At 35.2% G+C, this 539,887-nt stretch overlaps 15 protein-coding genes and 3 long non-coding RNA genes across 30 annotated transcripts in view; 7 read left to right on the top strand and 11 right to left on the bottom strand.

The window, feature by feature from the left end:
• Cyp305a1 (Cytochrome P450 305a1) overlaps positions 1-1,870 on the bottom strand; it is a 17,902-nt gene extending 16,032 nt beyond the window's left edge. Inside the window, exons 1-2 of one of the 2 annotated variants that reach the window (XM_073983146.1) lie at positions 1,708-1,870; positions 1,182-1,647 (exon numbers count right to left, since the gene is read on the bottom strand). In XM_073983146.1, coding sequence (XP_073839247.1) covers positions 1,182-1,275 — 94 coding nt within the window. In that variant the 5' untranslated portion in view covers positions 1,276-1,647; positions 1,708-1,870. The remainder of the gene's footprint in view (positions 1-1,181; positions 1,648-1,707) is intronic. The other variant, XM_073983145.1, reaches the window with a different exon arrangement.
• Positions 1,871-7,853: 5,983 nt separating this feature from the next.
• cyc (basic helix-loop-helix ARNT-like protein cyc) lies at positions 7,854-9,847 on the bottom strand. Its single transcript, XM_073987466.1, has 5 exons — positions 9,545-9,847; positions 9,309-9,386; positions 8,791-9,239; positions 8,296-8,731; positions 7,854-8,232 (listed from the first exon to the last, which is right to left on the bottom strand). Exons 1-5 carry the CDS (start codon positions 9,553-9,555, stop codon positions 7,971-7,973), a joined length of 1,236 nt encoding a protein of 411 aa, XP_073843567.1. The 5' UTR covers positions 9,556-9,847; the 3' UTR covers positions 7,854-7,970.
• A 3,754-nt stretch (positions 9,848-13,601) lies between these two features.
• On the bottom strand, positions 13,602-24,954 carry Fibp (acidic fibroblast growth factor intracellular-binding protein). Its single transcript, XM_073987662.1, has 8 exons — positions 24,678-24,954; positions 24,421-24,619; positions 24,217-24,336; positions 24,041-24,148; positions 14,791-15,024; positions 14,512-14,580; positions 14,257-14,442; positions 13,602-13,913 (listed from the first exon to the last, which is right to left on the bottom strand). The coding sequence occupies exons 1-8, from the start codon at positions 24,760-24,762 to the stop codon at positions 13,835-13,837; spliced, it is 1,080 nt and encodes a 359-aa protein (XP_073843763.1). The 5' UTR covers positions 24,763-24,954; the 3' UTR covers positions 13,602-13,834.
• Positions 24,955-33,455: 8,501 nt separating this feature from the next.
• Positions 33,456-45,759, top strand: Deaf1 (deformed epidermal autoregulatory factor 1). Of its 3 annotated transcripts, none has more exons than XM_073987911.1 (4): positions 33,456-33,990; positions 34,550-35,255; positions 44,779-45,359; positions 45,428-45,759. In XM_073987911.1, the coding sequence occupies exons 1-4, from the start codon at positions 33,877-33,879 to the stop codon at positions 45,599-45,601; spliced, it is 1,575 nt and encodes a 524-aa protein (XP_073844012.1). In that variant the 5' UTR covers positions 33,456-33,876; the 3' UTR covers positions 45,602-45,759. The 3 variants fall into 3 exon arrangements, with proteins under 3 accessions (XP_073844012.1, XP_073844015.1, XP_073844013.1); XM_073987914.1 differs by lacking the exon at positions 33,456-33,990 and adding an exon at positions 34,048-34,373; XM_073987912.1 differs by lacking the exon at positions 33,456-33,990 and adding an exon at positions 34,070-34,321.
• Positions 45,760-67,198: 21,439 nt separating this feature from the next.
• On the bottom strand, positions 67,199-78,669 carry trc (Serine/threonine-protein kinase tricornered). 2 transcript variants are annotated; one of them, XM_073986523.1, is made up of 5 exons: positions 76,365-78,669; positions 72,298-72,507; positions 72,122-72,228; positions 71,559-72,043; positions 67,199-67,691 (listed from the first exon to the last, which is right to left on the bottom strand). In XM_073986523.1, exons 1-5 carry the CDS (start codon positions 76,827-76,829, stop codon positions 67,597-67,599), a joined length of 1,362 nt encoding a protein of 453 aa, XP_073842624.1. In that variant the 5' UTR covers positions 76,830-78,669; the 3' UTR covers positions 67,199-67,596. The 2 variants fall into 2 exon arrangements, with proteins under 2 accessions (XP_073842624.1, XP_073842625.1); XM_073986524.1 differs by lacking the exon at positions 67,199-67,691 and adding an exon at positions 68,116-68,534.
• A 2,073-nt stretch (positions 78,670-80,742) lies between these two features.
• LOC141403705 (uncharacterized) lies at positions 80,743-86,676 on the bottom strand. Its single transcript, XR_012412882.1, has 3 exons — positions 86,538-86,676; positions 81,042-81,363; positions 80,743-80,881 (listed from the first exon to the last, which is right to left on the bottom strand). It is a non-coding gene; the product is annotated as an uncharacterized lncRNA (long non-coding RNA).
• A 9,093-nt stretch (positions 86,677-95,769) lies between these two features.
• Positions 95,770-98,008, top strand: LOC141404192 (uncharacterized). Of its 4 annotated transcripts, none has more exons than XM_073987554.1 (4): positions 95,824-96,356; positions 96,411-96,685; positions 96,741-96,884; positions 96,949-98,008. In XM_073987554.1, the coding sequence occupies exons 2-4, from the start codon at positions 96,420-96,422 to the stop codon at positions 97,892-97,894; spliced, it is 1,356 nt and encodes a 451-aa protein (XP_073843655.1). In that variant the 5' UTR covers positions 95,824-96,356; positions 96,411-96,419; the 3' UTR covers positions 97,895-98,008. The 4 variants fall into 4 exon arrangements, with proteins under 4 accessions (XP_073843653.1, XP_073843655.1, XP_073843657.1 ...); XM_073987556.1 differs by having other exon boundaries at positions 95,873-96,249; positions 96,949-98,001; XM_073987555.1 differs by having other exon boundaries at positions 95,901-96,002; positions 96,069-96,685; positions 96,949-98,001.
• A 26,075-nt stretch (positions 98,009-124,083) lies between these two features.
• On the bottom strand, positions 124,084-234,094 carry LOC141401320 (uncharacterized). Its single transcript, XM_073981458.1, has 5 exons — positions 231,780-234,094; positions 134,417-142,351; positions 131,742-131,870; positions 130,990-131,681; positions 124,084-124,514 (listed from the first exon to the last, which is right to left on the bottom strand). Exons 2-5 carry the CDS (start codon positions 142,305-142,307, stop codon positions 124,305-124,307), a joined length of 8,922 nt encoding a protein of 2,973 aa, XP_073837559.1. The 5' UTR covers positions 142,308-142,351; positions 231,780-234,094; the 3' UTR covers positions 124,084-124,304.
• A 10,481-nt stretch (positions 234,095-244,575) lies between these two features.
• On the top strand, positions 244,576-270,719 carry Cat (Catalase). Of its 2 annotated transcripts, none has more exons than XM_073981456.1 (3): positions 244,576-244,673; positions 244,770-244,864; positions 268,871-270,719. In XM_073981456.1, exons 2-3 carry the CDS (start codon positions 244,811-244,813, stop codon positions 270,332-270,334), a joined length of 1,518 nt encoding a protein of 505 aa, XP_073837557.1. In that variant the 5' UTR covers positions 244,576-244,673; positions 244,770-244,810; the 3' UTR covers positions 270,335-270,719. The 2 variants fall into 2 exon arrangements, with proteins under 2 accessions (XP_073837557.1, XP_073837558.1); XM_073981457.1 differs by having other exon boundaries at positions 244,606-244,669.
• On the bottom strand, positions 245,981-247,263 carry LOC141401319 (uncharacterized). The gene is made up of 4 exons (XR_012412311.1): positions 246,915-247,263; positions 246,521-246,738; positions 246,336-246,436; positions 245,981-246,274 (listed from the first exon to the last, which is right to left on the bottom strand). It is a non-coding gene; the product is annotated as an uncharacterized lncRNA (long non-coding RNA).
• Positions 270,720-277,712: 6,993 nt separating the features above from the next.
• Indy (tricarboxylate transporter protein I'm not dead yet) lies at positions 277,713-359,785 on the bottom strand. Of its 2 annotated transcripts, none has more exons than XM_073981451.1 (9): positions 359,360-359,785; positions 282,884-282,918; positions 282,676-282,808; positions 282,469-282,585; positions 281,531-281,679; positions 280,779-280,970; positions 279,874-280,714; positions 279,664-279,801; positions 277,713-278,715 (listed from the first exon to the last, which is right to left on the bottom strand). In XM_073981451.1, exons 2-9 carry the CDS (start codon positions 282,889-282,891, stop codon positions 278,575-278,577), a joined length of 1,719 nt encoding a protein of 572 aa, XP_073837552.1. In that variant the 5' UTR covers positions 282,892-282,918; positions 359,360-359,785; the 3' UTR covers positions 277,713-278,574. The 2 variants fall into 2 exon arrangements, with proteins under 2 accessions (XP_073837552.1, XP_073837551.1); XM_073981450.1 differs by lacking the exon at positions 359,360-359,785 and adding an exon at positions 319,169-319,548.
• On the top strand, positions 338,394-345,525 carry LOC141400790 (uncharacterized). The gene is made up of 5 exons (XR_012412197.1): positions 338,394-338,457; positions 338,523-339,154; positions 343,657-343,917; positions 344,009-344,218; positions 344,477-345,525. It is a non-coding gene; the product is annotated as an uncharacterized lncRNA (long non-coding RNA).
• Positions 359,786-388,545: 28,760 nt separating the features above from the next.
• Dred (Dctn1-related) lies at positions 388,546-393,032 on the top strand. The gene has a single exon (XM_073982086.1). The coding sequence runs from the start codon at positions 388,759-388,761 to the stop codon at positions 392,767-392,769; it is 4,011 nt and encodes a 1,336-aa protein (XP_073838187.1). The 5' UTR covers positions 388,546-388,758; the 3' UTR covers positions 392,770-393,032.
• A 53,607-nt stretch (positions 393,033-446,639) lies between these two features.
• Positions 446,640-497,881, top strand: LOC141401317 (trypsin 3A1). 4 transcript variants are annotated; one of them, XM_073981453.1, is made up of 5 exons: positions 446,777-446,874; positions 447,306-447,624; positions 496,731-497,081; positions 497,207-497,502; positions 497,576-497,881. In XM_073981453.1, exons 2-5 carry the CDS (start codon positions 447,561-447,563, stop codon positions 497,726-497,728), a joined length of 864 nt encoding a protein of 287 aa, XP_073837554.1. In that variant the 5' UTR covers positions 446,777-446,874; positions 447,306-447,560; the 3' UTR covers positions 497,729-497,881. The 4 variants fall into 4 exon arrangements, with proteins under 4 accessions (XP_073837556.1, XP_073837555.1, XP_073837554.1 ...); XM_073981455.1 differs by lacking the exon at positions 447,306-447,624 and having other exon boundaries at positions 446,640-446,790; XM_073981454.1 differs by lacking the exon at positions 447,306-447,624 and having other exon boundaries at positions 446,656-446,795.
• An 803-nt stretch (positions 497,882-498,684) lies between these two features.
• eco (Establishment of cohesion) lies at positions 498,685-507,840 on the top strand. The gene is made up of 3 exons (XM_073981449.1): positions 498,685-500,714; positions 505,500-506,964; positions 507,028-507,840. Exons 1-3 carry the CDS (start codon positions 499,142-499,144, stop codon positions 507,227-507,229), a joined length of 3,240 nt encoding a protein of 1,079 aa, XP_073837550.1. The 5' UTR covers positions 498,685-499,141; the 3' UTR covers positions 507,230-507,840.
• Positions 507,841-515,105: 7,265 nt separating this feature from the next.
• Positions 515,106-520,104, bottom strand: lark (RNA-binding protein lark). Its single transcript, XM_073986101.1, has 3 exons — positions 519,915-520,104; positions 518,438-519,379; positions 515,106-516,410 (listed from the first exon to the last, which is right to left on the bottom strand). Exons 2-3 carry the CDS (start codon positions 519,125-519,127, stop codon positions 516,069-516,071), a joined length of 1,032 nt encoding a protein of 343 aa, XP_073842202.1. The 5' UTR covers positions 519,128-519,379; positions 519,915-520,104; the 3' UTR covers positions 515,106-516,068.
• Positions 520,105-526,599: 6,495 nt separating this feature from the next.
• Positions 526,600-529,203, bottom strand: LOC141404304 (uncharacterized). The gene is made up of 2 exons (XM_073987775.1): positions 529,053-529,203; positions 526,600-528,606 (listed from the first exon to the last, which is right to left on the bottom strand). Exons 1-2 carry the CDS (start codon positions 529,073-529,075, stop codon positions 526,734-526,736), a joined length of 1,896 nt encoding a protein of 631 aa, XP_073843876.1. The 5' UTR covers positions 529,076-529,203; the 3' UTR covers positions 526,600-526,733.
• A 3,751-nt stretch (positions 529,204-532,954) lies between these two features.
• Dysb (dystrobrevin binding protein dysbindin) lies at positions 532,955-534,520 on the bottom strand. Its single transcript, XM_073981662.1, has 4 exons — positions 534,311-534,520; positions 533,612-534,044; positions 533,386-533,547; positions 532,955-533,323 (listed from the first exon to the last, which is right to left on the bottom strand). Exons 1-4 carry the CDS (start codon positions 534,413-534,415, stop codon positions 533,220-533,222), a joined length of 804 nt encoding a protein of 267 aa, XP_073837763.1. The 5' UTR covers positions 534,416-534,520; the 3' UTR covers positions 532,955-533,219.
• Between the last annotated feature and the right edge of the window lie 5,367 nt (positions 534,521-539,887).

Genomic DNA, 539,887 nt, shown 5'->3' with positions numbered 1-539,887 from the left:
CTGATAGTTCCGGAACAGTTCAGACCTCACATTCCAAACTTTCCAGGCCATCGTATTTTTCTAATAGGACTGGAAATTTTCAGCCTTCGTATAATTATGTTTGATAAAAATTTGTTTAATTTTTGTTCTGTTCCAAACTGTTTTCGAATAGGTCCGGAACATTTCAGTTTGTACCATACTTTTCAGCTTTTCATTTTCTCTAATAAGACCGGAACTTTTCAAACCTCCATTTTCTCTAATAGGTCCGAAACTTTTCAGCCCTGATGTAGTCATGTTTGATTCGAATTAGTTTAACCATTGTTCTGTTTAAATTTTTTCTCTAAAAGGACCGGAACTTTTCAGCCCTCGTGTAAACATGTTTGATTAAAGTTGGTTTAATTTGTTTCCTTTCCAAACTTCGCAGGCCTGCGTTTTCTTTGAAATTTGATAGCATTTTATTTTACAGCCATTCAGTTAAGTTTTCCTGAACTTGGTGGATGTTTTTTCTGTTCGACACCTTTTACCCCTTGTTATGTGATCTGCATTCTAAATAGCCTAAACTATATTATTGATTTAACAAAATATATTAAACTTCATATTTACTCTCATGACTTTTCAGCCAACTGTTTTCCTCTAATAACTCCTGAACTTTTCAGTCATTGCTATGTGACCTGCATTCTAAATTAAATAGCCTAAACTACATTAATAATTTAACAAAATATATCACACTTCATATTTACTCTCATGGATACAAGACTTTTTCAGCTAATTACTTTCCTCTAATAGGTCCTGAACTTTTCAGCCCTCATATAATTATTTTAAATTTGACAAAAATTTATTTATTCAACATTTGAGTTTAGTTTGATTAAAATCGGTTAAATTTGTTGTTCTGTTCCTCTGTTTTCTCTAATACGTCCGGAACTTTTCAGCCTTTACTTTTCAAATCTTATTTTGCATCCTTAGATAAAGGATTAATCACGTTTGTCTAAATGGCTTTATTTTTTGTTTTGTTCGAAACTTTTCAGTCCTTGCTATGTGATCTACGCTCGAAATAGCCTAAATTATATTGCTGACTTTCACATGTCCAAGACTTTTCAGCCCTAATGTAGTGATCTTATTTCTTAACCTTAAAAACAAGACATATTAACCCATATCTTAAATAGATGGACATAAGAGCAATTACTTTCCTCTCTCTCACTTACCGGGTGGATAATTTTTAGGTTTTCTCACAGATTGCCAAAGGATAAAGGCAATATAGCACACAAAACTGCTAATCAATATCATTAAATTGAACATGCTGGAGCTTGTCCTTCGTTTTCCTTTGTTTTTTTATAACAAGATCACTTCAAACACTAGTTTCTTTGAATATTCCTTATTTTTTGGTATTTTCTTCAATTAATCTTGTATAGAATTACTCAATTTCTTTTAGATTTTGTTGCTTTTTGTTGTATGTGAAATATTGTGCAATTTCATTTGAACTTCCGTTTTGTTTAGGTTTGTTGTTTTTTTACGTTGACCACTGACTGAATGCGAGTGTTTAATTTGCGCCAATTGCTTATGCCTTCCGATTTATTACTGACTGTTGTGGAATTGGAATGGTCTTTTATACCAAGCACAATCTCTGCTTCGCGTTCTCACTCTCTCTCTATCAGTCACCTCTCTATATCTCTATAAATGGCATAATGAAGATGATTATTACACTTTAATTTAATATTAAATTAGATTTACATGAAATTTATTGTGTTTTTGTTGTAACCAATCCAATCAATTGCAAGATTGATTAATATAAGGCATTTAAATATTATTTTAATTGAACAACACACATTTCTTTATTATAGAGAAATTACAGTAATGTCAACGAAAAAGTAACAACAACGGTCAAAAGAGTACTAAAGAATTTTTTGCACAGCACATCAGCTGTTTTTACACAACACAGAAACTTAAGGGTGCTTTAGACAAACTAAAGGTACTATAATATAAATATTTTAACATAAATTATGCGTTTAATTACAGATTGTTACATAAATACTTAAAAAAACACTTTGCAGTTATGTAGGGAAATGGTAGACGTAAACTACAACAATAAGAACCGGAAATTTATTATTACCAAACAATGTAACAACGGCCAAAAATAATAACGCCGTTTTAGCACAATGCATAGACTTAAGGGTACATTGGACTAAAGAAATGTTTATGGAAATAATGTGTTGTAATAGAAATTATGTAATTAACTGGAATAAATACTTAATAGATAAATACTTAAGTAAATTGTACGCAGTTAATATAAAAAAATAAATAGGGATGATAAAGAAGCAAACAAGAACCAAGTGGACTTCATAAAAGTAAACCAAGCATTATATCCAAAGGAATTGACATTTCAAAACCAGTGGGTTTGTTAAATCCGATTATATATAAACATACTATAATGTAGCAACAGCTAGGGAATTCTAACCACTTTTTTATCAGCTGTTTTATTGAACACATAGAATAAAGGGGGCCTTAGATTAAAGAAATCACTACGATATGTGAATTTAGCAAACTAACAAATGTCAATTCCACTGCATATACTTCAAATAAATCCTCATATAGAAGGTTAACCAGTCAAAAAGCTATAATATAAACAGGCTATAAAGATGAGTTAGGTATTGGAGGTTTATCTGTCTTAAAAATATGTTAACAATGGAATGTAGAAGAATTAGAATAGGAAAATAGAAAGATCGTTTATCAAAATACGGCATTATATTTAGAAGCGATAGGAAATATTTCGCAATAATATGTGTTTCCCTAAAGCCAGCAAAATAGCGAACTGTGAATAATGATTTCTACATACATAATATATAATTGTTCCACAAGTATGCCATGCGGGGCAAGGAGACTTCTCTCATATCAATAAGTGCACCCCGATTTATATTAGCTCAATGTTTATTGCCGAATCCGAACGGCGTGTTTTAAGACACCGCTTGTAGAGAAGTTTCGAATGGCTGAAATACTCAGGAAATGTCGCCAACATTACTGAGGGGTATTTTTCCACCGTTAAATTTTTGATGTTGCCTGGCCGAGGAATAGAACCCACGACATTCAGCGTGCAATGTGGGTGTACATACCATTAATTAATTAATTTATCAATATAATAAAAAAGTTCAATGAAAAAATGTTATAATAAGTGTGTCTGCGTACTCGATAATTTGTAATATTTATTACAAATTATTACTGAATGTTGTTTTTTTTTTACACAAATGTTCAGTAAAAGAGAATGAATTGAGAGACTTGTTTTGAAATTTTTATTACTGAGAACTTATAATTTTTACTGAAGGAATTTTGTTCAGTAACATTTTGTAGCTTCAGCAGTTGTCAAAAGTTTAAAATATTCAAATATCATAATCGTCAGTATTAATCAAATTGAAAATTTGTACTGAATGTTGTATTTTTACTTTTTTAATTTTTTTTCTTTGAAAGAGTATAAAATGCTTAACTCTCTAAAAAAAAGTTACTGAGTAATATTTACTGAGAAAGTACAAGTACAAACCTATTTTCTAATTACTTATTTTAAAAAATAATTGACGTCAAATTCTTGAATACATAAAAAGGGGAAGTTATTTTATTGTTTTTGGCTTGATTTGCGTAGTTTTTCCGTTTTGTTTTTGGTGTAATTGTCTTCCTAGGTATGATTAATTACCTTGCTGATAAATTTTCAAAGTATGCGGTTATATGATTTTGCTCACCTTTATAGATCGCGCATGGATGTGACAAGTCATTAGAATTGAACATTTGCAACTACAACAAAAGAGTTTTTTAAGTATTTCGTTGGGAGAGAGGCATTTTCCTCATTCCATGGCAAAATTACCAAGATAGATGCATTGCGAAACAGAAAATACAATAGGTTTGTTTGTTAAAAATTTTAGAAATTCGTACAAACTTTTCCTAAATGATATTCGATAATAAACTTGTTCAGTAAATGAGAAGTTATCGCACAGACTTAATAAAAAACCCTTATTTATACACTTATGCTAAGTTTACATTTACGAAATCCACTCCATTTCAACTGCCAATTCCATAGCTCAAACGTCAAATGAAATCTCATCTGGATTTCATTTGACGTTTAACCTATAGATTTGACAGTTGAAATCGAGTGGATTTCGTAAATGTAAACCAAGCATTAGGGCCTGTTTAACTATGTTGAAAGAAAGTCCATATTTAGTCCCAATTTACATTAGGCGAGTTTACTTGCGGCAATTGTCAGTTTGTGGGTGAGAGAGGGTGTTGAGAGGCAAAGGATTACCATATACCTCACCTCTCTCTCCATCAAACTGACAATTGCCGCAAGTAAACTCGCCTAATGTAAATTGGGACTTATATTATACAATTTTCCTTGCGACAATTGTCAGTTTGAAGGAGAGAGGTGTGAGACATATGGCCTGTTCCCGTACTTTATAAAGTGGTAAAAGTTGTAAAAGTCGTAAACGATTTTCATATAAATTTTGTGTACGGGAACGCAAAATGTGTAAAAGTGATAAAAAATTGTAAAAACATTTTAGTTGTGGAACAGAGTTATATGGTAGCCATTTGCCTCTCAACACCCTCTCTCATCGACAAACTGACAATTGCCGCAAGGGAAATTGTGTAATGTAATGTAAACGTAACATAAAACGTAATTTACATCTAACGTGTTTTATAAAACATGCCACATTCAAGGCATATTTCATGGTATAAGTAAAGAGGTAGGTTTAAATGAAAAAAATCTATAGAACCCTTGTTTTTCTTGAATTCCTGAAACTTCAAAATAAAAGCAACAAGTGGGTTTGTTTACAATGCATTTTTGGGCATTTTATAAAACACGCGAAAAATGAATGAAGAGTTAAGTTTTCTCCACATAATCGAGTTGTGAATATGATAAACTGATTGTTTCAATGCAAATCTCACCAATTTCTTCCATACAAATGGTCTAAAAACAATTTTAAAAATCATTGAATTCGATTGTTTTTAAAATTGTTTGGCATATTATTCAAACACCACACACACATACACAGTTTGTTTATATTTTTTTGAAGTTTTAGGCATACTCGAATGAAAAAATTTAAATTGACATAAAGCTTTGTCTAACCTTTCTTATTAAACCATGGCATATTTATTTAATGCTAATACTATGTTTACATTTACGAAATCCACTCGATTTCATCTGTCAATTCCTGTGTGTATACGTCAAATGAAAACTCATCTGAAATCGATTGGATTTCATTTGACGTTTGAGCAATGGAATTGACAGTTGAAATCGAGTGGATTTCGTAAATGTAAACATAGTATAAGTTTACATTTACGAAATCCACTCGATTTCAACTGTCAATTCCATAGCTCAAACGTCAAATGAAATCTCATCTGGATTTCATTTGACGTTTAACCTATGGATTTGACAGTTGAAATCGAGTGGATTTCGTAAATGTAAACCAAGCATAAGGTGGAAGTGACAATCAGCTGTATTCTTACTTTTTTTTTGTAAATTTAAGGCTTGTTCCTTTACTTTTGAAAATGGTAAAACCGGTAAAAGTAGCAAAAGTTATAAAATGCTCCAATATGAATTGTATTGTGTCTGAAGTAAAGGAACGCTTTTCGAGTAAAAAGTGGTAAAACCTGAAGATTCTTGGACGTAAAAGAACAGATCTTTAGTTTTCAAAATGTAATAGGGTCTACTAATGAAATTTGAAATTTTGAAATTTGCTACCATAAAATGCCCTAAATGCTTTATATTTACATTTTTATTCAAATTTGTCTATTTTATAGGATTTTCAAAATGTATTTATGTTTTTCCTGAGAACATTTTTGGAACGACCCTATTATTCAATATTTTCTTTGACATTTAATTTTCAATAACAACAATGTTGTTTGTGTAAATTTCTAGTTGTTGTAATTCATGCACATACCTTATATAAATTTGCCTTGGCCACATTTAGGTTGTCAATTCCTAAGAATATCCGTCAAATAAACGAGGTAAATTTCCAAAACACCTGTTTTAAGTACAAGTGTAAAATGCGTTTAAGCATCATACTTAACTAAAAAACTAAAGATTAATCATCATAAATTTATTTATTGTTTTGAGTTTTCCTACCATAGTCGAAGGTCACACTAGAGAGTTTCATTGAAACAATTTCATGAAAACAAGGGTTCCTAGGTCGAGTTTCACAGTAGAGTGATATCATAAAGTTGCTGTAGTGGGGAACTCGATCTATAAATACCTAAAAGTTTCACGAAAACCACTCTAGTGTGACCTTCGACTTATGCTATGTTTACATTTACGAAATCCACTCGATTTAATCTGTCAAATCCATAGGTTAAACGTCAAATGGAATCCAATGGATTTCAGATGAGATTTCATTTGACGTTTGAGCTATGGAATTGACAGATGAAATCGAGTGGATTTCGTAAATGTAAACTTAGCATTAATAAAGAAAGTCATTACATTTTGAATATTAGGTCTGTTCGATAACTTCGCAAGTTAAAAGTTCTTGCAAATACTTGCAACTTCTTGTCATTTCTCTTTTACAGAACAAGTTTGTTATCGAACAGGATTTTGTAAAAGCTTGTACAAATTTGTGCCAACTTTTGGATTATCGAACAAACCTATTATCAGAAAAAAAACAACGATAGTTTTTAAGTACTTTTAATAATAATTTTTTCCACTACTGTAGCCGGAGATGTGTTTAGTAAGCATTATATATTAACATTCTTAAGGGTGCTTTAGACCATGTAATTACACTGAATAACATTAAACTTATTTTTAAATGGAATTAATTCATTGCGGTATGGAATAGTTACCCAAAAAGATTGTGAAATGTTTTCCACAATGTCCTAACACCCGTGGGGCAGTTATCGACGGTGTCTGGAGACCAAATATATTTTGAGGTTAGAAATAACCCATGCACTTAATTTCCACACAAAATTAAAGACTGGAAAAGTTATTATTCGATGTCATAATAATATGGAAAGTTATCCATAATGCTTAAAGGGCATCGAAAAGTTATCCGCATCTGTTCGCCATCCCTAAAGACCTTGAAGAAGTTATCCACTACTCTTAAGAGCATGAAAACCTTATCGTTAATGAATACTGAGAAAGTCGTAAAAAGTTATCCACAATGTAATACACGATACCAAATTCCTTTATAAGACTATCCACTTTGGCCAAATTCTAAATTGTCTAAAGAAAGTAGAAAGATTTTAAGATTTAAAGACCATGGAAAAGTTTAAGGCTTTTGTCTCGTTTAGGAGCACCTCACCATAGGTAGTCCTTGAGACCCTGATCACAACTATATATATCTTTCCCGGGGGAAGTCCATACTTCCCGAGATATGGGTCTTGACATTTCGGGAAAGTCCTACTTTAACACCATTACTTTATTTATGGTCACCTTTCGGATCGGGCTGAGATTTTCACCATAGGTAGTCCTTGGGACCCTGATCACAACTATATATAGCTTTTCCGGGGGAAGTACATACTTCCCGAGATATGGGTCTTGACATTTTACTATTTTAAAGTTGGTGGTGAGTACCTTTGATTGCGTTTACGACTTTTGCTCCTGTCCATAGGAGATAGTCTTTAATCCCGGCCGAAGACCGGCTACTTAAAGAAAACTTATAATTTTGGAGAAACTTTTGTTCGCGTAGCCCACTTTTGCTCCTGTCCATAGGAGATAGTCTTAAATCCCGGCCGAATGAGATACTCACCATGTCTATTACATTATCCACGATGTCCGAAATGGTGAAAATATCCTAAAGACACTACCAAGGTCCATGTCCATGTTATTCATATGGTCTAAACATCATTGATAAGTTATCCATGGTGGTTTAGGACATTATCAAACTTACTTTCACTTCAACATAACCACATTTCTTTTCTTTTTTCCAAATATGTATTTTATTTCTAAACAATAGGGGATGATGGAATAAGGAATTACGTTGTTGTATATGGAAATGTGAAGACGATGAAGAAGCAGAAGTTATACATTAGAAAAACACCGAATTCTTGGCCATAATATATTCAATTTCAGTGGTCCAGGGATTTTTAAATGCACGCCATTCACTTTGCAGTTGGATAAAACTGTTATCCTTACAACGAAATCGATAGACCTGGGTGGTAATCTTTTCGGCCACTTGTAAGACCAATTTGTGAGATTCAGCCAACGCGGGGATATCTTCGGGATGAAAATATTCATAAAAACTACTGCCCAAGATTTCTTGAGGCAAGAAACCCACCGCCAGGGTGGCTCTGTAACAAACAGATAAGTAACATATTAAAAAAGATAGTTAAATTATAAAAGTGAGAACCCACCTTTGATCTATAAACAAAAATTTCCCATCAACCGAGTGACGTGACAAAAACTTCACATGCCTTATGTTCGGATGATTATCCAATGAGGAGGGTATTTGATCTTCTAATACATTTGAGGGTATTCGACCAATTGCCACCAAACAGGACATATTATTGGTGATTTGATCATCACTGTCACCATCATTATTTTCCTCTTTAATGGGTGTCCATGATTTTAAGTAACCAGTGCATTGTATGACCCGATATTTGTCATCCATACTCAATTTGGATTTTCGTTTTGTGGAGCTACGTGATGATGATGAGGTATCTGATTCCTCTTTGATTTGATTGTTATTGAGGGCGGCTTTTAGTTTCATGCGACAGAAAAATGACCTCCGGGCTCCCGGACACAAGCGACATAGACTTTGGGGTATATCAGCTTTGACTGGCAGCATGGCTAAGGGAAAAATAAATAAAATCAATAATGTGGTGCCACGGTTAAATTTTTCCACTTACTTTTGGCATCTATTAACCTCTCCCGCGGACATGGATCTAACGACGACAGCTGTTCCTTGACCTTGGCGACATCTTTCGGATGCAAAACATCAAACCAACTTTGACCCAACAAATCTGTTTGTGTATAATTCAATACCTTGGAGACAGATTCTGATACATAAAGTATACGCCCACGATCACAACCGACAACAAATAAAAATCCCTCGGCTGCTTGTAATATTAACATTTTCAACTCCTGATCTGAGAGAAAGGTGGGTTTTCCATCCGCTCCACTATAGGCATGCACTGCTCCGCGTATACTACGCAGATGTTGTACAGCCATACGCAATACCGTCAACTTATCTAATTTTCGATGCATGGCATAGCACATGGGTATCATGGCAGACAACTCATTGATGTAGGTGTTCATTTTGTCCCTTCGCCGCTTTTCAATTTCACTGTGATTTTGTCTGGAACGAAAGAAGGGGGGAATATTAGTAAAGACTAGTAATTGATTGCTAATAGCCAAATATACATACTTGCGATTTTCATCCGATGTCCTTGCCGACTTTTCTTCATCGCAGGTCTCATCGTCCAGTTCTTCCGCTAGATTGTCACTGCAATTAAAAAGAAAAACAATTTTAGTTAAATGCCCATCCTAAAAGTCTTTAATCTATGTATGTATGTCCCCATTGATATTCCTTTTAGTTAAATAACTTTTTTCTTGTCCAGCTGCCTCCACATTGCCCACACTTTTTTGCTGGCTTCTACTTACCAATACTCCATTTGTGTTTTTCCTTAAGTTATCTTCTCCAATGTCTTGTCGAGTATCCTTGTTCCAGTTCTCTTATCTTATTTTAACTTAAACAATTTTAATTTTCTTCCGGAGATATCCAGATGATTTTCTTTTTCTTGGAATAAAAATTCCTTGAGATTGATTGGTTGCTTGCTTGGCTTGGTGGTTTTGACAATTTGTTGCTTTGCTTTTAGTTTTTCGCTATATGTTGTTTTTTCCTCACCATTTCCTATTTTTCGCAATTGGTTGCAAAAAGCTTGTTTACATCTGTCAAATGCGTTTAAGCTTTGAACTTTATTGATGTCAGTTGCGGTTTGGGTGTGTGTGTGAGTTTTGTATCTCACAGATTATGTATCTCTAGGGTGGATTGCAACGAATTCAAGGTACATTACAAGGATTTTGCAAATATTCAAACTAACCTCAAAAGTTTGACAAAAAATAATAATGGCGGGTAATCAGCTTGGCCAGCTTGTCAAAAGACCTTAGATAAGCTATCGACGATATCTAGGGACCGTGAATAAATCATATATAATTTCTAAAGGATGTGAATAAGCCATCCACGTTATCTGAATATCCTGGATATATTATCCACGATAAGCCAAGACTGTGGATAAGTTATAGGTTATTTCTAAAGACAGTTCAAATGTTATTCACGATGTTTATAGACACTGGATAAGTTGTCCATGATGTTTATGGACACGGATAAGTTATCCACGATGTTTATGGGCACTGGATAAGTTATCCACGATGTCTATAGAACTTGGATAAGCAATACACGAAGTCTATAGGCCGTGGATAAGTTATCCACGATGTCTTTAGGCCGCGGATATGTTATCCACGATGTTTTTAGGCCGTGGATAAGTTATCCACGATGTCTATAGACCGTGGGTAAGTTATCCATAATGTCTATAGGCCGTGGATAAGTTATCCACGATGTCTAAAGGTGGTGGATAAGTTATCCACAATGTCTACGGGTCGTAGACAAGTTATTCACGATATCTATAGACCGTGGTTAAGTTATCCATAATGTCTATAGGCCGTGGATAAGTTATCCACGATGTCTATAGGTGGTGGATAAGTTATCCGCAATGTCTATAGACCGTGGATAAGTTATCCACAATGTCTATAATTTATTCACTATTTCACAATCCATGTATTAGTTATCCACGATGTCTATAGGTGCTGGATAAATTATTCACAATGTTTATAATTATTATAATTTATTCACAATCCGTGGATAAGTAATCCACGATGTTTATGGACACTGGATAAGTTATCCACGATGTTTGTAGGACATAGATAAGTTATCCACGATGTTTGTAGGCCATGGATAAGTTATCCACGATGTCTTTAGGCCGTGGATAAGTTATGCACGATGTCTGTAGGCCGTGGATAAGTTATCCACAGTGTCTATAGAACGTGGATAAGCTATCCACAATGTCTATATTTATTATAACTTATTCACAATCCGTGGATAAGTTATCCACGAAGTCTATAGGCGGTGGATATGTTATTCACAATGTCTACAGGCCGTGGTCCACTATGTCCAAAGACAGTGGGTAAGGTATCCACAATGCCTGTAGGCAGTGGATAAGTTGTCCTTGGTTCTATAGAGTGGATATGTTATCCACGATGTCTATAGGCCGTGGATAAGTTATGCACGCTGTCTATAGGTGGTGGATAAATTATTCACACTGCCTGTAGACCGTGGATAATTTATCCGCGATGTCTATAGGCCATGGATAAGTTATCCATGATTTCTATAGGTGGTGGATAAGTTATCCGCGTTGTCTACAATCCTGGGATAAGTAATCCACGATGTTTATAGATACTGGATAAGCTATCCACGGTGTCTATGGACACTGGATAAGTTATCCACGATGTTTATGAATACTGGATAAGTCATCCACGATGTCTTTAGGCCGCGGATAAGTTATCCACGATGTGTATGGACACAGGATAAGTTATCCACGATGTCTATGGACACTGGATAAGTTATCCACGATGTTTATGGACATTGGATAAGTTATCCACGATGTGTATGGACACTGGATAAGTTATCCACGATGTTTATGGACACTGGATAAGTTATCCACGGTGTCTATGGACACTGGATAAGTTATCCACGATGTTTATGGACACAGGATAAGTTATCCACGATGTCTGTAGGCCGTCGATAAGTTATCCACAGTGTCTATAGAACGTGGATAAGCTATCCACGATGTCTATAGGCGTTGGATAAGTTATCCACAATGTCTATATTTATTCACAATCCGTGGATAAGTTATCCACGAAGTCTGTAGATGGTGGATAAGTTATTCACAATGTCTACAGGCCGTGGATAAGTTATCCACGATGTATATAGGTGGTGGATAAATTATTCACAATGTCTGTAGACCGGGATAAGTTATCCAAGGTGTCTATAGAACGTGGATAAGCTCTCCACGATGTCTATAGGTGGTGGATAATTTATCAACAATGTCTAAAGACCGTGTATAAGTTATCCACGAAGTCTATATATGGTGGATAAGTTATTCACAATGTCTATAGACCGTGGATAAGCTGTCCACGATGTCTATAGACCGTGGATAAGCTGTCCACGATGTCTATAGACCGTGGATAAGCTGTCCACGATGACTATAGGTGGTGGATAATTTATCCACAATGTCTAAAGACCGTGTATAAATTATCCGCGGTGTCTATAGGCCATGGATAAGTTATCCATGATGTCTATATGTGGTGGATAAGTTATCCGCTTTTTCTACAATCAGTGGATAAGTAATCCACGATGTTTATAGACACTGCATAAGTTATCCACGGTGTCTATGGACACTGGATAAGTTATCCACGATGTTTATGGATACTGGATAAGTTATCCACGATGTCTATGGATACTGGATAAGTTATCCACGATGTCTTTAGGTCGCGGATAAGCTATCCACGATGTCTGTAGGCCGTGGATAAGTTATCCACAGTGTCTATAGAACGTGGATAAGCTATCCACGATGTCTAAAGGCGTTGGATAAGTTATCCACAATGTCTATATTTACTATAATTTATTCACAATCCGTGGATAAGTTATCCACAAAGTCTATAGACCGTGGATAAGTTATCCGCGTTGTCTACAATCCGTGGATAAGTTATCCACAATGTCTTTAGGTGGTGAATAAGTTGTCCACAATGCCTATAGACAATGGATAAGTTATCCACGGTGTCTAAAGGTGGTGGATAAGTAATCCAAGATGTCTATAGAGCGTGGATAAGTTATCCACAGTGTCTATAGAACGTAAATAAGCTATCCACGATGTATATAGGTGATGGATAAGTTATCCACAATGTCTATAATTATTATAATTTATTCACTATTTCACAATCCATGGATAAGTTATCCACGATGTCTTTAGGCCGCGGATAAGTTATTCACGATGTCTGTAGGCCGTGGGTAAGTTATTCACAGTGTCTATAGAACGTGGATAACCTATCCACGATGTCAAAAAAACGTGGATAACCTATCCACGATGTCTATAGGTGGTGGATAAGTCATCGGCAATGTCTGTAGACTGGGGATAAGTTATCCAAGATGTCTATAGAGCGTGATTAAGTTATTCAGGATGTCTAAAGACCGTGTTATGTTTTGTATATGATGTCTACAGACCGTGCAGAAGTTACCACGATGGCTATAAAACGTGGATAAGCCATTCACGGTGTTATCGTTATCCGAGATGTCGCTAGAACATGGATAAGTTATCCATAATGTGTAAAAATTCTTCAAAATATGAAAAAAGGATACGAGGTTGTAATAAGTTATAACCCTAATGTGCAGCCACCAAAAACAGTGACCACTTCTCCTGGAGGCATTTGATCCATTCATAGAACGGATTTAAGGGGTTATACCCCGTTTACACTTAACCCGATTAACACAGTGGGTTTTGGTTTCAAATGTCAATTCCATAGTGCAAACGTCAAATAAATTCTCATAAAAAAGGTCAGCGCGACAAAAAGCTCTAACGCAAACGCCGTTTTGTAAAAAGAATGGTGAGTCTTGAAATTTTATGTTTAATTTTATTTATTTTTTGTGCAAAACATTGTTTGTTTCTATTTAAAATAGCATTTTTTTATTTCAATAATAAATTTAATTTAATTATTGTTTTTGCTTTTTTAATTAGAAAATAACAAAAATGGACCTAATAAGGGACAAAAATTATTTCAAAAAAATATATATAAAAATAAATTATGCACTAAAAATGTAAACAAATATAAAAGGATAGCTTAAACATGATACATTTTGTCCAGGCATATACTGATGACTTGCATATAGCGATCCCATAGGCAGCGGGTCTCCTGATCTCTGTAAGAGGGCAAATGAAAGATTAAAAAAGTTTGTTAAATCTATGGAAATGTTTGACAATGTTGAAGAAAACTTATTAGGTTGCCTCCAAACGAAAACCTAAAGCCCTGAGTACATAAGCTGCCTCACCTGCTTGCTTCTGATAAAAGAATAAGAAAGAAAAGGGCAACCCAGTTCGAAATTTGCTCGGCCTTCTTTATTCTTTTATTTTTATTATGTCAGAAATGCGAGGAAAAGCGAGGCAGCTTATGTACCCAGGTCTTAAGACCAGAAGTAGGTCCGCTTACGATAAGCTTTCATCTGGCATTGTAAAACAATTCTCTTATATTTGTCTTTCTCTCACCTTGATATTTCCAAATCCAACACACTCTGAGTTATGGCGGCCAAAAATTTATTCACATGATCTCGGGCCCAAGCATTTTGACGCCATGGTTCTATCAGCTTTTCACATAGATCAACATATAAATCACGCAATTCTCGTGTACGATGTAAATTACAGGCAATGCTTATCAGGGAACGCCAATATGATCTAGAAAAAATATTTAAATAGGTCAGGTCAATAAGGAAAGAAACAAAATGCGTTGCATAGAAAAGTTACCTGAAATTGTTATCCAATTCATGAAATGCTCTCTCCAAGAGTATGGGTTTCAAACGCAAGCATACCAAGCTGAAAGAAGAAAGAGACAGTTTGTGAAAGTCGATGTATTTCGTTACTCGGGAGCCACTATCTGGAATTTTCATAAGGGGAATTTGATTTTTTTGTAAAAGAAGATTGAGTAAACTGTAACTATTGTCCCGTCGTCCCGATTAAAACTTCACCATGTGGCCCCTCAGATAGTGGTCGAGAAACAGTATCTTGTATATCTGTCAAACTTACTGTTTTATTTCCTTCTCCTTATCAAGCAAACACCTCAACTCCCTCAAATCAAGCAGAAACTCCTTATCCATTTCTGTATCATAATACTCCGGTCCAGTATGCTGATATGTATAAGTCCAGTAGATCATAACAGCTTGGGAGCAGGCAAATAAATCACTAAAACTTAAATATTGCAACTTTTTCTTGGAGGTTTCAAATCGCAGACAGGCCAGAAATACAATCGAGGCATATTTTCTGAAATAAAAAAAACATTTGAGGTTATAAAGAAATTTAGGTCCAATTTAGGGGTTCTACATGGATAGTTATTAAATTTTGTTGTTGTAGCAAAATTTAAACCTACGTAGAAGCATAGTTTTAATGCTGGGTTGGCAGCCGCTGGCGGAAACACTATGGTTCCGTGGGATTGAATGAAATGTTTGGTAGCTTTTGGACAAAAATTCTGAATTTTTGTTTTTTCAAAAAAAAAATCTATTTAATAGACCGCAAGGGCTATAGAGGCCTCCGGAAGTCAACTAAAGACCGCAAAAAAGACATCTTGTGGACTTTTATAGACACAAAAAGACCTCCTGAAGTCTTATAGAGACAGTAGAGATATAATTTCCTTTATTTATAAATAGTTACAGAGTTTAAAATAAACCTTTAAATTATATAAAAGTTCACGAGGAACATAGGGCGTCTACAAATTCTCTCCATCTTTGTCGATCCTTAGCTAGAATTTTTGCTTGGTCCCAGGGAAGATTGCAAGAGAGACATTCCTTCTTCGCAACACGGATGCATGTATTTCGAGGCCTGCTTGTCTTGAAATTTCACTAGCAGGTTTCCTGTGCCCAATCCATGTCCATTTGCGTCTGTGGATTTCATGTTCTATTGGATTGCAGTTCGCCATCACGTAAAGTTGCTCATTAGTTACCCAGTTAGGCCAACAAATTAGCAGGATTTGTTTCAGGCATCTATTGTAAAAGGCTTGAATCTTCCTAAGAGAGACCTGTGTTGTACTCCAGGTACTGCAACCATACAAAATACAGATTTTACACAGCTATTGAAAATGTTGAGCTTTGTTTTTGTTGATATATTGTTTGCTCTCCAGATTTTGTGTAGAGAGTGGAAAGGTGTCCGGGCTTTGTTGATTCTGTCGGTAAAATCGGCATTTGAGCCTCCGTCTTTGCAGATTGTGCTTGTCCTAGGTAAGAGAAGCGGTCGACATCTTCGATGAGCTGCCCATGGAGCGATAACTGAGCTGTGTTATTAGAACCGATCCTCATTAGTTTGGCAATAGCTGACAGTCGCTCTAACTTTTGTTCGATATCGGAGAAGCGATGTGCAAAAAGGCAGATGTCGACGTCATGGAGAAAGTCGTTTACGGACCAACGTATTCCCAATGGAGCCACGATGTTGGTTTGTTGGGAGTACACAATCCAGTAGTAGGAGAAACAGTGTGGGCGAAAGGACACATCCTTGCTTCACCCCTGAGTGTAGTTCGAAGGACAGGCTTTCTTCGCCTTTAAAACGTACTCTGAATTTCGCATCTGTATATAATTCGCGAATGAGGCTTATCATTTTATTTGGGATTCCCTTGGAGCTCAGTACATCCCATAGTGCTGGTCTGGATACTGTGTCGAAAGGTCGCTCAAAGACCACTAAAAGAAGGTATAAACTGCTGTTAAGTTCGATAGACTGCTCGATGATTATGCGTACTGTGTTGATGTGGTCAGTACAAAATCTCCCTGGTCTGAATCCTGTTTGCTCTTTCCTTAGTATGTTATCCAAGGCAGGGGATATGCGTTGTAGAATTATCGACGCAAGAATTTTATTGACCGCATTTAATAAGGTGATGCCTCTCCAATTACTGCATAGTCTCAGATCTCCCTTTTTTGGCATTGTTACGACTACCCTCCCTCCTTCCAGCAACTTGGAATAGTCTCATGCTCCCAGATACTTTTAATTATCGGCGTGAGAGCTTCTGCGATGGTTTCGCCACCGTATTTTAGTAATTCTGCCGGTATGCCATCTGGGCCCGGCGATTTAGAGTTCTTCAGTTTGGATAATGTTTGAAGTACTTCTGCAAAATTAGGTGTGGCAGTGGAGATTTTTATGCCCTCAGCATTTATGCTAACGAGGGTATATACACTTTCATACGGGTAAAATGTGCCTCACCGAAATAATGGTTTTAGACCCCAAGTATATTTGGACGAAATGTGTTTCAGACAATTTGGAGTCGATTGAGCAATGTCCGTCCGTCTGTCTGTCTGTCTGCCTGCCTGGCTGGAGCGCACGATAACTCTCGAACGGATAAACCGATTCGGTTTAAATTTTGGCTTTCGTAATATTTTACCCAAACTTAGTTTAAGTTCGAAGATGGGCTATATCGGTCCACTCCTTCCGGTACCTACTCCACAAAGGTTCGAAAACGTTCGGAAAATTTGTGCGCAATATAACTCTTGAAGGGAGTAACTGAATTGGTCCATACTTTGCCCATCATGAAACGTGTACCAGACTTAAATAAAGTTTCAATATGGACTTTATTCGGTCCACTCATTCGGGTACCTCCCACACAAAATTTCGGAAAAGTTCAGTTTAGGGCCATCTCTCGAATCGCTTTGATTTTTGTTTTAGCAATTTGTATTCACATCCCTCCATACGATGGTACAAGTTTTAACAGGGGCAAGTCCATACTTCCTGAGAAAATAGCATGAAAGTTGCAAAAAACTCCTATGACACCGTGTGAGGTGGTTGGAGAGCAAGATAACTCTCGAACGGATCTGCCGATTGGATCCAAAATTTGGCCTTAGTAATATTTTGTCCAAACATAGTTTAAGTTTGAAGATAAGCCATATCGGTCCACTCCTTCAGGTTCCTCCCCCACAAAAGTTCAAAAATGTTCGGAAAAATTGTTCGTACGATAACTCTTGAAGAGAGTGGCCGAATTGGTCTATACTTTACACATCCTAATATATCTACCAGATATAGATCAGGTTCAAATATGGTCTATATTTGTCCACTCCATCTGGTACCTCCCACACAAAATTTCGGATAAGTTCACTTTAAGACCTGATATCGAATCACTTTGATTTTTGTTGAAGCAACTTGCATTCGCTGTCTCAATTACGATGGTAAAAGTTGTTGTAGGGGCAAGTCCATACTTCTTGAGCAAACAGCCCGAAGAGTGTAAAAACTCCCTATGGCACCATATGTTGTGGCTGGAGATCCACTTCCATAACGGTCAATGTCGATCCATTCCTTTTAGTATCTCCTCCGCAAAACATTTGATCTTTAATCCTAATCAACATTTTTGTCGGTTCAAACGCCCAAAATTTGCAAAACCCCCTAAATACATACGTATTTTGGGAAAAAATTAATTCAATACACACAGTCTGAGGGTATATATCTGTCGGCAAAGCCGACTGACACTTTTTTACTTGTTCTTCTAGGCATGCGCCTATTTTCATTTTTTTATTCCTCTTGGGAGCATAGGACTTCTACAAAGTTTTTCCATCTTATACTATTATGACATAATACTTTAATTTCATCGAATGATTTGTTTTTTTCTTCTTCAGGTCAGCGTGCTATGTTCTACGCCAAGTATTCTTTGGTCGGTCAGTACGCCTTGCTCCTTGGGGGTTCCATTCAAGGGCTGCCCTTGGAATAGCTTCTGGAGGCTTTCAGAGGGTATGCCAAATTCATTTCCGCCTCATGATTTGCTTTCCAATCTTCTCCAATGGCCTTGGAGTAAACCCAACCAAGACAGAACTGGTAATGTTCACGAGAAAGCGTAAGCTCGGCGTATTTGTACCAACAACACTGGATGGAGTGCAGCTTCAGTTCTCGCCCGAGGCAAAGTACCTCGTCACTATCCTGGACTGTCAATTGCGATGGAACAGGAATTTTGAGGAAAGGGCGAAGAAAGGATTGATTGCACTTTATTCATGTAAGAATTCCATTGGGAAAAGTTGGGACCTAAATTCATCGATTATACACTGGTTGTATAACACCGTGGTTAGACCCATTTTATCCTATGGTTCTCTTGTTTGGTGGCACTCACTGCGCCTAAAATCGACATCCGGTAGGCTTGACAAGGTACAAAGAGATGCCTCGATTCTCATAACTGGAGCCACCAGGAGCACACCACAGGCTGCTCTGAACGCAATGCTGAACTTAAAACCACTGAGTCTCAGCATTAAGTGTCAGGCAACTCGCAGTGCCCTATGGCTGCATGAACAGGTTCTCTGGCGCGGTTGTACCTATGGGCATGGTTGTATCCTGAACGAATCAGGCATAAATGTGAACCAACGCGGAAAACTGAGCGAGTATATATCACCAGTCCTGAGATTTGACGATATGGACGTCGTTATACCTAGTAGAGATGACTGGAACCGCAGTAACCCCCCTCTGGACGGTCTGGCTTTCTATACATACGGTTCCAAGATGGAGAAAGGTACCGGGGCTGGCGTCTACTGTGAAGGGCTATCTCTTGAGTACACCTACAGGCTAGACAGCAACTGTAGTGTCTTCCAGGCTGAAATCTTCGCGATTTGGAAGGCAGCGGAATTGATAAAAAGTTTGGATACAGAAATCTTTGAACCGGTAACTATCTTTGTGGATAGCCAAGCGGCTCTTAAAGCCATCAAATCCGATGTCGTCCTTAAGTGTAGATCAGCCTTGGGAACGCTAACTAACGATTTCCGGCTATGCTGTGTACCAGGACACCGCGACTATCTGGGTAATGAAAGAGCAGACGAATTAGCCAGGCGAGGATCGCAGTCCACAGACCTAGCTATCGCTGACTCTATCAAACCACCCATTTGTCATTTCTTTCAAAATATTGAAACGTTCTCTGACGAAAGAGCCAGTGAATTGTGGCATAATGAACCTAGGTGCATTGTGGCAATATCCATATGGCCGTCTCTGTCCGTCAAAAGAACGAATTCTCTGTTGAACCTGAGTAAAGCTGAAGTTAGAGTAACGACGGGAATCATTACTGGACACAGCTATATCAGGGCCCATATCATCAAATGGGATGAGGATGTTACTGACTACTGCAGACTCTGTGAGGATGAGGAGTTAGAGACGATCGAGCACATCCTGTGTCGTTATCCAGCCCTGGCTCTTAGACGGCATAGGTTAGTAGGTGTTCGCTTTCCACCGTGCCTAACTTTCTACTCAACTGTGGAACCTGCTGTGATCTACAACATCATCAAAAATCTGAAGTGGCTGGGACAGCGCAACCTGAACGCGTAAATTAACTCAACTATTCTGCCTACCATTAAAAATAAATCTTTTCTCCTACTCTAAAACTATTACTCCACTCTTAAACTTTCTTGTAATTTATTCGTTCGTGGTGATAGTGGGCAGCCTTGTTTTACACCGGCGTTGGTACAAAAAGGTTCGCTGATCATCCCATTGTGCCTCACATGCAAAGAAGCATTTTGGTACATCGCTCGTATTAATTTAACAATTTTTGCTGGGACACCCTTCGAGTACAATGCATCCCATATTGCTGTCCGCTTTATCGAGTGAAAAGCTTTTTTGAAGTCAACAACGAGATAAAGCGGAGATCTCCATTCTACAGACTGTTCCATAATTATTCGGAGTGTGTTCGTTTGATCCAAGCAGCTTTTATGGGGCCTAAAACCTGCTTGTTCTTCTCTCAATGCTGGAGTCAGATGAGTAGGCTTGGCGGGGCAGTTAAATAGGTGCTTAGTATCGTGCGGGCCCATGCCGCATACTGGGCAGATGTCTTGCACGGTGCGATCGATTCCCGCCCAATAGCAATTTAAACGACTGCAACATCCTGAGCGTAATTGAGCCAAAACTACTCTGGTTTGTCGTGGAGCTGACGCCCCTCAGCTGCGATAGATGGGGGATGTACTCCGAGAACTTTATTCACACTATAATTGCTTAAGGACTTGTCAACTGCGTCGGTGCGAATGCTATTCAAACCTGCTTGATGTGCTCGTTGATCTAGGGGTTCTCTCCTTTATCGTTGGAACTCTCCCTCTAGAGCATGGATATGCTTCCAGATCTGCCTGAATGTGTCGGGCCTACCCACAAGATGGTGATTGGAATGGCTCACACGGTAACATCCAAGCAGGTACTGCAACGAAAGCATCTCATTGTGTTGCTTTACTGGAAGAATCTTTGCCTCCTCATGTAGATAGTCCACTGAAGATTTGAGGAGGCACCCTGTTGCAATCTGTGAGTTCGTACTTTTTGGCGAGTTTGATAATTGCTCCTTTTGTCAATGCATCTGGAAGGTTTTCATGCGTCTATGCATGTTGAATATATGGTGCAAGTATTTTCGCTGCTGTCAAGGTGTTTGTTTGGAGCAGTTCGGGTGGGATTCCGTTTTCTCCCGGAGCTTTATTTTTCTTTAACTTTGTTATGACGCTTTTTATTTCGTCGATGTCGGGGGTGGCCTCAGTGATGTTGTAGTTAATTTCTGGACGTACTATTGCTTCGTAACGAGTAGGATCGTCTTCATAACTTGTACTTTCATAGTGTTGTTACCAACTTTCTCCAATTTCATTTAGTAGTGTACAGGTTTCTTTCCTAATCTTTTAACAATCTGAAATCGGTCACCTTTTTTTTAACATTTCAACTTCATGTCTCACCAACTTATTTATGACTCCATCTTATTTATGACTCCATCTGACTGTAGTATAATCATTTCCAAAGTTAATCTATTTCATATTTAATTGTAAGTAACATATTCTATTATTTCGGATTTACGTACATATCTTAGGAATACCCTATCTAAGTTGAGGAAGTGCAATGGATACAGGCAGGTAGCGGCTGGACAAATGACGGAATTTCCGAACAACCAGATAGATGACCGCGATGATACCGATAATGAGAACGCACGTCGTAAGGCTGAAACTGTAGTGCGTTAGATGATGTGTGTCGAGCTGGACCGGAAAACCAAAATACCTTCTGACCTTCGGCATATCTGGCAAATTGTAGATCTCGACCTCATTTTTTAGGTTTAGGTGAGAGGTGGTAGCGGTGCGGAAACTTTGAATCTCGGAAAGAAGTAGTTGATCTCGCTTCGATAACTCTCGTGCGCCCATATCTTCATCTCTTCAGCTTCAAGAGTACAGCCAGGTTGCATTGTCAATAATCCTTGATCTCGAATTCGTACATGCTGTCGCTTGCCATCACATCTGACATCGGTGACCGTGCCTTTTTCTACCGAGAATACCCATGTATTCGGTGTAAGAAGCTGCCACCAGAAGTTATGAAACTTTGTGAAGGCGAATTCACGACTATCTGGAATGAGCTTTGGTTTCAGGAACAGCATCACTGCACATTCAGTGGCTTCCCTCGTGTTGTAGTTGGGATGCAGTTGTGGACATATAACTAGCTTCTCCATCTTATGATATCTTTAAAACTCTTCTTCCTTCAGCGTATAAAAAGACGTTTTTCCTTCGTCTATCAAAAGATAGCTACTGTGTGCTTTTAGCTGCACCGACAAGCCATCCTGGACAATGGGATAGGACTGAACTGCATACGCAACAAATTGATCCATGTTTATCAACGGGAGCCGAATATTGAACAACATATATTCTTCAGTTGTTCGTGTAGTCACCTCCGCAATCTTGGCAAGTTCTATTGGTGATTCGGTTGGCAAGTGCAGTCTTTTTCCAATCGAAGACTTTACCACCAAAATCTGTTGTTTCAGCACCTTCAAGGGTAGAATTTCATGAAGGATACTACCTCGAATCTTGGCCATTGCTCCGATTAAGTCCCCCTGCAACGTCTCAGCCTCTTGTAACGCCGCCAGCAACTCAGCAACTTTCAACATTATCTCTTCTCGACTCTCAACTATTATGATTTCATCTCGAATTTTTTCTAAAGCACTGCTCAATTTGGCAATGTTTTTGAAGACTGCTTGGTTCTGCTCCTTTATTATCTTGGTCGTAATATCTTGGAGAGATGTCTGGTTTCTTTAATTGCATCCTCAGCCTCTTCCGTCGGAGCGTAGCATTGGATTATTGTAATGCATTACTTTGCTTTGGTATAAAATCGAGCATTAATGATACGATCTGGGACAGGGTCCCAAGATATGATAGATTGGCCATGTTGCTTTGCTATTAAGAAGCCCACTCCGCATTCATGCTTCGAGTCTTTACCACTATACAACACGACATTACCATTTTTTGTCGCGATTTTGTCGCTCTTGAGCCATCTTATCTCACTTATTCCCTGAATGGCTATGTTGTATTTACTCAATTGTGGTAAAATACCTCTCAGGAATGGTGGGGACATATCCAGAGTATTTCAGCCATGTAAAACTTCTGTACGAGTGGTGTCGTATGACACGCATTTCAGACTCGGCGATAAACAGTAGGTTCCATATCATTGAGCTAATATGAATCGGGCTGCACTCATTGTTGTGAGAGAAGTCTCCCTTGTCCCGTCTGGGAAATTTGTGAAATAATTAATTGAATGAAAGATGTCAAGCATTTTACATTATGCATTATGTTGTACTGAAGTTGAATTGCCAAATGAATTTAATACAGGCCGAATTCCGTATTGTCAGTTGCTTTGTATTCGGGCATGAAACAAGGGGTTCTTAAATCGATTTCCCCACTACTGCAATTTCATAAAATTACTCTAGTACGGAACTCGATTTAAGAACCCCTAGTTTCATGCACAAATACAAAGCAACTGACAATACGGAAGTCGGCCACATTTTCATTAAAAACTTCTGTATACTTTTCTATTCTGAATCTATCAAAATGATAGGCCTGTAGTAACTTTGTACGGTGAAGGGAAAATCTTTTTGTAGTACATTATAAAGTAGCGAAGAGATTACCGTTATAGCATATTAATTAATGTATCATCAAATCAAATGCAATAGGTATTTTGTACCCTGACACAATCCAATGCTGTTAACGTGTTTGTCACCAACTTTTTATGGACTGCAGATCCATCACATGCGTTTAATTCTATTATGGCATTTATATTTATAGCGGCATCATAAACTTCACGTAAAGTATTATGGATTGGGAACATTTTTATCTACTAGAAAAAAAATAATTGTATATGTATACTATCCATCGAATGTCAATACTCACAGACTTTTTTTCAAGCATATCACTAAATATTTTCTGTAAAATTACAAAAAATGTCATCTTGTTGAGGGTATGGGCCCTTCATTCATTTTTTCATTATTATTTCCCATTATTTCAAATATGATCCGTTTTAAATGAAGCGGACCAAATTTTAATTTATAACACAAATGTTAACTTACTTGGCCAAATCCTCGGATATATTAAATAATTGTTTAATATTGTTGGTAATATTGCCTGGTAACTCCTCTACGGCTTTAAAAATGCGCTTGACATTATCAAATTGACGCCTGAAAGTGAAAAAAGAGCAAAAATTGTAAAACAAACATCCTTGTTTCAGTTTTTTCTTCAACACTACCTAACCGATTTCAATTTAACACCAGTCTTTTCAGCAACTTCATCCAAATCTTTGCGATAACGTGATGATAATTTTTTGCCCAATATTTCTCTGGCCACTGCATCGTCAATCGAATAATACCTGCCAAAACAACACAAAATCATTATTATCTACTGCTAACTGATAATAATTAATAGAAACCAAAACACTTCATTCTCCACTAACTTTTCAATGATAAGATCGCGTGTATCTGGTTGTAATTGAAAACACGACTGTTCCACCAACTTGATGGGACTGTGCAAGAGTCTTTCAATCAACGAATATGTACGGTAATGATCCAAAACATCAGATGTGATTAAATCAATGTGGACACCCATTAAATGGCCAAATCCTTTTTGCTTTAAATAGCAAACGGCCTCGGTAGCTGGAAAAAAAGATATTGGCATCAGATTTTAGTAATAAGAAAACTTTTCTATACTTACACGTGTATCCTTCGATCCATAGTCCATATATCTCCGGATCAACGATGGTATAGTTTGTTAGAAAAACATCAACGTCTGCTAACATTTTTCCTTACGTTTCACCTGCTCGCTCGATTGATTATTTACTACTCTTATAAAATACAAGAGTAAAAGAAAATGTCAAATACATCCGTAATGAAAAACAAAATTTGATAAATATTGTGGAAGCAAGAATGTGTGGGAGAAACACAAGAATCAAAACAAATTCGGCGATTGAAAGAATAAATGAAAAAAATGTAGGGGCTTTTAGATAGAAAATTGCTTAAATTCTTAGGGATCTAAAAAATGATTTTTCGATTAGTGCGTAGACGTTAAGTAAGGTAAAGTATAGTATACATTGACAAACAAAACTGACAGTCATCGAGGTCTATTTCGTGAATATCAAAGCCTAACTGAAAAATTTCTTTTGTAATATCTAAATAATACCGTATATATTGTATTTAAAAGGTTTTTTGGTACGTTGGCTGTCATTTTTGATTGATAGTGTGTACTCCCCTTAAAACATTAGCTATTCATTCCATTACTTGAACAAAGGCTGATAACTTGACATTTCGTACTTTTCTTAGAAAAAATTAACTCCAATGAACTTTTCTGGACAAAAGTTCACCTGCCATGAACTTTTCCATAGAAATATTTACCTCCAATGAACTTTTCTATGCAAAAAGCCACCTGCGATGAACTTTTCTATGGGAAAAATCACCTCCGATGAAATTTTCAATAGAAAAAATCGCTTATAGAAAATTAATTCTCTGATGAAGTTTCCTATAAAAAAATAAACTTCCGATAAAATTTTCTATATATCCGATGACATTTCTATAAAAGAGAAATTATAATAGAGAAATTCACAGACAACTTGACATTTCACACCTCTCTAAGAAAAAATCACGTCAGTTGAACTTATCTATAAAAATTAACATCCGAAGAATTTTTCTATAGAAAAAGTTACCTCCGATGAACTTTTCTGTAGGAAAATTTACGTCCATTCAATTTTTCTGTAAAAAAATTATTGAAAATTAACCTTCTATGAACTTTTCTACAAAAGATTATACTTCCGACAAAATCTTCTATAGAAAACTTTACCTTTTTTTAGAAAAATTCATATCCCATGAACTTTTCTATAGAAACAAATTCACCTTCGATTACCTTTTCTATAGACAAAATTTATGTACTCGATAAATATAAGTGAATCCTAGGCCAATCAAAGATGTATTGAATTTTGTGCCCTCCATACCTCCACGCTTCTTTCAGCAAGGGTCTAAAGAAGTGCAATTTTTTCAAAAGAGTCTATAGAAACACAATTTTTTAGCGAGAGTCTATCTATAGAAGCAACTTATCTTTCGAAAAGTGTCTGTAGAAGCAGCTTTTCTTTGCGAAAGTGTCTATATAAATACTTTCTCTTTCCGAAAGGGACTATATGAATACGCTTTCTTTCCAAAAAGGTCTATATAAATACCTTTACTTTCCGAAAGTGCCTACATAACCCTTTCTTCAAAAAGGGTCTATAGAAGCACACTTACCTTCACTAAGGATCTATAGATGAACCCTTTCTTCAGAAAGAATCTATTGAAGTACCCTTTCCTTCAGAAAGGGGCTATAGAAGTACCCTTTCCTTCAGAGAGGGTCTATAGAAGCACACTTTCCTTTAGTAAGGGGCTATAGAAGCACCCTTTCCTTCAGAAAAGGTCTGCACAAACACCCCTTTCCTTCAGAAAAGGTGGGCAGAAGCACTCTTTCCTTCAGAATGTTTCTATAGAAGCACCCTTTCCTTCAGAAATTGTCTGTAGAAGCACCCTTTCTTCAAAAAGGGTCTATAGAAGCACACTTACCTTCACAAAGGATCTATAGATGAACCCTTTCTTCAGAAAGGAGCTATTGAAGAACCCTTCAGAAAGGGACTATAGAAGTACCCTTTCCTTCAGAGAGGGTCTATAGAGCATCCTTTCCTTCAGAAAGGGCCTATAGAAGCACTCTTTCCTTCAGAAAGTGTCTATGGAAGCTCATTTTCTTTCTAAAGTAATTCATAGAAGCGCCGTTTCCTTCAGAAAGGATCTATAGAAATAATTAGAAACCTACCTTGACTTACCTTATTACCTTATTTCCACACAAAAAAAAAACAACTTTTTTGGTCCATACAAAAAATAAGTGCCTGTTAAATGAAATATTAGGCAAGCCTTGACCCCAACCATGGTACAAATACACAGGTAGCCGCATCTGCAATTGTTGGTAACATAAGGTGTCAAAATTTGACATCAATTCAATGCAGTTGAAACATTATGTTACCATCAGCTGGCATGATAATGCTACCTGTATTATTGTACCATGACCCCAACACCTAGTCACTTTTCATTCTCCACTTTAGAAATTTAGATAGCTGATTTCAACAAACATTTTTTATTCATTAATTAAAAAGAAAAATAAAAAAGTAAACAAATGACATCTTTGACAATTTGATGTTTAAACGAGTTGCCAGATTGTTATCAGCCCTCTATTTTTTTGGTAGTCGGTAAATGAAACGATTGGAATGAAATGAAAAATTCCAATAGGAATGAAATTCTACTGCTATGTTTACATTAGGGTTCGTAACAACAGTGAAGATATGATTTTTGACACTGGCACATAAAACTTGAGATTTGGGAAAATCACATGGTCCCGGGCCACACTAGAGTAATTTCATTGAAATTTTGATATGAAATTATGCGTCTCTAGATCGACGTCCATAGTAGAGTAAAATCATAAAATTGCTGTAGTGGGGAATTCGATTTAAGAACACCTAATTTCATGAAATTTTTTAATGAAATTCACGCTAGTGTGGACCGGGACATGGTAGAACAATATAAGGTAATAATGTGGTTACATTAGATTTTTTTGCCGGGTTAACCCACTTCATGAGGATTTATTTGACGTTTGCGTTATGGAATTGAACTTACCTTGCTTGCTTCTGATAAAAGAATAAAAAAGGGCAACCCAGTCTGAAATTGGCTCGGCCTTCTTTATTCTTTTATTTTTATTATGTTACTAGGCGTTTACACCAGACAGTTTGTCTTCAAATACAACTCTGATTTACTAACACATACATACATTTGTCGTTTGTCTCCCAGCTGTCCATCATTTTTTCACAGACTGTAAGGAAGACAAATTTTTGGCATTTTTGTAAAAATAAGTGAGATAATAATTGAAATATGTCGAAAACAAAATAACATGAACAAAAACAAAATATGTGAACGGAAAACGAAAAGAAGTCGATGATTTTCATTAAAAATTTTACAAGTGTTTTTGCTGTTGTCGGGACGCCTACGTCACACAGGCAAGTTGTGGGATTTTGACAATCAATACATGAAGTCAACTGTCCTGTCATTTGTAAACGCAGGGTTAGAAATGAAGTAGGAAAGCAAAACAACCAGGCGAGGCAGCTTATGTACCCAGCATGGTAGAATAATACAGGTAGCATTATCAAGCCAGCTGATGGTAACATAATGTGTCAATTGCATTGAATTGATGTCACATTTTGACATCTTATGTTACCAACAATTGTCGATGCGGCTACCTGTGTATTTGTACCATGGTACCCAGGCGCTGTCCCCTAAGTCCCAGTCCACACTAACGTTAATTTCATTAAATAGTTTCATGAAATTAGGTGTTCTTAAATCGAATTCCCCACTACTGCAATTTTATGGTTTTACTCATGGTACAATTAGAAAGCTAGATGCCTCAGCCCAGCAGATCGAATCTAAAACGTCAAAAAACTAGGAATTCGCCACGAAAAATCAAAACAAAAAACCATATGATTCGGTAAGGGGTAGTTTACACTATATGTAAATGTCATATGACATGAAATTTTCCATCGTTAAATATTCACTAATATGTGGAATATTAGAGATTTTCCTTACGCCATTTATTTTGTGCGTCCACCCCAACAAAAATATAATGAAATTACGTCTCCACATTGCCTCCGTGGGCAGATATGGAATGTTTTTATTTCGTGTCATATGACATTGATATATAAGCTGTGTTCCAGAACTACAAAGTTTTTACAATTTTTACGACTTTTACACATTTTATTCGAAAAAGCGTTCCCGTACACAAAAAAGTTGTAAAATGTTCACTTCTCTTTAAACAAAAATGGCGCTGAATGACGCTCTCTTTAAAAACTTTTTACACAACAAATTTGGGCGAGTAAAAAAATAGTAACATGGTTGCCGGCGTCTGATTGGCTGATACGCCGACTTTGACATTTGTTCCAGTTTTTTTGACGTATTTTCCATTTTTCCGTTCCCGAACTATTTCAAAAAACTTGTGTGTGAGAACAAATTTTTTGCAGTTCTCTCTTTTACGAGTTTTACCATTAAAAAGTACGGGAACGAATGTTTACATTATTGTTCATAACAACAGTGAAGATCTGATTATTGACACTGGCACATAAAACTTGAGATTTGGGAAAGTAACATGGTAGAACAATGTAAGGTAATAGTATGGTTACATTCGATTTCTTTGTCGGGTTAACCCACTTCATGAGGATTTATTTGAGGTTTGCGCTATGGAATTGACATTTGAAACACAAACCCACTGAGTTAATCCGCTTAGTCGATGGTCAGACTAGCACGATTTCAACATGGCGACGTCAAGTTTATAGGCGAGGGGTATGAAGTAGTGAAACCCATGTACATGGTTTTCTGTGTTTGTTGTGTTGCCTCTTCTTGTTGTTCATGGCAAGATTTTTTCTTCCATTTTCTTTCATTGTCATTTTCTCAAGCCAACGTTAACAACGAAACAAGCATAAAAAGATTTAACAAAAACATTTTATTAATGAAATAGACAAGATTTAGCTTTTACTATTAATTTAGTTATTAATGTTAATTATTTTGTGTTGTTATTTAGTTTATTTATATATGTTTGCTTTGTTTTTTGGTATGAGAAACACAACAAATGCGAAGAGTAAAATAAAGGGACACGAAAAAATCTTAAATTTCACGTTAACGTGTGTGGACACTAACGAAACTTGAAAATAAACTTTAACGAAATTGGTTTCAAGAAACCTTGCTAGTCTGACCATCGACTTAAGGGTAACCGGGGTATAACAGCAATACCCAGCTGACTGAACAGGGATGTAAAGGCCTGGGTACATAAGCTGCCTCACTTGCTTACATTGCTTGCTTCTGATAAAAGAATACAAAAGAAAATGGCTACCCAGTCTGAAATTTGCTCGGCCTTCTTTATTCTTTTATTTGTATTATGTCAGTAATGAAGTAGGAAAGCAAGGCAACCAGGCGAGGCAGCTTATGTACCCAGGCCTTAATAGCGCTGTCCCTTTACGTGCAAGAATCTTCAAGTTTTACCACTATTTACTTGATGTGAGTATACAATTGATAGGAGATGAGTTTGTAAAGGAACAAACCAAATGTTATACTATGTTTACATTTACGAAATCCACTCGATTTCATCTGTCAATTCCATTGTGTATACGTCAAACGAAAACTCATCTGAAATTGATTGGATTTCATTTGACGTTTGAGCAATGGAATTGGCAGTTGAAATTAAGTGGATTTCGTAAATGTAAGCATACTATTATGCCTGGTTTACATTACGAAATCCACTAGATTTCAACTGTCAATTCCTTGGCGTATACGTCAAAGAAAAATGCTCTGAAATCGAGTGGATTTCATTTGACGTTTAAGCAAAGGAATTGACAGTTGAAATCGAGTGGATTTCGTAAATGTAAACTTACTATTAGTGTCAAATTCCGTTCGACATTAATGGCCTGTTCCCGTACTTTATAAAGTGGTAAAAGTCGTAAAACTTGTAAAAGTCGTAAACGATTTTCATATAAATTTTGTGTACGGGAACGCAAAATGAGTAAAAGTGGTAAAAATTGTAAAAACTTTTTAGTTCTGGAACAGAGCTTAAAAAAAGCAAAACCCCAATAAACATGTGCTTTTGTGATTTCAAAAACAAACATTTGAAACAGCTTCTCCTTTTCAATGAATTTTTGGCGATCTGAAACATTTTTGCAAGCATTCTATTCTCTGCGAGAAATTATCCATTTAGTAGAATGATATGGAAACATTTAAATTGAAAATGTAACGAACTTTCATCTATGTTTTCGAAAAAAATTCAATAAAATGTGAAAATATTAGTTTTTATAATTCCTAAAACTTCAAAACAATATGCACAATCTGTGTATGGCCCGTTCTTACATCTTGTCTTTAAAGTCCATTTTAGTTATACCATAGTCCCAATTTACATTGGGCGAGTTTACTTGCGGCAATTGTCATTTTGTAGGAGAGAGAGGTGAGGCATATGGTAAACCTTTGCCTCTCAGCACCCTCTCTCACCTACAAACTGACAATTGCCGCAAGTAAACTCGCCTAATGTAAATTGGGACTTATACGGCGTTTATATTATAGTTTTTTGCAGGGTTAACCTTCTTTATGAGGATTTATTTGAAGTATACACAATGGAAATGGCATTTGAAACCCAGACCCACTGGGTTAACCCGGTTATATGTAAACGGCCTATAACTTTAGGAAAATTAAAGAATAAAGGCCAGAACAGAATCAATCCTCGCTAGCTTTTCTTGCTTCCCCAAATGTGAAATTATAAAGTATGCCAGAGCTTCTTTGCAAATCCACATTCTCCATTATGGGATTTCTACACGGTATGTTTTTTACATATTCATGCATAGCAACTGTCACTTTTTTCGCCCATATGTAATTCCTTCTGCACGGCAAAATTTTATTTTTCATTCGTTTTCTGTTGTTTTCTTTATTTATATCGCGTACAAACAAAACAGATTTTTACATTTGGTTGTGCAGACGAGAATAGAGCGCGTTCTATTCGAAAAATAAACATATGTATGCACATAACACTTTGATGCATTGAAATTTCTGTATGGTTCACACCATGTGTACAAAATTCAAATATGTAAAAAGTGACAGTTGGTATGCACAAATATGTAAAAAACTTACCGTGTAGAACACCCTTTAGGAGCCTCTGGCATTCCTTTATAATTTGACATTTGGGAAGCAAGCGACGATTGATTCTGTTTCTACCTTAAAGTCCGCACTACCACGGATTCGTTATTACATCTTCCATTTAATATAAATGTTAAATTTTGTAAAAATATGGCAATATCAGGCACAAAATTCTGTATACATAAAATTTACTCAAATCTGATTGGTTGATTTGAATTTGCTGAAAATTTGTTCTTGTTTTTGGTGCAGCATACTCTCGGGCGCAGTTTAAATTTTAAAAGGAACGCAAAGTTCCTTTTAATTTATCTGACACTTATTATTAAAGGAAACATGTAAGAACAAAAAACGGGTTATCTGTCCGATACCGGTCAAAATTTAACTACAGAAAGGATGTAATAATGGACCTATGTGTGTACTGATTGAATAATATGCCAAACAATTTTAAAAACAATCGAATTCAAAGATTTTTAAAAAAAATGGTATGGAAGAAATCTTTCAATTTTGCAATTAACCAAACATTAAATCCTATCCAGGGGCTCAATTCTGTTCCTATGAAAATGTGAAATGAAAACTTTTATAAAGGAGAAAACTGTCAAATTAAAAAAATTATAAAGAAAATTTTGTTCATTTCAAATTTTGCACAGAACAAACCCCAGAACTCGATTATGTGGAGAACCATTGACACTTCATTCATTTTTTGCGTTTTTAAAAAATGTCCAACAAGGTTTTATAAACAAACCCACTTGTTGCTTTTGTGTTTAGTAATTTTGAGCACCGTTCCATAACTTTTTAATGCTAAAATGTGCAAAAGGGATGACCGTCAAAAGACCGTTGAACCGTCAAAGATTTCCAAAATGTACGGGAACGGAAAAATGGCAGAAACGTCAAAAAACTGGAGCAAATGTGGCTTGTCAGCCAGTCGGAAGCCGGCAAACATGTTCCACATTTTTGCTCGCCCAAATTTGTCGTGTATAAAGTTTCTAAAGAGAAAGTCATTCAGCGCCATTTTGTTTAAAGAGAAGTGAACATTTTGCAACTTTTTTGGTGTACGAAAACGCATTTCAGGCAAAAATGTGCAAAATGTGTTAAATGTGTAAAAACTTTTTAGTTCTGGAACGAAGCTAGTACTGAATTGGTTTTTGTTGCAGTTGTTGGCTGATGCATCTACCTTGGTCCCGGTCCACACTAGCGTGAATTTCATTAAAAATTTTCATGAAATTAAGCGTTCTTAAATCGTATTCCCCACTAAAGCAATTTTATGATTTTACTCTACTATGGAAGTCGATCTAGAGACGCATAATTTCATGAAACTTTTTTATTGAAATCACTCTAGTGTGGACCGGGACTTGTGCTTGGTTTACATTTACGAAATCCACTCGATTTCAACTGTCAACTCCTTTGCGTATACGTCAAATGAAAACTCATCTGAAATCCATTGGATTTCGTTTGACGTTTAACCAATGGAATTGACAGTTGAAATCGAGTGGATTTCGTAAATGTAAACTTTAGTTTGGTAATTGTGCCATGACGTATGCTAGGTTTACATTTACGGAATCCACTTGATTTCAACAGTCGATTCCATTGCTTAAACGTCAAATGAAATCCAATGGATATCAGATGAGTTTTCATTTGACGTATACGCAAGGAATTGACAGTTGAAATCCTCTCGATTTCGTAAATGTAAACGTACTATATGTTCTCCTCAAGAAATCAACTTGTTTCATCATTGTCCATCGTTTTTCCGATACCGACTACCAAAATCAAATCATCAACAAATGTCAATTGTGAAAGAGAAACAAGAAAAACACATAGAAAATAATTCGATCTGGCAACACCATTAAAAAGAACAAATGTCAAAGAGTTCCAGTTAAAGAAAAAAATTTATATCTTTTTATTTTTATTTATAAGACCAAAAACTCATAAATGTTACATTCAATGTAATTTAAGAACAAAAACAAATGAAATTACATGTGGCGATTTCAACAAAAAGAGTGGAAAGTGGATGCGTTCAGTGAATGTTAAAGAGAAGACCGCCTAAAATTCTGATTTTACACGGCAACTTTTTTGTGGGGACGACGGAAAAAAGTCTTGTGTAGTTATTTTATTTTGTGTGTGTAGAAGGCAACGAAGAATAAGAAGCAAAGTAGACACTGGCAAATCAAATCAAAATCTCCTCCATAGTAGATTAAGCTATGGAACAGGACTCGATGCATCTGAGCAGAATACGTGATGTCAAAGAATTAGCCGTGCTCGATGAGGCGCGTGATGTTAAAGAAGAAGTTATACTCGAGAGTTCCGGCCATCAGGTGCGTACGGAACGGAGGAGGTGGTGGGCAACAAAAAACCAACCAGATGAAAAAAATAATAAGAAAAAAAAAGAAAAACAAAACCAACCATCAGCAGCAGAAACAAACAAGCACAGAAAAACAAATAGAGAAAAGTGTAATCACACAAAAGGAGGAAGAAGAAGCTGCGGGCAAGTGGGCAAATTCCGTCCGTGATGGTCACATTGAGTTGTGGTGTTCCAAGTGGTGCTATCTGAAGCATACATATATTTGTGGTGCCTACCAGCGATCACCATCTACCCTACTGGCCTAACGCCCGCTGCCTCCCCTCTTGCTTCTGCTCTGCCTGCTTGTAATGTTGAATGTTGAAAAATTGTGTATATATTTTTGTGATTTTTTGACATGTGTGTTGATTGTTGTTTTCCCTCCCGAAAAAGGAAAATAATTACTGCTAATTAACTTGGCAAGATTTTCTAATTGGTGTTTTTCTTGTTTTGTTTCTTTTTCTATGGACAAAATTCCACACCAATGCTGATAAAAATGCCTGCTGGACATATTTAACAACCTGCCTGCCATGCAGCTGGAGACCAAAGTGCATATGGTGTCATCAAATGAAAATAGTGGCGGTAGTGGTGGCGGTGTTGTTTCGGTGCCCGTTTCCCTGCCCATAGGTTCCATGATTGCTGGTACTGCGTTTAATGTCATAACTCCAGATCATTTACCGCATTTCAAACAGATGCTGTGCGTCGACAACAATGGCTACATTTCCAGTGGCACTGTAGTGGGTGGTGATCTGAAAACGATAGTTATACATCAACAGCAACAACAAAGTGATAACACAAATATCGGTGGCCAGGCCACGGCGACAGGTACATTAGGCGGCGGTCTCAATCATGATGGTTCCGGCAGCAATAACAGTCATGATAGCACCGTCACGGGTGATCAACTGATACACGGTGGCCCCGGTTCAGGGTGTGGTTCCGGTTCGGGTGTCAGTTGGCCGGAAACATCGCAAATGGAAGTATTTCCCATACGTTGCAAGACCACCAGTGCGGAACTGTATCGCAGTAAATTGGGTTCAGGTGGTCGTGGCCGCTGTGTCAAGTACAAAGATAAATGGCTAACACCCAGCGAATTTGAACAGACATGTGGCCGTGGTTCGAGTAAAGATTGGAAACGTTCCATAAAATATGGTGGTAAATCCCTACAATCGTTAATTGATGAAGGCACATTAACACCGCATGCAACAAATTGCAGTTGTACGGTGTGTTGCGATGATGAAGCTGGTGAGTATTGGCAATTGCTTAAGAATCTTAGCATTAATCAAAGGATACACTTTTGAATTTCTTTAGAATAGCACGTTAACAATTGTGCGGGTCTCCAATCGTATTATGGGGCTAAATTACCAATGTCCTCACTACAAAAAGGTCTATGGTCCGTAACGATCCGAGTTTCCCAAGGACAGTAGGGCTTGCTACCATTTTGGCAAGGATTTTCAACAGAACTCTTAACCTTTGTTCCCATTTCGGGTCTAAAGCAGTAGGGGTATTTTTTCTTATTTGGCCCATTTGGGGTACAATTTTCTATAATTAAAGATTTTCATACTTCAGTGGGTGGTAAGAAAGCTTCAAATTTTGTGGTCCCACAGGATGGAACCTCCGAACTTCAGAACTTTTTAAGATTTTGATCTTTAGCAAAAACTCTACCAAAAAGAACTTTTAATCGCAGGTACGTTTTTTGCTGTTGTGGCCGTGCTGATATTCATTACCTTTCAACATTTTTTAAAACTTGTACCAAATATGTGTATTTAAGATATAATTTAATATGGTATATTGATGGTGTATAAGAAACCTTGTGCACAACAATTGTGGACTTAGTCCAGAGTTCTGGTGCAGTCCCCACACAAGGATACCACCGATTTCAGCAATTCGCTAGATTTGAAAATTATATGTTAGAAAAAATAGTTGTAAATAGGATATATGACGGCTTATGATTACTTTAAGAATCCTAGAAAGCAAACTAGAAAGCCACTTCCCCATTTTTGAATGGGTATACTATTCAACATAACCTTTAAGTTTAAGCATTCTTGACATTCTAGACAATATCTTGAAAGGAATTATTTATAAGTTGATAATTGTCTATCTCAGAGGATAACAAATATTTTGACCAAAATTAATCAATACTAATCCACTTTTTTATATGGTTCCCACTCACCATAACCTCAAAATGTTTCCCTATATTGAGGATTTTACTTTCCACCCATAATAATGGATATCAATATGCTCAGCACAACATGATCTATCCGCTGGCACAATTTTTAGAAATATCAAAGTAGAGTCCCTAATACGAACTATTTTTTGTGTATGACCTCCAGTCAACTTAACCTCCAAATGTTTTTCAACATTGACAATTTTACCTTCCACCCATAATAATGGATATCAATGTGCTCAGCACAACATGATCTATCCAATGACAGAATTTTCAGAAATATCTAAGAGGAGTCCATAATACGAACTATATTTTGTGTATGGCCTCCAGTCAACATAACCTTCAAATGTATTCCAACATTGACAATTTTACCTTCCACCCATAAAAACGGATATCATTGAGCTTAGCACGACAAGATCTATCAAATGTCACATATATTAGAAATATCCAAGCGGAGTCCCTAATACGAACTATTTTCTACATAACCTCAAAAATGTTTGGCAATATTGAGGACTTTGTATGAAATGTTCCCAAATATTGAGGATTTTACTTTCCACCCATAAAAACGGGCATCATTGTGTTCAGTAGTGGGATTCTCTAACGCATTTTTTGTTTATCGACAAAAATCGTTAAAATTAAAATGCGTATAATTTCGGTAATTAACGATATTATTCGGTAAGTTAGCGACCAATAAAAAGTAGTCGCAAAGTTCTACCGATAGCAACAGTGATGTCAACTTTTATTTGAACTTTTCATACATAATTTTGCGTTTTAATTTGACCGATTTTTGTCGGTAACCAAAAAATGCGTTAGAGAATCCCACTACAGAGCAACGAGAAATTTTAGAAATATCCCAGGACAGTCCCTTATGTCACTTTTTTTAGTCCTTCACTCACCATAACCTCAAAATGTTTCGCAATATTGAGGATTTTACTTTCCACCCATAATAATGGATATCAATGTGCTCAGCACAACATGATCTATCCAATGGCACAATTTTCAGAAATATCCAAGTGGAGTCCCTAATACGAACTATTTTTTGTGTATGACCTCCAGTCAACATAACCTCCAAATGTTTTTCAACATTGACAATTTTAACTTCCACCCATAAAAATGGATATCATTGTGATTAGCACGACAAGATCTATCAAATGGCACAATTTTCAGAAATATCCAAGTGGAGTCCCTAATACGGATTTACGTCCATCATAACCTCAATATTTTACAATTTGTGGGCATTTATTCTGAAGCGATAATAGTTTTAATAAACAAGTGATACTTTTATCTTATCTTCATTTACGAATTATTTGAGCAAAAATCATGTCCATTTTTGTCATTTTTTTTTTTTTTGAGTTTATTCTTCTTTGGACATAACCTCAAAAAATTATTATTTCGAACATTTTTGAGGTTTCGGTCTCATTTTTATTTAAAAAAAATCCAATAATATGGGATACCATTACATCAAAAAGCTTTACAACAAAATTTATCAACTTGGGTCCTCATTCTGATACTGTTCCCACCCACCATAACCTCAAAGATGTTCACAACATTGCAAATATTGCACTCCACCAATAAAAATGGGTATCATAGAAATCAGCGGAACAAGCCCTATGTGATGTTAAAAATTTCAAAATGATTACATTGGAAGGCTTAAAGTGGATTCAAGCCCATAACCTCAAAATTGTTTACTGCATTAAAGATATTGTCTTACACCGACAAAAATGGGTATCTTAAAGATCTGCGGAACAAGACCTATGTGATGTTACAAATTTCTAAATGATCTGAGTGGAGGGCATAAAGTGAACATCAGCCCATAACCTCAAAAATCTTCGCAAAATTAAAGATTTTATCTTACACTAATAAATATGGATAGCATAGAAATCAGCGGAACAAGATCTATGTGATGTTAAAAATTCCAAAATGATTACATTGGAAGGCTAAACGTGGATTCAAGTCCATAACCTCAAAATTGTTTACAGCATTAAAGATATTGTCTTACACCAAAAAAAATGGATGTCTTAGAGATCTGCGGAACAAGACCTATGTGATGTTAAAAATTTCAAACAGATTAGGGTGGAGGGCATAAAGTGCACTTCAGCCCATAACCTCAAAAATCTTCGCAAAATTAAAGATTTTGTATTACACCAATAAATATGAATAGCATAGATTTCAGCGGAACAAGACCTATGTGATGTTAAAAAATTTCAAAATGATTACATTGGAAGACTTAAAGTGGACTCAAGCCCATAACCTCAAAAAAACTTTCCCAATTTAACGATTTTGTCCCACACCAATAAATATGGATAGCATAGTGATCAGCGGAACAAGATCTAAGTGATGTTAAAAATGTCAAAATGATCTGAGTGGAGGACATAAAGTGGACATCAGCCCATAACCTCAAAAATCTTCGCAAAATTAAAGATTTTGTCTTACACCAATAAATATGGATAGCATAGATTTCAGCGGAACAAGACCTATGGGAAGTTAAAAATTTCAAAATGATTACATTGGAAGGCTTAAAGTGGACTCAAGCACATAACCTCAAAATTGTTTACAGCATTAAAGATATTGTCTTACACCAACAAAAATGGGTATCTTAGAGATCTGCGGAACAAGACCTATGTGATGTTACAAATTTCTAAATGATCCGAGTGGAGGACATAAAGTGGACTTCAGCCCATAACCTCAAAAATGTTCTCAACGTTAAATATTTTGTCATACACCAATACAATGTATATCATAGAAAATAGCACAATAAGACCTATCTGATGTTAAAAATTTCAAAATTATTACATTGGAAGGCTTAAAGTGGATTCAAGCCCATAACCTCAAAATTGTTTACAGCATTAAAGATATTGTCTTACACCAACAAAAATGGGTATCTTAGATATCTGCGGAACAAGACCTATGTGATGTTACAAATTTCTAAATGATCCGAGTGGAGGACATAAAGTGAACATCAGCCCATAACCTCAAAAATCTTCACAAAATTAAAGATTTTATCTTACACTAATAAATATGGATAGCATAGAAATCAGCGGAACAAGATCTATGTGATGTTAAAAATTCCAAAATGATTACATTGGAAGGCTTAAAGTGGATTCAAGCCCATAACCTCAAAAATTGTCGCAAAATTAAAAATTTTGTCTTGCACTAATAAATATGGATAGCATTGATTTCAGCGGAACAAGACCTATGTGATGTTAAAAATGTCAAAATGATCTGAGTGGAGGACATAAAGTGGACATCAGCCCATAACCTCAAAAATCTTCGCAAAATTAAAGATTTTGTCTTACACCAATAAATATGGAGAGCATAGATTTCAGCGTAACAAGACCTATGTGATGTTAAAAATTTAAAAATGATTACATTGGAAGGCTTAAAGTGGATTCAAGCCCATAACCTCAAAATTGTTTACAGCATTAAAGATATTGTCTTACACCAACAAAAATGGGTATCTTAGAGATCAGCGGAACAAGATCTATGTGATGTTAAAAATTTCAAAATGATCCGAGTGGAGGACATAAAGTGGACTTCAGCCCATAACCTCAAAAATTGTCGCAAAATTAACGATTTTGTCCCACACCAATAAAAATGGATAGCATAGAGATCAACGGAACAAGATCTATGTGATGTTAAAATTTTCAAAATGATCTGAGTGGAGGGCGTTAAAAATTTCAAAATGATTACAGTGGAAGGCTTAAAGTGGATTCAAGCCCATAACCTCAAAATTGTTTACAGCATTAAAAATATTGTCTTACAACAACAAAAATGAGTATTTTAGAGATCTGCGGAACAAGACCTATGTGATGTTACAAATTTCTAAATGATCTGAGTGGAGGGCATAAAGTGAACATCAGCCCATAACCTCAAAAATCTTCGCAAAATTAAAGATTTGTCTTACACCAATAAATATGGATAGCATAGAGATCAGCGGAACAAGATCTATGTGATGTTAAAAATTTCAAAATGATTACAGTGAAAGGCTTAAAGTAGATTCAAGCCCATAACCTTAAAAACATTTTAAAAAAATTTAAAAAAAAAACCTTTTAAAAAAAACCTAATGTGCTCTTTAATCCTAAAGTGACAGTGACAAAATGGCATCACTTTTTTAAATTTAATGATCTGACATAAACTCAATTATTGAAAATTATACTCAAAATATACGCTTTTAAAAAAATCTATTTGATGTTTTTAGCGCACTAATTTTTTTACAAATTAAAATTTTCCTTCCTAAAGGTAGGCCTTTTGTAAAGGTAGGCCTTTAGGAAGGAAATTTTTAATTTGTAAAAAATTAGGACCACTTGGGAATATTCTATGTATACTCAAATATGAAGGCCTTTAGGCGTGGATTTTTTAATGAATTTTTCTGGCACTTTTAAAGGCCTTTAGGCGTGGATTTTTTAATGAATTTTTCTGGCACTTTTAAAGGCCTTTAGGCGTGGATTTTTTAATGAATTTTTCTGGCACTTTTAAAGGCCTTTAGGCGTGGATTTTTTAATGAATTTTTCTGGCACTTTTAAAGGCCTTTAGGCGTGGATTTTTTAATGAATTTTTCTGGCACTTTTAAAGGCCTTTAGGCGTGGATTTTTTAATGAATTTTTCTGGCACTTTTAAAGGCCTTTAGGCGTGGATTTTTTAATGAATTTTTCTGGCACTTTAAAGGCCTTTAGGCGTGGATTTTTTAATGAATTTTTCTGGCACTTTTAAAGGCCTTTAGGCGTGGATTTTTTAATGAATTTTTCTGGCACTTTTAAAGGCCTTTAGGCGTGGATTTTTTAATGAATTTTTCTGGCACTTTTAAAGGCCTTTAGGCGTGGATTATTTAATGAATTTTTCTGGCACTTTTAAAGGCCTTTAGGCGTGGATTTTTTAATGAATTTTTCTGGCACTTTTAAAGGCCTTTAGGCGTGGATTTTTTAATGAATTTTTCTGGCACTTTTAAAGGCCTTTAGGCGTGGATTTTTTAATGAATTTTTCTGGCACTTTTAAAGGCCTTTAGGCGTGGATTTTTTAATGAATTTTTCTGGCACTTTTAAAGGCCTTTAGGCGTGGATTTTTTAATGAATTTTTCTGGCACTTTTAAAGGCCTTTAGGCGTGGATTTTTTAATGAATTTTTCTGGCACTTTTAAAGGCCTTTAGGCGTGGATTTTTTAATGAATTTTTCTGGCACTTTTAAAGGCCTTTAGGCGTGGATTTTTTAATGAATTTTTCTGGCACTTTTAAAGGCCTTTAGGCGTGGATTTTTTAATGAATTTTTCTGGCACTTTTAAAGGCCTTTAGGCGTGGATTTTTTAATGAATTTTTCTGGCACTTTTAAAGGCCTTTAGGCGTGGATTTTTTAATGAATTTTTCTGGCACTTTTAAAGGCCTTTAGGCGTGGATTTTTTAATGAATTTTTCTGGCACTTTTAAAGGCCTTTAGGCGTGGATTTTTTAATGAATTTTTCTGGCACTTTTAAAGGCCTTTAGGCGTGGATTTTTTAATGAATTTTTCTGGCACTTTTAAAGGCCTTTAGGCGTGGATTTTTTAATGAATTTTTCTGGCACTTTTAAAGGCCTTTAGGCGTGGATTTTTTAATGAATTTTTCTGGCACTTTTAAAGGCCTTTAGGCGTGGATTTTTTAATGAATTTTTCTGGCACTTTTAAAGGCCTTTAGGCGTGGATTTTTTAATGAATTTTTCTGGCACTTTTAAAGGCCTTTAGGCGTGGATTTTTTAATGAATTTTTCTGGCACTTTTAAAGGCCTTTAGGCGTGGATTTTTTAATGAATTTTTCTGGCACTTTTAAAGGCCTTTAGGCGTGGATTTTTTAATGAATTTTTCTGGCACTTTTAAAGGCCTTTAGGCGTGGATTTTTTAATGAATTTTTCTGGCACTTTTAAAGGCCTTTAGGCTGGATTTTTTAATGAATTTTTCTGGCACTTTTAAAGGCCTTTAGGCGTGGATTTTTTAATGAATTTTTCTGGCACTTTTAAAGGCCTTTAGGCGTGGATTTTTTAATGAATTTTTCTGGCACTTTTAAAGGCCTTTAGGCGTGGATTTTTTAATGAATTTTTCTGGCACTTTTAAAGGCCTTTAGGCGTGGATTTTTTAATGAATTTTTCTGGCACTTTTAAAGGCCTTTAGGCGTGGATTTTTTAATGAATTTTTCTGGCACTTTTAAAGGCCTTTAGGCGTGGATTTTTTAATGAATTTTTCTGGCACTTTTAAAGGCCTTTAGGCGTGGATTTTTTAATGAATTTTTCTGGCACTTTTAAAGGCCTTTAGGCGTGGATTTTTTAATGAATTTTTCTGGCACTTTTAAAGGCCTTTAGGCGTGGATTTTTTAATGAATTTTTCTGGCACTTTTAAAGGCCTTTAGGCGTGGATTTTTTAATGAATTTTTCTGGCACTTTTAAAGGCCTTTAGGCGTGGATTTTTTAATGAATTTTTCTGGCACTTTTAAAGGCCTTTAGGCGTGGATTTTTTAATGAATTTTTCTGGCACTTTTAAAGGCCTTTAGGCGTGGATTTTTTAATGAATTTTTCTGGCACTTTTAAAGGCCTTTAGGCGTGGATTTTTTAATGAATTTTTCTGGCACTTTTAAAGGCCTTTAGGCGTGGATTTTTTAATGAATTTTTCTGGCACTTTTAAAGGCCTTTAGGCGTGGATTTTTTAATGAATTTTTCTGGCACTTTTAAAGGCCTTTAGGCGTGGATTTTTTAATGAATTTTTCTGGCACTTTTAAAGGCCTTTAGGCGTGGATTTTTTAATGAATTTTTCTGGCACTTTTAAAGGCCTTTAGGCGTGGATTTTTTAATGAATTTTTCAAAGACTTTTAAAGGCCTTTAGGCGTGGATTTTTTAATGAATTTTTCAAAGACTTTTAAAGGCCTTTAGGCGTGGATTTTTTAATGAATTTTTCAAAGACTTTTAAAGGCCTTTAGGCGTGGATTTTTAATGAATTTTTCAAAGACTTTTAAAGGCCTTTAGGCGTGGATTTTTTAATGAATTTTTCAAAGACTTTTAAAGGCCTTTAGGCGTGGATTTTTTAATGAATTTTTCAAAGACTTTTAAAGGCCTTTAGGCGTGGATTTTTTAATGAATTTTTCAAAGACTTTTAAGGCCTTTAGGCGTGGATTTTTTAATGAATTTTTCAAAGACTTTTAAAGGCCTTTAGGCGTGGACTTTTTAATGAATTTTTCAAAGACTTTTAAAGGCCTTTAGGCGTGGATTTTTTAATGAATTTTTCAAAGACTTTTAAAGGCCTTTAGGCGTGGATTTTTTAATGAATTTTTCAAAGACTTTTAAAGGCCTTTAGGCGTGGATTTTTTAATGAATTTTTCAAAGACTTTTAAAGGCCTTTAGGCGTGGACTTTTTAATGAATTTTTCAAAGACTTTTAAAGGCCTTTAGGCGTGGATTTTTTAATGAATTTTTCAAAGACTTTTAAAGGCCTTTAGGCGTGGATTTTTTAATGAATTTTTCAAAGACTTTTAAAGGCCTTTAGGCGTGGATTTTTTAATTAATTTTTCAAAGACTTTTAAAGGCCTTTAGGCGTGGATTTTTTAATTAATTTTTCAAAGACTTTTAAAGGCCTTTAGGCGTGGATTTTTTAATGAATTTTTCTTCGACTTCGACCCCCGAAAAAAAAAAATAATGTACTTGTGTTTACCACACCAATGTCGGAACTGTGATTGGAATTTCGAAATGATTCAAATGAAGCGTATAAAGTGTACACAACCCAACATAACCTCAAATTGTTCTTAATTTCAAAAAAGGTAGGTTAGGATTCGTCGCAAAAAATGGTCCATATGATCTCGATACTGAAAAAATTTAATAAATTTTTGTAACTTAATTTTTAAAAAATTGGCTACCCTGGGCCTTATGGATTATTGGTATATTATGGCTCACATGCACCTACTCCCGAAAAATGTAAATTAGTTGTGTTTAGTACGCCTAGATACAACTTTGATATTAATTTTGAGATGATCCGAATGGATATTATAAAGTGTACATAACCCAAAATAACCTCAATTTTTTTTTATAAATTCCAAATTCCAAAAAAAAAAAAAAACATGTTGACCCCGCGCTCTTATAAACAATAATATCGTTGAGTTCAGCCCACTAAGACCTACTTTTACTAAAAACTTAAAAAAGATTCATGTGGAGCTTATAAAGTGTACATAACCTAAAATTTGTAATAATTTCAAGAAAGCTACATATGAACTTCGGGCTCCTTTAAATATCAATATCATTTTGTTCAGCACACAAAATGCAACCTTTACCAAAAATGTGATATGAATTTTGAAATTATCCAAAAGGAGCCCCAGAAGTGTACATAACCCAACATAACCTCATTTTTTTCATAATTTCCAAAAAAAGGTACATGGGGTTCGCTCTTTTGAAAACATTAATTGTGATGTGTTCAGTACACAAAAACTTTAGGAAATTTTAAAAGGATTTGAATGGTGGAGGTTCTCGTATTGGCTTTGCCTCTACAATAACCCTCGGTGGTTCCTCTTCTTATCATATTTTCTCCCCATATATAAACTATTTAGCAACTTCATTTTATTTGTTACTAATTTTCCCTTGTTCTCTCTTTCTCCCATATTTTTTAGCATCCGGCCCTGTTCGTCTATTTACACCGTACAAGCGGCGAAAGCGAAATCAAGAAGATGGTGATATGGGTGGGCCAAAACGTAAAAAGAATACCAACCAGAACATTAATAACAACAATATTGTCAATAACACCGAACCACAACACACACAGGCAACAATAGTCGATGAAAATAATATGTTTTTAACCGAAGATAATATTACCTCCAAGGATGAACCATGGCCGACACTTAACGACAGCCTAGACACATCAACCGAATTGGTAGATCAAACACAAATTGGCAATCCATACGATAGGGAAACATTTGTGGTGAATATCAATGATCCGGGGTCAATTGCATTGTTAGATAATAGTCAGACAATGAAAACCCTGGAGAATGTTTATTGCACAATGGTCAAGGCCACGAATGATTTCAAACGCATACTGACGGATTTAAAAAATACCTATGATCGTAAAATCGAAATATTACAAAAGGAACGAGATGCAGCGGTGGCTGCAATGCGTGTTCAAGTGCATGCGGATCTGGATGATCCAAATATATCCGGTTCATTACATGGCAACGAAATAATATCAGCAAAGAAGGTAAGCAGGGAATTTGAGGGAAATTTGAAAGAGATTTAAATGTGTTTTTTTTTGCTTGTTACTTTTAGTGCGCCAACTGCAATCGAGAAGCCTTGGCGGAATGTTCATTATGCCGAAAGACACCCTATTGTTCGGAGTTTTGCCAACGAAAAGATTGGAATGCCCATCAAGTTGAATGTACACGAAATCCAGCACCAACAACCACACAACAAATAATGTTATTGGTAGATGAGCAGTCCTAAATTTAATTCACACACACACACCCACAACAACAACCCCCTTCCCAAATTGTATATACATCTATAGAAAAACCCCCGATAAATCATGCAACAAACCAACCAACAAATTCAATATTTAAAACAACAACAAAAACAACATAAATTTAAACAAAAATTAAAAATTTTTAAAAATCTTTTCATACGTTTGTGAAAAACAAAAATCCAACCAATTAGCATTAAATCTTTAAACGTAATTAAAAAAACAAAAAAAAGGAAAAGGATAAAACAAAAACCAAGCGACAAACAAACAGCAAGCAGCAACAACAAACAGTTACATAAACAAAGCAAGATTTTCAAAACAAATCCTACTAATAAAACAATAACCCCCCCATCCTTTAAACCACACAACCACAACAACAATACAATAGAACAACAATATCTTAACTACAAGTAATCAACAACACTGAAGCCCCCGCCCCCCGCCCCCTTTCCAAGCATCCTCTTACCAAGACCGACCGACAACAGACAAACAGGCATAGCAAAGTGTAGCAAACAAAACAGAAAACTGAAACTTGTAACATGTTTCAATCTAAATTTATATATAAATAAAATTAACAAACAAAACAAATAATATATGTAATGGGCTTACCACCCCGAGCCGATAACAAGACAGCAAATCCTTTGGATTTCTTCCTTGTTATCTGTGGTAAGATTTCAAGAAAAAAAGGAAACCTTGCATACAAAACAATTACATATACATAATCGTCTATGTATACATACATACATCTTTTTTTCATTAGATTTTAAGACATAGTTAAACTTTTAACATTTTATTATTATTTTATGGATAATATTAATAAAAAAAACAAAACAAACAAACAAAACAAAAAATCGCAAACAAACAAATAATTATAAAATTAAGTAATAAAATGATAATCTTTAAAGAAAACAAAACGAAAAAAAGGAATGAAAAATTCAACCTATACTGCCGTTACAACATTTCATCAAGAAAGAAAATAAAGATTTCAATATTTGTTTTTGTCTCCAAAAGAATCGCAGGCCAGTCCATTTTCGAAGCAAAAAGGGAATAAGACAGGTTTTAAGATTATGTAAGGTACACACTAGTCGAATTACCGGACTCTTCTAAGACTACTATCTAGTCATGGGACTGGATAATTGAATTCATTTGTCCATAGACCTGCTTTGGAATTAAATATTTATAAATTTGGATTTTTTAAGGTCTATATGACTTTTGCCCCAAACCATATGGACATAATCGGAATAAATACAGCAAGATCTAACTATGCAGCAAAGTTTCACAAAGATCTGAGTGGAGGTCTTAAAGTGAACTCGAGTTTTACATAACCTCATTTTTTTTTTTTTTTTTTTTTTGGAAAATGTTGGAATATATTTTTTTCTTTTATGAAATTGATCCATAGTTGTTTAGAAACACAAAGAATTCCATTGTTCTTAATCAAACAAAAGGGAATAAGACATGTTTAATTGGTCCGTTTTAGAATCAAATATATATAAATTTGGGATTTTCAAGGTCTATATGACCATTGCACCCAACAAATGTAACATATTTGCCCTAATCACATCAAGATCTAAATTTGCCTCAAACTTTCACAACAATCCGAGTGGTGCTTTTAAAGTGAATTAGAATTCTACATAACCTCAAATTTGCTATTTTTTTAAATATTTTTCAAATTAAATATTTTTTTATGGAATGGAAGCATGGTTCTTTGAAACACAAAATTCACCATTACATTAGAATTACAGTGTCCATTTACAAACGATAGGAAATAAGATATGATATAGGCAAGGTCGGGTTTTAGAATCAAAATTTGGGATTTTGAAGGTCCATAATATTACCATTGCCCCAAAAAAAAATTGAACATAATTTCCCTAAACAAATCAAGATCTAACTGATCTATAAACTTTTACAAGAATCTGAGTTGAGCCCTTAAAGTGATTCAAATTCTACTTAACTTTATTTTTGAAAATGTTTAAATTTAAGATTTTCTTTTTTTATGGAATAGACGCAAGGTTGTTTAGGAACATAAAATTCGCCTTGCGTTGTCCATTTTCAAACAAAAAAGGAATAAGAAATGTTTAATTGTCCATAGGTCGGTTTTAAAATCAAATATGTATGAATTCGAGAATTTGAAGGTCTATGTGACCATTGCCGCCAAACAAATTGAACATATTTGCCCTAAACACATCAAGATCTAAGTCCCGGTCCACACTAGCGTGAATTTCATTAAAAAATTTCATGAAATTAGCCGTTCTTAAATCGAATTCCTCACTGCAGCAATTTTATGATTTTACTCTACTATGGAACTCTTGTGCCAGACACTGAAAATAACACATGAAAATATTTTAGCTTTTAGGAGAGAGCGGAGGTGAAGAAGCTCCCTTTCTCCCTTCTTACCCATAAACTCAAAACATTTTCATGAAAATTTTCATAGTCTGGCACAAGACGAAGTCGATCTAGTGACGCAAAATTTCATGAAATTTTTCAATGAAATCACTCTAGTGTGGACCGGTACTAACTGTACCACAAAATTTCACAAGAATCTGATTTATGATTTTACTCTACTATGGACGTCGATCTAGAGACGCATAATTTCATATCAAAATTTCAGTGAAATTACTGTAGTGTGGCCCGGGACTTAAGTGAACATGAAACTTTCAAAGTGGTTCAAGTAATGTCCCTAGAATGGATTAAATCCCAACATAGCCTCAATTTTTGGAAATGTCGAAATATTAGATATTTCAGTTTTAGGTTAAACTCATAAACAAAAGAACATACAAGTCCCGGTCCACACTAGCGTGAATTTCATAAAAAAATTTCATGAAATTAGGTGTTCTTAAATCGAATTCCCCACTACAGCAAATTTATGATTTTACTCTACTATGGACGTCGATCTAGAGACGCATAATTTCATATCAAAATTTCAGTGAAATTACTGTAGTGTGGCCCGGGACCAACATCCGCACGTATAATTGAATTTCATACGAGTAGAGCTTACGAACCGCGATTTAAGGCCAACATAACCTCAATTTTTAAAAAAAAAATTGACGCACCATATAAAACTTTGACCCTACAAATTAAGCAGAACTATTTTAAGTACTTCAAAATCAAACAGTGTAGTAGAGTTCGTAAAATGCATTTCTGCCTAACATAATCTCAATTTTTGAAAATGTCGAAATTTAAAAATTGCCCACTTAAAATAGTAATTTAAGCCCTCGGCACATACGGCGCGTGGAGCGTCGCGTTACAACAACCACATGAAAACTTTACGAACAAACTTGGCATCACTTACACATTTTTCATGTGGTTGTTGTTTTCAACGCCCAACGCGTCGCACAACGGACCGTATGTGCCGGGGGCTTTAGGCCGTAATAACCTCAGAAAAAATTTTAAATGTTTCCATTATCTTTGGCCCCATAAAAGTGAGTATACAGGTATGTGATGAATTCCGAATCGATTTGGTATGAAAACGATTTGCCCAAAACGAGTGAATCGTATTTAGATGTGATGGAAACCGCATCGAATTTCAATTCACGTTGTTTCAATTTCATTAAAATCTTCCAAACAAAAAACCGACTAGTGACCCCAAATTCTCAGATGAAAGCGGCATAAAATATTTTTTTTTGTTGTGGCGAAGGCAAAAACCGAAATAAATTTAATGAAAAATAAGATAAATGTGTGTTCTTTTTTAAATGGGCTTATATGGAAGCTGAGTGAGAGAATTCTTGTGCTATTACATGATGAGAACTACAAACAGTGCATAACAACATATTAAGCTGGGCCTTCACCAATTTGGAGAAAAAAAGACATATGTTAAACGTACATTTTTTGTTCTACATATGATTTTTTATCAAAATATCAAAAATTTTCTCAACAAAATATGCCAAAAGTAGGGAAAATAAATCTAAATTTATCTATTCTCTATCCGAGCTTAAGCTTTGTTTACATTTACGAAATCCACTCGATTTCATCTGTCAAATTCATAGGTTAAACGTCAAATGAAATCTAATGGATTTCAGATGAGATTTCATTTGACGTTTGAATTGACAGAAGAAATCGAGTGGATTTCGTAAATGTAAACTTAGCATTACATTTCAATCCTTTTCTCGTAATAGTCTCTCAAAATTCATTACATCGTTTATAAATCGTTTTGAGCTCGAAATCGATTTCCATCACCTACCTGATATTTTAGAATTTTGAAAAAGTTAAAAATTTTCGTTTATGGATAGATTCATGGTATAAGTAAAGAGGTAGATTTAAATGAAAAAAATCTATAGAACCCTTGTTTTCCTTGAATTCCTAAAACTTCAAAATAAAAGCAACAATTGGGTTTGTTTACAATGCATTTTTTGAGCATTTTATAAAAAACGCGAAAAATGAATGAAGAGGCATTTTATAAAAAACGCGAAAAATGAATGAAGAGTTAAGTTTTCTCCACATAATCGAGTTGTGAATATGATAAACTGATTGTTTCAATGCAAATCTCACGAATTTCTTTCATACAAATGGTCTAAAAACAATTTTAAAAATCATTGAATTCGATTGTTTTTAAAATTGTTTGGCATATTATCCAAACACCACACACACATACACAGTTTGTTTATATTGTTTTGAAGTTTTAGGCATACTCGAATGAAAAAAATTAAATTGACATAAAGCTTTGGCTAACCTTTCTTATTAAACCATGGATAGATTCATAACTGGCTGAATGCAAAATGGTTGTCCTTTAAATTAAAATTTCATTAAGTATAATACAGTTCACCGGATAGCCTTATGCTTGCTTTACATTTACAAAATCCACTCGATTTCAACTGTCAATTCCATTGCTTAAACGTCATATGAAATCCAATGGATTTCGGATGAGTTTTCATTTGACGTATACGCAAAGGAATTGAAAGTTGAAATCGAGTGGATTTCTTAAATGTAAACCAAGCATTATGCTCGTAATATAACCTCAAATTTATTTTTACAATTTTTTACACTAGCGTGAATTTCGTTAAAAACTTTCATGAAATTAGGTGTTCTTAAATCGAAATCGCCACTACAGCAATTTTACGATTTTACTCTACCATGGAGGTCGATCTAGAGACACATAATTTCATGAATTTTTTTCAATGAAATCACTCTAACTAATCCTTTACACAAGACAGACTGTCTGCAAATGCAACTCTGATTTACTAACACATACATACATTTGTCGGTTGTCTCCCAGCTGTCTATCGTTTTTTCACAGACAGTCGGGATAACAGATTTTTGAAATTTTTGTAAAAATAAGTGAGATAATAATTGAAATGTGTTGAAAACAAAAGAACATGAACAAGAAAAAATGTGAACGAAAAACAAAAAGAAATTGACGATTTTCTTTCATAGTTTTACAACTGTTTTTGCAGTTGTCTGGGCGCCTACGTCTCACAGGCAAGTTTTGGGTTTTTGACAATCAATACATGTACTCAACTGTTCTGTCATGTGTAAACGCAGGGTTATAGTACGGTTACACTAGAGTTTTCTGCCGGGTTAACTCACTTCGAGAGGATTTATTTGACGTTTGTGCTATGGAATTGACATTTTAAATCCAAACCCACTGGGTTTATCCGCTTAAGTGTAACCGGAGTATAATGTGGACCGGGACCTGCCTCCACTAAATGGAGAGTAATTTGGATAACGTCCAACCAACGCAAAATTTAAAACCGGAATGGGAATCAACATTTGAGTTAAGCTTCTAAAGGCCGTTTCTACACTGTTGAGCAGGACACCGAATATAAAGCTGTAAACAGATACAACGTTTGGGTAAAGTTTTGTGTCGTTTTGGCCGTTTTTACACTGTTGGGCATGATGCCGAAAAATTCAAATTCATTTGAAATATATGCCGACAAACAGATAAACGCTGGGCTTTGGTGTCGTCGTCGCCCTGTTGTTGTTGTTTTTTTCTCGACGCCCAACGCAAAACTTTAATCAAACGTTGTATCTGTTTCCAGCTTAAGAAATTCATTTGAAATACATATATGCCGGCAAACAGATCAACGCTGGACTTTGGTGTCGGCGTCGCCCTGTTGTTGGTGGTTTTTCTCAACGCCCAACACAAAACTTTACTCAAACGTTGGATTAGTTTTCAGCTGAACTTTGGTGTCGGGGTCGTCCTGTTGTTGTTGTTTTCTTTTCAACTACTCAAATGTTGATTCTGTACTCGGTTTTACTAGGTACTTTAATACCCCGGTTAACCCAGTGGGTTTGGGTTTCAAATGTCAATTCCATAGCGCAAACGTCAAATAAATCCTAATGAAATGGGTTAACCCGGCAAGAAACTCTAATGTAACCGAGTCATAAGGCCGAAAACGAATTAAACGGTTGGGTCGATGTTACACTTATTACTCTATTCTCTCATCTGGATTTCATTTGATGTTTAACCTATGGATTTGACAGTTGAAATCGAGTGGATTTCGTAAATGTAAACCAAGCATTATCTTCGGCGCGTAAAGGAACGCGACTCTTAAGCTGAAAACACATCCAACGTTTGGGTAAAGTTTTGGCCGTTTTTACACTGATCGGAATGATGCCGAAAAATTCAAATTCATTTGAAATATATGCCGGCAAACATTGTTGTTGTTGTTTTTTGTCAACGCCCAACGCAAAACTTTTCTCGAACGTTGTATGTGTTTTCAACTTTAATAGTCTTTCTTTCGTAAATATGAAAATTTGTGTATTTTTTGTTTTGGGGTCCTAACTTTGAAAATTATCCCCCTTTGAAATCTTTATTCAATTATGTCTGTAATGGTTTTGTATAAAAACAAAAACAACAACGTATCAACAATATGATAAACAAAACACGAAAAACACATTTGTTTGTGTACAAAAAAAAAAAAAGAAACAACAAAAACAAAAATACATACAATTTTTAGTGTGTTAATTGGGTAAAGAAAAAGAACCTCTCCTAATTGTATTTTTAATATCTATTGAGCAAAACCAAGGAGGGGCCTTGGGTGGGGAAAAGGTTTTAAAGGTAAGTAACAAAATGTTCTAATACGAAAACACATATCAATAGCTCTGTTCCAGAACTAAAAAGTTTTTACAATTTTTACTACGTTTACACATTTTGCGTTCCCGTACACAAATTTTATATGAAAATCGTTTACGACTTTTACAACTTTTACGACTTTTACCACTTTATAAAGTACGGGAACAGGCCAATTGTTATCACTTTTGTGAACCGATTATACAACGGGCGTCCAACATACATTTCCTCATCCTACTTGGGACCGAGACATTACAACTTACGAAGTGGCCTGGCAATATACACAGATGAATCCATGATAGAGGAGGATGGCGGCGCCGGCGTCTTTTGCAAAGTTCCATTAATCAAATACTTATTTAAGCTTAAAGATAGCTAAAGGGTCTTTCAAGTAGAGATTTTTGCTTTCAAGAAAGCAGCAGAGTTGGATTGAGAATCCAACTTTTTCCCACCCAACCTTGATCCTTGGATCATTATTTTTAAGGCCCCACGTTGGGCGCCATACTGTCACATGCCGTCTTCATAACTTCTCTGATGTTGGTCATCACCAAAAAATGTATTAATGCGGTATGTAACAATGTCGAGAGTCATACGTCCATTAAGGCTCTGACGTCATGGGTTCCAGAACATAATGTTACGAATGTAACTGATAGGTTTAAGTTAGTTTAGTTTAATTTCCGTTAATTTAAAAATTTGAATTGTAACGTAAAGTTTTATTACGCAGTTACTTTATTTAAGCAACAACAATTATCATGTAGAATTATCTTCATTATTCTAGATGTTCTTTACCTTTCATTAATGTGCTTTTGTTTTGTTTTGCCACAATCATGTAATTATTGTTTAGTTTGTTACTTCTTTATTGCACTTGTTTGTTGTTGTAGTTACGTCATCACTGTGCTTGTCGTCCAATTGTATTCCCCCATGTATGTATGTGAGTATGGTTGTTCGCTTAGTGCGAATGTGCGTCTGTGTGTTCGCTGCACAGATTCGAGATGTTGCCATATGTGTTCTGGAGGACTCTAGAACAGGGAGACTTTGGGATATAAATACCGGGGAAATGGCAATGACGGAGTAGTTGTGTTTTAAGCGTTGAACTGAACAGATCGGTTAAAGAATAGCTGCGTGCTAACTAGAGTCTTGCTGTGTGCTTAGTAATTAAAGTCGGTTCTGAATAAGTGTAATAAAGTAAATAAAGCATTGTAGAAACGTAATCTAAAACGAACCCTGTTTTATTTGGTACAAATCGTATCGGGGAATAAAACAACGTCTACACGGAGATTAGTTAAATCTAATTCCGTAACAATAAGTAATATAATGGAAAACGATTTAACAGATAAACTAGTTCGTTTTAGCTCTTTTCGATCGATTTACAAACTGAGGTATGTTATACTTGGTGAGATCTACTTTGAGAAGGTAGAGATGGCTCATGGAATCTGAATGTAAGATATTTATTCCGCCTCCTCCAGACGGCATTGAGATCGTAACGTATGCGGATGATTGTACGCTCTCTGTGTCAGGTATCTTCCCATATGTCATTTGTGACTGATCTTACCACCTTTTTCCACAGGAGAAATATGCAAGTATCCACCACCAAATCTACGACCACTGTGATCACCGCTTGGATGGCAAAGATGAGAACTGAGTTGAATGTCATAGTCGATGGCAGCAGAATTCCGACAACAAACTAACCCAAAATTCTAGGGATTATATTCGACAGCATGTTGATGTCGTCCGCGCAAGCCACAGCTATCTGCGACAAGCTGAGATGTAGGAACAAGGTCCTAAAGTCCCTAGCCGACCTAATCAACTCCAGTCGATTTGTGGTTACACCACATCGAAGCAGCCACATAGAACTGGAGATAGAGCCAGACTAAGCGAAAAACGAATATACAAACATATTAAATACGGTTACAACAACAACTGCAATACATGGTAGAACAAGAAAAGGTAGCAGCAATACCCAGCTGACTGAACTGGGCTGTAATGCTAGTGTCAAATTCCATACGACATTTTATATATTTATTTCTATATTGGATGTATATTAGGGATATATATTTTTTGAAGAACAAATTTATTTATCAGAAAAAAAAAAAAAACTATTTCCCATAAAGACTCCTTCATATCATTGACATGTAACCTCCTCCAGGTCCGAACGACATGCTGCACACTAAAAAACCGCTTATAGAGGCGGTACAATAGTTTTTAATATGTGTGGTATTTTGTTAAATTTGAAAAGAATTAAGCCCGAATAAACATGTGATTTTTTGATTTCAAAAACAAGACGTTGAAACAGCTTCTCCTTTTTCAATAAATTTCCAGCGACCTCAAACATATTTGCAATAATTATACTTTCTGCGAGAAATAATGCATTTAGTGGAATGATATGGAAACATTCAAATTTAAATTCTAACGAGATATCATTCATGTTTTCCAATATATTCAATCAAATGTGAAAAAATATTAGTTTTTTAAATTCCAATAATTTATAGACATTTCCTTATTTTGTTTACATTTATATTTGACACTAACGTTCCAAACAAAAACAAATTCCTATGTGGTTGTTGTTGTGTTGTATTTGTTGTAGTATTTACTTTACCTGGTTTGTTCTATCATGACTACAACATATCAAATACTGTTACAACAAGATATCGCTTCTTTTCATTCATAGATCTCTTAAACGTTTATAAATTTGCGGGGAAAACACTTATATCGCACCTGTTCAGCAAAAGGGTAGTAACTCAAAATTTTATATTTTTCACTAAACACAAAAAACTGTTTATGCATAAGTAGTTAAGCTGAAGACCATGTCACAATTACCCAGGTAGTGGCATCGTAAAATTTTGAATATGTTATGTCAAAACTTTCCTTATGTTGTTGGGGAAATTACAACAAAAATATTTTTTTATAAAAGGATTTGACTTTTCATATTCGATCAGCTGGTGTGACGCCACTACCTGGTAGTTCTGCCATGCTGAAGACATAATGGTAGCGACATGAAAGAGCAGACAACATTATGTATAAATTTTAAAAAAGGTGAAAATCTCAAAATTTTGAATTCGTTCAATAGGTGCGATATGTATTTTCTATAAGAATATTCATGGCATAATAGATTATGTCTGTCTATAGAACACTTAAGTTTATGTGTTGCTGCTATGACTAAATACGTTTGTATTCCCAAAACGTATATGAGAACTACCGAAATACGTCGAGCGTATACTTTTTGTAAGTTGAACAAATTCAACTATGACAGAACGTTATTGTTTGTATGTGTGTGTGTGTTTTATTTTAAAAACAAAATCCCAAGAAAACCTGAAATACAATTCATTGTAAAGGAAAAATATTTATTTTACGAATAAAACCATTTAAATAGGTTTTGGTCGCGGATTTTGTGTTTTAAATAGCTTTGTTCCTTTACTTTTTTAATGGTAAAAGTGGTAAAAGAGAAAAGTGTCAAAATTGCTCATGAACATTTTTACCAGAAAAGTAAAGGAAAAGGAAAAATGGTATATCTGGTATCACTAGGCGTTTACACCAGACAGTTTGTCTTCAAATACAACTCTGATTTACTAACACATACATACATTTGTCGTTTGTCTCCCAGCTGTCCATCATTTTTTCATAGACAGTAGGGTTAACAAATGTTTGACATTTTGTGAAAAAAGAAGTGAGATGATAATTTAAATGTGTTGAAAACAAAAGAATAGGTACAAAAACAAAATATGTGAACGGAAAACAAAAAGAAATCTATGATTTTCATTCATAATTTTACAACTGTTTTTGCAGTTGTCTCGACGCCTAGGTCACAGAGGCAAGTTTTGGGTTTTTGACAATCAATACATGAAGTCAACTGTCCTGTCTTTTGTAAACGCAGGGTCAATGTAAAAAAGAAACATAAAAAATCAATTTCCGTCTTTTATTTCACAGTTTTTAATTTAGTTTTGTCAGCGTTCGACTTTTTCTTCTGTTTTTCGTCCATTTTTTTCTTTATTGTGAAATAATCGTCAAACAAAAGTCGAAAAGTCAGTTCTACCATTTTTTACCTGTAGAAATTTGTCAGGTAGCCTGTGGTAGAACAGAAAGGCATATGCGCTCTCTCTACACTCTCACTCTCTTAAAAATCGCTGCCAGTTTTACCATTTTTTGTGGTTAAGGAACGCTTTGCAGGTTAAAAATGGCAAAGACATAAATACAACAAGATAAGACATTTTTTTGCTATCATTCTTCAGTGAATGGCTTTTGAATTTAACATAATGTTACGAATGTAACTGATAGGTTTAAGTTAGTTTAGTTTAATTTCCGTTAATTTAAAAATTTGAATTGTAACGTAAAGTTTTATTACGCAGTTACTTTATTTAAGCAACAACAATTATCATGTAGAATTATCTTCATTATTCTAGATGTTCTTTACCTTTCATTAATGTGCTTTTATTTTGTTTGCCATAGTCATGTAATTATTGTTTAGTTTGTCACTTCTTTTCTTACATTTATTTGTTGTTGTAATTACGTCATTGATCATCCCCCATGTATGTGTGAGTATGGTTGTTCGCTTAGTGCGAATGTGCGTCTGTGTGTTCGTTGTACAGATTCGAGGTGTTGCCATATGCTCTAGATATTTCTCGAACAGGGAGACTTTGGGATATAAATGCAGGGGAACTGGCAATGACGAGTAGTCGTGTTTTAAGCGTTGAACTGAACAGATCGGTTAAAGAATAGCTGCGTGCTAACTAGAGACTTGCTGTGTGCTTAGTAATTAAAGTCGGTTACGAATAAGTGTAATAAAGTAAATAAAGCATTGTAGAAACGTAATCTAAAACGAACCCTGTTTTATTTGGTACAAATCGTACTGGGGAATAAAACAACGTCTACACGGAGATTAGTTAAACCTAATTCCGTAACAATAATGTTATATTACGATATGGTGATATAACATTTTTTTCTTTTATACATTTTTACGTATTTAACCGAATTTACCGATCCAATTGACGTAGAATTATTCTTGAATAGATCCTTGAATTCATACATTTCGTTTCTGATACCATTACATGAAATGTTCCTCCTTGGTTGCGATTTTGAATTAACTGCAACCTGTTAAGGGTAATGTTTCTATACAAAGTTTCGTAAACATTTTTTTGTTGCATGCATTTTGTCTAGTCTTAGTTGTATTTATGCCTTTGAAAATGGTAACAAATGGTGAAAATGGTAACCTCAGGTAAGTAAAGGAACACAGCTAATGTGATTTTGGACTCAACGTATTTGGTAATACGGACGCTCAGAGAGCGTCGTTGAGGTAGATAGGTGAAATATTTGTGTACGTCCCGTCGTTAATTACATAGGTATATCAGTTGTGTAAAAACAGCTGATGGAATCAGAATTTTTGGCCGTTGCTACATTATTTGGTAATTAATACATTTCCGTTACTTAAGCTGAAAATACATCCACGTTTGTGTAAAGTTTTGTGTCGTTTTGTCCGTTTTTACGCTGTTGGGCATGATGCTGAAAAATTCAAATTCATTTGAAATATATGCCGGCAAACAGATCAACGCTGGTCTTTGGTGTCGGCGTCGCTCTGTTGTTGTTGTTTTTTCTCAGTGCCCAACACCATGGCACAATTACCGGGTAGATGCATCAGCCAACAACTACAACAAAAACCAGTTCAGTACTGAGAAATGTCAAAAATGAGGCGGTACAATATTTGTTAATATGTGTGGTATTTTGTTAAACTTGAAAAGAATAAAGCCCTAATAAACATGTGATTTTTGTTTTCAAAAGCAAACGATTGAAACAGCTTCTCTTTTTTCAATGAATTACCAGCGACCCAAAACATTTTTGCAAGAATTCTACTTTCTGCGAGAAATTAAGCTGAAAACAGATACAACGTTTGATTAAAGTTTTGCGTTGGGCATCGAGAAAAAAACAACAACAACAGGGCGACGACGACACCAAAGTCCAGCGTTTATCTGTTTGTCGGCATATATTTCAAATGAATTTGAATTTTTCGGCATCATGCCCAACAGTGTAAAAACGGCCAAAACGACACAAAACTTTAATCAAACGTTGTATCTGTTTTCAGCTTTATGCATTTAGTGGAATGATGTGGAAAAATTCAAATTGAAAATCTAACGAGTTTTCATTCATGTTTTTCGAAATATTTAATCAAATGTGAAAATTATTAGTTTTTTTAAGTTCCAATAATTTATAGACATTTCCTTATTTTGTTTACATGTACGTTGACACTAACGTTTACAAACAAAAACAAATTTCTATGTGGTTGTTGTTGTGTTGTATTTGTTGTAGTATTTACTTTACCTGTAGTGGGATTCTGTAACACATTTTTGCTGTTACCGATAAAAATCGGTAAAATAAAATCGCAAAATTATGACTAAAAACATAAAGAAAAATTGGCGTCGCTGTTTGTCTCGTTAGAGGCTAACGACTACTTTTTATTCATCGTTAACTTACCGAAAATTTTCGTTAATTTTCGAAATTATAAGCATTTTAAGCTGGGTACACATTGTCAGTTTTGAATGACGATATTTACAATTATCGATAACTGTCAAACCATCCAGCAACCACAAAATATTTTGTGGTTGCATGATGAATGACAAAAATGAACGGCCACACTAGCAAGCAACAACAAAGCTGTCATTCAAAACTGACAATGTGTACTGTACTTTAATTTTACCGACAATTATCGATAACAGCAAAAATGAGTTACAGAATCCCACTATTGGTTTGTTCTACCATGAAATATTGCTGTAGCGGGGAACTCGATCTAAGAAAGCCTAATTTCATTATATTATTTCATTGAAATCACTCTAGTGGGGAAAGGAGCTAACATCCATATTTAATGTTCTCACCTACGAATTTATGTGGCAAATTCTTATTAAATGCATAACTTCTATTAAAATATTCATATCATAGCACCATCAGTTTGTTTATAGCACCCATTAAATCTCTGGTTCGTGTAAAAACAGATGACGCCTTTGCAAAAGTTCTTTTATACCCATTTGACCGTTGCTGTTTTAGTTGATAATAATAGATTTCCGGTGCTTTGTGTCTTAGCTTTCTTCTATGGCCCTTCTTTAATCTTTTCACATCATTTTTTGTTACGTCCATATTTATATTAGGTAATTTTTCTTGCGGCAATTGTCAGTTTGTCGATGAAAGAGGGTGATGATAGGCAAAGGGTTAACATATGCCTTATCTCTCTCTTTCCATCAAATTGACAATTGCCGCACGGAAAATTGCCTAAAATAAATATGGTCTATTGCTTGGTTCACATTACGAAATCCACTCGATTTGAACTGTCAATTCATTTGCGTATACGTCAAATGAAAATTCATCTGAAATCCATTGGATTTCGTTTGACGTCTAATGGAGTTGACAGCTGAAATCGAGTGGATTTCGTAAATGTAAACCAAGCATATGTTTCGAAGCAATATTACACCATTTCCACAAGAATATCCAATGTCATAACAAAATTAGTGTGTCTACGCCACCCTTAAGTTTAAGTGTGTTGTGTAAAAACGGCTGATAATGTGCAAAATTTCTTTAGAACTCTTTTTGGCCGTTGCTGTTACATTTCGCTGGCATTTCTGTAATTTCTCGGTGATAAAGAAACGTTCGTTGTTGAATTAAAACATATTAAATGCCTCATATTGACTGGCCGTGCAATAAAATTGATTACAACCAAAAATCAATAAATGGGTAAATATCGGTAAATAAATGAATATGAATAGCACTGTAGTTATTTTATTTTTTAGGTTAGTTTTAAAATGTGCCCAAATTTTCAACTTGACTTCATTTTAGGGAGATGATTTCAAAGAAAAAAATATTCTCTATAAAATGTCACTACTGTTGGTCATGAAACAAAAGGTATGTTTAATTTCTAAATATATTTCTATTATTAAAAAAATGCTCAAGTTTTAATTTAAAATTAGAAAAACTGCAAAATAATTAAAACAAAATTGTTATATGCACACTTCCATTTATTGCGTTTATTTGTTGTTGATTTTCTTTTTATTTCATTAATTATTTGCTGTTTTTTTTTTTCTTAAAATTTATTTTAGTATTCCTATTGATTACCAAAAATATGTTTTCATCTTCTTCTTGATTTTCTGTTTTGTTTTTTTTTTCTTTTGTTTTAATTTTTTAAAAACTTTCTTTATTGTTTTGTTTTTAATGTTATAGTTATTCATTTTTTGGTGCCTATCTCTTTGAAAAAAGATAAAAAATAAAATTTGTTAAATTTAACAAAGAAAATATAACAAATTATATTTTTTAAATTTCCACTTATAATTGTTGTTTTTTTTTTTCTTTAAGATGATGCCTGCCTGTCTGTAGGTTGTTTGTAGATTTCAGTTGTATTTTTTGTCAAAGTGATTTCTGTTTTTATAATTTATTTTATTTATTATTTAATTTTATTATTATAAATATAATGTACTTTTAGTGGAAATCGATTTGTTGTTGTTGTTGGTTGGTATTCTTTGTAGTTTATAACATATTTTGGAGTTGGGAGTAAATATTAGACAAGGAATTATTTATTTTTTTACTATTTTATCAAGCTATTGTTTTTGTAGTTGTTGTTGGTTTTTTCTTTGTTGAGAGAGAAATATGTTTTCTTGGTGATATATTTTGTTGATTGTTTGGTAAAAGGTAGAATGGCTGGTGGGGGAAGGTGTGTGTTTTTTGTAAGGGAGTGAGTGATAGCAAAGATTGGGCGGCAAGCAGAACATGCCGGAGATTGTTAATTTTTTGTATTTTGTGAAATTGATTTGTAATAATGATAATTTTTTGCGTTTTAATAAAAGCTAACAGATTTATAAACATACATATGAAACATAAGAGAAAAAACTCATCTCAGATGGATAACATCATGTACAGCAGTTACCTGTTACATTTTTCATTCAGATTTATCGGATCCCAAAACCCGTCTAGCGTCGGTATATTTGTAACTAGTTTGAACAATGCATTAATTAATTGAGATATTTACACTACCCTATTCCAAAATCCAGCAGCAATGCAAAGGTCCCACGATCCTTAATCAAGGGCCATCAAAATTATAATTAAAACATTTGAAAGCTTGTGAATTTTTTAAATAATTGTTGCCAACCTTTGGAGGCTACGTGGATTTTTAAAATAATTTTTTACAACCTTTGGACGCTACGTGGATTTTTAAAATAATTTTTTCCAACCTTTGGAGGCTACGTGGATTTTTTAAATAACTTTTTCGTGCCTTTGCAGGCTACCTGGATTTTTTAAATAATTTTTTCGAGCCTTTGCAGGCTACGTGGATTTTTTAAATAATTTTTTTCGTGCCTTTGCAGGCTACGTGGATTTTTTAAATGATTTTTTCGTGCCTTTGCAGGCTACGTGGATTTTTTAAATAATTTTTTCGTGCCTTTGCTGGCAACTTGGATTTTTTAAATAATTTTTCCAAACCTTTGCAGACTACGTGGATTTTTTAAATAATTTTTCCAAACCTTTGCAGGCTACGTGGATTTTTTAAATAATTTTTCCAAACCTTTGCAGGCTACGTGGATTTTTTAAATAATTTTTCCAAACCTTTGCAGGCTACGTGGATTTTTTAAATAATTTTTCCAAACCTTTGCAGGCTACGTGGATTTTTTAAATAATTTTTCCAAACCTTTGTAGGCTACGTGGATTTTTTTAAATAATTTTTCCAAACCTATGCAGGCTACGTGGATTTTTTAAATAATTTTTCCAAACCTTTGCAGGCTACGTGGATTTTTTAAATAATTTTTCCAAACCTTTGTAGGCTACGTGGATTTTTTTAAATAATTTTTCCAAACCTATGCAGGCTACGTGGATTTTTTAAATAATTTTTCCAAACCTTTGCAGGCTACGTGGATTTTTTAAATAATTTTTCCAAACCTTTGCAGGCTACGTGGATTTTTTAAATAATTTTTCCAAACCTTTGCAGGCTACGTGGATTTTTTAAATAATTTTTCCAAACCTTTGCAGGCTACGTGGATTTTTTAAATAATTTTTCCAAACCTTTGCAGGCTACGTGGATTTTTTAAATAATTTTTCCAAACCTTTGCAGGCTACGTGGATTTTTTAAATAATTTTTCCAAACCTTTGCAGGCTACGTGGATTTTTTAAATAATTTTTCCAAACCTTTGCAGGCTACGTGGATTTTTTAAATAATTTTTTTTCGTGCCTTTGCAGGCTACATGGTTTTTTTTTAATAATTTGTTGGTGCCTTTGCAGGCTACGTGGATTTTTTAAATGATTTTTTCGTGCCTTTGCGGGCTACGTGGATTTTTTAAATAATTTTTTCGTGCCTTTGCTGGCAACTTGGATTTTTTAAATAATTTTTCCAAACCTTTGCAGGCTACGTGGATTTTTTAAATAATTTTTTCGTGCCTTTGCAGGCTACGTGGATTTTTTAAATAATTTTTTCGTGCCTTTGCAGGCTATGTGGATTTTTTTAATAATTTTTTCGTGCCTTTGCAGGCTACGTGGATTATTTAAATAATTATTTCGTGCCTTTGCAGGCTACGTGGATTTTTTAAATAATTTTTTCGTGCCTTTGCAGGCTACGTGGATTTTTTAAATAATTTTTTCGTGCCTTTGCAGGCTACGTAGATTTTTTAAATAATTTTTTCGTGCCTTTGCAGGCTACGTGGATTTTTTAAATAATTTTTTCGTGCCTTTGCAGGCTACGTGGATTTTTTTAAATAATTTTTCCCAACCTTTGCAGGCTACGTGGATTTTTTTAATATTTTTTTCGTGCCTTTGCAGGCTACGTGGATTTTTTAAATAATTTTTTCGTGCCTTTGGAGGCGACTTGGATTTTGTAAATATTTTTTTCGACACTTCCAAGGTTCATATGTATCTCGAGTGTTCTGGAGAAGCCCTCGAAAAAATTTATAGGGCTGTGATCCGAATATTAATACCTACTTGTGGAACAGAGTCCCCAAACTAGACAATGGGAGATATTCTGCACAATGAGTTGATAGCTCAGTTAGATAAATGAAATGTAAACAATGAGAAAGAGCGAGTGAGAGTTGGCAAAAATGAGCTTATCCCCTGTTATAGAGAAATAAATCAGCTGTTCGGAGTTTATGGTGATATTTGTGATATTTTGCATATGAAATTTTGTTTTAAATCACAAATATGTTTATAGGAAATTGTTATTTGTTTTTTCGTTTAATTATTTGAACTACCTTGTGTGTTTTAAATTACTTGTTGTATTTAAAAAATACACATACACATATATTTTTTTAATATACATATTACTTAAAGTTTGTAATGATTATTACATATTAAAGGGGTTTAACTTAAGGGGAAGAAAAAAATAAAAATTTACTTTTGATTCTTTTTTTTCAATATGTTGTGTTAGGAAGAAAATTGCAAAGGAAAACATCTTGGCTATGTTGTTGCTTTATAACAAAAAATAAAAAAAAAAAACTATTTAAAAACAATGAAAATGTTGATATTGTACATAAGCTTTAGTTTATTTATTATTGTTTTAATTTGTTCTTGTTGTTTTCTTATTGTTAATTTGAGTTGTTGTGGGATAAATGATATTTGTGGATGTTGTATTTTTGTGTTATTATTTTTATTTTGTAATGATTTGTTGAGAAACAAAATCCATAACATAAACCAATACAAGTAGAATGGAGTTCTCTTGTTCCGATAAAGCATTTCTTTTTCAATCAATTTTAATTTGTTTAATTTTATTTTATTAATTTTATTTTATGGTTATGAATTTAGTGTGTGTGTGGGTATGTGTATCAGTTTTGAAAAGGGGGTGTTACAAACTAAACATCTCTAAATTATGAAATAAATACTCATATATTTTGTTTAATAACGAATGAAGGCCAAACCTCACTCTAAGTTTCGTACTTCGAAACGCTTGAATGTATAGTTAATAAAGACCCAATCTTTAGCTATTTCACTGCCTTGAGGCATGGGAGCTGAGGCTGTAAGAGAGAAAGGTAAAAGAAAGAGAAGGAAACAAATTATAAACATTTATAGTAAAATAATAAAAACGGAATTTATTCGTTAAAATTCTTAGGGCCTAACCTCACAAAAGCATACAATTTAAAGAATTTCTTAATAGTTCTACTTTTTAAGCATTTCATAAGGGGTTAAATCTAAAATTCCACATGGAATAGAATATAAAAAAGTTAGGCCGAATATCACCATCTATAGTCTAATTCGTCCCTCTAAAGATTTTCTTATAAAATAACAGCCAATATTATAATAAATTCTCAAAACACCCATTTATTATTGTTGAATATTCATTCAAGTGAAACTTGTTTTTATTCAAAATTTTGTTTTCAAAATTATATCGTAACGCTTGCCATACCAATTGTTAAATTAAATAAATATATTTTTAAAAGATTTGTTTTAAGTGTTGTTTTAATTTCCATTTTATTTTTATACACAAAAAATATAGCAGCCAAATAATTTTTAATAAAAAACAAAAAAAAAATATTTATTTTCAAACAAAAAATTGTCGTCAAAATGAGAGAGTGAGAAAAAATGCCAAATAAATCTGTGTGTTTCTTCTTCTAGTCTTCTCCAAGTGGCCCTCTTCTTTCCTTTTCTAATTAAGGTTATGTTTGGCTAAGATTGGAAAAGTTTTGTTGTATAGTTTTTTTTTTTTTTGCCAGCAAAAGTAAATAATTTAGCAACACAAAGAATGTCCTTGCAAAGGAAAACGATTTTGTTTTAATTTCGCACTTCAAAACGTTTGAAAGTGTAGTTAATAAACACCCAATCTTTAGCCATTTCATTGCCTTGGGGTAAGGGTGCCGTTGCTGTAAATAAAAGTGGAAAAGATGTCAGTTATGAGATGAATATTGAAATGAGATGGGTTAAGGATATTATGAAAATCTACAGACAAGGACAAAATGTTAGTATTTTGAAAAAATATTAAGCGGTTGTTACTTCCTACCCTAAAAACAACAAGTAAAAAGGCCCCAACGGAGGTCCAACGAGGTCTTCTATTCTATAGAAGACCCCTAACGAGGTCTTCTATTCTATAGAAGACCCCTAACGAGGTCTTCTATTCTATAGAAGACCCCTAACGAGGTCTTCTATTCTATAGAAGACCCCTAACGAGGTCTTCTATTCTATAGAAGACCCCTAAAGAGGTCTTCTATTCTATAGAAGACCCCTAAAGAGGTCTTCTATTCTATAGAAGACCCCTAAAGAGGTCTTCTATTCTATAGAAGACCCCTAAAGAGGTCTTCTATTCTATAGAAGACCCCTAAAGAGGTCTTCTATTCTATAGAAGACCCCTAAAGAGGTCTTCTATTCTATAGAAGACCCCTAAAGCCCTAACGAGGTCTTCTATTCTATAGAAGACCCCTAACGAGGTCTTCTATTCTATAGAAGACCCCTAACGAGGTCTTCTATTCTATAGAAGACCCCTAAAGAGGTCTTCTATTCTATAGAAGACCCCTAAAGAGGTCTTCTATTCTATAGAAGACCCCTGGTCTTCTATTCTATAGAAGACCCCTGGTCTTCTATTCTATAGAAGACCCCTGGTCTTCCATTCTATAGAAGACCCCTGGTCTTCTATTCTATAGAAGACCTCTGGTCTTCTATTCTATAGAAGACCCCTAAAGAAGTCTTCTATTCTATAGAAGACCCCTAAAGAGGTCTTCTATTCTATAGAAGACCCCTAAAGAGGTCTTCTATTCTATAGAAGACCCCTAAAGAGGTCTTCTATTCTATTGCAGGCTACGTAGATTTTTTAAATAATTTTTTCGTGCCTTTGCAGGCTACGTGGATTTTTTAAATAATTTTTTCGTGCCTTTGCAGGCTACGTGGATTTTTTTAAATAATTTTTCCCAACCTTTGCAGGCTACGTGGATTTTTTTAATATTTTTTTCGTGCCTTTGCAGGCTACGTGGATTTTTTAAATAATTTTTTCGTGCCTTTGGAGGCGACTTGGATTTTGTAAATATTTTTTTCGACACTTCCAAGGTTCATATGTATCTCGAGTGTTCTGGAGAAGCCCTCGAAAAAATTTATAGGGCTGTGATCCGAATATTAATACCTACTTGTGGAACAGAGTCCCCAAACTAGACAATGGGAGATATTCTGCACAATGAGTTGATAGCTCAGTTAGATAAATGAAATGTAAACAATGAGAAAGAGCGAGTGAGAGTTGGCAAAAATGAGCTTATCCCCTGTTATAGAGAAATAAATCAGCTGTTCGGAGTTTATGGTGATATTTGTGATATTTTGCATATGAAATTTTGTTTTAAATCACAAATATGTTTATAGGAAATTGTTATTTGTTTTTTCGTTTAATTATTTGAACTACCTTGTGTGTTTTAAATTACTTGTTGTATTTAAAAAATACACATACACATATATTTTTTTAATATACATATTACTTAAAGTTTGTAATGATTATTACATATTAAAGGGGTTTAACTTAAGGGGAAGAAAAAAATAAAAATTTACTTTTGATTCTTTTTTTTCAATATGTTGTGTTAGGAAGAAAATTGCAAAGGAAAACATCTTGGCTATGTTGTTGCTTTATAACAAAAAATAAAAAAAAAAAAACTATTTAAAAACAATGAAAATGTTGATATTGTACATAAGCTTTAGTTTATTTATTATTGTTTTAATTTGTTCTTGTTGTTTTCTTATTGTTAATTTGAGTTGTTGTGGGATAAATGATATTTGTGGATGTTGTATTTTTGTGTTATTATTTTTATTTTGTAATGATTTGTTGAGAAACAAAATCCATAACATAAACCAATACAAGTAGAATGGAGTTCTCTTGTTCCGATAAAGCATTTCTTTTTCAATCAATTTTAATTTGTTTAATTTTATTTTATTAATTTTATTTTATGGTTATGAATTTAGTGTGTGTGTGGGTATGTGTATCAGTTTTGAAAAGGGGGTGTTACAAACTAAACATCTCTAAATTATGAAATAAATACTCATATATTTTGTTTAATAACGAATGAAGGCCAAACCTCACTCTAAGTTTCGTACTTCGAAACGCTTGAATGTATAGTTAATAAAGACCCAATCTTTAGCTATTTCACTGCCTTGAGGCATGGGAGCTGAGGCTGTAAGAGAGAAAGGTAAAAGAAAGAGAAGGAAACAAATTATAAACATTTATAGTAAAATAATAAAAACGGAATTTATTCGTTAAAATTCTTAGGGCCTAACCTCACAAAAGCATACAATTTAAAGAATTTCTTAATAGTTCTACTTTTTAAGCATTTCATAAGGGGTTAAATCTAAAATTCCACATGGAATAGAATATAAAAAAGTTAGGCCGAATATCACCATCTATAGTCTAATTCGTCCCTCTAAAGATTTTCTTATAAAATAACAGCCAATATTATAATAAATTCTCAAAACACCCATTTATTATTGTTGAATATTCATTCAAGTGAAACTTGTTTTTATTCAAAATTTTGTTTTCAAAATTATATCGTAACGCTTGCCATACCAATTGTTAAATTAAATAAATATATTTTTAAAAGATTTGTTTTAAGTGTTGTTTTAATTTCCATTTTATTTTTATACACAAAAAATATAGCAGCCAAATAATTTTTAATAAAAAACAAAAAAAAAATATTTATTTTCAAACAAAAAATTGTCGTCAAAATGAGAGAGTGAGAAAAAATGCCAAATAAATCTGTGTGTTTCTTCTTCTAGTCTTCTCCAAGTGGCCCTCTTCTTTCCTTTTCTAATTAAGGTTATGTTTGGCTAAGATTGGAAAAGTTTTGTTGTATAGTTTTTTTTTTTTTTGCCAGCAAAAGTAAATAATTTAGCAACACAAAGAATGTCCTTGCAAAGGAAAACGATTTTGTTTTAATTTCGCACTTCAAAACGTTTGAAAGTGTAGTTAATAAACACCCAATCTTTAGCCATTTCATTGCCTTGGGGTAAGGGTGCCGTTGCTGTAAATAAAAGTGGAAAAGATGTCAGTTATGAGATGAATATTGAAATGAGATGGGTTAAGGATATTATGAAAATCTACAGACAAGGACAAAATGTTAGTATTTTGAAAAAATATTAAGCGGTTGTTACTTCCTACCCTAAAAACAACAAGTAAAAAGGCCCCAACGGAGGTCCAACGAGGTCTTCTATTCTATAGAAGACCCCTAACGAGGTCTTCTATTCTATAGAAGACCCCTAACGAGGTCTTCTATTCTATAGAAGACCCCTAACGAGGTCTTCTATTCTATAGAAGACCCCTAACGAGGTCTTCTATTCTATAGAAGACCCCTAAAGAGGTCTTCTATTCTATAGAAGACCCCTAAAGAGGTCTTCTATTCTATAGAAGACCCCTAAAGAGGTCTTCTATTCTATAGAAGACCCCTAAAGAGGTCTTCTATTCTATAGAAGACCCCTAAAGAGGTCTTCTATTCTATAGAAGACCCCTAAAGAGGTCTTCTATTCTATAGAAGACCCCTAAAGAGGTCTTCTATTCTATAGAAGACCCCTAAAGCCCTAACGAGGTCTTCTATTCTATAGAAGACCCCTAACGAGGTCTTCTATTCTATAGAAGACCCCTAACGAGGTCTTCTATTCTATAGAAGACCCCTAAAGAGGTCTTCTATTCTATAGAAGACCCCTAAAGAGGTCTTCTATTCTATAGAAGACCCCTGGTCTTCTATTCTATAGAAGACCCCTGGTCTTCTATTCTATAGAAGACCCCTGGTCTTCCATTCTATAGAAGACCCCTGGTCTTCTATTCTATAGAAGACCTCTGGTCTTCTATTCTATAGAAGACCCCTAAAGAAGTCTTCTATTCTATAGAAGACCCCTAAAGAGGTCTTCTATTCTATAGAAGACCCCTAAAGAGGTCTTCTATTCTATAGAAGACCCCTAAAGAGGTCTTCTATTCTATAGAAGACCCCTAAAGAGGTCTTCTATTCTATAGAAGACCCCTAAAGAGGTCTTCTATTCTATAGAAGACCCCTAAAGAGGTCTTCTATTCTATAGAAGACCCCTAAAGAGGTCTTCTATTCTATAGAAGACCCCTAAAGAGGTCTTCTATTCTATAGAAGACCCCTAAAGAGGTCTTCTATTCTATAGAAGACCCCTAAAGAGGTCTTCTATTCTATAGAAGACCCCTAACGAGGTCTTCTATTCTATAGAAGACACCTAACGAGGTCCTCTATTCTATAGAAGACCCCTAACGAGGTCCTCTATTCTATAGAAGACCCCTAACGAGGTCTTCTATTCTATAGAAGACCCCTAACGAGGTCTTCTATTCTATAGAAGACCCCTAACGAGGTCTTCTATTCTATAGAGGACCCCTAACAAGGTCTTCTATTCTATAGAAGACCCCTAACGAGGTCCTCTATTCTATAGAAGACCCCTAACGAGGTCCTCTATTCTATAGAAGACCCCTAACGAGGTCTTCTATTCTATAGAAGACCCCTAACGAGGTCCTCTATTCTATAGAAGACCCCTAACGAGGTCTTCTATGCTATAGAAGACTCCTAAAGAGGTCTTCTATTCTATAGAAGACCCCTTAAGAGGTCTTCTATGCTATAAAAGACTCCTAAAGAGGTCTTCTATTCTATAGAAGACTCCTAAAGAGGTCTTCTATTCTATAGAAGACTCCTAAAGAGGTCTTCTATTCTATAGAAGACCCCTAAAGAGGTCTTCTATTCTATAGAAGACCCCTAAAGAGGTCTTCTATTCTATAGAAGACCCCTAAAGAGGTCTTCTATTCTATAGAAGACCCCTAACGAGGTCTTCTATTCTATAGAAGGCCCCTAACGAGGTCTTATATTGTATAGAAGGCCCCTAACGAGGTCTTCTATTGTATAGAAGGCCCCTAACCTCTAAAGAGGTCTTCTATTCTATAGAAGACCCCTAAAGAGGTCTTCTATTCTATAGAAGACCCCTAAAGAGGTCTTCTATTCTATAGAAGACCCCTAAAGAGGTCTTCTATTCTATAGAAGACCCCTAAAGAGGTCTTCTATTCTATAGAAGACCCCTAAAGAGGTCTTCTATTCTATAGAAGACCCCTAAAGAGGTCTTCTATTCTATAGAAGACTCCTAAAGAGGTCTTCTATTCTATAGAAGACCCCTAAAGAGGTCTTCTATTCTATAGAAGACTCCTAAAGAGGTCTTCTATTCTATAGAAGACTCCTAAAGAGGTCTTCTATTCTATAGAAGACCCCTTAAGAGGTCTTCTATTCTATAGAAGACCCCTAAAGAGGTCTTCTATTCTATAGAAGACCCCTAAAGAGGTCTTCTATTCTATAGAAGACCCCTAAAGAGGTCTTCTATTCTATAGAAGACCCCTAAAGAGTTCTTCTATGCTATAGAAGACCCCTAAAGAGGTTTTCTATTCTATAGAAGACCCCTAAAGAGTTCTTCTATGCTATAGAAGACCCCTAAAGAGGTCTTCTATTCTATAGAAGACCCCTAAAGAGGTCTTCTATTCTATAGAAGACCCCTAAAGAGTTCTTCTATGCTATAGAAGACCCCTAAAGAGGTTTTCTATTCTATAGAAGACCCCTAAAGAGTTCTTCTATGCTATAGAAGACCCCTAAAGAGGTCTTCTATTCTATAGAAGACCCCTAAAGAGGTCTTCTATTCTATAGAAGACCCCTAAAGAGGTCTTCTATGTTATAGAAGACCCCTAAAGAGGTCTTCTATTCTATAGAAGACCCCTAAAGAGGTCTTCTATGCTATAGAAGACCCCTAAAGAGGTCTTCTATGCTATAGAAGACCCCTAAAGAGGTCTTCTATGCTATAGAAGACCCCTAAAGAGGTCTTCTATTCTATAGAAGCCTCCTACGGTGGTCTTCTATTCCATACCGAGGTCTAATAAAACTTCTACAGACTTCCAAACACCCCGACGCAAACAACAAATTTCTACACCTCTCTAGACTCAATTGATCGATCGCTCCCAAATATACTACTAACACCAATAACAAATAAAAATCCACCACACTTACGTATTTCTAGCGAAACATCTGGGAATTCATCGAAATTGGATGTGTCATCAATGGAACGGACTTCAACAGGGATAGCTGCAGGTCTTTCACGTATATGCTCCCAATCGACACCACGGAAGAACGGTACCGATTTCAAATCTTCCAAGCCACGTTGTGAACCCAAACGACGATCAGCTTCACAACAAAATTTGATAATTGTTTCTTTAGCTTCTTCTGATATGGGTATTTCGGGAGGGAATATTAAGGTTTCACGCCAATTCATCACTTTGCGATAAGTGTCTTGTGGGTTGTCCGAACAGAAGGGTGGATAACCCATTAACATTTCATACATGATAACACCCAATGACCACCAATCACAGGCAGGACCATAACCGGTTTGTAGAAATACTTCAGGAGCAATATAATCAGGTGTGCCAACGGTACTATAGGCCAAGGCTCGTCGATTGCGTTTCCATGATTCGGCACGACGTTTTGAATCCATGGGACTGCAAGAGAAATAAAAAAAAAAATATTTTTGCAAAAATAAAAGAGGGAGAAAGAGAGAGCGAGGGAACGTATCTTACCTTGCACATGTGCCTATAAAATCTGAGGGCTTGGCTTGTGATAAATCTCTGTAGAAATCGGTGCGATGTGATTTTTTCAAACCAGTACATAAACCAAAATCAGAGAGCTATAAATTATAAATATGTTGTGGTTATTGTTGTAATTTTATTCAGTGTTGATGGTTGTAGATAATTACCTTTAAGTGACCACGAGCATCCAATAATAAATTGTCTGGTTTTATATCTCTGTGTATGAAACCTAATTTATGTATAGAATCTATAGCCAATGCTGTTTCCACTATATAAAATTGTGTGCATTCTTCTGAGAGTGTATCTTTTTTCATTAATAGGGTCATCATATCACCGCCGGGCAAGAATTCCATAATTAAATATAAATTTGAAGGATCCTAGAAGAAACAAGAAAAAGGGCAAAATTAAATTAGAAAATATGTTTTACATAAAGGCTACCTTTTGCGAATCCAGATAAGGGAGAATCTGGGCCGAGAGAATTACTCCTGGGACTTATCTAAACAATGATAGATAGTGCCGAAAAATGTACACCGTTTCTTTCAGAAAGGGTCTAGAGAAGCACCCTTTCCTCAAGAATGGGTCAAGAGAAACTCCCTTTCCTTGAGAAAGTGTTTAGAGTAGCACCCTTTCCTTGAGAAGGGGTCTAGAGAACCACATTTTCCTTTAGAAAAGGTCTAGAGAACCACCTTTCCTTGGTTTTCTAGCCTCCCTTTCCTTGAGAAGTGCCTAGAGAAGCACACTGTGCTTCAGTAAGGGTCTAGAGAAGCACCCTTTCCTTGACAAAGGGTCTAGGGAAGCACCATTTCCTTAAGAAAGGGTCTAGGGAAGCACCCTTTCCTTGACAAAGGGTCTAGGGAAGCACCCTTTCCTTAAGAAAGGGTCTAGGGAAGCAACCTTTCTTTAAGAAAGGGTCTAAAGAAGCGGCATTTCTTTAAAAAAAAGGGTCTAGAGAAGCACCCTTTCCTTGAGAAGGAGTCTAGAGGAGCAACCTTTCCTTGAGAAAGGGTCTAGAGAAGCACCCTTTCCTTGAGAAGCAATCTAGAGAACCACCATTTCCTTGAGAAGGGGTCTAGAGAATGAAGCTTTCCTTGAGAAACGGTCTAGAGAATCAGGCTTTCCTTGAAAAAGGTTCTAGAGAACCACACTTTTCTTTTGAAAGGGCCTAGAGAACCACCCTTTCCTTTTGAAATGGTCTAGAGAACCACACTTTCCTTAAGAAAGGGCCTAGCGAAGAACCCTGTGCTTGAGTAAGGGTCTAGAGAAGCACCCCTTTTCTTGGGAAAGGGTCTAGAGAAGCACCCTTTCCTTGAGAAGTTTCTAGAGAAGCACCCTTTCCTTGAGAAGGAATGTAGAGAACCACCCTTTCCTTAATAAAGGGTCTAGAGAACCAACCTTTCCTGGAGAAGGGGTCTAGAGAACCACCCTTTCCTCTAGAAAGGACCTAGAGAAGCAGCCTGTGTTTGAGTAAGGGTCTAGAGAAGCACCCTGTGCTCGAGTAAGGGTCTAGAGAAGCACCCTGTGCTCGAGTAAGGGTCTACAGAAGCACCCTGTGCTTGAGTAAGGGTGTAGAGAAGCACCCTGTGCTTGAGTAAGGGTCTAGAGAAGCACCCTGAGTTTGAGTAAGGGTCTAGAGAAGCACCCTTTCCTTGAGAAAGGGTCTATAAAAGCACCCTTTCTGAAAGGAGGGGTCTATAAAAGCACCCTTTCTGAAAGGAAGGATCTATAAAAGCACCCTTTCTGAAAGGAAGGGTCTATAAAAGCACCCTTTCTGAAAGGAAGGGTCTATAAAAGCACCCTTTCTGAAAGGAAGGGTCTATAAAAGCAGACTTTCTGAAAGGAAGGGTCTATAAAAGCACCCTTTCTGAAAGGAAGGGTCTATAAAAGCACCCTTTCTGAAAGGAAGGGTCTATAAAAGCAGCCTTTCTGAAAGGAAGGGTCTATAAAAGCAGCCTTTCTGAAAGGAAGGGTCTATAAAAGCACCCTTTCTGAAAGGAAGGGTCTATAAAAGTACCCTTTCTGAAAGGAAGAGTCTATTGAAGCACCCTTTCTGAAAGGAAGGGTCTATAAAAGCACCCTTTCTGAAAGGAAGGATCTATAAAAGCACCCTTTCTGAGAGGAAGGGTCTATAAAAGCACCCTTTCGGAAAGGAAGGGTCTATAAAAGCACCCTTTCTGAAAGGAAGGGTCTATAAAAGCACCCTTTCTGAAAGGAAGGGTCTATAAAAGCACCCTTTCTGAAAGGAAGGGTCTATAAAAGCACCCTTTCTGGAAGGAAGGGTCTATAAAAGCGCCCTTTCTGGAAGGAAGGATCTATAAAAGCACCCTTTCTGAGAGGAAGGGTCTATAAAAGCACCCTTTCGGAAAGGAAGGGTCTATAAAAGCACCCTTTCTGAAAGGAAGGGTCTATAAAAGCACCCTTTCTGAAAGGAAGGGTCTATAAAAGCACCCTTTCTGAAAGGAAGGATCTATAAAAGCACCCTTTCTGAGAGGAAGGGTCTATAAAAGCACCCTTTCGGAAAGGAAGGGTCTATAAAAGCACCCTTTCTGAAAGGAAGGGTCTATAAAAGCACCCTTTCTGAAAGGAAGGGTCTATAAAAGCACCCTTTCTGAAAGGAAGGGTCTATAAAAGCTCCCTTTCTGAAAGGAAGGGTCTATAAAAGTACCCTTTCTGAAAGGAAGAGTCTATTGAAGCACCCTTTCTGAAAGGAAGGGTCTATAAAAGCACCCTTTCTGAAAGGAAGGGTCTATAAAATCAACCTTTCTGAAAGGAAGGGTCTATAAAAGCACCCTATAAAAGCACCCTTTCTGAAAGGAAGGGTCTATAAAAGCAACCTTTCTGAAAGGAAGGGTCTATAAAAGCACCCTTTATGAAAGTATTGGTCTATGGAAGCAGCCTTTTTGAAAGGAAGGGTCTATAAAAATACCCTTTCTGAAAGGAACAGTCTATTGAAGCACCCTTTCTGAAAGTAAGGGTCTATTGAAGCACCCTTTCTGAAAGTAAGGGTCTATTGAAGCACCCTTTCAGAAAGGAAGGGTCTATAAAAGCACAGTTTCTGAAGGAAAGCATCTTTAAAAGCGCCCTTTCTTTCCGAAATTGTCTATAGAGGCATCCTTTCTTTCCGAAAGTATCTATGGAATTAACCTTTCCATGGAATTACTCATCCCTTAGAAACTGTCTTTGGAAGCACCCCTTCCTTCAGAAAGCTTCTATGGAAGCACTCTTTCCTGCAATGGTTGCAAACTTTCCTTCTTTCTGTCCATCCGGTGTTGCTTTGTTTGTTCTAAATATTTTGTAACGCCTCCGGAAGCGGAATTGCCTCAAGTTGTTGTTAATCCCTCTAAGGACTATTTAAATGATATCATTCAAACCTTACACAACCAACATTTTTTTCCAACAGCCATTATTTTTGTTGTTTGCTTACTGTTGTTGTTGTTGTTGTTCTACTTCTACAAACTTTAGTTTAATCATCGACTTTATAGGCATTTTTCGTTTTGTTATTAATTATTCACGTTATCTTGATGTAGTCCATGGAGCGAGCCCAACACAAAAGGCAGAAGAAAGCGCGAAAATACATATATACAAATACAATAACAACAACAAACTGTTTGTAATACAGGCCAACGGACAAGTTATGAATGTTGAGCTCAGCACAGCATTGACAACAACAATCAGAAGTATTGGTATTGTCGTCATCATATCAAAGAAGCAACATCATTATCATTGAACGAAAGCAAACAAGCAGAGCAGAGCACATCTCCCACCAGAAACCAATATGTACTGATGATCAATGGGGTTTTTATGGGTTTGTTCTGCACTTTCAAGATTTCTTCTTCAAAGAGCAACAATAACAACCAGAAATCATTTAAATGATGAAATTGTTTATATTTTGTTGACCTAATACCCAGGCAGGCAGGGAAGCAAGAGGAGGTGTGTTGTTGCAGTTGCATATTGAATGAACTAAATATTTTGTGCCTAGTGAGTCATTGTCTCTGATATGGGGTTTCTGGTTCTTTAATGTAAATAAAACAAAATAAACAGAAATGGAAAAAAGAAAGAAATTTTTTGGTGTTAATTGCCATGTGACCTTGTTCAGAAAGCAAAGGAAAAAAGAAACGCCCCTTCTTGCTGGAGAGATCAGCGAGACAGACATCATGTTAATTTGGTATGATCATGAATGAATAACCCTAAGAAATCCCCACCATGTAGGATATTTTTTGTATCACATCAAACTTACCTGGAAACTATAGTACATTTTAACGACCCACTGATGATCAGCCTCCACCAAGACATCACGTTCAGCTCGTACATGAGCCACTTGTTCCTTTTCCAACATATCAGCCTTACGCAAAACTTTCATGGCATACACATGACCCGTGTCCTTCTTCTGGACCAAACGCACTTCACCAAATGCTCCCCGGCCAATAACCTTCAATGCCTCAAAATCTTCAACACCCAAACGCAGACGTTTCAAACGCAAAAATTCTGTCTCCTTTTGGGCATGTTGCAAACGTTTCTCCTGTCGTTGGGAATCTGTTAGACTTTCATCTTTCAATTGGGCCTCCAACTTGGCCAGACGTTGTTTGCGTTCACCATATTGTGTTACCAAATTACTATAGTAATTTTCCAATGTTACCTTGGCCTTTGTGGCTTTGTCAAGTGTGTGATCACTGAAGACCACAGAAGACCCATCGCTACTCATGGCTAATTTTTGCTTTGTGGAGAAATATTTTCACAATTAATGTATGTTGTTGCGTATATGTGTATGTCCTCCTGTAGCTTAAGAAGTACTATTTTTCTTAATTATTTCCTTGTTCTTTTCCCTTCTTTTGTTTCAAATCAATCAAATCGCGACTCGACAGACATCAGCAGCAGCAGTCACACAGACTCTTCACAAATTTCATATGTAAATAATTTCAAGGGGGGGCTGCTATTTTTCTTCTTTTGTTTTTGTGGGCGAAGAATAATACTCTCACACAAAACACAAACAGAGACGACTTCTTCACTTCACTTCTGATATATGTAAAAGAAAATAAAAGGAGGAATTTGGTTTTTTTTTCGTTCCGTCAATTTATTGCCAAATATTTGTTCGCACTTTCGTTGTGTGGCCTTTTAGACACTGAATTTTATTAATATTTCCATTGCTTTTTGTGTTTTTGTCCCCGTAAATGATTTGATTTTGAGTTTTTTCCTTATAAATTTTTTTCTTAGGTAGGCAGATGGATCTATAGATTGGAAAATGTTTTGACGGAGATCTATAGATGTGAAAGTGGCTAGGGATCTATAAATCGGTTATTTGTATTCAGAATCGGTTACTTGCGTAAATACTATCAGTTTGGGACGATAGTTTACTAGACGTTTACCCCAGACAATTTGTCTTTAAATACAACTCTGATTTACTAACACGTGGTCTGTTCCTGAACTGCAAGAATCTAATAATTGTTACTATTTTTTCCGATAACATAAAGGAAAAAATGTTATCGTAGTAAAAAATAGTAGCTTCTTGCAGGTTCTGGAACAGAGCAACGTATATATATTTGTCGGCTGTCTTCCAGCTGTCCATAATTTTTTAACAAATTGTTGACATTTTTGTAAAAATAAGTGAGATAATTGGTCTGTTCCAGAACTGCACTATTTTTTCCGATAACATAAAGGAAAAAATGTTATCGTAGTAAAAAGTAGTAGCTTCTTGCAGGTTCTGGAACAGAAAAATAATAATCGAAATGTGCTGAAAACAAAGGAACATAAACAAAACAAAATATGTGAGCGGAAAACAAAAAGAAATCGACGATTTTCATTCATAATTTTACAACTGTTTTTGCAGTTGTCTAGTCGCCTACGTCACACAAGCATGTTTTGGTTCTTTGTCAATCAATACATGTACTCAACTTGTTGCGGTGCCTCACAGAAACAAAGTCCCAAATCCGAGGGCGAAAAAAAATTTTGCGTGGAGGGGCCTTAGGGTGTAGCCTTTTTCGCCTGCATGGCGGCTACGAACCATGAGATTCCACCAGCTCCCATTATGCGGTAGAGTTGGGGGAGCCAGTGGTAACTACAGTGAACACTCCCGGGATGGCAGGCCACTGTAATGCCTTTCATGACCTGCCGTGTTCACATTTTTGTTGTTTTTTTGTGTATTGGGGGGAGTTAATTTTTTTTCCCAAAAATTTTGTGTGTTGAGGGTTTTTGTTTTTATCGTTGGGGTGTCCATTTTTTTGTTATACACCCTTTGGAGTAAAATTAAGGGCAACTGGATTGTCATGCCTTCAATCCGTTGCCCAAATTAAACACAAGCGAAGCCGCCACATGTGAAATACAGAAAACACAAGTATCGAACCACTGGTATGGCAAAATAAGCCAAGGGAATATTAGCCATCCCAGAGGGAGATCTTGATTGTTTCCTGTAGTCCATCATTGGGGGCTGCACCTAAAAAAAACAAAGGCTGAAAAGAAAAAACAAATATTAATTAATAATAGAAGAAAAAAACAAAAAAAATTGGAACGATACCGCCAGTCAACTTATGCGTGTTTTTTCTTTTTGTTGTTTATCTCTGGTTTTGACATTTTGATCAAGTGGAGAATTTACAATCTCCAATTTTAGGCAGTGTTCTGAATGCTAGTTGAACCCGTGTTGCCAAAACAAATATGACTGAGAATTTTAGGAAACGGTTTTATCGGCCTAAAATGTGCACAAACTAAGGTGGCACTCTCTTAAAACAAGTCCGGCGAAAATTAGGGCTCAAATGTTGCAAAGGTTTTTTTTGCTAATTAATTGAGAGGGGGACGACTGGTGGTAGGAAAAGGGACAAATCTAGTGGGTTTGCAAGATGTCGAGTAATGGAAAGGAGCCATTTTTACGACCGAACCTATAAAAGAGAGCATTTTCAGAAAAAGGTTCAGTTGTTTAGTGGTGTTGAGCAAATTAACCTATCCGTGTAATTAAGAGCGTTTTAAACAATAAAAGTGAACGTTTTTTAATAAGATATCTAGAACATTTTTAATATATCAAAGGTAAAAATTTAATGACAGTACGTGAAAATAAAAGGAAAAGGTGTTAACATTATGTTTAAATAATTAGGTGACGAGGAGAAATTTAATAGAATAGAGTGGTGACGTGGTGTTCGAGCCGTGTGAATTTACCTAAACCGACAAACAAAAAAAGGTACGAGCGTTAAGTGCTAAAAATATAAAAAAATATGATAATTAAAATTAGTTAATTTTTTTCCTTTTTTTGTGGGTTCGGCAGGTCGGTGTCAGGTTGGAGCACATAACGTTATCTTGTGGTCGATAGTGTCACTAACTCTGGAACATAAGGTAGGAACACAGTATTGCCAATCATCATTGAAAATAAGTGTTACCTAATACCATCTGTGGGCAAAACCCAAAACTAAGAATTAAATCTCCGCTCGTGGAATCCTAGCCCAGCACCCTAATCAATTTATTCGAGACACCCAAATTAATTGTTATACCCTGAAGTCTCCAATTCATTTCTTGCCAACACCGTGGTCTGAAATCGTCATAAAACGACGTAAAACTATACCAAGCTAATTGATGGTGGAAATTTGTTCTCGAAACAGGTAGTTGTCGAGAAGTAATGAGGATACTACTTTGTGAGACGTATAAACGTATTGTGGTCATTATATGACCCCAAGGATGAATCTTTGCCCAGTTAAAATCTTAAAAGAAAATATTAAACCCTTTACTTTTTTATTTATTATTCAAACTTTTATCTGACATAACATATCTTTAATTATTTATTCTGCTTGTTTAGTATATTATATTTTTTATTCAGTATATTTATTGTTTATTAATATTATTAATGTTTTAATTAGGTTATCAAGTTAATGTTTGCTTGTTAAGTCCAGTTTAAATGTCTGTTGTCGACATTCTCGTGAGCGAGATTATTAATCCTGATAATTAGGCCCATTACATGTCCGATATTAGAAAAGAGCTCTTTTTTTAGTGACATTAGGGTGGGTAGATGTCAGAAACCTAGATCTCGTGATATCGAAATGATTGATTTTGATTATCCTTATTGGATGTTTGTTTTGTATTAGTCCCAAGGACAAAAAGGAAACATTAAACTGATCATTTTATTTGGTCAAAAGACCGTTCGTTTTAAATACCCCTTTTGTTAAACAATCACTATATTGATTTTTTTCTATCTTCAAAAGAGAAACTTTAGCTAATGAAAACAGTTTTTAATTTTATTTTTTTTTTTATTCATAAATTATTTTATTTTATACAAAATTATAATCAACAAAATATTTAATTATTAAGTCCGACATAAATGTTAGTTTTAGAATCAATTAGAATAAAAATGACTTGATGTATTTTTTGGAATCAGAAATCATGATGTGCTAAATTGATTGGAAGGGGGACATGAAGGTGAGGTAAGTGGTGTGGCTGTGTGCGGGATTAGGGGTCATCTGGGAAAGAAGGGCAAAGGTGATCAAGGTAGGGAGGGCGGCTAAGCTGGTCCATGGGCCAGTGGTTAGTATGGATTGTGGTGGTGTCCAGTAGGTGATAGTAGATTGTTCAATGTTGTTCTCCAGTTGTTTATTGTTGATGTTCCTGGGCCAGATGTCGGGATGGGACTCACCCCAAGGGAGTCGACGGAGTTGGCCGGCGCTATCAAGGCATCATTAGGCCGCATCTAAGGGACACATAACAGTATGGCGCCCAAACCAAAGAAACCTTAGTGTTTGTAGACGTTAGGAAGTGTATACCATCGAAACACTTGGAAATAGACCACTAGAAAGAGAAAGAAATAGACCAACATTACAACTTTGCGTCAGGAACAAGCAATTCAGCCGTTTTTGTAGCCATTCTGGACAGGTGCCAGAATCTGATGTACAGAAACTGCTGGAAATGGTTGTTTTTAGACAAGATTTCAGTGATGAAAAGTACATACCAGAATAGGATGTGGCACGGAAATCTGAGGGTTTAACGTTTTGCACAGAATATCCTGGGTAGTAAATTAGATTAGAATCAGATTAAGATTTAATAGTGATCCAGCTTCAAATATTAGGATATCCGCTCTGGAATCAAACTAGAGGTCAGTTGTATTCAAATAGAGGAACTGAAAGCTGTTGACGTCAACGTTCAGAGGCGCATCAGTGCATTTATTAAATCGTGTTTTTTTGTTGTTGTTTGTTTGAATGATCCATCACAGTCCAAAACCATTAAAATAGCCTGAAAACCGCACACACTACTCCTCATCCGAAAATGTCCTCCTAAAAAGATGTATAAATAGATTTGACACTTGATTAAGCGTTTAAAAAAAAAAAAAAAAAAAAAAAAACGACAAACTAGTAGAAAGCAAGAAATTGACTGACGAGAAAATAAAACTTAGGAAAGTGTAATGAGTAGAGAGACTAGGTCCCAAGCAAAAAAGAGAGATAGACCCACTTTATTCGACCTTAATAGAACCATAGATAATTCGGAAGGAAAGAAAACGAAGAAAGAGTCTGAAATGACCGAATCAACCCCAACAGGTGGCATACATTTCAGGGATTTATCCGACACCATAAACGCCAGGACCCCGATTATGGATACACCACGTCCTGCGTTAATGCAGACCGGAACAGAGCAACCACGTAATGTCCCGAACACTGATCAAATCAGGGCTTTAGAGACCTCTGTCCATTCCGTTCAATCGGAGATGGCTGAGATTAAGAAAGCATTAGGAGAGTTATCAATCACGATGCAAAAGATAGCCCAGGGCAACGTCGATCGAGAAAATACCACCGAACAGGTTCCGAACACTACCTCAGCTCAAAATGCACAAAATCAAGACAGCAACAACATTTTGAATCCAGTTCCGGCCAATATAGGGACCAATCAGGACCCACCAACTACTTCTACCAATTCCCAACAAACAAACAATGCTTTTCAGGACAGACCACTCCCTATCGAAGAAACAAAAGGGTTGAACATAATTCGAATAAATAAACTAGGACTAAATTTTGATGGGAGTCCAAATGGTATTGGGGTTGAAGACTTTGTCTTTAGATTGGAGTACTTCCAAAAGCAATATAGGATACCATGGACAGAGATTATTCGTGATTTCCCTCTCTTAGTTTCCGGTAGAGCCGAATCGTGGTTCTGGTTATTCCAGAAGACTAATCAATTTCACGATTGGGAAGATTTGAAATTCTGCCTATTAAGTCAATACCAATCATCTCGATCGAATTTTGAAATTGTCACGGATCTAGCTCAAAGAAAGCAACAGCCAAACGAATCGGTAGACAATTTCTTTCAAACAATGGCTAAAATCAGAACCAAATTGGTTCAACCAATTCCTGAAATCGATATGATAAAGATAATGAAAAAGAATATAAGAGAGAGCATAGGAAGAATTGTTTACCCGATACCGGTTTCCTCAGTTGAGCAACTCCGAATAGAGTGCAATGAGGCTGAGAAGCATTTTTTGAGACGGGAAAACAAACCAACCTTCACAACAGCACGCCCAATCAGACAGGTCAATGAAATTTATGAAGAAATGGACATGAGAGGAGACCAGTCCTATGGGGATGAAGATTTTGAGGTGTCGGCTATTCAATTTAACCGAAACCCAAATCCTCAGCTAATTTGCTGGAATTGTAGGAAGACTGGGCATGGGTTTAGGGAATGCGAAGAAACCACCAGGTCTCTTTTCTGCTACAAGTGTGGCAAACCTGGAACTACAACTCCAAAATGTAGCGTTTGTCAGCAGGGAAACTGCAAGAAGGGCGTCGAGAGAGAAGGGGGCTCACGTCCGAGTTACAACCCCGGAAACTAATGATATCCCATGATAATGATAAACATCATATCAATAACAATAGTGAGATTACACAAACCACTAATGAATCTTCATACGCCCAAGAAAGGCATCTAAAATCGCTTGAGGAGCGTCAGAAAAATTATAACCAAATTAGGGAAAGAATCTTCGGGGAAGTTGAGGTCCCACTGTGCAACAAAAAGGTCCCCAAAGTTCGTCAAAAGTTTGCAGATAAGAGGAAAAAGTTCAAAATGATTATCGAAGCCATAAACAGAACAATTCAAGTTAATGACCCTAGACCTTTTGCCGACGTAGAGATCGAAGGGATCCATTTAAAAGGATTACTGGACTCTGGGGCTTCAGTGAGTCTAATGGGAAAGGGCTGTAGGGAAATTGTAGAGAAGTTAGAAAAAGAAATAAAACCCATCTTCTCCCATGTTAAAACGGCTGCTGGTAGTCAGCACCGGATAATAGGAAAAGTATTTTTAAACATCTCATACAAAGGCGTGGAAAAAGAAATCGAGTTGTATCTCTGCCCTGACTTAGAGCAGGAGATCTACTTGGGGATAAATTTTTGGAAACTATATAATATTGCCCCGGAAGTAGTTAAAGTCGATGAAATGAATGTAGAACAGATACATAATGAAATGGTTGATGGGGAGAACTACAAATTAAACCCCCATGATTTAACTCCACAACAACAACAAAGGCTAGATAAAGTCATCAAAAATTTTAACACATTTGAAGAAAAAGGATTGGGAAAGACTTCCTTAGAGAAGCATTCCATAAAATTAGTTGATGGCGCTGAACCTGTGAAGGATCGATATTACCCCATATCCCCCGCAGTTCAGGCTATCGTATATGATGAAGTGGACAACATGCTTCGGTTAAATGTCATAGAGGAAAGTGAAAGTCCCTGGTCCAACAGGACTACTATAGTTAAAAAACCAGGTAAAAATCGTTTCTGCTTAGATGCCCGAAAACTTAATAAATTAACGATAAAGGACGCGTATCCGCTCCAAAATATAGACGGCATCTTAAGCAGAATCGACGAAACCTATTATATCAGCAGTGTTGATCTAAAATTTGCATTTTGGCAAATTGAATTAGATGATGAAAGCAAAGCATACACAGCGTTTACTGTCCCCGGCCGCCCTTTATATCAATTTAGGGTAATGCCATTCGGCCTTTGTAATGCGGCCCAACGCTTGTGTAGGCTGATGGACAAAGTTATACCATCACACTTGAAAGAGAATGTTTTCATTTATCTGGACGACCTGCTGGTTATATCCAGTGACTTTGACGATCACCTACGTCTTTTAAACGAAGTAGCAGAGTGCCTGAAGAAAGCCAATCTCACTATAGGGCTTAAGAAATCTCAGTTCTGCTTCCGCGAATTGAGGTATTTGGGATTTATAATTGGCGATGGGAAGCTAAAGACAGACCCCGACAAAGTAAAAGCTATTAAAAATATTAAACTACCACAAAGCGCCAGGGAAGTTAGAAGCTTTTTAGGGACAGCGGGATGGTATAGGCGTTTCATTAAAGATTTTGCCACCATCTCCGCACCGCTTACGGATACACTAAAGAAAAGTAAAAAGTTTGTAATATCTGAAGCAGCTATTAAAGCATTCGAAGCATTGAAAAAGGCTTTAACATCCGCTCCAGTTCTTCGCCATCCTGATTTTTCTAAACACTTTTACATCCAATGTGATGCATCAGAATATGGCATTGGAGCGGTGTTATACCAATTAAACGATAAGGGGGAGGAACATCCCATAGCGTTCTATTCCCAAAAATTGAATTCCTGTCAACGCAATTATAGCGTGACAGAAAAAGAATGTCTAGCAGCTGTGATGGCTATCAAAAAGTTTCGACCATATGTCGAACTGATGCCATTCACAGTGATTACAGACCACGCTTCACTAAAATGGTTGATGTCCCTAAAGGATCTAACCGGAAGATTAGCTAGGTGGTCACTGCAACTGCAGGCCTTCAACTTTAATATAGAGCATCGGAAAGGAACCGATAATGTTGTAGCCGATATGCTAAATATGCCGATCACTAAAGAGGACTTTCTAGATTTTGAGACCCTAGAGTTCGAGAGCGAGGAATATTTAGACTTGATCAATACGATTAACGAGAATAAGGATAAATTGCCCGATTTAAAGGTAGAAAACGGGTATGTTTTTAAAAAGTCACTACCCCATGTTACCGAAAATGAGGAGCTCATGTGGAGGTTATGGATCCCTTCCAATCTAACCCAAGAAATAATAAGGAAAGCCCATGATTCGCTCACATCGGCACATGGTGGTATTGTAAAGACCCTGGAACGAGTCAGAAGATTCTTCTATTGGCCTCGGATGACAGTACAAGTGCGAGAATATGTTAGGAACTGTCAGCTGTGCAAGGAAACCAAAGCTAGCAATCAGCATATGATGCCCAGTATAGGGAAAGAGGTGGTAACTGATAGGCCGTTCCAAAAGCTGTACATTGATTTCCTAGGAAAATATCCTAGGTCAAAGAAGGGTAATACATACATCTTCATCGTTGTGGATCACTTCACCAAATTCACCTTCCTCAAAGCTATGAGAGAGGCAACCACAGGAAACGTAGTCAGATTCCTCCTCGATGAAATTTTTCATAAATTTGGTGTTCCTGAAGTGATCCACAGCGATAATGGTGCACAATTTACCTCCAAAAACTTTGAAGAATTGATGGACACCTACCAGATAAACCACATGAAAACGGCCATATATTCACCACAGTCAAACGCGTCGGAACGTGTTAACCAGTCGGTGATTAATGCCATTCGGACATATCTCGATAAAGACCACCGAGATTGGGATATGTATTTATCCGAAATAGAATGTGCATTAAGAAATTCTATACATACTTCGACTGGTGTGACACCGTTCTTCGCGTTGTTTGGCTTTCATATGTATTCAAGTGGTTGTGATTATAACCTTGCAAGAAAGCTAAAGTCCTTAACCGACCATGAACTCAACGGTTTAGATAGACCAAATAAACTAGAACTTCTAAGAGATAAGATTAAAAACCATTTGCACCAAGCGTACAAAAAAAGTTCTGAAAAGTATAATAAACGAGCACGGGTGGTAAAATTTCGACCTGGACAGGAAGTGTACAGGCGAAATACAGTCCTATCCGACTTTTCTAAAAACATAAACTCAAAATTCTGCAAGAAATTTTTAAAGGCTCGAATCGTTAAACCCGTTGGACAAAATATGTATGAGTTAGAGAATATGCAAGGGAAATCTATCGGTATATACCATGTCAAGGACATAAAGTATTAGTGCAATATAGAAACAAGATCTGTGATAGACAAGTGCAATATTAGATTTAAGTTAGCTTTAATTATATGTCGTGCTTGTCCCATCCATAGATTTACTTCTATAGTGCAATACAATACTACGTCTGTGATATATGCCAATGTACTTGATTTTAAGTCCAAATCAGTAATAATTTCCCTTCATTTTATACCATACCTCGTAATTATATCTCTACTCCAGAATTATACTAGCTTTTTGATTATACCAGTTGTAATTTTACACCCTAGCTTTTATTTATATGTATATATTATATTTCCCTACCCTATCTCGTAATTATACGCTCTATATAAGAACTTACGCGATAGTCCACATCCATCGAAGAGAGCAATTAGGTTCCCAATCGTTCTCAAGTCCATACCGGACAACCTAGAATGAGACACAAAGTAAGGACTTATATGATGGACCTTGAACACTATACTTCCCTAATGCCAAATTATGTCCTTAGCCCGGCTGAATCTCAGGGCGTGAGAGTTCCCCACGTTGGGTTTAATCAACGACATCACATAACCCATAGCCCCCGCACACCAGTCCTGACTGCATGCTTGGTCAGCCCTGGAGTTTTGTTGCGGTGCCTCACAGAAACAAAGTCCCAAATCCGAGGGCGAAAAAAAATTTTGCGTGGAGGGGCCTTAGGGTGTAGCCTTTTTCGCCTGCATGGCGGCTACGAACCATGAGATTCCACCAGCTCCCATTATGCGGTAGAGTTGGGGGAGCCAGTGGTAACTACAGTGAACACTCCCGGGATGGCAGGCCACTGTAATGCCTTTCATGACCTGCCGTGTTCACATTTTTGTTGTTTTTTTGTGTATTGGGGGGAGTTAATTTTTTTTCCCAAAAATTTTGTGTGTTGAGGGTTTTTGTTTTTATCGTTGGGGTGTCCATTTTTTTGTTATACACCCTTTGGAGTAAAATTAAGGGCAACTGGATTGTCATGCCTTCAATCCGTTGCCCAAATTAAACACAAGCGAAGCCGCCACATGTGAAATACAGAAAACACAAGTATCGAACCACTGGTATGGCAAAATAAGCCAAGGGAATATTAGCCATCCCAGAGGGAGATCTTGATTGTTTCCTGTAGTCCATCATTGGGGGCTGCACCTAAAAAAACAAAGGCTGAAAAGAAAAAACAAATATTAATTAATAATAGAAGAAAAAAACAAAAAAAATTGGAACGATACCGCCAGTCAACTTATGCGTGTTTTTTCTTTTTGTTGTTTATCTCTGGTTTTGACATTTTGATCAAGTGGAGAATTTACAATCTCCAATTTTAGGCAGTGTTCTGAATGCTAGTTGAACCCGTGTTGCCAAAACAAATATGACTGAGAATTTTAGGAAACGGTTTTATCGGCCTAAAATGTGCACAAACTAAGGTGGCACTCTCTTAAAACAAGTCCGGCGAAAATTAGGGCTCAAATGTTGCAAAGGTTTTTTTTGCTAATTAATTGAGAGGGGGACGACTGGTGGTAGGAAAAGGGACAAATCTAGTGGGTTTGCAAGATGTCGAGTAATGGAAAGGAGCCATTTTTACGACCGAACCTATAAAAGAGAGCATTTTCAGAAAAAGGTTCAGTTGTTTAGTGGTGTTGAGCAAATTAACCTATCCGTGTAATTAAGAGCGTTTTAAACAATAAAAGTGAACGTTTTTTAATAAGATATCTAGAACATTTTTAATATATCAAAGGTAAAAATTTAATGACAGTACGTGAAAATAAAAGGAAAAGGTGTTAACATTATGTTTAAATAATTAGGTGACGAGGAGAAATTTAATAGAATAGAGTGGTGACGTGGTGTTCGAGCCGTGTGAATTTACCTAAACCGACAAACAAAAAAAGGTACGAGCGTTAAGTGCTAAAAATATAAAAAAATATGATAATTAAAATTAGTTAATTTTTTTCCTTTTTTTGTGGGTTCGGCAGGTCGGTGTCAGGTTGGAGCACATAACGTTATCTTGTGGTCGATAGTGTCACTAACTCTGGAACATAAGGTAGGAACACAGTATTGCCAATCATCATTGAAAATAAGTGTTACCTAATACCATCTGTGGGCAAAACCCAAAACTAAGAATTAAATCTCCGCTCGTGGAATCCTAGCCCAGCACCCTAATCAATTTATTCGAGACACCCAAATTAATTGTTATACCCTGAAGTCTCCAATTCATTTCTTGCCAACACCGTGGTCTGAAATCGTCATAAAACGACGTAAAACTATACCAAGCTAATTGATGGTGGAAATTTGTTCTCGAAACAGGTAGTTGTCGAGAAGTAATGAGGATACTACTTTGTGAGACGTATAAACGTATTGTGGTCATTATATGACCCCAAGGATGAATCTTTGCCCAGTTAAAATCTTAAAAGAAAATATTAAACCCTTTACTTTTTTATTTATTATTCAAACTTTTATCTGACATAACATATCTTTAATTATTTATTCTGCTTGTTTAGTATATTATATTTTTTATTCAGTATATTTATTGTTTATTAATATTATTAATGTTTTAATTAGGTTATCAAGTTAATGTTTGCTTGTTAAGTCCAGTTTAAATGTCTGTTGTCGACATTCTCGTGAGCGAGATTATTAATCCTGATAATTAGGCCCATTACATGTCCGATATTAGAAAAGAGCTCTTTTTTTAGTGACATTAGGGTGGGTAGATGTCAGAAACCTAGATCTCGTGATATCGAAATGATTGATTTTGATTATCCTTATTGGATGTTTGTTTTGTATTAGTCCCAAGGACAAAAAGGAAACATTAAACTGATCATTTTATTTGGTCAAAAGACCGTTCGTTTTAAATACCCCTTTTGTTAAACAATCACTATATTGATTTTTTTCTATCTTCAAAAGAGAAACTTTAGCTAATGAAAACAGTTTTTAATTTTATTTTTTTTTTATTCATAAATTATTTTATTTTATACAAAATTATAATCAACAAAATATTTAATTATTAAGTCCGACATAAATGTTAGTTTTAGAATCAATTAGAATAAAAATGACTTGATGTATTTTTTGGAATCAGAAATCATGATGTGCTAAATTGATTGGAAGGGGGACATGAAGGTGAGGTAAGTGGTGTGGCTGTGTGCGGGATTAGGGGTCATCTGGGAAAGAAGGGCAAAGGTGATCAAGGTAGGGAGGGCGGCTAAGCTGGTCCATGGGCCAGTGGTTAGTATGGATTGTGGTGGTGTCCAGTAGGTGATAGTAGATTGTTCAATGTTGTTCTCCAGTTGTTTATTGTTGATGTTCCTGGGCCAGATGTCGGGATGGGACTCACCCCAAGGGAGTCGACGGAGTTGGCCGGCGCTATCAAGGCATCATTAGGCCGCATCTAAGGGACACATAACAAACTGTCTTGTCATGTATACACGCAGGGTTAGCTTAAAGCTGGTTATACCCCGTTTGCAATTAACCTGATTAATCCACTGGGCTTGGGTTCCAAATGTCAATTACATAGCGTAATGCCAAGTTTATACTATGTTTACATTTACGAAATCCTCTTGATTTCAACTGCTAATTCCATTGCTCAAACGTCAAATGAAATCCAATCGATTTCAGATGAGTTTTCATTTGACGTATACACAATGGATTGTCAGATGAAATTGAGTGGATTTCGTAAATGTAAACATAGTATAACACTTGCGCTCCAAAATCCACTGGATTTCACGAAATCCTGAAATACACCCCGGCATTTACATTTATTTTTTGTTGATTTCAAACATATCACAATAATCAAGGTTGATGCATATGCGCAGCTGATCGAACATTAATTTGCAAAACAAGTTGTAGATTGAATTATACAACGGTTACACTACAGCTTTTTGCCGGGTTAACCCACTTCACGAGGATTTAATTGCTTAATCTGGTCAAATCTGACCGGATTTGCCATACAAAAATTAAATCCTCTCACGACTGGGTTTATTTTAAATCCGGCACAAATCCACCAAAAATACAGTGTTGTATTCGGTATTTGTGCAAAAAATCCAACTCTACTCAAAAAGTACCAAAAGTTGCAACTGTTTTTGCAACAGAGTTTGTCGTGCTTTACACGTTTACGATTGGTCGTATGAGATTTTATGGAGTTAATAAATCTAAAGTTATTTGAAAATCATGAAATTATTTATTTTTTTACATTAGACACCTCTCACGGTGCTTTTGAAACAAATTTAAATGGAAGGTGCTTACACCTGGGAAGTTTATGCGGATTCTGAAACTACAATGTTCATAGGTGAGAAAAATAAAAAAAACTAAAAAAATCGCCGGAGCGCTTTTTGAAAAAATCGCAATTCAAATAGACATTTTTAGGGTTTGTTTAGGTTTTTGCGATTTTGCTTGGAAACCGCAAGTCGTATTAAAATGGGAATAAAGGAAATGTTGTAGCTATGAAAATTCTCTACAAGATTGGCCTTTAAGGTATTTTCGTAGGTTTTACCATTTTTGAGATATTGGAGTTCAAATTGGGACAATGCACTGACTGTATCGCCCCCTTATAAGAAAATGTCATGAAGGGTACGCCTTAACTAACTTTTAATGAAAACCGCTTACACAGGGGACATTTTTGTGAATTCTGCAACTGCAATGTTCACAGATGAGAAAAATCCAAAAACAAGAAAAAATCGCTGTAGGGATTTTTAAATAAATCGCGGTCAAAATTCACATTTTTAGGTGTTTTTTAGGTTTTCGCGATTTTGCTTGGAAACCGCAAGTCCAATCGAAATGGAGCTAAAGAAAATGTTGTAGCTGTGAAAATTCTCTGCAGGATTGACGTTTATGATTTGTTCTCAGGCTGTACCATTTTTTAGATAAAGAAGCTTAGTTTACAATTTTAGGTTTTTTGGTTGGGGTTTCGCGATTTTGCTTGAATAGGGCAAGTCTTATCGGCATGGGACCTGAGAAAATCTTATAGCTGTGAAAATTCTCTACAAGACTGGCTTATCTAATTTTTCCTAGGTTGTACCATTTTTTTAGATATATAAGTTTAAGTTGGGAAATTACAGTCATGACATTGTTTTATAAGGAGACGATACAGAATTGAATTGAATTTGAATTGTCCCAATTTCAACTTCTATATCTCAAAAGTTGTAAAACCTATGAAAATATCATTAAGGTCAATCTTGTAGAGAATTTTGATAGCTACAACATTTCCTTTATTCCCATTTTGATACGACTTGCGGTTTCTAAGCAAAATCGCAAAAACCAAAACAAACCCTAAAAATGTGAACTTGAATAGCGATTTATTTAAAAAGCGCTCCGGCGATTTTTTTAGTTTTTTGATTTTTCTCATCCATGAACATTGTAGTTTCAGAATCCGCAAAAACTTCCCAAGTGTAAGCACCTTCCATTTAAATTTAATTCAAGAGCACCGTGCTCTTTTAACAAAAAGTACGATTGATACCATGATACAACAATGTATCCCTGTGTGTAAAATATACCAATATGAGCAAAGAGGGGACGATATCTCATACGAGAAATTGTAAAAGTGTAACACACGACTTTATTAGTTATTTTGTATGTATACGTAAACAAACATCAGCTGACAGCTAAGTGTAACCAGCAAAGATTAACCCACTGGATCTATTAAACCCATGCATGTGAACCGACAACTAATCTCAACAATTAAAAAGCGCAAAATATCTTACCTTGGACACATATTACGAAATAACAAATACAAAACACTACAAACAATACTTAAGGCAAAAATTGAAGGAAAACGTGGAAGAGGTAGGAGAGAAACAACGTGGCTCAAAAATATCCTGACATGGACTGGCTATAATGATGAATACACACTTTTACATGCCGCTAAGAACAGGGAGCTGAACATCATTGTGTAACAACAAATAATTATAAATATGTATTTAATATTATGCATATATGTAGCATTGAAATATTATTGTACGATCACCAATATAATAACGGATGAGTAAATAAAGAAGAAGGGTTAACCTTCAGTAGTGTAACCGGGGTATTACTCATTTTTGCTGTTACCGACAAAAATTGGTGAAATTAAATCGCAAAATTATGTCTAAAAACATAAAGAAAAGTTGGCATCACGTTTGTGTCGGTAGAGGTTAGCCGACATGTCGACTATGACCAGCAAATGTTTGCATCCGCGGATGCAGTTGTATCACTACATGTGTACGGTACATTTGCCGTTGGAGTACATCTTTTCCTATGAATTCACTTATGAATTTTACAAGAGAGCGCGCAGCTAGGATGCGCTCCATTTTGCTTCCACAGCACACAGCTAGGATGCACTCCATTTTCGATCCAAATCACAAATTTGTATGTAGTCTTTTGGATTGAATTTCAAGGCACTCTTCGGATTGCATTTTTAATCAGTCCAAGGATGCAATTAAAATGCAAGCCATTGCGAAATATCCCAAAATAAATAAAATGCATTTATTATTTGTAATTTTTCTATGATGTTATTTTTCGGCTTAAGGTCAGTAAAAAGCGTTGTTTATTTTTGATGATTTTCTTTATTTATTCCGATATTTCGATTGACATCGTCAATCATCTTCAAGGAAACTATAAAAATACAAATATTACAATATTTAAAACACAAAACGAATATTTAAAACACAAAAATTATTACTTCGTTGAGAAAAGCTGTTGGTTTCTTTCACCGTTTGTGCTAAACTAACTTTTTTGACGTGTGTGCTTTTGTACTAAGTTTCTGTACAGGTGTGCACAGTGGTCTGTATCGCTTTTATAGTTCATTCTAATGTCATTTGGTAATTTAATTATATGTAGCATTTCTAAAGTAAATCGTCGTTTGTAGTTGTTTTCTTGTGTCAATATGTCAACTTCATTAAAATTTGGCTTATGTCCCGTCAAAGTGCAATGTGCTGCTAAGGCCGTCTTTTGCTCCATAGGCTTGTCCGTTTTTTGATCCGACTTATGTCCGGAAAGTCTAGTTTTTAATTTTGTTTTTGTTGTACCAGCATATACCTTTTGGCATATGTTGGTTCCGTCCCCCTTACATTTAATTTTGTATACTACATTGCACTTGTTTTCCTTTTTTATCCTACATTTCGTTTTGCTAAATAAATTATTGACATTATTGTTGGTTCTTAATGCTAATTGGTAACGGTCCTTATTGTAAATATTGGAATTGCAGAATCTTTCAGAGAGGCCAGGTACATATGTTATTGCTTTGTAAACTTTTTCCGCTTTATCTCCTTTTTCAGTTTCTCGATTTATTTTGGTGTGTTTCATTAAGTCTTCGATTGTTTTTTGTGGAAAATCATTTTTGGCTAATATTTGATATATTTTCTGTTCATTTTCTTTGCGGAAACTTTGATCGCTTATTTTCATTACTCTATTAATAAAGTTTATAGCCGTATTTATTTTGACTCGTCTTGGGTGTTTAGAGTAGAAATTTATTTGTCGTCCTGTTACTGTGGGCTTTTGGTACCAGTTTAACAATATTTGATTTCTTTAACGAATTATTATTGCGTCCAAATACGGCAGTTTTTGATTTTCTTCCAATTCATGAGTGAATTGTATATTTTTGTCAAAAGAGTTTAAGGTATTTAATGTATTGTCGATTTCTGATTTCTTCACTATGCAGAAGAGGTCGTCAACGTCTTTTGTTAGTAATCTGGGTTTATTCGTCAGTTTTTCTATTGAAGCGTCTAATAATTCCTCCATTACTATGTCAGCAATAATCGGTGACGCCGGTGATCCCATTGGAAGTCCTTTTCGTTGCTCATACACCTTGTCATCATATACGAAATACCTTGAGTCTTTGATACAAAGAGTCAATATTTCCATAAAAATGTCCTTTGGTATGCTGGTATGTTCGCTAATAATACTCCATTTTTCCGAAATTGTCCTTATTGCTATTTGTGTAAAACAAGAACAGAAAGAACTTTATTATATAAACACAAATTAAAAAAGTTTCCATTAAATTCAATCACATTTGAGCTTAAGGCCTGGGTACATAAGCTGCTTTGCCTGGTTGCCTTGCTTTCCTGCTTCATTTTTGACATAATAAAAATAAAAGAATAAAGAAGGTCGAGCAAATTTCGAACTAGGTTGCCGTTTCTTTTTTATTCTTTTATCAGAAGCAAGCAAGGCAACCAGGCGAGGCAGCTTATGTACGTAGGCCTTTACTTCTTCGGTTCTCGATTTAATCCATGCGCATCTGATTTTCTTTCACTATCCTAAAGTTGTTTTATGTTGCCTTCCCATCACTAGTTCAGCTTTCGACATGGACTTCAACTCCACTCCATTAAAAATTTCCGTTTCGTGAATTACCGCAAAAATGTTCGCAGCATAAGTTGTTATTTCATTATTTTATAACAAATTCTCCGAAATGTATACACTCTTGTTTGTCTTTTGAAGAAATGTGTAGGGATCAACCAACTGGTTTTTTTCTGCAGGGATCTCTACAGCAACTACTTATAAAATGTATCGAACGGAGTGCATTTTTCATAACTCTGTTGCACTACATCGAAAGATGTTGTGAAATCATAACTCCAATTGCACAACTTCCAAAATTTTTTGCTGGGTATTATTTACAAAATTAAAAAAACTGTAAACACAAAAACAAACAGAAGCGGAAAAATAAAAAAAATATTAAATAAAAATAAAATGGATGTAGCTTTAATTTAATATAAATTGTAAACAACATATTTAATAGCAATTTTCAGATTATTTTGTGCAGTATTCCATTCTATTTTAAATTTCCAAGCATTTCTTTTTGCAAATTCGCGTATGTATACGTAAACAAAGATCAGCTGACTGGCATCTTATATCATTTTAGACTGGTCTAACCAACTAGGATTTGAAAGTTGGATTTAAAAATCGAATCGATTTAAAATGACTAGTCTAAACGGGCTATAATGGAATTGACATTGGAAGCAATTTTTAAGTGAGAGATTGAGAGAGGAAAGAGAGCGAAAATGGCTTTCTTTTCTACCACAGGTTACCAGACAAATTTCAGCAGGTAAAAAATTGCAGAATTGATTTTTCGACTTTTGTTTGACGATTATTTCACAATGAAAAAGAAAATGGACGAAAAACAGAAGAAAATGTCGAACACTGACAAAACTAAATTAAAAACTGTGAAATAAAAGACGAAAATTGATATTTTATGTTTCTTTTTGACATTGCTGCCAGATCTACCATTTTTCCGTTCCTTTACTTTTCTGTCCATGAGAGAGCAATTTTGACACTTTTCTCTTTTACCACTCTTACCATTAAAAATGTAAAGGAACAAAGCTATAATTTGCAGATCGATCTGATGATATCATCATAATAGATTGTTTATATTAAAGCTTTTTGCTGATTTAATCTTCTTTATTAGGTTTTATTTGAGGTATACGTAATGGAATTGACATTTGAAACCCAATGGGTCTATTATATGCTGTTTATATTAGAGCTTTTTGCAGGGTTAACCTTCTTTATAAAGATTTGTTTGATATATAAGCAATGGAATTGACATTTAAAACCCAGTCGGTTTGTTAAATCTGGTTATATATAAACGGGGTATTAAATCCGGTTATATATAAACATACTATTAGAAAAAAAGAAAACAACAGCTGTTTTTCCACGATTGTTTGCGATTTGTAGAACCCTTCTTCAGGTAGACTTTTTCGATTTGGTTAACCCTTTGTATTTTGTTTTGATCCTGATTATCCTGCATTGTTGTACTATGAGATGATTTGTATGATTTGTGTTCTCATATTAACAACAATTAATACAAAATTAAGTCATGAACGGCCGTGCATTTAGAATGGCTATGTGCATTTAGAGCTAAAAAGTAATAAAGTGAAGTCCAATCGGATTAATTCAATGATTACAGAGTTTAACCAAGGATATGTTCCAGAAATTGCACGTCTTCTTCGCAGAGGAAGAAATCGGAAAAACTGAATGAATGGCTGTGTGCCTTTAGATATTTTTGCTGAAATTTATTATTTAACTAACGCAAAGTCGTAACAAAGTAAACAAAATCAAGAAGCTGCTGAATTTTATTTCGTAAATCCGAGCGGATCAATTGGAAACATTAGGCAAGTTCTAAATATCAGTGCATTACAATTAAATTGAAATCGAGGCCCGGAGTAATAAATGTGTTCTTCGCAGAATGGGAACACATTGACGTCACATTTGGCCAATAGTATGTTTAACTTTCTATCTATTCTGGATATTGAATGACATTGCTGTTCTCTAGATTGTAAAAATGGACTACAATTTACACAAAATCTGCCGCATATGTTTAAAGGAAGGTATTCCATGTACATCTATATACAGCACGGAATTTAGTATGATGCCATCTAGCATGATGATGATGTGTGCCAAAATACGTGTCTACAAAAAAGATGGTCTGCCTGAAGTCATTTGTAATAATTGTATCTATCGTCTTGGTGTGGCCTATCATTTTAAACAGGAGTGTGAAAACTCTGATATTAGGTTAAGGCAATATTTAGGACTGCCAGATAGATATGGGTAAGTAGTTTTAATATATGAATTTAAAAGATTAATATAAAATTATATTTGGTAGAGTATGTGATGCAGAGACAAATACTGAATCAAATTGGTCAACTTTGGAAGCGAATAACAAAACTCATGGCTATACAACGGGGAACTCAACGGACTCGGATGATGATGATGAAGAAGAGGGTAGCAAAAGTCCTAAAAAGAAAAGGTAAGTGGAGAGTGTTACATTTGTATTTTTAACGAACAAATATTTTATTTATTTATGTTTTTAGTAAACGACGTTCCCGCTATCAGCGAAAGCCACCCGAAGAACACAAGAAACGTGGCCCAAAGCCTTTACCCAAACTGCCACACACCTGCTATGAATGTAATAAAACCTTTAAATGCGCTGCCCAATTGCAGACTCACATAAGAATCCATACGGGAGAGAAACCTTTCGGCTGTGCCTATTGTCCGCGACGTTTTGTACAAAAATACAATCTACACATACATGAACGTACTCACACCGGCTATAAACCATTTCAATGTGAAGTGTGCTCCAAGCAATTCTCCGCCTTGGGTAATTTTCAAGCTCATCTCAAAATACACAGTGGTGTGCGGGATCAACATTGTCCGGTTTGTCAAAAATCTTTCTATACTGCCGGAGATCTTTCCAAGCATATGATAACACATACAGGTATAAAAAATCATCATTGTGATGTGTGCGGTAAGGCTTTTAGTCGTCATCGTGATATGCAGGCTCATAAAAGGAAATTCCATGAAATGCCAACGAATCTCAACCAGAAACGTAGTGATGATGAAGATGAGGAGATTGTTGTTAACTTACCTATGGTGGGACAAACGATAGCTCCAACGCCATTGGCAGCCGCGGCACCACTACCTCCACCTCCAGCAGCACCACACATGGCGATGGCATCACATCATCATCATCACTATCATAATTCGCATATGGCTGCAACAACTGGATTAGGACCGCCACCACCACCACCCCACCCTCATTCTCATCATGAGAGTTTACATATGCATCATCTGGGCTTGAATGCTGCTGCTACTTTACAAACAAATCCTGCTGCTGGTGGTATGATGGGTATAATGGGTCCACCTCCTCCACCAACCCACCATGCAACACATACAGGTGCACCACCACCCCATACTTTGTCTACAACTGGACCTCAGACCCTTACCTCAATGATGACACAGAGACTACATCCGTATTAGAAGAAAAAATATATTTTTTTTAGCAAATTTGTACATACAATCCTATTATTGTTAATTTAAGAAATAAAATTAATTTCAATAGAATAATGGTTTCAAAAAAAAAAAAACCTAGAAGCACCCTTTCCCTTCACAAAGGGTCAACTGAAGCACACTTTCTTTCAGAAAGGGTCTATAAAGAGCCCGCTTTCTTTCAGAAAGGTTATAGACCCTTTCTTTCTTTCAGAAGGGGTCTATAGAAGCGCGCTTTTTTTCAGAAAGGATCTATAGAAGGCCGCTTTCTTTCAGAAAGGACCTATATAAGCACCCTTTCGTTCAGAAAGGGTCTATAGAAGCCCGCTTTCTTTCAGAAAGGGTCTATTGAAGCTCGCTTTCTTTCAGAAAGGGTCTATAGAAGCCCGCTTTCATTCAGAGAGGGTCTACATAGGCCCCTTTCATTCAGAAAGGGCCTATATAGGCCCCTTTCATTCAGAAAGGGTCTATAGAAGCGCGCTTTCGTTCAGAAAGGGTCTACAGAAGCCCACTTTCTTTCAGAAAGGGTCTATAGAAGCCAGCTTTCATTCAGAAAGGGTCTACATAGGCCCCTTTCATTCAGAAAGGGTCTATTGAAGCCCGCTTTCTTTCAGAAAGGGTCTATAGAAGCCCGCTTTCATTCAGAAAGGGTCTATAGAAGCGCGCTTTCTTTCAATAAGGGTCTTTAGAAGCCCACTTTCTTTCAGAAAGGGTCTATTGAAGCCCGCTTTCTTTCAGAAAGGGTCTATAGAAGCCCGCTTTCATTCAGAAAGGGTCTACATAGGCCCCTTTCATTCAGAAAGGGCCTATATAGGCCCCTTCAATTCAGAAAGGGTCTATAGAAGCGCGCTTTTTTTCAAAAAGTATCTATAGAAGGCCGCTCTCTTTCAGAAAGGACCTATATAAGCACCCTTTCGTTCAGAAAGGGTCTATAGAAGCCCGCTTTCTTTCAGAAAGGGTCTATAGAAGCCTGCTTTTTTCAGAGAGGGTCTATAGAAGCCCGCTATCATTCAGAAAGGGTCTATATAGGACTCTTTCATTCAGAAAGGGTCTATAGAAGCGCGCTTTCTTTCAGAAAGGGTCTATAGAAGGCCGTCTTCTTTCAGAAAGGCCTATATAGGCCGCCTTGCATTCAGAAAGGGTCTATAGAAGCCCGCTTTCTTTCAGAAAGGGTCTATTGAAGCTCGCTTTCTTTCAGAAAGGGTCTATAGAAGCCCGCTTTCATTCAGAGAGGGTCTACATAGGCCCCTTTCATTCAGAAAGGGCCTATATAGGCCCCTTTCATTCAGAAAGGGTCTATAGAAGCGCGCTTTTGTTCAGAAAGGGTCTACAGAAGCCCACTTTCTTTCAGAAAGGGTCTATTGAAGCCCGCATTCTTTCAGAAAGGGTCTATAGAAGCCAGTTTTCATTCAGAAAGGGTCTACAAAGGCCCCTTTCATTCAGAAAGGGTCTATAGAAGCGCGCTTTCTTTCAATAATTGTCTTTAGAAGCCCACTTTCTTTCAGAAAGGGTCTATTGAAGCCCGCTTTCTTTCAGAAAGGGTCTATAGAAGCCCGCTTTCATTCAGAAAGGGTCTACATAGGCCCCTTTCATTCAGAAAGGGCCTATATAGGCCCTTCAATTCAGAAAGGGTCTATAGAAGCGCGCTTTTTTTCAAAAAGTATATATAGAAGGCCGCTCTCTTTCAGAAAGGACCTATATAAGCACCCTTTCGTTCAGAAAGGGTCAATAGAAGCCCGCTTTCTTTCAGAAAGGGTCTATAGAAGCCTGCTTTTTTCAGAGAGGGTCTATAGAAGCCCGCTATCATTCAGAAAGGGTCTATATAGGACTCTTTCATTCAGAAAGGGTCTATAGAAGCGCGCTTTCTTTCAGAAAGGGTCTATAGAAGGCCGTTTTCTTTCAGAAAGGCCTATATAGGCCCCCTTTCATTCAGAAAGGGTCTATAGAAGCCCGCTTCATTTTATAAATGGTCTATAGAAGCCGGCTTTCTTTCAGAAAGGGTCTATATAGGCCCGCTTTCATTCAGAAAGGGTCTATAGAAGGCCGCTTTCTTTCAGAAAGGGTTAATAGAAGCCCGCTTTCTTTTAGAAAGGGTCTATAGAAGCTCGATTTCATTCAGAAAGGGTCTATATAGGCCCCTTTCGTTCAGAAAGGGTCTATATAGGTCCCTTTCGTTCAGAAAGGGTCTATAAAAGCCCGCTTTCTTTCAGAAAGGTTCTATAGAAGCCCGCATTCTCTTAGAAATGGTCTTTAGAATCTCGCTTTCTCTCAACAAATTTTCTATAGAAGTCCGCTTTCTTTCAGAAAGGGTCTATGGAGGCCCTCTTTATTTTAGAATGGTTCTTTAGAAGCACGCTTTCTTTCAGAAAGTGTCTATGGAAGCACTCTTTCATTCAGAAAGGGTCTATAGAAGCACTCGTATTTGAGAAAGGCTCTATAAAAGCACACTTTCTTTAAGAAAGGGTCTATGAAGGTATCCTTTGATTCTAAAAAGGCAACCTTTTTTAATAACGTTCTAAAAAGCATAATTTTTCTTCCTGTCTCTCAATGCTGGAAAATGCTAAATATATTCTTCCACATTCCATTCCCTTCTGCCTTGTTACAGCAATTAAACGTTTAATTAATAGGTTATGAAAATAATTTTTATTATTTGTTTTAATAATAATTTTCTTTTTATTATTTTTTTTTTATTTTTTGGTTGCATTTTTTTCTTGTTTGTCGAAACTTATTTTTTTTTTTGTATATAATATTTTAATTATTATTCACTTAATTAAACCTTGGTCACAGACATGTATTTTTTTGCTGTTGCTGCTCACTTATCGCTCTCATTTCTTTACACTTTGAATAGATTTTATGTTTGTTTTTATTTCCTTTTTTCATCAAAGAATTCACAATTAAAATATCAATATTTATTTTTTCAGCATTATTTGTTGTTTTATAAAATACAATTATTTTAATCAATTTTTTTTGTTTAAATTATGTATGTAAGTGAAAAGTGTTTGAAGAAGAAATTTGAAAAACATACATATACATATTTATATAAGTTATATAATATTATACACATAATTTCTTTAAAATCCTTTCTTTGTTCGGGTTTTTGTTTTTTTTTTTTCATAGTCATGAATTAAATTAATTTTAAAATTTTATATTTTGTATGTCTGACAAAATAGTTCACAATTTTGGCTGTTTATATAGGACAAATTAATAATAGACTACATTAATTTACATAGTTATTTTAAAAGGTGCGTTTAAACAAGGCCATTATATAATGATAAAATAAATTATCTCGTTTTATTTTATGTAAAATATGTGAAAACGTGTGTGAAACAAATCGAGATAAATCGATAAATCCCAGTCTAAACGCCCTCTAGGGTTTAATGCAAAATGATTTAATTTTTGTCAATAATTTGCTGAAAGACAGTAGACGGTTTGTAGTAATGCCATGTAGCTTAAGATACATGTCTAAAGCCGAGATTACACAATATGAATATCATAAAGCGGACTGGCCACAGCTCGACTTCCAACAATCATATGGAGGTTACGAAAGCTCTGTTCCTCTACGTGCAAGAATCTTCAAATTTTACCACTTTTTAATCGAAAAGCGTTTCATTACGTCAGAGGCTATACAATTCCTATGGGAGCAGTTTACAACTTTTACCGGTTTTACCATTTCCAAAGTAAAGGAACGGACCAGAAATAATTACAAATGCCGAAGGTACGGTAATGCGAATTTCACCAAGCTGTTTGGAAACCGCGTGGATTTCCATAAACTTTTACACGATTGATTGGTATTTTTATCATCTCAATTTTTGAGGTTATGATCAAAAGAATATTTTGTTATTCCCTTAAAACGAAGAAAATGTGTTTCTCTTTTTGCACTGGAATAAATATAAAATTCTAGCTTGACTTAAGACATCTTACAGACCCTTTCTTGTCTTTCTTTTAACAATTTAATTTTATTAAAGATTCAGATGGTTATAATTTAAACATATTTTTTAGGATATATTTTTTTTAATATTAAGTATTAAATATAAAATGTTTTCACAGTTTTTAGTTACCAATTTAAGGGAGTTTTAATTTGCGTTTTTTTTATTTATAAATACAACAAACATGACATAAACATGTAATAAAAATATACATAGATTTATTTGTTTTTACCAATGGAATAGTGTCAGACATCCATATTAAAACTAGATTTTCGAGAAAATTGTACAAAAGAACACAAATGTAGTTACAAAAAATAATCTAAATTGCATTATTTTTGTTCTTTTATTCACTGATTATTTTTATTCAATACAACTCACCGTTTTTTAATACCTTGCTTTTGCGAATTTCTATCTATTACATGACATATGACATCCATATTATCATTTCTTTCTATTATTAGCACCTTTTTATTTATTATCACACATTCTTCATAATGTTTTTTTATCAACTTTTTTTTGAGGTTAGGTTGGATACCTAACCAAATTTCTTGGTTTGTATTTTTTAAAGTTGGCTGTGTCCGTAAAAAAAGAAAAACAATATATTGCTACAAATAATAGAAAAATAAGTATTAGCATTTAAAAATAATATTATTAATTTTTTCGATGATTTATTTTCGTTAGCAGAAATGTCGAGTGTTTTTCTCAAAAATAAATAAAAAGAAAAAAATAATTTTCTCAGAGAACATATAAAATATTTGTATATAAGAGAAAAATCATTGAAAAAGTCTCAAAAAAGTCATAGAAATCAATTGTCAATGTCGCCTTTCACTACAAGTTGAGGTAATTCGACATGTAACCAAGCCACTTCAAATGCGATACCATTTGACCCAAATAATGCAAAGCCGCATTTACATCAAACATGTTTTTATAAAATGCGTAATTTAGGTTTTCTTTTTGACAAAAATTCACCAAAAAGAAATTTTGAAAAATCCAACCATTGGAAAAAAATTATTAAAAAAAATCCACGCCTTGGAAAAAATTCTTAAAAAAATCCACGCCTTGGAAAAAAATTATTAAAAAAATCCACGCCTTTGGAAAAAAATTATTAAAAAAATCCACGCCTTGGAAAAAAATTATTAAAAAAATCCACGCCTTGGAAAAAAATTATTAAAAAAATCCACGCCTTGGAAAAAGTTCTTAAAATATCAACAACTAGGAAAAAATTATTAAAAAAATCCACGCCTTGGAAAAAATTATTAAAAAAATCCAAGCCTTGGAAAAAATTATTAAAAAAATCCACGCCTTGGAAAAAAAATTATTAAAAAATCCACGCCTTAGAAAAAAATTATTAAAAAAATCCCCGCCTTGGAAAAAAATTATTAAAAAAATCCACGCCTTGGAAAAAAATTATTAAAAAAATCCACGCGTTGGAAAAAAAATTATTAAAAAAAAATCTTGCCTTGGAAAAAAATTCTTAAAAAAATCCACGCCTTGTAACAAAAATTCTTAAAAAAATCCACACCTTGGAAAAAAATTCTTAAAAAAATCCACGCCTTGGAAAAAAATTCTTAAAAAAATCCACGCCTTGGAAAAAAATTATTACAAAAATCCATGCCTTGGAAAAAAATTATTAAAAAAATCCACGCCTTGGAAAAAAAATTATTAAAAAAAATCCTTGCTTTGGAAAAAAATTCTTAAAAAAATCCACGTCTTGGAAAAAAATTATTAAAAAAATCCACGTCTTGGAAAAAAATTATTAAAAAAATGCAGGCCATGGAAAAAAAATTATTAAAAAAATCCACGCCTTGGAAAAAAATTATTAAAAAAAATCCACGCCTTGGTAAAAAATTATTAAAAAAATCCACGCCTTGGACAAAATTATTAAAAAAAATCACGCCTTGGAAAAAAATTATTAAGAAAATCCACGTCTTGGAAAAAAATATTAAAAAAAATTCACGCCTTGGAAAAAATTCTTAAAAAAATCCACGACTTGGAAAAAAATTCTTAAAAAAAATCCACGCCTTGGAAAAAAATTATTAGAAAAATCCACGCCTTGGAAAAAAATTCTTAAAAATATCCACGCCTTGGAAAAAAATTCTTAAAAAAATCCACGCGTTGGAAAAAAATTATTGGAAAAAAATTACTAAAAAATCCACACCTTGGAAAAAAATTATTAAAAAAATCCACGCCTTGGAAAAAAATTATTAAAAAAATCCCTGCCTTGGAAAAAAATTATTAAAAAAATCCCCGCCTGGGAAAAAAATTCTTAAAAAAATCCACGCCTTGGAAAAAAATTATTAAAAAAATCCACGCCTTGGAAAAAAATTATTAAAAAAATCCCTGCCTTGGAAAAAAATTATTAAAAAAATCCCCGCCTTGGAAAAAAATTCTTAAAAAAATCCAAGCCTTGGAAAAAAATTATTAAAAAATCCACGCCTTGGGAAAAAATTATTAAAAAAATCCACGCCTTGGAAAAAAATTCTTAAAAAAATCCACGCCTTGGGAAAAAATTCTTAAAAAATCCACGTTTTGGAAGAAAAAAATTCTTAAAAAATCCACGCCTTGGAAAAAAATTATTAAAAAAATCCACGCATTGGAAAAAATTATTAAAAAACCCACGCCTTGGAAAAAAATTCTTAAAAAAATCCACGCCTTGGAAAAAATTCTTAAAAAAATCCACGCCTAGGAAAAAAATTATTAAAAAAATCCCCGCCTTGGAAAAAAATTCTTAAAAAAATCCACGCCTTGGAAAAATTATTTAAAAAATACACGCCTTGGAAAAAAATTCTTAAAAAAATCCACGCCTTGGAAAAAATTCTTAAAAAAATCCACGCCTTGGAAAAAAATTATTAAAAAAATCCACGCCTTGGAAAAAAATTCTTAAAAAAATCCAAGCCTTGGAAAAAAATTATTAAAAAAATCCACGCCTTGGAAAAATTATTAAAAAAACCCACGCCTTGGAAAAATTATTAAAAAAAATCCACGCCTTGAAAAAAAATTATTAAAAAAATTTACGCCTTGGAAAAAAATTATTAAAAAAATCCACGCCTTGGAAAAAAATTCTTAAAAAAATCCACGCCTTGGAAAAAAATTCTTAAAAAAATCCACGCCTTGGAAAAAAATTCTTAAAAATATCCACGCCTTGGAAAAAAATTCTTAAAAATATGCAGGCCTTGGAAAAAAATTCTTAAAAAAATCCACGCCATGGAAAAAAATTATTAAAAAAATTTACGTCTTGGAAAAAGTTCTTAAAAAATCAACAACTAGGAAAAAATTATTAAAAAAATCCACGCCTTGGAAAAAAATTATTAAAAAAATCCACGCCTTGGAAAAAAAAATATTAAAAAATCCACGCCTTAGAAAAAAATTATAAAAAAAAATCCACGCCTTGGAAAAAGTTCTTAAAATATCAACAACTAGGAAAAAATTATTAAAAAAATCCACGCCTTGGAAAAAAATTATTAAAAAAATCCACGCCTTGGAAAAAAATTATTAAAAAAATCCACGCCTTGGAAAAAAATTATTAAAAAAATCCACGCCTTGGAAAAAATTATTAAAAAAGTCCACGTCTTGGAAAAAAATTCTTAAAAAATCCACGCCTTGGAAAAAGATTCCTAAAAAAATCCACGCCTTGGAAAAAAATTATTAAAAAAATCCACGCCTTGGAAAAAAAATATTAAAAAATCCACGCCTTAGAAAAAAATTATAAAAAAAAATCCACGCCTTGGAAAAAAATTATTAAAAAAATCCACGCCTTGGAAAGAAATTATTAAAAAAATCCACGCCTTGGGAAAAATTATTAAAAAAGTCCACGTCTTGGAAAAAAATTCTTAAAAAATCCACGCCTTGGAAAAAGATTCCTAAAAAATCCACGCCTTGGAAAAAAATTATTAAAAAAATCCACGCCTTGGAAAAAAATTATTAAAAAAATCCACGCCTTGGAAAGAAATTATTAAAAAAATCCACGCCTTGGAAAAAATTATTAAAAAAGTCCACGTCTTGGAAAAAAATTCTTAAAAAATCCACGCCTTGGAAAAAGATTCCTAAAAAAATCCACGGCTTGGAAAAAAATTATTAAAAATATCCACGCCTTGGAAAAAAATTATTAAAAAAAAATTCGAGCCTTGAAAAAAATTCTTAAAAAAATCCACGCCTTGGAAAAAAATTAATAAAAAAAGACCACGTTTTGGAAGAAAAAATTATTAAAAAAATCTACGCCTTGGAAAAAAAATTATTAAAAAAATCCACGCCATGGAAAAAAATTAATAAAAAAATCCACGCATTGGAAAAAAATTATTAAAAAAATCCACGCCTTGGAAAAAAATTATTAAAAAAATCCACGCCTTGGAAAAAAATTATTAAAAAAATCCACGCCTTGGAAAAAAATTATTAAAAAAATCCACGCCTTGGAAAAAAATTCTTAAAAAAATCCACGCCTTGGAAAAAAATTCTTAAAAAAATCCGCGCCTTGGAAAAAAATTATTAAAAAATCCACGCCTTGGAAAAAATTATTAAAAAAATTCAAGCCTTGGAAAAAAATTATTAAAAAAATCCACGCCTTGGAAAAAATTATTAAAAAAATTCAAGCCTTGGAAAAAAAATATTAAAAAAATTTACGTCTTGGAAAAAAATTATTAAAAAAATCCACGCCTTGGAAAAAGTTTTTAAAAAAATCCACGCCTTGGAAAAAAATTCTTAAAAAAATCCACACCTTGGAAAAAAATTATTAAAAAAATTCACGCCTTGGAAAAAATTCTTAAAAAAATCCACGCCTTGGAAAAAAATTATTAAAAAATCCACGCCTTGGAAAAAATTCTTAAAAAAATCCACGCCTTGGAAAAAAATTATTAAAAAAATCCGCGCCTTGGAAAAAAATTATTAAAAAATCCACGCCTTGGAAAAAATTCTTAAAAAAATCCACGCCTTGGAAAAAAATTATTAAAAAAATCCGCGCCTTGGAAAAAAATTATTAAAAAATCCACGCCTTGGAAAAAAATTATTAAAAAAAATCCACGCCTTGCAAAAAATTATTAAAAAATCCACGCCTTGGAAAAAAATTATTAAAGAAATCCACGCCTTGGAAAAAAATTATTAAAAAAATCCACGCCTTGGAAAAAAATTATTAAAAAAATCCACGCCTTGGAAAAAATTATTAAAAAAGTCCACGTCTTGGAAAAAAATTCTTAAAAAATCCACGCCTTGGAAAAAGATTCCTAAAAAAATCCACGCCTTGGAAAAAAATTATTAAAAAAATCCACGCCTTGGAAAAAATTCTTAAAAAAATCCACGCCTTGCAAAAAATTATTAAAAAATCCACGCCTTGGAAAAAATTATTAAAAAAATCCACGCCTTGCAAAAAATTATTAAAAAATCCACGCCTTGGAAAAAATTCTTAAAAAAATCCACGCCTTGCAAAAAATTATTAAAAAATCCACGCCTTGGAAAAAAATTATTAAAAAAATCCACGCCTTGGAAAAAAATTATTAAAAAAATCCACGCCTTGGAAAAAAATTATTAAAAAAATCCACGCCTTGGAAAAAATTATTAAAAAAGTCCACGTCTTGGAAAAAAATTCTTAAAAAATCCACGCCTTGGAAAAAGATTCCTAAAAAAATCCACGCCTTGGAAAAAAATTATTAAAAAAATCCACGCCTTGGAAAAAAAATATTAAAAAATCTACGCCTTGGAAAAATATTCTTAAAAAAATCCACGGCTTGGAAAAAAATTATTAAAAATATCCACGCCTTGGAAAAAAATTATTAAAAAAAATTCGAGCCTTGAAAAAAATTCTTAAAAAAATCCACGCCTTGGAAAAAAATTATTAAAAAAAATTCGAGCCTTGGAAAAAAAATTCTTAAAAAAATCCACGCCTTGGAAAAAAATTAATAAAAAAATCCACGCCTTGGAAAAAAATTAATAAAAAAAGACCACGTTTTGGAAGAAAAAATTATTAAAAAAATCTACGCCTTGGAAAAAAAATTATTAAAAAAATCCACGCCATGGAAAAAATTAATAAAAAAATCCACGCATTGGAAAAAAATGATTAAAAAAATCCACGCCCTGGAAAAAAATTATTAAAAAAATCCACGCCTTGGAAAAAAATGATTAAAAAAATCCACGCCTTGGAAAAAAATTATTAAAAAAATCCACGCCTTTAAAAAAATTATTAAAAAAATCCACGCCTTGGAAAAAATTATTAAAAAAATTCAAGCCTTGGAAAAAAATTATTAAAAAAATCCACGCCTTGGAAAAAAATTATTAAAAAAATTCAAGCCTTGGAAAAAAAATATTAAAAAAATTTACGTCTTGGAAAAAAATTATTAAAAAAATCCACGCCTTGGAAAAAGTTTTTAAAAAAATCCACGCCTTGGAAAAAAATTCTTAAAAAAATCCACACCTTGGAAAAAAATTATTAAAAAAATTCACGCCTTGGAAAAAAATTATTAAAAAAATCCACGCCTTGGAAAAAAATTCTTAAAAAAATCCACGCCTTGGAAAAAAATTATTAAAAAATCCACGCCTTGGAAAAAATTCTTAAAAAAAACCACGCCTTGGAAAAAAATTATTAAAAAAATCCGCGCCTTGGAAAAAAATTATTAAAAAATCCACGCCTTGGAAAAAAATTATTAAAAAAATCCACGCCTTGGAAAAAAATTATTAAAAAAATCCACGCCTTGGAAAAAAATTATTAAAAAAAATCCACGCCTTGGAAAAAAATTATTAAAAAATCCACGCCTTGGAAAAAAATTATTAAAAAAATCCACGCCTTGGAAAAAAATTATTAAAAAATCCACGCCTTGGAAAAAAATTATTAAAAAAATCCGCGCCTTGGAAAAAAATTATTAAAAAATCCACGCCTTGGAAAAAAATTATTAAAAAAATCCACGCCTTGGAAAAAAATTATTAAAAAAATCCACGCCTTGGAAAAAAATTATTAAAAAAAATCCACGCCTTGCAAAAAATTATTAAAAAATCCACGCCTTGGAAAAAAATTATTAAAAAAATCCACGCCTTGGAAAAAAATTATTAAAAAAATCCAAGCCTTGGAAAAAAATTATTAAAAAAATCCACGCCTTGGAAAAAAATTCTTAAAAATATCCACGCCTTGGAAAAAAATTCTTAAAAAAATCCACGCCTTGGAAAACAATTCTTAAAAAAATCCACGCCTTGGAAAAAAATTATTAAAAAAATCCACGCCTTGGAAAAAAATTCTTAAAAAAATCCAGGCCTTGGAAAAAAATTATTAAAAAAATCCACGCCATGGAAAAAAATTATTAAAAAAATTTACGTCTTGGAAAAAATCTGGCAACACTAAAATGAGCAACAAGTAAAAATCTCGCGCTCCGTAAAATATTAAAGAAAATTCGAAAAATATTAATTAAAAGTAGCACTTACTGTCTAAAAGTACAGTAAAGTCGAATAATTAAGTAAATTGTTGTCAAAATAAACTGAAATCCGAGTTGTTTATTGCTTTTATGGCATTAAATTTTTGAGGAGAACTTTTCTGCTATGCTGTCTGCGTGAAAATAGAAGAAGAAAGAAGAGAAAGAAACTACAAAAGAATTATTCACCGCCATCTGTTTTGCTGAACACTATAAGGAGTGTAAATAACAACTGAAGCTAGAAATTATTGTTGCGCTGCATTTATACAGAACATATGGTCATACGTTTGTTGCTTACTCTACTGGATTGCCCATCTGCTTGTTTGTTTACTGAGGAACACTTGTTGTTGTAGTAAGCCAACATCCATCTATACTGAATACTTATTCGGCGTTGGTGCATTTGCTGTTGTTGCTGTTATTGGAGAAGTATCTTACAATTTATACTTAGCACTGTGGTGTGCTGCTGTTTTGTTTTCTGATATTGTTGTTGCAAACATTTTACATCTTGCTTTAATTATTGGCTTTTAACCGTTGGTACTGATTTTATACACCCATTAAAATAGTATACATTTATTGATAATAATGCCAGCCAAAATATACACATGCCCCAAATGTCATAAACGGGTTAAGGAAAACGAAAATAGTATTGGCTGCTTCTTATGTGATGAATATGTCCACATTGCTTGTGCAAAGATAACTAAAGAACAGCACACGTTTTTGCACAAAAGTAAAATGTTTTTATATAGATGTACCAAGTGCGCGAACAATAAAGTTGTCCTTAACTCCAGTCTTAATAGTTCCCAAGCTGGATCCAGCACTGTCGACCTGCGTGAGGAATTGCGCATTCGTTTTTCAGAATTTTCATCGTCTTTGGAAAAGCAGCATTCTGCGTTAACAAATGACATCCAAGAGCAGATGATTCATTTAAAAACGAAAATGGATGACCTTTTCGAAACTGTTAAATCTGAATTTAATACAAAAATGACTAAAATGGAGGAAGACATTCGAAATTGTTTTGCCGTTACGAAACAGTTTGAAGCCATGTATGCGAGGAAAATACAAGACCTTGAGTTGCAACATGACATACAGCGTAGACGGTTAAATAGGGCGGATATTGTTATTAATGGACTTCCTGATGCCATTCCCGATCTTCGAGAGCCAATTATGAAGATTGGCAATCTGTGCAATGTAGTCATCGGACCAACAGACATTCAGCATTGTTGCTATATGGCAAAGGGCAAATCTGTTTTGGTCAAATTCAATTCCGTGTATATGAGGGACACAATCATGGCCAATTATCACAGCGGTAACCACTTAATTCTGTCTGATATTATCGGTGGCGAAGTAAGGAATAAAGTGTATCTTAACGATCACTTGCATCAAGCTGCCTCAAAGTTGTTGTTTTTGTGCCGCAAACTTAGGAGAGAAAATAAGATAGTCAAGTATAAACTTAATAATGCAGATATTCCGAAAGTTTTTGTTACCTATCCTAATGGTACTAATAGTACGCTCGATATGGTTCAATGCGCTGATTTACTAGATCAGTCTGGTTCTGTCACAATCGTGCCTCGTTCAGCAGATGTTTAATTACGTCTTAATGTGGGAGTAGTTTTTACAAATGCAAATATTATTCGTAATTCTTTAATATTTTTCTGAGCACCATGCCAAATTATATATATATATATTTTTTTTTGCATTATGGATTTAAACAACATAGGTGAAATTGTTCATGATAACCAGTTTTTTCATTCCCGTTTTTTCAATTTGAAGCACAATTTAAATGTAATGCATTTTAATTCCCAAAGCTTGAACATCAATCCAAATTCGTCAAAGCTTTCAGAAATAAAAAATATTGTTGAAGGTAGTTGCTTAGACATCATTGGTATATCCGAGACTTGGTTGAAACCATCTATACCCTCCGCCATGGTGAACATTTGTGGTTATTCGTTATGTAGGAGCGACAGGCCCAACTGTAGAGGTGGTGGAGTGGGTCTTCTCATATCAAAGAAAATTAAATACAAAGTGGTCTATATTGGCAATAATTTTGGTTGCGTAGAATGTTTGTTTGCTGAAGTCTTTGTGAACAGTGGCCCACTATTGGTTGGAGTGGTATATTTGCCTAATGGAAATTTCCACGCCTTTGAAGATGAAATTTCTGATCTTCTCGTACGTTATAATAACTTTGTCATTATGGGTGATTTTAATAACAATCTTTTCAATGTTTTCTTGGCCTCTTCTATACGGCAGGCATGTTCAAGAATGAATATGTCAATCGTTCATAATAATTGTCCGACCCATTTTGACACTTTTCACCAGTCTACTTCTCTCATTGATTATTTCCTTGTACCATTCCGGGACTCTGTGCAGCTATCAGGCCAAGTCATGAATCCAAATATATCGAAACATGCTCTTATTTTTGTTTCTCTCAGGTATTTTCCTAGACGAACCGAAAATTTTTTCGAATTCATTGATTACAGTGACTTTTCTTCTGAGGAATTAGAAGAAAGGGTAAATCAGTCAGGATTAAACAGAGTGTTTTCTGAGTACGCTGTGGATGATCAATTGAACGTTTTTATGGAATGTCTAAATTATATTCACGCCATGTTTCCCGTGAAAAAAAGGAAAGTTGATTACAATTCCGAAAATTGGATAAATAGCCCTACCATCCGTAACAGTCAGTCCTTGACGGATTTGGCTTACAAAGCATTCCTTGAGGATAGATCTGATGCCAGATGGCTAACGTATTGCAAACTAAGAAATCGAACTAAAAAACTCAAGAGGAAGCTAAAAAGAAAGGCACATTTTGAAATGTTCAATGCGTGCAATAGTCCGAAACATATGTGGAATACCATCAGAAATTTCGGTTTAATCAACAAGGGCAGTCCCTATGATGAAGAAAATGAGGTTAATGTAAACGAAATGAATCTGCAATTTATTAATAATCAATTAGACCCTCAAGGTCAAATAGAGGAACTTTTAAATTTCCCAGATCATGAGGGTGGGTTTTCTTTTTCATGTGTTACACAAAATGATGTGTTGGAGGCATTTGCAAGTGTCAAATCTAATGTTGCCGGTAGTGATTGTTTTACAAAAAAGTTTTTAAAGTTGGTTCTCCCCCATACATCGATTTTCCTCTTGCACATAATCAATACTGTTATCAGTACATCAACATTCCCAAGTAATTGGAAAACAGCAAAAATCAATCCTATTAAAAAGAAATCCAATGGTGATATTTCTTTGTGCGAATTCCGTCCGATTGCATTGTTGCCAGTTTTATCCAAAATGGTTGAATATATTTTGCGACGGCAAATAATTCTACACATCCATAGCAATTCCATGCTGAATGACTGTCAATGTGGTTTCCGTAATGGTAGGAGTACCTCTATGTTGATGACAGGTTTAACTGATACGGTAAGAAGTTATCTCTCCAATAACAAATTATGTGTATTAATATCTCTTGATTTAGAAAAAGCCTTTGACCAGCTCGATTATTTCTGCCTGATACAAAAGCTCTGCAACATATATAAGTTCAACCAAAGTGCATGTAAATTGTTATATTCTTACGTACATGGTAGGAAGCAATTTGTTTATTTCAAAAGGCTATCTTCTGATATTCTCCCTGTAAAAAGCGGAGTTCCTCAAGGCTCTGTCTTGGGACCCCTTTTATTTATCATGTTTTTAAATGACCTTTATGCTGCTGTAGAGAACTGGTGTGTTCCATATGCCTATGCAGACGACGTGCAACTGTTGTTTGCCGGTGATTATCAACATGTTGCAGTATTGCAATCAAAAATAGATCTGGTGTTGAAAAATCTTAGCGACTGGATGTTAGTAAACCGTCTTTCTGTGAATCCGTCGAAAACTAAGGCGATGATGTTTTCTAATAGGGCTATTCCAGATTTGCAACTAAAGTATCGTGGAGTAGATATACGTATGGTTCACAGCATGAAATGCCTGGGTGTTATATTAGATGACGAACTGACATTTGAACCACATATTGATACAGTTGTCGCTCATACAAATTATGCTCTTAGACAATTCTTTAACACTGACTCAGCTTTGCCTCAGCCTATAAAGAAAAAACTTATTCATGCTCTCATTATGCCTAATATTTTGTATTGCTTAGAGGTATATTCAGGAACACATGCAAGATACTTGTCAAAGCTAGAACTTGCGTTTAATAGAGTTGTTCGTTACCTTTATTCTCTTCGGCTTTTTGAGCATATATCCTCATACGTACAACGCTTTCTTGGTTTTTCTTTTTCTTCATTTATAAGTTTTAGACTGCTATTGTTATTTTACAAAGTTTTCAAACAACAATCACCTCTGTTTTTAACAAAGTTCTTCTCATTCATGCATTCAGTTCGCCTAAACCAAATAATATTGCCTAGAGTTGGAACCCATATGAATGAATCATTCACTGTTAGAGTAGCAAGGCTATTTAATGTGCTTCCTGATGACCTTAAAGTTTTCTGCTATTCCAATGGTCTATATAAAAAAAAGCTCTTTACTCACTTTTCAGGAATCACAATGGATTGATATTCTCTTTGATTTTATGGCTCCGTAAGCTGTTTGGAGTTTCTTGTCAAAAAACTGGTTATTTTTAAATTAAATAGTTAAAATTTTATAGCATATATATTTATTGTTATTAATCTTCACAGAACAAAAAATACAAAAAACATAATTTTTATTCGAGTAGCTATGGCATAAAGAAGAAAATATTGGTTGTACCGATGATATTTTTGAAAATTCTATATTAATTTTTATCTATTTCGCCTTTCAAAAAACAGGTTATCATTAAATTTAATTCTTAAAATTTTATAGCATATATACTCATTGTTATTAAACCTCACAAAACAAAACAAAAAAAAAAATACAAAAACATAACTTTTATTCGAGTAGCTATGGCATAAAGAAGAAAATATTGGTTGTACCGATGATATTTTTGAAAATTCTATATTAATTCTTACCTATTTTATATGTTGATAATATACATATGAGTAGTTATGATGTAAAGGAGGCAAATTATAATCAATGCAATCATTATTTTTTAATTTTTATGTATAGTTTGTAAGAACAATAATGTTTAATATTTTATTTATAGAGTAGCTATGAAGTAAGGTGGAATCTTTGTAATTATATCTGAATTGGCCATTGAGTTATCCATATGGCTTCGATTGCAAAGTAATGAAAATAAATAAATAAAAAAAAAAGTTCTTAAAAAATCAACAACTAGGAAAAAATTATTAAAAAAATCCACGCCTTGGAAAAAAATTATTAAAAAAATCCACGCCTTGGAAAAAAATTATAAAACAAAAATCCACGCCTTGGAAAAAGTTCTTAAAATATCAACAACTAGGAAAAAATTATTAAAAAAATCCACGCCTTGGAAAAAAATTATTAAAAAAATCCACGCCTTGGAAAAAAATTATAAAACAAAAATCCACGCCTTGGAAAAAGTTCTTAAAATATCAACAACTAGGAAAAAATTATTAAAAAAATCCACGCCTTGGAAAAAAATTATTAAAAAAATCCACGCCTTGGAAAAAAATTATTAAAAAAATCCACGCCTTGGAAAAAAATTATTAAAAAAATCCACGCCTTGGAAAAAAATTATTAAAAAAGTCCACGCCTTGGAAAAAAATTATTAAAAAAATCCACGCCTTGGAAAAAAATTATTAAAAAAGTCCACGCCTTGGAAGAAAATTATTAAAAAATCCACGCCTTGGAAAAAAATTATTAAAAAATCCACGCCTTGGAAAAAAATTATTAAAAAAATCCACGCCTTGGAAAAAAATTATTAAAAAATCCACGCCTTGGAAAAAAATTATTAAAAAAATCCACGCCTTGGAAAAAAATTATTAAAAAAGTCCACGCCTTGGAAAAAAATTATTAAAAAAATCCACGCCTTGGAAAAAAATTATTAAAAAAATCCACGCCTTGGAAAAAAATTATTAAAAAAATCCACGCCTTGGAAAAAAATTATTAAAAAAATCCACGCCTTGAAAAAAAATTATTAAAAAAATCCACGCCTTGGAAAAAATTCTTAAAAAAATCCACGCCTTGGAAAAAAATTTTAAAAAAAATCCACGCCTTGGAAAAAAAATATTAAAAAAATCCACGCCTTGGAAAAAATTATTAAAAAAATCCACGCCTTGGAAAAAAAATATTAAAAAAATCCACGCCTTGGAAAAAATTATTAAAAAAATCCACGCCTTGGAAAAAAAATATTAAAAAAATCCACGCCTTGGAAAAATTCTTAAAAAATCCACGCCTTGGAAAAAAATTATTAAAAAAATCCACGCCTTGGAAAAAAATTATTAAAAAAATCCACGCCTTGGAAAAAAATTATTAAAAAAATCCACGCCTTGGAAAAAAATTAATAAAAAAGTCCACGCCTTGGAAAAAAATTATTAAAAAAGTCCACGCCTTGGAAAAAAATTATTAAAAAAATCCACGCCTTGGAAAAAAATTATTAAAAAAATCCACGCCTTGGAAAAAAATTATTAAAAAAATCCACGCCTTGGAAAAAAATTATTAAAAAAATCCACGCCTTGGAAAAAAATTATTAAAAAAATCCACGCCTTGGAAAAAATTCTTAAAAAAATCCACGCCTTGGAAAAAAATTTTAAAAAAAATCCACGCCTTGGAAAAAAAATATTAAAAAAATCCACGCCTTGGAAAAAATTATTAAAAAAATCCACGCCTTGGAAAAAAAATATTAAAAAAATCCACGCCTTGGAAAAATTCTTAAAAAATCCACGCCTTGGAAAAATTCTTAAAAAATCCACGCCTTGAAAAAATTCTTAATAAAATCCACAACTTGGAAAAAAAATTATTAAAAAAATCCAACCCTTGGAAAAAATTCTTAAAAAAATCCACGCCTTGGAAAAAAAATATTAAAAAAATCCACGCCTTGGAAAAATTCTTAAAAAATCCACGCCTTGGAAAAATTCTTAAAAAATCCACGCCTTAAAAAAAATTCTTAATAAAATCCACAACTTGGAAAAAAAATTATTAAAAAAATCCAACCCTTGGAAAAAAAAATATTAAAAAAATCCACGCCTTGGAAAAAAAAATATTAAAAAAATCCACGCCTTGGAAAAAAATTATTAAAAAAATCCACGCCTTGGAAAAAAATTATTAAAAAAGTCCACGCCTTGGAAAAAAATTATTAAAAAAGTCCACGCCTTGGAAAAAAATTATTAAAAAAATCCACGCCTTGGAAAAAAATTATTAAAAAAATCCACGCCTTGGAAAAAAATTATTAAAAAAATCCACGCCTTGGAAAAAAATTATTAAAAAAGTCCACGCCTTGGAAAAAAATTAATAAAAAAGTCCACGCCTTGGAAAAAAATTATTAAAAAAATCCACGCCTTGGAAAAAAATTATTAAAAAAATCCACGCCTTGGAAAAAAATTATTAAAAAAATCCACGCCTTGGAAAAAAATTATTAAAAAAATCCACGCCTTGGAAAAAAATTAATAAAAAAGTCCACGCCTTGGAAAAAAATTATTAAAAAAATCCACGCCTTGGAAAAAAATTATTAAAAAAATCCACGCCTTGGAAAAAAATTATTAAAAAAGTCCACGCCTTGGAAAAAAATTAATAAAAAAGTCCACGCCTTGGAAAAAAATTATTAAAAAAATCCACGCCTTGGAAAAAAATTATTAAAAAAATCCACGCCTTGGAAAAAAATTATTAAAAAAGTCCACGCCTTGGAAAAAAATTATTAAAAAAATCCACGCCTTGGAAAAAAATTATTAAAAAAATCCACGCCTTGGAAAAAAATTAATAAAAAAGTCCACGCCTTGGAAAAAAATTATTAAAAAAATCCACGCCTTGGAAAAAAATTATTAAAAAAATCCACGCCTTGGAAAAAATTTCTTAAAAAAATCCACGCCTTGGAAAAAATTTCTTAAAAAAATCCACGCCTTTGAAAAAAATTCTTAAAAAAATCCACACCTTGGAAAAAAAATTCTTAAAAAAATCCACGCCTTGGAAAAAAATTCTTAAAAAAATCCACGCCTTGGAAAAAATTCTTAAAAAAATCTACGCCTTGGAAAAAATTCTTAAAAATGTCCACGCCTTGGAAAAAAATTATTAAAAAATCCACGCCTTGGAAAAAAATTATTAAAAAATCCACGCCTTGGAAAAAAATTATTAAAAAAATCCACGCCTTGGAGAAAAATTAATAAAAAAGTCCACGCCTTGGAAAAAAATTATTAAAAAAATCCACGCCTTGGAAAAAAATTATTAAAAAAATCCACGCCTTGGAAAAAAATTATTAAAAAAATCCACGCCTTGGAAAAAATTCTTAAAAAAATCCACGCCTTGGAAAAAAATTTTAAAAAAAATCCACGCCTTGGAATAATTATTAAAAAAATCCACGCCTTGGAAAAAATTATTAAAAAAATCCACGCCTTGGAAAAAAAATATTAAAAAAATCCACGCCTTGGAAAAATTCTTAAAAAATCCACGCCTTGGAAAAATTCTTAAAAAATCCACGCCTTGAAAAAATTCTTAATAAAATCCACAACTTGGAAAAAAAATTATTAAAAAAATCCAACCCTTGGAAAAAAATTATTAAAAAAGTCCACGCCTTGGAAAAAAATTATTAAAAAAATCCACGCCTTGGAAAAAAATTATTAAAAAAATCCACGCCTTGGAAAAAAATTCTTAAAAAAATCCACGCCTTGGAAAAAAAAAATATTAAAAAAATCCACGCCTTGGAAAAAAAAAATATTAAAAAAATCCACGCCTTGGAAAAAAATTATTAAAAAAATCCACGCCTTGGAAAAAAATTATTAAAAAAGTCCACGCCTTGGAAAAAAATTATTAAAAAAGTCCACGCCTTGGAAAAAAATTATTAAAAAAATCCACGCCTTGGAAAAACATTATTAAAAAAGTCCACGCCTTGGAAAAAAATTAATAAAAAAGTCCACGCCTTGGAAAAAAATTATTAAAAAAATCCACGCCTTGGAAAAAAATTATTAAAAAAATCCACGCCTTGGAAAAAAATTATTAAAAAAATCCACGCCTTGGAAAAAAATTATTAAAAAAATCCACGCCTTGGAAAAAAATTATTAAAAAAATCCACGCCTTGGAAAAAAATTATTAAAAAAATCCACGCCTTGGAAAAAAATTATTAAAAAAATCCACGCCTTGGAAAAAAATTATTAAAAAAATCCACGCCTTGGAAAAAAATTATTAAAAAAATCCACGCCTTGGAAAAAAATTTTAAAAAAAATCCACGCCTTGGACAAATATTATTGAAAAAACCCACGCCTTGGAAAAAAATTATTAAAAAAATCCACGCCTTGGAAAAAAATTCTTAAAAAAATCCACGCCTTGGAAAAAAATTATTAAAAAAATCCACGCCTTGGAAAAAAATTATTAAAAAAATCCACGCCTTGGAAAAAAATTATTAAAAAAATCCACGCCTTGGAAAAAAATTATTAAAAAAATCCACGCCTTGGAAAAAAATTATTAAAAAAATCCACGCCTTGGAAAAAAATTATTAAAAAAATCCACGCCTTGGAAAAAAATTTTAAAAAAAATCCACGCCTTGGACAAATATTATTGAAAAAACCCACGCCTTGGAAAAAAATTATTAAAAAAATCCACGCCTTGGAAAAAAATTCTTAAAAAAATCCACGCCTTGGAAAAAAAAATATTAAAAAAATCCACGCCTTGGAAAAAAAAAATATTAAAAAAATCCACGCCTTGGAAAAAAATTATTAAAAAAATCCACGCCTTGGAAAAAAATTATTAAAAAAGTCCACGCCTTGGAAAAAAATTATTAAAAAAGTCCACGCCTTGGAAAAAAATTATTAAAAAAATCCACGCCTTGGAAAAAAATTATTAAAAAAGTCCACGCCTTGGAAAAAAATTAATAAAAAAGTCCACGCCTTGGAAAAAAATTATTAAAAAAATCCACGCCTTGGAAAAAAAATTATTAAAAAAATCCACGCCTTGGAAAAAAATTATTGAAAAAATCCACGCCTTGGAAAAAAATTAATAAAAAAGTCCACGCCTTGGAAAAAAATTATTAAAAAAGTCCACGCCTTGGAAAAAAATTATTAAAAAAATCCACGCCTTGGAAAAAAATTATTAAAAAAATCCACGCCTTGGAAAAAAATTATTAAAAAAATCCACGCCTTGGAAAAAAATTATTAAAAAAATCCACGCCTTGGAAAAAAATTATTAAAAAAATCCACGCCTTGGAAAAAAATTTTAAAAAAAATCCACGCCTTGGAAAAAAATTATTAAAAAAATCCACGCCTTGGAAAAAAATTATTAAAAAAAATCCACGCCTTGGAAAAAAATTATTAAAAAAATCCACGCCTTGGAAAAAAATTATTAAGAAAATCCACGCCTTGGAAAAAAATTATTAAAAAAAACCACGCCTTGGAAAAAATTATTAAAAAAATCCACGCCTTGGAAAAAATTATTTAAAAAAATCCACGCCTTGGAAAAAAATTATTAAAAAAATCCACGCCTTGGAAAAAATTTCTTAAAAAAATCCACGCCTTGGAAAAAATTTCTTAAAAAAATCCACGCCTTTGAAAAAAATTCTTAAAAAAATCCACACCTTGGAAAAAAAATTCTTAAAAAAATCCACGCCTTGGAAAAAAATTCTTAAAAAAATCCACGCCTTGGAAAAAATTCTTAAAAAAATCTACGCCTTGGAAAAAATTCTTAAAAATGTCCACGCCTTGGAAAAAAATTATTAAAAAATCCACGCCTTGGAAAAAAATTATTAAAAAAATCCACGCCTTGGAAAAAATTCTTAAAAAAATCCACGCCTTGGAAAAAAATTTTAAAAAAAATCCACGCCTTGGACAAATATTATTGAAAAAACCCACGCCTTGGAAAAAAATTTTAAAAAAAATCCACGCCTTGGACAAATATTATTGAAAAAACCCACGCCTTGGAAAAAAATTATTAAAACAAGTAAAAAAGTATCAGTCGGCTTTGCCGACAGAGATATACCCTCAGCCTGTGTATATTGAAAAAAAAATTTTCCCAAAATACGTATGTATTTAGGGGGTTTTAAAAATTTTGGATATTTGAACCGACAACAATGTTGATTAGGATTAAAGTTCAAAAGTTTTGCGGAGGAGATACTAAAAGGAATGGATCGACATTGACCGTTATGGAAGTGGATCTCCAGCCACAACATATGGTGCCTTAGGATGTTTTTACACTCTTCAGGCTGTTTGCTCAAGAAGTATGGACTTGCCCCTAAAAAAACTTTTACCATCGTAATTGAGGCAACGAATGCAAGTTGTCTCAACAAAAATCAAAGTGATTCCATAGCAGGTCTTAAAGTGAACTTATCCGAAATTTTGTGTGGGAGGTACGGGATGGATTGGACAAATATAGTCCATATTTGAACCTGATCTATATCTGGTAGATGTATTAGGTTGTGTAAAGTATAGACCAATTTGGCAACTACCTTCAAGAGTTACCGTACGAACAATTTTTCCGAACATTTTTGAACTGTTGTGGGGGAGGTACCTGAAAGAGTGGACCGATATGGCTTATCTTCAAACTTAAACTATGTTTGGACAAAATATTACTAAGGCCAAATTTTGAACCGAATCGGCAGTTCCGTTCGAGAGTTATCTTGCGCTTCAACCACCTCACACGGTGTCATAAGGTTTTTTGCAACTTTCAGGCTATTCTCTCGGGAAGTATGGTTTTGCCCCTGCTGAAACTTGTACCGTCGTATAGAGGGCAGTGAATACAAGCTGCTAAAACAAAAATCAAAGCGATTCGAGAGCTGGCCCTAAACTGAACTTTTCCGAAATTTTGTGTGGGAGGTACACCAAGGAGTGGACCGATTAAGTCCATATTGAAACCTTATCTAAGTCTGGTACACGCTCCACGATGGGCAAAGTATGGACAAAATCGGTTACTCCCTTCAAGAGTTATCGTGCGCACAAATTTTCCGAACATTTTCGAACTTTTGTGGGGGAGGTACCGGAAGGAGTGGACCGATATAGCCCATCTTCGAACTTAAACTAAGTTTGGGTAAAATATTACGAAAGACAAAATTTGAACCGAATCGGTTTATCCGTTCGAGAGTTATCGTGCGCTCCAGCCAGCCAGACAGACAGACAGACAGACGGACGGACATTGCTCAATCGACTCCAAATTGTCTGAAACACATTTCGTCCAAGCATACTTGGGGTCTAAAAGGATTATTTCGATGAGGCACATTTTGCCCGTATGAAAGTGTATATACCCTTCATAGCCTAAAGGCTGAGGGTATAAAAATCCACGCCTTGGAAAAAAATTATTAAAAAAAAATCAAGCCTTGGAAAAAAATTATTAAAAAATCCAAGCCTTGGAAAAAAATTCTTAAAAAAATCCACGCCTTGGAATAATTATTAAAAAAATCCAAGCCTTGGAAAAAAATTATTAAAAAAATCCACGCCTTGGAAAAAAATTATTAAAAAAAAATCAAGCCTTGGAAAAAAATTATTAAAAAATCCAAGCCTTGGAAAAAATTATTAAAAAAATCCAAGCCTTGGAAAAAAATTATTAAAAAAATCCACGCCTTGGAAAAAATTATTAAAAAAATCCACGCCTTGGAAAAAAATTATTAAAAAAATCCACGCCTTGGAAAAAATTATTAAAAAAATCCAAGCCTTGGAAAAAATTATTAAAAAAATCCACGCCTTGGAAAAAAAATTATTAAAAAAACTCCATGCCTTGGAAAAAAATTCTTAAAAAAATCCACGCCTTGGAATAATTATTAAAAAAATCCACGCCTTGGAAAAAATTATTAAAAAAATCCACGCCTTGGAAAAAAATATTAAAAAAATCCACGCCTTGGAAAAATTCTTAAAAAATCCACGCCTTGGAAAAATTCTTAAAAAATCCACGCCTTGAAAAAATTCTTAATAAAATCCACAACTTGGAAAAAAAATTATTAAAAAAATCCACGCCTTGGAAAAAATTATTAAAAAAATCCACGCCTTGGAAAAAAATTCTAAAAAAAACTCCATGCCTTGGAAAAAAATTCTTAAAAAAATCCACGCCTTGGAAAAAAATTATTAAAAAAATCCACGCCTTGGAAAAAAATTCTTAAAAAAAATCGACGCCTTGGACAAAATTCTTAAAAAAATCCACGCCTTGGAAAAAAATTATTAAAAAATCCACGCCTTGGAAAAAAATTATTAAAAAAATCCAACCCTTGGAAAAAATTATTAAAAAAACCCACGCCTTGGAAAAAATTATTAAAAAAATCCACGCCTTGGAAAAAAATTATTAAAAAAAACTCCATGCCTTGGAAAAAAATTCTTAAAAAAATCCACGCCTTGGAAAAAAATTATTAAAAAAACTATGCCTTGGAAAAAAATTATTAAAAAAAATCCACGCCTTGGAAAAAAAAAATATTAAAAAAATCCACGCCTTGGAAAAAAATTATTAAAAAAATCCACGCCTTGGAAAAAAATTCTTAAAAAAATCCATGCCTTGGAAAATTTTTTTTAACAAATTTTGAGTACATTTTTGCGTTAAGCGTGGACAAAACAAAAACTACAACCACTAGGAGAAAATGATACCAACGTGTGTTTTGTAGCATGAAGAAATTCCAAAAATATTTGAAATTTTCAGCAACAAAGCCCAACAGTGTAAAAACGGCCCAAACGTTTATTTGACTTAGTCCCAATTTACATTAGGCGAGTTTACTTGCGGCAATTGTCAGTTTGATGGAAAGAGGGGTGAGGTATATGGTAACCCTTTGCCTCTCAACACCCTATCTCACCCACAAACTGACAATTGCCGCAAGTAAACTCGCCTAATGTAAATTGGGACTTATTACATTAAAATAATGTTTTAAAAGTAAACGTTGTAACTTGGTTCGACTATTCTTCTTGCAAAATTCTGCCTTATCTGATCTTGAAGTGTGAAAAGAACATATAAAACAAAAAACATTTAAATAAAAGACAATGTATATATATGTTGTTATTCAATATCTATTTTCATTTTCTTCATTTCAATCATATATTTTTTTTAAATATTTAACAACAAATGCTTTTTTTAATTTTTTTTATAAATAGGCTTCTTTTAAAAATAATATTAAAAAATAAAAATAATTAAATTATATTAATAAAAATTAGCATTTATATATAAAAATTAATTCTAAAACGAACTTTTAAAAGTTCTTAAAATATTGCCTTTAGAAAAACGAAATTATGCTACAGAGTTTTTTTATCTATATTGCTATACAGAACAACAAATTGGAAAAAAATTAAAAATATAAAAAACGGAAACATGAATACAATTTGGCCGTTTATACAACAATTTTTAAAGGCCATTTGTTAATAAAAAAAACTTTTTAATGTTTCTTTCGATGCTTTTGTTACTTAATACAAGTTTTGATTTATTAATTAAATTAGTGTTTCAACATAAGAACTACAGTTTTTAAACAAAATTCATTAAAAAAAGAAACTAAAATTTTGCGCTTACAGTGTAGAGTATGTTTTTGTTGTATATAATTAATGTATGTATGTATATATAAAAAAAGAACACGTTAAAATAATATATGCACATTGTTTTGTTATTGTTGTTATTGTTTAGCGTGTGTTGATTTGTTTTAATGTATTTAACACACAATAATACAGTAATTTTATTTTAATTTTAAATTTTTCACTTTTGTGTTTTTCTTTTGTTTTTGTTAATTTATAATGTTAATTTTTTTGTTTTACTACAATAAAAATTAAAAACTATATTTTTGTATGCTTAACTTATTTTTTATATATACTGTATATTAGTATAAATATATGTATATTATGTATGTATAATATGCTTAATATATATGAATTCATAATAATTATTCAAATTTATATTATTTTCGTTTTGTTTACTCACACAATTTGTTGGTTGTTCTCTTTTTCTTTTGTTTGTTTTTGTCAAATTTTAAAGCTTATAAACTAAAATATTTTGAATATGTTTTTTTGTTGCTTTTTAATTTTTTAAATTACAATGCTTGTGTTTGTTGTTGTTCCTTAATTATTTTTTCTTATAAAGTTGTGTTGTTGCATACGTTGTGGGCGTGTGTGTGTGTGTCTTTAACTTCTAAAATTTCATTAATATTGTATTGACCCCTAATAAGTTTCTAACATTCTCGTTGTATTTGATGAGCACAACCTTTGATGCGCAGATATTAATTTTTTCACCAGCGCACAAAAGTTGCAAACATGTCGCCTTCTCCAGGAAATCCGACATTTTCAATTCACGCATAAGACTTTTGTGAGCGGAAGCCGCGGAAGATGATTGTGGATAAATCTGAAAAAAATGGGAAAACATATTAATATAAAATAATACATATTTAGATATCAATTTTTGAGAAATAAATATAAATAAAAGTAATTTGTAATTCAACCTGTGGCCAGGCCACTTCAAACATCAATCATATGGTTTTAGAGCAACACAAACAAAACAGCCCAGCCACATATCAAATATAGAAGAGCAAGTTTGACTAGTGACCAGGCCACTTCATTGCCAAAATAAGGCTACGTTTACATCGCGGCTACGTTTACAAGGCGCGAATTTTTTAAGATTTTTTCCAAGGTTTAGATATTTTTCCAAGGCTTAGATTTTTTTTTTCAAGAATTTTTATCCAAGGCGTGGATTTTTTTAAGATTTTTTTCCAAAGTGTGGATATTTTTAAGAATTTTTATCCAAGGCGTGTCTATTTTTAAGAATTTTTTTCCAAGGCCTGGATATTTTCAAGGTGAATTTTTTTCCAAGGCGTGGATATTTTTAAGAATTTTTTTCCAAGGTGAGTATTTTTTAAGAATTATTTTCCAAGGTGAGGATTTTTTAAGAATTATTTTCCAAGGTGAGGATTTTTTAAGAATTTTTTTCCAAGGCGTGGATATTTTTAAGAATTTTTTCCAAGGCGTGGATATTTTTAAGTATTTTTTTCCAAGACGTGGATATTTTTAAGAATTTTTTCCAAGGCGTGGATATTTTTAAGAATTTCTTTCCAAGGCGTGGATATTTTTAAGAATTTTTTTCCAAGGCGTGGATATTTTTAAGAATTTCTTTCCAAGGCGTGGATATTTTTAAGAATTTTTTTCAAGGCGTGGATATTTTAAAGAATTTTTCCAAGGCGTGGATATTTTTAAGAACTTTTTTCCAAGGCGTGGATATTTTTAAGAATTTTTTTCCAAGGCGTGGATATTTTTAAGAATTTTTTCCAAGGCGCGGTATATTTTTAAGAATTTTTTCCAAGGCGTGGATTTTTTAAAGAATTTTTCCAAGGCGTGGATATTTTTAAGAACTTTTTTCCAAGGCGTGGATATTTTTAAGAATTTTTTCCAAGGCGTGGATATTTTTAAGAATTTTTTTCCAAGGCGTGGATATTTTTAAGAATTTTTTTCCAAGGCGTGGATTTTTTTTACGATTTTTTCCAAGGCGTGGTTATTTTTAAGAATTTTATTCCAAGGCGAGGATATTTTTAAGAATTTTTTTCCAAGGCGTCGATTTTTTTAAGAATTATTTTCCCAGGCGTGGATATTTTTAAGATTTTTTTTCCAAGGCGTGGATATTTTTAAGAATTTTTTTCCCAGGCGTGGATATTTTTAAGATTTTTTTTCCAAGGCGTGGATATTTTTAAGAATTTTTTTCCCAGGCGTGGATATTTTTAAGAATTTTTTTCCAAGGCGTGGATATTTTTAAGAATTTTTTTCTAGGGCGTGGATATTTTTAAGAATTTTTTTCCAAGGCGTGGATATTTTTAAGAATTTTTTTTCCCAAGGCGTGGTTATTTTTAAGAATTTTTTTCCAAGGCGTGGATATTTTTAAGAATTTTTTTCCAAGGCGTGGATATTTTTAAGAATTTTTTTCCAAGGCGTGGATTTTTTTTAAGATTTTTTCCAAGGCGTGGTTATTTTTAAGAATTTTATTCCAAGGCGTGGATATTTTTAAGAATTTTTTTCCAAGGCGTCGATTTTTTTAAGAATTATTTTCCCAGGCGTGGATATTTTTAAGATTTTTTTTCCAAGGCGTGGATATTTTTAAGAATTTTTTTCCAAGGCGTGGATATTTTTAAGAATTTTTTTCTAGGGCGTGGATATTTTTAAGAATTTTTTTCCAAGGCGTGGATATTTTTAAGAATTTTTTTTCCCAAGGCGTGGTTATTTTTAAGAATTTTTTTCCAAGGCGTGGATATTTTTAAGAATTTTTTTCCAAGGCGTGGATATTTTTAAGAATTTTTTTCCAAGGCGTGGATTTTTTTTTAAGATTTTTTCCAAGGCGTGGTTATTTTTAAGAATTTTATTCCAAGGCGTGGATATTTTTAAGAATTTTTTTCCAAGGCGTCGATTTTTTTAAGAATTATTTTCCCAGGCGTGGATATTTTTAAGATTTTTTTTCCAAGGCGTGGATATTTTTAAGAATTTTTTTCCAAGGCGTGGATTTTTTTAAGAATTTTTTTTTCAAGGCGTGGATATTTTTAAGAATTTTTTCCAAGGCGTGGATATTTTTAAGAATTTTTTTCCAAGGCGTGGATTTTTTTTAAGATTTTTTCCAAGGCGTGGTTATTTTTAAGAATTTTATTCCAAGGCGTGGATATTTTTAAGAATTTTTTTCCAAGGCGTCGATTTTTTTAAGAATTATTTTCCCAGGCGTGGATATTTTTAAGATTTTTTTTCCAAGGCGTGGATATTTTTAAGAATTTTTTTCCAAGGCGTGGATATTTTTAAGAATTTTTTTCTAGGGCGTGGATATTTTTAAGAATTTTTTTCCAAGGCGTGGATATTTTTAAGAATTTTTTTCCAAGGCGTGGATATTTTTAAGAATTTTTTTCCAAGGCGTGGATTTTTTTTAAGATTTTTTCCAAGGCGTGGTTATTTTTAAGAATTTTATTCCAAGGCGTGGATATTTTTAAGAATTTTTTTCCAAGGCGTCGATTTTTTTAAGAATTATTTTCCCAGGCGTGGATATTTTTAAGATTTTTTTTCCAAGGCGTGGATATTTTTAAGAATTTTTTTCCAAGGCGTGGATATTTTTAAGAATTTTTTTCCAAGGCGTGGAAATTTTTAAGAATTTTTTTCCAAGGCGTGGAAATTTTTAAGAATTTTTTTCTAGGGCGTGGATATTTTTAAGAATTTTTTTCTAGGGCGTGGATATTTTTAAGAATTTTTTCCAAGGCGTGGATATTTTTAAGAATTTTTTTCCAAGGCGTGGATTTTTTTTAAGATTTTTTCCAAGGCGTGGTTATTTTTAAGAATTTTATTCCAAGGCGTGGATATTTTTAAGAATTTTTTTCCAAGGCGTCGATTTTTTTTAAGAATTATTTTCCCAGGCGTGGATATTTTTAAGATTTTTTTTCCAAGGCGTGGATATTTTTAAGAATTTTTTTCCAAGGCGTGGATATTTTTAAGAATTTTTTTCTAGGGCGTGGATATTTTTAAGAATTTTTTTCCAAGGCGTGGATATTTTTAAGAATTTATTTCCAAGGCGTGGATATTTTTAAGAATTTTTTTCCAAGGCGTGGATTTTTTTTAAGATTTTTTCCAAGGCGTGGTTATTTTTAAGAATTTTATTCCAAGGCGTGGATATTTTTAAGAATTTTTTTCCAAGGCGTCGATTTTTTTAAGAATTATTTTCCCAGGCGTGGATATTTTTAAGATTTTTTTTCCAAGGCGTGGATATTTTTAAGAATTTTTTTCCAAGGCGTGGATATTTTTAAGAATTTTTTTCCAAGGCGTGGAAATTTTTAAGAATTTTTTTCCAAGGCGTGGAAATTTTTAAGAATTTTTTTCTAGGGCGTGGATATTTTTAAGAATTTTTTTCTAGGGCGTGGATATTTTTAAGAATTTTTTTCCAAGGTGTGGATATTTTTAAGAATTTTTTCCAAGGCGTGGATATTTTTAAGAATTTTTTTCCAAGGCGTGGATATTTTTAAGAATTTTTTCCAAGGCGTGGATTTTTTTAAGAATTATTTTCCAAGGTGAGGATTTTTTAAGAATTTTTTCCAAGGCGCGGTATATTTTTAAGAATTTTTTTCCCAGGCGTGGATATTTTTAAGAATTTTTTTTCCAAGGCGTGGATTTTTTTAAGAATTTTTTTCCAAGGCGTGGATATTTTTAAGAATTTTTTTCCAAGGCGTGGTTAGTTTAAGAATTTTTTTCCAAGGCGTGGTTAGTTTAAGAATTTTTTTCCAAGGCGTGGATATTTTTAAGAATTTTTTTCCAAGGCGTGGATATTTTTAAGAATTTTTTTCCAAGGCGTGGATATTTTTAAGAATTTTTTTCCAAGGCGTGGATATTTTTAAGAATTTTTTTCCAAGGCGTGGATATTTTTAAGAATTTTTTTCCAAGGCGTGGTTAGTTTAAGAATTTTTTCCAAGGCGTGGATATTTTTAAGAATTTTTTCCAAGGCGTGGATATTTTTAAGAATTTTTTTCCAAGGCGTGGATATTTTTAAGAATTTTTTGCTAGGGCGTGGATATTTTTAAGAATTTTTTTTCCAAGGTGTGGATATTTTTAAGAATTTTTTCCAAGGCGTGGATATTTTTAAGAATTTTTTTCCAAGGCGTGGATATTTTTAAGAATTTTTTTCCAAGGCTTGGATATTTTTAAGAATTTTTTTCCAAGGCATGGATATTTTTAAGAATTTTTTCCAAGGCGTAGATATTTTTAAGAATTTTTTGCCAAGGCGTGCATATTTTTAAAAATTTTTTTCCAAGGCGTGCATATTTTTAAGAATTTTTTTCCAAGGCGTGGATATTTTAAAGAATTTTTTTCCAAGGCGTGGATATTTTTAAGAATTTTTTTCCAAGGCGTGGATATTTTTCAGAATTTTTTTCCAAGGCGTGGATATTTTTAAGATTTTTTTTCCAAGGCATGGATATTTTTAAGAATTTTTTTTCCAAGGCGTGGATATTTTTAAGAATATTTTTCCAAGGCGTGGATATTTTTAAGAATTTTTTTCCATGGCGTGGATATTTTTAAGAATTTTTTCCAAAGCGTGGATATTTTTAAAAAAATTTTTCCAAGGCGTGGATATTTTTAAGAATTTTTTTCCAAGGCGTGGATTTTTTTAAGAATTTTTTCCAAGGCGTGGATATTTTTAAGAATCTTTTCCAAGGCGTGGATATTTTTAAAAATTTTTTTCCAAGGCGTGGATATTTTTAAGAATTTTTTTCCAAGGCGTGGATATTTTTAAGAATTTTTTTCCAAGGCGTGGATATCTTTAAGAATTTTTTTCCAAAGCGTGGATATTTTTAAGAATTTTTTTCCAAGGCGTGGATATTTTTAGAAATTTTTTTCCAAGGCCTGGAATTTTTAAGAATTTTTTTCCAAGGCCTGGAATTTTTAAGAATTTTTTTCCAAGGCGTGGATATTTTTAAGAATTTTTTTCCATGGCGTGGATATTTTTAAGAATTTTTTTCCAAGGCGTAGATATTTTTAAGAATTTTTTTCCAAGGCGTGGATATTTTTAAGAATTTTTTTCCAAGGCGGGGATATTTTTAAGAATTTTTTTCCAAGGCGTGGATATTTTTAAGAATTTTTTTCCAAGGCGTAGATATTTTTAAGAATTTTTTTCCAAAGCGTGGATATTTTTTTCCAAGGCGTGGATATTTTTAAAACATTTTTTCCATGGATATTTTTAAGAATTTTTTTCCAAGGCGTGGATATTTTTAAGAATTTTTTTCCAAGGTGTGGATAGTTTTAGAATTTTTTTCCAAGGCGTGGATATTTTTAAGAATTTTTTTCCAGGTGTGGATAGTTTTAGAATTTTTTTCCAAGGCGTGGATATTTTTAAGAATTTTTTCCAAGGCATGGATATTTGTAAGAATTTTTTTCCAAGGCATGTATATTTTTAAGAATTTTTTTCCAAGGCGTGGATATTTTTAAGAATTTTTTTCCAAGGCGTGGATATTTTTAAGCATTTTTTTCCAAGGCGTGGATATTTTTAAGAATTTTTTTCCAAGGCGTGGATATTTTTAAGAATTTTTTTCCAAGGCATGGATATTTTTAAGATTTTTTTTTCCAAGGCGTGGATATTTTTAAGATTTTTTTTCCAAGGCGTGGATATTTTTAAGAATTTTTTTCCAATGCGTGGATATTTTTAAGAATTTTTTCCAAGGCATGGATATTTTTAAGAATTTTTTTCCAAGGCGTGGATATTTTTAAGAATTTTTTTCCAAGGCGTGGATATTTTTAAGAATTTTTTTCCAAGGCGTGGATATTTTTAAGAATTTTTTTCCAAGGCGTGGATATTTTTAAGAATTTTTTTCCAAGGCATGGATATTTTTAAGAATTTTTTTCCAAGGCGTGGATATTTTTAAGAATTTTTTTGCAAGACGTGGATATTTTTAAGAATTTTTTTCCAAGGCGTGGATATTTTTATAATTTTTTTTCCACGGTGTTGATTTTCTTTTCCAAGGTTTGGATTTTCTAAGAATTTTTTTTTAAGGCTTGGAATTTTTTAAGATATTTTTCCAAATTTGGACAATTTTCAGACAACAATTAACAATTCCGATATGTGGCCAGGCCACTTCACTCATTTATCACATGACTGAAGAGTAAAACGAAATAGATAAACGTTTGGGCCGTTGTTACACTGTTGGACGTTGATGACAATAAAACGGGAATTACTAATATCCTTTTTACGATAAAAATTGATTTGCTCCATAAGAAACAGAATCCAAACATAATACAATCTCAATTAATTGTTAATATAACTTAATTATGTACCCTTTTGAATATATTACTACATATTTTATTCATTCATCTTGCATGCTTACCTTATTCAATAGAGTATCCTTTGATTTAACCTTAAGTAAATTGCACAAATCACTCAAGAGCACCCATTTATCATTGGTACCCTCATCCTTGAGTAAATACAGGGGTGGCAGTAAAATGTCGGCTTCTTCAAATTCAAACATTTCACCATCACTATCGGAATTTTCCACCAATATTTCCGATTTAGTGTTTATGCTGCTGCTGCCACCACCAGCGTTGTTGTTGTTGCCAACAGCAGCATTATTTTTCATTTGCACAGAATTAAAATGATCAATTTTATCGAGTACTACTGCACATTTGTCCATAACAGTCTTTGTTGTTGTCTCCCCTTTATGATGATGTGGCGTTGTGGCTGTTTCCCCACCACCACTAGTTGCTTTTGAAGCTTCAATGTTATTGCTGCTGCTAATGCCACTACTACTACTGGCACTACTAGTATTGTTGTCACTTTTAGTTGGACCATTTTGTGCAACAATTGTTTGGGAATTATTATTAGTAGTAGCAGTATTAGGGTTACTGGTAGCATCCCCGGTGTTGCTATTTTGTGTTGCTGTTGTTGTTGTATTGAGCACATTTTGTTTTTTATTTTGATTATTTGATAATGAAGAACGTTTACGTAACAGTGGAGCTCGGCTCGTATCACACAATGGATTTGGTGCACCCTCAAACACATTATAACCGCATTCTGAAGGATCTGTGAGAAAAAACAAAATAAATTATTGTTTGTTTTAAGAATATTCAAATATATACTTACCGTATATTTCCCATGGTCCATTAAATTTCCATGGCTTACGTTCAGGTCCCATATTTTGTACATCTATTAAATGATTATTTAAAATATCACGCATTTGTGTGCTTGAAGCTAACATTAAGGGAGTTTGACCTGCAACGGAAAAAGGAGACATTTTATATGAAGATCGGTAATTTAATAAAAAAAAAAAAAAAAGAAAGAATATGTTTTCACTTTGTTGCTTTCTAAAAGAAAGGGACTGTTTCTGAAAGAATGGAAACTTCTAATGACCAGAAAACAAGGGTGCTTCGATAGACCCTTTCGGAAGGAAAGGGTGTTTCTAATGACTCTTTCTGAAAGAAAGGGTGCTTCTAATGACTCTTTCTGAAAGAAAGGGTGCTTGTAATGAGTCTTTCTGAAAGAAAGGGTGCTTCTAATGACTCTTTCTGAAAGAAAGGGTGCTTCCAATGACTTTTTCTGCAAGAAAGAGTGCTTCTAATGACACTTTATGAAGAAAGGGTACTTCTAACGACACTTTCTGAAAGAAAGGGTGCTTCTAATGACTCTTTCTGAAAGAAAGGGTGCTTCTAATGACTCTTTCTGAAAGAAAGGGTTCTTCTAATGACTCTTTCTGAGAGAAAGGGTGTTTCTAATGACTCTTTCTAAAAGAAAATGAGCTTCTAATGACTCTTTCTAAAAGAAAATGAGCTTCTAATGACTCTTTCTAAAAGAAAATGTGCTTCGAATGACTCTTTCTGAAAGAAAGGGTGATTCTAATGACACTTTCTGAAAGAAAGGGTGATTCTAATGACACTTTCTGAAAGAAAGGGTGATTCTAATGACTCTTTCTAAAAGAAAGGGTGATTCTAATGACTCTTTCTAAAAGAAAGGGAGATTCTAATTACACTTTCTGAAAGAAAGGGTGATTCTAATGACACTTTCTGAAAGAAAGGATGCTTATAATGGCTATTTCTGAAAGAAATGGTGCCTCTAATAATTTTTTCTGAAAGAAAGGGTGTTTCTAATGAATCTTTCTGAAAGAAAGGGTGCTTCTAATGACTCTTTCTGAAAGAAAGGGTGCTTCTAATGACTCTTTCTGAAAGAAAGGGTGCTTCTAATGACTCTTTCTGAAAGAAAGGGTGCTTCTAATGACTCTGAAAAAAAAGGGTGATTCTAATGACCCTTTCTAAAAAAAAGGATGCTTCTAATGACTCTTTCTGAAAGAAAGGGTGCTTCTAATGACACTTTATGAAAGAAAGGGTGCTTCTAATGACTCTTTCTGAAAGAAAGGCTGCTTCTAATGACTCTTTCTGAAAGAAAGGGTGCTTCTAATGACTCTTTCCCAAAGAAAGGGTGCTTCTAATGACTCTTTCTGAAATAAAGGGTGCTTCTAATGACTCTTTCTGAGAGAAAGGGTGCTTCTAATGACTCTTTCTGAAAGAAAGGGTGCTTCTAATGACTCTTTCTGAAAGAAAGGGTGCTTCTAATGACTCTTTCTGAAAGAAAGCGTGCTTCTAATGACTCTTTCTGAAAGAAAGCGTGCTTCTAATGACTCTTTCTGAAAGAAAGCGTGCTTCTAATGACTCTTTCTGAAAGAAAGCGTGCTTCTAATGACTCTTTCTGAAAGAAAGCGTGCTTCTAATGACTCTTTCTGAAAGAAAGGGTGCTTCTAATGACTCTTTCTGAAAGAAAGGGTGCTTCTAATGACTCTTTCTGAGAGAAAGGGTGCTTCTAATGACTCTTTCTGAAAGAAAGGGTGCTTCTAATGACTCTTTCTAAAAGAAATGGTGCTTCTAATGACTCTTTCTGAAAGAAGGTGTGCTTCTAATGACTCTTTCTGAAAGAAGGTGTGCTTCTAATGACTCTTTCTGAAAGAAGGTGTGCTTCTAATGACTCGTTCTGAAATTAATAGTGATTCTAATGACTCTTTCTGCAAAAAAGGGTGCTTCTAATGACTCTTTCTGAAAGAAAGGGTGCTTCTAATGACTCTTTCTGAAAGAAAGGGTGCTTCTAATGACTCTTTCTGAAAGAAAGGGTGCTTCTAATGACTCTTTCTGAAAGAAAGGGTGCTTCTAATGACTCTTTCTGAAAGAAAGGGTGTTTCAAATGAATCTTTCTGAAAGAAAGGGTCCTTCCTTAGACCCTTTCTGAAAGAAAAGGTGCTTCTAATGACTCTTTCTGAAAGAAAGGTTGCTTCTAATGACTCTTTCTGAAGGAAATGGTGCTTTTAATGACTCTTTCTGAAAGAAAGGGTACTTCTAATGACTCTTTCTGAAGGAAATGGTGCTTCTAATGACTCTTTCTGAAAGAAAGGGTACTTCTAATGACTCTTTCTGAAAGAAATGGTGCTTCTAATGACTCTTTCTGAAAGAAAGGGTGTTTCTAATGCCTCATTCTGAAAGAAAGGGTGCTTCTAATGACTATTTCTGAAAGAAAGGGTGCTTCTAATGACTTCTTCCGAAAGAAAGGGTGCTTCTTTAGACTCTTTCTGAAAGAAAGGGTGCTTCTTTAGACCCTTTCTGAAACAAAGGGTGCTTCTTTAGACCCTTTCTGAAACAAAGGGTGCTTCTTTAGACCCTTTCTGAAACAAAGGGTGCTTCTTTAGACCCTTTCTGAAAGAAAGTGTGTTTCTAATACAAATCTTACACATTACAACAACAAAAAAATACATTCTTCTGTCTTCTTTTCTTCCAACTTACCTGAATATGTAGCCAATAGAGGATCAGCACCATAGGCCAGCAACAACCTTACAATCTCTTCATGATCATTTTCACTAGCCTCATGTAACGGTCGTATACCCGAATGGGCTGCCGCCGAATGATTAGCACCATATTGTAGCAAAACCCTGGCAATATCCAACCAACCATTTGTACAGGCCTCATGGAGAGGTGTATAACCGGCGTTATCCTTTTGATCTGGATTCATATTCATACGTTCCAAACAATAGACAACCACATCTATATAACCCTGACGGGCTGCCTTATGCATTGTACTTTGGCCCACACCTTTATTGAGTACCCATTTTTGTATTTCTCGACTGACATCATCTTCGGTCTTGACTCGATGTTCATATTCATCCACTTCCATTTTTTCCGTTTTAATTGCAAAATTGTGATATGACGAATTGTTGGAATTGTGATTTTGTAGATGTGCAGCAGCAGAGGCTGAACTCGATGAAGGTTTCTTCTTTTTGCGAATATAATCAAAGCCGGAGCTACCTTTACGCCGCAGATATTTACCACGTTTTTTGCGTATTGTGTGTGTGGTTTCGGATTTTTGATCATCTTTTAGCTCATCCGGATCCATGACACTGGTACTTTCGGTATCCACTTCTTCTTGTTTGATGTTCAGGGAAGAAGAGTTGTTGTTGGAGTTTAGGGTGCTGGGTAGTAATAGTTTGCGGGCCCCTGCTGTGCGACTAAATCTTCCTGATTTATCGGAACTGATGACAATATTCATTTGTTGCAGGAATTGTTCATATTTTTGTTCGTAGGTCATTTTTTCAATACCTCCACCTGCACTATCCGAGGTCTGGGTCATTTCTGGTGGCGCCGAGGCTGGCCTATCATCTCCCACAAATATTTCTCGAATATTTTCCCTCTTCTGTTGCATTTTTGATTCGGTTCGGGTCTTGGTGGGTAATACTGTGGTCTCGAATATGCTAAAGTGCCGTTTTTTAGCACTGGTGGCAGATTCATTGTCATCATCATCATCTTCATCGGAAGAGGGTTTCAGAGGTGGTAACATTTGCAATTCACTGGACTCGGTGGTCTGTGAGGTTTCACTAAACATGCCACAATTGTTGCTGCTGTTGGCATAGTTTTTACCAATGACACAGGATAGGCTGCCTCCGCTGGAAGTGGTGGTGTGGGTTTTGGGTGTGCTGGTATTGTTCGAGGGAGTATTGGCTGGTTTGGATGCAGTGGTTGTGGTGGATTTATTGCTAACATTCAAACCTGAGGCCTTGGTGACACGGGAATGTAGCAAATCAATAATTGATTTTGGTTCCTCATCTTCGGGAGAGGGTTTTCCGTTACCCCCACCACCTGAGGATGATTTTGTTTTGCTGGATTTCTCATTTTTGTGGGATTTTAAATTATTCTTCTTCTTTTTCTTGGCCTCCAAGGCCGAGGCATGCCTCTCCAAATCGGGTAGGGAGGCGGCAATCTTATGGTCTGCCGCATGCTTGATGCTAATAAGGCTTGGCGGCACTTTTAGGGCCCTTTTAAAACGATACAACTCCAGGACATTTGGATCGTGGAGATTTTCATTTTTCCCATTTTTATTGGGTGTTGTGCCGGCAGCAGCAGCCGCCGATTCCTTTGCCAAAGGTGAAGAAGTCTTCAATTTGTTGTTGATTTTCTTATCCTTGCCCTTAAGATGATTCAGGGCCATTATTTTCCTTTCCAATTTGGCCTTGAGGCGTGTAGATTTCATCACACCAGATTCACGACTTAGCCCTCCCGATTCCAGATAACTATTGACATTGTTGACAACATATTTCGTGCGTCCATATTTCCTCTTAATGGATTTGGTGGTGGAATTGCGCAGGATTTTATCGTTGCGTATGATTTTATCATTGCGCAGCACCTTGCTGTTGGCTATCTGGGCTTCCATTTGTTGTTTGAGTTTGGAACGGGTCATGGTGTTGAGACCAATTTTAAATTTCCCCAATGTGGGGGATTTGGCAGGAGAGGATGAGGAAGAAAGGTTACTGCTGTTTGGCTTTTTAGAGGCAGCCGAGGTGTTATTGGTTGCTTGAACTTTGTTTCCGCCCTTTGTTGTTTCCTCCTTGGCATTTTCACCTTCTTCGGAACTGGAAGAAGATGATGTTGCCGAAGTAGCAGAAGAAGATGCTGATGATTCTGCAGGCTTTTTGTTGTCACTTTCCTGAGATTTTTTAGCAGCAGCTGTGTTGGCGGACTTTTTGCCATCTGTGGATTTATCTTCCTTAATCTCCTTTTTACCATTCGCTTCCTTGTTTTGTTGGGGGTTGGTTTTAGTCACCTCCTCCTCCTTATCTTCCTTGGGTTCTTCTTTGATCTTTTGCAGTAAATCCCCACCCTTTGCTTTGTTGTCTTGCGACTTCTCAGTATTGTTATCAAGCTTCCCTGTGGGCATTTCCTTCTTGGCAGCCACAGTTGCCATGGGTTTGGCTGGTTTTTCCTTTTTCTCTGTCTCTGCCTCCTCCTCACTGGATGACGAATCCGAACCACAATCCGAAAATTGATTCTTATCATTCATTTGATTGGAGGAAGAATTGTTGTCACTGTTCGATTTGGATTTCATTTTGTTCTTGGCCTTCATCAAAGGTTTCTTAAGGCGTTCAGTCTTTCGTTTGTCCAATTCATCTTCACTCTCCGAAGAGCTATCCTTGCTACTCTGTAGGCGTTCTGCCAACCGTTTTTCTTGTTGGTAACGTTTCTTGTCCCTACCCAATTTATTGAGTTTTTTATGCATCATTCCCGTTGATGAGGAAGGCGAATTGAGGGGATCTCTCATACTGGTGGAATCCACGCCACCACCATCAAAATGAGGAAAAGAACTTCTCGTTGTGGTGTCGGCAGCAGATTCAATATTCGAAAAATTGTTGAGTTTCGACGATTTGCCAGCACCAATATCTTGGGAAGAGGCATCCAAAACTTCAGGAGAAATTTCCTTGGGGGACTTGGTGGTGGTGGTTACGACTGGCGTTTTATTTATCAAACCCGGCATTATGGATTTCTTGGCCGGCCGGGTTATAAGTTGTTCCACAAAATTGTTACAGGTATTACTCCAGCCAAAGTCTAAGAGTTGACTTTCGGAGAAATCCTCCTCCAAACCAGGTATGGTCTGCAGTTCTTCCACTGTGGATTCTGGTTCTTCCTCTTTGATTTTAATGGGTGGGGGCGGTGATTGCGGTGTTGGTGTGGGTGATTCTTGTTTAATATTCACCACCACAGCTCCTGCAGGTTCGTTGGGGGAGGGGATCTCCACTTCCGTTGGTTTGCTGATAGGTGCTGGAGGTGGTGGATTAAAGGTAAAGCCTTTTAGTTCTGCTTTTGTCCTAATCCTAGGCTGGCTGGATTGAGCAATTGCGGGTTCTTGCTTGGCTATGGTGGTGGGTTCCACCACTCCCGTGGGTGTCAAGGGCTCCTGTTTGCACACAACCGTACCCATGGAGCCAACGTGATCACCTGGCCCTTGTATTGTTGCTGTTGGTGTTGGTATTCCATGAGCAGAAGAAGAAGGTGGCGGAGTAGTCAAGTGGTGGACATTGTTTACAATGACCGGAGCCTGATTCTTGACCACAACATTTGTGCTTGCTATGACTCCACTGTTCCGACTGCGTTCCGGCATCAATTCATGTTGATTCGATTCATTTACCGCAATCACCGAAATATCAGCAGGTCTCATGGGTATTATGGGTTTGGTGGCTGGTGCTCCGGGCATCATTTCCCCCTTCATTGTCGAGGAGTCTAAATAACGTGATTGTTTAATCAACGGTTCTCCGGTGGAGGACATTTGATGAGAATACTCCTGGATGTGACGTTTTCGGAAATTGGGATTTCTTTCACAACCCTGCGAGGTATTGGTGGGTGAGGGACTTTCCACTTTTGGTATTACAGATTTGCCATAACCCCCACCACCACTTCGTAAGGGTAGAGGCATTATGCTTGTATCGGGTGGTAAACGTTCCACAGCTGCCAATGTTGAGGAGGAGGATGAAGCCGCTACCTGTTCGGAGATAGGCAAACGTTTAGGTTCGGTTTTTATAACACTGGCATAGGGATTGGTTTCCAAAACACTTGGCCTTGCCTGCGGTAGATGAGGATGACGTTGTTGTATCGTTATGTCCCGTTCCGTTTTGGGTGCGGATTTTATAACACAAGGCCCTGCAGGATCATATAGCGAAGTGGAGGAACCTGCCTTTATATGTGGACTATTTGAAGACATCATTGCTGGGGAAACATCCCTTCGTGGGGTATATGAGCCTGAATGCCTTTCCGCTGGATGTGGATAGGATGAGCCTATGGGGGAAACACTATTGGGATGGGAGGGTCCCACTACAATATCCCTGGCGCCATGATGGGTGGGTGGTGTATAATTCCTACTACGCTCTAATGAACTGTGTCTGGAATTGTGGGGACTGGGACGCCGACTACTGTCGCGGCTGCTGCTGCCGCCTGTAATATCCACCACTGGTGTGGCATTACCCGGCTCAAAGGCATGTACAGAGAACACCGGTGTGGAGTCAACCCTGGGCAAGGTGTAACGTCCTTCTCCCGCAGCTGCTGATGAAGAGGTGGACGACAATGCATTGGGCGTTGACCGCCTTTGTTGATATTTGTACTCTGTGGAATCGGCCTTGGTTTTAACCGTGCGCATTGAGAGATCAAGGGGAGATGTTGTGGTAGTAGTACCCGAAGACGATGAGGAGGGTTTATCATCCTCTTGTTTTATAAAAATTCGAGATGTTTCAGCAGGTCGTGGTAACGGCACGGGAACCGTTGTGCTATGGTGATTTACTAGCTTGGAGCCGGGGAGCGGAAGCCCAGCTGTAGGTTGTGGCTGTTGTAGAGCTGCGGGTGGTAGTGGTGGTCCTGCCACTCCAATGGTATGGGGACCAGCATGTGGTCCCACCACAGGTCCTCCACCAACTCTTGCATTCGGGGGCTGTGAAGGTGGCGGTGCACCCACATTTAGGGTCTTTTTAATAATCTGCAAATTCAACTCCTCCTCTGAGGTGGCATTACGCATGGCCAGCTGGCGTGTTATCAGTTCCCGGTAATTGGGTTTGTTTTTGTTAGCCCCACCAACACTCGCCGCGGCTGGATTTGGGGAAATTTTGGAAGCATAATGATGAGAACTGGGTGGTACAGAGGAAACATTTTGTGGGCCTGGCACCATTGCGGAATTTTGTTGTGCCACTACCATGCTGTGCTTCATAACGGTGGATGGTGGCCCTGCCGCAGCATGATTTTGGGGTGGTATTGATCGCTCATAAGGTAATGGAGCGGCGGTCGGCATCACTTCATTATTCCTCAATGATGCTGCCTGATGATGTTGGCCAGTTGGTTGGCTGGGGGGATATGAGGAGGACTGGTGGTGTGGTGGCATGCTGTGGTGCGAGTGATGTACTCCAACTCCTCCTACGCCTGGACCTTGTTGTAATGTTGTTGTCACATATTCGGTGTGTTGTATGTGGGTTTGTGATGTTGTTGTTGAAGAGGCCAACAAAGATGACGAGGGACTGGGTGAAGCTGCTGTGGCTGCTGCCGGCGAGGGAGCACTATGCGGATTACCATCATAATAATAGGCCGGTTGGCCTGGATGTCCACCCCTTTGACTAGGGGCCCGACTGGGTGGTGGGGTATTCTGTTGAAGTAGGGCTGCATGTTTGTTGTTCGGATCCGTCGCCGCCGCCGCTGTCGGTGTTATTGACATTTTACCATATTTTGAGGTATAGAATTGTGGAGATTCCACCCTATAATTGGGGGTGGTATATGGCGACGATGATGTCGATAATGGAGTAACCTCTTTACAGCAAGAATCTCCCCCCGTGGGCGGTGGAGTGTTATAGGGATTAATATAAATACCGGAACCTCGCGAAGCATGCTGCGGGGAACTTTCATAGATTTCCAAATCTTCTCTCTTTACACTGTCCATAAGGTAACGTTGCGATGAGTGAGGTGGGTGTGGTGGATTTCCTTGGGGTGGTGCTAACACCGAAGAGGAGGAGGAAGAATTCATTTTGTTGGGTGCTGGAGGGATCTGTTGATACGGTGATTGTGCATGCGAGGCGGACGGTGGTAATGCTGATGATGCTGCTGCTGCAGATGGTGGTGGTGGTTGTAGAGGACTTCTTGAATACTGATAATGCGGATGTGGAGATTGTTTCATTATAATTGGAGACATTTCCGGTGGGTGTACTTTTGAGGAGGCAGAAGAATGATGAGAAAGATGATTCGGAGGAGGATTGTTGCTATTATAAGTGTTGTAGGCATTGGAATTACGGGGCGTTTGCTGCTGTTGTTGTTGTTGGGCTGTAACAAATTGCGGCGATTCCCTTAAGTGGGAAGACGATGATGATGGTGACGGTGGTATGTGACTGTATTTATCCATATAGGGACTCACCGCCGCACCACTAGGACTTTCTCGAAATTTAGTGTAATCTGAAGACACCTGCTGCGGTGAGGCTCGAGAAAATTTATCCGAACTAAATTGTGGCGTGGGCATATACAAATTATGATGATGCTGAGGATGCTGTGGATGATGATGATGGTGGTGGGCGGTACTCTGTTCAGCTGCCGTTTCTGGGGAGTACATTTGTGGACATTTTCGTGCATAGTTAGGGCTGGGATGTTGTTCTTTTGAGGCAGGCAAATTGCTGGGATTTATAACGTGATGATCAACTAGGGGAGCTGGGGCGGAAGAAGACGTTTTATTGGCCACATGTTGCGGATGGTGATTATCATAGACTGCCGTTGATGTTGCTGTGGCATTGTAGGCTATTTTTGTTGTCGTTGTGGTGGAGGAGTATTTTGTTTGATATACACGTTGTTCCTTGGTTATGTAATGGGAAGAAGTATTACTAGCACCAACCATGGGAGGTGTTTGACCCGACGATCCCCCATGTGGTCCTCCTATTGCACTAACCCCCCTTTGTTGATGATGATGCAGAGGATTCGAAGAAGATGGCTGTGGTGGTGGATAGGAACTACCTGAGTGTGATGGATGTGTAACAGCTTTATATTGGCCATATAAGTTACCACCGCCGGCATCCATTGATGTTGCACCACTAGGACCAGCTGGAGCAGCAGCTGTTCGTCTTGTTATACTAATATCAATTTGTGTTTGAGTTGTGGCTTGATGGGGAGGTGGAGGCGGGCCGGCAGCATTAACATGTGGATGATGATGAGTTGCATATTGACCTGGACCAGGTCCATGTATGTGCTCTTCACCATAATGTTGCGAGGTTGATGAGGGATTTTGAGGCCAATAATTTGTTCGACTAATGCTATGGGTTTGCATCATGTTTTGAGTGGAGGGTGGTGGAGCACCAGGATGTTGCATTGGGCCGCCACCACCACTGTTAGGGGGAGGAGCTGGCCCAGGTGGCGGCTGCTGTTGCTGCATATACATTGCATTTTGCCTCATTGACCCCGAACGCATTGCGGCTTCATTTGCACCCACCATTTGCCGATATTCACCTCTATGCTGCAAGTGCAGGTCATTGGCGGGAATAGGAGGAGGACCTGAGTTTGAGGACGATGATGCTGATGCAACCGACGCATTTGGCCACATATCACCATTTGGATTAAGACGACAATTATTACAGGTAATTCTAGCGCCACTTGGTGTTGTTGTGCAATCGCAGCACGGTATTCTTGAGTTACTGTGACTTCTTCCGGCTGACGACCCTGCAGCTGCAGCGGGAGGAAGCGTAGGAGGATGTGTAGTTGCCTGAGCTGCTGCTGTTGATCCATAATAACGCTGTGATGCTATGTCGGGTATATCTCGGCTATAATAACCGCCGGCCGATGCCGTATGAACTCTGGATCGTTCGTCATTGTTGGCTATATATTCGTGATGTCGACTTGGATCCATAATTTATAGATACCCTTTTTTGAATAAATAGATATTGCTGGATTCTGCAAAGAAAGGAAACAAATAATAGATTAGTAGTGAATTTTCAGAGAAATTGATTAGGTTAAGTAGGAGATTGAGAAACAAGTCGAGTTTACCCACTTCGCGAACGAAATTTTCTTAAAAAATGTAAATTTTTCTTATATATTTTATCCTATGGACAGGAGCTACTTCGGGCACGGAAATATTTTTTAAATTGTACATTTTTTACGAAATTTTTCTGGAAGTATGGACTTCCGCAACAAATTTCCTTTACCGACAGTTCCCAATATTTTTTTTTCAAAAATCGTAAGCTTATTTAAGTAGCCGGCCTTCGGCCGGAGATTTGAGACTTTCTCCTATGGACAGAAGCCAATCTCGGGAACGGGAACAACATTTTCTTTTAAATTAAAAATTTTCTCTAAGTAGCCGGCCTTTAAACAAGGGAATTTTCGGAACTTCAGAGGCCCATATCTCAGGAAGTGTACATTTCCCCAACAAAAAGTATACAGCGTTGGAATCGGCATAAAAAACACTATCTGTGGTCATTTTTTTGTATTTTTCCGAATACTGTCGGTAAAGGAAAGATATGATAAGACCTCTAAAGAGCATTCGGCACTTTTAACCCATAATTGGTTTCTTCCTCCAGCGACGGGTTGTTCCATAGATTTAAAAGATTAAAACAGGTGGAATTGCTGCCTTTCCTGGGCAAGGACAACTACTTTTCAGACGTTTATGCAACATATTGTCCTAAAAAATGATTGTCTAACGACGAGACGAAAATCAATCTATGCAGCCCTGGTGTAAAACAGCTGACCAAAGAAAGTTGCTTGAAATGGATTGGTTTTCATCACTAATTTTTAATCCTAGACCTATCTGACGATGAGAAGAAATGAAAAAACACAAGTCCTGTTAATTTTTGATAATTTTTTTGTGTATTTAAGCAACAATTGGCTGCCTAAAAACATTTATTCATCATAAGACAAAAATCAATCTAAAGATCCCCTTATCACAAAAAGGCCGCATTTACACCAAACGAATATTAATGAAAGGCGAATTGTATGGTGCAAATTCATTGAACATCTGGTTTATTTACTCAAAACACTTGTTTTACGTGTCAGTGTAAATAAGGCTTAAGCTTAAAACAGATACAACATTTCATTAAAGTTTTGTGTCGTTTTCGCCGTTTTTACACTGTTGGGCATGATGCCGAAAAATTCAAATTCATTTGAAATATATGCCGACAAACAGATAAACGCTGGACTTTGGTATCGTCGTCGCCCTGTTGTTGTTGTTTTTTTCTCGACGCCCAACGCAAAACTTTAATCAAACGTTGTATCTGTTTTCAGCTTTAAGTATGCGTATAGGTGGACCCAAGCAATACGTTTACACTGAGCAAAAAAAATGAATATGGAATTTTCGAACTTCCCTGAGTGTATTAGTCCATATTTACATTAGGCAATTTTCCTTGCGGCAATTGTCAGTTTGTCGGTGTTGAGAGGCAAAGGGTTACCATATTCCTCACCACTCTATCCATCAAACTGACAATTGCCGCAAGGAAAATTGCCTAATATATGCCTCCAGCGACGGGTTGTTTCATAGATTTAAAAGATTAAAACAGGTGGAATTGTTGCCCTTCCTGGTAAAGGACAGCTACTTTTAGGACGTTTAGACGTTTATGCAACATTTTGTTCTAAAAAAATGATTGTCTAACGACGAGGCGAAAATCAATCTATGCACCCCTAGTGTAAAACAGCTGACCAAAGAAAGTTGCTTGAAATGGATTGGTTTTCATCATTAATTTTTAATCCTAGATCTATCTGGCGATGAGAAGAAATGAAAAACACAAATCCTGTTAATTGTTTTTATACATTTTTTGTGCATTTAAGCAACAATTGGCCACTTAAAAACATGTATTCATCATAAGATAAAAATCAATCTAAAGATCCCCTTATCACAAAAAGGCCGCATTTACACCAAACGAATATTAATGAAAGGCGAATTGTATGGTGTTAATTCAATGAACATCTGGCAAATAAATGATTTATTTACTCAAAACACTTGTTTTACGTGTCAGTGTAAATAAGGCTTAAGTAAGGACCCAGGCAATACGTTTACACTGAGCAAAAAAAATGAATATGGAATTTTCGAACTTCCCTGAGTGTATTGGCCCATATCTCAGGAAGTGTACATTTCCCCAACATTATATAGCGTTGGAATCGGCATAAAAAACACTATCTGTGGTAATTATTTCGTATTTTTCCGAATACTGTCGGTAAAGGAAAGATATGATAAGACCTCTAAAGAGCATTCGGCACTTTCAACCCATAATTGGTTTCTTCCTCCAGCGACGAGTTGTTTCATAGATTTAAAAGATTAAAACAGGTGGAATTGCTGCCTTTCCTGGGCAAGGACAATTACTTTTCAGACGTTTATGCAACATTTTGTCCTAAAAAAATGAGTGTCTAACGACGAGAAGAAAATCAATCTACGCACCCCTAGTGTAAAACAGCTGACCAAAGAAAGTTGCATGAAATGGATTGGTTTTGTATCACAAATTTTTAATCCTAGACCTATCTGACGATGAGAAGAAATGAAAAACACAAATCCTGTTAATTTTTTATAAATTTTTTTGTGTATTTAAGCAACAAGTGGCCACTTAAAAACATGTATTCATCATAAGATAAAAATCAATCTAAAGATCCCCTTATCACAAAAAGGCCGCATTTACACCAAACGAATATTAATGCAAGGCGAATTGTATGGTGTTAATTCATTGAACATCTGGCAAATAAATGATTTATTTACTCAAAATACTTGTTTTACGTGTCAGTGTAAATAAGGCTTAAGTATGCGTATAGGTGGACCCAGGCAATACGTTTACACTGAGCAAAAAAAAAATGAATATGGAATTTTCGAACTTCCCCAGAGTTTTAGTCCATATTTACATTAGGCAATTTTCCTTGCGGCAATTGTCAGTTTGTCGGTGAGAGAGAGAGAGGGTGTTGAGAGGCAAAGGGTTACTATATTCTTCACCGCTCTATCCATCAAACTGACAATTGTCGCAAGGAAAATTGCTTATATAAATATGGACTTAGTCCCAATTTACATTAGGCGAGTTTACTTGCGGCAATTGTCAGTTTGTGGGTGAGAGAGGGTGTTGAGAGGCAAAGGGTTACCATATACCTCACCTCTCTCTCCATCAAACTGACAATTGCCGCAAGTAAACTCGCCTAATGTAAATTGGGACTTACTTGGGTATTTGCAATAGACATTTAACTAGAAAAAATCTTAGCCTAGGTTTACACGAGGGCTTGAGTGAGTTCCATTGAAATTTAGCAAAAAAAAAAAAAAAATAAATAAATAAATAATGAAGTTTTAGAACCTCCCTGAGTGCATTACTTGAGCATTTGAAATAGGAATTTAAGTAGAAAAAATTCTTAGCATACGTTTACACTAGGGTTTAAGTGCGTTCCATTGAAATGCACCAAAAAACGCATTGTTTTTTATTTCAATTACAGGAAATAAAAAATTAAACTTATAAAAAAATGTGTTAAACAATTTTGCATCATAAGGAAGGAAGTTCCCATGCCTAAAAGTCTCATGGTCAAGTGTTCATAACAAAAATTCCCCTTTCAAAAAATATAAAAAAAAAAAAAATTAATCACAAGTTTGCGACAAGTTTTTTGAACTCTGGCAAAATTGATTCATTTTTATTAGCACATTTAAATGTATGTAAATAAATCATTTAAGAAAATCCCATAAAATTATCTGTTCAATGACTTTGCAACAAAACACGACAACGTTGGCATTCATTCATTTCAGTTAAGCCATCAGGCAAATATATAACGGCAGCAGACAATGGGAATGGCGTGTTCATTTAGGCAAAAGTGGAAGAAGATTTTGTTAAGGCCTACCAAAATATCATGGAGAGGACAGGGGGTTTGCAAAAAAAAAAAATAATAAAAAAAGACAACTAACCAACGAAGCGAACCAGCCAAACAGCCAGACATACTGTCAGCCAACAAAACAGCCAGCCCCGACCAACCAACCGTCAACGAAAATTCCCAACGCTACCCTGACCTACCCTTTCGATAAACAACATACAATTTGGGGGAAAACAAAAAAGAAAACAAAAAATAAAGTAAAAAAAGAAAACCAAACAAAAACAACAAATACCGAAAAATGTGATACAAAAACTTTTTACACAAGTCTATAAATTTTTTTGCACAGCAAAAAGGACAACCACGAACGTACGCAGTAGCAGCGCATACACATATACACCACCTATACATTAATTCCTACCGCGCGACAAAAACAATGTTTACTCACATAAATAACAAAACAACAAAGAAGAAAGACAGCAACCCAAACAGTAGCAGAATTGTTTACCCTGTGACGACGAGGGAGGAAATTGGGGAGTGGAGAATAATGTGTTGGCAAAATGTGCCGAGGCAATTTACCACCAAAAAGGCTTTTAATGAACACAATATTTTGTGTTTTCCTTGTTTAATAACTGAAAATGTATTTATTATTAAAATGGCGAGATAAAAAAAAACACACGGGGAAGTATAAACAATAAATAAATAATATATTAAGAAGATATGTATTTTTAATTTCGCAATAAGACAAAGATGTTACATGTTGATCATAATCACGAACTTGAAAGTTTTTACACAATTATTTAGCCTTTGGATACAGTCGATTTCAACGATATTATTTACACAAAAGTTGGTATATGACCTGGTCTCTTTAACAAGTATTACAACATGTGAACTAGGCTACTAGTTCCTTATAGCACCTTCATACTTGTGATTAAATTGTAGGCTTCAATAAAATATTTGCACAAGAAGTTGATGTATGGCCTGGTCACTTCAACAGGTATTTAACAAGTATTACAACATGTGAACTAGGCTACTAGTTCCTTATAGCACATTCATACTTGTGATTAAATTGTAGGCTTCAATAAGATATTTGCACAAGAAGTTGATGTATGGCCTGGTCACTTCAACAGGTATTGCAACATGTAATAACGCCGCATGGTACAATAATACAGGTAGCATTATCATGCCAGCTGATGGTAACATAATGTGTCAACTGCATTGAATTGATGTCAAATTTTGACACCTTATGTTACCAACAATTGCCGATGCGGCTACCTGTGTATTTGTACCATGTAACGCCGTCTAATTCCTTATAGCACATTTACACTAATGCTTATTGCCATAACAATGACTATTTTGTTTTATTAAACAGCTGATTTCATACAGTTTACATCAAATAAATCAAGATAGAGCAGTTTACCGTGGAAATTGGGGTCATGTATGACCGTTTTCTTACATAAAATAGCAAATTAGAAAGAAATTAAGTTTGAAGGGCCATCTAACGATCCCTGGTAGACAACACAAATCCATGTATTTATTTAAGTTCACTTTTAATTGAAATTCACATCTATCCCCATTCCTCCATAGGTCAAAATACTCTCTAAATGGTAATCAATATTCCTTACATTCATGAATAATTGAACAAATAAAAACAAAAAAAACTTCACATACATATGCCGCCGCCGCTGCTTTTCAACTTTGCTCTCCATCAACAACTAGGGGGGAGAATAATTTTTGCATTCCTTTTTTTTTTTTGTATTTACAGTAGGGTATTAAAAATGTATGCACAAAATGAAAGAAACACAAACAACGCTGAGAGTGAAATGAAACCCAATCAACAACTCATACATGCACATAATGAAGCAGCAAAACGGCAACGGTGGCGTTGGGGTATTTGAACTCTAGCAAGGCCGTAAACACATTTCACGTTCCAATTAAAACCAAATAAAATCTAAAATAAAAAAAAAACCTAATTCAATCAGAAAAAGAGTCAGTAGTATGATGAAGAACAAACAAAAAAAAGTTGTGATGAAGAAGTTGAAATCCTAAAAAAAAATGGGGAATAGATACCTATAATGAAATACATTTTATGGCTTGCTAACCAGTTAGTCAGCCAGTAATGATGTAGGTACACATTTGAAAACAAGATAACAAAAAATTATCACATTTTATAACCTAAAACATTGTATAGACTCAATTCGGAATACACATCTCCCAAGTGCTGTAATGGTGTTTGTTCTGTTGCTGATGCTATTTGCCTAATTTTGTTTTAGACGTATGGAGATTTTTGGGGTCAGTGTAACGGGAGCTGCAGCTGTTATTATTGCCGTCATTGTCGAGGTAGATGATGCCATTTGTCACAAAACAAGAGCAAAGAACTTTGTATATAGAGCCGGTAGGCAAACCCTCTTGCTGGCTGATTGTCAACATGTGTGAATGACTACAAATAAATCGCATTGGTAAATGAGTGAGGATGAATTGAGACTAGCAGAACTTCGTTGTTGAAAAATATTGTTTTGTAAATCAAATATAAGCAAAAGACGTAACGTTTGAAAATATTTTAACAATTAATAAAAATTTGTTTCAAATGTCAATTCCATTGCTTATATTTCAAATAAATCCTCATAAAGAAGGTTAACCCTGCAAAAGGATATAATATAAACATGGCCTTAGAGTTTTCGCCTACTATTTACTCAAGCGTTCCTTTACAACAAAATCATCATCAATTTGCTATTTTTATCATTTAAAAAGGTAACTGAACCGACAAAATGTGTGGTAAAAATGCCTGAAATCGGTTCCACGAACATCTGTGTAAAAGACAAAGCAGAGAAACACATGTTTTTAGGTTTTCTTTAAGAAACACATCATAACTCCTATAGATCCCTGCAAGCAAATTACAAGTTCGTTCACACAATAGAAAAGTTCATGAAGTGGCCTGGCTATACAACAAATTGTGTAGCATAAATCAAGCTAAAGGCAAATTTTTAAGTTTTAATTGGAATTTTTGGATTCTTCTGGCTTTCTTAAAACAGAGTAAAGCTGAAAACACATCCAACATTTGAGTAAAGTTTTGTGTTGGGCGTTGAGAAAAAAAAAAAAAACAACAACAGCGCGAAGTCGACACCAAAGTCCAGCGTTGATCTGTTTGTCGGCATATATCAAACAGAGACCTTCCTAGCTTGCAATTAAAATATAGGGGAGTGAATATAGAATTTGTTCATCATATGAAATGTTTAGGGGTAGTATTGGATGACAAACTTACGTTTGAATACCACATAGACACGGTGGTTGCGCATACGAATTTTGCCCTTCGGCAGTTGTACAATACAGATTTAGTGTTGCCCCGTACTGAAAAGAAGAGACTAATTCATGCCCTTATTATGCCTAACATTCTGTACTGTCTGGAAGTATTTTCGGGTACGGATGCAAGGCAGCTGTCAAAACTGCAACTTGTTTTTAATAGAGTAGTGCGATATCTATATTCTCGACGTCTTTTTGACCACATTTCCCCCTGTGTTAATTCTTTTTTAGGCTGTTCCTTTCAATCATTTGTAAACTATAGACTATTGTTACTGTTTTACATGATATACAAACAACAACATCCACAGTTTATAACAAACTACTTTAATTTCTTTAATTCGATTCGATTGAATCAACTAATCATACCCGTAGTTGGACCTTATATGAATGAATCTTTTGCAGTTAGAGTAGCTAGGCTGTTTAATATACTTCCGAATAGTCTTAAAGTTTTTTGCTACTCGTACTCTACTTATAAAAGAAAGCTTCTTCAACATTTTGCTGAAATTGAAATGAATAATTGATGTTTCATTTTTAGCTTATTTTCCACTCGTCACGTCGACTAAACTGATTATCTGTATATTATGTGCTTCTTTTTTGCGAAAATTGTTATAAATATTTTCCACTATGAGTAGGCAATAAACCGAGTAGCTATGAAATAATTGGAGTAGCTACGATGTAATGAAGAACTTTCTAAAAAAAAAAAAAAAAAAAACGGAAGAGCAAACCGTAATTAAAGTAATTAGATCTCCAATTTCTAGCTTTAACAACTTTTTTCCCTGCACGAAAATTGATTGTCATTTACATACATACCACATCATATATCTGTTGATTATTATAAACATTAAATTTTTTATATTGTATTATTAATTTGTATTCAATTTACAAGTTGCTTTAACATTGGAGTAGCTATGATGTAATGAAGAATTTTTTCTAGCTTTAACCAGTTTTTATCACTGCGCGAAAACTTATTATCATTTGCATACCACATCATACATCTCTTAATGATCATTTCATAATTTAACTAATAACTTATACGATATACTTATTATCAATCTGTTGCTTTAAAATTGGAGTAGCTATGACGTAATGAAGAATTTAAAAAAAAAAATTAAAGAATATAATTGTAACCAAAATAATTAGATCTCCAATTTCTAGGTTTAAGATGAATTATATATATGAAATTGTTTTTAGAGTAGCTATGATATCTAGGTGGATTCTTTGTAATTATATAAATTGGCCTCAAAATTGGCTTCAATTGCAAAGCAAATAAATAAATAAATAAAATAAAATATATTTCAAATGAATTTGAATTTTCGGCAGTGTAAAAAACGGCCAGTGTAAAAACGGTCAAAACGACACAAAACTTTACCCAAACGTTGGGTGTGTTTTCAGCTTAACGATTATCTTCTATAGATCCCTACACTTACAAGCTACATTTACAGTAGCATTTTAAAGGCCCCCACTCATTAGTCAGTCTGACTGCCAGCATTTATGGTAGTATGTGTAAATTTTTGAAATTTTGAGAATGTATGTGTGAGTTTTCCAAGACTGATGAAAATCAAAATAGTTTTGATTTCAAAATGAACCCCCATCAGTCTGGGTGAATTGTGTTTATTTTCAAATTGTCAATAAATAATTTTGAAAAACAGAAAATAATGTTGGTGTTGGAACACAAAAAACGTAGAATTCATTCATTTTTGGAAGAGAAATTCAAGATTTTTAGACTTGACTGATGGTTCGTGCTACACACTTGTCAGTCACACATACAGAAAGGGTTCATCGGACTGACGGCACAGACTGATAAATGAGTGGGGGCCTTAACGGCAAAACTAGCAGGTAAAAATATAAAGTTACTTATAGATCCCTACAACCATTTTGTGGGAGACACAAGTAGGTTTACACGAATAAAAATATGATTAAGTGATCTGGCGATACGACAATTTGTGTAATAAAACTCACAGTTAATGTGATTGTATCTTCCTACAGATCCCTTCTCATTGAAGCAAAATGCTTTATAACCTTTTAATTTGTATATTCGTTACGTATCCCTTTGCAAGGAGTAGAGCAATTTATTTGGCAATGAATGCCACAAAAAAGCGGCTGAAAACAGATTTTTAGTTTTGCGTTACGCGTTGAAACCAAAAGAGCAACCACATGGCAAAAATTATAAGATTTTTTTCTAAGCGTGGAATTTTAAAGTTATTTTCAATTCGTGGATTTCTTATAGAATATTTTTAAGGCGTGGATTTTTTAAGATTTTTTCAAGGCGAGGATTTTTAAAGATTTTTTTTTTTAAATGCGTGGATTTTTTAAGGATTTTTTTAAGGCGTAGATTTTTTAATGCATGGACTTTTTAGGAATTTTTTTCAAGGCGTAGGTTTTTTTATGATTTCTTTAAAGCCGTGGATTTTTTAGGCATTTTTTCAAAGCGTGGATTTTTTTAGATTTTTTTCAAGTCGTGGATTTTTTAGGAATTTTTCTTTTATAACTTGGACTTTTTAGGAATTTGATTTAAGGCGTGGATTTTTTAGGAATTTGTTTTAATTTAAGTCGTGGATTTTTTGGAATTTTTTTCCAAGACGTGGATTTTTAAGTATTTTTTTTCAAGGCGTGGATTTTTTATGAATTTTTTTTAAGACGTGGATTGTTTGGATTTTTTTTCAAGGCGTGGATTTTTTTAGGAATTTGTTTTGATGCGTGGATATTTTTAAGAATTTTTTTTCCAAGGCGTGGATATTTTTAAGAATTTTTTTCCAAGGCGTGGATATTTTTAAAAATTTTTTTCCATGGCGTGGATATTTTTAAGAATTTTTTTCAAAGGCGTGGATATTTTTAAGAATTTTTTTCCAAGGCGTGGATATTTTTAAGAATTTTTTTCCTAGGCGTGGATAGTTTAAAAAGTTTTTTCCAAGGCGTGGATATTTTTAAGAATTTTTTTCCAAGGCGTGGATAATTTTAAGAATTTTTTTCCAAGGCGCGGATATTTTTAAGAATTTTTTCCAAGGCGCGGATATTTTTAAGGTGTGGATATTTTTAAGAATTTTTTCCAAGGCGTGGATATTTTTAAGAATTTTTTTCCAAGGCGCGGATATTTTTAAGAATTTTTTTGCAAGGCGTGGATATTTTTAAGAATTTTTTTCCAAGGCGTGGATATTTTTAAGAATTTTTTTCCAAGGCGCGGATATTTTTAAGAATTTTTTCCAAGGCGCGGATATTTTTAAGAATTTTTTCCAAGGCGCGGATATTTTTAAGAATATTTTTCCAAGGCGCGGATATTTTTATGAATATTTTTCCAAGGTGTGGATATTTTTAAGAATTTTTTTCCAAGGCGCGGATATTTTTAAGATTTTTTTTTCAAAAGACTTGGATATTTTTAAGAATTTTTTCGAAGGTGTGGATATTTTTAAGAATTTTTTTCCAAGGCGCGGATATTTTTAAGAATTTTTTTCCAAGGCGCGGATATTTTTAAGAATATTTTTCCAAGGCGTGGATATTTTTAAGAATTTGTTTTCAAAAGGCTTGGATATTTTTAAGAATTTTTTCCAAGGCGTGGATATTTTTAAGAATTTTTTCCAAGGCGTGGATATTTTTAAGAATTTTTTTCCAAGGCGCGGATATTTTTAAGAATTTTTTTCCAAGGCGCGGATATTTTTAAGAATTTGTTTCGAAGGCGCGGATATTTTTAAGAATTTCTTTCCAAGGCGTGGATATTTTTAAGAATTTTTTCCAAGGCGCGGATATTTTTAAGAATTTTTTTCCAAGGCGTGGATACTTTTCAGAATTTTTTCCAAGGCGTGGATTTTTTATGCATTTTTTCTTTTATCGCGTGGACTTTTGTAGGAATTTTTTTCAAGGCGTGGACTCTTTAGAAATTTTTAATACGTAGACCCTTTTGGAAAGAAATAGCGCTTCTATAGACCCTTTCTGAAAGAAACGGTGCTTCTAAAGACCCTTTCTCAAAGAAAGAGTGCTTCTATAGATCATTTCTAAAAGAAAGGGTGTTTCTATAGACCCTTTCTGAAAGGAAGGGTGCTTCTATAGACCTTTCTGAAAGAAAGCGTGCTTCTAAAGACCCTTTCTGACAGAATAGGTGCTTCTGTAGTCCCTTTCTGAACGAAAGGGTGCTTCTAAAGACACTTTCTCAAAGAAAGAGTGCTTCTATAGATCATTTCTAAAGGAAAGGGTGCTTCTATAGATCTTTTCTAAAAGAAAGGGTGCTTCTATAGACCCTTTCTGAAAGAAAGGATGCTTCTAAAGACCCTTTCTGAAAGAAAGAATTCTTCTATAGATCATTTCTAAAAGAAAGGGTGCTTCTATAGACCCTATCTGAAAGAAACGGTGCTTCTGTAGTCCCTTTCTGAAACGAAGGGTGCTTCTATGGACCCTTTCTGAAAGAAATGGTGCTTCTTTTGACCTTCTGAAAGAAGGAGTGCTTCTATAGACCCTTTCTCAAAGAAAGAGTGCTGCTATAGATCATTTCTAAAAGAAAGGGTGCTTCTATAGAACCTTTCTGAAAGAAAGAGTGCTTCTATAGATCATTTCTAAAAGAAAGGGTGCTTCTATAGACCCTTTCTAAAAGAAAGGGTGCTTCTATAGACCCTTTCTCAAAGAAAGAGTGCTTCTATAGATCATTTCTAAAAGAAAGGGTGCTTCTATAGACCCTTTCTGAAAGGAAGGGTGCTTCTATAGACCCTTTCTGAAATAAAGGGTGCTTCTAGAGATCTTTTCTGAGAGAAAGGGTGCTTCTAGATATCTTTTCTGAGAGAAAGGGCGCTTCTAGAGATCTGAGAGAAAGGGCGCTTCTAGAGATCTGAGAGAAAGGGCGCTTCTAGAGATCTGAGAGAAAGGGTGCTTCTATAGACCTTTTCTGAAAGGAAGGGTGCTTCTATAGACCCTTTCTGAAAAAAAGGGCGCTTCTAGAGATCTTTTCTGAGAGAAAGGGTGCTTCTAGATATCTTTTCTAAGAGAAAGGGCGCTTCTTGAGATCTGAGAGAAAGGGCGCTTCTAGAGATCTGAGAGAAAGGGTGCTTCTATAGACCCTTTCTGAAAGGAAGGGTGCTTCTATAGACCCTTTCTGAATGAAAGGGTGCTTCTAAAGACCCTTTCTGAAATAAAGAGTGCTTCTATAGATCATTTCTAAAAGAAAGGGTGCTTCTATAGACCCTTTCTGAAAGAAACGGTGCTTCTATATACCCTTTCCGAAAGAAAGGGTGCTTCTAGAGACCCTTTCTGACAGAATAGGTGCTTCTGTAGTCCCTTTCTGAAAGGAAGGGTGCTTCTGTAGTCCCTTTCTGAAAGGAAGGGTGCTTCTATGGAGCCTTTCTGAAAGAAAGGGCGCTTCTTTTGACCGTCTGAAAGGAAGGGTGCTTCTATGGAGCCTTTCTGAAAGAAAGGGCGCTTCTTTTGACCGTCTGAAAGGAAGGGTGCTTCTATGGAGCCTTTCTGAAAGAAAGGGCGCTTCTTTTGACCGTCTGAAAGGAAGGGTGCTTCTATGGAGCCTTTCTGAAAGAAAGGGCGCTTCTTTTGACCGTCTGAAAGGAGTGCTTCTATAGAACCTTTCTGAAAGAAAGAATGCTTCTATAGATAATTTCTAAAAGAAAGGGTGCTTCTATAGGCCCTTTCTGAAAGAAAGGGTCCTTGTATAGATCATATCTAAAAGAAAGGGTGATTCTATAGACCCTTTCTGAAAGGAAGGGTGCTTCTATAGACCCTTTCTGAAAGGAAGGGTGTTTCTATAGCCCTTTCTGAAAGAAAGCGTGCTTCTTTTGACCTTCTGAAAGAAGGAGTGCTTCCATAGACCCTTTCTAAAAGAAAGGGAGCTTCTATAGACCCTTTCTGAAAGGAAGAGTGCTTCTATAGACCCTTTCTGAAAGAAAGGGTGCTTCTAAAGACCCTTTCTTAAAGAAAGAGTGCTTCTATAGATCATTTCTAAAAGAAAGGGTGCTTCTATAGACCCTTTGTCAACGAAAGAGTGCTTCTATAGATCATTTCTAAAAGAAAGGGTGGTTCTAGAGAACCTCTCTGACAGAACAGGTGCTTCTGTAGTCACTTTCTGAAAGGAAGGGTGCTTCTAAAGATCCTTTCTGAGAGAAGGGGTGCTTCTAGAGACCCTTTCTGACAGAATGGGTGCTTCTGTAGTCCCTTTCTGAAAGGAAGGGTGCTTCTATGGACCCTTTCGGAAAGAAAAGGTGCTTCTTTTGACCTTCTGAAAGAAGGAGTGCTTTTATAGACCCTTTCTGAAAGAAAGGGTGCTTCTATAGACACTTTCTGATAGAAAGAGTGCTTCTATAGATCATTTCTGAAAGAAATGGTGCTTCTATAGATCAGTTCTAAAAGAAAGGGTGCTTCTATAGACCTTTTCTGAAAGAAAGGGTGCTTCTATAGACCTTTTCTGAAAGAAATGGTGCTTCTAAAGACCCTTTCTCAAAGAAAGAGTGCTTCTATAGATAATTTCTAAAAGAAAGGGTGCTTCTATAGACCCTTCCTGAAAGAAAGGGTGCTTCTATAGACGCTTTCTCAAAGAAAGAGTGCTTCTATAGATAATTTCTAAAAGAAAGGGTGCTTCTAAAGACACTTTCTGATAGAAAGAGTGCTTCTATAGATCATTTCTGAAAGAAATGGTGCTTCTATAGATAATTTCTAAAAGAAAGGGTGCTTCTATAGACCTTTTCTGAAAGAAAGGGTGCTTCTATAGACCTTTTCTGAAAGAAATGGTGCTTCTAAAGACCCTTTCTCAAAGAAAGAGTGCTTCTATAGATAATTTCTAAAAGAAAGGTGCTTCTATAGACCCTTCCTGAAAGAAAGGGTGCTTCTATAGACGCTTTCTGAAAGAAAGGGTGCCTCTAAAGACCCTTTCTGAAAGAAACGGTGCTTCTATAGACACTTTCTGAAAGAAAGGTTGCTTCTATAGAACCTTTCTGAAAGAAAGGTTGCTTCTATAGAACCTTTCTGAAACAAGAGGTGCTTGAATAGCGTCTATAGATCCCTAATTTTGTTCACATAACTAAAACATATGATCTACAATAAAGGTAGGTTCACACTTTTGAAAATTCTTCAATGTGGCCTGGCCATACATCAACTTTTTTGTTAAAAGCTGCATTATTAGGCAATTTATCGAGTACTAATATTAAATTTGACAATTTATAAATCAAAACCTCTCCAAATTTCATGGAGGTTTTTATTGGTTAGAAGAAAACTTCTACAGAATAAAGTAGCCGCTTACGCTTAGACAACGTCATTAATTTTACATTAAAAGTTGCTTTAAAATGTTACCAATTTTGTCGATAATGTCAGAAAGTAATAAATAATAGCTCCATAGATACCTTCTGGAAAAGCCCTTAGATGTTTTTTATACTGTTTTTATTTTAGCAAAATGTCAAAGAACCAATCTAAAATAATATTAATAATAAATTCATTTTTATACAAAACATTTCTATTATGGTAAGAGGGAAATGACCTTGTCGTATTTTCTCATTTCTTCTTTGAATAATAAAATAAATATGATTTCTCTAAGGATGGAGAGATGAGAATAACCTCTTGAAAATGCCCAAAAACAAAAAAAAAAACTCAATTTACTTTTATCTTCTGTCATTTATTAGAAGTATGCCCAACACAGCCAGAATATTCTTTCAAAGAACGTCCTTGAACCCAATTCGTCGTTTGTGTTAACAACAAATCCTGCTGTATATTGCTTTTGTAATATATATGTACAAAGACATACATACAAATATACATAAATATAGATATAAAAACTTTATAACCTAACCAGAAGTGAGAGCCAATGTAAGCGGCAAATGGCATCGAACGACCTTCAAAACATAATAAATTGAGTTTGTTTTTCACTTTTGATATTGAAGAAAGAAGGAGGCCTAACTTTTTGTTGTATAAGACGAGAAACTTTGTTACTACGTGAGGGAGTCTGTGTGTGCGTCTTAGAGGTTAGGGAGAGGGAAGTGTGCAAACTCCTATACGAAATGAATTATTTTCTATGTAATAAACACAAGAAAGTGAGGAAAATGGAAGTTTTTTCCCTGGGAATTCTGGGAATTGTTGTTTATAGTATATTAATTTTCACTTAAGCAGTATTTAATGAGAAGACTTTGTAGAAATTAAATAATTTTTAATTACACATTTAATTTGTCATGGCGTAGGCAGACTATCTAAGTTTTAATAAGAACTGTTTCTTTTGTAGCTGCCAACTTTTTCTAAATAATAATAAAATACATATTTTTGAGTCTGAAGTAAAACTTGAGCGCTTATATTATAGCTCATTATAAATTTTAAAGTGTTTATGTGGAAAACTTTTTTAAATAAATATTTATAAATCGCAAAATAAATATATCAAATTGTTTATATGTAAACTTAGTTTAAGTTTTAAGTACATATTGCCATCAATAGCGTCTATAGATTCCTAAGTTTGCCCACATAACTAAAAAATATGATCGAAAAGAAATGTGGGTTCACACTTTTAAATATTCAATTTATTTTTTATAGATGAGAACCCAGCCCATAGGGCCAAGAGCGGTTAATGCGACCTGTCCAATTAATCAAAATCAATTAATCTTGTATATATAAACGTAGTTTAAGATTCCATGCTCGTATTGCAATCAATAACATCTATAGATCCCTATGTTTGCTCACGTAACTAAAACATATGTTCTACAATAAAGGTAGGTTCACACTTTCAAAAATTCTATATGTACGCTTGGTACCATGTTACAAAAAAATGCAACCCTGTGTGTGAAATTTACGAATATGATCAGAGAGGAGACAAAATCTTGTACGAGCAATCGTTTAAATGTAAAACACCACTTAGTTTATATTAGTAGCACATTAATCTTGTACATATAAACGTAGCTTAATATTTCCGTCTCGTTTTGCAATCAATAACATCTATAGATCCCTGAGTTTGCTCAGATAAAACATATGATCAACAAGAAAGGTGGGTTCGCACTTTTAAAAATTCGTTAATATGGCCTGGCCAAACCACACTTCTGTACAAAAACCATCACTGGGCTATTCTTGGAGAATTTATCTTAAATTCGTGTACTTGTAAGACAATATTTTCAGGATTTCTAAGAAATGTTTAGTTAATTAGTCGAAGGTCACACTAGAGTGGTTTCATTGAAATTTTTAGGTATTTATAGATCGAGTTGCCCACTACAGCAACTTCATGATTTCACTCTACTGTGGAACTCGACCTAGGAACCCTTGTTTTCATGAAATTGTTTCAATGAAACAGTCTAGTGTGACCAAGGACTTAGGAGGAAAAAATGGTACAGAAATTGTACAAATTTTTGCAGCTAAATGCAAATAAATCATATAATAGTGTATATGTAAATGTAGTTTAATATTTCCGTCCCGTTTTGCAATCAATAACATCTATAGATTCCTAAGTTTGCTCACATAAGGCCGCCATCAGACCATCTGTTTTTCACATGTATGGCTGCCATACTATGGCATCAGCTGTTCTGTATATTAGTGTATCCAAAGTGACATCATACCTTTCGAGTTCCTACAGGTGCGATATGATCAACAAATAAAGGTGGCTTTTAAAAATGCTTTGAAGTGGCTTGGCCATACATCAACTTTTTTGTTCATAAATTGACATCAGACTATTTTTCCGATTCGCAAATTTAATTTCATATAAGATAGGTTCACACTTTTAAATATTCGTTTATGTGGCCAGGCCATATATCAAGTTTTTATGCAAAAACCCTTCAATTTGACTATTTTTTAAGCCTCAATCTTAAAATCGAGTACTTGTAAAGCAAAAATTCCTAAAGTTTCCAAGAAATTTCTAAAAATTCTATAAATAATCTACATATTGCCAACACTTAACACACTACTCCCCACTACTTTACTAAGAAAAAAATAAAGAAAGAAATTTATCTTGTGTTCATAGGTTATGTTTACTTTTTTTCTTGTTATTTTTGTGTTTTTTTTTCTATTTCTTATCACCACAAAGTGTGCCCTAAGTGAGAGTAAGTGCAGAAATAGAAGAAAAAAAAACACACACACGCCGAACGACAACAACAACAAAATCGTCTAAAATCTAATATAAACAATTTAAAATGAGTTTAAAAATAGAGCCCTAAATCATCATTCACTTTTAATTGAAAGAGTGAGTGAGTGAGCGAGTGAGTGAATGTGTGAAATGCGGCAAAACCGCAGACGTCGTAATGATGATTAGTTAGTTGTATGGGGGGAATTTGTTCACATACACACGAAGGCAACAACACTCAAATGTACAAATGCTACGACGGACGAGATCTTGATTAGATTCCTGTCAAAATACATGAGGTTTTATTGGCGCAGACAGTTCGACGCGCTTCTTTTTTTTTGCAGAGGATAAAATAATTTATTGACATAGATAAAGTAGAGCGTTGTTTCTTGTCTTTCTTTTTTGTTGTTGTTTTTGTGTAAAACATGTATTCCATTTCTTTCATGACAATGAATAATTGATGACTAATGAAAATGATGGTGGGGCTTATATTACCACCACCACAGCTGATTTTCCGTTGTGAAGAGAAATCTATGGCAATGGAAAAAATATTAAAAGATTTTTAAAAATGTTCAAGGTCAAGTTTGTGGGGTTTTCTTTTTTAGATTTCAATTTAATTAGGTCATTGTGGCTATTCTACTATAGGCCTGTTCCAGAACCTCCAAGAAGCTACTATTTTTTACTACGATAAACATTTTTCCATTATGATATCGACAAAATAGTAGATATTAGATGATTCTTGCAGTACTGGAACAGACCATAAATCATTCTATACTACTCACATAACCTAAGTCGAAGGTCACACTAGAGTGTTTCATTGAAACAATTTCATGAAAACAAGGGTTCCTAGGTCGTATTTCACAGTAGAGTGATATCATAAAGTTGCTGTAGTGGGGAACTCGATTTATAAAAACCTAAAAGTTTCAATGAAACAAATCTAGTGTGACCTTCGACTAATTAAAAATCAAAGTAAAAATCCCAAATGTGAACAAATTATGAAATATTATAGTGCATTTAGATATTACTGGATTTAGTAAATCCCGTGCTTTGGAATTGGCAATGACTTTGATTGGATTAGTAGCACAATAATCTTTTTTAGTTCAGATTCCATGCTTGTATTGCAATCAATAACATCTATAGATTCCTAAGACCTTGGTCACACTAGCGAATTTCTTGAAAGGAATAATAGAAAGAGGCAACATCGCAAACACAGAAAACCATGTACAGCGGTTTCACTACCTCATACCCCTCGCCTATAAACTCGAAGTCGCCATGTTGAAATAGCGCTGGTGTGACTGACCTTCGACTAAGTTTGTTGACACAACTAAAACATATGATCTACAATAAAGGTAGGTTTACACATTAAAAATTCTTTTATTGTGGTCTGGTCATACATCAAATTTTCGGTAAAAAATCCATAAGTTGGCTATTTTTCGAGCATTCGAGTACTTCTATAGCAAAATTGTTCGGAATTTCCAAGTTATTTATTGGGAGAGAGCGGAAGAAGGAAGGAGTTCTCACCCGATAAATTATTTATCTTTATGTCAAATTTTGTCCGCGTGACTACTAAAATTTCTCACATAATCATACCATTAACCCAGATAAAGCCACTGGTCGTTTAAGCGCCACAAAAAATGGTTGCGAAAATTGGCATAAAACTATGGTGTTTTGGAATATTTTTGTGTTTTTTTTTTCATTTTGTTAAAGTATTTTCTGTTATCTGTCATTTCACGCTTATAAAGCTTCATTTGACCTATGCGTTTCCACGCAATTGGCCTAAAACCAAAGCTGTTCAAAAAAATCGACTTTTTTGTAATTTTCGACTTTTGATGAAAAATTTAATCAGAAATGTTGGAATCATATAAAGTCAAGGATTTGTTAGGAATATAGTAAGGATATTTTCTCAACCAAAAACCAAGGGTTTGGCATATTAGGATACACCTATATTACCCTTCAAAGTTTTTGGCACTTTTAAAAGAAGGTCCGATTGCAGGAAAACTATACGTTTTAGAGAAAAAAGTTATTTTTTTTAAAAATGCTTAAAAAGTCTCAAAAATATAATTTTCGTAAACAATTTTAAGTTTTCTCGCAAAAAAATTCTCGGCGGTAAGTGGGTTAACCCAGATAAAGTCACTGGTCGTTTAAACGCGCCACAAAAAATGGGTGCAAAAATTGGCGTAAAACTATGGTTTTTTCGAATATTTTTGTGGGGTTTTTTTGCATTTTGTTGTAGTATTGTCCATTATCTGCCATTTCACGCTTATAAAGCTTCATTTGACCTATGCCTTTCCACGCAATTGGCCTAATACCCAAGCTGTTCAAAAAATCGACTTTTTTGTAATTTTCGATTTTTGATGAAAAATTTAAATGTGCCATAAAAAATTAATCAGAAATGTTGGAATCATATAAAGTCAAAGATTTGTTAGGAATATAGTAAGGGTATTTTTTCAATCAAAAACCAAGGGTTTGGCATATTATGATACACCTATATCACCCTCCAAAGTTTTTGGCACTTTTAAAAGAGGGTCCGATTGCAGGAAAACTATACGTTTTAGAGAAAAAAGTTATTTGTTAAAAAATGCTTAGAAAGTCTCAAAAATATAATTTTCATAAATAATTTTAAGTTTTCTCGCAAAAAAATTCTCGGCGGTAAGTGGGTTAAAGGGAGGTTCACACTTTCAAAACTTCTTTAATGTGGCCTGGCCATATAACAACTTTCTTGTTGAAATAACATCATTAGTTTTATCAATTTCATTGAAAATATACATATAAATGACGAGTTACATATTCAACCTAATAAAAAGATTCAACTGACCACCTGTTTACACACTATTTCATTTCATTTACACACTATTTATTCACTATTAACATTTATCGATAAACAATTGTATGACGTGAATAGGCTACATGCGAGATGTGAATTTCTTAAAATAACTTTCTTTTACAATTTCGTTCACTACTGTTCAACGCCCACTCTCGGTCCACTTCTTTGGGTACCTCCCTCACAAAATTTCGGAAAAGTTTAGTTTAGGAGCTGCTCTTGAATCGCTTTGATTTTTGTTGCAACAACTTGTATTCACTGCCTCCCATACGACGGTACAAGTTTCATCAGGGGCAAGTCCATACTTCCTAAGAAAATAGCCTAAACGTTGCGAAAAGCCCCTATGACACCTTGTGTAGTGGTTGGAGCGCAAGATAACACTTGAACGGATCTGCCGATTCGTTCCAAAATTTGGCCTTCGTAATATTTTGTCCAAACATAGTTTAAATTCGAAGATAATCCATATCGGTCCACTCCTTCAGGTACCTCCCCCACAAAAGTTCAAAAATGATCGGATAAATTGTGCTCAGGATAACTCTTGAAGGAAGTGACCGATGTAATCCATACTTTGCACATCCTAATATATCTACCAGATATAGATCAGGTTCGAATATGGACTATATTTGTCCACTCCATCCCGTATCTCCCACACAAAATTTTGGATAAGTTCACTTTAAGACCTGCTATTGAATCACTTTGATTTTTGTTGAAGCAAATTGCATTCGCTGCCTCAATTACGATGGTAAAAGTTTTTCATGGGCAAGTCCATACTTCTTGAGCAAACAGCCCGAAGTGTGTAAAAACCCCTATGGCACCATATGTAGTGGCTGGAGATCGATTCTTTTTAGTATCTCCTCCGCAAAACTGTTGATCTTTAATCCTAATTTTTAATAATAATTCAATATACACAGGCTGAGGGTATATCTCTGTCGGCAAAGCCGGCTATACTTTTTTACTTGTTTTAATTTACATCACCAATGTAAACACCCGAACTATGTTGAATACATTTGAGTGTTATTCTTGAATTTAAATTGAAATAATATATTTTTTAAAATAATTTTAAAGCCTTTTTTTAATGTTTTCTTAAGAATTATCTGGTGGTGCATTACGTTAGGGATCTTTAAGTCGAATTTTGATAACATAAGCTACATTTACAGTGATGTTATAGCTCATTTAGACTAGCCATAAATCCTCAACTGGATTTAATAAATCCAGTACAGATCTCATTGCATTTAGATATACATTTTGAAGGAATTAAATGGCAATCAGCTGATTTTTGTTCATAGTACAATTACCAAGGTGGATGCATCAGCCCATCTGATCGAATTTGAAACGTCAAAAGAAGTTATTGTAAATTGAATTCGTCTCAAAAAACATAGGGCAAATTACTAATTCATTGTTTAATATTGAAAATGTTGGCAGATTATGCTTCCAATGCTAACTAATGAGCGTATAAAGAATTATTTTATCGTTTAGACATCGTACATTTTAGTCTTGGTTGATTAAAATCAACTTTGTATATCAAAGCAAATTTAATTTTTTCGGCTTGTTTACAAATTTTGACATTTTAAATTATTTTTGCTGTAGCAATTCACCGATGCATCTACCTTGTTTCTTGTGCCAGCTTGCAACTTTTTGTATTTTCTAGCAACATGTTGCAAAAAATAGAGTTGTATAGGAGGATTTATGCCGGATTTAAAACAAATCCACTCAATAGGAGGATTTATTTTTGTATGGGAAATCTGGTAGATTATCGCCGGATTTGGCAAATATATCCTTATAATGCTCTAAATCCAGCTAATGAGGTCATATCTAAATGGCATATTAGTTTTTTTGAGAATATTCATGTTGACTTATTTTACGTAAACTCTGTAACTTGGCGTGCAGGAATCTACAAGTTTGACCACTTTTTATTCGAAAAGCGTTCCCATACGTTGGGGATCTTTAAATCGAAATAACATACGTCACGCTTTAATGGATAATCCTTATAGTACGATTACACAAGAGTCTTTTTGCCGGGTTAACCCACATCGAGAGGATTTATTTGACGTTTGCGCTATGGAATTGACATTTGATATCCAAGCCCACTGGGTTAATCCGGTTAAGTTTAACAGGGGTAATACTATGAGAATAATCATGTTCACTTGTTTTACATAAGCTCTGTTGCTTTATAGTACGTTTATATATAACCGGATTTAGCAAACCCACTGGGTTTTAAAGGTCAATTCCATTGCTTATATTTCAAATAAATCCTCAAAAAGAAGGTTAACCCTGCAAACGGCTATAATATATACATGGCCTTAGGTGGAAAAATCTTCCAGTTTTTACCATATCTACTAGAAAAGCAATGGTTACATTTATGAAAGGTTTACATTTATGCTTGTTATTATGAGAATATGCATGTGTTTTGTTTTACACAAGATCTGTTCCTTTACGTCCAAAAAACCTATAAGTTTTAGCATTTTTTCTTTTCCTCGAAAAGCGTTCCGTTACTTCAAGAAACTTACAATTGATGTGAAAACAGTTCACTACAGCCCTGTTCCTTTACGTGCAAGAATCTTCAAGTTTTACCACTTTTTAATCGAAAAGCGTTCCTTTACCTCAGAGACCATACAATTCATATGGGTGCAGTTTTCAACTTTTGCCGGTTTTACCATTTTCAAAAGTAAAGGAACAGACCCAATATATTCGTTTCTCATTCATATTAATTTAGTGCAAAAATTGTCTTAATCCCCTTAGTCCCGGTCCACACTAGAGTGATTTCATTAAAAAATTTCATGAAATTAGGTGTTCTTAGACCGAGTTATCCTCTATATTACTCTAGTACGGAACTCGATCTAGGGACACCTTTTAATTCCTTTTAACATTTATCGATATGTTATAAAATTGTAAAACGTAAATGTAACGTGGAGATAATTGGAATATTCCAAATTGGGGAAAGGAGTATGTATTTTAAGTGAAATGTCTGCCATTGTTATAAGTTTACATTAACGAAATCCACTCGATTTCAACTGTCAATTCCATAGCTCAAACGTCAAATGAAATCTCATCTGAAATCCATTGGATTTCATTTGACGTTTATAACCTATGGATTTGACAGTTGAAATCGAGTGGATTTCGTAAATGTAAACCTATTTAAAATTAAAAAAACCATTAACTAAAACCCCATTCACACAGAGGCAAATTACTAACTGAAATTGAGAAAAGCGCTTAAACGAAATGGCTTACATTTTTAACATTCTTTAACGTTTTCTAAAGTCTCGTTTAAATAAATTACTACACACTATTATTACGAAATATGACAATGATGAGAATGGGGTTGGGGGGGTTTTTCAAATCGGTTTTCACCTTTTACCGCTTTTTTGTTTTATTTATTTTAAAATGTTTATTGTTGTTGTCGCTTTTATACGTGTTTTTTTTTTTTTTTTGTGCTGAATATTATCTCACTAGTAGTAAATTCTGTTTTGTTGTTATTTTCTTACATCATATATTGCAAAGCAAATACACACAAAATGTATCTACCAAACCGAACGCGGCGAATGTGAACGATGGCTGATGAACATTCACATTCATACGTACTTTTAGAAGAGGAAAAAAGGCAAAAAAACACACACCAGAATATTCAATCTTTCAAGCCTGAGCTAGCAATTTTGCTGCTGCTCTGGCACTCAGAGAAGGAGGAACGATAAACTTGGTTTTTTATTTTACAGAAATATTATGTTGTTGTTATTGCCGTTTTTGTTTTATATTCTAGGAACGTTTTCAGACGATAAGGTTTGACTGCTCAAAAACGTGGTTTCCGTTTTGACTCTCATTCGTAATTTTCACATCTAGTGTTGCGTTTTTGAAGTCATTGTATACAAGCGTACTTTCTGAACAAAAAGAAGTACGGTTTTAGATAAATGTACCAAAAAGGTTTATGTGTGTATTGTATTTGAAAATTAAAAAAGTAATTCTTGTGAATCCCATAAAATTGGGTAAAATGTATGCGTTGTTAAAATTGTTGCCTCATGCGCGCATGCCATGTAAAAAATAATGTAATAATTCTTACCACCTGAAGGTAAGGTGATACCTGCGTTACCAGCGTAAATTTTTCAAGAAAGATTTTTATGAAATAGGGAAATACCTTTGTTATTAACAGGTACATAGAAGTCATGTTTTGAAGAACACCTTTATTTGTAAAAAATGTGATGAAACAGGTAGATAATATCTTACATGCTAGTGTTGTATGTATGGTACTTTATGTACGTTTTCGTTCACTTACTTCCACATTTTGTTTCAACACTGACACAATTTACGAATGACAATCAAAACGGACAACGCATTTTTGAGCAGGCAAACCTTATCGTGTGAAAACGTTCTTAGTTAGTTAAATGCAAACACGTCGGCGCCGCAGTGCAATTTGCTGCCGACATCGACGTCAGCCAACTATTTCCCAACTCTGTACTGCCGCTGCTGCGTCGTTTCTTTTTTTGTTTTGCTTGCTTTTTGGTCGTGTGTTACTTGTCTATAACTTGTTTTGTATTCCACACAAGAAGAATCTTGTTGTGGGTATGTAGCTATGCAAGTATGTATCCCATAGACGACAACAGTCTCTGATGCCTGCCTTTGTTTGTATGTCTGTCACATGTTTGACCAACTTACTACAAAAAGAAAGCTCCTCTTGCTAAAGAAAAAGAAATCAAACATCAGACAGACAGACGAGCAGAGAAAAACAACACGACGCAGTCAGTATGTTTGTGGGTTGGTTTTCCACCAAAGTAGAGAAAAGAATGTCCATAACAACAAAAGAAGCAAAAATTTCAAACACAATGAATGACTGTGGCGCATGGCGTTCCGCAGCGGCGGTGCGGCGGCAATGACGACGACGTTGCCTTCGCTAGACGCTTTTAGTAATCGTGTTGTAATCGTTAATGTGTTCTATTTTTAAAAATATTTCAAGTATGTTCTCAAGATATTTGCTTTATTCCTGATTTTCTTTCATATGACAATGGAAATAGAGAGGCAGCAGCATCGTCGTCTCGTCTGTGTCAGATGCGGCTTTTTTGCTTTGTTGTACATTTATTTGTGTGAATGTATGTATGGAATAAATGGTTTATTTGCCAAAATAATTTGAAACATTCCACAAGAATACTTTTTTATTTGGACACAAGGTGGCAGGAAGAATAAGAATAATTAATTCTTGAATGAAACGATGCTTCTTCTATAGTCCCTTTCTGAATCAAAGAGTGCTTCTACAGACTCAAAAACAAAGATTGCTTCTATAGACCCTTTCTGCAAGAAAAGGGATTCTATACCTTATCATTGCAGTAAATAGCTCCATCTCTATATGTCTGTTATTAACCCACTTAAAGCCACTGGTCGTTTAAACGCCACCAAAAACTTGGGGTTTATTGCATTTTGTTATAGTATTAGGCCTGTTCGATAACTTCGCAAGTAAAAAGTATTTGCATATTCTTGCAACTACTTGCAAGTACTTCTCATTTCTCTTTTACTGAACAAGTTTTTTTTCGAACAGCATTTTGTAAAAGTTTGTACAAATTTGTGCAAACTTTTGAGTTATCGTACAGACCAATTGTCTGTTATCTGTCATTTCACGCCTTTAAAGTTTCATTTCGCCTGTGAATTTTCACTCATTTGGTCTAAAACGCAAGCAATTAAAAAAAAACGACTTTTTGTAATTTTCGACTTTTGATGAAAAAATTAAATATGCGATAAAAATTTAATCATAAATGTTAGAATCATATATGCTCTGTTCCAGAACCTACAAGAAGCTACTATTTTTTACTACGATAACATTTTTTCCTTTATGTTATCGGAAAAAATAGTAAAAATTAGTAGATTCTTGCAGTTCTGGAACAGACCATTAAAGTCAGGGATTTGTTGGGAATGTAGTAAGAGTTTTTTCTCAATCAAAAACCAAGGGATTGTCATGCAAGAATACACCTATATTACCCTTCAAAGTTTTCGGCATTTTTAAAAGAAGGTCCGATTGCAGGAAAACTATTCGTTTTAGAGAAAAAAGTTATTTGTTAAGAAATGCTTCAAAAGTTTCAAAAATATAACTTTCATACAAAATTTTAAGTTTTCTCGCAGAAAAATTTCTCGGCGCTGAGTAGGTTAAAGGCTATATTACACCATATGTTTTTCGCATTTATGACATCAGCTGGATGCACAAAATGATTACATACATGTGAAAAAGCATATGGTGTAGTATAGCCATTACTTTTCTAATACAAATTGTTCTGTAACTTTTTGTTAGCGCGTTATAGCACGTTTACATTAGAGCTTTTTATTGGTTAAATCTCCTTCATAAGGATTTATTTGACATATTTATTTGCAATGGAACTGACAATCTCAATCAACTGGATTTATAATTGAACTATTGAGTAAACGACCACATCTAATGTATGAAAATATATTGGTATGTACAAAAATAGTAAACATTGTGACTTTGTTAAGTATTGGAACGCTTTTCGAGTAAAATTGCGGTAAAACTTAAAGATTCTTGGACATACAGGAACAGAGCTTATGTAAAACATGTCAACATGACTATTCTCATTCTAACGAACATCAATATAAACGCATCTTATGTTATAAAAAATCGATTTAAAGATCCCTAAAGTAAGGGAATGCTTTTGGAGTAAAAAGGTGGTGAAACTTGAAGATTCTTGGACATACAGGAACAGAGCTTATGTAAAACATGTCAACATGACTATTCTCATTCTAACGAGCAACGATGTAAACGCATTTTATGTTATAAAAATTCGATTTAAAGATCCCTAAAGTAAGGAAATGCTTTTCGAGTACAAGTGTGGTAAAAGTTGAAGATTCTTGCACGTAAGGCGGCCATCAGACCATCTGATTTTTCACATGTATGTTGTCACTTTGGGTATACTAATATACAGAACAGCTGATGCCATACATGTGAAAAAGCAGATGGTCTGATGGCGGCCTAAAGAAGCAGAGTATGCATGTAAACGTAGCTTATGTTGTCGAAATTCGATTTAAAGAACTCTAAAGCAATATACCACCGACAATTCTTAAGAAAACATTAAAAATAATTAAAATTATTTAAAAATATCATAGTATTTCTATTTGAATTAATGGATAACAATTTAATAATATCCAAAACGTACGGGCGTTTACATTATTTTGCAAATTAAGTGATTTCATAACGCTAAAATGTCTAGTTAAAATTCAGTCTATAGATTCCTAATTTCAATGTTAACAAATAGGAAAAGCGTTAAGTTCGGTCGGGCCGAACTTTTTATACCCTCCACCACAAATTACAGCCATTTCGGTGGATTAATGTGGCCACAACCTTCAAAATACCGAAATTCGGAAGGTACCGTTCTATGGGGGCTATATGATGGCGTGGACCTATACCTACAAATTTCTGGGGGAAAGTTTTATACGCCTAAAGAATACTAAATACCAAATTTCAGGCATCTCGGTGTGATAATGAGGCTAAAACGTTCAAAATATCGAAAATCGGGAGATATTGTATTATGGGGGCTATATCAGCACGTGGACCTATATAAACATTTTATGGTAGAAATGTTTTATAGCCTCTGGAAACACAAAATACAAAGTTACAACCGATTCTTTGGTCAAATGGGTCTAATACATTCAAAATATATTAAAATGACGCGTACTTTATATGGGACCTTATATGGGGCCTTATATGGGGGCTATACCAAAACGTGGACCTATATAATCCAACTTCGGTAGGAATATTTTTTGGCCTCTGGAGACACAAAATACCAAATTACAACCACTTCGGTGGTAAAATGGGCCAAATATCTTAAAGATTCCTTAAATCGACGAGGCGTCACGCGTCATTTTGTATGGGGGCTATACGAAAGCGTGGACCTACATAGCCCGCTTTCAATACCAAAAGTCCTACGTAAATATAACATATTTTTCCAAAATTTCATCAATCTACGTCAATCCGTTCGGACGCTAGAGTGATTTCCAAAGACGGACGGACATGGCTATATCGATGTAGAATTGCACGCTGATCAAGAATATATATAGTTTGTGGGGTCTACAATGATTATTTCGAGTAGTTACAAACGTAGTGACAAACTTAATATACCCCCATCCTATGGTGGAGGGTATAAAATATTACACAGTATAAATGAAATGGTTTTTAAGTTTAGAAGGTATGCAAAGACTACTTTGTCGAATTCAATCCCATGGCAGCGGGTTCTTTCGTACCGGATTTACCCGAAACCATAGTGTTTCGGCCAGCGGCTGCCGACCCAGCATCAAACCTATGCTTCTACGTAGGTTTCATGCTGCTACAACAACAGCTTTGTCGAATTCCACATTAAATTCCATTATATTTTGTGTTTAAAACGTTTACTTCATTTATTGCTTTGTGTAAATCTGCTATAGTTACATATGCAAGCAATATGATTAAGGGGCCTGGTAACACATCAAATTTTGTTTTAAATTTGCATTTTGATCTAAGATTGCCAGGAATAACGGTTGTTTAAGCCAACCCTTTAACTTAACAACCTAAGGAACACGGTAACACATCAAATTATGGCCAAAATATTTGGACCAAGATTAAATTTTTAATATATCATAACAGGAAAATTACGAACATTGCATTTTCTTGTAGTATTGTCTATCATCTGTCTTTCAACGCTTATAAAGTTTCATTTCGCCCATGTATTTCCATGCACTTGGCCAAAAACGCAAGCAATACAAATAAAATCCGATTTTTTTTGTAATTCTCTATTTTGGATGAAAAATTTAAACGTCATTTACATTTAACCATAAATGTTATGCTTGTTAAGAATGTAGTACAAGTATTTATTCAATCAAAAGATAAGGGATTTGAAAACAAATGTTTGTAAACATTTAAACCTTTATTATAGGTCATTTAGGTATGGCATCATTAGCCGGATTTAGCACATTATCAGGTTTTATTTTCTAAATCCGGCCAAAATCTACCAGATTTCCCATACAAAAATAAATCCTCGTATTTAGTGGATTTGTTTTAAATCCGACATAAATCCTCGTATACAACTCTGTTTTTTGCAACATGTTGCTAGAAAATACAAATAGTTGCAAGCTGGCACAAGAAACAAGGTAGATGCATCGGTGAATTGCTACAGCAAAAATAATTTAAAATGACAAAATTTGTAAACAAGCCAAAAAAAAATGAAATTTGCTTTGATGATTTTAGTTGATTTTAATATACCAAGACTAATATTTACGATGTCTAAACGATAAAATAATTCTTTATTTGCTCATTATACGGTGTTTATATTATAGTTTTTTTGCAGGGTTAACCATCTTTATGAGGATTTATTTGAAGTATACACAATGGAAATGGCATTTGAAACTCAGACCCACTGGGTTAACCCGGTTATATGTAAACGGCCTATTAGTTAGCATTAGTAGGATAAAGTGCCAACATTTTCAATATTAAACAATAAATTTGTAATTTGCCGTATGTTTTTTGAGACGAATTCAATTTACAAAAAATTCTTTTGACGTTTCAAATTCGATCAGATGGGCTAATGCATCTACCTTGGTAATTGTGCTATGAAAAAAAATCAGCTGACTGCCATTTAAATCCTCCAAAAAGGTATATCTAAATGCAATGAGATTTGTACTGGATTTATTAAATCCAGTTGAGGATTTACGGCAAGTCTAAATGAGCTATTACCATGCAAAGCTTTCGACATTTTTAAAAGAAGGGCCGATTGCAGGAAAACATTGCGTTTTAGAGAAAAAAGTTATTTATTAAAAAATGCTTAAAAATCTCAAATATATACAGGGCAATCATGAATAAAAATTCCGTGCGGAATTTTTTCCCTTTCCGCAATATTACAATTTTTAATTTCCATATTTATGTCCAAAAAGGGAATATTTTTATCGATTCGGGGAAAATATTCAATAATTAAGTGATTCTAGTAGGGTTTCAACGTTTTTAAATATTGATTTTAAGGGAATATAACTTTTTAAAATTATTTTCCGTGCGGAAAATTCCGAGGGAAATATTCATGATTGCCTTGATAATGTTCAAATAAAAATTTAAGTTTTCTTGCAAAAAAAAAATCTCGGCGCTAAATGGGTTAAATTTTTAAAAAGTTGGTAATATATTACTTTTATGTGAATTATAATACCTAAATAATATCCAAAAAGTCCATGCGTTTACGTTATTCACAGAAATTAAGTGATTCAAAAAGTATAAAAACGTCTAGTTAAAATGCAGTCTGTAGATCCCTATGTTAATTGCTGCAAATGGGCATGGCGGCCCAAACACACAATAAGCCCGCCCGATCATGAATGTAAACTTGCGTTTTCCTTTAATTTCCCCATGTAAAACTGATTTTACTTTATAAAGCACCCAAACGCCATTCACACCAACATATTTAATAACGTCATTTGTGTTAATTAATCAAAGTTAAGGTCACACGTCTCTCAATTGCTGCAATATGGATGAAGAAAACTGGGGCGTTAATTTAGACAAAGGAAATCAGACAAGAATGTCATGCATTTCTTATTGAAAGAAGAATAGATAAAAAAAACAAATTTTCTAAAGAAAATAAGTGTAAGAAAGAAGCCCATAACTACTTTTTTATTTAATAAAGTTTAATAACTATTTTTATGTAGTTGCAGCAGCACTTCCCAGCAGCAGCGGCGGGTATACTAGCGTTTATAATCATCTCATTGTTGCTGTTTTGTTGTCATGGAATTTCTTTAATTTCGTGATTACTATTGTGATGATCACGAGCATGAATGCAGCAGCAAGCAGCATTGTTACTATGTTCGTGAGTAGTTTAAAAGAAAAAAATAAAAAAACAACGAACAAGAAGAAAAGAAATAAACAGTTTTTTTGTTTGTATTTTTTGTTTAAAGGTCATGGCAGCATTTACTGACATTGGAGAGCAGAAGCAAAAAAAAAAAAAACGTTGCAAAAAACGCAAATGATTCAATAGTAAATGTTTACAGAGTGAGAAAAAAATACATTACCACTCACTCACTCAACCTCAATCGTGGAGGAATGGGAAATAGATACAGAGGGCAGAGGCGTTTGGCAAACAGTAAAAAAACGTACGTGGAAATATTAGCAAACAAAACATAATATGCAATTTCTAGTGTTTGAACAAAGTAATAAAAACAAAATGACAGTTGGAGTGCCAGATAGCACCACAACACAAGCAGAGGAAGAGCAACAAAAGATGAGGGTTTCTTTTTAAGAGTTATAAAAGAAGAAAAACGAAGGAATTACAACCAACCAAAGAAGAAACAATTAAAAAATATTTCAAGATGATGATGACGATGAGCAAGCAGCAGAAAGCAAAAATCAAAAAAAAAAAAAAAAGCTAAAAACTAAGCCATGAAACAAAGCTCATTAAAACCCATTCATTTCAGTTTTTTTGGAGTTACCCGATATTTTTTCTCATGGCAGCAATACCGGTTTCGAGTTTTTCAAGTAGACGACCACGTTTTTAGTTTAAAACACTCGAAACAGCAACAAAAAATTAATTAAAATAAATGCTATAAATAACTAAATTTTACAGAGAGAGAAGAACCAGAACACCCAGCAACAGCAAAAACAACAATGTCAACTATTTATAAGGCATGTGAAAAAAAAAATATACAAAGTATATTAAAACTTCCTAAAGAAAGAGAAGATTAAATTGAATTGCGTCAAAATGTCAGAACTTACCCCAACAGTTTTGTTGTGTTACAATTAATTAATACATTTTTAAATGATGTTGAATAAGATATGAAAACAACATTTAATTGACATAACTATAATCATTCAGCTGTTAGTGATAATTATTGTTATATCAATTAAATTTTATAAACAGTTTAGTTAAATGCATATAAATCAATGTAATTAACGGTAATTTGCACTCTTTTAGGATTTTACAAGTTTATATTTAGTTGATAGTGAATATTAATTATACAAAATTAAGGTGTGGCCTGACCGCTTTACTACTTTGATAAGCGATAAATTCGATAACAATCATTATGCATGCATCATGGCACAATAATATAGGTACAACGGCAAAAACAGCTGATTATCACATTAGCTGTCAAAATGCACTATTGTGAATAAAATTAAATACAAAAGGTAAACGAGTAATTCACAGTAATGCGTTATTTTGACGTTTGGTGTGGTAAATGGGCCGATAATTGTTATCGATGTAACACCTTATTCCGCCATGGCATGCATATAACAGCTGTTCAGGGGGAGTCATGCTCCTTTACGTTCAAGAATTGAAAAATTTTCCGATTTATGTACTAAAAAAGCGTTCCATTAAACGTAACTACAGCACAATTTGTTATAGTACGTTTATATATATCCAGATTTAACAAACCCACTGGGTTTCAAATGTCAATTTCATAGCTTATATTTCAAATAAATCGTCATTAAGAAGGTTAACCTTGTAAAAGGCTATAATATAAACATGGCCTTAGACGTTTTATTTCAAGTCTATCCATTTTATTATACCCTCCACCATAGGATGGGGGTATATAAAGTTTGTCACTACGTTTGCAACTACTCGAAATAATCATTGTAGACCCCACAAACTATATATATTCTTTATTTGTATGTATCAGACTTTGTCTTCTTGGGCTATAAGGTCTATTATTGATCAATGAAAAATAAGACTATTTATTCCATTTTTCTACCCGACGTTTCGTTGGGATTTTCCAACATCTTCAGGGGTAACTTTTATTCGATAAATAATCTTTCGTCAGTTTTTACATTTATGCTTGTCAAGTTGTAGTTTGTATAAATAAAATATCACGACAATTAAACTAATGTATAAATGCAAAAATAAATAAATAAAATTAATGTACTCAACAACCTGTGATAGCTAGTATTAAGAATTGTGATTTTTACATTAATTTTATTTATTTATTTTTGCATTTATACATTAGTTTAATTGTCGTGATATTTTATTTATACAAACTACAACTTGACAAGCATAAATGTAAAAACTGACGAAAGATTATTTATCGAATAAAAGTTACCCCTGAAGATGTTGGAAAATCCCAACGAAACGTCGGGTAGAAAAATGGAATAAATAGTCTTATTTTTCATTGATCAATAATAGACCTTATAGCCCAAGAAGACAAAGTCTGATACATACAAATAAATAATTGAAAGGTCGATAAAACATAATATAAAATATATATTCTTGATCAGCGTGCAATTCTACATCGATATAGCCTATCATGTCCGTCCGTCTGTCCGTCTGTGGAAATCACTCTAGCGTCCGAAAGGATTGACGTAGGTGGATGAAATTTTGAGAAAATCTATTATTTTTACGTAGCACTTTTGGCATTGAAAGCGGGCTATGTAGACCCACGCTTTCGTATAGCCCCCATACAAAATGACGCGTGACGCATCGTCGTTCTAAAGAATTTTTAAGATATTTGTCACATTTTACCACCGAATTGGTTGTAATTTGGTATTTTGTGTCTCCAGAGGCCAAAAAACATTCCTACCAAAGTTGGTTTATATAGGTCCACGTTTTGGTATAGCCCCCATATAACACCCCATATAAAGTACGCGTCCTTTTAATATATTTTGAATGTATTAGTACCATTTGACAACAGAATCGGTTGTAACTTTGTATTTTGTGTTTCCAGAGGCTAAGAAACATTTCTACCATAAAACGTTTATATAGGTCCACATTTTGATGTAGTCCCATAGGACCATATCTGCCGATTTTCGGTATTTTGAAGGTTTTGGCCTCATTATCACACCGAGATGGCTGAAATTTGGTATTTAGTCTTCGTTGGGGGTATGAAACTTTCCCCCAGAAATTTGTAGGTATAGGTCCACGCCATCATAAAGCCCCATAGAACGATACCTTCCGATTTTCGGTATTTTGAAGGTTGTGGCCACATTAATCCACCGAAATGGCTGAAATTTGTGGTGGAGGGTATAAAAAGTTCGGCCCGACCGAACTTAACACTTTTCTTACTTGTTTTATTCTCTATTGGTGAAGTGGTTTGGCTACATATTGAACTTAAATTTGTTATCAGGGCTATAGCGCATTTACATCAAACGGTTTTTAGTATAACGTGTTAAGTTGTAAGCCCTGGTCCGCACTAGAGTAGTTTTACTTAAATTTTGACATGAAATCTAGTAGTTTTGTTTCAGCAAGGGTCCATAGAAGACCGCTATCTTTCAGATAGCAGGGTTTCTATCAGAAAGGGTCTATAGAAGCCCACTTTTTTTCAGAAAGGATCTTTAGAACTACCTATTCGGTCTATAGAAGCTCCCTTTTTTCAGAAAGGTTCTACAGAAGTACCCATTCGGTCTATAGAAGTACCTTTCTTTTGGAAAAGGTCTACAGAATCACCCAATCTGTTAGAAATGGTCTTTGGAAGCAGCGTTTCTTTTAGAAAGGGTCTATAAAAGAACGATTTCTTTCAGAAAGGGTCTATAGAAGCCATCTTTTTTGAAGAAAGGGTCTATAGAAGCACACTTTCTTTTAGCAGCACACTTTGTTTCAGAAAGGGTCTATAAAAGCACCCTTTCTTTGAGAAAGGGTCTATAAAAGCACCCTTTCTTTGAGAAAGGGTCTATAAAAGCACCCTTTCTTTTAGAAAGGGTCTATAGAAGCACCCTTTCTTTTAGAAAGGGTCTATAGAAGCACCCTTTCTTTTAGAAAGGGTCTATAGAAGCACCCTTTCTTTTAGAAAGGGTCTATAGAAGCACCCTTTCTTTTAGAAAGGGTCTATAGAAGCACCCTTTCTTTTAGAAAGGGTCTATAGAAGCACCCTTTCTTTTAGAAAGGGTCTATAGAAGCACTCTTTCTTTTAGAAAGGGTCTATTGAAGCACCCTTTCTTTTAGAAAGGGTCTATAAAAGCACCCTTTCTTTCAGAAAGGGTCTATAAAAGCACCCTTTCTTTCAGAAAGGGTCTATAAAAGCACCCTTTCTTTCAGAAAGGGTCTATAAAAGCACCCTTTCTTTCAGAAAGGGTCTATAAAAGCACCCTTTCTTTCAGGAAGGGTCTATAAAAGCACCCTTTCTTTCAGGAAGGGTCTATTAAAGCACCCTTTCTTTCAGGAAGGGTCTATAAAAGCACCCTTTCTTTCAGAAAGGGTCTATAAAAGCACCCTTTCTTTCAGAAAGGGTCTATAAAAGCACCCTTTCTTTCAGAAAGGGTCTATAAAAGCACCCTTTCTTTCAAAAGTGTCTATAGAAGCACCCTTTCTTTCAGAAAGTGTCTATAGAAGCACCCTTTCTTTCAGAAAGTGTCTATAGAAGCACCCTTTCTTTCAAAAGTGTCTATAGAAGCACCCTTTCTTTCAGAAAGGGTCTATAAAAAACACCCTTTCTTTCAGAAAGGGTCTATAGAAGCACCCTTTCTTTCATAAAGGGTCTATAGAAGCCCGCTTTCTTTTAGAAAGGGTCTATAGAAGCACCCTTTCTTTCATAAAGGGTCTATAGAAGCCCGCTTTCTTTTAGAAAGGGTCTATAGAAGCCCGCTTTCTTTTAGAAAGGGTCTATAGAAGCACCCTTTCTTTCAGGAAGGGTCTATAAAAGCACCCTTTCTTTCAAAAGTGTCTATAGAAGCACCCTTTCTTTCAGAAAGTGTCTATAGAAGCACCCTTTCTTTCAGAAAGTGTCTATAGAAGCACCCTTTCTTTCAAAAGTGTCTATAGAAGCACCCTTTCTTTCAGAAAGGGTCTATAAAAACACCCTTTCTTTCAGAAAGGGTCTATAGAAGCACCCTTTCTTTCATAAAGGGTCTATAGAAGCCCGCTTTCTTTTAGAAAGGGTCTATAAAAGCACCCTTTCTTTTAGAAAGGGTCTATAAAAGCACCCTTTCTTTCAGAAAGGATCTATAAAAGCACCCTTTCTTTGAGAAAGGGTCTATAAAAGCACCCTTTCTTTGAGAAAGGGTCTATAAAAGCACCCTTTCTTTGAGAAAGGGTCTATAAAAGCACCCTTTCTTTGAGAAAGGGTCTATAAAAGCACCCTTTCTTTGAGAAAGGGTCTATAAAAGCACCCTTTCTTTGAGAAAGGGTCTATAAAAGCACCCTTTCTTTGAGAAAGGGTCTATAAAAGCACCCTTTCTTTGAGAAAGGGTCTATAAAAGCACCCTTTCTTTGAGAAAGGGTCTATAAAAGCACCCTTTCTTTGAGAAAGGGTCTATAAAAGCACCCTTTCTTTGAGAAAGGGTCTATAAAAGCACCCTTTCTTTGAGAAAGGGTCTATAAAAGCACCCTTTCTTTGAGAAAGGGTCTATAAAAGCACCCTTTCTTTGAGAAAGGGTCTATAAAAGCACCCTTTCTTTGAGAAAGGGTCTATAAAAGCACCCTTTCTTTGAGAAAGGGTCTATAAAAGCACCCTTTCTTTGAGAAAGGGTCTATAAAAGCACCCTTTCTTTGAGAAAGGGTCTATAAAAGCACCCTTTCTTTGAGAAAGGGTCTATAAAAGCACCCTTTCTTTGAGAAAGGGTCTATAAAAGCACCCTTTCTTTGAGAAAGGGTCTATAAAAGCACCCTTTCTTTGAGAAAGGGTCTATAAAAGCACCCTTTCTTTGAGAAAGGGTCTATAAAAGCACCCTTTCTTTGAGAAAGGGTCTATAAAAGCACCCTTTCTTTGAGAAAGGGTCTATAAAAGCACCCTTTCTTTGAGAAAGGGTCTATAAAAGCACCCTTTCTTTTAGAAAGGGTCTATAGAAGCACCCTTTCTTTTAGAAAGGGTCTATAGAAGCACCTTTCTTTTAGAAAGGGTCTATAGAAGCACCCTTTCTTTTAGAAAGGGTCTATAGAAGCACCCTTTCTTTTAGAAAGGGTCTATAGAAGCACCCTTTCTTTTAGATAGGTTCTATAGGAGCACCCTTTTCTTTTAGAAAGGGTCTATAGAAGCACCCTTTCTTTTAGAAAGGGTCTATAAAAGCACCCTTTCTTTGAGAAAGGGTCTATAAAAGCACCCTTTCTTTGAGAAAGGGTCTATAAAAGCACCCTTTCTTTGAGAAAGGGTCTATAAAAGCACCCTTTCTTTCATAAAGGGTCTATAGAAGCACCGTTTCTTTCAGAAAGGGTCTATAGAAGCATCCATTCTTTTAGAAAGGGGCTATAGAAGCACCCTTTCTTTTAGAAAGGGTCTATAGAAGCACCCTTTCTTTCAGAAAAGGTCTATGTGGTTCTTCTTTCAGAAAGTGTCTATAGAAGCACCCTTTCTTTCAGAAAGTGTCTATAAAAGCACCCTTTCATTCAGAAAGGCTCTATAGAAGCACCGTTTCTTTCATAAAGGGTCTATAGAAGCACCATTTCATTCATAAAGGGTCTATAAAAGCACCCTTTCTTTCAAAAATTGACTAAAGAAGAACCCTTTCTTTCAGAGAGAGACTTTAGAAGTACCCATTCGGTCTTTAGAAGTACCCATTCGGTCTATAGAAGCTCCCTTTTTTCTCTCTCTTTCAGAAAGAATCTATTGAAGCCCACTTTCTTTTAGAAAGGGTCTTTAGTCACCTATACACAATTTAAAATGTCAACTAATATAAGAAACTTTTCAAAAATAGATTAATTTTGCTAAGCAGTATTTTATAGTGTAGAGATAGAAATTTTAGTTAGCAGCATTTGCACATATCCGGAACTAATATTTATTAACATGTTACCTTTGCTACTTCAGTCGTTGTGTTACAAAACTGCTCCATGTGAGCGTTATTTCCCCACTATGATATATCAAAAATAAAATTTTCGACAAAAATTTGATGTGTTACCGTGTCACTTAAGTTATTAATTTAAAAGGTTGCCTTCAACAACCGTTATTCTTGGGTATGTCAAAAGAAAATGCAAATTTATAAAAAAACTTGATGTGTTACCAGGCCCCTTAACCACATGTGATGTGTAACCATTGTTGGTTTACACAAAGCAATGCACATATGAAGAAAACGTTTGAATTTTGATTTTTCAAATAGTCTGGCTTAATCCCTTTTGTTGTTTTAATATTTAAAACAACAAGTTTATTAGTGGAGAAGGTTTGGCATTGTTCGCCAAGGGGTAAGGCAAGGAAGACTAGTTTCGATCCACGCCACTGGATCTCATCAGTTCCCTTTGTTTCTTGTTTGTGGATATTCTCCACCGAAGTTATTTTTCAATAACTTCTTCAACAAGAAACTTTTATACCCAAACATCAATCGTCAGCTCGAAGTATAAACGTAAACAAAGAAAAACATTCAATGAGAAGTTTTCTTTGGTAACCTAACACAACTCCGACGAAAGTGTTTACGAAACAAAGCAAACCTTCTTCCACTCGTATGTGTCGTTGATTTTTCAACAAATGCACATACCCAAATGCTGTTTGGTAGCTTATATACCAACAACACACAAAACCGTGCCAGTGTTTCTCAAATAGAACATTGGTGGCGTTATTTAATTGGGATAGCTGTTACAATTTTGATTTTTCAAAATAGTCTGGCTTAATCCCTTTTGTTGTTTTAATATTTAAAACAACAAGTTTATTAGTGGAGAAGGTTTGGCATTGTTCGCCAAGGGGTAAGGCAAGGAAGACTAGTTTCGATCCACGCCACTGGATCTCATCAGTTCCCTTTGTTTCTTGTTTGTGGATATTCTCCACCGAAGTTATTTTTCAATAACTTCTTCAACAAGAAACTTTTTATACCCAAACATCAATCGTCAGCTCGAAGTATAAACGTAAACAAAGAAAAACATTCAATGAGAAGTTTTTCTTTGGTAACCTAACACAACTCCGACGAAAGTGTTTACGAAACAAAGCAAACCTTCTTCCACTCGTATGTGTCGTTGATTTTTCAACAAATGCACATACCCAAATGCTGTTTGGTAGCTTATATACCAACAACACACAAAACCGTGCCAGTGTTTCTCAAATAGAACATTGGTGGCGTTTATTTAATTGGGATAGCTGTTACAATTTTGATTTTTCAAAATAGTCTGGCTTAATCCCTTTTGTTGTTTTAATATTTAAAACAACAAGTTTATTAGTGGAGAAGGTTTGGCATTGTTCGCCAAGGGGTAAGGCAAGGAAGACTAGTTTCGATCCACGCCACTGGATCTCATCAGTTCCTTTGTTTCTTGTTTGTGGATATTCTCCACCGAAGTTATTTTTCAATAACTTCTTCAACAAGAAACTTTTTATACCCAAACATCAATCGTCAGCTCGAAGTATAAACGTAAACAAAGAAAAACATTCAATGAGAAGTTTTTCTTTGGTAACCTAACACAACTCCGACGAAAGTGTTTACGAAACAAAGCAAACCTTCTTCCACTCGTATGTGTCGTTGATTTTTCAACAAATGCACATACCCAAATGCTGTTTGGTAGCTTATATACCAACAACACACAAAACCGTGCCAGTGTTTCTCAAATAGAACATTGGTGGCGTTTATTTAATTGGGATAGCTGTTACAATTTTGATTTTTCAAAATAGTCCTGGCTTAATCCCTTTTGTTTTTTTTAAACACAGAATATAAAGGAAATTAAAAGTTTCAAGCTTAAAAGAGATCTATTTAAGCAGAGGTGTTTTAAAAAATAATAGTTATTATAAATTTAGAACTGAAACCGATTGTAAAAATAAAAGTTTCCGTTATTTCGCTCTATGCTATATCAAAAATACAATTTTCGAAATAATTGGATGTGTTGCCGTGTCACTAAAGTTATTAAGTTAAAATGTTGCCATTAACAGTCGTTATTCTTGGCTATGTTAGAACAAATGGCATATGTAATTATAGTCGGTTTACACCAAGCAATATATGAAGTAAATGTTTCAATTGTTTTAAGCACAGAATATAATGGAATTTAATAGATAATTCGACAAAGTAGACCCTTAGATACCTTTTAAACTTAAGAGCCACTTTATTTAAGCTTCGGTCCTTACTTTTTCAATGGTACTCTGAATCAGCATTTAAACCAAAGAGGTTTCATAAAACGCGTAATTTTGATTTTCCCCAAAAACATAATCGGCAAATTAAAAAACAATATAGGTATAAAAAATCATTTAAAAATGACACAATAATAAACTACAACATTTTTCATTTATCACAATTTAACCCATTTTTTTACAATTACTTAACCAAAAAAACGTTGAAAACAAAATCATTTCACATCACCACTTTGCAACTGTCACCACAAGTCGGCCAACTTTCGCGCGCAAAAATAGTTTACAAAAAGCTATTTAAAAGCACCTTACATTTGAAATAATTTTAAAAAGTTATTTTTAGAAAACCTGTTCTTTATTTTGCATAATAAATTAATAAGACAAAAAAAATAGCTCACACTAAATCAAATATTCAAACATCACAACAATGACTTCGTTGTTAGATAGAATAATTAAATAGACCGATAAGGCATAGAAAACAAAAAAAAAGAGAAGACTGAACAACGCACACAATGGGCGCGCGGCCGTTCGTTCATGAATAATTGAATAGGTTTTGTTGTACAAAGTTTTTTTTTTTTTTTTTTTTTTTGGCAAAAGACTATTAGAATGCCATTTATTGTTTTGTTTTTGTTTGTGCGCCTTGCTTCTTCTTCACCTCTGCAGAGAAGAGAAAAAAAATGTGTCATTTCTTTTGAGTTGTGTGATTTTTTATGAATTTTTATGTTTCTTTTATTGTTTTAATGTAATTAAAAGAATTTTATAAATAGTTTTTAATATTCACTATTTTTTCTTGGAAATAAGAAAGGGTGACAAGGTGATAAAAGATTGAGTTTGTTATATGGGCAACTTTTGAAAATATTTCTTTATTTACTGGCCGGAAATTTCATTAAAATTATGACCTCAATAGATTTCTTCTTAAATTTATAGATCCCTAACTGGGGCGAGAGGCCAAATATGATTTTCAAATTTATCTTCAATAATTATACATAATTTAAAAGAATTTTATAATTGCATTTATTTTAATTAAATTACACGTCATATTAAAATTTGTTTGCTTTAAATGCGGCATTAGTGTACAATTCATTAAAATTATTATTTATTAGACACCATTGCCTAAATAATTTTTCTTTGCGCTTAAAGGAATCGTTTAATTGGATGCCTTTAAGCGTAAAATAAATTAAAATCCTTATATGCTATCCTTTAAACAATTCTGACGTTTAATTCATATATTGCTCTGTGTAAACCTACTATAGTTACATACGCCAAGTGGGTAAGTGGCCTGACAACATATCAATTTTAGTTTTCAATGTGCGTTTTTGGGCTAAAATTGCCGGTTTTAGCGTACAATTCATTAAAACAATTATTTATTAGACACCATTGCCTAGATAATTCTTTCTTTGCGCTTAAAGGTATCGTTAAATTCGATACCTTTAAGCGTAAAATAAATTAAAATCCTTTATATGCTATCTTTTAAAAAATTCTGACGTTTAATTCAAATATTGCTTTGTGTGAACTTAATATAGTTACATACGCCAAGTGGGTAAGTGGCCTGGCAAAACATCAATTTTAGTTTTCAATGGGCATTTTTTTGGGGTAAAAGCAATTCATATATATCGGCTTTTTAGGTAATTTTCGACTTTTGATGAAAAATTTAAATATGTGATATAAATTTAATCATAAATAGGTCTGTACGATAACCCAAAAATTTTTACAAATTCGTACGAATTTTTTCTGAATGCTGTTCGATCGATAACAAAATTATCCAGCAAAAGAGAGCGAGTTGGGAGAGATTTTTGGAGAGTTCTGTGACTGAGAACTTGCAAATTTTTGCTTGGAAAATTTGTCCCGCAAAAATTTGTAAGTTATGCCAGCTGACTATTAATCAGCTGTTCAATGTAAACAACTTGAAATGTTAACATTTTTGACCCAGAAAATTTCACATTTATTAGATTTTAAAGCGGATAACTGCTTTAAATAAGTCAAATGAAATTTTAACAAGTAAAAAAGTATCAGTCGGCTTGGCCGACAGAGATATACCCTCAGCCTGTGTATATTAAAACTATTTTTTTTTCCAAAAACGTATGTATTTAGGTGATTTTAAAAATTTTGGGCGTTTGAACCGACAAAAATGTTGATTAGGATTAAGGATCTAAAAGGAATGGATCGACAATGACCGTTATGGAATTGGATCTCCAGCCACAACATATGGTGCCATAGGGGGTTTTTACACTCTTCGTGCTGTTTGCTCAAGAAGTATGGACTTGCCCCTAAAAAAAACATTTACCATCGTAATTGAGGCAGCGAATGCAAGTTGCTTCAACAAAAATCAAAGTGATTCGATTGCAGGTCTTAAAGTGAACTTATCCGAAATTTTGTGTGGGAGGTACCGGATAGAGTGGACAAATATAGTCCATTTTCGAACCTGATCTATATCTGGTAGATATATTAGGATGTGTAAAGTATGGACCAATTCGGCCACTCCCTTCAAGAGTTACCGTACGAACAATATTTCCGAACATTTTTGAACTTTTGTGGGGGAGGTACCTGAAGGAGTGGACCGATATAGCTTATCTTCGAACTTAAACTATGTTTGGACAAAATATTACGAAGGTCAAATTTTGGACCGAATCGGCAGATCCATTCGAGAGTTATCTTGCGCTCCAACCACCTAACACGGTGTCATAGGGTTTTTTGCAACTTTGGGGCTATTTTCTCAGGAAGTATGGACTTGCCCCTGATGAAACTTGTACCGTCGTATGGAGCGCCGTGCATACAAGTTGCTAAAACCAAAATCAAAGCGATTCGAGAGATGGCCCTAAACTGAACTTTTCCGAAATTTTGTGTTGGAGGTAACCGAAGGAGTGAACCGATTGAGTCCATATTGAAACCTTATTTAAGTCTGATACACATTTCACGATGGGCAAAGTATGGACTAAATCGGTTACTCCCTTCAAGAGTTATAGTGCGCACAAATTTTCCGAACATTTTCGAACTTTTGTGGGGAGGTACCGTAAGTAGTGGACCGATATAGCCCATCTTCGAACATAAACTAAGTTTGGGTAAAATATTACGAAAGCCAAATTTTGAACCGAATCGGTTTATCCATTCGAGAGTTATCGTGCGCTCCAGCCAGCCAGACAGACAGACAGACGGACGGACATTATTGCTCAATCGACTCCAAATTGTCTGAAACACATTTCGTCCAAACATGCTTGGGGTCTAAAACCATTATTTCGATGAGGCACATTTTGCCCGTATGAAAGTGTATATACCCTCGTTAGCATAAATGCTGAGGGTATAAAAACACCTATATTGCCCTACCAAGTTTTCGGCATTTTAAAACAAGGCCCGATTACAGGAAAACTATACGTTTTAGCGAAAAAAGTTATTTACTTAAAAAATGCTTAAAATGTCTAAAAAAATAATTTTAATATAAAATTTTAAGTTTGTTTTCAAAATATTCTCGGCGCCAAGTGGGTTAAAAAAAGAGTTTTTTAAACTTAAATCCATGTTAGATTCTACTTTATCGAATTTATCATTACATTACTTTATTTTCTGTCTTTTTCATCCAATTCGAATATTGTTTTGTGTAAACTTACTATAGCTACATATGTCATGTGGTTAAGTGGCCCGGTAACACATAAATTTTTGTCTTAAATAGCGCTTTTGGTTTAACATAGCAATGAATAACGGATTTTTTGTGGCAACTTACTATAGCTACATATGTCATGTGGTTAAGGGGCCTGGTTGCACATCAATTTTTGCAGGAAAACTATACGTTTTAGCGAAAAAAATTATTTATTAAAAAAATGCTTAAAACATCTCAAAAATATAATTTTCATATAAAATTTTAAGTTTGCTTGCAAATCATTCTCGGCGCTAAGTGGGTTAAATAAAGCCTTTTTTAAACTTAAATCTATGTTATACCCCGTTTATATATAACCGGATTTAACAAACCGACTGGGTTTTAAATGTCAATTCCATTGCTTATATTTCAAACAAATCCTTATAAAGAAGATTAACCCTGCAAAAAGCTCTAATATAAAGAGCATATTAGATTCTACTTTATCGAATTTAACATTAAATTAATTTATTTTCTGTCTTTTTCACCCAATTCGAATATTGTTTTGTGTAAACTTACTATAGCTACATATGTCATGTGGTTAAGTGGCCTGGTAACACATTAATTTTTGTCTTAAATGGCCTTTTTTGTTTAACATAGCAATGAATAACGGGTTTTTTGGGGCAACCCATCAACTAAACAACTTAAGTGGCACGGTAACACATCAAATTATTTGAAAAATGTTTATATGGATAAAGCATATAGGGAAAATAAGAGTCACATGGAGCATCTTTGTAACACAACGACTAAAATAGCAATGGTAACATGTCAAATTAATAATTATTAGTTGCCAATATGTGAAAATTTTACTAAAATGTATAGCTTTTTACAATAATATACGATTTACTTTTATCAGACTATTTTTGAAAAGTTTTTCGTATTAGTTGCTAAAATAGAGCGGTTTTTTTTCAGCTTTAAGGCATGTAAGAATCTAATTTGCCGAGTTTAAAAATAAATTCCTTTTTTATTTTATGTTTTAAACAAATCGAACTATTAATCTCAAAAATGTCATTTTCATAAGTGGGTTAAATAAAGAGTTTTTTTTAAACTAAAGTCTATATTATATTCTACTTTATCGAATTTAACATTAGATTACTTTATTTTCTGTCCTTTTCACCCAATTCGAATATTGTTTTGTGTAAACTTACTATAGCTACATATGTCATGTGGTTAAGTGGCCTGGTTGCACATCAATTTTTGTATTAAATGGCGTTTTTGGTTTAACATAGCAATGAATAACGGGGTTTTTGGGGCAACCCATTATCTAAACAACTTAAGTGGCATGGTAACACATCAAATTATTTGGAAAAATTTCATTTTGATAAAGCATAGAGGGAAAATTAGGGTCACAGCATCTTTGTAATACAGCGACTAAAATAGCAATGGCAACATGTCAAATTAATAATTATTAGTTGCCAATATGTGAAAAATGTACTACAAAAAATACTATTTACCTTTATCAATCTATTTTTGAAAAGTTTTTCGTATTAGTTGCTTAAATAGAGCGTTTTTTTTTAAGCTTTAAGGCATGTAAGAATCTAATTTGCCGAATTTAAAATTAAATTTCTTTATATTTTATGTTTTAAACAAATCGAATTAATTCACATATCGATTTGCGATATGTTACATACAGGGATGCCAAGTTGGTGGTTTTCCCGCTACTTGTGTTGAATTTTGACGTACAAAAACCACTATTTAAGAGTTGTAGTGATTTTTTATTTTAAATCGCTACAGTAGCGATTTTGCCTGTTTGAGGTAGCGGTTGTAGCGATTTTTACAAAACATTGTTTATTATCATCACTTTTAAAGCAAACGAGTGAAATATTCATATATTTAGGTGGCAGATCGTCTTCAATAATATAGACAAGTGGGAAAAGCGTTAAGTTCGGTCGGGCCGTACTTTTTATACCCTCCACCACAAATTTCAGCCATTTCGGCGGATTAATGTGGCCACAACCTTTAAAATACCGCAAATCGGAAGTTACCGTTCTATGGGGGCTATATGATGGCGCGGACCTATACCTACAAATTTCTGGAGGGGGACGTTTTATACCCCCAACGAAGACTAAATACCAAATTTCAGCCATCTCGGTGTGATAATGAGGCCAAAACCTTCAAAATGCCGAAAATCGGGAGATATCATCCTATGGGGGCTATATTAAAACGTGGACCTATATAAACATTTTATGGTAGAAATGTTTCTTAGCCTCTGGAAACACAAAATACAAAGTTGCAACCGATTCTGTTGTTAAATGGGACTAATACATTCAAAATATATTAAAATGACGCGTACTTTATATGGGGCGTTATATGGGGGCTATACCAAAACGTATAGGTCCACGTAAACCAACTTTGGTAGGAATATTTTTTGGCCTCTGGAGACACAAAATACCAAATTACAACCAATTCGGTGGTAAAATGGGACAAATATCTTAAAAGTTCCTTAAAACGATGACGCGTCACGCGTCATTTTGTATGGGGGCTATACGAAAGCATGGACCTACATAGCCCGCTTTCAATACCAAAAGTCCTACGTACAAATAATAGATTTTCCCAAAATTTCATCCACCTACGTCAATCCGTTCGGACGCTAGAGTGATTTCCACAGACGGACGGACATGGCTATATCGATGTAGAATTGCACGCTGATCAAGAATATATATAGTTTGTGGGGTCTACAATGATTATTTCGAGTAGTAAAAACGTAGTGACAAACTTAATATACCCCCACCCTATGGTGGAGGGTATAAAAATCATGGGAATCGAATACTTTATTGAATAAATGGATAAAAATATTTATGTGCGATTTGTTAAATTTCTTTCTTTCTGTGTAGCAATTGATAATTTCTGGCGTTTTTACACATTTTCGTAGTGTTTTTTGGTCTTTTCAAGTTGAGATTTGTGGTGTTTTTTAACACAACTTGTCTGTAGCGTTTTTTTACCTCGTAACAATTGGCATCACTGATTTCATATGCCATGTGTTTAAGTGGCCCGGTAACACATCAATCTTTGTTTTAAATTGGGTTTTTGGTTTAACATATGGTCTGTTCCTTTACTTCTGAAAATGGTAAAACCGGCAAAAGTAGCAAAAGTTGTAATCTGCTCCTATATGAATTGTATTGTGTCTGAAGTAAAGGAACGCTTTTCGAGTAAAAAGTTGTAAAACTTGAAGATTCTTGAACGTAAAGGAACAGGGCTATAGCAATGAATAACGGGTTTTAAAGGCAAGCCAAGTACGAAACAACTGAACTGACACGGTAACACATCAAATTATTTCGAAAATGCATTTTTGATATATCGTAGTGTGGGAAATAACGTCCACACGAAGTAGATCTGTAAGACAATGACTAAAATAGAATGGTAACATGTCAAAGTAATAAATATTAGGAAATTTTTGAAGTTTTACTAAAAATTCTAGCTCCTCATTTTAAAATACCTTTAACTTAAATTAATCTATTTTAAAAACGTTTTTCATATATTAGTTGGCATTTTAAATTGTGTATAAAATGTTTGTAATTTATTCTTGGAATAATAAAATTACAAATTCTCATCGATTGCTGTCGCTGCCTTTGAAAGGGTTTGCCTGTTGTCGCATTTATTTAGCATGTAAATTAAATGCAATTATATGGCCCCCACACGCACCATATGTACACACAGCTACATGTGTAAATAATATTAACATAACGGGTAATCTGTTTTGTGCCAAATTGTATTTACATTATTGAAAGAAAGAAAAAAAGAAGAAGAAACAAAATACAAGTTGAAGACAAAAATAAACTTCCGCCGCAAAATAAAAAACAATAAAGAAAACAGGTGTTTTTTGGTATTACATTGAAACATTGCTGGGGGCGGAAACTCTATTTTGGTATTCAAATTAATTGATAAGGAATATAACCGGTTTTAACTATATAAGGAAATAAAAATGTGAATTTATTAGTGGATGTCTCATCATGTGACAATTTTTGGAAGTTAAGGCCTCGGTATACACATAAAAATAATGAAAAACGACCGAGACAAATTGGAACTAGATAGCCCTTTGCCTTTTATTTTATTTACAAGAAATGACTTAAGCAAAACAAGTCAGCCGCTTATGTACCGAGGTCTTAACACATTTCTAAGCATATTATTATTATGCTAAGTTTACATTTACGAAATCCACTCGATTTCAACTGTCAATTCCATAGCTCAAACGCCAAATTAAAATCTCATCAGGATTTCATTTGACGTTTAACCTATGGATTTGACAGTTGAAATCGAGTGGATTTCGTAAATGTAAACCAAGCATTAATTTAATTTAAGGTAAACAGAGAAATATTGTTTGTTATAAGCAAACTGAGAGTAGTTAATGTATAAATGTTTTTGGAACCGCTTATGGCCCTGTGGCCTAGGTTACTGTTATAAATAAATTTAATTTAATTATTACATATTTTCTGTTATATTGTCTCAAGTAATTTGATATTAAGTACGAAAACATACATACCCTATTGTAAACATAATATTAGTAATCAAACCTACAGAGTTGATAAGGTGGTTATTATCTAATCTATTACAAGTAATCATTTTTATAGATTTTTGTGTGAATAAAGAATTAAAGATTACACGAGATATTATTATAAACAAAATGTGTATTCAAATGTTATCAAGTGTGAAATAGTGATAAGTTGATAATATTGATAACTTTTTGAGATGTAGCTCTAATAGATTCTGTTCTTATTTACAATAAAAATAGAATATTGAAAAACTAGGCAACTCTGTTATGCATTTCAGATTTGTAACTTCTTCGAAATAATTTCTCTGTTCTAGGAAATGCAAAAATTGAAAATATTTCCAAGATAAGCCTTTACCTAATTAACTGCGTGTTGCGTGTGCGTTCAAAAATACAAAAACAAAATACATGTATTTCAAATCGACAACAAAAACAAATACATGTATTTTGTTTTTGTTTTTTTGAACGCACACGCAACACGCATTTAATTAGGAAAAGGCTAAAGGTAGACATTTTTATTTTATTTGTGAAGTGGCCTGGCCACATATTGAATTAAAGTACGTTATCAGCTGATATCCAACCTAATGCTAAGTTTACATTTACGAAATCCACTCGATTTCAACTGTCAATTCCATAGCTCAAACGTCAAATGAAATCTCATCTGGATTTCATTTGACGTATAACCTATGGATTTGACAGTTGAAATCGAGTGGATTTCGTAAATGTAAACTTAGCATAATACGGATCTACAAATCTAATTTTAACTAAGGGAGGAACACAACTTTGGTTTTTTAAAATTCAATAACAATTCCGAAATAATCAAAATGCTAGAGCAAAACATAACCAACTTAAAGACGGGAATTTTTTTGCGAAACAATTTAAAATATTATATGAAACTCCTATTTCTGAGACATTCTAAGCATTTTTTAACAAATAACTTCTTTCTCTAAAACGTACTGACTTCCCGCAATCGGACCTTCTTTTAAAAATGCCGAAAACTTTGAAAGGTAATATAGGTGTCTTCTTACAGGCCATTGCCTTGGTTTTTGATTGAGAAATACTCCTACTTCATTCCTAATAAATCGATTTTTAAACTTATATCTATGTTAGATTCTACTTTATCGAATTTAACATTAAATTACTTTATTTTCTGTCCTTTTCACCAAATTCGAACGTTTAATTCATATACTGTTTTGTGTAAACTTACTATAGCTACATATGTCATGTGGTTAAGTGGCCTGGTAACACATTAATTTTTGCCTTAAATGGCGGTTTTGGTTTAACATAGCAATGAATAACGGGGTTTTGGGGCAACCCATTAACTAAACAACTTATGTGGCACGGTAACACATCAAATTATTTGGAAAATTTCTATTTTGATAAGGCATAGGGGGAAAATAAGGGTCACATAGAGCATCTTTGTAACACAACGACTAAAATAGCAATGGCAACATGTAACGTACAGATTTCCCACAATCGGACCTTCTTTTAAAAATGACGAAAACTTTGAAAGATAATATAGCTGGCTTCTTACATGCAATTGCCTTGGTTTTTGATTCGAGAAAATACTCCTACTTCATTCCTAAGAAATCCTTAAATTTATGTGAAAATTACAAAGTCGAAAAATAACAAACAATTCGATTTGTTTACTTGTTGTTTGCTTGTATTTTAAGCAAAATGCGTGGAAATGTATAGGCAAAATGGAATTTTATAAGCGTGGAATGACAGATAACAGACAATAGCTGTGTCTTTTTACGTGATAATTAGTAATAATTATTACTAATGTTTCAGATTTTGACAGTTGTACAAAGGAAAAGTTGCTGAAAAAAATGTTTCAGCAACATTTAGTAAGTAAAAAGACACACCTAATACTATAACAATACACATCTGCATTGTAGGTGTCCCATGTTGCAAACAAGGAGCTACCGTACACTAGGGGCAGCTATGAGATAGACACTCTGACCTTCCTCTCTAACATAGATCCCACCGTCCTACTCAACTTTGCGCCAGACATCTAGCATGGCTTGGCAAAGGTCCTTAACAACCCTTAATAATCAGACTCTTTTCACTTTTCCAGATAATTCCTTGGCGTCAATCTTTACATCTCCCACACTCACCATCATCTCTATCCTATCATCCTCATCTCATCAAGCTGCATCAACGCTCTATCATCTCCTTCATCTTAAATTATCTCAACAATACACCTCCATCATCTTTAAATAGCCCACACAGATGAAGCAGTCACCTATTCTAATAGAGGGCGCTGTGCATCCTTAAACCTAACCTAACCTATAACTATACGCAAATACCCCACGAAAATATGCGAAAAAAAACAGAGTTTTAAGTCAATTTTTGCAATAATTTTTTTGTGACGTTTAAACAACCAGTGACATTAAGTGGGTTACTTTGATGTGTAAACATTCCATTTTAGTTGATGTGTTACAAAGTTGTTTTATGTGACCCTTATTTCCTTTTATGGTATATAAAAAATAACATTTTCGAATAATTTGATGTGTTACCGTGTCACTTAAGTTGTTAAGTTTATGGGATGACATAAAAACCCGTTATTAATGGCTAATGGCCACGGCACATACAACAACCACATGAAAAAAGTGTAAGTGATGCCAAGTTTGCTGTTGAAGTTTTCATTTGGTTGTTGTAACGCGACGCTCAAAGCGCGGTATGTGAAGAGGCCTTATGGCTGACATCCGAAACGTCAATTGCTTTGTATTCGTGCATGAAACTAGGGGTTCTTAGATCGAGTTTCATACTAGAATAATTTTATGAAATTTAACTAGTGGGGAACTCGATCTATGAACCCCTAGTTTCATGCACGAATACAAAGCAGCTGACGTTGCGGAAGACAGCCTAGTTTTTCCCAAAAATGCAAATTGAAAACAAAAATTGATGTGTTACTAGGCCCTTCATCACATGGCATATGTAGCTATAGTAGGTTTACACAAAGCAAGGTAGGAATTAAACATTCGAGTTATTTTAAGCTCAGAATATAAAAGAATTTAATGTAAAATTCGACATTTAATGTAGGTTTAAGCTTAAAAACGCTCTATTTAAGCAGATGTGCATTATAAATAATAATTTTTATTTGAATATGTTGCCTATTAGGGCGAAGATCATTTTTATACCCTCAGCATTTATGCTAACTAGGGTATATACACTTTCATACAGGCAAAATGTGCCTCATCGAAATAATGGTTTTAGACCCCAAGTATGTTTGGTCGAATTGTGTTTCAGACAATTTGGAGTCGATTGAGCAATGTCCGTCCGTCTGTCTGTTTGGCTGGCTGGAGCGCACGATAACTCTCGAACGGTTAAACCGATTCGGTTCAAATTTTGGCTTTAGTAATATTTTACCCAAACTTAGTTTAACTTCGAAGATGAGCTATATCGGTCCACTTCTTCCGGTACCTCCCCCACAAAAGTTCGAAAATGTTTGGAAAATTTGTGCGCACGATAACTCTTGAAGGGAGTAACCGATTTGGTCCATACTTTGCCCATCGTTAAATGTGTACCAGATTTAGATAATGTTTCAATATAGACTCAATCGGTTCACTCCTTCGGGTACCTGCCACACAAAATTTCGGAAAAGTTCAGTTTAGGGCCATCTTTCGAATTGCTTTGATTTTTGTTTTAGCAACTTGTATTCACTGGCCTCCATACGAAAGTGCAAGTTTTATCAGGGGCAAGTCCATACTTCCTGAGAAAATAGCCTGAAAGTTGAAAAAAACGACACGGTGTGAGGTGGTTGGAGCGCACGATAACTTTCGAACGGATTCAGTTCAAATTTTGGCTTTCGTAATATTTTACCCAAACTTAGCTTAAGTTCGAAGATGGGCCATATCGGTCCACTCCTTCTGGTACCTCCCCCACAAAAGTTCGAAAATGTTCGGAAAGTTTGTGCGCACGATAAGTCTTGAAGGGAGTTACCGATTTGGTCCATACTTGTCTAGCGTAAACTTTCTATTAGAGTAATATGAGGTTCAAATATGGACTCAATCGGTTCACTCCTTCAGGTACCTCCCACACAAAATTTCGGAAAAGTTCAGTTTAGGGCCATCTTTCGAATTGCTTTGATTTTTGTTTTAGCAACTTGTATTCACTGGCCTCCATACAAAAGTACAAGTTTTATCAGGGGCAAGTCCATACTTCCTGAGAAAATAGCCTGAAAGTTGCAAAAAAAACCCTACGACACCGTGTGAGGTGGTTGGAGCGCAAGATAACTCTAGAACGGATCTGCCGATTCGGTCCAAAATTTGGCCTTCGTAATATTTTGTCCAAACATAGTTTAAGTTCGAAGATAAACCATGTCAGTCCACTCCTTCAGGTACCTCCCTCACAAAATTTCAAAAATGTTCGGAAATATTGTTCGTACCGTAACTCTTGAAGGGAGTGGCCGAATTGGTCCATACTTTACACATCGTATTATATCTCCCAGGTATAGATTAGGTTTATATATGGACTATATTTGTCCACAACATCCGTTACCTCCCACACAAAATTTCGGATAAGTTCACTTTAAGACCTGCTATCGAATCACTTTAATTTTTGTTGAAGCAACTTGCATTCGCTGCCTCAATTACGATGGTAAACGTTTTTTCAGGGGCAAGTCCATACTTCTTGAGCAAACAGCCCGAAGAGTGTAAAAACCCCCTACGTCGAAGGTCACACTGGAGAGTTTCATTGAAACAATTTCATGAAAACAAGGGTTCCTAGGTCGAGTTTCACAGTAGAGTGATATCATAAAGTTGCTGTAGTGGGGAACTCGATCTATAAATACCTAAAAGTTTCAATGAAACAACTCTGGTGTGACCTTCGACTATGGCACCATATGTATTGGCTGGAGATCCACTTCCATAATGGTCAATGTCGATCCATTCCTTTTAGTATCTCCTCCGCAAAACTTTTGATCTTTAATCCTAATCAACATTTTTGTCGGTTCAAATGCCCAAAATGTTTAAAACACCCTAAATACATACATTTTTTGGGGAAATTTGTTTCAATACACACAGGCTGAGGGTATATCTCTGTCGGCAAAGCTGACTGATACTTTTTTACTTGTTAATATTACTTTTAATTAATTTCTCGTTAGTGTCGAGCTTAATGACCACTATTTTTTTTATCAATTGTACACTGAAGTCATTTAAACCAAACAGGTTTCCGTTATATCCCTATGTCCTATATCAAAAATACAGTTTTCGAAAAAATTTGATGTGTTACCGTGTCGCTTAAGTTGTTAGGTTAATGGGATGCCTTAAAACCCCGTTAATTCCGATTATGTTAGACAAAAAGACAAATTTAAAGCAAAAATTGATGTGTTTCCAGGCCCCTTAGCCACATAGTAGATGAAACTATAGTAGGTTTATACAAAACAATATATCCCAGCAAAACTTGACGGAAGGGGTTCTTTGCGATGACGTGATTTCATGTCATCTTTTGCATTGGTTCAAAGGAAGTCGTGAAAGATCCGATCTTTTCATTAGGATTTGAACCAATGCAAAGGAAGTCGTGAAAGATCCGATCTTTTCATCAGTATTTGTACCCATTCCATCGATCCAACAGAGATGACGTTTGTGTTTTTATTTACACACCTGTTTATTTTCATTTTGGTATGTTCCAGTACTGCAAAAATCTACTAATTTTTACTATTTTTTCCGATAACATAAAGGAAAAATTTTTATCGTAGTAAAAATAAGTAGATTCTTGCAGTTTCTGGAACAAACCAAAGTTGTTAGAACTGTCGTCGTGATGTTGTCTTACATTTCCTGCATATCAAACAACTAAAACTTCTAAACAATTGGTATTATATGAAGTCCCAACCATCGAGCTAAAAATAGAATCGGACTGCACACATTGCTATTTTAAAAGTTCCCTTGTCTGTTCTAAATCTGACATAGAGTGAAATCAATCAAATCTCGCTTCTTGGAATTTGAAAAAAAAGTCCGAAACGAAAAGGAACAAGAATCTGAAAATAAAGAAGAAACTACTTTTGGAAAGAAACAATTAAAAGTAAATTAATTAAGCATAAATGGTATTTTCTATAAAAAGTCTCTCCTCCCCGTTCGCTACATTTTGTTCTTAGAGATCCCTAAAGCAAGCCGGGTTGTAGATCCCTACATATTTCCGTCACTAAACAAAAGAGTATAAATTACCAAAATGTTGTTATAAAATAACAAAATTATAAAATAAAAGTAATTTACGAAATAAAAATACTTAAAGGAGTGCATTTGGAGTCCATGTTGAAATCTGAACTGGTGATGGGAAGATAATTGAAAAAACCTTTTGTAAGATGAAAGAATATCAGTTGCGGAGAACGGAGGAAGTAATCTTTTGCGATGCAGCGGTGGTGATTACATTGCAATTTTGGATGTAAACTTTTGAAAAACTAAACTGATAAATTAATTGTAGCTATTTCATGAATTCGTTTGAATTAATAAAGAGTTTTGTTTTTCATGAAAACCATATTTCAATACAGCATTTCCATTTTCCAAACAAGACATGAAAATTTCATGCCGAGGGGTTGGTGAAAATGACATGCCAAAGCATTGGTTAAAATGACATGTCAAAGCATGGGTGAAAATGACGTGTCAAAGCATTGGTGAAAATGACATGTCAAATCATTGGTGGAAATGACATGCCAAAGCATTGGTGGAAATGACATGTCAACGCATTGGTTAAGATGACATGCTTAGGATCCAGAAAAGAACGTCATCTTTTGGGGTCCACGCTCATATAAAATTCATCGATGAAGATGCTAAAAAGATGACATGCTAGATCACTTGCACCCATGATTGAATGTCATCTTTGGCATCGAACATTTTGCTGGGTATGACCCAGCAAAATTTGGCGGAAGGGGTTCTTTGCGATGACGTGATTTCATGTCATCTTTTGCATTGGTTCAAAGGAAGTCGTGAAAGATCCGATCTTTTCATTAGGATTTGAACCAATGCAAAGGAAGTCGTGAAAGATCCGATCTTTTCATCAGCATTTGTATCCATTCCATCGATCCAATAGAGATGATGTTTGTGTTTTTATTTACACACCTGTTTATTTTCATTTTGGTATGTTCCAGTACTGCAAAAATCTACTAATTTTTACTATTTTTTCCGATAACATAAAGGAAAAATTGTTATCGTAGTAAAAATAAGTAGATTCTTGCAGTTTCTGGAACCGACCAAAGTTGTTAGAACTGTCGCCGTGATGTTGTCTTACATTTCCTGCATATCAAACAACTAAAACTTCTAAACAATTGGTATTATATGAAGTCCCAACTATCGAGCTAAAAATAGAATCGGACTGCACACATTGCTATTTTAAAAGTTCCCTTGTCTGTTCTAAATCTGACATAGAATGGAATCAATCAAATCTCGCTTCTTGGAATTTGAAAAAAATCCGAAACGAAAAGGAACAAGAATCTGAAAATAAAGAAGAAACTACTTTTGGAAAGAAACAATTAAAATTAAATTAATTAAGCATAAATGGTATTTTCCATAAAAAGTCTCTCCTCCCCGTTCGTTACATTTTGTTCTTAGAAATCCCTAAAGCAAGCCGGGTTGTAGATCCCTACATATTTCCGTCACTAAACAAAAGAGTATAAATTACCAAAATGTTGTTATAAAATAACAAAATTATAAAATAAAAGTAATTTACGAAATAAAAATACTTAAAGGAGTGCATTTGGAGTCCATGTTGAAATCTGAACTGGTGATGGGAAGATAATTGAAAAAACCTTTTGTAAGATGAAAGAATATCAGTTGCGGAGAACGGAGGAAGTAATCTTTTGCGTTGCAGCGGTGGTGATTACATTGCAATTTTGGATGTAAACTTTTGAAAAACTAAACTGTAGTGCGATTCTGTAACTCCTTAACGACAGAATTAACGACGAATGTCGGTAGTTAGCGATAATTTTCGGTAAGTGCTATTCTGTATACCAATTTTAACAATTTTTGTCGGTAAATTTTGTCGTTAATTACCGACAATTATTGTTAAGTTAACAACCAAAAAAAAGTAGTTGTTAAGTCTTAACGACAGTACATTATTGCAATATTTTGCTGAATTCTTTTAACAACGGCGTTTTATATGAACATATGCTATGTCAATAAAGACGGTACACAAGGTAAATTCCGCCTTATTGAGAAAAATCTTCTTAAGGCATTTACATAAGGGTTAACTATGTAGGATAACAGGGGGAAGCTTCGTCACTGTTGTGCTTTCGCCGGCGCCGATTTTATTGAAGATGCATAAAGATCACCAAAGAGGAAGTGGTAGATCTTCGATTAACTCATAACTTTCCCTTGGAGGATCTACATGTAGCATCAATTAAATCGGCTCTGACGAATGCGCAACAGTGACGAAGCTGTCACATGCTACCCTTTCCTTATTATTAAAGAGGAACACCGTTAGCTAAATCTTCAAAAGAACTCAAGGCCTATACCAATGCCCTTAACACTATTTTTCTACGAGGCCAAAACGTGTATGGTGTTCCTACAACCTACTTTGTTCTGTGGTAATATTATAGATTTAAACTCAGCATCACTAATAATCAGAATGCTAAAAATGTCGTGTATGTTCGGATTTCCGAACTTTTTATACACTACGCTATGAGAAATTTCATTTGATGTGGGCGTGTATTGAATATGTGAATATATAAACTCAAATGACGGTAACGTGGATCCACGTACATCATTGTAGGGGTTTAAGTCATCTCAAATTTCGGAGCTATATATTCATATGGCAAAAATAACTCTTCGTTTTATTGCGGTGTTAAAAATTTATTTATCTGTACATTCATAAAAATACAATTAACTTCAAAGTGACCTTTTGACCAATGATTCTGTTTACACTGTCCTGCCCACTTCAAACTTATAATGCCTTGCCGAGCTAATACGTGGATGCGAATGACACGTTTATTCATATCCTGGAATAAAACCACGAAAATCTATGAGATTTATTTACCTCCTAGCAGTACATACATACATACACACTTGACGCTTTAGAAGTTGAAAGTGGACTTGTGTTACGCATTGTTGGAATACTTGCAGATACTTATGTTAGGCGCTTTTCTTCAAAAAGCGAACCTTTCTTCCTCCCTTTCGCGTTTTTTGCCTGTATTTGCGGAGAAACAATATTTTTAATTCAAAAATACATTAATAAATATCAAAATATAATATTTGACAATTTGTCTTTCCATCGATATTCGTCGGTATGTGCTAACGATTTCTACAATCGTTAACATAAAGTTACAGAATAGCACATTCGTTAACTCAACCGAATATTTTTGTTAACTACCGATGTCGGTTCGTTATTAATAAAAGTTACAGAATCGCACTACTGATAAATTAATTGTTGCTATTTCATGAATTCGTTTGAATTAATAAAGAGTTTTGTTTTTCATGAAAACCATATTTCAATACAGTATTTCCATTTTCCAAACAAGACATGAAAATTTCATGCCAAGGGGTTGGTGAAAATGACGTACCAAAGCATTGGTTAAAATGACATGTCAAAGCATGGGTGAAAATGACTTGTCAAAGCATTGGTGAAAATGACATGTCAAATCATTGGTGGAAATGACATGCCAAAGCATTGGTGGAAATGACATGTCAACGCATTGGTTAAAATGACAGGCTTAGGATCTAGAAAAGAACGTCATCTTTTGGGGTCCACGCTCATATAAAATTCATCGATGAAGATGCTAAAAAGATGACATGCTAGATCACTTGCACCCATGATTGAATGTCATCTTTGGCATAGAACATTTTGCTGGGGAGTTAAACGCCAGCATTGTTTTAAACACAAATTATAAAGTCTTATGCCACACGGTGAATTGTGCACTGAAAACTTCCCATTTTATAGGCGTTTTTTGGATAAAAAATACAATTTTCGAAATAATTTGATGTGTTACCGTGTCGCTTAAGTTGTTAGGGTAATGGGTTGCCTTAAAACCCCGTTATTTCCCATTATGTTAGACTAAAACACAAATTTAACACAAAAATTGATGTGTTTCCAGGCTCCATTAACCACATAGTAGATGAAACTATAGTAGGTTTATACAAAACAATATATGAGTTAAACGTCAGCATTGTTTTAAACACAAAATATAAAGTCTTATGCCACACGGTGAATTGTGCACTAAAAACTTCCCATTTTATAGGCGTTTTTAGATCAAAAATAAAATTTTCTAAATAATTTGATGTGTTACCGTGTCGCTTATGTTGTTAGGTTAATGAGTTGCCTTAAAACCCCGTTATTTCTGATTATGTTAGACTAAAACACACATTTAAAAGAAAAATTGATGTGTTTCCAGGCCCTTTAACCACATAGTAGATGAAACTATAGTAGGTTTATACAAAACAATATATGAGTTAAACGTCAGCATTGTTTTAAACACAAAATATAAAGTCTTATGCCACACGGTGAATTGTGCACTAAAAACTTTCCCATTTATCCCGGGCCACACAACTGTAATTTCACTGAAATTTTGATATGAAATTATGCGTTTCTAGATCGACGCCCATAGTAGAGTAAAATCATAAAATTGCTGTAGTGGGGAATTCGATTTAAGAACACCTAATTTCATGAAATTTTTTAATGAAATTCACGCTAGTGTGGACCGGGACTTTTATAGGCGGTTTTTGGATCAAAAATACAATTTTCGAAATAATTTGATGTGTTACCGTGTCGCTTAAGTTGTTAGGGTAATGGGTTGCCTTAAAACCCCGTTATTTCCGATTATGTTAGACTAAAACACAAATTTAAAACAAAAATTGATGTGTTTCCAGGCCCCTTTACCACATAGTAGATGAAACTATAGTAGGTTTATACAAAACAATATATGAGTTAAACGTCAGCATCGTTTTAAACACAAAATATGCCACACGGTGAATTTTGCACTAAAAACTTTCCCATTGTATGGGCGTTTTTAGATCGAGTTCCCCACTATAGCATTTTCAAAAAATTACTCTAAATTCTGAAATTTATTCCAACGTGTGGCAGGGGGCAAAGGAATTTTATGTTTAAAGTTGCAAAACAATCTATATATCCCTAAATTTGATGAATGACCAGCGACTGTTATAGGACGTTTAGACTATGCTTGATTTAGCAAATCCAGTGGATGTAAGTTGTCATTTTCATATAATGTGTCAAATAAATCGGGATAATGCACAAAATCATCGTATTATGCTAAGTTTACATTTACAAAATCAACTCGATTTTAGCTGCCAATTACTTTGAAATCCATTGGATTTCATTTGACGTTTAAGCAATGGAATTGACGCTTGAAATCGAGAGGATTTTGTAAATGTAAACGTACTATAAGTGTATATTCTAAAACAAGCCCTGGTTTTCATAAATCACGAGTTTTAGGTAGTAGTATAAAAGGTATTTTACAGATTTTGTTTTAAAAAACCTATTTGTTACAAAATTTCACTAGTTCATTTACATAAACTGACCTAAATCTTGTTATTCGAAAGGCATTTTTATTTTATAACAGTTCATTCAGAATATGACACTCTCTTTGAAATATGTATGACCTAATTGGGTACAACAATGTCTACAAGAAATTGAAAGAAAAGAGGTTGACCTAAAAACGCTAACATTGAAACCTTCACAAGTCCCCTCAAGATTTTAGGCACTTGATTAAAAAACAAAACATATTGAGGACATCTTGATATTGAACGCATTTCCATTTATTTTTTATGCCTACAAACATATATGATAAACAACAAATGTGCTATGTACATATGTATGCAATTCCTTCAAGTGACGAATGGATGGTTTGGATGGGTCATCGATGAGAAAGTAAACAACACTTAACGGTGTGTTCATGTGAAATAGGCCTGCAACGAATGAAGGGGGAAAAAATGAATAGCCTCTTATTCTTCCTCACATTAGCTCTGTTCCAGAACTAAAAAGTTTTTAAAATTTTTACAACTTTTACACATTTTGCGTTCCCGTACACAAAATTTATATGAAAATCGTTTACGACTTTTACAACTTTTACCACTTTATAAAGTACGGGAACAGGCCAATTGTCTTCTTGAAACGGAATGCATTGTTGTGTACAATTTTTGCTTCTTGAATTGATAAGACTAATAAACACAATACCCTCCGCCGTTGCCGTGTGTTCACATCTCTACCAACCCAACACACACCACATATCAAACCTACTACTCAAATATAAAAACATTCAGCGGCCGGCCAGGCAGTCAAGCAACTCATCACAAGCCGAATCGTAATTTTCTATCGGTGATAGCAGAAAAAATAAAAGAAATGACGAATAGCAAGAGAAAGAGAAAAAATGGCAAGAAAGCAAAAAAAAAATGTTGTAAAAACCATGAAAAAAAACGCTAAAGTGAAAGTTTGAATGAATTGATGAAAGAAAAAGCTAAAAAAAATACCATAAAAATGTGTGGCATGCTTTGTTGTTGTTATTGCTGTTTTGTAAAACATAATGCAGTAATCAGAAATGATCAATCATGTGAGGGCACATACATTATGAAGAAAAAGGCACAACAGTTCTTTGTGGATGTAAAAAAAGCGAAAGTGTTTTTCAATCAAAAACTTTACCAAGATAATTGTTCGAAAATACATGTCATAACTCAATATATGTATGTATGTATGTATGTATCTATATTCCAATTGTCATAATAATGAATGTTAATGTAAATGTAGTTTTTTTTTTTCCTATATTAACCCACTGATGACAATTTAAATATGTCATATAAATTTATGCTATGTTCCAGAACCTGCAAGAAGCTACTACATTTTACTACGATAACATTTTTCCCTTTATGTTATCGAAAAAATTAGTAAAAATTAGTAGATTCTTGCAGTTCGGCAACAGACCATAAATGTCAAAGAAAATATTGAATAATAGGGGGGTCGTTCTAAAATTTTTCTCAAGGAGAGCATAAATACATTTTGAAAATCCTCTAAAATAGAACAAATTTGAATCAAAATCTAAATAAAGCATTCAGAACTGTCGTGGGTTATTTTTATTACACGTTTTGGGATGAAAAGAAGTATTTTATGGCAGCAATTTTCCAAATTCCAAATTTCATGAGTAGACCCTATTACATTTTGAAAACCAAATTTACAAAAAAGAAAAAAAGTAAAAATACAGCTGATTGTCACTTTTACCTTATATAAATTTGCCTTGAATATGATATTTGCCCAAGAAGTTGATGTTTGGCCTGGTCACTTCAACATGTATTGCAACATGTAATAACGCCGTCTAATTCCTTATAGCACATTTATACTAAGGCTTATTACCATTACAATGACTATTTTGGTTTATTAAACAGCTGATTTCATACAGTTTACATCAAATAAATCAAGATAGAGCAGTTTATCGTGGAAATGAGCGCCATGTATGAACGTATTGTCTTACATAAAATAGCAAATTAGAAAGAAATTAAGTTTGAAGAATCATCTAATGATCCCTAGAGTCAACAGAAATCCATGTATTTATTTTGTTCACTTTTAATTGGAACTCACATCTACCCCCATTCCTCCATAGGTCAAAATACTCTCTAAATGGTAATCAATATTCCTTACTTTCATGAATAATTTAACAAAATAAAAACATCACATACATATACCGGTACTGGAATAGACCGTTAATCATAAAAATCAAATAAATTCAGGGCTTTGTTAGAAATTTAGTAAAAGTATTTTCTCAATCAAAAAACCGATTGCAGGAAAACTATACAATTTAGAGACAAAATTATATTAATAAAAAATGCTTAAAAAGTCTCAAAAATATCATTTTCATATAAAACTTCAAGTTTTCTCGCAAAAAAAAAAAAAATCTTGGCTCAAGTGGGTTAATCTTCAGTAATGTAAACATGGTATTACGTGCAAGAACTCTAAAACATGCCTGTTTTTACTCGAAAAGCTTTCTCGCACACCAAAAAGCACTTCATTTACTAATTTTACAATATTTACCCATCAAAAATATAAAAAAAACATAATGCATGGAACGCCTTTTCACCTGGTTGCATTACAAAACATATGTTTTTTCACACATCTTTTTGATTGGTATAAAATCGATGGCACTATCGATAATATCGATTATTATTTAAAAATTCAATATCGATAGATAGTTTTGCCTATCGATATTATCGGAATAAAAACCCCTAACCTGAAATCCATTGAAATAAATAGAAACTTAGCTGCTTTTCGGTTATGTGTGTGTAAGAAAGTAAGTCCGTAGTCACACGTACACATTTTTCGGTGAAATAAAATGTATTTTTTTTACATTTTTGATAAAATAAAAGCTGTTGTTTATTCTCCTTTACATTTCTGTGAACTACTCTTGCATAATTTCAAGAAAATCATTGACATTTCCGCCATTTTCATCTCCAAATTAATGGTGATGACAACTTAACGATAATATCGATAGCAATCGATATTTTAAAACATTATATCGAAAATATCTAATGTTGGGAATATCGATGGTTTGCCAGCTCTAGTATACACCACATTTATCTCAATTTTGCAGTTGATGTTAAAAATTGGTTGCATTAAATCAATTGAGTTAATCTTCTCTAATGTAAACACGCCATTACTTGCAACAAACATCAAGATTTGTTGTTTTTATTCGAAATGTTTCCCCGTACTCCAAAAAGTGCTAGTTTTACAACTTTTACCAATTAAAAATGTAAAGGAACAGAATAGAACACATGGAACGCATTTTCATAAGGTTGCACCAAAAAAAACATATGTTTTTCACCCATCTGTTAGACTAGTATACATCACAATTCTCTTAATATTACATTTAAGCGCAAAAAATCAAGCCATTATGTCAGTTAATCTTCACTTGAGTTAATCTTCTCTTGTGCAAGACGCCTCTAGTTTTTCTATTTTTACTCGAAAAGCATTCCCATACACCAAAAAGCACTACTTATGTACCCCGTTTGGGAAAAAGTCTCGTTTAGGGGCACCTCTCCGATCGGGCTGAAATTTTCACCATAGGTAGTCCTTGGGACCCTGATCACAACTATATATATCTTTCCAGGGGGAAGTCCATACTTCCCGAGATTAAGGTAGCCGGCCGTCGGCCGGGATTTACGACTTTCTCCTATGGAGATGAGCAAAAGTGGGCTACGCGAACAAAAGTTTCTCCAAAATTATAAGTTTTCTTTAAGTAGCCGACCTTCGGCCGGGATTTAAGACTTTCTCCTATGGATAGTAGCAAAAGTCGTAAACGCAATCAAAAGTACTCACCACGAGCTTTAAAATAGTAAAATGTCAACACCCATATCTCGGGAAGTATGTACTTCCCCCGGAAAAGTTATATATCGTTGTGATCAGGGTCCCAAGGACTACCTATGGTGAACATTTCAGCCCGATCCGAGAGGTGCCCATAAATAAAGTAATGGTGTTAAATTAGGACTTTCCCAAAATGTCAAGACCCATATCTCGGGAAGTATGTACTTCCCCCGAAAAAGTTATATATCGTTGTGATCAGGGTCCCAAGGACTAGCTATGGTGAAAATTTCAACCCGATCCGAGAGGTGCCCCTAAACGAGACTTAAGCCCCCGTTTGCACTTAACCGGATCTAATAAAGCCACTGGCTTTCAAATGTCAATTCCATAGCGCAAACGTCAAATAAATCTTCATAAAGAAGGTTAAACAGGCAAAAAGCTCTAGTGCAAATGCCGTTTTAGGCGTATGCCACACGCTAAAACTTGCCCTAAAAATGTCTCATTTTACAGGGGTTTATAGATCGAGATCATATAGAACTTGATCTGAGATCGCGTAATTTCATGATATTTATTTCGGCGTGTGGTAGGGGCTTAGGTGGGGTACACACGATCAGTTTTGCTCAAATAATCGGTTGCTTGCCAGTGTTGCCGTTCCTTTTTGTCAGTCATCAGGCAGGGCTTAAGATGAGTTGAAGCATTAAGCTCGGATCGGGACCAAATTTTTTTCCACAAGTAGGTTTCGTTACCCTGATCACAAATATATATAACATTTATTGCGGCAGTCCATACTTCCCGAGATATGGGCCTCCCAAGTTCCGAAAATTCCCTTGTTATATTTCGGCTACTTAGAGAAAAATTTTAATTTAAAAGAAAATGTTGTTCCCGTTCTCTAGATTGGCTCCTGTCCATAGATGAAAGTCTTAAATCCCCGGCCAAAGGCCGGCTATATAGGAAAAATTATATTTTATCCGAGCTTAATGCTTCAACTCAACTTGCTCCGCTGGACAGTTTGACATTTATCGATACACGCTCTACCGACTGCATTGAGTTAATGACGTACGCGAATGAGTGTACGCTCATGGCTTCAGGTCCCATCGTTGATAGCATTTGTGGCAGGTTAAACGCCTATCTCATTGATCTTGTTGAGTTCTTCCACGCGACCAAGTCAACAGCCACACTGTTCACAACATGGACGGCTGAGATGAGGCTCCCACTGAACATATTGGCCGATGGTGCACTGATTCCGACCACTAACTACCCCAAAATACTGGGTGTAACGTTCGATAGCATGTTCAAGTCATCCGCGCATGCCACAGCTATTTGCAATAAGATCAGAAGTAGGAACAAGGTTCTCAAGTCGCTGACCGGCAGCACTTGGGGTGCTAATAAAGAAACCTTGTTGACCACCTACAATGCAATAGGACGGTCTGTGGTAAGCTATGCGGCGCCAGCATGGTCCGCAAAGGTTAGCGCATCGCAGTGGAAGAAAATTCAAACCTGCCAGAATGCCGAACTGAGGACTGCAACAGGGTGCCTCCTCATGACACCAGTGGACCATCTTCATGAGGAGGCGAAGGTTTTAGCGGTGCGTCAGCACAATAAGATGTTGTTGATGCAGTACCTGCTTGGGTGTCATCGCAGTGAGCATCCCTGTCACGATTTAATGGACAGGCCCCCCCACCCAGGCACGTCAGGAGAGACCTTCATGATCTAGGTATAAAAGAGAACCTCTAGACCAACGAGCTTATCAGGCAGGCTTGTATAGCATTCACACTGACATGGTTGTGCAGGCAGTACAGAGATACAGTGTGAATGCCGTACTTGGAGACCACCCCCATTCATCGCAGCAGAAGAACGCCAGCTGCCAAGGCAAACACGAGTGGTTTTAGCCCAGTTAAGATCCGGACGATGCAGCCGCCTCAATTCGTATTGGGCCCGAATTGACGCCACAATACCCAACACCTGCCCAGCATGTGGATTGAGACCATACGATACACTGCATTTGTTTAGCTGCCCAGCTAACCCCACCCACCTGTCTCCTGATTCCTTATGGATGCAACTATTCCAGGTTGCAGAATTCTTGAATCTGGATACAGAGGAACCTAATAACTGAAATAATACACGAACGAATACATTTGCATTGCTACAACAACAACTTTTGTACCCCTTTTGCACTTAACCGGATCTTATAAACCCACTGGGTTTCAAATGTCAATTCCATAGCGCAAACGTCAAATAAATCCTCATAAAGAAGTTTAACCCGGCAAAAAGCTCTAGTGCAAACGCTGTTTTTGACATATGCCACACGCTGAAACTCGCCCTAAAAATGTATCATTTTACAGGGGTTTATAGATCGAGATCATATAGAACTTGATCTAAGATCGCACAATTTCATTAAATTTATTTCGGCATGTGGTGTAGGGGGCTTAAGGCCAGAACAGAATCAATCATCGCTTGCTTTGCTTGTTTTCCCAAATGTCAAATTATAAAGAAATGCCAGAGCCTCTTTGCAAATCCGCCTGCGTTCTCCTTTAGAAGGCTCTGGCATTCCTTTATAATTTGACAATTGTAAATGATACAATAAGAAGGTAGCAGCAACTGCCGTTTTTGGTAACATAAGACGTCAAAATTTGACATAAATTCAATGCAATTGACACATTATGTTACCATCAGCTGGACTGATAATGCTACCTTCTTATTAGTTGTGTCTTTTTACTTTTTCAGTAATAATTATTCAGTAACATCTTTTCAGAGAGTAAGAGAGATTTTACTCTTTGATACGAAAATAGAGAAAAAAGTAAAAAGACAGCATTTAGTAAACTTTAGCAAGATAACAGTTAATAACCGAAACAAAAACATTGGCGCCAATGCATGAAAGGAAAGCTAACTCCAAAGCAATGAAAAAGTTCTTCAATTTTAAGCAAAATAAATAAAAAATAATTAATATATTAATAAAACAATCAATAAATATAGCTGAATCGTAATATTTATAATATTTTTCCACAAAAATAAGATAAACATTGAGCAGCTGACCATTAGCAGATGATTAAAAAACAGCTGATCGAACTTGCTAAATGTTGCTAGGAAAAATTCTTTCAGCAACTTGTAGCAATTTCTCAGCAAACAACTGTCAAAATTGTTCTCTCACTTCGCTCTCTTTTACTGAACTTTTGTGTAAAAAGACAGCATTTAGTAACATTTCGTAATAATAATTACAAATTATCACGTAAAAAGACACACCTATAGTATCATGTTCTGGCCATTACATCTTATACAAATTAAAAGTGTAAAGAAACAGAACAGACATGGAATGCTTTTTCACAAGGTTTCATCACAAAACATATGTTCTACAACCATCATTGGACTAGTATAAATCATATAAATCATTTACATTTAATTAAATTTCGTATAAAAATTAAAAAAAAAATCAAAACCGTTATAGCCATTTGCATATGTTAACTGTATGTTAATTAAATCATTCATTAATTGGTCAAAACTGGTTTGGTAAATTTGCATAAAAGAGCCAACATAAAATAGAATATTTTATTTAGCTAAATTTCTCTTAAGAAATTCCGTAACGGTTTCAAAATTTTCCAAAACCACCGTTATGAATTGTTGTGAAATACCCTACCCTCAAAAAAATAGAAAGTTTTTTTCTATTAACAAAATTCTGGAATATCTTGGCCGTCTTCGTCATTTGTTGCTGTTGTTGCTATTTTCAATAACAACAAAACAAAAGAAAACGAAAATCTATTTAAAGATGATTGACGAAAAAAAAAAGTACAACAAATTTCAAAGTAATTTGCAAAAATTCAACAAACATTTGGATGTGTTGGCTTTGTTGTCGTTTTTTTTTGCTTTTGTGAGCCATCAACGGCAGCAGAGTATTTATTGTGAGTGTGTTTTATTTGGCGATTAACCTTGAACTCATAAAAAGCACTCAACGTTGAAATGAACATCAAGAAGCAACAACAAAAACAACAACAGTAATAAGAATAATAAAAATATTTATTTTTTTGGGCAACAAAAACAAATGATTACGACAATCAAATTAGAAATATTTAAAAAAACAATACTTGAACATTGTTGGGGGGTTTTGAGAAGAATTTAATTTACCAAGAAATTGGGTAGTGCAGATTGGGAGCAAGAGGAAGATTAAGATAAAAAAGGATGATTCTTTTCCCCATCATACAGATTTTGTGAGTAAATATAACAACATGTCATGCATCATCAATGAAGAGCCATGAAGAATCTTTATTCCCCATGCATGAAAATAAATGGGACTGTTTGTTTCGTATGCATGATCGATCAATGAATCTTTCGCTCTCTACATTTCTCCCATAAGAGAAACACTTGGCGCCAAGGCACATTAAAGAAGGTAGCCGACTCGTATCAGCTGATTGAATATGAAATGTCAAATAAAATTGTTGTAATTGTGAAATGTAAACAAACATCTTGTTCTGATTGGCCGAAGCTAAATCGCTGCAAATTTAAGCGCCAAGGCGAATTGATTCTCTTTACAAATTTTGACGTATTATGTTACGGCAAAAGTTGCTTTGTTGTAGCAATTCGCCGAATCGGCTACCTTCTATATTTGCCTTGCTTGGCGCCATAATCATAAAAACATCGTCATTTTTTGTGTTGGGAGGAATGCAACACTGCTTTTAATAATAAACAAATAAATATTTTGTCAATAAGCAAACAAATGTCCATGTTTTTCTTTTCGTTCTTTTGTTTGGAAGTAACATAAACACAACACAGTTAAGAAGAGGTTAATATTCTAAGCAGTTGGTCTGTTTTTTTGTGTGGTATCAAAATAATCGATAAAAAGAGCGTTGAGTAATGACTTGTGAAATTGTTTCTTCTCATTCTTTTTCTTGAAATCCCAAATGGAGGGCATTAACTTTGTTAGCCCAAAAGTAGCTTTAATAATAAAAACATTTAATTATAACGTAATGGAAACAGGTTATTATTTAGACTTCTTCTTCTTCTATACCAGTTTAGGGCCGGGCAGCAACAAAATATTTATTTTTACAACAAAAAATGGAAAAAATGGTGTGGACAAATCAAGGTAAACGACACATAAACCGAGAGATTGTGGAGACACGACGACGGAAGATGACAGTTAATAATTCATAATTCTTTAAAGGGTTGCCATATGGCAATCACATACATATGTGTTTAGTCAATGGTGAGGTAGTTGTTAAGCTGAAAACAGATACAACGTTTGATTAAAGTTTTGCGTTGTCGAGAAAAAAACAACAACAACAGACTATTGTCAACTTGTATAAATATATATGTAATACCCCGTTTATATATAACCGGATTTAACAAACCGGTGGGTGCCACCGTGGTGCAATGGTATGCACGCCCGCCTTGCACGCAGAAGGTCGGGGGTTCGATTCCCCGGCCAGCCAACATCAAACATTTTTCAACGGTGGCAAAATACCCCTCAGTAATGTTGGCGACATTACCTGAGTACTTCAGCCTTGAAAAACTTCTCTACAAGTGGTGTCTTAAGACACGCCGTTCGGACTCGGCGATAAACAGTAGGTCCCATATCATTGAGCTAAATATGAATCGGGGTGCACTCATTAATATGAGAGAAGTCTCCCTTGTCCCGTATGGGATGTTGTGGAACAATGTTTTTTTTTTGTTTTTTTTTTTTAACAAACCGACTGGGTTTTAAATGTCAATTCCATTGCTTATATTTCAAGCAAATCCTTATAAATAAGGTTAACCCTGCAAAAAGCTTTAATATAAACATGGCCTAAGTCCCAATTTACATTAGGCAAGTTTACTTGCGGCAAGTCTCAGTTTGTGAGAGAGACACGTTAGTGGAATGAAAATGGAATAAAATTGTTCGTACCTACCGGCAATTTTCAGGCTATTCCTTTTATATTTTCCGTTTTGCTCGAGTTTATTGTAAACAAGCATTGACTAAGACGCCAGGCCACACATCAAATTATCTACCTGAACTCTTTTGAGAGATTTGTGGGATTTTTGTGCGCTGAATTAACTTCTTTTATAGGGAAAGACTTTTTGTAGCGGAAAATTCGCTGAATTGACTTTTTCTTTACAAAAGTTTCGCTGAATTGACTTTTTCTATAGAAAATTGACTTTTTCTGAAGAGAAAGTTCGCTAAATTGATTTTTTCTTCACAAAAAGCTAAATGAATTGAGTTTTTCTACAGAAAAAAATTTGCTGAATTGATTTTTTCTTTACAAATGTTTGCTGAATTGACTTTTTCTAAAGAAAAAGTTATCTGAATTTACTTTTTCTTAGCGAATAGTAAACTGAATTGTCTTCTTCTACAGAAGAAGTTTGCTGAATTGGCTTTTTCTTTGCGAATAGTAAACTGAATTGTGTTTTTCTACAGAAGAAGTTTGCTGAATTGACTTTTTCTATAGAAAAAGTTCGCTAGATTGACTTTTTCAAATAAATCCTCAGTTTTTCAACAGACAAAAATTTGCTGAATTGATTTTTTCTTTACAAATGTTTGCTGAATTGACTTTTTCTAAAGAAAAAGTTCTCTGAATTGACTTTTTTTCTTTTTTCTTTACAAAAAGTTAACTGAATTGAGTTTTTCTACAGAAAAAGTTCGCTGAATTGACTTTTTCTTTGCGAATAGTAAACTGAATTGAGTTTTTCTACAGAAGAAGTTTGCTGAATTGACTTTTTCTATAGAAAAAGTTCGCTAGATTGACTTTTTCATATAAATCCTCATAAAGAAGGTTAAACCTGCAAAAGACTGTAATGTAAACATGGCCTTATGCAAACGCCGTTTTAAATTTCTCGAGTTTATTGTAAACAACCATTGACTAAGACGCCAGGCCACACATCAAATTATATACCCGAACTCTTTTGAGAGATTTTTGGGATTTTTGTGCGCTGAATTAACTTCTTTTATAGGAAAAGTTCGCTGACATTATTTCCAATGTTTTAAAAACAAAACTTGCCGAAACAGAATTGCCTATATAAACACAGGAGGCAAGTTTAAAAGAGAACGAGAAAAATTGCCGCAATGAAAATCGCCTAATGTAAATCGGTACTAACAACAAAAAATAATAAAAAAATATACTATTTTCTTATTTACCCAAATCTAACACACCCTTTCTATACATTCTATCTAATTTTCACTTTCAATCAATAATAATGAACTTTATGATATCTTATTTTGTTGTCGTTGGTTGTTTGGTGTTGTTGCTGTGTTTTAATGTTCTTTGTTCAATGTATGTGACACGTGATCTTTGGGCGAATTTTAACCATGACCGATAACAGACAGAATTTTTGTAGAGATAAGTAACGTCGTTTTTGTTTTGCTTGTTTTTTTGCCAACTTTTTTTCTGGTTAACATGGCGAGAAGTTCATTGCATTTATTTTGTTATTTTATCTTGATGTGAATGATAGAATTTCGTGCATCGATGAAATTAAAAAAATGGATAAAAGGAAGAAAAATGGCAAATAATTTATCGAAAGCGATAACGAAGCACTTTAAAGTCTGTAGAGAACTATGTTTAAATAAATTTCATTTTTCTTTGCAAATTTTGCATAGTTTTACTGGATTTCTTACGTTTTCTGACATCTTATATGTCGTTAGACCCTTTATATAGTGTGTTTTATTTCCTTCAAGAGAACATGAGCATTTCTCAAAGCTACAAGGCCACACATCAAATTAATTCATTACATCTTCTACAATGTAAACAACAACAAGACGAAAATAGTTCTAAGGTATTATGTTATCAATTCGTAGTACATGAATCCATGTTATTGAAAAGAAGAAGTCTCAATATAAATACTACTACTACAATGTAAACATGCTATTACGTGCAAGAAACCTCAAGTTTTGCTAGTTTTAAACGAAAAGCGTTCCAGTAAAATAAAAGTCACATATACAATACATAATTTATATTTAATAATATTTCGTATTAAAATTCATAAAAAAAATTAAAATCATTCTTTGCATATGTTAAATGAATCAGTTTAAACATAGTTTTTTTTTTTAATTTTACAGATTTTCTTAAGTTTTCTCTTCCATTTTATGTGACGACCAACGCTTTCCGTTTTCATTGTGATTCCTTAAAGATAAACATGAGTATTTCTCAAAGCTACAAGGCCACACATCAACTTAACACTTTGTACATTAACTTAAGTGAGTTTTTAATCTCCAATAGGTTGACTTCAGAAACGTCAGTTGCTTTTTAGTCATGTATGAAACTAGAGGTTCTTAGATCGAGTTTCCCACAACTGCCGTTTCATAAAATTACTCTAATATGGAATTCGATTTAAGAACCCCTAGTTTCATGAGCGACTACAAGGCAACTGACGTTTCGGAAGTCAGCCATAATGTAAACAATCTTTTTTTACTGCGTTTTATACCCCGTTTGCACTTAACCGGATTTAATAAACCCACTGGGTTTCAAATGTCAATTCCTTAGAACAAATGTCAAATAAATTCTCATAAAGAAGCTTAATTGATAGCCTGTTTGTATTATAGGTTTCTATAGGGTTAACCTTCTTTATGAGGATTTGTTTGAATTATACCCAATGAAATTGACATTTAAAACCCAGTGGGTTTGTTAAATCCTGTTATATGTAAACCTACTATAACCCGGCAAAAAGCTCTAATAGTACGTTTATATATAACCGGATTTAACAAACCCGCTGGGTTTCAAATGTCAATTCCATTGCTTATATTTCAAATAAATCCTCATAAAGAAGGTTAACCCTGCAAAAAACTGTAATATAAACATGGCCTTATGCAAACGCCGTTTTAAATTGCTCGAGTTTCAAGGCATACCGACCAGTAGTGCGATTCTCTAACACATTTTTTGAGTTACCGACAAAAATCGGTAAAATTAAAATGCTTCTAATTTCGGTAATTAACGATCATTTTCGGTAAGATAGCGACGAATAAAAAGTAGTCGTAAAGTTCTACCGATAGCAAGAGTGCTGTCAACTTTTATTTGAATTTTCCATTCATAATTTTGCGTTTTAATGTTATCGATTTTTGTCGGTAACTCAAAAAATGAGTTACAGAATTCCACTACAGAGGCTCAATACTCTTTTTATGAAAATGTGAAATGAATGAATTTTATAAAGGAAATAAATGTCAAATGAAAAAAATTATAAAGAAAATATTTTTCATTTAAAATTTTCACAGAACAAGAATCCAACCCCAGATAATGGCATCGACATATTTGTAATATGTTATTTCAAAATTTTCTTTATGTTGTTGGAGAAATTACAACAAAAAAAATTTTTTTTATAAAGGAATTTGATTGACACTTCATATTCGAACAGCTGGTGTGATACCGCTACCTTGGTAATTGTGCCATGTCGAGTTTATTGTAAACAACCATTGACTAAAACGCCAGGCCACACATCAAATTATCTAACCGAACTCTTTTGAGAGATTTGTGGGATTTTTGTGAGCTGAATTAATTTCTTTTATAGGAAAAGTTCGCTGAAATGACTTTTTGTAGCGGAAAATTCGTTGGATAGACTTCTTCTTTACAAAAGTTTCGCTGAATTGACTTTTTCTGTAGAAAAAGTTCGCTGAATTGACATTTTCTTTATAAAAAGTTAACTGAATTGAGTTTTCTACAGAAAAAATTTGCTGAATTGATTTTTTTCGTTACAAAAATTTGCTGAATTGACTTTTTCTAAAGAAAAAGTTTGATGAATTGACTTTTTCTTTACAAAAAGTTAACTGAATTGAGTTTTTCTACAGAAAAAGTTTGCTGAATTGACTTTTTCTTTACAAAATGTTTGCTGAATTGAATTTTTCTATAGAAAAAGTTTGCTGAATTTACTTTTTCTACAGGAAAAGTTTGCTGAAATGACTTTTTCTATAGAATTGACGTTTTCTATAGAAAAAGTTTGCTGAACTGACTTTTTCTATAGAAAAAGTTTGCTGGATTGACTTTTTCTTTACAAAAATTTAAATGAATTGTGCTTTTCTACAGACAAATTTCGCTGAATTGACTTTTTCTTTACAAAAGTTAGCTGAATTGACTTTTTCTATAGAAAAAGTTCGCTGAATTGACTTTTTCCTTACAAGAAGTTAACTGAATTAAGTTTTTTTACAGAAAAATTTTGCTGAATTGACTTTTTCTACAAAAACACAAGTTAAATAAATTGAATTGAATTGAAAAAGTTCGCTGAATTTACTTTTTCTACAGAAAAATTTTGCTGAATTGATTTCTTCTACAGAAAAAGGTCGTTGAATTGACTTTTTCTTTACAAAAAGTTAACTGAATTGAGTTTTTCTACAGAAAAAGTTTGCTGAATTGACTTTTTAGAATAAGTTTGCTGAATTGACTCTTTATATAGAAAAAGTTAGCTGAATAGACTTTTTTCTATAGAAAAATTTCGCTAGATTGACTTTTTCCACAGAAAAAGTTCGCTGAATTGACTTTTTCTTTACAAAAAGTTAAATGAAGTGTGCTTTTCTACAGACAAATTTTGCTGAATTCATTTTTTCTTTACAAAAGTTTGCTGAGTTGACTTTTTCTATACAAAAAGTTTCTTGAATTGACTTTTTCCTTACAAGAAGTTAACTGAATTGAGTTTATCTACAGAAAAAGTTTGTTGAATTGACTTTTTCTATAGAAAAAGTTCGCTGAATTGACTTTTTCTATAGAAAAAGTTCGCTGAATTGACTTTTTCTATAGAAAAAGTTCGCTGAATTGACTTTTTCTATAGAAAAAGTTCGCTGAATTGACTTTTTCTGCAGAAAAATTTCGCTGAATAGACTTTTTCTATAGAAACAAATCGCTGAATTAGCTTTTTCTATAGAAAAAGTTCGCTAGGTTGGCTATTTCCATAGAAAAACTTTGCTGATTTGACTTTATTGTTTCTTCTTCACAAAAAGTTTGCTGAATTGACTTTCTCCATAAAAAAGTTCGCTGAGTTGAATTTTTTATAGAAAAAGTTCGTTATATTGACTTTTTCTTTACAAAAACTTAACTGAATTGAGTTTTTCTATAGAAAAAGTTTGCTGAATTGACTTTTTCTACAAAAAAGTTCGCTGAATTGACCTTTGCTATAGAAAAAGTTCGCTGAATTGACTTTTTCTACAGGAAAAGTTCGCTGAATTGACTTTTTGTATAGAAAAAGTTCGCTGAATTGACTTTTTGTATAGAAAAAGTTCGCTGAATTGACTTTTTTTTTACAAAAAGTTTGCTGAATTGACTTTTTCAATAGAAAAAGTTCGCTAAATTTATTTTTTCTATAGAAAAAGTTTGCTGAATTGATTTTTTCTTTACAAAAGTTTGCGGAATTGTCTTTTTCTAAAGAAAAAGTTCGCGAATTGACATTTTCTGCAGAAAATTTTCGCTGAATAGACTTTTACTATAGATACAAATCGCTGAATTGACTTTTTCTACAGAAAAAGTTCGCTGAATTGTCCTTTTATATAGAAAAACTTTGCTGAATTGACTTTTTCTTTTCTTCTTTACAAAAGTTTGCTGAATTGATTTTCTCCATAGAAAAAGTTGGCTGAGTTGAATTTTTTTTATAGAAAAAGTTCTGTGAATCGACTTTTTCTTTATAAAAAGTTAACTGAATTCAGTTTTTCTACAGAAATAGTTTGCTGAATTGACTTTTTCTACAGAAACATTTTGCTGAATTGATATTTTCTTTACAAAAAGTTTTCTAAATTGACTTTTTCTATAGAAAAAGTTTTCTAAATTGACTTTTTCAATAGAAAAATTTTGCTGAATTGATTTTTTCTATAGAAAAAGTTCGCTGAATGGAGTTATTCTTAAAAAAGTTCGTTTAATTGATATTTTCTTCGGAAAAAGATTGCTGAATTGACTTTTTCTACAGGAAAAGTTCTCTTTAATGACAATTCCTATAGAAAAAATTGCTGAATTAATTTTTAAATAGAAAAAATTCACTTCTATATTTTTTTCCTAAAAGAAAGGCTGTATCATTAGTCCCTTTCTGAAAGAATGGGTGCTTCTAAAGACACTTTCTGAAAGAAAGGTTGCCTAAAGACACTTTCTGAAAGAAAGGGTGCATCTTAAAACACTTTCGAAAAAAATGGTGCTTCTAAAGACACTTTCTAAAAGAAATCGTGTTTCTATAATCCCTTCCTAAAGGAAAGGCTGCTTCTAAAGTCCCTTTCTGAAAGAAAGCCTGCCTAAATGCCATGTCAGTTAATGAAAGAAATGAATGAAGCCGCAATAATTACAAATATTTTATTATAACAAAAATACTATAAGCCCTCTGTAGCTGTATAAAGACCATATCATTTCCCACTTCCTTTGTCCTTCGCACAATTTCTAATTAGAAATGTGTGTTCGTAGATTCTTCTTTTGTGCAAATAAAACATAATAAGAAATTCCCATTAGGATTTTATTTCATTATTAGAGTACCCCGACAGCAATATAAGTTCCCACCCACAAAAACCACTCCTGCAGCAAGCAGTCAAAAGCAAATGCCAGCCAGCCAGCAATAAGAATTGTAACAGAGAGCCGCACCGCACGGCACATATGGAGGTATAAAAGCGGCCCACAGAAAATGAAAACTTAACATTATTTTTCGATGGTTTTTTGTTTTTGGCTGGTGTGCTGCTGCTGGCTTGACTGGCTGGCTGACTGTCTATAGCGTTTTTGGCCTTAATTGTTTTGCCCTGACCTCATTTGTTACTAGCGGCAGCAGCAGCAGGCAGTGTGCGGCGGCAGTTTTGTGTGACTTTGGGTTTGTCGGTTTGTGCAACGACGTCAGAGGTATGTTTGGTTTAAATCAGTTGGCCGTTGTTGCTGTTCACTCTGTTGATTTGGAGGAGAATTGGTGAGAGAAGAGAGTAGGTTTGGATAGATATTGTATGCGGTGAACGTGTTGTCGGTCGGCATACTATAACTTTATTATATTTATTTTGTGCTTTATCGTCGTCATTGCCGTCATGGAGATTCCTTTATTTTAGTTCGTTCGTTCATGTTACAACAAATCAAAAGTGGAAAGAGTTACAAAAAATGGAGAAAAATTATATTATATATGTGTATGAAGAAAGAAAGAAAGCATGCGAATGATGTCTGGTGAAGGCTAGGGTACACCACCAAAGACGCGGGGGGAAATGAAAGAAACACTATTTAGGTCATAAATTACTTGATTCACTCTCACATTTAAACCAAACAAACCCAGCAGTGAACATACATTTATACTTCTTCTTCTTCTTCTATATAGGAGCCACAGAGACATTCACTCATTTTGTAAAATACATACATATATGTACATATGTATGTACAAACATACAATATGTACCCTGCCAACATTTGCTATCTGTTTATTGTCCAATGAGTCACTTCAATTAGATTGCACAAACGAATGCGATAGTCGCATTCTTATCCAAAAAGATAAAGCTCTCGGGAAGAACTGTTCCACTCATTAGATACTTTTTTGAGTGTCTAATTGGACACTTCAGAAAGTTATTAAAACGATAATATCGGTGGAGCAATGGTAAGCATGCTCGCTTTGCAATCTGAATGCCCGGGTTCGATTCCCAGGCCAGTCGACATTTTTTTAATGACAAATTTTTTTTTTTTTAATATAAAACATTAATATAGCTAAAACTTGATAAAAATAATAATAAATAAAAAAGAACAAAATTTTATTTTGATTTTCTTTTTAACTTAATTCCTTTTTATTTTATGCTTTGTTTTATTGTTGTTGTTGTGTCGTTAATCCTTTGTTTGGGTTATTTTAGACTTTTTGGTTTTTTATTATTTAATTTAATTCTTTATTTATATTTTTATAATTGTTTCAGGAATTGTCGCTTATATTAATTTTGTCATTTGAAAAATGTGATGTCGCCTGACCTGGTAATCGAACCCCGGACATTCAGATTGCAAAGCGAGCATGCTTACCATTGCACCACCTGCGTATATAACCATCTGTGTACAAATGTCTTATTTGTTCAACTTACAACAATTCTAAAAATAAATGTAAGCTGTCTAATTTGTATCCAAGTAAAGGATGGAAAATAGATATGTCTATCTAATTTCCATCCTTCATTGGGATATAAATGAGATAGCTTACATTTATTTTTAGATACATAGGTTATTGTTGTTATTTGTCTATCGTATTCTTTTCTAAATGGTGACTGAATACGATACAAATGGGATAACAATGCAATTGTTATTGTATATTAGACAAATGTCGCATTTTTACAGAAAATTAGACACCAAAAAGATACTCATTTATAAAATTAGATAAAACTCACTTCCAATTGCTGGCAGGGTAAGTACATATGAATGTTTGCATGTAAATGAAAACACGTTCGAACGAGTAGACGGACAGTCAGCCTTACATATATACATATACGGATATGCGGCAATACAATATATTGAATAGATGTGCGACGACGACGAGTATGTACATGTTTACAATCAAAATCAAAACCCATCCCCCCAATATAGCTAGCGAGAGCTAGCAAAGCAGCCAACCAGTCGTCAGACCCAACCAACTAACGATCAATCCGTTCTCGCCTGCCTCACTTACCAACCGCCCCCCTTTTTCTTCCTCTCCATTTACTTGAATGAACTTTTTTTATGCATGCTTATGCTTTGTTATTGCTTTTTACACACAGAAGAAATAAAAAATAAAGAGCAATAATGTGGCAAAGAAAAAATATTTGAACATACCTACACATATAACATACATACATACATGTCTAATATATTGCAATATAATAATAAAAAAAAAACATGTATAAACAAACATGTTTACAAATGATTTATACATTATTAGAATGGGTAAAAAGTTTTAAACATGACATTTAATTTGTGCAAAAACTTGACATGTGGCCAGGTAGCTTTATTAATAAGAAATCGATGTTAATATGAATGGAAAAATAACGTCTTGTTTACATTAGATCTTTTTGCCGGTTCGACCTCCTTTATGAGGATTTAAAGTCTGGGTACATAAACTGCCTCGCCTGCTTGCCTTGCTTCCCTGCTTCATTTCTGACATAACAAAAATAAAAGAATAAAGAAGGCCGAGCCAATTTCATGCTAGGTTGCCCTTTTCTTTTTTATTCTTTTATCAGAAGCAAGCTGGCGAGGCAGCTTATGTACCCAAGCCTTTATTTAACTGATACACAACCAATTTGATAGTTGAAATCCACTGGTTTAAGTAAATACATTTATATATAAAAAGTTTTAAACATGACATTTATTTCGTGCAAAAACTTGGCATGTGGCCAGGTAGCTTTATTAATAAGCAATCGATGTCAGTATGAATGAAAAAATAACGTCTTGTATACATTATAGCTTTTTGCCGGTATGACCTCCTTTATGACGATTTATTTGACGTATACACAAAGGATTTAATAGTTGAAATCCACTGGATTAAGTAAGATAAGCTTCATAATGTCCGGAATTTTCCAGATCCTATGTAATCAATCTACCTTCACTCTCCCTCCCACTTCCTACTTGTGACTCTTATGGTCCCGGCGGCACATACGGCGCGTTGAGCGTTGCGTTACAACAACCACACTAAAACTTCAAGAACAAACTTGGCATCACTTACACATTTTTCATGTGGTTATTGTTTTCAACGCGCAACGCGTCACACAACGGACCGTATGTGCCGAGAGCTTTATGATATATTAAAGAAGAATTGATATGTGGCCAAACACCTTCAAACACATGGGACAGATAGAACCATGGTGGAATAAAAGGGTTTTACATCAAATCACGTCAAACGTAAAATTTGCTCACAATAATGGTATGAAAGATCAGCTGTTTTTGGCGTTACACCTTATTATTCCACCATTGATAGAACGCTCGGGATTCTTATTAGAATTTGACGATTCAATGTGATATGTTGCCAGATGACTTTATAAACATGGCATAGGTACGAAAATTAATACAGGTTTCCTACTTATCTTATACCATGTTTACATTAGAGTTTGTTGAAAAAGTATTTGAGTAAAAATTCACTAAATTAACTTTTACTATAGAAATGGTCCGCTGAACTCACTTTTTGTATAGAAAATTTAGATGAATTATATTTTTCCACAGGAAAAATTCGCTGAATTGACTTTTTCCATAGCAAAGTTTTGCTGAATTCACCTTTTCCATAGAATATTTCGCTGAATTCACGATTTTCATAAAAAAAGTTTGCTGAATTTATGTTTTCCATAAAAAAGTTTGCTGAATTCACTTTTTCGATAGAAAATTTCGTTGAATTCGAGATTTTCACAAAAAAAAGTTCGCTGAATTTATTTTTTCCTTAAAAAAGTTTGCCGACTTAATTTTTTAATAGAAAATTTAGCTAAATTCACTTTTGTGGTCGAAAAAGTTTGCTCAGTTTATTTTTTCTATGGAAAAGATAGCTGAAATCACTTTTTTATCGAAAAAGTTTGCTGAATTCACATTTCAATAGAAAATGTTCACTGAATTTAGCTTTTTTTCATAGAAAAAGTTTGCTGAATACATGTTTTTCCACAAAAATGTTACCTGAATTCACTTTTTCCATAGAAAAATTTCGCTGAATTCACTTTTTTCGAGGAAAAATTTTGCTGACATCACTTTTTTATGGAAAAAAGTTAGCTGAATTCACGTTTTTAATAGAAAAATTCGCTCAATTGATTTTTTCCATAGAAAAAAATTTGCTGAATTATTTTTTTTTTTCACAAAAATGTTACCTGAATTGACTTTTGTTACAAAAAAATGCCGAATAGACTTATTCTTTCGCTTTTTCGATAGAAAATTTCGTTGAAATCGCGATTTTCACAAAAAAAGTTCGCTTAATTTATTTTTTCCTTAAAAAAGTTTGTTGAGTTTTTTTTCATAGAAAAAAAAAAATTAGCTGAATTCACTTTTGTCGTGGGAAAAGTTTGCTGAGTTAATTTTTTCTATAGAAAAGTTAGATGAATTCACTTTTTTTATGGAAAAGTTTTGCTGAATTCACCTTTTCCATAAAATATTTCGCTGAATTCACGATTTTCATAAAAAGAGTTCGCTGAATTTATGTTTTCCATAAAAAAGTTTGCTGAATTCACTTTTTCCATAGAAAATTTTTGCTGAATTCACTTTTTTAAGTTTGCTAAATTCAACTTTTTAATAGAAAAATTCGTTCAATTGATTTTTTCCATAGAAAAAAATTGCTGAATTAATTTTTTTTTCACAAAATTGTTACCTGAATTGACTTTTGTTACAAAAAAACGCCGAATAGACTTATTCTATAGAAAAAGTTTGCTGAATTTACTTTTTCGATAGAAAATTTCGTTGAAATCGCGATTTTCACAAAAAAGTTCGTTGAATCTATTTTTTCCTTAAAAAGTTTGCTGACTTAACTTTTTTTAATAGAAAAAAATTAGCTGAATTCTCTTTTGTCGTGAAAAAAGTTTGTCGAGTTCATTTTTTTTTCTATAAAAAAGGTTCGCTGAATTCTGTTTTTTATACAAAAAGTTTGCTGAATTCACTTTTCAGTAGAAAAAGTTCAATGAATTTAGTTTTTCCATAGAAAAAGTTTGCTGAATTTATTTTTTTTTTTCGAGGAAAAATTTGCTGACTTCACTTTTTATAGAAAAAGTTAGCTGAATTGGCTTTTTCCATAGAAAAAGTTTGCTGAATTCACTTTTCCATAGAAAAAGTTCGCTGAATTGGCTTTTACATAGAAAAAGTTAGCTGAATTCTAGCTGAATTCCCCTTTTACATAGAAAAAAGTTGACTGAATTGACTTTTTCCATAGAAAAAGCTTGCTGAATTCACTTTTCCATAAAAAAAAGTTTGCTGCATTCACTTTTCCATAGAAAAAGTTCGCTGAATTGACTTTTTCCATGCTGAATTCTAGCTGACTTCCCTTTTTCCATAGAAAAAGTTAGCTGAATTAACTTTTCCATAAAAAAAAGTTTGCGGAATTCTCTTTTTTCATAGAAAACGTTCGCTGAATTCATTTTTCCATAGTAAAATGTTATCTGAATTCACTTTTTTCATATAAAAAGTTAGCTGAATTCACTTTTCGATGGAAACAAATTGCTGAATTGACTTTTCCCATAGAGAAATTTGGCTGAACTCACTTTTTCTACAGAAAAAGGTCGTTGAATTAACGCTGCGATCAACTTTTCCTTAGAAAAAGTTCGCTGAATTGACTTTTTCTATGGTAGCTAGCTGACTTCCCATTTCCCATAGACAAAAGTTGGCTGAATTGACTTTTTCCATAGAAAAAATTAGCTGAATCCACTTTTCCATGGAAAAAGTTTGCTGATTTCTCTTTTTCCAAAAAAATTTCGCTGAATTCACTTTTTTCGAGGAAAAATTTGCTGACTTCACTTTTTTTTAGAAAAGGTTAGCCGAATTCATTTTTTTTCCACAAAAAAAAGTTCACTGAATTGACTTTTGCTTTAGTAAAAGCTTGCTGAATTCACTTTTCCATGGAAACAAATTGCTGAATTCACTTTATCCATAGAACAAGTTTGCTGAATTCACTTTTCCATAGAAAAAGTTCGCTGAATTGACTTTTCCATAAAAAAAGTTTGCTGAATTCTAGCTGACTTACCCTTTTCATAGAAAAAAGTTGACTGAATTGACTTTCCATAAAAAAAAGTTTGCTGAATTCTCTTTTTTCCCAGAAAACTTTCGCTGAATTCATTTTTTCGTGGTAAAATGTTATCTGAGTTCACTTTTTCCATATAAAAAAGTTAGCTGAATTCACTTTTCCATGGAAAATATTTGCTGAATTCACTTTTTCGGGGAAACTTAATTATTTTATAGAAAAAGTTAGCTGAATTCAGTTTTTTGACAGAAAAAGTTCGCTCAATTGATTTTTTCCATAGAAAAAAATTTGCTGAATTCCGTTTTTTCCACAAAAAAGTTACCTGAATTGGCTTTTGCTGTAATAAATCGCTGAATAGACTTTTTCTATAGAAAAAGTTTGCTGAATTCACATTTCCATGGAAACAAATTGGTGTATTAAATTTTTCCGTAGAAAAAGTTTGCTGAATTGACTTTTCCATAAAAAAAGTTTGTTGAATTCTAGCTGACTTCTCCTTTTCCATAGAAAAAAAGTTGACTGAATTGACTTTTTCCATAGAAAAAATTAGATGAATTCACTTTTCCATAAAAAAAAGTTTGCTGAATTCTCTTTTTCCATAGTAAAATGTTATCTGAATTCAATTTTTTCCATAGTAAAATGTTAGCTGAGATCACTTTTTTTCATATAAAAAGTTAGCCGAATTAACTTTTCCATGGAAAAAGTTTGCTGAATTAACTTTTTGTATAGAAAAAGTTCGCTGAATTTGTTTTCCCCATATTAAAAGTTTGCTGAATAATTTTTTTTCTATAGAAAAAGTTCGCTGGATTCACTTTTTCAATATAAAATTTTTGCTGAATTCAATTTTTGATAAATTCACTTTTCCATATTCAATTCAATTTTTCTGTAGAAAAAGTTCACTAAATTTAATTTATTTTTTTTTTAATTTATTTATTTCACTACTTTGAAATCGAAGCCATATGGTTAATTCAATTAACTTAAATTCACTTTTCATTCAATTTAATTTCAATTCAATTTTCATTAATTTAAATTCACTTTTTCTGTACAAAAAGTTATCGCAATTCACTTTTTCTCCTAAAAAATTAGTTTCATTTTTTCAGCTTTATTGTAATAATAATGTAATCCATAACTGATTTTGATTGATTTTTTTATCATTGTTTCCCAATTTTTACCCCCTCTAATATCCCGCGGCACACGCAAACAGTTTTTCTTTATGAATGATTTTTGATTGTGATATGTTGTTTGTTTTCTTTTGCATATTTAGCATGCTTGTGCTTTATTGTGCAACAACAATGTCTAACCAAATTTAATAAAAATAATAATAATAAATGTGTGATATAGACGCATATTTCCTTAAGAAGTTATCTAAAACTTGCATTTATAATGGAAAAAAATTATATGATTGTATAATGCAAAAGTGGTCACGTCACGTTTGTCTTTGTTTAAATTACATATTGAAAAAAATTGGTTTTATTTTTAGATGTCATTTAATTTGTAAATTTTTTTAGTTTTATTTTGTGTTTTTTTTTATGTTTAACGAGTTTAAAAACTTTTCATAAAAGCAGCTAAGCATATGCCGATGCCTTAAGAAATCTGACTGTTTTTTGTAATTAGAAAGACTATATTACAGTACGTTTACATATAACAACACATAGCGATATTTTTTACTTTAGTCAATTGACATCATAAAGATGATTTAAGTAGATCATTAATTAGGGTCATGTAGATTGATCTTTACAAAAATGTGTATTTTATTAAAAATAAAAAAGAAAATGACCTAAAAATGGATTTTTCCACATCGCAACTTTGTTCTACAAAAAATAATACAATTGGACTTGCCATATCCGCAATAAAATTGTTTTTTTATTTTCACAAACATAAATCAACGAAAAATTAAAAACAGATGATTGATTGTTTTCAGGAAGAAGAAGACTTGCAAATGTTTGCTAGAAGAAATTTGTCCAGCAAGAATTGGCAAACTCTCAGTTAAAGAATTGTCAAAATGTCTCTCTCGAATTGCTCTCGAATTGCTCTCTTTTGCTGGTTTTTTGTGTTAACAGACGACTTCCAGCAACAATTGGTACAAATTGTTACAAGTTTTAGGGTAACCAGACAGACCTTTTATAGTGGATCATAAATTAGGGATAAATAGATTGACTTTTAAATGTGTTTCTTACAGGAATGATTTTTTTTTTATTAAAATAACAAACAATTTGTTGTGGCGTTATCTGGAGTTGCCGAATCTCTTTATCAAATATTGAAACATTTTCCTTACATTTTACGTAATATTTTCCAAAAAGTTGTTTCCTAATATTTTTGCCCTAAAAACACAACAACTACACTACACCCATTTTTTTATTTCATTTACAAACAATAACAATAAAAAACATGCTAAAATTAGCAGGAACATTTCTATGTTTCTTTTATCGTTTATTTGTTTATTTATAGAAGATAATCGAATGAATGTTTAGGATATTAATATGTAGGCATGTATATATAAATATATATATTTTTGTTTATGTGTGATGATGATAACCATTTTGTGGTGCGGCTGCTGTCACTTGTGAACTTGTTTTGATAATTTTGTTTGTATTTATTATTATTTTTTTTTTGCTTGGATAGAAACAGATAATATACCTAACATACAGATGTATAAAACAAAACAAAAAACTAACAAATCAATGACGTATTAATTTCACTGTCAAGTATAAAAATGTTTGTGGTTTTCTGGACACATCTGTTTGATTGAATAAATGATTTGATTGAATGTAGGTATAAATAAATGATGATAACGTTTTAATGACCTTTGATAGTTTAATGCTTGTTAATCACAAAATTCGGACAATAATTGTTTTCTTTTTTACTAGGAATGGAAGTTTTTTTTTTAAATAAAATGCTTTTTTTGATTGGAGGATTAAAGCTCAAAAATTTGCGGAGATAACGATAGATAGAGCTTTTTTATCGCACTAGCGAAACATAATATCGCTGTAAGCAGGGCCACTAGGAAAACCTTCGGTAAAAATTTCCAAAGGATCCTCGAACAGACCCTTAACCACCCAAAAATTGTGAACGTTTGTGTGGGTAGTACCACAAGGATTGGATTAGCGAATTTTTTCGAACTTTTGTGGGGGAGGTACCGGAAGGAGTGGACCTATAAGCACCACCTTCGAATTGCATCTAATATTTGAAGAAATATTATAATATCCAAAGTGTGGACGAACGCAGTATTCGATTCGAGCTCTCCAGCCACTACATATGGTGCCATAGGGTTTTTTTACAACTTTCGGGCTGTTTTCTCAAAAAGTATGGACTTGCCCCTGAAAAAACATTTACTGCCGTAATTGGGGCAGCGAATGCAAGTTGCTTCAACAAAAATCAAAGTGATTCGAGAGCAGGTCTTAAAGTGAATTTATCCGAAAATTTGTGTGGGAGGTACCAGAAGGAGTATACAAATATAGTTCATATTCGAACCTGATCTATATCTGGTAGAAATTTTAGGATGTGTAATACATGGACCAAATCGGTCACTCCCTTCAAGAGTTACCGAACGAACAATTTTTCCGAACATTTTTAAACTTTTGTGCGGGAGGTGCCTGAAGGAGTGGACCAATATGACTTATCTTCGTACTTAAACTATGTTTACACAAAATATGACAAAGACCAAATTGTGGACCGAATCGGCAGATCCGTTCGAGAGTTATCTTGCGCTCCAACCACTACACACGGTGTCATAGGACTTTATTGTAACTTTCAGGCTATTTTATCAGGAAGTATGGACTTGCCCCTTATGAAACATATACCGTTATATGGGGGGCAGTGAATGCAAGTTGCTACAAGAAAAATCAAAGCGATTCGTGAGCAGGTCCTAAACTGAACTTTTGCGAAATTTTGTGTGTGATGTACCCGAAGGAATGGACCGATTGAGTCCAAATTGGAACATCATCTAAGTCTGGTAGAAATTTCACAATGTGCAAAGTATGGACCAAATCGGTTACTTCCTTCAACAGCTATCGCGTGCACAAATTTTCCGAACATTTTCGAACTTTGGTGGGAGAGGTGCCGGAAAGAGTGAACCGATATAACCCATCTTCGAACTTAAACTAAGTTTGGACAAAATACTAAGAAAGCCAAATTTTGGGCCGAATCGGTTCATCCTTTCGAGAGTTATCGTGCGCACTAGCCAGCCAGCCAGACAGACGGACGTATATTGCTAAATCAAGTCCAAATTGTCTGAAACACATTTCGTCCAAACATACTTGGGGTCTAATAAAACCATTATTTCGATGAGGCACATTTTGCCCGTATGAAAGCGTCATCTGAAATGCCCAAAGACGTAACCCTTTGAGGGTATTTATACCCTTGTTAGCATAAATGCTGAGGGTATAAAAACAAGTTTTCTTTCTATAAGGCCAAAGAAAGAAAAGGCTGCTTAAATAACCCTTCCCGAAAGAAATGGTGCTTCTATAGACGCTTTCTGAAGGAAATGGTGCTTCTATAGACCCTTTCTAAAAGAAAGGGTGCTTCTATAGACCCTTTCTAAAAGAAAGGTTGCTTCTATAGACCCTTTCTAAAAGAAAGGGTGCTTCTATAGACCCTTTCTAAAAGAAAGGGTGCTTCTATAGACCCTTTCTAAAAGAAAGGGTGCTTCTATAGACCCTTTCTAAAAGAAAGGGTGCTTCTATCGACCCTTTCTAAAAGAAAGGGTGCTTCTATAGACCCTTTCTAAAAGAAAGGGTGCTTCTATAGACCCTTTCTAAAAGAAAGGGTGTTTCTATAGACCCTTTCTAAAAGAAAGGGTGCTTCTATAGACCCTTTCTAAAAGAAAGGGTGCTTCTATAGACCCTTTCTAAAAGAAAGGGTGCTTCTATAGACCCTTTCTAAAAGAAAGGGTGCTTCTATAGACCCTTTCTAAAATAAAAGGTGTTTCTACAGACTCTTTCTAAAAGAAAGGGTGCTTCGATAGACCCTTTCTAAAAGAAAGGGTGCTTCTATAGGCCCTTTCTAAAAGAAAGGGTGCTTCTATAGACCCTTTCTAAAATAAAAGGTGTTTCTACAGACTCTTTCTAAAAGAAAGGGTGCTTCGATAGACCCTTTCTAAAAGAAAGGGTGCTTCTATAGACCCATTCTAAAAGAAAGGGTGCTTCGATAGACCCTTTCTAAAAGAAAGGGTGCTTCTATAGACACATTCTAAAAGAAAGGGTGCTTCTATAGACCCTTTCAAAATGAAAGGGTGCTTCTATAGACCCTTTCTTAAAGAAAGGGTGCTTCTATAGACCCTTTCTAAAAGAAAGGGTGCTTCTATAGACCCTTTCTTAAAGAAATGGTGCTTCTATAGACCCTTTCAAAATGAAAGGGTGCTTCGATAGACCCTTTCTAAAAGAAAGGGTGCTTCTATAGACCCATTCTAAAAGAAAGGGTGCTTCGATAGACCCTTTCTAAAAGAAAGGGTGCTTCTATAGACCCATTCTAAAAGAAAGGGTGCTTCTATAGACCCTTTCAAAATGAAAGGGTGCTTCTATAGACCCTTTCTTAAAGAAAGGGTGCTTCTATAGACCCTTTCTAAAAGAAAGGGTGCTTCTATAGACCCTTTCTAAAAGAAAGGGTGCTTCTATAGACCCTTTCTAAAAGAAATGGTGCTTCTATAGACACTTTCTAAAAGAAAGGGTGCTTCTTAGACCCTTTCTAAAAGAAAGGGCGCTTCTATAGACCCTTTCTAAAAGAAAGGGCGCTTCTATAGACCCTTTCTAAAAGAAAGGGTGCTTCTATAGACCCTTTCTGGCATATCTTTCCTTTACCGACCCACCGCAGAAAATTATGCAAAAAAAATTACCACAGATAGTGCTTTTCATGCCGATTCCAACAATGTATTTCTTTTGTTGGGGAAATGTATACTTACCGAGATATAGGCCTCCGAAGTTCCGAAAATTCCCTTGTTTACTTGGGAAAAAATTTACGATTTAAAAAAAGTTTGTTCGCGTAGCCGAAATCCGCTCCTGTCCATAGGAGAAAGTCTTAAATCCCCGGCCAAAGGCCGGCTACTTAAGAATACTTGCGATTTAAAACAAAATTTTTTGATTTTTTCTGCGAAGGGTCGGTAAAGGAAATTTGTTCCCCCTTTCTAAAAGAAATGGTGCTTCTATAGTCCTTTTATGAATAAAATGGTGCTTCTGTAGTCCCCTTCTAAAAGAAAGGCTGCTTCTATAAAGCCTTCCCGAAAGAACTGGTGCTTCTATAGACGCTTTCTGAAGGAAATGGTGCTTCTGTAGTACATTTATGACAGAAAGGCTGCTTCTACAGTCACTTTCTGAAAGAAAGGCTGCTTCTATAGTCCATTTCTGAAAGAAGGGACGTTTCTATAGTCCCTTTCTAAAAAAAGTGTGCTCCTATAGGCTTCTATTACAGTTTTTTGCCGGGTTACCTTATTCATAAGGAATTATTTGAAGTAGACCCAATGAAATTGACATTTGGGAATCCAGTGAACGTATTAAATCCGGTTACATATAAACATGCTAAATTCCTTCTTTAGAATTAACCCTTCAATTCCTTCACACAATTTACGCAACAATCTCTCCAAGTGGTAGCCATTTAGATACCTTTTTCCTTCAATAAGCCAAGGCTAAAATACAAATAACGGTAAAATACAAAAAATACTGGTTTTTATAAGCATTATTTTAGATACCTTCTTTCCATGCTAACTTCATTATAGCAAATACTCGTATGTTCTTTCTTTCCCGCTAACAAAACACCAAAAGTTTAGCCGAAAATAATATCTAACGGTATTTCTCCACCATATGTTCCAATATTTTAACATCTCACTCATTGCTGCTGCCTGCTTTTGACCTCAAAAAAAGAAATCTGATCCGATTAAAAAACAGAAAAATAACAAAACAAAATATCAAAATAAATTACCACCTTTTAAAGAAGAAGACATCTACTATTTCTTTAGTTTATTTTGTCAAACTTGTTGTTGGCACTTTCCGTTTGAGGGTACGGCAAAAACTCATAGATCGGCATAAAAGGAAAGACCTTTGAGAAACAAAAATGCAACACTTCAACTGAATACTTGAATAATAAACGCACACAACAATTTAACATTAATTAAATTGGCGGGGAGAAAACACGTCACATTGTCTGTTTGGTTGTCAAATACGTTCACCACCTGTCTGTCTGTCGATTTGGTCTTTTCGGCTATTGAATTAAATCACTTTTCAAAGCAAAATAAATAAAACACACAAATCAAACGCCATATAAATTGTGTAGATGAATGCAATGCATGCCTAACGACAATGCATGGCAATGCATGCCCATTACAAAAAAGCACATGTTTGTTTGTTTGTGTTATGCCTGCATTACAATGACGACGGCGGCGTTATGACGGCGACGACACGACTTCACTGCCTGCCTGTGTAATATCAAGAGCCGAGAGACGTTATGGTGGGCAGAGAGAGGGAGAAATAAAACAATGTCAACGGTAACGTTGACTGAGAAAAATCCACTCTCGGCAGCACTAGTCGAGTTACGAATGAATGACAGGTATGTAAAGAAGAAAACACTAACAACATTTTTCATGATTATTATGAAGATAAAGTGTTAATATTTATAAGGAAGTGAGATAACAAAAAAAAAAAAACGAAGAAAGATTGAAAAGTTCAAGATAATAAGGAAAATATAAAACAGCTAGCCCCCGTAGCTTTGTCGTGTAACAAATTAGTAGTGGATGAAAGAAAAACTTACCTTAAAAGACACAGCTTAGAGAATATCCTTGTGTTAAATACATATGCAAAGCCTCTTAGCTTCCTGCTGCTTGCTGGTTGGTATCACTAGTAGATGTTGAAGATGATATAGTTGTAATTTTTGAAAGGCGTTTTCCTTTTTGCTCTTTCAGTTAGAAGTTAAAAATCTTCGTGTAAACGTAATTTCCTCGTTTCTATGCTTTGATGACAAAAGCCTATTACCAAAAAAAGAAGTTTCACCACTTTCTTTTGCTAGTTTTAATATTTTAGCGCGGTTTTTTTATTAGCTGGCCACTGCTTTGCTGCTGCAATGATGACAACGACGATGACGGGCGATCGCAGTCGTCGCCCGCCTTTGTTGTTATTGTGTTATAACAAAAACACAACAACAATTATAACCAACTATAAGAAGAATCACATAAACACAGTTAATTTATGGATGAGTAAGTGCGAGTGTGTGGTTTCCAACTTGTTTTTCTTCTCCACTTCTTCTTCTACTTGTTTTATTGGCTTTGGGGCTGGCTGGCCAATTGTAAAAAAAGCCAAACGACGGCTGCGGCACACAACAACGTCGACCAAATGCTGTCACCGCTACTACTATTGCTACGTTCACACAACAGCAGCAACAATAAAAAAGGAAACCAGTATTTTCTTCTTTCACTTGAGGTTGGGTTTTTTTCTTGTTATTATTGTTGTTGTTTGTTACTCTGTTATTGTGTGAGAAATTTTTTCTTCCTGGACGTTGTTATTTTTTTTGCTATTTATGGGTTTTCACTTAAATTCTTCATAGGTAGGTTGGTTTTAAATTGAATTTTTTTGTCGGTTCACTTCACGATTTGTTGTTGGATTCACATCCAAAAGATACTTTTTCTTTAAAATTTAGGCAACCACCAACACGACGACGACGATGATGGTGAGGATAACGAACGAAACGACGACAACGAATTCAACAAAGACAACGAAAATGTTACGTTAGGGCGGCTTTTATGGAAAGTCTTTAAATATTTACAAAGAAAATAATTCGAGTTGTTCATTGATACGCTGCTATTTCCAAGATTTCCAATGTTTAAAAACATTTTGGTATAAATCACTTATTTGCCTTTAAACAACTTTTTTCTTCTTTTATTTTTAGGTTTGGGGTAATTTTTGTAATTTTTTTTCACCAAACAAACTTGTTTTCACTGCCTTTTATTTGCGTTTTGCTTTACATTTTCACTTTTTCACAAAAATTTCCACTTAAATTTGCAATGATTAGGCATAAAATTGACATTTCCTTTAGATTTTTTCCATCTTCTTTTCTTTTTTGTGTGTTAAACAAAAGACACAACACATTTACCCGAAATCACCAAAAAACACATCTTAAAGCGTAAAAAAGAAGAAGCAGACTGACTGAAATCGACGATGTCGTCGTCTCTTCTCTTTGGGGCCTGTTAAAATTTTTGTTTCGTCGTATGTTGTGTATGGGATGATGATGGTGGCTGACGGCGCGGCGGCGGCAATGATGTTGTTGTTATTGTTTTTTACGGTGTGCAGAGACAACGTAAACGTCAAAAATGTATTGGGGGCCCCAGTGACGTTAGCAGAGAACAAAGAAATTGTCATAAATTCCCCAAAAAAACGAAACTTTTTTTATCATTTCCACTTCTAAACTTATTAAAAACTTGTTTAATAGATTATTGTTTTGTTTTCGTTATTCTTATCTATCTATTATTATTATCTTAATTCCATTCTATTGTACATCTATTTCCTAAGAAGAGAGGTGTGTAAAACGACGAAAAAACTGTTCATTTCTCAATCGCCACTAGATGTTGTTGTTATTTTTATTGTATCTGAAAAATATACAACACAATCACAAATTACAAAGATTCTCTTGGATTTCTTCATTCTTCGCCACTGCGATGATGATGGCCGTTTTATGTGTAAATTTTTGTTCATTTGCTTCACCTCTTATGTACTACTTCACTTAAAAAAATATATTTTCTTCATTATAACTTGGTGATCGATCTATGTGTGAATGTGTGTGTGTGTGTGATATTTCTCGTTGATTTTTTATTTCAATTTCTTGTTCTCCTTGTATGCTTTTTTTTTCTTTTTGATTTGGCCTACTTTATTGTGAAAATTTCCAACACAATTTTCCCGATATTCAATTCACAATTTCATTTTACTTTACGTTTTGATTCTTGCGCCTTCAATGTTTTTATTTAATTAAATAATCTATTTCTTATTAGCAAAAATAATAAAAAACAAAATAGTATAAATTTATTTCTTTCTCTACTCTTCTTGTCTGACTGAATCTTTTTTCTTAATTTTTTCTTTACGTTCGTCGCACACAGACAAAAAACTCGCGTTTCATTTCAGTTCAAACAAGGGTATTGTAGTGCGGTTTTTGACTACTAATCGTTATTGCTAAAATATCGATAACAACAAGTGATCGATTATGTTAAGAGAAACTAATCGTTTGTTTCGTTTTAAAAGGCGTTTACATCACGGTTTATAATAAATTTGGTCTGTTCCTTTACTTTTGAAAATGGTAAAACCGGCAAAAGTAGTAAAAGTTGTAAACTGCACCCATATGAATTGTATGGCCTCTGAAGTAAAGAAACGCATTTCGAGTAAAAAGTGGTAAAACTTGAAGATTCTTGCACTTAAAGGAACAGAGCTATTATAATACGTCAATCTTGATTTCACAGTAGCTCTGTTCCTTTACTTGCCTGAGATTACCATTTCTTACCATTTTTAACCTGCAAAGTGTTCCTTTACTTTAAAAAGCATACAATTTATTGGTCTGTTCCAGAACTGCAAGATTGCACAACTTTTTACTATTTTTTTCGATAACATAAAGGAAAAATTGTTATCGAAGTAAAAATGTGTAGTTTGTTGCAGGTTCTGGAACACGCATTATATGAGACCAGTTCACCACTTTTACCATTTTTTGCCACTGTTACCATTTTTAAAAGTAAAGGAACAGACCAAGTTATTGTATCATTTAAATTGTCAATTCCATGGAGATCTGTTAAAGAAGTTACTAAGTCCCAATTTACATTAGGCGAGTTTACTTGCGGCAATTGTCAGTTTGTGGGTGAGAGAGGGTGTTGAGAGGCAAAGGGTTACCATATACCTCACCTCTCTCTCCATCAAACTGACAATTGCCGCAAGTAAACTCGCCTAATGTAAATTGGGACTAATTTGCCAAAATACTTGTTTTAGTTGCCAGTATAAATTACCCAGCAAAAAAAATTGGAAGTTGTGCAATTGGAGTTATGATTTCACAACATCTTTCGATGTAGTCCAACAGAGTTATGAACAAGTAAAAAAGTATCAGTCGACTTTGCCGACAGAGATATACCCTCATCCTGTGTATTTTGAAACAATTTTTTTCCAAAACACGCATGTATTTAGGGAGTTTTAAAAATTTTGGGCGTTTGAACTGACAAAAATGTTGATTAGAATTTAATATCAAAAGTTTTGCGGAGGAGATACAAAAAAGAATGGATCTCCAGCCACTACATATGGTACCATAGGGGTTTTTTAGAACTTCAGGGATGTTTGCTCAAGAAGTATGAACTTGCCCCTGAAACAACTTTTACCATCGCAATAGAGGCAGCAATGCAAGTTGCTTCAAAAAAATCAAAGTGATTCGAAAGCAGGTCTTATAGTGAACATGTATCCGAAATTTTGAGTGGGAGGTACCGGATGGAGTAGACAAATATAGTACATATTTGAACCTGATCTATATCTGGTAGATATATTAGGATGTGTAAAGTATGGACCAATTCGGCCACTCTCGTCAAGAGTTATCGTACGCACAATTTTTCCGAACATTTTTGAACTTTTGTGGGGGAGGTACCTGAAGGAGTGGACCGATATAGCTTATCTTCGAACTTAAACTATGTTTGGACAAAATATTACTAAGGCCAAACTTTGGACCGAATCGGCAGACCTGTTCGAGAGTTATTTTGCCCTCCAACCTCCTCACACGGTGTCATAGGGGTTTTTTGCAACTTTCAGGCTATTTTCTCAGGAAGTATGGACTTGCCCCCTATGAAACTTATACCGTCGTATGGAGGGCAGTAAATACAAGTTGCTAAAGCAAAAATCAAAGCGATTCGAGAGATGTTCCTAAACTGAACTTTTCCAAAATTTTGTGTGGGAGGTACCCGAGGGAGTGGACCGATTGAGTCCATATTAAAACCTGATCTAAGTCTGGTACACGCTCCACGATGGGCAAAGTATGGACCAAATCGGTTACACCCTTCAAGAGTTATCGTGCGTACAAATTTTCCGAACATTTTCGAACTTTTGTGGGGGAGGTACCGGAAGGAGTGGACCGATATAGCTCATCTTCGAACTTAAACTAAGTTTGGACAAAATATTACGAAAGCCAAAATTTGAACCGAATCGGTTCATCCCTTCGAGAGTTATCGTGCGCTCCAGCCAGCCAGACAGACAGACGGACGGACATTGCTCAATCGACTCCAAATTGTCTGAAACACATTTCGTCCAAACATACTTGGGGTCTAAAACCATTATTTCGATGAGGCACATTTTGCCCGTATGAAAGTGTATATACCCTTCATAGCCTAAAGGCTGAGGGTATAAAAATGCACAGCAAACTTTTTGCTGGGTTGCATCCGCGGATGCAGTTGAATCACTACAAGTGTACGGCACATTTGCCGTTGGAGTACATCTTTTCCTACCCAGCAAAAAGTTTGCGTCCGCGGATGCAGTTGCATCACTACAAGTGTACGGTACATTTGCCGTTGGAGTACATCTTTTCCTATGAATTCACTTATGAATTTTGCAGGAGAGCGCGCAGCTAGGATGCACTCAATTTTGCTTCCACAACACACAGCTAGGATGCACTCCATTTTCAATCCAAATCACGGCTTAAGATGCAATGCTTTGGATTGAATTTATATGCGTTCTTCGGATTGCATTTTTAATCAGTCTAAAGATGAAGTTAAAATGCAAGCCATTGCGAAATATCCCAAAATAAATAAAATGCATTTTTTATTTGTGTAAAACAAGAACACAAAGAACTTTATTATATAAACACAAATTAAAAAAAGGTTTCCATTAAATTCAATCACATTTGAGCTTACTTCCTCCGTTCTCGATTTAATCCAAGCGCATCTGACTTTCTTTCATCATCCTAAAGTTTTTTTATGTTGCCTTCCCATCACTAGCTTAGCTTTCGACATGGACTCCAACTCCACTCCATTAAAATTTTCCGTCTCGTGAATTACTGCAAAAATGTACGCAACTTAAGTTTCTATTTCTTTATTTTATAACAAATTCTCCGAATGTATCATGGTATAAGAATAAAGGTAGTTCCATGCTAACATCTGATTTAAATTTTTTTAAATTTTTGAATTTGAAGTACATTCATTGTCACTCTGAATTTGACACAGAATGCTTACATGCATATGTATGTGTTTACATGTATACACAAGTTTGTATGTTTGTCCCAATTTACATTGGGCGAGTTTACTTGCGGCAATTGTCATTTTGTAGGAGAGAGAGGTGAGGCATATGGTAACCCTTTGCCTCTCAGCACCCTCTCTCACCTACAAACTGACAATTGCCGCAAGTAAACTCGCCTAATGTAAATTGGGACTATGTAAGTGCGAATGTCAGTTTTTTAATTTCGATATAATGTTGTAAAATATCGATTGCTATCGATATTATCGTTAAGTTGTTATCACCATTTATTTGGAAATGAAACTGGCGGAAATGTCAATGCTTTTCTTGACATTTTGCACAGATAGTTCACAGAAATGTGACGGAGAATAAACAATTAAACAAAATATAAAAATATAAAAAAATACATTTTACTTTACCGAAAAATGTGTACGTGTGACTACGGGCTTACTTTCTCACACACACATAACCGAAAAGTAGCGAAATTTCTATTTATTTCAATGAGTTTCAGGTTAGGGGTTTTTATTCCGATAATATCGATAGGTAAAACTATCGATATTGAACTTTTAAATAACAATCGATATTATCGATAGTGCCATCGATTTTTTGCCAGCTCTACGGCAAATGTACCGTACACATGAAGTGATTCAACTGCATCCGCAGATGCAAACTTTTTGCTGGGTAACAACAAAAAAAGTAATGCTTGGTTTACATTTACGAAATCCGCTCGATTTCAACTGTCAATTCCTTTGCGTATACGTCAAATGAAAATCGATTGGATTTCATTTGACGTTTAAGCAAAGGAATTGACAGTTGAAATCGAGTGGATTTCGTAAATGTAAACCAAGCATAAGTTTGTTTATTTTTGTAAATATTTATTTCTTTGAATTTCAATATTTTTAATGAAAATTCGAAGAATTTATTTATTTACTGAAAAAAATTCAATCAAAAACAAAATGTGCGCAAAGAAATTTGTAAAAAATGTAAATTTGAATTTGAAATTAAATATTGAAATAAAACCAAAGATACTGGCACCAAAGAGATAAGTAGTAGAAGTGTCAATTTTCTGATTTAGAACGTCAAATTCTTCTCAATTTTCATATGAGACAATTTTTGGGCTTAAACTTCCTCTAGCGGCCGTATTTTCCATGATTCCAATGATGCATAAGTTGTCCTGGAAATGTATACTTTCCGAGATATGGGGCAGGATTCTTTTTCTATGAAAATTTGAATTGTAAAATATTTCCTGTATAATTTTTTTCATTTGACAGTTTATAAAAGTTATCATTTCACTTTAGAAACAGAATCGAGCACCTGGTCTTCGAAAGTTCGGTGCCGCTAAAGGAAATTTGTTCCCAATTTTCATGTGAGTTGGGAAGTTGGGAACTGATCTGTCCTAGTAGAACCACGACTACACATTTTCAGATCTGGATTTAAAAATTATTGAAGATTAAATTTCGTTTCATTTATTTATTAAATATTAAATACATAGTAAAATTGTCGAGGGAATCTCGTATAGACCCAAAATAATTTATTTGCATCTTCATTCCTGTCCGTATTTTCCAAAGCGGCATCAAAACGTGATTTGATGTACGACATTGTACCGGTAGTTGGTGTACCGGTACAACGTCTCCTTATTCTATAGAAAAATCTTTGATGTCCGTAATTTCTAGCTCTAGGTAACCGGGTAGGTAGCTACCTATTAGTTATCTTTACCTACGCATTTGGTAATTTCTATTTGCCATTTACCGAGGCGTGTACATTTTGAAAACTTTGGTGATTTTCATTCATGATTTCGTAAAAGCATTGCCACTTATAAGTGTTTTACAATTTTTAACACATTGGCAACGATCAACCAGGCAAAATCCTTGGTGTAAGTAACACGGCCGTTTTTGACCCGTGAATGTTACCTATGGATTGAAATTATGAAATTTTGCTTATGCCCGTAATTTCTACGCGTAGTTATCTATGAGTTCATAGATATCCCCCTTGTAAGCAAAATTTTATAATTTCAATCCATAGATAAAGTTACCGGGTCGAAAACGGCCGTGTTACTTACACCAAGGATTTTGCGTGGTTGATCGTTGCCAATGTGTTAAAAGTTGTAAAACACTTATATGTGGCAATGTTTTTACGAAATCATGTTTTCAAAATTTACACTCCTGGGTAAATGGCACGTAGAAATTACCAAACGCGTAGGTAAAGATAACTAATAGGTAGGTACCTACCCGGTTAGCTAGGGCTAGAAATTACGGGCATTACACGGGCGATATCTATGAACTCATAGATAACTACGCGTAGAAATTACGGACATAAATGGTATAATGCGTTGTTATTTTCTTAAAATTAAAATTACCATGTCTTAGGTGCATTTGTTGCCAAGATATCACTGTATTAAGGAAATATTTTATGTTCACACCTCTAAGTTTCTCTAAAACTGTTCACATTTCGGCTAGTGTACTTATTTTCACTTCCAGAGGGACTTCTTGGGAAAATAGCCGGATAAATTTTGTCATCATACAGACAAACTTTTTTGTAGGCCCCAAGTTGTTGGCAGCCACCCTCAGATTCCTCAGATTTTGCGCATTTTGAGCGTTGAATACTTCCTTATAAATTTCTATTTTAAAATTTTCGTAGCAATACCGTCTTCCAAATATGCTTTCGTCGCTGCAGGAATTCTTAACGTACTCGAAATTCAGAATTGTTGTGCGTGTGCGGTACCGCAATCTATTATTTTTAAATAATTTTGATAATTTGACGATGATGTGTGCGGCATCGAAGCCCCAAGTCTTCATGCGGCTGGTTCCTTCTCCTTCAGTAGGATCACAAATCGGATTTCCTATTTGAAAACTGGGCAACAGCATTAGATGCGTGCTGCCTGCGTCCCAAACGTTGTATTCTATTGTCACGCCAATGCACATCATGGTTGCATGGACTGTGCCGGTTTCAAATGTGTCTAAGAAAATTGTCCAATTTTCAAAGAGGCCAGTTAATACGACTGCAACTTCTTCCTACCTATAAGGTCCTTAACATGTAGCGCGTCCATACTAAGGACGCACATCTTTCCTTTTGTACTTTTATTCGCGAAATATATCCTCAGCTTTGCTGTTGTTGATTCAGTAAAGCCCATTAGGCACTTTGGGTACCAAGATTCCACAGTCTCGATAGGGGGTGTCTGAGCATGTAGGAGTTCTTGGTCCATTTTGTAGGCACCCCTCGAAGAAAGTGCTCTTATAATTAGAGCTCGTCTCTGCTCTGGAAGGAATGGGCGACCAGAGCTTCCGTTAGAGCTTTTTGTAACTTGTTTCGTTGGCGGCAAAATAATAAATCACTAATAAATATAAAAATATAATAACCCTGTAACCCTGTAATTAATGATCCTGCCTTAAAGAGTACCTAATGTTGCAACATTGCAATTTCACGCGGCACAATAAAACAGGTAGATGTAGCGGTGGTGAATTGCTTCAAATTTATCAATTATAATATTATTAAATTATTTATGTCAATAATACTTAGTCCCAATTTACATTAGGCGAGTTTACTTGCGGCAATTGTCAGTTTGTGGGTGAGAGAGGGTGTTGAGAGGCAAAGGGTTACCATATACCTCACCTCTCTCTCCATCAAACTGACAATTGCCGCAAGTAAACTCGCCTAATGTAAATTGGGACTTATTTACATAATTACTTACTTTAAGGAAACAAGGAAAAAATGCGGAGAAAAATGGAAAAAAATGCGCAAAAATGGATGAAGTTGACATGGATGGAATCCCGGAACCTCCATCTCATAAAAAAACATACATGGAATACATGAAGTGGAGAATCCCGGAACCTAAATCTCACAAAAAAAAACATACATGGAATACATGAAATGGAGAATCCATCCATGGTGAGGGTCAAGCTGGTTCTGGTCAAGTTGATGATGTTGAGGGTCAAGTTGATGCTGGTGAAGGTCAAGCTGCTGCTGGTGAGGGTCAAGCATAAGTGAATTCATACCCAGCAAAAAGTTTGCATCCGCGGATGCAGTTGAATCACTATAAGTGTACAGTACATTTGCCGTTGAAGTACATCTTTTCCTATGAATTCACTTATGAATTTTACAAGAGAGTGCGCAGCTAGGATGCACTTCATTTTCGATCCAAATCACAGCTTCTGATGTGTTTTGAATTGAGTTTAAAGTTACTTTTCGGAATGTGTTTTCAATCAGTCTAAAGATGCTAAATAAAATGCAAGCCACTGCGAAATATCCCAGAATAAATAAAATGCATTATTATTTGTGTAAAACAAGAATACGAAGAGCTTTATTATATAAACACAAATTAAAAAAGTTTCCACTAAATTCAATCACGTTTGAGCTTACATCCTCCGTTCCCCATTTAATCAAAGCGCAACTGATTTTTCTTCATCATCCTAAAGGTTTTTTTATGTTGCATTCCATTTCCAAGAGTTTCACAGTTCGCCAGACATAACCATCGTGTCACCTGTAGTGGGATTCTGTAACTCATTTTTGCTGTTACCGACAAAAATCGGTAAAATTAAACCGCAAAATTATGACTAAAAACATAAAGAAAAGTTGGCACCACTGTTTGTGTCGGTAGAGGCTAGCGACTACTTTTTATTCATCGTTAACTTACCGAAAAATTTCGCTAATTATCGAAATTATAAGCATTTTAATTTTACCGACAATTATCGATAACAGCAAAAATGAACTAACAGCAAAAATGAACCGCAGGTTCGTCAATTGTAGGAAAGTGTATTGGCCGAGTTTCAGAGAGTTCGCCAATTACCGTTTCAGAGAATTGCTGCAGCCGTTCGCCATATCCCTGCTGGTCGAATACCCGAAGTAAGACCAAACTTCCCAGCAGAGGCGACGGGATTAGCTAATGGGCGTGATGAGCTTCGTCGAGCCAACCCCAATGAACATAAGCGGAACAAGTGGTTAAATCATCACGATTGCACGATCCTGACGTCAGTTACCTTCTCTGATGACATCTGTGAGAGACTGAACTCCTATTTAACCGATCTTATCACATTTTTCCGATCAAGGAATATACAGATTTCCGCCACAAAATCTACAGCCTCTGTTCACCACATGGACTGCGCAGTTTGGAAGAGAATTGAATGTCGTGGTCGACGGTAGCAGGCTTCCGACCACAAACTGCCCCAACATTTTAGGGGTCACATTCGACACTACTTTCAAGTTGTGCGCGCTCGTCACAGCTATCTGACACAAACTAAAAAGTAGGAACAAGGTCCTCAAGTCCCTAATCGGCAGCATTTGGGGTGTTGATAAAGAAACCTTGTTGACCACATATAACGCTATAGGTCGGTCTGTGGTAAGCTATGCGCCGCCAATTCGGTCCACAGGATTATGTGATACTAATTGGATTGAGAACAGCAACAGGGTGCCTCCTCAAGTCTTCAGTGGACCATCTACATGAGGAGGCAATGATTCTTCCAGTAATGTTATCGTGAGAGCCACCCCAATCACCATCTGCTGGTTAGGCCCGACACATTCAGGCATATCAGGAAGGATATTCATGCTCTAGAGAGGGAGGTCCAACAATATAGGAGAGAACCCCTAGATAAACAGGAATATCAAGCAGGTTTAAATAGTATTCACACGGATGCAGTTGCCAAGGCCATAAGCAAATATATGCTCCGTTCCAGAACCTGCAAGAAGCTACTAGTTTTTACTAAGAAAACATTTTTTCTTTATGTGATCGGAAAAAAAGAGTAAGAATTAGTAGATTCTTGCAGTTCTGGAATAGAACAATAGCGCGAATAAAGTCCTCAGAGTACATCCCTCATTTATCGCCGCTGAGGAGTGTCAGCTGCCACGACAAATCAGAGTAGTTTTGGCTCAACTACGCTCGGGATATTACAGTCGCCTAAATTCTTATTGGGCGGATATAGATCGCACCGTGCAAGACACCTGCCAGTATGCGGCATGGGCCCGCACGACACAAAACACATTTTCAATTGCCCCGCCTAACCTACTCATCTAACTCCAGTGGGTCTGTGGTTACATCCCATCGAAGCAGACACTTTCCTGGAACTGGAGATAGACCCAGAGCCAGATTGAAAAGAAGAACGAACATACAAACATATGGTCTGTTCCAGTACTGCAAGATTCTACAAATTTAAACTATTTTTTTCCGATAACATAAAGGAACAAATGTTATCGTAGTAAAAACTAGTAGCCATGGTTTAAAAAGAAAGGTTAGCCAAAGCTTCCTGTCAATTTAAATTTTTTCTTTCGACTATTCCTAAAACGTCATAACAATATACACAATCTTTGTATGTGTGTCTGCTGTTTGAATAATATGCCAAACAATTTTAAAAACAATAGAATTCAATGGTTTTTAAATTCGTGTTCAGAATATTAGTATGGAAGAAATTTGTCAGCTTATCATTGAAACAAACATTATATCATATCCGAAACTCGATTATGTGGAGAAACCTTGGCCCTTCATTCATTTTTTGTGTTTTTTTATAAAATACTCACTTGTTGCTTTACGAATTTTGATGTTTTACGAATTCAGGAAAAACAAGGGTTTTATAGATTTTTTCATTTAAATCTACCTCTTTACTTATACCATGCTAGTAGCCAAGGCCTATAGACGGTCGGCCATTCAGAGTTCTGTTAACAACTTTTGACAACAAACATAATAGATTTTATATTATTGTGATTTGAGTTTCTTTGTATGTTCAAACATAACAATCAAACAAAACAAAACAATCAGCTTCTTGGAGGTTCTGGAACAGAGCAATAATAGCTGTGTTCCTTTACTTACCTGAGGTTACCCTTTTTCCATTTGTTACCATTTTTAACCTGCAAAGCGTTCCTTAACCCCGAAAAGTGGCAAAACTGGAAGCAATTTTTAAGAGAGTGAGAGTGGAGAGAGAGCGAAAATGGCTTTCTCTTCTACCACAGGCTACCAGCAAAATTTCTGCAGGTAAAAAATGGCAGAACTGATTTTTCGACTTTTGTTTGACGATTATTTCACAATGAAAAAGAAAATGGACGATAAACAGAAGAAAAAGTCGAAAAAAGCTGGCAAAACTAAATTAAAAACTGTGAAATAAAAGACGAAAATTGATTTTTTTATGTTTCTTTTTGACATTGCTGCCAGATATACCATTTTTCCGTTCCTTTACTTTTTTGGTAAAAATGTTTATGAGAGAGCAATTTTGACGCTTTTTTCTTTTACCACTTTTACGATTAAAAAAGTAAAGGAACAAAGCTAATTTTCACTCTCAAAAATATTCCTCTATCAAAGAAACGGAACGCTTTTTCTCATGATATGCCCTAACAAGTAATCGTTATTTGTTCATGTTATCGATAAACCAGAAAATGATTTTAAAGAAAATCGACGATAAAATGATAAGAGAAATTGCCATCACTAATAAACCAACCAATCCTATATAAAGGTGGAAAACAACAGCTACGGCTATTTATCGCTCGTCTGAGGTGGGTTCGTAGTCCAAATCCAGTAGTGAAGGGAAATCGCGAGAATTTTTCAACAGTGATAATAATTGTTTTACGTGTTATTTATTTTTCCTCTTTTTAGATTCTTTACAACTCCAAAAGCAAAGAATTAAAAAATCAAACATGTCTCGCGATAGTGCTACCAACCAATTAATTGATTACAAGAACTCCTTGAGTGTAAGTATGCAAAAAAAATCATTCAAATTAAAGTATTTGCTTATTAAAAACACAAAAAAACTTTGAAATTTTCCATAATATGACAAGAAAACAAGAAACCTTGCCTACATCCCCCTCTCTGTTAACAACAAATATCGAAATATCGCTCACAAAGAAACAAATTCAACAATTGGCCACAATTGAACACAAGAAAAGTAAAAGTAATGAGAAGAAAGCAGCCAAAACAAATATGAATTACCCTACCCGGCTTTTGTTAAAATAGTTTTGGTTTTTTACAAAGGGTGGAGTGGTTGACAGATGATTGACTTTTGGAGAAAGATAGAAAAAATAAAGAAATTGCTTTGTAATGCTGCAAAATTTGATTTGGTGATTTACTTTTTGATTTTCAAAAGTGATTATTCAATACATATTTCTCCAAGTGCCCAAGAGGGTTGCGGTCCTAGGCATTGTTAGCTGTAATATTTTCGTGAGGCTGTTCACCTCTTTCTTTGTGGCTATTTACGCCTTAATAAAATCATTAATATGGGCATACAATATGCACTTTGTATACTACTCTGCCGCCCGCCCGTGTCATGTGTGGTGCATCAGGTGATATTAGAGTGCTTGAACTTTGATATTGCAAAAAAATAATATCTTGAACACTTTTTCCGTTTCAGTTCCAATTAAATTATCAATCAATAACTTTTTGAAATCAGGTATAATGAAGAAAACATAGCCAAGAACAGTGTTAAACTTTTGATGGATAAAAGGAAGTTCTTTGAAGCAATATAGTGTAAAAAAGCAGGGACTTACTTGTGCAGTTGAGAAGGCCATACATCTATAATAATTAGAATCTACTAAAAAAATCAAAATTTTACCCAAAGAAGTCCCTTGTCAATTATTTGACCTTTATACCTTTAACTAGAGAAACGTTATGCGGCAATATGACACAATTGCAGGAGGCTTTAATCAGATTTACAGTCAAATTTCCCTTCATTTGGGCACGTTTAAATGTATTCGCCATACCATACAGAAAACCCTCTTAGATGCTACAAACCTTTTATCACTTAATAGGTAATAAAAGGCTTGTAGCATCTAAGAGGGTTTTCTGTTGTCAGAGAATTTAGGTTCTCGGAACCTGAAATAAGTCCTGACATGGCCTCTTTAAAATCTTTATTTGAGAAAACAGTGACTCAGAGCGGTTCTTGGTACAAATTTTGTCACTTCAAAATTTATGAAATTCATTGCATTTTTCACTTGATGAAAAACTTGCGGAATGCTTCAGGAAAGTGCCCCAGAACAGTAGTTCCGCTTAGTAAACAACTTCATTTATCGCTTCAAGGAAACGAGATTCCGTTTGTAACGAGCATCAAGTATCTGGGCATCACATTTAACAGTTTGATGAAATTCAACACGCATGTTCGCACCAACCTACAAAAAGCAAAAAGAGTTGCTGGTAGATTTACATGTCTTTTTTATAACAAGTACTTACCGCAAAACACAAAGCTACTCTTGTATAAGGTAGCAATAAGGTCCATACTTCTGTACGGGTTTCCAGTCTGGTTCGCTATTTCCCCAATAGTAGCTAAAGAACTGGAAATATTCGAGCGTAATATATTGAGAAAATGCGTAAACAAAAACTTTGAAAATCCAACAAAAAAGTTTTCCAACACTTACATCTACAATGCTGCAGGACTTCCGCCGTTCTGCAAAGTGGCACTTTCTCATTTACAGAAGTTTGTTGATGGACTGACTTCACATGATAACTCCTTAATGAACAATATTTATGAATTGGAAAAACACTTGACATGGGCCACCTCAACATATCTTTCTCCTATTGGCGTAATAAATGAAGATATTGGCAACATCTCCGATTACTCAAGAGTACCAGATTTCTACAATAAAGCCACGGAAGGTTCCCACAGAGGTTAAAAACAAATCAATTCAATCTCATTATCTAAATTTTAATACAAAGAGTTAGAATTATGAACTTTCGCTTTAATGTTTATAATTATAATCTCTGAACACTGTGATATCTATTGAATTAATTTTCATTTACACTCCAACTTACGCAAATGTATATTTTACACACTGTTAGACACTAATTTTAACAGTAATCGTTATTTCGTTTTAGTTGTTATTTAGTTTTAAGTTAATTTATTCACGACAGACAATTTCGCTCTGTCTGTTACAGTATAAGGCCGCGAGCAAGCCTTGATAGTATTTTTTTTACACCAATCTGTTTACAAAACGTTTTCTTTGTTTTTTTGCATGTTGCATTACATGGCTTTATCATTGCTTTTTAGAACAAGACAATTACAGTTCTAAGTATACATGTTATCAGTTTAACCATACATACCATATGTTATCGATATAAGAAGAAGAAAAGTCTCAATAAAAAATTACTTTGTCCCAATTTACATTGGGCGAGTTTACTTGCGGCAATTGTCATTTTGTAGGAGAGAGAGGTGAGGCATATGGTAACCCTTTGCCTCTCAGCACCCTCTCTCACCTACAAATTGACAATTGCCGCAAGTAAACTCGCCTAATGTAAATTGGGACTTACTTACTTACTTACTTGATGAAAAACAATAATTCCCATATTTTATGTTTGCTACAATGCCGGGTAAAACATGTATGCTAAATATAGAATTGTAGCTTTGTTCGAGTGGACTTCGTGTTTACTATTTTAGAATTTATGTATTGATTATGGCTGATAAACAATTTGCTGACTATTCACAAACTATATTGCACGTTTTAAGTCGTATATGAGCTTTATGCAAATTGAAGAGGTTAACAATAGCATCAATATAGTTGTAGAAGTTTATTTGAAAACATAAAATTACAAGAGTTTATAGTTTTACCCTTAACGGTAAATAAGATCTTGAAAAAATACTTGTAAACCTACTTTGCAACTCTTAATAGTTTGTGTTGTGTAGTGTGTACCCTCTACTGGGTGGTCCAGGTCAATGTTCAAGTGTTTCAATGCACTATTGATTGCCTGACAAACTTTTAACCACAATTTCATTGTTTATCTCCAACTTCCAGTAAGCTCTATCTCAAAATAACATTGTTTACCCCCCCTTTTAGATTTGTAGTTTTATTGTTGGGACTTCTAATCTTTCTTCTTGGCGATAACAACAATAATCTGCTGTTAAGCATTATAGTTTTCTAAGGCCTAGAGACAAATATTTTGTAGTCACATTATTAAAAAAAAAAACATTTTCTGTTACCACCAACGAAATTGGTTCATATAGGTGCATATTTGTTTACTTATTATTACCTGCATTAATTAAAAATATTTAATTAAGAATTTTGTTTTAATTGTTATTTATTTCATACCTACTTAATGCATTTGTTTATAATTTTGAGGTTAGAAACAATTAGTGCCTTAATCTAAAGTCTTTATTAGTAACTCATAATAAACAAATTAAGAGCTAAATGAAGTAAAAATAATACGACTAATTTTATTTAATTATTTATTAAACTTATGAATGGCTTAATTTTTACAAAATGTTCCAATGTTTTATACTAGCGCTGTGGCATATATTTCCTTTAACGACAGTATTCGGAAAAATATGTAAAAAGTTACCACAGATAGTGCTTTTTATGCTGATTCCAATGCTGTATAATTTTTGTTGGGGAAATGTATACATCCCGAGATATGGGCCTCTGAAGTTCTGAAAATTCCCTTGTTTAAAGGCCGGCTACTTAGAGACAAATTTTAATTTAAAAGAAAATGATGTTCCCGTTTCCGAGATTGGCTCCTGTCCATAGGAGAAAGTCTCAAATCCCCGGCCGAAGGCGGGCTCTTAAAAGAAACTTACGATTTTTGAAAAAAAATTGCAAACTGTCGGTAAAGGAAATTTGTTTACGCGAATCTTTGCTACTTCTTACTCGAAAAGCGTTCCCTTACTTCAAGATGCATTGTCCCGTTCCGCACTAAAAGTAATTTCACTGAAATTTTGACATGAAAGTAAAAGAAAATGTAAAATAAGACGATCTGATTGTTTCATACGAATAATGCAACAAAGCAAAATTGCAGAACACATTGAAGCGTGTACACTAGTTTCTTGAAATTATCTGCTTTCCCAAAAAATGCAAAATCTTTTTGAAATTACTTTAGTATGGACAGGGACATATGATTCATATGACAGCCTGTTTCTTCTGTATGTCGAAAGAAGAATATGTGCGAAAGAAACACGTCCAAACTTTTGTGTGTTTTTCAAATTTGTTTTTTGTTTCGAAGCAAAAGCAAAGGAAAAATTATTTGGAAAACTAAAGTTCGGACGTGTTTCATTCGCACACATTCTTCTTTCGACATACAGAAACTGGCTGTGAGAGAATTTCACAACTATTACTAGTTTTACCACTTTTACCATTTTAAAAAGTAAAGGAATAGTTGGTCTATTCTTTGTTGCAGCAGACTGCACTACCCAGCCAGATACAAACCCATGTACTGAGTCAGAAATACCTTGCTCTCACTATTTGTGTTGTTTGTTAAAGATGAAAATGGACTCACCACCAACCGTTTTTGGTTAAATTTTTTCATCTTTTTGTAGATTTTTTTTTTTTTTTTTTTTTTTTGTGCTTAAAGTGGCCTTGTTCCTTTCGGCTTTTTTGTCGCGGCGGTATTTCCACAACAATTTGTTAAAAGGTATTTACACCTTGTTGTTTCTTATTTATTTTTAAAGTTACAAAAGTTTTTTAGGTTATTTTAAAGCCCGTGGGCGTAGAATCTAATTTGCGTCTATGCGTCTTTTCTTTGAGCCGTCCGAAGACGAACTCCATTTTTAGATTTTTATCCCTTTTTCTTATAAAATTATTAATATTCTGCACCAGAAACTAAATATTTTGTTATTCGTGTAATTTTTCTGTAGAAGTACGCCATTTTTATACATATGAGAGCGAATCAGCTGATTTCACCACTCAGTTATAGTATGTTTACATTGATCCAATAGTTTGCCCTATAGGCGGTTCGCATGTAGATATTTCTTATATATTGACAATGTCGGGTAAAAGTGTCAAGGCCTCGACACATAAAGGCCCCCACTCATTAGTCAGTCTGACTGCCAGCATTTATGGTAGTATGTGTACATTTTTGAAATTTTGAGAATGTATGTGTGAGTTTTCCAAGACTGATGAAAATCAAAATAGTTTTGATTTCAAAATGAACCCCCATCAGTCTGGGTGAATTGTGTTTATTTTCAAATTGTCAATAAATAATTTTGAAAAATAGAAAATAATGTTTGTGTTGGAACACAAAAAACGTAGAATTCATTCATTTTTGGAGGAGGAATTCAAGATTTTTAGATTTGACTGATGGTTCGTGCTACACACTTGTCAGTCACACATACAGAAAGGGTTCATCGGACTGATGGCACAGACTGATAAATGAGTGGGGGCCTTAAGCCGTTCGGCTTTCTTAGTCCCAATTTACATTAGGCGAGTTTACTTGCGGCAATTGTCAGTTTGAGGGAGAGAGAGGTGAGGTATATGGTAATCCTTTGCCTCTCAACACCCTCTCTCACCCACAAACTGACAATTGACGCAAGTAAACTCGCCTAATGTAAATTGGGACTTACTTAATACATTTCTGGAAAAGGAATAAAGAAATGTCAGAACCACATTTCAATTAGGTCGAACTTGGCCTTTGGTCTTTTACAAGAAATGGAATTAAGCAAAAAAGCCTCACCACCAACATTTTTTGGTTAAATTTTTTCATCTTTTTGTAGATATTTATCCCTTTTTATTGTAAAATTGTTAATATTCTGCACCAGAAACTAAAGATTTAATTATTCGTGTGTTATTTCTCTAGAAGTACGCCATTTTTATACATATGAGAGCAAAACAGCTGATTTCACCACGCAGTTATAGTATGTTTACATAGATGAAATAGTTTGCCCTATAGTCGGTTAAATGTAGGGTAAAAAAGTGTCAGGGCCTGTTTCACTATGTCGAAAGAAAATTAATGCGAAAAATTAAAATTGACCTTGTTTTTGCTTCGAAGCAACTACAAAATTTGGAAATCATACACGAGTTAAGTAGTTTTTCTTTCATTTTTTTTACCGATTTTTCTCGGTAACTCAAAAAATGAACTAGAGAACCACACTACTACAGGTCACTTTAAATTTACCTAATAACTTCCAATTAGTGTAGAAAATGACAATTATAACCTATTTGTCATATTAAACCTTAAACTAAAATAGAGAATTTGACGTGTTAATACTTTTTCGAGTGATTAATACATTTTCGAGTGCATTTTGGAAATGTCATCCAAATTTTCATTGGGTCCAAATTTTAGACTGTGACAATACATAAATCAAAAGTTCTAAAAGTCGAAAAGTTATAAAAGTATGAATTTTGACCCAATTTCCTTACTTATCGTCGTCATTTGCATAATCTTGAGTATTAATTTTGTTTATGACACTCATTGACCGTTAAAAGAAAGTAGCAGCAGTAATATTCCACATGTCATGTCCAGCCTTTGACCTGTGAAATTTGGAATTTTTGCATATATTTTATAAGGTGATTAATAAATTTTGAAGTGCATTCCAGAAAAAAATGTGGTAATGATAACACTTCAATTGCCTTAAGAGGGTTCGGCAGTATTGCATCATAAAATTTAAATTTAGACTTTTTGCAATAATCAAAATCACAAATTCTAGAACTTGAAAGCAAGTGAACCTAATTACCTTGCTCTTATCGTTGTCTGCATAATATTTGTATTGATTTGCACGTCTTGTTGCATTTCCAGACATTGTACAATAGATTGAGGTAATCTAAGATAAGCAATATGCCCGTGGTTAGAAAAAAATTAAGAAACTTCTCTTCCGTGTCGCATCTAACCTCAAAATGGTTGATTAAATTCTAAAACTGGAAGTTTTTACTTGTTTGCAGCTATTTTTTCATAGAAAAAATCTATTATTGAACGTTATAGTTGAAATCATATTCTAACCCCCAGTTTTTGTTCGTTCGTCTATATTCGTAATAATTTAGGCATCCATAGCTTTGCCCCCCAGATGACATACAGACCTAATTTTTCGTAGACGCGTTCCATATTTAGTAAAGAATTCCTCATTTTAAAATCAGCGCTCTATATTTGCGCTTAGGCGAGTAAATCGATCTACAAAATTTGACAATTCGTGTGAGAAGAATTTTTTTTTAGAAAAACCGGGGGTTAAACATACTTTTTTCTTAGTTAAGTACGAGTATAGGATTTAGTTCAAAATTTCTATAAATAGATTCTTTGCAACTTCTGGAACAGACCAATTATCATCAATTTCAATTGTATTTCTAGATATTCTAGAAGTTCATGCCATGCAAATAAATGTTTATCAAACAAACTGAACTTTATGCTCTTGCTGCTTATCATTTGCATTAATGCAATACATATTTATTTGCGCATACATGCAGCTTAAATGTTCTATTCCACAAGGAATACGTGATGATAACAAACAAACATTAACAAGCATTAAATATGAGTTTATCGTTGGGTATTTACTAGTCACAAATCAAGTCTATTTATATAATAAATACATATATTGAAAATAGCAACATGTTTATTATTATCATAATATTTGGCCCCAAAAGCGTTAACGTAAAATTGTATGCAGCATTTTTTCTCTAATACTTTCAACTTTTAAGCCTACTTTATACTCTTTAACAAATTACTTTGTGTGATAGTTGTATAAGTTGATATGATACATTTCAGTTGAAGTGGCCTGGCGACACATCAAATTTGTTTTATAAAATACATCATATCCCATTAATTTTGTATGAATGAACTTATACTATGTTTACTTTTACGAAATCCACTCGATTTCAACTGTCAATTCCATTCATTTGACGTATACGCAAAGGAATTGACAGTTGAAATCGAGTGGATTTCGTAAATGTAAACATAGTTTTACAATAATTAAAACCTAGTATTGACTATTTTTCATTGTAATCCATATAGCTTTCTAAAGGAGTTTTCATTGAGTACGATAAAATAACTCTTCTCAGTTTTTCTATTTATTTTTTCCCAATCAACAGAAGAAGCATTTGTAAACATTATGTTTTTATTGGCTAATATTACATTCACAGCAAAAGGATAATAGGTGTCATACAACCTCTAATTAACCTGGAAACCAATGGCAACAAGTAATTTTCCGCTTATAGTATTATTGTTTTTTTTCTCTTTGATAACTACTATTTCATTTATCTAACACTTTGCATATTATATCGCAAAAAACAACAACAATACGATAAGAATGATAATTACAATTGTGAAATTGATTTGCATGTTCCGAGAATACTAACTATTTGGCAGGAGATTAGAAAAAAAAAAAACACAGTAAACAAACAGGCATGTAAACTCATTTCCCAGCAATGAGGGGGTGGCGGTCGTTTGTGTACCACTGATAATGAAAATGTTGATGAAGATGGTGAAATTTGTCATTTTTGCATATAATATAGTAGCGGCAACATGTTTTCTTTTTTAATTATTCCTCTGACTACTACCATCCCTGATATTGAGTTGAGAATACAAAATACCGGGGCATAGTTCTCTTCTTAACAGCAATCTACATGAAATGAATAGATAACGATTATAAAATAAACAATTCTAAATGATATGACAAGACGAAGAAGTGCAAAAGCAAAAGTAAAAAAGGTGCAGTAGGAACCACAAAAACAAAGCGAACAAGAAATAATACAAAAGCCGGCGAAAAATAAAAAAAAAATAATGTAAACAATTTGTTTTTCTGTTTTCACTTTGATATGGGTATTCTACTATAAAAACAAAAATCTTGAAAGAATGTGTTTTACTACTTGCGCTTGTTGGAACTCGTTGTTATTTATTTACCACAAAGATAAATGGATTTTTTATAAACAAAGCAATAAAAAACAAAAAAATGCATACACAAAATGCAAATAAACTCAATTCTCTGTGGTGCGATTTTTTTTAATATTCAATTATATTATAGTGAGAATTTTTAATGCATAGAAAATGGTTAATGTCCATGCATATTATTAAAGTGATTTGTGCTAAAACTCTGGGGAAATTTTTCTAATTATGAAATGGAGTTTTATAAATTTTATTAACAAGACAAAAAGTATTTATTTTTAAACTTAATTTTAGTAAAATTGTAAATATCCAATTAAATTAATTAACAAAACCTTTTTTCAATGACAACTAAATGGAATAGTGCTAAGCATTATTTACAATAATTGTTTCAAAGTGGCACCTGTTAGTTATTTTTCTAAGTCTGTGTTTAGACACACAAATTTCTCGGGAAAGTAAATTGAGTTTTTTGGGAGAGAGCGGAGAGGAAAGAGCTCCTCAATACTCTTCCCTACCCCCTATTGCCTAAAAACTGAATTTACTTTCCCGAGAAATTTGTGTGTCTAGACACGGACTAACTACTTGCATATTATCAATTTGTGGTAAACTCTGGGGATGCTTTCAATTATGAAATGGAGTTTTGTGTAATTTAATATGCTTTTTCGTAATTATCCCCCTTTCAAATACCCAAATGTTCTTTGATTCCGTAAGGTATTTCGTGCAATGTGAAAAAATTGCATCAAAACTGTCAATTTCAAAACATTTTGTTTTATTGCATGAGATTTTTCAATGACAACCAAATGGAAAATTGTTGATATTTATTTACAATAATTACTTTACAGAGAGACGTGAATCATTTTCACACGTATTACTAAAAAATTTAATTAGTTTTTTCTATAATTACTTATCCACATATGTTGAGTAATTACAAAAATTCAATTAACTTCTCAAATGTTCCTAAACACTTGTCGATTTTGTGTTTTTGTTTTAAAATGCTATTTTCTTCATTCAATTAAAAAAATATTTTTAAGTCCAAACAAACGCTGACACTTTGAAATGCCGACAATTCTTTGGAATTCTGTGAAGCACGGCTTCAAAGAGACTTGTGAACGTGGTATAAGTTGTCAAGCGTAATAAAATAGTATAGGCAAAATAATCGAAACGAATAAAAAGGAATATAGATACATATAAATATACAGTAATGTATTTATTTGGCTTTTTGTGTTACTTTGTAAACTTGCCGAACGCTCAGTAACTTATCATAATTATAACTTATTTTTAAGATAACAATATTTTTATATGTAACTTGGAGTAGTTTAATTTGCAATTTAATTATAATCGGCCCTAGGGCTTAAAATTGCATTTACTGAAAGAAATAAAATAAATAAATATAGATTAGAAATACTAAATATTGAATACAAATCCTAAGTTTTTCGTTTTAAAATGCCGAAGATACTTACCCCCTGTTTTTGTAACTTATTTTTGTTCGTTCGTCTATATTCGTAATAATTTAGGCATTCATAGCTCAAACCCCAGATGACATACACATCCAATTTTTCGTATACCCATTCCATATATCATTAAGGATTCCTCATTTAAAAATCAGCGCTCTATATTTGCGCTAAAGCGAGTAAATCGATCTACAAAATTTGACAATTCGTGTGAGAAGAATAAAAATTTTTACAAAAACTGGGGGTTAATTTTGTTTGTTTAACATGTTAAATAAGTCGTAGTTGTAATGATTTGTTGTGAACATGGTATTATTAGTCATGGTAACATATTTTGTATGGCAACCCTGAATGAAAATATGCAATGCAAAAGGGCGCCAAACAAGCAGCTGATCGTTAAAAATGAAACAGTCGTTCTATTACTAGAAGATTTTATTTATCCCGATTTTAGTGTACAATTTGTAACAAAAATACCCAGAATATACTAAACGAAACACCGCCAAGGAATAAAGAGTTTAAATTCAAAAAAATGCATATTGAATTACAAGTAGTGAAAGGAAAGTTCTTAAATGATTTGTTGTGAACATGTTATTATTAATGGCAACATATGTTGTATGGCAACTCTGAATGAAAATATGCAATGCAAAAGGGCGCCAAACACAGCTGATCGTTAAAAATGAAACAGTCGTTTATTTTACAAGAAGATTTTAAACGAAGCAGGGCATTTATCCCGATTTTAGTGTACAATTTGTAACAAAAATACCCAGAATATAATAAACAAAACACCGCCAAGGAACAAAAAGTTGAAATGCAAAAAAATGCATATTGAATCACAAGTAGCAGTGATAGAAAAGTTCTTGCCGCCACCACTTGCAGAGAAGTTCTACATGGCTGAAATACTCTGAGTACTCTGAGTGGTATGTATAACCGCCGATGACTGATGTTGCCTTGCTGAAAGCTCCATCTTACGACTTACTGTGTGTTTGGTGGGCACTAAAACCATTTCACCACGGTGCTCCACGGATGTGGGACTTGTTTGAGGTTATTAATAAATGTAATATATATTATATTTTTAATTCATGGTTTTTAGTCGTAGGTTCATATATTGTGGATATTCGATTCCCCTTGTATGTGGAGTTGAGCTGTAATCGTTTTCCCAAAACAAGAAACCGCAACTTCTGCTGAACTTGTTTTAAGGATTCTCTAATGTTTAGCTTGTTGTCAATAATTACTGTACAATACGAAAAAACAAAGCAAAACCAGGGTCAATGTATGGTTAGAAATGCTTGTTTCGAAGACCCTAATACAGTTTCATCATGGTGTTACCTTGTTTGAGGTTATGTATAAGTAGAATATTAAAGTTTTTTTTGTTTAATTCATGTTTTTGTCGTAGATACTTATATTGTTGTAGCCATTAGATATACGGTTGGTCTTGTATGTGTAGTTAAGCTGTGATGATTTTCCAAGACCGAAAATAGCAACTTTTGCTGACTTGTTTACAAGGAATTTGAATTCTTCAGCGTATTGTCATGAATTATTGGCCAATATGAAACTAGAAGACACAACCAGGGCAAATATATGGTTAGAATTGCTTCCTTCGATACCGTTTCATCATGGTGGCACTCATCTGCTAGTATGAGAATTATGGATATTTTACCTGGTTTGAGGTTATGTACATATAAGTAGAATATTAAATTATATTTTTTAATTCATGTTTTTTAGTCGAAGATACCTATATTGTTGTTGTCGTTAGATATTTGATTCATTATACCCTACACCATACTGTGGTAAGGGGTATTATGTCTTCGTTTCCTTTTGTATGTTACATACGAAATAGACCCATAGTTCCTTTTGGGGATATACATATAATCACTTTCTGAGTTGATTTATGCATGTCCGTCCCTCTGTCCATGTATTTTTGTTCGCAACGTACAGGTCGAATTTTTTGTCCGATTTAGCTGAAAATTGGGGACTACAATTTTTTTAGCCATAGGAAGAACGCTATTGCTTTTGGTGAAAATCGGTTCAGATTTGGATATAGCTCCCATATATATTTTCGCCCGATTTCACGCATTTGCTGCACCAAACACGCTATATACGTCCGATTTTGATGAAATTTGGAATGTTTGACTGAATTCGGTCTAGAAATAAGTGTCCCAAATTATATCGAAATCGGTTCAGATTTGGATATAGCTCCCATATATATTTTCGGCCGATTTCACGCATTTTCTGTACCAAACACGCTATATATGTCTGATTTCGATGAAATTTGGGTCTAGAAATAAATGTGCCAAATTATATCGAAATCGGTTCAGATTTGGATATAGCTCCCATATATATTTTCGGCCGATTTCACGTATTTTCTGTACCAAACACGCTATATATTTCCGATTTTGATGAAATTTGGAGTGTTGGACTGAATTTGGTCTAGAAATAAGTGTCCCAAATTATATCAAAATCGGTTTAGATTTGGATATAGCTCCCATGTATATTTTCGTCCGATTTCACGTATTTTCTGTACCAAACACGCTATATACGTCCGATTTTGATGCAATTTGGAATGTTTGACTCAATTCGGTCTAGAAATAAATGTGCCAAATTATATCGAAATCGGTTCAGATTTGGATATAGCTCCCATATATATATTCGGCCGATTTCACGTACTTTCTGTACCAAAGAGGCTATATATTTCCGATTTCGCTTAAATTTGGAATGTGTGACTGAATTCGGTCTAGAAATAAATGTGCCAAATTATATTGAAATCGGTTCAGATTTGGATATAGCTCCCATATATATTTTCGGCCGATTTCACGTATTTGCTGCAACAAACACGCTATATACGTCCGATTTTGATGAAATTTTTAATGTTTGACTGAATTTGGTCTAGAAATAAGTGTCCCAAATTATATCGAAATCGGTTCAGATTTGGATATAGCTCCCATATATATTTTCGGCCGAATTCACGTATTTGCTGTACCAAACACGCTATATACGTCCGATTTTGATGAAATTTGGAATGTTTGACTGAATTCGGTCTAGAAATAAGTGTCCCAAATTATATCGAAATCGGTTCAGATTTGAATATAGCTCCCATATATATATATTCGGCCGATTTCACGTACTTTCTGTACCAGGGGGTTATATATTTCCGATTTCGCTTAAATTTGGAATGTGTGACTGAATTCGGTCTAGAAATAAATGTGCCAAATTATATTGAAATCGGTTCACATTTGGATATAGCTCCAATATATATTTTCGGCCGATTTCACGTATTTTCTGTACCACACGTCTCTATATATGTCGGATTTCGATGAAATTTGGAATGTGTGACTGAATTCGGTCTAGAAATAAATGTGCAAAATTATATCGAAATCGGTTGAGATTTGGATATAGCTCCCATATATATTTTCGACCGATTTCACGTATTTGCTGCACCAAACACGCTATATACGTCCGATTTTGATGAAATTTGGAAGGTGTGACTGAATTCGGTCTAGAAATAAATGTGCCAAATTATATCGAAATCGGTTCAGATTTGGATATAGCTCTCATATATATTTTCGCCCGATTTGACGTATTTGCTGCACCAAACACGCTATATACGTCCGATTTTGATGAAATTTGGAATGTTTGACTGAATTCGGTCTAGAAATAAATGTGCCAATTTATATTGAAATCGGTTCAGATTTGGATATAGCTCCCATATATATTTTCGTCCGATTTCACGTATTTGCTGCACCAAACACGCTATATACGTCCGATTTTGATGAAATTTGGAATGTTTGACTGAATTCGGTCTAGTAATAAGTGTCCCAAAGTATATCGAATTCGGTTCAGATTTGGATATAGCTCCGATTTATATTTTACATATTCACAGTGGTGTAGGGTATCATATAGTCGCCCCCGCCCGACTTTGATCCTTTCCTTACTGGTTTTTTATGCAAAGTTTGGCTCTGTTCATTTTCCAAGACCAATAGTCGTAACTTCTGCTGAAATTATTTCAAAGAATTTGGAATCTTCAGCCTATTGTCATGAATTCTTGTCCAATGCGAATTGAGGTAGCCGTACCAGGGCCCCAATATGTGGTTAGAATAGCTTTCTCCGAAGACACTAATACTAGGTGCCACATTTGACTGCAATCAAGCTGTACGGTTGAGCTGCTATGCTACTTTTGCACTTTATTTTACCAACTTTAAACTATAAATATGTTCCAGTATATTTCACTTTTTTACTAACTCTACCGTTAAGAAAGTACGGGAACAAAATGTATATTAACCTAGGTCTTTTGGCATGTTATCTTTCTTATGGTGTTAATTCTCCCAAAAACTTGAAACTAACCTAACTTTTTGTAAAGGAAAAATAATTGTGAGTACTCTTTAAGTTCATTCATTAATTAGATTGACAAGATAGTTTTTTATTAAGTATAAACCAAAAATATGTGATTTTGCTGTTAAAACTCCTAAAGTCTACCTTCTTCAAGTTCTCACTCCCCAAAAGAACAAGTCTTGTTAGCCCGTTTTAAAATGTCCAAACTCAATGTTAAACAAAAACTGCAACAACATACCACTTTGATTTGTGTTGTACTATCTAAAAACCCTGATATTCATAACTTTTTACCAATACCAATAGAAAAAGATCATGCGTTGCATACATTTTGCCACAACCAAAACAAGTTGGGCAAAATAATAGTTGCATGAAAATGTTGTAAAACAACAAATACTGCATTTTATTGAAGAGGTTGGCATAACGACGAGAGAGACGAACCGGTGAGAGAGACAAAAACGTGAGTTGTGGGCACAGTTTTTTGTAGAATGTAAAACCAGTAATGAGATATATTCACAGAAACGCAATACTCCTAACTAAAACTTAGAAATGCCAACCGAGACACAATAACAACAACAACAGAAGCCTTCAATTGTTGCAATGAAGTGTGGCATAGATTCGCGCTTGGATTTTTTTTCTTTTAACCCAGCTGAGACAACAAGTCAATAAACTTTGTTGGTCTGCTTTAAGCTGCTAAGGTAAAAAACAACTAACCGGCATGCCATAACCAATACCATAATGTAAAGACAACTATACCTGTTGAATAGAGACTTGAGTTCATCAAATCACAAGATGGCATAAAAGGCAGGGAATGAAAAAAGACGACTTCCTCTTCTAATTTTTCTATAACGAATCATTGAAAAGGTGTTAAATTTGTAAACATATCAAATTGATATAGGTATTGGTTATTATTTGTTTTTGTTTTAATTCATAACCATTATGTGTTAATTAGCAAAGCAATTAGTTTGTAATATGAAACCAATTCTAATTATTACAACACTGAAAACGCTTTTAAGCAATTTACAAAAATTTAATTGAGGCGTTTCTACTTTGTACTCTAAAAACCTTCTTGAAACAAAGAAAACAAAAAGTTTAATAAATTCTAAAGGCTACTTAATACGTGCAAATATGATTCATTTCCTTTATACATCATGGCGAACTTAATTAAAGTTAGTAATTAATTATTTAATGCACATTGTTTCATTTCGGAAAGTTTTTTTTTGTGAAATTAATTATTTCACAAAATGGTTTATTATTTCCTTAAAACACGTGCTTTGTGTTATTTTCGAGGAGAGTTGAATTGTTAAGATTTTCTTAATAGTTTAATAAACAAAATGGTATTGCAACAAATTATTTTAAAAGAAGTAATCCTATTAAATAAAAGCCATAAAACGGGTTTAATTAAAATTTGTTAGATGTAAATCTATCATAATGCTAAGTTTACATTTACGAAATCCACTCGATTTCATCTGTCAATTCCATAGCTAAAACGTCAAATGAAATCTCATCTGAAATCCATTGGATTTCATTTGACGTTTAACCTATGGATTTGACAGATGAAATCGAGTGGATTTCGTAAATGTAAACATAGCATAAGCTTAGAATATTTTGCCATTCAGAAAAACGTAGGTTTACATCAACATTCATGATAATAACTCTAGCTTAAATTATTAGTCGTATATTTTCCCACATTTTGCGGCAAATAAATCAAGAGTACGTCATAGTCTAAACCAAGTTTAAGTGGATGTAGTAAATCCAGTGGGTTTTAACTGACAAATCCACTGTGTATATGTAAAAAAAAATCCTCATAAAATCTCTAATGTAAACACGGCTTAATTCTTCATTTTTTATTTATGTTTCTTATCTCGTGCTATAATATGACACTAGTATGACATGGATGGAATTCAAAAAAAAAATGTATCCCACATTTTTTGGAAACATGAGCTTCATCAATTTTATGACTCTTTCCATGGTGTTTGTTGTTTGTCTAAACAGAATTTTGCACATCAACTCTGAACAAATTTGCAATGCAATTTGCAACGACCTTTTTGACTCCTTATTCAAATGCACCACAACAACAACAAGTATAAATTTGGATTTTGTACACATCAAACACATTCTCAGTGCCCAGTCATGATGTGTGTGTGTTCAATTAAACATACCCTTAAATGTACTTTGAAATCGATATCAAGCATCGCATTTCTGTAAAATACATTAGAAAAATAGCTTCAGTCTAATCATAAACCAGATTGCAATGCCTACTAAAACTTGTTTTGCCTATAAAAAAAACAAATGTGTGTTTTATTTTGGCTATATCCAAAATATCTTGAATGCATTTTTTTCGGTTTATTTTTTAATTGTTCAAATTGAAATTTGTTTGGCAGGGAATTAGCACAATTTCTTTTTGTCTTTTTTTTCTCCAATTACTGCTGTTTGGAATTTTTAAAATTTTTAATCAGTTTAGTTATAATTTTAGCAACGATTCAAATATTGTGTTGATACAGAAAATTACGTATCCCCGATAAGATAGGCAATCAAAATGGGTAATTTATAATATTACCTAGAATAACAAGCATTTTGTTAGCAATAACCCAAAATATATAGCATATTGCATAATAATGATTTAAGGGGGGATTTGGAGAATGTTCTGGGTGTTACAAGAAATTTTAATTTTTAAATTAGTAAATCGAGATTTCATGGCTTTGAGGTTAGAAACGGAATGTACTTAGTGGTATGAAGGATATCTCTCCTTGATATAAATGATATTTTTTTAGGATTTTTTTGACATTAATCACATTTGGCGATTGTCAAATATAAACACTACTTTTACATACAAACGTTTTAAATGTTAATTAGTTTTTTTTACCAATTATTTCTCTACATTAACTGCATAATTATAAAATTCAATTAAATTTTTAAAACTACCTTAACATCTGGCCATTGAAAGTTTATTTACTTTAATAATTGTTTGTAAACAATGAATTTGCTTAAAGTAATGCCGATTTTGTTTTTAATTAGCAATTACTTTTCATTATTTGCGCTTGTATTGCGAAGTAAGATAAAGAAGAAGTAGGTATTAATGTACAATTGTATAATGTATGAAACATCAACATGTAAACATGGTATTAAGAACACTCATTTTGTCTATTATGGCAACACTGCGTAGAGATTTCATAGGGCGCCAACAGCTGATCGATAAAAAAAATAAATAATAAAAAATAAAGCGGCATATTTATACTCATTTAATTATACAAACACACACTAGAAAACCTAAATATTGGCCACAAATTCTAATTTTTGTTTTCAAATGCCGAAAATACTTAATTCTGTTTGATTAAAATGCGAAATACGGCTTAAATAATTTGTTGTGAACATGTTATTAGTCGTAGCAATATATTTGGTATGGCAACTCTGAATGAAAATATGCAATATAAAAGGGCGCCAAACACCAGCTGATCGTTAAAAACGAAACAGTCGTTTTTTACACAAGAAGCTTTTCAATTGGCAAACATTTGCCCGGATTTTTGAACAAAATTCTGAAAAAATATGTAAAATATACTGAATGAAACGCCGTTAAGGAATGGATAGCCGCAATGCAAAATCTGCATCAACTTGTAGAAAAGTTCTACATTGTTGAAATATTCTGAGTGATATAACCGCCGATGAATATGCGATGTGACAAACATCTTCCAAATACAATAGGTATGATGAAGATATCAACGTCTTTGAGATTATTTACAAATTGAACATTAAAGTTTCTTTTTTTATTTGTAGCCATTAGATATTCAGTTCGTCTTGTATGTGGAATTGAGCTGTGATCGTTTTCCCAAGACCAAAAATAGCAACTTCTGCTACTAAACTTGTTTCAAGGATTCTTTAAAGTTCATTTTATTATAAAGAAATGAGGCAACACAACCAAGGCCAAATAAATGGTTATGATTGCCTCCTCCGAAGACACTAATACAGGGTGTTTATCGATGATGAAGTAAAACCTTACTTACTTACTTAGTTGGCCCATTACAGAACATTTGTTCCATAGACCGAACTAAGAAAAGATCTCCATTCCTCTGTGTTTTTCGCTTGACTTTTTGGAATACCGCGCCTTTTCATTTCTTCATCCACTTGTATGCTCCATCGAAGCTTAGGCTCCCGATTCTGCGTGCACCGCCATGTGGCATGTATTCATACGCCTTTTTAGCGGGTTCATCATTACTCATTCTCATGATATGAATCGTTGCATCTCGATACGTTTAACTATATTCATGTCTTTGTATAGCTTATATAGCTCGTGGTTCATACGACGTCGATATTCACCGTCAACGCAAATCGGCCCGTAGATCTTTCGAAGAATTTTCCTCTCAAACACACCAAGCACTGCCTTATCTGCTTGCGCAAGTACCCATGCTTCGAAGCCATACATTAGCACGGGTAGTATCAGCGTTTTGTATAGTGTTATTTTTGTTTGACGAGATGTGGTTTTGTTTTTAAATTGCTTACTTAGACCATAGTAGCATCTGTTGGCCAATACAATTCTTCTTCTTATTTCACAACTGATGTTGTTTGTTGTGTTTATGGCAGTGCCGAGGTGACGTAGGGGATGAATGATACCAAGCAACGGTCTTGACCGGCTTTAACACGGCAAAGCCCAGGATTTATCTTGGTCCCTCTTTCATCTCAAGTGGACACTGACCTCCCCGTGGTGTCACCTGGGGAACTGCCTTTAACACCCGTTAAAGGTAGTGAGCTAACATGTGCCGCGCGTTCACCCATAAGAACGTTAAAAACTTGGGTTTGGGCGTCGGGTTAGTAACCCTCCCCTAGAAAAAACATCCTACTATGAAAAAACGAAAGATGAAGTAAAACCAATTTGTTTAAAATACCGGTGTGGTATCCAGCCGGGCACAAACAACATGAGAGCGAGTTCGTAATCAATAATGCTACTGTGTGGGAATCTTTGTTGTTTTATTAGCAGGTTCATAATTATTTCTTATATGAAAAAGTATAAGGCTTGAACATGGGGTTCCTTTTTATACCCTCAGCATTTATGCTAACGAGGGTATATACACTTTCATACGGGCAAAATGTGCCTCATCGGAATAATGGTTTTAGACCCCAAGTATGTTTGGACGAAATGTGTTTCAGACAATTTGGCGTCGATTTAGCAATGTCCGTCCGTCCGTCCGTCTGTCTGGCTGGTGCGCACGATAACTCTCGAATGGATCAATCGACTAGGCCCAAAATTTGGTTTTCGTAATATTTTGCCCAAACTTAGTTTAAGTTCGAAGATGGGCTATATCGGTCCACTACTTCCGGTACCACCCCCACAAAAGTTCGAAAGTGTTCGGAAAATTTGTACGTACGATAACTCTTGAAGGGAGTAACCGATTTGGTCCATACTTTGCAAATCTTGAAATGTCTATCAGACATAGATGAGTTTCCAATATGGACAAAATTTGGGATAAGTTCAGTTTAGGACCAGCTCTCGAATCGCTTTGATTTTTGTTTTTGCAACTCGTATTCACTGCCCCCCATACGACGATACAAGTTTCATCAGGGGCAAGTCCACACTTCCTGAGAAAATAGCCTGAAAGTTGCAAAAAAAACCCCTATGACACCGTGTGAGGTGGTTTTTAGCACAAGATAACTCTCGAACAGGTCTGCCGATTCGGTCCAAAGTTTGGCCTTTGTAATATTTTGTCCAAACATAGTTTAAGTTCGAAGATATGCCATATCGGTCCACTCCTTCAGGTACCTCCACCACAAAAGTTCAAAAATGTTCGGAAAAATTGTTCGTACGGTAACTCTTGAAGGGAGTTACCGATTTGGTCCATACTTTACACATCCTAATATATCTACCAGGTATAGATCAGGTTCGGATATGGACTATATTTGTCCACTCCTTCGGGTACCTCCCACACAAAATTTCTGATAAGTCCACTTTAAGACCTGCAATCGAATCACTTTGATTTTTTTTTTTTTTTTTTTTGACGCAACTTGCATTCGCTGACACCCTTTGCGATGGTACAAGTTTTTTCGGGGGCAAGTAAATACTTCCTGAGAAAATAGCCCGAAAGTTGTAAAAATCCTCGAACTGGTCAATCCATTTGGTCCGAAAATTTGCGTTCGTCATATTTTGTCCAAACTTAGTTTCACTTCGAGGATGGGCAATACCGGCGCACAACTTCCAGTACTTCTCCCCAAAATTTAAAAATGTCACTAAAATGGTATGCACGATACACTTTCTTGAACGGGGTAACCAATTTGGTTCATACTTTGGATCTTCTAATATTTTGTCCAAATTTAGTTTAACTTCTAAAATGGCAAATATTGGTCCTCTCCTTAAGGTAACTCCCCTGTAAATGTTCAATATTTTTGTTTAAGTGCAGTTTAAAGTCTGTTCGAAGATCCTTTTGAAATGTATACCGCTGCTATCCGTTGTGGTACTGTTTACAGCGATATTAGGTTTTCCGTGGACAAGTTCATGCGCGATATCTAATAAAAAGATATGACCCCCAAAATAAGATCCACTTTCAAAATGGGCTATGTCGGCCCATTCCGTCAAGTACTTCCTCCGCAACACTTTTGAACTTTCATCCTAATCCACATTTTTGTCTGTAAGTTCAAATGTTCAAAAAGGGCCAAAAATTCTGAAAAGACCCTAAATACATTCGATCTGTCCGTAGATGAAAGCTTCAATTCACACAGGCTGAGGGTATATCTCTGTCGGCAAAGCCGACTGATACTTTTTTTACTTGTTTTAACAGTCATTTGCTCTCAATATAAGTCGCACAGAACACATATTTCAATAAAATATCTTATAGGGTCCTCTGATATCGAAAAAATAGTTAAATTAGTACTTTTGCTTTTCAAAATAGGCTTAATTCCAGTGTTGCTTTTTTAAAATTTTATTAACACAACTTTAATTTATTGGTGGGAAAAATTTGTGATGTTTACCAAGGGCTAGGGTAGGGAAGATTATAGTTTCGGATCTTGCCACAGACCCTCCCTCATCAGTTGTCTGGTTTTTTGTTTTTTAAGAAAAACTTTTTATAGCCTAGTGTCAGTTAGTTGTTCGCTCAAATAGATACGAGAATTTCTTTGGCACTATCTAAACCCAAACAACTTCACTTGCAAACAAAACCAAATCCAAATTCTTTGGACACGTATCTATTTGAGTCCAGAGTTGCCATACTGTCCGACCAAGGAATACAACTATTCCAGTTGATCTTTGAAAATCCAAGTTATGACCTTCGAAGAAGCCCAACAATTCGAATACAATCCCTTCGATGTCATCTATGTAGGTTTGGCCCCACCGTGAATATCCTTTGTTTGATGTTGGTAAAATATATTTGGTCAAAACTCAACCAACTACTTCGCCAAAGTTGAAAAATATTGGTTTTCAGCCCTGCTCACTTGGTGTCCGGTATTGAACCCTCACCCTATAAGATGTTGCAAGATTGTCTCTTTTCTTACTTTGATACTCATTGCCATCGTTTATGTCTCAACAACTTGCAAAATCTCGTGATGTGAACATGGTATAACTTTAATTGAATGGGCTGTGTTAAATTTTCTATTATGGCAACTCTGTTTAGATGTCACGAAAAAGGCGCCAACAAGTGATCGTTAGAAACGAAGTGAACAATTATTACGATTAGTTTGCCTTAACCAGAAGGGAAAAATGCCAATCTTATTTAAATTCAGAAGAATTCTTTCAACATCGACACATATATTGTTGCAATATCATTCCGTTGGCTTAAGTCTCGTTAAGGGGCACCTATCGGATCGGGCTGAAATTTTCACCATAGGTAGTCCTTGGGACCCTGATCACAACTATATATATCTTTCTCGGGGGAAATCCATACTTCCCGAGTTCTGGGTCTTGACATTTCGGGAAAGTCCTACTTTAACACCATTACTTTATTTATGGGCACCTCTCGGATCGGGCTGAAATTTTCACCATAGGTAGTCCTTGGGGCCCTGATCACAACCCGATCGGAGAGGTGCCCCTAAACGAGACTTGTTCCCATTCCGTTATGTTTAGAGTTGTTAAGTGTAGTGAGCTAGTTGAGTTACTGAACTTCAGTACCAAAGTACGTTTACGTATTAGTTATTTCATGAAAGAAACGAGATAATATAACTCATTCGTAGTTCTTTTATACAAACGACCGGTGTCCACTGAACTATATAGTTCTGTTATTTAGTTCTTTTGAATGGATATTGTCGTTACTTTCAAAGAAATGAATCACATTTTCTTAATTGCTTCCAGCAATCTGGTAAATGGATGTAATTGAGTCCTCCATATTTTTTTATCGATTAGAAATCCAAAGGAACAAATGCTAATTGTTCCTTTTAAACAGTTTACACCCCGTTGTTTTTATACATGTTTATAATTACCAAAGCAATTAATTTATATATTTTTTTTTTTTACATCTGTGTGAAATACAACACCTGGGGGCCTAACATCAGATCAATATAACACCGTCCAACATACATCTGTATATTTCATTTACTAACTTTCAAACATTATTTAACTAAAATAATCTCCATTATCCGATGTTAGACAATTTTAGTACACAATGGCAATAAAAGAAAGCACAAACAACACTACACAAATGCTTCTTCTATCTAACGGCACGCTTGCATCCACTTTTCCAAAATGTTTTAAAACATATAATTTATGGTTATAATGTTTATTTTGTTGTTTGTAGGGAATGCGAAAGATATGCTTCTGTAATTGGACGATAAGAGTAAATATTTGTTTTGAATTTTGATATTTTTAGTAGTACTGTCGACACTTGACTAATATTTTAGCACAGATATCAACAGATTACTGGATAAATAAAATATCTAGCATTTATTTTTAGTACTCAACAACATTGCAGACATTTAGTGCTAAAAAATTTTCTTTTTCTGTACTAAAACCAAAACCAAACAGTACATAGACAATATTTCAACAACTATTATAATTTTTTGTACTACAGATTCAACTACTAACATAGCTTTTGTACTAAAAATTGTTTTAGTACACAACACCTCAAATTTATGTCTACAATTTCAACTACTAACATCGGTTTTGTACTAAAAAATCGTTTAGTACACAACATTTCAAAATTTGTTGCAATTCTTATGACATATAAACAACAAAACTCAGTACTAAAAAGTGAATGCCATGGAAAATTGCTGAATCAACTCCATGGCACGTTGCCACAATAACATTGTTTTTTTTTAACAATGTCATTATTTAGTGGCATAGAACACTTGCGTACTTCTTTCTATGTACTCAAAAACAAAAACAGGAAATGGTTTTTGGTTTTCTTCTCTCTGTGAAAAAAAAAAAAACAAAAACTCTGTTTCTTCATTACTCACAAAACATTACCAGTTTACACTTTACTAATTCCTCCTTGTTTTGTTTTCATGTTATTCTTCCAGTCTGCCCCTGGTGCTGTTACCACCGGTGCTGGCGCTCCCATGGGTGTAAAGGATGCCACCATGACTGTTGGTCCCCGCGGCCCTGTACTCTTGCAAGATGTCAACTTCCTCGATGAAATGTCCCACTTCGATCGTGAACGTATCCCCGAACGTGTTGTCCATGCCAAGGGTGCCGGTGCTTTCGGTTACTTTGAGGTTACCAATGATATTACCAAATATTGTGCTGCTAAGGTGTTCGAAAAGGTTGGCAAACGCACTCCCGTTGCTGTTCGCTTCTCCACTGTCGGTGGTGAAAGTGGTTCCGCTGATACTGCTCGTGATCCACGTGGCTTTGCTGTTAAATTCTACACCGATGATGGTGTTTGGGATTTGGTTGGCAACAACACACCCATTTTCTTCATCCGTGATCCCATCCTATTCCCCAGCTTCATTCACACCCAAAAACGTAATCCCCAAACTCACTTGAAGGATCCCGATATGTTCTGGGATTTCATCTCCTTGCGTCCTGAAACCACTCACCAAGTCAGTTTCTTGTTCAGTGACCGTGGTACTCCTGATGGCTACCGTTACATGCATGGCTATGGTTCCCACACCTTCAAGATGATCAACGCCAAGGGTGAACCCATCTACTGCAAATTCCACTTCCGTTGCGACCAAGGCATTAAGAACTTGGATGCCAAGAAGGCCGATGAATTGGCTGGCTCTGATCCTGATTACTCTATTCGTGATTTGTACAATGCCATCAAGGAAGGCAACTACCCCAGCTGGTCTTTGAAGATCCAAGTTATGACCTTCGAACAAGCCCAGAAATTCAAATACAATCCCTTCGATGTCACCAAGGTTTGGCCCCACAGTGAATATCCCTTGATTGATGTTGGTAAAATGGTCTTGGATCGTAACCCAACCAATTACTTTGCCGAAGTTGAACAAATCGCCTTCAGCCCTGCTCACTTGGTGCCTGGTATTGAACCCTCTCCCGATAAGATGTTGCAAGGTCGTCTCTTCTCTTACTCTGACACTCACCGTCATCGTTTGGGTCCCAACTACTTGCAAATCCCCGTCAACTGCCCCTACCGTGTGGCTGTTAAGAACTATCAACGTGATGGTCCCATGACTGTTACCGATAATCAAGGTGGTGCTCCCAACTACTATCCCAACTCCTTCTCTGGACCCGAAACTTGCCCACGTGCCAGAAGTTTGGAATCCAAGTGCCCCGTTACCGGTGATGTTTACCGTTACAGCAGCGGTGAAACCGAAGATAACTTCAGCCAAGTTACCGAATTCTGGGTTCATGTTTTGGATGAAGGTGCCCGTCAACGTTTGGTCAACAATATTGCTGGTCATTTGAGCAATGCCAGTCAATTCATTCAAGAACGTGCTGTCAAGAACTTTACCAGTGTCCATCCCGATTTCGGTCGTATGTTGACTGAAGCCTTGAAATTGATGAAATCTGCCAAGATGTAAGGAAAGATTGTCGTTTGTCTAAAAGATTTTTAGAAGATATTGGCGAGAAAAAAAGGTCTCAATTTTTCGATTAAACACAAAATGGTTGTGGGCTTTTTTCTCTTAGCTATTTCACCCCCCCTTGTCCCTAATTCCTTGTTATTGTCTATACAAATGTAATTTATATTTTTACCTAAAAACGGCCATTGGCTAAAAGTCATCGTTTTTTGGAGATTAAAATTGCCTTAAACTAACCTTTTTTACATTCGATTTTTTTGTACAATCTTAACTGTGTTTAGCTTTAGATTCGCACATTTCCATTATATAATCAATAAAATGCAATATTTTATATAAAAATTATATTATATATGAACAAAAAACAAATAAAAATTTATAAAAACCAAAAGAAGTTTTTTTTGTCTTATTTTTGGAAAGGGATTCTTGGGGAAAGATTGAGTTTTGTGGATGCTCAGTTTGTCCAAGATTCCTTTAATGGAAGCCTTCGACATTACTTTAAACCATTCGTGTTTATGAAACTTTTTACGAACCAAAAAAAAAAAATGCTTCAAAGATTACTTTTTAAAGAGATCTTCTATAGACTGAACACCATCTAAATGGCTGAAGATAGAAGACATACAGATCCGGAAGATAGTGGCCTCCTAAAACTCTCTATGTACATACAATACTGCCTAAAGATCTTTCATAGAAAGAAGGCCTTACTTTGAAAAGATTTTGTGCAAGTTGGAGAACGTATAAACTCAGTGTTCTATAGTTTTAGCACCACATAACACAACAGTCTTCTAAAGATGGAAGATCTTAATAAGGTGATTCGAATTCGAGCGAATTCAGGCAGTAGTCTTCATTTGCTGCCAATTTTTTTTGCGCGAAATATCCACAAAATTTAGAAAAGTTTTAAATTTAATTTTTAGAATCGAAATATTTTTTAGTTATTTTTTATTAAAAATATATTTAGACAGCAAATGAAGACAACAGTTGGTATTATGTATCACCTTCTTTCTTGCACCATGATTGTTACTAATAATTGAACCATGCATATGATTCAAAAATTAATGTCATCTTTAGGGGGTCACGCTCATATAAAATTCATGAGTGAAAATGATGAAAAGATGACATGCCAGATCACTTCCGTCCTTGGCATTGAAGATTTTGCTGGGTAATATGCATAGTTTTTCATCCTTCTATTTCATTTTCTATCGTTCACAATAACAGACATACATTTAAAGTCTGCTTTTAGGCGGTAAATAGAATTATCGACTAAATCACCCTGTGTTCCATTTAAATTTTCTTATCAAAGACACAAACAAAAAATTGACACGAGTCTCCCTGTATATCATGTTATCGTTTATCAGTGACTGACATTGCAGTCTATCATTTCGAAGTGATTAAAATGAAGAAAAACGGCGCCAATCATTTCGAGCGAAAGAAAACAACGAAAACAAAAACTATTAAGAATATAAAATTAAACAATTAACAGCGGAAAAATAATAATTCCTAATAGTAATTTGATTTTATTTATTCTAGAAAATATCTATTATTTATTTACACTGCAAACCAACTTGCAAATTCCCCAACTCACTATTGCAAACCACAAAGTCCCCAAAAAATCTGAAAAATAAAAATCTTATGGCCCTATAGTCTTAAGGGCTGTTTACACCATCTATCAATGTCATATGAGCTGTCATTTCTTTCACCCATTCGACATTCTCTATGTTTGTCAAAATTGACGTCATCCATACAACTTTCAATTTGTGCGTTCATACCTACAAGTGTTATTTTCGTATGACATAACCTATAAATATAAAAGCAGCTGTTTTTGTCAATGTTTACATTTATTGTTGAGTTACAAATTTGCGCAAATTTTTAATTTTGGTTGAAGGAAAATTAATATCTAGCATGTTTGTTGTGGTAGAATAGGTTTTTGGGGTTATAGAGGCATTCATGTTTTGCCACAAAGCAATAATTTCCAACACTGCTCCTTTCGACCAATCGATCTGAAAATAACATTATAAACACCCTTTATTTACTTTTCTAAATACTTAAATATACATAACTTTCCATTTTCTTTTTTAAAAGATTTTGTTTTTCAATTTTTTTTTAGAATGCCAGAAAACAGCTGATAAATTTATGTTTACATACGAGAATGCCGTATCAAATAGAGCGCTCCCTAAATGAAAAATTTACATATGAGTTGCCAAATCATTTTGATAGATGAAAATTTTCATAGTGGTCACACTATGTGTGCAACATTCGCAGGTAGAAAAATTGACATCTCATACGACATTGATAGATGGTGTAAACAACCCTTTACAAGGATTTCTGCAGGGTTTCTTTTTGCCGCCAATAACAAGCTAGTTTACTCTCCCCACAATGGAACACATAAGGAATACGTGTTAGGTAACTCAACTAGAAAGCAGGGCTTAAATAGGGGCACCTCTCGGATCGGGCTGAAATTTTTACAGTAGATAGCCCTTGGCATCCTGAATACAACGATATATAATTTTCCGGGGGGAAGTCCATACTTCCCGAGATATGGGTCTTGACATTTTACAATTCTAACGTGGGCAATATGGGTTTCGTTTTAAAGCTAATGGAGAGTACTTTTATGCAAGCGACCTATTTTTACACCTGTTTATAGGAGAATGTATTAAATTCCTGTTCAAAGCCGTCTACTTAGGAAACTTTAAATTTACAAGAAAGTTTTGTTTGCGTAGCCCACTTTTGTCATTGTCCATAGGAGCAAGTCTTAAATCCCCGGCCGAAGGCCGGCTACTTTAGAACACTTTCATTTTAAAAGAGAATGTTGATCGCGTAGCCTACTTTTGTCCCTGTCCATAGGAGAAAGTCTTAAAACCCCGGCCGAAGGCCGGCTACTTAAGATCACTTTCAATTTAAAAGAGAGTTTTGATCGCGTAGCCCGCTTTATTATTCCTGAGCTTTAAAACGAGTCCCATATTGCATAGGTTTTAAAAATAATGGTGATAAAAGTAAAAAAAATCAATACCCATATCTCAGGAAGTACGGACTTCCTCACGGAAAGCTATATATCGTTGTGTTCAGTGTGCCAAGGGCTATCTACTGTAAAAATTTCAGCCCAGTCCCAGAGGTGGCCATAAACAACCTATAGAGGTTAAAGTACGAAATCTCCAAAATGTCAAAACCCATATCTCGGGAAGTATGGACTTACCCCCGGAAAATTATGTATCATTGGAATCAGGGTCCCAAGGGCTACCTATGGTAAAAATTTCGGACCGATCCGAGAAGTGCCCCTAAACGACACTTGTTCCCATAAAATATTTGGTTGCATAACTCCATGCTTCTCGAAATATTGGACCCAAAGTTCGGTAAGTACCCTTGATTTGATTTCCTTGTAGAAGTCATCAGCATTCAGGCTTATTAATTTCAGATCAAAAGGTATAACATTTACAAAGGATGTCGTGAGAAAGTAAGAATAGACATACATAGGTTTAAGAATGCTGGAATGTAATTAATGAAGCTGCTTCACTCGGAGATCAATCTAATATGCATTGTGTTTCTCCTGTAAGTAGAAGGGAATATATAGAATGGAAGGGCCGCAAAAAATTAGACGGAGAGTAGGAAATCTAGTGTTGTTTAACATTGGACACTTTTTATACCCTCAGCATTTATGCTAACGAGGGTATATACAAATGCAAAATGTGCCTCATCGAAATAATGGTTTTAGAACCCAAGTATGTTTGGACGAAATGTGATTCGTTCGTTGAGCGCACGATAACTATCGAACGGATGAACCGATTCGGTTCAAATTTTGCCTTTCGTAATATTTTGCCCAAACTTAGTTTCAGTTCGAAGATGGGCTATATCGGTCTACTCCTTCCGGTACCTCCCACACAAAAGTTCGAAAACGTTCGGAAAATTTGTGCGCTCGATAACTCTTGAAGGGAGTAAACGATTTGGCCCACACTTTGTACATCGTGAAAGTTCTACCAGACTTAGATGAAGTTTAAATATGGACTCAATCGGTCCACTCCTTCGGGTACCTCCCACACAAAATTTCAGAAAAGTTCAGTTTAGGACCTGCTCTCGAATCGCTTTGATTTTTGTTGTAGAAACTTGTATTCGCTGTCCCCCATACGACGGTACAAGTTTCATCAGGGGCAAGTCCATACTTCCTGAGAAAATAGCATGAAAGTTGCAAAAAAACCCTATGGCACCGCGTGAGGTGGTTGGAGCGCAAGATAACTCTAGAACGGATCTGCCGATTCGGTCCAAAATTTGGCCTTCGAAGATAAGCCATATCGGTCCACTCATTCAGGTAACTCCCCCACAAAACATGAAAAATGTTCGGAAAAATTTTGCGCACGATAACTCTTGAAGGTTGTGACCGATGTAATCTATACTTTGCACATCCTAATATATCTACCAGATATAGATCACGTTCTAATATGGACTATATTTGTCTACTCCTTCTGGTACCTCTCATACAAAATTTCGGATAAGTTCACTTTAAGACCTGCTCTCGAATCACTTTGATTTTTGTTGAAGCGATTTGCATTCACTACCTCCATTACGACGGTAAACGTTTTTTCCGGGGCAAGTCCATTTTTATTGGGAAAACATCACGAAAGGTGTAAAAACTCCTTTGGCACCATATGTGGCGGTCGGAGAGCACCGAACTGTTCAAACGATTTGGTCAAACGTTTGGTCTTCGTCATATTATATCCAAACTTAGTCTCATGGGCAATACCGGTCCACAATTTTCGGTACATCTCCTCAATATTTAAAAAATGTCACTAAAATGATAGGACGATATCACTTGAATGGGGCAACCAATTTGGTCCAAACTTTGGATGTACACACACAGGTGAATTGTGGGCAACGGTTAAGTCACTCTCGAACCCTGGAAGAAGGGAAGACTGTGACTGTGGTCCTAAGTCACGTTTGGCGACGTTACGTTGACTGACCCGAAGAGGTGCGCAAGTAATTTCAATCGACAGTTTGTCGAGCATCCCGAGAGTGACAGGGCGAAGAGAAGAGTATTACGTCGCATCAGATCTCTTCCTGCCGAGGATGAACCACCACAATTTACAATGGATGATGTTGCCAATGCCATCAGGAACGCTAAATCACCCAAAGCGTTGGGCCCTGATGGAATCTCCATAGTAATGTTGAAGCAGCTGGATGAGCCGGGAGTCGAGTATCTCACCAAAGTCTTCAATTTGTCGCTAGCCACCCTCGTTGTTCCCGAAGTCTGGAAAATGGGCAGGGTGGTCCCACTACGGAAGCCAGGCAAGGATGCCAGCAAAAGTGAATCGTACAGACCGATTTCGCTTTTGTCGCCCGTAGCAAAGACACTTGAGGCCTTGCTCCTCTCCAGTATCAGAAATAGCTATCAAGTTGCCGATCATCAGCATGGATTCCGTAAGCAGCACAGCACGACAACAGCGCTGCACGCCATTACCACATATATCTGTAAAGGACTCAACCAGAGACGGCCGTGCGTTAGAACAGTGATGGTGGCGCTTGACTTATCAAAAGCCTTTGATACAGTCTGGCACTCCACGCTGTTTGAGGACATTGAGCAAACAACCCTCCGGCCAAGCTTGAAACGTTGGATAGTCAACTATATGTGTGGACGCCAGTCGTACGTGGAATTCAGGAATAAGAAGTCCAAACCCCGTAGAGTGAAACAGGGAGTTCCCCAAGGTGGGGTGATATCTCCGGAACTGTTTAACCTCTACCTCTCCTGTATTCCACTCCCTCCAGACGGCATTGAGATCGTGACGTATGCGGATGATTGCACGATCCTGGCGTCGGGTACCTATCCTGATGACGTCTGTGAGAGACTGAACAACTATTTAACCGATCTTACCACCTTTTTCCATTCGAGGAATATGCAGATTTCCGCCACAAAATCTACAGCCACCACATGGACAGCGCAGTTTGGACGTGAGTTGAATGTCGTGGTCGACGATAGCAGAATTCCGACCACAAACTGCCCTAAAATTTTAGGGGTCACATTCAACACTACATTCACGTCGTGCGCACACGGCACAGCTATCTGCGACAAGTTGAAAAGTAGGAACAAGGTCCTCAAGTCCCTGGCCGGCAGCACTTGGGGTGCAGATAAAGAAACCTTGTTGGCCACGTATAACGCGATAGGTCGGTCTGTGGTAAGCTACTTGCCAGAATGCCGCCCTGAGAACAGCGACAGGGTGCCTCCTCAAATCTTCAGTGGACCATCTACATGAGGAGGCAAAAATTCTTCCTGTAAAGCAACACAATGAGATGCTTTCGTTGCAGTACCTGCTTGGATGTTATCGTGTGAGCCATCCAAATCACCATCTTGTGGGTAGGCCCGGCCCATTCAGGGATATCAGGAAGGATATCCATGCTCTAGAGGGAGTGGTCCAACGATACAGGAGAGAACCCCTAGATCAACAAGCATATCAAGCAGTATTGAATAGCATTCACACGGACGCAGTTGCCAAGGCCTTAAGCAATTAAAGCGTGTGAATTGAGTACTCGGAGTACATCCTCCATCTATCGCAGCTGAGGAGCGTCAGCTGCCACGACAAACCAGAGTAGTTTTGGCTCAACTACGCTCGAGATATTGCAGTCGCCTAAATTCGTATTGGGCGGAAATCGATCGCGCCGTGCAAGACATATGCCCAGTATGCGGCATGGGCCCGCACGACACACAACACCTTTTTAACTGCCCCGCCAAACCTACCCATCTAACTCCAGTGGATCTGTGGCTACAACCCATCGAAGCAGCCATTTTTCTGGAACTGGAGATAGACCCAGAGCCAGATTAAACAGAGGAACGAACACATAAACATAATAAAAACACTGTTACAACAACAACAAACTTTGGATCTCCTAATATTTGATCAAAATTTAGTTTTACTTCTAAAATGGTCCATATCGGTCCTCCCTAAGGGTACCTGCACTACAAAAGTTCAACATTTGTGTCTTAGTTCAGTTAATTCCTAATCCACATTTTTGTCGGCAAGTTTAAATGTCCAAAAAGTGCCACAAAATTCGAAAGAGACCTTAAATACATTCGATCTATCCGGAAGTGAAAGTTTCGCTTCACATTGGCTGAGGGTATATATCTGTCGGCAAAGCCGACTGACACTTTTTTACTTGTTTACAGTCAGTTGCCTTTTTTACTAAAGAAATAAAAAAATATATATTTTTTTTATTTTTTTAATTTATTTAATTATTTTTTTTTTTTTAAGTTTCTTATTTACGTTTTTTTGTATACATTTAAAGTACATAAATTTCATTCATTTGTAAAAATATCTAAAATATATTTTTATTTATTATTATTAGCTTAAAATGATTTATTTAAATTCTATATCTCATTGTTTTTTTGATGATGTGTTTTGTGTTGTAGTTTTGTTTCGTTTTTTTTTCAATTATTGTTTGATTTGTTTCGGTGTATATTGTGGTTGTTATTATTGTTCATCAGTTACAGCTTTGTAAGTTTCAATTTACATTTTAAAAAAATAGTTACATAAATGTCCACCTTTTGCATTTATATAAAAATTACAATATAAAAAAAATTAATAAAAAAATGGTCAACAGAAATGCATAGAGTTTCACATTTTAATATACATTTGTTTTTGTATATACACACACATATATATGTATGTATGTAGTAGTTGCGGCAAGTATGTACATATGTATATGATACATAATTTGGATATGACAACAAATAACGTGGATGTATATAAATTGAGTGTAATATATACATACTTTGTTGCTTTTTCTTTTCTTTTTCAATGTTAAGGATCGTGGAAGGTACATAGATAGACATTTACTTGGACACAGGACCATGGTTTAAGGAAAAAGGGGGGGTTTAACAGGTTTTCTAATAATCATAACATGGCCTAATTTAACTCTTAACTACATACATAGAAAACATACATATATGAATTATATGAATTGCAAAAAAACACATTTTTCTCACTTAAAAAACTATAAGCTACAAAACATAAGAGTTTAGGAGGGTGGGTGGAGGGTGGAACATACATTTCAATGATACATATTATTTTTTCTTTACTTTAGTTTTTTTTTTTGAGTTCGTTTTTGTGATTTGAAGAAATGTTTGGTTGGTAGTGGGTGGGGGTAGGTGGATGTTTGATTATGATTTGTGGGTGGGGGAGGTAAGGGAAAGGTTACAAGATTTACTACTCTATTATTACAATTAGTTTTAGTTGTTATGCATGCATACAAGTCTCTCTATTAAATATAACTTAAGATGTGGCATTAACGGCCATTTCACGTGCCCAGTCAGGGAAAGTTGTTAAGCCGGGATAGACCACAGCGCCCCATGTTTGACAGAAAATGAACAAGACAATAATACTAATGATGGTGGGACCAACACCAGCAATAGCCTGTAAAAGAAATGAGAAAAAAAGTTTGGTTAGATTTAATCATGAAAACAAAAAAGTGAGGTTATGATATAAAAAAAGTGGTTTAATAAAAATAAAATGAAGATTCTTGGGTATAACAGGGATTTAGAGATCACGAGATCACGAATACTGGATTTTTTAAGTATTTTTTTAAGAAACAATAGACCAAAGCAAAGCAAATCTTTTCAAGGACCAATAGACCATAAAACGTGGATTTTTAAAGTAAATCTTTTGAAGGACCAATAGACCACAAAACGTGGATTTTTAAAGTAAATCTTTTGAAGGACCAATAGACCACAAAACGTGGATTTTTAAAGTAAATCTTTTGAAGGACCAATAGACCACAAAACGTGTATTTTTAAAGTAAATCTTTTGAAGCAACAATAGACCACAAAACGTGGATTTTTAAAGTAAATCTTTTGAAGGACCAATAGACCACAAAACGTGGATTTTTAAAGTAAATCTTTTGAAGCAACAATAGACCACAAAACGTGGATTTTTAAAGTAAATCTTTTGAAGGACCAATAGACCACAAAACGTGGATTTTTAAAGTAAATCTTTTGAAGGACCAATAGACCACAAAACGTGGATTTTTAAAGTAAATCTTTTGAAGGACCAATAGACCACAAAACGTGGATTTTTAAAGTAAATCTTTTGAAGGACCAATAGACCACAAAACGTGGATTTTTAAAGTAAATCTTTTGAAGGACCAATAGACCACAAAACGTGGATTTTTGAAGTAAATCTTTTGAAGGACCAATAGACCACAAAACGTGGATTTTTAAAGTAAATCTTTTGAAGGACCAATAGACCACAAAACGTGGATTTTTAAAGTAAATCTTTTGAAGGACCAATAGACCATCCAATGTGGATTTAATTCTTGAAATTAATTGATGTCATATAAAATGTTGTTTCTCATATTCAACTTACCATATCCTTTGTGCGAATATTTGCATAACCCGCCACCAGAGCATTCGGCGGCGTACTAACAGGTAAGTGGAAAGCCATACTGCAAGCCAAACCAGCGGGCAAGATTAAGTACAGAGGATGAATTTCAATAGCAAGAGCCTAAAAGTGAAATAACAAAAATCCAACATTAAAATATATATCCCAACTCTTTTGAAGCATCCTTCCACTTACCATTTCAGCCAAAACAGGTACCATAATATTGGCAATAGCCACATTGGAACTGAAGGCAGTCAAGAAGACAGCTACCAAAATGATGACCAACAAAAGAACAGCATGAGGCAACGATTTCAAACCAACCAAAGCCTGACCTATCAATTTAGCCATATCGGAACGTTTGCTACCCTCAGCCAAGGCGAAACCACCACCCAACAAGAAGATCAAACCCCATGGTACACGAGATTGAATAAATTTCCAGGTGATCAAAGAGGGAGTGGTAGCTGTGGGCAATGGTTGATTTTTGCGATTGCAGCAATAACGCATGAAGGCATAATTGGCGGGCAAAATGAAGCACATAACCACAACAAATATGGTAGGCATGGAATTCTTAATGGGCACAGTATCCAACCAATCAGCCCAACCGGGGAAAATACCAGGTTTACGTGTGAAATACATAATCACCATAATGATGAACAAAACCATAACTTGAATTTCATGTATGGACATAGGACCCAATTCCTTGTAACGTTGGTCGATGATTTTCTTGGCCACACCGGCACCCTGTTGACCCAATTTAACTTCCTCAGCTTCTTTACTCTTGGGACGGAACAAACCCATGAAATGGTATTGCAACCACACAAACATCAAACCGGTATAGACCAACATAGAGGGCACAGAGTAGAACATGAATGTGGGGAAATCCAATTGTTCCTTAGAGTTGGGGAAACGTGTCTCATAGAGACCCTTGAAGGTCAAATTGGTGGCAGTACCAATGACGGTGCCGCAACCACCCATTGATGAAGCATAGGCAATACCCAAATAGTAACACAAGGTGACTTTGGAGGGGTATGGGGGTCTAAAATAAAGCAAAAAATTGATGTGAGTAAAAATGTGTGTTCAAATCATGGTTAACGACTTACTCTTCTTCATTGGCCTTCTTGTTGTTGGCACCCACAATCTTGTATTCGGGTTCGGTGGTCATTTTGCACAAACCTTGAGCTTGCAATTCCTCCAAGACGGCCTGAATAATGGGACACATCATAGCTGTACAGGCGGCATTTGAAATCCACATGGACAAGAACATGGTAACGAAAATCAAACCGAAATGTAATCTGTAATAGAAGAATTAAGATGTAAACATACCGAATAACTTAAAAAAGGGTGGGAAAATTAAAAAAAAATCTCTCATGGTTATGGGGTGAAACGGGACGTATGTAAGTACAGTCCAACTTCTTTACAACGACGTGTCTATAACAGATTGACTTATAGGCCAAACATATGCATTTCCATAGCTTCTTTATAAAGAAGTATCTCTATTACATATTGATTTTGTCATAGAGAAGTTTGACTGTTTAAAACTATAGCTTCTATATTTTACACTATACGGCATTATCATTTTTGTTTGTTTCAATTCTATATAGGTACCTACATAACATAAATTAATTTCTTGTTCTATAAGTTTATAAATATTTATTGCCTTTGATCCACAAAAACACGGTCACTGTATGTGTCCCGTCCCAACTACATATTTCGCATTCATTGAATATGCAAATCTAGAGGCTTAATTAAAGTCTGTCGCCCCATAGGACAGACACTATATCCAGAACTCATTCATCGGCGGGGTTAGTGACTGGTTGGTTAGTTAATTATTTTTTCATCTATACATACATACCTTCTGGGACTGCAGCCCACAATTTGAATTACTCGCAATGCTAGTCGTTTGTGCAAATTACAATATTCAATAACCAAAGCGACCATAATACCACCCATAAACATGACCAGGGTATCTTTGAAATATAATTTACACGTTTCATCTGAGCTCTGTCATTAAAAGTAAAAGAAGATAAAAAATTGTGAATTAGTTTTAATTGGAATGATGTTAGAATTGTAAACAATGTTGTAACTTGTCCAATTGCTGGTTTTAATTAATAAGGGGAGACAAGTGTCCAATGTGTAATAGATCACTTGTTACATTTAATTTTGTCCAGTATATTCGTTATTTCTCTCTTTTCTTTTAATTTTAATTTAGAAATAACATCCATTTGTCAATTTACCGCAAATTTATTAACGAATAGTTGGCAACACTATTGTTGATCATAATAGGCTGTTAGTGTTACACCACAATGAAGACGTATAGCGGTTGGCGAAATATGTTTGCCAAGGATCATTTTTGTTTGTCCAAAATCAAAGCGTTTGTCGACAAATTGAGCTCTTCAACGGTTTTATTGAGACAACGTTAAAAATGTTAATTTATTGTGGACAATAGTTTAAAAATTGGAAGTTGTTACAAAGAATTTTGTACAAAATACATTACTTTAATTGCATAATATAAAATTAAGAAAAAAAAGAACACCAATTAAGAAAACGAAAAGTTGGGACAACAAAAGTGCCCTAGAAATAGGGGAAAGGGGTTTGTAATCTTTTTTCATAGAAACTCTATACAAAACTTCCTTTTAAAAAAGATTTACAAGACTAATCTTGTAATATAGCGAATATAATTTTGTTTGCGGAATCTATTGTTTATATAAATTTGGAAACCTATCAACAACATGTATGTGACATTTCTTCACATTTAACAAAACTCTAAGAAAGTATTTTCGAAATACTTACCATAATACCCATAATCGGGAATGCAACAATAGGCAACATTGATGTAACATACAGGGGTAAAGCTTCTGTAACCCAAAAGATGGCCATAACAAGTAAAAGGTACATGCATCTGTAAGCCTGAATGATAAAAAAATAATTAATATGGAAATAATATAATGTAGTCATTCTTTTTAATAATATCATTGTTTTATATTTGAATTTACTTACAGGAGTATTATTCAATAACATCACAGGTAAACATAGCAAGGGTATCAGGAATACGACCAAACCCTTCCAATGATTGGCAATAAAACTTTTGCAACGGCCGCTGCTAGTTTCGGGTTCTCTTTCACCCACCTCACTAAAAGAGAACAAAAAAATAAGAATTATTAGTATTAAATTTATAGAAAGATTTATTTAAAAAATCTATACTTACATCTCCATTTTGTATTGGTTTATTTATATACTATTCTGGAAAGAAAAAAAAAATAATAGAAGGATATAATTAGTTGATGGATAAGAAATAAATATGAATACAATTTTTAATAAAGTTACAGGACAACTTTATTATTATTATTATTTATAATGATATTCATACAATTTATTTTTGTAACGGTGTATTTTATTTGACGGGGATTTAGTAAATCTAAACGTACTATATACGTCTATAAACGTTCGTGATATACTAATATACATTAAACTATAAATTTATAATCATGTTTATTTTTTTGATGTATTTTTTTTTTTAATCTAAAACGGAAATTGTAATTTAATTGTAGTTTAAGCAAGTTTGAGTTTTAACACAAAACACGCACACACATCTGATGAAATTACGTTTTTGACAATCGGTTTGCATGTCATATGCTTTTAACAACATCATTAAAAATGTTAAATGATGGCAATTTATAAGTCAAATAGTCTGTTTAATCGGACGACGGAATATTTAAGTAATGGTTTGAAACAATGATTGAATTAAAATAATGTAGCCAATAAACAGTTGGACTTTATTCAAGGATTTATTAAAGAAAGGTATAAAAATTTTATGGATTAGAAAGAATTAAATTAACTAAACTTTATTTGAAAGATATAAAGAAACTGGTTTTATTATTAATATTTTGAATTAAATTTAGACTTCAATCACAAAAGAATAAAGAGATGGATTAATTAATTTGCTTCAATGCTAAGTTCTTTTATTTGTGGTATCTTGTGATTGATTGTGATAATAAAAACTTTTTTATAAATATTAATAAAAAAAAAACTGTTATAATGGCATTATAGAATTTTTTATTATATTATAAAATTATTTTACATATGATATATTGAAATGTTTTCAATGTGATTACATGGTATGATATCGTGGGGCAAGCAAGTTAAGCCGTAATTGAATTAAATAGTTATTTTTTGTGGATCACTTGCTACAATTAATGTCATAATGACATGAGAAAAAACTTGTTAATTGAATTATTAAAAAAAAACTGTTGTTGTTTTTTGTTATTGTTTGGGAAACTATAACTATTTGACATGGTGATTATTTGGATGACTGATGGATGATAGGAGGCAATTGAAAACTACTGAAAAACAAAGAAATTACATTTTTCAATAGAGCAATATCAGTAAATTGCATTATAAACGTAATTATCGCATTTGAAAAGTCAAATAATTGGCGCTAACAGAAATCTTCAAACAAATTGTACAATTTATTGTGGAAATATAACAATTCAGTAAATGAAAAATTAGCTAAAAATTATGTCCCAGAACCTGCAAGAATCTACTATTTTTGCATTATTTGACAAATTTTTAAAGGCAAAAATTGTCAACATTTCAAAAAAGTAGACTTTTGTAGGTTCTGGAACAAACCAAATATACTTAAGGCCGTCACGTGATTGTGGTTCCGATATTTGTTAGTACCGGTCCACACTAGGGTGATTTTATTGAAAAATGTCATGAAATTATGCGTTTTTAGATCGAGTACCATACTAAAGTATCTTTATGAAATTTCTGCAGTGGGGAGCTCGGCCTAAGAACGCCTAATTTCATGAAATTATTTCATTGAAATCATGGTAGTGCGGACTTGGAATTACAGCTATTAAATGTTTAACTTTATCAGTATTAATTTGATCAGTATTATCTTCTTCTACTTATTTCGCTTTAGGTCAGAAAAATTGAAAATTCTTTGTCAACGAGAGAGGATGAAACAAGCGGTCGCATTAAAGAAGAATTTATAATCCAATTGAAACAATATCCCTGATCATGACTATCGACGATAGTCGAAATATTGGAAATAAAAAACAAAATTGAAAAAACTGCAACATTCCCGACTTTTCAATTTTTCTGACCTCAAGTCAAATAAGTAGAAGAAGATGATACTGATAATATACAAAAAAGATTAATTTTATTTGGAAAAGTCCCTTCCAAACAATAGTTTAATTTTTCACTTTTAAAAATTTCCATGCAGTAATAGAAATCCCACGAGCTTGTACTACTTATCAGACAATCCATTTAAAAAATGACATTGCACGGAAGTGCACATATGAAATTCCCAACATGAAGATTATTGAAAGGTAATAATTTCTAATTATTACATTTTAACTATATCGGGTTATATATTTAAGTCATAACACAATTTTGATCGTCATTTTAATTTATTGCCGATATTCATCAATGTAAACACTGTATAATGCCCCAATTAAGTCCTGGTCCACGTGAATTTCATTAAAAAATTTCATAAAATTATACGCTAGACAGACAGCATCGTTAATTTGCATTAAGAACTGTATTTCACCCTGACACGGTGGTGCTCAAAATATTTTGTGCATTAGTCTCTCTGAGCGAGTCTTTCCTTTGCTAAACCATGACAGATGAGAATAAAGAGAAAATATGTTGTTGTTGCAGTCCCGTTAACGTATATGCATGGTACAATAATTCATAGGTAGGCCAGGTATGAGAATCGCCAAAAAAAATACAACCCTGTCGCTATGGCTTAAAACGTCAAAATTGTTTTGATGAATGATAACGGATGAGTATACAAAGAAGAAGAAGAACGAAATGTTGAAATGAAAACAAAACCGAGTTGAATTTTTTTGATCAATAATAAATATCAACTCTGCATGTCAACACGGGTTTGACAGATTAAGCCATAACAAAAAAAAAAAAATTGTAATCAGCTGTTAGCTGTGGCCTACCTAAGAATTATTGTACCATGGTATATGGGTGATCTTGGCTGCCCTGACAGACGACAGTTTCTGCTTTTATGAAACAGCTGATTTCTGTTTTGTTGTTGTTTGCGCTGTAATTTTTAGTTTTCCTTGTGTCTCAGAGCATGAATATATGAATATGATCTCTCCCTCATATTAATATAGGCTCTCTTTTACGGTATTGCCATATTGAAATACCTAAATGCCTTTGAAATTCAGTTTGATTTTGTACACTAAGAATGTGGATAAGGCACGAATTAATTTGAATTAAGACAGTTAATGCAAATTAACGCTGCCGTCTGTCTAGGGTATTAGGCGTTCTTAGATCGAATTCCACACTACAGGAAAATCATGATTTTTTGCCGGGTTAACCCACTTCATGAGGATTTGTTTGACGTTTGCGCTATGGAATAGACACTTGAAACCCAAACCCACTGGGTTAATCCGGTTAAGTGTAACCTGGGTGTAAGATGTCCATTCCATATTTTACCCCATTTGTACATAACCGGATCAACCCAGTGGAGTTGGGTTTCAAATGTCATTTCCATAGCGTAAACGTCCAAAAAAATCTCATAAAGAAGGTTAACCCGACAAAAAGTTCTCAAAGACATAAATACAACTAAGACATGACAAAATGCATGCAACAAAAAAATGTTTACGAAACTTTGTATATAAACATTACCCTTAACAGGTTGCAGTTAATTCAAAATCGCAACCAAGGAGGAACATTTCATGTAATGGTATCAGAAACGAAATTTATGAATTCAAGGATCTATTCAAGAATAATTCTATGTCAACTGGATCGGTAAATTCGGTTAAATACGTAAAAATGTATAAAAGAAAAAAATGTTATATCACCATATCGTGATATAACATTATGTTAAATTCAAAAGCCATTCACTGAATAATGATAGCAAACAAAATGTCTTATCTTGTTGTATTTATGTCTTTGAAGTTCTATTGCAAACGCCGTTTTTGCCCCAAATACTGGTTTTATGTGCAATTGTAAATTAGGTTTTAAATGTACGAAAATCACATATATACTTATGTCTAGGATTTATTATGCTTGGTTTACATTTACGAAATCCACTCGATTTCAACTGTCAAATCCATAGGTTAAACGTTAAATGAAATCCAGATGAGATTTCATTTGACGTTTGTCGAGTGGATTTCGTAAATGTAAACCAAGCATTAGTCCATTATTTACATTAGTCCCGGGCCACACTACAGTAATTTCACTGAAATTTTGATATGAAATTATGCGTCTCTAGATCGACGTCCATAGTAGAGTAAAATCATAAAATTGCTGTAGTGGGGAATTCGATTTAAGAACACCTAAATTTTTTAATGAAATTCACGCTAGTGTGGACCGGGACTTAAGCAATTTTCCTTGCGGCAATTGTCAGTTTGTGGGTGAGAGGGGGTGCTGCGAGGCAAAGGGTTACCATATGCCACACCTCTCTCTCCTTCAAACTGACAATTGCCGCAAGGAAAATTGCCTAATGTAAATATGGACTTATTTAAAGTATGTGCTATGATGGAATAATAAGGTGTAACGCCAAAACAGCTTATCTTCATACCAGTTGTCAAAATGCGTTATTGTGAATAAAATCACATACAAAATGTAAACAAGCAATTCACAGTAATGCATTATTGTGAGCAAATTTGACGTTTGACATGATTTGATGTAACACCTTCTTATTCCACCATGGTATGTGCTATTGAATTGACATTTATACTATGTTTACATTTACGAAATCCACTCGATTTCATCTGTCAATTCCTTTGTGTATACGTCAAATGAAAACTCATATGAAATCGATTGGATTTCATTTGACGTTTGAGCTATGGAATTGACAGTTGAAATCGAGTGGATTTCGTAAATGTAAACTTAGCATTAAAATCGAGTGGATTTCGTAAATCTAAATGTACTATTACCGCCAAAAAACTCTAATGACCCTGTTTATACAGGGAAAGTTTATAGGAAAGAAAATTGAGTTTATGGGCGAGGGAGTAGAGAGGAATAAGAGGGGGTACACACACCTCTGTACTGGCAAATTCTGTTTTGTTTCGGTTTTCTTCGTATACAACCTGAAGTTGGCTGCAGATAAGCAAACACAATTCGAAATAAGTGGAAATATCAAAATTAAAATGCAATTCAAGGGTTCCTTTAATAATTAATTGTTTATCACACACGTCAATTTTTATTTTTCATTACAATTTTGCCTTGGCTTTGGAAGAATAAGAAAAATTATAAAATTGACGCAAACTGGATTTCCGTGTCTAAACAACAAAAAAATTTTAAAAGAAATTGAGAAGAAAAATTTTTTATCCAGTTTGAATGTCTAAACACGGTCAATGTAAACATAAGGTAAATAGGATTAAGGTGTATGGTCACACATTAATTTATATGCAACATGAGGGGTTTCATTATCTTTTAATGCAAAAAGGAGACAATAATAGGTGTGTCTTTTTACTTACTAAATGTTGCTGAAACATTTTTTCAGCAACTTTTCCTTTATACAACTGTCAAAATCTGCAACATTAGTAATAATTATTATAAATTATTGAGTACGCAGACAACCTTATTGTATGTTGTATAGAAATTTGAGGTATAGAACTATAACCCCCAGTTTATGTATTTCGAAACGAAAATGTGTGCGCATGAAACACACCCAAACTTTAGTTTTTGAAATATTACTGCCTTTGCTTTTACTTCAAAACAAAAAACAAATTTGAAAAACACACTCAAATTTGGTAGTTTTTCTTGCGCATTCATTTTCTTATCGACATACATGAACAGGCTGTAAATGTAAATAATTTTCCAAAAATCATTATACGCAATTATTTTCAAATCACTACAATATAATCGTAAAAATTACTCACAAAATTCTGTTCCCATACCTTCAGGCCAATAACAATAACAAATGCATAATAAATCATAATAAAATGTGTTGTTAGGCACGAACAAAAATAAAACGAAACAAAAAATATTCATGATAGTCTTAAAATAAAGTCTGGGTGCACAAACCACAATAATTTTCTAAAAAGAGTGTTAATGGTTTATTGTAGTTGTTGTGGCTGGCTGACTCTGTTCATTCAATTTCCACGTTTTTAAAGCAGTGTCACGCGCCTTTCATTACGTCAGATAAAAACAAATAACACAATACCATTTATAGGCAATAGTATGTGTCAGTAGTATTGACCCCCTTTTTTTCTAACACTTCTCCAATTTGGTGTTGTTGTTGTCATTGATTGCTGTTATAGAGCTCACATAACGGTCAACAAAACCACAAAGCGTAGGCATACATCGTAACATTGATGACGTGCCCCCTTGAATTGTTTTACAATTGTCCGGGAAAACAAATAACCTCCAGCATGTTTTCGTTGTACTTTTTTTGTCAATTTATTTCCTATTTTACAATTTCTTTTCTATTGATTTGTTATTGCATTTTAAGTTTCCTAATTGAAAATTGAAGAAAATCAAACGTTTACTCAATTGATGAAAAGAAAAAGAAACAATGATTTTTGCAACAAAATCGTCACACATCAACGCCTTGTGAATTGCTGTTGATGCCATATTTATCTTTCAAAAAAATTAAGGTGATGCTAAAATTGAATAAGTTTGCTTGACTGCTCGAAATTGTTTTGTTATTGATATTTCATTTATGCTGTCATTGTTAGTTGTTATCTTTCGCAATAGAAATTTATCATTGTCGGGGGACATTCCAATAATGGGAGATATTAGGTTTGTCCATTTACTTGAATATTTTTGCTAAATGTTGCTTAAACACTTTTTTTCAGCAACTCTTCCTTTATATAACCGTCAAAATTCGAAACATTTGTAAAAATTATTACAAATTATGGAGTACATGGAGCGGCATATTATGAAAATATATGAATTCTTTGAGGCTGTTCTGAGGTTTACAAATTGTTTGAATTGGGATAAAATAAGTTAAAAGTGGCTTGGCTCTCACTGTCAAGCTTGTGGAGCAATCCCTAGGTCAGAAACACAAATTTGTCGATTCCCAATAGTATATTGAATCGATAGCTGAATTGGAGAGTGACTATAGTATTTCCTTATATTTTGTCATTTGCAAAGCGGGAAAACAAAGGAATGACCCATGGTGGAATAAGAAGGTGTTACATCAAATCATTTCAAACGTCAAATTTGCTCACAATAATGCATTACTGTGAATTGCTTATTTACATTTTGTATGTGATTTTATTCACATTAACGCATTTTGACAACTGGAAGATCAGCTGTTTTTGGCGTTACACCTTATTATTTCACCGTGGAATGGCCCCATAGTGTATTAGCTTTTACAAAGAATAATATATGCTCTGTTCCAGAACCTGCAAGAATCTACTATTTTTTACTACGATAACATTTTTTCCTTTATGTTATCGAAGAAAATAGTAAAAATTAGTAGATTCTTGCAGTACTGGAACAAACCAATAATGTTCACATTTTTTGCAAAGTTAAACTCAATTATGCGGTTTTATTTGACATGCATATATGCAATGGAATTAATACAATGTAAACTTACTCTTATAGCATGTTTATATTAGAGACTTTTTCCGGCTTAACCTTAGCTCTGTTCCTTTACGTGCAAGAATCTTCAAGTTTTACCAATTTTTACTCGAAAAGCGTTCCTTTACCTTAGACACCGTACAATTCATATGGGAACAGTTTACAACTTTTACTACTTTTGCCGGTTTTTCAAAAGTAAAGGAACAGACCACTTCATTATGAGGATATATTTGAAGGATACGCAATGGAATTGACATATGAAACCCAGTGGGTTTATAAAATCCGATTATATGTAAACGTACTCTAATTGGATTTTTTAATTCCAGTGAATGTTAATTGAAAATTCCATTGTATTTACTCTAATTAAATCCAAATAAATGTGAAATAATGGAAACATGCTGTAACATTGGCAATTCGTTATTGATGTGTGGCCAGCCTCCTTATAATAAATTTACAACAATTTGTAGTCGTCTGTCAACACAAAAATCCAGCAAAAGAGAGCGATTCGAGAGAGAAATTTTGACAGTTCTATTACTGAGAGTTTGCAAGTTCTTGCTGGACAAATTTCTACTTGCAACCATTCTTCTTCCTGAAAACAATCAAACATCTGTTTTTATTTGCTGGGTGATTTATTTTTGTGCAAATTGAAAAGAATTTTATTGTGAAAATAGCAAACCTAATTGTTTTGATTTTTTGGAGAACAATGTTGCAAAATGAAAAATTCCTTTTGTGGGTCATTTTCTTTTTTTTATTTTTAGTAAAATACAAAATTTTTGCTTGCTTTGGTTCTTTTAATGGCGGACAAATTGTTTTGTTTTGGCAAATCAGCTGATTGCTTGCAGTTTTTTGCAGGGAAGGTGTCTGTTTACTTTTTACAGTTTTCTTGCAAAATAGAATAAAACTCCCTGCTCTCTGAGAAAGTTCTTGCTGGAAAAGTAACCAGACGGACCTAATTTAAACCATAACACATGTTTGAGCGGGAAACTTGGCGAAAAAAAGGGCGGGAAATTGGTGCGAATGGCCAAAAATACACAAAGTGGAAAACATTTATAGAAAACACCAACAATTGGTCTGTTCCCGTACTTTATTAATTGGCAAAAGAAGTAAAGGCCTGCGTGTAATGTTTTGATGTAAGCAAGGCATATTTATATAAGGGAAATGCATGAATTACAACATTGTTGTTAATGTCATGTTCACACGAGCGTTTCAATTACGTTGTTCGCCTGTCGAACGACGTACACGAATTAACCCGTTTCCACGACACTATTCGTAATTAAGAGAAACATAAACAAAATTTCCTTCATTTTTGTGTCCTTGTTTTCACGAAAATGTGAACCGAAAACACATAAAATATACATTAAACGAATAGGAAAAGCAATAGACATTCCTTCAAATGTATCTTCTATATATAACTACACACATTTCATTCATTTTTTCCATAAATTCCGAACAATTTTGTATTTTCAATATATTTTTTTATGTTTCTGTTTTCAAAATTAAAGAGAGAGAGAGAGAGACATGTCAAAACAATGTTTGTGTATACAGACTTTTAGTTATTTGTTTCTAATTTTTTACGCGATTTTGGACTAATGGACAAGAAATGTGTTTGGAATTAAGAAGGAAACACAACCATCTTCCTTCTGTATCTATATAAAATGTTAAGTTCATTAATTTTCATTCATCTTTTTCCTTTTTTACAAAAATTTTTGTGTTTTCAACAAATTTTTCATCTTTGAATTTAGACATGTCATAATTAATTTTTTCGATAAATTCTCTCATTTGTTAGGGATGGGACATACTTATTCGTCGTTCAGAGAGTATTTCTAATCGAACAATGTAGAAAAATCGTCGTTCGTTCATAGAATTTTGTGTGGGGAAATAGTAATTTATTCGTAGTTATGGGTCGAACAACGAATAGAGAACGAACGACGTACCGTGGAAACGGGCTATAAGGGGTGAGTACATAAGCTGCCTTGCCTGGGCTGGATTCTTGTTCTATGAAAATTTGAAATGAAAAATATTTCCTTTATAATTTTTTTCATTTGACAGTTTTCTCCTTTATAAAAGTTTTCATTTCACATTTTCATAGAAACAGAATTGAGCCCCAGCTTACCTTGCTTGCTTCTGATAAAAGAATAAAAAAGAAAAGGGCAACCCAGTTCGAAATTTCCTCGGCCTTCTTTATTCTTTTATGTTTATTATGTCAAAAATGAAGCAGGAAAGCAAGGCAATCAGGCAGAGCAGCTTATGTACGCAGGCCTTTATTGCAAATAAAGTGCCAAAGAAAATACTGAATAATAGGGTCGTACATAAAATTTTCTCAGGAAAAACATAAATACATTTTGAAAAGTGGTAAAAATTGTAAAAAGGTTTTTGTTCTGTTACACACATATACTAAGAATTGAAAAAATGCAAAAAATCTATAATTAATAAAAATATTCAAACATTAGAAAATTAAATGAATATAAAAAACGCTTCTAAATGCAAATATTGACTACTAATAGCAAGAATTGGTTTCCAAGTCCAACAAATTCTTGTCTGAAATGTAATTTGTTTTTTTATTTATATGCCGTCAATTGTTATCAGACATGTGTTAAAATTTTAATATGTTCAAATAAAAGGGAAATAAAAATAATCGCAAATAAATATTTATGTTAGTGTCAAGAAATCACAGAAAATAAGACGTCAGACAAACAAAAACACAATACAATCATGTAAACAAAAGCATTTTGTAATCGATAAGAGATTTAACAAAGATGAACTTTGACAATGCAAAATGTAAGAACTTTTCCAAGCCCTGCTTACCAACGTCACAAAATATTTATACAAGGAACAATATACACAAAAGTCAACAAAATTATTTACATATTTATACAAAGTGTTAAAAATAATTTACACTTGCACCTAAAACGAGTATTTGGGCAGATATTTGACAGATATTCAATAGAATTCAACATTAATAATGCACTCCTATGCTTGATTTATGTACATTTACTAAATCCACTCGATTTCAACTGTCAATTCCTTTGCGTATACGTCAAATGAAAACTCATCTGAAATCCATATGATATCATTTGACGCATGGTAGAATAAAGTAGAGGTAGGCCAGGTATGAAAATCACTGAGAAATGCCACCCTGCAGCCATGGCTTAAAACGTCAAATGGCATGGTACAATAATAATGGTAGATGTACCTGCATAGCTATCCCGTAAAAAACATATGGAACTTAGAGCTTCACTTTTTATATGTTAAAAGTGCCATATAGTGTAAAACATTTCTTTAGCTAGGCTCCAGAATATTCTTGTTGGAAAAGTGTTCCAAAAATAGCAAAAGTTCTTCCCAAACTTATGACAGTGAAAAAATGTCATTCACTTATTTTCTATTTGACAAGTTTGGCTAATCTGACATCGTGATTGCTGGTATCCGATTTGCAGATAAATGCCAGCAGAATTTTTACAAAAATTGTAATTTTTACATTCCCGTACTTCTGGAACAAATTTAAATTAATATCAATATTTGATAAATTGTTCATTCGTAAGTTTTGCTAAAAAAAACCAAAAATTTTATTTTGCCACGCGAATACACATTTTTTGTCCTTGTTTTCAATTTTAAGATATAGTGTTACAGAAAAAGTTTTTTGTTGGAACTATTCAGCGTTACATCTACCTTTATGATTGCATAATGTCAAAAACAGTACAAAATGTCAACCCTGCTTTTGACAGATTAGGCCATAAAAAGAAAAAAATTGTAATCAGCTGTTAGCTGTGGCCTACCTTTACTTTATTCTACATGATTTGACGTTTAAGCAACGGAATTGACAGTTGAAATCGATTGGATTTCGTAAATGTAAACTTACTATTATTAAAGCATACTCGATTTAAATGCGACTTTATCATACTATGTTTACATTTACGAAATCCACTCGATTTCAAATGTCAATTCCATAGCCCAAACGTCAGGTGAAATCCAATCGATTTCAAATGAGTTTTCATTTGACGTATAAACAAAGGAATTGACAGTTGGAATCGAGTGGATTTCGTAAATGTAAACATAGCATCAATTTGTGCCTTAAACCTAGTTTACACTGGCAACTAAAAGAAGTGCTTCGTAAATTTACTTAATTTATTTGACAGATATTCAATGAATTTGACAACTTAAATGACGTGTCTGGTATAATATGCCGAATGTAAATGAATTTCAAAGTCCAAAATTTTATTTATTCTCTTATCACAGAGTAGAGAATACTGCTGAAATATATAAAAAAACGACACACATAAAAGAAGAATGTAAGTTATGACATTTCATGGAAATTAAGTAGTGTATTTAGTTCCATTATACTCGAAATTATCCAATTTTGTCAAAAAGCACCATAGCGGTAAAAGTTATTGCTAAGTTTACATTTACGAAATCCACTCGAGTTCAACTGTCAATTCCATAGCTCAAACGTCAAATGAAATCTCATCTGAAATCCATTGGATTTCATTTGACGTTTAACCTATGGATTTGACAGTTGAAATCGAGTGGATTTTGTAAATGTAAACCAAGCCTATGTGTCTATTAGTGCGTTTCCATAAGTCCCAATTTACATTGGGCGAGTTTACTTGCGGCAATTGTCATTTTGTAGGAGAGAGAGGTGAGGCATATGGTAACCCTTTGCCTCTCAGCACCCTCTCTCACCTACAAACTGACAATTGCCGCAAGTAAACTCGCCCAATGTAAATTGGGACTAATTAATAAACTCACTCACTCAAAATAAATCCTCATAAAAAAGTTATCATCAATATTCATAAAAATATTGAATATTCGTCCCAATCTTTTTAATATGTTAATTGAAAACATTTATTGGAACATCAATCAATCAGTGGTCTTTGTCTACATCATTAAAAATAATAATATCCAGAATTGGGATTAAAAATCAAATGCGTACTTTATACTCAAAATTGTTCACACTGTACTATAATTAATCTTTATTTCCATTGAAACTAATCATCATCAAATTAAGTCATAAACAATAATTGTACATGTGTAGGCCAGTAGTTCTTAGCGATATCCCTATCTCTAATTAAAAAAGGAAAAAAAGAACCGACAAAAACTACATTTGAAAATTTGTTGTGCACCCGCAGTTTTTCTTTCTATTTTCACAACGAAAAAATACAATTTCGTAGTAAAATCTATTTATTTTGTGATAATAACCAGTGAATGCTTATTATAACCAGTGAAATATTTTATGATTTCAATTACTTTATTATTGACCAATGAATGGTAAAAACATCAATCTTTTGTTGATTTTTTAAAGTGAAAGTTTTATGAGTGTTCGCCGCTTATATGAAAGGTTTGTTTTGTTTTGCATTTTTTCTATCTCTCGAATTTCTTTTGATTTCTTCAGGGGGAAAGGTTAAATTCCAATTATGATAAGTGGCTAATTGATTGTATTGAAAAATATTAGCGATATTATTGGGGTTACTTCAAATAAATCAAGATAAAGCAGACACTATAAGGAGGGCTGATGTAAACATAGTAGCTCTGTTCCAGAACTAAAAAGTTTTTACAATTTTTACCATTTTTACACATTTTGCGTTCCCGTACACAAAACTTATATGAAAATCGTTTACGACTTTTACAACTTTTACCACTTTATAAAGTACGGGAACAGGCCAAGTGTAAAATATTAGTTTAATGAAACTATTAGCCCGTTTATATTATTTATTATTGCCGGGTTATCCTTTCTTATTCCAATGGAATTGACATTTGAAACCCAAAGGGTTTATCAAATCCGGTTATACATATGTAAACGTACAATAGGTGCATTACATCATGATGCAATTAATAAGATGATATTTTGATTGAAAGTCATTCAAGCTACCAAAAATTTGTTTAAGCTTTCATGCGATTAATTACGAGAACGGAGCTATATTCAATGACAATTTACAATGAGGGGTTTTTATTACAACTCGTTTGGTGTAAACGTAGTCTAAGTCGAAGTAGGAATAATTTAAACTGACCTGTGGCCAGACGACTTAAATTTTTGCAGTGATTAGCACCCATGGTACAATAATACCGGTAGCATTATCATGCCAGCTGATGGTAACATAATGTGTCAATTGCATTGAATTGATGTCAAATTTTGACATCATATGTTACCAACAAATGCCGATGCGGCTACCTGTGTATTTGTACCATGTTAGCACCCAAGGTAGAAGCATGGCACACTAATAAGTAGACATCGGATTTTGCATATTTTTCCAAATTTCAAATAGAACAATTTTGTTACTTTTGCGTGATTTTATATATATTTTTGACATATATGGATATAATATGAAAAAATATGTAAAAGTGTGGCAAAATATGTTCAAAATCACGTAAGAATATAAAAATATTCCCATTTTAATTTTTGAAAAATATGCAAAATCCGATGTCTAATAATAAGGTAAGCTGGAAACACATACAACGTTGGAGTAAAGTTTGGTGTCGTTTTGGCCGTTTTTACACTGTTGGGCATGATGCCGAAAAATTCAAATTCATTTGAAATATATGCCGACAAACAGATAAACGCTGGGCTTTGGTGTCGTCGTCGTCCTGTTGTTGTTGTTTTTTTCTCGACGCCCAACGCAAAACTTTAATCAAACGTTGTATCTGTACAGCGCCAAAAAACAGCTGATTTTCAGACTAGTTGTCAAAATGCATTATTGTGAATAAAATCTCATACAAAATGTAAACAATCAATTCACAGCAATGCATTATTGTGATCAAATTTGACGTTTGCTATGATTTGATGTAACACCTTCTTATGCTAAGTTTACATTTACGAAATCCACTCAATTTCAACTGTCAATTCCATAGCTCAAACGTCAAATTATGGATTTGACAGTTTAAATCGAGTGTGGATTTACAGTTGAAATCGAGTGGATTTCGTAAATGTAAACCAAGCATTATTCCACCATGGGTAGAAGTGACAAGCTGTATTCTTCTTCTTTTTGTAAGTTTAGTTTTCAAAATGTAATAGGGTACTTATGAAATTCGAAACATCGAAATTTACTACCATAAAATTCTGCTTCTCATCCTAAACTTGTAATAAAAATTACTTACGAGAGTTCTGAATAGGATATATTCAGATTTTGATTCAAATTTGTTATATTTTAGAGGAAACGGCCATATTTATCTTTGACAATTAATATTCAATAACAACAATGTTGTTTTTGTAAATTTGTTAGTTGTTGTAATTCATGCCTTACATAAATTTGCTTTGTTAGCACCCATTGGGAAAAATGGTACCTTAAATGAGAACGTGTGGCAAAGGACAATAGTATGTCTGTTTTTCATAAAGTGAATATGAAATAATGCCGATTTGTAAAGAATTGGTCTGTTCCTTTACTTTTGAAAGTGGTAAAACCGGCAAAAGTTGAAAACTGTTCCCATATGAAGTATATGATGTCCATGGTACAAATACACAGGTAGCCGCATCGACAATTGTTGGCAACATAAGACTTCAAAATTTGACATCAATTCAATGCAATTGACACATTATGTTACCATCAGCTGGCTTGATAATGCTACCTGTATTATTGTACCATGATGATGTCTGAAGTAAAGAGTACAAGTGGTAAAGAGTAAAAAGTGGTAAAGCATGAAGATTCTTGCACTTAAAGGAACAGAGCTAATATGTATGTAAATGATACTAGGTCTGTTCGTTTACTCAATAATTTGTACAAATTTGTACAAGTTTAGTAACTTCTTGTAATCGGCTAAGGTCTTTTGCATGGTACTGTAGAGTAAACGAACAACATCCAGTAACAATTTGTACAAATTGTATGTAAACGAACACACATACTATTTATCTTTGAATTGTGCAGAAAGAGATGTATTTTGTCTATAGAGTAATAATTTCTAACTGTAACTTTTTCCTGTAACTGGAAAAACTGATCAATTAAAGTAGTACCTTAAATGAAAACGCGCCCAAAAAATTTCCTCTTTGTCATATGTATATAAAATATTGTTGTTCTGTAACAAGTAAACATGGACATTTACAAAGAAGCAAAAATATTTCCAAAAATAACTTTCAAATTATGAAAATGATCGATTAATCACCAGACACCAAAGTAAACGTGCCAAAAAGTATCAATTATCACTTGATTGGGAGAGAATGTAAAAGTCATTCAAGATAACAAATTCAGGAAGAATTTGGAACATTTATTTTTGGTCGTCAGATAATATTTCAATCACAACACATTGACACATGTAAATATTAAACAAAAATAAATTTGTCTTCTCAGTATAAATGGAATTTATATTTAGACTAAAGTGAGGGGATATTTGTATTTTTTTAGGGAAGTGTATTTAAATAAGTCTCATCTAATGGTGTGAGTCATTCAAAATGAGGACATTCCAAGAAAATCTTTGTATTGGGATTTCACTGGGAACACATTCTTAACCAAAAATTAAGAAATATTTAAATTGATGTCCAAATATTTTTAGAAAATTTTAGTTTGATAATTCTTGGAGCGCTTTTCAAATGATGACGATTGATTTTGTCCATGGCACAATAATACAGTTACTACACCAAAAACAGCTGATGACCGTTCTAGTTGTCAAAATGAAATGAAATGAAATGAATAAAATCACATACAAAACGTAAAATACACCTTCTTATTTCACCATGGTTTTGTTCATGGCGGAACATCAGTTGCTCAAAATCAATCTAAACGTCAAAAATTTGTTCACAATAACGAATTACTGTGGATTGCTTGTTTACCTTTTGTATGTGATTTTATTCACAATTATGCATTTTGACAGCTAGAACTGTAATCAGCTGTTTTTAGTATAGTAACTGTCACAGTTTATACAGCTGGGGCTCAATTCTGTTTCTATGAAACTGTGAAATAAAAACTTTTAAAAAGGAGAAAACTGTCAAATGAAAAAAATTATAAAGGAAATATTTTTCGTTTCAAATTTTCATAGAACAAGAATCCAACCCCTGGACAATAAGCCCACCTGATTGTTATGTTTGCTGTCAAAAACATTATTGTGATTTAAAATACAAAAAACTTAAGTCACAAAAATGTAAAATCTATTATGTTTGCTGTCAAAAGTTGTTAACAGAACTCTGAATGGCCGACCTTCTATAGGCCTTGGTACTTGTATTATTGTGCCATGGTTTTGTCATATCAAATCGCTGTTTGTTGCTGATTAATACCTGGTTTACACAAGATACATTTCTTTGGCAAACTGTCAATGGTCTATGGCAATTCTACAAATACCTTGTTGAATTTTATTCAAAGTAATGGGAATTATTAAAATACCTTATTAATTAACAAAAATGACATATGACTATTCATATTGATGACATATTACATATCAACAAAAATGTACACAATATTAATTAATCCCTATATTTAATATTTGCAATACATTATCTTCATATACTTTCATTAGCATTTATCTCACTATAACCAAACTAATATCATAAACTACATATGATGTGATGATATCTATCCTTTAGCCACTTAAACACATACTATATTTGACATACATAAGTGCTAGAATACATAACAGGAACAACACCACAATTGACACTTTTGCAACAATAGAAATATACACAAATATAAAATGATATTTTATTATTACTCGTTTAAGTGAATAGATAATCTCACACATAAGTGATTAAGAAAAAAAGTAATTTACGTTGTTTGTCGTAGTCGTCCACTCAACACTTCGACGACATTTCAATATGAAAGTGATATGAAATTTGTTGCCATTTGATGTTTCGAATGTAAAACGTGTGTTATTAAAATGTGAATGTGAACGTACAAACGAAAAAAATAAAACGCTAATCACCTCATACATTACGATTATTATCATTATGGCTTAGGTGGTGGCGGGGACATTTAGTAGACGTCCGAACAAGGTACAAGGTTCTATTTATGTAGATTTTCACCTACTTTTTGGTTTTGAAGTGTTTAATAACTTTTAGAGAATTATGTCAGTGAGTGAACTTTGGCATGTGGGGTTTATTTGCATTGAGACAAAACAAAATTTATTGTATATAAAATCAGAAAAAAATATGATAGTATTTTCATAATTCAATATGCATAAACCATATCATTACTCTCAATCTGCATTTAAAAAATCAGGGAACAGTTCATAGATGTGGACTTGTGGTTCATGCTAAGCAACTCACTTCGCTGATTCCATACGTAAAACAGGTCAAATAAATGTAGTTTTACATTGTGTAGAGTAACTCTTGTGCCAGACACTGAAAATTACACTTGAAAATATTTTAGCTTTTATCCATTAGCTCAAAACATTTTCATGAAAATTTTCATAGTCTGGCACAAGAATAATAAAATTTATCAGTATTGGCAACACTGATCATTTTAAAATGAAGTCAGCTGTTGTAAGCTAAGTACACACTTTCCATATATTATCGGGGCAGAAGTTTCCTAAAATGCTTTACATATGTAATTAATATGCGTAATGTAAAGTGCTAACGACCTTAATCAAGTATTACCTTGAAATAATTTGCAAATTTCTGGGTATTTGTATTGTAAACAAAAATATTGGTTATGTGCGTTGCCAACACTGAGCATTACGATATTGATGGGGTAAAATTCACTATCGAATCCGAAAAGCAGACACCAACTCCCTTTCACAACTGGTGAAATCCCTATGATATAGAAATTTTATGCATTTAGAATTTTTCCGTATATTTTCATGAAAAAAATCAATTTCTGCGTATTCCTCTATTTAGAGTGGAAACCAACGTTCGTTGCAAAACCACATGGGTTGTCAACACTGAAACAACATAAAGTCTGTCTGGTTACTTTCCCAGCAAGAATTGCCCTGCAAGAACTTTCTCAGAGAGTAAAGGGTTTTTATTCTCTTTTGCTAGAAAATTGTAAAAAGTAAACAGAAGCAAAAACCAGCAAGCAATCAGCTGGCTTGCCAAAACAGAACAATTTGTCAGCCAATAAAGGAAGCAAACACGTTGTATTTTATTGAAAACAAAAAAGTATTTTTCCACTTTACAAATCTGTTCTCCATAAAACAATACAATTAGACTATGTTATTTCCACAATAAAATTGTTTTTAATTTTCACAAACATAAACCAACAACAAATTAAAAACAGATGATTGATTGTTTTCAGGAAGAAGAAGACTTGCAAATGTTTGCTAGAAGAAATTTGTCCAGCAAGAATTTGCAGACTCTCAGTGAAATGTCTCCCTCGAATCGCTCTCTTTAACAGACGACTTCCAGCAACAAGTTGTTACAAATTTTAGGGTAACCAGACAGACCTATATTTAGGCTATTCGTATTGCCAACTACTTTGATATGAGTGGGAAATCATTAGCTCAGTTCCTTTACGTGCAAAAATCTTCAAGTTTTACCACGCTAGCAAGAAAAATCCGATGGGTTTATACTTTAAGTCCTTGCGGCAATTCTCAGTTTGTCGGTGAGAGAGGGTGTTGAGAGGAAAAGGGTTATCATCAGCCTCACATCTCTCTCCATCAAAGCGACAATTGTCGCAAGAAAAATTGCCTAATGCAGATATGGACTTAGAGTACCGGGGTATTAGTATGCACAAATGGTGCTATTAGCTTTGTTCCTTTACTTTTTCAATGGTAAAAGAGAAAAGTGTCAAAATTTCTCAAAATTGCTCTCTTATGAACATTTTTACCAGAAAAGTAAAGGAACGAAAAAATGGTAGATCTGGTAGCAATGTCAAAAAGAAACATCAACAATCAATTTTCGTCTTTTATTTCACAGTTTTTAATTTAGTTTTGTCAGCGTTCGACTTTTTCTTCCGTTTTTCGTCCATTTTTTTTCTTTATTGTGAAATAATCGTCAAACAAAAGACGAAAAATCAGTTCTACCATTTTTTACCTGCAGAAATTTTGCTGTTAGCCTGTGGTAGAAGAGAAAGGCATATGTGATCTCTCTCCTCTCTCACTCTCTTAAAATTGCTGCCAGTTTTACCACTTTTTGCGGTTAAGGAACGCTTTGCAGGTTAAAAATGGTAACCTCAGGTAAGTAAAGGAACACAGCTATTATAAGGTGGCATAACATAGTTCAACAAAAAGGTCTAACACAAAAACAGCCTTTAAAAATTGGGCATGTCTACACAGCACGAAATCGGAGCGAAATCCACTCGGTTTCGTAAATGTAAACGTAGTATTACATATCCCACAACAAAAACAGCTGATTATATTTTGCGCTGTGGAAATATGCCGTTGTGATTTAATCGGCAGTAGAAAAAGTAAACAAGTTTTTATATTTAAAGTAGAAAATCACGATGAGATGTTCTTGCTGGGAGTCATGTAAATTTAACCATAACTGTCAAATTCAATGTTATGCTATGTTTATATTTACGAAATCCATTCGATTTTATCTGTCATTTCCTTTGTGTATACGTCAAATGAAAGCTCATCTGAAATCGATTGGATTTCATTTGACGTTTGAGCAATGGAATTGACAGTTAAAATCGAGTGGATTTTGTAAATGTAAACATAGTAATAATGTGAATTAATCGTATGAAAATGCAAACAAAAATGTTGACAACTTGAAGGAATTATAAAAAAAAATAGTTTTGTTGTTGTAGTTTGTACGTGACCTTGTTATAGTACGGTTACACTAGAGTCTTTTGTCGGGTTAACCCACTTCGAGAGGATTTATTTGACGTTTGCGAAATTGAATTGACATTTGAAAGCCAAACCCACTGGGTTAATCCGTCTAAGTGTAACCGGGGCATTAAATACACTTTATTGCACATATGCCCTTTAGACATTATCAGAGTTCACACTGAGCAATTTTTCTAGCAGAACTAAATATTAATGTGCAATTTTCGTCAACAAAAATTTTGACAGCTTAAAATATTATTGTGCAATAATCGTCATCAAAAATTTTGACAGAATTTCAGTGAATTATGTGTATGAGAACTTAAACAAACATTTTTACAGCTGAAGGATTTTCTTGATGCTGTTATCTTGTTGTTTTATTCTTTAAATATACTATAAGGTCTGTACGATAACCCAAAGGTTTGTACAAATTTGTAAAAAATTTTATAAAACGATGTTCGATAACAAACTTGTAAAGTAAAAGAGAGCGAATTTGTAGATAATTGTGAGAGGATTTTGGTGAGCTTTGGAGACTTTTGTTACTGAGAACTTACAAGTTTATGCAAGCAAAACTTTCCTTGTAAGAATTTGCAAGTTTGATCAGCTGATTTAAATTCGAATGTTTTGTGGCGGACTTTGCAATTCTAGGCAAAAACATAAACAAACATTTGGTTATTAAAATAATTACAAGATAAAAAAGAGGAGATAACTAAATAAATTATGGAAAACGACTTATTTTGTAAAATAACTTATTTTGTAGTTTGTGATGATTGTTTTATTTCTAAGGTATCAAATCCCAGCAAAAAGCGGCGCATCCATGGAGTAGGAGGAATACTATGTGGACGGCCAGTCGTTAATTTATGATATGGAGAGAGAATTATTTTTGTAGTAATGGATAATCAAACAATTTTGGTAAATAATCTTCGATTGTTAAATTAAATTTTATCCGCTAAACAAATCAGCTGACATCTTGCAAGTTTTTGCAAATTGTTGTTCGATAACATTCTGAAAATGTTTAGCTTCGAGAGTGTAAAATAAGTGGAGAGAAGTTACTGAGAACTTGCTGAGTACTTGTAAGTACTTTTTACTTGAGAAATTATCGTACAGACCTATAATATTCCCTTTAAAATGTGTTAACGTTCACACAGAGCATTTTTTATAGCAGAACCAATTAAGTTTTTAGAAATTACAATGAATAATTTCTATTTCGATGTGGAAAACAAAAAGCCAAGGCAGATTTATTGTTTCATTTTAGAATATATATTGTCGCTTTGAACTGATTCACTTTGCTTTTTTTAAAATTCGTTCCATTCTTATGGATTCAATTTCTCACATATCATGGTTACTTATTCCAATGGCAAGAAAAAACTTTAATTATTCATAAATTCCTTTCAAATTCATTTAGCATAGAATATGTTCTTTCGCTTTAATCAATTCGACGCTGCTTTGCCGATAAGAATAAGAATTGTGCTGTGAAAATATTTGCATAAAAAATTCGCTATTTACTTTGTTATTGATTAATGGCATGAAATTTTGCACATTAGTTGTTGCTGGGTTCTTAAATAACAAACTATAGTGCAAAACACTTCGGAATGAATATTTAAATGAAATAAAATATTAATTACTTTACAATTCATAATTAATATGAGTTGTAAAATAACACTCATTGCACATTTGCAAAAGTAACAACAAAACTAGTTTTTTTCAATTGTTTACAGCAATTTATTTGAACCATAACACACAACGTGGGCTTTACATTACCGGGAATACACGTTGTAGCAGTGAACATTAGTTTTACCTATTTACATGAAAGGGGAATTGTGGTTTGTGTTATATTTGTTGTTTTGTTTGGAAAAGTGCTTGTTTTTTGTAAATTCCACTTTTCTCTCTAAAACAGGTGTTTTAGTTGCAAAGTTGTTTGCTATTGTTTAATTATATGTTGTTTACCCAAATTGCATTGGGTACACAATAACAATGGATTTTTATTTATTAGAAATGTCATGGAAACTCAATGAAATATTTTGCTTCCGCAAGATCCTTTATTGACGACAGGCAATAAAAAATATATGACTTCCGTTATTAAATCACATAGAAAATAGTTGGCAATTTATTTGTGCATAGGTATTAAATTTTATTACAATACGTTTCATATTTATATTTCTTATATTACCTTTTCTCTTTGAAAATAGATAATTTATCTATCTTTCGTTGCCCATGTTTTGACCCAAAACTCTTGCATAATTTTTGATTAAGTAACGTAACCTCAACCTAAACGTTCATTCACTCACAATATTCTTCTCATGTATTTTATTTTATAAATGATTATCTTGACATTGGCCCTGATTTATTTGTTGTCTGCTATAGCGTCGTATTATTCAGAAAACATATACACAGAAATTTGTATTTATTTATATATTTTTCTCCATATCTCTATTTGTAGTTCCATTTATTATGTCTGATTTTTTGTTCACATTTTTTTTAAGTTTGCAAAATTCACAAGTAAATGAAATAAATAAAAGAAAACGTGAAGTTTTGTATGTTTTCTTTTATGTGGTAATGAAATCTTGACATGTGTGTTAGCTTAACTAAATGTAGGTGATTAAATAATTATGGGTTTTCAATATTTTTGGAGGTCATTTATTTACTTGTTCATTGTTACTTGTGCTCATTCAATTGCGGTACATGAGACATTTAAAATTTTTTAAGCATGAAATCTTTTCAGACAGTATTGAAATAAAATATGTTTGTATTTTTTAATATTTGTCATTGCTTGTTTAAAATTTTGAGAGTTTACTCTTAAAACTAATTTATATTGTATGAAAATGACAACCAAAATCTACTGAATTTGCTAAATCAAGCATGGTCTAAAAGGTATATTAGCTTGGTTTAGACTATATGTGCTCTTGTACGATGATAAATTGCATTAGCTTCGTTCCAGAACTAAAAAGTTTTTACACATTTTGCACATTTTTTCACAAAATGCGTTCCCGTACACCAAAAAAGTTGCAAAATGATCACTTCTCTTTGAACAAAAATGGCGCTGAATGGCTTTCTCTTAAGAAACTTTTTACACGACAAATTTGAGCGAGAAAAAATGTGCAACGTGTTTGCCGACTTCCGATTGGCTTAGACGCCGACTTTGACATTTGTTCCAGTTTTTTTGACGTTTCTGCCATTTTCCGTTCCCGTACATTTTGGAAAAATGTGTGCGTTGAACTCATTTTTGACGGTTCTCTCTTTTGCACATTTTACCATTAAAAAAGTACTGGAACGGAGCTATTATATCGCTTTATTTGAGATGCATTGTCTAAACGTGATATTAGCTTGGTTTAGACTATACACTTGTACGGTGATAAATTGCATTATATCACTTTATTTGACAAATACCCCGTTTAGACTAGGCTTGGTTTAGAAAATCCAGTCGATTTAAGTTGTCATTTTCTTACAATAGTTGTGTTCCTTTATATGCCTCAGATTACCATTTTTATATTTCCCCCAAAAAGTTGTAAAATTGGTAGCAATTTTTAAGAGAGAGAGAGCAAATTGGCGTTCTCTTCTACCACAGGCTTCCAGACAAATTTCTTCGGGTAAAAATAGTAGAACTGATTTTTCGACATTTGTTTGACGTTTATTTGGCAATGATGAAAAAAAAAAACAAAAAAAGAACAAAACAAAAAAAGAACAAAACAAAACTAAAACAATGAAATAAGAAAGAAAATTGAATTGTTTTGTTTCTTTTTGACATTGTTACCAGATCTACCATTTTTCCGTTGCTTTACTTTTGTGGCAAAACTGGTCATGAGAGAGCAATTTTGACAGTTCTCTCTTTTACCACTTTTATTATTAAAAAAGTAAAAAAACAGAGCTAATATATGTCAGATAAATCCCGATAATGCACTTAATCACCGCATACATAAGTGCATAGTCTAAACCAAATTATATATTGCATGAAAACTACAATGTAAATCCACTGGATTTGTTAAGTTAAGCATAGTCTAAACATACTGTTATCGTAGGAGAACCAATTTTTTACGATCAACGCAATAAATGGAAGAACCGACGGTTCAAGAAATCTTTTCTAGTTTTCCCCAGCAAAAGATTCGCCTTGATCTGCCTTTCTCAATAGCATATTCGCACATCTTAGATTGATAAAAGAGTTTTTAAGGATCAGAAGAGAGATCAGAAGCATTTGTTGTTCCACTTCTCATCTCCAATAAATAAGTTAGTGATTTAGAAAAACTTGCTGTAAGTAAACAGATGTTTTGCTGTAAAACCGTCGAAAGTACCACAATTCCTCAAGCATGTATCGCATTTGACATGTTTACGAGATTATTACACGGAAAATCTTCTTATTACACGAATCACTTCTCATCTCCAACAAATAAGTGAGCGATTCAGAAATACTTGCTTCGTGTGAACTGTAATCAACACCTGCTTTACGTGTGGGTGTTGCCAATATGCTAAAACAATTTTTGCTGTAATGACGGCAAAAAACGCCACGATCCTTCATGTATCTACCACATTTGCCATTTTAACAAGTTTATTACAAAAAAAACCCTTCTCGCACTAAGGAATAGGAAAGAGATCAGAACCACTTTTTGTTACACTTCCTCATCTCCAACAAATACGTGAACGAATCAAAAAAACCTTGTACTGTGTGTAATACCGTAAACAGCTGTTTTCTGTGTAACGAGTGTTGCCAATATTGCAAAAACTAAAAACGGTAAAAGCGCCAGGTTCCTTCTAGTATCTTCCACATTTGCCATTTTCACGAGTGTGAAAAGTCTTCCCGTACCCAAAAAACTTGTAAAACTGATAATTTGTTCCCTACAGAACTTTTTAATAAAGAATTGAGAATAAGAAACATATTATAATTAGAAAACAAGTGAATATTAAACGTCATACATTAGACCTTTTCGCAGGTTTAAACTTTTTTATGAGGATTTATTTGACGGTAATGTGTAAACATATTGCTACAAAATTAAATGAGTTGGATAAGAAATATGTCTGTTCCAGAACCTGCAGGAATCCTCAAATTTTTACTACTATAACATTTTTCCTTTATCATATCGTTGGAAATCTGTTGCGATCTAGTGAGAACGTGTAGTGGCAAGTTGCAAAAAGAAAAATATAAAATAAAATCCCTGATGATGATCATCGACGATGATCGAAACATTGGAAAATAAATAAAATAAAAAACAAAAATCTACTGTTTTTTAATTTCTGACCTGAAAGCCAAACAAAAAACTCCAAGAAATATAAGTCCAAAGGTCAACTATTATTACACCAAAAAAAAAAAAGAAAAAAAAAATAGTAAAAATTAGTAGTAGAACAATACAAATCTCTAGAATGACAAAATAGTATGGCCCATTCCATACAAAATTCGTTTGAGATCTTCATCCGTTAAATATCGTACTAAAAATCGTCCATTACATTTATTTAATTCCTGTACACCTTCATGAAAATCGTCTGTATAAATACTTCAATTATCATTTGATTTTGGATATTTCCTCTAACTCACCTCATAAGTTTAATGACTTAATGCACGTAGACAGTAATAAAAAGTCGAAACGTCATTTGCCATATAAATGTATTTAATAAATTAACGTCATTTACGACATCAATACGAAAAATCACATTTTTTTATTTAATACACACGTGATAGTGAAGAGAGAATGAGAATCACAGAGAGTATGAAAATATAACAATAGCTTGGCAAATCCGATATCATAGCATATTAGCACCTCTACACAAATTTAAATGTCAAATATGATAGTTGATTACGATGTGTTAACTAAAAACTGCGCTGCCGGAATTTATATGAGATTGTAAGTAGAACAAAATCTAAAATATGTTTTATTAACAAGTTTTGGAACGGAAAACAATAACCTATTTTTGGAGAAATTTTTAAAATTTCTAACTCATTAGCAAAAGAGCAGAAAAATTCCCACGCTATAAACTTTGTAAACACTTGAAATTTAAAAGAGTTGCTGTAATAAATTATTATCTTAAACACACACAATCTTCTCATAAAATCTAACCTAATATCATTTAAGTTTATAACCTCCAATAAAATTATTTAGTCAACATCTTAATAACGACTGTCACCTCACGTTTTGTCTAAGATATACTGCTGCTGCCGCTATTGTTGTGACAGTTGTCAATTTGCTACTGGAAGTCTGAAATCTGAATGTGCAAATTTGCATGTAAGCACACAAATATAAGCAAGAATCATTTTAGTGACAAATTTAAAAGCTTCAATTATAGTGTGATAAGATGACATTCTATTGACACATAGCAGAGATGTGTTGTGTCAAAAGCTATTTGAAATCATAGCAGGCAGTACTAATTTTGCACAATACAAATTTAAATTAGTTGATGGTTTTTAAATGGAATTGTTGCCATCATAGAATTGTGTGATATAAATGCAAAATATTTAGATTGATTGATTGGATGTATGCAACAGTTATTTACGCAAAGAATATTTGCTTAAAGATGTTACGAATTTTTTTTACAAGTTGCATTACCTTGGTATATGGGAAAATGTTATACCTTTTGAAGTATGGGAACGCTTTTCGAATAAAAAACCTTAATGCTAGGTTTACATTTACTAAATCCACTCGATTTGAACTGTAAATTTCATTGCTCAAACGTCAAATTAAATCTCATCTGAAATCCATTGGATTTCATTTTGACAGCTGAAATCTAGTGGATTTCTTAAATGTAAACATAACATAAGGTTCTGGCACGTGAAAACATAAATTTCTGTAAATATTTTTAACGTTGATAAATAATTAACTCTTAGAGTAACAAATTGTGACCATTTTTACAATTTTTGCTACTTCTGACATTACAAAAGTAAAGGAACAGCCCTATTATGAACACTTTTCCTTAATAGACTGTTTATATTATAGCCTTTTGAAGGTTTAACCTTATTTATGAGAATGTATTTGACGTATAAGAAATGAAATTGACATTTGAAACCCAGTGGGTTTATTAAATCCGGTTATATGTAAACGTACTATAAGATTGCACTCGTGTTTAAGGTTGAACTGAATTTAGCCTACGTTCACATAAAATAAATGGCTACAGACCACTTCACTTACATTTGGTGAGAATTTATTTGACGTATAAGAAATGAAATTGACATTTGAAACCCAGTGGGTTAATTAAATCCGGTTATATGTAAACGTACTATAAGATTGCACTCGTGTTTAAGGTTGAACTGAATTTAGCCTACGTTCACATAAAATAAATGGCTACAGACCACTTCACTTACATTTGGTGAGAATTTATTTGACGTATAAGAAATGAAATTGACATTTGAAACCCAGTGGGTTAATTAAATCCGGTTATATGTAAACGTACTATAAGATTGCACTCGTGTTTAAGGTTGAACTGAATTTAGCCTACGTTCACATAAAATAAATGGCTACAGACCACTTCACTTACATTTGGTGAGAATTTATTTGACGTATAAGAAATGAAATTGACATTTGAAACCCAGTGGGTTAATTAAATCCGGTTATATGTAAACGTACTATAAGATTGCACTCGTGTTTAAGGTTGAACTGAATTTAGCCTACGTTCACATAAAATAAATGGCTACAGACCACTTCACTTACATTTGGTGTTTGGCAACTCTTAAAGCTACCGGGCCACACATAAATTTCTTGCAAAAAGATTTTTTTGCAAAACAAAGCGTTGTCGCGTTAATTGCAGTGTTTTATGGCAAAAAGACGTTTGGACATTATTAGGTTTGTCTGGTTTCCCTACAATTTGTAACAATTTGTATAAATTGTTGCTGGAAGCCGTCTGTTAACATAAAAATCCAGCAAAATAGAGCGATTCGAGAGAGACATTTTGACAGTTCTTTTACTGAGAGTTTGCAAATTCTTGCTGGACAAATTTCTTCTTGCAACCAATCATCTGTTTTTAATTATACGGTGATTTAGGTTTGTGCAATTGAAAACAATTTTAATGTGGAAATTGCAAGTATAATTGTTTTTTTTTTTTTGTTTGAAAAACAAATTTGCAAAATGGAAAATTCCTTTTTTGGGACATTTTTATACCCTCCACCACAGGATGGGGGTATATTAAGTTTGTCACTGCGTTTGTAACTACTCGAAATAATCATTGTAGACCCCACAAACTATATATATTCTTGATCGGCGTGCAATTCTACATCGATATAGCCATGTCCGTCCGTCTGTCTGTCTGTCCGTCTGTGGAAATAACTCTAGCGTCCGAACGGATTGACGTAGGTGGATGACATTTTGGGAAAATCTATTATATGTACGTAGGACTTTTGTTATTGAAAGCGGGCTATGTAGGTCCACGCTTTCGTATAGCCCCCATACAAAATGACGCGTGACGCGTCGTCCTTTTAAGGAATTTTTAAGATATTTGTCCCATTTTACCGCCGAATAGGTTGTAATTTGGTATTTTGTGTCTCCAGAGGCCAAAAAACATCCCTACCAAAGTTAGTTTATATAGGTCCACGTTTTGGTATTACCCACATATAACGCCCCATATAAAGTACGCGTCATTTTAATATATTTTGAATGTATTAGTCCCATTTGACAACAGAATCGGTTGTAACTTTGTATTTTGAATTTCCAGAGGCTAAGAAACATTTCTACCATAAAATGTTTATATACATAGGTCCACGTTTTGATATAGGCCCCATAGGACGATATCTCCCGATTTTCGGTATTTTGAAGGTTTTGGCCCCATTATCACACCGAGATGGCTGAAATTTGATATTTAGTCTTCGTTTGGGGTATAAAACTTTCCCCCAGAAATGCGTAGGTATAGGTCCACGCCATCATATAGCCCCCATAGAACAGTACTTTCCGATATTCGGTATTTTGAAGGTTGTGGCCACATTAATCCACCGAAATGGCTGAAATTTGTGGTGGAGGGTATAAAAAGTTTGGCCCGACCGAACTTAACGCTTTTCCTACTTGTCTTTTTTATTTTTAATATAACATTTTTCCTTGCTTTTGTTTTTTTAATGGCGGACAAATTGTTTTGTTTTGGCAAATCGGCTGATTGCTTGCAAGTTTTTGCAGGGAAGGTGTCTGTTTACTTTTTACATTTTTCTAGCAAAAGAAAACTAAAAAAACAACTAAAAACTCCTTACTCTCGGAGAAAGTTCTTGCTGGAGACTTCTTGCTGGGAACATAACCAGACAGACCTATTGTTGGCATTGATCAGCTGTTTGTATGACCTTTCTTTTCATTAATCCTGTTCACACAGAATAATTTTTTTTTAATAACGCATGTTTTTGATAGACTGCAATGAGAATGCATTTTTTGTATTATTTATACTTTGTACATTTTTATATCTATATATACAAATGCCTGACAAACAAATTTTACCAAAATTCATAATTGACATACATTAGTAGTAAATGTAAAGGGGAAGTACTTTCACTTAAGACAGAAATACATTAAAGTTTCCCATTCCAATGGATTGTTCAGCCTGCTAAACAATTACACATGATTGAAATGCATTTACAACTGTCATTATCATACGTCTTAATCAGCTGATTGAATGTGTTGTTATTTACATCTAGGCAATATTTATTACAGCTGATAACCTCATGCGTATGGAAAAATTTTGCTAGCATTACGATCATTCAATGGACAAAGAAGTTATTTCTGAACATTTTTACAACAACAGAGTTCAATAGTCAGCGGCACTTAACAAAGAAATGGCGGCAAATCCATTAACATAACAAAACAAAATATAACGTCACCAAAAATTATATTACAGGACAATTTCTCACGAGAGGAGAGTGAGAGAAGACTAACAAAGTAAAAAAAATAAACAAAATAAGCGTAGGTTGTTGAACATGCATATACCACTCTTTTAATGGTTAACAAATAAATATGTATGTATGTATTTAGTATTGTTTTTAGGTACATATGTATATCCATCCATACGTGTGGAAACGCACGTATCATTGAAACAACATTTGTTGAGAGAGAAGTAATGACGCGCAATGAATGCATTCTTAAAAAGGAAGACTACAAAACAACGTATACGTCAAATATCGTATTGCGGCGGCGACTGCGGCAATTATTAATTTTGGTTGTAATACAAAAAAAAAACTAATAAAGACTAAATGGATGGTGATTTTTCCTTGATACCAGGCGGCAGAATGGAATTAACCATGTGCGCTGCCGCCTGTCTCGCCGCCAATTGTTGGCAAATGCGTCTGTTTTGTATAGTGCAAAACCAAAAGAAAATGAAGAACATATAAAATAATAAAAGAAAACAAAGCGACCAAGTGACCCAAACAATCCATAGATAGAGGCACACATGGTTCTAGCTATATGTATATCTTCCTATATGCACATTTATACATATTTTTATATAAACATTGTCAGCACTTAAACATATGTATATCCAACTTTATTGAGATAAAATCATATGTTTTAGAGCTAACCAATCGGTTAATTTTTCCTTTTCTTGCTAAATAAAGCATGCATTTAAACTATCTCCCCTGTTTCATAAAAGACTTTTTGCAAAACACAAATCTAGTTTGGCAAACTTTCACTAAATAATTGCACGTATGGATAAATAATAACGTTTTTCATGATTCACATTCAGAAGACAATAGGTAAACATTGCAGTTGTTTTTCCAGTAATTTACCGGATATTTGCACCTTTCTTTTGCCACATGATTTTATAAAAATACCTTTGTATGTTGAAAGAAAAACAAAAACAATATGGGTTTTACGTTGCAGAAAATATAGAAGAGAAAATAAACAATAATTTATGTACAGTGAGACATGGATATAGCGAATGGCACATAGCACAGACAGACTATTAGGTCTGTATGATAACCCAAAAGTTTGTACAAATTTGCACAAACTTTTACAAAATGCTGTTCGATAACAAACTTGTTCAGTAAAAGAGAATTGAGAAGTCTTGCAAGAACTTGCAAAAACTTTTTACTTGCAAAGTTATCGAACAGGCATAATGTTTATGTATACAGACTTTCAGTTATTTGTTTCTGATTTTTTACGCGATTTTCAACTAATGGACAAGAAATGTGTGTGGAATTAAGAAGGAAACACAACCATCTTCCTTCTGCATCTATATAAAATGTTTAGTTCATTAATTTTCATTCATCTTTTACCTTTATTCTAAAAATTTTTGTGTTTTCAACAAATTTTTCAATTTTGAATTTAGACATGTCATAATTAATTTTTTCGATAAATTCTCTCATTTGTTAGGGATGGGACATACTTATTCGTCGTTCAGAGAGTATTTCTAATCGAACAACGTAGAAAAATCGTCGTTCGTTCATAGAATTTTGTGTGGGGAAATAAGTAATTAATTCGTAGTTATGGGTCGAACAACGAATAGAGAACTTGGTATTACGCCATTCGTTACAATAATTTATCAAAAAATTTAAATGTAAAATTGCTCTGTTTTTCAAATGCTTTTCTTACTCGAAAACTTGATGATATTGGACGTAAAGAAACTGTAAATATGTGGAATCATCATATCAACGGTCAGGGTTTTTGTAGCTTGGTTGGCAATGCGAAATATAACGAATAGTTGAACTGGTTTAGATTATACACTTATACGATAATTAAGTGCAATATCTCGATTTATTTGACATATATTGTATAAATAGGACAAATTAAATCCACTGGATTTGCTAAATCAAGAACATTATGTTTACATATAACGGGATTTAGTCAATTTAGTGGTTTTCAATTGTCAAATCCATTGCACACGTGTCAATAAAATCTTCATAAAGGTTAACCCAGCAAAATGCTCTTAGACTGAATGCAGAAGGTTGTAGAGTTTTAAAGTACGCGCATACGCCAAATGAAATTTCATCTGAAATCCATTGAATTTCTTTAGTATTAAAAGTATTAAAGTATTAAAAGGCTTTAGTATTAAAAATGGATTGAATAAATAAATAAATAAATTTCATTTGACGTTTAAGCAATGAAATTGACAGTTGAAATCGAGTGGATTTCGTAAATGTAAAGAATACAGAATAAGAATACAACGCCAATATTTTTCACATGAAAAATAAAAACAATTTTATTGTAGAAATAGCAACCCTAATTGTATTGCTTTTTTGGAGAACAAACTTGCAAAGTGGGAAACATCTTTTTTGGGTCATTTTCTTTTTTATTTTTAATAAAATATAACCATTTTCTTCCTTTGGTTCCTTCATTGGCGGACAAATTGTTCTGCTTTTGCAAGTCAGCTGTTTACTTTTTACAATTGTTGTGTCTGTTACTGTTTACTTTTTACAATTTTCTAGCAAAAAAGAATAAAATCTCCTTACTCTCTGAGAAAGTTCTTGCTGGACAATTCTTGCTGGGAAAGTAACCAGACAGACCTATGCTAAGTTTACATTTACGAAATCCACTCGATTCCAACTGTCAATTCCATAGCTCAAACGTCAAATGAAATCTCATCTGGATTTCATTTGACGTTTAACCTATGGATTTGACAGTTGAAATCGAGTGGATTTCGTAAATGTAAACATAGTATTATTGTGCCATAACTACATTTATAGACTGATTACCAAAACCCAATTAACACTGACACATAAAGCAAGTGTTTTGGGAAAAATGGTATTTATTGGATATTAAATAGAGGGCCTGTTTATGTATGTCGATAAAAAAACGAATGCGGAAGAAAAACTACCAAATTTGAGTGTGTATTTCAAATTTACTTTTTGTTTTGAAGCAAAAGCAAATGAAATAATATTTCAAAAACTAAAGTTTGGGTGTCTTTCATGCGCACACATTTTCGTTTCGAAATACATAAACTGGGGGAGAATTGCTAACTTTTATGGTCTGCTCCTTTACTTTTGAAAGTGGTAAAACCGGCAAAAGTTGTAATCTGGTTCCATATTAATAGCATGGTGTCTGAAGTAAAGGAACGCTTTTAAAGTAAAAAGTTGTAAAACTTGAAAGGAACAGAGTTTATTAAAAAGTGTTTGATGTAAATTCGGCATAACACTTTTATTTCTCGTGGAAATTTAGTTACTTAGTATTTTTCTTCTTACTCCAAGGTTTATTTAACAGTCCATGTAAAGAGTACAACAACTATCAAAATATTTGTTTACATTTGCGAATTTGTCAAATTGGGGAAATCAGCTGGCCTCTTTACGACACATTATTATTGACACCTTATCATGACGTTCTCAATACTTCCACCAAAGTTTCCAATGTCTCCTCATCAGGAAGGATTAGGTTAGTCTACTGGACTTAGACTTTATGATGTCATCTTTTGCTGAAGACAACCACCATCAGAATATAACTTCTATACCTAGTTACACATTAGTGTTTATTACCATGATAAGATCTATATGTTGATTTATTGATAATATACCTTTTTGTCAAAATAAATGAAGATTGATATGTTTGTGATGTAACAAGTTTATAAATGTTAGTGTAAATGCCGTTTAGTAATACGTTTACATTGTACTGTATTATATATTAAAATTGCTGGATTTAAATAGGCAATTTCATGGCATATACTACGTCAAGAATATCTTCATAAAGAATGTTATCTCTGCTAAAATCGTTGATGTAAACATGATATAAAAATAAAATGTAATAGTCCATTTGCACTTAACCGGATTTAATAAACCCACTGGGTATCAAATGTCAATTCCATAGCGCAAACGTCAAATAAATCTTCATAAAGAAGGTTAACCCGGCAAAAAGCTCTAATGCAAACGCCGTTTATGGTTTATGACCTAATTAACAGGTATTCCAGTAAAAACAGCTAATCGAACAGCATTTTGTAAAAGTTTGTACAAACTTTTGGGTTATCGAACAGACCTTATAATAGCTCACGTAGATTAGCCATAAATCCTCAGCTGGATTTAATAAGTCCAGTACAAATCTCATTGCATTTGGATATTCCTTTGGAGGATATTAAATGGTAGTCAGCTGATTTTTGTTGATAGCACAATTACCAAGGTAGATGCATAAGCTCATCCGATCGAATTTGAAACGTCAGAAGTAGTTGTCGTAAATTGAATTCTTCTCAAAAACATACGGCAAATTACAAATTTATTGTTTAAAATTGAAAATGTTAGCACATTATGCTTCTAGTGCTAACTAATGAGCAAAAAAAGAATTATTTTATCGTTTAGACATCGTAAATATTAGTCTTGGTTGATAAAAATCAACAAAGTATCAAAGCAAATTGAAATTTTTTGCCTTGTTTACAAATTTTGACATCTTAAATTATTTTTGTTATAGCAATTCACCGATGCATCTACCTGATTTATTGTGCCAGTTTGCAACCTTTTGTATTTTCTAGCAACATGTTGCAAAAAACACAGTTGTATACGAGGATTTATGCCGGATTTAAAACAAATCCACTAAATACGAGGATTTATTTTTGTATGGGAAATCTGGTAGATTTTGGCCGGATTTAGCAAATAAAACCTGACAATGCGCTAAATCCGGCCTATAATTTGGCTTCTACAAATCAAGAAGTTTGATTGTGTTTCTGTATAAGCGAAAATCCCTGTTATAGTACGTTTACATTCACGAAATCTACATGATTTTAACAGTCAATTCCATTGATTATACGTCAAAAAATTAAATGGATTTCAGATGAGTTTTCATTCGACGTATACGCAAAGAAATTGACAGTTGAAATCAACATGATTTCGTAAATAGGTCTGTACGATAACCCAAAAATTTGTACACTTTCGTACAAACTTTTACTGAATGCTGTTTGATAACAAGATTATCCAGCATAAGAGAGCGAGTTTGGAGAGATTTTATGGAGAGTTTTGTGACTGAGAACTTGCAAATCTTTCTGTGAAAATGTGTCCCGCAAAAATTTGCAAGTCTGATCAGCTGACTTTTAATCACCTCGTCAATGTAAACAACTCGAAATGTTAACATTTTTGACCAAGAAAATTTCCCAATTGCACATTTTTTTAGATTCTAAAGCGTTGTGGATAGGATTAAAGCATTTAATAATTAAACTCCAATTTTAAAATTTATGTTTTTGTTCAGTTTGGTTTAAAATATCAAAAGAAACAAAAACAAATTTCATACATTTTCGGAAACAGCTGATTTTCTTGGAAGTTTTTGCAAACTGTTGTTCGATAACTTTCTCTAATTTTTCTTGCCTGAGAGAGTAAAATTCACTGAGAGAGGTTGCTGGAACTGACTGAGTAATTATTGCTGGGAAAGTTATCGTACACACCTAATGTAAACGTACCATTACTTATGAGTCTCCACCTTTATTGTGTTTATGCCTTCAAGGAGAGATGGCAAGTGCCGCTCTTGATGCGCTATTATTTTGATCTTTCTTGCGTCCATGGTCCAATAATACAGGTCCTCCACCAAGCGAATTCGAAAGAAACAAAGATTTGAAAGGTCAAAATTCATAAACAGAAGCTAAAAATTTATTTTTTTGTTGTCAATTAATGTAGATGCATACAAAACATTTCTGATAAAAACTTGTTACCGTAGTTATTTTTGTTTGGCGTAACTTATAAGTTATAGTACGCTTACACTAGAGTTTTTTGCCGGGTTAACCCACTTCGAGAGGATTTATTTGACGTTTGCGCTATGGAATTGACATTTAAAATCCAAACCCACTGGGTTATTCCGGTTAAGTGTAACCGGGTATTATTCTAAATTAAATTCTCATAAAAAACACAACAACAGTTGACATTTTACGTGTACAACATGAAGTTGATTTGTTTTCTTTTTTCGAGATACATCTATCTGTTTCTCTACAGTTTGACATATCTCTACCTCATAGCGAATTCAAATGACAACTATGAACTTTGACAGCTCAAATCGAAATCAGCTGATTTTGATGGAGGACCTGTATTATTGGGCCATGCTTGCGTCGAAAGCAAGTGTACATAGTGCAACAAAGTCGTCAAAGTGTTTCAATCCCAATGAGTTCTCAATAACCATGACCTACTGTCAAAATGTTACAAATAAAAGAAATCAAGAAGACAAAAGATAAAAAGTCAATAATACCAAAGAAAATTGTCACATCAGCAAATAAAACAGTAGTAGAGGTCGGAATTTGTTAAAAAATATACGCATTTCTATTTTCAAAATAGAAAAACAATTTCCGTTTCATTCACAGATTTTCAAACAAATTTGAATTTTTCTTAGAAGGCCACCACATGTATTTTTCATTTGATTTTCTTCGATTTTTTATTCTACAAATTCTTTCATTTATTGTTTGTTTTTGTTTTTCGCTTCTTCATTTATTGTTAACACACGTTGTCTGCTACTCTTGATATTTATTTTTAAGTAAATTTCATTGTATTTTTTCATCTGTTTTTTGGATATATATTTTCATTTCTTTATTTTCTTATTATTTTTAGTTTGACACTCACTTTGTTGTTGTTATAAGATAAAAAAAATAAATTTTTGTTAATGATCCTCCACGATCGGAGGAAAAAATATCCAATTTTATACACGACAACTCGGTACAGCAACAAGAAGAAAGAAATTAAAGAAAAAACTGAAGCAACAACAACTAAACAAAAAACGTTACAACTTAAAAGACGAAGAGAATAGGACGTCCGCCGTATTCAGGCCGTTGTGCGCGACTAGAAGCAATGGATTTTGTACCGAGACCGACCGACCGTGTGTGCGATAACAACACCACCACAGCAAGCAACAGCACCCACACACATACATGCATATGCATACAAAACATCACTCATACCACACAGTTCACAGCAGGCAGTAACTGCAAGAGGCCAAAGCAAACAAGTTTAAGCAACAAAAACAACAACAATATGTTAGTGACCGTAATAATGGAGAATGAGAATGATTGGGAGAGTAAACTGTCCCACTGTTAGTCATATGTTAAGTAAACAGTTGGAAAACAGGGTTACCAGAGCGCAGAGAAATTGTTTGTTGTCTCTTAACAGAAGGGGACAAGGTAGGACTTCTCTAATATCAGAGGGTCCAGCCCGATCTCGGAACGATGTGTCAAAATACTCGGCATATAGTAGTGCACATTACGCTAATGTTCTTTAGACGAATGTTTTGATTTCCGTGTGAAGTCAGGTTCAATGTGTGCCGTGGCGCCCAACCCTCACTTTGTCCGAATATTTGATAGAAAGATGTTATAAAGTAGTGTTGTAAAAGTCTCGATGCTAAAGAATTGGTTGATTAAAATCAACTTTGTACATCTAAGCAAATTTAATTTTTCCGCCTTGCTTACAAATTTTGACATTTTAAATTACCTTCGTTCCCGTACTTTTTAATGGTAAAACTCGTAAAAGAGAGAACTGCAAAAAATTTGTTCTCACACACAAGTTTTTTGAAATAGTTCGGGAACGGAAAAATGGAAAATACGTCAAAAAGACTAGAACAAATGTCAAAGTCGGCGTATCAGCCAATCAGACGCCGGCAACCATGTTACTATTTTTTTACTTGCCCAAATTTGTCGTGTAAAAAGTTTTTAAAGAGAGCGTCATTCAGCGCCATTTTTGTTTAAAGAGAAGTGAACATTTTACAACTTTTTTGTGTACGGGAACGCTTTTTCGAGTACAATGTGTAAAAGTCGTAAAAATTGTAAAAACTTTTTAGTTCTGGAACACAGCTATTATTTTGATTGTAGCAATTCACCGATGCATCTACCTTGTTTCTTGTGCCAGCTTGCAACTTTTTGTATTTTCTAGCAACATGTTGCAAAAAAACAGAGTTTTATACGAGGATTTATGCCGGATTTAAAACAAATCCACTCAATACGAGGATTTATAGTGCGGTTACACTACATTTTTTTGCCGGGTTAACCCACTTTATGAGGATTTATTGCTTAATCTGGTCAAATCTGACCAGATTTGCCATACAAAAATTAAATCCTCTCACGACTGGGTTTATTTTAAATCCGGCACAAATCCACCAAAAATACAGTGTTGTATTCGGTATTTGTGCAAAAAAATCCAACTCTACTCAAAAAGTACCAAAAGTTGCAACTGTTTTTGCAACAGAGTTTGTCGTGTTTTACACGTTTACGATTGGTCGCATGAGATTTTATGGAGTTAATAAATCTAAAGTTATTTGAAAATCATAAAATTATTTATTTTTTACATTAGATACTTTTTTAACAAAAAGTACGTTTGATACCATGATACAAAAATGTATCCCTGTGTGTAAAATATACCAATATGAGCAAAGAGGGGACGATATCTCATACGAGAAATTGTAAAAGTGTAAAACACGACTTTATTAGTTATTTTGTATGTATATGTAAAAAAACATCAGCTGACAGTTTATATCCTCGAAAAGCTAAGTGTAACCAGCAAAGATTAACCCACTGGATCTATTAAACCCAGTGGGTTAACCGTCAATAGTGTAACCGGGGTATTATTTTTGTATGGGAAATCTGTAGTGCGATTCTCTAACACATTTTTTGAGTTACCGACAAAAATCGGTAAAATTAAAACACAAAATTATGAATGAAAAGTTCAAATAAAAGTTGACGGCACTCTTGCTATCGGTATAACTTTACGATTGATTTTTATTCGTCGCTAACTTAGAGGTAGTTTACACTATCTATCAATGTCATATGACACGAAATAAAAACATTCCATATCTACCCACGGAGGCAATGTGGAGACGTAATTTTATTACATTTTTGTTGGGGTGTACGCACAGAATTAATGGCGTAAGGAAAATCTCCAATATTTTACATATTATTGAATATTTAACGATGGAAAATTTCATGTCATATGACATTTACATATAGTGTAAACTACCCCTTACCAAAAAACACCGGTAATTACCGAAATTATTTACCGACAATTGTCGGTAACTCAAAAATGAGTTAGAGAATCGATTATTGCCGGAGTTAGATTATTGCCGGATTTAACAAATAAATCCGGATAATGCGCTAAATCCGGCTAATGAGGTCATATCTAAATTGCTTAGGGGCAAAAAGTACATTTACGAAGCCGTGTGGATTTCAATTGTGAATTCCTTTGCGTATACGTGAAATAAAAATTCATCTGAAATCCATCTGATTGTTTTCAATCTGTCAAATTCGTTGTTATTATGAATTATTTATATGAAAACAAAGAGTTTGAGGCCTGAAGCATTTAAAAAAAAATAAATAATTATGACCAGAATCGATTTTTATTACCCTACCCGTGTAATGATGCAGTCACAGTCTATACAGTCGGACACTAATAGTAAGTTTACATTTACGAAATCCACTCGATTTCATCTGTCAATTCCATTGCTTAAACGTCAAATGAAATCCATTGGATTTCAGATGAGTTTTCATTTGACGTATACGCAAAGGAATTGACATTTGAAATCGAGTGTATTTCATAAATGTAAACCAAGCATAAGCCCCCCTGATTGTTATGTTTGTTGTCAAAACATTATTGTGATTTAAAATACAAAGAAATTCAAATCACAATAATGTAAAATCTATTATGTTTGTTGTCAAAAGTTGTTAACAGAACTCTTAATGGCCGACCTTCTGTAGGCCTTGGATGAAGTGTTCAACAGTTGCTGTTAACTAACATTATGTTAAGACAATACTAAATATCCGCTTGGCTCTTTTGCCACGATACATTGACCTCTCAGTCTCACTCTCTTGTAATAAATTAAAAATTGTGTACACATTTGAGAATATCACTTTAAGTCAATAGTGTCTGATGACATTCTCATTAAAATTACATTACTTGTGTCATTACATACATATGTAATTTCTCATCGTTTACATTTGTGTATTTTCTGTTGAATCTTCAGTTGTAATTTATGAATGAATTCATCAAAAAAAAAAAGATTTAGTACATTTATATGCATTAGTGTTTAATTTATTAATATTATACGCACATGTATTTGACAAAAGAATAATCAATTGAGAGTCAAGCCATAATTTTATACTCGAAAATTTATCGTATGATCGATCAGATGTTTAGTTTTTTTTAAGTTGCCTGGTTATGGGTATTTTACACGATATGTTATTTTACAAATGTGTTGTCACTTTGCGTATACATTTTGTATATAAAAAGTGACAACCCATATGTTAAAAACATATCGTGTAAAACACCCATAACATGTCATATAAGTTCAAAGAAAAAAGCTTCAATTAAGTTGTCAATTCGACTGAATGACGCATTTGGCCTAAATACTAGCTTTATGTGCAAGTGTAAATTAATTTTAAATAAACAATAATAGGTGTATCTTTTTAATTAGTAAATGCTATCCACTTTTAATTGATATGATATATGAAATAAAAATATATATGATACAAAATTATATATGTTTTATGGAGTCAGTCAACTCATTTAAGTTGTCAATTCCATAGACAAATGATATACATGATGTACAGCTGGGAGCATGGCCCAATTACAGGTCCTCCAGCAAGCGAATTCAAAGGAAAACAAAGATTTGAAATGTCAAAATTCATAAACAGAGGCGAAAAATTGTTTTCCGAGAAAAAGTTGTTACCGTAGTTATTTTTGTTTGACGAAACAGAAAATACCAGCTGATCGAAATGTAAATGATGTAAATGAAATTCTCATACAAAACACAGCAAATGTTGACATTTTGCGTGTACAACATTAACATTATTTGTTTTCTTTTTTCGAGATACACCTACCTGTACAGTTTGACATTTCTACACCTCACAGCGAATTCAAATGACAAATATGAATTGTGACAGCTCCAATCGAAATCATCTGACAGCCGACAATGTATGTATGTGTTAGTGAATCAGAGTTGTATTTGAAGACAAATTGTCTGGTGTAAACGCCGAAATGACAAAGTTTATATCTAACATGCTTTATAAAACATTCACCATTTAAGTTGTCAATTCCATAGAATATATGACAAATAAATGACGCTTTTGCTCTAAATGACGCCTTTGCTCTAAATTTGAATTTTACACTAGGCTATGGTAGTGTACAGTGTGACATTGTCACTTCCCAGCAAAAAGTTTGCATCTGCGGATGCAGTTGAATCACTACAAGTGTACGGTACATTTGCCGTTGGAGTACATCTTTTCCTATGAATTCACTTATGAATTTTACAAGAGAGCGCGTAGCTAGGATGCACTCCATTTTGCTTCCACACCACACAGCTGGGATGCACTCCATTTTCGATCCAAATCACAGCTTTTGATGTAGTGTTTTGCATTGAATTTGAAGGCACTCTTTGGATTGCGTTTTTAATCAGTCTAAAGATGTATCTAAAGAAGTATCCCAAAATAAATAAAACGCATTTATTATTTGTGTAAAACAAGAACACAAAGAACTTTATTATATAAACACAAATTAAAAAAGAGTTTCCATTAAATTCAATCACATTTAAGCTTACTTCCTCCGTTCTCGATTTAATCCAAGCGCATCTGATTTTCTTTCATCATCCTAAAGTTGTTTTATGTTGCCTTCCCATCACTAGTTCATCTTTCGACATGGACTCCAACTCCACTCCATTAAAAATTTCTGTCTCGTGAATTACCGCAAAAATGTTCGCAAATTACGCTAAGTTTACATTTACGAAATCCACTCGATTTCATCTGTCAATTCCATAGCTCAAACGTCAAATGAAATCTCATCTGAAATCCATTGGATTTCATTTGACGTTTAACCTATGGATTTGACAGATGAAATCGAGTGGATTTCGTAAATGTAAACATAGCATTATACTAAGTTTACATTTACGAAATCCACTCGATTTCAACTGTCAATCCCATTACTCAAACGTCAAATGAAATCCAATCGATTTCAGATGAGTTTTCGTTTGACGTATACGCAAAGGAATTGACAGTTATAATAGAGTGGATTTCGTAAATGTAAACATAGTATTAAGTTGTTATTTCTTTATTTTGTAACAAATTCTTCGAAATATATACACTCTTGTTTATCTTTTGAAGAAATGTGTAGAGATCAACCAACTGTTTTTAACTGTAGGGATCTCTACAGCAACTGCTTATAAAAGCTGTGTTCCAGAACTTAAAAGTTTTTACAATTTTTACGACTTTTGCACATTTTACTCGAAAAAGCGTTCCCGTACACAAAAAAGTTGTAAAATGTTCACTTCTCTTTAAACAAAAATGGCGCTGAATGACGCTCTCTTTAAAAACTTTTTACACGACAAATTTGGGCGAGTAAAAAAATAGTAACATGGTTGCCGGCGTGTGATTGGCTGGTACGCCGACTTTGACATTTGTTCCAATTTTTTTGACGTATTTTCCATTTTTCCGTTCCCGAACTATTTCAAAAAACTTGTGTGTGAGAACAAATTTTTGCAGTTCTCTCTTTTACGAGTTTTACCATTAAAAAGTACGGGAACGAAGCTAAAATGTATCGAACGGGGTGCATTTTTCATAACTCTGTTGGACTACATCGAAAGATGTGAAATCATAACTCCAATTGAACAGCTTCCAACATTTTTTGCTGGGTTTAATCATTAATGATTTCCCACAGGCCATATTTATATAAGGTAGAAGTGACAATCAGCTGTATTCTTACTTTTTTTGTAAATTTAGAGTTCAAAATGTAATAGGGTCTTCTCATGAAATTTGAAATTTCGAAATTTGCTTCCATACAATACTGTTTTTTATCCTAAACGTGTAATAAAAATGCCCTACGACAGTTCTGAATACTTTATATTTACATTTTGATCCAAAGTTGTTCTATTTTAGAGGGTTTTCAAAATGTATTTATGTTTTTCCTGAGAAAATATTTGGAACGATCCTATTATTAAATATTTTCTTTGACAATTAATTTTCAATAACAACAATGTTGTTTTTTCTAAATTTGTTAGTTCTTGTAATTCATGCATATACCTTATATAAATTTTCCTTGATTTCCCACAATAGAATAAGAGTGCGTTTACATTGGATCTTTTTATAATGATAATAGCTCTGTTCCTTTACGTGCAAGAATCTTTAAGTTTTACCACTTTTTACTCGAAAAGCGTTCCTTTACTTCTGACACCATGCAATTCATATGAGAGCAGTTCACAACTTTTGCTACTTTTGCCGGTTTTACCATTTTCAAAAGTAAAGGAACAGATCAAATGGATGACACTATATTGGTCTACATACTTTTTATTATATTACGTCAAATAAAGTCGAGATAGACTAATGTAATCTTATGCTTGGTTTACATTTACGAAATCCACTCGATTTCAATTGTCAATTCCATTGGTTAAACGTCAAATGAAATCCAATGGATTTCAGATGAGATTTCATTTGACGTTTGAGCAATGGAATTGACAGTTGAAATCGAGTGGATTTCGTAAATGTAAACCTAACTTTACCATCACTTTGTGAAACATAATTTTTTCCTTCTCTTTTTCTCCGCAAATTCCTTAAAATCTTCTACGCTCCTGGTCACAAATCGTTGCAAGAAAAAATCTTGGTGTCCACTAAAATCTTCTACGCACCTGGTCACAAATCGTTGCAAGAAAAAATCTTGGTGTCCACTAATTGTCACACAGTCAATATTGACTGAGTACATGCCGTGACAACGCCATTTAAACCCGCATGATTCTCACGTAAGCCACTTGTCGAACCGGTAATCACCAAATGTAGCAGCCATCCAAGTAAACAGTCATTAGGAAACTCGTCTCACTTGTTGCTATACAAAATTGGATTGCAGAGCATTGATGTTTTTCTTCGTATAAGGAAAAACTGATACGAAAAATGCCATCCAACAACAAGTCAGTCAACCGAAGAAAATACAAAACTGGTTGTCATAATTCTTTACAAATGAAAAAAACTCTTTCTTCGTCTTCGGATGGAAAATCAATGGGACACCAAAGAAGATGCATATTGATGTAAAGAGAAAAATATTGAGAAACATAGGGAGAAAGTTTGGTTTTGTTGAACAAATTAAAAATTGAAATTATTTGTATAAAAATTTAATATGTTGACTCTCTGAAGAAGATGTTCCGGGTGGCGGGTGGGATCGTAATTGAACTTAAGTCGCATTTACATCTAACAGCATTTAAAAACAATGAGTCATTTATGTTGTCAATTAAATATAATGTATTTACAACCAAATACTCCTCTTGAACTAAGTATAGACTATACACTTATACGCATAAGTGCATTATCTCGATGTATTCGACATATATTGCATGAAAACGACAACTTAAATCCACTGGATTTTTGAGAGCAAACAAGATTCCCTATAAAATCATTATTACGATTCACTTTTAAAATTGATTTTTGTTCAAATATTTAACTGAAATATTATCACAAGGTAGCAATGACCTTGATGTCACACACGTTTAAAATTTTGCAGACACCTACATCAAAAACAAAACGCTCGTTATCTCACACTTTGCTTTTAAGAGCTACGCTACACTTAGGTTTCATTTAATGAATGTTTCCCAAAAAAGTATCCAGGGAGTTTTTCCCAATATATGTACATATATGAGATGATAGAAGGGATCTCTATTATACACCGGCCTACCTTTAATCGCACTGTCCAAACGGCGTGTCTCAGAACCATCTTGCAGGGAAGTTTTACATGACTGGAATACTCAGAGAATGCCGTTTACATTACACTTGGGTCATGGTACAATAATACAGGTAGCATTATCATGCCAGCTGATGGTAACATAATGTGTCAATTGCATTGAATTGATGTCAAATTTTGACATCTTATGTTGCCAACAATTGCCGATGCGGCTACCTGTGTATTTGCACCATGACTTGGGTATTGAACACTTGGGATATAATTGCTCTGATCCAGAACCTGCAAAAATCTACTATATCTTTAATATTTTGACAAATTTTTAAAGGAAAAAATTGTCAAAATATGAAAGATAGTAGGTAGACTCTTGTAAGTTCTGAAACAAAGCAAATATACTTATTTTTCTTGCAATATTAGCTGCGTCTTCTTCTGGATGATTCTACATAATGTCACTTAGTTCGTATAAAAAGATCTCACTGCACCAATGAAATAACTTTCTCCTCTCCAGCCCATGGTAGAACAAATACAAGGTAAAGTTAATACTACAACAAATACAACTCGAACAACAACCACAAAGGAATTTGTTTTTGTTTGTAAACCTTAGTGTCAACGTAAATGTAAACAAAACAAGGAAATGTCTATAAATTATTGGAATTTAAAAAACTAATAATTTTTCACATTTGATTGAATATTTTGGAAAACATGAATGAAAACTCGTTAGATTTTCAATTTGAATGTTTCCATATCATTCCACTAAATGCATAATTTCTCGCAGAAAGTAGAATACTTGCAAAAATGTTTAGGGTCGCTGGTAATTCATTGAAAAAAGATAAGATGTTTCAATCATTTGCTTTTGAAAACAAAAAAGCACATGTTTATTAGGGCTTTATTCTTTTCAAGTTTAGCAAAATACCACACATATTAACAAATATTGTACCGCCTCTATAAGCGATGTTTTAGTGTGCGGCATGTCGTTCGGACCTGGAGGAGGTTACATGTCAATGATATGAAGCCGTCTTTATGGGAAATAGTTTTTTTTCTGATGAATAAATTTGTTCCTCAAAAATATATATCCCTAATATACATCGAACATAGAAATAAATACATAAAATGTCGTATGGAATTTGACACTAACACTACAGCCCAGTTCAGTCAGTTGGGTATTGCTGCTACCTTTTCTTGTTCTACCATGTCTCCAGCCATTGAAAAAAATCCATTCCCAGACAAACCAAAAAAAATCACATTAATGGTATCACCCAACCCCTCATTATTACATATGACACAATAGCAACAACATCAACTAAATAAATAACCAATAAAAAACAACCAAAGCAATGCATTTTTGTTGTTAAAAAACGACAATAACATAACGAAACGAGTTTTCAAAAGTGTCATATTTATTTAAGCATTTCTTTTTTCGATGCCAAAATAAGATACTCTCTTCAAAAACTGAGCGTTATTTTCGGGCATGGAAGTGTTTACAGCAGCACGCTTATCATGTACCCAATACACTCACAGACCAAAAAGTCTGGGTCTCAATCTTGCACTTATTAGTTGTTGTTTTTTTAAATCAATATCAAAAAAGGGTATCGAATGACCGACCAGTAAAACTACCTGTCGCTTGTCATTCAAGGCACAGAGAGACTGGCGGTCAGGTAGTGTGTTATTGAGATAAAACACGTGACCCATATTTTTTTGGTTTTGTTTCGGGACATTAACAGCAAGTTCAAGAACATTCGTTTTTACAGTTTATGGTTTTGAATGTCAGAATTCGAAAAGGGTCAACTCTTTTTGGGATAACATGTTTTGAACTTGACTAATACTGCATTTGCGTCAAACTGGTTTTAGTAAATCCCATGGGAAATACGTCAAATAAAATCCACTGGATTTATGAAGAATATTTATTTGATGTAAACGCAATTGAATTGACAATTGGATTTTGAAATCTGAACGTACCATAATAGTAATGCTAAGTTTACATTTACGAAATCCACTCGATTTCAACTGTCAATTCCATAGCTCAAACGTCAAATGAAATCTCATCTGGATTTCATTTGACGTTTAACCTAGTCGAAGGTCACACTAGAGTGTTTCATTGAAATAATTTCATGAAAACAAGGGCTCCTAGATCGAGTTCCACAGTAGAGTAATATATTGAAGTTGCTGTATTGGGGAACTCGATCTATATATACTTAAAAGTTTCAATGAAATCACTCTAGTGTGACCTTCGATCTATGGATTTGACAGTTGAAATCGAGTGGATTTCAGCTGTCAATTCCATTGCTTATACTATGTTTACATTTACGAAATCCACTCGATTTCAACTGTCAATTCCATTGCTCAAACGTTAAATTAAATCCAATCGATTTCAGATGAGTTTTCATTTGACGTATACACAAAGGAATTGAAAGATGCAATCGAGTGGATTTCGTAAATGTAAACATAGTATTAAACGTCAAACGAAATCCAATGAATTTGAGATGAGTTTTCATTTGACGTATACGCAAAGGAATTGACAGTTGAAATCGAATGGATTTCGTAAATGTAAATCAATCATAAGTCAAATATGGCAGCATATTTAACCCTGCGTTTACACATGACAGGACAGTTGACTTGATGTACTGATTGTCAAAATCCCAAAACTTGCCTGTGTGACGTAGGCGTCCCGACAACTGCAAGAACAGTTGTAAAATTAAAATTCTTTTTGTTTTCCGTTTACAAAATTTGTTTTTGTTCATGTTCTTTTGTTTTTAACACATTTCAATTATTATCTCACTTATTTTTACAAATATATAAAAAATTTGTTAACCCGACTGTCTGTGAAAAAATGATGGACAGCCGACAATTGTATGTATGTGTTAGTAAATCAGCGTTGTATTTGAAGAGAAATTGTCTGGTGTAAACGCCTAGTAAGCGCCGTTTGTATTAAGCCCTCGGCACATACGGTCCGTGGTGTGACGCGTTGCGCGTTGAAAACAACAACCACATGAAAAATGTGTAAGTGATGCCAAGTTTGTTCTTAAAGTTTTCATGTGGTTGTTGTAATGCGACTCTCAACGGACCGTATGTATTTGGCCCCTTAGAGCTTTTTGTCGGATTAACCTTATTTATGAGGATTTGTTTTAACGTATACATAATGAAATTGACATTTGAAACCCAGTGGGTTTATTAAATCTGATTATACCCCGTTCGTACTTAACCTGATGTAATAAACCCACTGGGTTTAAAATGTCAATTCCATAGCGCAAACGTCAAATAAATCCTTATAAAAGAGGTTAACCCGACAAAAAGATCTAATGCAAACGCCGTTTTATATGCAAATGCCGTTTGCATTAGAGCTTTTTGGTCGGGTTAAACCCCGTTTAGACTTTGCTTGGTTTAGCAAATCCAGGGGATTTAAGTTGTCATTTTCATAAAATATATGTCAAATAAAACGAAATAATACACTTAATCATCGAATAAGTGCATAGTCTAATAGTACGTTTATATGTAACCGGATTTATCAAACCCACTGGGTTTTAAATGTCAATTCCATTACATATACGTCAAACAAATCCTCATAAAGAAGGTTAACCCCGCAAAAGGCTATAATATAAACATGGCCTAAATCAAGTTTCAACCTTCGTTATGAGGATTTATACGCCAAGAGTATTCACAATGGAATTGACATTTGGAAACCAGTGGATTTATTAAATTCACTGGGTTTCAAATGCCAATTCCTTTGCGTATACGTCAAATAAATCCTCGTTAAGAAGGTTAACCCTGCAAAAGGCTATAATATAAACATGACCTTAGGCGTCCAGACAACTGCAAAAACAGTTGTAAAATTATGAATGAAAATCATCGAATTGCTTTTGTTTTTCTTTCACATATTTTGTTTTTTGCAATGTTCTTCTGTTTTCAACACATTTCAATTATTAGCTTCGTTTCAGAACTAAAAAGTTTTTACACATTTAACACATTTTTCACCGAACAAAAATGGCGCTGAATAGCATTCTCTTTAGAAACTTTTTACACGACAAATTTGGGCGAGCAAAAATGTGCAACATTTTTGCCGGCTTCTGATTGTTTGTTTCGCCGACTTTGACATTTGTTCCAGTTTTTTGACGTTTCTGCCATTTTTCCGTTCCCGTACATTTTGGAAAAATGTGTATGTGTAACTCATTTTCGACAGTTTGCTGTTTTGACACTTTTATAATTCAAGAGGTACTGGAACGAAGATATTATCTCATTTTGTTTACAAAAATGTCAAAAATTTGTTACCCCCACTGTCTGTGGAAAAATGATGGACAGCTGGGAGACAAACGTTGTATTTGAAGACAAATTGTCTGGTGTAAACGCCTAGTTTGTGGCGTTTAAACGAACAGTGCATGCCACAATTATACAGGTACAGCGGCAAAAACAGCTGGTTATCACACTGGTTGTCAAATTCATTATTGTGAAAAAAAACACATTCAAAATGTAAACAAGCAATTCACATAAATACATTATTGTGACCAAATTTGACGTTTGGTATGATTTTATGTAACACCTTTTTAGGCCATGTTTATATTATACCCCGGTTACACTTAACCGGATTAACCCAGTGGGTTGTGATTTCAAATGCCAATTCCATAGCGGAAACGTCAAGTAAATCCTCTCGAAGTGGATTAACCCGGCAAAAAAACTATAGTGTAACCGTACTATTATAGCCTTTTGTAGGGTTAACCTTCTTATGCCAAGTTTACACTAGCACTCCAAAATCCACTGGATTTCACGAAATCCTGAAATACACGCCGGTGTTTACACTCATTTTTTGTTAATTTCAAACATATGACAATGATCAAGGTAGATGCATATGCGCAGCTGATCGAACATGAATTTTTACAAGTTGTTGTAAATTGAATTAATCATCAAAAATATAAAAATATAGAACTTTACAACTTTATTTGGAAAATTATAGTAAAATTATCTATATATTGCATTAATTCTAACAAATGAAAAATAAAAAATGATTTTATCTTGATACATCATAATAATAAATTTTGATAGATAAAAGTTGTGCTCAGAACCAATAAATGGGATTATTCGTGTTCATTATGTTTCCAAATACATTATTCTTATGCAGTAGTTTTTCCGTTTAGTGCTAAAAATGTGTTCCCGTACTCCGAAATCTAGCAGGACTTGCACTTCTCTTTAAACAAAAATAGCGCCGAATAACACCTTCTTCTCCTGTTTTCTGCCATACAATTTTGGCCTAGTAGAAACTAGCATCAAGTATTTTTATTGGCATCTAATATGTCAGCTGATACGATGATTTTGACATTTATGCAGGAGTTTCTGCAATTTCCGACATTTTTCCGTTCCCGAATTTTTTAAGAAATGTGTATGAGGAAGCAATTTTTGACAATTCGCACTTTTTTCTAACATTGCCATTAAAAAAGTAAGGGAACACAATAAAAAATAGCATTGTAACCATGGAACAATTACCCAGGTAGTGGCATCGTAAAATTTTGAATATGTTATGTCAAAGCTTTCTTTATGTTGTTGGGGAAATTACAACAAAAATAATTTTTTTATAAATGGATTTGACTTTTCATATTCGATCAGCTTGTGTGATACCACTACCTGGTAGTTCTGCCATGATTGTAACAAAGTAATTTAATAATTTTGTCACATTGTTTACAAATTTTTATACTAACATTTTTTTTGCAGCAATTGACCATCTACCTTATTTATTATGATACGTGAAAAGTGTTGCAACTTTTGGTACTTTTTTAGGCAAAACCAGGGTTGTATATCATGTGTACTGTGATTTCGATGTTGATTTCGCTGAAATCACGAAATGATGATGATTTTGTATGCGAAATCATGATAAATTTAGCTTGATTTCGCGCGAAGTCACGAAACGCCTTCGAAATCACGAAACGACGCCGAATGTAAACCAAACATTAGGTGTGTCTTTTTACGTGATAATTTGTAATAATTATTACGAAATGTTACTAAATGCTGTCTTTTTACACAAAAGTTCAGTAAAAGAGAGCGCAGTGAGAGAACAAGTTTGACAGTTGTTTGCTGAGAAATTGCTAAAAGTTGCTGAAAGAAATTTTCCCAGCAACCTTTAGCAAGTTCGATCAGCTGTTTTTTATTCATCTGCAAATGGTCAGCTGCTCAATGTTTATCTTATTTTTTGTGGATAAATACTATAAATATTACGACTCAGGTTTATTTATTGATTATTTTATTAATATATTAATTATTTTCTATTTATTTTGCTTAAAATTGAAGAACTTGTTCATTGCTTTGGAATTATTTTTTCGTTCATGCATTGGCGCCAATATTTTTGTTTTGGTTATCAACTGTTATCTTGCTAAAGTTTACTAAATACTGTCTTTTTACTTTTTTCTCTATTTTCGTATCAAAGAGTAAAATCTCTCTTACTCCCTGAAAAGAAGTTACTGAATAATTATTACTGAAAAAGTAAAAAGACACAACTATTATTGAGTATTTATTTTACGTATACGCAAGGGAGTTGACATTTGAAACCCAGTGGGTTTGTTAAATCCGGTTATATATAAACGTACTATTATTCCACCATGGACTGGTGGCTTTATGTGGGTTAAGTAGCATGGCTACACATCAAATTACATTCGACATTACAGTTTAATGAAGTGACCAGGCAACATTTAAAATTATATTTGTAAATCTTATTGAAACGTGCTAAAAAGACGTTGTTGATTCGTTTCGTGGATATTTCATTAAGTTGTTGATGGAAACTCTACATTGACACACTATAGTAGTTGATCCTATCAATAGTTACACGAAGTCTCAAGAATAGAATATCTGTCGAAAAAAGAAGAATTTTTCGAAGAAAATAGTGCATAGGAGCCAGTGTAAATAAAACGCATTTTACATTTAACCTGGTTTATAAAACATGCATCATTTAAGTTGTCAATTCCATACAATATCTGTCAAATAAATGACGTAAACGCCAAAAACACCTCTTTTAAGTGCAAGTGTAAGATGCGTTTAAGGCTATAATTGTAAGAGTTAAAACGTAAGACAAATTACATTTTGCAGCGTCGAAAAGTGGAGTCTATAGGTTTGGTTCAATCAGCTGATATGGCTTTATGGCGTTTTGGTTATGTCACGTCTAATTCTACCTTTAAACAGTAGCCTATGGAAAACAACTAATCATATAGTAAACCTACCTACAAAATAACGTGATAATTCTATCTTCTTGTACAATAACTATCTGCAATAGACGTCATCAAATGAATGATAAGAATAGAAAGTGAGAGTATCTCCCATCGTTATCCCCTGCTAAGATCTGCAGATAACTTATCTTTAATGAATTTCTTTCTATTTCGTCACATTTTATTACGTTTTTAGTCTTGAATTTGTATGACACATACATATTAGGCCTGTTCGATAACTTCGCAAGTAAAAGTGCTTGCAAGTACTTCTCATTTCTCCTTTACTGAACAAGTTTGTTATCGAACAGCATTTTGTAAAAGTTTGTACAAATTTGTACAAACTTTTGAGTTATCGTACAGACCTATTTATGGAATCTTTTTGTAGATACATACATATATAACAACAAAATGCAATTTCATGGGGTGTGTGCGTGATAAATTATCGTCTTACGCCAAACAAAACCAATAAAAAGACAAACGATAAGAAAGAAAAATGCAGCCATCACCACCACCACCATCAGTGCAAATAAATATTTGATTTTTATTAGAATATTGTGACCAGAAATTGATATTTTTGTTCGATATGAAATGATTTCTTAATTGGATAACAATAATAATGATAAGAAAAATTTAGTCATTTAACTGAGTCTTGTTCTTTGTTATGCGGGTCAAATTGAAAAGTAATTTGGAAAATTGGAACTTCTGTGGCCCAGGGGCACATTTATACAGAGACCATTTGACATACATACATATGTATGTAGGTATATTCAATAGAATTGATATAATTGATCATTTAAATGACGAGTTTTACTAACAGCTGTTTTGTGTACATTGTAAATAATCCCTTTTAAACTAGGTTCACACTAAATATAGACATATGGTAACACATCAAATTGTTTTAGAGCTTTAGGGAAAATAGAATCACGACTTGTTATTTCACATATCATGGAAAGGGGTCATTAATCAAACAAAATTATAAATGAAAACAACTACAGAGTTCCAGAGTGGCCTTGGGACAATTCTTTAATTCGACATTTGCAAATAATTTAACATTTCCAAAGCCAATACCCCAACATGTGTTGGGTTTAAGGTCAAGATTGAAGACTTTTTTATTTCATGCTTCTTGTCCCGTTATTAGATTTGCAAACTATTTCAAATCACTTGGAAAATTTACTAACATGTATTTGAACTTTTCATTATCACATTTTTATTTTTCAAATTCATTGCAGCAGCGACATTTTAACGCTAATTTCTTTTGTACACATTTTATTGTTGTTCTCCGGAATAGTATGTGCAGCATAATACCTAATATGTCTCGTGTTTGAAATAAAAAAGACAAATAAAAAAATGGCAAAAGTAAAACCATGTGAATACTGTTATCATCATCAGCACCGGAATCACATCAGACTTAAGGTGGAATTTCATGAATTCTTATAGACATTACGTTGTTGTTTTTTGTTTGCCTTATTTTTTGCAAACCATATGATCATTATTTATATGCCCGCCCTTATCACATATTTTGGGTGATCGCTTAATTTCGTACGTGTTTACTTATTTAGTTAGTCGTATGATTTATTGCGTTCAAGGTCTTGCCGATGTGCATTGTAGGATCAGGCAAGAAGAGTCGGATGCCTTAAATTACTATCTATGGATTTAAGGGCTTTAATGATAATGTGGACACTTATTAACCCAAAAAACAAAATGTGAAACACTAAAGTTCCATAAAGAAGTTCTAACAGTGCAAAATAACTATTGGGAGAGAGTAGAATTAATGGAAACCTTAATTCAGACAGACAGACAGAATTGAAGTTTACCTATGGGTAACACTAACCCAAAAGATAGATGGCCTTTGAGCCCATCTATCCAACGATAGATGGCCTTTGAGCTCATCTATCCAACGACAGATGGCCTTTGAGCTCATCTATCCAACGATAGATGGCCTTTGAGCCCATCTATCCAACGATAGATGGCCTGTTACATGTGCTTATGTGCAGCCGTGGGATAGAGCCATACAGACTCCGGCAAGCTCAGCCTTATTTCCCAAGGGGGTAGTTCCAACCCTAATATCCCAGCCCTAAGCACGCAACAATAAAAAAATGAACATTTACAACAAAACATGAAGATACAAAAGAAATAAAAAGATATAGTGCATCGACGTCCCTTGGAAACCACAATCCGATGGCTTTCAGTTCGCCCTCCCAACCATGGTCGCAATAGTTTCCCTGCATTTTATCATTACGACCCCGTAAACCGACAACATCCACCACTTACCTCATACCTAGAATCCTCCCAACCTTTTAATCTAGCACATCATATTTATGTTATTTCTAAGTCACATTATGTTTATTTTATCAAAAAAAAAATCAAATCTATTAACATCTACAGAATTAAGATAAGTTCATGAACAATGTTAAAAAAAAACTAATCAAATGATAATAAAAAAAAATTAAATAATAAAAGAAATTAAAACTAAATTTTCGTATATATCTATAGTAGGTATTTTTTTTCCTCGCAGGGATTTACCTTTTTTTATGGTTTTTCACCGATTTTTTTAATCGAAAGGTCGTAAGACCACACAAAAGAATTTATAGACACGATTTATGATCACAAATTATTTCGTCCTATGGTATTAACTTAGACAAATAGAAATCACTATTCAACTTCAACAGTCGCAAAGCAAGATTAACGAATCCTCGTAAATAAGGTTCTAATATTTTTTTCTAACAAAGCAAATAAAGTTTCAAAATACAACACCCACCCTAACGTCCTCCTAAAAAAAAGAGCTCTTTCTCTTGAGGTACTTCAAGGCGGAATGAGAAACGTCTATAAAAAAACTAGGGCTTTGAGATTGCTGAAAAGTCAAAATAGGTGATAGACAAATAGATACAGTCAAATAGATTAATTAAATATATAAGTTATTACAATATAAACGTACATACAAAAACTTATTATTAGCATGCAGAATAAACTATGTAGATAAGTTCTTAAAATCGGTGTATCAATAAAATCGTTTCATATACTATCGTCTAGGAGATCAGACTCAGGGCTAGTCTCAGGATACTTAGTTTTCTTCTTATATCCAATTATGACGTTGTCTGCTATTCTTTCAATAGATCAGCTCAGAGAAGCAGAAATCTGAACAATAATCACAGGCCAGAAAATGATGTGCTATTTCTTTGTTTTTCGGCCAGTGTGTTGGTATGGAATGTGGCGAATTTGCCTTTTTTGTTCGATTCAAGTCTTGACTAATAAAAACGAACTGGTGCTGAACATAGATTGAGTGGAACCCAGTGAGGAGATAGATACTGACCCATAGATGGCGGTCGGGCCGTTTATAATTATCTGACAAATACCGGGAAAAAATATTTCCTACCTTTTTCGATATCAGGCTGATGTCTTTGATAATTGTGTAGTACTTGTTTTCACCCATAGATACCGCTGTATGTCTTCCTTTTTTGGTCGGTTTACCAATTAATACGAATCAGACTCGCCTTTATGACTTTAGCCTTTGATTTGTTAATTGTTAACCATTCACCGGATATCCGTCGCTATTTCTCCCAGCAGGCACCACTTTTACCTTTTGCTGATTTTATCAATTTGTTCTTAGGTATTCAAATTAATAGAATCACGTTTTCATTCCTTAAAACTTCACTATCACGTTAAAAACCAAAAGATTTTATGTTCAACAACATCTTTCTGACTTTAACCTCTCCATTGCTCGACGGCCTTTTATAACTTTTGGAGAGCGCAGTCGCGGCTTTCCACTAAAAGACATTTTGTGGTGTGTACATCAGTCATCCTTCTCTAAACCTATTAAAATTGTCCCTTTCTATGGCCCTATAACCAAGTTAATTTCACTCAAATTGGTAAGAGACAGATTTCCTACAAATGGCTCTCTAAGAGAACACGGCTACCCTGTTGATAACAACGTATCCCTACATTTTCTTATTTTTGTGTCTGGCAATGCCTTCATTCGTATATCATTCCTCTGTGAATGTAATTTCAACACAGCTGATTGTCAGTTGAACAAAGTGGTATTGATTGTATTTGGTTTGTTGACAATAATTTCCTTTTTATTTGTTTATTTATTAACTTGTGTTGTTTTCCATTCCCAGGTATTTTTTTACGCTTGTGAGTGATTGTAGTTGCCGACTAAATACCTGTTAGCCTGGAACATCGGATACTAAGTTATTTCATTCCACATGAAAAGTTTGTGGCCGCAGCAATCTGTCCGAGTTAATTGCCGACTGCAAAAAGGAATTATCCCGCAACTATGAGTGGCAACCACAACAAGATGCTTCCACAAACACGAAACCATCTACATCTGGATAGTCGGCCCACAACACCAAGCTATGTTCGACATCCATCAGTGTATAAATTCTATGAAACCTGCTTCCAATAAACCCTTGCGGAGCTGATCAAATATTTTATGTGTGGGATTTGATTTTGTTTTGCATGGTCGGACTTGGCAGTTACGGGGCCCTGCAACAAAACTCCACCATTGACGAAGGATGACGACAATGGTGGTGTGCAGTGGCCTGGTTATTTATAATACGGCATCGACATTTTGGCCAACGTGGGGAACTCCCACCCCCTGAGATCCAGCCGGGCATACGTTTAGGGATGTATAAACTTGCGTTTCTTGATTAAGTCAAGCTACTTTTGGTATACTTTTTCCCATCATTTCAGGTATGTTGGCGGTATTGGTATCTGGAGATTTTTATGATGCAGTTGCGCTCCCTTGTGGGTAAGTTTATATACGGACCGGTGTATTTGACTAAAAGTGGCCTATTTGGGTTCGGTTTTATGGATTATAGTTATTCGAGAAGGCATAATAGCTGATGGTATATAAGTAGTGTAGAGTGTAAAATTCGTGTAGGGTGTATAAATAGTGTAGTTTATATAAATAGTGTAGGGTGTATAAATAGTGTAGGGTGTATAAATAGGACAATCACGACATGGAATTGCAGGTTGTAGATATATATCACAGATTTTAAACGATTTATTGCACTATAAAGATAAGCCTAAATAGTATTAGGACAACACAAACATGAATGCTTAATCTTAATTGTATCACAGCCTAGTCTCTATATTGCATTTATTATTGTTTTAAATCTTTTGCGTGATATATTCCTATTGGAGTTCCCTGTAAATTCTCCAACTCGTACATGTTGTCTCCTACGGGCTTCAATATCCTACATCTAATAAACTTTTTACAAAACTTCGCATTTACATTCTTTGCAAAGTCCGATTGTACAATATTTCGCCTATACACCTCCTGCCCTGGTTTAAATTTCACCACTCTAGCTCTTCTGTTGTAACGTTCGGAACTTCTCATATATGCATTGTGAAGATTTTCTTTTATTTTATTGCGTATAATTTCCAATTTTTCAGGCCTTTGCAATTCTTTGACCTCATGGTCTGTCATAGACAACAGTTTTTGGGCTAGATTATAATCCGTTCCCCTCGAAAACATATGGAATCCGAAAAGTGCAAAGAATGGTGTCACCCCAGTCGCCGAATGTACAGAGTTCCGCAATGCACACTCGATTTCCGATAGGTATAAATCCCAATCTCGGTGATCTTCTTCTAAGTAGGTTCTAATGGCAGTAATAACGGATTGATTCACACGTTCCGAAGCGTTCGATTGCGGGGAATAAAACGCTGTTTTCATGTGATAAATTTTATAACTATCGATCATATCTTGAAAGGTTTTTGATATAAATTGGGCCCCATTATCACTATGTATAGTTTGGGGAACCCCGAATTTATGGAAAACTTCATCCACGAGGAACTTGACCACGTTGGCAGCAGTGGCTTCCCGCATTGGCTTTAAAAAGATAAATTTTGAGAAATGATCTACTACTATAAATATATAGGCGTGGCCCAGTTTCGATCTAGGGTATTTCCCTAAAAAAATCGATATACAGTTTTTGAAAAGGCCTCTCCGTTATTACTTCCTTTCCTATCTGGGGCATAAGATTTCTATTACTGGACTTGGCTTCTTGACATTTTTGGCAGTCCCGAACATACTGCCTGACTTGTATGGTCATATTTGGCCAGTAGAAGAATCTCTTGATTTTTTCAAGGGTCTTATGTATCCCTCCATGGCAAGACGTTGGCGATTCATGGTTCTTCTTTATTACTTCGTGGGTAATTCCACTGGGAAGCCACATCTTCCACTCGATATCCCCATCAAGTTCGGCGTTCGATAGTTGTTTTTTAAAAATTATGCCATTTTCAACCTTGAGATCGGGTAGGCTGTCGGAATTGTTAGTGATTGTTTGAATTAAATTCTGGTATTCCTCGCCTTTAAATTCTTCGGTTTCGAGATCTAAATACTCGTCCATATTTAATTCATCGCAATTGGGTTCGACTGGGGCTCTTGATAGCATGTCGGCCACCACATTTTCCGAGCCCTTCCTATGTTCAATATCAAAATTGTACGATTGTAATTGAAGGGACCACCGTGCTAACCGCCCACTCAAATCTTTCAACGACATTAACCATTTTAAAGAGGCGTGGTCGGTAATCACGGTAAATGGCATCAATTCGATATAAGGTCTAAATTTTTTTATTGCCATTACCGCCGCCAAACATTCTTTCTCTGTCACGCTGTAGTTGCGTTGACAAGAGTTTAATTTTTGAGAAAAGAATGCAATGGGGTGTTCTTCCTGATTGTCGTTCAATTGGTAAAGAACGGCCCCAATTCCATACGCCGAGGCATCACACTGTATATAAAAATGTCGTGAGAAATTTGGGTGGCGCAACACGGGTGCTGATGTTAGGGCCTTTTTGAGGGCTTCGAATGATTTTAATGCCGCTTCGCTGATTTCAAACTTTTTTGATTTCTTCAGAGTGTCTGTCAACGGGGCTGATAACGTCGCAAAGTCTTTGATAAACCTGCGGTACCACCCCGCGGTACCCAGAAAACTTCTGACTTCTCGGGGATTACGCGGTACCTTTATGTTCCGGATTGCCCTAACCTTATCAGGATCTGTCTTTAGCTGGCCTTGCCCTATTATAAATCCCAGGTATTTCAATTCCTTGAAGCAGAATTGGGATTTTTTCATACCTATAGTGAGGTTAGCCTTTTTCAAACATAAAGCCACTTCATTGAGCAGTCGCAAATGCTCATTGAAATCGCTAGAAATGACTAATAAATCGTCGAGGTATATAAAAACATGTTCTTTTAGTTTTTGTGGGATAACTTTATCCATGAGTCTGCATAAGCGCTGCGCTGCATTGCAGAGCCCGAACGGCATCACCCTGAATTGGTATAATGGCCGTCCAGGCACTGTAAATGCAGTGCAAGCTTTGCTGTCCTCATCAAGTTCTATTTGCCAGAATGCAAATTTTAAATCGACGCTACTGATAAAATATGTATCGTCGATTCTACTCAGTATCCCGTCGATATTTTGTAGAGGGTAAGCGTCCTTAACCGTCAACTTATTCAGTTTCCTAGCGTCCAGGCAAAACCTATTCTTACCAGGCTTTCTTACCACAGTGGTGCGATTGCTCCACGGGCTTTCACTTTCCTCGATAACATTGAGACGGAGCATGTTGTCCACCTCTTCGTACACTATTGCCTGGACTGCGGGAGATAAAGGATAGTGGCGATCCTTAACTGGTTCCGCCCCTTCTATCAATTTGATCGTATGTTTCTCCAGGTTGGTTTTGCCGAGTCCCTTCTCTTCAAAAGTATCGAAATTTTTTATGACTTCATCGAGTTCTAGTTGTTGTTGTGTGGTTAGCTCATGGGGATTTAATTTGTAGGCTTCATTATCCAATAAGTCTTTTGGGAATTGTTCAATATTTAATTCCCCTACCCCTAGAATGTTGGGTGCTAACTCGTATAATCTCCAAAAATCAATACCTAAATATAAGTTTTGCTCCAAATCTGGGCACAAATAAAAGTCTAAACTTTGAATCCTATCGTTGTATTTGATGCTCAACTTAACCTTTCCTAAAATTCGATGTTGTTGTCCAGAGGCCGTCTTAACTGTAGAAAAAATAGGAATTAGACTTACTTCTAGCTGCTCCAGAAACTCTCGGCAGCCCTTTCCCAAGATGCTCACCGAAGCTCCCGTATCTAATAGGCCTTTCATTTTGACTCCTTGGAGTTCAACATCGGCATATGCCCGTTTACCTACATTTCCCACTTTATTAATCGAGTCTAAAATCAAGCTCATCTCTTTTTTCTTCTCTTTGAACTTATTGCGTACCCTATGAATTTTTGGCTCATTAACTTTTATAGTTTCACTATCGGACATTATCCTTTCCCGGACCTTCTCATAATTTTTTCTCCTGTCCTCCAAAGGCAAGTAATGCCTCATCCCTGGTAAAAATTGTTTTTCCATTTGGGCTACCGTTTTACGCAATGATTGTTTTACTTTCAGGGGTTTTCCGTCGGACGTGGCCCCCCTTGGTTCACCACGCCCCTGTTTCGGTTTCCCGATTGGCAAATGTGGCATTTGGGAGTAGTTGTGCCGGGATTTCCACATTTGTAGCAAAAAAGTGACCGCACTGTAGCTTCACAATCGCGAAAGGTGTGACCCGCCTTCTTACAATTCCAGCAGATTAGGTTTGGGTTTGGTTGCCTCTCAAAACGGATAGATGATATATCTTCTAGTTCTGATCTATCTTGGATTTTATTATATTCAAAATTTGTATCCTCAACTTCTATTTCACTAACCTGTCTAACTGGGCGAGGTTGTGGGACGAATGTTCGGGTTTCTCGCTTTAGGAAATTTTGTTCACCCTCATTGCATTCGATGCGGAGATGCTCTACTGAACGCACTGGTATGGGGTATACAATCCGAGCCACATTTTCTCTCACATTTTTCTTCATTATTTTGATCATGTCCTCGTCTGATATGGGCTGCACGAGCTTTGCCCTAATTTGACCCATGACATGAAAAAAATTATCAATCGTCTCGTTTGGTTGTTGCTTTCTTTGGACTAACTCAGCTATGATTTCACAATTTGACTTGGAGGATTGATATTGGCTCAGCAAACTATACTTTAATACCTCCCAGTTGTGAAATCGATTTGTCTTTTGGAAGAGCCAATACCACGATTCAGCCCTTCCAGTAAGTAAAAGTGGGAAGTCTCTAATTATCTCTGACCAGGGGATGTTGTATTGCCATTGAAAATACTCCAACCGATACACAAATTCTTCCACCCCCAACCCTGACGAACTGCCATCAAAGTGTAACCCTAATTTATTTATTCTACACATATTTCTAGGGTCAAATGTCGGTGGATTAATCTGTGGAATATCTGTTACTGCGTTGGCCGCAGCACAATTTTTAGCGGCTTCGGTGCCACCCTGCGGCTGATTGTTACTCCCCTGTACTGTTCCTAAAGTTCCCGACGTCGATGTATTAGCCTGGCCCGGAATCTGGCGGTTCTCTGAATTTGACGAACTGATCGGCGGTATACCTCTATTTAGCCTGCCAGGTCCGTTCTCTATACTACCATTTCCTAACGATCCTGTGATTGCCGAAGGTATGTTATTACTTTTTTCTTTGTTTGTTTCTTTCATGGCCTTAGTTAACTCCATTATTGATTGTTTTATCCCATCCATTTCATCTTTCAGGGACTGTATTTTGTTTTCTAATAATTGTTGGCCTATCCCATTATCTCGCAATAAAACCCCTGAAGAATCCTGGTTATGTCGCGTTTCGGCAGCTCCACCCTGAAGGAAAACGGGCCCTAATGAGTTTGTCACTGGAGAACTAACATTTATGGTTTGGGACAGGTCCCGGATTTGGCTATCCCCACTGGGATTATTTTGTGCCATGCTTGGGTCAGTACTATCCTTTTTCTTTTTATTCTCGACTATAATTGATCGATTTGCATCAAATATATCTGGTCTTTCCCTTTTTCGACTTTTTGTCTTTGAACGAGTTTCAACGCTCATAACACTCAAGAACCATCTACTTCTGTCTTCGGGACTGCTTAATAAAATTGTCAAAAGATCGATTTTGAATTCCTAAAGTTTAGTATACCTATATTCGTTTTGCAAATTATATAAAATATTTCTTCTTTTTTTTTTTTTTTACAGGAGGATTTACAGTAGAGGTCGGATGTATGCGGTTTCTTGCAGCCTTCTAAAAGGTTTCCAGGAAAATCGATGCATAAGACGGATTCAAAAACAATTAATACACTAATCTACAACACTTGTCTCGCGACTGGATACGCCTTCTTCATGACTGTATCCTTCAATCCAATGCTAACATATACTTCAACACTAGCTACCATCTAGTGCGGATATCCTTTCATCGGACTGGATCACCAAAACAAATTTCAATCGGACACTAATTCATCAACCAACATATTGTTTGCTACCACTTTGTGCACAACTTACACTGCGGGACAAACTTCATGTTGGGTTGTACTATTCACAACCTTACCTAAGTTATCGCTTCGTCCTATTGGTCAATTTATACTGCATCCTGGTTCTCAGTCCAGAATGGACATAAAATAAACCACTGCAGAGGCCATAACTCAAGAAGGAAATGTTGGATTATTGTTTTCCATGAGTGGGCTATTGTCTAGCGTTTCGGTGTCATACACTACAAGAAAATCAATTATTTTATTGGGCGCCATACTGTTACATGTGCTTATGTGCAGCCGTGGGATAGAGCCATACAGACTCCGGCAAGCTCAGCCTTATTTCCCAAGGGGGTAGTTCCAACCCTAATATCCCAGCCCTAAGCACGCAACAATAAAAAAATGAACATTTACAACAAAACATGAAGATACAAAAGAAATAAAAAGATATAGTGCATCGACGTCCCTTGGAAACCACAATCCGATGGCTTTCAGTTCGCCCTCCCAACCATGGTCGCAATAGTTTCCCTGCATTTTATCATTACGACCCCGTAAACCGACAACATCCACCACTTACCTCATACCTAGAATCCTCCCAACCTTTTAATCTAGCACATCATATTTATGTTATTTCTAAGTCACATTATGTTTATTTTATCAAAAAAAAAATCAAATCTATTAACATCTACAGAATTAAGATAAGTTCATGAACAATGTTAAAAAAAAACTAATCAAATGATAATAAAAAAAAATTAAATAATAAAAGAAATTAAAACTAAATTTTCGTATATATCTATAGTAGGTATTTTTTTTCCTCGCAGGGATTTACCTTTTTTTATGGTTTTTCACCGATTTTTTTAATCGAAAGGTCGTAAGACCACACAAAAGAATTTATAGACACGATTTATGATCACAAATTATTTCGTCCTATGGTATTAACTTAGACAAATAGAAATCACTATTCAACTTCAACAGTCGCAAAGCAAGATTAACGAATCCTCGTAAATAAGGTTCTAATATTTTTTCTAACAAAGCAAATAAAGTTTCAAAATACAACACCCACCCTAACGTCCTCCTAAAAAAAAGAGCTCTTTCTCTTGAGGTACTTCAAGGCGGAATGAGAAACGTCTATAAAAAAACTAGGGCTTTGAGATTGCTGAAAAGTCAAAATAGGTGATAGACAAATAGATACAGTCAAATAGATTAATTAAATATATAAGTTATTACAATATAAACGTACATACAAAAACTTATTATTAGCATGCAGAATAAACTATGTAGATAAGTTCTTAAAATCGGTGTATCAATAAAATCGTTTCATATACTATCGTCTAGGAGATCAGACTCAGGGCTAGTCTCAGGATACTTAGTTTTCTTCTTATATCCAATTATGACGTTGTCTGCTATTCTTTCAATAGATCAGCTCAGAGAAGCAGAAATCTGAACAATAATCACAGGCCAGAAAATGATGTGCTATTTCTTTGTTTTTCGGCCAGTGTGTTGGTATGGAATGTGGCGAATTTGCCTTTTTTGTTCGATTCAAGTCTTGACTAATAAAAACGAACTGGTGCTGAACATAGATTGAGTGGAACCCAGTGAGGAGATAGATACTGACCCATAGATGGCGGTCGGGCCGTTTATAATTATCTGACAAATACCGGGAAAAAATATTTCCTACCTTTTTCGATATCAGGCTGATGTCTTTGATAATTGTGTAGTACTTGTTTTCACCCATAGATACCGCTGTATGTCTTCCTTTTTTGGTCGGTTTACCAATTAATACGAATCAGACTCGCCTTTATGACTTTAGCCTTTGATTTGTTAATTGTTAACCATTCACCGGATATCCGTCGCTATTTCTCCCAGCAGGCACCACTTTTACCTTTTGCTGATTTTATCAATTTGTTCTTAGGTATTCAAATTAATAGAATCACGTTTTCATTCCTTAAAACTTCACTATCACGTTAAAAACCAAAAGATTTTATGTTCAACAACATCTTTCTGACTTTAACCTCTCCATTGCTCGACGGCCTTTTATAACTTTTGGAGAGCGCAGTCGCGGCTTTCCACTAAAAGACATTTTGTGGTGTGTACATCAGTCATCCTTCTCTAAACCTATTAAAATTGTCCCTTTCTATGGCCCTATAACCAAGTTAATTTCACTCAAATTGGTAAGAGACAGATTTCCTACAAATGGCTCTCTAAGAGAACACGGCTACCCTGTTGATAACAACGTATCCCTACATTTTCTTATTTTTGTGTCTGGCAATGCCTTCATTCGTATATCATTCCTCTGTGAATGTAATTTCAACACAGCTGATTGTCAGTTGAACAAAGTGGTATTGATTGTATTTGGTTTGTTGACAATAATTTCCTTTTTATTTGTTTATTTATTAACTTGTGTTGTTTTCCATTCCCAGGTATTTTTTTACGCTTGTGAGTGATTGTAGTTGCCGACTAAATACCTGTTAGCCTGGAACATCGGATACTAAGTTATTTCATTCCACATGAAAAGTTTGTGGCCGCAGCAATCTGTCCGAGTTAATTGCCGACTGCAAAAAGGAATTATCCCGCAACTATGAGTGGCAACCACAACAAGATGCTTCCACAAACACGAAACCATCTACATCTGGATAGTCGGCCCACAACACCAAGCTATGTTCGACATCCATCAGTGTATAAATTCTATGAAACCTGCTTCCAATAAACCCTTGCGGAGCTGATCAAATATTTTATGTGTGGGATTTGATTTTGTTTTGCATGGTCGGACTTGGCAGTTACGGGGCCCTGCAACAGGCCTTTGAGCCCATCTATCCAACGATAGATGGCATTTGAGCCCATCTATCCAACGATAAATGGCCTTTGAGCCCATCTATCCAACGATAGATGGCCTTTGAGCCCATCTATCCAACGATAGATGGCCTTTAAGCCCATCTATCCAACGACAGATGGCCTTTGAGCCCATCTATCCAACGATAGATGGCCTTTGAGCCCATCTATCCAACGATAGATGGCCTTTGAGCCCATCTATCCAACGATAGATGGCCTTTAAGCCCATCTATCCAACGACAGATGGCCTTTGAGCCCATCTATCCAACGATAGATGGCCTTTGAGCCCATCTATCCAACGATAGATGGCCTTTGAGCCCATCTATCCAACGATAGATGGCCTTTGAGCCCATCTATCCAACGATAGATGGCCTTTGAGCCCATCTATCCAACGATAGATGGCCTTTGAGCCCATCTATCCAACGATAGATGGCCTTTGAGCCCATCTATCCAACGATAGATGGCCTTTGAGCCCATCTATCCAACGATAGATGGCCTTTGAGCCCATCTATCCAACGATAGATGGCCTTTGAGCCCATCTATCCAACGATAGATGGCCTTTGAGCCCATCTATCCAACGATAGATGGCCTTTGAGCCCATCTATCCAACGATAGATGGCCTTTGAGCCCATCTATCCAACGATAGATGGCCTTTGAGCCCATCTATCCAACGATAGATGGCCTTTGAGCCCATCTATCCAACGATAGATGGCCTTTGAGCCCATCTATCCAACGATAGATGGCCTTTGAGCCCATCTATCCAACGATAGATGGCCTTTAAGCCCATCTATCCAACGACAGATGGCCTTTGAGCCCATCTATCCAACGATAGATGGCCTTTGAGCCCATCTATCCAACGATAGATGGCCTTTGAGCCCATCTATCCAACGATAGATGGCCTTTGAGCCCATCTATCCAACGATAGATGGCCTTTGAGCCCATCTATCCAACGATAGATGGCCTTTGAGCCCATCTATCCAACGATAGATGGCCTTTGAGCCCATCTGTCCAACGATAGATGGCCTTTGAGCCCATCTATCCAACGATAGATGGCCCTTGAGCCCATCTATCCAACGATAGATGGCCTTTGAGCCCGTCTATCCAATAATAGATTGCCTTTGAATTCATCTATCCAACGAGAGACGTCTTTTATACACATAAGGACATATTGGGGACTTCTGTATAGAGCAGATGATTTCTTATAGACAGAAAAAGCATTTGAAGTTCATGCTGGGCAGAAGAAGATCTTTTGAGGTCCATTGTAGATAGCTGAGGACATATTTAGATCTTCTTTAGACTTCTTTAGATTCTCTCGAACGGAAGATTATCTTTTGAGGCCATCTTGAAATGAAGAAGGTTTTATGAGGGCATAGGAAATTTTCTTAAATGCTTCTATCGACAATAGAGATTTTTTGATAATTTCCAAATACAGAAGAAGACTTCTTGATGTCTTCTATAGAAGGGGCTGAATTGAAGATTTCCTATAATAAAATCTTCTAAGAATTCTTCTGTGACCTTTGTACCATTTACTTGTTTTGTTTTTCCTCCCAGTTTTCATTATATGGTTGTTTATTTCGCATTGCTGAATTTGCCAGCGTATAAGTTCCAGCGTAGACAAATATCTTTTACTTGCTGTTCATTAGAAGAAACTACGTAAATATTTGCCTTTCAAGTATAAATAGAGATTAGTGTATAACGGAAAGGCGTATGTTGCTCCCCAACCCCTCATTGCAAATTGTTTTGCAGTTGATATTTCAAAATAAAGATATAACAAGGTATGTGATTGCGAGCGGATACAAAATATGACGCTGCTGGCGAAATGAAGAACAATAATAATTACGTAAAGTTTGGGGAGAATACGTAACAATAGTATTTTGCAAGAAACAAGTTGTGTGGTGACGGCGAATTATCTTGAAATCTTTTAAAGATGATGAAATTCTGGAGAAATTTGAGAATTTCAAAGAGTTGTGGGGTCAATGAAAATGCAGTGCTGTAAATCGCATGTAGGAGAGTTGCCATCATTCAAGGTTTGGTTAGTTATGGCAATGCGGAAGGAAACTGTGATGTCGACATTAAAGTTGGCAATGATACCTAAACTTCATTTACAGTGACCCTAAACAAGTTTCTGGGCAAATATGTGATTTATGTGACAGGGAATTGAGAACTAAAACGGTGCATTTTATTAAATAACTGTTAAGCTAATGTCTGTTTGATTAATATTACGGTTACATTAGAGCTTTTTTGCCGGGTTAACCCACATCATGAGAATTTATTTGACGTTTGCGCTCTGGAATTGACATTTGAAACCCAAATCCACTGGGTTAATCCGTTTAAGTGTAACCGGGGTATTAAGCTTAGTCTAATGCCGTATTTACATCTGGTTTTAAAAAATGCGTCATTTATGTTATCACTGTTATCACTTCCGTTGAATATCTGTCAAATAAATTGTATATTTGCCCCATGGCACAATAATAAAGGTACAACGCCAAAAACAGCTGATCATCATATTAGTTGTCAAAATGCTTTATTGTGAATAAAATCACATACAAGATGTAAATAAGCAATACACAGTAATGAATTATTGTGATCAAATTTGACGTTTGGTATGAATTGATGTAACACCTTCTTATTCCACCATGATTTGCCCCAAACACTGGTTTTAGGCACAAGTGTAAATTAGGTTTGTCACATATTCGAATATTTTTATTCAAATCTTTCATAGAATTTTGTATTTACAAATCCTCTAGGTTCCTCACTTCCCCCCAAAAAATTGCGTTTTTTCTGCAGTAGTATTTTTTCAATTTATTCTTAATTTTTTACTTCCTTCTTCGAAATCAATGGCTTAATTTAATTGATTTGAAAGAGAATTTAAAATGTTTAATTTTCTCCCCAGACTACTTATATATGCATGTATATAGTATGTATATTTACATATGTCATCGTCTTTTTGACACTGCTATCAAATATTGACTTGATTATGTCTTCCTCGATTGTGGTGATTTATGATTTGCGCTTTTGTTGTGTGGTGTGACGACGGCAGCCTATCAATTCTTTGCACTTGTTGTTTTTGTTGCTGGGAGGAAATTACCATACAATCGTTTAAGTTCAATTAATTGTGAATATATTGTCGGGGTTTTAAATATCCATCAAATAGTTGAGGTTTAAAGTTTGAGTGTTGATGGCATACTTTTTGAAAATGAAAATTGTAAATTACAATAATATTGAATGATGAATGAGCAGTAATGAAGAGCAAGGGCAATGAGAATGCAAATTATGGACAAAAGAAAACAAAAGTTTGGACATTGATCATCGTCAATTGGTAATATTTTAGGTCAACAAAACTGTGAACGCAATGAGGGTCAATGTAAACATAGCCTTAGAAATATGTGAGACTATAATAGCATATTAACATTATTGAATATTAATCTTTACGATTGCTTTATGTCTGGAGTATTGGCTTAACTTAACTCCAGACTTAAAGCAATCATATGATTGAATTTTCAACAATAACAAAACAAATATTAATCTTTACAGTATTTTAATCTTGAAACTTTCCGTAGGAAGTCTTTAAATCATCACGGCTTAATTCAAATTTCATTCTTTAGAAGACCTCAAGAAGTCTTCTGTTTTTGGAAATTTTCATCTATCGTTGGATAGATGGGCTCAAAGGCCATCTATCGTTGGATAAATGGGCTCAAAGGCCATCTATCGTTGGATAGATGGGCTCAAAGGCCATCTATCTATGGATAGATGGGCTCAAAGGCCATCTATATATGGATAGATGGGCTCAAAGGCCATCTATATATGGATAGATGGGCCCAAAGGCCATCTATCGTTGGTTAGATGGGCTCAAAGGCCATCTATCGTTGGATAGATGGGCCCAAAGGCCATCTATCGTTGGATAGATGGGCTCAAATGCCATCTATCGTTGGATAGATGGGCCCAAAGGCCATCTATCGTTGGATAGATGGGCTTCGTTGGATAGATGGGCTCAAAGGCCATCTATCGTTGGCTAGATAGGCTCAAAGGCCATCTATCGTTGGATAGATGGGCTCAAAGGCCATCTATCGTTGAATAGATGGAGTAGGCCATCTATCGTTGGATATATGGGCTCCAAGGCCATCTATCGTTGGATAGATGGGGTAGGCCATCTATCGTTGGATAGATGGGGTAGGCCATCTATCGTTGGATAGTTGGGCTCAGAGGCCATCTATCGTTGGATATATGGGCTCCAAGGCCATCTGGATAGATGGGCTCAACGGCCATCTATCGTTGGATAGATGGGCTCAAAGGCCATCTATCGTTGGATAGATGGGCTCAAAGGACATCTATCGTTGGATAGATGGGCTCAAAGGCCATCTATTGTTGGATAGATGGGCTCAAAGGTCATCTGTCGTTGGATAGATGGGCTCAAAGGCCATCTATCGTTGTATAGATGGGCTCAAAGGCCATATTTCGTTGGATAGATGGGCTCAAAGGCCATATTTCGTTGGATAGATGGGCTCAAAGGCCATCTATCGTTGTATAGATGGGCTCAAAGGCCATATTTCGTTGGATAGATGGGCTCAAAGGCCATCTATCGTTGTATAGATGCGCTCAAAGGCCATATTTCGTTGGATAGATGGGCTCAAAGGCCATCTATCGTTGTATAGATGGGCTCAAAGGCCATCTGTCGTTGGATAGATGGGCTCAAAGCCCATGTATCGTTGGATAGATGGACTCAAAGGCCATCTATCCTTGGATAGATGGACTCAAAGGCCATCTATCCTTGGATAGATGGGCTCAAAGGCCATCTATCGTTGGATAGATGGGCTCAAAGGCCATCTATCGTTGGATAGATGGGCTCAAAGGCCATCTATCGTTGGATAGATGGGCTCAAAGGCCATCTATCGTTGGATAGATGGGCTCCAAGGCCATCTATCGTTGGATAGATGGGCTCAAAGGCCATCTATCGTTGGATAGATGGGCTCCAAGGCCATCTATCGTTGGATAGATGGGCTCCAAGGCCATCTATCGTTGGATAGATGGGCTCCAAGGCCATCTATCGTTGGATAGATGGGCTCCAAGGCCATCTATCGTTGGATAGATGGACTCAAAGGCCATCTATCGTTGGATAGATGGGGTCAAAGGCCATCTATCGTTGGATAGATGGGCTCCGAGGCCATCTATCGTTGGATAGATGGACTCAAAGGCCATCTATCGTTGGATAGATGGGGTCAAAGGCCATCTATCGTTGGATAGATGGGGTCAAAGGCCATCTATCGTTGGATAGATGGACGCAAAGGCCATCTATCGTTGGATAGATGAACGCAAAGGCCATCTATCGTTGGATAGATGGACGCAAAGGCCATCTATCGTTGGATAGATGGGTTCAAAGGCCATCTTCGATTAATTATGTATGTGAATACATGTCTAATAATTGCTCATAGAAATGGACGTCGGACAACTTTTTGTATGCGGAATTTAAAATATTAGATAATAAATTTTGTTTTTCTTCCATTTGTTTTGAAGATGTGACCTTGAGATCAAACAATACCTTGGTGACTGTTTTTGGAGCAAAAGTTCCTCTCTGGCATGTGATAGTAGAAAACATCATTTGTTTGGGATTTTGCCATATATTCTGAGACTTGTTTCTTTGTAGTTGAAATAATAGGTGTGTTTTATTAATAATAAAAAATAAATTGATCCCATCTGAGAATGTAATAACGGCCGTGCAGTTATTACTTGTGCACATAATTAGTTCAAAAAGTAGAATATCAGCTGACTACTTAATCAAAAGTATGTTAAACTAATTTTTAGGTTATATTTTTGTTCATTGCATTGAAAACAAAAGCCGTCTAATATGCCATTAACTATTCCCAGAAACACGTAGACGCATCAATATGTATGCACCACATACATATACATATATCTTCGCTTATCCATAATATACGCCTTCATTTATGCCATTTGTTCCACCCACCGCATATTAACTGAAGAAAATACACACGTGATACCTGCTTTCGCATTGGGATTTTTTGTTGGCTTTTCTATTTTTGTACTACCCACCAAATGACGCATGAGAATAAACAATTGAAACCAAATGAACAAAAAAAAAAAAAAAAATAATACAAAAAAAATGGAAAAGAAATGATTACTTCACAACGCGTCGCTAAGAAGTGATAAGAAGGCAAAAAATAGCAGACATGCGACAGGCCCTCCTTATTCGATAGAGACAATACATGCGGCATATTAATAAGTCATCAGGCCATTTTTTCATTAATCGGACCATATTCCAATCAAATACATATAATATGTAGACTAAGCAGAGACAAATTCAAATTCAGCTGGGCTGAATTGAAGATTTCCCATGGAAACTTGAATCCAGCTGGGCTGAATTGAAGATTTCCTAGGGAAAATTGAATTCAGCTGGGCGGAATTGGAGATTTTCTATAAAAACTTGAATTCAGCTGGGCTGAATTGAAGATTTCCTAGGGAACCTTGAATTCAGCAGGGCTGAATTGCAGATTTCCTAGGGAAACTTGAATTCAGCTGGGCTGAATTGCAGATTTCCTAGGGAAACTTGAATTCAGCTGGGATGAATTGCAGATTTCATAGGGAAACTTGAATTCAGCTGGGCTGAATTGAAGATTTCCTAGGGAAACTTGAATTCAGGTGGGCTGAATTGCAGATTTCCTAGGGAAACTTGAATTCAGCTGGGATGAATTGCAGATTTCTTAGGGAAACTTGAATTCAGCCGGGATGAATTGCAGATTTCCTATGGAAACTTGAATTCAGCTGGGCTGAATTGCAGATTTCCTAGGGAAATTTGAATTCAGCTGGGCTGAATTGAAGATTTCCTAGGGAAACTTGAATTCAGGTGGGCTGAATTGCAGATGTCCTAGGGAAACTTGAATTCAGCTGGGCCGAATTGCAGATTTCCTAAAGAAATTTGAATTCAGCTGGGCTGAACTGCAGATTTCCTATGGAAACTTGAATTCAGCTGGACTGAATTGAAGATTTCTTATGGAAACTTGAATTCAGCTGGGAAGAATTGAAGATTTCCCATGGAAAATTGAATTCAGCCGGGCTGAATTGAAGATTTCGTATGGAAACTTGAATTCAGCTGGTCTGAATTGCAGATTTCCTAGGGAAAATTGAATTCAGCTGGGCTGAATTGCAGATTTCCTAGGGAAACTTGAATTCAGCTGGGCTGAATTGAAGATTTCCAATGGAAACTTGAATTCAGCTGGGCTGAATTGAAGATTTTCTATGGAAACTTGAATTCAGCTGGGCTGAAGTGAAGATTTCCTATGGAATCTTGAATTCAGCTGAGCTGAATTGAAGATTTTCTATAGAAGTCACAATTCAGCTTTGTTGAATTTCCTCTTTTTTCAATTACTTACAGCAGACACACCTCCTATTTCTTTTCCTATCTTTTGCCGTATACAAATACGTTTAAATGTATGTCTTTATTCATATTTAAAATGGCCTTCGTACGTATCTGGCTATCTTTTGTTTATCCGCATAGTTTTCGTGGTGGTCTTTTTGACATTTCCTATCTAATAACAAACAAGATAACATTTTTTAGAAGCAAAATGGTTTGCTTTTTCTTGGAAAGACACAAGAAACACACCTACTTTTCCATCCATCAGCCATAAAAATAGTTTCATTTGATATGTTTAGAGCAAATGTTTGTCTTAATTTGTTTATATAAACAACATTTTAATTTATCAATTCCTTTGCTGAATTGAGTTTGTGTATGGATATTGAATGAAAATAGAAATTTTAGCCAATATAAATAACCTTGGCATTGTTTGGGAAATGAATGGAGGGTTTTTTATGGTTGCTGAATTTGATTTTCTGGGAAAATATTCAATTCAGCTTAGCTGAATTCAAGTTTCCAAAGGAAATCTTCAATTCAGCTTAGCTGAATTCAAGTTTCCACAGAAAATCTTCAATTCAGCTTAGCTGTATTCAAGTTTCCATAGGAAATCTTAAATTGAGACCAGCTGAATTCAAGTTTCCACAGGAAATCTTCAATTCAGCTTAGCTGAATTCAAGTTTCCACAGAAAATCTTCAATTCAGCCCAGCTGAATTTAAGTTTCCACAGGAAATCTTCAATTCAGCTTAGCTGAATTCAAGTTTCCAAAGGAAAACTTCAATTCATCTTAACTGAATTCAAGTTTTCATAGGAAATCTTCAATTCAGCTTACCTGAATTCAAGTTTCCATAGGAAATCTTCAATTCAGCATAGCTGAATTCAAGTTCCCATAGAAAATCTTCAATTCAGCTTAGCTGAATTCAAGTTTCCATAGGAAATCTTTAATTCAGCTTAGCTGAATTCAAGTTTCCATAGGAAATCTTTAATTCAGCTTAGCTGAATTCAAGTTTCCATAGGAAATCTTTAATTCAGCTTAGCTGAATTCAAGTTTCCATAGGAGATCTTCAATTCAGCTTAGCTGAATTCAAGTTTCCATAGGAAATCTTCAATTCATCTTAGCTGAAATCAAGTTTCCATAGGAAATCTTCAATTCAGCTTAGCTGTATTCAAGTTTTCATAGGAAATCTTCAATTCAGCCCAACTGAATTCAAATTTTCATGGGATATGTTCGATTAGGCACACCTGAATTCAAATTTCCATAGGAAAACATCAATTCAGCTTAGCGGAATTCAAGTTTCCGTAGGAAATCTTCAAGTCAGCCCAGCTGGATTCAAGTTTCTATAGAAAATCTTCAATTCAGCCCAGCTGAATTCAAGTTTCCATAGAAAATCTTCAATTTAGATCAGCTGAATTCAAGTTTCCATAGGAAATCTTCAATTCAGCTGAATTGAAGATTTCGTATGGAAACTTGAATTCAGCTAAGCTGAATTGAAATCTTCAATTTAGATCAGCTGAATTAAAGTTTGCTTAGGAAATCTTCAATTCAGCCTAGCTGAATTTAAGTTCCTATGGGAGGTCTTCAATTGAGCCCTGCTGAATTCAAGTTTCCTTAGAGGAAATCTTCAATTCAGTCCAGCTGAATTCAAGTTTCCATAGGAAATCTTCAATTCAGCTTAGCTGCATTCAAACATTCAATTCAACTTAGCTGAATTCAAGTTTCCATAGGAAATTTTCAATTCAGCTTAGCTGAATTCAAGTTTCCATAGGAAATCTTCAATTGAGACCAGCTGAATTCAAGTTTCCACAGGAAATCTTCAATTCAGCTTAGCTGAATTCAAGTTTCCACAGGAAATCTTCAATTCAGCTTAGCTGAATTCAAGTTTCCACAGGAAATCTTCAATTCAGCTTAGCTGAATTCAAGTTTCCAAAGGAAAACTTCAATTCATCTTAACTGAATTCAAGTTTTCATAGCAAATCTTCAATTCAGCTTAGCTGAATTCAAGTTTCCATACGAAATCTTCAATTCAGCTTAGCTGAATTCAAGTTTCCATACGAAATCTTCAATTCAGCTTAGCTGAATTCTAGTTTCCATAGGAAATCTTCAATTCAACTTAGCTGTATTCAAGTTTCCATAGGAAATCTTCAATTCAGCTTAGCTGAATTCAAGTTTCCATAGGGAATCTTCAATTCAGTCCAGCTGAATTCAAGTCTCCATAGGAAATCTTCAATTCAGCTTAGCTGAATTCAAGTTTCTTTAGAGGAGCTCTTCAATTCAGCCCAGCTGAATTTAAGTTTCCATAGGAAATCTTCAATTCAGCCTGCATTCAAACATTCAATTCAGCTTAGCTGAATTCAAGATTCCATAGGAAATCTTCAATTAAGCTTAGCTGAATTTATGTTTCCATAGGAAATCTTCAATTCAGCTTATCTTCAATTCAGCTTAGCTGTATTCAAGTTTCCATAGGAAATCTTAAATTGAGACCAGCTGAATTCAAGTTTCCACAGGAAATCTTCAATTCAGCTTAGCTGAATTCAAGTTTCCACAGAAAATCTTCAATTCAGCTTAGCTGAATTCAAGTTTCCACAGGAAATCTTCAATTCAGCTTAGCTGAATTCAAGTTTCCAAAGGAAAACTTCAATTCATCTTAACTGAATTCAAGTTTTCATAGGAAATCTTCAATTCAGCTTAGCTGAATTCAAGTTTCCATACGAAATCTTCAATTCAGCCTAGCTGAATTCAAGTTTCCATACGAAATCTTCAATTCAGCTTAGCTGAATTCTAGTTTCCATAGGAAATCTTCAATTCAGCCCGGCTGAATTCAAGTTTCCATAGGAAATCTTCAATTCAGCTTAGCAGAATTCAAGTTTTCACAGGAAATCTTCAATTCAGCTTAGCTGAATTCAAGTTTTCACAGGAAATCTTCAATTCAGCTTAGTAGCTGAATTCAAGTTTCCATAGGAAATCTTCAATTCAGCTCAGCTGAATTCAAGTTTCCATAGGAAATCTTCAATTCAGCTCAGCTGAATTCAAGTTTCCATAGGAAATCTTCAATTCAGCCAGGCTGAATTCAAGTTTCCATAGGAAATCTTCAATTCAGCCCGGCTGAATTCAAGTTTCCATAGGAAATCTTCAATTCAGCCCGGCTGAATTCAAGTTTCCATAGGAAATCTTCAATTCAGCCCGGCTGAATTCAAGTTTCCATAGGAAATCTTCAATTCAGCCCGGCTGAATTCAAGTTTCCATAGGAAATCTTCAATTCAGCCCGGCTGAATTCAAGTTTCCATAGGAAATCTTCAATTCAGCCCGGCTGAATTCAAGTTTCCATAGGAAATCTTCAATTCAGCCCGGCTGAATTCAAGTTTCCATAGGAAATCTTCAATTCAGCCCGGATGAATTCAAGTTTCCATAGGAAAGCTTCAATTCAGCTTAGCAGAATTCAAGTTTTCACAGGAAATCTTCAATTCAGCTTAGCTGAATTCAAGTTTTCACAGGAAATCTTCAATTCAGCTTAGTAGCTGAATTCAAGTTTCCATAGGAAATCTTCAATTCAGCTCAGCTGAATTCAAGTTTCCATAGGAAATCTTCAATTCAGCTCAGCTGAATTCAAGTTTCCATAGGAAATCTTCAATTCAGCTCAGCTGAATTCAAGTTTCCATAGGAAATCTTCAATTCAGCTCAGCTAAATTCAAGTTTCCATATGCAATCTTCAAATCAGCTTAGCTGAATTCAAGTTTCCTTAGGAAATTATCAATTCAGCTTAGCTTAATTCAAGTTTCCATAGGAAATCTTCAATTCAGCCCGGCTAAATTCAAGTTTCTATAGGAAGTCTTCAATTCAGCCCAGCTGAATTCAAGTTTTCATAGGAAATCTTCAATTCAGCTTAGCTGAATTCAAGTTTCCATAGGAAATCTTCAATTCAGCTCAGCTGAATTCAAGTTTCCATAGGAAATCTTCAATTCAGCTCAGCTGAATTCAAGTTTCCATAGGAAATCTTCAATTCAGCTCAGCTGAATTCAAGTTTCCATAGGAAATCTTCAATTCAGCTCAGCTAAATTCAAGTTTCCATATGCAATCTTCAAATCAGCTTAGCTGAATTCAAGTTTCCTTAGGAAATTATCAATTCAGCTTAGCTTAATTCAAGTTTCCATAGGAAATCTTCAATTCAGCCCGGCTAAATTCAAGTTTCTATAGGAAGTCTTCAATTCAGCCCAGCTGAATTCAAGTTTTCATAGGAAATCTTCAATTCAGCTTAGCTGAATTCAAGTTTCCATAGGAAATCTTCTATTCAGCTTGACTGAATAGCGGTAAACATAGGTAAACTTCAATTTAGCCGTGCTGAATTTGAATTGCTATTAGAAATTTAGTATTTAGTTCTGCTGAATATCAACTTTATGTGTGTGCTGAATACATTTGAACTTACACCAATAAATTAAATTCACTTTCGCAAAAATTTCTTTTTTGATTTCCTTTGGAAATCAATGCAAATCGGACACAATTCACAACATTTAATTACACTTTATTGGTTATTGCGTTTTGTTTCACTTTATTTGTTTTTCACATAAACCATAAATTTAAGTTCCCTTGTCCTTTTCGAAATGCTACTGAACACGAACCAAACAATTTGGTTTCACTTTACGTCTCCACGAACCGGCCGGTATTTTTGGTGAAGTAACTTTTCGTTCGAATGCATGTCGGCAACTGAATGAATGGCTGACTGGCTGGCCTAAGTAAATCCTACGAAAGTAGAGCATTTAAAGGACATTTGTCCTTAGCTTTAATCTTGTGTGTTTGTATGGGTGCCCACGTATGTTGAGTGGGCCTTTATTCAATCGGCAAGGCTAACAACCCAGCATTGACTGTTGTTGGATGGGCGGTTTGACTAATAAATGCCGGTATACACAAGTATTCCCCCCCCCCCCAAACTCAAACAGGAAAGTTGTCTAGAAGCAGTCCCACGGAGAAAGTGGTGCAATCAACTTTCAATGACCTTGAAGTTCAAATGAACTTGATAAAATATTTAGAGATTGTGTTAATAAAAATTTTAAAAATATTTTGAATTTTTTATGAAAATGGCCACATTTACCTCTCCATTTCTTTTACCTTTTGCCAACATGACCTTTCATTATCCTTTCAATTTCATCAAAATTTCATGCCATTACATTATGGTTTGTGTGCGACAGGAAGGTGTGTGTTTTATATCGTGTTAATGTTGTGACGTCTTTTGGGAAATTAGTTTCGTATTTTTGTGAAATACTCATTATGGGATTTTCCAACACTGGCTGAATTAAAGATTTGCCGGTCTGGATTGAAGATTTCCTATGGAAACCTTAATTCAGCCCGGCTGAATTGAAGATTTCCTATGGAAACCTTAATACAGCCAGGCTGAATTGAAGATTTCATATGGAAACCTTAATACAGCCAGGCTGAATTGAAGATTTCCAATGGAAACCTTAATTCAGCCAGGCTGAATTGAAGATTTCCAATGGAAACCTTAATTCAGCCAGGCTGAATTGAAGATTTCCAATGGAAACCTTAATTCAGCCAGGCTGAATTGAAGATTTCATATGGAAACCTTAATTCAGCCAGGCTGAATTGAAGATTTCCTATGGAAACCTTAATTCAGCCATGCTGAATTGAAGATTTCATATGGAAACCTTAATTCAGACAGGCTGAATTGAAGATTTCCTATGGAAACCTTAATTCAGCCAGGCTGAATTGAAGATTTCCTATGGAAACCTTAATTCAGCCAGGCTGAATTGAAGATTTCCTATGGAAACCTTAATTCAGCCAGGCTGAATTGAAGATTTCCTATGGAAACCTTAATTCAGCCAGGCTGAATTGAAGATTTCCTATGGAAACCTTAATTCAGCCAGGCTGAATTGAAGATTTCCTATGGAAACCTTAATTCAGCCAGGCTGAATTGAAGATTTCCTATGGAAACCGTAATTCAGCCAGGCTGAATTGAAGATTTCCTACGGAAACCTTAATTCAGCCAGGCTGAATTGAAGATTTCCTATGGAAACCTTTATTCAGCCAGGCTGAATTGAAGATGTCCTATGGAAACCTTAATTCAGCCAGCCTGAATTTAAGATTTCCTATGGAAACCTTAATTTAATTTAATTTAAGATTTCCTATGGAAACCTTAATTCAGCCAGGCTGAATTTAAGATTTCCTATGAAAACCTTAATTCAGCCAGGCTGAATTTAAGATTTCCTATGGAAACCTTAATTCAGCCAGGCTGAATTTAAGATTTCCTATGGAAACCTTAATTCAGCCAGGCTGAATTTAAGATTTCCTATGGAAACCTTAATTCAGCCAGGCTGATTTCCTATGGAAACCTTAATTCAGCCGGGCTGAATTGAAGATTTCCTATGGAAACATTAATTTAGCCGGGCTGAATTGTAGATTTCCTATGGAAACCTTAATTCAGCCGGGCTGAATTGAAGATTTCCTATGGAAACCTTAATTCAGCCGGGCTGAATTGAAGATTTCCTATGGAAACCTTAATTCAGCCGGGCTGAATTGAAGATTTCCTATGGAAACCTTAATTCAGCCGGGCTGAATTGAAGATTTCCTATGGAAACCTTAATTCAGCCGGGCTGAATTGAAGATTTCCTATGGAAACCTTAATTCAGCCGGGCTGAATTGAAGATTTCCTATGGAAACCTTAATTCAGCCGGGCTGAATTGAAGATTTCCTATGGAAACCTTAATTCAGCCGGGCTGAATTGAAGATTTCCTATGGAAACCTTAATTCAGCCGGGCTGAATTGAAGATTTCCTATGGAAACCTTAATTCAGCCGGGCTGAATTGAAGATTTCCTGTGGAAGCCTTAATTCAGCCGGGCTGAATTGAAGATTTCCTATGGAAACATTAATTCAGCCGGGCTGAATTGAAGATTTCCTCTTTTATTCTGCTGCCTGTATGCTGCCATTTAAAAAACCTTGCTGCCATCTAGTAGGTTAAAGCTACCAGTAAAGAAGTAATGTGTAACAAATAACCCAGCGGAGACACACACCTTTGCACTTCGCAACATCCGCCATCTATAGTCAAATAGTGTGATTGCCAATGTCGTATTGAACACATAAACCAACCAAACCGTAATGAATTGAAAGACAAATAAATAGATAAATTATCTAAATGACATTTAATAGGGATGATTCAGACTATCAATGCAAAGACTGTGAATCACATTCATTAGTTTAGTACAGGAAAACTTCTATTCAGTCTGGCTGAATAGGGATTTCTATAGGAAAACTTCTATTCAGCCTGGCTGAATAGGGATTTCTATAGGAAAACTTCTATTCAGCCTGGCTGAATAGGGGTTTCTATAGGAAAACTTCTATTCAGCCTGGCTGAATAGGGTTTTCTATAGGAAAACTTACATTCATTAGGGTTTTCTATAGGAAAACTTCTATTCAGCCTGGCTGAATAGGGTTTTCTATAGGAAAACTTCTATTCAGCCTGGCTGAATAGGGTTTTCTATAGGAAAACTTCTATTCAGCCTGGCTGAATAGGGTTTTCTATAGGAAAACTTCTATTCAGCCTGGCTGAATAGGGTTTTCTATAGGAAAACTTCTATTCAGCCTGGCTGAATAGGGTTTTCTATAGGAAAACTTCTATTCAGCCTGGCTGAATAGGGTTTTCTATAGGAAAACTTCTATTCAGCCTGGCTGAATAGGGTTTTCTATAGGAAAACTTCTATTCAGCCTGGCTGAATAGGGTTTTCTATAGGAAAACTTCTATTCAGCCTGGCTGAATAGGGTTTTCTATAGGAAAACTTCTATTCAGCCTGGCTGAATAGGGTTTTCTATAGGAAAACTTCTATTCAGCCTGGCTGAATAGGGTTTTCTATAGGAAAACTTCTATTCAGCCTGGCTGAATAGGGTTTTCTATAGGAAAACTTCTATTCAGCCTGGCTGAATAGGGTTTTCTATAGGAAAACTTCTATTCAGCCTGGCTGAATAGGGTTTTCTATAGGAAAACTTCTATTCAGCCTGGCTGAATAGGGTTTTCTATAGGAAAACTTCTATTCAGCCTGGCTGAATAGGGTTTTCTATAGGAAAACTTCTATTCAGCCTGGCTGAATAGGGTTTTCTATAGGAAAACTTCTATTCAGCCTGGCTGAATAGGGTTTTCTATAGGAAAACTTCTATTCAGCCTGGCTGAATAGGGTTTTCTATAGGAAAACTTCTATTCAGCCTGGCTGAATAGGGTTTTCTATAGGAAAACTTCTATTCAGCCTGGCTGAATAGGGTTTTCTATAGGAAAACTTCTATTCAGCCTGGCTGAATAGGGTTTTCTATAGGAAAACTTCTATTCAGCCTGGCTGAATAGGGTTTTCTATAGGAAAACTTCTATTCAGCCTGGCTGAATAGGGTTTTCTATAGGAAAACTTCTATTCAGCCTGGCTGAATAGGGTTTTCTATAGGAAAACTTCTATTCAGCCTGGCTGAATAAGGTTTTCTATAGGAAAACTTCTATTCAGCCTGGCTGAATAGGGTTTTCTATAGGAAAACATCTATTCAGCCTGGCTGATTAGGGTTTTCTATAGGAAAACATCTATTCAGCCTGGCTGAATAGGGTTTCCTATAGGAAAACATCTATTCAGCCTGGCTGATTAGGGTTTTCTATAGGAAAACATCTATTCAGCCTGGCTGATTAGGGTTTTCTATAGGAAAACATCTATTCAGCCTGGCTGATTAGGGTTTTCTATAGGAAAACATCTATTCAGCCTGGCTGAATAGGGTTTCCTATAGGAAAACATCTATTCAGCCTGGCTGATTAGGGTTTTCTATAGGAAAACATCTATTCAGCCTGGCTGATTAGGGTTTTCTATAGGAAAACATCTATTCAGCCTGGCTGATTAGGGTTTTCTATAGGAAAACATCTATTCAGCCTGGCTGAGTAGGGTTTTCTATAGGAAAACTTCTATTCAATCTTGTACTATGTCACCCTATGGTGACTATAATTAGTAAGATGTGGTGCTCTCAGCAGCTGACACAGAAAATTATTACAAAATGTAATTAAACATTTTACTACTCACATCGAGTAGCATATCAATTTTGGCAAATCTACTATAAGAAATGTTCAATTGCAATCCCCCCTGCACTACCTTACCAATGGTTCATGCTCTAATTTAAACTAATTAATAGCCATGCTCAGCTTCTTTGAACCGAACACACAGTGTGTGTGGAATTTCCAGCAATAAAATCATTTAAACCAGCAGGGCAGACGGAAAAAGGCAACGACGGCCAGCAGACACAAACAGACGCCCGAAGGCATTGGCCCATACAACTGCCCTCCAAATGTTATCAATGATTTTGCAATCTTGCCTGAGTTCTGTTGTCCTTTGTCCCAATTTCCCAAATGTAACCCTATATTTTTATTTGAATGGAGAAAAAAAGGGAATAAAAAACCTCCGAGCAACCCATTCAAACACACACACAAACGCACACTTATGTGAAATTAAGTACAAATTTGAGGGTAAAAAACTAAAAAAATATTCATCATCTGTTTTTTGGGCAAAATCCGCACACATATGCACCGAACCGACGACAATATTTTCGCGCCAAACCTACCAAATCAAGATGACGATGATGGAGATGATTATCACCATGATCAGGATCCGGATCACATAGAGGACATTGACTGTTTCACGGTTGTGCGCACACACACACACACACGAAATATTTGCTTATAATGCCCAAGAGGGCAACCCCCTAAAGTGATTTGTTTGCGGGCACTGCCAGACAATGTGAAAGGAGGATGGACAGACAGACGTATGTGCTACGACGAATGGGGATGAATGAGTGGCAGAGAGTGATCGTGAATTTTAAAACATCAGCAAAACAAATTAAAAAATAACAATGCGAGACCTTTTTCTTACCTCATTTCTTTTGTAATCCCTTTTATGAGCTGCGAAGAAATATTTTAATTTATTTTCGTTGCTTATGCAAACGTCCTATTGTCTTGTGAGAAAGTCGTTTTTTTGCGTGAAATCTCCTTACTTTTTTGCTTAGGATACGTAGCACAGGCTGGAATATTAATTTTTAAACCAAAAACTTAAATTAAGCCAAGCTGAATTGAAGATTTCCCACAGAAACCTCAATTTAACCAAACTGAATTAAAGTTTTCTTATGAAAATCTCTATTCAGCTGGGCTGAATTGAAGATTTCCTATGGAAAGTTGAATTCAGCTGGGCTGAATTGAAGATTTCCCATAGAAACCTTAATTCAGCTGGGTTGGATTGCAGATTTCCTATGGAAACCTTAATTCAGCTGGGCTGAATTGAAGATTTCCTATGAAAATCTGAATTTAGCTGAACTTAATTGAATATTTCCTATGAAAATCTGAATTCAGCTGAACTGAGTTGCAGATTTCCTATGGAAACCTTAATTCAGCCAGGCTGAATTGAAGATTTCCTATGGAAACCTTTATTCAGCCAGGCTGAATTGAAGATGTCCTATGGAAACTTGAATTCAGCAGGGCAGAATTGAAGATGTACTATGGAAACTTGAATTCAGCAGGGCAGAATTGAAGATTTCCAATGGAAACCTTAATTCAGCCAGGCTGAATTGAAGAATTCCCATGGAAACTTGAATTCAGCAGGGCAGAATAGCAGATTTCCTATGGAAAGTTGAATTCTGATTATCTGTTGTGAAGATTTTCTATGAAAACTTGAATTCAGCTGTGCTGAATTGAAGATTTCTTATGGAAACTTGATTTCAGCTTGGCTGAATTGAAGATTTCATATGAAAACTTGAATTCAGCTGGCTTGAATTGAAGATTTCGTATGGAAACCTTAATTCAGCTAGGCTGAATTGCAGATTTCCTGTGGAAACCATAATACAACAGAGCTGATTTTCAGATTTCATATGGAAACCTTAATTCAGCTGGCCTGAATTGCAGATTTCCTATGGAAACCTTAAATCAGCTGGGCTGAATTGCAGATTTCCTATGGAAATCTTAATTCAGCTGGGCTGAAATGAAGATTTCCTATGGAAACCTTAATTCAGCTGGGCTGAATTGAATACTTCATATGGAAACTTGAATTACGCTGGGTTGAATTGAAGACTTCCTATTGAAACTTTAATTCAGCTAGGCTGGATTGCAGATTTCCCATGGAAACTTTAATTCAGCTGGGTTGAATTGCAGATTTTCTATGGAAACATTAATTCAGCTCGGCTGAATTGCAGATTTCCTAGGGAAACCTTAATTCAGCTGGGTTAAATTGCAGATTTCCCATGGAAACCTTAATTCAGCTGGGCTGAACTGAAGATTTCACATGGAAACCTTAATTCAGCCGGGCTGAATTGAAGATTTCCTATGGAAACCTTAATTCAGCCGGGCTGAATTGAAGATTTCCTATGGAAACCTTAATTCAGCTGGGCTGAATTGAATACTTCATATGGAAACTTGAATTACGCTGGGTTGAATTGAAGACTTCCTATTGAAACTTTAATTCAGCTAGGCTGGATTGCAGATTTCCCATGGAAACTTTAATTCAGCTGGGCTGAATTGAAGATTTCCTATGGAAACCTTAATTCAGCTGGGCTGAATTGGAGATTTCCTATGGAAACCATAATTCAGCTGGGCTGAATCGCAGATTTCCTATTGAAACTTTAATTCAGCTAGGCTAGATTGCAGATTTCCTAGGGAAATCTTAATTCAGCTTGGTTGAATTGAATAATTCGTATGGAAACCTTAATTCAGCAGGGCTGAATTGAAGATTTCCTATGGAAACCTTAATTCAGCAGGGCTGAATTGAAGATTTCCTATGGAAACCTTAATTCAGCCGGGCTGAATTGAAGATTTCCTATGTAAACCCTAATTCAGCTGGGCTGAATTGCAGATTTCCTGTGGAAACCTTTATTCAGTTGGACTTAATTGAAGATTTTGCTATGTTAACCTTAATTCAGCTGGGTTGAATTAAAAAATTTCCCATAGAAACCTTAATTCAGCTGGGCTGAATTGAAGATTTCTTATGGAAATCTTAATTTTGCTGAGCTGAATTGAAGATTTCCTATGGAAACCTTAATTCAGCTGGGCTGAATTGAAGATTTCCTATGGAAAGTTGAATTCAGCTGTGCTGAATTGAAGGTTTCCTATGGACATCTTAATTCAGCTGGGCTGAATTGAAGATTTCCTATGGAAACCTTAATTCAGCTGGGCTGAATTGAAGAATTCTTATGGAAACCTTAATTCAGCTGGGCTGAATTGAAGATTTCCTATGGAAACTTTAATTCAGCTTGGCTGAATTGCAGATTTCCTATGTAAACCATTATTCAGCTAAGCTGAATTGCAGATTTCCTATCAAATATTTAATTCAGCTAAGCTGAATTGAAAAATTCCCATGGAAACCTTAAACCAGCTAGGCTAAATTGAAGAATTCCCATGGAAACCTTAATTCAGCTGGGTTAAATTGAAGAATTCCTATGGAAACCTTAATTCAGCAGGGCTGAATTGAAGATTTCCTATGGAAACCTTAATTCAGCAGGGCTGAATTGAAGATTTCCTATGGAAACCTTAATTCAGCCGGGCTGAATTGAAGATTTCCTATGTAAACCCTAATTCAGCTGGGCTGAATTGCAGATTTCCTGTGGAAACCTTAATTCAGTTGGACTTAATTGAAGATTTTGCTATGTTAACCTTAATTCAGCTGGGTTGAATTAAAAAATTTCCCATAGAAACCTTAATTCAGCTGGGCTGAATTGAAGATTTCTTATGGAAATCTTAATTTTGCTGAGCTGAATTGAAGATTTCCTATGGAAACCTTAATTCAGCTGGGCTGAATTGAAGGTTTCCTATGGAAACCTTAATTCAGCTGGGCTGAATTGAAGATTTCCTATGGAAAGTTGAATTCAGCTGTGCTGAATTGAAGGTTTCCTATGGACATCTTAATTCAGCTGGGCTGAATTGAAGATTTCCTATGGAAACCTTAATTCAGCTGAACTTAATTGAAGATTTCCTATGAAAATCTGAATTCAGCTGAACTTAATTGAAGATTTCCTATGGAAATCTGAATTCAGCTGAACTGAGTTGCAGATTTCCTATGGAAACCTTAATTCAGCCAGGCTGAATTGAAGATTTCCTATGGAAACCTTAATTCAGCCAGGCTGAATTGAAGATTTCCTATGGAAACCTTAATTCAGCCAGGCTGAATTGAAGATTTCCTATGGAAACCTTAATTCAGCCAGGCTGAATTGAAGATTTCCTATGGAAACCTTTATTCAGCCAGGCTGAATTGAAGATGTCCTATGGAAACTTGAATTCAGAAGGGCAGAATTGAAGATTTCCTATGGAAACCTTAATTCAGCCAGACTGAATTGAAGAATTCCCATGGAAACTTGAATTCAGCAGGACAGAATAGCAGATTTCCTATGGAAAGTTGAATTCTGATTATCTGTTGTGAAGATTTTCTATGAAAACTTGAATTCAGCTGTGCTGAATTGAAGATTTCTTATGGAAACTTCATTTCAGCTTGGCTGAATTGAAGATTTCATATGAAAACTTGAATTCAGCTGGCTTGAATTGAAGATTTCGTATGGAAACCTTAATTCAGCTAGGCTGAATTGCAGATTTCATATGGATACCTTAATTCAGCTGGCCTGAATTGCAGATTTCCTATGGAAACCTTAATTCAGCTGGGCTGTATTGAAGATTTCCTATGGAAACCTTAATTCATCCGGGCTGAATTGCAGATTTCCTATTGAAACTTTAATTCAGCTAGACTGGATTGCAGATTTCCTAGGGAAACCTTAACTCAGCTTGGTTGAATTGAAGAATTCGTATGGAAACCTTAATTCAGCTGGGCTGAATTGAAGATTTCCTATGGAAACCTTAAGTCAGCTGGGCTGAATTGAAGATTTCCTATGGAAACCTTAAGTCAGCTGGGCTGAATTGAAGATTTCCTATGGAAACCTTAATTCAGCCGGGCTGAATTGAAGATTTCCAATGGAAACCTTAATTCAGCCGGGCTGAATTGCAGATTTCCTATTGAAACTTTAATTCAGCTAGACTGGATTGCAGATTTCCTAGGGAAACCTTAATTCAGCTTGGTTGAATTGAAGAATTCGTATGGAAACCTTAATTCAGCTGGGCTGAATTGAATATTTCCTATGGAAACCTTAATTCAGCTGGGCTGAATTGAATACTTCATATGGAAACTTGAATTAAGCTGGGTTGAATTGAAGACTTCCTATTGAAACTTTAATTCAGCTAGGCTGGATTGCAGATTTCCCATGGAAACTTTAATTCAGCTGGGTTGAATTGCAGATTTTCTATGGAAACATTAATTCAGCTCGGCTGAATTGCAGATTTCCTAGGGAAACCTTAATTCAGCTGGGTTAAATTGCAGATTTCCCATGGAAACCTTAATTCAGCTGGGCTGTATTGAAGATTTCCTATGGAAACCTTAATTCATCCGGGCTGAATTGCAGATTTCCTATTGAAACTTTAATTCAGCTAGACTGGATTGCAGATTTCCTAGGGAAACCTTAATTCAGCTTGGTTGAATTGAAGAATTCGTATGGAAACCTTAATTCAGCTGGGCTGAATTGAAGATTTCCTATGGAAACCTTAAGTCAGCTGGGCTGAATTGAAGATTTCCTATGGAAACCTTAATTCAGCCGGGCTGAATTGAAGATTTCCAATGGAAACCATAATTCAGCCGGGCTGAATTGAAGATTTCCTATGGAAACCTTAATTCAGCCGGGCTGAATTGAAGATTTCCTATGGAAACCTTAATTCAGCCGGGCTGAATTGAAGTTTAAATTGAAAACTACTCGATCTCAACCACTTTTGTATGACATTAGCAAAGATCCTCTATCATTTTTGAAAATAATGCACTTGAAAGTGATTTTTGACAAAAGCTGACAGCCGCCTGCAACAGACAGTTGGGATGGAATCAACTCCCATTCATTCAAGTAGGGATCGTTTTACATGCCATTATCGTCAACATTGCCGCAGCATTGAAGGAAGGATTGTGTTTGCCAACCTAACTGGCAGCTGTGTGGCAGGAACTCTTTTCTCGCCAAACAATGCGCCAGACTTCTACCCCCATCCAACGATTTCATCATTGCGGGATTTTTTAAATTCTTGCTTAAAAAATCAGAAACGCGCAAAACAATTGGAAAGGGGGAAATTGGTTGAACCTAACGCGTTTTGTGCTGCTGCGCAACAGCAGTTGGAATGAATGGGGTGATTTTTCCTTCTCACTCGTTCGCTCTCCTTTATGGGTGTGTGCGTGATGTATGTGTGTTGATCCCTTTTTTACTCTTTACTGTTTTTTTATTCGAAAGGCAAAGGGATTGAATGATTTGTGAAATAGAAGTTCGTTATCCTTTTGCCAAAATAAATGCTGACGCAATGATGCGGCGGCTGTGATGCCTAATAATGTGGAAATTAATACGCAACTCATCCGTTTGAGCACAGTCAACATCAACATGGATTGGACAGACAGACACCCTAGCATCCTCGTCTTTTTTAATTTTAAAATCCAAGCAGCAGAGGGTGATAATGATAAAGAAGATGCATTAGACGTCATCATTTATGATTAGTTCGGATGACAATCCATATTTGTCTTCTTATTGTTTATTGAATTATGATTTTTTTATGGAAAATGTTTAGCTGAATTCGATTTTGTATAGGAAATTTTCAATTCAGCCCAGCTCAATTCATGTTACCATGGGAAATCTTCAATTCAGCCCAGTTGAATTTAAGTTTCCATAGGAAATCTTCAATTCAGTTTAGCTGAATTAAGGTTTGCATAGGAAATCTTCAATTCAGTTTAGCTGAATTAAGGTTTCCCTAGGAAATCTTCAATTCAGCTTATCTGAATATAAGTTTCTATAGGAAATCTTCAATTCAGTTTAGCTGAATATAAGTTTCCATAGGAAATCTTCAATTCAGCTTAGATGAATATAAGTTTCCATAGGAAATCTTCAATTCAGCTTAGCTGAATTAAGGTTTCCAAAGGAAATCTTCAATTCAGCTTAGCTGAATTAAGGTTTCCAAAAAAATTCTTCAATTTAGCTTAGCTGAATATAAGTTTCCATAGGAAATCTTCAATTCAGCTTAGCTGAATATAAGTTTCTATTGGACATCTTCAATTCAGTTTAGCTGAATATAAGTTTCCATAGGAAATCTTAAATTCAGCTTAGCTGAATTAAGGTTTCCATAGAAAATCTTCAATTCAGCTTAGCGGAATATAATTTTCCATAGGAAATCTTCAATTCAGCTTAGCTGAATATAATTTTCCATAGGAAATCTTCAATTCAGCTTAGCTTAATTAAGGTTTCCATTGGAAATCTTCAGTTCAGCTTAGCTGAATTAAGGTTTCCATAGCAAGTCATTAATGCAGCCCAGCTGAATTCAGATTTCCATAGGAAATTTTCAATCCAGCCAGCCTCGAATTGAAGATTTCAAACTGTAACGGTCGCTTTATAATTTAACACCTTTCTTTATTGATTGTTGTTGTATTTGCCTACTATTTTTGTTGCTTTTATTGTCGATCATAAACCTAATGGATAAAAGGCGGATGTTATCATAAAACTGCAGCAGCATTAAAAACAACAACGGCAACAAAATCAAGCGGAAATAAATCTAAACATTGCTTAAAAAAAGGAGGAAACAACCCAAAAAGTTGTGTAAATATAAATAAAGGGGAAAGGAAAAGGATAACACAAACAAAAAACAACACAAAAAATAAATTGAAACCCGCGTAAAACGCATTAGTAAAGGATTTGTTGCGGCAGGACATAATATACATTTTTTGAATTAACGCACACAAATGCAGGCACACACACATACACACAATGACGGATTGATACACACATGGCAGGCAAGCATCATCAGTGGACTTCACACACACACACCCTTAATCACATGTGTGTAAATTAAAAAAGGGTAAACGGTCCCTAATGTGTGATTGGAATTTGCACAGTGGGTATAGAATTAGGAAAACATCAATTCAGCTAAACTCCTATTCAGTCAGACTGAATTGAAGACTTCCCATGGAAACCTCTATTCAGCCAGACTGAATTGCCGATTTCCAATGAAAACCTCTATTCAGCCAGGCTGAATTGAAGTTTACCTATGGAAACTTATATTCAGCCAGGCTGAATTGAACAACCTAAAGGTGTGAAAGTTTTCCTATAGAAAACCCTATTCAGCCGGGCTGAATAGAAGTTTTCCTATAGAAAACCCTATTCAGCCGGGCTGAATAGAAGTTTTCCTATAGAAAACCCTATTCAGCCGGGCTGAATAGAAGTTTTCCTATAGAAAACCCTATTCAGCCGGGCTGAATAGAAGTTTTCCTATAGAAAACCCTATTCAGCCGGGCTGAATAGAAGTTTTCCTATAGAAAACCCTATTCAGCCGGGCTGAATAGAAGTTTTCCTATAGAAAACCCTATTCAGCCGGGCTGAATAGAAGTTTTCCTATAGAAAACCCTATTCAGCCGGGCTGAATAGAAGTTTTCCTATAGAAAACCCTATTCAGCCGGGCTGAATAGAAGTTTTCCTATAGAAAACCCTATTCAGCCGGGCTGAATAGAAGTTTTCCTATAGAAAACCCTATTCAGCCCGGCTGAATAGAAGTTTTCCTATAGAAAACCCTATTCAGCCCGGCTGAATAGAAGTTTTCCTATAGAAAACCCTATTCAGCCCGGCTGAATAGAAGTTTTCCTATAGAAAACCCTATTCAGCCGGGCTGAATAGAAGTTTTCCTATAGAAAACCCTATTCAGCCGGGCTGAATAGAAGTTTTCCTATAGAAAACCCTATTCAGCCGGGCTGAATAGAAGTTTTCCAAAAGAAACCCTTTTCAGCCGGGCTGAATAGAAGTTTTCCTATAGAAAACCCTATTCAGCCGGGCTGAATAGAAGTTTTCCTATAGAAAACCCTATTCAGCCGGGCTGAATAGAAGTTTTCCTATAGAAAACCCTATTCAGCCGGGCTGAATAGAAGTTTTCCTATAGAAAACCCTATTCAGCCGGGCTGAATAGAAGTTTTCCTATAGAAAACCCTATTCAGCCGGGCTGAATAGAAGTTTTCCTATAGAAAACCCTATTCAGCCGGGCTGAATAGAAGTTTTCCTATAGAAAACCCTATTCAGCCGGGCTGAATAGAAGTTTTCCTATAGAAAACCCTATTCAGCCGGGCTGAATAGAAGTTTTCCTATAGAAAACCCTATTCAGCCGGGCTGAATAGAAGTTTTCCTATAGAAAACCCTATTCAGCCGGGCTGAATAGAAGTTTTCCTATAGAAAACCCTATTCAGCCGGGCTGAATAGAAGTTTTCCTATAGAAAACCCTATTCAGCCGGGCTGAATAGAAGTTTTCCTATAGAAAACCCTATTCAGCCGGGCTGAATAGAAGTTTTCCTATAGAAAACCCTATTCAGCCGGGCTGAATAGAAGTTTTCCTATAGAAAACCCTATTCAGCCGGGCTGAATAGAAGTTTTCCTATAGAAAACCCTATTCAGCCGGGCTGAATAGAAGTTTTCCTATAGAAAACCCTATTCAGCCGGGCTGAATAGAAGTTTTCCTATAGAAAACCCTATTCAGCCGGGCTGAATAGAAGTTTTCCTATAGAAAACCCTATTCAGCCGGGCTGAATAGAAGTTTTCCTATAGAAAACCCTATTCAGCCGGGCTGAATAGAAGTTTTCCTATAGAAAACCCTATTCAGCCGGGCTGAATAGAAGTTTTCCTATAGAAAACCCTATTCAGCCGGGCTGAATAGAAGTTTTCCTATAGAAAACCCTATTCAGCCGGGCTGAATAGAAGTTTTCCTATAGAAAACCCTATTCAGCCGGGCTGAATAGAAGTTTTCCTATAGAAAACCCTATTCAGCCGGGCTGAATAGAAGTTTTCCTATAGAAAACCCGGGCTGAATAGAAGTTTTCCTATAGAAAACCCTATTCAGCCGGGCTGAATAGAAGTTTTCCTATAGAAAACCCTATTCAGCCGGGCTGAATAGAAGTTTTCCTATAGAAAACCCTATTCAGCCGGGCTGAATAGAAGTTTTCCTATAGAAAACCCTATTCAGCCGGGCTGAATAGAAGTTTTCCTATAGAAAACCCTATTCAGCCGGGCTGAATAGAAGTTTTCATATAGAAAACCCTATTCAGCCGGGCTGAATAGAAGTTTTCCTATAGAAAACCCTATTCAGCCGGGCTGAATAGAAGTTTTCCTATAGAAAACCCTATTCAGCCGGGCTGAATAGAAGTTTTCCTATAGAAAACCCTATTCAGCCGGGCTGAATAGAAGTTTTCCTATAGAAAACCCTATTCAGCCGGGCTGAATAGAAGTTTTCCTATAGAAAACCCTATTCAGCCGGGCTGAATAGAAGTTTTCCTATAGAAAACCCTATTCAGCCGGGCTGAATAGAAGTTTTCCTATAGAAAACCCTATTCAGCCGGGCTGAATAGAAGTTTTCCTATAGAAAACCCTATTCAGCCGGGCTGAATAGAAGTTTTCCTATAGAAAACCCTATTCAGCCGGGCTGAATAGAAGTTTTCCTATAGAAAACCCTATTCAGCCGGGCTGAATAGAAGTTTTCCTATAGAAAACCCGGGCTGAATAGAAGTTTTCCTATAGAAAACCCTATTCAGCCGGGCTGAATAGAAGTTTTCCTATAGAAAACCCTATTCAGCCGGGCTGAATAGAAGTTTTCCTATAGAAAACCCTATTCAGCCGGGCTGAATAGAAGTTTTCCTATAGAAAACCCTATTCAGCCGGGCTGAATAGAAGTTTTCCTATAGAAAACCCTATTCAGCCGGGCTGAATAGAAGTTTTCCTATAGAAAACCCTATTCAGCCGGGCTGAATAGAAGTTTTCCTATAGAAAACCCTATTCAGCCGGGCTGAATAGAAGTTTTCCTATAGAAAACCCTATTCAGCCGGGCTGAATAGAAGTTTTCCTATAGAAAACCCTATTCAGCCGGGCTGAATAGAAGTTTTCCTATAGAAAACCCTATTCAGCCGGGCTGAATAGAAGTTTTCCTATAGAAAACCCTATTCAGCCGGGCTGAATAGAAGTTTTCCTATAGAAAACCCTATTCAGCCGGGCTGAATAGAAGTTTTCCTATAGAAAACCCTATTCAGCCGGGCTGAATAGAAGTTTTCCTATAGAAAACCCTATTCAGCCGGGCTGAATAGAAGTTTTCCTATAGAAAACCCTATTCAGCCGGGCTGAATAGAAGTTTTCCTATAGAAAACCCTATTCAGCCGGGCTGAATAGAAGTTTTCCTATAGAAAACCCTATTCAGCCGGGCGGAATAGAAGTTTTCCTATAGAAAACCACGCTGAATAGAAGTTTTCCTATAGAAAACCCTATGCAGCCACGCTGAATAGAAGTTTTCATATAGAAAACCCTATTCAGCCACGCTGAATAGAAGTTTTCCTATAGAAAACCCTATTCAGCCACGCTGAATAGAAGTTTTCCTATAGAAAACCCTATTCAGCCACGCTGAATAGAAGTTTTCCTATAGAAAACCCTATTCAGCCACGCTGAATAGAAGTTTTCCTATAGAAAACCCTATTCAGCCACGCTGAATAGAAGTTTTCCTATAGAAAACCCTATTCAGCCACGCTGAATAGAAGTTTTCCTATAGAAAACCCTATTCAGCCACGCTGAATAGAAGTTTTCCTATAGAAAACCCTATTCAGCCACGCTGAATAGAAGTTTTCCTATAGAAAACCCTATTCAGCCACGCTGAATAGAAGTTTTCCTATAGAAAACCCTATTCAGCCACGCTGAATAGAAGTTTTCCTATAGAAAACCCTATTCAGCCGGGCTGAATAGAAGTTTTCCTATAGAAAACCCTATTCAGCCGGGCTGAATAGAAGTTTTCCTATAGAAAACCCTATTCAGCCGGGCTGAATAGAAGTTTTCCTATAGAAAACCCTATTCAGCCGGGCTGAATAGAAGTTTTCCTATAGAAAACCCTATTCAGCCGGGCTGAATAGAAGTTTTCCTATAGAAAACCCTATTCAGCCGGGCTGAATAGAAGTTTTCCTATAGAAAACCCTATTCAGCCGGGCTGAATAGAAGTTTTCCTATAGAAAACCCTATTCAGCCGGGCTGAATAGAAGTTTTCCTATAGAAAACCCTATTCAGCCGGGCTGAATAGAAGTTTTCCTATAGAAAACCCTATTCAGCCGGGCTGAATAGAAGTTTTCCTATAGAAAACCCTATTCAGCCGGGCTGAATAGAAGTTTTCCTATAGAAAACCCTATTAAGCCGGGCTGAATAGAAGTTTTCCTATAGAAAACCCTATTAAGCCGGGCTGAATAGAAGTTTTCCTATAGAAAACCCTATTCAGCCGGGCTGAATAGAAGTTTTCCTATAGAAAACCCTATTCAGCCACGCTGAATAGAAGTTTTCCTATAGAAAACCCTATGCAGCCACGCTGAATAGAAGTTTTCCTATAGAAAACCCTATGCAGCCACGCTGAATAGAAGTTTTCCTATAGAAAACCCTATTCAGCCACGCTGAATAGAAGTTTTCCTATAGAAAACCCTATGCAGCCACGCTGAATAGAAGTTTTCCTATAGAAAACCCTATTCAGCCACGCTGAATAGAAGTTTTCCTATAGAAAACCCTATGCAGCCACGCTGAATAGAAGTTTTCCTATAGAAAACCCTATGCAGCCACGCTGAATAGAAGTTTTCCTATAGAAAACCCTATTCAGCCACGCTGAATAGAAGTTTTCCTATAGAAAACCCTATTCAGCCACGCTGAATAGAAGTTTTCCTATAGAAAACCCTATTCAGCCACGCTGAATAGAAGTTTTCCTATAGAAAACCCTATTCAGTTACGCTTCTATTCAGCCAGGCTGAATTGAAGTTTACCTATGGAAACTTCTATTCAGCCAGGCTGAATTGAAGTTTACCTATGGAAACTTCTATTCAGCCAGGCTGAATTGAAGTTTACCTATGGAAACTTCTATTCAGCCAGGCTGAATTGAAGTTTACCTATGGAAACTTCTATTCAGCCAGGCTGAATTGAAGTTTACCTATGGAAACTTCTATTCAGCCAGGCTGAATTGAAGTTTACCTATGGAAACTTCTATTCAGCCAGGCTGAATTGAAGTTTACCTATCGAAACTTCTATTCAGCCAGGCTGAATTGAAGTTTACCTATGGAAACTTCTATTCAGCCAGGCTGAATTGAAGTTTACCTATGGAAACTTCTATTCAGCCAGGCTGAATTGAAGTTTACCTATGGAAACTTCTATTCAGCCAGGCTGAATTGAAGTTTACCTATGGAAACTTCTATTCAGCCAGGCTGAATTGAAGTTTACCTATGGAAACTTCTATTCAGCCAGGCTGAATTGAAGTTTACCTATGGAAACTTCTATTCAGCCAGGCTGAATTGAAGTTTACCTATGGAAACTTCTATTCAGCCAGGCTGAATTGAAGTTTACCTATGGAAACTTCTATTCAGCCAGGCTGAATTGAAGTTTACCTATGGAAACTTCTATTCAGCCAGGCTGAATTGAAGTTTACCTATGGAAACTTCTATTCAGCCAGGCTGAATTGAAGTTTACCTATGGAAACTTCTATTCAGCCAGGCTGAATTGAAGTTTACCTATGGAAACTTCTATTCAGCCAGGCTGAATTGAAGTTTACCTATGGAAACTTCTATTCAGCCAGGCTGAATTGAAGTTTACCTATGGAAACTTCTATTCAGCCAGGCTGAATTGAAGTTTACGTATGGAAATCTTCAATTCAGCCTGGCTGAATAGGAAATCTTCAATTCAGCCTGGCTGAATAGAGGTTTCCATAGGAAATCTTCAATTCAGCCTGGCTGAATAGAGGTTTCCATAGGAAATCTTCAATTCAGCCTGGCTGAATAGAGGTTTCCATAGGAAATCTTCAATTCAGCCTGGCTGAATAGAGGTTTCCATAGGAAATCTTCAATTCAGCCTGGCTGAATAGAGGTTTCCATAGGAAATCTTCAATTCAGCCTGGCTGAATAGAGGTTTCCATAGGAAATCTTCAATTCAGCCTGGCTGAATAGAGGTTTCCATAGGAAATCTTCAATTCAGCCTGGCTGAATAGAGGTTTCCATAGGAAATCTTCAATTCAGCCTGGCTGAATAGAGGTTTCCATAGGAAATCTTCAATTCAGCCTGGCTGAATAGAGGTTTCCATACGAAATCTTCAATTCAGCCTGGCTGAATAGAGGTTTCCATACGAAATCTTCAATTCAGCCTGGCTGAATAGAGGTTTCCATACGAAATCTTCAATTCAGCCTGGCTGAATAGAGGTTTCCATACGAAATCTTCAATTCAGCCTGGCTGAATAGAGGTTTCCATACGAAATCTTCAATTCAGCCTGGCTGAATAGAGGTTTCCATAGGAAATCTTCAATTCAGCCTGGCTGAATAGAGGTTTCCATAGGAAATCTTCAATTCAGCCTGGCTGAATAGAGGTTTCCATAGGAAATCTTCAATTCAGCCTGGCTGAATAGAGGTTTCCATAGGAAATCTTCAATTCAGCCTGGCTGAATAGAGGTTTCCATAGGAAATCTTCAATTCAGCCTGGCTGAATAGAGGTTTCCATAGGAAATCTTCAATTCAGCCTGGCTGAATAGAGGTTTCAATAGGAAATCTTCAATTCAGCCTGGCTGAATAGAGGTTTCAATAGGAAATCTTCAATTCAGCCTGGCTGAATAGAGGTTTCCATAGGAAATCTTCAATTCAGCCTGGCTGAATAGAGGTTTCCATAGGAAATCTTCAATTCAGCCTGGCTGAATAGAGGTTTCCATAGGAAATCTTCAATTCAGCCTGGCTGAATAGAGGTTTCCATAGGAAATCTTCAATTCAGCCTGGCAGAATAGTTTTCCATAGGAAATCTTCAATTCAGCCTGGCAGAATAGTTTTCCATAGGAAATCTTCAATTCAGCCTGGCTGAGTAGAGGTTTCCATAGGAAATCTTCAATTCAGCCTGGCTGAATAGAGGTTTCCATAGGAAATCTTCAATTCAGCCTGGCTGAATAGAGGTTTCCATAGGAAATCTTCAATTCAGCCTGGCTGAATAGAGGTTTCCATAGGAAATCTTCAATTCAGCCTGGCTGAATAGAGGTTGTCATAGGTTAACTCCTATTCAGATTGGCTGAATAGAGGTTTCCATGGAAAATCTCCTTCAGCCCACTGTTCCCTCTCTTGAAGCTATCTGTGTATGTGTTCTGTATTTTTAAATCACATGTGAACTTGCATTGGCTGCAAGGCCATTCATTGCGTTTGCTAAAAAACGCCGGTAACGAAGGTAAACACTAATGTGTGTGTGGTGCAAAAGAGAAATCATCAAATCCACCAAAAAGGGGAGAGAGTGTGAGAGAACCTTCCATCAGTTGAATAGGAAGGGATTTATGATTATTGCACAATAGAGCAGCAGCAACCCGTTTCATGTTCTTCTGCTTCTTCTTCATGAATGTCCTCTTGGTGTTGATTTTTAATACACTCACATACACACACACACGAGCAGAACCGTTTTTTTAAATTTTCTAGATTTTAAAGTGCGAAAGGGATGATTTTTTTAGCGAAATTCTGATGTTTGTTGTTGATGCCGGCAAAGCAAAGCCAGGAGGAAAAGGTTGAGGACGAGTTGTTGTTGTGCCTGCTGCTGCTGTTGTTGTTGTTTGCCTTCCATAGAACTCATCAAAAAGCCCAGCATTTAAAGAGATTCACCCCTTCGTCAACGGGGGAAAAAGTGCGTTGGGATTTGGGAAAGGATGTCGAGCTGATGATGATTTTGATTTGAAATCCTTGCTCGATGTGTGTCTGTGTGTGAGTGCAAAAGGCTTTTTGATTTGATGCGTAACAAAAACTACAATAAAAAACACATAGTCTTCTGCTGTATGTGTACGAATTGAAGAGCGTTCAAAATTGAAATCTTGTTTTTTTTTTAAACAGAGTTTTTTTCCGGCGTAGCCATGTAGCTCTGGCTACCTTTAGTTGTTGAATGAAACTCGTGCTTTAAACATTAAAAAATTGGAAACTCTTTTCCGACTGGAACTTTTAAAGGATATTTTGTAAAATTTTAAACTTTTCTTAAAGACAAAATTAAGAGTAAATTTGAAGAGTAATGCAGCAGCCAACGCTGTGTTGTGCAACTCGTAGCAAATTTCGGAGGAAAACTTGTGGAAAATTCGTTGAAATTCAAACGAAAAACGTGTGCAATAAATGTGATAAGTGAGTGTGTAAAGGAAAAGTGGAAATGGAAAATTTTAAAATACAAAACCAATAAAAAACGTGTGTTACTCGCCACCGCCGCCGCCGCCTCCTCAGCTTCATCTTGTATACAAAATCAAGATTGTGCGCATTTGAAAGTTTAAAATGTGCTGCGGATGACAATTCGTTAGTTTTGCTATTCAAAATGTCAGCAAGAAAGACCAAAGAAGAAGAAAAATTGCAAACAAAAAATTACAGAAAACTTTAAATTGGAACAAAAAAAAAAATATTGAACAAAAATTTATGTGCAGAAAAAAGTGTTTGAAATGAAATATTAATAATTTTGGTTTATTTGCGGTTTTGAATTGAAGTCTCCCCAAACTTGAGATGATCACAAATTTATGACATTTTTTATGTAGTACTACCCACCATTGTCATCATCAACAACTTTATTGAGAGCCTAAAAATAATTGGATTTGTCAAAAATTTTAACAAATTTGTTTTTAAACCCCCAAAATAAATAATTGGCCTTAACTCATAAAAAATTAAAGGTAAATATTCAATTTGTTAAATATTCCTAACAAAAAAACTTAATTTTCTTTTTGTTTATGAAGAAAAACTAACACAAAAGGTCGTATACTTTGTTTGTCTTAAATGTGAAAAAAAAATAATTGTTTAAAAAAATAATAAAAAAAATACCATAAATTTGTAATAATAAAATAAAAATAATTTTGGTTGTATCAGGGCTTTAAAAAAAATGGCGTCCATTTTGTTTACATCTTCTTCATGTTCACCCCTAAACTCAAAAATAAGCTTCCATGTTTAATTTTAAATGTTTAAAATAATTTTTGGCTTAAATGTCGTTTAGGGGCACCTCTCGGATCGGGCTGAAATTTTTACAGTAGATAGGCCTTGGCATCCTGAATACAACGATATATAATTTTCCGGGGGAAGTCCATACTTTCCGAGATATGGGTCTTGACATTTCGGAAATTTCGTACTTTCACACCTTTAGGTTGTTTATGGGCACCTCTCGGAACGGGCTGAAATTTTTACAGTAGATAGCCCTTGGCATCCTGAATACAACGATATATAACTTTCCGGGGGGAAGTCCATACTTCCTGAGATAGGTTTTAAAATACGAAATTTCCGAAATGTCAAGACCCATATCTCGGGAAGTATGGACTTCCCCCCGGAAAATTATATATCGTTGGAATCAGGGTCCCAAGGGCTACCCATGGTAAAAATTTCGGACCGATTCGAGAGGTGCCCCTAAACGACACTTGTTCCCTCTTATGTACTGATTGACACATATGTATTTTCAATGAATAACCCAACAAACATTGTACTCCCCAAGTTGCCCATTGTCCAGAAAACGCTATCTCATTTTTTATATAGATTGGATTATTTAAAGGATTACACAGTGCAACAAAATTGACTTTTTTCAAAATAGCAGGAAACCCGAGCAGCCTATTAAAGTATTAGATTACGCCAGTGAAGCATAATTTAGGAGGCTATTTATTCCATCAAATAATACTAAAGCCTCCAAGGCAATATTTTCAAAAAAGTTTTTTTATAGAATGCAAAATATTTTATACAAATTGAAAAGTACAGAAAAAATATTTTAATGAAATCTTGATTGAAATAAGTTTTAACGAAGTAAACTACACCTCCCTTCCTCAATTTGCATTCCGAATTTTTTTTTCAAATCTATCAAAATGCAAGAAGTCATGAATCTGAGTAAAATTAATATTGTCGTAGAATATGAAACATTAAGGAACATTATTGATAACAAGGTGGTTGTGATAGGTGGCAACGATGTTTGGGAAAGATGTTCGTAAGAGGTTGGCCTTGATTTTGTTCTTTAACGGCAATGGTGTACAATGACGTCTTAGGGTTTAAAACTGCACTTTAAATTTAAAATTAATTTATTTAAGAAGAATTTAAATAAATTATATATTTGGACCTTAAGAGGGGTTTATCGGCCGGTAGGGGCGTAGGGATCAGGAAGATTTCTTTGGAAAAAATATTCGTTAGAGGTTTCTATACATTTCATACCTTGAAGCGAAGAGCGTGAGCGAAAGCTTTCTGCTTCAAAATAACGCTTTAGTCTGGAAATTCATCCAGCTGAGTAAAATTCCCAATTTTATAGTATTATAAAACATTAAGTTACATTTCTGATAAAAAGGAGTTGTGATGGGTGGCAACGATGTTTGGGAAAAATGTTCGTAAGATATTGCTCTTCATTTTGTTCTTGAACGGCAATGGCGTACAATGACGTCCTAGGCTTTAAAACTGCACTTTAAAAATAGACTAATTTATTTAAGAAGAATTTAAATAAATTATATATCTGAACCTTAAAAGGGTTTATCGGCAGGTATAGGCGTAGTAATCAGAAAGATTTCTTTGGAAAAAATATTCGTTAGAGGTTCCTATACATTTCATACGCTGCAGCGAAGAGCGTGAGCAAAAGCTTTCTGCTGCAAAATAACGCTTCATTCTGGAAATTCATCTAGCTGAGTAAAATTCCCAATTTTATAGTATTATAAAACATTAAGTGACATTTCTGATAACAAGGAGTTGTGATAGGTGGCAACAATGTTTGGGAAGGATGTTCGTAAGAGGTTGGCCTTGATTTTGTTCTTGAACGGCAATGGTGTACAATGACGTCTTAGGCTTTAAAACTGCACTTTAAAAATAAACTAATTTATTTAAGAAGAATTTAAATAAATTATATATTTGAACCTTAAGAAGGGTTTATCGCCAGAAAGGGGCATAGTAATCAGGAAGATTTCTTTGGCAAAAATATTCGTTAGAGGTTCCTATACATTTCATCCGTTGAAACGAACAGCGTGTGCACAAGTTTTCTGCTTCAAAATAACGCTTCATTCTGGAAATTCATCCAGCTGAGTAAAATTCCTAATTTTATAGTATTATGAAACATTTAGGGACATTTCTGATAAAAAGGAGTTTTGATAGGTGGAAACGATCTTTGGAAAAAATGTTCGTAAGATATTGCTCTTTATTTTGTTCTCAAATGTCAAAGGCGTACAATGACGCTATACGTTTCAAATCTGTGCTCAAATTTTTGCAATTAATTTATCTAATGCGAATTTTATTCAATTAATATATTTTATCATTTTTTTTTGATAACTGCAATTAACAACAATGCACGGAAGGTGGGTTGCCTGATCACGGGGAGCGAAAATTATGTCGTAGCCTTCACCGTATTTTTGACTAAAGTCACGAGCAACTAACCTTGCTTTATATCGCTAAATTTCTCCCTGTGCGTCTCGCTTGATTTACAGCCTATTATATTTTTAATTAATTTTTCGTTAAAGTGGAGTTGAATGATTGAAGATGTTTTGCAAGTGAAAAAGGAAAGCCGAATATTCGAACCCACACAACCACCAAATTATGTGAACGGTTTCGCTGTTAGTTACGCAGCTTATCTTGTAATTAAGAAACTAATAGTACGGTTACACTAGAGTTTTTTTGCGGGGTTAACCCACTTCGAGAGGATTTTTTTGACGTTTGCGCTTTGGAATTGACATTTGAAATCCAAACCCACTGGTTTAATCCGGTTAAGTGTATCCGGGGTATAAGCTTGCCATCGAACTCTGATTTTTCAAATCCAATGTGTTTTTTTCAGTGAAGATTTGTTGTCTGGTTTCGAAACAATGTTCCATGTCTTGTTATCTTTCAGGGATGACATTTCATCTGACAGTGCTTCTATCGACTTGTCACGTTCTTTCGAATTAGTTGCTTCATTGTACATTCTTGGTTCATTAGCATTGGAAACCGTAGAGCTCAGATAGGTTAACTTCTCTGGAACCTTGCCTTTTGTAGACCTATTTGATGTTCGAACTCCAAAGTGTGTGGCAATTCTTCAAATGTAATTACCCAGCAAACCAAAAGTCGGATGCGCGACACATCTGAACAATTCGTTCAGATTTCGGAGAGAATGTGGGAATTAAATTTTCCTTCGAATATACCACTGTTTTTCTTCCGATTTCGGTACGAATTTGGATCGATTTTTTTTTCAAAAGGGTCTATAGAAGCCCGCTTTCCTTCAGAAAGAGTCTATAGAAGCCCGCTTTCCTTCAGAAAAAGTCTATAGAAACTCTTTTATAGAAACTCAAGAGATCTTCCGTCGGCTAAGGTTTCTACTAATTGAAGGCAACTTCAAGAAATTTTCTGCCTATAGTATTTTCTACTACCTCAGTAGGCCTATTCTGTAACTTTTAAGCTGAAAACACATCCAACGTTTGGGTAAAGTTTTGTGTTGTTTTGGCCGTTTTTACACTGTTGGGCATGATGATGAAAAATTAAAATTCATTTGAAATATATGCCGGCAAACAGATCAACGCTGGACTTTGGTGTCGGAGTCGCCCTGTTGTTGTTTTTTTTTTCTCAACGCCCAACACAAAACTTTACTCAAACGTTGGATGTGTTTTCAGCTTTATCGATTAAAAATTTGTTAAAATTGTTGTAAAATAAACAATTGGCCTATTCCAGTACTTTATAAAGTGGTAAAAGTCGTAAAAGTTGTAAAAGTCGTAAACGATTTTCATATAAACTTTGTGTACGGGAACGCAAAATGTGTAAAAGTGGTAAAAATTGTAAAAAACTTTTTAGTTCTGGAACAGAGCTAATGAGTAAAGTTGTTAAAAAGTTACTGAATAGGGGTCTGGGGCCTATAACAATTTCATTTGTTTGTTTTGTAGCTGTTACAAAAACAAAAGAAATTATAAGAACTTTTTAATCAATAAAAGTTACAGAATAGGCCTACAGAGGTATTTTCTCAATGGAGAGTGACCTCAAAAGACCTTTTGTCTATAGAAAGTGTCCACAAGAGGACTTCTTTTTATAGAAGACGACCACAGAAGTGACCTCAAAAGGTCTTTTATCTATAAATAGCGACCCCAAGGGGTCTTCTGTCTAATGATGGCGATCTCAAGAAGATTTCTGTAATTATAAGACGATCTTAGGAGACAACTAGAGGTCTTCTGTCTACAGACGGGGATCTTAAGAAACTTTCTGCCTTAAGATGGCTTCTTTCTTTTAGGGATACGTAATCGAAGTCAAAAATCGGCTATTCGATTTTTCGATTTTTACCTTCAACGGAAAAGACATTCGATTTTCACCTTTAACAAAAAGTCGACTTTTCGACCTTTCGATTATGATCAAAGTCGACTAAAATCGATTTTTGATCGATTTTATAGCTTTTTTGATACATATCGCTGTCAACAGAGGGTGTTATTACAATATTTGTCATATAAAAAATGTTGGTATCCTTTTCGATTTCTCTATAACCTACGATTTTTAGACTTTTCAAACCAAAAAATCGACTAATCAATTAATCGAAAGTCGACTTGCCTATCCCTATTTTCTTCTACTTATAGAAGATGACTTTAAGAGGTCTTCTGCCAATAGAAGTCGACGTCAAGGGTTTTCAACCGAGAAGACAACCTCAAAAATATTCTGTCTATGAAGGACGACTCCAAAAGGCCTTCTGTCTATTGAATATCACCTTCTGTCTATAGTAGACGAATATTAAATGCATTTTGCCTATTGAAAGCTACCTCAATAGGACTTTGGTCTATAGAAGGAGAGCTCAAGAGGCCTTCTGCCTATAGAAGACGATTTCAACATGTCTTCTGTCTATAGACGGCAACTTCTAAAGATATTTTCTCTGTGGAAGCCGACATCAAAGGGTCTTTTGTCAATAGCATGCAACCTCATAGAATGCCAACTCACAAATCTTCGGTCTAGAGATGATGATCTCAAAAGGTCTTTTGTATATATAGCGACCTGAAGCGGTTATCTCTCTATTAAAGGCTATCCCAAAAATTCTTCCACGGCCTTATATTTTGGGAACTTTAAAAGTCCGAGATACTTGTTTTTCCTTCGTAAAGAAATGTTCACATTGTGATCACTACAACAAGAGCCACCAAATTTGGACCTGTTCCATTATACATATTTTCGCAACTTTAGAACCGATATCTCGGCAAGCATAGATTTCCGCATAAAGAAATGTTCACATTGTGTTTACTAGAACATGGACTACCTGTGGAAAAAATTTCATATCGATAGGAGTGGTGAACCCATAGTGAACTGGTTCCACTATCGATATTTTTGGAACTTTAAAAGCCGATATTTTGGGGAGCTCGGTTTTCCGCTTAAAGTAATTTTTATATTGTTATCACTACAATAAGGATCAGTTGTGGTACAAATGTCATATCTATACGAGTGGAGCGAGCATCCAAACCGGACTTAATCCATTGTAGACATTTTACAGATGTTTCGAATCCAATATCTCAGGTGGCAGGGGTTTCCGAATAAAACAGTGCTCATATTACTATCATCACAATAACTATTGTCTGTGGTACGAATTTCATATCGATACGAGTGGAGCACCCAAACTAGACTTGTTTATTTGTATATATTTTTGGAACTATAAAAGGGGATACTTCGAGAAGTTTTAATTTCCACCTATAAAAATGTGCACATTGTGACTTGTGGTGTTAAGAATTTCTAATCGATACTAGAAGAGCGCCCAAACTGAACTTGTTCCACTATAGATATATTCGAAACTTTAGAAATCGATATCTCAGTAAACATGGGTTCCCATACATCGAAATTAATACATTGCGATCACAACAATAGATGAGATAAAACTTTCAAATCGGTACTTGTGAAGAATCCAAATGTAAATTGTTCCGTGATAGATATTATCGGAACTTTAGAATCCGAATTTCTCGAAAAGTAAAGGTCTCGACACATAAGCGGCTGGCTTTCTGGCTGAAGTCATTTCTGGCAAAAGACTAATGACCAAGTTCGACCTAATTCAAATGTGTTTCTGAAATTTTTTATTCCTTTCCCAGAAATGGCTTCAGCCAGAAAGCCAGCCGCTTATGTGTCGAGACCTTAAGATTTTCCACTTAAAGAAAAGTTCACATTGTGATTAATACAATAAGTGAGTGGATCACCCAAAAAGGACTTGTTCATGACAAATAATATAGCACATTTATACTATCGTTTGTTGCGATGATAAACTATCAAACGATTTATTTAATGTAAAATGTAACTAAGTGGTAAATAAATCAAGAAATAGCCATCATTTACAATAGTAGCTTTGTTCCATTACGTTCAAGATTGTTCAATTTTTACCACTATTTACTCTAAAAGCGTTCCTTTACTTCAGACAACATGCAATTCATGTGGAAGCAATTTAAAACTTTTGCTACTTTTACCGGTTTTACCATTTTCAGAAGTAAAGGAACAGACCAAGTAGGTGGTAGAAAATGTGTAAGGGTACAGCCCTGACAAGCCGCTAATATAAACGTCATGTTATGCTTGGTTTACATTTACGAAATCCACTAGATTTCAACTGTCAATTCCTTTGCGTATACGTCAAATGAAAACTCATCTGAAATTCATTGGATTTCATTTGACGTTTAATCAATGGAATTGACAGTTGAAATCGAGTGGATTTCGTAAATGTAAACCAAGCATTAGAGTACGTTTATATTGGTGCTTATTATGATGATAAACTACTCTATTTTGATTTGTTTGATGTAAAATGTAATAATATGCCAAATTAACTAAGGTATTATTATGGTAATAAACTTTGGAATAAATGTTTTTTATACTATGTTTACATTTACGAAATACACTCGATTTCATCTGTCAATTCCTTTGTGTATACGTCAAATGAAAACTTATCTGAAATCGATTGGATTTCATTTGACGTTTGAGCAATGGAATTGACAGTTGAAATTGAGTGGATTTCGTAAATGTAAACATAGTATTAAATAGTAATAGGCTCATGATATAAACGTAATGTTAGTCCGTTTTAAGTGTTTACATTCGATAACTTTTTTCGTACATCCTATTTCAATAAAACTGACTTAATCTATTTCCTTTTTACTATCATTTATGGGGAATTTCTTGAATAAATAGAAAAAAATCAAAGAGCTCCAAATAACTCTGTTGCTCTGTCGTTCTTCTTCGTCTCTCTGTGTTATTCTCTTTAGAAACAAATTCCCAATTATTATTGACGTCTGTTCCATGCAAAGCACGTAAAGCACATGGAAGAACAACTAAAAAGGCGGAAAATACTATGACGTACAATTCCTGCGAGTATAGTAAACACATGGACACGCACATACATACACATTGACACTTAGAATGCTCTAGGCTTTTTGCAAGAAGCATAATAAACAAACGAAAAAGTATAAACAATGGGTATAGGAAGGAAATACGAAAGAGTGACGCCATTTGGCAACTCTCAGCCGTTATTTGTGTTCTCTTTATTACCGTTAATTCTCAACTAATTCTCTACTAGTTAAATGTCAAATGACACACAGCTGGTTAGATGGATGACTGGCTGCTTCTTCTTACATTTTTCCTTTTACTCATTGCTAATGGGTGGTTGATTGTTCGTTGAAAAAAAACCAAAAGAAAAGTTTATTTCATTTTTTTATTAAACAAAAAACGGCAAAGTGTGTACAACAAATAATTGGAAAATTAGTCGAAAAGAAAATTTATTAAAAAATCAATTTTTAAATTGCAAGAAAAGTAAAAACAAAGTGTGCGAAAAAATGTTTGTGGCCAAGTTGGGACCAGTGAAAAAATCATGAATAATCGCAACACCACCTTTAAAGTTGGTCAAACTGTAGAAATTGTTGGAAAACATTTAGAGGGACGCATTGCCTATATTGGTGTAACCAATTTTGCTCCTGGCCGTTGGATAGGTGTTGTGTTAACTGAAGCGCGTGGCAAAAATAATGGACAAGTCCGAGGAATCAGCTATTTTAAGTGTGAAAAAAATCATGGCATATTTGTGAGACCATCACAATTGATAATGAAAAGGGCAACGACGACAACGGCGACGACGAAGGTATTGGCCGAGGAGGCGGAAATGCCAAGAAGGAGAATGGAGGAAGTTGGAAAAGCAGCAGCAGTTAAGGAAAAGTGTGAAGCAAAGGGGGAGGAAGGGGAGGAAAACATGGTGTTAGTGGTGGGTGGTGGTATTGCCGATGATAAAAAACAGGAGGTAATGGAAACAGCTGCTGCAAATGCAGTTAAAGATTCAAGTAAAAGGCCAACACCACCACCCTTGGCTGTACCGCAACAACAAGAACAACAACAGCCTAAAGTTATGGCAGCTCAAGTACAACCTGACAAAGCAGTAACTTCCACGTTAATGGTCAAAAAGGTACCCAAAATGCCAACTTCCATAAACCTCTTGAAGACCACAAAAATCAATCAACCCAAAGAGGTTACCCCCTTGCAGCCCAGCACCAGTCAGATATCGCTACACAACATTTCTGGGCCGTTGAGGAATCTAAGGCCCCCACCTGCATTGGCGCCCAAACGCAGCAAAACCTCAATGAGCCCCTCAGAATCATTTTGTTGTGCCAAACGTTCCTCTTTCGTCGAAACCGGATTTTTAGAGATTTTACGGCCCCAATTTACCCCTGGGCAACCCATAAGATCTCCCACATTTAGCAGTATGGCTTTGAACAGCACCTCTTCGAGTAACCTGAATGACTTGAAGCAACAACAAAAACAAATGGAGGTCAAGCTGAAGGAGTTTGAAGAAGAAATTGAGCAGTTAAAATCTCAAAAATCTGAGGATAAGCGTAAATTACAAAGTATGGAACGACTGAGATTACAAAATGAACAATTGCTGGAATTTAAGGTTCGGATTATGGATCAACAATCTAATTTGCAGCGAGAATTGACAAGGGTAAGGCAGGAGCTGAGAGAGTGTCAAGAAATGAAGAGTAAATATCAAAGAGATTTGGATGAGGCGGCAGAGAACATTGAGTTGTTGACTCTCGATAAAGAAATGGCTGAGGAGAGGGCAGAGACGTTGCAGCTGGAGCTGGAATTGGCCCAGGAACAAAATGAGGAGTTAAGTTTGGATGTGGAGATTTTAAAGGCCGAGAATGAACGCTTCCTTGTGGGTAATGGTGAAAATAACGCGGTAATTGCCAAAGAAGAGAATCTCTCTTCCCACGGTGAGATTCGCAAGCTGGAGCAATACAATCAACGTTTAAGAGAGACGGTCATAAAACTAAGAGATGTCTTGACGGAAGAGAAGCAGCACTCCATGAAAGCCACCAAAGAGCTGGAGACCAAAAATTCCGAGATTTTGGAGCTGAAAAAGACCAAGGAGCTGCTGACCCAACGCTGTGATGTCATGGAGAGCCACATAATAGACTTAAGGGAACAGGTGGATGCCGCCTTGGGGGCTGAGACCATGGTGGCCACCTTGGCTGATGCCAAATTGGAGTTGGAGGATCGTGTCAGACTTCTGGAAGAAGAAGTAAGTGAACTGGAGGCCTTGGAGGAGATCCATGAACAACTTATTGAAAGTAACCAAGAATTGGAACGTGATCTGAGGGAGGAGATTGAGTTATTGAATGGCAACATCCGAACTTTACAGCAAGAGAAGGACTCTGCCTTGGAAACGGTGTATGAGCGTGACTGTACCATCATGAAATTCCGAGCCTTGGTAAAGACCCTCAATGAAAGGGAACAAATCAAAGAGCAAATGGCCCTGACCACGGCCGCCTCTACCACAGCCACAGCCTCCACCTCAGAGGAGCTGAATTCCATTAGTTCCAATCAGGAATTTATGCCCGGTGTGGATTTCCAACAAATCTTTGCCTCCACCAAGGCCTATGGGCGGGCATTGGAGCTGCAATTGGCCTCAGTGGAATTGAAAATGGTCCAGCTGCAAAATGAATATCTCAAGGCCTTTCTGCCCGAAGAGTTGATGTTGCGCGGTGGGGCCTATGATGTCATACTCATACTGATTGTCCTGCAAAGGTGCATGGAAAAAATTGACATAATTTGTTCGGGAATACACGAGAAATTCCCCGCGTCTTGCGAATTTGGCCGTGACGCCATATTTGAGGGTTATTCTGTGCATCGCTTTGCCTTTCGCACAAGGTGTCTTTATCTTCTGCGATCGCTGAAAATGATTCTGCAACAACTGGACTTTGCCCTGAACCATTGTGATTATGAGATTTGCACCCATGCGGCCATTTATCGCGGTGAAATGGAGTCGCAGGAGAGGCAACTGGATGAGTTGCTAAGGCTACTCAAAAAGGGTCTGTTGGATGAAAACACCCCCGTCGAAGCTTTGGAGGGGGCTTCAAGCTTTTTCAATTCACTTCTCAATAATTTATTTGCCTCACAAAACCTGGCCGAACTTTTGGATGAACAAAAACTCTACGGCAGCCTAATTGAGGTCTATGATGTGGCCCTGGATTGTGTTAATACCCATGCGGGTTTGCTCTATACCATCATTCAGCTGGGAGATGAGCAAACAGACTCCTTTTGCAGCATGCAGTTTCTTATGGAACACGTCCGGGCCTTTAAGCAGCAACTTAAGCAGCTGCAGCGTAAGCTACCCAGCAAAACCATTACCTTTAGCACCCTTCAATGGCCCCAGCTGCAGAGGCTGCATGAACGCAATGACTATTTGGGCAGATTAATAGGTTTATTAAGCTCCACGGCCCGGGAGGCCACCAAGGACATTGCCAATACCTCAAAATCTGACACTATAGGTCCACCTGGTGGTGTTGGTGGCGGCACATCGAATGACATTGCCATTGACCACGAACGCCTGTGGCGCATCATTAATTTCAACTGCAACAAAATGGCCCCCGAAGGTTATCAAAAATCACCCGTGGAATTTTTCCAAAACTCCATTGCCATACTGCAGGAACAGCTCGATGAATTCCAACAATTTATCAAAGAATCGGAAAAGGCCCTTTCAAAAAATCTCAACACAACCTATGTACGCTCCGAAGAGGTCACCATACTCCAACAGGCGGGTGAGGTGAAAAAGCATTACGAAGAAATCAAACTGTTGCATCATCACATCTCCGAGCGGGACAAGGAAATCAAGTCCCTCAAATACATGGCCAAAATGAAACAAAACGACTACTCCGAACTGCAGATACGCAAAGATATGGCCGAAAAACAATTGCACAAACAACAACAAGACTATGTGGAGCTAATGCAACAAATTACCGAAAAAATGGAAGAACTTCTCGAGGAACTGCAAAACAAACAAATCAAATTACTCAATTCTCTCGACAGCAACACTCAAAAACTAGAAAAGCTAGAGAAAATGCAGATTACGCTCAAACAATCCATGGCCAATAGCTCACAAACGCACACCAGCTGCTCTCACGACTCTTGGAGGGAAATTGAAAATCTCTCGCTATCCCTGAAACAACAACGTCATCACAATATTGCTTTACAATCAAAATTCCTGAAATCGCAACTCAAAAAGCTGGAACCTCTTTATGTACCACCCAGCAAGGAATCGAAAAATCAAAATAGGCAAGAAGAGATACGGCGGCTGACCCACGAACTAAATAAATTGAAAAAGTCTTGGATATTGGGTTACATAAATTTGAATACAAACAACAACAGCAACAACTCCGCAAAGTCTGCAACATCATCTTCCGTGCCCTCCTCACCCACATCCCAATTACACCACGAATCAAGGCATCTCTTTGAACATATCTTGGATACCTATTATCGTTCACATCCCCATCGCCAAATCCCCACAGATTTTGGACAATTTCCAAGCAGAGAATTAAAAGAATTATTTGAGTAGTTTTATTAAGAGTAAAAGAGAGCATAAGAGAGAGAAAGAACCAAAGAGATATGTATCTTAGTGAAATGAGTCAAGTTTCGTAGTGTTTAAAAGTCGAGTTTACCAGTATTTTAAAAGTTCTTAGAAAACAAATTACCAAAAAATTTCAAGAATTTTAGAAAAAAAAAAAATAATAACTATAAAACAGTACTTAAATGGATCGCCATACAATACATAAAATACATTTATATTTATAACAAAATATTAATAACAAAAATAACAAAGAATAATACTATAAAAGTGATTAGTGGAAATATAACAACTACGTAATGTAACGGTTCCAGAACTAATATACTGAAGAGTATATGACCACTGAAATCATCAATTATAGAATAGATTCCTTTTGAAGTCAGCTACTGCACAATAGATGACGTCAAAAGTCATTTACTGTAGAGTAGATGACGTCAAGAGTCATTTACTGTAGAGTAGATGACGTCAAAAGTCATTTACTGTAGAGTAAATGACGTCAAAAGCCATCAACTATAGAGTAGATGACGTCAAAAGTCATCTACGATAGAGTAGATGACGTCAAAAGTCATCTACGATAGAGTAGATGACGTCAAAAGTCATCTACGATAGAGTAGATGACGTCAAAAGTCATTTACTGTAGAGTAGATGACGTCAAAAGTCATTTACTGTAGAGAAGATGACGTCAAAAGTCATTTACTGTAGAGTAGATGACGTCAAAAGTCATTTACTGTAGAGTAGATGACGTCAAATGTCATTTACTGTAGAGTAGATGACGTCAAAAGTCATTTACTGATAAGTAGATGACGTCAAATGTCATTTGCTGTAGGGTAGATGACGTCAAAAGTCATTTACTGTAGAGTAGAAGACGTCAAAAGTCATTTACTGTAGAGCAGATGACGTCAAGAGTCATTTACTGTAGAGTAGATGACGACAAAAGTCACTTACTGTAGAGTAGATGACGTCAAAAGTCATTTACTGTAGAGTTGATGACGTCAAAAGTCATTTACTGTAGAGTAGATGACGTCAAAAGTCATTTACTGTAGAGTAGATGACGCAAAAGTCATTTACTTTAGAGTAGATGACGTCAAAAGTCATCAACTATAGAGTAAATGATGTCAACAGTAATTTACTGTAGATGACGTCTAGGTCTGAAGTCATCTTTTATGCGTAATATGAAGTCTGAAGTCATCCACTATTCAGTATATGACGTCTGTAGTCAACTACTATAGAGTAGATGACGTCTGATGTCATCTACTATACAGAAGATGGCGTCCGAAGTCATCCACTATACATCATATGACGTCTGAAGTCAACTACTATAAAGTAAATTACGTCGGAAGTCATTTCCTTTGGAGCAGATGACGTCTGAAGTCATCTACTATAGTGTAAATGACGTCTGAAGTCATCAACTTTATAGTAGATACCTTCTAAAATCATCTTCTTTATAGTAGATGACGTCTGAAGTCATCTTCTTTAGAGTAGATGACGTCCAAAGTCATCTTCTTTAAAGTAGAGTGGATGACGTTAAATGTCAACTACCTTAGAGTAGATGACGTCTGAAGTCATCTTCTTTAGAGTAGATGACGTCCAAAGTCATTTTCTTTAGAGTGGATGACGCCAGAAGTCATCTACTGTAGAGTAGATGACGTCTGAAGTCATTTACTGCAGAGTAGATGACGTCTGAAGTCATCTACTGCAGAGTAGATGACGTCTGAAGTCATCTACTACAGAGTAGATGACGTCTGAAATCATCTACTGCAGAGCAGATGACGTCTGAAATCATTTACTGCAGAGTAGATGACGCCTGAAGTCAATAACTACAGAGTAGATGCCCTCTTAAGTCATCTGCTGTAGAGTAGATGACGTCTGAGGTCGTCTACTGTAGAGTAGATGACGTCTGAAGTCATCTAGTGCATAGTAAATGACGTCTGAAGTCATCTACTGCAGAGTAGATGACGTCTGAAGTCATCTACTACAGAGCAGATGACGTCTGAAGTCATTTACTGCAGAGTAGATGACGTCTGAAGTCATCTACTGCAGAGTAGATGACGTCTGAAGTCATCTTATTTAGAGTAGATGTCGTCTGAAGTCATCTACTGTAGAGTAGATGACGTCTGAAGTCATTTACTGCAGAGTAGATGACGTCTGAAGTCATCTTATTTAGGGTAAATGACTTCTCAAGTCATCTTCGTTAAGAGTGGATGACGTCAGAAGTTATCTAATTTAGAGTAGATCACATCTGAAGTCATTTTCTTTAGAGTTGATGACGTCTGAAGTCAATAACTACAGAGTAGATGACCTCTGAAGTCATCTGCTGTAGAGTAGATGACGTCTGAGGTCGTCTACTGTAGAGTAGATGACGTCTGAAGTCATCTACTGTATAGTAAATGACGTCTGAAGTCATCTACTGCAGAGTAGATGACGTCTGAAGTCATCTACTACATAGCAGATGACGTCTGAAGTCATTTACTGCAGAGTAGATGACGTCTGAAGTCATCTACTGCAGAGTAGATGACGTCTGAAGTCATCTACTGCAGAGTAGATGACGTCTGAAGTCATCTACTGTAGAGTAGATGACGTCTGAAGTCATCTACTGCATAGTAAATGACGTCTGAAGTCATCTACTGCATAGTAGATGACGTCTGAAGTCATCTACTACATAGCAGATGACGTCTGAAGTCATTTACTGCAGAGTAGATGACGTCTGAAGTCATCTACTGCAGAGTAGATGACGTCTGAAGTCATTTACTGCAGAGTAGATGACGTCTGAAATCATCTACTGCAGAGTAGATGACGTCTGAAGTCATTTACTGCAGAGTAGATGACGCCTGAAGTCATTTACTGCAGAGTAGATGACGCCTGAAGTCATCTACTGCAGAGTAGATGACGTCTGAAGTCATCTACTACAGATTAGATGACGTCTGAAGTCATCTACTGCAGAGTAGATGACGTCTGAAGTCATCTACTACATAGCAGATGACGTCTGAAGTCATCTACTGCAGAGAAGATGACGTCTGAAGTCATTTACTGCAGAGTAGATGACGTCTGAAGTCATCTACTGCAGAGTAGATGACGTCCGAAGTCATCTACTGCAGAGTAGATGACGTCTGAAGTCATTTACTGCAGAGTAGATGACGCCTGAAGTCATCTACGGCAGAGTAGATGACGTCTGAAGTCATCTACTGCAGAGTAGATGACGTCTGAAGTCATTTACTGCAGAGTAGATGACGCCTGAAGTCATCTACGGCAGAGTAGATGACGTCTGAAGTCATCTACTGCAGAGCAGATGACGTCTGAAGTCATCTTCGTGAAGAGTGGATGACGTCAAAAGTCATCTTTGTGAACAGTAGATGACGTCTGAAGTCATTTACTGCAGAGTAGATGACGTCTGAAGTCATCTACTGCAGAGTAGATGACGTCTGAAGTCATCTTCTTTAGAGTAGATGTCGTCTGAAGTCATCTACTGTAGAGTAGATGACGTCTGAAGTCATTTATTGCAGAGTAGATGACGTCAAAAGTCATTTACTGTAGAGTTGATGACGTCAAAAGTCATTTACTGTAGAGTAGATGACGTCAAAAGTCATTTACTGTAGAGTAGATGACGCAAAAGTCATTTACTTTACTTTACTACTATAGAGTAGATGACGTCTGATGTCATCTACTATACAGAAGATGGCGTCCGAAGTCATCCACTATACATCATATGACGTCTGAAGTCAACTACTATAAAGTAAATTACGTCGGAAGTCATTTCCTTTGGAGCAGATGACGTCTGAAGTCATCTACTATAGTGTAAATGACGTCTGAAGTCATCAACTTTATAGTAGATACCTTCTAAAATCATCTTCTTTATAGTAGATGACGTCTGAAGTCATCTTCTTTAGAGTAGATGACGTCCAAAGTCATCTTCTTTAAAGTAGAGTGGATGACGTTAAATGTCAACTACCTTAGAGTAGATGACGTCTGAAGTCATCTTCTTTAGAGTAGATGACGTCCAAAGTCATTTTTTTTAGAGTGGATGACGCCAGAAGTCATCTACTGTAGAGTAGATGACGTCTGAAGTCATTTACTGCAGAGTAGATGACGTCTGAAGTCATCTACTGCAGAGTAGATGACGTCTGAAGTCATCTACTACAGAGTAGATGACGTCTGAAATCATCTACTGCAGAGCAGATGACGTCTGAAATCATTTACTGCAGAGTAGATGACGCCTGAAGTCAATAACTACAGAGTAGATGCCCTCTTAAGTCATCTGCTGTAGAGTAGATGACGTCTGAGGTCGTCTACTGTAGAGTAGATGACGTCTGAAGTCATCTACTGCATAGTAAATGACGTCTGAAGTCATCTACTGCAGAGTAGATGACGTCTGAAGTCATCTACTACAGAGCAGATGACGTCTGAAGTCATTTACTGCAGAGTAGATGACGTCTGAAGTCATCTACTGCAGAGTAGATGACGTCTGAAGTCATCTTATTTAGAGTAGATGTCGTCTGAAGTCATCTACTGTAGAGTAGATGACGTCTGAAGTCATTTACTGCAGAGTAGATGACGTCTGAAGTCATCTTATTTAGGGTAAATGACTTCTCAAGTCATCTTCGTTAAGAGTGGATGACGTCAGAAGTTATCTAATTTAGAGTAGATCACATCTGAAGTCATTTTCTTTAGAGTTGATGACGTCTGAAGTCATCTTCTTTAGAGTAGATGACGTCTGAAGTCAATAACTACAGAGTAGATGACCTCTGAAGTCATCTGCTGTAGAGTAGATGACGTCTGAGGTCGTCTACTGTAGAGTAGATGACGTCTGAAGTCATCTACTGTATAGTAAATGACGTCTGAAGTCATCTACTGCAGAGTAGATGACGTCTGAAGTCATCTACTACATAGCAGATGACGTCTGAAGTCATTTACTGCAGAGTAGATGACGTCTGAAGTCATCTACTGCAGAGTAGATGACGTCTGAAGTCATCTACTGCAGAGTAGATGACGTCTGAAGTCATCTACTGTAGAGTAGATGACGTCTGAAGTCATCTACTGCATAGTAAATGACGTCTGAAGTCATCTACTGCATAGTAGATGACGTCTGAAGTCATCTACTACATAGCAGATGACGTCTGAAGTCATTTACTGCAGAGTAGATGACGTCTGAAGTCATCTACTGCAGAGTAGATGACGTCTGAAGTCATTTACTGCAGAGTAGATGACGTCTGAAATCATCTACTGCAGAGTAGATGACGTCTGAAGTCATTTACTGCAGAGTAGATGACGCCTGAAGTCATTTACTGCAGAGTAGATGACGCCTGAAGTCATCTAGTGCAGAGTAGATGACGTCTGAAGTCATCTACTACAGATTAGATGACGTCTGAAGTCATCTACTGCAGAGTAGATGACGTCTGAAGTCATCTACTACATAGCAGATGACGTCTGAAGTCATCTACTGCAGAGAAGATGACGTCTGAAGTCATTTACTGCAGAGTAGATGACGTCTGAAGTCATCTACTGCAGAGTAGATGACGTCCGAAGTCATCTACTGCAGAGTAGATGACGTCTGAAGTCATTTACTGCAGAGTAGATGACGCCTGAAGTCATCTACGGCAGAGTAGATGACGTCTGAAGTCATCTACTGCAGAGTAGATGACGTCTGAAGTCATTTACTGCAGAGTAGATGACGCCTGAAGTCATCTACGGCAGAGTAGATGACGTCTGAAGTCATCTACTGCAGAGCAGATGACGTCTGAAGTCATCTTCGTGAAGAGTGGATGACGTCAAAAGTCATCTTTGTGAACAGTAGATGACGTCTGAAGTCATTTACTGCAGAGTAGATGACGTCTGAAGTCATCTACTGCAGAGTAGATGACGTCTGAAGTCATCTTCTTTAGAGTAGATGTCGTCTGAAGTCATCTACTGTAGAGTAGATGACGTCTGAAGTCATTTATTGCAGAGTAGATGACGTCTGAAGTCATTTACTGCAGAGTAGATGACGCCTGAAGTCATCTACTGCAGTGTAGATGACGTCTGAAGTCATATACTGTAGAGTAGATGACGTCTGAAGTCATTTACTGCAGAGTAGATGACGTCTGAAGTCATCTACTGCAGAGTAGATGACGTCTGAAGTCATCTTCGTGAAGAGTGGATGACATCAAAAGTCATCTTCGTGAAGAGTAGATGACGTCTGAAGTCATTTTCTTTAGAGTAGATGACGTCTGAAGTCATCTTCGTGAAGTGTAGATGACGTCTGAAGTCATTTTCTTTAGAGTAGATGACGTCTGAAATCATCATCTTTAGAGTAGATGACGTCTGAAGTTGTCTTCTTTAAAGTAGATGACCTCTGAAGTAGATGACCTCTGAAGTCATCTACTACAGAGTAGATGACGTCTGAAGTCATCTACTGCAGAGTAGATGACGTCTGAATTCATCTACTGCAGAGTAGATAACGTCTGAAGTCATCTGATGCAGAGTAGATGACGTCTGAAGTCATCTACTGTAGAGTAGATGACGTCTGAAGTCATCTACTGCAGAGTGGATGACGTCTGAAGTCATCTACTGCAGAGTAGATGACGTCTGAATTCATCTGATGCAGAGTAGATGACGTCTAAAGTCATCTACTGTAGAGTAGATGACGTCTGAAGCCATCTACTGCAGATCAAATATCTTGTAAAGTCAACTACTATGAAGTAGATGTCTACTAAAGTCATCTACTATGGAGTAGATGTCTTCTGAAGTTATCTTTTGTCGAGTAGATGTCTTAATAGGTCATCTACTGCAGAGTAGATGTCTTCTAATATCATCCACTGTAGAGTAGATGTCTTTTGAAGTCATCTACTGTGAAGTAGATGCCCTCTGAAGTTGTCTACTGCAGAGTAGATGTCTTCTGAAGTTATATACTGTAGAGTATATATCTTCTGAAGTCATTTTCAGCAGAGTAGATATCTTCTGAAGACATCTACCGTTGAGTATATGTCTTTTAAAGTCATCTACGGTATAGTGGATGTCTTCTGAAGCCATCTACGGTAGAGTAGATGTCTTGTGAAATCACCTACTGTGGAGTATATGTCTTCTGTAGTCATCTACTACTGAGTAGATGTCTGTCTATTCTCTTGAGTCGATGCCGTCTGAAGTCATCTTCTATAGGATGTAGATGTTTTCCGAAGCCATCTACTGTGGAGTATATGTATTCCGAAGTCATATACTATGTAGTAGATGACCTCTGAACTCATCTACAATAGTTTCGATTTCTGATTTCATTGCGTAGTTGTTGTTTTTCTCAGTTAATCGCTCGTAACTACTTAATTTATCTATGAAGAAGAAAAACCAAAACAACACAAACAAATTTAAGCCTTGTTTTTAAATGTAACATTTTTGTGATTTACATACAAACATACATACATACATACATGCATACATACTTTAAAGAAACTTCAAATATTTTTTTCAATATTTTCTTTTTCACATAGCAAAAACAGAAAAAGAACGAACAACAGAAATAAAATACAAAATATTTTTAATTAAGGCAGAATTTTTAAAATGTTTGGAAAATTAAAAAAAAATAATTTTAAATTATCCATCAAAAGCAATTTTTTTTTCAACAAAATTTTACATCTGTTTCCAAAAATGTAAAAAAATTGCATACAAATTTTGAAAAATTCACAAGTATCCTTTAGGGAAATTTTTGTTTTTATGAATATTAAAGAAATTCTTGTAGTTTTGGAAAATTATGTCGTATAAAGCCAAAAAACAAAAATTTCCCTTTTGGGAAATTTTTAGGGAAATTTTTGTTTTCAATGAAAATTGTATTTTTCATTAGGATAAATATAAATGTGTATGAATTTTTCAATTTCAAGCATAAAAAAATTTCCCTTGAAGGGAATTTTATGTTCCCAATGGAAGTTTTCCAGAAATTTTTATTTTCTTAAATTTGGAATTCAAAAAAAAAAATACATTTTTCAATAATTTGTATTATTCCCAACATTTATAAAAATAAAAGAAAAAATTCTAACAATTTTAAAAATTTTCCTGAAATTTTGTAAAAATTCACAAATTTCCCGTGAGGGAAGTTTTTGTTGTCTTGAATATTGAAGAAATATTAACATTTTTGGGATCCTTGTGAAAAGTTATGTCGAATAGAGCCAAAAAACAAAAATTTCCCTTTTGGGAAATTTTTAGGGAAATTTTTGTTTTCAATGGAAAATGATTCTTTCCATTAGGATAGATATAAATATGAAAGAAATTTTAAATTTTAAGCATATATAAAAATTTCCCTTGAAGGGAAATTTATGTTGCTAAGGAAATTTTACAGAAATTGTTACATTTTCAAATTCTGGAAAATAGAACAATTAATTAAGTATTCTACAAATTAAAATTTTGTATTTTTATTTATTTTTTTTTTCTGATTAATAAATTTTCCTAAAGGGGAAATTCTTGTTTTTAAGAAATTAAAAAAATATTGCTTTCCTGGCTATAAAATACAAAATTAAAACAAAATTGTCCATACTGTTTTCAAAGGAAATTAATATTTCTCATTAATAACAATATTCAATTTCCGTAAAAAGTAAAAATTTCCTGCTAAGGGGAATTTAGCCTTAAAAAAATATTTTTTAAAACATACATATAATATTTTTAGAAATCAAAGAAGAAAAGGAAGTTCAGAAAAATAAATTTCTAAAATATTTTTTAATATTTTTTTACAAAAATTCTGCCTTAATTTTAAATATAAAACACATTTTTTTCTGAAAACAAATCGCCTAATCTCAACTTCCATTTGCTTTAAGTAAAAAAAAAAAACAAATACAAAGTTAAGTTAACTCTCAGAACTTCCTATGAAACAAAAAAAAAAAACAAAGAGTAACGAAAACCACAGCGCAGTACCATTAAAAAAACATATGCAATTAAATTAAGTTTAGTTAAATTTTTAGCAACAAAAAACACAACAATATAGCAAAAAAAGTATTAAGAAAAAAACTCAAACAATAAATATGGTATTAAATAAAAAATATTATCATTGTATTATGATTAATTATTATTGGTAACAAATAAAATTTGTTTAAATCTTTGTTGCAGTCTTAATAAAATAATAAATAAAAAAATAATTACAAAATAAAAACAACGCCATTTTAAACTGGTTTCATTTCAAACGACATCGTCAAAGCGAAAGGTACAGCCTGAATTTGAAAATCAAAAGCACCCCTCATTGTTTTGTTAATTTCAATTGTGGTGGTGGTGGTAGTGGTGGTGGGTGATCTTTTGTTATGGTTTCTTAACTAACTGACCGTTTCAAATGCATTGTTGTTTTCATTTCCCTAAGGGGGAGAGTTGTCCATTCATTCAAAGAATCACCCTCTTTTGCTCAGTCATTGGTGATTGTTATGCTCTTCATGTGGTGGTGGTGGTAACATGAGTACTTTGTGTTGTTTTTGGGATGCAGTGGTCAGTTTATTTTTGCATTTGGAATGCATTGACTTCCTCACAAAACATTTGATTGATGTCGGACATTGAGATTGTTGCAACAACCAATGAGAATCAGGAGATTTTAGGGATATTTTTTCATAGAAAACTTCATTTCAGTTACGCTGAATTGAAAATTTCCTATGGAAATTTGAATTCAGCTAAGCTGAATTGGAGATTTCCTATGGAAATTTGAATTTAGCTAGGCTGAATTGAAGATTTCTTATGAAAATTTGAATTCAGCTATGCTGAATAGAAGATTTCCCATGGAAACTTGAATTCAGCTATGCTGAATTGAATATTTCCCATGGAAACTTGAATTCAGCTAAGCTGAATTAAAGATTTCCTATGGAAACTTGAATTCAGCTAAGCTGAATTAAAGATTTTCATATGGAAACTTGAATTCAGCTAAGTTGGATTGAAGATTTCCTATGGAAACTTGAATTCAGCTAAGCTAAATTAACGATTTCCCATGGAAACTTGAATTCAGCTATGCTGAATTAAAGATTTCCTATGGAAACTTGAATTCATCTAAGCTGAATTGAAGATTTCCTATTGAAACTTGAATTCAGCTAAGCTGAATAAAAGATTTCCAATGAAAACTTGAACTCAGCTAAGCTGAGTAAACGATTTCCCATGGAAACTTGGATTCAGCTAAGCTAATTTAACGATTTCACATGGAAACTTGAATTCAGCTATGCTGAATTGAAGATTTCCTATGGTAGCTTGAATTCAGCTTAGATGAATTAAAGACTTCCTTGGAAACTTGAATTCAGCTAAGGTGAATTGAAAATTTCCTGTGGAAACTTGAATTCAGCTAAGCTGAATTGAAGAGTTCCTATGGAAACTAGAATTTAGCTAAGCTGAATTAAAAATTTCATATGGAAACTTGAATTCAGCTAAGCTGAATTAACGATTTCCCATAGAAATTTGAATTCAGCTAGGATGAATTGAAGATTTCCTATGGAAACTTAAATTCAGCTAAGGTGAATTGAAGATTTCCTACGGCAACTTGAATTCAGCCAAGCTTAATTGAAGATTTCCTATTGTTGAATAGAAGATTTCCCATGGAAACTTGAATTCAGCTAAGCTGAATTAAAGACTTTCTACGGAAACTTGAATTCAGCTATGCTGCATTGAAGATTTCCTATGGAAACTTGAATTCAGCTAAGCTGAATTAAGGATTTCCAAGGGAAAAATGAATTCAGCTAAGTTGAATTAAGGATTTCCAATGGAAATTTAAATTCAGCTAAGCTGAATTAAAGATTTCCAATGGAAACTTGAATTGAGCTAAGCTGAATTAACGATTTCCCATAGAAATTTGAATTCAGCTAAGCTGAATTGAAGATTTCCTATGGAAACTTAAATTCAGCTAAGGTGAATTGAAGATTTCCTACGGCAACTTGAATTCAGCCAAGCTGAATTAAAGATTTCAAATGGAAACTTGAATTCAGCTAAGCTGAATTAATGATTTCCTATGGAAACTTGTATTCAGCCAGGCTGAATTGAAGTTTACCTATGGAAACTTGTATTCAGCCAGGCTGAATTGAAGTTTTGCCTATGGAAACTTGTATTCAGCCAGGCTGAATTGAAGTTTTGCCTATGGAAACTTCTATTCAGCCAGGCTGAATTGAAGTTTACCTATGGCAACTTCTATTCAGCCAGGCTGAATTGAAGTTTACCTATGGCAACTTCTATTCAGCCAGGCTGAATTGAAGTTTACCTATGGCAACTTCTATTCAGCCAGGCTGAATTGAAGTTTACCTATGGCAACTTCTATTCAGCCAGGCTGAATTGAAGTTTACCTATGGCAACTTCTATTCAGCCAGGCTGAATTGAAGTTTACCTATGGCAACTTCTATTCAGCCAGGCTGAATTGAAGTTTACCTATGGCAACTTCTATTCAGCCAGGCTGAATTGAAGTTTACCTATGGCAACTTCTATTCAGCCAGGCTGAATTGAAGTTTTGCCTATGGAAACTTGTATTCAGCCAGGCTGAATTGAAGTTTTGCCTATGGAAACTTCTATTCAGCCAGGCTGAATTGAAGTTTTGCCTATGGAAACTTCTATTCAGCCAGGCTGAATTGAAGTTTTGCCTATGGAAACTTCTATTCAGCCAGGCTGAATTGAAGTTTTGCCTATGGAAACTTCTATTCAGCCAGGCTGAATTGAAGTTTTGCCTATGGAAACTTCTATTCAGCCAGGCTGAATTGAAGTTTTGCCTATGGAAACTTCTATTCAGCCAGGCTGAATTGAAGTTTTGCCTATGGAAACTTCTATTCAGCCAGGCTGAATTGAAGTTTTGCCTATGGCAACTTCTATTCATCCAGGCTGAATTGAAGTTTACCTATGGAAACTTGTATTCAGCTACTGTGAAAATCACCTTATTCCAATATTCATTACCGTTTCTTCCAAAACTTCAATTACTTTTTAAACTAAATTAATTAAATTATTTTTTTAGCAAAGCTTTCAATTAAAGCCAGAAAACTTCGACATGCTTCCAGGTATTGTTGGTTGGCTAGCTAAATGTCAAAGTCATCGATATGTCGGTAGCTCGCACACTATCCACTTCTCTCTCAACAAATCTCTCAATATGTCATATGAATTTTTAATGCAAATTTCGAATCACTTTAGAAAAAAGAAAGGACAAAAACACAAAGTAAATAAAGCCAATTGACAGGATTACCTACGTAAATTGTCACGTAATCTGAGGATGGTTTACGCAATCTTTGTGGCATCGAGAAAAAAATGGTACACCGGGTTGATGATATAATTTGTATTGTTGTTATTGTTGAGGATGCCAAAAGTTCATGACTTTTGAACTTTACAGTGGTCAGTGTACTACCACCCCTTCCCCTCCACTTTTCTTCAGAAGATATTACACAAGAAATATACCTTTTTTCCATCCCCTTTCACACAACCGGCATCTCAGCTTTCGAATCGGTGGAAAAAAAGTAGCCATTTTATAGAAAATGCATTTTCCATGTAACTGCTATTCAAAATACTTAATTGAAAATTAAATATTCAAAAAACAAAAAAAAACGGAAAAGAACAACGGCAATTGGAAACGGTAACATCGACCGAGCGGCTAACGTGGTAAAGTGTTATTTTTGGAACATGCAAATGTCTATGTCACTCTATGCGAATGTGTGTGTGTGCCCGCTAGATGTCAACCATCCTCTTTGCCATTGTAAAATATTTCAAAGCGGAAGATGGTTTTGATGTTGAAAGCCTACTTTTCTAACCCCCTTCTGTTACACGCTTGTCTTCGTACCCCTCGATTCGATGACATTTCATGTGGATAAATGTGTTATTATTGTTGCTATTGTTATTCATACCTTTAATTTAGCATATCCTTTTTCAATTTGCATATACATACATACATACATATGTATGTAGGTATGTTAGTTTGTGTGTACATGTGGCTTTGAATAGAAAGCGTCATAGGCTAAAAGTCAATTTGCCCAAAGGTAAAAGTTTGCCCTGTGAAAAAGACGAGGCCAGTAATAAAAAGGCGGAAGTAAAACAAAAAAAAGCAGAAGACCAAAGATAAAAAAACACATAACTGGTCATATGGAGTTCTTCTTGGAAATTTCTAAAATACCCAAATTTTCGCGGAAGTTCTAAAAAACTTTTCTAAAATCACTATTTTTGCAATTTTTAAATAGAGTTTTTTTAAAGAATATTTTTTTCTCCGAAAAAAAGAGAATCCTTTTTATCCAACAACAAATCCTGGAAATTTTTGAAAATCTCCCAATACCATTTCTATGAAAACTAATCATTTTCGACATATACTGTCTGTAATAAACATTTTCTAAAAGGTTATGAGGTTATCTAAGCATACCTAGGAATGCCGGGAACTTTTAAAAAAAATCCCCAAATTGTCCCCATTTTAAGATTTTCTACCAAATTTCATAAAAAAAAATATATTTAATAAGTATGTTTTGTCCATAAATAAAACATTCGATTCATTTAGGACAACATTAAAAAAAATCCGGGGATTTTTTTTGAAAATATCCAAAATACCCAAAATTCCCACATTTTTTCTCTCAATTTTCACAATAAATATCTTCAAAAAGTACCAAAAATGTCCACACTTTCCCGGAAATTCTTTAAACTTTTCGAAAATGACTTTTTTGCCTCCTTTAACTAGAAATTTGTGTAAAAAACATTTTTAGCTTTAAAACAAGATTCCGCCCAAACGTTTTACAACAATCCCAGATTTTTTGGGAAATTCCCCAATTCCGTTACTATTAAAATTAATAGATTTCCTATCAATTTTCATAAAAAATTTCTTCAAATATCTTCAATCGATCCATTTAAAAATATTACAAACATTTTTGGATTTTTTTTTTAAAATACCCAAAATCCCCAAAATGTCCCCATTTTGGGATTTTATCCCAAATTTCACAAAAAATATCTTCAAAAAGTATTTTTGACCCATAAATAATACAACCGATCCATTTAGGGACATTATCAAATTCCTGGAATTTTTTCGAAAATACCCAAAAATGTCAACATTTTCCAAGAATTGCTTCGAACTTTTAGAAAAAGACTATTTATGCCTAGATTTTTCATAAAAATATATCTTCAAATATGTTCGATCGATCCATTTAAAAATATTACAAAAATTCTTGGAATTTTTTTTTAAAATCCCCAAAATTCCCAAAATGTCCCCATTTTCGGATTTTATCCCAAATTTCACAAAAATATCTTCAAAAAGTATTTTTGACCCATAATTAATACAACCGATCCATTTTGGGACATTATCAAAATTCTTGGAATTTTTTCGAAAATACCCAAAAATGTCAACATTTTCCCGGAAATTCTTTAAACTTTACGAAAATCACTATTTGTGCTTCCTTTAACTAGGAATTTGTGTAACAAATATTTTTAAATTCAAATAAAAGATTTCGCCTTTTCCCAAGTGTATTACAACAATCCCAGATTTTATGGGAAATCCCCCAATTCCGTTACTGTTAAAATTAATAGATTCCAACAATCCCAGATTTTTTTGGGAAATTCCCCAATTCCGTTACTATTAAAATTAATAGATTTCTTCTCAATTTTCATAAAAAATATCTTCAAATATCTTAAATTTTTTTTAAATACCCAAAATCCCCAAAATTTCCCCATTTTCGGATTTTATCCAAAATTTCACAAAAATATCTTCAAAAAGTATTTTTGACCCATAAATAATACAATCGATACATTTAAAGACATTACAACAATTTCTGGATTTTTTTTTTGAAATACCCAAAATACCAAAAAAGGTCCACATTTTCCCAGAATCCCAAAAATTTCGAATTTTTCCAGATTTTCCCCCAAATTTCCCCAACAATTATCTTCGGAACATATTTTTGATCCATAAATGAAATATTCGATCACTGTTGGGACATTACTAAAATCCCGGGAATTTTTTGAAAATACCCAAAATACCAAAAAAGGTCCTCATTTTCCCGTAATTTCTTTAAAATTTTCAAAAATGACTCTTTTGCCTCCTTTAACTAGAAATAAAAATTTTCGAATAGGATTCTGATTTTTTAAGGATTATATTGAAATCCTGGGAATTTTTAGGGAAATCCCAAAAATTTTCTCCCAAATTTAAAAAAAAAAAATCTTCAAAAGGTATTTTTGGTACATAAATACAACAATCGATGCATTTAGGTTCATTACAAAAATTCCTGGAATTTTTTTGAAAATACCCAAAATACCAAAAAAGGTCCACAATTTACCAGAATCCCCAAAATGTCCCATTTTTTAGATTTTCTCCCATATATCCAAAAAAATATTTTCGAAAAAAATTTTTGATCTGTAAATAAAATATTCGATCACTTTAGGGACATTACTAAAATCCCTGGAATTTTTTGAAAATACCCAAAATAACAAAGAAGTCCATATTTGCCCGGAATTTCTTTAAACTATTTTGGTCCATAAATAAAACAATCGATACATGTAAGGACATTACAAAAATTTCTGGAATTTTTTGGAAATACCCAAAATACCAAAAAAGTTCCAAATTTTCCCAGAATCCCAAAAATTTCGCATTTTCCCAGATTTTCTCCCAAATTTCCCCAAAAATTACGTTCGAAACATACTTATGAGATATTCGATCACTTTAGGTTCATTACAAAAATCCCGGTAATTTTTTGAAAATACCCAAAATACCAAAAAAGGTCCACATTTTCCCGGAATTTCTTTAAACTTTTAGAAAATGTCTATTTATGCCTCCTTTAACTAGTAATTTGTGTAACAAATATTTTTATTTTCAAATATGTAAAAGATTTCGCCTTTTCCCAAGTGTATTACAACAATCCCAGATTTTTTGGCAAATTCCCCAATTCCGTTACTATTAAAATTAATAGATTTCCTCTCAGTTTTCATAAATAATATCTTCAACAAGTTCCAAAAAGGTCCACATTTTCCCGGAAATTCTTTAAACTTTACGAAAATCACTATTTGTGCCTCCTTTAACTAGAAATTTGTGTAAAAAACATTTTTAGCTTTAAAACAAGATTCCACCCAAACGTATTACAACAATTCCAGATTTTTGGGAAATTTCCCAATTCCGTTACTATTAAAATTAATAGATTTCCTATCAATTTTCATAAAAAAATTTCTTCAAATATCTTCTATCGATCCATTTAAAAATATTACAAAAATTCTTGGAATTTTTTTTTAAATACCCAAAATTCCCAAAATGTCCCCATTTTCGGATTTTATCCCAAATTTCATAAAAAAATATCATCAAAAAGTATTTTTGTTCAATAAATAAAACAATCGATACATTTAAGGACATTACAAAAATTCCTGGCATTTTTTTGGAAATACCCAAAATACCAAAAAAGGTCCACATTTTCCCAGAATCCCCAAAATGTCACATTTTTCCAGATTTTCTCCCAAATTTCCCCGAAAATTATCTTCGAAACATATTTTTGATCCATAAATGAAATATTCGATCATTTTAGGTTCATTACAAAAATCCCGTGAATTTTTTGAAAATACCCAAAATACCAAAAAGGCCCATATTTTCCCGGAAATTCTTTAAACTTTTCGAAAGTGACTGTTTTGCCTCATTTAACTAGAAATTTGTGCAACAAACATTTTTCAGTTTTCAAAGAAAGATTCCACCTTTACCAAATAATCCCAATCCCAAATATTTTTTGGAAGCCCCCAAAATCCGCTAATGTTAAAATTAATAGATTTTCTCTCAAATTTCACAAAAATATATTCAAAAAAGTATTTTTGACCCATAAATAAAACAATCGATCCATTTAGGGGCATTACAAAAAATCTTAGAACTCTTTTTTAAAATACCCAAATCCCCAAAAATTTCCAGATATTTTTGGGAAATCCCCCAATTTCCCGTTTCTTTTAAAATTAATAGATTTTCTCTAAATTTTCACAAAAAATATCTAAAAAAAATATTTTTGGCCCATAAAAAAACACTCGATCCATTTAGGGACATTACAAAAATTCCTGGAATTTTTTTGTAAATACCCAACATTTCCACATTTGCCCGGAATTTCTTTAAACTTTTTGTGAATCACCTTATTTAACTTGAAGTTGGTGTAACAAACATTTTGTTCAGTTTTAAAAGAAAGATTACACCTTTACCCAGATTTTTTTGGGAAATCACCCAATTTCCCGTTTCTTTAAAAATTAATTAATTTTTTACAAAAGATTTCTGTAATCATCATTTTCTGGCAAAATTATGATTTATCTAAGCATATCTGGGAATCCCGGCAGTTTGTTTACAAATCCCCAAAATTTCCCCATTTTCAGATGTTCTCTCAACTTTCGCAAAAAACATGTTTGTAATAAAAACTTGTTGTCCATAATTAAAACATCTGGTCAATATAAGAATATTACTACAATTCTTAGAAAAAAGATTCTCCCTTTACCCAAGTCGATTAAGCAATCCGATTTTTTTTTTAAATTCCCAAATTTTCCGTTTCTATGAAAATTAATCAATTTTCACATAAGCTATCTGTAATAAACATTTTCTGATAAGATTCTGATGTATAAAAACATATCTGGAAATCCCGGGAATTTTTTACAAATCCCCAAAATATTCCCATGCTCTGATTTTTTTCTAAAAATTCACAATAAATATCATCAAAAAGTATTTTTGTTCCATAAATAAAACAATCGATACATTTAAGGACATTACAAAAATTTCTGGATTTTTTTGGAAATACCCAAAATACCAAAAAAGGTCCACATTTTCCCAGAATCCCAAAAATTTCGCATTTTTCCAGATTTTCTCCCAAATTTCCACCAAAAATTATTTTCGAAACATACTTTTGGTTCATGAATGAAATATTCTATCACTTTAGGTATATTACAAAAATCCCGGGAATTTTTTGAAAATACCCAAAATACCGAAAAAGGTCCTCATTTTCCCGGAATTTCTTTAAACTTTTCGGAAATGACTTTTTTTGCCTCCTTTAACTAGAAATTTGTTCAACAAACATTTTTTAGTTTTCATGGTAAAATTAATAGATTCACCCACAATTTTCACAAAAAATATGTTCAAAAAACATTTTTGGCCCATAAATAAAACACTCGATCCATTTAGGGACATTACAAAAATTCTTAGATTTTTTTAAATACCCAAAATCCCCAATATGTTTGTCCCTATTTTTGGATTTTATCCCAAATTTCACAAAAAAAATATATTTTGTGTTTTTTTGTCTATAAATACAGAATCCAATCCATTTAGGAACATTACAACAATTCCAGGATTATATTTGAAAATACCCAAAAATGCCCACATTTTCCTGGAATTTCTTTAAAATTTACGAAAATCGCTATTTGTGCCTCCTTCATCTAGAAATTAGTACAACAAACATTTTTTAGAAAGATTCCACCATTACCCAAGTGTTTTATAACAATGTGACATATTTTTGGGAAATTCCCCAATTCCGTTACTATTAAAATGAATTGATTTTCTCTCAATTTTCACAAAAATATCTTCAAAAAGTATGTATGGCCCATAAATAAAACAATCGACCCATTAGAGACATTACAAAAATTCTTGGAATTTTTTCTTAAATGCCGAAAATGTCTGTCTCCATTTTGAGATTTTCTCCCAAATTTCACAAAAAAAAAAAATCAGAAAGTATTCGATCCATTTAAGGGTATAACAAAAATACCCAAATGTCCACATTTTCCCAAAATTTCTTTAAACTTTACGAAAATCAATGTTTGTACTTACTTTAACTAGAAATTTAGGTACACAAATACAAAAAATTTTTTTAAATGAAATATTCCACCTTTACCCAAGTGTATTACAACAATCCCAGATATTTTTGAAATAATCCCCCAATTCTGTTACCATTAAAATTAATAGATTTTTTCTCAATTTTCACAAAAAATATCTTCAAAAAGTATTTTTCCAATAAAAATAAATAATAAATAAAAAATCTAAATTCTTACAAAAATTCTTGAAATTTTTTTTTAAATGCCCAAAATTGTAAAAATATCCCATTTTGGGTTTTTATCCCAAATTTCACAGAAAAAAAATCAGAAAATGCTTTTGGTCCATAAATAAAATATTCTATCCATTCTAGGGACATTACAAAAATTTCTGGAATTTTTTTGAAAATACCCAAAATACCAAAAAAGGTCCACATTTTCCCCGAATTTCTTTAAACTTTTCTAAAATCTCTAATTCTTCCCCCTATAACTAGAAATTTGCGTAACAAACTTTTTTTACTTTTAAAAGAAAGATTCCACATTTAACTAAGTGTATTACGAACAAATACCTGGGATATTTGTGGAAAATTCCCCAATTCTGTTAAAATTAAAATTAATAGATTTTTTCTCAATTTTCACAAAAAATATCTTCAAAAAGTATTTTTCGCATAAAAATAAATAATAAATAAAAAAATCTAAATTCTTACAAAAATTCTTGGATTTTTTTTAAATACCCAAAATTGTAAAAATGTCCCATTTTGGGTTTTTATCCCAAATTTCACAGAAAAAACATCCGAAAGTGTTTTTGGTCCATAAATAAAATATTCTATCCATTCTAGGGACATTACAAAAATTTCTGGATTTTTTTTGAAAATACCCAAAATACCAAAAAGGTCCACATTTTCCCTGAATTTCTTTAAACTTTTCTAAAATCGCAAATTCTTTCCCCTATCACTAGAGATTTGTGTAACAAACTTTTTTTACTTTTAAAAGAAAGATTCCACATTTAACTAAGTGTATTACAAACAAATAACTGGGATATTTGTGGAAAATCCCCCAATTCTGTTACCATTAAAATTAATCGATTTTTTCTCAATTTTCACAAAAAATATCTTCAAAAAGTATTTTTTGGCATAAAAATAAATAATAAATAAAAAATCTAAATTCTTACAAAAATTCTTGGAATTTTTTTTAAATGCCCAAAATTGTAAAAATATCCCATTTTGGGTTTTTATCCCAAATTTCACAGAAAAAAACATCAGAAAGTGTTTTGGTCCATAAATAAAATAATCTATCCATTCTAGGGACATTCCAAAAATTTTTGGAATTTTTTTGAAAATACCCAATATACCAAAAAGGTCCACTTTTTCCCCGAATTTCTTTAAACTTTTTCTAAAATCTCTAATTCTTCCCCCTATAACTAGAAATTTGTGTAACAAACTTTTTTTTTACTTTTAAAAGAAATATTCTACATTTAACTAAGTGTATTACAAACAAATACTGGGATATTTGCGGAAAATTCCCCAATTCTGTTAAAATTAAAGTTAATAGATTTTTTCTCAATTTTCACAAAAAATATCTTCAAAAAGTATTTTTCGCATAAAAATAAATAATAAATAAAAAAATCTAAATTCTTACAAAAATTCTTGGCATTTTTTTTTTAAATGCCCAAAATTGTAAAAATATCCCATTTTGGGTTTTTATCCCAAATTTTACAGAAAAAACATCAGAAAGTGTTTTTGGTCCATAAATAAAATAATCTATCCATTCTAGGGACATTACAAAAATTTCTGGAATTTTTTGAAAATACCCAAAAGGTCCACATTTTCCCCGAATTTCTTGAAACTTTTTCTAAAATCGCTATTTCTGTCTCCTATAACTAGAAATTTGTGTAACAAACTTTTTTTTTTGCTTTTAAAAGAGAGATTCCACATTTAACTAAGTGTATTACAAACAAATACCTGGGATAATTGTGGAAAATTCCCCAATTCTGTTACCATTAAAATTAATAGTTTTTTTTCTCTCAATTTTCACAAAAAATATCTTCAAAAAGTATTTTTCGCATAAAAATAAATAATAAATAAAAAAAATCTAAATTCTTACAACAATTCTTGAAATTTGTTTTAAATTACCAAAATTGTAAAAATATCCCATTTTGGGTTTTTATCCCAAATTTCACAGAAAAAACATCAGAAAATGCTTTTGGTCCATAAATAAAATATTCTATCCATTCTAGGGACATTACAAAAATGCCTGGAAATTTTTTTGAAAATACCCAAAATAAGAAAAAATGTCCAAATTTTCCCGGAATTTCTTTAAACTTTTCTAAAATCGCTAATTCTGCCTCCTATGCCTAGAAATTTGTGTAACAAACTTTTTTTTACTTTTAATAGAAAGATTCCACATTTAACTAAGTGTATTACAAACAAATACCTGGGATATTTGCGGAAAATTCCCCAATTCTGTTAAAATTAAAATTAATAGATTTTTTCTCAATTTTCACAAAAAATATCTTCAAAAAGTATTTTTCGCATAAAAATAAATAATAAATAAAAAATCTAAATTCTTACAAAAATTCTTGGAATTTTTTTTAAATACCCAAAATTGTAAAAATGTCCCATTTTCGGTTTTTATCCCAAATTTCACAGAAAAAACATTAGAAAGTGCTTTTGGTCCATAAATAAAATATTCTATCCATTCTAGGGACATTACAAAAATTCCTGGAATTTTTTGAAAATACCCAAAATACACCAAAAAGGTCCACATTTTCCCCGAATTTCTTTAAACGTTTCGAAAATCGATATTTCTGCCTCCTATAACTAGAAATTTGTGTAACAAACTTTTTTTACTTTTAAAAGAAAGATTCCACCTTTACCCAAGTGTATTACAACAAACCCAGATATTTTTGGAAAAATCCCCCAATTCTGTTACCATTAAAATTAAGACATTTTTTTTTGTAAATTTTCACAAAAAATATCTTCAAAAAGTATTTTTGGCATAAAAATAAACAAAAAAATCTAAATTCTTACAAAAATTCTTGGAATTTTTGTTAAAATACCCAAAATTGTAAAAATGTCCCTTTTTCGGTTTTTATCCCAAATTTCACAAAAAAAAAAACATCAGAAAGTGATTTTTGACCATAAATAAAATATTCTATCCATTCTAGGGACATTACAAAAATTTCTGGAATTTTTTTGAAAATACCCAAAATACCAAAAACGTCCACATTTTCCCCGAATTTCTTTAAACTTTTCTAAAGTCTCTATTTCTGCCTCCTATAACTAGAAATTGGTGTAACAAACTTTTTTACTTTTAAAAGAAAGATTCCACATTTAACTAAGTGTATTACAAACAAATACCTGGGATAATTGTGGAAAATTCCCCAATTCTGTTACGATTTTCTCTTCATTTTCACAAAAAAAAATCTTCAAAAAGTATTTTTGGCCCATAAATAATACAAGCGTTTCATTTAGAACAATACAAAAACAAAACTTCTTGCAATTTTTTTAAAATGCCCAAAATCCTAAAAATACCCAAAATCCTAAAAATACCCAAAAATCCAAAATTTCTTTAAACTTTTCGAAAATCATTATTTGTGGCTCCTTTAACTAGTTTTAGAAGAAAGATTCCACCATTACCCAAGTGTATTACAACAATACCAGATATTTTTGGGAAATCCCCAAATTTCTCTAATTTCTATGAAAATTAATAATTTTTTATAAAAAACTATTTGCAATAAACCATTTGTCTCAAGATTTTGATTTATCAAAGTTCTGGGATTTTTTTACAAATCCCCAAAATATCCCCATTTTCAAATATTCCCCCAAATTTCACAAAAGTACGTCTAATAAATATTTTTGTCCATAAATAAATGAAATTTGATCCATTCAGGAGTGCATCTTACAAAAATTCTTAGAAAAAAATATTCCCCGCTTACCCAAATCCCCTTTCCTCTAGCAATTTGGCCATAACAATATTTCAAATAAAAGTTTTAAGTTCATTTTAAGCAATATTCGTATTCCTCCAAGCGTAACACAAGAATACTGATAATTTTCTGATAATTAAAGAAAATCCCGAAAATGTACCCATTTTAGGAATATTTCTAAATTTTCACAATAAAAAATATCTAAGTCCCAATTTACATTAGGCGAGTTTACTTGCGGCAATTGTCAGTTTGATGGAGAGAGAGGTGAGGTATATGGTAACCCTTTGCCTCTCAACACCCTCTCTCACCAACAAACTGACAATTGCCGCAAGTAAACTCGCCTAATGTAAATTGGGACTTATTAACAAATTTTGACCATTTAATATAAGTTTTAAATTATTTTGGGAATGTTACAAAAATTCTTGGATTTTTTTTTTGGAAATGTTGGGGATATTTCCGATTCACAGAAATTGTAGCGATCTTCACATAAAGATGTGGATAATCTCACTCATACGAAAATACTGAGGATTTAATGAAAATTCAATGTGAATTTTTCAAAAATTCCCAAAATATTCCCTTTTCTGATTATTTCTCAAATTTCACCTTAAAATATCTCTAATGACTTTTAAACAAAATTTTCGCAAAAATTTCACTTCCACATGCGTATTCCAAGTGTCCCCCTAATTTCTACGAAATACCCAATAATACCCACTTTGGAAATTGATCATTTTTTTTTCAAAAAAAGTTCTTAATTCGGAATCTTCACGTTCCTTACCTTATTTAACTGCCCCCCTCTTCATTGTCATCCATTTCACTCACATCACTTACCGAAATCACAGGAAGATAATGACTTTAATTGGTAACCATTATTACACATTTTATCACACTTGGCCGCAAGAAAAGTTTCGAATTGTCAAACACACAGTTTACACATCTTACGTTATGGTTAAAATGTGATGTTAAAATGTGACACTAAAAGAACGAATGTGTGACATTTAAGTCCATTAACATTTGACAGTTTCACGGGTATCACAAATGTGTCTTTTATCTTTGAGTAGAGATGTTTGTAAATCATCATCGAGTCATAGTGTCATCAGAAGTGGAAGTCAATTTATGATAGATGTGATGCCGGCCATTATCATTGCAAGGGTTCGTCTTTTTTCGAGGAACTTGTGGGGAAATTGACAGCAGAGTTTCTGAATACAAGGAAATCTCATTTATGAAAAGTGTTTTTTACATATCCCTTTTATTAAGTTTAATTAGCTGAAAATAATTAAAAAATATATTTAAATAAATTAAATGGATTAATTTAATAAAATAAAGAATATTGGAATGAATTTTATTATTGCACATATTTGGTAATACTTTCCGCTACATCTTTATTTACATTACAACACTGCTGGGCAGAAATGCTCGGCCTCATACACAAAAGTGTAAAAAATACATGAGTCTCTCGCAATTTGCCCACCTTTGCATTAGAATTACGTATGTTCTCCTCTCTTTTTCATGTTTTTACTCTTCTTCAGTTGTCCATAAATAATTTATTCCAAAATAACAACTCGAAAAATTGTTTATGTCACAAATTAAAATAAACATTTCAAGTTGATTATTTTGATTACTGACTGACATTTTATGTTGACAACTTTAATTGCTCACCTTTAACATTTGACACTTGACAAAAACAAATAACATGAAATGGTACCCTTCTTTCTCTCAACAATCTCTTCTAGCCGCATTTCACAATTAAAAACATGTATCATTCTCAATTAACATCGGAATCACTTTTTTTCTCTCACTCTCTCTGTTACTCACCATTTTTAAACACTTTCAACACTATGTATTAGTAGGCCTGTCAAGCATGTCAATCGAATTGAGAAGGGCTCTCAAACTCTTAAATTAAAACATAAACAAATACATGGATTTTTTAAAATAATTTTTGAGACCATTTAGAGGCAACGTGGATTTTTTAAATAATTTTGGAGGACCTTTAGAGGCAACGTGGATTTTTTAAATAATTTTTGAGGCCATTTAAAAACAACGTGGATTTTTTTAAATAATTTATAAGGACCCTTAGAGTCCACGTGGATTTTTTAAATAATTTTTGAGGCCTTTTAAAAACAACGTGGATTTTTTAAATAATTTTTGAGGCCATTTAAAAACAACGTGGATTTTTTAAATAATTTTGGAGGCCATTTAGAGGCAACGTGGATTTTTTAAATAATTTTTGAGGCCATTTAGAGGCAACGTGGATTTTTTAAATAATTTTTGAGGCCATTTAGAGGCAACGTGGATTTTTTAAATAATTTTTGAGGCCATTTAAAAACAACGTGGATTTTTTAAATAATTTTTGAGGCCATTTAAAAACAACGTGGATTTTTTAAATAATTTTTGAGGCCATTTAAAAACAACGTGGATTTTTTAAATAATTTTTGAGGCCATTTAAAAACAACGTGGATTTTTTAAATAATTTTTGAGGCCATTTAAAAACAACGTGGATTTTTTAAATAATTTTTGAGGCCATTTAGAGGCAACGTGGATTTTTTAAATAATTTTTGAGGCCATTTAGAGGCAATGTGGATTTTTTAAATAATTTTTGAGGCCATTTAAAAACAACGTGGATTTTTTAAATAATTTTTGAGGCCATTTATAAACAACGTGGATTTTTTAAATAATTTTTGAGGCCATTTATAAACAACGTGGATTTTTTAAATAATTTTTGAGGCCATTTAGAGGCAACGTGGATTTTTTAAAAAATTTTTGAGGCCATTTAAAAACAACGTGGATTTTTTAAATAATTTTTGAGGCCATTTAAAAACAACGTGGATTTTGTAAAAAATTTTTGAGGCCATTTAAAAACAACGTGGATTTTTTAAATAATTTTTGAGGCCATTTAAAAACAACGTGGGTTTTTTAAATAATTTTTGAGGCCATTTAAAAACGACGTGGATTTTTTAAATAATTTTTGAGGCCATTTAGAGGCAACGTGGATTTTTTAAATAATTTTTGAGGCCATTTAGAGGCAAAGTGGATTTTTTAAATAATTTTTGAGGCCATTTAGAGGCAACGTGGGTTTTTTAAATAATTTTTGAGGCCATTTAGAGGCAACGCGGATTTTTTAAATAATTTTTGAGGCCATTTAGAGGCAACGTGGATTTTTTAAATAATTTTTGAGGCCATTTAGAGGCAACGCGGATTTTTTAAATAATTTTTGAGGCCATTTAGAGGCAATGTGGATTTTTTAAATAATTTTTGAGGCCATTTAGAGGCAATGTGGATTTTTTAAATAATTTTTGAGGCCATTTAGAGGCAACGTGGATTTTTAAATAATTTTTGAGGCCATTTAGAGGCAACGCGGATTTTTTAAATAATTTTTGAGGCCATTTAGAGTCAATTTTTAAATAAACATTACTCTTGTCATTCTATTTAACACTTGCTTACCTTTTGCCAACAAATATTTTATGCATGTCAATTTTTCATGCAAATCACACAGTTCATGTGACATCTTTCTCGGTGGCTTGTTTTGTTTTTATGTAAAATTTTGAGAAAATAAAATGCATTCCCTGGAGTGGAGAATAATGCAGAAAAAAACAATACAAGTAGTGACATTTGACAAATCACAAGTTTTGAGGCCAAAAACAATAAGAAAACGACAAACAAATTGTCAAAGACTATTGAATGTGATATTTTCGTAAGCGTTGTAAGGGCACAGTGGGTATAAAACACAAAATTCCTTAAAACATTTTTTCCAGAAAACCTCATAAAAGGAATTTTACATGCCGCTATCGCAGGTTTGTTGTGTAATTTTTTTCTCCATATGTTGTTCCCTATGTTGACCATCATTTTTATTTTTCATTGTGTCAATTTTACCCCATTGTGCCTTGTGTTTGATAAGACTCTTGCCATGGTAAAATCTTAACATTATTTTTCTTTTAATGTCGTTTTATCCCACAGCACATACCGTTAGAGAACAACTTAACGGTAGATTAGTTACACTATGCTTAACCCTCTCTCTCACCGCTTCAAATTCTTTCCACCCACACACAATAAGAGTCAAACTCTCATTGTTTATTCTTAGCGGAGTAAAGCTGTCAAGTTGCTAATGATTCCTTTGTACAATTTACAAATTGTTTAGAGTTTACGTCCTTTAACAACAATGAGAACAACAACAATATTGCCATTGAAAGCTAGTGTTGTTGGCCTGTCTTGTTCTTTGGCATTTGGTAGACACAACCAAGGAAAATCCTAGAGAAAAACAATGTAAAAATAAACAACAAATTATTTCCTTCTAACGGATATTTTGGATATTTGGCGGCGGCGGTGGTGTTGAGAATCAAGAAAATATCATTTCACTATTATGTGTGACAATTACTCTCATTTATTATTGATGAAGTTTTAAAAGTCAGCGTTGCTTAACAAAACACACAGAAAGACCGACCAACCTACCATCATCATCAACATCGGAGTTTGTTGTGGCATTCCGAATTGTTTGTTTTGATAGACAACCTCACGAATCTGTTCAGTAACCTGTCTCATTTGTTGGAATTTTTAAGACCAAAAAGGGGGATTCTTAAATGAACCACAAAAACGACAGGATAATATTTGGAGAAACAAAAAGGATTTAAATAAAAATCTTAAATATTATTTTTAAAGGTCCTCAAAAATTATTTAAATATTTAACAATGCCTTGAAAGGTTCCCAAAAATGATTTAAAAAATTCACGATGCCTTGAAAGATCCCCAAAAATTATTTAAAAAATCCACGTGGCTTCTAAAGGTCCTCCAAAATTATTTAAAAAATCCACGTGGCCTCTAAAGGTCCTCCAAAATTATTTAAAAAATCCACGTTGCCTCTAAAGGTCCTCCAAAATTATTTAATAAATCCACGTGGCCTCTAAAGGTCCTCCAAAATTATTTAAAAAATCCACGTGGCCTCTAAAGGTCCTCCATAATTATTTAAAAAATCCACAGGGCCTCTAAAGGTCCTCCAAAATTATTTAAAAAATACACGTGGCCTCTAAAGGTCCTGAAAAAATTTTTAAAAAATCCACGTTGCCTCTAAAGGTCCTAAAAAATTATTTTAAAAATCCACGTGGCCTCTAAAGGTCCTGAAAAAATTATTTTAAAAATCCACGTGGCCTCTAAAGGTCCTCCAAAATTATTTAAAAAATCCACGTGGCCTCTAGAGGTCCTCCGAAATTATTTAAAAAATCCACGTGGCCTCTAAAGGTCCTCCAAAATTATTTAAAAAATCCACAGGGCCTCTAAAGGTCCTCCAAAATTATTTAAAAAATACACGTGGCCTCTAAAAGTCCTAAAAAAATATTTAAAAAATCCACGTTGCCTCTGAAGGTTTTCACAAAATTATTTAAAAAATCCACGTGGCCTCTAAAGGTCCTCCAAAATTATTTAAAAAATCCACGTGGCCTCTAAAGGTTCTCAAAAATTATTTAAAAAATCCACGTGGCCTCTAAAGGTCCTCCAAAATTATTTAAAAAATCCACGTGGCCACTAAAGGTCCTCCAAAATTATTTAATAAATCCACGTGGCCTCTAAAGGTCCTCCAAAATTATTTAAAAAATCCACGTGGCCTCTAAAGGTCCTCCAAAATTATTTAAAAAATCCACGTGGCCTCTAAAGGTCCTCCATAATTATTTAAAAAATCCACAGGGCCTCTAAAGGTCCTCCAAAATTATTTAAAAAATACACGTGGCCTCTAAAGGTCCTGAAAAAATTTTTAAAAAATCCACGTTGCCTCTAAAGGTCCTAAAAAAATTATTTTAAAAATCCACGTGGCCTCTAAAGGTCCTGAAAAAATTATTTTAAAAATCCACGTGGCCTCTAAAGGTCCTCCAAAATTATTTAAAAAATCCACGTGGCCTCTAGAGGTCCTCCGAAATTATTTAAAAAATCCACGTGGCCTCTAAAGGTCCTCCAAAATTATTTAAAAAATCCACAGGGCCTCTAAAGGTCCTCCAAAATTATTTAAAAAATACACGTGGCCTCTAAAAGTCCTAAAAAAATATTTAAAAAATCCACGTTGCCTCTGAAGGTTTTCACAAAATTATTTAAAAAATCCACGTGGCCTCTAAAGGTCCTCCAAAATTATTTAAAAAATCCACGTGGCCTCTGAAGGTTTTCACAAAATTATTTAAAAAATCCACGTGGCCTCTAAAGGTCCTCCAAAATTATTTAAAAAATCCACGTGGCCTCTAAAGGTTCTCAAAAATTATTTAAAAAATCCACGTTGCCTCTAAAGGTTCTAAAAAATTATTTAAAAAATCCACGTGGCCTTTAAAGGTCCTCCAAAATTATTTAAAAAATCCACGTTGCCTTTAAATGGCCTTAAAAATTATTTAAAAAATCCACGTTGCCTCTAAAGGTCGTCAAAAATTATTTAAAAAATCCACGTTGCCTCTAAAGGTCCTAAAAAATTATTTTAAAAATCCACGTTGCCTTTAAAGGTCCTCCAAAATTATTTAAAAAATCCACGTGGCCTCTAAAGGTCCTCCAAAATTATTTAAAAAATCCACGTGGCCTCTAAAGGTCCTCCAAAATTATTTAAAAAATCCACGTGGCCTCTAAAGGTCCTCCAAAATTATTTAAAAAATACACGTGGCCTCTAAAGGTCCTGAAAAAATTTTTAAAAAATCCACGTTGCCTCTAAAGGTCCTCCAAAATTATTTAAAAAATCCAAGTGGCCTTAAAAGGTCCTCCAAAATTATTTAAAAAATCCACGTGTCCTCTAAAGGTCCTCCAAAATTATTTAAAAAAAACACGTTGCCTCTAAAAGTCCTCCAAAATTATTTAAAAAAAATCCACGTGGCCTCTAAAGGTTCTCCAAAATTATTTAAAAAATCCACGTAGCCTCTAAAGGTCCTCCAAAATTATTTAAAAAATCCACGTGGCCTCTAAAGGTCCTCCATAATTATTTAAAAAATCCACGTGGCCTCTAAAGGTTCTCCAAAATTATTTAAAAAATCCACGTGGCCTCTAAAGGTCCTCCAAAATTATTTAAAAAATCCACGTGGCCTCTAAAGGTCCTGAAAAATTTATTAAAAAATCCACGTGGCCTCTAAAGGTCCTCCAAAATTATTTAAAAAATCCACGTGGCCTCTAAACGTCCTCCAAAATTATTTTAAAAATCCACGTGACCTCTAAAGGTCCTCCAAAATTATTTAAAAAATCCACGTGGCCTCTAAAGGTCCTCCAAAATTATTTAAAAAATCCACGTGGCCTCTAAAGGTCCTCCAAAATTATTTAAAAAATCCACGTGGCCTCTAAAGGTCCTCCAAAATTATTTAAAAAATCCACGTGGCCTCTAAAGGTCCTCCAAAATTATTTTAAAAATCCACGTGGCCTCTAAAGGTCCTCCAAAATTATTTTAAAAATCCACGTGACCTCTAAAGGTCCTCCAAAATTATTTAAAAAATCCACGTGGCCTCTAAAGGTCCTCCAAAATTATTTAAAAAATCCACGTGGCCTCTAAAGGTCCTCCAAAATTATTTAAAAAATCCACGTGGCCTCTAAAGGTCCTCCAAAATTATTTAAAAAATCCACGTGGCCTCTAAAGGTCCTCCAAAATTATTTAAAAAATCCACGTGGCCTCTAAAGGTCCTCCAAAATTATTTAAAAAATCCACGTGGCCTCTAAAGGTCCTCCAAAATTATTTTAAAAATCCACGTGACCTCTAAAGGTCCTTCAAAATTATTTAAAAAATCCACGTGGCCTCTAAAGGTCCTCCAAAATTATTTTAAAAATCCACGTGACCTCTAAAGGTCCTCCAAAATTATTTAAAAAATCCACGTGACCTCTAAAGGTCTTCCAAAATTATTTAAAAAATCCACGTGGCCTCTAAAGGTCCTCCAAAATTATTTAAAAAATCCACGTGGCCTCTAAAGGTCCTCCAAAATTATTTAAAAAATCCACGTGGCCTCTAAAGGTCCTCCAAAATTATTTTAAAAATCCACGTGACCTCTAAAGGTCCTCCAAAATTATTTAAAAAATCCACGTGGCCTCTAAAGGTCCTCCAAAATTATTTAAAAAATCCACGTGGCCTCTAAAGGTCCTCCAAAATTATTTTAAAAATCCACGTGACCTCTAAAGGTCCTCCAAAATTATTTAAAAAATCCACGTGGCCTCTAAAGGTCCTCCAAAATTATTTAAAAAATCCACGTGGCCTCTAAAGGTCCTCCAAAATTATTTAAAAAATCCACGTAGCCTCCAAAGGTCCTAAAAAATATTTAAAAAATCCACGTTGCCTCTAAAGGTCCTAAAAAATTATTTAAAAAATCCACGTGGCCCCTAAAGGTCCTCCAAAATTATTTTAAAAATCCACGTAGCCTCTAAAGGTCCTCCAAAATTATTTAAAAAATCCACGTGGCCTCTTAAGGTCCTCCAAAATTATTTAAAAAATCCGCGTGGTCTCAAAAGGTCCTCCAAACTTATTTAAAAAATCCACGTGGCCTCTAAAGGTCCTCCAAAATTATTTAAAAAATCCACGTGGCCTCTAAAGGTCCTCCAAAATTATTTAAAAAATCCAGGTGGCCTCTAAAGGTCCTCCAAAATTATTTAAAAAATCCACGTGGCCTCTTAAGGTCCTCCAAAATTATTTAAAAAATCCACGTGGCCTCTAAAGGTCCTCCAAAATTATTTAAAAAATCCACGTGGCCTCTTAAGGTCCTCCAAAATTATTTAAAAAATCCGCGTGGCCTCTAAAGGTCCTCCAAAATTATTTAAAAAATCCACGTGGCCTCTAAAGGTCCTCCAAAATTATTTAAAAAATCCACGTGGCCTCTAAAGGTCCTCCAAAATTATTTAAAAAATCCACGTGGCCTCTTAAGGTCCTCCAAAATTATTTAAAAAATCCACGTGGCCTCTAAAGGTCCTCCAAAATTATTTAAAAAATCCAAGTAGACTTCAAAGGCTCAAAACTAATTTTTGGGGAATTTGTGTATTTTTTTGGGATCTTTAGAGTCAACGAGGATTTTTATAATATTTTTTTGGGAAACTTTAGAGGCAACATGGATTTTCTAAATAATTTTTTCCGGACTGTATAGGCAACGTGGAGTCACTCTGTTGTTTGTACATCCGGTTGTATAAGTATTGTCAGTACTTATACGTCACAATGCACGACATTTAATTTTGACCATGAATGTCAAAGGATTTCTGTCATCGAATGACCTCTTAAAGTACCAACCAAAATATTTTTTCTAATGAATTTTTGCCAAATGTTTTAATACTAAACATCACAAATTTAAATTATTCACCACTTCGAAAACTATTCATAGTAATCCCCCCAACTCCTATAGAAACCTAAAGTTGTGTTTGTGTGTCTTATTTTAAAAAATTGAATATTTTTAGAACTCATTTAAAATTCATTTAACTTAATTTCCCCAATGAATTATACAATAATTATGTTCTATTATTTTTTTTTATTTAATTTCAGATTTTATTTTGTCATTGCTGCAATCAAAAAAGGCGTTACCAGAAGTCCCAGTGAACCCTTTAAAACTATATATAACGCAACATCATCAGTTTATTGGTTTCCGAATCCTACCTGTGACATGCGCCTGCGTTAAAGTGTTGCAGACATTTCAACCCAGTAACTGGCTTGGAATCTCCCGACCTACCACAATATTTGGAGGCCAAAAACAACATCCTTGTCCGTGATTAAAATATTTCACGGGTTGTGAAATTTTATTGGTCAAATTTTTCAAATTCCAATACAAACGAAAAGCATTAAAAACCCAAAAAAACGTGAAGACTAATTACAAAAACAATTGCCGTTTCTAATAAGAAGGATTCCAATACATCGGCAATGCCGATAACAACAAATAATGATGTGTGGCTTTTAAGGCGCATGTCCAGGATATCATCACAAGATATGAAGATATTGCCGGCAACGAAAAGAGTTTTTTTTTAAATTTCGTGTGTTCTTACCTTCGTTACATTTGCTCGAGACACGAGTTTGTGTTGTAATCCGTGTCGTGTTGTTCGGCTTACCTTCCGAATCGTGTTTACTACTTATGATCAACAACAGGATAACGGAAGTTACATCAACTACCGGATATGCAGTCAAGCACAGCATCCCATACCGTAAAGACATGTGCTTTGAATAGCTGCGTTGCGAATTAGAAAATATTGAAATTATTTAAAAGAATCCATTTTTTAGAATTGTGATTGTAGTGCAAAAGTGTGAGAAATCAATAAATTGAAGTGTAAAGTGATAATTAAAATGTTAAATGTGTGCAGTGCAGTGCAGTGTTTTTTCGGGTCCTTATGTAATTTTGATTGTTGCTCAGAAAGCCCTCATTAAATTTCAGTTGGCTTTCGAGCTGCAATTAAAAACAAATAAGTGACCCCCTCATCAAAATCAACAATTATTGGGGGAATCTTTGCGGAAAAAGTGAAAATTTTCAAAAGAATTAAAATTTAGATTCGAACATTAATTTGAAAATAGAAGTGAAATTTTAGAATATGAGCCTTATAACCATAAGAGTTCTAAGCATTAAAGTAACTCGTAATCATGATTTTCCAGCGGCCCAATCGCACCCAAAGGTATGTATGTACAAAGACCAAATGTATTCTTCATAGACGAAAGGGCGTAATCGTGCATTTAAATGAATTTTATGAATTTTAGAAATCTCAAACGACTATTCCCAGTTCATTTCGGACATTCTGAACTGAAAAATCAAGAGGTACTCATGGTTGTATAAGTATTGTCAATACTCATACGCCACAGATGCATTTTTAATTATTACCCAAAAATTAGATCGAATATTTAAACGAAATCACTTTTAAGAATTCGTAGGAAGTCTTCAAGCACATTCCAGTCGCCTTCATAATCACAAAGCAAGCTAAAGACATCTTCCCGTGTGCAGCTTTTTAAAAAACTAGTAGAAGTCCTTACCGTTCTTTTAAAATTCTATCGTGGATTTTTGAAATCAAATTTCGTGTCTTTGGAGGCAACGTTGGTTTTTAAGATCATATTGGGGGTCTTTGGAAACAACGTGGATTTATAAAATGTATTTATTTTAAAAATCTCTTTTGGGAGTCTTTGGAGGCAATGTGGATTTCTGAAATACTTTTGGGGATTTGTGCATTTTTAATATATTTATGGGGGTTTTAGGTTTAGATGTCCTTGGAGGCAGCCTGGATTTTTAAAATAATTTTTGGGAGTATTTGGAGGTCCTCTGAGTTTTTAAAATACTATTTGGAGGCTTTTGAAGACAACATGAATTTTCTAAAAAAAAATCGAGGCAACGTCGATTTAAAAATATATATAAGCATCGGAGGTACTTGCAGGCAAAATGGATTTTAAAAATAATTTTTGGAGGTCTTTGCAGACAACGAGGATTTTTGAAACAATTTTTGGATGTTTTTGAAAGCAAAGTGGATTTTTAAGATAGCTTTTGGGAGCCTTTGTATTTTTAAATATATTTTTAGGAGTCTTTGGAGGCAACTTAGATTTTCAAATTAGTTTTGCGAGTCTTTGGAGGCAATCTGGATTTTTATACCCTCCACCATAGTATGGAGGGTATATTAAGTTTGTCATTCCGTTTGTAACACATCGAAGTAATCATTTGCGACCCTATAAGGTATACATATTCTTGATCAGGATAAAATTCTAAGACGATCTAGCCATGTCCGTCTGTCCGTCCGTCCGTCTGTCCATCTGTTATAATCACTCTAGCGTCCGCAATAATTTAGATAGAGTGCTGAAATTTTGCACTCGAAAGTCTCTTTGCCATAGGCAGGTCAAGTTCGAAGATGGGGTATGTCGGTCCACTCTTTGGTATAGCCCCCATATAACGATACCTCCGGATTTGAGGTATTTTGACGTTCTTCGCTACATTTGCAGACCGAATTAGCTATAACTTGGCACTTAAGGTTCCTAGTGATCAACAAACCTATATCCAAAAGGATAGGTCCATGTTTTCGGTATTTTGAGAATTTTAGCTACAATTTTTAACCGAACTAGCTGTAATTTGCCGTTTGAAGTTCTCAGTGGTCATGAAATATCTCCACCAGACATCGTCAACACAGGTCCATGTTTTGGTATAGTCCCCATATAACGGTACCTCCCGATTTTCGGTATTTTGCGAATTTTAGCCACAATTTGTAACCGAACTATCAGCAATTTGACATTTGAGTTTCTCAGTGGTCATGAAATATCTCCACCAAACATCGTCAACATAGGTCCATGTTTTGGTATAGCCCAGTTATAACCGTACCTCCCGATTTTCGGTATTTTGAGAATTTTAGCCACAATTTGCAACCGAACTATCGGCAATTTTACATTTGAGGTACTCAGTGGTCATGAAATATCTCCAGCAAATATCGTCAACATAGGTCCATGTTTTGGTATAGCCCCCATATAACGGTTCCTCCCAATTTTCGGTATTTTGAGAATTTTCGCTATAGTTTTTAACCGAAATAGCTGTAATTTGACATTTGAAGTTCTCAGTGGTCATAAAACATCTCCAACGAAACATAGTCAACATAGGTCCATGTTTTGGTATAGCCCCATACAACGGTATTTCCCTATTTTCGGTATTTTGAGAATTTTAGCTGCAATTTTTAACCGAACTAGCTGTAATGATCAGTATTTTGAGAATTTTAGCTACAATTTTGTCTATTCAAAAATAATCGTCAATATAGGTCCATGTTTTGGCATATCCCCCCATATAACTGCACCTCCCGATTTTCAGGAATTTTCAGAGGTTACGAAATTTCTTCACTAAAATTCGTCAACATGGGTCCATTGTTGAGGGTCTACATTGTTTTGATGAAACTAACCTCAGTTTGACTCTTGAAGTTCCCTGCAGCTATAAAACTTTTCCGCCAAAAAATTTAAAGATAGGTTGACTCTTTGATATAGCCCCGTAGGTGGTACCTTTCACCTTGCTGAACACATTTTTTTAGATTAGATTAGATAACACTGTGCAACAAAATGGAGGTGAAAGTCTGGGGCACGGAAAATTCCTCTTGGGGAAGAAAGGCCTTGGTGAGTATATTATGAACTCCGAAGGACAGATCTGCCGTGAGTCGAACTTTCGCGTTATGGCGTGATGAAATTTTTGTTAGAGACCCTGTGGGCCATCAGGAATAAGCGTTATATCTTTGTTCACTGTTCTACAAAAACAACAAACAAAGATATAATGCTAATTCATGATGGCTTACAGGGTCTCTTGCAAAAACTTCATCACGCCATAATGCGGAAGTTCGACTCACGCGCATCTGTCCTTTGGGGTTTTTAATATACACATACCAAGGGCTTTCATCTCCAAAAAGAATTATCTCTGCCCCAACATTTGTGTTCACAGTGTAATTTAAGCAATAGTGGGAGGCAGTAGGAGTCTATCCATTGCACAGTGTCCGATTTTCCAAAAAACCTGGCCAAAAATCGAAAAAACAAAATTATCAATTTACACTAAAAAGGGTCAGATATTGTTTATAGGATCCCAGTGCGTGTAGTTATGAAGAAATATATACATTTCTTGTTTAATAAGTGGGTATAAAAGCAGGTCGATGTGACCCTATTTGGAATATTATTTTTTTTTTAATATTTAAGTTGTTTATAAATCTATGATAATATGCAAAATAAACAAAGGTTTTTAAATATTTTCTTTTTGTAATTGTAATGAAAGATATGTGAAACGTATTTAAAATGTTCAGTGTCGCCAATGAATTGTGCGTTCTTTAATAATTGATGTCCGTACTTCTTAATTTTTTTCAAGATCAATTTTCACAATAAATTATGAAAATAGTTGTGAGTAAGATCGAGCTGGGCCGCGTAATTTATCATTTTAGAAAAAAGGAAGGGTTTTTTAGCAATTTCCATCGAAACATCCTGCACATATTTGCACTTTTCGTTTTTGTGTGATATTTTGTCTTGCAGGTATGTACAGAGTTTCTTTCATTCAGAATGTCAGAATATAGTATAGGGTCACTTTCTGGCGTTTGGGTATAATTTGGAGTTTTGGTATATTCTAAGACCTATAGTAAAATTTTATGGCGAACAAATTTCTAGAATATTTTAGTCTGATCCGACCACATTTGATAGGAGATTTTAAAGATTTGTGGAAAAAGGGACCAAAAGGACCCCTTTTATGACTCGCACGAGGGTTAATTTTTTTAAGACAAATATTCCTTGCTTTCTTTTTAGTAAAGTTGCCAAAGACATTATACACCTAAAGTGCAAGGATTCCAAGTGATTTTAACTCAAATATTTCCAAAACTGTAGAAATTGTGGAAGCTTGCACCCCTATTTTAGTTTCTTGGTTTTTTGGCAAAATTTATACCGATATTTCCTTGGTATGTAATGCAAATAGAGATTTCATTTCTTTGGTGACTTACAGTGAAATTTAGCTGAGAACATTTTTGTCTTTGACGCCATTCATCTAAAATGATGCTTTGTATGACAATTGTGCCAAAACTTTGATGAAGTACGACATTAACCCTAAAATGTTTTTCTAATTTGCATATTTCTGGAGTTAAGGTAAGATATAGAGTTTTGGTATATTCTAGGACCTATAGTAAAAATTTATGGCTAAAACATTTGTAGAATATTTTGATCCGATAAGATCACATTTTATAGGAGGAGGGACCAAAAAGACCCCTTAAATGACCGCCTGAGGGTTAAATAATATCAAAACCGTAATCAGCGGCTCGAAAAACATAAGAACCAAAGGTTAGGTCAAAATCCATTGATTTTTAGAGTTTTGGCCAGGTTTTTCGGAAAATCGGAGACTGTGCATTGTCGAAAAGTTGTTCCACCTAAAATTGTGAAAGGACCCTAATTATTCCATTTTAATTAAGACTATTTTATGGTGGAGGGTATAAAAAGTTCCGCCCGGCCGAACTTAACGACTTTTTACTTGTTTAAAATAATTTTTGGAGATCTTTTCAGGCAACATGAACGTGAATTTAAAAAAAAATATTTTGGTGGGTTTTGGAGGCAACGTGAATCTTTAAAATAATTTTTGAGAGTCTTTGAAGGCAATGTTTTTTTAAAATCGTTTTCTCGGAGTTTTTGGAGGCAACGTGGATTTTTAAAATAATTTTTGGTGGTATTTGGTTTCAAAATGGATTTTTAAAATTCATTTCTGGTGGTCTTTTGCTATAAAGTGGAGTTTTAAAATAATTTTTGGAGGTTCTTTGATGGCAGCGTGGATTTTGTAAAAAAAATTTTTAAAGCCTTTGGAGGCAACTTGGATTTTTAAAATCATTTTTAAATTAGTCATTGCAGTTAATTTTATTTTTTTAATTTTTTCAAGACTTTGGAGTTAACGTATTTAAAATAAAATATTTTTTGTCTTTTGGAGATTTTTTTAAATATTTGTTCAAGTCTTTGGACGCTACGTGAATTTTTTAAAAATTTGTTTGAGGCTCGTTGAATTTTTAAAATATTTTTCCTGCCATTTGACACCTTTTAAATATTTTTCGACCATTAGACGTAAAATAGTAATGGGTACTTATGTAATGTATAAGTATTGTCAATATTCATATGCCACAATGGGATATTATAACTAATTGAATAAAAAAATCCTGAAAACCTAAAACACATACAAATGTGAAATTTGATCGCGATTTATTTAAAAATCCCTCCGGCACTTTTTTTTTTTTTTTTTTTTTTTTTGATTTTCTCTTCTATGAACATTGAAGTTTCAAAATCTGAATCTTTAATTAGATCTATAATTATGTTCTGAGTAAGAATTGGAGAGGACTCTGTCCATACTAATCTAAATATCATCACAGGTTTCCTAGAGCCCGGTAAAAGAACCTCCCCACTGACCTTTTGAAAGGCTACCAAAAGTTCAACAGATAGATCCAATCATTTGGGAGGAGCTTTTTGGGGCTTTTACAGAGCTCATAAATATCTTGCATTTTTTCGCAATATTATTTCAATATTTAAGAAGTTTCCCCGATATTTTCAAGACTTTCCAGTGTTTTGTATATTATAGAGGTTATTATATCTTTACCTCATTTCAGGAGATCTTCAAATATCTTGCATTCAAAACAGCTTGGAATTAATGGTCACACGAATTCTTCGAACTTATTAAATGCCTTTAGAATGAATGAAATGTTATTGTAAAGGAGATTCCAAACTTCGAAAGGTCTTTTTTCAACATTCTAAAGCCATTACCAGAGATCTTAAATGATCAGCACCGTACAATTCTCACAGTACATATGGGAAATTAAATAAGTTATAGAATATGGAGTGGAATCAACGAAAAATATCTTTCGACTATAAACAATTTGTAATGTTTTAGAGAAAGTTTTATTTTTGAAACAAATTCATAAGCTTCTGTTGTCTGATGACCTCTTTGATCAATAACTCAAAGCACAGTTAATATGAAGTTCCACTCTCAAGTTTATATCCTATATAGGGGCCTATTCCGCTGTCATTTGACTTTGAGTTAATGTTAACGTAAAAACATTTTATTACTTTTACAATGGATTTCAATTTCAAACAAAATATGTAAATAAAAAATAGCAGACAACACCGGAATATGGAAATTAACAACAACATTTTCCGTTGTTGTTGTTCTATTATCAATTAATTATTACAAAGCCACGCGTTTATAGGCACCCACGCACCCATATTAGGCGTTGTCGGATTTCCATGTAATTCATCATATCGGCAGCCCCGGCAGCCGTGTAACAATGAAGCGACGCGGTAATGATTGCCGTAAAGTAGTGCCAATGTTAATGTCAAATTGCCGATAAACTTGATATTGAATAATTTCAATTTCATTATTTTTATATTTTTTGTATTTCATGTTCATTTTTTGTTTATTGTTGGGCCGGAATTAACGATCAATTAAAATGAAGTGCATACATTTATTCAAAATTTTGTCTCGAGTTTACACGTAATGGCCATAAATTTATAAATTAAAATGCAGTGTGTTATCGGTTCACAGAAGAGAGGTCGTTGTCATAAAATCAGAAACAGCAAAATGCGAAATGTATAGAAACTGACAAAATAAATATAGTTTTGAAGATAAACTTGCTCACAGGGCTTCAAAAGAACGAGACAAAAATTACTTTCAATGTCTTCATCAGTGGTTTGAAGGATATTATTGTAATATACTACTCGTGGTTCTTGGAAGAACACTTACTTTAAAGATCACATGGACTATAATTGTGGACTTCAGTGGTTGGGTGGGATTTTAAAATAACTGTTGGGAGTCTCTGTAGCCAATGTGGATTTTTAATATAATTGTTAGAGGTCACCGGAGGCAACGTGGATTTTTGAAATAATTGATAGGGATCTACGATTTATTTAAAAAGCGCTCCGGCAGTTTTTTTTTTTTTGTTTTTTGATTTTTATACCCTACACCACTATGTGGGGAGGGTATTATAAGTTGGTTTTGGCCAAAAAGTTTGTAACGCATCAAAATAATGATCGTAGACCCATACTTATATATACCAAATTGAATGTCTCGACGAGCTGAGTCGATGGTCACGAAATTTTGGGTGTTAATGGGGGTCCCAAAAAGAAAGAAGCCTATTGATTTTGATGATGGTCGGATAATATTCAGGGGTCGGAATAGGCAAACACTTATTTCGGGAAAGGTCAACGTTTTATTTCAAAGCCAATATCTCTGTTTCTTTAAGAGGTATATCAAAAGCAAAATCTGGCAAGGAAAGTAGAAAATATCACCTTTACAACGATGTAAAGTAGGTTGTCATAGGTGGTCAAATAGCAGAGATATGGCAATAGTCGATAATGCATCCCATTTTCCGATTTTTTTGTAATCACGCCACAGGTCGCAATTTTGATCGGATCGTCACGAAATTTTAGGGGTTAATGGGGGTCCCACAGAGGAAGAATCCTACCGATTTTAATGATGGTCGGATAATATTCAGGGGTCGGAATGGACAAAAACTTATTTGGAGAAAAGGTCTACGCTTTATTTCAAAGCCAATATCTCTGTTTCTATAAGAGGTATATCAAAAGCAAAACCTGGCAAGGAAAGTAGAAAATATCACCTTTACAACGATGTAAAGTAGATTGTCGTAGCTGCTCAAACAACAGAGATATCGCAACAGTCGGTAATGCATCCCATTTACCGATTTGTTTGTAATCACGCTACAGGTCGCAATTTTGATCGGATCGTCACGAATTTTTTTGGGAGTTGATGCGGGTCCCACATAGGAAGAAGCCTATTGATTGTGGTGATAGTCGTATAATATTTAGGGGTTGGAAAGGGGAAAAACTCATTTGGAGACAAATGCAAAGTTTTATTCTTTGTGAATATATTGGCTTCTAGTAGGGGTATTCCAACGGCAAAGCCTGTCAATGGAAGAAGAAAATATTACCTTTACATTGGTGTAAAGCAGGTTGGCGAAGGTGGTCAAACAAGGGAGATACCACAATAGTCGGTAATGCATCCAATTCTTACATTTTTTGCAATCAAGCTACAGGTCGTAATTTTGATTCGATGGTCACGAAATTTTGGTTGCTTATGGGGGTCCCAGAGACAAAGAGGCATATTATTTTTGGTGGTAGTCGGTTTATATTCCTTAAAAGAAATGTTTACCAGTGAAAAGCTTATGCACAGGGGTAGTGGTGTAGGGTACCACATGGTCGGCCCCGTCCCGACTATAGCCTTTGCTCACTTGTTTTATCTATGAACATTGTAGTTTCAGAATTCGCAAAAACTTCCCAGGTGTAAGCACCTTCCATTTAAAGTTGCTTCAAGAACACCGTGTGTTGCAAGCGGTAGTACCTAGCTACAACTCTATGTTGGTCGCTAACTTATCGGCTAATTTCGTTAATTACCGAAATTTTAAGCATTTCAATTTTACCGATTTTGTCGGAAACCAATCAATGAGTACTCATTGTCGTATAAGTAATGTCAATACTCATACGTCACAAAGGAACATTTTAACAAGTGAGCAAAGGCTATAGTCGGGACGGGGCCGACCATGTGATGCCCTACACCACTACCCCTGTGCATAAGCTTTTCACTGGTAAACATTTCTTTTAGGGAATATAATCCGACTACCACCAAACGTAATATGCCTCTTTCTCTATGGGACCCCCATAAGCAACTAAAATTTCGTGACCATCCGATCAAAATTACGACCTGTAGCGTTATTGCAAAAAAAAAAATGGAAGAATTGGATGCATTACCGACTATTGTGATACCTCCCTTGTTTGACCACCTTCGCCAGGTTTTGCTTTAGATATACCTCTTAAAGAAATAGAGATATTGTCTTTGAAATAAAACGTTGACCTTTCTCCAAATAAGTGTTTGCCCATTCCGACCCCTGAATATTATCCGACCATCATTAAAATCAGTAAGCTTCTTCCTCTGTGGGACCCCCATTAAACCCTAAAATTTCGTGACGATCCGATCAAAGTTGCGACCTGTAGCGTGATTACAAAAAAATCGGCAAATAGGGTGCATTACCGACTATTGCGATATCTCTGTTGTTTGACCACCTACGACAACCTACTTTACATCGTTGTAAAGGTGATATTTTTTGCTTTCCTCGTCAGGTTTTGCTTTAGATATACCTCTTAAAGAAACAGAGATATTGTCTTTGAAATAAAACGTTGACCTTTCTCCAAATAAGTGTTTGCCCATTCCGACCCCTGAATATTATCCGACCATCATCAACATCAATAGGCTTCTTTGTCTTTGGAACCCCCATTAACCCCCAAAATTTCGTGACGATCCGATCAAAATTGCGACCTGTAGCGTGATTACAAAAAAACGGAAACTGGGATGCATTATCGACTATTGTCATATCTCTGCTATTTGACCACCTACGACAACCTACTTTACATCATTGTAAACGTGATATTTTCTACTTTTCTGCTAGGTTTTGCTTTTGATATACCTCTTTAAGAAACAGATATATTGGCTTTGAAATAAAATGTTGACTTTTCTCCAATTAAGTGTTTGCCCATTCCGACCCCTAAATATTATCCGACCGTCACCAAAATCAATAGGCTTCTTCATCTGTGAGACCCCCATTAACCCTCAAATTTTCATGACGATCCGATCAAAATTGCGACCTGTAGCGTGATTTCCAAAAAAATAGAAAAATGGGATGTATTACCGACTATTGCGATATCTCCGTTATTTGGTTACCTACGCCGACCTAGTTTGCATCATTGTAAAGACGAGATCTTCTTCTTTTATAGTCAGGCTTTGCTTTTGGAATATTTTCAACCAAAACTGTGATATTCGTCAATATAATTAAAATCGCAAAAACAAAAATTGGGGTTTTATTTGCGACTATTGCGGTATCTTCGTTGTTTGATCACCTACGAGAACCTACTTTACATCATTAGAAAGGCGATATTTTCTACTTTTATTGTCAGGATTTGCTTTTGGTGTACCCCATATAGAAGCTGAGATATTCGCTTTGGAAAAAACCTTGTCATTTTATCCACCTAAGTTTTTTGCCCTTTCCGACCCCTAAATATTATCCGACCATCACCAAAATCAATAGGCTTCTTCCCCTCCGGGACCCCCATCAACATACAAAATTTCGTGACGATCCAATCAAAATTGCGACCTGTAGCGTGATTACAAGGTTTAGATGGACAGACGGACAGACGGACAGACGGACGGACGGACGGACGGACGGACACACATAGCCAGATCGACTCAGCTCGTCGAGACATTCATTTTGGTATATATAAGTATGGGTCTACGACCATTATTTCGATGCGTTACAAACTTTTTGGCCAAAACCAACTTATAATACCCTCCCCACATAGTGGTGTAGGGTATAATTATTTCTTAAAAGTAGTTTCATAAAGGTTTTCTCGACTTTCTAGTGGCATTTTTGGTCCTAATGCTATCTATAGCTATTTAATTTGAAGTATTATATAGTACAATTGTCAAAACAATATATCAGGGGTTCTTTGTAGTGACATACGAAAAAGTATATTAAAGCATACTAAGGGTGGTATACGTATTGTCGCTACTTATACGCCATCATGTTTCGTTCGCATTTTTTTCTAGAATTAATAGCTAAATAATAATCAGTTTCTACAGTCTTTGGACATCTGATAAGACAAGTATTACCTTGAAGTCTTTTTAGAGGCGGAAAGGCCTCTTTTGGTGTTCCACCGACAACAAAATACCTTTTTAGGTCTTTCATAGACTAAAGAAGACCTCTAGAGGTCGTTTATAGACACCGGAAGACTACTTAAGGTTGTCTATGGACAACAGAAGACCTATGAAGTCTTTTATGAATACCAGAAGGTTATTAGGAGCCTCTATGGGCAACAGAACATGTTGTGAGGTCTTCTGCAGACAACATAAGGCCTTGAGATTTTTCATCGACAATAGCAGAGATCATGAGGTCTTTCATTGACAACAGAAGACTTCTTGAGGTCTTCTATGGATAACAAGGAATCTCCTGAGGTCTTCTAAGACAACAGAAGGCCTCTTGAGGTTTTTTTATGGACATCAGACGACCTCTTGAAGTCTTCTCTGGGCAACAGAAGACCTTCTGAGTTCTTCTATGGAGAACAGAAGACCTCTCAAGGTTTGCTATAGACAACAGCAGACTTCGTGGCAACAGAAGAGCCTTGAAGGACTTATACCGACAACAGAAGATCTCTTTAGATCCTCTACACACATCAGAAGACCTCTTGAGGTCTTCTATGGACAAGAAAAGAACTTTTAGGGACTTAGGGACACAACAGAAGATCCCTTGAGGTCTTCTATAGACAACAGAACACCTTTTGAGATCTTCCACAGACAACAGATGACATCAGAAGACCACCTGAAGTCTTCTATGTGCAACAGAAGACCTCCTTAGGTCTTCTATGGGAAACAACACACCTTGTGAAGTCTTTTATAGACAACAGATGACCTCTTGAAGTCTCCTAAGACAACAGAAGATTTCTTGAGGGTCCATGGACATCAGAAGATCTTGGAAATCTCTTGAGGTCTTCTATGGACAACAGAAGACGTTTTGAGGTCTTCCACAGACAAGAGAGGACCTCTTGAAGTATCCTAAGACAACAGAAGACCTCTCGAGGTTTCTATGGACAATAGAAGACCTCCTGTGGTCTTCAATGGACAACAGAAGACCTCTTGAGGTTTGCTATAGACAACAGCAGACTTCGTGACAACAGAAAAGCCTTTACGGACTTATAGCGACAACAAAAGACCTCCTTAGGTCTTCTATAGACATCAGAAGACCTCTTAAGGTTTCTATGTACATCAGAATACCTCTATGGGCAACAGAAGACCTCCTGCGGTCTTCTATGGACAACAGAAGATATCTTGAGGTCTGCTATAGGCAAAAGAAGACCTTTTTAAGTCTTCCGCAGACAACAGACGACCTCTTTAGGACACTTGAGGTCTTCTACAGACAACAGAAGGCCCCTTGGGGTCTTCTATAGGCAACGGAAGGCATTTGTAGGTCTTTTATAGACAGCAGGAGGCCTCTTGAGGTTTTCTGTAAGCAACAGAGGACTTCTTGAGGTATTTTATAGACAACAGAAGGCCTTTTGACGTCTTTTATAGACAACAGAAGGCCTCTTGAGATCTTCTGTAAGCAACAGAAGGCCTCTTGAGGTCTTCTGTAAGCAACAGAAGGCCTCTTGATGTCTTCTATAGACAACAGAAGTCCTCTTGCGGTTTTCTGTAAGCTACAGAAGGCCCCTTGAGGTCTTCTGTAAGCAACAGTAGGATTCTTGAGGTCTTTTATAGACAACAGAAGGCCTCTTGACGTCTTTTATAGACAACAGAAGACCTCTTGACATCTTTTAGAGGCTACAGAAGGTCTCTTGAGGTCTTTTATAGACAACAGAAGGCCCCTTGAGGTCTTCTATAGGCAACAGAATGCCTTTTTAGGTCTTTTATAGACAACAGAAGGTCTCTTGAGGTCTTATGTAAACAACAGAAGGTATTTGTAGGTATTTTATAGACAGCAGAAGGCCTCTTGGGGTTTTCTGTAAGCAACAGAGGACTTCTTGAGGTCTTTTATAGACAACAGAAGGCCTCTTGACGTCTTTTATAGACAAAAGAATGCCTCTTGAGATCTTTTATAGGCAAAAGAAGTCTTCTTGAGGTCATCTGTAAACAACAGAAGGCCTCTTGAGATCTTCTGTAAGCAACAGAAGGCCTCTTCAGGTCTTCTGTAAGCAACAGAAGGCTTCTTGAGGTCTTCTATAGACAACAGAAGGCCTCTTGCGGTCTTCTGTAAGCAACAGAAGGCCTCTTGAGGTCTTCTGTAAGCAACAGTAGGCTTCTTGAGGTCTTTTATAGACGACAGAAGGCCTTTTGAGATCTTTTAGAGGCTACAGAAGGCCTCTTGAGGTCTTTTATAGACAACAGAAGGCCTCTCGAGGTCTTTTATAGACGACAGAAGGCCCCTTGAGGTCTTCTATAGGCAACAGAATGCCTTTTTAGGTCTTTTATAGACAACAGAAGGTCTCTTGCGGTCTTCTGTAAGCAACAGAAGGCCTCTTGAGGTCTTCTGTAAGCAACAGTAGGCTTCTTGAGGTCTTTTATAGACAACAGAAGGCCTCTTGAAATCTTTTAGAGGCTACAGAAGGCCTCTTGAGGTCTTTTATAGACAACAGAAGGCCTCTCGAGGTCTTTTATAGACGACAGAAGGCCCCTTGAGGTCTTCTATAGGCAACAGAATGCCTTTTTAGGTCTTTTATAGACAACAGAAGGTCTCTTGAGGTCTTTTGTAAGCAACAGAAGGCTTCTTGAGGTCTTTTTTAGACAACAGAACGCCGCTTCGTAACTTCCATGGAAAACAACAGACGTCTTGAGATATTTTATAGACAACAAAAATCCTTTTGAGATCTTCTATGAATAACAGAAGGCCTCTCGAAGTCTTCCATAGATTACAGAATGCCTTGGAACAGATTTTTCATAGACAACAGACGACCTTCTGAGGTCTTCTATAGAAAATATACCTCTTGGGGTATTCAACAAAATACAGAATAAGAAGTCTTCTATGGACATAAAAAGTCCTCAGGGAACATATCTTAGGGTCTTCTATGAACAATAGAGGATCTCTTGACGTCTTCTACAGACAACAGAAAACCCCATAAGGTCTTTAGTAGACAACTGAATACCTCTAGAAATCTTCTATGGACAACAGAAGACCTCTCGAAGACTTCTATGGCTAACAGAAGATCTCTTAGGGTCTTCTATGGACCAAAGAAGACCTCTTGAGGTATTCCATAAAGAACAGAAATGCTCTTGAAGTCGTCTATGGCCGACAGAAGACCTCGTGAGGTCTACTACAGACAATATAAGACCCCTTGAGGTCTCCTATAGACAAACAAAAGACATCTTGAGGTCTTCTATGGACAACAGAGGACATCTTGAGGTCTTCTATGGACAACAAAAGGCCTCTTAAAGTTTTCTAAAACGCCGGAGGATCTCTTGAGGTCTTTATAGACACCAGAAGATCTCTAAAGGCCTTCTACAAACAACAGAAGAGGTCTTCCATAGACAACAAAAGGCCTCTTGAGCTCTTCCATAGACGAAAGAGGACCTATTGAGGTTTTACTTGGACAACAGAAGACATCTTTCTGTGTTCTAAGGACAGAAGAGCTTTCGGGGTATTCTAGGACAACAGAAGATTGCATGAGGTCTTATATGAAAAACAGACGACCTCATGGGGACTTCTATGGACAACAGAAGAACAATATCTAAAGAAATTTAGATATTGTTCATGGAGTTTCTAGTGGATTCATTTGAAAAAAATATATAAAATAAAGCTATTTTTATTGTCACTATCTTCCCATTAACCCATTCTCAAAATTAATAAAACAAATTCTAATAACCCCAAAAACCATATTCTAACCAGTCCCCCAATAGGTTATTAAACAACAATTAACAAGAAATTAGTCACAAATCTTAAACAACCAAAAAACATAAAAACACAAATTTAAAATAGTGCGAAATATTTCCATTATCTCATTCAAAACCAGAATTGGATCAATTGTCTATTTTTTATTAATTCTCCAAAATAAGTCATAAAGCTGTCAAAAGATCACACAATAAGGAAGCAAATTGAAAAAAGAAATGGACAAAAGACCAGCTAAACTACAAATTAATAACTGTCAAAAGAGACATGACATGACAAGATTTAGATGATTGGTTTGTCTTTTATTAATGGATTTATTTGACTTAATTGAGAACAAAAACAAACACAAATCTTGTTTCTATTAATAAATTATTAAAAATCACCTACGAAACCACAACAAAAAACAATTATTAAATCCAATAAAAAATAACAAAAAACATAACAAACTGTCTACCAAGTCAACAACTTTTGTTTTCATTTGCCAAAAAAAAAAAAAAAAAAAAAAAAAAAAACTAAATGGGTTCATTCCCCCCCGATTTGGCCAAAAATGAAACCGAAAGTGATCAAACAACTCACACCGCGCTTCTAATACCAACAACAACAACGAACTATATTCAAATAAATATTGAATTAAATACTGGTTAGTAGTGACGCTAATGATGGTGTGATGACAAATCGCCATAGATCATTCACACCACAATGAATTTATTTTAATATTCAAATTCACACTTCCCATACCCAAACAAAAAAATTAAAAAAAAAAAACTAAATACTCAACACCTACAACAATAGCTTGTGCGATTCTAGTTTTGCACACAGACTGACTGACATTTCTGTTTGAACTCAATTCCATAGAAGTCAAATGTCAATAAACTGATCACAAAATTCACCAAAAAAATTTGTATACACATGTCCGATATCAGCCAACACACATTTTATCGCTCGGAATAGTTTTTTGTTTTAATTTGTTTTGTTTAGTTTTTTATCTATTGCAGGTTAGTGAACCGAACAGGTTTTTGGTCAATAAAAAATTTTTGGCAATTATTTGAAAACATGGAGATAGGTTTTTTACCCTACATGGCAGGTCTTCTATGCACACCTATTACCTCTCCTCTATACACAACAGGAAACCTGTTGAGGTCTTCTATGGACAGTAGGGACTTCTTGGACAACAGAAGGCGGCTTGAAGTCCTATATAGCAAGAGAAGAAGAAGAGAAGGCGTATTGAGGTCTTCTTTAGGCAACAGAAGGCCTATTGAGGTCTTCTAATGGCAAGAGAAGGCCTATTGAGGTCTTCCGTAAGCAACAGAAGGTTTCTTAAGGTCTTCTGTAAGCAACAGAAGGCCTCTTGAGGTCTTCTTTAGACAACAGAAGGCCTCTTGAGGTCTTCTATAAGCAACAGAAGGCCTCTTGAGGTCTTCCGTAAGCAACAGAAGGCTTCTTGAGGTCTCCTATAGGCAAGAGAACGGTTTTTGAGGTCTTTTATAGACAACAGAAGGCCTCTTGAGGTCTTCTATAGACAACAGAAGGACTCATGAGGTCTTCTGGAAGCAACAGAAGGCTTCTTGAGGTCTTATAAAGACAACAGAAGGCCTCTTGAGGTCTTCTATAGACAACAGAAAACCTCTTGAGGTCTTCTGTAAGCAACAGAAGGCCTCTTGAGGTCTTCTGTAAGCAACAGAAGGCCTCTTGAGGTCTTCTGTAAGCAACAGAAGGCCTCTTGAGGTCTTCTGTAAGCAACAGAAGGATTCTTGAGGTCTTCTGTAGGCAACAGAACGCCTTTTGAGGTGTTTTATAGACAACAGAAGGCCTCTTGAGGTCTGTTATAGACAACAAAAGGCCTCTTGAGGTCTTCTGTAGGCAACAGAAGGCCTTTTGAGGTATTTTATAGACAACAGAAGGCCTCATGAGGTCTTCTGTAAGCAACAGAAGACTTCTTGAGATCTTTTAAAGACAACAGAAGGCCTCTTGAGGTCTTCTATAGACAACAGAAAACTTCTTGAGGTCTTCTGTAAGCAACAGAAGGCCTCTTGAGGTCTTCTGTAAGCAACAGAAGGCTTCTTGAGGTCTTCTATAGACAACAGAAGGCCTCTTGAGGTCTTCTATAGGCAACAGAAGGCTTCTTGAGGTCGTTTATATACAACAGAAGGCCTCTTGAGGTAAGCAACAGAAGGCCTCTTGAGGCTTCTATAGACAATAGAAGGCCTCTTGAGGTCTTTTATAGACAACAAAAGGCCTCTTGAGGTCTTCTTTAGACAACAGAAGGCCTCTTGAGGTCTTCTGTAAGCCACAGAAGGCCTCTTGAGGTCTTCTTTAAACAACAGAAGGCCTCTTGAGGTCTTCTTTAAACAACAGAAGGCCTCTTGAGGCCTTTTATAGACAACAGAAGGCCTCTTGAGGTCTTCTTTAAACAACAGAAGGCCTCTTGAGGCCTTCCATAGACAACAGAAGGCCTCTTGAGGTCTCCTATAGGCAACAGAACGCCTTTTGAGGTCTTCTATAGACAACAGAAGGCCTCTTGAGGTCTTCTATAGACAACAGAAGGCCTCATGAGGTCTTCTGTAAGCAACAGAAGGCTTCTTGAGGTCTTTTATAGACATCAGAAGGCCTCTTGAGGTCTTCTATAGACAACAGAAGACCTCTTGAGGTCTTTTATAGACAACAGAAGGCCTCTTGAGGTCTTCTATAGCCAACAGAAGGCCTCTTGAGGTCTTCTGTAAGCAACAGAAGGCTTCTTGAGATCTTTTAAAGACAACAGAAGGCCTCTTGAGGTCTTCTATAGACAACAGAAAACCTCTTGAAGTCTTCTGTAAGCAACAGAAGGCCTCTTGAGGTCTTCTGTAAGCAACAGAAGGCTTCTTGAGGTCTTCTATAGACAACAGAAGGCCTCTTGAGGTCTTCTGTAAGCAACAGAAGGACTCATGAGGTCTTCTGGAAGCAACAGAAGGCTTCTTGAGGTCTTATAAAGACAACAGAAGGCCTCTTGAGGTCTTCTGTAAGCAACAGAAGGCTTCTTGAGATCTTTTAAAGACAACAGAAGGCCTCTTGAGGTCTTCTTTAAACAACAGAAGGCCTCTTGAGGCCTTCCATAGACAACAGAAGGCCTCTTGAGGTCTCCTATAGGCAACAGAACGCCTTTTGAGGTCTTCTATAGACAACAGAAGGCTTCTTGAGGTCTTTTATAGGCAACAGAAAGGCTCTTGAGGTCTTCTGTAAGCAACAGAAGGTCTCTTGAGTTCTTCTGTAAGCAACAGAAGGCTTCTTGAGGTCTTTTATAGACAACAGAAGGCCTTTTGAGGTCTTCTGTAAGCAACAGAAGGCTTCTTGAGGTCTTTTATAGACAACAAAAGGCCTCTTGAGGTCTTCTATAGACAACAGAAGGCCTCTTGAGGTCTTCTGTAAGCAACAGAAGGCTTCTTGAGGTCTTTTATAGACAACAGAAGGCCTCTTGAGGTCTTCTATAGACAACAGAAGACCTCTTGAGGTCTTCTATAGACAAAATAAGGCCTCTTGAGGTCTTCTGTAAGCAACAGAAGGCCTCTTGAGGTCTTCTGTAAGCAACAGAAGGCTTCTTGAGGTCTTTTGTAAGCAACAGAAGGCCTCTTGAGGTCTTCTGTAAGCAACAGAAGGCCTCTTGAGGTCTTCTGTAAGCAGCAGAAGGCCTCTTGAGGTCTTCTGTAAACAACAGAAGGCCTCTTGAGGTCTTCTGTAAGCAACAGAAGGCTTCTTGAGGTATTTTATAGACAACAGAAGGCCTCTTGAGGTCTTCTACAGACAACAGAAGAACTCTTGAGGTCTTCTGTAAGCAACAGAAGGCTTCTTGAGGTCTTCTATAGACAACAGAACGCCTTTTGAGGTCTTTTATAGACAACAGAAGGCCTCTTCAGGTCTTCTGTAAGCAACAGAAGGCTTCTTGAAGTCTTGTATAGACAACAGAACGCCTTTTGAGGTCTTTTATACACAACAGAAGGCCTCTTGAGGTCTTCTATAGACAACAGAAGGCCTCTTGAGGTCTTCTATAGACAACAGAAGGCCTCTTGAGGTCTTCTGTAAACAACAGAAGAACTCTTGAGGTCTTCTGTAAGCAACAGAAGGCTTCTTGAGGTCTTCTATAGACAACAGAACGCCTTTTGAGGTCTTTTATAGACAACAGAAGGCCTCTTCAGGTCTTCTGTAAGCAACAGAAGGCTTCTTGAAGTCTTGTATAGACAACAGAACGCCTTTTGAGGTCTTTTATAGACAACAGAAGGCCTCTTGAGGTCTTCTATGGTCAACAAAAGGCCTCTTCAGATCTTCAATGGACAATAGAGGACCTCTTGATGTGTTCTATGGACAGCAGAAGCCCTCTAAAGGACTTTTATGTTAAACAGGTGACCTCATGGGGTCGTTCATGGTCAAGAGAATACCTCTTGGGGTCTTCTATGGACAACAGATGACCTCTTTGGGTGCATATGACCACATGTAGGGTATTCCGAAAAACATAATTTGAGATAGCAAAAAAAGTGCATTGACTTTTTGTCTAGAGCTCGAGTCATCGTCATCGTCATATCATGTCATATCGCATTTGACTTTTTTTGGTTAGCTGCCGCACTCAGCGACAACGAACAATTTCATATTCACTTCAATGTGAAGGTCGTTCATAGCCGTAGCTGGCAGCAGCATACGTGCCAATTGAGTTGTTACGTAGTGAAGTTTTTTTTTTTTGTCTTGTCTGTTGATTTTGGGCGGGGGTTGGTGGATAAAGGCAGAGGTACCCAAATATGGGACAACATAATTTAGCTAACAGCTAGAAAGGTCTTCTGGTGTCCCGAAAAAAACCTCGAAGCGTCTTCTAGGGTCAATAGAAGACATCAAGAAGCTTTCTGGTGTCTATAGAATATCTCAAGAAGTCTTCCAGTGTCCATAGAAAACCTCGAAAAGTCTTCCGGTGTCTATAGAAGACCTCAAGAATTCTTCTGTTGTCCATAGTAAACCTCGAAAGGTCTTCCGGTGTAAATAGAAGACCTTAAGAGGTTTTCCGGTGTCCATAGAAAACCTCGAAAGGTCTTTTGGGGGTCCATAAAAAACATCGAAAGGACATCAAGAAGCTTTCTGGTGTCTATAGAAGATCTCAAGAAGTCTTCCGGCGTCCATAGAAAACCTCGAAAGGTCTTCTGGGGACCATAGTAAACCTCGAAAGGTCTTCCGGTGTAAATAGAAGACCTGCAGAAGTCTTATGCTGCCTATAGAACACCTTCGGAGGTCGAGGTTTTCCGGTGTCCATAGAAAACCTCGAAAGGTCTTCTGGGGTCCATAGTAAAGCTCGAGAGGCCATAGAGAACTTCGAAAAGTCTTCCTGTGCCCGTAGAAAATATCGAATGGTCTTCTGGTGTCCATATGAGTCTTCCGGTGCCCATAGAAGACCTCAAGAGGTTTTCTTAAGAGATAATTATTTAGCTAACATCTAATTTGGGACCCTCTGCAAATGTTAGCACATGTTCCCATAGCTCATAATTTTGTAGACAACCAAAAACAAAAGAAAAAAAAAAACGAAACCAAAACAAAACTCAACAAAAGTATCAACGACCGATGACAACTTTTTTTGTTTACTTTTTGTTGTTGGTGGTGGCGGGGGGCAACAATAATAAAAAGCATAACAACAATAACAATTCAATGTCAAAAGCAAGAAGTGTTGGGTAAGAGTTGATGAGTTGTTGTTGTTGCCAACGATCGTCACGTTTACAGTTTCCGATAAAAATGTTCTGTCAAATACAACAATAGCAACAACAACAATTCAGTTTATGCACTTGTTCCAAATGGAGATGACACACAAACACACATACAGAGACACATAACAAGAGGCAGAGACACAATAACCCGTATAAAGAAGAGCCATGTTTGGCCAAGTGGGGTGCTGGGGTGGAGGCAACCAAAAACTGAGTGGAATTGAAATTGAAGAAGTTAATAAACCCGTTAAAATGTTTTTTTGGTAACAATGATAACAACAACAACAATTGTAGTTGTTTTTGCAATGAGCAATAGTTTCGTTGTTTTTTAGCGTTCACTGACATTTCCCAGAATGTTTTTTTGGGGGGGAAATTTTTTGGCGATTTGTTTTTGTTTTGTTTGTGGGAGAAAAAGCGCTGCTTTATTTGAGTGTGTGTGCGTGTTGCACCCATATTTGCGGGTGGAGAGTTGTTTTTGCTTTTTAAGAATTCCCTTTTTCAGCGTTACAATGAAAAGCTTTGGTTGGCTCTGCTGCCGCCAAACTTTGATGTTGTGTGTGTGCGTTCGTGTGGGGTTTGTGGCTTGCATGTGGAGAGGATGTGAATGTTTGTAAAGAACGAACTCCTCCACTTGCCTCGTTGGCTTGACTGCTAGATTGGTAGCTGGCTGGCTGGCTTCTCTGCCTGCTCGATTCTCTGGCTGTGTGTGGGTAAACGCATTCATCGGGTGCTTGTGATGGGGGGTTCTGTTGTCTTGCTGTCATAATTCTGTTTAGATAACTTCCGACATTTGCGTTTAGCGGTAGTGTTTTGCGTGACGTGACGTTGTTGTTGCTGCTTCGGTGGTTAGTCCGCAGTTGATCGGTACGGTTCGGTGGTCAGGTGGTTGATCGGTCGTTGTTAGTTGTTCTATTTTTCAGAAAGTGTGGTGTATGTGTGAGAGAAGAAGTGAGAGTGTGACTTTGAAGTGGTGGTGCCGCTGCTGCTGCCTCTGCTGCTGCCAATAATTGTAAATCTTGAAATAAAAATTCTCAGAGATTCTCCTCAAAACATGAAAAAAAACAGAATTCTCCCTCCACCTACTCCTAGTCAAGTTCTGTGTATTTGTTTTAGTTCAACTTGAAATAGATTCTAGTTCTATTGTTTACCATTGTAGCTCAGGCTATGATAATGCTCTTCATTTCAACACACTCACACCGCCATACCTATGGGGAAATGAAAAATCAATTTCATAAAAATGTATTGGTAAAATAAAAAAAACACAGAACTCTTTGGCGATTTCAATTCACACCTATGTTCTGTTCTGATTACTGGTGGAGGAGGAAGCAAGGGAAAGGAAGTAGAATATTGGGCTCTATTAGATCCCAAGCTATTCATGCCCATGTATTTGTGCACAAATTCGTCTATATAAAATATTTCCCCAATTGTTTCCAACATTAGTTTATGAACAAATTCAGCATCAATAAGTGCAGCACCCCTCAATTAGGGCTCAGCCTAAGCCACTGAAAACAACAACAAATAAAACAACAAATCTTTCAAAACAAAACGCAACGAAATATAAAAATTAAAATTTAAACGAAACAAAAAAAAAGAAATAAATTAACGGAATTAAAAATATAAATTAAAAAGAAATTTAAAATTAAATAACAAATAATAATCAAAAGAAGAAAAAGAAAAAATTAAAAAAATAAAATTATGTTTAAATTTTGTTGGTTTTTAGTGTTAATAGTCGTGCAGCATGCACACAGTCAAATTGGATGTGAGTGATGGATGATGAATGGCTGTGACAACTAAAATTCAAAAAAAAAATTAAAATTTGAATCAAGAATTAAAAAAAAAAAATAACAAAAAATTTTCAAACAAAAATTAAAAAAATAAATAATAATTAAAGCAAAAAATAACAATCAACACTAGAGGCGTATACGTAGTATTCGTTGGAATATTACGCATACGCCATTGTGTAGACAAAAGCTTTTGTGTAGATTTTATTGTGGTTTTCCCTGGCGCCATATTTTTGCAATAAATTCAAGAACAAAGTGATCCCTTAGTTTGTGTGTGTAGTCAGGTTAACAGATTAACGTTAGCAGTGTTGAAGACAACATAAAGTCGGTGTTTTTAGTTAGTTTCCAAATTTAATATAAAAAGTTTTCAAATACACGTTTTATTAAAATGTTCCAATTAAAGAAGCAATAATTTTAAAAATCCTTTTCAAATGTCCATTTATTTAGAGCCGCTAAAGAAGTTTTGAAATGTCCGTCCGTGGTTAAGCCTACCCATGTCCGTAAAAATAGTTAAAATATCGAATATAAACATCTGCTGTTAAAAATTTTTAGGTGATTTTTTTTAATAATATCTGAAGTGATTTAAGTGATTTTTTAACAAGTAAAAAAGTACCAGTCGGCTTTGCCGACAGAGATATACCCTCAGCCTGTGTATATTGAAACAATTTTTTTCCCCAAAAAACGCATGTATTTAGGGTGTTTTAAAAATTGTGGGCGTTTGAACTGACAAAACTGTTGATTAGGATTAAAGATCAAAAGTTTTGCGGAGGAGATACTAAAAAGAATGGATCTCCAGCCACTACATATGGTACCATAGGGGTTTTTTACAACTTCAGGGATGTTTGCTCAAGAAGTATGAACTTGCCCCTGAAACAACTTTTACCATCGCAATTGAGGCAGCGAATGCAAGTTGCTTCAACAAAAATCAAAGTGATTCGAAAGCAGGTCTTAAAGTGAACATGTATTCGAAATTTTGTGTGGGAGGTACCGGATGGAGTGGACAAATATAGTCCATATTTGAACCTGATCTATATCTGGTAGATATATTAGGATGTGTAAAGTATGGTCCAATTCGGCCACTCTCTTCAAGAGTTATCGTACGCACAATTTTTCCGAACATTTTTGAACTTTTGTGGGGGAGGTACCTGAAGGAGTGGACCGATATGGCTTATCTTCAAACTTAAACTATGTTTGGACAAAATATTACTAAGGCTAAACTTTGGACCGAATCGGCAGACCTGTTCGAGAGTTATTTTGCCCTCCAACCTCCTCACACGGTGTCATAGGGGTTTTTTGCAACTTTCAGGCTATTTTCTCAGGAAGTATGGACTTGCCCCTGATGAAAGTTATACCGTCGTATAGAGGGCAGTGAATACAAGTTGCTAAAGCAAAAATCAAAGCGATTCAAGAGATGTTCCTAAACTGAACTTTTCCAAAATTTTGTGTGGGAGGTACCCGACGGAGTGGACCTATTGAGTCCATATTGGAACCTCATCTAAGTCTGGTACATATTTGACGATGAGCAAAGTATGAACCAAATCGGTTACCCCCTTAAAGAGTTATCGTGCGCACAAATTTTCCGAACTTTTTCGAACTTTTGTGGGGGAGGTACCGGAAGGAGTGGACCGATATAGCCCATCTTCGAACTTAAACTAAGTTTGGGCAAAATATTACGAAAGCCAAAATTTGAACCGAATCGATTCATCGGTTCGACAGTTAGCGTGCGCTCCAGCCAGCAGGACAGACAGACAGACAGACGGACGGACATGGCTAGATCGACTCCAAATTGTCTGAAACACATTTCGTCCAAACATACTTGGGGTCTAAAACCATTATTTCGATGAGGCACATTTTCATCGTATCAAAGTGTATATACCCTCCTTAGCCTAAAGGCTGAGGGTATAAAAAGAAGACACCATTAACCCTCCTAACCATGTCCGTTTTACTTAATTTTTGGTGAAAACTTTTCAAATATTAAATCGTGAAGAATATGTGAAGAATGTATTTAAACATTAAAAAATCTTGTTGTTTAATTTTTTTAATAGTTTTAGAAGGCTTGAAAGTTGTTTTTTAAAGCTAGTCATGTTTTAAATAACTCAAATTCGAAAACTTAAAAATGTGCGTATCTAGTCTGCAGTTGCTATTCAATAGCTTCAGTTAAAAGATTCTAAATTTCAACACTAGTAATTATTTTAAAGCAAACAAATATAAGGCAATGATATCAAAAACCTTAAGAAATGTCCATCCGAATAAAATAAATATTTGAATTCAAAAAAGAAAACGTCATTGCCGTAACCATGTCCGTGTTAAAGTTATTAAAATGAAATGAAATGGAAAAGTGAAAATTATTAAAATATTGAAAAATAACATATGTTGATGAAATGTATGTTTAACTGTATTTTAATAATTTTAGCAGAACCCACCCTCCCCTTAAAAATTAATTCGCTTGTATATTCCCATGTTCAGCCAAATCAAATTCAAAATAATTTCGAGAGTGTCCTCTAGTTCTCCAATTGTTAAAAAAGTTAATGAAATTCATAATAAAAAAGTAAAGAAGAATCAGTCGGCTGTGTTGACAGAGATATACCCTCAGCCTATGTGAATAGCACTTTTTGGACATTTTTGTGGCACTTTTTGGACATTTGAACTTGCCGACAAAAATTTGGATTAGGATTAAAGTTCAAAAGTTTTGCGGAGGAAGGAATGGACCGACATAGTGCATTACAGAAGTGGATCTTATTTTAAGAGTCATCTTTTTTCGTTAGATATCGCGCCCACTAGTCATTTCAGTGGGTTGTCGTACACCTGTTGGACCAGTATGCCAGGAAGCATGGACTTGTCTACGGAAAACATAATATGGCTGTACATCATCGGTATAAATTTCCAAATGATCTCCGAACAGACCCTAAACTGCACTTAGACACAAATGTTAAACTTTTGTAGGGGAGGTATCCTAAGGAGAGGACCGATATGGGCCATTTTAGAAGTTAAACTAAGTTTGGACAAAATATGATGAAGCCCAAATTTTGGACCAAATCGGTCTATCAGTTCGAGAGTTTGCTCTCCAACTACTACATACGATGACATAGGGGTTTTTTACAACTTTCGGGCTGTTTTCCCAAGAAGTATGGACTTGCACCTGAAAAAACTTTTACCGTTCCAGCCAGCCAGACGGACGGACGTTGTTCAATCGACTCCAAATTGTCTGAAACACATTTCGTCCAAACATACTTGGGGTCTAAAACCATTATTTCGATGAGGTACATTTTGCCCGTATGAAAGTGTATATACCCTCGTTAGCATAAATGCTAAGGGTATAAACAACTAATGTTTACTACGATAACAATTTTTCCTTTATGTTATCGGAAAAAATTGTAAAAATTAGTAGATTCTTGAAGTTCTGAACAGAGCATATATTTAAACAACACGTATATTTTATTAGAGTTGATTTCTAGCTAGCTTTACTTTATTTTTGGAGCAAATAGGTCAAAAATTTTATATTTCTTACAAGATCCACCACTTACTTTTTGCCAGGGTTTCGGAGTCGGAGTCTACGAGTCGGAGTCGAGCAATTTTGCTGGAGTCGGAGTCTGAGTCGAAAAAAATAACTCGACTCCGACTCCGGGAAAATTTTTTTCCACGTTATAGAAATATATGCTCTGTTCCAGAACCTGCAAGGAGATACTATTTTTTACTACGATAACATTTTTTCCTTTATGTTATCGGAGAAAATAGTAAAAATTAGTAGATTCTTGCAGTTCTGGAACAGACTAATAACATTAAATTTTGAGCAAGAATTTTTTTGTTTAAAAATCATTATTTAGTTTAAAAGAAAGGTATAAGAAAACATATATGCAAACGGAATATTATATTAAGTTAAGGGACAATTTACAGGATATTTACTATCCCTTGAACTGTAGTCTATTCATCTCTATTTTGTTGATCCAATTTCTTTAAATTTTTGCAAACAAAAGTAACGTTTTTTTAAGTAAAGTAAAGTTAAGAAGTCTTACTGGTCTTCTCACAAAGGTCTATTGGTATTCTCATCTTGTTTTTTATGAGAAGTCATCCTTGTCTTCTATTAAAGACTTTGTGGTCTCTATGGTAAATCTTACTGAATACCCTGTGACACAAAATGGAAGTCTAGATCTAGGGGTGGGAAAATTCCTGTTCGGAATGAAAGCCCCAATGGAGAACCCCCAAAGGATCCCATAGCTGAAATTTCTGAGTTATGACATAATGAATGACCCCCATCAATCATTGAGAAAATAGCTTTATATCTCTGTTTGGAGATATTGTTTCATAATTTTTAGATGACATGTTTTTTTTTAACTAGAGTGAGGAACCTTTCTGTCGAATATTCTGTCCTTCTAGCTCAGTTCCTTCCATGTCCTTTTTGTTCTTGAACTCAAAAAGTAAAACAAATCGATATTGTCACGTTTTCATTGTCCTTTATCAGTTTTACCCGTTACTTTCTCAAAAAAAACCGTATGTTTAGGTATTTCGGTAAATTTCACATAATGTATTAATGTAATGTATTAACTATATATGAAATTCGGATGGTTACGCTACTGAATTAGGGCATCATATTCGTCGATGGTCAACGACAGATTCATCCCGCCATAACTCAGAAGTCTGACAAACGGCGAATCTTTCTTCTCGGATTCATTTAGATGTACACATTCAAATAACAGGATCTGTCCGCCAGGAACAGAGATAGTTCATGTGTACCCGAGTTTTTTACACAATTAATATCATATACGAAATTCAATGAAATATATAATCATAGAGTTTTCATGAGAAAGGATAGGGTAAAAGTGATAAAGGACAATGAGAACATGACAATATAGATTTCTTGTCCTAATGGACCGACCCTACATAAAATTTTTTTAGCAACATTTTTGTAGAATATTTTCATGCACGAAATGTCATCGTGTGCTAATTTTTCAGTTCCTGAAAACATCCATCTGCCTACGTGCTAGGTAGTATACACAATATATCTCAAATATTTCAATAAAATTATCCACTTCACACCAAAGTCCAAATTTCCAGCTCTGGATTGTAGTTTAAGGGGTGATCGCTACTTATAAATTTCAGAAAAAAGTAGAAAGTATAAATTTCATAGAATAGGTGATAAAATGTTTAAGTTAATCGGAACAATATTGCCTTAGTATGAGCGTTGAATGGGAACAATTTATTTTATTTTGTATGCTATATGACAATTGATTTTTTAGTTTTTGAGCTAGAGTTGGCACCGCACAATGCTTTAATAAAAACAGGATTTCGTAGACGACCTCAAAACTTCGTAATATTTTACTCTTTCAGACGAAGAAAAAAAATCTGCCAAAAATTACGTAGTTTTCTCGAAAAAATCATGAAAAATGGTTTTTATTGAGCTTTACAACTGGGGTCTCCTTTTGAGGCTAAGCACACTAAAATGTTGGCTTACATCCAGTTTGAAACTTGGTCATGAATTGAATATAATTTTTATTGCATGTAGTCCTTATGATTTGTATTGCCCCTTCATTTTCACATATTTTGAAAGCTTAAAGATTTTCTCGCGCGGAAGAATTCCGTCCAGAATATTCTCGTGCAAAAAAAGGAAAACCGACAAAATTGTTCTAACTTTGCTGTTTTTCAATGTAAGATTCGGCAGAAACAATATTGATATGCTCGAATGTATTCGAACGAATGTCCTTTCTAATGAATATGTAAGGATAAACTAACACATTCGCCTATATACTCGTAGGTTAAAATATACGAAAAAGTTAAAATTGTGTGCATATTTTATTCATTTTTAGTGGTATAGGAATTCACTCTCGGAGTCGACCCGGAGTCGGAGTCAGAGCCGGAGTCGTGAAAAAAAACTCGTCTGGAGTCGGAGTCGGAGTGCTTTTTGCACTGAAATCTTCAAAATACCAAATTTTTTCAAACTGTTTTTAGTGTTTCCTTATTTTTGATAGAAATTTAGACAATTCCATTCAATTCACAACTATTGTTACTATATTGCGGTATACTCGACATTTTGTTTCAGCCACAGTGGTCGAAATTACTGATCTAGCGGCGCGAAATTAATAACTTGCAAACGAATAGAGGTTTGTTTCTGAAATTTTGCACAAACTTAGTATGTTCCCAGTGGACACAAAGATTCTCCACCAAAAATTCTGGACATAGGTATACGTTTTGATATTGCCTCCATATGACGGTACCTCCCAATATTTGGTATTTTGAGAATTGTGTCCACATTTTCAGACCAAACAAGCTGAATTTTGGCATTGTAGGTTCTCCTTCGTTATACATCTTCTCCAACAAAAATTGTGAACATAGGTCAACGTTTTGATATAACCCCCATATAACTGTGTGGCCCAATATTTGGTATTTTGAGGATTTAAGCTAGATTTTCCATGCATTTATCAGCAAGATTTGCGGCTTGTTGCAGCCAAAAGTTAGTTATGCGGAAACTAGGAAGTCCAATTTAATTTGTCGAAAAAGAATTGGAGTAGATATTATATCACTTTTGTAGTTACGTTCCATTTAACAAAAGTAGATTACATAAAAAAACACAAGAAAAATAATAATTTTTGAAATTTTATTGCTATTCCAGGGGCTGGGGCTCAATTCTGTTTCTATGAAAATGTGAAATGAAAACTTTTATAAAGGAGAAAACTGTCAAATGAAAAAAATTTGGTTTGTCTTTTTACGTACTGAACTTTACTGAACATTTTTTCTTCAGTAAAGTTTTGACAATTGTATAATTGAAATGTTGCTAAACATTACTGAAGAAACAATGTTCAGTAAAGTTCAGTACGTAAAAGGACAAACCTATTATAAAGGAAATATTTTTCATTTGACATTTATTTCCTTTATAAAATTTTCCATTTCACATTTTCCTAGCAACATATCGGTGCGCACGATAACTCTCGAACGGATGAATCGATTCGGTTCATATTTTGGCTTTCGTAATATTTTGTCCAAACTTAGTTTAAGTTCGAAGATGAGCTATATCGGTCCACTCCTTTCGGTACCTCCCCCACAAAAGTTCCAAAATGTTTGGAAAATTTGTGGGCATGATAACTCTTGAAGGGAGTAACCGATTTGGTCCATACTTTGCACATCGTGAAATTTCTACCAGACTTTCGGATAAGTTCAGTTAAGGACCTGCTCCCGAATCGCTTTGATTTTTATTGCAACAGCTTGTATTCACTTCCCCCCATACGACGGTACAAGTTTCATCAGGGGCAAGTCCCTATGACACCTTGTGTAGTGGTTGGAGCGTAAGATAACACTGTGCAACACTGAAAATGCAAACAACTTCTAGTATGCATTTTTTGAAAGTACATATTTAGACTACAAAAACCCTAGTAAGGTTTTGTCCTGTCAGATCCAGTTCGGATTTTATGGCCTCATCTAAACCGGGCTAAATCTACACTTTTTTGCATTTATCTCAGAAACGAATAGGAATTTGACCTTGCTGTCGTTAGCAATATTGTAGCCGTAAACTAGTAGAACTTATCTTTTGCAAAAACGACATAAGCAAAACTGCATATAGGGCATCAAAATCTATAAAATATAGAAAATTTTACATAATTGCTGAAATTCTGGTCAGTATCGGCTAAAATATTGGGAGTTGAACCAAGTAACCTTTTGCGAAAATCTTCCAAATAAAGTTTTCAACAATTCTTTAGAACATTCTGTAACTCTAAAATGCTTACATCATGTTGTTTCAGCGGTATTTTGCATCATATCTATTACAACACGTATTTCAAACACAGTTCACACCAACAGTTCGACACCTCCAAATAATAGTATGCTAAGTCTAAAAAGTGAGTTTTGCAGGAGAAGCTCTCAAAGTTTGGAAATTTTTTTGAACTTCAGTACTATGCTAAGTCAATATTTGTTTATAACTTCTATTCGGATTGTCCGATCATTACCAAAATTTGACAGAATTTAAGTTAAAGGACGTTAAATATAAAAATGTAAAGAACTTGAAAACATGCTAAGTCGACTTAGCATACTATTGTTTGGAGGCGTCGAGTTTATTCTCGCATTTCGGATTTCACTACATTATTGACATTTTTATTAAATCGTCGTTGAAAAATGTACTGAAAACAAAGGCATAGAGGCATTTTACAACAATGACATGTTCTGAAGAGTTGTGTATTATATTCCAGGGAATATTTTTAAAAAAGAAAATATTTGTTTTGTTTTTTGTTGAAGTTCAATCTCATTTTCGATTGTTTGAGTGGAGTATTCCCCCATTGGCTCAACTTCATTTATTACCCTCTATTACAGAGAGTAATGTTTTTCAAAACGAACTGATAGTGTTGCAAAATTTTACTGATCGCTACCAATATCATGATTTCATCCCGGCGAATGTAAAATTTTGCAACACTATCAGTTCGTTTTGAAAAACATTACTCTCTGTAATAGAGGGTAATAAATGAAGTTGAGCCAATGGGGGAATACTCCACTCAAACAATCAAAAAAAGAAAATATTCAGAAAAAAATAACGGTTTTGGAGATACGGAGCGAAATTTGCTTCAGAGGTCAGAAGAAGATTCGCATTGGTTTCAGAGATATAGCCCCGAATTTCTTTAAGTACTCAATATTTAACCATGTTTAGATGGGGTCATAAAATCCAAGCTGGATCTGACACAACTAAACCCAACTAGGGTTTCCTGTCGTTTGGGTCTGTACTTTCAAAAAATGCTCAGTTCGAATTGTTTGCACAAGATCACCTTAAAAATGTTGCACAGTGTAATTTAGTAATATTTTGTCCAAACATAGTTTAAGTTTGAAGATAAGCCATATCGGTCCACTCCTTCAGGTACCTCCCCCACAAAAGTTCAAAAATGTTCGGAAAAATTGTTCGTACGGTAACCCTTGAAGGGAGTGGCCGAATTGGTCTATACTTTACACATCCTAATATATCTACCAGATATAGATCAGGTTTAAATATGGACTATATTTGTCCACTCCATCCGGTACATCCCACACAAAATTTCGGATAAGTTCACTTAAAGACCTGATATCGAATCACTTTGATTTTTGTTGAAGAAACTTGCATTCGCTGCCTCAATTACGATGGTAAAAGTTTTTTTAGGGGCAAATCCATATTTCTTGAGCAAACAGCGCAAAAAGTGTAAAAAAAAAACAATATGGCACCATATCGTCGGTGTCAGGCTTAAGTATTCCATACGTCATTTTTGACATTTTGAGGTAAAGGTACCTTACAAGGTTTTGAACCATGCTCTTTCAGATTTTTTGGTCGGTTTTTCTCTATCTCTAATATTTTCTGAGATATTCAGATGCCAATGTGTTCCATATCCTCTTTGTGACTCAAAAAATCTTGTCGTTTTGTTCCATATCCATAAAGCCTGGCGTATGGAACAAAACAACTTTGAACTTTTTAGTTCCATATCCATGTCGTTTGGCGTATGGAACAAAAAGAGACAAAAACGAATTGTTCCGCACCAAAAATGATGGCGTTTGGAACAAAAAATTGGCAAATTTTTGCCAAGTTACGAATAATGTGGCGTATGGAACAAATTGTTTTAAAGGACTTGGCTTAAAAACTGAAGAATAATAGTTTCTAAATCCAAATATTTTTGAATATTGTATTGTTATATGAAAACGAAAATTTATCAATCGTTTAAACAAAAAATCCCTAGTTTAAAGACAAAATTTTTAAGTAAACGTTCATTCGACTTGAAGCTAGTGTGGGCAACGACTACAAAAATGGTATTATAAGAAAAATGCGTTTAAATTTTTTATGTTACCTTAGAAATGCAAAAAATCAATCCAGTTTGTCCGATCGAAATTTTTACCACAAAAAATAGTAATAAGAGGAGGCAATACCTTAAATAAATGTTAAGGAAACCTATAATAATAGTCCTTATTGTATTTATATGAGAACAAGTAAAAAAGTATCAGTCGGCTTTGCCGACAGAGATATACCCTCAGCCTGTGTATATTGAAACATTTTTTTCACAAAAAAACGCATGTATTTAGGGAGTTTTAAAAATTTTGGGCGTTTGAACTGACAGAAATGTTGATTAGGATTAAAGATCAAAAGTTTTGCGGAGGAGATACTAAAAAGAATGGATCTCCAGCCACTGCATATGGAACCATAGGGGTTTTTTTCAACTTCAGGGATGTTTGCTCAAGAAGTATGGACTTGCCCCTGAAAAAACATTTACCATCGCAATTGAGGCAGCGAATGCAAGTTGCTTCAACAAAAATCAAAGTGATTCGAAAGCAGGTCTTAAAGTGAACTTATCCGAAATTTTGTGTGGGAGGTACCGGATGGAGTGGACAAATATAGTCCATATTTGAACCTGATCTATATCTGGTAGATATATTAGGATGTGTAAGGTATGGTCCAATCCGGCCACTCACTTCAAAAGTTATCGTACGCACAATTTTTCCGAACATTTTTGAAATTTTGTGGGGGAGGTAACTGATGGAGTGCACCGATATGGCTTATCTTCGAACTTAAACTATGTTTGGACAAAATATTACTAAGGCCAAACTTTGGACCGAATATGCAGACCTGTTCGAGAGTTATTTTACCCTCCAACCTCCTCACACGGTGTCATAGGGGTTTTTTGCAACTTTCAGGCTATTTTCTCAGGAAGCATGGACTTGCCCCTGATGAAACTTATACCGTCGTATGGAGGGCAGTGAATACAAGATGCTAAAGCAAAAATCAAAGCGATTCGAGAGATGGTCCTAAACTGAACTTTTCCAAATTTTTGTGTGGAAGGTACCCGAAGGAGTGGACCGATTGAGTCCATATTAAAACCTGATCTAAGTCTGGTACACGCTCCACGATGGGCAAAGTATGGACCAAATCGGTTACTCCCTTCAAGAGTTATCGTGCGCACAAATTTTCCGAACATTTTCGAACTTTTGTGGGGGAGGTACCGGAAGGAGTGGACCGATATAGCTCATCTTCGAACTTAAACTAAGTTTGGGCAAAATATTACGAAAGCCAAAATTCGAACCGAATCGGTTCATCCGTTCGAGAGTTATCGTGCGCTCCAGCCAGCCAGACAGACGGACGGACATTGCTCAATCGACTCCAAATTGTCTGAAACACATTTCGTCCAAACATACTTGGGGTCTAAAACCATTATTTCGATGAGGCACATTTTGACCGTATGAAAGTGTATATACCCTTCATAGCCTAAAGGCTGAGGGTATAAAAATAAATGTTTCATTTAAAGTCCTGATTTTTCAACCCCACAGTAGCACTTCATATAAGGGAGGTGGAACACGATGGATAAAAAGAGTTTTGGTTAAAATGTGACAAAATGTGTTCCATGTGACACAAACTGCCAAAAACACGAAAAAAAGATTCCATGGAACAATTCAGCAACTTTTTGCAATTATAAAAATTGGTCATAACTTCTAGACTATCACAGATATCTTACTAAAATAAACTACTGATATATTCTATGAGTTTAGTTAAGTAGAACTGAGCTCTTAAAGTATTGGATTATTGCACCATTTTTATCCTGTATGGCATTTAACATTAACTTGAGTTTTTCTCGAATCAGGCAAATGGCGTATGGAACACTTAAGCATGACACCGACGATATGTTGCGGCCGGAGATAAACTACCATAACGGTCAATGTCGATCCATTCTTTTAGTATCTCCTCCGCAAAACTTTTGATCTTTAATAATAATCAACATTTTTGTCGGTTCAAACGCCCAACATGTTTAAAACCCCCTAAATACATACGTATTTTGGGAAAAAACTGTTTCAATATACACAGGCTGAAGGTATATCTCTGTCGGCAAAGCCGTCTGATACTTTTTTACTTGTTTGCTTATCGACAACAATCGTTAAAATTAAAATGCTTATAATTTCGGTAATTAACGAAGTTTGTCAGTAAGTTAGCAACCAAAATAAAGTAGTCGCTAAGTACTACCGATAGCAGCAGTGTTGACAACTTTCATTTTTACCTTTCATTCATAATTTTGCTTTTTAATTTAACCGATTTTTTTCGGTAACCAAAAAATGCCTTAGAGAATCCCACTACTGGTTGGCTTGTTAACACGTTAACTCTCGAAGGGAGTTATGAATTTAGTCCAAAATCAAATTATATTATAAGGTAGACTAGATTGGTTGCCTGCTTTCGTTACATCCCCCACAAAACATAAAAAATTTTGTATTTAGTGCAGTTTAAGGGTGATCAACTAAAATTACAGTTGACCAACTAAAATTACCGATGGGCACAATAAATATCGAATATCAATGGCCGGTAACCAATCTTTGCACATCGCATATTGAACAGCTGCTTTCGGTACCTTCCTCACAAAAGTTCAAAAATGTTACTTAAGGAGAACCACTTATTGAGCAGCAAAAGAATCCATTTTCCATGATTTTTTTACAAGAATTTTACCATACTTTTGTAGAAGATTTTTTCATCTGAAAGATCACACTTTGAGCTACTTTCTTTGTTGAAAAATATTGCACAGTTTTTTGACAAATGCCCGCCTAGGAAGTACTGTTTTTCTAAAGCAGTTTGCAGTGTCCATTGTAGTTTGAAAACGAATAAAGCATATATTTTTGTGGGATCATTGAGAATCTAATAATCGTATCCTTAACCGAAACGGAGTAAAAAATATCCATTAGAAAAACAGTCAAAATCAACATTTTAATTTTAACGAAAAAATAGATAGTTTTTCGCCATAAATTCGTCAACAAAACAATTAAGGACAAGAAAAAAATGTCGCTGTTGCGCATTTGAAATGCAAAATACACTCAAAATGGGCATCTAATAGAACATTTATGTATTAGATAGATTTTGAAACGGTAAAATACGTTTACAATGCAGTAACTGAAACAACGTATTTTTGTAATGTTTCGGAAGTCAATCTATAATAAACCCACAAAACATATGTCAGATAGAATCATCCGTTTTCGAGCTTTTTAAAATGACATTTCAAGAAAAACGCGTATAAAGTTAATTGGTTACATAGAAAACATAATACGGTCAAAATCAGCCAATTTTTGCTCGATCGACTCGAAATTTTTTGCATTATACTCTATTTAGATTTAGATATTTTTTTTTACATTTTCAAGTGGCTATTATCCCTTAAGTGATAATCTAAAACTATGTGATCTATGATATTTGCTATTTTTAGTGTAATTATAATATATAATATTTAATTTAATAGTGACAAAATTTTCCACGAGATAATAGTATAGTTAGGATTAAATACACCATATATTTTGTGTGAAAAAGGCATTTTTAATTTGTATACCCTCAACCATTGAACAAATTTTAAAAATTTTGCGTGCTATCTGCAATCGTTAACAGAATTTAATACCATCCACAGATGCTTAAATATTTGATAAATTTGTTCCTATTTTCGCGAAAAATTAACAAATAATGAAAAAATCATGGAGTAAATTTAAATTATTCAAAAGAACATTAAAAATACATCAAAATACGTACAAAATGTAAAGAACAAAAACAAGAAAAATCTGAGACCAAAATTATAAAGATTGGGTTTATAACTTGCATATTATACCAACAACAAAACACGAAACCTTAATATTGGAATTAGGAAGGGCTCAATAGACCCGGCTTATATGACAGTTGTGAATTTAAAAGTCAAAAAATAGGGTTTTTTACACGCCAAATTTCTGACTTTGGACTCCTCCACAAAGGTCATTATCTGGTTGCGCCCTGTAATTAAAAGAAAAACTCAGTAAACGACGAAATCAAAACTTAAAAATGTCAGCATCTTTGAGCACAGGAATGTTGCGTGGTTTAGCCAGAAATCAAGAACGAACACAAAAAACTTGTTTAATTCAACACATTTGTATCCATTTTTATACCCTCAGCCAAGGCACATTAATAGAATGTAGAAGTGAAAATAAGCTGTAGTTTTACTTTTTTTGTAAATTTGGTTTTCAAAATTTAATAGGATGTACTCATGAAAGTTTAAACTTCGAAAGTTGCTACCATAAAATACTTATTTTCATCCTAAACATGTAATATAAATGACCTATGAAAGTTCAGAATGCTTTACATTTACATTTTGATTAAAATTTGTTCTATTTTAGAGGATTTTCAAAGTGTATTTATGTTTTTCCTGAGAAAATTTTTAGAACGACCCTATTTTTCAATATTTTCTTTGACATTTAATTTTCAATAACAACAATGTTGTTTTTGTAAATTTGTTATGCCTTGTTCATACTAAGGCTAATTCGCTCTCTATTTGTTGTTCGAACCCAAATTACTTCATTTCCTATACAAAATATTGAGAAAGAACCATAGACTAATGAATTTATAGACGACGGAATGCTCTCACCGAGTATGTTCGAATTGAGTGTGTTAAATAAGAAACTCAATAAAAAAATGCCAAAAAAAAATACAACTTAACAAATATTTTGTTCAGATAAAAGCCCACATAGGGGTAGTTTTTGATGGGAACTATATCCTCAGATAAAAATCTCCAAGAAAATGTTGTGATTTTCCCCAGAAATCGTCTTTGAACTTTTTTGAGTTTTCTAGTTTGAGTGACTTGACCGCGGAAAAATTGAGTAATCTGTCGTCTATAAATTCATTAGTCTATGGCGGTACTACTCTCTATTCATTCAGTAGCAGTTTTTAATACATATGTACATATGTATGTACATATGTACATATTTGTGAACAATCAAACCGATTGTTAGAGCAAAAAAAGGTAATCATTGATAGTCATTGACGTATGTTGAATTTTTGCATAATCGATTATGCAACGGAATTTTTTATTCTGTCAAATGAATGATTTGTTTATGAAATGATTTTATATACTCCCTTGCTGCGGTGATGCAAAGCCGGTCTCTGGTTAATTCGAGTGCGTAATTATGAGAGCGAACAACGTGATTCAAATGCTGTTGTTATAATGCATGCACCTACCCATGATAGAATAACCCTGCGATTACATATGACAGGACAGTTGAGTGCATGTATTGATTGTCAAAAACCCAAAACTTGCCTGTGTGACGTAGGCATCCAGACAACTGCAAAACCAGTTGTAAAGTTATGAATGAAAATCATCGATTTCTTTTTGTTTTCCGTTCAAATATTTTGTTTTTGTTTTGCTGCATCCCAGTACTGTTTTTTTTTTGATATTTGAAATAGATTTGTTTTCATTTGTTCAAAAATGTCCATGTTTACTGTCTACGAAAATTACCAGACAGTGCCGAGGCAACTAGCCAAATGTTTGTATGTATTAGTAAATCAGAGTTGTATTTGCAGACAGTCTGTCTTGTGTAAACGCCAAGTAAGAAAGGTAGAACAGGTTCGAAAAAACCATAGAAAATCAACACTACACGTATGTCCGCTTCCTTTCAAAATTGTCTATGGTGACAAACTTCATGTTTTGTTTATGTTTGTTTCATATAATATTCAATTTTCAAAATCAATGAAATGTTTTAAAAAAATAAATGGTACGTTGTGCAGAACAAACAAATAATTTTTATACGGATTTACTTAAAACGTTGCTGCTAAAGATGTTATTGTAGCATGTTCCAGTTCCTCTGTATCCAGACTCAAAAATTCTGCATCCTGGACTGGTTACGTCCATAAAAAATCATGAGACAGATTAATAGGGTGAGCAGGACAGCTAAACAAATGTATGTGTTGGGTACGTTGGCATCAATTCGGCCAATACGAATTGAGGCTGCTGCATCGACCAGTAGTGCGATTCTCTAACTCATTTTTTGATTTGCCGACAAAAATCGTTAACATTAAAACTAAAATTACGAATGACAAGTTTTAATAAAAGTTGACAACACTATACTTACCGGAAACATCGTTAATTACTGAAATTATATCCGTTTTAGTTTTACCGATTTTTGTCGATAACTCAAAAAATGTGTTAGAGAATCACACTACAGATCTAAACTGACCTAAAACCACTGGTGTTTGCTTGGCAGCTGGCGTTCTTCCGCTGCGATAGATGGGGGGGAGGGGGTGTTTCTACGGTATTCACCCTGTATCTCTGTACTGCCTGTGCGTCTGCATCAGTGTAAATGATATTCAAGCCTGATAGGCTCGTTGATCTAGGGGTTCTCTCTTATACCTTTGGACCTCATGAATATCTCTCCTGACGTGTCCGGGTGAGGGTAGACTGTCCACTAGATCGTGGCAGGGAAGCTCACAGCGGTAGCACCCAAGCAGGTATTACATCCTATTGTGCTGAAGCACCCGGAAAACCGTTGTCTCTGTTGAAGTCATCAGGACGGCATCACCACCGACCAATAAATTCAGAGGGAGCCTCATTTAAGCCGTCTAAGTGCTGGACATTTTCATATTCCTCAGATGGACGACGAAGTTGGAGATATAATGACAAATATTCTGGTGAATTTGTAGATAATAGTACGTTTATATATAAACGGATTTAACAAACCCACTGGGTTTCAAATGTCAATTCCTTTGCGTTTACGTCAAATAAATCCTCATTGAGAAGGTTAACCCTGCAAAAAGGCTATAGTATAAACATGACCTAAGAAAGTATCGGTAGTAAGCGGAAGTATTATGATACATCCTTCTTATTACTTTACTGTAAGGACCACATAAATCCTTAAAACTACGACAGAAAATGTGAAAAAATAGCATTCTTTCCACTGGAGATTAAGATACCACATATTATGAATGAATGAAAAATCAGGAGTACATTGGGAATATAAACTGAAACGTTGGTCTTTATTGATTATTTTTTATTCACCAAGAAGGTACATTGTCAAATAGCCAAAACTTGAGAGACAAGGGGAGACCAATAATGGCTTACTCGATTTCATTTTCCGCTATATCTTCATTTTCCATATTGCTCGCGACATTCAATCTGAATAATAGGAATATTAGATAATATTACACTTTTATTTCTGAACTTATAGTTTATACTCACTTTGGAATCTCATTTGGTTTAACAGATGGAGTGGCGTAGGCATTAACGTGGTTGTTGTATTTCGTTACCACATTGAGCAGACCACTTAGATCTACGTTTGTAGTCGCCAGTAATTCTATAAAATTGGCCATTTGAGCTTCCAATCACTTTTTTGCACACGGCTTTTGTTCTTAACTTATTTTTATTACGATCGAAATTATTTTTGTTTTATGAAAACTAAATGACATTTTTTTTTTTTTTTGAAATTTGTCATAAAACATCAAAATGGATTTGACACAAGTCGATCACCAACGGAAAAAAATTGTAATCCGCTGTGAGCTCTGCCATACCTTCTTTATTATACCATGCACCTACGTTAAATAAATATACCTTGCCATCAGCTACGGTACAATAATTTGCTGGTAGAATTACGTACCAGCTGTTTTTATTCTCCTGTAATACCAGTGTCAAATTCCAAAAATCTTTTTTATTATTTTTTCTATTACCTATTTACATTAGGGATATATATTTTTTGAGAGCCAAATACCATTCAGAATAAAAACTATTTCCCAAGAATATCTCCGAAGATAAAACGGGAAGACCTCCCTCATATCAATGAAAGATTCTTCGAGTCCAAACGAACTGCTTCACATACTATGACACCACATATGGGGACGTTTCTTGAGAACAATTTCGTGAGGGATTTTAGCCAACGCGAAGTTGGCGCCCAAGACGGACACAATAATAAACCCAATATCGATCGTCACACTGCGACCTTGCCTATTATGTACATATTTGTGTAATTTTTTGTTATAGGCACAACTTAATAGAATATGTTTTTGCAGAACAGAGGCTCAATTCTTTTTCTATGAAAATTTGAAATGAAAACTTTTTTCAAAGGAAATAAATGTCAAATGAAAAATTTTATAAAGCAAATGTTTTTCATTTCAAATTTTCATGGAACAAGAATCCAGCCGCTTTTCTGTGTCATTTGGCTGACCATATATCAATCCAAAGGTAGCAGCATATATTGACCGACTTTGCTCTGGACTACATTTACATCGATGTTTATGTATGATGTATTAATCAATCTAGTGTCAATTTAAGATGTTTATAATATATGGTTCCGTTCAGGACTGACAATACTTAAATTGTTTCGATGCGAGAACTTTTTTTCGCGATGGAGAGAAGGTGTTACAAAATGTGTTTTTTTTTTTTTTTGTAAAATTAAAAAAAAAAACAAGTAAAAAAGTATCAGTCGGCTTTGCCGACAGAGATATACCCTCAGCCTGTGTATATTGAAACAATTTTTTCCCAAAAAACGCATGTATTTAGGGAGTTTTAAAAATTTTGGGCGTTTGAACTGACAAAAATGTTGATTAGGATTAAAGATCAAAAGTTTTGCGGAGGAGATACTAAAAAGAATGGATCTCCAGCCACTACATATGGTACCATAGGGGTTTTTTAGAACTTCAGGGATGTTTGCTCAAGAAGTATGAATTTGCCCCTGAAACAACTTTTACCATCGTAATTGCCGCAGCTAATGTAAGTTGCTTCAACAAAAATCAAAGTGATTCGAAAGCAGGTCTTAAAGTGAACATGTATCCGAAATTTTGAGTGGGAGGTACCGGATGGAGCGGACAAATATAGTCCATATTTGAACCTGATCTATATCTGGTAGATAAATTATGATGTGTAAAGTATGGACCAATTCGGCCACTCTCTTCAAGAGTTATCGTACGCACAATTTTTCCGAACATTTTGGAACTTTTGTGGGGGAGGTACCTGAAGGAGTGGACCGATATGGCTTATCTTCGTACTTAAACTATGTTTGGACAAAATATTACTGAGGCCAAACTTTGGACCGAATCGGCAGACGTGTTCGAGAGTTATTTTGCCCTCCAACCTCCTCACACGGTGTCATAGGGGTTTTTTGCAACTTTCAGGCTATTTTCTCAGGAAGTATGGACTTGCCCCTGATGAAACTTACACCGTCGTATGGAGGGCAGTGAATACAAGTTGCTAAAGCAAAAATCAAAGCGATTCGAGAGATGTTCCTAAACTGAACTTTTCCAAAATTTTGTGTGGGAGGTACCCGACGGAGTGGACCGATTGAGTCCATATTAAAACCTGATCTAAGTCTGGTACACGCTCCACGATGAGCAAAGTATGGACCAAATCGGTTACACCCTTCAAGAGTTATCGTGCGTACAAATTTTCCTAACATTTTCAAACTTTTGTGGGGGAGGTACCGGAAGGAGTGGACCGATATAGTTCATCTTCGAACTTAAACTAAGTTTGGACAAAATATTACGAAAGCCAAAATTTGAACCGAATCGGTTCATCCCTTCGAGAGTTATCGTGCGCTCCAGCCAGCCAGACAGACAGACAGACAGAGGGACGGACATTGCTCAATCGACTCCAAATTGTCTGAAACACATTTCGTCCAAACATACTTGGGGTCTAAAACCATTATTTCGATGAGGCACATTTTGCCCGTATGAAAGTGTATATACCCTTCATAGCCTAAAGGCTGAGGGTATTAAAACGAAAATTAAAGCCATAATAAACATGAGTTTTTATTTCAAAAAGTACGACCAAAAATGTGCCTCATCGAAATAATGGTTTTAGACCCCAAGTATGTTTGTACGATATCCGTTTCATACAATTTTGAGTAGATCCAGCAATGTCCGTCCGTCTGTCTGTCTGTCTGGCTGGCTGGTGCGCACGATAACTCTCGAACGGATCAATCGATTCAAATTTTGGGTATCGAAATATTTTGTCCAGATTAAGTTCGAAGATGGGCCATATAGGTCCACCCCTTCAGGTACCTCCCCCACAAATGTTCAAAAATTGTCGCAAAACTTGTGCGCACGATAACTCTTGTAGGGAATAACCGATTTGGTCCATACTTTGCACATCGTGTAATTTCTACCAAATTTAGATGAGGTTCCAATATGGACTAAATCGGTCTCCTCCTTCGGGTACCTCCCACACAAAATTTCGGAAAAGTTCAGTTTAGGACCTGGTCTCGAATCGCTTTGATTTTTGTTTACGCAAGTTGTATTCGCTGTCCTCTATACGACGCTGTAAGTTTCATTAGGGGCAAGTCCATACTTCCTAAGAAAATAGCCTGAAAGTTACAAAAAACCATATGACACCGTGTGTAGTGGTTGGAGCGCAAGATAACTCTCGAACGGATCTGCCGATCCGGTCCAAAATTTGGCTTTCGTAATATTTTGTCCAAACTTAGTTCAAGTTCTAAGATGGATTATATCGGTCCACTCCTTCCGGTACCTCCCCCACAAAAGTTCGAAAATGTTCGGAAAATTTGTGCGTACGATAACTCTTGAAGGGAGTAACCGATTTGGTCCATACTTTGAACATTTTGAAATTTCTACCAGACTTAGATGAGGTTCCAATATGGACTCAATCGGTAAACTCCTTCGAGTACCTTTCACACAAAATTTCGGAAAAGTTCAGTTTAGGATCTGCTCTCGAATCGTTTTGATTTTTTTTGTAGCATCTTGTATTCACGGTCCCGCATACGGCGGTACAAGTTTCATCAGGGGCAAAACCCTACTTCCTGAGAAAATAGCCTAAAAGTTGCAAAGAGCCCCTATGACACCATGTGTAGTGGCTGGAGCGCAAGATAACTCTCGAACGGATCTGCCAATTCGCTCCAAAATTTGGCCTTCGTAATATTTTGTCCAAACATAGTTTAAATTTGAAGATAAGCCATATCGGTATACTCCTTCAGGTACCTACCCCACAAAAGTTGAAAAATGTTCGGAAAAATTGTGCGCACGATAACTTTTGAAGGGAGTGACCGATGCAATCCATACTTTGCAGATCCTAATATATCTACCAGATATAGATCAGGTTTGAATATGGACTATATTTGTCTCCTCCTTCTGGTACCTCTCACACAATATTTCGGATAAGTTCACTTTAAGAAGCGATTTGCATTCGCTACCTCCTTTACGACGGTAAAAGTTTTTTCAGGGGCAAGTCTATATTTCTTAGGAAAACAGCCAGAAAGATGTAAAAAATCCCTATGTCACCATATGTGGCTGTCGGAGAGCACGATAATTCTCGAACTGTTCAACCGATTTGGTCCAATATTTGGTCTTCGTCTATTATATATCCAAACTTAGTTTCATGTGGCAATACCGGTCCACAACTTTCGTTACTTCTCCCCAATGTTTAAAAAATGTCACTAAAATACTAGGACGATATCACTTGAATGGGGCAACCAATTTGGTCCAAACTTTGGATCTCCTAATATTTTGTCAAAATTTAGTTTAACTTCTAAAATGGCCCATATCGGTCCTCCCTAAAGGTACCTCCCCCACAAAAGGTCAACATTTGTGTATTAGTGCAGTTAATTCCTAATCCACGTTTTTGTCGGCAAGTTCAAATGTCTAAAAAGGACCACAAAATTCTGAAGAGACCTTAAATACGTTCGTTCAGTCCGAAGGTGAAAGTTTCGCTTCACATTGGCTGAGGGTATATATCTGCCGGCAAAGCCGACTGACCCTTTTTTACTTGTTCAGTATTGAAATATACCAGCGACCCCTAGTGTGATTATGGTGACACTTCACACAATTAAAACTGTGGAATCCTTGTGTATTCTAGGCTGTAACATCAATGGAAAGGTCAAAGGTTCCACTTCTAAATATAACTCACGGGGGGGAATGTGTCTTCCAGAAATAAAAATATAAGATACACATTTAAAATTTTACCAGTTTTCACGCAAATGTTTTGGTCCATTTAACCGGCTAAATACTATCTGATCATCGTGTTAAATTGCAAACTCCCTCTTTGTCATAAACTTAAACATTACTCAAAATTTAAATTTAAATATTTTGCGATCATCACCAATAACTATAAGCATCTACTCTGGTTCGAACCCGACCTCCATGTAAAATTTCGTGAAGGTTGGTCCATAATTGCGGTATGTAGTTTTATTACAATTTTTAATGGACGGACACTCATCTCAAAATCGCTTTATCTCGTCGAGATATGCATTTTGGTATACCACATTGGGGGCCTCCGACGCATATTTCGCGGTGTTACATACATTTTTCCAAATTGTGATGTAGGGTATAGGTACTCCTTGGGTTTTCAAAATACTCATATAACTCACATAAAAACTCATCGATTTAAAAAAATCCATTTGTCGAAATCGGTTCAGATTTGGATACAGCTACCATATATATTTTCGGCCGTATTCACGTATTTGCTGCACCAAACACGCTATATACGTCCAATATTGATGCATTTTTTAATGTGTAACGGAGTTCGGTGTAGATATAAGTGTGCCATTTGATATCAAAATCAGTTCAGATTTAGATCTAGCTCCCATATATATTTTAGGGTATCAAATAGTCGGCCCTGCCCGACTTTGGTCCTTTTCTTACTGGTTCATACTGGAAAACGGTAAGTCCAATTGCCGCAAGGAAAACGGCCTAATGTAAATATGGATTAAGAACAAGTAAAAAAGTATCAGTCGACTTTGCCGACAGAGATATATCCTCAGCCTGTGTATATTCAAACAATTTTTTCCCAATTTACGTAATTACGTATTTATGGGATTTTAAAAATTTTGGGCGTTTGAACCCACAAAATGTTGATTAGGATTTAAGAGCAAAAGTTTTGCGGAGGAAATACTTAAAGGAATGAATCGACATTGACCATTATGGAAGTGGATCTCCAGCCACTACATATGGTAGGGAGGTTTTTACACCCTTCAGGTTGTTTGCTCATGAAGTGTGAATTTGCCCCTAAAAAAACTTTTACCATCGCAATTGAGGCAGCGAATGCAAGTTGCTTCAACAAAAATCAAAGTGATTCGATAACAGGTCTTAAAGTGAACTTATCCCAAATTTTGTGTGGGAGGTACCGGATGGAGTGGACAAATATAGTCCATATTTGAACCTGATCTATATCTGGCAGATATATTAGGATGTGTAAAGTACAGACCAATTCGGCCACTCCCTTCAAGAGTTACCATACTAATAATTTTTCCGAACATTTTTTAACTTTTGTGGGGGAGGTACCTGAAGGAGTGGACCGATATGGCTTATCTTCAAACTTAAATAATGTTTGGACAAAATATTACTAAGGCCATATTTTGGACCGAATCGGCAGATCCGTTCGAGAGTTATCTTGCGCTCCAACCACCTCACAAGGTGTCATAGGGGTTTTTTGCTACTTTTATGCTATTTACTCAGGACGTACGGACTTGCCCCTGATGAAACTTGCACCGTCGTATGGAGAGCCATGAATACAAGTTGCTAAACTAAAAATCAAAGCGATTCGAGAGATGGCCCTAAACTGAACTTTTCCGAAATTTTGTGTGGGGGTTACCCGAAGGAGTGAACTAATTGAGACCATATTGGAACCTCATATTAATCTGGTAGAAAGTTTACGCTATACAAAGTATGGACCAAATCTGTCACTCCCTTCAAGAGTTATCGTGCGCACAAATTTTCCGAACATTTTCGAACTTTTGTGGGGGAGATACCGAAAAGAGTGGACCGATATAACCCATCTTCGAACTTAAACTATGTTTGGGCAAAATATTACGAAAGCCAAAATTTGAACCGAATCGGTTCATCCGTTCGAGAGTTATCGTGCGCTCCAGCCACCCAGACAGACAGACGGACGGACATTGCTCAATCGACTCCAAATTGTCTGAAACACATTTCGTCCAAACATACTTGGGGTCTAAAACCATTATTTCGATGAGGCACATTTTTGGTCGTATCAAAGTGTAAATACCCTCTTTAGCCTAAAGGCTGAGGGTATAAACATATTTCTTACGTTTAAAATTTACAAGTGTCATTCAATTTCCTCTGAACCCCGTGTGAATTTAGTTTTTTTACGCGACGGATCTAATGAGCCCTTCCGCGATGGAATCCATTAACTAAACCGCGGATATAGATACCTTGGAAATAGGAAAATTAGCAAAAATATTTTGACAAATCTGCGTACTAAACCGCAATTTTTATACCCTCAGCATTTTTGATAACGAGGGTATGGTTTTAGACCCCAAGTATGTTTGGACGAAATCCGTTTCAGACAAATTGGAGTCGATTTAGCAATGTCCGTCTGTCTGTCTGGCTGAAATTTCTACCAGACTTAGATGAGGTTCAATCGGTCCATACCTTCGGGTACCTCCCACACGAAATTTCGGAAAAGTTCTGTTTAGGACCTGATCTCGGATCATTTTGATTTTTATACCCTCAGCATTTATGCTAACGAGGGTATATACACTTTCATACGGGCAAAATGTTCCTCATCGAAATAATGGTTTTAGACCCCAAGTATGTTTGGACGAAATGTGTTTCAGACAATTTGGAGTCGATTGAGCAATGTCCGTCCGTCTGTCTGTCTGGCTGGCTGGCTGGCTGGCTGGAGCGCACGATAACTCTCGAACGGATGAGCCGATTTGGTCCAAAATTTGGCTATCGTAATATTTTGTCCAAACTTAGTTTAAGTTTGAAGATGGGCTATATCGGTCCACTCCTTCCGGTACCTCCCCCACAATAGTTCGAAAATGTTCGGAAAATTTGTGTGCACGATAACTCTTGAAGGGAGTAACCGATTTGGTCCATACTTTGCACATTGTAAAATTTCTACCAGACTTAGATGATGTGCCAATATGGACTCAATCGGTCCACTCCTTCGGGTACCTCACACACAAAATTTCGGATAAGTTCAGTTTAGCCCCTGCTCTCGAATCGCTTTGATTTTTGTTGCAGCAACTTGTTTTCACTTCCCCCCCTACTACGGTACAAGTTTCATCAGGGGCAAGTTCATACTTCCTGAGAAAATAGCCTGAAAAGTGCAAAAAACCCCTATGACACCGTGTGTAGGGGTTGGAGCGCAAGATAACTCTCGAACGAATCTGCCGATTCGATCCAAAATTTGGCCTTCATAATATTTTGTCCAAACTTAGTTTAAGTTGAAGATAAGCCATATCGGTCTACAGCTACAGGTACCTCCCCCACAAAAGTTCAAAAATGTTCGGAAAAATTGTGCGCACGATAACTCTTGAAGGGAGTGACCGATGTAATCCATACTTTGCACATCCTAATATATCCAGATATAGATCAGGTTTGAATATGGACTATATTTGCCCATTCCTTCGGGTACCTCCAACACAAAATTTCGGATAAGTTCACTTTAAGACATGCTCTTGACTAACTTTGATTTCTGTTGAGGCAACTTGCAATCGCTGTCTCAATTACAACGGCCAAAGTATTTTCAGTGGCAAGTCCATACTTCTTGAGAAAACAGCCCGAAAGTTGTAAAAAAATCCCTATAGCATCATATGCAGTAGTTGGAGAGCACAATAACTCTCGAACTGATAGACTGAGTTGGTCCAAAATTTGGCCTACGTCATATTTTGTCCAAACTTAGTTTAACTTTTAAAATGGCCTATATCGATCCTCTCCTCCCCTCCCCAACAAAAGTTCAACATTTGTGTCCAAGTGTATTTTAGGGTCTGTTCGGAGATCCTTTGGGAATTTATACCGATGATGTACAGCCATATTATGTTTTCCGTGGACAAGTCCATGCTTCCTGGCATACTGGTCCAACAGGTGTACGATAACCGACTGAAATGTCTAGTGGGCGCGATATCTGTCGAAAAGATATGACTCTCAAAATAAAATCCATTTCCGTAATGCACTATGTTGGTCCATTCCCTCCTCCGCAAAACTTTTGAACTTTAATCCTAATCCACATTTTTGTCGGCAAGTTCAAATGTCCAAAAAGTGCCACAAAATTCTGAAAAGACCCTAAATACATTCGATCTGTCCGTAGATGAAAGTTCCAATTCACATAGGCTGAGGGTATATCTCTGATACTGATACTTTTTTAATTGTTTTTCGCTCAATTGCTGTGCACAAAACTCTCGAAGGGAGTAATCAAACTTTGTGCACCGTAACATTTCTTCCGGGCCACCGACGTAACAAGGTGGGAACAACAAAAATAGTGCTTCTATAGACCCTATCCTAAAGGAAGGATACTTCTGTAGATCCTTTGTGAAGAAAGCGCCCTTCATTAGGTCTTTTTGACGGAAAGCGTCCTTCTGTATGCCCTTTCTGGTAGTAAGGGTGCTCCTATAGACTCTTTCCGAAAAAAAGGGTACTTCTGTATACTCATTCTGAAGGTAAAGGTGATTCTATAGGCCCTTTCTGAAAGATAGAGTGCTTTTATCGACCCTTTCTAACGGAAGGCGTGCTTCAATAGATACTTTTTAAAAGAAAGTATGTCTCTATAGACCCTCTCTGAAAGAAAGAATGTTTATATAGACCCCTTCTGGAGGAAAGAGTTTTGCTATAGAGCCATTCTGAAGCATTGTGTACTTCTATAGACAATATTTTAAAAAAAAGGTGCTTCTACAGACCCTCTTTAAAAAGGGTGCTTCGGTGCTGCTATAATTCTAACAGGGAGCTTCTGTATACCGTAGATATATATGAGGATGTGTAAAGTATGGACCAAATCGGTCACTCCCATTAAGAGTTATCGTGCGCACAATTTTTCCGAACATTTTTGAACTTTTGTGGGGGAGGTACCTGAAGGAGTGGACCGATATGGCTTATCTTCGAACTTAAACTAAGTTTGGACAAAATATTATGAAGGCCAAATTTTGGATCGAATCGGCAGATCCGTTCAAGAGTTATCTTGCGCTCCAACCACTACACACGGTGTCATAGGGGTTTTTAGCACCTTTCAGGCTATTTTCTCAGGAAGTATGGATTTGTCCCTTATGAAACTTGTACCGTCGTATGGGGGGCCGTGAATACAAGATGCTACAACAAAAATTAAAACGATTCGAGAGCAGGTCCAAAACTGAACTTTTCCGAAATTTTGTGTGGGAGGTACACGAAGACGTAGACCGATTGAGTCCATATTAAAACCTCATCTAAGTTTGGTAGAAATTTCACGATGTGCAAACTTTGAACCAAATCGGTTAAAGAAATACTCGTATTAGATACTTGCAGGTTTTGGAACAGGTTTGGAAGACTATTCGAAATACCGTTAACCACCGCATAACATCCTAAAAATGTTGGCCGTTATGTCCTATATCAAATGCAAACATAACTCCCAAAATTGATTTGGGATTTATTGTTGTTGTATCAACGCAAATATATATCAGGAGGCAGAACAGGTTAGCTGGGCAGCAGTTAAACAAGTGGAGCGTGTTGTTTGGTCCCAATCCACATGTAGGGCATGTATTGAGTATCGTGGCATCAATTCGGCCCCAATATGAATTGAGTCGGCTGCAACGTCCGTATCTTAAGTGAGCTAATACCACTCATGTTTGCCTTGGCAGCTGGCGTTTTTCTGGTGCAATGGATGGGGGATGTCTTCAGAGTACGGCATTCACACTGTACTTTTGTACTGCCGCCTGCCTGACATGCTCATTGATCTAGAGGTTCTCGTTTATACCTTTGGACCTCTCTCTCTCTCTAGATCATGAAGTTCTCTCCTGACGTGCCTGGTTGGGGGAAACCTGTCCACTAAATCGTGCCAGAGATGATCAAGTCGGTAACATCCAATTAGGTAGCACCGCCTCGACAACATCTTGTAGTGTTGATGGATCGGTTAAATCTTCTTCTCCTCATTAAGATGATCCACTGGTATCACGAGGAGACACCATGTTGCAATACTGAGGTCGAACATTCTGGCAAGTTTTAATATTCTTCCACTGCGTAGTCCTAACATTTGTGGCACTTACATGGGAAGGTGTGACAAAAATACTTCTAGATAATATATCGAGCTGAAATTTTTATCAATGGGTCTTGGTGGCCTAAAAACACTATAACAAAAATATTGCAGTTCAAGGTCCAAGTTTTCGCGTGGTTCCCATGTAACGAATCATCCCGAATACTGTTACCAACACATTGTTCAAATGATTTTGCTATAATCCGATACCGGGAGTTCTTATTGCATAGTAAACCTCCCAGGGAAAAATTGCCAATATTGGTCCATGATTTTATATACTCCTTATAATTGTTCCACAAACATCCCATAAGGGACAAGGGAGACTTCTCTCATATCAATGAGTGCATCCCGATTCGTATTAGCTCAATAATATGGGACCTACAGTTTATCGCCGAGTCCGAACGGCGTGTCTAAGACACCACTTTTGTAGAGAAGTTTTACATGGCTGAAATACTCAGGAAATGTCGCCAACATTACTGAGGGGTATTTTGCCACCGTTGAAAAGTGTTTTGATGTTGCCTGGCCGGGGAATCGAACCCACGACCTTATGTGTGCAAGGCGGGTGTGCATACCATTGCACCACGATGGTACCCATATATATATATACTCCTTATATCATTTAAATCTCGATGTTTTCGGCAGATGTTAACCAAATTTTCAAACCGAATATTATAATAAGGAACTCAAGGCCTGGGTACATAAGCCGCTCGGCTTTCTTGCTAAATTCATTTCTGGTAAAACACCAAAGACCAAGTTCGACCTAATTGAAATGTGGTTCTAATATTTCTTTATTTCTTTACCAGAAATGAATTAAGCAAGAAAGCCGAGCGGCTTATGTACCCAAAAGTTTTCACGGTGTGCCTTAACCAAATTTAAATGGAAGGTGCTTACACCTGGGAAGTTTTTGCAGATTCTGAAACTATAATGTTCATAGATGAGAAATATCAAGAAACAAACAAAAAATCGCCGGAGGGATTTTCAAAAAAATCGCGATTTAAGTTCACATTTTTAGGGGTTCTTTAGGTTTTCACGATTTTGCCTGGAAAATGCGAGTCCTATGTAAATGGGCCTAAAGAAAATGTTGTAGCTGTGAAAATTCTCCACAATATTGACCTTTATGATATTTTCGTAGATTTTACCGTTGTTTGAGATATAGAAGTTCAAATTGAGACAATGCACTGTCGGTATCGCCTCCTTATGAAACAATATCATGCTCAGTGCGCCTTAACCGACTTTTGATGAAAACCGCATGTGTAAGCCTTGGTAGGTAATTGGTTTTGGAAGTGGTCAAACAAATTCGCCTAAAATTGTGGGCAATGTTACTTTCGTAACTGAAAGAAAATTATCGATTCCATATTAGTTCCGAATACTTCATGGTGGACGTTTTTATACAAAATGGACAAAATGTGCCTCATCGAAATAATGGTTTTAGACCCCAAGTATGTTTGGACGAAATGTGTTTCAGACAATTTGGAGTCGATTGAGGAACGTCCGTCCGTCCGTCTGTCTGTCTGGCTGGCTGGAGCGCAAGATAACTCTCGAACGAATCTGCCGATTCGATCCAAAATTTGGCCTTCATAATATTTTGTCCAAACTTAGTTTAAGTTCGAAGATAAGCCATATCGGTCCACTCCTTCAGGTACCTCCCCCACAAAAGTTCAAAAATGTTCGGAAAATTTGTGGGCATGATAACTCTTGAAGGGAGTAACCGATTTGGTCCATACTCTGCCCATCGTGAAATATGTGCCAGACTTAGATAAGGTTTCAATATAGACTCAATCGGTCCACTCCTTCGGGTACCTCACACACAAAAGTTCGGAAAAGTTCAGTTTAGGACCTGCTCTCGAATCGCTTTGATTTTTGTTGCAGCAACTTGTTTTCACTTCCCCCCTACGACGGTACAAGTTTCATCAGGGGCAAGTCCATACTTCCTGAGAAAATGGCCGGAAAGTTGCAAATAACCCCTATGCCACCTTGTGTCGTGGTTGAAACGCAAGATAACTCTCGAACGGATCTGTCGATTCGATCCAAAATTTGGCCTTCATAATATTTTGTCCAAACTTAGTTTAAGTTCGAAGATGGGCTATATCGGTCCACTCCTTCAGGTACCTCCCCCACAAAACTTCAAAAATGTTCGGAACATTTTTGCGTACGATAACTCTTGAAGGGAGTGACCGATGTAATCCATACTTTGCACATCCTAATATATCTACGAGATATAGATCAGGTTCGAATATGGACTATATTTGTCTACTCCTTTTGGTACCTCTCACACAAAATTTCGGATAAGCTCACTTTAAGACCTGCTCTCGAAACACTTTGATTTTTGTTGAAGCGATTTGCATTCGCTACCTCCATTACGACGGTAAAAGTTTTTTCAGGGGCAAGTCCATCTTTCTTAGGAAAACAGCCCGAAATGTCTATAAAACACCTATGTCACCATATGTGGCGGTCGGAGAGCGCGATAACTCTCGAACCGATTGGTCCAACATTTAGTCTTCGTCATATTATAACCAAACTTAGTTTCATGGGCAATACCGGTCCACAACTTTCGGTACTTCTCCCCAATATTTAAAAAATGACACTAAAATGCTAGGACGATATCCACTTGAATGGGGCAACCAATTTGCTCCAAACTTTGGATCTCCTAATATTTTATCAAAATTTAGTTTAACTTCTAAAATGGCCCATATCGGTCCTCCCTAAGGCTAGCTTCCCTACAAAAGTTCAACATTTGTTTCTTAGTGCAGTTAATACCTAATCCACATTTTTGTCGGCAAGTTCAAATGTCCAAAAAGGGCCAAAAAATTCGGAAGGGACCTTAAATACATTCAATCTGTCAGGAAGTGAAAGTTTCGCTTCACATTGGCTGAGGGTATATATCTGTCGGCAAAGCCGACTGTCACTTTTTTACTTGTTCGTATAGAAAACAATTCCTCCGGACCCACTAGGACTGTTTTTCGTTTAGAAAAAAATCCTCAGAACTCGCTAAGAACTATTTTTTTCTATATAAAGAAATTCCTCAGGACCCGCTGAGGACTGTTTTTCGTATAGAAACAAATTTCTCAGGACCTCATGAGGAATGTTTTTTTTTATAGAAAAAATTCTTCAGGACCCCCTGAGAACTGTTTTCGTACAGAAGAAAAAACCTGCTTTTCGTATAGAAACAAATTCCTCAGAACCTCCTGAGGACTGTTTTACTTATAGAAAATAATTCTTCAGGATCCCCTGAGGATAGACTGTTTTTCGTATAGAAACAAATTCCTCAGGACCTGCTGAGGACGGTTTTTACGTAAAGGATATTTCCTTAGGACTGTTTTTCGTATAGAAACAAATTCCTCAGGACACCCTGAGGAATGTTTTTGGTATAGGAAATAATTCCTCAAGACCGCCAATGAATTTCATTGGCCACATTAGGATTTTGTTGAACCATTATTTAAGGAAGCATAAACTTGTCCACCAAAAACTATATACCGCTATAAACAGGACCTTATCATCCTTAGCTTCCATAAATGTCAAAACTATACTTGAAATTTATGACGAAGGTTCGGATTGTTGTCCGAATTCTTGTAACATGATAGACGGTTGGATGATACTCAATTTGTTCTTTATAGAGCTCATTAATATTTTAGGTGGTTCCATTTTCTCAGAGAGTATGGACTGCCCAAAAGAATATTTTAATGTCGTCAAAGCTGCCACGTATACAATCTACTTCAAACAAGTGAGCAAAGGCTATAGTCGGGACGGGGCCGGCCATGTGATACCCTACACCACTACCCCTGTGCCTAAACATTTCTTTTAGGGAATATAATCCGACTACCACCAAAAATAATATGCCTCTTTCTCTCTGGGACCCCCATAAGCAACCAAAATTTCGTGACCATCCGATCAAAATTACGACCTGTAGCTTGATTGCAAAAAATGGAAGAATTGGATGCATTACCGACTATTGTGGTATCTCCCTTGTTTGACCACCTTCGCCAACCTGCTTTACACAAATGTAAAGGTAATATTTTCTTCTTCCATTGACAGGCTTTTCCGTTGGAATACCACTACTAGAAGCCGATATATTCACAAAGAATAAAACTTTGAATTTGTCTCCAAATGAGTTTTTCCCCATTTCGACCCCTAAATATTATCCGACTATCACCAAAATCAATAGGCTTCTTCCTCTGTAGGGCCCCCATCTACCCCCAAAAATGTCGTCACTATCCGATCAAAATTCCAACTTGTAGCGTGATTACAAAAAATGGAAATATTGGGTATATTACTGAATTTTGCAATATCTCGGTTTGCTCAATTACGCCAACATACTTTGCATCAATATAAACGAGATCTTTTCTTCTTCCATTGACGGGTATTCCTTTTGGAATACTCCAACCAGAAGCGGAGATATTCGCATAAAAAACGTTGACTTTTCTCCACATAAGCTTTTCGCTTAGTCCGACTCCTGAATATTATCCGACCATCACCAAACTAAATAGGCTTCTTCCTCTGTGGGACCCGCATCAACTCTCAAAAAATTCGTGACGATCCAATCAAAATTGCGACCTGTAGCGTGATTACAAAAAAATCGGAAAATGGGATGCACTATCGACTATTACCATATCTCTGCTATTTGACCACCTACGACAACCTACTTTACATCGTTGTAAAGGTGATATTTTCTACTTTCCTTGCCATGTTTTGCTTTTGATATACCTCTTAAAGAAACAGAGATATTGGCTTTAAAATAAAATGTTGACTTTTCTCCAAATAAGTGTTTGCCCAGTCCGACCCCTAATTATTATCCGACCATCACCAAAATCAATAGCCTTCTTCATCTATGAGACCCCCATTAACCCTCAAATCTTCGTGACGATCCGATCAAAATTGCGATCTGTAGCGTGATCTCCAAAAAAATAGAAAAATGGGATGTATTACCGACTATTGCGATATCTCCGTTATTTGGTTACCAACGCCGACCTAGTTTGCATCATTGTAAAGAGGGGATCTTCTGCTTTCAGAGTCAGACTTTGATTTTGGAAAGTTTTCAACCAAAGCTGCGATATTCGTCAATAAAATTAAAATCGCAAAAATGAAAATTGGGGTTTTATTTGCTTCTATTGTGATATCTTCGTTGTTTGATCACCTACGAGCACCTGCTTTACATCATTAGAAAGGTGATATTTTCTACTTTCATTGTCAGGTTTTGCTTTTGGTATACCCCATATAGAAGCTGAGATATTCACTTTGGAAAAAAACCTTGTCATTTTATCCACCTAAGTTTTTTGCCCTTTCCGACCCCTAAATATTATCCGACCATCACCAAAATCAATAGGCTTCTTCCCCTTCGGGACTCCTATCAACATGCAAAATTTCGTGACGATCCGATCAAAATTGTGGCCTGTAGCGTGATTACAAGGTTTAGATGGACAGACGGACAGACGGACGGACGGACGGACTGACGGACGGACACTCATAGCCAGATCGACTCAGCTCGTCGAGACATTCATTTTGGTATATATAAGTATGGGTCTGCGACCATTATTTCGATGCGTTACAAACTTTTTGGCCAAAACCAACTTATAATACCCTCCCCACATAGTGGTGTAGGGTATAAAAATTCCAAAACGATCTGAGACATGGCATTAAACTGCACTTGTGTGAAAATTTAAAAATGTTGTCTAGGTGAGGATCTATATCAGTTACTCCCTTCGAGAGTTACTGTGGGAGACGTAGCCGCAAGAGTGAACTGATATGGCCCATCTTCGAACTTGATCTAAGTTTGGACAAAGTATAGGTGCATAGTTTGAACCAAATCGGGGTTTCCGTTCGAAAGTTATGCGCTTCAGGCTACCACACATACATACATACAGACCGACTGCATATTGTCTGAAATGGATTTCGACCAAACATACCTGCAGTACGTTTAGAGTATGCTTGATTTAGCAAATCCAGTGGATAAATCGAGATAATGCACTTAATCGCCGTAAAAGTGTATGGACTAAAAAGAGTTCTGGGATGAAAAACACTTATTTAGATAAAGCTGGAAAAGTGTTGTAACATTTTTTTTGTTTTTTTGTTTTTTCTTTTCGAAGCCACACCGTTTTTGGTATTATCTTTTGAAAATTTGCAAAAAAATGATTGTTTGCAAAAATTATTTGGTCAACTTGTTAAATACAGTTTGGTTCGTGAAATCCTTAATTTATTATTATTTATTATTAATATCCAGGTTCCTAGGTGGAACATAGGGCTACAACAAAATTTTTCCAATTATTTCTATTTAAAGCTAAAATTTTAATTTCATTCCATGATTTATTCGCCTTCCTCAGTTCTTCTAAAACTTGCCGTCTCCACGTTAGCAAAGGTCTACCTCTACGGCGGCTACCTTGCGGGTTCCACTCAAGGGCTTCTTTGGCAATATTTCCTTCTTGTTTCCTCAGTGTAAGACCGATCCATCTCCATTTTCTTAGTCTGATTTCCTTGACTATTGGATTTTGGTTCAACATTTCATAAAGAGATTGGTTTGTAATCACATTAGGCCAATGTATTCTCAAAATTCTTCTTAAGCATCTATTGACGAATGCCTGGAGTGAGTTCGCTATTCTTGAGGACATGTTCCATGTTTCGCATCCGTACAATAGAACAGATTTTACATTTGAGTTGAATACGACTTTTAAAAAATATACGACTTTTGTACTCCGTCTGATTTGCGATGATCTCCATATATTGTTGAGTGCTCCGAATGCTTGTTTTGCCTTTCGCATGCGGCTATTTATATCTGCTTCAGAGCCTCCTGTCGACGTTAACATACTGCCGAGATAGATAAATTCTTCTACTTCTTCCAAAGGGGTGTTGTCCAAGGTTAATGGTGTTGCGTTTCCAGCATTGATGCGCATGCATTTAGTCTTGGATACATTTATATGAAGGCCAGCTCTCTGCGCATACTCCTGAACTTGGTTGATTTGATGTTGCATGTTTGAGTTCTGATGCGACAAAAGGCAAATATCATCAGCGTAGTCTAAATCAGTCAATCTGCCGTTTAAACCCCAAATGATGCCGCCAAGCTCCCGCGTCGCAGCAGCCATCACCGTATCTAAAACAATGTTAAAAAGGAGCGGCGATAATACGCATCCTTGTCTTACTCCTGCACATATTTTAATTCTCTGGCTAGTTAAGTCGTCGTGCAAAATTCTGCAGTGTGAGTCATCATAGAGAGCTTTAATAAGGTCGATTATTTTTGTTGGAACACCCTTGCATACTAGGGACGCCCATATGGCATTGTGGGATATAGTGTCGAATGCTTTTTGAAAGTCTATGAACGTTAGATACAATGATGATCTTAGTTCTATAGATTGCTCTATGATGATTCTTAGAGTATTTATGTGATCCACATAGGAATAGTTTTGTCGAAAGCCAGCTTGCTGCTTTCTTAGTTCGGGTGCAATTGCTGATGAAATTCGGTCGTTTAAAATATATGTAATTGTTTTATTTGCCATGCTCAAAAGAGTTATGCCCCTGTAGTTTGAGCATTGAGAAAGATTGCCTTTTTTTTGGCACATTTATTACCAGTCCTTCCTTTAGGTCGAATGGCAATTCCCCAGTACTCCAAAATTTGTTGACGACTGGATGTAAGATCAATGCACTTGTGAATGGGCTTGCTTTTAACATTTCAGGTGCGATTTCGTCAATGCCTGCTGATTTACTATTTTTTAAAGATGATATGGCATGACATATTTCGTCTATGGAAGGAGGTGCTGTGTTTATGTCGTCTCTTGTCTCGTGATGCTCACAGTTGCAGATATTTGAATTCCTAACTGTTTGGTTTATGGACAGAATGTTGGTATAGTGATGTACCCATACCTCGAGTTGAGATTGGCTGTTTGTGTGTGATGTTCCATCTGGGCCAACTAAAGGTTTACCTTTTGAAAATTTTGTCTTTTTTCCACTGAGCTTCTTTATTGTTTGGTACATTTCTTTTGTTTTGTTGGATGATGCTGCAGTTTCCGCTTGTACAGCCATATTTTCTGCCCAATGTCTTTTGTCGTTTCTGGCACTTTTTTTAACTTTCTTATCCAACTCATTGTAGTGTCTGTTTAAGGTAAGTTTTATCGATCTTGTTCTGGCTGCGTTTAGTTGATATTTTATGTTTTTCCGCTGTTCGATGAGCATCCACGTATCGTCCGAAATCCAGCATTTCCTGGGTGCTCTCGTGGCAGTTAGACATTCGGCGGCTGTTTCTAAAATTGTGGACTTAGCCTTTTCCCAGTAATCATTTACGTTAGAACTTTCGACGGCTTGTAATTCGGCATATTTTGCATCGAGATTCCTTGAGTATCTGTTTCGCACGGTCTCCTCTTGTAGTTTGGCAACATCATATCGTGGTCTACGTTTTTTGTTCTTTCTGTTCTAATTGCAGCTACCTTAAACCTGAGTGTTCCTATCAGTAAATGGTGGTCGCTACCTACATCTGCTCCTCTTTTTACACACACATCCAGAAGTGACCCTCTCCATGTTTTACTGATGGCGATGTGGTCTATCTGATTTTCCGTTAAACAATCCGGAGATATCCATGTGGCTTTGTGAATTCTCTTGTGAGGGAATAGTGTACCACCTATCACAAGAGCGTTGCTGGCGCATGTTTCTGCCAAAAGTGTACCATTTTCGTTCATTCTTCCTATGCCGTGTTTGCCCATTACACATTCCAAATTTCTATTATCTGGTCCTACTTGGGCGTTGAAATCGCCCATTAAGATCTTTATATATCCTCTGTGGGTTGCATCTAAGACATTTGTGAGCTGGCTGTAAAAAGCACTCTTGTCGGAATCTTCGGCGTTCTCAGTTGGGGCATAGCACTGTATCACGGTAAGGTATCTAGCGCGCGTACGAAATCTTGCTGATATTATACGATCCGTATGGGGTTTCCACTCAGCAAGTGCTTCCTTGGCATTTTTAGAAAGGAGAAGCCCAACTCCACTAGATCTTGGCTGTCCAGCTGGTTTGCCCGAGTATAAAAAGGTTACATTATCGGTTGCTGAAAATTCTCCATTGTCCGGCCATCTTGTTTCGCAGAGGCCAAGGAGTGTTAGTTTATATCTGCAGAACTCTTTTGTTATCTGGGCAAGTTTTGAGGGTTAAAGCATTGTGCGAATATTCCATGTTCCAAATCGTGTCCTTGTTTTCATTCCAAAGGTCGTCATCGGGAGGGGGTTTTGATTGTTGTATCTTCTTGTGGTTTCTGTAATCATGGGGTTTAAAGTGACCAGGCGATTACCCTGATGTACTCGATTCTGGGATGGGGCTGCCATCTAAGCTTCCAGACTAGCAGTGATATGTAAGCCGCTCCTAACATGGAGGACAGACGCTTGGGATAATAGCTGCCGTTTAATCGCCGTTTATGTGGATGCCACTGCGCCGATAGTATTTCAATGATAGCCGTTCCGGTTCACTCAACCTCCGCCTTCCAGTGATACTAAGGCACAGGCAGCAGTGCCATAGGCTAGTTTTTGGTCACCCCCAGTTATTTTATTTCCCTGGTATCCGACTCGTTTATTTAGCGAGTCGAACGTCCCCAATTCGCCAATGGGAGGGTCCCGGTAGAGGATCTAGCAATCCCCCACGGGATTATTTAATTTTCAATTAAATAAACAACTTTGGCGACATGATTATGGACTTGTTTACAGTTAATATTAGCTCTGTTCCAGAACTAAAAAGTTTTTACAATTTTTAACAATTTTACACATTTTGCGTTCTCGTACACAAAATTTAAATGAAAATCATTTACGACTTTTACAACTTTTACGACTTTTACCACTTTATAAAGTACGGGAACAGGTCAATTACCTGTTACTTTTTCTAACAAAGCGGCAACCCTCCATTAAATCCTCATGGCCACTCCGGTTTGGGTTCACAGGTTTACCACGGGCAGATGAGGGTTGACAACTGAGAAGAAGAGAAAAATTGTAATGAAAATATATTATAATTATGTGGTCGGTCAGTATCCGACTAAAGAATATTTAATTTTACTCTATTTAATATATTTTTGGAGCATCTTTCAGGTTTAAATAAGTTTAATTGTAGTAAGGAGAAATTACTGGCGAGAAATCCGAAGAGCTTCTAGCACACAGTTGTTAGGTAATTCAAAATTGTATCAAATAATTTACATTGTTCTTAGAATGATACTATTGTTCACATTTTTTTCAATATTTTTAATCAAAATATTTTATGTTTCGTTTTTATTTCTTCAATGACTACGAGTATTTTTGAATTATACACATAATGGCGTAATTTTATTCACTTCAGAGCAATTATAGCAGGTAAGTTTATAACGAAAAATAAACTAGGCATCAAGCACATTGTCGATCTTCGGAAATTGAATATACGCTTAGGTGTTTTGTTTAAAAATTTGGCTAATATTAAAAAAATTAATAAAAACTACAAAAAAATGTAATTTGTCTTGTAAAAAAAGAGAGTTGGTGTGCTTGATGACTGGTTTAAATGAAGAAGAGATTGCAGGTTCAGCAATCACCTATATAATATATATAAATATAAATTAAAAATTATGTTTGAAATTTTAACTAATATTTAGATTTTTTCTTTTTTAATTTTTAGGTTATTATTTTTTGTATATTGCTTTTATTGTAGCTTTCTTAATTGGCTGAAAGAAATACGGGATAAACAAGCAAATCGGCATATTAAAAAATTAAAATCGTTGCAAAATTAGAGGGATTTCAATGAAAAAAATTTCATGAAATTTGACGTTCTTAGATCGAGTTCCCCACTACAGCAATTTCATTATATTTCTCTACTATGAAATTCGATCTAGGGACGCATAATTTCCTAAATTTTTTTAATGAAATCTTTCTAGTGTGGCCCGATACTTTATGAATAGACAGCGGAATCCTTCGCAAATGCATATATGGTTAGGATGGTCCTAGAGAAAATCTCATTAGACAGAAACTGGTTTTATCACAAAATAAAACGAATTAGGCGAATTTGCATATTTTGACATATTTGCATAAAATGAGCATATGCAAAACCATATTCAAGGATTTGTGGCCTAAGTATCACACCGAAATGTCTGAAATTTGATATTAAGTCTTCATTGGTAGTATAAAACTTTCCACCTGAAATTTGTATGTATAGGTCTGCGTCTTCAAATAGCCCCCACAAACGGTACCTCCCGATTTTCGGTATTTTGAAGGTTGCGGCCTCAATATACCACTGAAATGACTGAAATTTGGTATTTAGTCTTCGTTGGGGGTATAAAAATGTCCACCTGAAATTTGTCGGTATAGGTACACGTCTTCATATAGCCCCCATAGAACGGTAGCTCCCGATTTTCTCTAGTTTGAAGGTTACAGCCCATTTTCCCACCGAAATGACTGAAATTTGGTATTTAGTATTCGTTGGGGGTATAAAACCTTAGACCTGAAATTTGTCGGTATAGGTCACCGTCTTCATATAGCTGCCATAGAACAGTACCTCCCGATTTCCGGTATTTTGAAGGTGGTGGCCTCAATATACCACTGAAATGGCTGAAATTTTGTATTAAGTCTTCGTTGGGAGTATAAAACTTCCCACCTGAAATTTGTAGGTATAGGTCCACGTCTTCAAATAGACCCTACAGAACGGTACCTCCCGAATTTCGGTATTTTGAAGATTGCGGCCTCAATATCCAACCGAAATGGCTGAAATTTGATATTAAGTCTTCATTGGTAGTATGAAACTTTCCACCTGAAATTTGTATGTATAGGTCCACGTCTTCATATAGCTGCCATAAAACAGTACCTTCCGATTTCCGGTATTTTGATGGTTGTGGCCTCAATATACCACTGAAATGGCTAAAATTTTGTATTAAGTCTTCGTTGGGGGTATAAAAATGTTCCCCGAAATTTGTCGGTATAGGTCCACGTCTTCATATAGCCCCCATAGAACGATATCTCCCGAATTTCGGCATTTTGAAGGTCGTGGCTGTGGTTAAACATTTCTCTATTTTATTGACTTGTCTGAAGAGAATTTTAAACAGAAAAAAATTTTCACTTTAAGATTTTTAAAGATATTGCTGAAATATTTGTTGCATACGAAAATATGTAAAATGCATAAATTTTGCACATGCAAAAACTAATAGGTCTGTCTGGTTACTTTCCCAGCAAGAACTTTCTCAGAGAGTAAGGAGTTTTTATTCTCCTGTGCAAGAAAATTGTAAAAAGTAAACAGACACCTTCCCAGCAAAAACCAGCAAGCAATCAGCTGACTTGCCAAAACAGAACAATTTGTCTGCCAATAAAGGAAGCAAAAATGTTGTATTTTATTAGACAGACGGCATCGTTAATTTGCATTAAGATGTGCATTTAATTTTAACCTGACAGACAACAGTTTTTGCATTTACGAAACAGCTGTTTGCTGGTAAACAACTGTTTTATTGTTGGCAATGCAAATTGTGTCTGAAAGCACAAATATGCTCTTGTTACAAGTTTTAGGGTAACCAGACAGACCTAATATTTGCATATGCATAATTTTTGCATTTTGCATATGTGATATATTTTGATTGCAATTTAACACTGTGCAACATTTTTAAGGTGATCTTGTGCAAACAATTCGAACTGAGGATTTTTTAAAAAGTACAGACCCATACGACAAGAAGCCCTCAATCCCACGGCAGCGGGTTCTTTCGTGCGGGATTGACCCGGAACAACACAAAACCAATGTTCCGGCCAGCGGCTGCCACCTCAGTGTGTACATGTTCGTATTTGTTTCGTTTTTCTGTATTGGGAGCAGCATATCCCGGAATGCCTGCTCCGAATTCTATTGGCTACGAGACTCCCTCGTCGTCTGATTACGAAACTCCCCCGCAGTCCCCTCGACAACAACCGCACACGCAGCCTTTAACACCAGCCGTTGTTGTCCCAATCCCCGAAAATGCAGCCTTTTTGCAATTGAATTGCAATGGGCTCCGAGGTAAGATCGAGGAGATAGTAGATTTTATGAGTCGGAAGAACATCAAGGTCGCGGCGGTGCAGGAATCCAAGCTGAACAACAACCACAGCTTAGAGCATTGTGATGGTTACAATGTTCTGAGGAAAGATCGCACCAGAAGTGGAGGTGGGGGATTGACTTTCCTATTGCACCAGTCTGTCCAATACAGACCTATCTCGCTTGAGCCTGTCTCTAATGACCCGTACATGGAATGTATGGGGGTAGCAGTCAGGTGTGGAGCTGCCGAGATAGAGTTGCTGAATGTATACATCCCGCCGAGAAATAGCTGTATCCCTGATTATAGGCCTGATATTAGCCCGCTCTTGCAAGGTCATAATCGTCTGGTCCTGGGGGGTTTTAATGCGCATCATGAGATGTGGCATTCGGCCCTCGGAAACGACCAGAGAGGTACAGCGCTGGCTGAGCAGATTGATAGCTCTACGTTTTGCACGGTCAATGAGGACGCCCCTACCAGAATTAGAGGAGAGTGTCACAGTTCGCCTGACATAACCATCGTGTCACCTGGTCTGACAAATGACGTTACCTGGCAACCCGTCATTTCCCTTGGATCAGACCATCTCCCCATAATTGTCTCCTTTAGCAGACCACCCGACTTCATCACCTCTGAACGCCGCACGCTCGTCAATCATAAAAAAGCTGATTGGCCGAGTCTCAGAGAGTTCACCAATCACAGCTTCAGAGAATTGCCCAATCCTTCTGATGTTCGGGTAGCGGAAAGGACGTTCCGGGACATCATCACTGCTGCAGCCGCTCGCCATATCCCTGCTGGTCGAATACCCGAAGTAAGACCAAATTTCCAAGCAGAGGCAACGGGATTAGCAAATGAGCGTGATGAGCTTCGTCGTATCAACCCCAATGACCCCAGAGTCAGGGAGCTGACACTGGAAGTTAACAGGCTGGTCGGCGAGCATAAGCGGAACAAATGGTTAAATCATCTGAAGAGCTGCAACATTGGAGCCGGTATAGGTGAATTGTGGGAAACGGTTAAGTCACTCTCGAACCCTGGAAGATAGGACCTCAGTCACGTTTGGCGACGTTACGTTGACTGACCCGAAGAGGTGCGCAAGTAATTTCAATCGACAGTTTGTCGAGCATCCCGAGAGTGACAGGGGGAAGAGAAGAGTATTACGTCGCTTCAGATCTCTTCCTGCCGAGGATGAACCACCACAATTTACAATGGATGATGTTGCCAATGCCAAAGCGTTGGGCCCTGATGGAATCTCCATGGTAATGTTGAAGCAGCTGGATGAGCCGGGAGTCGAGTATCTCACCAAAGTCTTCAACTTGTCGCTAGCCACCCTCGTTGTTCCCGAAGTCTGGAAAATGGGCAGGGTGGTCCCACTACGGAAGCCAGGCAAGGATGCCAGCAAAAGTGAATCGTACAAACCGATTTCGCTTTTGTCGCCCGTATCAAAGACACTTGAGGCCTTGCTCCTCCCCAGTATCAGAAATAGCTATCAAGTTGCCGATCATCAACATGGATTCCGTAAACAGCACAGCACGACAACAGCGCTGCACGCCATTACCACATATATCTGTAAATGACTCAACCAGAGACGGCCGTGCGATAGAACAGTGATGGTGGCGCTTGACTTATCAAAAGCTTTTGATACAGTCAGGCACTCCACGCTGTTTGAGGATAGTCAACTATATGTGTGGACGCCAGTCGTACGTGGAATTCAGGAATAAGAAGTCCAAACCCCGTATAGTGAAACAGGGAGTTCCCCAAGGTGGGGTGATATCTCCGGAACTGTTTAACCTCTACCTCTCTCCTCCATACGGCATTAAGATCGTGACGTATGCGGATGATTGCACGATCCTGGCGTCTGGTACCTATCCTGATGACATCTGTGAGAGACTGAACAACTATTTAACCGATCTTACCACCTTTTTCCATTCGTCCATGTTCACCACATGGACAGCGCAGTTTGGACGTGAGTTGAATGTCGTGGTCGACGGTAGCAGAATTCCGACCACAAACTGTCCTAAAATCTTAGGGGTCACATTCGACACTATATTCACGTCGTGCGCACACGCCACAGCTATCTGCGACAAGTTGAAAAGTAGGAACAAGGTCCTCAAGTCCCTGGCCGGCAGCACTTGGGGTGCAGATAAAGAAACCTTGTTGGCCACGTATAACGCGATAGGTCGGTCTGTGGTAAGCTATGCGGCCCCAGTCTGGTCCCCGAGATTGTGTGATTCGAACTGGAAAAAGATTCAAACTTGCCAGAATGCCGCCCTGAGAACAGCGACAGGGTGCCTCCTCAAATCTTCTGTGGACCATCTACACGAGGAGGCAAAAATTCTTCCTGTAAAGCAACACAATGAGATGCTTTCGTTGCAGTACCTGCTTGGAAGTTATCGTGTGAGCCATCCCAATCACCATCTTGTGGGTAGGCCCGGCCCATTCAGGGAGATCAGGAAGGATATCCATGCTCCAAAGGGAGAGGTCCAACGATACAGGAGAGAACCCCTAGATCAACAAGCATATCAAGCAGGATTGAATAGCATTCACACGGACGCAGTTGCCAAGGCCTTAAGCAATTATAGTGTGAATAAAGTACTCGGAGTACATCCTCCATCTATCGCAGCTGAAGAGCGTCAGCTGCCACGACAAACCAAAGTAGGTTTTGCTCAACTACGCTCGGGATATTGCAGTCGCCTAAATTCGTATTGGGCGGAAATCGATCGCGCCGTGCAAGACATATGCCCAGTATGTGGCATGGGTCCGCACGACACACAACACCTTTTTAACTGCCCCGCCAAACCTACCCATCTAACTCCAGTGGATCTGTGGCTACATCCCATCGAAGCAGCCACTTTTCTGGAACTAGAGATAGACCCAGAGCCAGATTGAACAGAGGAACGAACAAATAAACATAACAAAAACACTGTTACAACAACAACAACAAGAAGAAGAAGCCCTAGTTTGGTTTTGTTGTGTCAGATCCAGCTCTGATTTTATGGCCCCATCTAAACGTGGTTAAATATTGAGTTTTTAAAGAAATTCGGGCCTGTATCTCTGAAACCAATACGAATCTTTTTCTGACCTCTGAAGCAAATTTGTAGATAAGGACAAGAATAAAATATTTGGAGAAATAATGAACTCGAAAAACTAAATTTATTGCCTCAAATTTCAAAATATATGCAAAAATTCCACAATTTTTATACATTTCGCACCGTATCTCCAAAACCGTTAATTTTTTCTGAATATTTTCTCTTGGAGAAATATTCCCTGGAATGTAATACACAACTCTTCAGAACATGTCATTGTTGTAAAATGCCTCTATGTCGTTGTTTTCAGTACATTTTTCAACGACGATTTAATAAAAATGTCAATAATGTAGTGAAATCCGAAATGCGAGAATAAACCTTTGGTGTGAACTGTGTTTGAAATACGTGTTGTAAAAGTTATGATGCAAAATACCGCTGAAACAACATGAAGTAAGCATTTTAGAGTTTCAGAATGTTCTAAAGAATTGTTGAGGACTTTATTTGGAAGATTTTTGCAAAAGTTACTTGGTTCAACTCCCAATAGTTTAGCCGATACTGACCAGAATTTCAGCAATTATGTAAAATTTTCTATATTTTATAGATTTTGATGTCCTAGATGGAGTTTTTCTTATGTGGTTTTTTTCAAAAGATAAGTTCTACTAGTTTAGGACTACAATATTGCTAAATACAGCAAGGCCAAATTCCTTTTCGTTTCTGAGATAAAGGCCTGATAAATGCAAAAAAAGTGTAGATTTAGCCCGGTTTAGATGAGGCCATAAAATCCGAACTGGATCTGACAGGACAAAACACTACTAGGGTTTTTGTAGTCTAGATATGTAATTTCAAAAAATGCATACTAGAAGTTGTTTGCATTTTCAGTGTTGCACAGTGTAGTCAGAAGCCAAAAATAGGTCTGTCTGGTTACCCTAAAATTTGTAACAATTTGTACCAATTGTTGCTGGAAGTCGTCTGTTAACACAAAAAGTCAGCAAAAGAGAGCGATTCGAGAGAGACATTTTGACAGTTCGTTTACGGAGAGTTTGCAAATTCTTGCTGGACAAATTTCTTCTAGTAAGCACTACCAACTCTTCTTCTTCCTGAAAACAATGAATCATCTGTTTTTAATTTTTCGTTGATTTATGTTTGTGAAAATTAAAAACAATTTTATTGTGTTGTTTCTTGGAGAACAAAGTTGCAAAGGTACGATCTCAATGCTGTCGGGAGGACGTGGAATCGAAGAAAGATAGAAGTTTTACAATTCCGGAGGTATCACCCCATCTTGAGGAATTCTCTGTTTAACTCTTCGGAACTTCGACATCTTGTTCCTGAATTCTACGTACGACTGGCGTCCATACATAATAGCTCTGTTCCAGAACTAAAAAGTTTTTACAATTTTTACCACTTTTACACATTTTGCGTTCCCGTACACAAAATTTATATGAAAATCGTTTACGACTTTTACAACTTTTACGACTTTTACCACTTTATAAAGTACGGGAACAGGCCAAATATTTTCATGTCTGCTCGATGTCTTGACAATATCTAAAGCTGAAAACAGATACAACGTTTGATTAAAGTTTTGCGTTGGGCGTCGAGAAAAAAACAACAACAGGGCGACGACGACGCCAAAGTCCAGCGTTTATCTGTTTGTCGGCATATATTTCAAATGAATTTGAATTTTTCGGCATCATGCCCAACAGTGTAAAAACGGCCAAAACGACACAAAACTTTACCCAAACGTTGTATGTGGTTTCAGCTTAAGGCTTTTGATATGTCGAGCGCCAAGGTTTGTTCTGGTTGAGTCCTCAACTAATACAAGTATGTGTGGAGATGCCATGACCCTGTTGTAATGTTGATTTGCATACGAAACCCATGCTGATGATCGACAATTGGAAATCACGCTCTGATGCTCGAGAAAAAATAACGCCTCAAGCTGAAAACACATCCAACGTTTAGGTAAAGTTTTGTGTTGGGCGTTGAGAAAAAAAAACAACAACAACAGGGCGACGCCGACACAAAAGTCCAGCGTATATTTCAAATGAATTTAAATTTTTCGGCATCAAGCCCAACAGTGTACAAACGACCAAAACGACACAATACTTTTCCCAGACGTTGGATGTGTTTTCAGCTTTAAGTATTTTCGCTTGTGGTGATAAAAATGAGATCGGCCTGTATCATTCACCGGCTTAAATTTCCTTTAGCGGCACCTAAGGTAGGAAGACAATTTTTCACCACAGGTAGCGCTTTCTATTCTTATTCCAACGATGTATAATTTTTGTCCCGGAAACGTATTTTGTTCCCATACCCTAGATTTGCACCAGTCCATAGAAGAAAGTCTTAAATCCCCGGCCGAAGGCCGGCTACTTAAGGAAAAATTTACAATTTTAAAGAAATTTTGTTCCCATTCCCGAGATTTGCACCTGTCCATAGGAGAAAGTCTTTAATCACCGGCCGAAGGCCGGCAACTTAGGGAAAAATTTACAATTTAAAAGAAATTTTGTTCCCATTCCCGAGTTTTGCTCCTGTCCATAGAAGAACTTTCGAGGAGTATACATTTCCGGGACAATTGCTATACACCGTTGGAATCAGTACGAAAAGAACTACATGTGGTGAAAATGCCGAATTTTTCCGTCAGGTGCCGCTAAAGGAAATTTGTTCCCCATTCACCTTTGCTGGTATTCGTAAACAAGCAAGCTTCGGGAATTATTACGGTGCTTACGATTAGTTGAGGATTTTCGCTCAAATACTACACTCCTAATTCTTCAATCAGCTTTAGCATCACAAGCACTTTGGATGATTTTGGGCACCAGATAACATCTATAACATAACAAATCCTCGGCTTCGCCCGGTCTCTATCGGGTTGCTCAATAAATGATCGGATTGTTGTATCTGTTCGTATCTGTCATAACCACGCCGACAAAAGTCATATCGTTGTCCACAATATCCTACTACCGGTTTCAATGTTGCAGATTAGATCTTCAGTTGCCTCAATCACTTTTTTAAGTTTGTGTTCACCCACTAACCTGATTCTTGTGTTCACCCACTAACCTGCTTATTACACTTATCCGCTAATATAGTCACATTTGTTAAGAAAGTAGGTCTTATTTCAGCTATTCGACCATTTAAACTCTGCTCCGCACCATCAGAGGAATTGGACAGTTCTGTAAAGCGTTAGTTGGTGAATTCTCTGATCCCTTGCCATTTAACTTTTCCATTATTAAGAAAAGTACGACGTTCAAAGGTTATAAAGTCGGGTGATCCCTTTACGCTGCTAAATGTAGATATATACCTGCTCAGCCAGCGCTATACCCCCTGGTCATTTCGTAGAATGAAATGTCGCAGCTCATGATGCGCAATAAAATCATCTAGGGCCGGTTATCGCCTTCAAACAGTGGTCAGATATCAGGTGAATAACACGGGACACAACACTGAATCGGCAAGATATACACATTAAGCAGTTCTATCTCTGCGGTTCCACACTTGAACGCTACACGCGATTATCCCATTGTGGGTCACTAGAATCAAACTCAAGTGAGATGTGATATGTCCAAGTCCACCACTATTTGAATATTATTCAGTCAGATATACCTGATGAACAGAGTGCTTAGGGCAGGGCGCTTCATCCACCCAGACAGACAGAAGGACTGACGTACATGGCTAAATCCGCGCACCTCTTGAAATCAGTCAGCATAACGTCGCCAAACCTGAGTGAGGTTCTATCTTCCATCTTCCCAGGGTCCGAAAGTGACTTAACCGTTACCCACAATTCAACTCATCTGGCTCCGATGTTGCAATACTACAGATGATTTTTAGCCGCTTGTTCCATCCATGCTCCCCAGACCAACCTGTGAACTTCCAGTGTCAACTACCTGACTCAGGGGACATTGGGACACTGGGCGATAATCCCGCCGCCTTTGCTGAAAAATTTGGTCTCACTTCGGGCTATATCATTACACGTGATATAGAGAACGGCTGAGCTTGATAATATCTCGGAACGAACTCTCCCGTCATTTATGTAAGTGAGGAGTTCAATGGTAATGAAATCGGGTGGTCTACTGATGATAACAATTACGGAGATATAGTCTGACCCAAAAGAAACGACAGGTTACCAGGTGACACGATGAAAGGGGCGTCCTCACTGGCCGTGCAAAACATAGAGCTATCAATCCGCTGAGCCAGCGCTATATCCCTCTGGTAATTACGGAGGACCGAATGCCACAACTCATGATCAGCATTAAAGTCCCCGAAGACTAGTCGATTATGAACTTCCAAAAGCGAGCTAATGTTGTACCCATACCCTGGAGTACAGGTATTTATCGGCGGTATGTATACGTTAAGCAACTCTACTTTGGCAGTTCCACACCTGACTGCTACCACCATACATTCCATGTACGAGTAATTAGAGCCAGGCTCAAGCGAATAGGTCTGTATTGAACAGACTAGAGCAACAGGAATGTTACCCCCTATCCCATTTCTGACGCGATTCTTCCTCAGATATGCCTAGTCCCCCACCTTCGCTTCTGGTGCTATTCTATTTCTGACACGATTCTTCCTCAGATATGCCTAGTCCCCCACCTTCGCTTCTGGTGCGATCCTTCCTCAGTACGTTGTAACCATCACAACGATGTAAACTTCAGTTGTTGTTGAGCTTGGTTCCCTGCACCTCTGCGACTTTGATTTTCTTCCGATGCATAAAATCCATTATAAAATACACCTCGAAATCCACTGCAATTAAATGACAAAAAGGACTGGAACAGCAACAACTGGTGTTAAATGCTGCGTGTGCGAATGCGAAGGAGTCTCGTATTTTTAAATGAGACGGTGTTCCCCCAGCATGCAGCAATATAGTCCCTGTTGTAGTCCCTCGCATGGACGAGTCCAGAACAACTCCTGGCATGCACCCACTCCCGGTATCTTTTGCATTTCGCCGAAGGTTGAGTGTGGTGGATGCGGATGTGAAAAACTGAGCATCCGCTGCCAAAATTGGACAGCAAAAACACTTTCCCGTATACTGAAGAAATATCATATGATTTTATATAAAGTTGGATTTCTGAACAAACTTACATTTTCAAACGTTAATTAGAACTAATTGGAGTAATAAAGCTGCAATCTCTTCCAATAAAAAGATATACATATTATAAATTGCATTATACCACAAACATTTCTTCTATTTACTTCCAGGTTTCGAAAGGGATCCCCTCTCATGTAAAGCAGATGTTAGAGTATCTTTGGCGAAAAGTAACCCACTATATATATCCCTCAGGAGTTGAGTAGCAAAGATATCCAAATGGTCAAAGTATCCATTTCTTCAGTAATATTAAAAAATAAATTCGGTAGGTAATCTTTCAGCACTAAGTTCTTCCATTTCCAAATTTTACGAATATGCGTCCAGGGAAACATATCCACCACCATAGGTAGGTAGATGGTTAGGTTCTAACCCCCAAAAACACATGCAACGTTCCTGTTTACAGTTTCATCACATTCCTCCTGCTCACAACGTAATCCGAAAATTGTCGGTGGCCTCGAAGCAGACCGACATGAAATGCCCCACATGGTTAGTTTAACGCGACGCGGTGGACATTTCTGTGGGGCAACAATAATACACGAAAAATGGATATTAACGGCAGGACACTGTATCTGCAATGGACTGAATAAATTTATGAAACCCTCACAAATCCAAGGTGTTGTGGGGCTGCATAGTATATCGCAGTACTTGAATGGCATACACAATGAACGGGATGGAGCTGCACCGGTGCAAGTGAACTTTAAGAATATAATACCGCATCCGAATTATCAATGCACGAGTCCGAAAAATGATATTGGTACTTAAAAACAAAAATATGATTTTATAGGATTAAGTTTTTTTGTTTACAAATTTGAAGAGTTACTAACGTTTATCTTTCTTTGTTTCATTTTTTTTAATTTGTACTTTCTTTGTCTTGTGAAGCTTTAATGGAGTTATTACAGCCCATAGCATTTTCTAAATATATCCAGCCGTCTTGTTTAAATTCCGATTTGCTGAGAAGTAATGAAAATGAACTGGCCACAGTATCCGGTTGGGGTTGGACTAATGAGAATCAAGCTGAAGGTGATCGTGCCGATGTCTTGAGAAAGGCCACAGTCCGGGTGTGGAACAACAATGCCTGTGAAAAGTCATATCAATTGAATGGAAGACCCAGCAGTATCATTAGTGATACTCAAATGTGTGCCGGTTATGAAAATGGTGGCATTGATTCGTGCTGGGTATTATACGACTTTCTTTCTTAAAAACTTTGTTGGGAATTATTTGTTAATGCATGTTTTTTTTGTTACTTAGGCTGATTCTGGCGGCCCCTTGATGTCCAAGGAAAACTTTTTAATTGGTGTTGTTTCAACAGGTATTGGTTGTGCCCGGCCTGGCCTTCCCGGAATTTATACAAGAGTCAGCAAATATATTCAATGGATGGAATCTGTGATATTTTCTAGATAGATTTGTGAATATTTATGTATGTGTGATATGTACCATATTGTGTTAATTTGTAATTATTTTACTGTGATATTTCTAAAAATAAGTATAGAATTAGTTAATAAACAAAATAAAACATGTACCTACCTACCTACATTTATATGTAACAAATTGGAATGATGTTGTTTTACTGGGCCAAAAGTGGGGTATTTAGAGATTCGAAGCCATTACAGGGACTTGATTTCCACAAATCTATGTAAAGAAGTTATTAATTATTTATTATACGGCGTTTATATTATAGTTTTTTGCAGGGTTAACCTTCTTTATGAGGATTTGTTTGAAGTATATACAATGGAAATGACATTTGAAACCCAGACCCACTGGGTTAACCTTGTTATATATAAACGGCCTGTTAGACACTCTTTTTTGAGAAGGCTATTTGACAGTTTATCTTCACTCTACTTACCCTTTTCAAATTATTCAACGTTACACTACGCAATACACTAATCACTTACTCTCATGTCATACGTTACTTATGTACGTGAGAATTTTATTTGCAATTAAATCTAGTTTGCTTCCAAAAATTGCTTTCAGAAAAATCTCAAACGTTCCTGTTTATATCATTTTTCTATCCTATTTATAAATATTCCTTTAAAAACATTGCATTACGTTCTTTCAACAGACAGCCCAACAACAACACCCAACATGACAATCTCTCAACGTTACTTCAAACACCATTACTGTTGGTGGTTGTTAACAATTTTTCTCTCAGATAAATATTACACAATCCTCACAATTATTCTTCTTTATTTAATTTATTTCCAACAAAATATTCTTTTTAATTTCTTAACATTTCTGTTTGTTCATTACATTACGTTCTCCACTAATCAAACTCTGATCATAAACACTCAACATGGCAATCACACTAAGAGAATACTAAATACAGACAACCCTGGCATAGATCGTGCACTCACTACGCATTGATAACATCTGTTTACATTGCGCGTTTAATGGAACAACGAACAACCATTGAGAGACAGACGAACGATTGGTTGGATTGACTGACCATTGATTGATAAACGAGATAAACGAGACCCCATACCAAGAAGAAATATTATGGGGGAAACTTGTGTGTGTTGTGGCCACAGAAATAAAAGCAAGACGCAATAAATAAAAAGAAAGTCAATTTCAACGGCATTCACTTGGCAATGTTAGCACATGTTTATTACTATCTTCCCGCTTTTTTACAAAGACAGTGTATTTGTCGGAAAATCAATCGAAGAAAATCTTTGAGGAAAACTCATAGGTGTGTGTTCTAACCAGGCAGGCAATGACATAGTGTGTGTAACAAGGAAATAGGTGCCACGTAAATCTAGAAGAAAACCACAATTTCTTTCATAAAAAATAAGCAAAATACAAATTAAATGCCCTAAAAATATGGAGACTCCCAAAAGTGCTGCTCAACAAATTCGTTCCAGCGTGCGTAATCACACTCCGAGATTGTCGGAACGTAAAAAGAAATTATTTGATTCTAAATTCGAGGCAGATAATGATGATGAAGATATGATGATCGGTGTTAAACCTTTATCGTTAAGTAAAACAAAATATTCAGCTGCAGCCAACAATAATCACCAAAAGACACCTAAAAGTACAAAAAATCTAGAAGCCCTAATGGGTGGCGCAAGAACATCATGTAAGAAAACGCCACGCATTATAAGCTTCTTTGAAATCGATTCAGATGAGGCTGAATTTGTGGAGGAGGAGAAAATTTCGCCCTCAACAAGAAGGAGTTTGCGTTTGAGTGGGAAAAAGGGTGGAGGTTCACCAAGTTCCAGTAAATCAGGTTCAGAATTATCCAGTTCACCCCACAAAGAAAATATACCCCTTAAGACACCCAGTCGTAAACAGCAACAGGAAGATAAACAATTGCAAAAACTGTTTACCAATTCCATGCAAATAACACCACGTGAAAAGTCAATAGTCATAGAAGAGACATCCAGTGAAGATGATGCGGATAATGAAGAGGATAGCGTGGCAGACAAGGGTCGTGAAAGGATCAAAAAGAATCTAAATAAACGTTGTGTTACAGAAGCCTCAACAGGTTTGAGTCCAATGCGCAAGGTGGCCAAGAAGAGTGTTTCTCCACTGGAAACATGTTCAATTTCCACCAAATCATTTTATTCAGGAGCCGCCAAAACTTCACCCACCAATAACAACAACAATCGTGCTACATGTCGAAATCTATTTGGTTCCTCCACAAATCGCACAAGTCCAACATCCGCCTCTACTATAACAAAATCTTACAAAAGTCATGCGGGAAGGCGCAGTGATCCCACGGTCATTAACAGAGGTGTAAGGCATAAAATCAAAAAGCGCCAATCCATGCATGTGCCGCAAAGACATTATGCCCCAGTCGACATCGAAAGGATTCTCAATAATGTACGCAACGAAAAGCTACGAAACCTTATAACAACCAAACGTGAACAAAAACAACAAATCGAAAAGGTGCATAGCATCTTTCGTAAGGCCTGCAATCCCATTGCCATGGCCAAACCTTTAAGTTCGCTACAGGATGATAGCAATAACAACAACTTACCTGCGAGTGGAGGAAAACCTCTGCTGAACAACAACAATAAGACATGTTATGGTTCATCGCTATCCCTCGCAGCCACCAATAGCATTTATAATGACACTGATTTCTCGGACATTGAATGTGATTCAGTGGAAGAGGAAGAAGATGAAGATACAGCCTTTGCAAATGCCCTCAAGGCAATGGATGAGGAGGTTATACCTATTGTAAAACATGAAGATGCAATATCCACCAAGTCAGATGATGCCGTATCGGTTAGTAGTACCAAGAGGAAATTCTTTAAATCTGGGCGTCAAACCAATACCAAGAAAGAAGTGAAGATCACCGATAATATAAGGGCCACCGTTAAGGCAAATGGAAAACTACGTCTGGTGGAGGAAAAGAAAAAGGTGAAGAAACGATTGAAGATCAGGAATTCGGGTAAGTGTAAAAAATTTAATATGGGGATTTAGTTTATGTTAGGTTTAGGGAAGCACAATTCGGATTGCTATGTGATTTTATCCAGGGAGGGATCTTGTACTGTTTGAGGTCTTCTATAGGCAAGAGGAGAATTTTCTTAGGTCTTTCGTAGGCATAGACAAGAGAAAACATTTTAAAGTATTCTATAGACAACAGGAGACCTCTTGAGGACTTTAATAGATACGAGAAGAACTCTTTGGGTCTTCTATAAACCAGAGAACACATCTTCAGATCTTTGAAAGAAAAGAGAAGTCTTCTTGAGGTCTGCTATAGACAAAATAAGACCTCTTGAGGTATTCTATAGACAAGAGAATACCACTTTAGGTCTTTCGTAGGCAAGATAAAACCTTTTGAGGTCTTCTATAAGCAATAGGAGACCTCTTGAGGCATTCTATAGACAACGGGAGAAATTTGAGGTCTTCTATAGGTAACAAAAGACCTCTTGAGGTCTGCTACATGTTACAGAAGACCTCTTGAGGTCTGCTATAGGTAACAGAAGACCTGTTGAGGCCTTATATAGGCAACAGAATACCTCTTAAGGTCTTTTATAGGCAAAAGAAGACTTCTTGAGGTCTTCTATAAGTCACAGAAGACCTCTTGAGATCTCTTATAGGTAATAGAAGACCACTCGAGGTCTTCCATAGTTACATCAGAAGACTTCTTGAGGTCTTCTATAGGTCACAGAAGACCTCTTGAGGTCTATTATATGCAACAGAAGACTTCTTGAGGTCTGCTACATGTTACAGAAGACCTCTTGAGGTCTGCTATAGGTAACAGAAGACCTGTTGAGGCCTTATATAGGCAACAGAATACCTCTTAAGGTCTTTTATAGGCAAAAGAAGACTTCTTGAGGTCTTCTATAAGTCACAGAAGACCTCTTGAGATCTCTTATAGGTAATAGAAGACCACTCGAGGTCTTCCATAGTTACATCAGAAGACTTCTTGAGGTCTTCTATAGGTCACAGAAGACCTCTTGAAGTCTATTATAGACAACAGAAGAATTCTTGAGGTCTTCTATAGGCAACAAAAGACCTCTTGAAGTCTTATAAAGACAACAACAGCCAACAGAAGACCTCTTGAAGTCTTGTATAGGACACAGAAGACCTCTTGAGATCTTTTATAGGCAACAGAAGACCTCTTGAGATTTTTTATAGGTAACAGAAGACCTCTTTAGGTCATCCATAGGTAACAGAAGACCTGTCGAGGTCTTCCATAGGTAATAAAAGACCTCTAGAGGTCTTCTATAGGTCACAGCAGACCTCTTCAGGTATTTTGTAGGCAACAGAAGACTTCTAGAGGTCTTCTATAGGTCACAGAACACCTTTTGAGGTATTTTATAGGCAACAGAAGACCTCTGGAGGTCTCAAGAAGTCTTCTATATGTAACAGAAGACCTCTTGAGGTCTTCTATAGGCAACAGAGAACTTCTTGAGGTCTTCTATAGGTCACAGAAGAGCTCTCGAGGTCTTTATAGGTAACAAAAGATTTCTCGGGGTCTTTTATAGGTAATAAAAGACATCTTGAGGTAATCTATAGGTCACAGAAGACCTCTTGAGGTCTTTTATAGGCAACAGAATACTTCTTAAGGCCTTCTATAGGTCACAGAAGACATCTTTAGGTCTTTATAGGTAACAGAAGACCTCTCGAGGGCTTCCATAGGCAACAGAAGACCTCTTGAAGTCTCAAGAAGTCTTCTATAGGTAACAGAAGACCTCTTGAAGTCTCAAGAAGTCTTCTATAGGTAACAGAAGACCACTTGAGGTCTTCCATAGGCAACAGAGAACTTCTTGAGGTCTTCTAAAGGTTACAGAAGACTTCTCGAGGGCTTCCATAGGCAACAGAAGACCTCTTGAGGTCTTCTCTAGGACACGGAAGACCTCTTGAGGTCTTTTTATATAAGGTAACAGAAGACCTCTTGAGGTCTTCTGTAGGCAACAGAAGACTTCTTGAGGTCTTCAATAGGTCACAGAAGACCTCTTGAGGTCTCCATAGGTAACAGAAGACCTCTTGAGATCTTTTATAGGCAACAGAAGACCTATTGTGTCTTTTATAGGCAACAGAAGACCTCTTGAGGTCTTCCATAGGTAACAAAAGACCTCTTGCGGTCTTCCGTAGTTAATGGAAACCCTATCGAGGTCTTCTATAGGCAACAGAAGACTTCTTGAGGTCTTCTATAGGCCACAGAAGACCTCTTTAGGCCTTTATAGGTAACAGAAGACCTCTCGAGGGCTTCCATAGGCAACAGAAGACCTCTTGAGGTCTTCTATAGGACACAGAAGACCTCTTGAGATCTTTCATAGGTAACAGAAGACCTATAGAGGTCTTCTATAGGTAACAGAAACCCTACTAAGGTTTTCTATAGGTCACAGAAGGTCTTTTGGGGTCTCAACAAGTCTTCTACAGGTAACAGAAGACCTATCGAGGGCTTCCACAGGCAACAGAAGACCTCTTGAAGTCTTCTATAGGACACAGAAGACCTCTTGAGATCTTTTATAGGTAACAGAAGACTCATTTAGGTCTTCCATAGGTAACAGAAGACCTCTCGAGGTCTTCCATAGCTAACAAAAGACCTATAGAGGTCTTCTATAGGTAACAGAAACCCTACTAAGGTCTTCTATAGGTCACAGAAGGTCTTTTGGGGTCTCAACAAGTCTTCTACAGGTAACAGAAGACCTCTTGAGTTCTTCCATAGGTAACAAAAGACCTCTTGAGGTCTTCCATAGTTAATGGAAGACCTATCGAGGTCTTCTATAGGCAACAGAAGACTTCATGAGGTCTTCTATAGGCCACAGAAGACCTCTTTAGGCCTTTATAGGTAACAGAAGACCTCTCGAGGGCTTCCATAGGCAACAGAAGACCTCTTGAGGTCTTCTATAGGACACAGAAGACCTCTTGAGATCTTTCATAGACAGAAGAAGACTCCTTTAGGTCTTCCATAGGTAACAGAAGACCTCTCGAGGTCTTCCATAGCTAACAAAAGACCTCTTTAGGTCTTCTATAGGACACAGAAGACCCCTTGAGATCTTTTATAGGTAACAGAAGACCCCTTTAGGTCTTCGATAGGTAACAGAAGACCTCTCGAGATCTTCCATAGCTAACAAAAGACCTCTTTAGGTCTTGCATAGTTAACGGAAGACCTAGAGAGGTCTTATATAGGTAACAGAAAACCTACTAAGGTCTTATATAGGTCACAGAAGGTCTTTTGAAGTCTTTTATAGGCCAGAGAAGACCTTTTGAGGACTCAACAAGTCTTTCATAGGTAACAAAAGACCTCTTGCGGTCTTCCATAGTTAATGGAAAGACTATCGAGGTCTTCTATAGGCAACAGAAGACTTCTTCAGATCTTCTATAGGCCACAGAAGACCTCTTTAGGTCTTTATAGGTAACAGAAGACCCCTCGAGGTCTTCCATAGGCAACAGAAGACCTCTTGAGGTCTTCTATAGGACACAGAAGACCTCTTGAGATCTTTTATAGGTAACAGAAGACTCATTTAGGTCTTCCATAGGTAACAGAAGACCTCTCGAGGTCTTCCATAGCTAACAAAAGACCTCTTTAGGTCTTCTATAGGACACAGAAGACCCCTTGACATCTTTTATAGGTAACAGAAGACCCCTTTAGGTCTTCGATAGGTAACAGAAGACCTCTCGAGATCTTCCATAGCTAACAAAAGACCTCTTTAGGTCTTGCATAGTTAACGGAAGACCTATAGAGGTCTTATATAGGTAACAGAAAACCTACTAAGGCCTTCTATAGGTCACAGAAGGTCTTTTGAAGTCTTTTATAGGCCAGAGAAGGCCTTTTGAGGTCTCAACAAGTCTATAGGTAACAGAAGACCTCTTGAGTTCTTCCATAGGTAACAAAAGACCTCTTGAGGTCTTCCATAGGTAACGAAAGACCTCCTGAGTTCTCTATAGGTAACAGAAGACCTCTAGAGGTCTTCCATAGGTAACAAAAGACCTCTTGCGGTCTTCCATAGTTAATGGAAAGCCTATCGAGGTCTCCTATAGGCAACAGAAGACTTCTTGAGATCTTCTATAGGCCACAGAAGACCTCTTTAGGTCTTTATAGATAACAGAAGACCTCTCGAGGGCTTCCATAGGCAACAGAAGACCTCTTGAGGTCTTCTATAGGACACAGAAGACCTCTTGAGATCTTTTATAGGTAACAGACGACTCCTTTAGGTCTTCCATAGGTAACAGAAGACCTCTCGAGGTCTTCCATAGCTAACAAAAGACATCTTTAGGTCTTCCATAGTTAACGGAAGACCTATAGAGGTCTTCTATAGGTAACAGAAACCCTACTAAGGTCTTCTATAGGTCACAGAAGGTCTTTTGAGGTCTCAACAAGTCTTCTACAGGTGACAGAAGACCTCTTGAGGTCTTCCATAGGCAACGGAAGATTTCTTGAGGTCTTCTATAGGTCACAGAAGACCTCTTGAGTTCCTTTATAGGCAACAGAAGACCTCTTGAGGTCTTCCATAGGTAACAAAAGACCTCTTGAGGTCTTCTATAGATCACAGAAGACCTCTTGAGTTCTTTTATAGGCAACAGAATACATCATAAGTTGTTTGAGGTCTTCTATAGATAATAGCAGACCACTTGAGTTCTTTATAGACTATAGAAGGCGTCTTAAGGTGTTCCGTCCCGAGAAATGAAAATCCAAGTTGTGCCCTTAAAATGTACTTGTTCCAAATAAAAAAGATCATTTCCAAGTTAAAAAAAAACTCTTCTCTCTTTTATGTTACAGTTGCCAGTGAATTTTCCGATGAACAGGCCACAGTTGAGGCAATATTGCGTAATCTTGATGATACCGCCTTTGGTGACATTATTGAACAAGTCCAAGATGATGAGGATGAAGGAGAACAAAAACTCAACGCCAATGGTGGCGACGGGGCAGATGGTGATGCCTTAAATAGCAATGAATTTTTGGATGAAATCGATATGCAACTGTCGTTAATGCATAATCAAGAATGTCAGTCAAATGCCGGTGATAGTCAGGAGACGGAGCAACAGCAAGACATGAAGAATGACATCAAACCCGATTATAATGAATTTATCAAACGTCTGCCTTACAACACTACAGATCCAGAAATTATAGAACGGCAACATTTGCTCCTTGATTTCCTTATTACTAACAACATATGCACCGAAGAGAACTTTACCATTTTCATAGCTGACCCCGATAATCACAAAGAAGAAGCTGAACGGATTATAGATGATTTGGTTATGGTTGTGACGGGACAGCAACAAGATTTTCGTCACAAAATTCCCTACAATACCACAGATCCCCAGCTGATTGCCCAACAGGAAGCCTTCCTCGCCTTTATGGAAGAGAATGCTTTGTGTACAGAAGAAAATTTCGATATTTTCATAGCCAATTATGAACAACGTAAGGAAGAGGCAGATGCCATTTTGGCCCAATATATGGCTTTGGACATCAAATTGAAAGATGAGGAGGAAATGGCTGCTAGAGCAGCAGGAGGGGTGACATATGTAGAAGAAGAAGCTGTTGATACAGGGAATACAGGGTCACTGGTGGCAATGAACAATAGTGTGGCAACAATACCCGCTCAACAACACCAACAAATTAACGAAATTGTACCCCTGCCCAATAGTGCAACTGTGTCAATACCTGCTCCTACTCCTCCAGCTGAAAATACCCCCAAATTATTTCCCATTTTCTATCCCGGTGGTGGTTGCCAGCCTCTCTCAATACCACCGACAAAACGTAAACAACCCCAAAGAACATGGAATGCTGGCTTTGGTCAAAATCAATATCAAATTGATGCTGGCCAAAAAGAGTTCGGTGCCCATCAATGTAAACAATGTGGTCTTGTCTACACTGCCCATGAACCAGAAGAAGAAAAACTACATCGTGACTTCCATGCTTCGCTGCATGTTTTACGTTTCAAGGGTTGGATTGATGAAGATATTATGGCAATTTTCCCCGAATGGGGTCCCGATGGCCGCATAATCAGGTTAACCGAAACCTCACCTCTTAAACGCAAGGAACGTCTTATGGATATACTGAAAATTGTCGATAAAGAGCTGGGCTTTTCATCGTATATTGTGCCAAAAACTTTTATGGCCTATTTTGCCGTTAGGAAAATGCAAATTGTGGGTCTGTGTTTGGTCCAGCCATTGGATAAGGCCAATAAATATTTAAATGTAAATGGTGTCGATTGTTGTACCGAAGAGGAATTTGAAGCAAAGTAAGTGCTATAACCTGGTAAATTAAAAAAATACCCAATTAATAATTTTTTGTTTTATTTTAGATGTGGCATTTCCCGCATTTGGGTCTCACCTTTACATCGGCGTTTCCACATCGCCACCAAACTCATACAAGCAGTGCAATTAAACACCATTTATGGTGAGGAAATACCTTTGGATAAAATTGCTTTTAGTGCACCCACCGAAATGGGTAAGGCCTTTGCCCAAAAAATAACAAACATGGAAAATTTCTTAGTTTATCAATAAAAATACAGTAAATTGTTTGACAAGATACGGTAAGAGAAAGAGATAAACATCTCTCCCAACGGCCTCTTGTTTATTTGATGTCTGTAAAAAAAGAGAACGAAAAATGGCTTTGTTGAGACAATAAAAAAAACACACAAACAACACTCGTTTCCTTAGGGGAACATCTTTCATTTTCAAGAGATTCTAAGCAAATTTCTTTAATCCAGAACAAATAATGTTCTGTAATTAATTTTACACACATACATACATATATGGCTTTATATATTTACATTTACTTAAGGGATGCGAATACCACAATTTGGTCTCCACTTTTTTTTTAAAAAAACATTTATTTTTTATATTTTTTAACAGATCTGTTGAGTTTATTTTTCTAAATTGGGGGCGATCTGCCTCCTGCCTTTTTTATTGAATGTTTTTTTTTTTATTTTTTTAATAATTTTTCGCTGCTGTTATATAAAATATAGTCCTTCTTTTTTTAGTAAGAATCATATTTTTTTACATATATACATATCTTACGTTATTCTATCATGAGCAAGAACATATTTATAAGTTAAGGTCTTAACTTCTAATGGAAATTACCTTAATAAAAAAACTTTGTTTTTTAGTCATAATGATATGGGGTTTTTATTTTCTTAAAGGGTTTTGCACGGGCAAAAGACCATTAGAAGCGTATAAGTCTATAGAATTCCTGCTAAAGGAGGAAGACCTTCTAAAGTTGTCTATAGTAGAGAAGACCTTCTAAAGGTCTTTCGTACCAAGAAGGCCTTCTAAAGGTCCATAGAGGGACCATCTAACGGTCTTCCACACAGAGAAAACCTTCCAAAAGTCTTCTACAAAGAGAAGACCTTTTAAAGGTCTTCTAGAAAGGACCTTCTGTGGTACTGTAGGAAATTATGTGACGAAAATCTTTTTGCTGCTTCGTCACAACACCATAACCAAATCATGTATATTTCTTTGTGATTATGAAGAACATCAATGAAAATGGTAAAGTTCTCCTCGGTGCACATGTTGTTGGTAATGAGGAAATCTAAGAGCAGACGCGTTGCCCTTTTATAATTTCCGGATCTGTGGTATCATAAGCCAGTCGTTTTATAAATTCATGAAAATCGGGTTTAATGTCATCCTTCATGCTTTGCTGCTGCTCCAGTTCCTGGCCATCCCCGTCACCATCACCGGCATTTGACTCTGACATTCTTGATTATGCATTAACGACAGTTGCATATCGATTTCATCCAAAAATGCATTGCTATTTAAGGCATCGCCACCTGCCCCGTCGCCTCCATTGTTGTTAAGTTTTTGTTCTTCTTCCTCCTCCTAATCTTGGACCTGGTCAATAACCAGCAAAAATTCGGATCCATTATTCATTACGCAACCCATTACAAAGAAATCTAAACAAGCGTGGTGAGTACGGTGACACAGAGCGTGTGTGTCCGACTACAAATCCGAGGGTTGTGTGTTCAGCTTTCACCGTCAGCCCGCGAGTTTCTTTTTAACAAAAAACAAAGAACAGTTGATGGTGCACAAGTAAGTGTTTAAACAACCCTTAATATTCATATGGGTGACACATGGCACAGTGTTTAGTGTGCTCGGCTAAAAATCGGATCAAATCCAACAGAGGGCAAAATAAAATAAAAATACGCCTGAACTATTCTAGAGGTGTTCTGTTGTCTATAGAAGGCCTCAAGAGTTCTTCTGTTGCTTATAGAAGACCTCTATAGGTATTCCGTTAACTATGGTCTTCCGTTACATATGAAAGGCATCGAGAGGTCTTCTGTGACCTGCAGAAGGCCTCAAGAAGTCTTCTGTTACCTATGGAAGACCTCGAGAGGTCTTCTGTTACCTATGAAGACCTCAAGAAGTCTTCTGTGTCCTATAGAAGACCTCAAGAGGTCTTCTGTGACCAATAGAAGACCTCAAGAAGTCTTTTCTCGCCTATAAAAGACCTCACGAGGTCTTCTGTGACCTGTAGAAGGCCTCAAGAAGTCTTCTGTGTCCTATAGAAGAACTCAAGAGGTCTTCTGTTGCATATAAAAGACCTCGAGAGGACTTTTGTGACCTATAGAGGACCTCAAGAGATCTTCTGTGACCTATGGAAGACATCGAGAGGTCTTCTGTGACCTGTAGAAGGCCTCAAGAAGTCTTCTGTTACTTATAGAAGACCTCAGAGATCTCCCATTGTCTATGGAATGCCTCATGATGTCTGCTATTTCTTATAGAACCCTTAAAAGATTTTCTCTTGCATACGAAAGACCTAAGGAGGTATCTCCTGTCTATAGAACACCTCAAGAGGTTTTCTGTTGCCTATAGAACACCTCAAGAGGTCTTCTGTGACATATAGAAGACCTCAAGAAGTCTTCTGTGTCCTATAGAAGACCTCAAGAGGTCTTCTGTTGCCTATGGAAGCCCTCGAGAGGTCTTATGTTACCTACAAAGACCTAAAGAGGTCTTCTGTTGGCTATAAAAGACCTCAAGAGGTCCTATAGAGGACCTCAAGAAGTCTTTTGAGACCTCAATAGGTCTTCTGTTACCTATGGAAGACCTCGAGAAGTCTTCTGTTGCCTATAAAAGACCTCAATAGGTCTTCTGTGACCTGTAGAAGACCTCAAGAAGTCTTCTGTTACCTATGAAAGACCTCAAGAAGTATTTTGTTACCTATGAAAGACCTCGAGAGGTCTTCTGTTACCTATGAAGACCTCAAGCGGTCTTCTGTGACATATAGAAGACCTCAAGAAGTCTTCTGTTGTCTTTTATGACCTATAGAAGACCTCTATATGTCTTCCGTTAACCATGGAAGACCTCGAGGGGTCTTCTGGTACCTATAAGAGATCTCAAAAGGTTTTCTGTGTCCTATATAATAACTCAAGAGGTCTTCTGTTGCCTATATAAAACCTCAATAGGTCTTCTGTTACTTATAGCAGACCTCAAGAGGTCTTTTGTTGCTTATAGAAGACCTCAGAGATCTCCCATTGTCTATAGAATGCCTCATAATGTCTGCTATTTCTTATAGAACCCTTAAAAGATTTTCTCTTGCATACGAAAAACCTAAGTAGGTATCTCTTGTCTATATAATACCTCAAGAGGTCTTATTTTGTCTATAGAAGACCTCAAGAAGTCTTCTCTTTTCTTTCAAATATCTGAAGAGACGTTCTCTTGTTTATAGAAGACCCAAAGAGTTCTTCTCGTATCTATTAAAGACCTCAAGAGGTCTCCTGTTGTCTATAGAATACCTCAAAATGTTTTCTCTTGTCTATGCCTACGAAAGACCTAAGAAGTTCTTCTCTTGCCTATAGCATGACCTCAAACAGTACAAGATCCTTCCCTGGATAAAATCAAATAGCAATGCGAATTGTACTTCCCTAAAACTAAGATAAACTAAATCCCCATATTAAATCTTTTACACTTACCCGAATTACTGATCTTCAATCGCTTCTTGACCTTTTTCTTTTCCTCTACAAGACGCAGTTAACCATTTGCCTTAACGGTGGCCCTTATATTATCGGTGATCTTCACTTCTTTCTTGGTATTGGTTTGACGCCCAGATTTAAAGAATTTCCTCTTGGTACAACTAACCGATACGGCATCATCTGACTTGGTGGATAGTGCATCTTCATGTTTTACAATAGGTATAACCTCCTCATCCATTGCCTTAAGGACATTTGCAAAGGTCGTATCTTCATCTTCTTCCTCTACCACTGAATCACATTCAATGTCGGAGAAATCAGTGTCTTCTAGGACATAAAACCTTCCTAAGGTCTTCTAGGGATCGAAGACCCTCTGTAGGTGTTCTGTAGGCAGAAGAACAGCTAAAGGTCTTCTGTGGACAAAACGGCCGACTTCCGAAACATCAGTTGCTTGTATTCGTGCATGAAACTAGGGGTTCTGAGATCAAGTTCCCCTCTACAGCAATTTCATAAAATTATCTACACCATTTTCACATGTAATTCGAATAATTTCAGTTGTAATTCGAAACATTTCACTTGTAATTTGAGAATTCCAATTGAATTTCGAATTATTTCATTTGTAATTTGAAAATTTCATTTGGAATTCGAATTATTTCACTTGTAATTTGAGAATTCCATTTGATATTCAATTCAATTCAATTTATTTTCATAAATGGGAACCTAGCCCATAGGGCCAAGAGCGGTTCCAAAAGCTACAAAACATACACTACTCCAAAAGCTTAAATCTAACAATAAATTTAATTTGATAGTCTTAAAATTCATTAACAGGGGCCTAATTACGTGATTCGATATCGAGTTGTTTCGACCCGAGTACTCAAAGTTGGGATGACAACATTCGTTATCGAGTAAAATTATCGAGAAATTGAGCATAAATTTGCGAGTAATTTCTCGTAGCCAAATGGCCTATCGTAAACAAGCGAAATGAAAGATTTCTTATTGTATTTTTGTTTAAAATGTAAAAAAATTTTGTTTATTGGCGGTTTATAGAGGAAAAATGATATTAGTAAATAATTGTGAGCATTCTTTACACAAAATAACAAGAGAAATTGGGAAAAGTCCTTTTCAGTCGTTTTGAGAAATTGTGATAAAATTAGAATTAAAATAAATACATATGCATGCTATCATTAAACAAAAATTAGTGTTTGCATTCGTTAAAATACAAGTTGAAAAAATATGATTTCTGCAAAACAAAAAATTATTTAATATTAATAGCCTTCACTTTATAAGTGAACAACTTTTTATAAAGTGCATTTTAAACAGTTCATCCCCCGTTGTTTACCAAAGGAAATACTCTCTCAGAGAGGCTAAGTCAAAACACCCACCAAATTCTCTCATTTATTTTGAGAGAGAATTATTAAGGTAGATGTATTAGCAAACTGTAACAAGAATGTCAAAACAATTTTGCAAACATTACTAATTTTCATATTTTCTTAGCACAACTTCATTCCAAAATTATTATTCAATGTATTGTTCAAAAAATTCCACAAATATTTACATTTTTCATCCATAATTTTGTTTTTTAGTTTTTGCTTTGAAATAAACACATTTTTTTGACATCTACCTTCATAACATTCCCTGAAGAGCACATAGTTCGATTACCGGTTACTCTCGAAGCATTCGATCAACGATTTCGATCGAGTCTTATCATGCCGTTTTTTTCTCGTGTCGAAAACTTATTCACGATTAAATTCACGATCGAATCGACTCACATAATTAGGCCCCAGGATGTAATTAAAGAAAATATGAAGATCTGTTTAGTAATCAGCTAAGCAATATTAGAAATAAGGAACATAAACAATCATAACAAAAATTTGTACTAGTCGAAAAATTATTAATCTTCAAAATCACTCCGAATGAAATGTTCAAATAACTTCATTTTATAACGGATTAAGGAGCCACTGAAGGTCTTAAGATCTTGCGGTAAACCATTGAACACACGGGCAACCCGTACCAAAAAGGATTTTTCCAAAAAAGGCGTCAAACGCGGTATATGAATTTGTTTATTCCTCTCCGATCTACTAAAAACAAATAACTCTAAAACAGAGGAAGGGGCTTGGATTTGTATCACCTTAAAGAAAAACAACATGCACCTAATATTCAGAAAAACATCAAACGAACTACCAAGAAATTCTTCTACATACGAAGAAATATGATCACGACGTTTAAGCACAAAAACATAGCGCATGACCCTATTAAACAATAGCTTAAGCTTACGCAAAACATTGCCACAACTTCCACCAACAACCTCAATACAATACAAAAAATGTGGCATTATCAATGCATGTACTACCTGTATCCTAATTTTCTTAGGTAGGACAATATCCAAACAGTACAACTTTCTTAAAATAAAGTTTACCTTGGAAACTAAACAATTAACATGCAGATCAAACTCCAAACCACTATCAAGCAACAAACCAAGACACTTCATCGAGCTTACAACATCTATAGACTCCCTATAGATGGAAACATTTATAGAACTCTCTTGGAAGTTGCCAAAAAACATAGCCTTAGTCTTACTAGTATTTATTGAGAGCCCATTGTTGGACAACCACGTGACTAACATATTAATATTAAAATCAATAGAAGACTGCAAAACATCCATAAAAACATATTCCCCTTTAAACAAAACCTGTATATCATCAGCAAAGGCAAATGACATACAATTTCTACTATTAATACAACCAAACAAATCATTAATATAAATTATAAACAACAAAGGCCCCAGGACAGAACCTTGGGGCACACCACTACTCACAGGTAGCATACTCGAAACACAATTTTTACAACTCACATATTGCAACCTCCGGAACAAATACGAAAAGATAAGCTTACATGCTGAAGACGAAAAATTGAAAAAACGATGCAACTTCTTAATCAAAATGAAGTGATTAATTTTGTCAAAGGCCTTTTCAAGGTCCAAAGACAACAGAACACAACAACCACCCCCACCAACAGTCTTCCTCACATTGTCAGTCAATCCAACAAGGAGGGACGTTGTACTACGGCTACATCTAAATCCATACTGGCTATCATGCAACAGTGATAGCTCATTGATGTAACTCAGCATTTGATCTTTCAATATATGCTCAACCATCTTTGAGATTATCGGCATAATTGATATAGGTCTATAATCCCGAGAATCATTACTTTTCCGTGTAGGCACTACTTTAGAAATTTTCCAACCTGCGGGGAACGTAGACACAGTTAACATCGTATTAACAATATACACCAAATGACGTCCAATTAAAGGGAACACAAGTCTCAGAAATTTAAGCTGAAAACCATCATAACCAACTGCTTTAGATTTAATCTTATAAAACGCATTTACAATTTCAGCCAAATCAACAGCACGAAACGAAAAACCATCATAAACACTATCAGGAATACAAGAAACATCAAATTCATTCGCCGTTTGATTAGACACAAAATTATAATTCAACTGTTCAACATCTACACAATCAACTTCACTATCCTCATCTCCCAAACCACTCATTTGTAATTTGAATTTTTTCCTTTGTAATTCGAATTATTTCATTTGTAATTCGAATTGTTGATTGTTGAAATTCCAAATGAAAATTTGAAATTGTTATTAAATATGTTTATACCTTTATTTAGTTTTAAGGATTAAGTTCAGAGTTAGGTGTAGTTTAGGATAACTTTGCTTTTGTAACATAGATGGCCTTATAGGCTTGGTTACCCATTCGAAATAAATAAAATAAATAAAAAATAGAAAAATTCAAATTACAAATGGAACAATTCGAATTACAAATGAAATAATTCGTTTTACAAATGAAAAAATTCAAATTACAAATGAAATAATTCGAATATCAAATGGAATTCCCAAATTACAAATGAAATAATTCGAAATTCAATTGGAATTCTCAAATTACAAGTGAAAAGTTTCGAATTTCAAATGAAATAATCAAATTACAACTGAAATTCTTCGAATTACATGTGAAAATGGTGTAGTATGGAATTCAATGTAAGAACCCCTTGTTTCATGCACGAATACAAAGCAAATGACGTTTCGAAAGTCAGCCAAGATTTTCCATAGGCATAAGATCTTCTATAGGCAAATGACCTTCTGAAGTTTTGCTATGGACAAAAGGTCTTTAACTCTCTTCTATGGGTAAAAAGCTATGTCTAGGACAGAAGACTTCTTTAGGTCCTAAAGACCTTGATGACAATACCTTATATTAATCTATAAGTCATGCCTTACCGAATTACTCCTTTGAGTCTTTGCAACGCTGTATTCCAAACCTTCGCTGAGCAAGTTTTTCCTTTTTCCATCCTTTGAAGAATATTCTATACCTTACCAACATACTCCTCTTTTGAGTTTTGCATTGTTTGCATTCCAATCGATCCCCCAAATGTTTTTCTATATTTATCCTTTAAAATAAGTAAAAATTCAATTGTTTTAATTTTTGTCACAAAATAATATTTGTGTTTTGTTTATACGAGTTGTTTTATTTATTTGTTATTTGGATTATATATTTATTTCCATCATACATATATGTGAATGTTGTATATGTAGATATTTACATAGTGTAAATTTTAAAATTGTTCAAATCAGTATGTACGTAAGTATAAACACTACTACTACAACTGCCTCTTTATGAGAGAGAATGAGAAAATATTTGGAAAAATCATAGAATAAGACAAGAAGAAGAAATCTATCTTAAAATATTTTTACTTAAATATGTCTTAAAAAATATGAAATTATACTTCAAGATGATTTGTTGTTTCTTTTTTTATAATTTCCAAATGTTACTAAACTAAATGCGGTGGTGGGTGTGTGGTTTTGAGGGGAGAGAGGAAAAGAAACATTTTCTTTAAACAAAAACATAAAATTTGTAATTTGTGTTTCTTGTTAAAGGACATAATGACATTACCAAAACAACATAAAGCTGTTGCATGTGTTCGGGGGGGAGTGGGAAGGAAGAGTTTAGTGGGGTGGACAAAGAACTTTCATTACTTAAGAAAGACAATTAGTTATAAATTATTTAAAAATAATGGCAAAAAATGGAGGATTTTTTGTTTTGTGGTCACATAGAAAAGGCGCAAAGGTGTGCGTGTACGGACCGGATATATAATATTAAACATTTTGTCATTACGTTTGTTAAGTGCTATTATATATATAATATATAATGTGTTTGATGTTGGTAATCTTTGAATGTATGTAAAGAAATTAGCAAAATCTAAATAATAAACAAAAAATAATATTAATAATAGTAAGAAGATGATGCATTGCCTCTGTTTTCTCAAAAATTAATAACAAAAAATCTGTTATGATATATCTTTTCCTCTTTACCAATACTACCATCATATCTAGAGGACGAGGTGGTGGTCTTGGAACTATTACTATAATACAGTTCATCTCAGTACGGTGCATAACGGCGACCGGGTGGTGAAGGATTACGCATACCACGTGATATCATGCGATCATCAAACGAGTCGCGACTAAAGTCTTCATAGCCACCATAGCGACCCATGCCATTGCTGCTACGTGATGGCGGTGGTGGTGAACGACGGCTAAACATGCTATCATAGCCACGCGATAGGCTGCTGCCCCTCAGACTGCCATTCAACGTGGGTGGCAATGGCATGGGATCACGTCGCGATAATGGTGGTGGTGGGAAATCACGCATACGTGATCCCTGATAGCGGCGTTCGAATAAATCGCGGGTATCTTCGAAACGGCGATCATAGTAATCGTAGTCCTGTAATGGTGTAAAGAGAGAGAGAAAAAAATTACATATTAGTCATAAGGAAATGATGGATTTTAGTTGGTGGTATAAAAATTTTGTAATTAGTTGGGTTAAGGAGAAATTGCATCCTTTGGGAAAATTGAAACTCATGGTTGTAATGGGAAACTTATGATCCACACGGGTTCTAAGCTAGTTCCAAGAGTTCTAACAAAAAATACATATTCTTTACTCTGGGGAATTCTATTTGTTTCGAAATTTGGTCCAACATGCTTCTCATTGATGCTTAAATAATGATTATTTTGTTTTTTTTCACAGAAGCTTGACTTTCCCCCTGAATACATGCATGTTGTTGTGCTCAGGATACTATCACCTACCTATGTTAAAAATTTCAGAATAATCAGGGTGGTGGGCCAAAACTGAACTTAAAAAAATTAATTCTCACCAGTTGTTTATTTTATTCCTCACAACCCCGACTTTCCCCCGGAAAATATGTATGTTTTTGTGATGAAGTTAATATTAGCTACCTGTTGCACACATTTCAAAATAATCCGATTGGCGTACCTAAACTGAACTTGTTCCAATTTAACCATAACTTCAATAACATCTTTGTATCTACAAAATGTTTCGGAGGATGTACCTTGTGTATTTTGCTTTTTTCTTTTGACTATCAAAAAATTTGTTTCGAAATTTGGTCCAACATGCTTCTCATTGATGCTTAAGTAATGATTATTCTTTTATTTTCAAAAGAGGCTTGACTTTCCCCCTGAAAACATGTATGTTGTTGTGCTCAGGATACTATGACCTACCTATGGTAAAAATTTCAGAATAATCAGGGTGGTGGGCCTAAACTTAACTTAAAAAATGTATTCTCACCAGTTGTTTATTTTATTCCTCACAAGCTCGACTTTCCCCCGCGAAAATATGTATGCTTTTGTGATCAAGTTACTATTAGCTACCTGTTGTACAAATTTCAAAATAATCCGAATGGTGTACCTAAACTGAACTTGTTCCATTTTAACCATAACTTCAATAACATTTTTTTATCTGCAGAATGTTTCCGAAGATGTAACAAGATTATTTTGCTGTTTTCTTTTGTTCTCATACCACCAAAATCATTTTAAGATCCATATATTTGTAAACTATTGCCATCCAACACATTTTCCAAAAAAATTGTAAAATTTTTCTTTGCAGAGATGACTATCTGAAAGAAAACAGGTGATTTCTTTATCTCTATGTGCTCTATTTAATCTCACGTAAATGTCATGTCTCTCAAAACTATAATCGCAGTTTTTCTATGACACTTTTTGGGGGAGATCACATAAGTAGTATAATTATCTGTTCTTTTATACATAAACTACTCTAGTTCAATATTTTTTTTATATTTATAACAATTAATGAACATTTAAATCCTTCTTTACCATTCAAAGACGAGTCAGCTGTTATCATTGTTTACATTATCACAAATCATTCACTTTGAAATGTTGTCATGAACGCCGTTGTTTCAAAGTAGAGGCTTTTTACTTTAGGCAAGTTTTTTCTTAAAACTTTATCGACACTTAACATTCCCATTCTAGTGAAAGAGAAAAATAAGATTTTTTTTAAAGTAAGCTACATAGAGACGAATAACAACTGTTTATCTTTGGTTGGAAATTTAAAGTAAACATAAAACAATTCTCATTGTTTTCTCTACAGGATTTTCCCTGTTTGACATTGTCATTTATAATGGACTCTCTCGTAAGATATGCTACGTTACATGTAAAAGACGAATTAATGTCACTCACTGCCAAACTTGTCATTTAGTAAAAAAAGAGGCGCCAAGTTATTGGTAACACCAAGATTTTTTCATTCTATCAGAATTACCTGTGTACTAATAAACCAACTTTCCCAAAGGTTGCAATTTCTCCCTAATTTGTAGTATTGTTGTTGTTGTAGTTTTGGTGCATGTGTTGGAGTAGGTACGTGTTGTTGTAAAATTGAAAGTTTATCAGTAGTAGTTTATCTTAAATAAATACACAGAAAAAGAATTTGTTTATTATTACCCTAAAGCCATCCATAATACGATCACGCAAGAATGGTGGTGGTGGTGGCGGTGGTGGTGGATAGGGATCACGTCCGTACATACGATCTCTATAGCCGCCCGGACCCAAGTCACGGCCACCGTTGCCTCCGTACAAACGCGGACACTCTTTGGACCAATGACCCGGACGGCCGCAACGATAACATTGTTCTGGATCGCCCATACCAGGCTTGGGCCGTACACGACTTGTTGACACTTGCACTTTCAACGGTTGACCATCGACGACACGACCATTCAAATCCTTGATACAATCATGTACATCACCGATGCAATCCAAATGGACAAAACCATAATTGCGAACGATATCACATTCGACAACGGTGCCGTATTTCTTAAACAATTCACGTACTTCGGGTGCTCGCGTCTTATCCGTAAGATTGCCAACAAAGATTTTCGTTGTTGGTGTGTTGGGGGCACGACGACTTTTGGCCGCTTCTACCTTAATACCGTTGCCATTTAACATGTAACCGTTTAAATTTTCAATGGCCTTGCGACCCTGCTCCTCGGTTTCCATGTGAACGAAACCATAATTCTTGACGACATCACATTCCACAACGGTACCGTATTTCTCAAACAGTGGTTTCAATTCCGTTGCCTGGGTTTTTTCATCTAAATTGCCAATGAACAATTTGAAAGTTCCGGCTCCAGGCATTTTGGAGAGACGGGCGTATTAGATCAGCTAAGCAGAGTAGTTAATTAACAACGGATAAATGTAAACGTGTTTTTCGACGAGACCAAGCGTATCTGTGAGACGCACACCAAACGTTTGTGTGTGTATATGCCGGAAGGTTGACGGCGGCGTAGGCGTCGGCGGCTACGGGGGCGCGTTGTATATACCGCAAAAAACCGGACTCGGCGAGTAAAAACGTTCTCCGTTTACAAGAGTTCTACGACGGCTTGTTTTCTAAATTAAATAAAAATCATTTTTGCCATTCATTTTCATAAATATTTTTAATTAAAGAAATTAAGGTAAATTTTGTTTGGAACAACATTTAGCCACACAGAAGAAGAAACAGACAAAATAGAGATGGAAAAAACAGAATTAATTCGTTTTACAACCACACACACAACCAACTAGAGTTGATTGTGGTTGCTGCATACAAAGACGCACCCAGTCGGTCGGCCATTTTTTAAGGTTTTTTCTCGACCCTCACATTTTTTTTTCGTTCGTCACTTAAATAAATTAGCAATGAAATTTATGTAATATGCGGAGGAAATTTTCACAGAAAATCAACTTAAAAACTCGAAATATCCGTTTTAAAAGCATTTACAATTGAAAAGCGTTTGAATTATTTACATTTTACAACAAAAAAAAAAACAAATTAAGCCGGCCAATAAGAAGAAAACGGATGGCGTTGTTAGAAATTTAATCCCCTTTTGACATCACATCTTTTTTAATATATACCGTTTAATTTATTATTGAAATTTGTTTAACTTACCTTAAATTAACTTGTTTTTATGAGAAAAATACTTTACAAATAAGATTTCCCAGAAAGAAAAAATGAGTAATTCTTCCGGGATAAGTTTTCACTATTTTTCACACGTCTAATCTCAATGGAAAAATTTTCTCAATAGATACCGAAAAACCACGAATGATGTGTTCGTGCGATCAGAAATTGACACCAGGTTACAGGGTTGCACTTTTTTGGTAGTAGACAAGACATGTGTGACGTGAATTAGTGAGTGACGGAACGTAATCATAATTTGGTAGGATAGAGCACGAAAGAGAGATAAGTTACACTTTATTTTAAAGAAGTTAATTATGAACAGTTAAGGAAGAGGGAAATTAGAAAATATTGGGGTGAATATACACAGAGAAGCATATATTTATTTTGTTTTGTTGCCTTGAACCTGCAAAGGACATGGTTTACAAAGTCCTTGGTCACACTAGAGTGTTTCATTGAAATAATTTAATGAAAACAAGTGCTCCTAGGTCGAGTTCCACAGTAGAGTAATATCATGAATGGTCTGTTCCTTTACTTTTGAAAATGTTATAACCGGCAAAAGTAGTAAAAGTTGTAAACTGCTCCCATAGGAATTGTATTATGTCTGAAGTAAAGGAACGCTTTTCGAGTTAAAAGTGGTAAAAATTGAAGATTCTTGCACGTAAAGGAACAGAGCTGAAGTTTCTGTAGTTGGGAACTCGGTCTGTAAATTCCTAAAAGATACAATGAAACCACTCTAGTGTGACCTTCGACTAACAGAGTTGCAAATTTTGGCAACAGTGGCATGACTAAAGCCCTCGGCACATACGATGCGTTGAGCGTCGCGGTACAACAAGCACATGAAAAAAGTGTAAGTGATGCCAAGTTTTTTGAAAAACAACAATGTGGCTGACGCATTAAAGTTAAACATAATTTAACTGTTTTGGGACAACGCTAAAAGGACCGTATAGCACGGTTACACTACAGCTTTTTGCCGGGTTAACCCACTTCATGAGGGTTTATTTGCTTATAGCTCATTTAGACTAGCCATAAATCCTCGACTGGATTTAATAAACCCAGTACAAATCTCATTGCATTTAGATATACATTTTGGAGGATTTAAATGGCAGTCAGCTGATTTTTGTTCATAGCACAACTACCAAGGTAGATGCGTCAGCCCATCTGAAAGAATTTGAAACGTCAAAAGAATTTTTTGTAAATTGAATTCGTCTAAAAAAACATACGTCAAATTACAAATTTATTGTTTAATACTTAAAATGTTAGCACATTATGCTACTAATGCTAAGAAAAGAGCAAATAAAGAATTATTTTATCGCAGTTTGCCCATCTAAAATAAATAAACTAATTATTTTATCGTTTAGACGTCATAAATATTAGTCTTGGTTGATTAAAATCAACTTTGTACATCAAAACAAATTTAATTTTTCCGCCTTATTTACAAATGTTTACATTTTAAATTATTTTTAGTGTAGCAATTCACCGATGCATCCACCTTGTTTCTTGTGCCAGCTTGCAACTTTTTGTTTTTTCCAGCAACATGTTGCAAAAAACAGAGTTGTATACGAGGATTTATGCCAGATTTAAAACAAATCCACTCAATACGAGGATTTATTTTTGTATGGGAAATCTGGTAGATTTTGGCTCGATTTAGCAAATAAAACCTGATAATGGGCTAAATCCGGCTAATGGTGTCATATCTAAATGGCATATTAATCTGCTCAAATCTGACCAGATTTGCAATACAAAAATTAAATCCTCTCATGGCTGGGTTTATTTTAAATCCGGCATAAATCCACCAAAAATACAGTGTTGTATTCGGTATTTGTGCCAAGGAATACAACTCTACTCACAAAGTACCAAAAGTTGCAACTGTTTTTGCAACAGAGTTTGTCGTGTTTTACACGAGTTAATAAATCTAAAGTTATTTGGAAATCATAAAATTATTTATTATTTTTTTCATTAGACACTTTTTTTAAATAAAGTACGATTGATACCATGATGCAAAAATGTATCCTTGTGTGTAAAATATACCAATATGAGCAAAACGGGGACGATATCTCATACGAGAAATTGTAAAAGTGTAATGCTTATACCAAGTTTACATTTACGAAATCCACTCGATTTCAACTGTCAATTCCATAGCTCAAACGTCAAATGAAATCTCATCTGGATTTCATTTGACGTTTAACCTATGGATTTGACAGTTGAAATCGAGTGGATTTCGTAAATGTAAACCAAGCATTAGTTTACATTTACGAAATCCACTCGATTTCAACTGTCAATTCCATAGCTCAAACGTCAAATGAAATCTCATCTGGATTTCCTTTGACGTTTATAGTACGTTTATATATAAACGGATTTAACAAACCCACTGGGTTTTAAATGTCAATTCCATTGGTTATATGTCAAATAAATCCTCACAAAGAAGGTTAACCCGGCAAAAAGGCTCTAATGTGTACGGCGTTTTAACCTATGGATTTGACAGTTGAAATCGAGTGGATTTCGTAAATGTAAACCAAGCATAACACACGACTTTTAAGGCCTGCGTACATAAACTGCCTTGCCTGATTGCCTTGCTTTCCTGCTTCATTTCTGACGAAATAAAAATAAAAGAAGGCCGAGCAAATTTCGAACTGGGTTGCCCTTTTCTTTTTTATTCTTTTAATTTAATTTAATTTAACTTATTTCAATTCTCTTATGCCCAGTCTTTCGACCTTAATGTTTGGTTTACATTCGGCGTCATTTCGTGATTTCGAAGGCGTTTCGTGATTTCGCGCGGAATCAAGCAAAATTTATCGTGATTTTGCATACAAAAATGAAATCATCTCATTTCGTGATTTCAGCGAAATCAACATCGAAATCACAGTACACATAATATACAACCCTGTTTTTGCCTAAAAAAGTACCAAAAGTTGCAACACTTTTCACGTGTCAGAATAAACAAGGTAGATGGTCAATTGCTGCAACAAAAAAATTTAGTATAAACATTTGTAACCAATGAGGAAAAACATTAAATTATTTTTTTGCAATGCTATTTTTCATTGTGTTCCCTTACTTTTTTAATGGTAATGTTAGAAAAAAGTGCGAATTGTCAAAAATTGCTTCCCAATACAAATTTCTTAAAAATTACGAGAACGGAAAAATGGTGGAAAGTGCAAAAACTCCAGCAGAAATATAAAAATTAACCTATCAGTTATCGTATTAAATGCCAATGAACATGCTGCAAGTGTCTACTAGGCCAAAATTGTATGGCAGAAAACAGGAGAAGAGGGTGTTATTCGGCCCTATTTTTGTTTAAAGAGAAGTGCAAGTCTTGCTAGATTTCGGAGTACGGGAACGCATTTTGAGCACTAAACGGGAAAACTGCTGCAAGTAGTAATATATTGCAAGTTCTGAACACAAATTTTATCTATTAAAATTTATTATTAAGATGCCTCAACGATAAAATTATTTTTTCATTTGTTAGTACTATACAAAATTAATACGATATATAGATAATTTTACGATAATTTTCGAAATAAAGCAGTAAAGTTCTATATTGTCGTATATTTTTGATGTCTAATTCAATTTACAAGAAATTGTTTGGAAGTTCATGTTCGATCAGCTGCGCATATGCATCTACCTTGATTATTTTAATATGTTTGAAATTAACAAAAAATAAGTGTAAACACCGGGGTGTATTTCAGGATTTCGTGAAATCCAGTGGATTTTGGAGCGCAAGTGTAAACTTGGTATAAGGCTGTACACTACAATATAATGCCATTATAATTTAAAATTAAGTAATTTAAGGGAGGGATAACAATACTACTCCAAAACTCAATTACTATGTATAAAAATATATACAACAAAAACATTGTTCCACAACATCCCATACGGGACAAGGGAGACTTCTCTCATATCAATGAGTGCACCCCGATTCATATTTAGCTCAATGATATGGGACCTACTGTTTATCGCCGAGTCCGAACGGCGTGTCTTAAGACACCACTTATGGAGAAGTTTTTCAAGGCTGAAATACTCAGGAAATGTCGCCAACATTACTGAGGGGTATTTTGCCACCGTTGAAAAATTTTTGATGTTGCATGGCCGGGGAATCGAACCCCCGACCTTCTGCGTGCAAGGCGGGCGTGCATACCACTGCACCACGGTGGCATAAAAAATATATGTAGTAATTATAATTAATCTATATTGAATATAAAACATTTTGATTGATTGAATTATTATACTCCAGGAAATGAAAGGGATGTTAAACTACTTTTATCAGAAGCAAGCAAGGTAAGCAGGCAAGGCTGCTTATGTACTCACCCCTTTAATTATTTTGTATGTATACCTAACCCTGCGTTTACACATGACAGGACAGTTGAGTTCATGTATTGATTGTCAAAAGCCCAAAACTTGCCTGTGTGACGTAGGCGTCCAGACAACTGCAAAAACAGTTGTAAAATTATGAAGGAAAATCAACGATTTCTTATTGTTTTCCGTTCACATATTTTGTTTTTGTTCATGTTCTTTTGTTTTAAACACATTTCAATTATTATCTCACACATTTTTACAAAAAATGTCAGAAATTTGTTAACCCTTCTGTCTGTGAAAAAATGATGGACAGCTGGAAAACAGCCGACAAATGTATGTATGTGTTAGTAAATCATAGTTGTATTTGAACACAAACTGTCTGGTGTAAACGCCTAGTAAACAAACATCAGCTGACAGTTTATATCCTCTTGGCATCACTTACACTTCTTTCACGTGGTTGTTGTTTTTAACGCACAACGGACCGTATGTATTTGGCCGTTTAAGGTAGAATTAGACGTGACATAGCCATAACGCCATAACCATAGAAAACCAAAACCCAATTGGTTTCTTAAGCCCCCGGCACATACGGTACGTTGTGCGACGCGTTGCGCGTTGAAAACAACAACCACATGAAAAATGTGTAAGTGATGCCAAGTTTGTTCTTGAAGTTTTCATGTGGTTGTTGTAACACAACGCTCAACGCGCCGTATGTGCCGATGCCTTTATGGTTATGGCTATGGCATTATGAATACATTGATTTCCATAGGTTTGGTTGAATCAGCTGATTGATATGGCCTTATGACTTTATGGTTATGTCACGTCTAATTCTACCTTTAATTAGGCGGTGTCACATAACGCAAACGTAGATGTGTTCTCTGAATGTGTGCTTGCATGGTACAATAATACAGGTAGCATTATCATGCCAGCTGATGGTAACATAAGCTTCGTTCCCGTACTTTTTAATAGTAAAACTCGTAAAAGAGAGAACTGCAAAAAATTTGTTCTTACACACAAGTTTTTTGAAATAGTTCGGGAACGGAAAAATGGAAAATACGTCAAAAAAACTGGAACAAATGTCAAAGTCGGCGTATCAGCCAATCAGACGCCGGCAACCATGTTACTATTTTTTTACTCGCCCAAATTTGTCGTGTAAAAAGTTTTTAAAGAGAGCGTCATTCAGCGCCATTTTTGTTTAAAGAGAAGTGAACATTTTACAACTTTTTTGTGTACGGGAACGCTTTTTCGAGTAAAATGTGTAAAAGTCGTAAAAATTGTAAAAACTTTTTAGTTCTGGAACACAGCTATAATGTGTCAAGTGCATTGAATTGATGTCAAATTTTGACACCTTATGTTACCAACAACTGCCGATGCGGCTACCTGTGTATTTGTACCATGTGTGCTTGTAATAATAAATACAGTCAAATACGAATAATGGCAATCAACGATTATTTTGTAAAAAGGCATTGTAAATTGATAACGTTTACACTGAAAGGGTCTAAAAAGTAACCTTTCGTTCAGAAAGGATCTTAAGAGGCACCCTTTCATCCAGAAAGGATCTAAAAAGGCAACCATTCATTCAGAAAGGGTCCAAAAAGGCAACCTTTTATTCAGAAAGGGTCTAAAAAGGCAACCATTCATTCAGAAAGGGTCCAAAAAGGCACCCTTTCATTCAGAAAGGGTCTAAATAACACCCTTTCATCCAGAAATGATCTAAAAAGCACCCTTTCACTCAGAAAGGGTGTAACATTCATTCAGAAAAAATAAAAAAGGACCTTTCATTCAGAAAGGGTCTATAGAAGCACCCTTCTTTCAGAAAGGGTCTATAAAAGTACGCTTTCTGAATATTAGGTTCTATAGACGTCTGCTTTCAGAAAGTAAGGATATAAAAAATTCTGATTTCTGAAAGTAAGGTTCTATAGAAGCCCGCTTCTATAGAAACCAACTCTCTGAAATTAGGGGTCTATAGAAGCACCCTTTCTGAAAGTAAAGGCCTACATACATAAGCTGCCTCGCCTGGTTGCCTTGCTTGCTTCTGATAAAAGAATAAAAAAGAAAAGGGTAACCCAGTTCCAAATTTGCTCGGCCTCCTTTATACTTTTATTTTTTTATGTCAAAAATGGAGCAGGAAAGCAAGGCAGCCAGGCAAAGCAGCTTATGTAGCCAGGCCTTAAGGTTCCATAGAAGCCCACATTCTGAAAGGGTCTAAAGAAGCCCTCTTTCTGAAAGTAAGGTTCTATAGAAGAACCCTTTTTGAAAGTAAGGGTCCCTTTTTGGAAGTTAGGATTTATAGAAGCCCGCTTTCTGAAAGTAAGGATCTATAGAAAGCCGCTTTGTGAAGTTAATGTCTATAGAAGCAACGGAATGAATGAAAAGTACAACCAAGATATATAAAAAAACAATTTATTCTATAATAAACAAAACTTTACAAAACAAAAGAAGAAAATAAAGGAATTTTAGAATTTCTTCAAAATTGAACTAATCACTAGTCAAATCGACAACATGGTCATTGGCGGCAGGTTTTTAGATTACATTATGACTATCATCTTCATGTTTCGTACATGTTTCCGTGATGTCTCCTTTCTCAAGTGATAAATTTGTGTTGATTACATTTTCGTTAGGTGGTTGGCTGAATGCAGGTTCAAGGTCATTAGATTCTGAATTTGCTTTTTCTGAAAGATTGGTGGATGCTTGGGTTGTTTGCTCTACGGGTATGGTTACGTGTTTATTGCTACATTGGGTATCCTTCTTGTCATTTGCAGTATTATCAACAGTGTGCTCCGTTATTTTCTTGGCATCGTTTTCATTACCTTTTGGATGAGATGTCCCATCGTTATTGTCTTCATTTACAGCATTACCTCCATTTTCCGGCTCGTCATTACCCCTATCCTCATCTAGAAATGTATTCTTCTCTGCTGCTTCATTCGAATCTTCGTCCTCTTTTGTTCCACTATTGTCAGCATTTGTTACTTCGTGAGGTTTTCCAACAGGTTCTTGATTAGATGAAGGTTGGTTTTCATTGTCGTTTGCTTCATGCTCGGTTTTTGGATTACATTCCATATGAATTTTATCTGTACAACTTTCCGATGCTTCTAAAGACTCCGCAAGCTTCTCCTCGCTTTTGGAAACCTCAGTGCTTGTACTTTGGGCGGGTTCAGTTTGAATTTTGTTCAAATTATCATTTTTCTCCTCTGGATTTGTCACTTCTAAGTCCACAGATTTATCAGGTACATTTGGTTTGTCTTCCTCGTTAACCAGTGTTGAGGAATTATCTACTTCGATTGGGGTTTCCTTAGACTCTATATTTGGACTTCTCTGCTTCTCCGAAGATTCTTTAGACGGTCCTTGCTCAACTTCCACCTCTTGACAATCGGAATCATCTGAAGAGGAACTACTCAGAATTGATACTACATTTGGACAAATTCTAACCACCTTATCAGGCTGTTGATCATCTGACTTCAGCGAAATGTGTGAATGGACACTTTCCACATCACTTTCATTATCAACTATCACATGTGTCGTCACATTTTTATTTACACCTCCTGTTCGTGCCTTCATCTTATCGTCATCAGATGATAGATTAAATGTTAGCACACCATTTTCATCTTCTTCCGCTGAAGAACTATTCAAACTTATATTTAAATCTTCCGATGCGGCGGCGGATGAGTGATATGTTAAACTTAAATCACTTGGAATGTCATCTTGCTTTTCGTCTTTGGAACCATTACTTTTTAGCTCTTCTATGAGTAACTCTGTTTCAGGATCTCGTGTGGTGGTAGCTTGTAGCAATTGTTGCATTTGACTATAGTGCATGGCCATTGCCAAAGCCATGTTGGGATCTATATAGGGACCTTCAAAACCTTCTTGCTGCTGGTGGTAATAGTTGTCATCTTCCTTAACTTTCTTTTCCTTTTTGTATTTTTTCTTTTTTATTTTCTTCCGTTTTATCTTTTTACCCAACTCTTCGTCGCTATCAATGGACTCTGAGGAGGTAGCCGATGACAAGGTGGTGGGGGAACTGGACGACGATGAAGAAGAGCTGGACGAGGACGATGAACTTTGCTTTTTATGTTTTTTCTTCTTTCTTAGTTTCTTATTCTTCTTGGCTTTGCTATTCTTATCCTCACTGGAGGAGCTGCTGTCTGAATCACTACTGCCCGAGGATTTACGTTTGGGTAGTCTTCGCTTGCGATAATCTCCTCTATCGGCATCATCCAAATTTCTATAATTGCGATCATATTGTCGTTTATTGTGTCTCATCACTGAGTTGAGCGTACGATCAAGGAAATCTTTATTTGGTTTTCCCAGAGGATTTATTTTGCGTTCCTGTTGCCTGGGCATCATATCGGCCTCCTTTTGCATTTGCATCTCCCGCATAATTTCCTCCACGGCTTTTCTGTAAAAGAGAGCATAAAGTTAGTAACGTTGCTGTGGTATGGAGGATATTTCAGACTATTGAGGCAAACTGATGCGAATAAGAGTACAGGGAATAGGGGAATTGTAATTAGAAGTTTGCTTTGGTAGCATATTTTCAACTGGTTTGAGTCTTATTCATGGTCTTCCATTGCTGATTTCTTTCTGACACACTTCTTGGTTCACTTCTATTTCCACCAATTATTTGTTGTGTTGTTTTGGCATCCTTTTAAGACCACGGAACTGATGGAATTTATAAATAAGAACAAACTATCCACTGTTCTATTGCCTGAACTCCTCCGTAACAAATGATTCCCCCAAAAACTTCTTTCGTGGTTCCGTAATGATGGGCGATCATATTAGTTTGTACTTTTTGGATGTTTGCTGGTAAATGTGTATTTCCAAAGGCCGGAATGGAATAATATTAACCTTGTTAATTCAGCTTCATCCATTTTATACTAGCTTTTTAATTAATTAACAAATAGCAAAAGAGCAAGCAGATTCCAAATTTAAAGAAACAAACAACAAAGTGAAAATTGACGATAAATAGAGAAATCAAAAGAAAATCACCAACAGAGGTAGGAACACTTAGTTTGAAAAGACAAAAAAACTCTTGGGGTATAGGGTTCTAGAAACGGATATTCGCAGAGAAATCAGCTGATACGTAAGACGTATCGTACGTACCGTAGTAAACAAGTGATACCGTTACTGAGAGTTCCAAAGAAAGAATTTAAGGAATTTTTCTTAAATATTTAGTTTGTTTAATATTTGTAATTAATAGAGGACGTATCGTAGGGTGCTTCTATAGGCCCTTTCTGAAAGAATGGGTGCTTCTATACACCATTATGCTATGTTTACATTTACGAAATCCACTCGATTTCATCTGTCAATTCCATAGCTCAAATGTCAAATGAAATCTCATCTGAAATCCATTGGATTTCATTTGACGTTTAACCTATGGATTTGACAGATGAAATCGAGTGGATTTCGTAAATGTAAACATAGCATTACTTTCGCTAACTCTTATGTTACACGCTAAAACTTTCATACGAAACTTTCCCATTATTTTGGCGTTCTTAGGTCGAGTTCCCCATTACAGTAACTTCATAAAATTACTTTTGTATGGAACTCGATCTATGAACGCCAAAATAATGGGAAAGTTTCGTATGAAAGTTTCAGCGTGTAACATAAGAGTAAGAGCGCTTCTATAGACACTTATACTTTGTTTACTTTTACGAAATTCACTCGATTTCAGCTGTCAATTCCTTTGCGTATACGTCAAATGAAAACTCATCTGAAATCGATTGGATTTCATTTGACGTTTGAGCAATGGAATTGACATTTGAAATCGAGTGGATTTCGTAAATGTAAACATAGTATTACTTTCAGAAAGGGTGACTCTAAAGACCCTTACTTTCAGAAAGTGTATTCTATAGACCCTAACTTTCAAAAAGGGTGTTTCTATAGACCCCATACTTTCAGAAAGGGTGCTTCTATAGACCCTGACTTTCAGAAAGTGTGCTTCTATATAATCTTACTTTAAAAAAGGGTGTTTCTATAGACCCTTTCTTTCAGAAAGGGTGCTTCTATAGACTCTAACTTTCAAAAAAGGTGTTTCTATAGACCCTTACTTTCAGAAAGGGTGCCTCTAAAGACCCTTACTTTCAGAAAGTGTATTCTATAGACCCTAACTTTCAAAAAGGGTGTTTCTATAGACCCCATACTTTCAGAAAGGGTGCTTCTATAGACCCTGACTTTCAGAAAGTGTGCTTCTATAGAATCTTACTTTAAAAAAGGGTGTTTCTATAGACCCTTTCTTTCAGAAAGGGTGCTTCTATAGACTCAACTTTCAGAAAGGGTGATTTTATAGACCCTTCCTTTCAGAAAGGGTGCTTTTATAGACCCTTCCTTTCAGAAAGGGTGCTTTTATAGACCCTTACTTTCAGAAAGGGTGATTTTATAGACCCTTACTTTCACAAAGGGTGCTTTTATAGACCCTTACTTTCACAAAGGGTGCTTTTATAGACCCTTACTTTCAGAAAGGGTGATTTTATAGACCCTTACTTTCACAAAGGGTGCTTTTATAGACCCTTACTTTCACAAAGGGTGCTTTTATAGACCCTTCCTTTCAGAAAGGGTGCTTTTATAGACCCTTACTTTCAGAAAGGGTGATTTTATAGACCCTTACTTTCACAAAGGGTGCTTTTATAGACCCTTACTTTCACAAAGGGTGCTTTTATAGACCCTTCCTTTCAGAAAGGGTGCTTTTATAGACCCTTACTTTCACAAAGGGTGATTTTATAGACCCTTACTTTCACAAAGGGTGCTTTTATAGACCCTTACTTTCACAAAGGGTGCTTTTATAGACCCTTACTTTCACAAAGGGTGCTTTTATAGACCCTTACTTTCAGAAAGGGTGCTTCTATGGACCCTTACTTTCAGAAAGGGTGCTTCTATGGACCCTTTCTGAAAGAAAGTGGGCTTCTTTAGACCATTACTGAAAGAAAGTAGGCTTCTATAGACCCATACTTTCACTAAGAGCGCTTCTATAGACCCTTACTTTCAGAAAGGGTACCTCTAAAGACCCTTACTTTCAGAAAGGGTGCTTCTATAGACCCTAACTTTCAAAAAGGATGTTTCTATAGACCCTTACTTTCCGAAAGGGTGCCTCTAAAGACCCTTACTTTCAGAAAGGGTGCTTTTATAGACCCCATACTTTCAGAAACGGTGCTTCTATAGACCCCATACTTTCAGAAAGGGTGCTTCTATAGACCCTTACTTTCAGAAAGTGTGCTTCTATAGAACCTTACTTTCAAAAAGGGTGTTTCTATTGACCCTTACTTTCAGAAAGGGTGATTCTATGGACACTAACTAATTTTTAAAAAGGGTGCTTCTATAGACCCTTACTTTCAGAAAGTGTGCTTCTTTAGAACCTTACTTTCAAAAAGGGTGTTTCTATAGACCCTTACTTTCAGAAAGGGTGCTTCTATGGACACTAACTAATTTTTAAAAAGGGTGTTTCTATAGGCCCTTAGTTTCAGAAAGGGTGCTTCTATGGACCCTTTCTGAAAGAAAGTGGGCTTTTTTAGACCCTTTCTGAAAGAAAGTGGGCTTGTTAAGACCCTTCTGAAAGTAAGTGGACGTCTTTAGGCCCTGTCAGAAAGAAAGTGGTCTTTTTTTGAACCATTCTGAAAGAAAGTGGGCTTCTATAGACCCTTACTTTCACTAAGAGCGCTTCCATAGACCCTTACTTTCAGAAAGGGTACCTCTAAAGACCCTTACTTTCAGAAAGGGTGCTTCTATAGAACCTAACTTTCAAAAAGGATGTTTCTATAGACCCTTACTTTCCGAAAGGGTGCCTCTAAAGACCCTTACTTTCAGAAAGGGTGCTTCTATAGACCCTAACTTTCAAAAAGGATGTTCCTATAGACCCTTACTTTCAGAAAGGGTGCTTCTATAGACCCTAACTTTTAAATTGGATGTTTCTATACACCCTTACTTTCCGAAAGGGTGCCATTATAGACCATAACTTTCAGAAAGGGTGCTTCTATAGACTCTAACTTTCAAAAAGGATGTTTCTATAGACCCTTACTTTCAGAAAGGGTGCTTCTATAGACCTTAACTTTCAAAAAGACCCCAATTTTCAAACAGGATGTTTCTATACACCCTTACTTTCAGAAAGGGTGCCTCTAAATACCCTTACTTTCAGAAAGGGTGCTTCTATAGACCATAACTTTAAAAAAATGCTGTTTCTATAGGCCCTTACTTTCAGAAAGGGTGCTTCTATAGACTCTAATTTAAAAAAGGGTGTTTCTATAGACCCTTACTTTCAGAAAGGGTGCTCCTATAGAGTCTAACTTTAAAAAAGGGTGTTTCTATAGACCCTTACTTTCAGAAAGGGTGTTTCTATAGACCCTTACTTTCAGAAAGGGTGCTTCTATGGACCCTTTATGAAGGAATGTGGGCTTATTTATACCCTTTCTGAAAGTAAGTGGACTTCTTTAGACCCTTTCAGAAGGAAAGTGGTCTTACATTGAACCATTCTGAAAGAAATTGGCTTCTTTAGTCTCTTACTGAAAGAAACTGGGCTTCTTTAGACCCTTTCTGAAAGAAAGTGAGCTCCTATAGACCCTGTCTGAAAGAAAGTGGGATTCTATAGTCCCTTACTTTCAAAGAGGGTGCTTCTATAGAACCTTACTATCAGAAAGGGGGCTTCTATAGACACTTTTCTGAAAGAAAGGTTACGTCTATAGACACTTTTCTGAAAGAAAGGGTGACCATTGACCCGTTCTGAAAGAAAGAGTGCTTGTATTAATGTAAACTGAATAAACTGCTTGTACTTTTAAACATTTTATTTATCAAATTCTATTTAAATATAAAAAAATATATATGTAACAAATACTTCATTGTCGTGGGTGGGGTATATAATAAAGTTTGACACCAATAATTGGCTGTTGGTTTTGGAGCATATTTTTCTTTCCATAGGTTATTGCACTATTTAGGTTTTGTTGTTTTATATCATAACAGTTTGCAGGCACTTTGTGGACTATATACTTGTATGTGGTATGTAAACTTCAGAGCGATAATCCAACATATCTAACCATTTAAAAACTCTTCAAGAGCATCTTTGGTATCTGATATGTCATCTAAAACCACTTCTTCCAGTGATATAGCTGAGGGTTTTATATCTTTTTGGATTGCTAAAATGAAGCACAATTAACATTAATTGACAATCAAGTAATAAATTTTCCCTAAAACTTACTTGATATGTGGCCATTCTCCTTGAACTCCTTCAAGTCATGGCGGAAAGCATCTTCAAACACGGCTTGTCTTTCTTTTTGTATTGAACGCAATTTCTCCTCATGCAGGCGTATACGCTCTTGATGTTCAGCTGCCACTTTTTGACGATAGGATTCCAGTTCCTCTACCCAGATTAAATTTGAAAATAATTAGTAACATAAATAAAATCCAAAACTGAAAAGACATACCCATTTTCTTTTGTTTAAATTTCGATAGTTCACATTGTTTCTCCAACATATATTCCTCTAGTTCACATTCGGCACATAAATCTTCAAGTTTTTCCAATTCTTTTTCCACCGTTTGACTTAGTTGCTGGACATCGTTAAGTGTTTCTTGACATGTTTTTAATTTTAGCACCAAGCTTGGAATACCTGTTAGACAATGTACTAAATCACTCATAACAACATGTTGTTGATTCATTTGTGATTCTATGTCTTCGATTTGTTTGGCAACCTCCTCAGCCTTTAAGGCATTCTCTACATTGTTTTGATGTATAATCCTCCAGTCTTCTTCGTATTTGGCAAGTAAATTACATCCGGCTGCAACGTTGACATTGGGCGGTAGACCCAATTCACTAGTGGATAATATTAGCGAACTGGAACTACGACTGCGGCTAAGATTCTGGAAAAAATAATTATGTGTTTTCCAAAAGATTTTTTGAAACAAATCTCGTCATTAGGGGGCACCTCTCGGATCGGGCTGAGATCTTTACCATAGATCACAACGATATATAGCTTTCCAGGGGAAGTATGAACCTCCACCGGAAAATTTGTATATCGTTGTGTTCGGGATCCTAAGGTCTACCTATGGTAATAATTTCAGCCCGATCCGAGAGGTGCTCCTAAATGAGACTTATTTTTTAAGTGGTTTCATTGGTTTCATCTTACATCTGAGTTTTGCACACGTTGCCTATATTGTTGTTGCAGGTTTTCGGTTATTATAGATGCTTCTTGTAGGGCATTGTTCAGTTTTTTCCTTAGACTACTTAGCATGTTTTTATTACACAATTAAATGCCACTTAAATTAAAAAATAAAAAAAAGTTTTCCTATTAGAAAAAGGAGAAACGAACGAATCAAAACAAATGTCGATGGGTTTTATAGATTGAAAAATGTAGTTCAGAGTTATAAAAATCGACATAAAAACAGCTGACTTGGTTGGTTGGCCCCCTGCCACACGGCGAAATAAAAATCATGAAATTATGTGCTCTTAGGTCGAGTTCCATACGTCGATGTCAGACTAGCACGACTTTAATATGGCGACGTCAAGTGAAAGACATATTTTATGTCTTTGATCCAGTTTATAGGCGAGGGGTATTAAGTAGTGAACCCATGTACATGGTTTTCTGTGTTTGTTGTATTGCCTCTTCTTGTTATTCGTTGCAAGTTTTTTTCTTCAATTTTCTTTCATTTGTATTTTCTCAAGCAAACGTTAACAACAAAACAAGCAAAAAAGATTTAATAAAAACATTTAATTAATGAAATAGTGAAAATTTAATTTTTAATATTAATTTAATTATTAAGGTTATTTTTTTTGTGTTGTTTTTTAGTATATTTATTGGCCTGTTCCCGTACTTTATAAAGTGGTAAAAGTCGTAAAAGTTGTAAAAGTCGTAAACGATTTTCATATAAATTTTGTGTACGGAAACGCAAAATGTGTAAAAGTGGTAAAAATTGTAAAAACTTTTTAGTTCTGGAACAGAGCTTATGTTTGTTTTTATTGGTATGAGAAACACAACAAACGCGAATGGTAAAATAAAGAGGAAACGCAAAAATCTTAAATTTCACGTTAACGTGTGTGGACACTAACGAAAATTGAAAAGAAACTTTAACAAAATTGGTTTCAAGAAACCTTGCTAGTCTGACCATCGACTACTAAAGTAATTTTATTAATTTGTTGTGGTTAGTAACTCGACTTAAGAACCCCTATAAAATGGGAAAGTGTTTAGTCCCAATTTACATTAGGCGAGTTTACTTGCGGCAATTGTCAGTTTGTAGGTGAGAGAGGGGGCTGAGAGGCAAAGGGTTACGATATGCCTCACCTCTCTCTCTCCATCAAACTGACAATTGCCGCAAGTAAACTCGCCTAATGTAAATTGGGACTTAGTGCAAGTCATGGTACAAATACACAGGTAGCCGCATCGGCAATTGTTGGCAACATAAGATGTCAAAATTTGACATCAATTCAATGCAGTTGACACATTAGCTCTGTTCCTTTACGTTCAAGAATCTTCAAGTTTTACCACTTTTTACTCGGAAAGCGTTCCTTTACTTCAGACACCATACAATTCATATGGGGGCAGTTTACAACTTTTGCTACTTTTGCCGGTTTTACCATTTTCAGAAGTAAAGGAACAGACCAATTATGTTACCATCAGCTGGCATGATAATGCTACCTGTATTATTGTACCATGGTGCAAGTCTCAGCGTGTGGCGTAAGTCTGTGTTTAGACACACAAATTTCTCGGGAAAGTAAATTGAGTTGTTTGGGAGAGAGAGGAGAGGAAAAAGCTCCTCAATACTCTTTCCTACCCCCTATTGCCTAAAAACAGAATTTACTTTCCCGAGAAATTTGTGTGTCTAAACACGGACTAAGACTAATGAAAGAGAGATGTTAACATTTCATGATATTAATCTAAGCTCTGTTCCAGAACTAAAAAGTTTTTACAATATTTACCACTTTTACACATTTTGCCATGGTAGAATAATAGAAGGTAGTTGCATCTGTCAAATTTGAATAAATACAACCCTGTTTGTCTGTACGGGAGCGTGTCAAATACGGCATGACATTTCATAATAAAAACAAAGTTGTTTATTATTTTTTTGTATTTGTAATGCCGGGCATACACTATGGGCATGCACGACAGCATTTGTAATAGTATTAGTAAATTTTGAAGTTTTTGTCAATGTATTTGGGAGTAGTTTTGGCAGGATTGAAATCAAAATAGTTTTAATTTTGTAAATGAACCCCTTTCAATCCGATGAATTTTGTTTATTTTCCAAGTAACCAACAAATAATTTTTAAAAACAACAAATATTATTTGTGAGGAAATTAAAAAAATTGGAAAACTTCAACCCAAAATCAAGTTTTGGAGGAAAATTCATTATTTTTGGAATATGGATTGAAGGAATGCCACACACTATTCAATCACACACGTACACAAGGGTTCATTTGGCAGTGCAGTTTGGCAGTATAGTGTATGCCCCGCATTAAACAAGAAATATTGGATAATTAAACTAATGATCTGACTGGTAAGGCGCCCTTATGAAAAAACACTTTTAAACATCCTAGTCTCAACAATCTCTCTCTTATAGTTGCGGTGGAACAACGATTTTTTTTAAATTTCACCGAAATAAAACAGAATCTGCAGGCATTTACCAAAACTGAGTTTCTTTTTAGAAGTCATTGATGGCGGACCACTAAATCTGCTGCCGCACTGTTCACCACTTGGCCTATTTGCGATAAGATTAGACATAGGAACGAGATCCTCAAGTTGCTGGCCGGCAGCACTTGTGGTGCTGACAAAAAAATTTTTGACCTCCTACAAATCAATAGACCGGTTTGTGGTAAGTTATGCGGCGCCAGCGTGTTATGCAAATGTTTGCGCTGCGCAGTGGAAGAATATTCAAACCTGAACCAGAATACAGCCTCTGCAACTCATGTCACCGGCGGACCATCTTTATGATGAGGCACAGATTTTACCGGTCCGTCAACACAACAAAATGTTGTCGATGCAGTACCTGCTTGGGAGTTACCGCCTTGAACATCCCTGCGACGATCCCCACCCAGTCATGTCACGGGAGATATCTTTATGATCTGGAGAGAGAGGTGCGAGAATCTGTAGATCAACGAGCCTATCAGGCATGCTTGAATAGCACTCAAGCTGATGCAGTTGTACAGACAACACAAAGTTACAGTTTGAATGTCGTACTCGGAAACCACATTCATCGCCGCAGAAGAACCTCAGCTATCAAGGCACACACGAGGGGTTGCATTTCAGGTTGCAAAATTGAGTCTGGACGCGGAGGAACCAGAATCAGATAACTGAATAAAAAATACGAACATATTTGCTTTGCTACAACATCAAAATTATCGATACATATTGACAATGGGCCTACGCCAACACCTTCACTAGCAACAATTGCATGTGGTCAATATTGCAACAATCGCAGCTGAAGCAAAAACATTCATGACCATTACCACCAGACTAGGTCTGACCTGCTGTTAAATAATTTAGACATTTTTTTACAATTACTACACCATTAGTTTTGTGTTATATAGATATAAAGATCTAGTTCTTTTTAGTTACTTTTTATTAATAAAGAGGTCTTAAAAATAACAAATGATGTTTCACTTTTTTAAATTTGTTAGATACGGTTTAGTCACACACTATTGAAACAAAGCTTAACCGCTTTGAATAAGTGTTCCTTGACGTCATCCTACTCCGAAAATCTCGCTGACAAGAACGGAGCAGCTGCGAAGGGTTTGCATTCCTTACTGATTTTACCAAATTTCTTGTGTTTTCTAGTCCCTGGCGGACGACAGAATCTTGTATTTTGGCCCGTCAAATAACGCAGCCGGAATACGCAGAACAGATCGATGTTTGTCTCAATCATTGCAGGTTAGTTGGGTAAACCATGACCATCAGCAACGAGGAATTTCTTCATATTTGAGATGGATTTCTTCAAATGTGCATTAATATGTAGTTCCGCCAACAGCGGGAACAGTGAAGGGTACATCAATATAATGCTTTTCAATATCTATTTGTCTTTTGCACTTTTTGACGACCGGGAAAATCTAATTTGTAAACAACAATTTTTCATTTCAATTTAAAAAATCAAATCAAAATTAAAAAACTGACATTTGCACTTACATACATACAAACTTATGTATACATGTAAACACATACATATGCATGTAAACATTCTGTGTCAAATTCAGAGTGACAATGAATGTACTTCAAATTCAAAAATTAAAAAAAATTTAAATCAGATGTTAGCATGGAACTACCTTTATTCTTATAGTCGATGGTCAGACTAGCACGATTTCAACATGGCGACGTCAAGTTTATAGGCGAGGGGTATGAAGTAGTGAAACCCATGTACATGGTTTTCTGTGTTTGTTGTATTGCCTCTTCTTGTTCTTCGTTGCAAGATTTTTTCTTCAATTGTCTTTCATTTTTATTTTCTCAAGCAAATGTTAACAACAAAACAAACATAAATATATATTTAATAAAAACATTTAATTAATGAAATAGTGAAAATTTAACTATTAATTTAATTATTAATGTTAATTATTTTGTGTTGTTTTTTGGCTTATTTATGTTTTTTTTGTTTTTATTGGTATGAGAAACACAACAAACGCGAATGGTAAAATAAAGAGGACACGCAAAGATCTTAAATTTCACGTTAACGCGTGTGGACATTAACGAAATTTGAAAAGAAACTTTAACGAAATTGGTTTCATGAAACCTTGCTAGTCTGACCATCGACATACCATGACATTTTGCGTTCACCATGGTAGAACAAATACAAGGTAAAGTTAATACTACAACAAATACAACTCGAACAACAACCACAAAGGAATTTGTTTTTGTTTGTAACGTTACTGCCAGTTGTATTTGTAAATAAAACAAGGAAATGTCTATAAATTATTGGAATTTAAAAACTATTAATTTTTCACATTTGATTGAATATTTTGGAAAACATGAATGAAAATTCGTTACATTTTCAATTTTTTTGTTTCCACATCATTTCACTAAATGCATAAATTCTCGCAGAAAGTAGAATTCTTGCAGAAAAGTTTGGGGTCGCTGGAAATTCATAGAAAAAGGAGAAGCTGTTTCAATGTTTTGTTTTAGAAATCAAAGAAGCACATGTTTATTAGGGCTTTATTTTTTTCAATTTTAACAAAATCCCTCACATATTAACAAACGTTGTATCGCCTCTACAAGCGGTGATTTACTGCGCGGCTTATCGTTCGAACTTGGAGGAGGTTACATATCATTGATATGAAGAAGTCTTTCTGGGAAATGGTTTTTTCCGAATGATATATTTTTTTTCTCAAAAAATATATGTCCCTTATGTACATCGAAATAGAAATAAATGTATAAAATGTCATATGAAATTTGACACTAACGTTACAACCCAGTTCAGTCAGCTGTGTATTGCTGCTACCCTTTCTTATTCTACCATGTGCGTTCCCGTACACAAAATTTATATGAAAATCGTTTACGACTTTTACAACTTTTACGACTTTTACCACTTTATAAAGTACGGGAACAGGCCACTACTATGTCCCGATCCACACTAGAGCGATTTCAATGAAATAATAGTTGTGTTCCTTTACTTACCTGAGGTTACCATTTTTACCATTTGTTACCATTTTTAACCTGCAAAGCGTTCCTTAACCCCGAAAAGTGGCAAAACTGGAAGCAATTTTTAAGAGAGTGAGAGTGGAGAGAGAG

The sequence above is a fragment of the Musca autumnalis genome, unplaced genomic scaffold, assembly GCF_047663935.1.
Source record: "Musca autumnalis isolate F117 unplaced genomic scaffold, ASM4766393v1 scaffold_4, whole genome shotgun sequence".
Lineage (NCBI taxonomy): Eukaryota > Metazoa > Arthropoda > Insecta > Diptera > Muscidae > Musca > Musca autumnalis.
The sequence above is the reverse complement of the archived record's forward strand: the minus strand, read 5'-3'. Positions and strand labels throughout refer to the sequence as shown.

What these genes read in the sequence shown, in the direction of transcription:
- Deaf1 (XM_073987911.1), top strand. Translation starts at nt 33,877, where the DNA reads ATGGAACAGGACTCGATGCATCTGAGCAGAATACGTGATGTCAAAGAA. An exon ending in GTGTTGCGATGATGAAGCTG is followed by an intron (nt 35,256 to 44,778) that starts GTGAGTATTGGC and finishes CATATTTTTTAG; the next exon opens with CATCCGGCCCTGTTCGTCTA. An exon ending in AAATAATATCAGCAAAGAAG is followed by an intron (nt 45,360 to 45,427) that starts GTAAGCAGGGAA and finishes TGTTACTTTTAG; the next exon opens with TGCGCCAACTGCAATCGAGA.
- Cat (XM_073981456.1), top strand. Translation starts at nt 244,811, where the DNA reads ATGTCTCGCGATAGTGCTACCAACCAATTAATTGATTACAAGAACTCC. An exon ending in ATTACAAGAACTCCTTGAGT is followed by an intron (nt 244,865 to 268,870) that starts GTAAGTATGCAA and finishes TTATTCTTCCAG; the next exon opens with TCTGCCCCTGGTGCTGTTAC.
- LOC141404192 (XM_073987554.1), top strand. Translation starts at nt 96,420, where the DNA reads ATGGACTACAATTTACACAAAATCTGCCGCATATGTTTAAAGGAAGGT. An exon ending in GGACTGCCAGATAGATATGG is followed by an intron (nt 96,686 to 96,740) that starts GTAAGTAGTTTT and finishes TATATTTGGTAG; the next exon opens with AGTATGTGATGCAGAGACAA. An exon ending in AAAAGTCCTAAAAAGAAAAG is followed by an intron (nt 96,885 to 96,948) that starts GTAAGTGGAGAG and finishes TTATGTTTTTAG; the next exon opens with TAAACGACGTTCCCGCTATC.
- lark (XM_073986101.1), bottom strand. Translation starts at nt 519,127, where the DNA reads ATGCCTGGAGCCGGAACTTTCAAATTGTTCATTGGCAATTTAGATGAA. An exon ending in GTATTATGGATGGCTTTAGG is followed by an intron (nt 516,411 to 518,437) that starts GTAATAATAAAC and finishes ACACCATTACAG; the next exon opens with GACTACGATTACTATGATCG.
- Dysb (XM_073981662.1), bottom strand. Translation starts at nt 534,415, where the DNA reads ATGCTAAGTAGTCTAAGGAAAAAACTGAACAATGCCCTACAAGAAGCA. An exon ending in ATTTAAACAAAAGAAAATGG is followed by an intron (nt 533,548 to 533,611) that starts GTATGTCTTTTC and finishes TAATCTGGGTAG; the next exon opens with AGGAACTGGAATCCTATCGT. An exon ending in GGAGAATGGCCACATATCAA is followed by an intron (nt 533,324 to 533,385) that starts GTAAGTTTTAGG and finishes GCTTCATTTTAG; the next exon opens with CAATCCAAAAAGATATAAAA.
- LOC141401320 (XM_073981458.1), bottom strand. Translation starts at nt 142,307, where the DNA reads ATGGATCCAAGTCGACATCACGAATATATAGCCAACAATGACGAACGA. An exon ending in TGGACCATGGGAAATATACG is followed by an intron (nt 131,682 to 131,741) that starts GTAAGTATATAT and finishes TTTTTCTCACAG; the next exon opens with ATCCTTCAGAATGCGGTTAT. An exon ending in AGGATACTCTATTGAATAAG is followed by an intron (nt 124,515 to 130,989) that starts GTAAGCATGCAA and finishes CATTTTTTTCAG; the next exon opens with ATTTATCCACAATCATCTTC.
- trc (XM_073986523.1), bottom strand. Translation starts at nt 76,829, where the DNA reads ATGAGTAGCGATGGGTCTTCTGTGGTCTTCAGTGATCACACACTTGAC. An exon ending in AAATGTACTATAGTTTCCAG is followed by an intron (nt 72,508 to 76,364) that starts GTAAGTTTGATG and finishes TGTTTCTTCTAG; the next exon opens with GATCCTTCAAATTTATATTT. An exon ending in TTTATAGGCACATGTGCAAG is followed by an intron (nt 72,044 to 72,121) that starts GTAAGATACGTT and finishes TTTCTCTTGCAG; the next exon opens with TCCCATGGATTCAAAACGTC.
- eco (XM_073981449.1), top strand. Translation starts at nt 499,142, where the DNA reads ATGGAGACTCCCAAAAGTGCTGCTCAACAAATTCGTTCCAGCGTGCGT. An exon ending in ATTGAAGATCAGGAATTCGG is followed by an intron (nt 500,715 to 505,499) that starts GTAAGTGTAAAA and finishes TTTATGTTACAG; the next exon opens with TTGCCAGTGAATTTTCCGAT. An exon ending in GAAGAGGAATTTGAAGCAAA is followed by an intron (nt 506,965 to 507,027) that starts GTAAGTGCTATA and finishes GTTTTATTTTAG; the next exon opens with ATGTGGCATTTCCCGCATTT.
- Dred (XM_073982086.1), top strand. Translation starts at nt 388,759, where the DNA reads ATGAATAATCGCAACACCACCTTTAAAGTTGGTCAAACTGTAGAAATT.
- LOC141401317 (XM_073981453.1), top strand. Translation starts at nt 447,561, where the DNA reads ATGTTTAAATTTTGTTGGTTTTTAGTGTTAATAGTCGTGCAGCATGCA. An exon ending in GAGTCCGAAAAATGATATTG is followed by an intron (nt 497,082 to 497,206) that starts GTACTTAAAAAC and finishes TGTCTTGTGAAG; the next exon opens with CTTTAATGGAGTTATTACAG. An exon ending in GTGGCATTGATTCGTGCTGG is followed by an intron (nt 497,503 to 497,575) that starts GTATTATACGAC and finishes TTTGTTACTTAG; the next exon opens with GCTGATTCTGGCGGCCCCTT.
- Fibp (XM_073987662.1), bottom strand. Translation starts at nt 24,762, where the DNA reads ATGTTAGCAGACGTTGATGTTTTTCTAACAAACTATACCATCGTTGAT. An exon ending in CGCGATCTTATCATTGAAAA is followed by an intron (nt 24,337 to 24,420) that starts GTTAGTGGAGAA and finishes TTGTTTTGGCAG; the next exon opens with GTATTATTCGATTGACGATG. An exon ending in ATATCCGAGGATTTGGCCAA is followed by an intron (nt 15,025 to 24,040) that starts GTAAGTTAACAT and finishes TTTTTATTTCAG; the next exon opens with AAAATATGCCTCGATTGTAT.
- Indy (XM_073981451.1), bottom strand. An exon ending in TCCCGATTATGGGTATTATG is followed by an intron (nt 281,680 to 282,468) that starts GTAAGTATTTCG and finishes TTTTAATGACAG; the next exon opens with AGCTCAGATGAAACGTGTAA. An exon ending in GTGGGCTGCAGTCCCAGAAG is followed by an intron (nt 280,971 to 281,530) that starts GTATGTATGTAT and finishes CTTCTATTACAG; the next exon opens with ATTACATTTCGGTTTGATTT.
- LOC141404304 (XM_073987775.1), bottom strand. Translation starts at nt 529,075, where the DNA reads ATGGATGAAGCTGAATTAACAAG. An exon ending in GATGAAGCTGAATTAACAAG is followed by an intron (nt 528,607 to 529,052) that starts GTTAATATTATT and finishes TCTCTTTTACAG; the next exon opens with AAAAGCCGTGGAGGAAATTA.
- cyc (XM_073987466.1), bottom strand. An exon ending in ACATCGGATGAAAATCGCAA is followed by an intron (nt 9,240 to 9,308) that starts GTATGTATATTT and finishes CTTTCGTTCCAG; the next exon opens with ACAAAATCACAGTGAAATTG. An exon ending in GAGGTTAATAGATGCCAAAA is followed by an intron (nt 8,732 to 8,790) that starts GTAAGTGGAAAA and finishes TTTTTCCCTTAG; the next exon opens with CCATGCTGCCAGTCAAAGCT.